Here is a 492,829-nt window from a genome sequence, read left to right as displayed (position 1 = left end):
ATTGTGGTAAAATTAAATGCTCCATTTAAAAATCTGAAAATAGGTTTTACGAACCGAACATTAAGGCGAGGCATAAGTTCGAACCGTAAACGAATTTCTTGTAAGTTTGAAGGATCATAATAAAATCTGTATATATTAAGAATTATTTCATTAAATACCTAACTCTACTATAATCTTTAAAAGTCGTTTGTTAAAAGAAGATAACAATATGAATATATACCATCTTCAAGGGCGTTCGATCCTTATACTTCATCATGCTGAGCGCATAAAGCGCATACCTTTCTTCAAATGTTAAGTCGGGCGCAGGGTATTCAATTTTCGATATGGTTAACTTATTTCTGTAACTGCTGAGAATTAACTAGTTATCATGTCTATGCACATTATTTCGGAAACATTTTCAGCTACATAGCTGAAGAGCCGAGTACGCCAAGTGCAATAAAAATAACAGCTACAGCAACAACAAAAACGTTGCCATATCAAAATGAATGTAAGACATTTTCTTCATGGGGTTGATATATGTATGTGCCCACATACCTACCATATATATAGGTTTGTATATTATTTCGATTGCGGCGAGTACTCAGCGGTCAATTTGCGTCACGATCATCTGTTAGCCTTCCGCTACATTTTCCACCCCCTCTCGCTTTTTTCTATAGATTTACCCACTCGTATATTCCATTCCCATTCCCAATCCCATTCCCATTCTCATCGACCAGCTCGCTAAGTGTACACAAATTAGTGCAAGTTTATCAGATAAAAGTCGAGCCATGCTCTCACCTGGCCCTGGCCCCCTTTCCCCCAGAGTTCCTGCACTCTATTGACAGACCTTTGGCTTTACTTTTTGTCGGGGGGTTATGTTTTTTTCTGCTTGGCTTCGTTTACTTTCTGCCTTCGTTCTGCTTCTTTCTTTTTGGCAATGTGTAGTTTTTTTTTTGGTTTTTTGGCTGTCCAACAATTTACTTCAAGCTGGATTGCGTTAATCTGGTAAATGTTTTGACGTTCTCGCAATTAAAAAGGCACCGGGTGTTCGCCCTCCGCTGTTTTTGGTCACCTTGTTGGGGCCGTGACAGGGCCCGTCTGTTTCACTAATTAAAAGCAATGTTCCAGAAATGTGTTTACCTGCTGCTAATGAGAATTCACAATGAATTTCACTCGCTGATTCTTTCCCTATCGCTATCTCAAAGTACTTACTGCCAACTACTACTAAGTTGTGCTCTGTTCTGTTTCGACGAGTTTTTTTTCGGTTTTTTTCGGTCTATTCTGTTTAATGTTTTGGTCAGTTTTTTCGCTGTTGCCGCAGTGCGACTAATGCCTGCGGATGTGGTTCACAATTAACGGTACGCGGCAGTAATTATGCTCAGTGTGTGTGACCGTCTAGAGGGTATATACGACTAGGGCTTCTTTGCGAGACTAATATTGTAATATTGTTTTACTTGTCTCTATTTCTTATGCACATCTCATTGACTGCATTGATATATTCGTCACAATTTACAGGGTATTCTTTTGTCTATCATCAGCTTGTTGTTGTCTTTATTTTTTAGTACAATACGTTCCTTCCAGTATGCGGAGTTCATGCAGTAGAACTCTTTGTTGACGCAAGGCTTAAATTTCATTATAGATAAAAATTGTTCCATTTATTTAAAGCAAATTTCAGAAGTATTTTTTGCTTTGTAATACAAATTTTAAATACTAATAAAATATAGAAATTTATAGTTTGCATACCAAAATAAATTGTAAAACATTTCAAACGTAAGGCACTCGCAACGAGACCTTTAGCTGAATTATATTTTATTTCCGACATTTGCGAGAAATCAAATACATATAGAAATATAAAAACTCACATTCGGGTGTCCTTATGCATAAGTAGTTTTCCAGTTTAGAAACTGTGTCCCTTTGCATGTGACAAAACTGAAATACCCTCGCTGCAGGGGCACGAAAAGTTTGACGCTGCGACTAAGTTGTTTGCTGCACTTGAGAATTTTTTGGGTGGCCCTTGAGCAGAGCCGAGCACAAGATGGGAAGAGGGGCAGATGCTGCAGAAACTGTTGGGAGGGGAGTTCGGTTTGTTTGAGTTTCAAGTGTCTGCCAAATGCAAATACATATATCTATGCAAATACACATACGATATGTACTTATTAAAAGCGAGCGCAAAGAGGTGCGGCTGCAGCCAGGTGTGTGTGTGTGTGTGTGTGTGTGGTATCTACAAGATACAAAATACGTTTGCCATTTACCTTACACAAGTTTATTGCATTCAGTTGTTGTGTTTAGCCCCCTCTCAGAACTTGTGCAGGGCTTGAAATTGTATTTGTTGTTGTTGTTGTTGTTGTTGCCGCCTCGAAAATCAATGTGTGTAACGAAAAAGCAACCGAAATAAATGTTCTGTGAAGGAATTTCGACTGTTTTTGTTTTCACTGTGGCTCCCCGACCATTTGGCCAGGCCAGGCCAGGCCAGACGAGCCGGGCCAGGGCATATTTGTTTGCCGGTTTCTGTTTATACCTTTTGGACTTATTTAATGCCTTTCGCATGAAATGGGCAACAGAACGAACCGATTCTGGGGTCCATTCCTCTCTCTCTTTCTCTCCCGTTCAGACAGAAAGTTGTTTGGTTCGGTTTATTGATTTAAGTTTATGGCGAACACATTGAGCCAAATGCCAAGCACAAACGAATGGTTTCTAATAATATGGCCGCAATTGTGATCATGTGCGCACACACTTCAGTCAAGAGCACAAGCCCAAAACAATTCCCTCGCTAATAAGATAGCATTTTCTTTTGCAACATTGACAATTTGTGGAAATTATTCATGTTTTTTTACGAAGAGCTTCCTTCAATTTATGCGAGTTATTGACTCTTTGTTAATTTCAGCGGAACAAACTTGAAAAACTATGCACATCAAGAAACGGCCCGCAATATTTTGCAGTGCGTAAAACACATCAAAATTCATTGAAATAGGATCGTAAACAGGATATGGATTCAGTGCTGCTTCTTCTTGTTCCGTATTTGTTTCTTTTGCTTTATAGACTGGAACTGCAACTCCAAAGAGGAGCGATCCGTCAAGCGAATCGGTTGGCAATAGTATCATATGTTATGGCCATGTATTAGGGCGATTCAAGAGTGCATAAATGCAAAGGAGAAGAAACCAAAAACAAATGGGAGGGTGAACACAGAAGACAGAAACAAACTAGCAATAAAAATAACAAAATGTGAAATTCTGGGAAAACGACAGCAGCAGCAACAAGAACAAGAACAACCATCCAAAACTTAGTATAAACAATTGACAGATTCATAAATATGCAATTTACTCAACTTTTTATTTCGCTTTGCTGCATTTCCTGTTGCCAGTTGTTGTTGTTGTTGTTGTTGTTGTTGTTGTTGTTGTTGTTGTTGCTGTTGTTGTTGCTGTTGTTGTTGTTGCTGCTGGTAGGTACTAAAATTACCCAACGGCAACCAAATGGCAACACATGCCCATAAATTAGCATTTAGAAAAAATACAAAAGAAAAAGTAAAAAAACAAAACAAGAAAAAGCAGCTATATACAGTTAGCCGAATATCAAATACCCTAGCAGACATCAATTGCATTTTAAATTAAACGCTAGCGCAGCTCGGAAAATTGACTAAAGTTAACTGAGCATGAAGTTCATTTAGTTTAGTGTTTAGTGTTTTTATTTAGTTCCCATTTAATATTATATTACGAACAGAATGCTTTATATTGTTCAACTGTTCATAACCTCAATAATATATACTCAAAGCATACATAGTTTTATTGGAGATGATAACAGAAACTCGGAATTAATCGATATATGACAATCTATCTATGACAGTTACATTTTGTAATATTTCACCTGAAAGTGTGGAAAATTAGTGGAATTTGTTGAATAATGTTTGTCATCAAATTAACTTTCAAAGAACTCACTTATAATAATAAAAGCATGTTTTATCGATTTTGAAAAGCTCAATCCACTTGACCAACAAAAAACTTGCCCAGGGCAAAGCCGGGTAATGCCCGCTAGAATATTATATGAATGTAGAAACTCAATGTATAAATAAAATCAAATTTATAATATTTCATATAAACTCAATATATAGATAAAATCAGTATATAGATTGATAATGCAAAATATTATCATTAGCAGGCGTTACGAATGGTGTGACAAAATCATGATACCCTATGCTTCAGCATAGAAAGAGGCAGCAGCAGCAGCTACAAAGCGAATGCAAAGAGAAATGTAATTCATGCCCAGCAACAACAAATAAATGAACAAATGGAGCGAAAGGGGGCACGGGCTGGGGCTAGGTAGGGAAGGGGGGAGGCGCAGTGGGGGACAGCAGCAAGCCCATAGATACAGAGAGCCACACAGAGAGAAAAAGCTTATGTAGATTTTGGTTTAATTCGATTTGGTTTTGCTTTGAAGTCACAAAAAACAATAAAGAAACAAAAAAAAAACACCAAAAATAAATTGGACTTATGCAGCAACAACAACAACATCGACAGCAACAACTCTCGGCCAATTTGTGGCAAGTTTACGTTGGCCGCCGTTGAAGATAAGTCGGGTCAACTACACAACTTGCAACAACATCAACAATAGCCCAAGCAAATGGTCTGCGGTTTAACATGGCCAATTTGACTGCGATTTTTGTGGGGTTTGGTTTTTCGAATTGAAGAGTTTCGGTACGGGGTTTGGGTTTGGGCTCGGTCTCGGTCTTGGATTTGTCATTTCTGTTTTGCGTACTTGTAATACCCTGCTCTCCGGTATTATTTAGCTTACTAAATGGCCTTTAAGTGCGATAAAAAGACATTTTATTCAAATTTCAAATGTGCACGAGACCCAAACGCAACCCCCCAACCCCCGCCCTACACAGACCCGAACTTGTGTGGTTGCCAATTGACTTTTATTAAGAGCTCTGTCGGTTTCTCTGTCGCATTGCTGGCCATTTGTTGGGCCATGATTGGAATCGGTTTCAGTTTTCAGATCTAATTGATGATGCTGCATAAGCACATTATTTGTTTTCCTTTACCGGAACGAGAAACTAAGTGAGAGAGGGAGAGGGGCGGGGGCCACTTGACAGGGGGTCATTTAAATGGTTAACGAATGGTTTGCCATCCAGAGAACAATAGCAAAAAGCTGACAATAAATAATAGATTTTTATAAAACATTCTAGATTCTATACTAATTTAAATAAATATCATTGATGTTTAAATAATAATAATGATACGAATAATAAAAATGCTAATAATAGACATACCCTAATATAAGAACAACTTCTAAGATATAATCAAAAGTATATAATATTTAAATATAAATATAATATATATATAAAAAATATTAAAATATATTATATAAATGTATAATATTTAAAAAAAATATAAAAATAATCTTAAAATATATTTTATACTGATATTATTTGTATTTAAGTAACATTTTATTTAATTAGGCATCTAGGGAAATTAGAATTATTTAAGACGTTCATGAAAGAGACTCCCGTGTCCAACAATAAAAGGTGGTTAATTCTTGGGGCAAGCTTATGAATCATGTTGCAATCACGGTTGATTTTCGCGCAGTGCACCGAGCACTGGGAATCGCTGCAGTCAATCATGAGTATTCGTATTCGTATTCGTATTCGTACTCTATATGTTTGTATATTCATAAAATCGCTGCCTTTTGTATTGCGACAGGGAGCACAATGCATTGTCATTGCCCACGTTCAACCAAAAGCAGCAAAAAGAGCCAAATTTAATAATAGCGTTAAAATGTGTTCTGCTCTTTTTGTGCAATCGGAGTGCAAAAATAAACGAGTCAGAACTCCAAATAATGATAGACACGCTGTGCTGAACCTCAGAGCTGAAAACCGAAATGAAATTTCAGATTGGGTATTCAAAAACTCCCGCAGCCTACACCTTTCCGCCACGCTTTCTGATTGTAAACAAAGAGACAGCACAAGAGTGCACCAGTCGGGTGTGCACGGTTATGAGATACCCTGAACCCGGCGACGAGCTTGCTTCTTATTAAACTTCAACTTAAATCGATCTTCTATTGAGATTCAATAAATTTCTTTCCTTAATTTGTTTCTCAAGAATTAGTTTTATTCGATTTCATATCTTAGACTCAAATTTTTCTTACATATAGTTTCTATTCCTATATATGTATATATTAATTTATTTGACTTCATGTCATCCATTCTAGATGTCATTTATACACATTTCATAACCTCCCTCGCCACACAATATGGAGAATTAGTTCTTGAATAACTCGACTGTTTAAAATTCGATTCTTATACATGTTTCAGGGCTTAAGTATTGCATGAAAAGGTGTGTAAATACCAAGCCCCAGGGCTGCATTTAGAAAAGTGGGAAAAATTTAGAGGTATCGTACCAAAGTATTCGCAAAGTGAAATATCCTTAGCCTGTGTTCATCCTGCGAGAATCTAAGCACCAAATTTGGCGAGTCCAACTTTTATAATAATTATTACCCACGCACTTGCACAGGGTATACGCATAGTTGGGCATAGCCAATTCTCAGCTTATTTGTGTGCTGCCCACACATGAACTTTGAAGCTTGATTCTTGATGGCTTTTTAATAAATTGCGAACAGTCGCGAAATTTGACCGAGACATTTGTCAGCTAATAGCAATGCCAAGGCGAATTGGGAGCTTGGGCATTGGCAGGCATCTTGATTGGCAACGGAAGCTGTCTAATAAGCAGCATCAGCAATGGATCTGCTCGTCCTTTCCCACTCTCTCTCTCTCTGTGTCTGTGTCTGTGTCTCTTTCGCTGTGTATGAATCATGCGCAGCTTTGACATTTATGGCCTCAATTTATTTGATAAATTTCACACGCACGTTATCAATTGCCAGGACGAAGCGCTCTGAGTCTCATCCTCAGCTCCTCAGCTCCACAGCCCACATCCTCAGCCTGCTCGGCACAGTTATGGCAATAAATTTTGACGGATTAGTGCGCTTATGAGTGGCATTGGTAAAGGACTCTAGGATAACGAACCATAGAAACCAAAGGGAAAGGCAAGAGAAAGAAAAAAAAACTATTTAGGATGATATAAACTGTAATAATGCCCATTATTATTTATATTTATTTGGGAGCGCCCTGCAGGGCGCCGACTGCGCCGTATCAATTTTCATAAAATATCGATAGCCGGTTATTGATAACCGTGTCGAAAGTCATTTTCTATTTCCACTCGCTGCAAATGATGCCCCGAAACACTGTGAGGCTCTCTCTGGTTTGATAAATTTCAACTTATCAGCCAAGTTTATAGGTCGCATTTATCATTCTACATCAGGGTGAAAACTCACGGTGTTGCCTAAAACTCACCAGATGCTAGCCACTCTAAATGTTAATCTATATAAAATCTATTTAATGTTAACTAAGCGCTGTTGATATTAAAACTAATTAATTTAATTCTAATCAAGTGATAAAACATGGCCAGGTTTGAGTTTCCTTCAAATATATGCTTTTGTTTACAGATATATTCACATGTAAGTACAAATATTCACACATGGACCTTTTGTTTTTCATAAATATATTGACAACACTGAAAGAAAAAAAGAATGTTGGAAAGCAAAAAAAAAAAGAGATAGAAATATTAAGAACGAGCGAGAGTGAGATAGAGAGAGAGAGAGAGAGACGGAAGAAGACGGAGAATAGAAAGGGAGAGAAAATAATATATAGGGATAGAGAATGAAAGAGTTAGCGACAGAGAGAAAGAAGGATGTATAAATATAAGTATATAGACAAAAATGGAGACGACACAACTTAAAAATATATCACTTACAACTTAGTCTTGAAAACGGACTTACGTGCATTGTTGAGAATTGTGTAGTACGGCGGTAATTAATAATACGTATTACATTTAAATAAGCAGAATAGCGGGAAGTAACTTTGACTCCGTTTGATATACGAGAATTCACATGACCAGCCGAATACACACCTATAAAATTATACATTCATACATATATACACAAACATATGTCTACAAAAATAAAGTTTATTAGATTACAAACACATATTTTGATTTTAATAATGCATGTGCCCAAAGCTTACTTGAATAAATGAGAATCGCATAGTAGGGCGATACAGTTCTTTTTTCGCAAACTACAGAACAGTGGGAAGTAAACGTTGGCTGCCCTTAATATATACATGAACAGAACATCCCATACATGTGTACTTTTATATTTCATTCATGCAGATACACAAAAATATTTTCATTTTAAGGCATGAAAAGCTTACTTGAATTCATGAGAATCGCGTAGTGGGGCGATAAAATAAATTACGCTCCGCGGGGTAAGTTAACAAAAAAAAAAACTCAAACTGAATTTAAACAGAAAACATTTGCAAGTGCAATTTGGCTTAACACTGTCTTCGCGTGCACTTAAATCAGATAAGGTCACACTGTAAATATTCAACTTCCTCAACTTGCTGGGCCGAGTGTTGATCCCCAATCAGTCAGTCAATCAGTTTGCGTATACATATGTGTAATAATATAAATTTAATTGGTGCTCCAGCAGAGACTAATTGAAATATCCGATTATATGATGTAAGCACCTTAGACATTGCCTAACCAGTGTAACCCAAAAACCGTTGACACCTAATAGAGAAATCCGACGCCCAATTATCAACAAGTGAACTGAGTGACCCGCAAACGAAATGAAAGCAGTTCTTGCCCAGGTGAGTGCTGCCCGGAACCATCAAGATCTGAGCTGAGGACCCATTGACAGGTACGCTGTACGTGTCAGATATGGAAATTATTTATACACGTTGCTATCGCCAAATATCTGAATTCAAATCCTCAAAATTAATTACGCACGACTGTGTCCCTCTTCTTTTTTCCACTTTTTTCCCTTTGTTGCCCACAAAGAGAAACATGTAAAGAAGCAGAACCTGAAAAGAACAAATGAAAATATTCGTAGACGCTGGCGATGCTAAAGCCTTGATAGGAGGCACGGCACAAGACCGTAGATACGAATAGAAAAGAGTGCGATAACAATAACAAAAAACGAAGAGGAAAGTAGAAGAGAGAGAGAGAGAAAAGACACCCTAGCAAAATGGGCTCAGCTCTCTTTGGGTTCACTGCGTTCTCGCTTATGCTGTTGCACGTTTCGGGGCCTGCATCGAGATATCGCCAGCAGAGGCGACGAAGGAGGAGGAGGAGAAGGAGGAGGGGGCATAGTCGTAGGCAAAGGAGGCCACTTGACGGCATGTACATGTACATTTTGTGGTGAAACATAATTGGCCTAATATATTTTGGCTTGGTTTTGTCCTAATGTCTGGTCTCAGACACGTACGATGTGTGCGCGCTGCTCCTCATCTATGGCTTATGATTTTTATCAGTGTTTGACTAACGCACCCAAATTTATTTATTTTTATTTTTCTACGAAATATGGGTGTGTAGCCATTGCCCAATGTTGCCCAGAAACTGAAGCCGAGAGACGCGGCAGACACAGTCCATGGGCCAGCCACAGCCGAAACGAGCCGAAACGAGCCCAAAAAGCCAAAAGCAAACAGAAACCAAGGCATTAACCAGCCGCCAACTCCGACATCGACTCCGACTCCGACTCCGTTTGTTTGCTTAACTTTTGATATTTTTCAGTTAGTTAGCCTTAACTGTAAATTGCTCGATGATGGTTGGCCAATATACAACAACAACAACATGCGAACCTTGGCATTTTGTCTTGGAGCAGGTGGAGCAGAAAATGCACAAGTTTATGAACTGCTTATTTGGTAATTCAGTCAATTATTTTCAACTCAATACAAATGGAAATTTAACTGGATATAATACTTAGTTACATTTGTATTTATCCGGCCCGAAAGCTCATCACGCACTTAAAAGCCTGGGCGTATTCTGTGTAAGCTGAAAGCTCAAACAAAGGAGCGCAGAGCTTTTCGATCAAAAGTTCACTCATAAATAGGCACACAGCTCACCAAACACACACACACACACACATACACACGCACGCACACTAAACAAGCTGCGAACAACTTGTTAAATGATTTACGTAAATGCGCACTCGCATAAAAAACTTACTCAAAATCATTTCCAGAGCAGAGGGCGTAATTATATATAATTTTTCAATTAGACAAAGAGCACAAATACACACGCAAGCATAACAATGGCAGACTCATGCAGGCAACTGAGCGAGGAAACCGAATCCAGCCTGGGGGCCACAATTCTGGTGACAAAAATGCTGCAGAACGAGACGGAGACAGTCGATCAGTCGTTTGCGATCAGGCTTGCGAGTGCGAGTACGTGTGCGAGTGCGAGTGAGCGCTATGCAGGTGCTGGGGATGGACTACAAACTGAGCCTCGCAAATGTGAGGAGGATGTGCCGAAGATATGCGAGCAAGACTTTTCCGAGACCGACGAGATCCCATTGCAGGGCAAGCGGGCGTCGACGCTGAGCATGGCGGAGCTGGAGCAGCGCATGAATTTGCGACTGCAAAAGCTCGCCGAATTTGAGAATATGCAGCAGAACCACGAGCAGGCCAATGCGGATGAAGGTGGCAACAAAAAGGAACCGCAAACATGGCCTGACTTTTGGCAGGATGTTGAGAAATAAAACCAGCTAACGAGCATTTAGCGGAGCATGGCAAAAGTGCTGCTAAATAAATAAAAATGCAGATAAAAGCTTGTATCAATACGATTTATCAATAACGTAAATATAATAAAAACAACCCTTGCAAATGCAAATTTCACAATTGCCATCCCTATTTGAACGCACGCATCTGATAAATATCGCGTAGCAATCAAAATGCGTATCGATAGCAGCACATCGATACAAGCTGGCCCAGTATCGATATGCATGCATGTGCTTGTGCATTTTCTGGCTGGCTGCATCGATATTTATCATTCACAGCAAGCAGCTGCCAGTTGCCAGCTGTTGGCTGATCAACATTTTGCCGCACGTCGAGTTTGTTTTGTTTACTCTTTAGAGAAATTATGACGCGTGAGCATAAATCAAATATATATTCTTTGTAAATAACATTTTAGATGAATTTGCATCCCTTTTACTGCAGGCAAGTGGTCCGACAAGGAAACCAAGCTGCTTTTGAGGCTCTATTTAAAGTACAAGCAAGAGTTTCACGAACGACACAAAAAACGCACTGAGATTTGGCAGCATGTTGTCCGGGAGTTCGAGCAGCACGGCTTTAGGACCAGCTATATTAAATTGGATCGCAAATTTCGGAACATGTGCCGCACCTATTTCAATATCAAACGCCAAAACAAAGATGTCGAGCCAAATTGGGAATACTTTGGTCCCATGGACGAAATATTGGCTGGCACCGTACCAGAAACGTCCGATGCCATGTCTTATCAGGGGGAGCCCGACGCAGAGGATACTGAGCCGAGGATTGAGGTGAAAAAAGAAGAGCTCGGCACCGATTATCCAGCCGTGTTAATGGATGAGCCCAACTTTGACGAGCTGGTTTCCAGCCGCATCAGCGAAGAGCAGCGAGAGATTGATGTTGAGAATGCAGGCTTTGCGACAGGATTGGAGGCGCAGCGTGTCGCGGAGCTGCGCGCCATACGAATCACTTTGGAGGAGGCAAACGAAATACAGAGGCAGCGAAATAGTCTACTCCACGAAAGAAACGAGCTGATGAAGCAGTATCTGGCTACTAAATTTAAATATAATCCACATTTATATTAATTTTATTTCATTTCTTATGTATTTTAATATAATCATAAATGTTCAAAAATATGTGTATCTATTGCCTGTTTACGCTAACAGTACATTATAGTTTTTTAATAAAATGTATATCAATCGAATGAGTGCCCATTCAGTGTTTATATATATTCTTGATCACAATCAAGAGCCGAGTCAATATAGTTCGTCTGTCTGCTCGTATGTAAATTAGTTGCCATAGCAACAATCGGTCCATAATTGAACTCTTGTCTGAGAGAAACTAGCTCTAGCTCATCTAGCTCTTCAGAGGCACAATCGGTCGGTGTCCATTGTCTTTATGTCTGCAAGTGCATTAAATATTCGGCGTGCCGAAATTTTCAAATGAACATTAGTCATTCGCAGCTAGGAGGACTGAAAGTCTCGCCAGAGCTGAAAAATCAGCCGATGGATTGGCTAACAAAAAAAAAAAAAAAAACTGTCAACTAAATTAATTTAAACTGATTTATTAATGTGGCGACATCGTTTGATCGAAGGCGTTGACGTCAGACAATGGGATCTGTCTGTCTCAGGCCGTCTCAGACAATCCGAAAATCCGGTAAAGATACGCTAAGTGGACGGCTAATTAGCGCAATTAATAAGATAAATATAAAAGCCGGTCACTAAAACAAGAAAGACAGAGACATGCTAATGAAATTAACATAGCGTGGTTAATAGTTTTACCAAATTTGAAAACAAATTTTCTTCATCTTTGCATACATAAATATTTGTTGCGTTCTGTTACTTTTACAGCTTTACAGCGAACCACTAAATGCAGACAGTTAAATGCCCTTCACAATATTGGACGCCTACAGAGACGCCTGCAGCACAGCAGAAACGTTAAGGATGACGCACAAAAGAAAATAGAAACAAGTAAGAGGTTCTAGTAGGGAACTCTTGACTGGGGGATACCCTAAGCCCTCTTCTTCCAACATCAAATATATATATATATATATATATATATATATATTCTATTTTAAAAGCTATATGTCAAGTTTGGTGACTCTAGCTCTTATTATTTACCAAAATTGCCCAAAACACAGGATATCGATATCGATTGCTTGTAAACGGAGTAAGTTATCGATTATCGGAAACAAACTCGATCTGCGCGGGAACTAGGAGCACCTACATCAAATTTCAAGTCTCTAGCTCTTATAGGTTCTGAGATCCTTTGGCTCATACATACGGACGGACGGACGGGCGGGCGGACAGACAGACGGACATGGCTAGATCGACTCGGCTATTGATGCTGATCAAGAATATATATACTTTATGGGGTCGGAGAAGCTTCCTTCTGCCTGTTACATACATTTGGATTTTGCACAAATAGAATATACCCTTATACCCATTAATGGGTTCAGGGCATAAAAACATAAAATAATGAAGAAGTTGCTTGGAAATGAGTGCGAAAGAAGAAACACAAGCGGCAACAGGTTAGGGTATGCCGCATTCGGTATTTTATGTGCATAATTAACTTTGTGTATTAAATTCTAATTTTATTTCTTTGTTAATTGTCATTACAACTAATGAGTCGGCGAACAACTGCACGACTTTCGGGCAGCGGAAAACTACTCCACGAGCTATGAAATGATCATGCTTATTAATGAGACAAATTAAGGGGTATAACCGATTGTAAAGCAGAAGATGCGTGATATTCAAGAGTGGAAAATTATAAGGCCCAAGTGAGTCTGGAATATTTTTCTGTTTATCTGTTTTTTAATGTTTGATAATTGCATCTGGTAGGCAGAGGTTTGAGTTAAATACTATGGCAGCGAAATTCGTTGACTGTATTTCAATTTGGTAGTTTCAATTTATCGACTAATTGCTTGGGGCTGCTTCAATTAGACTTCCTTTTACAATTTGGCCAGTTGCACAAATGTCTGCCGGCGGTTCACTCATTAACTCAACGGTGCGGACAGGACTCGTCTCGAATTTGGTCAGACTCGACTCGGTGGGTTGGACTTGGTCTCGGCGTGTGTGTGTGTGTGTGTGTGTGTGTGTGCGGAATGTTCGCATTGCCATTGCCAATTTCCGGGGCAAAAAACGGCCGTTGGGCGTAAATTAAAATTAAATTCAAATGGAAAAGTGTCGTAGCTACCGACGACCGACGACTGTCAACTGGCGACTGGCGGACCGGAGACCGGCGACTGGCCAGTGGCACGTCTGTCGGTTGGAGGCAACATTTTAGCAATTATATTCGCGTTCGGGCGACATTACAACGGCAATTACACGCAGAGAGCAGCCGCAATGTGGACTGGGCGGGTGCATTGCCACTGGATGTGGGGCAGCAGCCTGGCATCCTTGGCATCGTTGGCATCCTCGTCGGTGTCACGTGAAGCGGCAACGTGCTCAACGGACGCTGACGCACAAAACTCTGACGGACGTCAGTCGGCGTTGACGTTGATGTTGACGTCGACGGCGCTGTCATTGACAGGCAAGCGAGCTGCTGCTCCTTGCGCTGATCCTGGTCCTCGTCCTCGCCCTCGTCCTGGTCTTCTCCCGTTGCTTGATGGCCCTTCGGGCCAAAGAATGCGAATACCGAATACCTTGCACAATTCCTTGCAGCTTAACACAAATTATTTAATTGTTGCATTCCTCAACAAAGTTCTAATTTAACGACTTGAATGTCTAGTGTAAATATTTATATATATTTCGCTTCAATTCCACTTGTTTCGAGAAGATAACTGTTAATTCAATTGCAAAATACATTGCGTTCCATTCCAACTGGCTTTTCGAATTTAAACCGTTCGGAAACTGTTTAAAATTCTAATATCTGATATAGATGTTGTTTCAATTCCACTTGTTTCCAAGAGTTAATTGTCAATTTTTCGTATAAATTGTGTTCTATTCCACCGTGTCCTAACAATTGACTCGGTTTAGAAATTGAGCTTCTTTCCCCTGCAAATTAAATATCTAAATCCAGCCCAATATTTATATAAAGTTCTCTTCGATTCCACTTGTTTTATGAGATATAGGTATGATAATTCAATTGCAACATAAATGGAGTTCCTTTCTCACCCGACCTTATGATTGAAATGGTTTGGAAATTGAAATTAAACTCCTTTTGAAATGAAATAATACCCGAATTAGCTTTAATTTAATACTCTTCTGAAATTATGTTTTCTATAGAAAGGTTTTCTAAAAAGTGCAGCTAAATATTTATATAAATTTCGTTTCAATTCCATTTAGTTCCAAGAGATAATTGTTAATTTGAATTTCGTTCCATTCCCACCTGCCTTTGGGTTTAATTTCATTGCAAATTAAAAATTATTTGAATCTATAAATATATAAACTTAAAATGTGTTGCCAAACAATTGTATAAATTTCGATTCAATTCCACTTGTTTCCGAGATATAACTGTCAATTTGCATGCAACATAATTGTTCCACTTGCAGCTGACTTTACGATTGAAACGGTTTGATCCTACCTTCCGCTTATAATATATTAACCGAATCACCTGTATCTATAAGACGGCTTATTAAAATGTGAAGGAAACTATTTATATAAATTTGGTTTCAATTCCATTTGTTCCCAATTCATGACTGTCGGCTCATATGTAAACCAAATATGCTTTGATTTCCCTTCCTCTTTGTTTAAATTTTTTATGAAAATTATAATTAGCTGCAATATTCTTCTTCTTTTCAAATTTGTTAGGAAGGATTATTTTTTGTATTCTACAGCATGTGCGTTACATACCCTAAGACAAATCGATAAATCATTCCAATACTCTACAATTTATAACAAAAATGTGCAGTTGAAATATTAAATTGCATACAATGAGTGTGCGTGTGTGTGTGCGGGTGTGTGTGGCAAATAAAATAAAATAAATGTATGAAAGCAATAACCAAGCGACATTACATAAAAATCTACTTGGCCCAGCTCCTAATGACTCTCGTCCTGGTTCTGCCTCTGATAGACGTGTGCCTATTTAGGCTAACATGTGTGTGTGTGTGTGTGTGTGTGCGAGTGTGTGTGGAATATGGCCGACACTTCCGTTCGACATGTTGCACATGTTGGTCCCGTTTCCGTTGTGCCCCATAGCCCCCTTTCCGCCCACTGGCCATGTGGCCAGTCGCATAAAATACAATATATACAAAATTGGTTCTGTTCCTGTTGTTGTTCTTGTAATGAGAATTGCCATTGTTGTTGTTGTTTTTGTTGCCGTTGTTGTTGTTGTTGTTGGTCACGCATGGTTTTGTTGCCTGTCGCTTGCTGTTTTTATTGCCAGAGTTTCCTGCAGCTCGCTTGTTTCATAATTAATATCCTTCACACATTATTATTACGGAAACGAGAGGAGAATTTATATACGTATATACATACATATACAAGCCTATATAATATATATATATATATATATATATATATATATATATATATATATATATTCTTGATCAACATCAGCAGAGATCGTTTACATCTCGAAAACTTTTACAGCTAAAGATACCACATAAGTTTATTTAAATAACATATTTATTATTGTCCCTATACTTTGTAATATTCAATTTATTTACAATCTTTTCAAATATTAATAAAATATTATAAATATTATTTTATTTTTACTATAGAAACACTTCTAGAAAATAAACCTAATATTGTGTATATGCATTTGTATTTGAATTTTGAGTACAGGGTATTTCCTAGGCAAGGCTAGGCTTCTCCTTGCTTCTTTTTTTAAGGGGCTTGTTAAGCATTTTATGCGTTTGGGTTTTTTCATAAATTTTGGACACACTCGCACGAACGGACAGGTCTCTTTCCCCGGACCAGCGACGGGCTTGTAATTAAAAGCTCATGAAAAGTGATTAAAAAGTGAACTGCGGCCAGAGCCCATCCGCCATATAAATGTGCCATATGAGCACGCACACACACAGGCATATTTATTAAATTGTTTTCTTTTTGTTGCTGGTATTTTGCCTGCCATAAAAATGTCAAAAACAATGGCAAAAAAATGGGCAGCCAGCTGCTAACGGCACACGAAAAAAACATTGCAATTTAAGCATCGAATATCGAAATTGTTGGATAAATTTAATATGAAACTTGAAATAAAATTCAAAAATTGAAGCGTGGAAACAGAAGTGAGTGGGTGAGAGGAAGAGGGGTAAGAAAATAAAAAGGTTAACAGCAAACGTTGATAACATAACATTTATGTGATTGAATAAGCGTATGAGAATCGCAAAGAAGGGCGATTAACAACTATTTTTGGTTTGTTTGACCCGTAGCAGAGCAAGAAAGTTAATAGAAATATTTAGAGCCGATTTTGTTTTCGAAAATCTGTGTTCATTTCAATGTGCAATATAAACAACAGATGTAAATAAACCTATAAATCAGGAAAAACGCTGGAAACGTTGATTTCTGCTCATATTCTAAGTTACTAAAACAAGGTCCATTTATAAGCAAGTAAGCAAATAGCTTGACTTTAGCTCCGAGTATATTTTAAAATAAACTTCTCTAACTCTCTGTAATCCACATCTATATACGGCTTTTGACCTGTCACCGGGGCACCTTTGCGAACCTCCTGGCAATTTAGCGACCGCAACCGCAACATTTCCTAGCCTGACCGGCTACAAGTGAAGCCGAGATAAGTGGCTGCAGCCGAGTTCCGAGCTGACTCATAAGCCCGCCTAGCGTAGACTGGGGACTGGGTGTCCGTATTTAAGGATTAGCATTTAAGAACGTATTTATGGTATGCATAACGATATTTAAAGTGCCTCCTGCACAGGGGCGATAGTAGGGCCCTACACGCATGTGTCGCCCGTCAAGGATGACGCATGACTTAATGCTGATAGGGAGTATTGGATGGTGGCGGTACGGGGATGGGTAGGCTTCCAGCCTGTGACAGGGAACTATCGCGCATGCATAAGCGGCATTTTCGCCGTCATATTTCCATGCGAAGTTTTGCGGGCTTCGCGTGTTGCGTGCAATTTGCGTGTAATTTTCAGTACGATACGCCACTTCAGCGGGGCTTGGCGGGGCGGGGCGGGACGGAGCGGAACGTCTGCAACTGTACAGCCTGAGCCTGTTCGTCCTGTGTCATCGCAGCGCATAAATCATAAGTAACAACGCATACTGCGTCGCAGCCAGAGAAAGGAAGAAGAAAAAAAAAACAATATAAAAACGGGAAATGCGTAATTTATGCTGCGCAGGACGAGAAAGCCAGCATTTACGCCGGGTAGTTGCTGCGTTCTGTAACTGTACCGTTAGGCCGTAAAGCTTGCAGTTTTTCCCAAACCAAAAGGAAAAGCCAAAAAAAAAGAAAAAGACACCACTTGGAAGTTACTTTGAGACGCAATTCGGGAAACTGCGTTTGTCTCCGGACAGCATTCACACGGCAAGGCATTCAACCCTCTGCTGTCGAGTTAGCAACCCCCAGGATGTAGCCTTGACTGTCGTCCTTGCTCGATTTACATTGTGTATGTCAACCTCCTTGTAAGCCAGCGTCTTTTAATTCAATCAAGAGGCTTTTGGCACGGTACAGTTCCAGAAGAAAAAGCTTCCTCGAGAAAAACATTTCCCAGAACTAACTTGAAATTGCTGCTGATCCTCAAAGTTTTTTTCTGACTTGGACCTACGTAGCTTTTAGAAGTAACCCAAAGCCTAATTCAATATCCGCAGACAATTCAACGAATTTCCGTAATATTTTTTGATACACATGCAGATCGGCCAGGCGAGACTGTATGCCCAATCTGAAAGCCTTAGCCTAATGGAAAGACTGTTTATCTAAGAATAATTCAGGTAGGGGGAAAGTGAGGTTCTGGAAAAGGCCGACGATCCTGATTTAAGGTAGTTGGGTTATTCCAGAGATGCTTTTGTAAAGCGGCGACAATAAAACTGGTGCAGATCGCTAGTTCGTTCTAGGCACACTATGAGAAGCTACGATGATAAAGAGTACTTCAAGGAATAAAAATAAAAAAAGAAGGTCAAAATCTTTGTAGAAAACAACAGTCTAACCGGTTGCTGTACGGAAGTGAGAATTCCAAAAAATATATATTATAAATATTCATAGATACTTTTCCTAAGGTCGTTTCGCTTTGAAACATATTTTATACACATAATAAGTTAAGGAAATAAACATAAATTAAGATAGTTTTCAAGGCAACAACTTCTGAAAATTCATTTTAGCTACTTATTAAAGTGAATTTATCTAGTTATTTTGTAATCTTGTAGGGGGTATTCGAATTTTGTCATGAGATGTTTAATACATAGAAAAAGTCATCTCCGACCCCATAAAGTATATATATTCTATATGAGATTCAACAGCCGAGTTGCAATGTTGGTCTGTCTGTTTCTATGCAACCAAACCAAAGATAGCACTACTATTTTATAAGGCTCTATCGGCAAGATATTTTGACCAAACTCAGCATTTGAGAGCTTCACTATTCTGACAAATCTCCAAAGACTTAAGACAAATGTCTACAGGGGCTTTAAATGTTCGACATGCCAAAGATATCCTTGCTTACTGGTTTTCCCGAGGAATATATTAAGTTAAAGGCTCTAATAAAAATTTGTTGGGCATCCTTTAGATCATTTGAATGCACATGTCAAATGATTCGGTATTCAACGACAGCTCCAGCTGCATCTACATCAGCTAGAAACATGGCCAGCAAGTAAATCAAAACCAAGTCTTGCCCGCTTCACTGGGCTTCAACGTTGTGGGCTTCGGTTTTATTTTCACAGTTTGCTGACACACACAATAGTGACAGGTCGGTCAGTGGAAAATATGAATACCACTTGAGCATGTTAACCCCGAAAGGCGTTTATAAAACTGTCCAAAGCTATTAATATCAAAATTCCGCACACACACACACACACACGCACACACCCAGCGGAACGGAGAGCATAGAGCAGAGTGAGAGAAGGACAGAGAGCTGGAGCCGGAGCCGGAGGCGGCAACTGCGCAGTTGTTTAGCTCAGGCAGGACAAACCGAGAATTCAGTCCTGTCCCCACCGTAGCCCTGGGGCCAGGTCAGCCTATGAATCGCAGCGAGTGGCATGTTTGGCGTCCATGAGGCGGAAATGAATGGGAGGGGGCATGCCAGCAGTGCGGGTGGGCAGTGGTTCAAAATGGTCAGTGGTTGGAGGATTATCAACAGGCACACACTCACAAGCGCACACACACACACACACACACACACAGGCCCACAGTCGCACTCGCACAAATATCCTTGGTCAACATGTAGCTCGCTCCAGGTCTGGTTGTGGCCCAGCCTTTTGTTGGCTGGTTGCAAGCTAAATGCTATACGAGAATCTACGCGCCATGTGTCCTTTGTTATTTATGATTAAAAGCGCAAGGACCCGTCAGCAGTGCACACACACACATACACACACATATATGTGCATATATGTACACATATTTACATATGCATATGTACTGCTGAGGGGCAGAGCCTGTTTGGGTTTTTGTATGCTAAATATAACGCTGCATGTGTCCATACACGTCCATCACTTAATCACGCCACCACACTCACACTTTTTATTTGCTCCGCCTCACTCAACAACACCAGGCGCAGAGTACCCTACGGTTGAGCATCTTGATTGCGCCAGCCAATTTGTCAACATTCTAGTCGGTTCCGTTCACGGTTCAAATCAAAGATTCGGTTCATGCACCTGGTTCTTCACATCTGTGAAACCAAGACTCCGGTTCAAAACTTGGTTCGTGACATTTCTTACACTTCTCAATAGAACTATTCAATTTATCGTAACTTAAATTAAGTGCGGGAACATTGTGTCACAAAAGTTTTAAGCCTGACTGCGATTCAAGGCAGTTCCTGAACAGATATGGCTAATATTTTTATTAACTCTAGTATTCTGTATTTGATGTCCTATAATCAATCAGTTCTTCAACATGACCGAATAGCTAATTGATCGGGTCGTGCTGGCCGATTCGACAGGGTTAGAATTGCGCTTCGTAGGGTATTGAGGGATTCGTGGCGACCCCATCCTGCGCAGAAAAAAAATATATATATAAAAACGAAAGAAAAAAAGCGCAGAAATTGCGTGCGAGGATTTTGCAATGTTCATACGCTTGGTTAAGCCGCTGCACGCACATCCTTGCGCACATCCTGGCGCGAGTGAGTTTGGTTTTTATTTAATTTCAGCTACATGAATGTCCATGCCCGTGTCCCTGTGTGTGTGTCCAGCGGCATATCCTTTCGCCCGCTCACTGAAATATGCAAATAAGTTAATTTTTATTTATTCTCCTTTTCTCTCCCTTCCTCACACTCTTTCTCTGCCTCTTTTTTCTCTCATGCTTTTTCTCTCCATGGGATGATTCACTTTTGGCTTCATATCCTCAGAATTTATGATGCAATCTCCCTGCGCATTCCGCGTGTGTGTGTGAGAGTGTAAGAGAGATGGTGGCAGAATGAAGGAGAGAGAGAGAGAGAGATGGAGCGCGAAAGAGGCAGGTATCCTGGCGGGTATCCTTGGTTTCAAGTTTTCGCATTATTATGATCTCTATTTTATGCGGTGTCCCTTATGCGCGTGTGTGTGTGTGTGTGTGTCAACGTCAGCGTCATGCCTGTTGCCAGGCAGCCCTGGGCATGTCCTGCATGTCCTTCTGCCATTAAGGGTGGTTGCCAAACGCCGCCGGCGGTTAGTTAGGCCCTGGACAAAGCATTTTATTTGAGCTTTTTATTCGCTTCAATTCAGTTTTTTTTCGTAGCATTTTTTTTTTTGTATAAATTCGACTCCTTTATTGTTGTGCCGAGTCCTTTGTTGGCGAAATGTGTGTCAGTGCGTCAGTCGGTTGCCTGGCACTTGGTTCGACTATTTCCGGTTTTAATATGCGCACTGGCTTCGGCTTCCCTTTGGCTTTGTCCTTGCGACTGCCTGCTGGCCTTAGGTACAGTTCGCACATGTTCCTATCATTCAACTTCCACACACTTCCAGTCTTCCACACTTCCATTCTTCCACTCTTCCAATTCCCAAATTCCAGTTCCAGTTTCAGTTCGGGTTTCCCTTTCATTTGGCATCAAATTAGGATTGTTCTCTTGTTATTAACTTCAGCAACGCCTTTTCGACTTGTCGGCCACAAAATTGGATCATTACATATATATACATATTTCCCTATCACTCGCTCTGCCTCCGTCTCTCTCCCGCTCTCCGTCTCGCTCTTGCTTTGCATCTCCTGATCCCTTTCTGATCGTATTGGTAGTAGATATTTGACGAAATTACATAAGATATAATATTATATATTATATTCAAACATTTGACGCCTTCTCGCTGTTTCGAACCCTAAAAGAAACACGCAGTGCGCCTATAATTTACCTTAAGTAATTTCTGAAAACTAAAGTCTTACGAATCAAAAGTGTTTTAGAAACCTGAACACAAATTGTTGATTCACTTATACGATTTCCATCGGATGATGTATACCTTTAAGGAGGATCGAGTAGACGCTCAAAGGGACTAAAACTCGATTTCCCATATAATCTTCATTGGGTTGGGTATACACAAGTTGTGTAGACGACAGTTAAAAGTATTCATACAGCGACCCGATCAGCAATAACAGCCTAGATATGTTGCTCTGATCCGTCGATATATCGATCAAGTTTATTGCAGCCTTCGGTTGTGGCCCCAATTTGTAGCTTTTCAAACGATTTTGACGCTGATTATTTTTGCTTTCATCGTGACAAATCATGCGCAGCAAATCACAAATCGAATCAGAACGAGAATCAGAGCCAGTCAACAGCATGGACAAGATCACTTAATCTGGCTGACCCCAGAGCTCAGATTGTAAATGGTAAATGGTAAAGCAAGACTAGAAATGGAAGCCAAGCCAAAGATGCAACGATCCAAGTGCTGCACGACAGACGGCGATGAAAGGAAATCATTGAGCCGAACATTGGACCTGAGTCTGAGAGTCTGCGGCTAGGCCATCTGCCATCAATTAAAGTAATTTAAAGGAGTCAGCCACCAGATCCATAAGCTCAAAATCAATCAGCCAGAAAGTCGGCCTAAGCTAAGATACTGGAACACAAGAGCCAAAGCCTATTAGAAAGACAAGCGTGCGGCGACTCAAGGCAAATAACAAGAACAACAACAAAATTTAAAATTGGATGAGCTACATAGAAAGAAAAAAAAATGAAAATAAAAAGAAAACAGTAGCCACAAAATCGATTGTTGAGCTAAAAAGAGTTGACGAGACTCTATAGAGACGAAAAGTATTGGAAAATAACAGACGGCGCACAAGTCATCATTAACCAAACAGTAGCCAGTTTAACTGGAGGAGCTGGAAAAGAGCCCATCCAAAGTGGTCGATAGGGCAAGACGGGGCCACAGACAAACGGACGGACGGACGGACGGACGGACGGCCAAACACGATTAGAATGGAGAGTGGATAAGCGTGTCTGCCAGCTATAAAAGTGTAATATCTGTAACTCATTAATGACAGCAATTTAAGACACAAAAAGGAAAATAAAAAATACAACTGTAGGAACAGTCGCAACTACAGAGTCCGAACCTCAGAGAGAGACAAGACTGAGTCTGAGACCGAGATGATTATGAAACAAGAAAGAATGGCCAACTTGCCGCACCGAAGATCAAATACGCTAGCAAACATGTGGCTTAGAAATGTAAATTTAAAATATATGTAAAACAAATTTATAGTAAGCTGATTCGATACGGTTTTGCAGATAAGATTATCGAATAGTTTAGCTTTTAATTCCTATAGAAAGATACAAGTTTTCGATACAGAACTCATTTTTCGACAATTCTACGACAACAATATGCTATAGTAGTCCGATGTTGAAAAGATTATTTTCACCTTTAAGGAACGTAATAAAACTACTTAGTTAAAGTGAAGCTTGGTCACGATATCTTGAATAAAATAAAAGTTATTTATACGAGAATTGAATATGGCAGCTATATAATATAGTTATCTAATCCCTGACTGTTTACTGCCGGACAATAGCCTTACATCTACGCCTCTATCTATGCGACGTTACACATTTCTTGAAAACATTATAATACCCGATTTTAGGGTATAAAAACTAAATCTGTTGGAGAAACAGCAGCAAGCAAGTCAAATAGGCTTCGGGTTCGTAATAATCATAATGCTGATAATGACTCTCGTCATCATGAAGTTCATGATAATAATGATGATGAAAAATAAGAAGACGATGATGATGATGATGATGACTGCGACTGGTTCCAATCAACTGCCACTTAACTAAATGACTGTGCGACTTACACAGTCGCAGACAGACTCAGACCCCAGATACTGTCCGTCTCTCTAAGTGTGTGTGTGTGTGTGTGTGTGTGTGTGTACCGATTTTATCATGAGTGACTGATGAATATGCCATTAAAGATATACTAGTACCACGTACCACACGATATATGTATATCCACACACACATGCTGAGAGAGAGAGAGAGAGAGGTGCAAGAGTTAGGTGGGACTGCCGGACGGACGGGCTAAACGGAATATAAAGCAGAGACTGAGGTAGACAAATGACCAACTGACAATAATGAAACCGATTCGTTGTTGTTATTGTAATTATATGTATATATTTTATTTTTATTTTTTTGTTTTATTGTTTATTTTTTTCTGTTCATTTGCTATTTGTTTCCAATGAACTCTATTGTTTAGATCTTATTGCAGTTATAAAACCTAAAATACTGCTTCAATTAATACTTAAACTTAGTTTGGAACTAGCTTGAAACTAGATTCGACTGAGTCTAGGGAATCCAAAGTAATTGTTAAGATTCAGCATGTTTTCCATTTGTCAGTTGTCAAATACAATAGAAAATAGATCTGTTTAAATTTTTTGCAATAATAATAATAATAATAATAATAATAATAATAATAATAATAATAATAATAATAATAATGATAATAATAATAATAATGATAATAATAATAATAATAATAATAATAATAATAATAATAATAATAATAATAATAGTAATAATAATAATAATAATAATAACATTAATAATTATAATAATAATAATAATAATAATAATACTAATAATAATACTAATACTACTAATAATAATACTAATACTACTAATAATACTACTACTAATAATAATATAACATGTAAAAACCTTTTTGATAAAAGCAATTTTTTCGTTAATTTATCCACAAGTTTTGTTACTAAATTTATCTATTAATTGTACTATATGAAAATCTGCTTGAATCCAATTACAACAAAAATTCTTTATCAATGATCATATGATGAAAATAAATATTATTTGCTAGTTTTGAAATAGATAATGAATAAATATTGATATAAATATACCAAAAATGATTCTTTTACTATTCATATTATTGCATTGTAGAATATATATATATAAACCTAGTGAGCTGGCTGGTGCGAAGTCAATTTTGGTAATTTTTACTAAAATTAATAGCCAGCAAAAATAAGCATAGCCCCGGTGTATGTATATTTTTCTAAAATATGGCAAATCAACTGTCGCCTATTCGAAGCATTAACTTGTTGAGAATTGCAAGCGCCAAGCGACCAAGAAAAGCACGAGCTAGCCATAGTCCTCTATCTGGGACATCAACTGTACTTGGGGATATTATCGCCTTCGTCTAAGACTTGACCATAACATGAGCCTGGGCTTCGAACCCGAAACCGCGTCACTTAAGCAATAGTTCGTCTAACGAAGATTGCGTTGAATATGTTCATTTAAAAAGTGTTGACCATAGACTAGCTAGTTTGAGTTACCCTCGAACACTCACAAATCAATGCAGGGTATAGGCGAATATGTTCAGACTCGTAAATCACTTCGCAAGCGAAGTTAATAGCGAAGCAACCACAGTAAAAACCAACTACAAGCAAACCAGCATACCTCGCCCTATGGTCAATTTATGATTGCTACACTAATCACAGTTGGCTTCAACGGGTTCGACAGGCCGACGCCGACGCCGTCGTCTGTCCCGCCCTGCAGCTCCCCAACTCCGCAACTGCCTCGCCCAAGAGCTGCCCATCTAACCAGTTGCCACTTCAAGCTGACTATCAGTTCCAGCCCTTTGCTTGGTTTTTGTGTTAGCAATAGATATGTGGCGGATACATATGATTTTTGGTCTATGGAGTGGGGGAGTTAATAGTCGTGTTTCTGGGTCCGAGCCGTGGCTACTGTCTGTGGCCTGAACGGGCCTCAGACATTTGTCTGCTCGCCGGGGTCTCTGTTGGGGCCCCCCTTGATAATTTTTGGGTACGAAACAAATCTATGCATGCATTTCTGTTCAAAGTTTCCAACTCCAAATTTGGACTTGAGTTTATTGTTTTCTTGGCTTGTGTTGTCGCTTTCGAGTCGAAGGCATGGTTGGAGTGGGGTGGGGGTGGGGGGCTCAGAGTGTGCCATTAATTGTTTCTGGGTTTTTGTTTGCCCAGCGTCGCTTGCGTCGGGGCCAACTTTCGAAAATGTTGGTTAGTTTTTTGTTTGATAAATGTTGCGCTTTGAAATATTAATTACACTTGCAGCTCGGGTGTTGAATTTGCTTTCAGGCGATGTCTAAAATTTATTGAAGACAAACACAAGACACTTTTAATGGCAGAGTCGATGGCAGGGCGGAACGGCAACATGGCAGAGGCGTTGCGTAGTGTTGCTCAGAGTTCCACGGAGATTTATTTCATTGTTTTTGTTTCCGTTGTTCATAGAAAATTGAGTATTCTAACCTTAAGCTTTTGCCTTAGCTGAATAACAAATTGCAATATAATAAAAGAAAATAATGGGAAAAAAAATAAATAAATAAATGCAACGATTTATATTAATAAAATATCTTCATAATAAAATATATAATCAATCACAAGTAATATAAATCTTCCATGTTAATTTAAAACCTAAAAATTATATAAATTTCTTTAACTTAAGTAAAGTAATGTTGTTATTGTTACATGAGCATGAGAAACTCTTTCTCAGTGCTTTTCTTTTGCTCCGGGCATTCATAAGATTAACCCGGATCAAGAAGATCTTTCGATGTACTTTGTGATAGTACGAGGCGGGTCCTGGCTGGACGGTTATCCATTCAGCGAATCAATGGTTAGGAGGATTTCAATAGGAGTTGGGAAACATATCGTGAAGGCTTTGGAGCCTTGTATGGTGACTTTTTCTTAGGACTTGAGAAGATTCATCGCTTGACGAGCGCCTAACCCTATGAGCTCTACATAAATATAGAAAAAGTTAACGGTGACATCGAATCCTACAGATATGAACAATTTTCCATCGCAGGCGAGGACGATCAATACAAACTAATCACATTGGGCAGAGGTGAGGGCAATGCAACAAACTGCATGGACTACCACAGAAATATGAAAATCGTGATAATGATGCATGGTTGGAGTGGGGCTAATGGCAACTGCGCAAGGAGTCAAGGTGTTGGCTGGTGGTACGAAAGCTGTACATATTGGTATGAAATGTCGGAAACAAACTAAATGAAATGTAATTTGTTTTAATTTCAGTGTTTTAAATGGCTGGTACATTTATTTGGCGATTGTTAAACCGGGTCCTTTGTTTTCCGGTGAGTTTTTGAAAACAGTAAAAATTCTTATAAGAGCCAAGAAGTTTGGTAAATTATACAAGTTTCATTGAAAATCATATAAAATACCATAAAATATACGATGCTTAAACAAACTCCATTATGCATTTTTATATAAATTTCGATACAAGAAATCAATGGAATCAGTAGGTTTTGCTCGAAAGAAACCATATTAAGGGTCTACTCCAGGTCTACTCAGTTCCTGAGCTATAGCTTATCTCAGTATCAGATATGAGACAGACAAGCCCGACATTTCAATAGATTTCAATATTTTGTGTGAGTGTTCAGTCTTGTTGAGTGTGAAATTTCGATTCCGCAATCACAGTGCACTAAAATAAAATGTGTTGTGTTCCTGTATATTCTATATAAGTATTAACCTAATACTAATAATGGCTGAAGCAAAGACTAGCTAAAAAGAGGTCATATTTAATATATATATGGACTGAAAAGAAATCGAACTCTTTTTAGTCTTGCAAAGCAGCCAGAATATCAAGTGAGCAGTGCGGAAGGTATACCTATAAATCTTTGAGACCATTATTAAAGTATATACCCCAGATGAAGGAGGAAATTGAAAACAATAACAATAAAGTTGAAAGCAAAGTCAGAGAAATCCAGCAATAATGATTTTCTCATCGAGAAACTGAGAGCTCAGAATGATTTCTAGAAACAGAGTATTGTAGAGCTAACGAACAATTTTTTACCAATAAAAGAGGATGTGGGTCAATTCAAATTCCTTGAAAATCCACGACTATGAAGAGCAGTTGGAGAAATAAAGAAAGTCAAAGTGAAAAATAAATAAATAGCGATAATTTAACATAAGATTGTCAAAATAACTAATTAGTTCTGCATGTGTAATAATTCGTATAAATGTTTAAATAAAATCATCCCGACAATATCATTTTTTGACTAAAGGGCTTACTGGGCTTAAAATGTCTACTAATGCTAATGAATGTCCAGCTCTGTGATGTTAACTGCATTAGATGCGGATTTAACTAACTAACCAACTAAATGGAACTCACATATTTCATTCATCGGCTGCCAATCAAAAGTTCTGCAAGCGACTCGGCATAATGAAAATGCTCCATTGGGAGCCGTTGATGTTGTCCTCGCTCAATATCCGTTGCCATGGCGCCGTGGCAATGGTCAATTACAGTCCAGCCGGAGGACAGTGAATGCCCCTAGACCATCCCCCTCCCCTCTGCACACAGACACAAACACACACACGCACACCCCTCACACATTGCCATTGACTATGCAACGAAGTGTAAATGAGCAAAATATTACGGAAAATTGCAAAAATATGCCTCGGGCAGCAGCAAATATGTAAAAGCCACCGCAAATGAAATGATCTGTGCGCCCAGTATCTCGCTCTCTCTCTCTCTCACTCTCTCTCTCTCTCTCTCTCTATAGTATATGTATATATATATAGTAATATATATATATATATATATATACAAATAGCTTGAATGAGGGGAAATGCGGTTGGGCTCTGCCCCCTGAAATATGACGCCCGTTGATGTGTAGCCTCTGTCAGTGGAATAATCGAATGCAAAATAACTTTTTCAATTTGAACGCCCGCCGCGCCCGTCCCCTGTTCACTGCCATCACCTTGCGCCGCCCACAACCCACCCAGTTATTGTTGTTGTTGCTGCTGCTGTTGTTTGTGCTCACGTTTGCCACATTTTCCACGATTTCCATGTTTAATTATAAGCCTGATGCCGCTGCCTCAGCCTCTCCTCAGCTACTGAGGCTGCCACAAGGGAAATTTGTACAAGGGCGGCACAGTGGGACAAAAGCCGTTGCAAATCGTTGTATAGAAATATTATAAAAAAATTCGCTCTATTCAAAATAATAATAAAACTTAGTCTTTATAAAAAACGTAATTCAGTAAGCTTAAAAAAATGTCAAGTATCAAAACAAAGAGCCTGAATATTCGAGCCTCAGTCCCACTGTGCGGTCTCCTGGTATATCGTTTGAAGCTCATTTCAGTGGCAACAGGAGCCGCAACTCTGTTGACTGGCAAGTGTTTCGCCCAAATTGAATATTGATTATGAAAATAATAAGCAAAAATTGCGTAACTTTCTGCCTGACAGCAGCCACGACAGCAACAACAACAACAAAAGGCGAGAGCCTAAGGACATCCGCGTCCGCGTCGAGACGAGGCGAGTGTTCGACTTGAAGCAAAGGCTCAAGTGTCCATTGATTGACTGCCATTAGGGTGTATACGTAATAAGCAGGCAGCTGCCTAATCAAAGAGTGTTAATTTTCCCAAAGGACTCGGCTCGCCTCGCATTACGGCTGCCCCGCAGGCCAGCTCCTATCGTAATTCAAGCATATTTTTTCGCAGCAAACGAAAAACTCATTTGAGCGTATGCGAAAATTGACGAATATTTCGTGTGTCTATGATGAAAATCCAATTTGTTGCTCAAGTTTTCGTACCCCGTCAAGCAGCAACAACAGGGGCATCAGCAACAGCTGCCTGTTTCCAACGGCTCAAGCTACCGTGTTCGCAGTTGTTGTTGTTTATTAATAAATCAAGCAATTAAATGCGTTGAGCGCATTGTTTGCTTTTAATGAAAATCAAATAAATTCGCACGTGAATCGATCTGGGACAACAAGAGCCTGCCCCTTTGTGTGGCAAGTCACGTGCGTGTTGCATAATTCTCTCAAGAACCGGGCGAGTTGTTTAACATTCATGTTAAAGCACCAGCAGCAGCTGCTACCACTTGCCATAGATAATAAACGGCGCTTAATTCAACTTGCCCAAGTTATGGACAACAGTTGGCACTAAAGACTTGCATAAGTCGTGTTTATACTCTAAAACTTAACATATAAATCAAGAAGAAGATTGCTCCGAGCTAGCTAATTAAGCAAGTCTCTTGGGCTGCAAGGAAGGAGAAAGGTCGTATAAACACACTGTCAAAATAATAATTATATACTTTTATATAAATATAGACTGACTGATTGAAGTCCAGCCATGGCAATAACTAGCGACAGGTCGCCGGTTCGAATTCAATTTTAAACTTGCTTATTAAATACATTTTTATTTAAATTTAAACAAAGAGGTTTAATTAAGAACATTTGCTCCGGGCAAGGCCGGGTAATTTCCAGAACATTTTCCATGTTATGCACATTTAAACTGAAATTTATATCTAAGGTCTATATATTTTATACATTTTCATGCCTCGTAGCTCGCTTAATTGTAAATTGTTTTTATTCACATATTTATGTTTCTTCTTCTAGGTCTACCTCCATAAATTATTATCGAAGATAGACAAGGTCCTGCATGTGTACGTTTAGATAGTGGTGATTGATACATAAAAGAACACACATTAATGTAGATAAGTGTGTTATTAAAATTTATGTTAGATGTTTAATGAAAGAGATTTCAATTTAACTATCCACTAAACATTCGATATGGTAATTTACAGAGATTATATGAATTTTGACAATACTTAAACTTTCGCATAACACACACACAGATACAATCGTAAAAGCGAACTAAATGGACTTTATGGGCATACATCAATAAAAGAAAATGCACTTAGCGAAAATGATGTGTAGTTATGAATTAAGATATTCACATATATATACAAATAGATAAGTTTAGTTTAAGATAAATTTATATAGATAAATCCTTGTAATATTGGCAGTTTGTCAAGCTGACTGCATATTAATCTGTAGTACATTCGAGTGTGACAATAGTGACGACATTTTTGTCAGTGTATTCACAATAAGTAGCAATAACTTTGTATGTTTAGCTTTGTATCGCTAATAAGCTTATGTCAGCGTTAAAAGTGACTCATCTGGCTGAAATGGGGCTATTTGTCAGTTAATAGGCAATTCATTTAAGAATAATTGCATCCTTGCCAGGACTTAAAGGACTAGCTCGCAGCTAAATACCATAAAGAGTGCCCATATAGCAAGTGTCAAGGGCGAACGTGTTGGGTGTCTTCATATTATTTTTCTGCAATTTTACAGCATTTAAATTGCTTGAGGCTAATTTGAGAATTGCTGCGACATCGCATCAAAGGTCCTCGTAAATTTCCTATGCCATATAACAAAATTAATATATTGGAAACGAAAAGGAAGCTCAGCAGCAAAGGAATAAAACCAAAAAGCAATAATAATAAGATATCATGTGGAAACTCTATGCAACAGAACGCAATAAAAGTTTGAAGTAATTTGTGCCTATTTTAAATAAGAAAACAAGAATTCATCACACGCATGCCAAGGTCTCAATTACAATGGGAACATGAAGGGGAAACGGGTGCCAGGGGCCAGGGCAGGGCGGGGCGGGGCGGGGCCACTGTTAAATGAGCGCACCGCAGGGGAACAATTAAAAAACGTAACGTGATCAAAATTTGGAATTTCTTTTAAGGTCCTTGGAACGTCGCCTTTGCTATGAAATTAGACAAAGTGCCGGCGCTCCGAAAGGCGCTCGGAAAAAACACATAAAATGTGAAAAACTGCGCCCGAAGTTCGTAAAATTTTAATGAGTTTTCCCTGCGTTTGGTTTTCCACAGCTTTTTAATGCTCAATTGACGCAAACGAGAAAATGTTAATATAAATTTATATAAGAATTAAAATGTTGAGCACAAAATAAATGCGCTTATAAATTAAAGAAATTTCGACTTTTTTCATTGAATGCACACACTTATCCATTTTGGTGGAAAATCAAGCGGAAAAATGTTCTAGGCATAATTCATTTAATAACATGCGTGAAATTTTAATGAATTTCCCGAGACTTTCATAAAATATTTCTACTAAAAATCTGGCAAGGAATATGCTTAATTTCAATTCCAGCGAACAGGATTTTATAATTTTCTTTTGTTTTTTTCACAGTCAACGCCAGGATCAGTTTCCTGTTGCCAGATTCTGATATCCCAGCAAATCTAGAATTTATGGCATGTAATTTAGCATGAAATTATAGCCTTTAATACATATATTTTAAGGTATGTTCAAACTGAAGGATCTAACAAAATATGATTTCTTTTTGAAGAACCCAGAGGAAACCCATTCCCCTAACTCTATGCCCAGCAAGGTGATAATTACGCGAAGGTAGGCCAGAGAAGCTGCATAGCAGGTAGCCAGAAAAGAAAAAGAAATGCTGGTATTTAAGCGGGGGATGCCCTCATCAAGTGTCAAGTGCATAATTAACCACTAAAAAGCGTTTCGTGTGCCGATCTCTCAGAGCCGACAAAGAGCCCAAAGGGCAACAACAATAACATTGGTCAAAGGATAGGGTCGAGCCTTGCGTCTGGATGGGGTGGGTCCTAAGCACAATGGGAGCCACTCGTACCTTTTTGGCCCGGCAGGGGTAAGGCCAAAAGAGAAAGTGCCACTGGACAGACAAATAGACCAGAGCGGACAAGTGAGCAGCAAAAGACAAAAGGTTAATTACAACAACGACAACAACAATCATGAAATGATCAAATTAATAAAGAGCTGCGGACAATCAAAAAGCGAAGCGAACAGAAAACAAGGAAGAGGGAGAGGGCGAGGGCGAGGGTAGTTGGGAAAAGTGTTTTGGGAAAATCGCATAGGAAAAATTACAACACAAATGGAAACAAATGTGCGCACACGGCGCCCGGGGGACGGGGCTAAAGGTACCCAGCTGACTGCATGGAAATAGAAATGGAAATGGAAACAAACATAAATTTAATTTATTTGCGCGTAATAAACCACAAACAAAACTCGTGAGTCTCGAATGAATATGCGTTCCCGCTTGCCCGACCCCGGCAGCGTCCAGCTCGACAGCTACAATTTTTGGCCAGCTGCCGCACCCCTTACCGCCCTCTCAACACCTTCCACACGTCAACTGCCAAATGAAAATGGGTGGAAGAAAAAAAAAAAATGAAAATAATAACAAAAACATTTGATTGTGAAAATTAAAAAGATGATTTCTCACACGCCCGGCGGCGTTGCCAACGTCATTCTCATCATTCTCATTCCGATCACCCTCATTCTCATCATCAACATCACCAACATCATTATCGGCTTCATCATCGGATATATCATCATAATCATCGTCAGTTCACAGCACAAAACACGAACAAACATCGCTAATGGTTTGGGGAAACGGTCTAGAGACTTGAAAATGAATATGTTTTTTTTTTTCAGTAGACAGGAGGGGGAAGGGGGTCTGAAATGACGATGGATTCGCAAACTTGCAACTGACTGATGATGCTGCCGTGTCACAGTGGGCAAATCCCTAATGATCCTGGCTCAACGAATATCCAATCAAATAATACAATGCCAAACAAGAGTATATCGGAGGAACCATAGGGAAAGTCAAAATATAAAAATTTTATGATATTCTTCCATTTGTCATCAGACACTTGCACAATTCCACTGCCCTTCATGCATATGATAGACTGTAAGTTCTTGGATCTTATATTAATGTAATAATTCTTTGGTCGAAGCAAAATGCCATTATCATTTCAATAGAAGTAGTTTCTATACTATTCGATGAGGCTGGAAATCCTTTGACAAACCCAATCTTTTGTTATACTTATATAGATTATGTCTTTTGTTATTATAGTTGAATCTTATTCGATCGGGATGACGCATCTAAAGATTGACAATATAATGTATATCTCCAGCAGAATCGCACTATAAAAGCACACTTTTACCCATGGTTTCGCCTGGTTAAACAGCCTCCATTCGAGCTCATCTTCTGTGCTGGCTGTTGCCCCTGGAAACGTTGGCTGACGTGGCGTGTGTTGTTTGTGCAGCCGCCGCTGCATGTTGACAGATAAACAAAAACAACATTTGGGATGAATAGGCAACGGCAACGGCAATGGCAACGGCAACGAGAACAGCCATAGCAATGGCTCAGCCAGCAGGAGCAGCGCAACCCGGTGAGCACCCTATTAATGCTTATTACACAAAGCAACAACAACAACAACAACAAAGAGCCAAACAGAACAGCCCAGAACAGTTCACCTAGTGTTGCCGCCAGTGTTGCCAATTGTCGTTGCAAAAAAGCCAGCTGAATCTAGTGTTAAAAGAAGCTAAAAATCGCTGAATTAGCTTTTGTGAGCACAAATTGGCCAGGCTGATTCAAAGGATTTATTTTGGGTATAAAAAAGACTCCTGTTTGTTGTGAGGTTTTCATTGCCAATGCCGCCCAGAATTTGACTTTGCTATAAAATAGAGTATTTTTACCCTACCTTTACATAGTGCTTTATATCTGGAGCATTCTCATCCAATTAACAAAGAAAAATGTTTATATTTTTACAAAAATATATTTAAAAATAGCCGGAATTGCGGATGACCTCAGATATATTTAGCTCGAAAATAGCTAAATTGGCAGCACTGCTACCCGCACATCAACTACCCTATCCCCCCGAGCCAACGGTGTGTCCCTTAAGCGCAGCGAGTGCGCGTGATTGCGTGCTACTAGAGAAAAGTCTCCCTCTCTGTCTTACTCTCTCTCTCTCTCTCTCTCGCTCCCTTTCTTTGCTAGAGGTCCTCGCTGCTGCTTTCAAGTGTTGAGCGTGTCGAGCGAATCCTTGTTTACCGTTGTTGCAATTGTTTTCGTCGTCATTATTATCGCTGCTGCTGCCGCTGCTGCCAGTTGCTGCTGCTGTTGTTTAATATTACATGACCAGCATCCTTCGTGTCCTTCTTGGCAGCTTGTTAAGCGCCCAAGTGCTGTGGCAAATTCGTTTTGAACGCCACTCCAAACGCTCGTCCAGCCACGGTGCAAGCCCAACGCAGCGCAACCCACTGCCACAGCTGGAGTTCCATATTGTTGTTCTTATTGTTGTTGTTGTATGCGCCCCGGCGGCACCGTTGCTGGCGACGACCTTTGGCGCATTCGAAGCACTCAAGAATTGCACAAAAACAGGACGCAGCACAGCCGTACATGAATCCAGACGCAACTCCCGTTGAACAGCCGTAGAACGGAACACATGGCAGAGTGAAATGTGGAAAAGGCCATGTAATTTGTTCTCCACTCCAACTGGGAGTTTTTCCTAGTTATAAAACTATTCAACTACCGCCCGACCCTACTCCAAGAGCTTTGTTCTGGTCGCCCCTTGCCGTGAAGGTTTTTGTTTCCGCTTTTCATATATGTATATAGAATGTATACCATACATGCTATAGAGAAGTCATGTCAGAGAGCAGGAGTTGAAAAGTTTAAGATTCGTGTAATCAAAAATTATGAATATATAAAAAAAACAATTGCTCGACTATAAAACATCGTGCGTAAAAGTCAGAACTCTGTAACTGAGTGCGGATTCGTATTGAATTCCGATTCTACGGGAATTATAAAAATTATATTTTTACTAAATAATATAGAGCTGCCTGTCATATATCTACTATGCATTTGTGCTTCTCACTCGATCTCTTACTTTATTCAATTTTACACGTTTGTCTTTGGCTTCCCCCGAGCTCACTCTAATTATGGCTTTCCATATTTTACTAGCACCACTAATAAAACAAAACTACTTTACAATTTTGAAAATCTTCAGCTCTTCGGTTCTGTCTTCGTTACTCTTGCTGTTCCGCGCACTCACATCAAACTCTCTCAAGCAGTTGCTTAAATTCATGAGAATCGCATAGAAAGGCGATGTTAAAATTATAATCTCTTATTTCGATGCTGCGCACATATGGAATGAAAATGTCACCTGCAATAGCTGTCATGTGAAATGGGCGTGAAAGTAAGATTGAGGCAGGACGGAAATAAAACCAAAGTTTAGGCACATAATTGGAAAAGTTCATATTTCACTGACATTGGGCAATTAAATGCAAAGATCGTGCCAAACCCCATGCAGTGCTGTTGACCATTTAGCCTAAACGGGCCATAAAGTCGTCGAGGGCACAGGGGGTGTTAGGTTTTAACGTGGTACGGCATGAAGTGAGTGGTAAAATTGAATAAGGCTAATGCTCACCAACTGTCAAGTGCAGTTAGACAAACACAGTAAAAATAAGCAGAAAAAAAAAAACAACGGCAACAACAAAATACACACCCATGCACGACAACGCAAACAACAACGACAACAACAAGAAGAACAACACATGCGACACTTGACGCTAAAAGTAAACGCTGGCGACGCCATTAGGCGCAAGTTGGCCTGCAGAGCAGCGGGCACCTAACCTCCATTTCCATGTCCATCAGGCAATGGGCAAAAGGCAACCAACAACAACAAGAACAACAGCAACAACAACAAGAGTTAAACAACTTTGAGCATTTTCGACAAACATGTCACACATTCATATGGGCAACGCCTAACGCCCCCACACCATCTACCCCTCTGACAAGCAACGGGGACAGCACAGTGGAACGAATCGCATAAAATATTATATAAAATCTATGACAACAAAATTTGACTAAATTCGATTACTCTTTCTGATTTGATCAAATTTTGTTTAATAAATTTAGAAGAAGAAGTTTTTCAGAAGTGCCAAGCATACGTAATTGTTAAAAAATGTTTACTTAATTGGTTTATTTTTATTTTTTAAATAATTGTACTAACCTTAAACTGGAGAAAAGTTCTCAATAGCCTTAGATATGATTGTGTTACGTTTGGTTGTAAAATCTGTAAATGAAATGAATTATTAATAAAGTTAATATGTTTTTAGCGGATTTAATAACAATTGTACTATTTAAAAGAAAACGACTTTGGTTTTGCTCGGGCTATTTGTTGCTTAAAGCTTACATTTCTCAACAAGTAAAGGGCTCGTAAAAGAGGCTAGGCTAGTTGATACCTACGTCTGCTAATGATAGAACCTTCTTGAAATGATTATACCCTTGTGATCATATATACCCTTGGGATTATATACTTGTTGTTTTTATTATATAAATATAATGAAACCCAAACTTGTGCTAATCTTATCAAAACAGTGTGTTATTCAATGACATGATCTTTTTCATGCATCGATTGCGGGTTTCTGGCCCACTGTGCGGCACTTGACACCGTCGCCGCGGCACCAACGTACCTAGCAACAGCGTTGCGACGTACCGCTAACATCTCGATACCGCTCCCGTCCCGGCTCTGCACGTCGATCGAAATCGAACCACACAACGCCGCCGCCGCCCCCGTCGCCTTCATGTGGCCCTTCAATCAGCTGTCAAATGAAAATGTCAAAATATCAAAAGTGAAAAAGGCAAAGTAAACTTAGGCCCGGTCCGGGTCCGGGTCCCGAGCCCAAGAGCCCATTATTGTATTTCTTTGGCATAGTCAGCCTTTTAAGAGGTCGTTGTTGTTGTTGTTGTTGTTGTTGTTGTTGTTGTTGTCGATGTTGTTGCTGTTTGTACGTATGTGTATGCTGTCGCTCGGTCCGTTGATTCGTTAGTTTCGTTAGTTCGTCATGCAATCAGTCAGTCATCCACTCAGTGCGTCAGTCCGTCAGTTGATTCCACTGCCTGTTGTTGGACGACGACGACGACGACGACGATGATGTTTGCCTCTAAGTGGCCCTAAAACACAACAAAACTGAAAACTGAAAAAGGAAAAACAACAACAACAACAACAGAGTCTAAAATAAAACTCAAAATGCATACAGAGCGTAAAACAAAAGGAATAAACAAAAACAGAGAAAGAATACATATAAATAGCGTTATATTTCAGAAATGTATTGGATATAACAAGTTCAAGAAAGACATTTGTAGTCATACAAGAAGCACTGGACTACCTAGACGATGGGATGCACAATACAAAATGTTAATACAATTATTTACGAGTCACCGTAGAGAAAAAACTATACGTAGTTCCCAAAGACCCCGAGATCAGTAAGAATAGAAAGAAGAGGTATAGATCGAGAATAGTCTTAAATAGCCTCGTTTTTTCAATTTCTTTCACTAAATTATAGAAGAGTGTCAGATACAACTTCAAGAAAAAGATCGGTATTATAGAATACATACATGAGATATATATATTATTTATTACCCTCATAATAGACAAATAAGAAATTTTAAAAACTCTTTTACGAAAAATAAAAGTATCAGCTAGTGGGTTTTTTTCTCTTTATTCCTTCACTTTTATTATATTATAGAAATATATTTAATATAATAAATTTAAGAAAGAGATTGATATTTATAGAACACATACAAGAGATCCCTAGATGATTTTCTAGTAATATAATATGAAATACAAAATTGTTATTAATTTATTAACGAGATACAGAATATCATATGATTAGCTCCAAAATTTCCCGAGATCAGCAAGAACAATATGAACAGGCTTATTTTGTAATGCTCTCAATTGTTTTTCCTCTTATTTCACAAAACTATAGAAATATATTGGTTATAACAAGTTGAAAAAAAGAAACCTGTATTTATAGAATACATATATAGAATATCTACATGATTGTAAGCACCATAATAAGCCACACAAAATGTATAGCCCCAAAGCTCCCAAGTAGAGCAAGAACACGCTAACGGAACAAGTATAGATCGAATATAGTCTTATGCTAAACAAATCGTGGGTTTATTTTGCAGTGCTTTCTCTTGTTTTTCCAAAAATTAATCAAGTGAAAAGGCGAGAAAATGTCGCAGAAGCCAAATCAAATTGGAAACGAAGGTAAAAACTAGTTTCATCTCTTTTAAGGTGTGACAAAAATCAAGCAGAGGTAAAAAAAAACTAAACGCCACGGGAAGGGGGAGGGGTAGGAGCAGCGACAACGACGGGACCAACAATTCGAATTGGTTATGAACACGTTTGACATTTAACGTTCCAGATCGAGTTTGTCATTGCAAATGGATTGGCAAAGTCGATTGCAGTGACAATAACAGCCCGTAAGACTGAACTTAAGCGAAAGGGTTCGACTAGCCAATACCCTATACTGTGCAGCAAAAGAGCCCTGCTCTGGTAAAGCTAAGTTTCTCAATAAACTTAGCTGTTTCTTAATATCAGTGTTAAGTGTTTAATAAAAATTATTATTGCCATTAGTATTATTAGTCTTAGAATTTTAAGAACTGCCTGCAAAAAAAACCTGAATAATACATATGAAAATTCAGCTGATTTCTTTCTTATTTCAATTTAATAATATTATATATATATAACAAATAATCTCCAGCATTGAGATCGAAGCATTCATAAACAAATGGACAACTTTTTTTCTCTCTTCAAGTACAGGGTATATTATTTGATATTCCTCTTTCGGCTGGCAGGAGTAGAGTACTACGTTTCTATGTAGGGTTCTTCTGCAAGGTTTGCATCAGACAATTTTGTCATCTCGGTTCGCTTTATGGGCCTCTGCTGTTTTTTATGTCTCTACCTTAATTTCGTACACCTTTTCTCCATGGTTTTTCTTCTTTTTTTTTGATTAGGCAGCGACACAAATCAATAGCATTGAGAAACGCTCGAGTGAGCCAACGCACAAGATACCATAAAAATACTTGAATGTGTGCGTGTGTGTGTGTGTGTGTGTGTGTGTGTGTTTGTCATTGTATATGTTATGCCATTTATGGGCTGAACCATTGTACTAACAATATTTTTGGGCTCTTGCGGCTGTTTGTTATTTTCATGCTGCTTCTTACTTTTTTTTATCACATACGCAGCTCGGTTTTATTTTTCTTGATTTTTTTTATTATTTATTTATGTGTGTGTGTGTGTGTGTGTGTGTGTGTGTGTGTGTGTGTGTGGGTGTTGCTCGTGCGCTTAACGGGTTTTCATGGCTTTAACGGTTACTGCGCTTTTACGACTTTTATTATTATTATTATTATTAATGCATGTATTTTCCATTTTCGACTTATGATCTATTGTTAGCCGCAAAAACTGCCAAAAAAATCCGAAATTGGTTTCGGTTTGGTATTCAAGTTGAAGCCGAAACGATAATCAAATTCGTAGCTTCAAGCTAGACAATTCCCCAACGCCCATATCAAATGTCAACACAGATAATCAACAATTTTCAATTTTCTGCGACAAATGCATTTATGTATATTTTACAGATGTGCATATAACAGGGAACATCAAAATTGTTTATTCATCAGAAGTTACAACGAGAAAGAAAGGCTATCTTCGGCAAGCCGAAGATCTAATACACTTGCTGACCTAACCTTTTCATAATGCTTATGGTGCTTTGCCCGTATCTAAGAAGCACAGGGAAAATAGTTAATGCCGAGTTTGGTCAAGATATCTTGATAAACAAAAAAGGGTTTTAATCAATACCCTAGTTTTCGACTGATCGTTCCTATGGCAGATATATGATATAGTAGTCCGATCTTAGTAGGATTTTTCATGTATATGAATAGTATAGTAAAACTAATAAATGCCGAGTTTGGTCAAGATATCTTGATAAACAAAATGTTTTTTCATACAAAAACTTAAATTTCGACCGATCGTTCCTATGACTGCTATATGATATAGTAGTCCGATCATAATAGGATTTTTCATATATATGAGGAGCATAGTAAAACTAATAAATGCCGAGTTTGGTCAAGATATCTTGATAAACAAAATGTTTTTTCATACAAAAACTTAATTTCCGAACGAACGTTCTTATGGCAGCTATATGATATAGTGGTCCGATCCAGCTGGTTTTGACATATGTGCTGCGTGCAACAGGAAGAGGGATTTCTGCAAAATTTCATTAAGATAGCTTTAAAACTGAGAGACTAGTTCGCATAGAAACAGACAGATGGACAGATGGACAGACGGACATGGCTCTATCGACTCGGCTGTTGATGCTGATCAAGAATATATATACTTTATGGGGTCGGAGATGTCTCCTTCTATGCGTTACACATTTCACGACAAAATTAGAATACCCTCTGCAAGGGTATTAAAATGCAAGCATTCGTTTAAAAGGTGTCGAGCAACGATCCGGTAGCCCTTGCTGCTGTTATAGTTGATAACAAGTGGCAACGCTAGCAATATCCTTTTTTATGCCCTCGTGGAGGATACTATGCTTTTGTGCAACACATAGGACGGAGATATCTTAGATACAGGGAACTATATATATTTTTGATCAGCATCAACAGCATCAACTTTACTTTTTTTTAACTTGCGCAAAACCTTATCAAATAGAATTACTAGATTATAAGTTTTTATAAGAAAATATCGGTGGAATAAGGAATTTTCTCGTCACATTGCTAAAATTTTATTTAAACGTAGAGACGCACTGAATTTCGTGTTATAAAATGAATTTCCACTCGTTTCGTAACCAAATTTGGTCAGTTTAATCAGATTAAAGTGACCATTTTCCATTGCCTTTAGCAATTTCCGTATGGGAAATTAATTTTCAATTTTCGCTCGCATGCGAATGTTTAAAATTTAAAATCAATTTCATGTGCAGCAACGAGCTATGCATAATTTCTTAAAACGAAAACCTAAATGACAAGGCGCTGGTTAAAGCTGTAGATGCGGCTGATGTGCGCAATGGGAATGGGCAAATGGCAAGAGGAAGAGCACAAAATAGTGGCAACTCATGGCGAAATCGTCAATTATGGGCCGACAAGAAATAATGGCAAAAAAAAGAAGAGGAAGCGGCGAAAGCGGAAAAAATATTGTGTTCGATAATCAAACCGAAAATGTGCACAGCTTGAGCCAAAATAAGGCAAACAATGCGAGAGGAAAAGGGGCAGAAAAACCTGGAAAAAAGGGAAAGAATAAAAAGCAGAGCGAAAGGGCGGGCGAGCGGGAGAGGACTTTTAAACAGCAGGATATGCGTACAATTTTTGGCAATTTGCCACCCGCCGCCGCACGCGTCGCTGCCGCCATAGAACGTCGCTGGCCAGGCCAGGCCCATAATTAAATTACATACAACAAACACACGCGCACACACACACACACGCACGCATTCAGTAAGTGTGCCTGTGTGTGTGCGTGTGCTTCCGAGCGCCTGCTGACTTGCTTTTCTTTTGTGCGCCCTATTCTTAATTTCAAGGCCTGTGTATGTGTCCCATACCCCTTCCACAACACCTCCCCCACACTCAAGCACATCCGGCAGCAGCGAATTGATGGCGACGAGGCGAAAACTTGCTTATGAATTCGTTTTTGCCTGGACTCCGTGTTTATGTGTGCGTGCGCGTATGTGTGTAAATGTAAAATATGTAATCACCAAAATGTTGTTTTTGTAATTTAAGTAATTACGTTTTTATTTACAGCACATGTGTGTGCGTGTGTGTGCGTGCGTGTGTGTGTGTGTGACTTGAACATACCGAATTCCCAAGTGCATTTGCGGCCTAAAGTCTTCGGTTTAACCTACATACACACATACATACATATATATGTACATATACATATGCATGTGATTTCTTGTTAGTGAATAAAAAAGGGCTATGCACATTTATCCGCCTGTTAAAGTGCCGATCAAAAAAGTTCATTATCTTAATGTCCGTTTCACTAACTGTTAGTTAAGGGTACACATTGACCAACACTGCGAGCCAGTGTGTCCACTCTCATGTCTGCACAAAAGCAATTTTTTGATAAATCATCCTTTTGTTAGGAAAAACAACTTTGCTTTAACAGAGCGGCATTTTCTTTTCCCTTCCATCATTCAGTTTCAACACAAATAAAGAAGCTGTCAAGCTTATTCTGATTGTTAACATTTAACACGCAGTTTACTAGCTCAGAATTTGATTTATATAATATGGCAATTTTTTTAAAAATATCACAAAATTTAGCATTAAAAAACAAAGTCCAGGTATTATTTAACAAGCATGGCATGCAATGCCTCGCCTAAAGGTACTATTCGTAGGATTCAGAATTGGGTTCGAACCTTATTTTGTCAATTTACTTGCAATTTTCATTGAAATAATTGAAAAATGTTTTGCAGTTGACAAATCTTTCATTTATGTCAAGAGCTTTAAAGTTTTCATTAATAAAGAAAACTAAGAATCAGATGTTCAGTCAAAAAGAATATTGTTGTGTTCAGGTTTAAATGTTTATTAACCAAAGTATTAGACTTATGGGTTCACACTATGTTTGAGGTGTTCGCTCTTCAAAAATTTGACATTTGTCAGAGTTGAATATCACAAATCACTCGACCTCGCATAACAACAGCTGGAACCGATCTGGCGTCGTGGGTCGAGAGAGTTAATCGTATTTGAAGCGCACCCCGATATGAATTTGTGACCTTGAATACAAACTCCGAGAGTCGTCGTGGTCGTGGCCGTCGCCGGCGCTGGCCGGGACTCAGATTACGAATGCGTCGCGCGTGACTTCCAGTTAAGACCTAATTATGTCAGTTACTCATACGAGATTTTGCCGGGCAGGGCCAGGGGCAGGGGCAGGGGCAACCAGGAGCTAAGCCTATAGAGAGGTGGACCCAAAGGATAAAAGTGAGAGCGATGCGTGCCGGGCACGTTCGCCAGTTGAGCCCGCAGCCAGGCAGCCAGTCGGCAGGGGTTGCTGCGATGATGATGTTGATGACGCAAATTCAGAAAGATTTGCAACACACATACACACACACGCACACTCGCACACACGTAAATGAAAGGTGCAGGCAACCACAACCGCACGTTGTCCTTGCTGCGCCTGCTTTCAATTGTGGCCCACCCCCTTTTGAGGGTTGTTCGCCCGCCGCCCATTCATGCAGCCGTCGCGGCATTCATTACAGATTTTTCAGCTATTTTAACGATGCGATTTCTGCAACGCACTTCGCTTTGCAGAACAACCCCCAATAGTTGGTCTGCCAGTTTGCCAGTCTGTCAGTCTGCCAGTCTGCCAGTCAGTCAGTGAGTCAGTGGAAAAGCAGAGGCAGCCCACTCACCCAGTTACGAGTGTTACGAGTCCTTCATGCGGCGTCCTTTGGCCCTTTTGTCCTTTGCAGCGCGCCTAGCAACAATCGCCCCATGGCATAGGTAAAATAATTTCGTCCTTTTCGGCTGGCATCTGGCGTTCGTGGTGAATGCACCCCCGTTTTGTGATAGAATAATATCAACAACAACCCCCGAAAGCGCTGCGAACTGCGCACTCGGCGAGTGGTGCAGCTTTATGGAAAATTCCATTCGATTCCATGCTAAAAATGATTCCTTAATATCCATGTTTCACATCAAATATACTCTTGATTAACATTCATTCATTCAACTGGATTTCAGAACAGTCGGCTGGATTTAAGACTATATGTAGATCAGCTAGAAATCAATTTCAATTGAAATCTGTTTGCAATCTAAAAGAATAAATAACGGGTATCTTTAGGCAGCGGAATACCCTTACAGACGCAGAGACTTCCATACTGAGCCACAGTAGATTATTCCATTCGAGCTTTATGCTCTAGTACTCCGGCTCATACATTTATTAAGAGTATAGTAAGAACCGGACCAGATATAATGAGAAACAAGCGAGTTTTTATACCCTGAACCCATTAAATATGGGTATAAGGGTATATTGTATTTGTGCAAAATCCAAATGTATGTAACAGGCAGAAGAAAGCTTCTCCGACCCCATAAAGTATATATATTTTTGATCAGTATCAATAGCCGAGTCGATCTAGCCATGTCCGTCTGTCTGTCTGTCCGTCCGTCCGTCCGTCCTTCCGTATGTATGAACGCAAGGATCTCAGAACCTATAAGAGCTAGAGACTTGAAGATGTAGATGCTCCTAGCTCCCGCGCAGATCGAGTTTGTTTCCGATAATCGATAACTTACTCCGTTTCCAAGCAATCGATAAAAATCGATATCGATATCCTGTTTTTTGGGCAATTTTGGTAAATAATAAGAGCTAGAGTCACCAACCTTGACATATAGCTTCTAAAATAGAATATATATATGCATTTGATGTTGGAAGAAGAGGGTTCAGGGTATCCCCTAGTCGGGAGCTCCCGAATAGAACCTCTTACTTGCTTTTATAAAAAAACTTATTTTTTCTCCGACCTATGAGAGCTATGCGAAATAATGGTTGTCTGATCCAACCGATTCCAACATATGTGCTATCTGAAATAGAAAGGCGGATCTGCTTGGGTCTACTCGGCTGTTGATGCTGATAAAGAATCTATATAGTTATTGCTATCGGAGACGACTTCTTCCATGCGCAGCACAGTTTCACATTTTGTGACATTTCCAAAACTTAAGATTAGCACACATCAAAAAAAACTGATTTTGACCGTAAAGTTCCATGACATAAAGATATAGTCATCCGATTCTGTCGAGTTCTGCATGTGCAGCAAAAATACGAACGTGTGCCAGGTTTACATTTAGATAGAATAATGATGGATTATTCTGCATGGAAACAGACCGACAGTCGGACGAAGCTGAATCGGCTCCGGCTGGTAAGGAAATAGGTGATTTGTGGCATCGCAGTTGTTCCTCATCACATTTCGTGACAAAATTAAAATACAAAAGCACAATAATCCTGTTCCCAAGTAACTTCTACTTTACACATGCATGTGTACCAGATTTTGTAACTATGCGTTTGTCATGTCGCCCGTTCCTGAGAGTCTTACCAAAGGCAATCGTTCCCCTAGGAGCTTTTCGCAGCTCCTAGATGCCCCGGTCCGTGCAATGTTTGCTTTTAAGTACACATCTTTATATTCTACGGACTGATTATAAAATGCTGTTGCTCCGGCTGCTGGCGTGGAACCACTCAACTCGCAGACTCGTCTCGTTTTTCATAATCATCTTAATAATTTCACAACTCATGTCTTTATTACATTTTTCTTTGCTTCCCCTCACAGCCTCTCTGCTTGCTCTGTTCATCCTGCAGCATTATAATTTGCTTCACTCTCCATGGAATTTTTTAATTTAGACAGAGCAAAGTATCTCATACATTACGGCACACAGCATCTGAAATGTATCTCATGCGTGGGCGGTGCATGCTGTCGTCCCCCTTACCCCGGCGCATTTCCATTTCCATACTCGCCTTGCCGTCTCACCGTCTTACCTTGCCCCTTTCTGCTGCTGGGTGCGTAGAAGATTGGCGTGGCATCAACGGGTGCGGGGCACCGTCTCGGATCCCGGACTCGGGTCTCGGGCATGGCGCTTGGCGCTGCCGCATTTCATCAAAGATTTTCACATTTCCTTTGGGGCGGCGGATTTGCGTGTTCTTGTCTCTTGGCTTGTAATTTAATCTCAGCGCTTTTCATTTCAGGCATTCTGATGAAAAATATGACGCCAAATCTGTATTAAACCAGGCAGTGCGCCTGCCAAATGCTCTCCGTTAAATGCGGACTGCTCCCAACGGATGGCCCGAATCGGTTAATGGGTTACAGCCCATCCATCCATCATCATCCTGGCCACTCAATCAAGCGCAAGGCTCAAACAGAGCTAAGTGCCGGCCATATGCTAGAGAGTTTCCCATGTTGAGGCAGGAAATCACACGGTTAAATGAAAATAAAATATTATTACCTGCCCTTGCAGGTAGTATCGGAATTTTAGGCGATTTCTTCTACAAATCATAAGAAACTACCTTTCTTAATAAGCAGCCCCCACGAATCCCTAATCCGAAACATAAAAAAGCAAAGCTGTTTCTAATTGAATTCGTTACGTTGAAATCTGGCAACGCCCGTCGGAATCGATACTTTGCTGTTGTTAAGCTACTCATGAAAGATTCCAGTGTGTACACAGTTATTTGCAAATCGCTTATTAATGTATATCCGATCGATTCATGTTGTAGAGCGAGATGGATTGGGTTGGGAGAAATTCCGAAATTTTTCTTAAAAAAGTTTACGTCAGAATCGATTCTTTCCTTAGATCTGTATGGTCTATATAGTCTATGATAAAATTTGTAAAGGCAATATTTAAAATAGATATTCCTTAAAAACAACAACGTTTTTCTTATAAGAACATAAATTTAGACTGATCGTCAGCTGTATGTGAGCTATAATGATCCGATTCAGCTAGATTCGAGTTATGAAAAGTTTATATAGAAACAGACGGACATGACAATATAGACCCGGTTCTTGATACTGTTCAAGAATGTATATATATATTTAAGGGGTCGGAGATATTGCTTTCTAGACGTAACACATTTCGTGACAAAGTTATAATACTTGTTACAGGGGTATAATAGGCAGGTGCTACCTGCAAACACCTATTGCTTGACTTGTCCTCATTTTTTTTTAAGATTTCCAAATGCTGCTGCCTATTGTGTAAAAACTGGCTACATATAAATTCATAATGTGCGACAAACAGGCAACCATTCTATTTATTTTTATGCTCATGTTTATTTGTGTCCTATTAGAGACCAATATGACACGATCTCTACCCCACACAATCGACGCTTTAATTTTAGAATGGCCTTTTAACAAAGCAAAATCTGTGAAACAGGTTCCATGCGTTGCATTTCGTCCGGATGATCGGAGCTGGCACACACACGCACGCACACACACAGCCATGCCCTGCCCTGCCCTGGGACATCCTGAGGGGCGACTGTGCCACATGTGCCGCACTTTGCCGAACCCGAACAAATTTTAATGCCGGTCCGAAATATATTTCAAGGTCCGTTGAAGGCATCGTCGACTGCCTCTGCAGCTGCATCAAATTTGTAATTAGACGGCGAAGACGGCGGCTCCGCAGCTGATTTAGTGCCCACTTTCTCAATGTCGCCAGCATTTCGGAAAGGCCCTGAGCAGGTTCTCGTTCTCGTTCTCGTTCCCGTTCCCAAGCATTCCCTACAAATGGTGTGAGTGTCTGCGTGTCTGGGGTTTGTTCCCTAAGCGAAAACTAATAATCATAAACAATTTTATATCACTGAAATTATCACAAATAACAAAATATTTTTATTAACGTCGCCCCATAAAAGCCGTCACGAAAACCAACACGGGAATTGGAGGGTAACAATTGTCAGCTATACCCATATATGTATACAAATTTCCATATATGCAACCAACTAAGTATATGCCATTTTCATGGCCAACAAACACATATATAATAATCATATTATATAACTTATATATACGCACATTGCTTTGTGGTATGAATCTGTTTTCATAAGGGCGTGAAGCGAACCGGTTCGTACCTATAATCCCAACGATTTTCATATATTATGTGCCAAACCTTAAACCGAAAGCAGCTACTCGAAAATCAGATGAACCGAACCATATTCGGTTCGCCATGAATCGGTTCGCTAGTATGATTCCAGGCTGGCGCCAGATTTGAGCCTAACCGGTTCGCTTTGGAAGTTTCTAACGTTTTTATCATAAACCAAACCCAGTTCCTAAAAACCCGAACCGAATCATATTTGTATGAACCTTTATTTATAATATTCATTCTAATTTCTACCTGAACTGGTTCGCTCTTTTTAAAGCAATGAACCATATCTTTAACCATAATCGGTTCTTGCAAAAACAGCCGAACCACACCATATTTATAATCAAATTTATTTTGTAGTCGACATTCATAACTTTTTTACAATTAACCGAATCTTGCACCAAAACCAAAACCTACAAAACTCAAGGCTAGAATCCAACTCTAGCCTAACCGATTGCTTCGAGTTCCTTACGTCTTTACCATGGATCAATCCCTTAACCAAAACCAGAACCGAACCTGAACTTTTTAACAATAAACCGAACCCGAAACTAAGTCCAGTTCCTTAAATATAATTGAACCCAAATATATTTTACGAATTAGTTTTAATCAAGGCTGTATACCGGTTTGAGACAGAACCGGTTCGCTCGCAGAGCTCATAAATTTTGTAAACAATAAACCGAACCATATTTTTGCGAACAAATTTTTAGAAGAGAACTTTACTCTTTGTAAAGAACTTGAGTTAATTAAAGATTATAAAACTTGTCGATCCCGACCCCGAACCAAAACATATTTCTTTACAAAAATGTTTTGTTTTAAAATAAACAAGTTTTAAGAACGAAGCAATACAATAATAACTTAGATTTAAAGTATTAACAATATTAAAGTATTCATACATGACAGAAGGTGGGAACAAAAAACCTAGTCGCATGTATACTTATTGAGAACTAAGTTCGCGAACTGAACCTTTAGATAAAAGAGTTGATTCTAAACGTGAACCAAACCAGCGACAGTTTTCTTTTTTGTGCTTACAGCCCTGGTTCTATACTAAAAATACCTCATAAGTGGAATAAATTTGAATACTATTGACATTATATATATAAATAGATTGGAAATCTTCCTTAAGCTGAGAATTAATTATAATACTCACCAACAAATTCATTCAAATTTTAATTGTTTTTGAGCTAGCATCTCAAGTAAAGTCCATGTCAAGTTCCAGATCCTTCTGGAAAATAAAAACAAAATGTTCGTAGTAGTTAGAGGATGCGCGATCAGAGGGAGCAAAAAAAATGATTTATTGTAGTTATGAAAACACAAGATCGCACAAATCTGTACAAAGCTCATATATCAATGCTTTACGTGCGATTGGTATAATATGTTACCAGGCAACAAATCGTTATTAAGGTATTTTACTTGCTGGTTTTTGGAGCTCCGTTTCATGTATATACATATATATATATATTTATGTAGGGCTTGTGGCATGTGGTAGATGATGTCGGGGCGAGCAGAGCTAAGTGCAGACATTTGGAAATACAATTTTGAGGAGGAGTCGAGGCAGTAAAATGAATCTTTAATTGCCACTTGACGCCCGATGGGTCCGATCTGGCTGCTGTCTTCTTGCCTTCTGCATCGATTTGGAGTTTCGATTTTTGGCCAGGCTCCAGCAACACCAGCTCCTCCTCCTGCCTTGTCGACTGGCAATTCAACGCTCCACGATCTCGTTTTTTATGACTCTCGAGTGTTGCCAGCCGCATTTAAATTATGATTATGGCTCTCAAGCGTAACCCAAGTGGCTATGGGCTATATAGCTTTGGTTCGACTTGTATCGTATCGAATTGTTTGCTGCAAATGTTTTCAAGTGGACGGCCAAAGCGATGCGAGCAGCAATTAAATTTGCCGCCCCGCCCCGCCCCGCATTTCGGGGCACATTCTGTTCAACATGCCATGCCCCAAAACGACATCAATTGATTTGCGTTTGGAGCTCTCTAATCTAAATGGACTGCATTTCTGTAATTAACGCCATCAAATAATTTGCCCCATTCAGAAAACGCCACAAAATAGAAATAAAAAAAAACAAGCCTAGGAAAAACGAGGAAAAAATTATATACGGAAAATGATCGTAAAATTGAAAATGAATAGCGGCGTTTGTTATAATTTGTTGAATTGAGTTTTGTTCGGCTGGCTACGAGGAATTGCAACAAACTACTTGAAAATTGTTTTAATGAAACATCTCATTTGTAACTGAGGCACACGCAGACACAAAATCTAATTGCACAAAAACCGAAACTGGGAAATACAATTTTTGAGTGGTCTTTTACAAACACATAACCTCACACTCAACAGGTCGCAGGGTTGCATCGCAATGGAGTCTATTGTTATGGAAAAATCACGCAATTTAAGTATTATTAAGGTAGAAGACTTGTGTTCATGGGTTCACGGATTTTCCAAGTCGGAGACTTCTGACTAAACGTTTATTTGGAAACCAACTACTTTTGAGTAAAGCATGGTTCGGTTCGGGTTAAGTTGGTTTAAGCTCCGATTTGAATACCGCTACCATATTACACACATTCTAAAATCTACATTCAGATTCAATATTTATCACGAATATTATAATTCAAGTCCGTTTTATCTAAGGTTCCCCATTACTGGTCCCAAATCGAACGGATAACGAAATCCAGCCAAAGTTAATGAACCTTTAAATTTGCAATCTTTCAAGAGTTCAACGAAGCTCACTTAAGAGCTGGTCCAAGACTTGGATGTTTTAGTTCCTGACCTACCTCTTATTGCTTATCAGTTTCAGAAATTTCGGCGGACTGAGGCGTCAATTTATTTTCATATTTCATTCTATTTTTGAGCGTGTTGAGTCCAGATGAGTGTGATTAGTAAAGACAGAGAATAACTAAAAGTAAAAGTAGTGAATTGGTCATCGAGGAACTGTGAGCCCAAAATGAATTCTACAAACAGACAAACTAACGAACAACGTTTTGTCGATAAAAGGGGAAATGGGTTAATTCACTTCTAATGCCTTGAAAATCCAAGACTATGAAGAGCCGCAGGCGAACCAATAGAAGTCTATTGATCAAAAGGATCAACAAATATCCGAAATAAACATATGTGCCAAGAAATTAAAACACTGCGAATGATTGCACCGACTTTGCAGACGCTACGGCTATTCATAAAATTATTCACAATAAAGTTTCACTCGAGCAACAGCGAGTCAATGGTAAGGAAGATTTCTATAGGAATTGGGCCACATTTCGTGCAGCTATTGGGCACTTTAACTGTGACCTCTTCCTGAGGCTGAATAAGATTCATTCCCATGAGTTGGACATGCCTATGGAAGGAATTGATTGGTGTCATCAAATACTGCAGGCGAGGAAGAACAATACAGACAGACTGACCTTGGTCAAAGGAGAGGGCAATTTAAAAAAAAGAACAGCTTACGTATCCTAATAAATACTATAATAATAAGGTGAGCAAAAGCGATACCACATTTCTAAATGGGACTGTCTATTTGAAAGTCGAAAACAATCGAAAATAAATTCATATCTGAAGGTGTACATTGCGTAGATACAGAGAATACCTATTAAAGGATGCAATTCGAACTCTGATCCACGTTGTTCAATTGCCTTAACGACTGGGTCATTTGAGAAACTCAACTGGTTTACGAGTCGAAAGCAATTTTTCTAGTTCACTTGGAGAATTTCATTTAATATTATTTATGGGCTCGGATAGGCTTCCAGTTGTCAGTTAAGTAAATTAGGTTTTTTATGCTCATATTGTGTATTGAGTTTCGACTAAGTAAACCCAAGCACACATAGGCAAACTAATTAAGATAACCTGTATGTAAACAAAGCAAGGCGTCACGTTACGGTGGGCAAATCGGTTCAGCTGATCGCAATGTGCGTCAACGTGACCCGCTGCCGGGCCACGGCGGCAATCTGGAACGTAGCGGCTCTTGCCCAGAAACGCTGCTATCAGTTTCAGTTGTCTGAGCGGACTCAAAGTGTGAGGAGCGCAATAGACGTTGATTTAGCAATGCATTCAGTAAATACGGTCGGAGCACAGCACTTCGGTACGAATCTCAGTGACGTTCCGCCAGTGGCGCCCCTCATTGAGCCGTGCTTCCATTACACGCCCGAGCAGAAGGCTTCGGCCGGACAGCAGCCGTATATTTCCGATCTGGTGACCAGCAAGACTGCGCGCGGTGAGTTCTTCTATGGCATCGAGATAACCGGACAATCCAAGGGTAAGCCAACCTGTGTGGACTTCAACGGGTTTCTGCCCGTGCTGCCCACGTTCATTAGCATCGTCTGGCTGCCCCATTACTGGAATGTGATGCCCATTGAGAGAGTCGAGACGCTGCAGCTTATACGCAATCTGGAGCCCCACATACCGGCCATGCCGCACTTGAGTCTCTTTCGGCAGACCAAGGAGCGCATTGATGAGTTTCTCGCCTTGAATTTTAGAAATATGCTCGCCGTGCGCGGCGACAAATCGCACGAGGATCAGGTCTACCGCTACAGCCATCAGCTGGTCGAGCATGCTCGACGTGTCCGCGGCGGTGAGTATCCATCTCAATCAGCTCGAATTGTGCGACTTGAAACTCTAGTTCGCAGTTAACATATCAATTGCCGTCGCTGGACATCCTCAAGGCTACGCAGGCGGACCTCAGGGCTTGGCAGAGAGCATAGAAATGTTAAAGAAGAAGGTAAATCCAAGTGCTAAAAGCACATGAAAGCTTTAAACGCATTTAATATGCAATTCACTTTGTTTAAAGCTCAAAGCTTGCGCACGAGTATATATTCTTATACCCTGTAAAGTTTGAAAGTGCTCAAACAAGGGATTATAGTTGGGCTTGACTTGAAAGTATATTTCAATTCATCGATAACTCAACCCAATCCACGAAATCGATAAATATCGGTTTAAGATTATTTACTGCAACCGTATCGCGAAGCTTACAAGAGCTTGAGGCGACAAATAGATTAGTTTGCAGGAAAATAAAATAAAAGATAGCCTTTCGCCTTGGTATACTCTGACAATTTCAAAAGAATCGGTCTTTAAACACCGAAGATATTCAAGAATGCATTTGCCTTGGTAGATGCTTAAGGAAGAAAAAGCTCAGCTTGCGTGCTTGTGTGTGTGTGTGTAGATGCGTGCATGTGTTTATATATAAATATATATGTGTATATATGCAGGCATGTGCGTGTGTGTGTGTGTGTGTGTGTGTATGAGCAATAGTGTGTTTATGTCTGCATAGCAAAGCATCTCGGCGCTGCGTTCTGGGTATTCCACAGTCGAGCACGCCCGACTAGAAACACTCTCAAAAATAATCCTACACCTAAAGAACTGCTGATAGGCCAGGTCTTATCAGCTGTGTTCTCAGCAACTTTTGTTTTTTACAGATTGATAACGGCGCGGATTTCGTAATCACGCAGCTTTGCTACTCACCCGAGACAATTGTGAAATTTCTGCGCGGCGCTCGCAACGCTGGCATCCAGACGCCCATAATGGTGGGCGTGGTGGTGCCGGATTCATTCAAGTCCTACGCGCTAATTGAAATGATCTCAAAAATAAGTCTGCCGGCCGAGGCGCGTGCCGAGGTGGAGAAAAATCAGAACGACGATGCGAAAGTCAAAAGTTATTTTGTCCAATTGGCCCTGCGCACCATTCAGCAGGTGCTGGATGCCAATCTGGGTGTGCATGGCATACAATTCTACACCTTGAATAGCTTCGGGTCCGTGCAGGATGTGCTCTGCGAGCTGCGCAAGCTGGGCATATTGAAGGAGACGCCGCCGAAGGACGCGTGCGGGGATGCTTAAAACTAAGTGCATCATATATGTAAACACCAATGCCACATATGTACTACATATTGATGCTCAAAATTTTCTATGGAATAAACGATATGAGATGTTTATATAATGAAAATTCACGCAGTTTTACTTTTAATTGCAGCAGAACAAAAAATAAACACCAATTAATTAAGTAGCGATGCACTAAACCAATATCGATTTTATCGACTTAATTGCTTAATCGATAATTTTTAGTGTTGCCAGCTGAACCGTTTTCTAGCTAACGTTGGCTCTTTTCAGAGCTTGTCAGCCGGAAACAATTAAAATTGTGCACTGATTTAGCTATTTTTGGCAGCCATTTTTAGCTATTAAGCGGCAGATGAATAATTGTACAGTCCGGCAACGCTGTTAATTATCGCAAAAAGTCGATAGCAATGACGTCACGAACGTTCAAAGAAAATGCGGGGGCAGCGCCAATTGGCATTGGTAATTAGCATAATTTCAGAAAAATAAACATAATCCGTTCCATAACTAACGACAATGAATCCGCTAAACAAGACAACGTAGCAGGCGAGGATTGCCCTATGATATCGGCGGAGACCTACGCGGAATTTCTGCAGCGGCATGAGGTCGTCATACGGGACGAGGTAACCATGCTGGGCTTCAGGGCGGCCTTCGAAGCCAATGCCGATCTCTTCCGGAACGCCATAGTACTCGAGGTGGGCTGCGGCAGTGCGCTGCTGTCCTTGTGGGCGGCACAACAGGGCGCGGCCCGCGTTATTGCCGTGGAGCCAAGCGCCGTCTGCCAAGTGGCGCGTCAGCTGGTGCGCCAAAATCAGCTGGAGCACGTAATCGAGGTGATGCAGGGCAACGTGGAGCAGCTGCAACTGCCCACAGTTGATATAATTATCTCCAAGTGGATGGGGTAAACCAAACAACAAGCATATAAGTTGCTCCCATTCAACATTCACTCCACTTTGCATCCTTCTTGCAGCGCCTGCCTCATGTACAGCTCGGCCCTGGAGGCTGTTATATATGCGCGCGACAAATGGCTCAAGCCCGGCGGCAGCATCTTTCCCCACATGGCCAATCTCTATATAGCTGCTGCCAATCAGCCGCGCGACTCGCCGGACATATACAGCTCGCCGCAGCACTATTGGACACATTACTCTGGGCTAGACTTGCGGCAGGCCTGGCGCATCATTCAGCAAACACCTGCCATCGGCTGCGTGGATGCCGCCCAGGTGCTCACACAGCGGCAAGTGCTGCGCCGCTTTGATATGCGCACGCTGCAACGCAGCGAGCTGAGCTTTGCTGTGCCCTTTAAGCTACGCACTCTGCGCCAGGCCATTGCCAAGTGGTTCGTGCTCTACTTTGACTTTCGCTTCCCTGGCGCAACCCACTTGAAGCCCATCACAACTAGCCCCAGCGCCGCGTCCACCCAATGGAAGCAGGCCCTCTTCCACATCGACGCCCATCTGCCGCTCTGCGTTGGCGACGTAATCAATGGCCAATTCCGGGTAGAGCGTGGCCTGCGGCATCTGGACTTTGACATCGATTGGAGCTTCCACAATGAATTGGTTAATGTCGAGCTGCATAAGCAAATCTATCGCATGCAGGGCGAGGCGGAAGCTGTCTAGCTGATAAGATTACAACACTCACGATCTTGTTTCTGAATAGCTTAAATTATAATCATATTATATATATATATAGGAGTGTAACATTTCTATGTTCAAGTTTTCTTTACTCAGAGTTAAAATGCATTGCCAAATAAAATTGAAATGTAATCATTTATATTTTGTAAGCAAAGCGAAATGAATATTTTCCCTGAGAATTGAAGACTCGATTTGTTTAAATTATCTTATTTTATACATTACGTATGTAAGTCCCCGTTTTCTTTAAAAACCTTATAAAAGTGTACTTTCCCTTATAATTCTACAAAACGTTTAATACAAAAATAATAATTTAATCAATCAATTATAATAAAATGAATTAATTAAATATTGAATTGATTTAAGTTCTTAACTTTAAGCACGCATAATCATATTGTATTTTTATTTGGGTAAACAATTTGAATTGAATCTCGAATCTTCGTTCGTCATAGTACTAATATAGAGGATGGAAAAAAAAGAAAAAGGGAGGATCGGGTTCACTGCGAGACCTTTTATTGTGCCTGGCGATCCCTAAATGAACAAGAATCTCAACCTCTTCAATGAATCTTGCTGAGAAAGCTTTGATTTAAGCTGAAGGAGGTCCCACGGCATCCTACAAGAAGACTCTGGGCCAATTTTGAAGCAACCTGACACGACTCTTGCTAGCTCGTCCGATACGAAACACCCATATGGCAAGGGACATAGGGAAGCGGAACCCTCTTGTGGGTCGAGAAAACAAAAGATGTTCATAATACACATTAGATTATGATGCATATTATTATAATATAAAAGATATTATGAAATGTAGACGAAGACATCTCCGATCCATTAAAGTCCCTAGATGTGACAGGCGAGTCGCAAGATTCGTGTCCGTCTAACTCCTTCTATGCAAGCTGGACTCTGATTCAGATCGGAACACTATATCGTATAGCTGCCATATGAACGATATAAAATTAACTTCTTGCATGAAAAACTTTTTCTTTTTGCAAGATATGTTAATCAAATTATCAATATCATATTGTTCTCTGGGAATCAGTCAAATAATGATTTGCACATGAAATTGTGTGAGTTTTAAGATAATTGCAGTCAACATTCTAGCTATTTCAAAGGGTCCTGTCACTAATCTGAATGAATCCGACTGTCAGACTCCTTGGAATTGTAGGTATATAGCGCGGCTTTGGACATTTTCGAAATAGAGCATAAATAATGATGCAGCCGAAGAGCACGTGGCGAAGTTTATATCCAGCTGCTGACGCCTGCACATGCAAAAGCCAAGGCGTCAAGAACAGAGCTCTTGAGTTCATCTTCAAGTGCTTGCGGGAGCGGGTCGAGGGACGAGTTTGTGCGTCATCATTGTCATCAATGTCAGTCAATGCCAGGAACTCGTCAAATCCTAATGCGCAGATATTTTTGGTTTTTTGCTTAAATAATAGAACTGATGCGTCATCGCACCTTGGGCGAAGGCTGACAGGCACAGGGGAGAGGCGTGGCTGCCATAAGGGTTGCCTGAAAAAAGGTGGCGTATTGAAAAAGTCCTCTGACAAAAATAACATTCGACATTTGTAACTTGCGGTTGATCAGCCATGGAGAAAGGATAAACGCTGCTGCTGCCCCGCTTCCCGCAACATTAATCCCGGCGCCACAGATCCCAGTTGACGTCTTTCTCTCGCTCTCGCTCTCTCTCTCTCTCTCTCTCTCTCTCTCTCTCTCTCTGTCAGGGTTGTCTTTGGCTTACGCAGGCTTTGATGATGTCGTGATGACGTGGCAGCACACACACACACAAACACATGCGCGCACTCGCAGACACAGACACACACACACACACACCAGCATATTTTTGCAGCTGTTGTTATCGCCGTTGAGCTTGAAAAATGATGTGCGAATTCTTGTGATTTCTTGTGTCACAATAACAACAACAAATACAAACGTACTCTTATGGCCAAGTAGTGCGCACTTTTTACAATTATTTATTGGCAATTAAGCCAAACAAATGACGTCGTTAGAAGGGACAATAAGCGCATGTTACGCATACGACACGCTGTGCCATGTCCATGTAATTGCCAAATATGATATATGTACATACATATATATCCTCCCATCGCCCAACTGATGCATCGAGAAGAGAATTTCCGTGCTTGTCTTCTCGTATTTGCAATTGATCCTAAGTTGCTTTTATTTAAATTGGAATTGCTTGAGCATTTTTCTATAATTTGTTCGGAAGCGTTCGCTGTTCTGTCTTGAGAGTTGCCAGATCACTCGTTTTTTAATTTTGGCAGTTTCTTTTGGAAATGAACGTTCACACTTAACAGAATTGAGCATAAAAATATAAATGAAATCAATTTAAGTCTAGGCTCTGTAAAAACTCTAAAATTACTAACCCTAAATAAGTAGAACGAAATCTAATAAGAAAAACTAAAGCGCTGCTCATTGAACTGCATTAAAGTTATACTAAAAGTTCATCAGTTCATTTGAACATTTAGTTCATATGCAAACAAACATGTATGCATGTATGTATGTATATGCATATACATACGTAAGCTCTGCAAAATTTCTAAAATTGATAACCTAAAATGAGTAGATCGGAAACGAATAAGAATAAACTCAAGCCCTGAACCTGTTCTGCTCATTGAACTTCATTTCACTTGTACTAAAAGTTCACCAGTTCATTTGAACATACATGCATATGTATAGCTCTTATGTGTGTACAAACAAATATACATGCATGTATGCATGTGTACATATGTATGCATGTGTGTATATCTGTTTACACATATTGATGTCAACGTAATTTTATAACTGTGCTTTAGGCTAATTGCATTAGCGATTACCAACCTGCTCATTGAGGGAGAATATACAAAAGTCATATTAAAAATATATTATAAATATGATTATAGACGTGTATACAATATAATAAATTAATTTGCAAGCGAATGCGAATTGCTCAACCAGTTGGAAGTTTGTTTACCCGCTCTGAAAGGGGGGCTCGTTGCCAGAAGTTGAATCATCGGGCCGGTTCTCTGGCTAAAAGTTGGATATATTCCAATATTCCAGGAGCTTAAGTCTATCAATTGCTAAAGCTCGTTGTGGAAACGTTTAGTTTAGTTTTTGTTCGCCTTTTTTTTCCTCTTGATTTGTTATGCGTCGTTTAATTTGATTTCAAAACAAATAAGCGTAAAATGAGGAAAACAGCGATAAACAAAACTAAAAAGCAAGCAACTAACACACACACGCACACACACACACGCACGTAAAGACAGGCCTCTGGCTGTGCCTATGAATTGTATTCGTATCTGTGCATCTACAAAGCAAAAAGAAAAACAAAGCAACAACAACAAGAAAGCAACAACAATCGAATCAAGACAACACTCAAATCATCCGCTGCGGCGCAGCCCCCATGCGAAGAGCATAAGCCCAAAACAGCCACAACGAAGACAAAGACAATGAAACGAGAAAGAAAATGAAATAAAAATAAAGTAAAGTTTGCGCTAGTGCTATGGAGAGGAGGGTGGAGGGCGGGTCCAGCGGGGGAGCCAGAGGCTGGCAAACGATCTGCCAAACAAAGGAGCGGCCACCAACAGCAAAAGCAATGAGCGAAAAAACAACAACAACAACAACAACAACAACAACAATTGTGTATTTATGGCGTACAAAATAAGAAAATGAATAATAAAAAAAAATTAAATAGAGGCGAAACAGGCGAGCCAAGTCACGTTCACGTTTCGTTGGGTCGAGCGATCTTGTTGATAGGTCCAATTGCTGCGGGTAACGGGGCGCACATCAGCTGAGGCGCTCTTATGTGTGCGTGTGCTTGTTTAAGTTGAGTGCGAGAGCGCGTGAGCGCAAGCATGAGTGATCTGGTTATGAGTAAAAGAGTAAGCAGCGAAGAGCAGCTGATTGGATGGAGTGGGATTGCTCATAAGAGAGCGTTTATTAAGAGCGCTTGAGCATAAGCGAAAATGATTAAATTATGCTCTTTGCATTCAAGAGAATATGAGTGAAATTCGAAATTGGAGATTTTCTACGTCAACTTGATCGTTTTCTTATGAAAAATGTTTTGAAACATAAGTATTCCAATCTAATGAGACGTACCAGAGTGTTGAAAAATAAATTATAAGTAAATTATGTGGTGTGAGTAGATAAAGAGCAATGTTTCGTGCTCTTGAGTAACTTTATATTGAGAGAGTTGAAAGCGAGCTCTTTAGCGATCGTCACTGAGCGCGGCGCTCAATATTCTGGCTCACGAGCGAGAGAGCGAATAAGAGAGCGGCAACAAACGGCAAACGGGTTGAGGTAGTATTGTAAGTGTTGTGTATGCATGTGTGCATATAATATATACAAATTTATGTATGAACACACGGAGAGCAGGCAGCGCAGCTGAGCTGAAAACAAAAAAGAAATATACATATACATATACATACATATGTATATGCATGTATATATAAAAAGCACATTTGTTTACGACAAACAATAAATAAGTTCAGTTTGTTGATGCACAGGCGGGACAGGGGCAGGGGCAGGTTCAGGCGTACGGCAACGTTGCATACTAAAGTATGTGCATATGCACATGCATACATCTAGTGGCAGCATGTGGCATGTTGTTGTCGTATCTGCATCTACACACATTGATTTTATTATAGTTTTTCCTCTTATAATACAAGCATGTGTACACACTTGCATACATGTGTACATGCATACGTATATGCACATGTGCATGTGTATGGCGCAACGACCGATAGCCCGTTTACGTATGTATGTATGTATGTAATTATATACATACATGCTTAAACACATACATACATATGTAGCGATTCAGCTGTTTATTTAGCTATAGCTATAGCCGTTTCTAGCCGTAACCATGCTCTTGAACAATTTGCGGGCGCTAGAAAAAGCCGCTGCGTTATTTGCGACCTGCCTCACAACAATTTGCATACGCGCGTTCGCGTGCGCGTGTTAAATTAACCAACACACACATGCACAGGCTGCATATGCAGATCGAGCGAGAGAGAGAGAGAGAGAGAGACAGAGCGCGAGAGCAGCCGTGTTGCTGGTGCTCACAAATATATACATATATGTACATACGCACACACACACACAGGCATATTAATTGGGCGCATGCAATGAGCAAAAAATGGCCGATGCTCGCGTGTAATTTACGCAAAATTGTAACAATTTTTAAATTAAGTTACATTTTCAGTGGATCAATAAACGCAAATGTGGCCAAAGGGTTCGAAAAGGCCAAAGGTCTTCCCGGGTGTAGTTCAAAGAGCGAAAGAGAGGGAGCGATAGAAAGAAGACTAGGAAATAAAGTGAAAACATTTCAATTGGAAATAACTGTTGAAAACTTCAATCCTTACTCAACACTGTGCTCATGTTTGTATATACAGATATACATACATATGTACATATATTGATGTGTGATGTGTTAAACCATAATTGCAATGATTACTCAGCCATACATATAAAATTGATAGAAATATAAAAACGCAGGCAAAATCAAAATACTGAGCAAATGCTTGCTGCTTGGCCGCAAATAGTGTGACCAAAGGCAGAAATTATTAACGAGCTGTGTTACCAAGCTGTCAACATTTGATTTGAATGTAATCTTATCGAATTGAAAATGTGTTTCCCTTTATCTCAGTTTATTGTCGCAATAAGCTCAAGTTGATTTCCGGTTTCGAAAGTTCTTAAAACTTTATAGATCTATACAAAGTAGAGTTGATTAATTCTAGCATTGCTTTATTTAGCATATGTAGACAAAGTTCTTATCTTTGGCCGAGTATTTCGCCTCTATACTTGTTTGTGTGCTTGGATAATTTATAGGCGAGTCGAGCGCGATCAAAAATAAAATGATTATTTTGAGAAAAGGGAAAACAAAAACGCAAATTGTAAACAAACGTCAGCGAGACACGAAAGTGAAGCAACAGAAAAAATATTAAAAAAAAAATAGTAAGCAGCGAGAATTGCTAGGAGGGGGTGTCAGAGAAAGAAAGAGACAGGGAGAGCGAGGGAGAGAGAGAGAGAGAGAGAAACAAGACAGAAATTGTTTTGCCCATGTCCGTTCGGGCCGACCGCCAGACTGCAGCAATATCTTTTGATCTTTTGGCCGGGGTCCCTCCTAGTTGTCCGCTGCGATAGCTGTTGCAACTTGCAGATACAGATACAGCTACAGCTACACTTGCAGATACAGATACAGCTAGAGATGCAGATACAGATGCAGATGCACGAGGCCTGTCGACCGCACGTAGGCTAAGCCAAGTGAAAGATGGCACGAGAATTGGCAAACATGAAATTGAAATGAAAAATCGCAAAATTGTTCATATTTTCCTACTTGTTTTTCATGTATCTTTCGGATACAATTTTCTAGCATTGGCAATTGGCTGCGTTCATTGGCTTTTCACACATTTTCTAATTTGTTCGATTTGACGCAAGTCTTGCACTCGATTTGGCAACTTTCATTTCGAATTGCATCAGTTCATGATTCTCTCCCTCCCCTCCTCTCTCTCCCCATCTCTCTCTCTTTCACTCTGCTCTGCAGCCAATTGATTCTCAACGCCTGCTGCCAACATTTTGCCGCTCGTCCATCAATTTGAATTGCATTTGATTGGGAGCCAAGTCTTGTGCAGAAGAAACACGCTCCAGCATCGTTTGAACGCCTCGAACGTCTCGTTTTATTCTGGCATAAAACTTGGATAAATATGCGGGCAATAAATATGCGAATTGACATCAGGAAATCGTGACCTATACGAGACAAAACTTGGGTGAATAATTATTGCTTGATCGGCCTAAGTGAAAGAACTTAAACTAAACTAGATTCAATTCAGTTAATTCAAGAAACTTGGAACACTTGAACTTGGCTTGCGCTTTTATACAAAACGTTCAAATACAACCGATTATACCTATATGATATAGTAGACCGATTTGACAAGATTGGCAGATACTTATCTTGGGCGAGCTCTGAAGTTCTTATTTCCAAGATATCTTGAAAAAGACAATTATAAATATAAATACCGCCAAATATATGTATATAAACCGTTCAGTTTCTACATTTCTATTATGATTTTTTAAATTTTCCTATTGGACTAATAACATTAGCCCAATATTAAATACATTCCAACTAATTCATTTAAGATTCTGTGAAATTATAAAAAACTTCACAGGAATTATATGTGATCATTTGCTAAATGAAAATAAATGCAAAAAAAAAAAAAAAAAAAAAATCAAGTAGAAAAACTGAAATAATTAGTTAGACATTTTCCGCATTGGCCATGTCACGACATTAGCCGTATTAAAATTACAGCTAATACTCGTACATGGAAACAATCTTAACTGCGATCAAAATGCGCACAAAGCATCGCTACCTACGCTAATTGCCGTATAAAATGCAATAGTTATGGAAAATTAAAAAGCAACAAAAACGAATACGAGTACAAATATAAATACACACACACACACACACGCACACTGAGCCACATTTAACTGCATAAATTAAAAGTTATATAGCTCGATGGAATCGGCCCCGAGCAAGTGCAACAATTACAAAAGCAAATCTGTTAGCCGCATTAAAGCCGAACAAAGAAACAATGGCAAAAGTTCTATTAAGCCAGATTTGTACATTTACGAGTTTGCTTTGTTCGGATGTATAATATACATATGTATATATACGAGAAAGCGTGACTCAGCAGGGGGTGAGGGGAACAGTGGAGACTACGTGAGACCAGGCACACTTTTATTTCAAGATCTCATTATATGTCTGCTTGATTAGCCTATTTAAGATGGGGAACGGAATGGAAAATGGAACACTAATGCCTGGAAACCTTGGATTTTGAAACTACTATTATTTGGAATGGTATATACAAAGCTGTACAATTTCTCATTCAATTCCACACGTTCCAATGGTTTATAATCTAAGAAAAAGCATAGAGTGTAGACATATAATACAGACTATATAGCCTAACAGGACCTAAAAAATGGTTATTTTTCAAATTTAGCCTAGCGCATATAACAATATTTCAATTCCACTCGTTCCAGTGTTTCAAATCTAATAAAGGGTAGGAATTATCGAGTGCAGACATAAAATCCAGGGTATATTGTATAATCAGACCGGTTGTTTTTAATATAATAATAAAAATAATATTTCAATTCCACTCGTTTCAATGTTTTTTAATCTGTAAAACAGTAGGAATTTATAGAGCGTACAGCGTATATTGCATAATTATACCTAAGAAAAGTAATTTTTCAAATTTAGATAAGTGTATAAAATAATATTTCAATTCCACTCGTTCCAATGTTCTATAATCTATGAAACAGTAGGAATTTATAGATTATAGACATTTATAGCATCTTAAAAACTGTTTTTTTTTTCCAACTAAGCATAGTGCATAAAATAATATTTCAATTTCAGTCGTTCCAATGTCTTATCATCTTAGAAAAACTGGGAGTTTATAGTACAAGTAGTATATAGTACATATAATACAGGGAATATTTCATTACAAGACCTTTAAAAGAGTTATTTTTTAGTTTTAGCATAGTTTTAGTACTCCAATTCCAACGTTGCATATCAAACGTTCCAATTCCACTCGTTCCAAAAGAAGTAAACGTGCAGGCATATGAAAACACATTAGATAAATACTATATAGCCCATGTAACCGATAGTTAGCATCAATCGACATTGAACTCGAGCTTCAAGAGGTTGTTCCTCTTGAGCAGAGCCGCAGAAACCTTGTAGAGCTCATTAGCGGTAGCTCATGTCGAGCTGGATCACCGCAATGAGCTGAAAACTGCAGCGCAGAGACCCGTCTTATAACCCATTAGCCCCAGTCGACCACACACGAGCAGCGGGAAAAGAAAGTGCCAGCCAAGTACAAAGAAAGCGTTTGCAGAAAATCAGCAAAGAAAAACACATTGGTATAGAAACGAAATAAAGAAACTGAAAAGAAGCAGAAGCAGCTAGAGACCCGCTATGAACCTTCATCTAAAATACATATGTTAGTGCCAGGTACTCATACCGGACGACTCTCGGGGCCTTTGAAGTGCTCTGCCTAATGCCTGATCCAAATGACTAAATCCGAAAGCCAAGAGACAGCGACTTGGACCACACACAGGCCCAGCACAACTGGACTGGAGCCGGGCTGACGGAGCGTTTCTTTGGAAATGTCCAGTTCATTCGGATGGGGCAGCGGGCCAACCGCTAGGCCAGGCCAGAGGTCTATTAAAATTTCATGTGTACGGAGAATAGAGCGCAAATAGGCTGTAATTATAGAACAAATATACAATATACACACAAAACACTGGAACACACATTTTGTGGAGGGGACGGGCTAACATGCACGTAGAGGGGGAGGGGCACGGGTGAAGAGGGGTGGCAGATGAGGCCCGAAATGGGCATACGAGTGTGCACAATACATTCATGCGAATGCGGTGAATACGTTACGAGCTAGAGATGGGCGCGTGACACGTGCGTGACTCGTGAAAAGCTACGATAATCGTTAAGCAACAAAAAGCTTCGAGATTGAAAGCTCAAAGAATTATACTGATATAACAATAAAGTATAATATTAATGAGGTTTCTCCAAATGGGAAATGAGATAAAAACGTTTAAAAAGACTTGCAATTTTTCGTACTATTATCTTCTACTATTAGCTTCACCTAACCAGAAATTATTTTAAAAAGTGTTGGAAAACGACTTGATAAAATGTTTATTTATCTTATTTGAGATATTTAAATTGTTTCTGTAACAAAGTGAATTATGTTTAAAACTAAACAAATACATTTTTTTTTAATTTTTAAAATTTATTAATATTTTAAAAAAGTTTTGTCTAACTACAAATTTGTTTTATACAATGTTGAAAACATATTAAAAACGACCAGATAATTTTCTAATATTCATTTTTGTTTTGAATTTTTTGTGTAATATGTTTTTGAAATAAAAACAAAAATAATTCGGAAAAGTCATGACATAAAAATTGAAATTCTAAGCCAAGGAATTCATGTTTTCTTTTCTTAAAGTATATTTTGTATAGCTTGCGACACTTCAAGGTTGATCTTGGTGTAATTTTCAGAACTCTTGGATGGGCTTCGCTGTTTCGTTGGCAACGCGACCATCTCTAGTGCGAATGACTATGTAAGAGTTGTTGGCGTGTAATGCCGCAATGAAAATCGCCCATTACAACAATTTCATTTCATTTTACCGCCTTTGGCGCTTACGTAAGCACCAACAGCAATAGCTACAACAACAACAACAGCAAAAGCAACAACCATTCAATGCAGTAGGTGCCGTCGGTGCCAAGAGCTTGAGCTCTCGGAAGGTGGCCGCGCAACGGTTGTGGTCGAGGCGGGGCAGAATGGGGTCCAAGTTCGGGCTGGGGCACAGTTTCGGGTGTGCGGCACAGGGACAGGGAAACGACATTTGTGCCACCTTTTTTTTGTTTTGCCTGCAATTACACGGGCCCGTAGCAGCAGCAGCAGCAGCAGCAGCTGGGGCAGCGTCAGCTGAACACAAATCGCGCCAGACAAATTGACGGCAGCGTGTGATTTTCTGTACCCAGCAGTTGGGCACCGGTTCGCTTGGCCAGGGGGGGGGGCTGTGTTGGGACCCAGCGATGGGCAACGGCTGACGGGCGTAGCTAAATGGGGGAACTGGGTTTATAGCATTGCTTGCGGTAACATGCCACTATTTTGTATACTCTGCCAGCGTTGTCAGGAAATTGGCAAAGGGCAACTAAACAGTTCACAAGGCAAAATTACTTACATTGTGAATTGCAGTTGAATTGAAGTGGAAATAAATACTGTTCAAAGTGCTTGAAGAAATTATATTTAATATGAAATTATTAAGATAATCACAATAAGCGATTTTTTTTTATTCACAAAAGTTAATTAGAGCCTTTCATTTGGCATATTCCAATAACATGTGAATATGTCTTATATTTGTATTCTGTGTTTCATTCCACTATTCCAGACGTCTTTTATATGTTTGACAACTGTTTCATTCCACAATTCCGTTAAGTTATCTGATACACTCTGTGTAAGGGCAACTTTAGCTGAAAACTGTTTCATTTCACAGTTCCATTTAGCCTCTTTCAAGCGTTTCATTCCAATATTCCGTTTATATGCTTGTCCTCTGCTTTATTCTAGTATTCCATAATGCATAAATAACACATTTTTCAGCATTCCGATTTCGCGCTCCGCATATTGGCACATTGCTATTTTATGCAAGACATATTTCCCTGACATTATGATTATATTATTTCGCTATTCCAGTATCTGCCTATCTATCGTTCTATTCCAACATTCCGTTCTGTTTATTAACATAGTCCAATTCTTCATTCCATATAAATAACTCATTGCCAGCGGTTTCATTCCGGCATTCCATGTTTAAAATTCTGTTACATCTGTTTCATTTCACAATCATTCGTTTCTAGGTGTTCTATTCCACTATTTCTAAAATTGCCTGGTACATTAGCCTATTCCATTATAAATAACACTTTTCCAACTCTTTTATTCCAGCGTTCCATTAAGTAAATGCTGCTAAACGTGTTTCATTCCCAAATTTTGTCTTGCTTCCCACAAATAAATAAAAAATGTTGCAAACTTGACAATATATAAGCAGGGAAAATAATTTCGAGTAGGTGAAATGTCTAATAAAAGGCTTCCACAACCAAGGTAGGGTATATGAGAGTCGGTGTCGGCTTTGTTAAGCCGAGTTGAGCAGATCAAATGCGATTTAGATCGTGTGCGCTCGGCTGCGATTGTAAGACGAAGCACATTTAATGATATCGCATGATTGATGATTACTCATCGACCGGTTGAGCCCACTGCTCGCTTAGCTCGGCAACAGAGCAGCGTGCAGGGCAGCAGGGGCATGCCGTGGGGCCTACGGGGCAGCGGGGCGCACAGCACGCGAGCAACGATTGTTGAAGGCTCAACAGATAATTACCTGTAGAAGCTCAGCAACAACAACAGCAACAACAACAAAGTACTGTTAGTCACCGTCACTCGTTCTAAGTGGCCAGCCGAGGGGGTCGACGCGGGCTGGGGCAGCGGGCGTGTACGGCCGGACAGTCGAACTGACAAACCGACTGAGCTGGCTTGGCTAGTTAGTTGGCATTAGCAAAGTCCACGTCGTGCTTAGTAAAATCGATTGGCTGCCGCAGACAAGTTGGCAACAGCACGACGCCCCTGCCCACCCCGCCGCTGTCACACCCCCTTCGCAGTGCCGCCTCCCTGGAGGTACGCCCTGGTAACAGTTACACAGTTATGACTAAAGCCATAGTTGACCTTAAACTATACGTATTCGCTGTTTGTACTCAAGTCGCTTGGTAAACAGAGGTTGGCAGTCGTCACGCGACTCGTATACCCTGTACTAATGACAAGCGCCGCTACAGGGTATGCTTAACTTGTATGTAACATATTTAACTTATATCTCATAATTTAATCGGTTATTGAAATTTTGACAGGATATATTGTAGGGTATTCAAGAAGAAACTAAATATTTACGACCACGTAAAGCATATAAATATATATATATTTTTTTGATATTAGTCTGAAGAACCGAATACAGCCAATATACAATGTGTCTACGCAAGTTCTTCTTTCTATAGAAAGCTGTATATGTGTCTGGATTATATAAAACAATGTACTAAGTATTATTTCATATTGCAAGAATTGGTCGGAAGAGGAGTATATGCTCTTCCAAGATATCTTAAATATTTTGCTAAAATATCTGTAAAGTTGTATCAAACCGGACTACCATATATACTAGACATCGATGTTTCTCCAATTCCCGCAAATCTTTTGAAAGAATATACAAATATATATTTATAAATTCAAATGATTGTTTGTGGATTACTTAACTAATGGGAAATACTTCTGTATAGTAACTGAACTTGGAAATGTTTTCAGTAATTGCGTAATAGTTCAAAATGCTGAGTAATGCGCATCATCTAGTCGAGCATGCTCTTTCTGATTGCATACGAGAAAGTGACCCATCTATACTTAGGTATATTTGCACAACTGCTGAGCTGGGTTTTTCCCTGGGTTCTCAGTTCTTTTGCCACCGGCTTCTAGGTTATTTCATCAGCCATCAGCCATGGGGCTGTGATCTAATTTATGCACTCACCACGCTTTGGGCAGTCGCTGCATTGAGTCAGCTGGAAGACCTGCTGCTGTTGCCAAGGCCCAGCGATAATATTAGCCGAATCTTTGACGTCATCGTGAATGAGTCGGAAAGTCTAACAAGTTGATAATTATGTGGTTATCCCAGGAAGAGAGTCACATAGGCCATGCAAGCGGTGACTAAACTGATTTCATTCGGAAATGAAAAATCAACTTCAGATACATTTCCCCCACAAAGCGGGATAACTAAACATAATGCGACCAAGCCTACCCAAGAGCCTACCTTCTAATCAAATAATGTGAGAATTATAGAATCATGAATTTGAAAACGAAAACTCAATCGTAATATATAAGAGATACAGAATATAATAAAAAGAGTCTAGCACAGATATAGATATTATAAAGATTTCCATTTAGTGCTAAACATATAGAATAGAAATGAAACTTGTATCTCGTATTGTATAAGTGTATCTAGCACCATAAGAAAGACCTTAAATCAATGTTATGTAGATCTCAATTTCCTACAGCTTAAAAAACTTTCCAAACGTTTGCAAATGTCATTCCGAATGATGAGCGAAATAAATGATTTGATTTCATCACGTTTTGGCTTTTATATATATTGTATAGTTTTTTTTGAGCTCGTTTCCGTGCAAAATCTGATAAGCGTTTCGAAATAAACAAAAATACAAAATTCCAATTAAAGAAATGCACTTTGAAGCACAGATTTCAAATAGTTATGCGCCGGGCTGGCGCGATCTGGAGCGTGGCGTATCTGGAGTCATTAAAAAGCCAACAGCTCGACCCAGAGATATGTAAATTGGGAACAGCAGAAACAACAATCGTCCAAGTCAAGTCTCGGCGATAAGGCCAACACTTTCGACCCGGGTAGGAACCTGTCAAATGACTCATCGATTTATGTTCCACATCTTATCGAGCTCCCTTGTTACGACTATGCTCGCTTGTTGGTTAACTGGCTCCAAGAAACTTGTTTCGTGACCAAATTATACCCCGCCTCCGCCATGCTGCCGTGGAGGCCGGTGAATTATGGCCGCTGGGTGTCAAATGCAACTAGGCGCTTTAGATACGGACACGGACAGACAGGTAGCCGGCGTTTTGGTCGGTTTCAGGCTCGACTTTGCTTTGGCAGCGACTTACTTTTGAATTTCACCCATTTTCCCCTTTCTGGGCGAGTGTGTTACACTCGCAACAGCACAGTTATTCATCATTATCTGACGACAGACATCAGCTGTTGTTGTTACCCAACAACAACAACAACAACGACAACGACAACAACAAAAACGACAACAACTACAATATCAACGACAACAACAACTATGCCAACAACGAAAAGCTGCACACAACTTTGTTAAAGACAGCAGCAGCAGAAAATCCGGTCTTGCCGAACATTGAATGCGCTACCATTGACAATTAATCAACTTATCTAATATCAAATATATTTTTTTGTAACTGAGGGTTTCATTAGGCGTTCGTTAAAATCATGGCACACTTTATGTGTTTTTTTTAAAACATGATTTTTATTATTCGTCTTTTGATTAATTAACTTAACTTCAAGCTTAAAGCTTCGAACCAATATGCTTCAACCTTTATTTATATGAATTTCTGTATCAAAAAGCTTTAATATATTTATCGCACATTGATTTACCTAAATATAAAGAGCTTGAACTAGTAAAAACATATCTCGCTCATTTCTTTATTTAAGTCGCATGCGTAGAACTTTATCAGCTTTCATACAAACAATATTAAAGCTCTAAGAGTTTTATGCTATACAGCTTCTGCCTGCCTGGTAAAAAGCTTGCGCACGCCTGCACTGTGCACAAAGCTTTAATATTATCTTAAGCTGAAAGCTCTGCTTGAGAGCTTTTTAATGTTAACATAAGCTACGTTCGGATTACAGCAACTGTTGATATAGCCGGCAACTCCCACTAGGTGTAGCGCAGCTTGGCAATGGCAAGCGATCGTTAGCGTTGATTACGAGGCAGCAGCAGCAGCAGCAACAGCAACAAGTCGGCGAGCGAGCAAACAGACCAGCAAACAACCAAGCCAAGGCATTAGCAATAACAACCCATAAGAAAATAAAACGACAGAAAAAAAATTACAGAAAAAAACATAGGAAAGTTTCGCTTGGCAACAAATCGTTGGCCGACAATCGACTAACAACTAACAACTGACAACGTCAACGGTGAATAAACCCACTAAAAAAACAGAGAGCGAAAACAAAAAAAACAAGTCAGCAAACGATCAAAGTGATTACTTAGAAGTCTCTGATCACCACTAGAAAAGATCGTAATGAAAAACCCATAGGAAAATAAAACACACTGAAAATGCAGCTGCTCAGCTTAAAAAGAATCAGAAAAACTCTGAAACTGGCTTCAATCTCAAAGATCTGGAGTCCATATAACTTAACTTATTCAATTCTTTCGCTTGTTAAAGATCAGAGGGCACTGTTCGATTCCAGCGCATATATGAAGAAAAAAGATCTGGAAAAGATCTTTGAAATGAGAGATTTCCACAAATCTTCCGTTGATTTCCTATCTTGAAAGTCAATAATGGCGCCTAATATCGTGTTATATAGCCTGATATTGGAGACATATATTTATGTTTGAATATTTCTTGTACATGCATCGAATTTTTTCTTAGATGTGCAGACGAATTAATATATATTTTGTAATTTATAGTTAAAATAATATTAATAATTTTATTTCATTTTATTTTCCGTAGTTTACGGGGCGTATAAGCATTCTGCCTTTGTTCAAAGAGATATTGTTATCTCAGAATGTGTATACCTTGTGATTATAGTATTTAAATAATATTAATATGTGCTTAAATGACTTTGAAAATGGAGTTAAATGGGGTTATTTCTTTTTGATCCAAGCGATTTGTGTTTTTGTTTGTTTAAGGTTTGTCGAACTAATACATTGGCAAGCTCTCGGGGATTTCACGTACATATGTTCTAAAACAATTCGAGAGCTGTTTTCTTTTAGATCCCTGCCAGATCTGTAGCTAATGAGTTATCATATGGTGATGTCATGTTCTTTTTTGTCCAAGATTGACCCAAATTAATTAGCCTTCTTTTTCAATTTCAACGCATCGATGGGACTGCAGCTGAACGCATGTGGGTTCGTCTACCTCGTCGAGTGCATCTGGCTCAAGCATGTATTGACATGTTATTAAATTCCAATTAAGACAAGCCCGACCAGCTGTAGAAATATTGAATCAAGCTTAACTGAACTGGCCGAATCAAGGCCGTACGGCCTCCAAATAAAAATGCATGGCCCCTACTTTTCCCCCGCCTGCTGTTTACTTAGCGTGTCACGATCAACAAGTTATCATGACAATCGTCAAATCGTTGGGTGCATTGCACCCCAATTAATAATATTATATGGCCACACACAGAGTTCAATGTACTCCGTTCAGCTGCAGATTCTTGGCCAAAAAAGTGAACAATTTGGTTAACTGACTGATTGAACCGACTGCTGCTCGAGTAGTGTTCGATAAGAGTTCATTGATCGATAGTCTATTATCGGTGTGCACTTTTATTATTAATACTTTTGGGAGCTCTGACTTTGTTTTCTTCGCGCTAGATAAATTTTCAACTTGATTGAACTCTGGGCTCTTTGTTCTTATCAGTCAATTTGTTTTCACTTTTAATAGAAAACTTAGTTGTTATCGATACAAGCGACTTGCCAGTTCAAAAATAACAAGTTTATCTTTTACAGCCCTTAGAGAAACATTTGGAAGAGAAATATTTATAGCATTGACTGAATTAGAGAGAAATTTCACTCTTACATATTTTAAAGCAAGAAAATCTTAACATAACATGATAAAGTTCTTGCTTAACTTTATATTTAACTTTATATTATTATATATTTTTGTTGAATTCAATTTTTGCGTTCGGCTGACACTTATATTGATTTAATTAACATATTTCAAGCAAACATTTCATTTATTACTCTTAGATGGCATGTTAGAGAAGAACTATAGAGCGGAACTATAAGTAAATAAAGATAGTTGAATGGATGAGAATCGCATAGAAGGGTGAAGTTTAATGGAAAGGCAGGTGCTTAGGTGAGAGTGAACATACTTTCACAAAGGGGAAGTAAATTTGGCTTTTAAAATTAAAACGACGTTTTCCACAAATTTTTCACATTTGCGAGTTGAATTTTACATTAACATTAACTATGGAAAGATATACTAACTCCTAGCTCACATGGTTTAGGCTGTGTGCTGATCATCAATCAATCAGTCAGTCAATCAGTCAGGCAATACAGATGCAAATATTTGGGTATATTTTGAGCACCTTTACTAAATCTAGTATACATCACTTGATATTACAATTAATATAAGGACCCGTGAAAAATCTTGTTTGGCACTCTGCCCAGATTCGATTTGAGAAGAAGCCAAAGAGTTGAATGTCTTCCTGTTTTGCCACGTAGTGAGTCATCCAGAGTGCACTCACTGAGTCTAAATGGGGGTCTGAATTTCGAATTGCATTTAATTGCCGACGTTTAATTTATGCCGTCGAGTGTCTTGATTGTCGCCCTGTTTGTGCCCAGGGAGGGGCGTGGGCAGGGGCAGGGGCAGTGGCAGGGGTGAGTAGGAGCTGTTGTGGCTCATCAGCAACGTGCTGATTACATGTCATCAGCTGCAGCGTTCAGCTGGCACTCGCAGTTGGACTATTTTCGCAAATTTTATGGCCAACATAAAACGGCCCAAACAGCTGTACAACCAACAGTCCGAACAGCTGTAGCTGTGGCTGCAGTCCAGATCCCAGATTTGCAGCCAGCCTGGTGGGGTGGCCGGGGCCTTTAACGGGGCGAGTTAACGACCAGCCGACGGCGCTGTGCTCATTACCAGCGTCTTGGTCGCCGTGGTCTCCAAGTTGGCTACAGCCATTGCCAGACCTAGTTGAGATGCGGCAATTCCCGACGTTCTGGCCGGTTCTGGGCTTTAATTGCAGCTATGCTCTTTGCAGCAGCAGCCTCCTCCGTGGCTTTGCCAGCTGAGATGCATCTGGACGGCTACTGTGCGAGGGGCTATTAAAACTAATTGGCATGATTGATTGTTCTTGTGGCAGGCCCCCCCACCCCCTCCTTCTCTGGCCGCACCGTTGCCATGTGGCACAGTGGTTTAGTGGTGCTGTGGTTGATTTTCTCTTCGTTTAGTTTTGTTTCTCCATCATTTAATTTAATTAATGAGCGTGTGTATCAATTGGTTTACAATTGTTTAATTGCCTGTATCACGCCGTGTTATGGCCCAGGCCCCGCTCTCCGCTCCTCGCTCTCCGCCACAGCCCTTGTCCCAGTCCATTTCCATTACCATTTACCACCTATGGTAGAGGCCAATAACTGCCTCCAAGCACATTGTGTATGTTCTGGGACACGAGCACCCACTGCGATTTGTGGGGCTTCTTGACTAACCCACAAGGCACACCCGCCTCTGCCCGATCAAAGACCTGCCCTGTGTCAGGTTACGTCTCGCCTGTCTCTTAGTCTGTCTTTCTGTCATGTTTAATGTTGCGTTTAACTCAGCGGGAAAAGCTTAACACTTATGTAACCGAGGCAGGCTTTTTAATGGGTCCAGGTCTAACTCTGCAATTAGTTTGCCGCAAAGCCGAGCCACTCGCTGGCTCAACTCCGTCAAGGTGTTGTAGAAACTACGCATAACTGATCATCTGCTCAAGTAACCATGGAGGACATAAAGAAAAGGGCTTTGATAAATGCTGAAAGAGTGAAGTCCACATGGAAGCTAAGAGATTTATGCACGATTATATAAAGAAATAATTTAGGTTTATTTGAAAAAAAAAATAAGAGGCCATGGAGGGACCAATAAAGTGAACTTGGAGGCCTTGGTACAATGCAAGAGAAAGAAACTAACTGAGGGTAATGTGAATGTCTAAAATGTCAAGTAGGATTAGACCTGTGATAAGATTACATCAAACTAGAAAGTATTTTTGGTCAAGATTACAATAGATTAACTTTATACAAAGCTTATAACGAAATAGTTTACTAGAAAAGAGAGCATATGTAAATCAGTTGAAATGACTCTATATAATAAGGTCTTAATTTCGGGATAATAGAAGAAGTTTTTTTAGATAAATATTAAGTAAATTTGTTTTAGAAAAGGACAAAATTAAAGGTAAACATAAAACGTATATCTCCAAAAAGTATTCCTCCTTCAGCTATAAGGCATTAATAGTGCAGCTGGAAGGAATTCTTACAAGTTTTACATAGCCATTGCTATACCTAATAGAAGAAAAACTTTTCTGTTGCCAATCTGGATTAAAGCAGTGTGTGAAATCTTGGATCTTGCACCCAGCACTGGAACTTTCGCCAGTGGCAAACGGTGAAACTGTGCGCCGTTCTGCTGTATCTGTACCTGTATCTGTATCTGTATCTGAAGCTAATTGCTGGCAACTATGGTTATTGTCTGGCGTTTCCTCTCTCGATGGGCAACTACTGTTCTGCTGGCACACATGCACACACACACACACACACACATGCAAAAGAAAAATGCATATGAAACAATAAAGCGAATTTTGTATGTGTATGTGTGTGTGTGTGCGTGTGTGGCCTTTTCCCCTGGCTTTTGTGGGGCTTGAAAATGCGCTCAGCTTTTCAACAAACTGGGCGCCATTGTGCGCGTTTGGCCAGAGCCAAGTTTGGATACGGCTACGGTTCCCTGGCTGCCATCCATGGGCCATTGTCACTCTTTGGTGCGTTTCATGCAGCCAACCATGCGACGAGCCCAACAACAATACAATGAAATCAAGTCAAGTCTCGTCGAAAATGTTAATATGCCCGCTTTGCTGCCTCGACTGAATCTGGGATTGGGATTGCAACTAGAACGGCAACAGGAACGGGCAGGGGAACGGGAACGGGAATGGGAACGGGGGCCGGCACTTTGCATATTACAAAGATAGAAATGACATTTTTGGCATCGCCGTTGTCGCTTTTCTTGGCACATTGCGCAAATCATCTCGCGAAAAATGAAGCAACAGCAAAGACAAAATTAAGTTAAGACTTCAACCAAGATAAGCTGCGACAAAGACAAACGGTGTTAAGTGTGCAACAAAGTGACAAAGGAGGACGCATAAAAGATCGTACAAAAATGAATGTACTCGAGCCAGCCCGGAGAACATGAGCTTAAGCAATCGAAGACATTTGTATTTGCAACAGATTAAAGCGGAGCACAGTTTGAAGTTATTTATCAGGATAACAAAATGTAGTCACAAAATGTTTCAAGCATTTTTATTTATCGAGGCTGCAAACAGGATTGAAATCGGATTTTCTATTTTTATTTATTTTACTTTATTTGCCTTGAAACGACAATTAAACGAATGACGAAAAGCTGAAGTTATCAGTTATCAAGTTATCGAACTACCGATAACGTTCTTGGGCTGGCATCCTTAATATAGAAAATAGATTAGCATAAATAAGAATCGTAGTAAACGTATTTTAATAGAAACTCTCGCAGGGTCTGTTGGTTCTTCTCCTGCATGTTATGTAGGTTGGCATCGGGCGAGTCGGAAAATCTCCCTACCACATCGTATAGTTTCATTAAAATAAGTTATTCCCTTTTATAAAAACCAGCTCAGAGAATAAAAATTTTGAAATAATCTACAACTGACTTTAGAAAACAGACTATTTAAATAGATTAGTCTATACTATTCTATTCTACACTGGATTATCTCATCGAATTTTGAACCCGATTGAATTCTGGAAACCCTGTAAAGAAAAGTATAGGGTTGTCAAAGTCTTCTATTCTTAGGCATCTCAAAGCCGTATATAGTATGATATGTGGCAATAAGCCTCACCGAAGCTAATTTTTGATGACTTTGTTCCACTTGGGGAGCGAGCCAGCGTCCAGTGAGGAGGCAGTGCCACTTTGGGGCTTTACGACTGTCATAACGACCATAACCTGGACTGCAGCTCCATGAAATACACACACATACACACACGCACACATGTATATATTGTGGCGGAGGTTTATCATCTATCAGCGTCACTCGCGCCTCAACTAGTCATAAATTTAAACGCCAGACGCGGGCGCTTTTTACGAGTCCAAGCCCCGCCTCGCCTGGCTCCGCATCTATAGCTGCGGCTGCAAGTATCTGTATCTGTATTTGTATCTGTATCTGTAGCTGTGCAAGTTGCTGGCGCACCCGTTTGTAGTGCGTACTCTGGGCTTTAGTTTTATTTTATTTTTATTTTTAGTTTTTTTTTTGTTTGTTTTGTTTTGTTTTTTTTTTTTTGTTTTGGGTCTTCAGCACACCACCCAGCGGCTGGGAGTGCCCTGGTCTGGCCGCCTTGATGATCATAATTTCCAATTTTATGGCACTGAACAACTATCTACCATCTCCTATCAGCTCGTATGTGAGTGTGTGTGCACATGGGCGAAAGTTTTAGCCGTAGAGTCAAGCGTTTTTATGGTGGCAATTTTGTGCGCTTTACACTTGATGCATCTGCGCTGCGCTGTTAACCGGACCATTGCCATCAGAAATGCTGGTTAAGTCTTTAGTTTATGGATCACAGAAATTACTTAAAGAGCCACTTACGTCATGTTGGACTAAACCAAAGAACTGATACAAAAACCAGGCGACAACATATTAATCAAAAGTTAAAAAGGCTAATTAAGAATCGTATATCATATGTATTAGGACTTAGGAGACCAGCCGATGGGTCGCAGTGCTTCGTGAACCGTGTTCAGTTCACAAGAAATTATATTTATATATCTTTCTATATTTAAAGTACCTGGGACTACTTCGACTGCATCGACTTGGCTATTGATACGGATCAGGAATATAGATTCTTGGGCATAAGATCACACTCAAGAGTCTAACAAAATGTATATAGCCAAGTGATATGATGCTTCGATGCGGTTGGCTTCTTAGCTCTAGATTAGCCAGACAGTCAGATTGGCATTTTGTTAGAGTACATGTTTGATTTGATTATTAAAATAGAATTTTATAATATTTGCGCCTGTCATGAATATGCAAATTGCTGATGAAATTAAATGTGTTGAATGTGTAAGCATATTGCCAATTAAATGTTTATTAAATATGTATATTCAAATTTGCAACTTTGCCTGCGACACGTAGCTGCAGTCACGTACCCAAAGCGATCCGCGTCGGGAACAGGCCTTGTGGCACCCCCCTCACCCACTCACCAGCCGTTAAATCACAAATATGACGACAGACACGTTGACCAAATGACACGGACACGGACACGCACACGAGGCGAGACGGTGTCAGGGTCCCAGGTAGGGGTCGAAGCGTCACAGTTCTCTTCGTACCCGGATAAGCTGTGACGTAACGAACCGGGAAGACGGCAACGAGCTCACGTGCGGCATTCATATACCAATCAAAGCCGGTCATCAGCACTCTCAAACGTGGTCCAAAATCACGTGAGGCTGGGTTATTGCTGACGCAGGCACTAATTGTCTTTAGGCAGCTTGGAGAAACGTGCAGTTGAATGCTTTTCGAGTAAATAAGTCGATCATAGGCCACGTATTCTTATTATTACCTTCTCAGCATCTGTTTGGTGTATTCATTTCATTTAAAATGAAACTTTCAGAAAACTACAATATTTGTAAAATACTATTTCATGAAAATCGCATAGAGAGGCATTTAATTTGGAGAAAGGTGCCCTACTTTGAATTAACAAATGCATGTGTAATGATTATGTATATATGTACTTACCCAAAAGCTCAGGTTATTTTAATTAGCTGCCATCTTTTAGTAGGAGAGAGACTTTAATTAATCCAAATTACTGAAAGAAACAAAGAGGCCGAGAATAAGTTTATTGGGTAGGAGTAAAAAAATAGGAGTAAAGTATGAGTGGAAGAGACAAAGAGGGAGCGAAAGAGGAAGAGTATCATTATCAGCACAACTGCTTTAACCAAATCATGAAAACCTGCAGGACTTACTTGAATTCATGAGAATCGCATAGTAGGGCAGCAGATGGAGTTATCAAAAGATTCAAAGCTAATTTAGTTTGCGTTAGTATAAGAGAACATTCATACATGTGCATGTACATGTACATATGCTATGTGAACAAGTAGTATATATTTTTTCATGTGGTCCAACTGACTTATAATTATCTGTCAAAACAAGTAATAAAAGAAGCAAATTGTTTGTTATTATCACTAGTCCGGCAATTAATTCCAGTTTAAACAGATCCCCAGATGATAATCATCTTTGTTTCGTTATCGTTCTGACGTTTTGTTATTTACCCGACGATTACAATTCGATTTAATATTATTTTTTACTCTTTTTTTGCTATTAACTATAAAAACAACTAATTATCAAACAATTAATGCCATTAGCTTAGATAACACTTGAAGACTCAGGGGAGGAGCAGCTGTGATCAATATGATTTATATATGGTATATTCAATTATCATGACACGGCCACTGACGCGCATCGTAAATCGTGCGAAAATCGGAAATTTATATATTATATATATACATATACACATACATATATTTTGTTTTCTTGTTGTTCGATTCTTTCGCAGCGTATCAAAATCCTCGAAACGTCGCGTCGCAGCGCGTCGTCTTTTGCGTCAGCATTTTGGCTGCTTGTAAGTAAACAAAATAAAATATCAATTCTTCTGTATAAGTATAGTATACCGTACTAATTTGTGTATTTACTTCAACTACGTACATATGTAAATATCGTCGAGTTTGTCTGATTTAACGATTTTATTGTGTTTGCACAAAAATGTTGGAAAGGTCTGGGAATGGAGTTACGTTCAATTGCGGAAATGTTTATAATAATAAAGGGGTCCGGTTCAGCCGGATCCGAAATATATAGTGCCTGCAACAGAAACACGAACGAACTGATATAAAATTCCATTTAGGTAGCTGTTAATCGTATTTAGTGAGCCAATCTTTTGCTTCTTTCATATTCGCTTTAATATTATTTAATTCTAATTTAGCTAATTCATATTATCTTTATTACCTGAATATGAGTACATAGCTTTTGTGCAAAAATATGTAACGGGCAGCATCTGCGGAAGACGAGACGATTTTGACTCTACCCACTGACTTACTTGTTTTTTTTAGCATAAGAATTTTTGCAAAAAAGAATGAATCGATTTTGGAATTTGGCTTCGATTAAAATGAGTTGATAACGAGGTGCAATCTATCAACAGTTCAATGAAGGTCAGTTAAAGCCTGATCTCTGCCTCTTGTTTATTTAATTTGACTTCCTGACCTACTGATAATAGTTTAAGAGTTACCGAAATATTGGACACCCGAGTTTCCAATTCATTGCCACATTTCAGTCTACTTACGTGCGTGCTGAGTGCAGTTGAGATTCGCATTTTAATTTGAAAGTCAAAGTGCTATCAAAATGAAATGTGTTATGTTTATATATATTCTATTTACAAACCTTATACTGATCATAGCTAAAACAGAGTTTAACGAAAACGAGGTAAAAGACACATTATTTATTAATTTGTGTGTGCACTGCAAAAAATAAATCATACTTTTTTATAAGTCTTGTTCGGTAACCAGAATAGCAGAGGAGGAATGTGGAAAGTACACCTATAAATCTGTGAGACCATTATTAAAGTTCATACATCAGATGAAGGATGAAATTGAGAACAATAACAATAAAGTTGAAGGCAAAGACAGAGAAATCAAGCAACTGCAGGAAAAGCTTAACCAACGTAATGAATTGGTCATCGAGGAACTGAGAGCTCAGAATGACTTCTACAAACAGACTATCAAAGAGCTAACGAGCAACGTCTTATTGATAAAAGAAGAAATGGGTAAACTCACTTCCAATGCCTTTAAAATCAAAGAAGATCCTAAGAAGACAATTAATGAAAAGGACCAACGAATAACCGAAATCAAGAACGAAATCAGCTACTTTGCCAAGAAATTAAAAAACTACGAAGAGAAGATCGTTTACAGTGAATGCACCGACATTGCTGATGCTCCGGGTATTCGTAAGATTAAACCGGATCATCAAGATCCGTTCAATATACTATGTGATAGTGCGACGGCGGGTCCTGGCTGGATGGTTATTCAACAGCGAATCAATGGCAAGGAAAATTTCTTTAGGAAATGGGTTACATACCGTCAAGGGTTTGGTGCCTTTGATGGTGACTTCTTCTTAGGACTTGAGAAAATTCATCGCTTGACGAGCGCCCGTCCCCATGAGCTTTACATACATATGGAACAATTTGATGGTATCATCAAATACTACAGATATGAGCAATTTGCTATCGCTGGCGAGGTAGATCAATACAAACTAATCACCTTGGGTAAAGCTGAGGGCAATGCAACAGACGATTACTTGGCTCACCACAGAAATATGAAATTCACGACATACGATCGCGATAATGATGCTTGGAATGATGGCAACTGCGCAAGCAATCATCGTGGTGCCTGGTGGTACAGTTACTGTGCAGCTAGGTATGAATTGTCAGAAGAAACCCAAAATTAAATATAACTGCATCGTTTTTATTTTAGCAATTTAAATGGCAAATACTATAATTATAAGAAGCAAGGAGCTGATGCCATTTTTTGGGATACCTATGAGTCTTTGAAAAAAGTCAAAATGCTTATAAGAGCCAAAGGGCTTGGTAAATTGTAATAGTTTTATTTCAAAACATATACAATACTTTGAAAAGTACGATATTCTAACAAACTTCATTATTCAATTGTGTACTATATCAATGGAATCAGTGCGATAAGCCCGAGAGAAACTATATTAAAGAAAAAAGTTATATAAAAAAGTAAATAATGTATGCTAGTATATTGAATATTAAGTATTTCTGTCAATATATTAATTTGTCAATCTAATATTTCGTCAAATCAATCATGAGTCCGTCAATAAATCAATTCTTCAATCCAGAAATCTTTCAATGTGTCCATCTTTCATTTAATCAATCCATCAATTCTTTAATCCATAACTCGTCAATCGTTACGCCAAACTATCAATCCACCAATATGTCAATTCATTTCTCAATCCGTTCGTCCGTTTAGTAGATCCATTAAGTTGTTAATCCATCTATTCGTCAATCCGTCAATCTGATATTTCGTCAATTCATAAATCAGTCAAGCCGTCCATCAATCTGTTAATTCATAAATCTGGCAATCCATCAATCCGTCCTCTCATCCCTCTATAAAATACATCAAGCACTCAGTTCAATCCGATAATCGTTCAATATTTCAATCCCTCAATTCCACAATCTATCACTCCTTCAATCTTTTTATTAACCTATCAATCCGCTGATCACTATATAAAATCGTCAATATCTGAGTCCGCCAATCTGAAATTAAGCAGCATACGATCAATGGGGGTATGAACTCATCAAATCCACAGACCAGCGCAAATGTATCTGTACTAGTATCTGAGGCCAACGGCGACAAACGCAAAGGTTAACGTATCTTTGTGGCGCCTATGCAAATGCGGCGGCTGCTACTTTCATTTTGCTGCGTCTGATAAACCAAAAGCCAAAAACCAAAAACGTGCGATTGCTGCAATCGAGCGACAGACCAACAGACCGACAGCCAGCCGCCGACTTTGGCTGTCGTCAAGAGCCGCCAGCAAAATGTATGCACAAATACGCGTGCATGCGTATACATATATATTTACATATGCATGCGCATATCTACATATGTATTTGTACGTGAGTAATTGACATTCATTTCCTCCTTGGCGTCAGCGTTGCCGTCGACGCGTAATTTCACGACGCGCCAGCGCCGACGTCACAGATTCAAAGCAGAAGACAAAGGCGAAAACTGAGCGCAGTGAGTCGTTGAAGTTTGCTGTTGCCAAGCGGCAGCAGCGGCGGCAACAACAACCAAATGAAACTCCGATCATCATTTCGCAGTCGCCGTCGGCGTTGCCTTTACCGCTTAGCAACCACCAACTAAATTAAGCAAACATCAAGTCAGGCAAAGTCAATTTGGAACAATGTAAACGAAGCATTTGTAGCGATTTCCCAAGATCGCCAAATTACATTGCTTTATTATCAAATTCGTAGTGATGTAGGGTATCTACTGATGCAGCCACAGAGGAATCGAGAAATTTGTGGCGGATTTTAGAAGAATCGCTTAATCGAATCGTAGCGTTATCAAGCCCGCGAGCATAATAAGTACCAAAACATTTTATAATTGCTATAGGGTATCTTCGAGTCGAATACTTACAGCGGCTCTATGCGAAACCACCGCAACGCTTCAGTTAATCGAAAGAGTAGCTAAAACGTAAGCAACCACAGCAACAATACAGAGTTGCCCATCGGCCACTGGCGACGTCGTCATTTGAATGACAAGAGCCAATTCCACTTCTCTAATGCACGACTGTTGCCATGCGCCGCTGGCGGAATGGAATAGGTCGGTAGGCGAGGGGTAGAGGGTTGCATCAGTCGCAGACATTGTTAATTCATTGTCGTTGCCATTGTTTATACAAAAATTAAAAAGCTACCTTGCAAATGCAGTAGAAAATGTTTGGCAAAGCTTGTCGAATTTTTAAGCTTAACTTAATTTTATTTTCAGCTCTAAATTGATTAGCAGCAATTAATTTTACAGCTAATTCAATTACTAAAATGGGCCAACAATTAGTTATTAGGAGTATATTACCCAACTATATTTCTCGTTTTCGGGATAATATATACAAGACTTTTATTTTCTGATATAAAAACTGCGGAACTTTTCGGGTGGAGCCATCCGAGCTATTCATCATAAAACAGAAAAATATTCATCAATATCAGCTTAATCGAAACTCTTTCGTTTCAAAGTTCTTGCTAATCGCACTTGGAACTGCCGTCGTCAATCGCCTCATTGTGGCTACGTGACAGTCGCAATGAATTTAGTTAAGCCCGAGGCAAGGGTGACTCATCCAAGTCCCAGCGATAGCAACTGAGCGATAGGTGACTAGACAGACAGACAAACTAAATTATATGCGACCAAAATTAAGAGAGAACAGCTATCTTTCGTAGTGCCGAAAATACAAACCCTAGAACACATTTTAATTAAATTGCGTAGATGAATGTGTGTACGATACTGAACCTAGGCTGATAATAAAAAACAGAAACTCTATCATCTGTAAGAAAGAGGATTTTCCAGAAATACAGATACAAATACAGATACAGATACAGATACAGATACAGATACAGATACAGATACAGATACAGATACAGATACAGATACAGATACAGATACAGATACAGATACAGATACAGATACAGATACAGATACAGATACAGATACAGATACAGATACAGATACAGATACAGATACAGATACAGATACAGATACAGATACAGATACAGATACAGATACAGATACAGATACAGATACAGATACAGATACAGATACAGATACAGATACAGATACAGATACAGATACAGATACAGATACAGATACAGATACAGATACAGATACAGATACAGATACAGATACAGATACAGATACAGATACAGATACAGATACAGATACAGATACAGATACAGATACAGATACAGATACAGATACAGATACAGATACAGATACAGATACAGATACAGATACAGATACAGATACAGATACAGATACAGATACAGATACAGATACAGATACAGATACAGATACAGATACAGATACAGATACAGATACAGATACAGATACAGATACAGATACAGATACAGATACAGATACAGATACAGATACAGATACTACTGCACTGGGATCAGTAAAGATCATAAAAACAATTGCATATCTCTATATGAGACGTGAGGTTAAAATCCTCTGCAGTCACTAGACAAATAAACAGGCACATAAAATAAAAAACAAAAAGAAGAAAATAACATACAAATTGGGAACAACAAAATATAGCAAAGTAGAAACAGAGATAAAGCGCAGAGCTGGCAAGTGACGAGAGGCAGCAGAAAAAGAATTTGAACTACTCGCAGAATGGAAAACAGAAAAACAAAATTTGCATTGCTGACGCACTTTTCTTGTTTTTCTCTGAATTTATCGTATCTTAACACATTTTTACCTTCTGTTTGTTTTGACGGAAATCTGTTATTTTATGCAAAAAGAAAAAAAAATGATCTAATGGCCAATGCGGCCACATCGCTACACACGGCAACTGACAACCGATTGGCAATTAAGTGGGTCGACGTTGCCAAATGGCAATCATATATGCTTGTACAATGGGGCAAAACAGAATAACTGTGCACACATCAATTTCTTCTTAAAAATGGTATGAATGCCGAATCAAACTGATTCGAGTTAAACACATAACATGAAATTAATTTAAAGCAAATAAAAGAAGCAATATCTTAAATAATTTAATTAATACAATTTATAATCATTTTATTATTATCATTATTACCATTATTATTATTATTATTATTATTATTATTATTATTATTATTATTATTATTGTTATTATTATTATTATTATTATTATTATTATTATTATTATTATTATTATTATTATTATTGTTATTATTATTATTATTATTATTATTATTATTATTATTATTATTATTATTATTATTATTATTCTTATTAGCATTTTATATAATTTAATTAATACAATTGATAATCATTTTATTATTATCATTATTACTATTATTATTATTATTATTATTATTATTATTATTATTATTATTATTATTATTATTGTTATTATTATTATTATTATTATTATTATTATTATTATTATTATTATTATTATTATTATTATAATTATTAGCATTTTACTAGATGTATAATGCTTAACTCCTTTTAGCCGTAGGATTCCAAGGACTGGGACATTTTCAGATACAATTTGTCATAAGATGCATGTTGAATTTTAATGATTTTTTTGATATTATTATTTGATATTCCACAATCTTTTCTGCTTTCCTGTTGGTATACATATAGTATGTGCTTATTCGACTTATTTAACAAGTAGTTCATTGAAAATATTTGTAAAATATCCTACTTAATGGGGAGTCTTGTTATGTTTCCAACGAATTACAGTGCTAAAAATGTGACTTACAGGCGGTAACTCATATTTATCTATAGAATATGCAAAGTCTCCAGTGCGCCAGCAACAGCGGGACACTTGTGGCATACAACCAAATGTAGCAAAAAAAAAAAATATGTGAAAATAAATGTATCTGGGCCCTTGCCAAACTTATAATTACCTGACATTGCGCACCGTGGGGGTTGTCAGAGGAGAGCATCTGGAAATGAGTCTACGAAAAATACTAGTTGGCTGACCCCACGCAGTGTTCATCAAATTTCCACTTTGCTGGCGGGCAGTCCAACAAATTTTTAATATAAATACATACATACATACTCATATGAAATTGCAAAATCTGCTTTTGTGTAGCTTTGAGATACAATTGGTTGTGTTTACATTCAGTTGATCACATGCACGTCAATTGCACTCGACACGCTCTGAGCTGTTATTGGCATACTTTATCTTTTCGGACATTGTTGTTATGCGACCAAAAAAATTTCAAATGATACGAGGTGAATCTTAAAACTTGAATCTAGACTAGACTTCAGGCTTGCCGAGCTTCAATCTTAAAATAAAGCGACCTTAAAGCTTTAATGGGCTTTTTAACCCTGCTTAACTGCTTGTGTTTTGATCTTTTTCTAATAACATGCAAATGCTTGCAATGTTTCCTTTTGCAATATAAACTATTAAATATAATCAACATATTTCTGTTAGTCCAACTGAGATTAATTCTGCAACAAGAGCTTTTCATTTTGCAGCTAAATCGTATTTTGAATACTAGAAACATTTTCGAACTACACAATAGGCAATTTTGATATTTGACAAATTGACTTTGCAAATTTGTAGTTCAAGTGGATTCAAGATTATAAATTTTGCATCTGTTTTCTAAGTACTGTACTTAGTTCCCGTCTGACGATGCCTTTATTTATATGTGATTTACGAAAATTTCGATGTACATGTACATATTTGATTATTTTTGGCCCAGCTGATTTGTTGGTTTGTAAAAGTTCTTATTTATGCCAAGTCAAAACAAATATTTCAGCAACCCGTTGCCGCAATTTTCGATTTTGTTTCAAGGTCAATGCAAAACAAATGTCGAACTGACCAACCAACCGACAGACAAATCGCCAATGCGACTGATGATGTGGCCATATTGCGATTATCTTAGGGCATCCAAAAATAAGAAATACCTTCGCCCCATGGCACGCGCCCCTGTCCGAGTCCGAGTCCGAATCGCAAGTACCAAAATTGATGTCCGCCGCGGTTGACGTCAGCGCACGGCGGACGCGAGTCAAGCAAATAAATAAATAAGAATTTTAAATAAATAAACAGGGTAGCCGAAAATCAATTTGTCTGCCAGTTGTCGTTACAGGGCGCTCAATAACCGGTGGGGGAGCCAGTCCGGCGCTTAGAGCCAGTGGAACCAATGGAAACAACGGAATCAATTCGTTTGTTTGCCACTATTCAATATTTGCTTAAGAACTCAGCGCGATTCGCGGATTCGCATGTGCGATAAGCGAAAATCATCAATAAATATGCATATACATACATATATAAGCATACTCTTACAGAGGCATTATGACTTTGCCAACTCATTTGTAACGTTTTATTCGAGGCTGAACCGAATCAGTTCAAGCCCGGAATGTCCATTTATACTTTGCTGGGACAGATAAGTTTATTATATACTCTCTAGAAACAATAATTAGCGCTGCATTTCGCGTGTTTCGTCGACATTATAAATCGATTTTATATTATGTAAACTATTCATGGACTCAGCTTCAGATGAAGCAAAAGCTAATGAACTTTACTACTTGCAATCTTTAAACAGTTGAACCAAGAGTCCGTGCGCTATGCTTTCTTCAGTTCCTAACCTACCGCTTCTCGCTTATCATTTCATCAGAAAAGTTGTGGGCCCTAGCCTTCAATTGATTTCCATATTTCAGTCTATTTTTGAGTTAAGCCCAGAGGAGTGCAGCTGAGTGACCATTCCAGTGCAATACAATGAAATGCATTCTGCTTCTATATGTTCTATATATAGGCCTAACACTGATTATAGCTGAAGCAGAGTTGAACGAAAATGAGGTAGTATTTGATATCCATGTCCAATGCAGAAATTAAATCCTACTTTTTTATAAGTCTTGTTCGGCAACCAGAACAGCAGAGGAGGAATGTGGAAAGTACACCTATAAATCTGTGAGACCATTATTAAAGTACATACATCAGATGAAGGAGGAAATTGAAAACAATAACAATAAAGTTGAAGGCAAAGACAGAGAAATCAAGCAACTGCAGGAAAAGCTTAACCAACGTAATGAATTGGTCATCGAGGATCTGAGAGCTCAGAATGACTTCTACAAACAGACTATCAAAGAGCTAACGAGCAACGTCTTATTGATAAAAGAAGAAATGGCTAAACTCACTTCCAATGCCTTTAAAATCCAAGACCATGAAAAGCAGCTGGAGAAAAAAATGAAGACAATTAATGAAAAGGACCAACGAATAACCAAAATCAAGAACGAAATCAGCAACTGTGCCAAGAAATTAAAAAGCTGCGAAGAGCAACCTGTTTGCAGTGATTGTAGTCATTTTGCAAATGCTCCGGGTATTCATAAAATTATTCCCAATAATGATCCGTTCGACGTACTTTGCGACAGTGCGACAGCAGGTCCTGGCTGGACGGTTATCCAGCAGCGAATCAATGGTAAGGAGGATTTCGATAGGAATTGGGCGACATATCGTGCCGGCTTTGGTAACTTTGATAATGACTTCTTCTTGGGGCTCGAGAAAATTCATCGATTGACGAGCACCCAGCCCCATGAGCTGTACATACATATGGAAGGATTTGATGGGATCATCAAATACTATAGATATGAAGAGTTTGCTATCGCTGGCGAGGCTGATCAATACAGACTGATCACCTTGGGCAAAGGGGAGGGCAATGCAACAGGCGATTCTCTGCGTTATCATCTAAATGAGAAATTCACCACATACGATCGTGATAATGATTCGCATGATTATGTCAACTGTGCAATCTATCATGGTGGTGGTTGGTGGCACAAAAATTGTTCATACAGGTATTGCTTCAATTCAATCACAATAATTAAATTTTAATTACTTTTATGTTTCCAGCAATTTAAATGGCAAATACTATGATCATAATGTGCAGAAAAAAGATGCAATTTATTTTGAGGGGATAGTCTCTTTGAAAAAAGTCAAAATGTTGATACGCCCCAAAGCAAATCGCAATAACTAAAATGTAAATATAAATATATATAAATAATGTAAAGCTAAATTTTCTAGTTATTTCAATATTATCGTAGGTGTCATAAATTTATAAATTTTTAAATAAATTAAAAAGCAGCAATTATCAATTTAAAAACAATGTCTAATACCTTAAAATCTGATGCGCTATGAAACAAGCAACATTTTTAACTTTTATATAAGTTGGATACAAGAACTAATGGAAGTCTTGAATGTGCCTCTCAGTAAGTCTCCTCTAGGTCTCTGTCTAGGCCAGTTGATCAGTAGGATAAGTGAAAGGGCAGATACAATGCTAAATAACACTAATTCAGAGTCTTCATAAAAGCTGTTCATGCTGCATTGCCTAGAGTAAAAAGCTGAGATGCTAGAAGAGGAATATCCGTACGTAGCTATATTGACTCAGTTTTTGGTACTGATCAAGAATATATATATCTTATGGGTTCGGTGCGTTACACAATTCATGACAAAACGATAGATGCCTTTAGAAGGGTATCTAAATGTGCTTTAAATATGATTGATTTGTTCAGAATGGGGGCTGCTGCTGTAAAGCTGGCACAAATATTTTTGTTGGCAAGTCTATTTGAGCTTCGGCACGTCGCTGATACCTGTTAGTTCTAGCCTTTATTTTGACAATTTGATTTATAACCTTGGCCAACGAGTAAACAAAGAGCGAGGCACATTGCCTTGTTGTCATAGGCAATATTTATTTAGTTTCTATTTCTATGATTTTAATGAAAAGCTTCTTCGTATATTTAAATACGCCAAGTAAATATTTGCGACCATAAATCAAAAGTGAGCAGCTGCGACCCACAAATAGTAAATTCAAAATTCTATTCTATTTCATACTATTATGTTCACTGCTATTTTATTTCATTCTATTTTATTATTTTCTATTTGTTTAAAGTTTGGAGTATTTAATTGTACAGTGTTCGGTGTCAGGGCAAATTGTTCCCAGTTTGTTTACGCTTTCTGCCAATTTCCAGAGAATTCTGGTTTTCAGTTATGTATATTTAGCTGCAAGTATTTAGAACTGTCTTATTTGAATATACAATAATTGAAAATACACAAATATTTGTATATTGTCATAATAGTCAAATATTTTATACATAAAGAGTTCAAGTAAGGGTGTGAGTGTGGGCTGAATGTGCGAATGCAGATGAAGACAGAAGAAGGGAGAAAGGAAACATATTTTCAATGTGGGGCTTTACATCTTAGAAAATGGCAGTCTTAGAAAATGGCAGTCACAGTCATCAAATGCTTATATTAGGTGTACGTAATTTAATTAAGAGCACTTACGTATTATTTGTTGTAGGTATTTAAAGCACATTAATGGAGATTTGTTTCGTGAGTAAATTAATCATTCAAAATTACAATTAGAGCTGTTAATAAGCGGACTAAGCAGGCATAGGAAAGGGTATTAGTTTCAGAGAACCTTGTTGTTAAGCCAAACAACTTTTATTACAAGATGGAGCCAACCATAACTTGTGCTTGCTTTATCATTTTATATATATATTTGGTACTAACAATGTTAATTTAAATGGCCCATTATTTGAGAAAAGCTTTCGATTTTGTGCCTAGTTTTGAGTCGTTTCGGGTTTCTCAAAGATGCACTTATTCAATCGCCGCTGATGAAGAGGAAATGTGTTTAGATAACTTTTCGCAAAGTCGAAGAAACAGCTTTTGCCTAATGCTTCAGCTTCATTTCGAACAATTCCAGCATTCTTATTAGACTCTCTCAGCTTAAGGAACGCCGTCATCGCTTTAGCACCACAAATTACGCCAGGCTTAAGTTCGTCATCTGCGTCAGATTTGCAAGCAGTATTAATCTTTTCGCTGTTTGTCTTGATGTTTTCGATGATAGTGTAGAACTGTTTGGCCTTTTCGGAGTTTCTGTTGTCCTCGCTGCACATCAAGACCGCATTCTCAAAGTCCTCGCTGGCGTCACGAATCGCTTGGGCAGCTTCGACCGTACATTTCAGGGAATGATACGGCTTTATAAACGCTTTAACCAGACAAGTTAAATTCGGCTCCTCCTCACAGGATTTATCTGCACTGGCACCCAATTCTATCAAGCTGCATACAACCAGCACAACGATTGCTTTTGATACCATTTTGTAGCTTCAACTGGAATGGATCCAGCAGAGCGATGCTGCCTCTATTTGAAGACTTAATGGCTTCCGTATATTATGTAATTAACCGGTCTTAATAGCCGCTTTTTAATTTAAAGAAGCTCATCTAATTGCATTATATTCACTTTATATGAAATTGAGGCCAGACTCATGATTCAGATCGTGCCAAAAACCTTCCCAAAAATCGATCGAATTAGATTTTCGGCTTGTGCTTAAAGCCCAAAAATGTTCAGATTCTTTTGCTTACTATTGTTATAAAGGCAGGTTCGGGCACTTTGTATTCATATCAATCTGACAGGCTTTCTCGAACGAGCACCAGAAACATCTGCGCCTCGGTAACTTTTATAAGCAGGCATCTTACATTATAAATATTAAAGAGCCCTAAGTGCTCGCAGATGTCCCTTTCTGTGCGCTACACATTTTCTTACATATATATAATACTCAATGATAGTGTATAAGAGAGTAGTTTATGAAAGATCTGGACGGAATGAAAGGAGCTAGATTTAATATGGCCTTAGCTTTATATATGTGATGCATTCGCTGGGATCTAAGCATTCTAACAACAACAGACTCCGTTACACACTTAGAACTGTTTAATCTGGCTTGTTGACTCTAAAACTGTGACATAGAGCAGTGACATTTAAACTGTGACTAGGAAATATTTTCGCAAATTTTCGTGGTGGAAAAACCAACAAATTTATATCTTCCAGCTTTAATACAGAGACAAACGGACAGACTGCAAGTCTACGAATAAACAAATATACGAATGTAAACTTTTTTAAATTCAGGTGAAGGCAATAAGGGATAAAGGCAGAGTATTTTCATTGTGAGGCTTTAAATTCTTATATGTTCAATTGTGTAATGGATAAATTTATAAAACATTACGAGCTTACATATTTGGAAGGCAGTTACTTATCAAGTTTAAAAACAAGCTTCCAAGCTAAAACAATTATAAAATACTTATAATAAGTATACGTAATTGAATTATTATGGCATAGTAAAGGGATTAAGTGCAGAGAAATTGGCATAACCGAATTGTTAGGCCAAACAACTTTTAATAAAAAGCTTGTTAATATAAGTTTATATATATTTGGTATTAACAATATTCATGTTAATGGCCCATTATATAACTAGCCACAGAGTCGAAGATACATATTCTGTCTATTGCTTTGGCTTCATTTCCGGCAATTTCAGCATTTTTTATAGACGTTCTCAGATTAAGGAACGCCACCATCCTCCCAACAATTCAATATATACCAGGCTTAAGCTCGCCATCTGCGTTAGATTTGCAGCATTATTCAAATTTTCGCTGTAATTCATGATGTTTTCAATGATGTCGCAGAAGTCTTTTGTCTTTTCGGTCTTTCTGTTGTTCTCGCTGCACATCGAAACCGCGTTCTCAAAACCCCAGATTGAGTCACGAATGATACAACTTTATAAACGCTTTAAGCACACAAGTCCGATTAGGGTCTATCTCACAGGAATTATTTTCATACACTTCATGACTTTTAATATCACTTTGTAGCTCCAATGACTAGAATGGATCCAGCATATGGATGCAGCCTCTATTAATGCAATTAACCGGTCTTAATAGCCGCTTAATAATTTAAAGAAGCATTTCTAATTGCATTATATTCACTTTATATGAAGTTGAAGACTGACACATGATTCACATCTTGCCAAAAAACTTCCCAGATGAACAGAGACAAGTTTTCCCGAACGAGCACATTTACACATTTTGCAGAACTTTAGATAGAGTCCAGGCAACATTTGTAAGCAGGTATCTAACATTATAGATTGTAAACAACCAATGCGAACATCTATTAGCAATTGTCTCTCTATTTGGAGAAAGGAATTATCAGCATTCGTAAATATTTAGAAATTCTAGTGAGTCACAAGCACTATATCATTTTGCATCTATTTTCAAAGCTAAGAGAAAACAGAATTTTTATAAATATGTATGCTTATGAATTATGTCTTTGCAAACTTCGACAGCTTCATTCAACTCGATCTGCTATATTATGGCGTAAAATTAGAATCAATCGATGAGTCGTAAGTCTCAACAACCTTTCACATTGAAATTTTAGCACTCGTGAAAGAACATTAATTTATGACTGTTCAGATTCGGTATGCAAATTGACAAGATCGATAGATCGTTAAACTCAAGATTTATCAATTGGCATCGCACATTTATATTTAAGTTTATCACAGTTAGCTTGGCAAGGCCAAGAAACAAAGCCAATTTGTTTAGATCTTTCGGCCGCCTTGCCAGAGAGTATAAGTTATTACACATAAATACTAATCGGACGGACTGAAACAATTTTATAATTGTAGCTCGTTGCGGTTTTCGAGTGTGAAAGAAAACTGGACACACAAATATTTTTCTATCACCACAAAAATCGAAAACTAGCCCTATATTTTGTTTATTGACAAAGACCTGGCTGAATATATATAGCTGGTGTTATTTTTGTTTTAAACAAAGAAAATAAATAAATGAAAACAGTTTGGAACTTTTCGCGGAATCATAATTGTATAGAGCTCAATTGAATTAAGGGAATTTTATATATGCATATATATATATTTGAATAATAAATGCTTTTTAAAATAAAGTTTCAATTTCAACTACTGCTTTAATTTCTCATACCTTTCCATGCTTAAAGCATCAAATTCAATATAAACATATCTTGTGGTTCTTAAGTTCTCTGTGAATTGATTCAAGCGGCAGCCGCCAGGTGGCGCCACGCCGTGGGTGTTATGCCAGGTGAACGGCCAGTGCGAATGATTCGCAATCTTACGATTTCATTGAAGACTTTGCCCATAAATCAATTTATTAAGTATATACTCGTATAAGCAGAAAACAAATAGCGGCATGCAGCTCACATAAATATTAGTGGAATTCTTTCGCGTGGGCGCCAATTTTCCATTCATGCCAAGCCAAATGAAAATGCATTGAATTCTACAAAAACAAGAAAAAATCAGCTACCCTGGACACGCCGAAGATTTGATACCCTTGTACGTGTGTTAAATATGCCTCATATCCGACCGATTTTTCCTATAGGAGCCAAATTATATAGGAGGAAAATGTGGATACAATTTGGCAACGAGCAACAGAAATAAATAGTTATAGTACTTCGATGTTATGAATATTTTGCTCAGAACTAAGAAGCATAAAAAACATTCTTTACAAGAAATAACTATTGAACAATTAATTCTGTTGGTTTTCCGATGTTAAATAAATAACACATTTAGTTGCAGTACTCGCAGTTATGCGTTGCACATTTTCCTGCACATTTAATGCGAGTCTATAAGAAAGTATTTTATGGCAGATCTGGAAGCAATGAGAGGAGCTAGATTTGATACGGCTTTAGCTTAATATATGTTATATACTGTACATAAAGCGAGCAATCTGCGATGCATCCATGAGCTGCATTCGATGCATTTGCTGGCATTTAAGCAATATAATTGTAATATTTTACAGAGTATTCATTTAAACATTTCATAAAAAATACGAATCGGTATAATCTGTATGTTCATAGATTTTTAGATAAATAATATTGCTGACGGGTATAACTGACTGCGGAATGCTCTAAGAACTGTTTAATCACAGATCAAATGAGTTCATTTGATGACTGGCATATTGACTCTAAAACTGTGGCCTAGAGCAGTGGCTCTTAAACTGTGACAAATTGATATCTTCCAGCTTTAATACAGGGACAAACGGACAGACAGCAAGTCTGCGAAATAACAAATATACGAATATAACCTTTTTACTTGGCAAACAGGGTATGAACAGGTATCCATTTGCATTGCTAAAAACTGAAATTAATCAAAGTTTAATCTGCGAAATGATCCATCGACACCAAAGATGCTGTTGTAGTCGTAACGCTGTCCGGCGGGTCTCAGCTTGTCATCTACGCCGTAGTCTGCCTCCGCCCTTAGGTATTCGCGCTGCTCCTGAAAGGTCGCCCACATGAGCTGCTTGAGCTCCTCAATGGTGCCCTGCTCACCACCCAGATGTGTGGGCAAATACCTTTGCGGTATGTGTGAATACAGCGATTCCAGATTGCTGCCGTGCACCGAGATCTTTTGGAGAGAGGTGGGCCGTATGTGAGAGAAGAGCTTTATCTGGATGGAATACGTACGCGTCCCTGTTGCTTGGCGGGCAGTATCGATCGCATCATGTTGAAGCCCACCTCGAAGGCAGCATTGGTGTTTATCATGTGCCTGCCCTTGTCCCGCACGGGCATCGCGTCCTCTGCGAAGACGGACATCTTCTGGAGTGTGCTCGGCGTCATCTGCATCAGGTGGGCCGGCGTATAGCCGCTAAAGTCCAGTATCATCAGCCAGCCATGGACTATGGCATAGTCATCGAATTGCAGACTCAACGCGCTCAAAGCATGCGACACGCTCATAATCTCCTCAAAGCTAAAGCTGTCCGGCGCATAGCAGCCGGGCCGCACATAGATGAGGCGGGGTCCATCATCGTGCAGGGGGCGCGGCAAACGCAGCCCCACGCTGCGGGCAAGCGAAGGGTTAGAGCAGCTCCCGAAATGCGCCCATGTGGAACTGGGCCATCGACTCACCCCAGGCGCAGCAGCTCGTGGATACGTTCGCTGTCCACGTCGCGAATGGTGTAAAAGTCGGGAAACTGTGTGCGCAGTGTGTAGTACCTGTCCAGCTTGGACTTGGCCTTCTCCAGGCTGAATTTGCAGCCGCGCAGGAAGGCCACCAGGAACTGATCATCGCGCCGGGCGCGCATATGCGGCTGCTGTTCGATCCAGGTGCGCAGTGCCGCGATATCCGCATCCAGGCGCTCTGGCACCTCGTTCAGCTCCTCAATGGCTGTACGTTGCAGGCTCGCCGACAGGGGGCGTATTTGTGGCATGCTGTTCAACTTAATGGTTCGATGTCGGCGACGACACTAAATCGGGCTGCAGCATCGATAACTCGATAACTATCTGAGCTGATAACCGAGCCAATTGCAAACGATAAGATTAACTAACTTAGTTTATAGCTACGTGTAATTGAACTATGCACTTTATGGTGGGGGGGCTGTTAATGCCCATTCATTGCCATATAACTGATTTGCCTAAGCTTCTTATAGCTTTATCTGATAATAAACTAGAAACTTTGCAAGGCCTTTTGATTATGCGTCTAAAAATACACATTCATTTTGGAATTTTTATGACTTGATCAAAACAACGAGATAAGTCCACATAACATAGCCAAAATATACCCTGTGAGAACTCTTTCAACCTTGAAGGTTGCTTCGAACCATATGCATGTTGGATCAAAATGTAGAACGAACATATCTATAGCATCTATCCATATGTTGACATCTACTTACCCAACAATTCAAACACAAGAGCATGTAATTTGTATTGGACCTTTGTGTGCTCACATCACTGAAAGAGAGAGCGAAATAAAAAGCAGGTTAGAGTCGGATATGTAACAAGAGAAAAGAATAAAATTATTAAGAGAGAGAGAGAGAGGGAGAGTAAGAGAGCTTGAGAGAGAGAGAAAGAGAGAGACAGAGAGAGAGAGAGAGGGAGACATATAGAGGGAGAGGGACAGATAGTACAAAACAGAAATTAAAATGCGAGTATGAAAGGATTTGCAACACAATTTGCTATCATGAGAATCGCATAGAAGGGCAATATTTAAAAATACGCTTTTTAAACTAAAGTTGTTTACCGTTTTCTTCAGAGCATAAGCACATACGCACATACGTACATACCTACACACATTCATGCATACATAACTTGAATTAAATGTGATGTACTATTATTGATCCTCAATCAGTCAGTACATACAGTTCTTAAATTATATTTTATCCATTCTGGAGTCAAGAGAAAAGTTTTCTATCAATTTACAGAGATGGGTTTTAAACAGACTTCAAAGTTAACTTTATTATTGATATATATGTATGCTTATGGTGTATGTGTGTGTCTGTGTGTGTGCGCGTATGCGGGCATGATGCAGTACATTTAATTGTGTAGCTTTCATTTAACATGTTTTCAAAGTTTCCTCTTCTTTTTTTTTTTCGTTTTGCAAATTATGCTATACACAAACTTTCATGTTTCTGTTATCTTAATGCTTTTGTTTGTTGTTTGGCCACGGTAATTGCTGTACTTGTTGTTGTTGTTGTTTTGGCAGTTATCTGCGTACATGTCACACTCACAGCAAAAAAAACCAAATAACAAAAAAAACAGCGACAGCTACACTCACATACAGGTAACACATACATGGATACACACAAAGGTACGAATATAATTCGATTGTGCTGTGGCAGACATATTGGCACCAGCGCGAACAACAACAGCTAAGGCAGGCGACAAAAAGCAAAGTGCAAAGCATCAACGCACACATGTGCATGTGTGTATATGTATATGTGTGTCTGTAAATACATATGTACATAATAAAAGGCAATGCTTTTGAAGACATCTCTTTCTATGCTGTCAATTCCATTTCGTCTTTTTTTTTTTTTTTTGCTTCTGCGCCTCCGCAGCCCGCACCCACGTCAAAGGCTATCAATTTTAATGCACGTCGCCTTTTGTGCCAAAAAACGAGCGAAATGACAACAGCAAGAACAACAAAAACGACAACAACAACAACAACAACAAGCAAACAAGTAAACGAAAAGCATATGACAAGACTCGCTGCGACGCGACGCTGCAGCTGCAGTCGACGTTTGAACGGCGATGCTTTAGATGCGTTAGAATACGTTGCATATATGTATGTATGTATGCATGTATGTTCATATGTATACAGAACCTGCTCAGCCGTATTGCAATTGACCTTCAACACAGTTTGTTAATACACGCATAGTATTCATACACATCTGCATATGTATGTTGCATTATTTAAGTAAAGCTTGCAGTTAAAAATATATGAAATGGAATATGTATGTATTTATTATACTAACTTTTTATGGATATATTTATACAATTTTGTAAAACTCTTTTAAAAAATTATCTGCTATCCAAGCATATAGAAATCCATATTCGCCTCCGTATACATCAACGACTTCAAAGGGGTTCTGTCTATTCTGTAAACATATATACATATGTATCTATGTACATACATATATATGCCCAGCAAGACATATTTTAAAGGCCCTCAGCGCATTTTGATGCCACTTTTGACATTTTGCAGCCTGAATGGAAAAGTTTCCAAAAAAGAAACGAGACTAAAAAAAAAAATAAATATAAATACAAAACATGTTCAAGTGACACGCAAGTGCTCGAATACAACAGTTCCCCACAAACACACACAAAGCACATTCCCGTATTCTACATACTCGTAAGTATGTACGTAAGCACAAATGTCTATTCTATACACTTGTTTTCTGTGTGCTTCTTTCCTTTTTAGGCCCCTTTGCAGATGGTCTTGATAATATAATGAATCTCACTTAAGTTCTCTTACGGCTTATACCATTTTATCAAATTTGTGGGTTAGGGTATTTGGTTTTCGGCTTTGTAAACCTTCTCTTATTCTTACATTCCATTTGAAATTTGTTTTTGTATACATCTGTATGTATTTCGGTGTTTGCCCATTTGGCGCTGTAAACATGCCACCAACAAATTTGGTATTGTAAACAAATTTCAAACTCTGAAACTTATATGCAACTATAGGCAGAGTGTTGAAAGTACTAACCATACAAACATCCATTTCCATCTATACAGAATGGGTCAAATCATAGGCACTTCAGCCGATGACGTTTCTCTTCTGTATAATCATGTGCTCAATAAATATCTTATACCCCCATAGAGGGTATTATAATTTGAAGATGATATCAGAAGCGCATAGAAGACCATCCATTAGTATATAGATACATATCTGCCTATATGTTGACATCAGTAATAGATAGTATAAGTTGAGAGCCGCGTGCCTGGAGGAGACCCTTAACATTGTTTATATCGGGCATAGCCCGCTGATTCCATTGATTTCGTGCATTGAATTGAATATAAAGCTGATTTAATATAAAGCTCCTTTTGTTGGGGCTGGTTAAGGTATCGCACATTTCAAAGTATTGCATATGTTCTTATATAAAACTTTTACAATTTTCAATAGCTCGTGGGTCGTATAAGCATTTTGTCTGTTTTCAACGAGAAGAAGCCATCCCAATGTATGCCATCACTATCTTCCAGCTTAAAATTATAGTACTTGCCCTCAGCTTTACCAAAGGTGATTAGTTTGTATTGATCTACCTCGCCAGCGATGGCAAATTGTTCATATCTGTAGTATTTGATGATACCATCAAATCCTTTCATATGTACATATGTACAGCTCATGGGGTCGGGCGCTCGTCAAGCGATGAATCTTCTCAAGTCCTAAAAGGAAGTCATTATCAAAGTTACCAAAGCCGGCATGGTATGTGCCATTGATTCGCTCCTGGATAACCGTCCACCCAGGACCTGCTGTCACACTATCAAAAATTACATTGAACGGATCTTCTTGATCCGGTTTAATCTTATCAATAACCGGAGCAGCTTCAAAGGGAGTGCATTCACCGTAAATGGGCTTCTCTTTGTAGCTTTTTAATTTCTTGGCACAAATGTTGATTTCATTTTTGATTTCGGATATTTGTTGGTCCTTTTCATCAATTGACAGCTGCTCTTCAAGGTCCTGGATTTTCAACTCATTAGCAGAATCAGAATGTGCGGCTTGTAAATGTAACAAATGTTAACCAAAGTGGAATCGGGCTACTACACTCGAATAATTCAGTTAATTAATTAACTAATTAACTTTTTATCTACAGCTAAGATTTAAAAAAAAAAAAAAACGAAATATTGTTGATGTGCGATCAAGAAGAAAGAAGCTGTTTTTGTAAAAATATTCTGAAAATGAAATGTTCATGTGCGACCAGAAATATACTCAGATAATGTTTTAAATTTACTTCTTTAAAATAAAAATAAATACATTTATTTCTAAGCTTTTTTATGTATATTTAACCAATATATTATTTTCCACCAGACAACATTTTAATAAATAAAAATATAAGAAACTAATTCGTATTATTCTGTTTTATGTTCGTCAATGCTTGGGACGCTTTGGGGAAGACCTTTTTGACGCTAGACCACGACGTATTATTATTAAATATATATTTAAACTTTTCTTTTGAATATATTTATTTTAAATAATATCTATACAGTTTTGCTTAGTATAGTTCACAAGAAAATAAATTTGTTTGTCGTGCCACACATCATTTTTAAAATTAAAATCTGAACAAGTTGTTCCCTGGTGTGGTTCGGGTTCTGGCACGCGAGATCAACGTTTACGATGAGGTAAGAATTTATTTTTGAGCAGACGAGCTGTGGGAACAGATCACTTCGTGTGTATGTGCATAAATATATACTCATTAAGATGTCTTTCTGCTTGTCACTTAAGTATTTGTCTTCTGTGACAGGTAAATATTGGACGGGTTTGAATTGTTTTAATTATTTAGTGAGTGGAATTGCTATTCTAATCGGCTAACTTGCACATATATATATCTGTTTGATAATGAAATCATATCTTAAGGCAAACGATTCAACTTGCAGATACAGTCATTTAATGTTAAGAGCCCTAAAAAGTTCACACCATCATTCATAATGTTTTTTAAATTTGCCCGTTTGCTTCTCAGCATTTAAATTACCATCAGCGCGAACTTTAAAATAAGTTTACAAATCTTGTTTTGGGCCAGCGTAAACGTGCTCATCATTAGCCTTGTTGTCGCCGGAAGTTTGGACAATGGTGAGTATTTTCAGTAAATTTCAAATATGTAACAATATAACTGCATAATTGGAGTTATTAAAGCAAAGCACAGAAATATTACCAAAAGTTGGAAAATGTTGCTTGCAAAACGAGAATGAGACCAAATCCTAAGTGTAAAGTAATAAGATAAAATTATTGAAAAAGATCAAAATTAATTTACATTAAATTATAATATAATTAAAATAATAAGCATTATTAAATGCCATTGAAAGAATAGGTTGATATCTTGAGACCATGTCCTAAATGTAAAGTAATAGGTTTAGAATAGTCAAATTAAATCAAATTATAATATGATAATAATTTAGTTATCAATTGAAAAATGCCATAGAAGTGATAGAATGTAATTGTAGACAGAAAGTCTTGCAATTCGTGCTTGGCAATTTAACTACACATTTTCCTTAACAACTTCTGTCTTTCATACTCGATCTTGATTAAATGTTCTGCAGTAGATCTTATGGTGCTATAGAATATTCGTTTCTTCTCAAAAAGACAACAGCATTAAAGTTGTAAAATAAATTTTAGGGTTATTTAGTTATTTGATTTATAGTTATGGGCTGATAGCTATAAAATGAAATTTACTTGATCTGTATATTATATATTTTAGAAGCTCTGGTGACTCTAGCTCTTAGGAATAGGATAGGATGGGATTTCAACAACGATTTTTATCGATAGCTTCGAAACGGAGAAAGTTATCGATTATCCGAATCAAACTCGTGCTGAGCAGGCACAAAATGTAAAGTTCCTGAGATCGACGCGATCATATATACAGACAGACGGACGAACAACGTTAGATATTATCAGAGAATATATATATTCTGAATAGGGTTGGAGATGCCTCCTTCTGCCTGTTACATACATTTGCACAAAACCATATAACCATGTTCAATAGGCTCAGGATATATAAATAATAATAATAATAATATTTTGTTGTATGTACCCTGTAGCTATAAAGATGCTTAGTATGAGGTAGAACAATTAGTTAACAATCAGATTTTGCTAACATATCTGGTAACAGTTGTTGACACTAAATACCAGGCAGCAGGGTATTTCCAAGTTGGGCAGAATCAATAGCTGTTTATATGCATGTATATTGAGGTAAATATTCATATACATATTTTGTGCAAACAATTTTTCTGTAATGCCAAAGCAATAAATATTGTTTCACGCTGAGAATTTATGCCATCATAAAACTAGTCTGCATCAGCTGAGTATGGGTGGGGGTATTTAATTAAACGCATTAATTGCCAGCAGTTGGACGGATACGGATACCGCAACAATTATGCGGTTTCCCTCGTGACTCATTTCCGTTGATGGCGCTAACAACTGGCCCACGAAGTGGCAATGTATAAGTTGTAAGGACTCTATTTGAACTTAAAGCTCAGCCAGGAACCATCTGAAAGGCCTTAAATGAAATGGGATGAGAAAATCAGAATTACTTAATTTGAAAAATAGGTTTTGAAAAAACAATCCGAATCTAGAGCTGACTTTGGAAGACTTCAGCGTCTGCAAAAACATTCAACACATAGTAAAAGGAACTTGTGCTTTTTGTAGGGCAGCTGCTCGTGAGTCTTTCTGCCATTGTTTTGGCAGTGCCACAAAATTGTTTCCTTTCAACATTCTGACAGCAAATGACATTGACAGGAGATGCTCAAGTGAGGGAGGATATATTTTATGTAATTTTATGGGACGAAGTGAAAAGTTTACAAACTACAGAGCTCAGCGGGCTAGGGAACAAGAGTCGGCCATGAAAACAAAACAATACGAATAAAACTTGCGCCATAAAATGCGAGAATTATTGAGTTTCTCTGCAAATAGCAAAACTTTTGATTCTCTTTTAGAAAATCTCTTAATAATCCTTTCATCTAGAAAGTGTTTCAATTTCGGCAAAGAGCAATAAACTCCATTTGTGTGTGCTGTTTGTTTTGCCAACGGCGTTTGTTTATAGCTTCTTTAGTTTTTAATTATTTTCAATGCTGTTTTCTATATTGTTTTACGATATCTTCATAGAAACAACATGTTTCTGGCAAACGCAATTCCATTATTTTATTTATGATGTATACAACATTTAACCGGCTTAGTTGGTTAGAAAAGAATTGAAGCTTAACCCGAAATCAACTATATTCCGTTTAAAAACGTTTGGGTTTTAAAAAAAATGCAAACATATTCTAAGAAGTGTCCGATATTGAGCTTGAGAACTTTGAATATAAAATAATTATGGAAAATTAAAGAATTTTAATAAATAGATAAATATAAATGCAGACAAATTCTTATTGTTCTGGCTTGAGGCGGAAAACATTTTCTTTGATTTGAAGACCTGATGAAAACTTTAAAAAACGAGTAAATCGAAGTATATAATAAATCGCTGAAGTATATAAAAGTATCTTCGTCATGAGCAGCAGAAACTTTTGGTTGACAACAGCTGAAGAAGAATAGCAAAAATAATATATACAACGTGGATCACATGTCAGTTCTGCAAATAATTAATCTTTTCACATTTGACAAAACGTTCCCACTAATTTATAATGCTTGTATTTTTTCAGCAGCACGTTCTTTTTATTTAGTAAGCAGCGAAGCGTTCAAATCTCTGAACAAGCCCCAGCTGACTCTCGCCATGGGTCTAGTTTCTGCTCTGAACGTGGGCCGAACACGCGACAATTTATAGGCTCTTCTAATGATGTATAAAATCTTATTCCATTTAGCAGAATTTATGCCAAACACTAGCGGGTTTTTCCCGGCCTTGCCCGTGTCAAGTATTGTGCTTTAAATTTGAGATATAACTAATTCAGACAGTTCTCTTATTTAGAATTAGTTCACCCAACGGTTGATTTACATTTTACACTCAAGAGACTTTTGGAAGAAACATTTAATACATTTTCACAAAGATATTTAAAAATAAGTGTGAAGTGGATCCGATGGTAAGCAATAAAAGATGCTAATTTTAGGGTCAAATTCCACAATTGCGCGTGGAATTTTCAAAATCAAAATTATGTAGTTATTTAAAAATAGGTTTGACAGCGATTGGACAAAACTTAAAACTTTGTTTTGCAAATCTTGACCTTCATTTCTCACCAGGGAGGCTTGCATTTTACGAAAAGTGTGAAACAAAAAGTAAAAGTAAAATGAATTTCCTTGAAGAACTTTACAAATACTCGCAAGTTCATTATCCAATCTGTTTTGCGCATTTACCAACCCGTATCAGATAAATTTAAAGATATTTGAAAATGATTTTGAATCCGATCAGATGGTAAGTAAAAATCATTCTCAAATGAATTTTTATACAGTTTCGTCTTATATGTATTTGAACTGGAAACATCATCCACCAAATAGTTGACCCCTATTTCCACAAAGGAGGGATAGATTTTCCAAAAAGTGCGAGACATCCCTCTAATGAAACTTAACAAAGATCTTTAAAAATGTTTTTGAGGCCGATTTGATGAGATTTTTTGCTGTTAGTATGTATATTGAAAAGAAACATATTCAATGAAAACAAACATACTTGAATGTAAGAACATAAATAATTACAAATGGTTATTGCTTTTATTTAAAAAATAGTAATGTTTTTTTCAAAAGAGACAAATCTTAAACCTTGTAAATGGTAACCTTTCAAACTGTATGTACCCAAGCACTTTTTTACAACTCTAAAATTTATTATACCATTGAAGAATTGGCATAGTATGGAAGAGTCTTGAGTGTTCAAATCTCTGAGATTGAAGAATATGAATGACAATTCAGATGTCATATTGTTGCATAGTTTCCATAATTAAAGGTTAAACGAATTGGGCTCTAAGCTATTAAAAACTTGACCACTCGCTTCAATAAATTGTTCAAACATAATCAAATCTTTAACTGCGTAAACAACTGAATATAAGGATCAGGCGCCGGGATGGTTGCGAGCCGACCTCCTGGAAACTTGGACGGCACATAAAAGTAATTTCTAGCAAACAAATGGAGCGCCGGTCCGCTTGAGTGGCTGGGACAAGGTTATAAATGGGGTTGACTGATTTTTGTCTTCTCAAGCTGCGAGCGTAATTAAATTCCGTGCCAGGCGGCTGGCTCCAGGAGGGAGGGAGAGAGGACCCAAAATGGTGCCTCAAGTGAGCGTGTTGGTAATGAGTGGGCGGTGCCGGGTGGGTGGTGCTGGCCCCACCAAATTTATCAAGTAGTCAAATATTTGCTCTAATTAGTAAAATTGGACACGTTCCGTGGATGGGGCACCTGCGGGTGCCAGCTCCTCGTGCTGCATTGTTGACTGATTGCCCCAAAAATGGTTTGTCCTCTTCGATTTGGTGCCGTTCATTAAATGCTGCTGGTCAGGGTGGCTCCCTGCCCGAAAATTAGCTAAATGCCAATCGCGTGCCCCAAAGTGTACTTGAACTGTTTTGTTTGCCTTGGCATTGTTTTAAGCGATTAACGCTTAATACTCTGTTGATTGGTAATTGTCTTCGCATGCAGATTAAGTAATTTACAAAGCCCTTGCCGCGCCATGTTCACAATTAAATAACACCCCTAGTTGCCCCATCCACGAGTCCAATATTTGGGTAATATTTAGTATTAAGAAAGCGTGACACACAAAAACTTTTCTCCCAAATTTCAGCTCGTTAACTGCACGCCAAGTGCACTCCTGCCTGGGGCTATCAAGTTTGTTTTGTTTGTCTGAGGGGAAGGATAGTCTATTATGTGAACTCCAGCCCAGGTCACTTAGCAGAGGTCCTAGTGGAACAAAACTACATGAGTAACCATTCTTGGATAGTCCAAAATGATTTGAATTTAAGAAAACTGCTGTCTTTGATATGTCGAAGATCAAATACCCTTATGGACATAACGCTGAATGGCTTGAATGTGTGAGTGGAATAAATATTAAGAAATCTTGAGAAAAATAAAAAATGTGTTTAAGAACTTAACTTTCGAGCGATCAATTCATTGACAGCTTTATTGACAGAGTGATCCAGATGATTCCAGCGAATAAGGAGTATGATTTTTTCGTTTTCCATTAAAAATCTGACTCTAGACTCTGAGTTTATGTGCGATAGTAAGTGAGAAACTCTCTTTTTGGTAATATAATAAGCTTGGGCTTTATGTAATATACGAGCTTTTCTATACTCGATTTATGACCGAAAAATTGACAGAATGAATGCATTTCCTATAGTATAGAGCGTCGATCGCAAAACAAGCTTTTGTTTGCGAACAATGTAAATCACGTATCAGAGATATTCAAAAATGAATTTGGTGTCAATCGAAGCTTTAAAAATGGCTTTGAAGCAAATCGGAAAATAATTAAAACGTTACCAAAAAAATTGTTCCCGAGGATGCTTTGAATCTGCGAAAAATGTGAAACCGGTCCCAAATGATTTTTCGTATGGATCCTTGGATCCCACCAAATCTTTGACACCCAATTTCACCAAGAAGGGATGGATTTTCCAAAAAGTGCAAAACACCTCTCAAATAAATTTGATCAAGGATCTTTGAAAATGAGTTTGAGGCCGATCCGATGGTTAACAAAAATGTTTCATACCAACGTGTTTCGCTACTTAACCACTGTTGTGGGTGGAGTTTCCCAAATCGCTAAAACACGTATTCATTAAGTTCTTATATAAAGCTTTGCAAATAAGTTTGAAGCGAACTTCGCCTAAAAACTCTTTAATTTCTTTTCTTTGATCATTGAAAATGAAAATTGAGCGCGAAGCGTCATCCACCAAATCTTTGATCCCCAAGTGTGAAACAACAGTCAAATGAATTAAAACAAAAGTCTTTAAAATTGAGCTTAAGGTCGATCGGATGGTAAACAAATCAATTTCAGGACAAATAGTTTTATATATAGAGATGATGTAAGAATCACAAATTGGACACGTAAATTAGATGTTTGTTTTCAGTTCGTCTAAAAGTGTGCAAAGTTGAATTATAAGGTTTAAAGGTGAGCCAAACACGTTTAGTTAGGGTTGAGGGACATTCCTTTTAAGAACTTTCCCTGGTTGATCTAATTCAATCCGAAGTAAGAGCTCGTTGCGGCAAAATGGGCTACTTTTCGCTTTTATTTCTCGTCGGCGTTAGTAGCGTATGTTGCTCTGTTTTAATATCAATTTCACACACAAATTCAGCGCAATAATTTATAGATTTGCCTTACTGAGGGCCAGCAGTTGGACAACTCGACCGCATTAATGGCCAAGAATATAACCAAGCCACGCACAGCTCTCTTCGGGGCACTAGCGATGGAAACGAATTTCTTTGTAGGTTTCAAGAAAAACATGGAGCTGAGTAAAGCCGATATAGTCAAATGCGACGGACCTCTGGAAAAAGGCTTGAATATATTAATTCAAAAACTTGAAGAATTGATCATCTCCTGCGAAGCCATCATCAATTCATGTGTGGTTATCTGCGGCTTGTCAGCGATGGCCCAAGTTCCGATGATGCTTGTCAAAATAGTAGATGCTATGTTTTGTACGGCTAATTTGCCGCCCGTATCACCGTGCAGGAAAAAAGCTATTAACAATTTAAATGCTGAACTGAATAGATGCAAGGTTGATTTGACAAAACAATAATTAACTTTACTTCAAAGGATTGTAAAGTTTAGTAAATCGATTGGCAGTAAATATATTTTACAATCTGTTTTTATTGAGTTAGATGAAAAAACTCGTTTGTTTTTTAATACATCTTTTCCACACCAAGCGTCTTACGAATATTTTTACATATGACTGAAAGCTTATCATCATCGAAGCTCTATATCGTACAGCAAATGATTCTCACTATGTCTTAATATTCAATAGAACGGACATATGTCATATATATACATCTCTAAAACGAACCAAATCAATCCACAATTTCATGTCGCTCAAATAGGTCATAAATGGAGATTTTCATGAAAGCCTTTATTACAAAAATAGTTATTCAAGAAATGTATTGCTTTGAAATAAATTAAACACATTGTCATAACTTTTCTATAACTAAGTATTTTAAGTTAAGCTGTGCTTGAATGAGTTTTTGGATTTATAACATTAAAAAATCAGGCTGGAAATCATTAGATGGAAACGTGAAGCATACATTGTTTATCTAGTAAAGTGTTAGACTGCTGCAAAGACATAATAATAGATAAAATAGCTGAATCCCAAGCCGAAATCTTTAATTAAATATATAATCTTTTCAGACGCTGCAATCTTGTTTATTTATCAGCATAAATAATGGCTTACTAGGCCGCAGTTCTGGTTTCTTGTTAAAGTAGGGCAATGTTAACCAGGGTAGGGTTTCACAATTTCAACGATGATACGAAAGTGAAATAAAACGAGAAGGTAACCATACTGTCGGCCCGGAGAATATGAGAATAGCGAAGCTCATAAGCGCTGCGTTTGCGTTGTTTCTTAGTAGATTAAACAACGATCCAAAGGGCCAGACATTGCTAAAGCAGTTGGCCAGGATAATAGTTTAGTCTAATGGCAAGGTTGTTGAACATTGGCTTAGTTTGAAGAAACTAATCGACTTTAATTTAAATTAACTTAAGTACTAGAAAACTCCATGTTCTGATCAATTCAGACATCTCATAAATTTATTTTAACAAAATGTATATCTCTTAAGTCAGGGGAGAATTTTCTGTATTGTTGGGGGTTAAGTTTAAGCACAGTTCCAGAAAGGAAGTAAATCAACATATCACAGAGGTCCTGTGACCCAACAACGACCAGTTGACCTAACCCATTTTCAATGGAAACGAGGGAGGGAAAATACGTGTGTGTGTGTGTGTGTGTGTGTGTGTCTGTGTGTGTGGGCGTGTGTGTGGCTTTCGATAGCCCAATAGGGAATGCCAAAGAAATATACTTCAATAATTCATTTGAATCATGATAAATGTCCGGATTTCACTCTGACATTCGCAAAATATACTGAGGTCAGCTCAAACACACATACACACACATACGCACAAACACACAGACGGCAATCCTTTCGCACAGATTGGGATTCTGCTTACGTGTTGACTTGGCCAACAAACTGCTGGCCATAGCAGTGTGCTGTGGGCTTTCCTGTGGCGCTTCTGTTGAGCTTAATGTTGCATGTATGATATACTTACTACGGCCCGCTGGCATGGGAAACTGTTGCCAAGTATTCGGTGCTGATTCAGCTACACGTTTCGACCGGGGACCAGGGATAGGGGAAATAAACATCACCAGGAGCGTACAGTCAGACGACCTCCTGATCTCAGACTTTCAAATGATGCCATTTAAATAAAACAAATTTAGACAAATAAAAACAAACTCTGGTAAGCTTAAGCTGTTTGTAATATGAACATGAATAGAATGTAGCAATGTGTTGTCTTTAATCAGTTTCACCCTAAGCAGGAAAAGATAATAGAAAAAACTTTCGCTTCACCAGAGCTGTTTACCAATAGAAATAAGTTCTTCAGCAGTTGAAAGCCAGAAATGGTCAGCTAAGTAGCATCTAAATTCAATTAGAGTTGGAAGTTTCTTTTGTCAGTTTTCCCTATTTTTTGTTAGCAAAACCTTAAGACTATGTTGGGTCGCATCAAAGACTATTTTGCCATAGACTCATTAAATTTACTTTTCTTACTTTCTAATTAAACAGACCTAAATTCTCTAGAGGATGCTTGGCATATTATTTACACCAGGTTTGGGTCGCATCAAAGGCTGTTTCTAACTTCTTTTCTAGGTCTACATTATTTATATTTTTAACAAATTCTTCCCATTTCGCTACACACTCATTTAATTGATTTTGTTTGCTTTCCAGTTACCGTGAGGGTTTTTTTGCCGTGCTGAATTAATTTTTTCGACTTCTTATAAGATACCTTCCTATGCTTCCTCTTAACGAACGATCTGTGGACACGCTTGATTCAAATTTCAAGGTTATATAACTTATAGATTTGTCGACTTAAAACGACCTGTATCCAGATAGTAAAGATATTTGAGGTTTGGGACATTCATGTCAAGTCAATTTGAACCAAAGCCCAATAATACCAAAAATATCTTTAAATTAGTTTTTATAGTAAAATGTATAAAGTTTCAATTTATGAAATCGCCAATTTTCCAAGAGGCCCGGCCAAATATTCATACTTCAATTTAATAAAGATTATATTGGCAATACTTCAACCAATCTCTTCTTAGTTCAAATTTACGGATACCTTTTAGCTTAAGTTGAAAGCACTTTAGTTTTTAAGGCGATTGACTATTCTAATATCTATTTATACTATATAAAATTTCACGTGATGCGCATAAAATATTTCCCAATATAATTTCCTGTCATAAAAGTACTTTTTAAAATTTGTTGATCAGTTAAATTTGTTTGTTTGGTTTATTTAACAAATAGTAAGTTTATACATACTGCAAGGTCTCTCATTCAGGTAACTGCGAGGGACAACATATCCAAGATTAATTAATTAATATTTTTATTTGATATATATACTTTATTCATATTCTTGATCAGCATCAACAGCCGAGTCGATATAGCCATGTTGGTCTGTCCGTCTGTCAGTCTGTCTGTTGCTATGCGAAGTAGTCCCTCACTTTTTGATGAAACTTTGCAGAAGTCCCTCTCTCTGTTGCATGCAGTAAATATATCAAAACCAGCTGGATCGGACCACTATATCATATATCTGCCATAGGAACGATCGGTCGAAAACTAGGTTTTTGATTAAAAACCTTTTTTTTTTTATCAAGATATCTTGACCAAGCTCGGCAATAACTATTTTCCCGGTGCTTCTTAGATACGGGCAAAGCACTATAAGCATTATGAAAAGGTTGGGTCTGCAAGGGTATTAGATCATCGGCGTGCCGAAGATAGCCTTTCTTTCTCGTTTTAATGAGTTTTTGAGTCCGCGGTTTCTATAAAGATTGGTGGTTTGGGTTCTCTTGTATCGACTATTAACCCAAATATTAATATCTATTTCAACTTTATTGTATTTATCATGACCGATAATCCACGATTAATTCTAGTTTGGGATTCGGTACAATTTCCATCTTATTTCAAAACAGTTATCAAACAGGTAAGAGGTACAATATCTCCATTACTAACCAAAATATTTTGGATACAATTTTTATTATAGGTGGCAAATACGATATTTTTAAGGTTTGAAGTAGTTTTAGGTTCGGTTAAATTTTAAAAATGTTCATCGCCACTGTAGATTTAGTTAGAGTGTTGTGGAATCTTCAGTTGTGTATCCGACTCCTAAGGTGAAAAAGAAATTGAATAATATAGCGAATTCTTTCATGTACAACTTTCAATAAAACTTATTAAACTTGCTCTACATGCAAGTGCTCGACTTGGAGTTACCCTGACCGCATTGTCAAGCTGGCGACAAAAACACTCGCAGTACTTAGCTGCACTTTAGGAATTGCATTCTTGAATAACTTCGTAGCTTAATGTCAGATCTTTAAAAATGTTTGTCGGATATCAATATATATATTCAAATATATACTATATACATCAACTAGACTATGGGGCGACCAAAGTTGAATATTTTGGATCATATCACATCATCGACATTCTAAATTTGACGTCTCTAGGCAAAAGGCTATGAGATATCATCTCAGATATCATTTCTTCTGCATTTATATCCTTTTACACATTTGCAAAGGGCATACTAGTTTATAGATAGTACAAACCTTTCGTATTTTGTTTTCTTCTTTTTTTTTTACCTTCATAGTTTTTTTTTTTTCGTCGGGCTGGGTTTCTTTGTTGGTTTTGTCAGTTTTGGTTTCGTTGACGTCGGCTTGGGTCGTTATGGTTTGGGTGTGGATCGTTTCGACCGCGGCCGTGGCCGTGGCCTTGGCTTTGGTCTTGGCTTTGGCTTTGGCATTGGCCTTCGACTGGGTTTTCGCGATGGCTTTGGCTTAGGTCTAATAAAATTCAAAATCCTATGCCAAATTTTTTTTAAAAATCCTAAAAATCGACGTTGATTATTTTGTAAAGCATCCTCGTTCTCGTATGAATCGTTGAGCTCGAGTTCTGCAATCTGTTTGTCTTCTAGTGAATTAAGGCTTTCCCCATTATTGTAGCCTTCGGCTGTAAAAATGTTCGTTACAATTGCAAGTAGTAATATTCCAAATATAACTTTCATTTCTACAAGTGTTTTAAACTAACACGGAAAAACTTGTGCCAAAAGGTTTTATAATGCCAGAAACTGCAGTAATTGGACGTGGCTAAATTCGAATTAGATATGGCCATATGGGCATCATGCTCCCTAGTTAAACAAACATTTCATGAGACGACAATAAATTGTATAATAAGTTTTTATTATACAAATTATTTCTCTGATATCCTGTACGCAAATGAGTCAAAAAGGGTATATTGATTTTATGTAACAGGAGGCATGTCCTACCCCATAAAGTCGATATGGCTATGTTAATCTGTCTGTATTGTGAACGTAGGTCCACTAAGTACCCGTGCTGTACGATTTTGTGTCGACTCCAGAATTTGGACTTTTGTTGAGTAGGTCGGAAACTCCCCACTCTTACTTGCCTTTGCCTCAATTATATACTAAGAAGTCAACTTTTGTGGCTGGCTCCATACTTAGCTCCATAATTAGCTTTACGTGATCAGCATACGTAACTGTGAAATCTTGATTAAAATGTTTTTAAATGATAAATATTATTATATGATATATAAATAATTGCCGGATATAACCCGGCCTTGCCCGTGGCACGTATAAGCTAAAATACCTCAAAAAGCTTTAAAGAGGATTTGACACTGATCGGACGGTAAACAAACAACTCTCATACAAAGGTTTTCCGCCAATTTACCACTGTTGTGGGTGGAATTATCCAAATTGCTGAAACACGTATTTATTAAGTTTTTATATAGAGCTTTCAAAATAAGTTTGAAGCGAATCGAACAAAACTGCAAACTTAGCCCAACCAAGCTTTGAAAAGCACTTCTACCGAGTCTTGGATTCTGCGAAAAGCGTCTTTAGTATTAGAGTATGCCTCATGTATCTGGTCACACCAATACTCTATTCATCGAGAAATAATTGAATTTGTACAGATACAATTCTTGTTGTTTGCCATTCGTGGTTTAAATTGGGATTCTCGTTTGCGGCTACAGTCATACTCCAGTAGACTTCTGATGATTGATTTTCCTCCATTAATCAATCGTACAACCATGCTTGGCGTTATATAATCTCCGCGAGTTTTACAAATTGTCGTGAATTGTGTAACGCATTGAAGGAGACATCTCCGACCCTAAAAATTCTTGATCAGTATCAACAGCCGAGTCGATATAGCCATGTCCGTCTGTCTCTTTCTCTGCGAACAAGTCTCTCAATTTTAAGGCTATCTTAATGAAACATTGCAGAAGTCTCTCTTTCTGTTGCATGCAGTAAATATGCCGGAACCAGCTGGATCGGACCACTCTATCATATAGCTGCCATAAGAACGATTGGTCGAAAAGTAGGTTCTGGTATGAAAATCCGCTCGTTTTTGTATGAACATTTTTTTGTTGTTCAAGATATTTTGACCGAACTCAGCACTTATTAGTTTTTCCATGCTCCTGATACAAATGCAAAATTCTATCAACATCGGGCCCCTATATCAGGTATCTGAACGATTCGAAAATTAAGTAGTTGTAAGAAAAACATTTTTGTTTATCAAGATATTTTGATCAAACACGGCTCTTAGAGATTTCACTATATTCCTTTTATTTTTGTAAAATCTTGTTTAAATCGGACTGCTATATCATATAGCTACCATAGAAACGATCAGTCAAAAAGTAGGTTCTTGAATAAAAAACTTTTTGTTTTTCAAGAAATCTTGACCAAACGCGGCATAAATTAATTTCCCTGTGCTTCTTAGATACGGGCAAAGCACTATGAGCATTATGAAAATGTTGAGTCTGCAAGGGTATTAAATCTTCGGCGTGTCGTCACCCATTGAGATTGTTTGGAATTTTTTCGAATATATGAACGAATATCAATACAATTATTGTAGCTCTAATATTTTAACTATTGTAGTTTTATTTTCCCTGCATTTTTTTTATGACTTTATCATTATACTCTGGTAGAGGTTAGAATAGTTTTGTCATGTAAATACAACTCATAGATGGAGACTTCTTTATCCGCCCAAAAGTATATTGGGCATTATTAAATGATATGTCTGTCTGCTTATTTTTCTGATTGTTTGACTGCATGTTCATCTGTCTTTTTGTTCTTCGGTCTGTCTCTATTCTATTCCGAGTCGATCTAGACATACGTCCATCCATCTGCCCATCCGCATGTATATATGAGCACAAGAGTCTCAGAACCTATAAGAGCTAGAAACTTGAAATTTGGATGTAGGTCCTTCTTGTGTCCAGTGCGAGTTTATCTCCGATAATCGATAACTTGCCCCGCTTCCAAGTAATCGATCAACATCGATATCGCAATCGTGGTTTTGAGCAAATCTCTAAGGTTTTTAGAGCTCGGGAACCCCCGACTAGAGCCTCTTACTTTGTAATTATTTTGTAATAAAAGATGCGTCAGTGGGTAGTTGGCACATGCCTTACAACAGTTATATTTATAAAGAACAACAACAACAACACTTTTAAGTCCTTTGGTGTAGTGTGCAAACAGGTTCAGATTCTCGAGAGAAACATTGCAGGACGTCGGGCGCAAAAGAAACACAGGCGCCAGTGCCAGACACTATCTTCTAGTTGCTGATAACAATCCCAAGCCCTCCAACATTGCAAAATACCAAGCCCGCCTGCATCATCTTCAGGCTAGACAAAGGTAGTTGCCAGGAAGAACCTGTGATAAAACCATCTCCTTATGGTATCTGGGCGTTCCCCTGGAGTTCTTAAGCTCGACTAGCTACTAAAATTCTGGAATAAACTCCTGACACCAGCTTCATCGAATAAGAAAACTTCAAGCTAAGATAGTCTGCAAAATGGTTGGCCTCCGCCTTGTAAATAACGGAGGTCAGATCAACTTCATCAGCAGCCGCTAAGCCGACAAGCTGCTGCGTAATCCGAATACGGACACATAGAGGCGTATCCAAAGGGTACACCTCTGCGACCAATCAACGAGGCGAATTTTGTAAACTTACAACATTTTCGAAGTCAATTCGCCTGGTAGAGATCACAAAATACTAATCGATTCCAGCGCACAATAAAACCCATTAAAAATGGGTATAAGGGTATATTGTATTTGTGTGAAAGCCAAATGTATGTAACAGGCAGAAGGAAGCATCTCCGACCCCATAAAGTGTATATATTCTTGATCAGCATAAATAGCCGAGTCGATCTAGCCATGTCCGTCTGTCTGTCCGTCCGTCCGTATGTATGAAAGCAAGGATCTCAGAACCTATAAGAGCTTTAGATGTAGGTGCTCCAAGTGCCTGCGCAGATCGAGTTTGTTTCCGATAATCGATAACTTACTCCGTTTCCAAGCAATCGATAAAAATCGATATCGATATCCTGTTTTTTGGCCAATTTTGGTAAATAATAAGAGCTAAATTCACCAAACTTGACATATAGCTTCTAAAATAGAATATATATATGCATTTGATGTTGAAAGAAGAGGGTTCAGGGTATCCCCTAATCGGGAGCTCCCGACTATAACTTCTTACTGGTTTTACCCTGAACTCATTGAAAATGGGTAGAAAGGGTATAATGTGTTTATGCAAATGTATGTAACAGACAGAAGGAAGTATCTCCGACCACAAAAAGTATATATATTCTTGATCAGCATCAATAGCCGAGTCGATCTAGCCATGTCCGTCTGGTTGTCCGTCCGTCTCTCCGTCTGTCCGTATGTGTGAACGCAAGGCTCTCAGAACCTATAAGAGACTTGATTTTTAGCTCTTTCCGGTGATTGATAACTTACTTCGTTTCCAAGCAATTGATAAAAATCGATATAAAAATCTTGTTTTTTGATCAAATTGGGTAAATAATAAGAGTTAGAGTCACCAAAAGTGAGATGCTTATTCTAGAATAGTATATATATATCAAGTATCTTTCATTTTATACCTACTCTACCACCCCTCTACTACTTCATAGTTAAAAATCAAGTTAATAACCCAACTTGTGTTACCCACCAATTTAAGCTAGAATTTTAATACAATTTACTCTTTGAGAATACACAAATATTATATGGTACAATAAGATATACTGTAGAAAATTTCATCAAGATCGGTTAAGAAACACATACAAATTATGTGTGCTTACTGCCCACTTGCTTGCGGCAGCTAGCGCAAATTCCAAGAATTTCTGTGCACATGAACTTACACACATTCATGCGCGTCTATTTCGAACTCTATCAACTGCATTGCACTTGCGTTTGCATTGTTTTCTGTTCTGCCATTTTAATTGGTTTTTTTCTCAATTAGACCTAATCATTGGTGTGGCTGTTGAATAGAGGAGGTGGCAAGTAATGCGGTCAGTTGCAAGTGCGAACCCTGCTAAGGTAACTTGTTTTTATTTATCTTTATTACTATAAACGAGCGCGTAGCGCGAGCTGCATTTGGTGTTGGAATAAGAGGGTTCAGGGTATTCACTAGTCAGGAGCTCCCGACAAGAACCTCTTACTTGTTTAAAATCCGAAACTTGCAGCCAGTATTTTTTTCGTCTAAATGGCTATGTATCTTCTTTAGAATTCGAATCATTTTCGTCTGTAGCCATCGCATCAATTTCTTCTGTAGCCATCGAATCAATTTCTTCTGTAGCCATCGAATCGATTTCTTCTGTATAATAAGAATCTGACGTCGCCTCAGGAGATTCAGGTTCAGTGGATGTTGTCGAATATACAGGTGCGTTTATATCTACGAATATTTCGCCCATCAATGTCAAAGAACTATAAGGGGCAAACAAATGAAACATATAAAAAATGTTTATATACATATATCTTGAAATAGAAAATGTGTTAAAATGCCCTTCTTGTGAGATGCCGACTAGTTAGTTACAGAACATCCGAAATTTCTTCTATACCGCAAGATGTGTATCCGATCTTTAAAAAAATGTTACGGCTTAAGTATATATATAAAACTTGAATATTCTAGATCATATCATCATCATCAACCTTCTAAACTTGATGTCTCTAGTTCTCGAAGGCTACGTGATTTGGTCAAATATTATATTGTAGGTTTGGTCCTACAATACTGGCTGGCATTTGATAGATATATGTACAAACCTATCGAGTTGCGTTTTCTTCTTCGTTGGTTTTATCGGTTTTGCTTTCGTTGGCCTCGGCCTGGATGGTGGAGGTCTGGATGTCGGTGGCCTAGGCCTTGGCTTTGGTCGTGGCTTTGGGCGTGGCCTTGGCTTTGGGTGTGGCCTTGGCCTTGGCCTTGGTCGTGGCCTTGGTCGTGGCCTTGGGCGTGGCCTTGGGCGTGGCCTTGGGCGTGGCCTTGGTCGTGGCCTTGGTCTTCGATGGGGCTTCGGCCGTGGAAAGAGCTTTGGCTTGGGTCTTATCAATTTCAAAATTTTTCTCCAAATTTCACTTAAAATTCCAAAAAGCCGATGTTGCTCATTGCGCAAAGAATACTTATTCTGTATTGGACCATTGCTACTTTCAATTATGTGTTGCTCGGCTGGATCCGCAGGTTGGCGTTGAACAAGCTGATTGTGTCCATGAAGACGAATCGGATGATGCTCTTGGTGGGCATCTAGCGAATTAGGACTTTTCACTTTAGTTTTGTGCCCCTCGGCTGTGAAAACGTTCGTTATAATTATAATGAGTAATATTTCAAAAAGGACTTTCATTTCTAGAAGTAATTTATACTAGCATGGAACACTTCTGCATAAACGTTTTAAAGGCCAGAACTGGAGTAATTGGACGTGGCTTAATTCGAATTAGATATGGCCAAATGGGCATCACGCTCCCTAGTTAAAAAATAAACATTTCTAAAAGTCTAGGGTACTGCTACTGCTTCTTTCCTCAATAATATACTAAGAAGTCGACTTCTGTTGATGGTTCCAAACATATGCTAATTAGCTATACATAATCAGCTTACATAGCCGTGAAAACTGTTTATCCTAACTGATTGACTGATTGGTGAATAACACACAGCCCAAAACGTCAGATCTGGAAAGCTGAAATTTTCATTGTAATGTGCTTATGTGATAAAGGTTCACGTTAAGACGGGGTTTCGGGAAATTCTACCCTCATTTATTAAAAAATCGCGAAAAACGTTTGTATAAAATTGTTTTGTTTACGATCAGACTCAAATTCATTTTCAAACATTTATAAAATCTCACATTTTGGAAAATCCATTCCTCCTTGGTGGAAATGAGGGTCAAAGATATGGTGGGTGACGTTTGGCGCATATATTCATATCCAAGGATCTAAATGAAAAATTATTTGAGACATGTTTCACATTTTCTCGGTGGAAAGCGCGATTCAAATGTTTTTGATGACGTTTTAAGTTGTGTACGAACTGTTTCATAATTATTTTCAACGCTCTACACAAGAACTTATTTAATACTTGTTCCAGCTATTTGGGAAATTACAACAGGGGTTAATTGGGGATAAACTTTTGTATAAAAGTTATTTTTTACCATCCGATAAGTTTCAAAATCATTTTCAAAGGTTTTTGAGAAAATTTATTATGTATTTTCCGCAGGCAAGGAGTGTTATAACCGCTAGTAGATATACATTATGTAACTCATAGAAGGAAACATTTCTGAACGCCCAAAGTATATTGGGTAATAAAAAAAGCAGAGTTGATGAGTCGTTTTTGTCAGCCTGTCTGTCTGTAAAACTGTATGATCGTCTGTCTATATGTGCTTTGATCTGTCTCCAGTCTTGGTATAGTCCCTCAGTGTAAAAGCTATTCTTATGAAAATTAGAAGAATAGTTCTCGTATAAGAGCCATATCTTATGAACATTCTCTAATCATCTTCTACATCTACATATCTCTATTACGCAGTCATACAATTTTATACGAGAGTATTTTATCTTCGGAATGCCGTAGATAGTCTTACTGGCATGTTCGCTCCCGACCAGCAATCCTTTGACAGAGTCCTGCGCGATTGCCAGCCCTGCGTCCACAGAGCTCTCTCCTCATGTCGTAGAAAGAGCCTGTGTTATGTGGCAATGGCAATCACTCGCTTCTAGTTGCTGACAACAATCCCAACTCAGTCCTCGAGTTCAGGTTGGATCAACTGTTCGGCAGATTGGACAACTTATATAATGACCACAATAAGGGTAGCTTTGTGGGAAGCCAACGGTGTATTCTCCAAGGCGAATGAAGTCTTTGCGCTCATTCTTGTGTCTTCTTACGGATACCCACTTTTACTCTTGTATCACCCTTAGAGTACCAGGCTAGTAGAGACCAGAAGGTAGTACGGTAGAAGAATGTACAATGAATAAAATTTCAATTTTTGGTAACGTACCTTTTCAAATATTGAAAATAAGTTTTATTTATGCGAAGGTTGTCTGGTTCGCATTGCAGCACCTCCCAGAAAGGTAGCTTCTCTGCACAACATATCCATGATTTACTCTTGCTTAGGATTCGGCAAGCTATTAATGTTATTCTTAAACAGGTAACAAACAGTTAACAGGTACATGCTCTCCATGTTCATCCAAAATATTTTAGCTACGATATTTATTATAGGTGGCAAACATGATATTTTGAAGGTTTGAAAATCACACAATTTTTCTTATATGTTAGTTTTGCTTTATTTAAAACAAATGGGGTTATCTCTCATATTTTCCCGGATGTATTTTTAGGTTCGACTCAATTCCATACATTTATTGTTTATAATTGGCCAAGACTTAAACCATGTAATTTTTTTTGGCCGAACTACGTTATTCTGGATATGAATTTGATATCGAATCATCTTCATATGATTCTTCGGGCCAAAAAGGTTCACTATCCAATTTTAAAGAAAGAAGAGAAGAGGGCAAACAAATTGAGCATATAGAAATTCAAACATGCATACATCTTTCAATAGAAAAAAGAAAGAAAGGCTATCTTCGGCACGCCGAAGATTTAATACACTTGCAGACAGCATCTTTCCTAATGCTTACAATGCCTGCATGTGTATCTGAGTATGGTTAAGATAACTTGAAAAACAAAGAGTGTTTTATACAAGAACCACATTTTCAACCCATCGTTCCTATGGGAGCTATATGATATAGTGGTCAGATCCAGCCTGTTCTGACATATGTACTGTGTTAAGCAGAAAGAGGGATGTAAGCAGATTCATGACGATAGGCTTCCCTTAGCTCCACACTTTGATAATTGCATTCTTGAATAACTTTAGAACATAGTTTCCGATTTTTAAAACATTTCAAATGCCTAAATATGGTGAGCATATATTCCCCCCCCCAGTCATAATGCGGATAAAAAAAATATACATTATTGGGTCTGATATGCTTCCTTCTGCATTGATAGCCTTATACATATTTTTAAGGGGCTTGGTTATATGTATATGTACAAACCTTCTGACTGTTGTCGTTGTTGGTGGTCTTCTCGTGGGCACTGGCCTGGGTGGTGTGGGGTTCGGCCTTGGGGGTGGTCTGGGTATAAACAAATTCACAACTGTTTTAACTGCAGAGCTAACTACCTTCGTAACTTTTTTCGTAGTTTTTACAATCCATTTCCATAAACTACGTTGGTTATTTTGCAAAGCAGCCTCATTTTGAATTCGACCATTCCTTCTTTTAAATGTATGTTGCTCGGATAATCTCTTGCGTTGTACAAGCTGATTGTGTCCCTGATGGTCATCTAGTGAATTACGACTTTTCACTCTATTTCTGTGCCTTTCGGCTGTGAAAACGTTTATTACAATTACAAAGAGTAATATTTCAAAAGGAACTTTCATTTCTAGAAGTCTTTTAAAGTAACACGAAAAAACGTCGGTAACAACGTTTTTATAAGGCCAGAAACTGGTATAATTGGACGTGGCTTAATTCGAATTAGATATGGCCATATGGCCATCACGCTCCCTAGTTAATGAACTATTTTTGAATGATTTCATGAAAGGAAAATAAATTATATAATTTTGTCGTCAGATGTGTAACGCATAGAAGGAGGCATCTCCGATCCCATAAAGTATATATATTCTTGATCACCATTAACAGCCGATATAGTCGATATAGCCATGTCCGTCTGTCCGTCTGACTGTTTGTCCGTCTGACCGTCTGTCTGTTTCTATGCGAACTAGTCTCTCAGTTTTATCTTAATAAACTTTGTTGAGATCCCTCTTTCTGTTGCACGCAGCAGATATGTCAAGACCATCTGGATCGGACCACAATATCATATAGCTGCCATAGGAACGACCGGTCGAAAATTAAGTTGTTATATGAAAAAACCTTTTGTTTTTCAAGATATCTTGACCAAACTCGGCATTTATTAGTTTGACTATACTCCTCATATATATGCAAAATCCTATTAAGATCGGACCACTATATCATATAGCTGCCATAGGAAAATATCGGTCGAAAATTAAGTTGTTGTATGGAAAACTTTTTTGCCATTCAAGATATCTTGATTAAACACGGCATTTAAAGATTTCACTATGTTTCATTTTGGCAAAATCGTATTTACATCGGAACACTATATCATATGACTGCCATAGGAACGATCGGTCGAAAACTAGGTTTTTGATTAAAAACCTTTTTTGTTTATCAAGATATCTTGCCCAAACTCGTCATTAACTATTTTCCCTGTGCTTCTTATGAACAGGTTGGGTTTTTTCTTTATTTTGTATTAATTTAATGGTAATTAACAGGAGGTATGTCCGCCCAAATACAAATAGTACATATACTCTTGATCTGGACAACGTGCCGAGTGGATATGGACCTGTCTGTCTGTCAGTCTTTTGAAAGTACGAGTTTGTTTCAAATCATCAGTAAATTACCTCGTTTCTATGAAATCGAAAAAATTCAAGAATTTTGGCTTTTTAGGTAAGTTGGAAACACCCGACTAGGGGTTTACTTCTTACTTCTTTTTCCTCAGTTACTACGAAGAAGACTTCTTATGCCGGTTCTATACATTTGCTAATTAGCTAAACATAATTAGCTTAAATAAATGTGAAATCTTGATTAAAATTAGTTAGGGAGATTAATATTCAGTACATGTAGCTTCATGAAAGTCGATTCTAAATGTTGTTCGTAAAACTCTTGTATTGTTAATATAATGTGCTGAGTGTAGCGCCAGACCAGAATCAAGTCTCAAATTTAGAGTTAACTTCGCGTTTATTGTGAAATTTATAAAAAGTATATATACTTTTCATATAATTTCATGCATTTTATTGTGGCTGTAAGCTTGATTTCATATATGACGATAGACTAAAGTAATATTCGGTACGCCGAAGATTTAATACTCTTGCAGACATTTGCCTCATGTGAGAATACTACCGGGTATAGCCCGGCATTGCCCGTGGCATGTATAAAATAAATGTTAAAAAGCCTTCAACATGATTTTGAAACTGATCGGACGGTAAATAAACAACTTACATACAAACGTTTTCGTCAATTTATGGGTTGCGGGTGGAATTTCCCAAATCGTTTAAGCACGTATTCATTAAGTTTTTATGTAGAGCTTTGAAAATAATTTTGAAGCAAATCAGAAATAAATTAAAGCGTCACCAAAAACATCTTTGAATTGCACTTTTCACACAGGATGATTAAATCCTGCGAAAAATGTGAAACAGGTCCCAAATGATTTTTCTTATGGATACCTAGAAATGAATTTAAGCGCGAAGCGTCATCCACCAAATCTTTGACCTCCATTTTCACCAAGGCATATGTGTGAAATACCCCTCAAATGAATTTGAACAAAAAACTTTGAAACGATCGGCCTCAAGATCGGATGGTAAACAAAAAGTTTCATACAAACGTTGTTCGCGATTTTTCCATACTTGCTGGTGAAATTTTGCGAAACCCCGTCTTAACGTGCACCTGCATCACATAAGGTGACTACAGTGAAAATTTCAGCTTCCTCGCTCTTACGGGTTGGACTGTGCGTTGATCATCAATCAGTCAGTCAATAAGTCAGTCAGTCAGTCAGTCAGTCAGAACAAAAAGTTTTATATATGGAGATCGCAGCTCGTAAATGATGACTTTGATTAAAATGTCTCGCGAAACAGAATTTGTTGCCACACAAAAACTTAATTTTCGACAGATCTTTCCTAATGCAGCTATATGATATAGTGGTCCGACGCATGTACTGCGTGCAACAGAAAGAGGGGCATATGCAAAGTCTCATGGCGATTGCCTTAAAATTGAGGAGAAGTTCGCATAGAAACAGATAGACGGACATGGATATATCTGCTCGGCTGTTGATACTAATCTAGAATATATATACTTTATGGGGTCGGAGATGCTTCTTCTGCCTGTTACATACATTTGGATTTTGCACAAATACAATATACCCTTATACCCATTTTTAATGGGTTCAGGGTATAAAAAGCACAGAAACCAATACAATCGCAATTGCAATGCTGTTTATGAATTCGAAGCAGACGTGCATGAATGTGTGTATACATGAATACAGAAATTTTTCGAATGTGCGCTGGTGCCGCAAACCATGTTTCTTAACCGATATTCATGGAATTTTCTACAGTATATCCTATTGTACCATAGAATATTTGTGTGTTCTCAAAAAGTTAATTGCACTAAAATTGTAGCTTAAAGTGGTGGGCAATACAAGTTGGGTAATTAACTGCTGTCGATACAAAAAGCTTTGAAGCGGCCCAACCGGATGGTGGAGGTCTGGATGTCGGTGGTCTTGGCCTTGGCCAAATTACGATAAGTTTCAAAATCATTTTCAAAGGTTTGTGAGAAAATGTATTTTGTATTTTCCGCAGGCAAGGAGGGTTATAACCGCTAGTAGATATACATTATGTAACTCATAGAAGGAATCATTTCTGAACGCCCAAAGTATATTGGGTAATAAAAAAAGCAGAGTTGATGAGTCGTTTTTGTCAGCCTGTCTGTCTGTAAAACTGTATGATCGTCTGTCTATATGTGCTTTGATCTGTCTCCAGTCTTGGTATAGTCCCTCAGTGTAAAAGCTATTCTTATGAAAATTAGAATAGTTCTCGTATAAGAGCCATATCTTATGAACATTCTCTAATCATCTTCTACATCTACATATCTCTATTACGCAGTCATACAACTTTATACGAGGGTATTTTATCTTCGGAATGCCGTATATAGTCTTACTGGCATGTTCGCTCCCGACCAGCAATCCTTTGACAGAGTCCTGCGCGATTGCCAGCCCTGCGTCCACAGAGCTCTCTCCTCATGTCGTAGAAAGAGCCTGTGTTATGTGGCAATGGCAATCACTCGCTTCTAGTTGCTGACAACAATCCCAACTCAGTCCTCGAGTTCAGGTTGGATCAACTGTTCGGCAGATTGGACAACTTATATAATGACCACAATAAGGGTAGCTTTGTGGGAAGCCAACGGTGTATTCTCCAAGGCGAATGAAGTCTTTGCGCTCATTCTTGTGTCTTCTTACGGATACCCACTTTTACTCTTGTATCACCCTTAGAGTACCAGGCTAGTAGAGACCAGAAGGTAGTACGGTAGAAGAATGTACAATGAATAAAATTTCAATTTTTGGTAACGTACCTTTTCAAATATTGAAAATAAGTTTTATTTATGCGAAGGTTGTCTGGTTCGCATTGCAGCACCTCCCAGAAAGGTAGCTTCTCTGCACAACATATCCATGATTTACTCTTGCTTAGGATTCGGCAAGCTATTAATGTTATTCTTAAACAGGTAATAAACAGTTAACAGGTACATGCTCTCCATGTTCATCCAAAATATTTTAGCTACGATATTTATTATAGGTGGCAAACATGATATTTTGAAGGTTTGAAAATCACACAATTTTTCTTATATGTTAGTCTTGCTTTATTTTAAACAAATGGGGTTATCTCTCATCTTTTCCCGTATGTATTTTTTGGTTCGACTCAATTTCATACATTTATTGCTTATAATTTGCCAAGGCTTAAACCATGTAATTTTTTTTGGCCGAACTACGTTATTCTGGATATGAATTTGATATCGAATCATCTTCATATGATTCTTCGTCCCAAATAGGTTCACTATCCAATTTTAAAGAAAAAAGAGAAGAGGGCAAACAAATTGAGCATATAGAAATTCAAACATGCATACATCTTTCAATAGAAAAGAGAAAGAAAGGCTATCTTCGGCACGCCGAAGATTTAATACACTTGCGGACAGCACCTTTCCTAATGCTTACAATGCCTGCATGTGTATCTGAGTATGGTTAAGATATCTTGAAAAACAAAAAGTGTTTTATACAAGAACCACATTTTCAACCCGTCGTTCCTATGGAAGCTATATGATATAGTGGTCAGATCCAGCCTGTTCTGACATATGTACTGTGTTAAGCAGAAAGAGGGATGTAAGCAGATTCATGACGATAGGCTTCCCTTAGCTACACACTTTGATAATTGCATTCTTGAATAACTTTAGAACATAGTTTCCGATTTTTAAAACATTTCAAATGCCTAAATATGGTGAGCATATATACCCAAGGCTTAGACAATGGGGCGATTATGTCCCCAGTCATAATGCGGATCAAAAAAATATACATTATTGGGTCGGATATGCTTCCTTCTGCATTGATAGCCTTATACATATTTTAAGGGGCTTGGTTATATGTATATGTACAAACCTTCTGATTGTTGTCGTTGTTGGTGGTCTTCTCGTTGGCACTGGCCTGGGTGGTGTGGGGTTGGGCTTTGGGCGTTTGGGCCTTGGTTTGGGTTTAAACCAACTCACAACTTTTTTAACTACTTTCTTAGCTGATTTTGCAATCAATTTCCAAATACTTCGTTGGTTATTTTGCAAAGCAGCCTTATTTTGCATTCGACTATTCTTTCCTTTAAAAAGATGTTGCTCGGATAATCTCTTGCGTTGTACAAGCTGATTGTGTCCATGATGGTCATCTAGTGAATTACGACTTTTCACTCTATTTCTGTGCCTTTCGGCTGTGAAAACGTTTATTACAATTACAAAGAGTAATATTTCAAAAGGAACTTTCATTTCTAGAAGTCTTTTAAAGTAACACGAAAAAACGTCGGTAACAACGTTTTTATAAGGCCAGAAACTGGTATAATTGGACGTGGCTTAATTCGAATTAGATATGGCCATCACGCTCCCTAGTTAATCAACTATTTTTAAAAGATTTCATGAGAAGAGAATAATTTATATAATACAACTTTTTTATATTTTATTATTTTTCTTACATAATAATTGTTAATAAGTTTATACTGTATTTATACTGTATCAGGAGGTATGTCCGCCCATATAAAGTACACATACTCTGATCTGGAGTCAGCACGTCCAACCTGGCTAGGACCCGAAGGGAAAACCTTGATAGCCTTCTTGAAACAGCAGGGCATGACGGCAACAGCACCTTCTCAATGTGGAAACTGACCAGAAACATTAAAAGGCAACCAATTTATAACTCCCCGATCAGGGATAGTTCTGGTCTCTGGCTCCGAGCGGACGAGGAAAAGGCCAATGCGTTTGCTGACCACCTGGAAGCGACTTTTACGCCCTTCCATTTCGCAGGTGTTGCACAGCGCCATAAAGTGGCTGCAACACTTGATGCGCCACTGCAGATGGCTCTCCCAATAAGGAGTATATCTCCCGCGAAAATCGAAGCACAGCTGAAAGCGCTCGAGCTGAAGAAGACCCCTGGACGAGACGAAATTAACAACAGAGCAGCCAAAGCGCTCCCACGCAAGGGTATCATGGCGCTAGAGTTAATTTTTTAATTCAATGCTCAATGCTCGACTTATGGAGCGCCTGGTCCCGGGCCACCAGTTTGGCATTAGGAAATCCATGAGACCCTGAGCAGGTCCACCGAGTAGTCAACCATATACTGGAGGCATTCGAAAAGTCTTCCTTGACGTAAAACAGGCGTTTGATAAGGTCTGGCACGACGGTCTTCTTTATAAAATCAAATCACAGCTACCATTTTTATTATAGGTGGCAAACACGATATTTTTAATATTTTTAATCACTTTCATTTGCATAATCAGGATACCAATCAGCGTTACTAACCAAAATTAAAGAAAGAAGGTAAGAGGGCAAGCAAATGGAACATATACAAAGTTCGAACATGCATATATCTTTCAATAGAAAACAAGTAACCACGTTTATAGCCTTTTACACATTTTCAAGAGGCTTGATCCTACAATAGAGACTGCTTTTTTATAGATATATATACAAACCTATCGAATTCCGTTGTCGACTTTGTTGGTACTGTCGGTTTCGTTGTCGTCGGCCTTGTCGTTGGCCTCGGTGGTGGGGGTCTGGGTGGCGATGGACTTGGCGGTGGTCTTGACGAGGGTTTAAAGAAATCAATGATTATTGGAAATAATGTTACACCTATGTATATGACCAAGGGCCACGCCCTATGTTCGACGTTTTGCATGGCATCATTTCTTCTTTTAAATAGATGTTTCTTTAATAATTTCTTTCAAGCTGATTGTGCCCATGATGACGACTTGGATGATGCTGTTGGTGGTCATCTGGTAAATTATGATTTTTCATTTTATTTCTGTGCCCTTCGACTGTTCTTCGTCGTAATTGTAACTTCGTTACAATTACAAGGAGTAATATTGCACAAGGAACTTTCATTTCTAGAAGTATGTCACAGTAACATGAATAAACTAGTGTGAAAACAATTTATAAGGCCAGAGACTGGTATAATTGGACGTAGCCTAATTCGAATTAGATATGGCTACTTGAGCAACACGGTCCCTAGTTAAACAAACATTTTTGAAAGATTTCATGCAAGGAAAATAAGTTATATAATAAACTCGTGTTATATTTTATTTTATACCCTTGCAGAGGTATTATAATTTTGCCGTAAAATGTGTATCGCATAGAAGGACACATCTCCGACCCCATAAAGTATACATATTCTTGATCAGCATCAACAGCCGAGTCGATAGAGCCATGTCCGTCTGCCTGTTTCTATCCGACGTTGTCCCTCAGTTTTAAATTCATCTTTATGAAACTTTGCAGAAGTCCCTCTTTCAGTTGCACGCAGCAGATATGTCAAAATCAGCTGGATCGGTACACTATATCTTATAGCTGCCATTGGAACGATCGGTCGAAAATTAAGTTGTTGTATGGAAAACGTTTTGTAATTCAAGATATTTTGATTAAACACGGCATTAAAAGATTTCACTATGCTTCATTTTGGCAAAATCGTATTTACACCGGACCGGATCGGTCGAAAACTAGGTTTTTGATTAAAAACCTTTTTTTTTTTATCAAGATATCTTGACCAAGCTCGGCAATAACTATTTTCCCGGTGCTTCTTAGATACGGGCAAAGCACTATAAGCATTATGAAAAGGTTGGGTCTGCAAGGGTATTAGATCTCGGCGTGCCGAAGATAGCCTTTCTTTCTCGTTTTTGTTATGTATTTGATAATAACGGTGTATTGCTTTTATGTAAATGTATGTTACAGGAGGTATGACCGCTCAAATAAAGTATATATGTTCATGATCAAGACAATATGCTTAGTCGATTTGGCCTTGTTTGTCTGTTTTTTCAAAGAACGCCCATCTGGATCACCCGCAGTAAGAATTTGTTTCTAATCATCAGTAAAGTGCCTCGTTACTGTGAAATCGAAGACTCCAGAACTTGGACTTTATGAGTAAGTCAGAAACCCCCGACTAGAGTACTCTAACTTCTTCTCTTACTTCTTTTCATATATTTTCTAATTAGCTATACCTAATCAGCTTATATAAATGTCTTGATTACAATTAGTTAGGGAGATTAATATTCAGATAATATATATATAGTACCTTAATAATAAATACAAATATCCCGAATATGTTGCCACATAAGATTTTAATTTTTGTCATATCCTTTCCATTTTATTTGTTTATTTATAAGCCAGTAATATGCTTTTAGTCGCTCCTCACTATGGTTTCGCTTTTTTAACAGATGTTTTGGCGTGGGTTCTTCTGGAATTATGATTCCGTCAGTACTCGGCCTTGAATGTATTTGGATGCGTTCTACTACTCTGTGGCAGTGTTCCGGATTCATGACAGCGCCTGAAGCCAAACTGGTTATTCGCGCCAGAGAGACTAGCATCGTCTATTACTGGCAACACTCTACACTGAAATGCTCTTTCGAGTATCTTGGTGAGCATTGGCAGTAAGCGTATTTATCCATTGCGCTGGAAAGTAACCGATTTCCATGCATCTGCTATATATTTTGGTAATAAAGGAGATACTTCTTTGAGGTAGTAGCTTTAATGCCATTGTATTTATACCATCATCGCCTGGCACAAGTTTCTCCTTCTTTAAAATGTAACATGATCATCACCTCACCAGAATTAAATAATTAAATCGAATTCAATTATTTAATCTAATTGTATGCGTTAAACATAAACAACATGCATAGTTTAAAATGTGTACCCTTTGCACATTCATTTCATATTTGCTGTCCATTTTGAGGCGGTCCGCCACTTTGTTTACCGTCTCCGGAATGGCGACTATGCCGATGCCGGCCACGTTGTGAGGTAGGCTGGCCCGAATGGTAGGCAGGTCCTTGAAACTATGCTGGTCTGGGACATTCAATTGATGAATGTGATTTGCAATTAGCCATACGTTTCCACTGCACTGCGGTTGCCGTTTGGGTGGCCTTTGGTTCATGGTGGGCTGTGCGTGGCTCTGTGTTCCGCTTTAATTAAAACGAAACCAAAATACGCGCTGCCGCATGTCTATCTGGAATAATGTTATTTGCCATTCTCACGTGTCAAATATTTTTGCTTTTTTTTTCGGTAGTGAATATAATTTTCGCCACTAATGGATGGCTGGCGTTATTATATTCAATACCCATTAAAAATGGTCGCAACAGAAGGGTATAATGTTTTTTTTTAATAAGTTTTGTATATTCTTCATTACCATTAACATCACCATCTATTATTCGCAATTTTTTATTTAGTGTTTGGGAAAAGTTTCAAGAATACAACCTTTTTACTAAAACAAAATACTTTAAACAAAATGCTATTGTAATTTATTTAATTAGATTCAATAATAAATGTAAATTGTTTTAAATAAATGTATTGCGTCGCAATGAAATTTATATGGATCGAGTGGGAAGATCAGCAGAATGAATCCTAACCAGGGCCTCGTAAGGGCACACTAAGCTCTCTTGCACTTTAGATAAAAATGTAATCTAGTAGGTGTCCATCAGTCTGGTCTTCTATTTTACTTATAGCGATCTATTGATATAATGCAGATCCTCAAATACAAAGGAAAATATTAAGTAAATTTCATTTTACGACAATACCCCGTTTCTTCTTCAAAAATATATTTTTGATTTGGTTTCTTTTAAATACAGAAAGCTTGAATGTTTGTTATGGCAGTTGGGTTCTGGGTACAGGGTATCAACCAGTCGGCGATCTAGGGCTACGCCGACTGGCCATTAATAGACAACGTGATATTTAATTGGTGGCGCTGGTATTTGCGCTTCTCCATCAAATTCTGGCAGAGTTTTTGTGAATCGATTGGCCGACGAATGGGACTCAGACATGAAAAGAACTCTGTTACGGGTTATATCACATTTTCCAACAAGGATCACAACATTCTGAGGTAACAGGTATATGTGAATCCTAGGTATTGCAAAAGGGTGGCAAAACTTTATAATGAATATACTTAAAAATATACCACATCACTGCGAAGTATCTTACTGTCTTTTTTTTATCATATATATTGCTTACGCTATTACCCAGAATGAAAATATACAAACAAATTATTGTAATAGGATCTCTCCGATCTGCTTGAATATAATCCTGGCCAACTTCAGCACTTGCCAGGCGCATGAGTAGCACTTAGGACAGCAAATATGAAATATGAATGTCTGGCCATAAATTAGCAAAACATATTTGTTCTCGATTTCTCGGCTGTCGACTGCAGCATTATTGGAATCCCGAAAAGAGACAGAGGGATCAACTGGCTGGAGCGGGAGGGGGATTAAAGCGCGCGCCAATTGCTGTGCGGGAAGCCTGGGAACCTTTATTTTTTCGGGTCTGCCATTAGACGGGTGCTATAAGCGCTCAAAATGGTCACGGACAATCGGAAAATTGAATCAACCCCTAAGGGCTAAACATAAAAGGACACAGGTGATGGCTGCAGGTTTAGCGCGCTTCTTGCAGCGTGGGAAACTGAGAAGGGCATCAAACACAAGATGAGTCCAAATTGCAGCCGAGCCACTGGCATGTGCAGAAAATCCATCATAACACTGACAATGCAGTCGGGAACAGCACCACAAACCTTGCTCAAACTACAATGCGGCAGCCCCTGGTCCGCAGGTCTTCGGCTAGGGTCAGTGGCTGGTTGCAGTTGACATAGGTCTATCTATTGCCAGATATCTCTCGCTCGCGCTACCTGGCCTCAGGTGTGTTCCTGCCTTTGCTTGCGTGCCAAACAGTCGTTGGCTCTCCAATTAGTTTGCCATGCGTGCCTAAGACCTTGCAGTTATTGATAGAACTTTCTGTTCTTCATTTGGATCGCAATACTAGTTTCAATCCTCTTTCCTTGTATTCGTTTCTTATTTTTGCAATCGGTAAATTCTGTGCTGCGACGTTTATCCAATTCCAAATTTACATGTTAAGCCTCTTAACAGTTGAATAAAACTGTTTTCAAGGTGAGAGTCCTTGCCATCTTATTAAGCTGTTCACTCGCGCGATCTGATTCTGTTTGTTTTGTGTATTTTATTGAAACGTATGTGACGAGAAGAAGGAGGCATTTCCGACCTCACCAACTATATATATTCTGTCATAATTAATAGCCTAGTCGATGTAGTGTGTCCGTCTGTCTATGAACGCGTCTATCTAAAAGCTAAGCCCTTCAATTTCGAAAGCTGCTGTTGAACTGGCAAATTTTATAGCAACAGCTTTGATGGATAGGCATAGGCATGGAATTTTACATTTTTATGATAAATGTTTTTCGGTTGGTTAACAAGATCTTTCTGTAATCAGGAGGCCTTGCTAAACGACTTAGCTTTGCTTCTCTTTCACAGCTTCTAGCAAAACGTGAGAGCTGCCATATTTATTGTGTATATATTTATTTAGCTTTTTTTTTTTTTGAAAACAAAAAACTATAATATTAAATATTATGAAAATCTGGTCATACTTTTGGTGCGCTGCGCTACTCTTGGCGTGCGGCGTTGGCAGCGAACTGCAGCAGTGCCTAACGAACGAGAATCCAAATAATGAACAATTTATATTGGATGAGAGCTCGTGGGAGCTGATGCTGCAGGGCGAGTGGATGATCGGCTTCTGTGTGCCGCTGATCATGGCCTGCATAAAATTTAATCGCGTATGGAGCAAGTTCGCACATGAGAAGCATCTGGAGAAGAGCGAAATGATTGTCGCCAGCATGAAACTGGAGTATTCGGAGACGGTGATCAGGCGATTCTCGCTGCAAGATCTGCCCACCATTTTGCATGTGAAAGATGGTGTATTCCGAAAGCTGCCGTTGGCTCAGACCGTTGATGAGCTCAAGGAGCTGGCGCTAACAAAATGGCAGGAAACAGAGCCAATGCCCTTCTGGCAGCATCCAAATGGTGTACTTATACAAGCCTATATACAATACATTCGTGCCATTGATAAGGTTTACCACACAACCTGGCTGGATACGGACTATGAGCATGCCACATGGCTAGTGCGCATTGGCCTTGCTCTCATTTTGGCCATGATTGTGACGGCCACCTGTGGCGTTTATACCTTTATACGGGACAAGCGACAAGCCCCAAAACGTGCCAAGAAACCGAAGAAGGAATCGGTACCAAATGACAAGAGCGTCGAAGGTCGTACTTCCTACAAGAAGGGGGCGGTAAAATAGACAAGTTACTTTCGACTGATTCTTAATCCTTGACACTGAAATTTTCAACAGAAGGAGGCTTCTTTTCTGCTATGTATTCATTAAAAACGGTTGGAATTTCCTTTCGTGCATCCAATACTTGACCAAAATTAGCCAACAACTAAATGATTTTTTTTTGTTTTCGTTTTTTCGACATAAGTAGTATATTTGCCTACACACCCAGTGTTAAAACTATAAATATAAAATCTGTATGGAAATGTTCATTCATTTCTCAATTGGAATCTGAAATTGCGCCTTGTTTTATATAGCCTAAGCCTCTATATTCAGGGTTCATCTGGCTGGCCATATGATCAACAGTCCAGAAAGTAAATACTTGTGGCAATCCTCATCTGCATCGTCCAACAAATGACATTGGACCCTGGCAGCGAAAACATTTGCATCAGATCTTTATAAGATTTTCAACTGATTAACTGAATATACACGAAGAATACTCTACTATTTGAAATTATCAAAAGTGGGTTTGTTAGATTGATTTTAACAATATCCTAAACTTATGATAATTATCTAGAGTTTTTAACGCTTTGTTACGGTAAGCAAATGCATGGATATTGAAAAGATTTTGGATATACAAAAATTGAGGTGGAATGAAATTTGAGTAAAAGTAAAGAAAAATGAAATAAAGTGGTCACAGAAACCAATTGTGAGCAACTTAATATTTTTATTTTGAGCACATCACACATATGTATATTTTATGGTAACTCAGACTCCAGTTGACACGGATTCTTTAGAGCGAGTTTCTGCTCCTTTTTGGCAGCTATGCGGGCCACGCCCCCTCGTAATTGCCAACAGGTAAGTAGTAGCTGTCACGATAGATGCGTGAGCCTGTAATCTTCATCAGATTGTGCTTAGTCCGAGTGCGCAATTAGCAATGTCTGCTGGCCTAGAGAGCTGCGTTTTTGAGCAGTTCCTTCCCCGATTTTGTATCTAGTTGACGCTGACGAATGAGCATTTTGCGTCTTGTGTTTAGTTACGGTATTTCATTTGTTTGCCCTGTCATGCGGTCTGCTGTCCGGTTATTAGACATAGATTAGCAGTAATTGCTTTTCTGAACAGATCTGAAAATTTCTATTGCAGGGTTTTGAGTTGCGTTTTGATTTTCATCATTTTCTGCCGACTTCTCCTGACTCTCTGCACTTCCCTTTTTAACTGTCGTCTCAAATCAGAATTATTATTCTTGGATTATATCAATCTGTTAATGATTAAATTGAACGATTAAGGACTTTATGTGGGCTTAAATGTATTCAGATGAAGCATAATAACCGACAGCTATATAATGCGATATTTATATCGTTATATATTTCTTTTTAGTAAAAAGTTAAATTCGGCTTTGAATAAATTCAAATAATTTTATTGTTGCTTCTGCTCTCTATATTCCTTAACTGCTAACTCGCAAAATTGTTAAAGTTTGCATTTTGCATTTGGCATTGTCGTAAATTAAGCAAATCGCGATAAGGCGTGGGGCAGGAAACGTACGCATCAGTTGCAACAACACAATTTGAGAATAAATTTGTAATTCAATAGGTTTAAACAACAGTTGTTGATGTGGCGAACCACATGATGATAATAATGATGATGATAGCTACGATGACGATGATAATGTTCAGAATGAAGCTTACGGACTGTTGCTAAATGACAATGCATTATTCATGTGCACAGCAGGACACAAGGCAAGGAGCTGGCGGACAAAACACAAAAGTGTAAATCACTTGAGATAAATGAAGATGTAATGCCAAAAGGCTGCACGTATTCGCCTTCCTGATCCTGATATAAAAGTCCTTTTCAGTTCTCAAGCAAAGTTTATGCCTTCCTTCTGCAGCAAATCGATGAAATCCCTTCAAAATTCACAATTGCATAACTTATTTATAAATTTGTGCCATTGTTTTGGGTCTCGATGTCAGCACTGATGTAAAATTCGATCAACTTTGCCACAAACTGAAAGTTTGCTGCGTGATGCGGTGTATTAATAATGAGGCCAAGCCTTAGATACAATAATTCTGCAAAATGAAAACTTTTATTTTTATATTCTTCTCGGTTTAATCAATATGAATGTATTTACAGAGTATCGTCTTGCCTTGGTTGAAAGTCCAACTAATTTAAAATAATGTCTGCCAAGTACAATTCGCTTCAGATGGAAGCGTATTTTTTTACGTTTCAATTTCAATTTTTGATTGAATTACAGAGAACAAGCAATTTAAAATACTCGTGTATACACGCAAATTTATTTATTTGGCTACAAAATGTATATATTTTGTTGGCTCTGGGGGCAGCTGCTGCTGCTGGAAAATCGGACCATTTGTCTTCCAAGTATCGATTTAAGGACTTTCAACTCGCAGTGGGACCAGCACAGAGCAGCGAACCCGATAGGTTTCAAAAGACTCGGGGGGGTTGTCCAACTCAGACGCACAAACGATTACCCAATTTCACGTGTTTAGATTGTAGTTCACGAAAAGGGTTGAGACCCAGCTCTGGCCCACTTTGGCCCGGTCTATTTGGTCTATTTGTGCTTTTCGCATTTTGATTGATTGCTGCCAGTTATAGCGCACAAATTGAATGACCAACTGCTGCTGCTCAGACCAGGCCCGTGGAGCCAGTCAAAAATGATAAATAGACCAAATGACCCATTTAACTGTTGCGTTACGTCTTGGCCCTGGGTCCTGGGTCTTGGGAGCTTGGGTACCCCATCTGCTCCTTTCTCATCTAGTCCTCGTAATTGAGTTTCTCTGATTGCCTTTGGGGCTATGGTCCACAATATTTAAAGAGGTTTTAGGCAAATGAGAAACGAACACACCTGCATGCCAATCCAAAAAAACACGAAGAACAGTTTAATCTTTTTATGCATGTTGTGTCTGTTCCGCATGAATGTCCTTTCTGTGAATCGATTGGCAATTGGATGCTTTTATTTTGCAAAGAGTATTCTAATGAACAGAAGATTATTGGCGACTTATCAACAAGAATCAGGTTTAGAATCCCAGACGAAGAGCATTATGGCCAGTGTTGGTTAAAAGCCATTGCAAAGGCTATATTGGCTATGTGAATAAAATGAAAGTATGTATGTATATAGCAGAAGGAAGCATTGCGGCACAAAGTATATATACATATATATTTCCGATCAGTCTTTAAAGCCTAGCCTGTCTTGGAACTAGAAAAGATAGACACGAAATTAAAATATTTTTTGTCATAGTTTGTGGATAGGCTGGCTCGTTTTAATATTATCAATAAATTTGGGAAATTGTTTTTCTCGAAAACTTGATTAGATCCGACTATGGATATCAAAGTTATTCAAGAACGTTTTTCCAATAGCTAAGTGAAAAGGGGACAAGGAGGGCAAACAAGAAGTAGAAGGGAGGATAGCTCACATGGGTAAATCGATTCTTTATTTTATAGATTGATGCAGAATAACAACTAGGTTAATCAAAAAGAACTATTTAGCAAAGTGATTGATAATAATTATGTAAATAAGCCAAACACATTTTAGGTTCGATATTCAGAATCTTCAGTTTTGAAATCAACGCGACAAATGATGATGATAAAGGTGCTGTTTGCCACAAAAAAAAGCACCACAATCGACCGTTTCAATTGTTGTTTTCCTGTGGAAAACCCGCAATTATCGCAACAGTCACATCAGTGGCCATGACAACACTCTCCGGGGTTCCGTGCCAGGGATCCTAAGTATGCAGCCATCCATCAGTCAGCTACATAAATGCAACAAAATGTTACTTTTTCCATTCAATTATTATTATTATTTCTTTTTTTTCCTACTACTCTACAGCCTTTGAGGACCTTTGCTTTTCCATGGCCATTGTTGCCTTTTACAAAAGGCACCAGGGGGAGAGCTCAATACTACTTATATTTTTTCGCATGCCCAAACGAAGGACGGCAATTATAGGGCCAAGGGACAGAGTCAGAGTGAAAGGGTTCTATGGGCATTAGCCGGCTTTATAGCGTACACACCATTAGCGAAATGCCAGAAAAACCGAGAGTGGAAGAGAGAGAGAGCGAGATATATGGAGCAAAAGAAAGGGTGATAGAGATTGAAAGGGGAACGGGAACCTTGGGACATACAAGCATAAACAGGAGCAGATAGAAGCAGCGACTGCCACCTTTGTTTGTTGGTCGTTTGCCTGCGGGAAGCAGGACAGGAACAGGAACCGGAACTGGTTCTAGAACTGGGAATGTTTTTTGTTTGGCTCGGTCTTGGCTGCTACGGTCTGTATCCCGCCCACCACTTCCGTGCCGTTGATGGCAAAGACTTTTAGCTAAAATGTCAATTGGGTAAAAATGTGCGTATTTTGCAAACAGAGGGCAAATACTTATGTAACATGCACACACACACACACACATGAGCTTACACATGTCTAGGTCAAAGCAAAAGAGCAAAGAGGGAAAGAAAAATAAAAAAGGAAGAAAATGAAAAGCTTTTGGCTAAATGAACCAACGACTGACTTGCTTGGGGGCGGCTGGCTCTGGTAATGGTAATGGTTGGGACAACTCCTGATAGTCGGCTAATAGAAATGCGTACATATTGACATAAAATTCCCGGGGGCATGATTCAATGATAACGCGGCAGCTGCTATTAGGATTGATATGCGATATTGGTCCCCGTATAAAGACCTACAACATTTGCTTACATTTTTCAAATGTACATGACAATCCCCACAGATAAGAGCCCATCAAAAGGGCTGATGCGTGTTCCGATCGCTGGCATGGAGTTGAATGGGAATACAAATGTTTTAACTAAAATACCCCCAATCGAACATCGACAATTGTTTAAACATTGGAGTATGAGTTAATTAAAGCAATTAATGTCGAATAATCAAGAATTTTTATTTTATTCCAATATTTCTGACTACTAGTCTTAAATACAGTACTCAATCTCAGATTTATTATAACCTTGTAAGGATTATTATAATTTTGTCATGATATGTGGAAGTAGGCGTCTTCTACCCCATAATTCTAGATACTCCCCATATTCTAGATCAATTAGCTTCCATAGGAATAATCGGTCGAAAATTGGGTTCCTGTACTCTCACAAATCTCTCTTTCGCAGATTTGTGAGAGTACAGGAATTTCTACAAAGCATAAAATCTTCGACGAGCCCAAGATATCCTTAGTTTTCCGTGTTTAATTGAGAATATTTTAGGTATATTTTGTGCTTCTTCCACATCAAACTTTGAACAGAAGCCGAGGCATTTACTCGTTCTGACATCTGATGCAGATAAAGGTATGAACTTTCGAAACGGAGCAGAGCTCTGAGCTCTGGACGTGAGGTTCAGGTTCACTTTGGTAGTGTTTACTCACGGACATACTTGGACTGCATATTTACCAGCACCAGGCGGCACTGCGTCCGTTTATCCAACTTGTCCATTGTAATTGCTACTTCTTTCTACTCGGGAGGGTGTGCGTGAGTGTGTGTGTGCGTGAGCGAGTGTGCGTGTATCTGTATGCTGTATGGCTATTTGGCCGGGGTTTTGCCGGCTCTTTGCATTGTTTGTTCGCATTGTTTCACGTGGGCGAGGTGCACGTAGTTGGCATAGTTCGTATTCAAGTCAGGAACTCCTCTCGATTCTTTGGCCCTCATGCAAAACGCACAAAAGTGCGCACTATGTCCTTTTGCCAGAGGATATTCCTGCAGCTACTGCTCCTAATACTTTCCCGGTTCCTGCTCCCACTCACATTTTGCGCCTGCTTCTCAACACAATGCGATGCATTGTTTGCACGGCTCGCACTGGGCTCTAGTTTTAAACACGTTTACAAAGAACTCTGCTCGGATTCTCTTTTGAAATGTACACGTTGAAACAGTGTTTTTTCGCCTTTTTTTATTTGATTTGTCTACAGGCTGACGATGATATGTGTGCATTGAATAGAACAAAAATGGGCTGTAAAATTTCTTATATTGTGGTCCAAAGAGGCCCTTAGTCGGGATTAGTTGCCCGGTCTTTCTGCGAAATCGAAATATGAACTGTTGTTGGTCAGGTTCAATCTGCAGAGGGTTATACACCTTTACAGATGGGTTTCAGTATCTAGTCTTTAGTCGAATTAACTAGCAATAGGGAACATATGCCCACCATACAACAAATATTACTCTAATGAATAACAAAGGAAGAAGATGTCGAGCGAAACTATTGAGCGATTTTTGGGCACTTTCTTTTTGCGTCGGCTCTTAACATCCGTGCTTCCTCCAGCCTTCATAAATAATTTTGCTTGCTTCAAATGCAGACTTGTTTCCAAAGTTCGGCTGTTTTATGGCCAGAAAACTTATAGCTCAATTTAAATAAAAAGCATGTTTAAATTTTAATAGAAAACGTAAATTATATGCAAAGTTGTGACCCGTTTCAGACCCTGCCCATTTTCACAGCTTTCATCGTTGTCTTTGTGCTGGAAATTTGACATCTTTCATCGTGTTTCAAACGCTTGAAGAATTATTTTCAAATGCTAAACAGTTTTCCAAAAACAACTCAAAAAGTTTAGATGAAAAGCAGCAGGAGTCGGGCGTATGCTGATTGCGATTATTCGGTGAACTCAGCCAAAGAATGTGGCCCAAGTCAAGCGAAGTAAAGTATTTCCAATTGGATTCCTATTACGACAATATATATATATATATATATATATTCAAATTGTTGGGAATCTGGCAATATGGCTGGAGTTAGCGAGTGATGCCAATCTGCCAGCTGGCTGTTAGGCGATGTTGTTGTTGCCTAACAGCTTATAAATTTTAGATGTGACTCATTTAACTTTTAATTGGCAATTAGTTTCAAGTTACGCAGCAAATTTGGCTCAAGTTTTTCAATTATTGATGTATAAATTGCTACTGCGAATTGCCTTCCTTTGCAGCCCCATCCTAATGGCACATGTTCTCGTTCCCATCGCTCCATTGGGTTCAATTTTAGCCTTCGTAACGCCCGGGAGCCCGTCAATTAAAAAATTATATCCCACAACGTGTTTCAATGCATATTGCATTCGCTTAGCTGACTTTTCCACTTTTCCGCTTTTCCAACTTTGCCTTGCCCAGCCCTTTCCATTTAATATTCAAATTGTGCCCCTTTTAACATGGCACATGCTAATAACTACCACACACACACACACACACACACACACGTTCAGCATTTGCATAACACATTCAATAAAGCGAAAACGGCTTAAACAAACCCTATTTTGGTCGTATTCAAAACTGGCTGTGCTCCCGAATTGTGCTGTGTTTTTCATTTTTCAACGCTGTGTAAGTCAAAGAAGATTCCGCCGACCAAATAGAGTATATAGAGTATATAAATCTCATCAATTAATTTATGATATAACTTCGGTATATAATAGTTAATTTTATTTGAAAAAATAAAGGTTATGATAAAAATAAACATTTAAGTTTTCTGGTCAAGAGCTTGTTATCAAAGTGCCCGAATTTTTAAGACCTTCCCCCAACTCAAAACAAACAGAAACAAAGAGAAATGGGGAATCAAGCAGTACGGCGAGGCAAAAGCTGAGCGTTCGACATTAAAATTGTAATAAATGTCATAAATTGTTAACAGTTGATTGCACTTGATTATTTTTGTAGCAGGCAACATCATCGATATAACCAGCCCAGCTCAGCCCAGCCCAGAGTCTGGGAACACACCTACCTACACATCGATGCCAGCGATTCCCCTGCAGCAATAATAAAAGCGAAACGCGTGCGGTTTTAATGTGCTATCACACTCCCGAGCAAGCAGAGATATCAAAGGCAGCCGGGAAATGGGGATTGAGGGAGAAATGGGGAGTGGGAATGGTAACAGGCATGGTTTTGCGGGCCTATCGCAGTCGTAAAGGACAGCAGAGCTGAATTCGGCTACAGATAGTGCGAAACATTCTCAAGTTTGTGCTGTTGTTGTTGTTGTTGTATGTCTTTTACGACCTGTTTTCGTTCTTGATTTGCCTTGACAAAATGAGAAACCGAACGCTTACGTGCATATAATAACATATAATATTTTATGATCTTATATTTCAATATTAAACGAAACCAAACGAAACGGAACGCAACGGAGCGGTCAGCCTTGAGCAAAGTGCAGAAGTTGTTGGTCGTCTGTCGGTTTTAATTTGCCATTTACACATCATAAAATTTTGGAGCGTGTCTGCCGTTCGGGCAGCGACCACGCCCACGTCCACGTCCACTTTTGGCGTGTTGATAAGAACAGCAACTGAATGCCATTAAATGTCATTTGGTAATAAAAAAAATAAATAAATAAAAAAAGCGAATAAAAACAAAATGTGTATCGCACTCATGGCTGCTGCTGCTCTTAACCCCAATCTTGAAGCAATCTGGAAAGGAATCTCAGCCACAACGGGCCCCAAACTACTCCAAATCTCATCTGGTATTTTTGCCCAACGGCTAGATAAAAGCAAAGTTTGCAATTTAGAAGCCCCAAACATCATTTTTAATAGGCTTCAACCCAGGAGCACTTCATGGGAAACCTAACAAAAAAAAAATGCAAAATAAAGTAGGAAAACAAAAATAAAATATATGTCGAATGTTTCCGACTAACAAGCTGCCATATCGCCTATGCCAGCCAGGCATTAATATGAAAATCATGTAAGCCCTCGTTGCCGAATTAGTTCTTGCCCCCCTCCTGAACAAACGCCTTCACTCCACACTCCGGCCCGCCGCAAAGCCAAACGATGCCCAAATGCTGCATTCCGTAATAAACGAGAGCTTTGAAGTGAACAGCGCTGGCCTAAAATCTGGAACATAATGTTTTGTAATACCCTGTAACTTGCGCCTAGCAGGCAGGCCAAAATGTGCATGAGCAGTTTAAGAAAATCAAAAAGAATATATGTGAGGAATTTGGAGAAAGACTTGAGAAATGATTAAGAAAAACGTTTAAGGGAAATTATAGCATCTCTTACTAAATTTATTTATTCTTAGTTTTTTATTTTAATATTTGTAAATATATGAACTCAACTAGATATCGCTTGCTTAAGATATTTGATATTGTATTCGGAAATTAAATCTTTCAGATAAGCCTGAATCTCTTTTATTTTAATTTAACAGTTTATTTCATGGGAATTTTATATGGGAATATGTCCATGGTACAGGGTATACAGAAATCGAGCATTTGTTGTTGGTTGTGTACAGACCCTACAGTGTAGCCCTATTATGTGGTTGTGTGTCGGTTATGAAAGGGTAACTACAAGTATTGGTAAATTTCATTCGAGTTTTGTGTTTGTATTTGCAAGCGAGTTTGTTTAGTTTGCCGGGGAGTAAGGGTCTGGTGGGGTATATAAGGCGCTTAATATGCAAAGTTTGTAACTTAATTTAAATTCCCTTGGCGTGCACTTATTACTTTGTGCCAACTTTGTTGTTGCTGCTGCTGCTGCCTGGCACTAAAACAAAACCTAAACTAAAACCGAAACTAAAACAGCTAACAACTTGGCACAGCCCACACTTTGTAGTAGTCGCACATGAAAACAATTTTTTGATAATTAAAGTTGAGCATTCTTTGGACTTGTGTGTGTGCCTATGTGTACCTATGTGTGTGTGTGTGAGTGTGTGTGCTGGCTTGGTAGGCCCGAAGCAATTGCCACTGTTGGCATTGGGCTCTGGCTCCATTTCAAGTGTCAGGTTTCGTAAAGTTGAAAAGTTCAACAGAAAAACTATGCCCGAAACTTTGGCTATGACCTAGCTATGCCTGCTCGTATCGGACCACGTTTGCAGTAAGTAATTTCCATTTTCAACCAAGTGCCCGAAAATATCCAAATGTACCAAAAACAAAAACAGAAAAAAGTAATCCGCTGCCGGTAGGGAACCCGCGACTAGGCGATTAGATTGCGTGCGACGGGAATAGACAAAACAAAATCTAGAAGCCAAGAGATTAATGTAAGTCAAAACCAGAAATCTGGATGGTTCGGCTTAAAGTTTCGAACCTTGGCTCGGATCGTGAACCTCAACCTGGTTAACATAAAAATTTCAGGTGGAGACTTGGCATTAGTTCAAGTAAATATTGGTCCACGATCTCCTATCACAGAAATGCCCACTCATAAACCTCCTTTTTCTTGATCGATAACAATTTGTTATTAAGACAAACAATCAAATACAAGAAAATACAATAATCACATAGTTTCTAGGTAAGAGTAGAACTTTCCTCAAATTAAATTAATAGTAAAGCTTTGATGCCTTTTCCTCATGTTATCCTCGCAGAAATCCTAGGATTATGATAAAATGAGCAATCTAATTTCAGCTGGTAAAAAAAAACGCAGCAGGGATGAAAGGATAGAGTATATATGTATATAAACACTATATATACAGTCCTGTTAATATCCTTCGGTCGGCTGTTAATGTAGTTTGTTTTAAAAAGTTGCTGCAAAAGCCTAAATAAATAAGTATTTGGACTCCAGTTTCCTTTTGCCAGCTGCGACCGAATGTGACAATTCCAAATGAATGGGCGTGGGAGTGGGCGTGCGCGTGGGCAGGACGCTAGGCGTTGGGATCAGGTTAAGGCAGTTGGCAGTTCGGGCAGGACATTATTTAAATTGCCATCAGGTTAGGACAGGCAATAAATTGAAATGCGACTACAGATGATGAAGGTGGCGCAGGTGCGGCAAGCCGTTTGGGGGCGGGGGGAGTGGTCTGCTCTGTGACAGCCGCGTGAAATGCATTTAAATAAATAAGTTACGGCGGTGTAAACAATGCGAAAAACACAATAAATATGTATGCGTGTGCTTATGTGTGTGTGTGTGTGTGTGTGTGTGTGTGTGCGTATGTGTCGAGTGTATTTCACATCATTTCAAATGCGACATAATTAAAAATGTCACTTGTTTACCCGGTGGCCCCCAGGGCTGGAGCACACCACCCCCAACTCTGGCCTCACGAACTTGATCGCACCTGTGCGGCGGCTGCGGCTCACCAAAAAGTTTTCGCACATAATTTATATACTTATGTATGTATGAGTGCGGGTGTATGTGTGTGTGTGTATCTGTGTGACAATCACAGAAATAGAATTTCTTATAAGCAGAAACGCGATAGGAACCAGAAGCTGAGCGGCGGGGCGGAAGTGGTGCTCTGCTTGTGCCACCAAAAATGCCAACAATGCGCGCTTGTCACTCGAAATTACTTTATGCAAAGCGTCGAGGTGTGTGTGTGTGTGAGTGTGTCCGGGTGTGTGTGTGCGGTGTGAGAGGACAGCAGCTGACAGGCAACCAACGAAGCAAGCAACCATCAGCAGCTCATCTTGCCCAAGCCAGGTCCTGCTCCAGCTCCCCATCTATTCCCGAAGGAAACACTTGCTGCTTATGGATTTCATAGCAGCGCAAATTTCCTTCTTTTTATACCCTGTAACAAGTGGAAATTGTCAAAAAATAAAGGGTAGCAACATTTTCTGTAAATGTTTATAAGAGAACGCGTCGCTTTCGGGGACTTTAAAGGTTTCCCGGAATTGAACAAACTCTACATAATTCGAAGCTCATCTATCGTTCCTTCCAATATTTAAAAATATCTCACTTTTAGAGAAACAAAGGGCTTTGGTATATACACAATTTTGTATGTGATAGTTAAACCATGAAATTCCACAAGGATAAAATCAAGCTGGAATGTTTATAATGGCAGTTGTGTGCTGGGCACAGGGTGTCTGCTAGTCGTACCCTTTCGAATAGAAAACTCTACTTGCTTTTTTTTTTGTTCCCAGTTATTTCGTCTTTGCGCGCATTACAAAGTGGCAACTGGAAATGTTGGCCACAGCAAGCCGCTGCCCACCCGCACCCTCGAACCAGCACCCGCTACCCATTCCCCAGACAGCGACACAGCAATTTACCGTTCGCATCTTTCTTCATCATGTGGCGGAGGCTCAAACAACATGACGTTTTTATTTTCGCCACCAACATGGTCGAGGAGTGCTCGGGGATTGTTTGCATTTGTGAATATGTAAATATTTTTCAGCACGTTGCCCGATCCGATCCGAGCCAAGTGCCATGTGTCGCTCCGTCAGGAGATACCCTGTGTGCCGTTAGCTGGCAAGGAATGTGGCAAGTGATGGCGTATGCTGGTCCCTAGCAGAAAATCGTAATTGTGTCTGTGACTGTGTTACGAGATTTTTCTTTCTATATTTTCTTTTTCCTTCTTTTTTTTTTGTTTGTCATCCTTTGCGGGCTTATGTTCGGTTGATGGGCATAGAGTGGCCAGCACCGTGGTCTAAAATTGATTAAAAACGAATTCAAAACTGGTAAATTCACCATATGAATGTATCTTTTTACACACAAACTTAGTTTTGTAAGCATTTCCTGCCCTATTTAGTATTCTGTGCATTTTTGTAGCATACTTTTTAGAGTACGATTTCCTGTAACAAATGCTAGCTAAATGTACAAAAATAGTGAACTAAGAAGAGATTAAAATCCTCATACTGCGTTATGGGGTTCGGCTCTTAATAACATTTCCCATCTATGTGTTGTTAAGGTACTAAATTATGATTATGATAAGAAAAGATCCGAACTGAGAGCTCAGATTGTTTTGCTTTATAACAATACTGTGAACCACTGTGCACCTGCTGTCGTCCCATTATCCCGTTGTGCCCCATCGAGGAGTTAAAGTCGGAGGCATTGCAAACATTTCACGCATATGATTTATTTTTTTCGTTTGCGAGTAAAAAATTTACAATTTCCGCTGCGTTTACCCCAACGAGACCATTTCGCGAGCACGCACGTGTGCGTGTGTGTGTGTGTGTGTGTGTGGGTGGGTATCTGTAAGTGAATGCTCATGCTCACCCACTCAGCGACCCACTGACTAATGTGGCCACATATGCCGCACATCCTCGTTGGGGACCGAGGACCGTGAAGGAGAGTGGGCGGAGCCGGAGGTTTGCGTCGTGATTCCTTTTTGCGGCGCTTTGTTCCCTCCTTTTGACTAATGAGGTTGCCGCTCCATTTGTTGATTGCCGCAATCGTGATATGCCACGCTCCAATCCCTTCACACGGCCAACACATGTTGCCTTCTGCATCCTCTCGACGATGTTTACAAATTTTTCTTTTCTTTTCTTGTCACAAATATATTCAAAAAATTCGCATCGTTTTCAGAACGTGCTCAACGACAGCGTAAAATGGCGCTTCTTGGATTTGTAGTCTACATGCCATATATCATATTGTTTGGAAATAATCCTTTCAATATCCTTGAAGGGGGCATGACAATTTCATGAGACGTTTAGCGCAGAGTATGAGACAGCTCCAAGCACGTATAGACTATATAGACTTGATCGTTATTAACAGCCGAGTCGATATGACTCTTTGTCTGGCTGCTTCTATATACAAACATAATTCTCGGATATAATACTTTTTATCATAATCAATTTCAGTACTTAGAAGATTGACTTTAAATTTCTCACAAATCCGATTCAAATCGGACTACCATATTGTGTCTGTCGCAATTTAAGCTTCCGTATCAAAACTCTTCTGAGCCAGGGTATTGAATCTTCGGAATGCCAAAGATAGCCGCTCTTTCTTCTTATATACATGAAATCTGAGCAACATCCATTTTGGAAATAAGATGCCATTTTTCCATCAATACCGATAAGTTCTTGAATAATTCTGATATTAAGCCTAGAGAATATGTGAACGCAGCACTCGTTTGCTCAAAGATCTACCGGAATTTCACGACGAAGCACCTGAATCCATTTGTACCTCAACGAGCTGGGTGGAGGAGATCATGATTTTGCAAAATGTGTACCTGCTGTCGTAACGCTTTGTAGTCATCATGTTTCCAGCTGATTCTAATCAGAGCTGCTAAACTTTTGCCATTAATTGGGTTAATAGTGTGCGCCCGCAGTGGAATACTTTAGTTGACTTTACTTGAGTTTTAAAACAATAAAAGTTCCCCCACCCCAAAGCAGCTCGCCTGGTAGGGTCGTCTTGTCAGGGGTCGGCAGCCAGTGGCTGGCGGGATATCCCCTTCCTAATTGCGCACGTCTGAGGAAATCGCATGACTTTTCGCGAACATGCCACCAGCGCAGCAAGCACAACAAAAGACAAGGCAGGGGCATCGGCAGCAGCAGCGGCAATGGCAACAACAACGTCAGTGGCATGCAACATCAATTTGTGCAACATGGGCGAAATTTCACGCATGCAACGGGGAGCAGCGTCGTCGTGCGAGACAAGCGCAGACAGAAAGTTTAATCAATGCTGACAATGAAGACAATGCGATGGGCGGGGAGGGGAATGCTGCAACGAGCGGCAACTGTGGAGGGGCATCGCTTTTGACACGACGGCGACGACGACGACGCAGAACGCGTTGCAGGAGCAGCCGCTTCAAGAATGATTACAGGGATGATGGCTACGGATACGGCTAAGGCAAATCAAAATTGAATATCTTTGGCATGGAATTTCCGCTTATTTTAAATAAACTGCGGCAAAATATTCAAAGTATTCGAAATTTCAGGCAACTATTAGCCGAATGATACTTTCCACTGTGAATGAAATTTCAAATTGATAAAATTAAGGATTAAGTTAAAAAATAGTAGCTTTAACATACTATATTGTTATTATACATAAACTATATTTCCATACGAAAGCTCGTTACTTTCGGTTTTAGATTCTTGATTCTTTCTTTCTTTCGTGCAATAGTTATAAAGCAAATGATGGAAACAATTAACGTAAAATTTGTTCAAGATGTCTTGAATAACAAATAAGAACTTAATTTTCTAACGAGCATACCCACATAAGCTTTATAATAAAGCTATGTACTCTAGCATCTATACGATATAGTTTTATCAGACAGCTAAGCTGAGAGAAGAATAGCGCAGAAACATATAGACTTGCATATATGGACTCGTAATTTTATACAGATCAATAATGCAAACAGAATTGTGTAATAAAATAAAGTCAAGCCATGTGTCTTTGGAGACGAACAACTATTCTGTGCCCATATATGATAATATTGTATCAGCGTACACCCACCTGTTTGATAAATATATATATATATGTCAAGAAAGGAAGAAGAGCGTTACGGAAGGGCAGCAGATAGGCGAGCAGTCATTGCAATGCCAATCCAGCTGGCCAAACTGATCCGGCATAAGGTATATATAAATATACTCTATAGAGGCAGGCTATAAAAAATAGCCTTATCTAGTTAACTTATGCAGGCTCGCGGGATTCGCCGAGGCCGGCCCGCGAGCTTGTCTGGGAATTGTGTGTTCGTGTCATTAAAATTGTTACCTGCGTGTGTTTGGTAAAACAAACAGCCTGCATATTTGCTGGGTCTGTTCAGAGTTATAAAATCGTTTGGGAGAACAGACGCACGCAATTAAACGTGAAATTGCATTGTGAGAGCGGACGACGACGACGCTGAATAACAATAAATAAACAATTTTCCGGCACAATGGATGAAAGATACTCGCGTCGGGCTGTGGCAACTGTTGTAACTGTTTCTGCATTCCGGGCCCGGCAATTCACGCGGGTGACAAATTGACAATTTGTGTGCGGCGGGCAGGAAGACAAAAGTTGAATCCCATTGTTTGCCAGCGGCTCACAAAATATTTGCACAAATTATACAAAGGGGGAGGGAGAAATCGAAAAAGCTAAATGCCATACAAGACCACAGCGACTCGACTCGATGATATATGCAGAGGAGGGGCCAATTGAATCAATCGTGCGTGGAACAACTGAACAATATACTCAGCTCTGCCAGAGGGGTCGCCAGCAATCGGCACTCGATCGACAGCTGACACAGATCCTGGCACATCCTCTCAGGCTGCGGCTGGCAGGCAGGCATGCGCCATATGACTCAATTGATGCCGTTCCCAGTGCTCCTTTGTCGGTTCATTTGCATGCTGAGCAGCTCGAGTACCTGAGCAGCTCGAGTCCTGGCCCATTCACAAATGAGCTCTCGCTGCGGCGCAGGCGCAGGCAGCTAACATCACTTCCTCTGACATATGAAACACGTTTCCGGCAACGCTCTGGCCTGGTTCCGGCCTACAATAAACAAATCCCAGGCATGCGACCTTATGTGTGTGTGCGTGTGTGTGTGCACGCAGTTCAGCTGTTCCCATTCAATATTGAAATATTTTTAGCACAAGTGCCGCGTGTGGGTGCGCAGCATGTTTTCCATTTTTCATGGAAAACCCAGCCGAAGCATGGGCCCAGCTGAAAGGATTGACTGACTCATGTTCGGTATCCTTTTGCAGTTTTTCAGCTGTTTCTCAGCAATTCGCAGCTGAATGTCGCCATTTAGCTGGCCTCTCTACACGTGACCCAAACAGCTGCCGGCCGATGATTTATGTATCTAAAACAGAAACGGAATTGGGCATCCGATCCGAATTGACATTGGCATTCGCAAAGGGGTGGCTACCCATCGAAGATATTGGTGCACGCATGGGCAATGCATTCGCTGGGATCGCTAATCGATTCGGCTTGGGCTTAACTATCGAGCACCGAATTGCAATTATCACCAGCTAAATATAGCTCGATGTGTGAGGCAGCTCGTTTGTATTATTATAACCATGTGATCAACTATGTCCACTTTCTACTACTCTATTTCTCTACAACTCGACTACGTAAGAACATTAGTGAAGATATGAACCGATGATCTTCCCATCTGGGCTGCATGAGTGACACTTAGGAGCCACTTAGGCAGCTCATATGCCGCGTACTGGGATATCCTTTTACATCAAGGGATTTTCGTATAATATTTACTCATCCTTATGCAACTCTTTGATTTCATACCCGGCACTTTTCGAGTCTAGCGAATTTTCTACCACACTTAGGAATTAATTTTATGTAGCAACCATTTTAACATTTAACAGATTATATATCCTCTATTAAACTCACCCCTCAACAAAACCTTGGCAAGAGCACTGGGAACAAACTGTAAAATTATAATACACTTGTCATGGCCAAGTCTGAAACCTTTTCTTCGACTATAACTGTTGAAAAACTGAAAACCTTTAAGTGGATGCTACGCTTATAACCCTAACGGTAGCCACGTCCCCTTGACGAGTGCAACGAATCGATTTGAGTTAATTCCACGCTTCGACGACCGCAAAGGAAAGAAATGAAGAAAAACCTCAAACCCTGACGAAATGCATTCGCTGCTTGAGGCCAACCCTTGGCAACGCAGTCCGGCTCGGTCCGTTTCGGCTTGGGTTTGGTTTTTTTTTATTTTTTTTAACTCGTACTCGCAACATTTTGACAAGTCAATTGTCATTATTATTGCCTTCAATTTCCGTTGGCCCTCGAGCAGCGCGACTCGAGCGCATTTCTATGCAAATTTTACACCTAGCCAACCCCCAACTCTGCCGAGCAGTCAACGTGAATTGGAGAAGCGGAAATTGCTTTATTACGTTGGGCGAATTCTAGTCCTTAGCGCCCATTGGCCCAGAGCACACAGTTGATGTGCTCGCCGAGCCTGTAGTAGACAAAGGACAGTCCCACGATCAGGGCAAAGAAGCACAGGCGCAGCGGACCGAACAGTGCGTCCAGAAAGGGATAGATCCAGATGCCGGTCCAGTAATGCACCAGATGCATCCAAATCAGATAGCAGCCCATGACTGCAGCCAGTCCAGCGTATCCCTTGCCCCGTTTCGGATAACGATGTGCTGTAGTGCAGAGTTCCAGCAGCGCATAGATCACCACATAGCAGTGCATGGTCCGGTTAAGCCACTTGGGATAGACCTCATCGAGGAACGGCGGATAGATCGATTCGCGATTTATGGCGCACAGCGTCCAGAAGGTCACGCTCACCGTCAATGCCAGCGGCACCACAAAGCTGGCCAGCAGATAGTCCCGCAATTGTCGCAGTGTACGCAGATGGCACAAATCCTGTCCCAGCGCTAGCATATAGTATCCGGTTTGCAGCAATCCTGTTAGAAAGGTCAGGTACTTGAACTTTCCACCCATGGGTGGTTCCAGCCGCAGCTCCACGGCCAGCGCCGGTAGCTCCACATACATGTAGTCGTAGTACAGCGCATAGCCAAGATTCACACTGGCCGCCACATGGAGCACCAAACGGATCTTGTGCGCATTAGCCAACCAAATACGTCGTTCCATTGGCACTTCAGCTCATTGTGAGCCTATTGCTGCAGAAGCCGTTGACAGCAGCAATGTTACGCTGCGCCATGCATTTGATACGCTTTTAAGTTAAGCTTTGATTAACTCAATTTAGTTTTTTTTGACTTTTTCTTAGCTAATTTTCTATGAATCCAATTTGCAAATTCTTTAAAAGAGTTGCCAGCTTGACACATTTTGTATATAGTCTCGGCTTTCTGAATCCATTAAGATGGGATCTGCTATTTCGTCCTCCACTTTGTAATCTAAGTTCTTCGCTGTCAAGTTTAAGGATTCGAATACCCGGTAGATAAGTTAAGTTATCCCATATATTTATATACCCTGTGCCAAATGGGTACAAAAGCGAATATAAGGCTTTCACTATCTATATTTTATTCACAATATAAGACTAGGTTCTAGTTTCTAAGGCATAATTTAAGCCCGGGTATCGCCTGGTGGAACACCCAGAACCAATGTCATCTTACTTAATTAAGATGCACTGATTATACACGCCCAAATATACAGAAATGTGAGTTCACATAGCGTCTCATTCGGGAATAATCGATCTGGGAATCAGATTTTGGATAACTTTTTAAAATGCATAAATTGGCATTAGATATAATCAGCTTAAGTGATTTCCAAGTTAACCTAAATACATTTTCGTTTACTTTTCTTGTAAGAAATGCGTAATTTTTAACAATATTTTTCTTGTTCTTGTCCTTGCTTTTGCTTTTGCTGTAAGGCAGCAAGACAAACAAAAGAGTGTGCACAAATGCAGTGTGTGTCTTTGTGTGTGGGCTGCTCAAGGGTTCTTGTCACTTTGCTGTATTTACACACACGAAACGCCTCTAACTCAATTAGGCCGCCACATTTATTGTGCAAATATAAAAATTACTTGCGCCGCATGTAAATAAAAAGCAAACACAACAAATAAGAACAGGAAGAACCATCCTTGCCAACGAACCCAACCCAGCCGAATGTAACCGTCCTTATTGCGTCATGTTTGAATGTTGGATATGTGATAATGGAACAAAGTATAAAAGAAGGTGTTGAAGCGTAATCGTAATTGTCTCAGTAAATCTTTTTCAAATATCTCATGAACAATTCCTACATTTGAACGTAAGAAAGGGATGTAACCGAAATGAACCACAATAACAAATAGAACAATTTGTAGTTGAACTAAGTAGTATTACAAATAAATGTTGGCTTAAAGAAACTATTTTGAAAAATTGTTAATAATAATTAATATAATAACAATTAATTTATATAAATATGAATATATAATTTAATATTACTTTAATATATTTTAAGAGAAATAACAATTATTATTTAAAAAAAAAAATTATAAAACAAAAATCAAGAATGTGTGTACGTATATATACGTTATACGAAACCTCACGATTTGAATCAGCAACCTCTTTGCTTAGTTTTATGATTGACTGCTAAAGGAACTGTATTGAAATATGAGATGTGAGAATAGATAATTGATAAGTTGGTGAAAATATTATGGCAAACAGAAACACGGTTTGAATTTACATAACATAAATTTGAACGAATTAATTACTGAATTCAGCCGTAAGCCGAGGCGTACATGAGCAATGTTTAATGGAGGTCTCACTCTTAAACATCATCAGACGCGCATGTGAGCAAACATAGATTGGAGTCTCTAGCCAACGATAGATTCGTGCCGTCATGCGGTTAGCCAGACAGCTGAACATGGCACGAAACCATTTGTGCAGTAGGTATAGTAATTCAACACCCAATCGCAGGCTGAGAGATGCGTGTCCAACCCGCCCGGAGTCTGCAAATTTTGCCCGTAACAGACACTCGGGCCTTTCCACAGGCTCATAATGAACATTTTGGCCAGCTGATCTCTGCATGGAAAGCGTACCGGCTGTCCAGTTCAACTCACGTGGCAATCAACCAAACGTGAGCTACTCACGTTTCAGCGCCATATGCCGCGTCTCTCTCAAACGCAGGCTTGTGGTCATCGGTCGGGTCGAGAGGCCTGACCGACCACCGGGCAATTAAATGCGAGTGCGCACAGTAAATATTTGTTTGTTTTCCTTTGGCGGCACACAGCCTCCGCCCTGGTGCCTTATCGCGGCGCGTCTTCATCTGTAATTAAGACTAACACTATCCGGTGCGAGTATATGGCATATAACCAAATGGGCCAAATGGGCCTTACTGAAAGGCGTAACGCAATTTCGTTATTGATTTCGTTGCGCCTCAGTCGATGTGCTCGTCCGGGTGCTCGTCCACGTAATTAGCTGTAATGCGAGCAGAGAGCCTACGAGTTGGCGTCGTTCATCAAATGGCTTTGTATTCAAGTGTTTATCGGATTGTCCCTTGGGGGGGGAAGTGCCACGAGCAGTGCTTGGAATTTCAATCGTGGCTCGGACAGGTCAGAGCACGTCTCAATTGAAGTTAGCTCTTGTAGTTTTTCAATTTCTGCGCAGGATATGTGAAGAGCCTCTGGAGCCACCAACAGCAACAACAAACAACAAAAAAATAAAATAAAAGCTGCACTGTACGCCAGTTTATGCCCCCGAGCGGGCCCCTCGCTGCAGCTGCTTCGTGTCCCAAGTGGATAAAGCAAACTGACAGAAACAGGCGACAACATGAACAACAACGACGACGACGACGAGGACGAGGACGAGGAGGACCACGAGGAGGACGTCTTCAAAACAAAAACTGCCAACTGGAGTGCACCCCCGAGCCTTGTTCTTGTTTCATCTGCGATTTGCAATTGGCTGCTGTCGAATTGGAATTGAAGTGCCGCACTTCAGATTGCCCCAAGCGCCACACAAGAGGCCCAACGCGGCGGAGGGGTGTGATAACGGCTAGCCTACATGCATATATATGTACATATAGTATCCTAGATGGCGCCTGGTCACACATGTTTCAATGCTCCACACTCAAGTATTTATGTTCAAGTAGAGCTCTCCACGACGACGCTCTGTGACTTAAAAGAACAGAGCAGCCATAAAACTTATCGAATTATCTATACTTTTTAATACCAGAGATAACTTTTTCACTATCAATGACCTAAGTTAGATAAAATCATCCATAATTTACGAATAAAGTTGGTCGGGCTTTCTTTTTAAGTTAAATTTTAAATGTGTATATATGTGTGTGACGCTTTAAAAGAGCTTCATTAACAATTATTTAGAGTTTCTAAATTATCGAAATTATTTTTAGAAGAGATTCCCTATAACTGAGTACCGAAAGTTGTGAATTTAATCGAAGTTGTCTATTTGTTTTACTTGAGTCCAGGCTTAGATTTGAGCTTAGCTTCGGCTGTTTATATGTAAAAAGAAGGACATTTCATCTTCGAATTGCTTCGGGCTGGTAAAAACTAAGCTTTAAGCTGGTTTAGTATTTTCTGTTTTTCATGAACTAAGTCCTGATCATTAGGTTCTTCCATCTGACACGAACAGACCCAGTTAGAGCACAAGTAAACACAGGTAATCCCTATGCCTCATCGTTTTGTTGTTGTTTAAGTTCCCTTCATGAAAAACATAACAATTGAATTTTTTGCCCCATATTGAAGTCGTTATTTAAGGTATTTTAGGCCTAATAAAACCATCGATCAATATGAGAATAGTGAATTGTCTTGATTATGCAAACAGTGCTCAGCCCACACTCGTACTCGACTCAATTAAGTTATGGGGCCCTTTGTGAACTGCAACAGCTAGCGAATGGACCCTGGTCGACCCTAGCGATAAATCAATCATGCTGCATTACCTTCCAGAAGGGGTTAACGACTTTGCAGCAAAGCTGACGATTGACTGCCCAATAGACTCAAGTTTACTAAAGGTTTTATCACAGCTGATATTATACAAACACCAAGTGGGGGCTGTCCGTTCTTATCGAAATCCTGCCCCCCCACACACACACACAAGCATGGGCGGGGGGCCAACAGTGCACACGTGCCGGTACGGGCAGATACCTAACGGTTATCAGAGCGCCAGGGCATCATTAACACAGATGGGAACCATTGATAAGTCGTCGTCATCGGGCTGCCAGCTGTGGCTAAATAAACAGCAGCGCTTCGAATGGGTGTGGAAGGCATATTGACGGGCATATATTCTGGTATGAATGTGTGTGTGTATATATATGTGGTATACAATTGCCCATGGGTCGCATACCTTTGGCTTAGTGGCTTTATCATTGGGTCGTCCGAGCAGCCAGCACACGTGTGCTAATTTTCGGTCTTAGCTTCCAAATGTTAGTTACTGCGACTCCGACTCCTATTCCGACTGTGGGAAGCCAAACAAATGTTTCTTTGAAATTCGACGGGACGCAATAAGCAGGAAAAGGAATGAAAGTTGAAGCTGAAAACTGAAAGGACCTAACAGAAATAAACTTGGCCAAGATGCACTTCTTTAGCAAAATAAAAAACGAAGACGCACAAACTCTAGAGCTCAACTAGATACTCTACTCGAGGGTGTAGGTATTTATATAGATATAGGTAAGGGCATAGTGCTTTCTCTAGGTACAGGTAACAGATATATGTATCTGATATATATGAATGTATCTGAACCAAATATCCCATATCCCATTCGTCCCTAGTAACTACTACCCCAAGAGATTTTTCAGATGGAATAAAAATGATAAACATTTTCGCATTAATGTGTTTATATTTATATGTTCTTCAGATACAACTATATAAATTAAATACATTTTTTTTAGGTAAAGTTATTTTTGTATAAATAAATAATAAAAAATATATAATATAAAAAGATTTAATCGACTGATTTGTTTCTTAAGTGTGTTGTGATTGAACGGAATGTTTTTTCTTACATAAACACCTTTATTTTTTTAATTCCATTTTTTCAGAGTCCACCAGTTCGAACTACTCTGAACTGGCTTGAGGCCAACCCGAAAAAGAGTTCAAAGCGTACAATGATTTTAGAATTGTTCAATTAATGGTCAAGCGACATAAATTGGCGAATATTCGCTCGCACTCTCTCTCCCTCTCTCTCTCTGTCACTCACCCTCTCTCTCTCGCTCTGTTGAATGCCCACAGAGTCTTCAGCTTTTGCTTGCCATTTATTTATTTATTTGATTTGTCGCGCGTCGTTTTGCCTTCACAGTTAATTTACGGGTTTTAATTTATTAAATCAACAGCAAAAAATAACAATCAACAACAGATGCTGCCAGAGTCGCCGCCGCAGCCGAGCTGCCTTTATACTGCCGCAATACTCAGATGAGAGACAGTAGCTCGACGGCAGCTACTGTTGATTTTGCAGCTTGATAATCTCTTTGTGCGCTCGCTCTCGTTCCCCAGACGGGTCCGAGTTCGAGTCCGACAGCGACGACAACTACAACAACTGAAAAGTCAATTGATGATTCAATTGATAGAGTGTCTCAAACGTAGAGCTCTGCTACAAGACGATATCTATAAATAGAACACGTTAATTACCGGGCTTGATAAGAACAGACATGAAACACCAGAATATGTATGTTTATATATGGTATATACATATATAAAAAAAACGATAACTGATTGACTGCCCGTCCAAAGACAATAAAAACAATTCTTATTGTGCGCGTAATTGATAAGTTCGCATGGCATATGTTGTAAATATGGTTATGATAAGAGAATTTCCTTTTAAGTGTATGTGTAAGTATTAGATACATATTTTCTTGGCATTTCGGCGTTCCAAAGAAAAAAATCGTTGGATTTTATTCTAGATGAAGATGATATATACAGAAAATGCTCCTATGTAATAACTTTCTTCTTAAATGCATATACTAATAAAGTTTGTTAAAATGTCTTTTTACTATCGAGATTGGAACAGTTTTGGAACCATTGATAAAAGGTGCTTCTCCAGTTAAAAAATAACTTTATAAAATCTTTTAAAAAATAAGAAAACTGATGACTTGTTTTGTTTTATTGTCATCATCTGCCCTATATTTTCAGGTAAGATGCCCTTGCTTAAGTTCACCCGCTAGACTTATCGATAAATGTATATAACGAAATGCCTCTTTGAATGCTTTCAGAACGCACATCAAAAATATCTAAGTATAACTAGAGATATCACCAAGTCTATGCTGAGAATCATCATTATGCATTTAAAACACTTAACATCAGGTTTCATCCCTATATTTATCGATAAATCTATATTTCGAATCTATATTTTTCATGATATCAACACGCGTATCTAACTAAACATATTAATAAGTGCTGAGCATGATTATGATGCTTTCAAAACACTTAACATCAAGTTTCATCACTAAATTTATCGACAAACTTATCGATAAATTTATCGATACATTTATGTTTGGAATCATTTCATTTGATCGATAAATGTATGCTTCGAATCCCTCAATTAATCGATAAATTTATATTTCGCATGATTTTCATGCTACCAGAACCTCTATCGATCAATTCTATTTTAATTTTTATTTCTACATACTCTCAATCAAATCGCATCACTAAGCATATCGATGCTTTCTGCTCTCATATTGTGCTGTCGTGTGGAAATTTTAAATTGACAAATCGTGACCATTTTGTAACGTATTTCAGCAATTACAATCGGTCAACTGTCTTGTCTTGTTCCACTTAAGCTCGCACACACTCACACACAACACACACACACTTTTGTACTTATAAATAATCTAACTAAATATGTACAGTGCAATTAGTACAAATGTCTATTGTAAATATTTGAATGTGCGCGCGCAGCTTATCAGCCGCAAAATACTTATATACAAAGGCCCAACTGAAATGAATGTGAACGCGACCGGGTGTGCCTATGTGTGTGCGTGTGTGTGTAAGGGTATATGAACATATGAGTATATATGCTATGACATCTGTGCGACTGTTGCGATAAGGCCCGACTCTTGAACGGAACTTTGAAGACAGCACGGGGCCGCAGTCGGACGTGTCGGGAAGCTTTGACGTTGACGTTTTGTTTGCACGCCGCTGCGTCTGGCAGCGACAACGACGGCGCCTCTGAAAAGCGCTTTGAAGCCCCCCGAACCGTCCAAAAATAAAAAACCCCTCAAGCTCCTTGCCAGATTTTCTAAGGGCCTACCACGAGAGTGAGGGAAGGTGCGATATTTTGTTATTAAGGGGCATAGCAAAGGGTTTGTTGCCGCCTGTCAACAAGGGCGGGTGCCTGAATCTTGGGCTAGTTTTTTTCTTCACATTTTTCACATTTTGTTTAGCTTTGAGAATATTTCTATATGAAATGCTTAAAATGATTTTTCGTCTTTTGTACATTTTTTTTCATTTTAGGTAGATTTCTATTTATTGCTTTAATCAAACTGAAGAAATTACCCGACTTTGCCCGGTGCATATGAATTGTGCTGAAAATGCTTTTTTCTTTGTACATAATAAAAATGATAGCAAATTAATCAGTTAGGTCACTAAATATTAAAATATTCAGAAACTGCTGGATTTGAACCGGCACTCTCTCGCTTGTTGGCCCGACGCTCAGACAACTTAGCCACGCAAGCTGAAGAAAACTGTCTTGCCGTTGACATTTTCATTTAAATTTTGACTACTTTTTCCCCACTTGCAAGCTGTCTTTCCCCAAAAGCTTGTCTTAGTGCTCAATTTCGACCCAAAAGAAAGCTTCTGCAATAACTTCAGCTTATTATCCCCAGTAGAGGTAGTCGAAATTATTTCCCAAAATAATACAATTCGTAAGTTTTATTGTCAAAGGCAACTACTTTATATATGAATACTAGGCACAAATTTATATTAATTGCTTGTTAACGATTTTGCTATTTTAGTTATTTGCTACATTTATTGATAAATGTGTGCTAAACAGCGTCCAACTGATATTTATACATCAAATTTAAGTCGTCTGGCAAAACAAAAACAGAAAAAATCAAACGCAAGCAGCAAAAAATAAAAATGCACGACACGCTGTCTAGTTGGATCCAATATATATGTGTATATGTACACACAGCCATATACTCAGCCTATATAAGATTTATGTGCGAATTTTAAAATAAAAGTGAAAAAGTGTCGTATATAGTACCACAAATGACAAATGATTATATACAAGTATTTAGGGATATTATCGAATAGTTTCGTCTGCTGTTTTTTGGAGAATAGGTTAATGGAGGCATTGCCAAGTTTCGGCACTTAACACATGAACTCAACACTGCCAATCGAGTGAAAGAGCGTGAAAAACCCTCCTGTGCAAAGCAAGACGCGCGACGTTGAGATACTTTTGCCAACTGACTCAGAGATACAAAAAACTTGGCGAGCACCTCAAAACTGCAATTGAGAGAGAGCGAGAGAGAGAGAGAGAGAGAGGAGCGTGCGCTCAATATATAACAAAATTAAGAGCACATAGCAATTGAGTGCAAATAATGTAAGAGAGTGCATTTAAATTCACGCTCAAGAGCAGCTGACACTCTTATGCGCTCATTCTCTTGCTCTACCCTGCTGCAAGTCACTCAAAGGCCACACTCGGAGTGGCATCAGCTGCTGTTAATTAACCAGATTTTTAATCTATGAATACACGATTTGATGAGCTAAAATATGATTTTAATACTACACATAATAAGAAGATTATCCTCTGTGGGCAAAGGACAACAATGTCTACATTTATGTTGCCCTCATTTTAGAGTCAAATACAAAGATAAACATTTGTATTTGTATTATCGGAAAAGTCTTCAGTAAGAATATTTAAAAATCCTCAAAATCTCTCTGTCTTCAGATTTATCCGAGTAGTCAACATACAAATGGAATTTATTCTTTTTGTCGCTGTTAATCAGGACGCTCTTGCCGTACAAACGTCAAAGAGCAAAATATAATTAGGTATATTCCGCATTATATAAAAATTAATTGCATTATGAAACTTATGTAGCATACTTCCAATTTCACATACACATAAGTACATACAGAGGTACGTACTTGTTCATAAATTGTTTGAATTTAATTGCTTGAGTTGAGATAAATTCAAATTTGGCATACACATATGTATATTCAAAAGCTCAAAAAGTCTTTACGATAAAATAATCGCCACAAAGCCCCGTAAATTCGCCTCGCCTGCAGCAATTTTACAGTCTAAGCAGCCACATTGCCACCTTTGCGGTTGCGCCCCCTTCACGGCAAACCATCCCACCCACCAACCTGCTTGAACAGCTACAAAAGATGCCAAATTCTAAGACTTAGAAGTATCCGCCCGGCCACAGCGCGGCCCCTTGTCGCATCCATTGAGCCGCACTCCTTTTATGCCGCACTTTAGCTAAGAATTTTCTCTAATGACTTAAACGCAGTAACCACTAAAACATTTACAACGAACACAGCAAAGCCGCCGCCCCACGCCCCTCGCTGGAGTCAAGGTAAAAGCCTCCGCGCGTTTCCTCCACTTCGCTGTTGTAGGTAAAGTGGCGCATTTTTGCGCAAATTTTCCTCGAAACCGCAAGTAGAAAACTCATTAAGCGAAAAGCATTTGGCGGCTAAAGCACACCCAGACCGAACCGCCCCGCCCCGACTCGCCCCACCCCGCCACAACTTAACAACAATTTCACATGGAGGCGTGGCAAACTTCAACAACAACTCGACAACGCATTTAACTGGGAGCCGGGCTTCGTTCGGGTGCCATGCAGTCTACAAGAAACGCAGCCCAAAAACGAAGACATCCCCCTTTTTTGAGTAATCTGTGGGTTAGCTAAAATATCAATAGACTCATTTTAGCTGCTCGAAAGCCAAGTATGTACTTAGATTCAAGCTATTTTCAATCTGAAGTGCGTATTTGCCGTCCAAATACAATTTGTAGTCAACATTGAGGGTCTCTGCTAATCGCAATACCTTTGAATTTCATTTCGGTAGCCAACAATCAGAACCCACTCCAATTGGGGAACAACATTAAGATTCAAGCGTTTCTTATAACTAATCATCGAATATAGACAACAAATATACTTTTTACAATGTCAGCACACTTGGCGGTCTTTACGTTTGAATTATACACTTGCAGTTGCGAGTTCGAACCCTGCCAAGGGGACTTTTTTTTTTAATTTATCTTTATTACTTCAAACGTGCTAGAACCTCTTGTCTTTAATCCTTATATTCAAAATAAACAACAAAGGGTGCTCTGGTGGATATATCTAAGCAGCTCGTCGTCCTAATCAAGAGTTTGTTATATATTCACCTTTGGGATTGCACAAAAGCAATATACATTATTTCATGTTATAATGATAATATGGATCACCTGAACCGGAAATAAATAATAATGGACCAAAAATGAAAGGAGCAGAAGATTGGATTGCTTAATAAATAAATTTGAATTATATTATAAACAATTGGATCCCATTTTATTATACCCTTGTAAAGGGTATTTTAGTTTTGACATGAAATGAGTAACGCATCTCCTATCCCATGCATATATATCTATATTCTCGATCCGCACCAAGTTGGTATCGTTTGTATATGGTCGTTTAATTCAGCAAAGAATCCGTTTTGATTTGCATGCGTAACTATAGATTGCAATAGATATGGAAACAGTTTTCTAATAAGAAACATATAGAAAGCTATTGGTTCTGATGCGCATACTTTATAATTATATAATTAATAATTATTCATTGATTTTTATTATTATTATTATTGCTTTTATTATAGTTCATACGCAACTATTTTCGAGAAAATGTTTTTCAATTCGGGGTCCGGTTCGTCTATTTTATGAGAAACTGGTTCGGCTTAAGGTTTAGATAAAAAAAGTTTAGATAAAATAATGAACCGGCATAGATTTCTTGTTAGATACTACTATCATACTATCTTTCCAAACATAGGCTCATTCGATGCACTTTGTAATTGTACGACAGCAGGTCCTGGCTGGATTTCTACTGTGAAGGACTTAGATCTCTTACTGTGAAGGACTTGGCATCTTTAATGGTGACTTTATCTTAGGACTGGAGAAGATTCATTGCTTGATGAGCGCCCAGCCTGATAAACTCTACATACATATGGAAGAATTTGATGTTATTATTATCATCCGATCGACCCCAAACTCATTTTCAAAGATCTTTATTCGATTTCAATTGAGAAAAGCTTCAAACTTTTCGGAAAATCACCTCCTTCTTGGTATAAATAGCAGTTAAACATTTGCAGAATAAAGTTTTACGTTCAAATTGATTTCCAACTACTTTTTTGGGTGAAAATATTAGTTTTTTTCCGATTTGGTTAATATTTACTTTCAAATCTTCAAAGAGCCTAATAAAAACGTGCTTTACCTGTTATACAAATTCCACCCGCAACAGAGGTAAATGGGCGGAAAACACTTGAAACTTATTTTCAAAGATTTATGTGAGAATTTATTTGATACGTTTTTTGCAAAATTCACTGCCGTTGGATAGAAAATGCGGGTCAAAGGATTAATGTAAGAAAGTTTAATTTTCGGCTTAAAGACTCTCAAAACAGGAATAACAAGGGCGGAAACCTCATTCACCAACCTTGCCACGGGAACGGCGGGGAATATCCGCGGTTGCAGTTGAAGGTTGCAGCATGGAGAAGTTGTACTCCCATTAAAAATATACTCTTGATCTCTGTATGTTTGACGAAAAGCGATTTGTTACTTTTGGTAAGTCTAATTCTTAATATTATGAGATACGCTCATTACAAATTTAATTGAATTAATAAAAACAGAAAAACGATCGACGATGTGAAACAAACGTGATCTGCGATATGCACATCAATAGGGCCAATTGTTCTCGAGATCGACGCGTTCATAAATAAGGACATAAGGATTATAGCCAACGGTTTTCCAGACATGTGAGGAGAATATTAAAGGCAGTAAGTACCAAGCTTGTAGAAGATGTCTTGAAAAATGGAACACTTTCCCATACAAAATCTCATTTGTCCACAAATTCTTAAAACGATGTAGAGAGCATAATATAACTAATTAATGCCTAGTTCGATCGAGAAATTGATAAGCAAAAAGGTTATATGTACTAGATGATTTCAATCGCAGCTATATGATACAGTGTGAGGCCTTACAGACAAGAAATTATTATTAAAAGTAAAGATTTAAACATAATTTACAACACTGGTGGCCTTTAATTATTCACCTGTGTACGATAAGCATTGGCTAGTGTTGTACAATGCATGAAATTCAGAGCGTTCGGTTTGCTATTGAAGTAACGTCAGGGCAGAGTATTTAAAGCCAAAAGTTTCATGGAACCGGAATAAGCTATGAATCTCAAGTTGAAGTAATCACAAGCATTCAGTTCAGTTTCACAACACCGGAAACATTGGTGGAATACTTGGCTTGTGACCGCCAGTGTGTACAGTGTCTCTGTATAGTGCGCAATCAGAATTGATTTCCACTTCGATGGACGGGCATTATATTTTGCGCATTAAACTGATTGCGTCAAATAGAAGGAAGTCAAAGTTTGCCACGGTCATGGCTCAAAGTGAATTTGGCAATTTGTGCTGGGCTCGAAGCGGCGATGGCGATGCCTGTAAACTGAACTGTCATAAATAAAATAAATATTTTGCGCTGCCAACAAGCCATGGCCGTAGCCTACGCCCAAGCCGACCCCCAAAACGCCCACTGGGCGAAGGCAATTTGTGACTTATAATCAGGAAGACAGGCCGCACCAAGGAAACCAAGGGGAGGCCAGGCGCAAATCAAATCCAGTGACGAGCTCTCCAGGCGTCCAGGCGGCCTGACGATTGGAAGCTCGCACGTGCTACATAATACCAAATAAGGCAGCTGGCCAACAGACTACACCCCACCCGCAGACTATAATACCTATTATGCCCTACAACCACGCGTCGCTCGACTACATGCATACATATGCCATCCAGAGTATCAACATGTCTTAAGTCAAATTTTTCATTTCACAATAAGAATTCCATGCAAAATAAATTACAATAATTGGCAATAGCTCCCAAAATGCAAGACACATAAAATATAATAACCCAAAAAATGGTCGGATCGGGAACTTTGGGCTCAGGTGCCCAATCTAGTCGTGTGCAAAATCTAGTCGGATCCCCTCCAAGCTGCATAGCAAACAATAAACCTTAAATCGCAATGCATACTATATAAATCTCAAATTATATAAATTGTAGAGTATTTGCACGTCAGCCATATGCTTTCGTTGTTTTAACTATGTGCTTAGTTTCGAGTATCCACGCATAAGTCCCTTGATAACCTATCGAGCTGCTTGAGTTCAGTTTTGTTGGCAGGTGTATTTACTTTTGATTTCTCAATCTGGCTCCAATCTCTGCACTGTTGTGCTGTTTTTCATTAGAGCCAAGACGAAAAGTTTCTTTCTTTTTTTTTTTTTCGTGAAAATTTATTAGCATAATGCGTAAAGATATCGCGTTCATTTGAAAGCTTCTCCAAGTGCCCGCCTTGGACTGCCTGGTCCCTTATGACCAGAATGCCACCCAGCAGCAGCTGGAGCTGTTCCGTCTCCCTATTTCATTGTTTCATTATGTTAATAAGCTGGGCGGGCAGCGTAATGAAGCCTCGCAGCCCTGAGTCACAGCTCTCCAAAAATTCACTCGAATTTCAAATATCCAAGTTTATTATGTCATCCCAGAGCAGGACCAACGGCGACGACACTTTGCGACAATGGCGCCATAAAGTTTATTCGTGTACGCAAAATACGCACTTGACAGGAAACGCCAGGAGTAAAACACCAGCACCGGGCATCGTTGGCAGGATGCAGGGTACCCGCTGCCAGAAGGGGTAATGAGCAGCTGCAGCAGCAGCAAGAGCCGTAGCAGGCGCCGTCCACTGTCGACTCTAGTCATATAAATCGACATAATTATTTCGGCAGCGCTTCTCGCCTCGAAAGTGTTTCAGTTCAGCAAATTGGAATATTTGCATAAATTACGCGTTCGGTCAATACTCGCCCAGAGAAATTCATAGAGAGGAATGTGAACTGTAATCGAATGGTCAAGAAGTACGAAGGGGCAACAAGTATAGAAGAAGTTCGTAACTGGGTTCTTCTAGCCGCTTGGCCATGTGGGAATGTATTTGGGAAAAGAAAAATGTATCTCTATGCATAAAGCTAAAGGCATAGCCCAAACCGAAAGACCTAGAAAGCAGACATTTTCATTGTATGGAAATTCCACCCGCTTGTGTGGAAAATTCGCGAAAAACGGTTGAATGAAACTTTTTTGTTTAGCTCTTATCTGCCTCAAACTCATTTTCAAAGATTTTTGTTCAAATTCATTTGAGGGGTGTTTCACACTTTTTTAAAAATATATACCTCCTAGGTGGAAATGGATGTCAAAGATTTGGTGGGTGAAGTTTCGCGCTCAAATTTATTTGAGACGTATTTCAAATTTTTCGCAGAATCAAGGAATCAAGTTGTGTCCGATTTGATTCAAACTAATTTTTAAGGCACTTAAGAACTTATATAAAGATGACAGGGAAATTTGTAAAGTTTAAACAAGCAGCATTCACGAGCTCCAATTGTTGTTCAGCTTTAAAAATAACGTAAGCCAATTTTTGTACCTCTGTTTTAAGCCAGATATTGTAAAAAATAAATCAAGAAAATTCACAACTCGTGAAATAAAACTATTCAATTGAAAAATTAGAAATGATCAGCAATCATATCTTGTCTCGCGTCGAGTGGCGTGAATAATGGTGTTTCTGCTGGTTCTATAAACCAAGGAGGTGCTTCATCAATTATTGGGGTGGCGAGGTTTTCTAATTAATTAAACATTTGTAAAACCAAATATATCAAATTGCAAAAACTATATGGAAAAGTGTCTCTCCAGCTGTGCAGCCCAAGAAGAGCAAGCTTTCTCTCAACAATGGGCACAGAGTGTACTGATTCCGATCTGAATAATTGCTGCCAAGTCTCAACGTAAGAGAGTGCAAGCCATGCAAAATAAAGCATTACGCCTAATCACGGATTGTCCATGGTACGTCAGGAACTTAACTCTGTATGTATACATGAATCTGGCAGTTGTCGATGACCAGATCGCCTTTCACTCGCGCCAATACAACGTTCGACTGTTGGCTCACAGCAATCACTTGGTCAGAGTCCTGGCTACGGCTACACCTATCCGGCGGCTCATAAGGCGCCACTACCACAAGGGAGTTCAAGGCGCAGGAGGCGCCAGTAGGTCATCTAAGGCCGTAATTCATTACTACATAAGTAGCTTAGCTCTGATATAATTTTTGTAATACTGATTATTGTACTAGAACTAAAGAATTTCCATGCTGGCATGTCAAATTTTTAGCTTAGAGTGCTGGAATGACTTGAAATATCAATTTTAAGCAGAGTTGTTTTTCTCTCCAGTTAATAATAGGATTTGTAAAATGAGTTTTTTTTGCTGATAAAGATTATTATCCAACACGAAACTCTCTTTTGGATAACTCTGCAATCAACGAACGAAGCTAGCAACCAATTTTCGTGAAGTTTTCAGCTAAATACGTATTAAGGAAAAATATCTCTGCGCGCCCAATCAAGAACCCCCACCCCTCCCCCTGCCAAGGACGGAGCGCAACAAACAATTATAAATCTGTACAAAGAGGCGGTACGGCAGCATTTTTGGTTTTGAAAAGTTTTACACTTTGTGGGCCAAGGGTGTCCGGGGTTGGACCCCAAATTGAAATCCATTTGCCAAAGGGAGGAAGCAAACCGAATGGGCGGCGGGGTAGTGCAAGAGGCAGGCGAATGCCCAAAGAAGATTACCTCATTAATTTCTATTAAAATTAAAATAAGTTTTGCGCTTTTTGAAAATGGCCCACAAAGAGGCACAAAACGTGCCAACCGACGCACAGGCATAAAATAAATAAATAAATAAATAAAAGAGCTTCTGAGAGGGACACAGGGCGAACCAACTGATGGACATTGGACATGGGCCAACGGCGTCCGATGGAAGGGACAGTTCGTGTGCGCTGGGTTGAATGACTTTGTGGTACATTGAAAAGCGAACGAACACAATTTCCTACTTACAACACATTTTGTAAATATTTAATAGGTGGCCAAGGACAAGGCCTGCTCCTGCCTGCCGACGGCTGGCCCTGCTGGGCATGCTTGGGCTGCGGTTCGGGTCCATCATAACCGCAATTGAAAGTTATTAGTCGAGCTCAGTTGGCGTCCAGCTGTGTCTAATGATTTTTCTCCACGTTTGCCTTCACCAATTTTTTACGCTCGGCTGAAGGTGTCAGCGTTTTCGGGGTCGTTTTTAAATGCTGAGTGCGAGTCCATCCATTCCCTCAAATGAAACTAAGTAAAACAGCAGCAGCACATTGATAGGTTGAATTTTAAAAAATAATAGTATTTTTAAAGATATTGTATGGGTAACAACTTTTCACAAAGTGCCAATGGAATGCTGGAAAACAACACTCTACCTGATTTAATAAAACATTTCATTTATAAAATGGAATAAAAGAACTCATCTTTGCTTGAGCTTAATCCAATTACAGGCAGCTGCAAACTGGGTTTGAACCGAATCAGAACAAAGCCCGAATCCCAACTAATGAAAAAAACCTGAAGACATCATATGCTTCGAGGACTATTCTTTTGGATAGATTACGAACTACTATTTCAGTAAATAGAAGAAGCCGAACTCGTAGTAGCTTTTACTTACCACATTTGAGCTTTGGCATCTCGTCCGCTCTCGGTACACACTGTCATCCCGGTTCTGGCATTGTGCTAAAGCACTTTGATGTCGTTTTTGGACAGATTGCAACGGCTAAACACTCAAGAATAAAACAAAAACATAAAATATCCATCCAGAGGAAAACAAAACTGAAATGAAAGGACATTTTGCACGCGCTGTCGCCTTAATGACGACGATTAAAATGCGCTCCACAAAAGTTGCGCGTCGTAACTAGAGCGCGGGGCATGAGCATGGAGCATGGTGCTGCGTGCTGCGAGGGGGGCTGGGGGCAGTGTTTAGGGTACTGGCACGCAGGTGCAAGGCAGTCGCTAATACGGTGGCAGCTTGCGCAGGGGCGTGCTATATGTATGTGGGGTAGATGGCTGGCATAGGGTGACACTTTGTGCGATACATGAAAAACTCATAAAGCAAAAAGGAAACAATTATAAATACAAGTGCACATACATACACACGCGCGCACACACATGTGTATGAATGGCAAAAGGGGCTGGGGCGCATAAGGGGTTGGGGCTGCGGTTGGGGTTGGGTCTGGGTCTGGGTCTGGAACTGAATTGCAGGCGAGTTATTCACAGATGTTTGAAGGATTTCTGTTACAATTTGTTTTGCGGCGCTTCACTTTAACAAATGCCTCGCTGTCTGCGTCGCTGTCGGCGTCGCTGTCGACGTCGCTGTCGACGTTTGTTGCTGCTTTCCTTTTATTTCCTTTTATGGCTTTTCTTCTGCTGAAGAGTGAAATTGTTTCCGCCGCACTTAACGATGCTGCGCTCTGCTTCTTCTTACTCGTCTGCACAAGCGCCCACCCCCCAGCCACCCCGCCCATTTACCCTCGCGCAGTTGATGGCAAACATTTCCGCAGCTCGTCGCATAATTTAATGCAAATACCCCAGCAGCCCCCCTCCTCCTTGTACACAATATTAACGTAGTACCCCAGCCCCGTACACCTAGTCTAGTCTCACCCACTAAATATCGATTTTAATAAGAGCAACATTTCTTTTTTTGTGCATTTCGCTGGCGTCTCGCCTCGTCCTTGGACTGACCTTTGCGCTGGCTGCATTGCCAGCTTTGCTCGCAGCTCGCAGCTCCCAGCTCCCAGTTCGCATGGGTCCTTGAGAGCAATTGCAAGGCTTTTCTAGCTTTGTCATGGCATTCAAATGTTCGAGTGATTTGTCAAATAGCGGATTTTCATTGAGAAGTCTATTGCATTTCTTATGTCAAGACTATTGATGCTATTTATAAATAAATATATAGTATATATATACATATAATTAATTGTGAGCTCTTCAAAGTTGAATAGGACACCTTTTCTTTTGTCTTTCAATTAGGTGAAACGAAATGTAATGAGACCCAAGCCAACATTGTAATTCACAACATTGGCTCGCAATATATATGAATTAATGTGAAATTCTCAACTATGCTAATTATGAAAGTCTACAACAGCTGATGTGGGCACAGTTTGCAATTCGGGAAAGGCTTGCACATGAGGGCTTCCAATTGCAAAACCTTGATTAACTTCAAGAGTTGCTTATTTAACTGTCAGTTGTAATTGAAATCGTTGTAACAATTTAAATTCACCTCGAATAGTTATAAGCCAGCGTCAGAGCCAAACTGACGGCTCCGCCTGACCCCAAAACTCACTCGCACTTGTGAATTTTCACACGCAAGCAAACAATGACTGTGTGTGTGTGTGTGCGTGTGTGTGTGTGTGAATTTGAAGGATAAACAAGCAGACTGACGTGGCACACACGTGAAATACACGAAACGCAAATGAACGAAAACCTTGTGAATGATAAGCATGCAGCTGAAAAACCTGCCGTTCGAATGGAGTGCGGATGCGAATACGGAACTGCTGCTATACGGTTGAATTAGGCAATTTGGGCGGAGGGAATGAGTAGGCGGTGGCGGGGGTAAGGGCAAAAACGAAAAGAAACAAGATGTACAAAAATCGAATTTCAAATATCAGAGAAACGAATTTAAATATTCGAATGCGAAAAGGGATAAGCGCAACGTTTTTATGCAAAATAGGAAAAACATTTTTGCGCAAGGGGCTTATAGCGGATTTATTTTGGCAACACGGTACCCCCCCGTGACACTCAAGCCGTGCCGAAGCCCAAGCCCAATCCGCCCACAAACCCTGCACAGGAAACACAACCAGAAAACAAACACAAATACACGCAATCCAAATATTAACGTGCAGACTCTCAAAAAGCAGATACAAATTCAAAAAAATAAAAAATAAAAGACAACAACAACAACTCAAAACACTGCAGGGCGGAGAAACTGAATGTGGTTGGAGGCGGAGTTGGAGTTGGAGCTGGAGTTGGAGGTGGTAGTTTAGATTGTTAGATTGAAGGATGCGTGCGGGCGCAGTTGACAGGCTCAGACCTGCACGGCACACAGTTTGAAATCAAATGTGATGTGAGTCCTAAGCTCACATCAAAATGGAAAGCCAATAGGATTTTGGTAGGGCATCCAAATAGTTATCGAATGGGCACCCGTCCGCACGGTGTATATTCTCTGCAAAAGTTTTCCCTTCCGTATACGCAGCCAATATTTCGTTGCCGAATCGTTAAAGGAATTATTGATTGCTCCAGCAGCTGCAATCAGGCTTAGATTTTTGATAAACTTTTGTAGGATTACGAGCATCAGACAATTTTGAAAGCTAAAACTTGAGGGATAACGTATCTTACAAAGCTGCAAGCCGTTTTATAATCAAAACTAAGGCTAAATAGAATCATAAAAAATGCATGTGTTTCCTAGAATTATATACAATTAATATATAACTATCCGACATATATATTGCCTGCAACAGAAAGACGGGCCGATGTAAATTTTCATGTAGATAGCTTTTGAACTGAGGAACTGGTTTGCATAGAAGCAGACAGCCGGACAAACAGGGCGTGGCTTTACCAAAGACAATATAAGAATAATTTTTTGAAAATTGAGAACGAAAACCTAATCAGTATCATTGTGCTCTCTCTTAGCCGAAAGAGTGAAAGCGTCAAAAATAGAATTTAATCTCAGGTTCGGCAATTCTGTTTGTATGTCTGTGAATATACAAACATATCAGCATATTTGAATGTGTTGACATTCAATGCTTTGGCTTTTGCTGGCAAAACATACATTTTGTTAGTTTTCTAGCACAGACCCCGACCTATCCCAAATTAGTGTTCTCATATGAATGTATGTTTTCCACTGATGTTAGTTTGGTAGAAAATCTGTATACTTTAGTCGGTGCAAATATTTACATAATTCTCTAAATTAAATTAATATTATTTGTATTCCCCAATTAAGTATTAAAATTACCCATTAAAAATGGGTAAAAAGGGCACAATTTATTTGTGCAAAAATATGTTACAGCCAGCACAACGATCTCAAAAAGTGAATATATAACATATTCTTGATCAGGACGACGAGCTGATTCGATCTATCCACTAGAGAACCTTTTTTTGTTTATTTTGAACATAGGGATTTTTGAGAAAATATGGTTTGGTTTTGGAATTTCGGCTCGTTTCGAAACTAGTTTTTAGTCTCGAAAAATGAGTTGACAACGAGAAGCAGCCAAAGCTAATAAACTTTCTTCTTTGCAATCTATCAACAGTTCAGTGAAGTTTACTTAAAGCCTGATCTCTGCCTTTTGCTTATTTATATTGACTTCCTGACCTACTGATAATCTTTCAAAATTTACCGAAACATTGGGTACCCGGGCCTCCGAATGATTGCCGTATTTCAGTCTATTTACGTGTGTGCTGCGTGCAGTTGAGATTCGCACTTTAATTTCAAAATCAAAGTGCTGTCAAAATGAAATGTGTTTTGCTTAAATATATTCTATTTATAAGCCTAATACTGATCTTAGCTGAAGCAGCGGCTAACGAAAATAAGGTTAAAATTGAATTTTTATCAATGTTTGTGGGCACTGCAGAAATAAAGCGTAGTCTTCTACGACAACCAGAATAGCAGAGGAGCAATGTGGAAAGTACATCTATAAAGCTGTGACACCATTATTAAAGTATATACATCAGATGAAATTAAAAGCAATAACAATAAAGTTAAACGTAAAGACAGACAAATCAAGAAACTGCAGGAAAAACTGAACCAACACAATGAACAGGTCGTCGATGAACTGAGAGCTCAGAATGAATTCCACAAATAGACTATTATTGAGCTTATGAACAATGTTTTATCAATAAAAGAGGACATGGGTATACTTATTCTCAATTCCTTGAAATTCCAAGACTATGAAGAGCAGCTGGGGAAACAAAAGAAGCTAATTGATCAATAGGACCAACAAATATCCGAAATCAACACTTTTGCCAAGAAACTAAAAAGCTGAGAAGAGAAGCCCGTTTACAGTGAATGCACCGCCCTTGCTGATGCTCCGGGTATTTATAAAATTGAGACGGATCCAGAAGGTCCGTTCGATGTGCTTTGTGATAGTGCGACAGCAGGTCCTGGCTGGACGGTTATCCAACAGCGAATCAATGGCAAAGAGGACTTCTATAGGGATTGGGCCACTTACCGCAACGGATTTGGTGCCTTTGATGGTGACTTCTTCTTAGGACTTGAGAAGATTCATAACTTGAAGAGAGCTGTACAGACATATGGAAGGATTTGATGACATCATCAAATACTACAGATATGAACAATTTGCCATCGCTGGCGAAAACGATCAATACAGAATGAGAATCTCTGGTAAGGCTGTGGGCAATGCAAGAGGTGATTCGTTCCACGACAATCAGACAGTCGACTGATCCTTGCTATGGAAGCTTTATGATACAGTGGTCAGATGTTGATAGGATTTTGCTTAGATATGAGGAGCATAGGGAAACTAATAAATGCCGAGATAGACAAGCTATATGATATAGACGTCAGATTCGGCCGATTCCGATATATGTTCTGCATCCAATAGTGCAAGTTTTATGACGACAGCTTTAAGACTGAGAGACAGACAAAGTGAAGGACATTGCTGATGGACTGTTGATACTGATCAAGGATATATATACTTTATGAGATCAGAACTGACTGCTTCTTTGCGTTGAAAATTTCGAGACGAAACTATAATACCCTCTGCAAGGGTATAAAAATATGAATTTCAATTACAACGGAATATAAAACATTAAAACATGTGCATATTCCTCATATGGATTTAAAAGTAAATGGCATACAATAGCCTCTAGGAATTTCAGTATTGTCAATCAGCTTACAGATTTTGTAGACCTTGTGCAACCCCTTGTTCGGGGCTATTTAGTTAGAAAGGGTTTCGGGGGCAGGACGCGAGTATTATGATTGTGATGTTGATGTTGATGAAGTGCCAGAAAAAGCAGGAAGCAAAGAGAACGAAATAACGAATGTATGAATGAGTAAGTGATGTGCCTGATGGATGGTTGCATGGACTCTAGACTTGAGGACGAAGGATTTCGTTGCTGGGCCAAACCAATATACATAGGTGCTTGCTAACGTACCCCTCCGCCCCCTCCAACGCCATCCCGGCATTTCGATAAGTGTGCGGCCTCACAGAAATTACACGCACACTTGCGCGTTTTGCTCTTCATGAAGTTGATGGATGGCCCCGGCGCGCTTGGTCCACTACTGACCACCATAACTGGCAGTTCGACTAACCCCACTCCAACTCCCCCGCGCTCACTTTTTGAGTAAAAAGAGGGGCAGTTCCGTTTGGAATGCGCCTAATGCCATGCACTTGATAAATGGCAGCCATAATGAATGGTTGTCCTCTTGCTTCTACTCCCAATCTATGGCTACAGATTAAAGTATATGAATATAAGTATATATATATATATAATATTTTCTGTCCGTCTGCTCCGAAGGAGCCTCTTTGTCTGTCGAAAGCAACAGTTCCTCAGACAGAAACCAAGCTGCAGTTTTTAGGTTGTACACGAAATAATACTTGCGATAAGATATATTGCCAAGAGTAATGGATTTCCATGTGAATAAATGAATAAATGAACTTATTTGGTGGGAACAATTAAATGGCTGCGGCACATTTCTATGCGCTGCAAGATGACCCCAACGACCCCTATCCGCTGGAGGGGCACATCAGCTCCTGCACTGGATGCACGCACTTGCTGCGGGCTGGCGGATGGAGGGGCGCTAGGAATCGAGCTGAGCAAGTTGCAGCCAATGAATCGAATGTACTTTCATATTTAGCTGCAGGCAAATGCAAATGCAACGGCAACGGCAACGGCAACAGCAAAGCATAATTACTTAATGCGCTCAACAATGTTTTGCCACTAAATTTCAGCTGAAATGCATCGTTAAATGGAGCAGACGCTGCATCAGGCCCAGACACAGATACAGATACAGGCACAGGCACATCCCCATGCCAGAGCCCGAGCCCGAGCCCGAGCCCGAGCATCGCCAGCCACCCCAGTTGGCCCACGTTGCGGAGCATAGCAATGATTATGCTCTAAGTGAAAACATGTGGAGCACAGATCGACCGAGGCAGCAGACATTCGCGTGACTCATAAGGCTGCCAGATGGTACAGATGGCCGCGGCTGATCGCCCATGGCAACCGTGGCCGCCACGCATCATCGCCAGACTGCAACTGAACAGCGAATGTAATGAGCGGGGGGTATGATGATGGGGGGGCCTAATTGACGGAGTGCACAGGTTATCCAATTTACATGCGAATCAGTTCAGTTCATGAATTATGCTCAAACACTATTCCAGATAAATCATTATTCAAGTATATTTGCCTACAGCATATGCCAAGCAAATTATTAATTTACTAAAAGTCATGTTCTAGATATTCAGAAAAATGCATACAACATTTTATTAGATACATTTACAGCAGAGAGGTTTATCGTGATCAGGTCTAAGTTTTCTCCAATGAATATTTTTATTTTTGTATATAAATGAAATTGTACTTACCCCAAAAAATGTACATGGACGATGTGTAAAACACGCTTCAACTGAATTCATACAATTGTGTTCTGTCAAGTTTCCACATTTGCGGGTGGAATTGGAAGAGCCATCTCCTTAACGATATGGAAGTATGGAAAAGAAAAAGTATTTGATATATTGATTGATATATATATAAGCTTATCGAAAATCTAAAGTGTAGCGAAAGAAGAGCTTAAATATATTCATGAAAGTTTACTAAGCATATAATTGTTGTTTAGAATTACTTTTGGGTGTACATTCCCATAATAATTAGGCAATTATGCCGAGCCACAAACAGTTCTAGGAATCCAAATGTGGCTGCTAGCCAAATATGCTATTAAGGCTAAAAGTTACCGCTACAAAGCGGATACCGAATTGTATCTCTATGCAACTAAAAGTTGTTCATTTTCTTATTTTGAGTGAATGATAAATTCAGCGAGAAAAACAAAAGAGAAACTAAATAAATAAGAATAAACGCGGTACGAGTCGAATAAAATTATGCAAATGCGAGCCATTAGAGCGTCGCTCTTTATATGCAAATTAAATGCCACGGAAATTTATATATTTTACGAGAATAATTAGGTTCGTGTGTGAAGTGGCCACAATTAAGTGACCAGAAATGATGGCTATAACTGAAATCTATAATTAAAGCCAAATAGAATTTGTAAAAGCCTCTAATAAACGGCAGCTCCGGTCCAGCTGTCAGCCATTTGAAAGGCAACAAATGAAATTAAATAACATATACTCATCAATTGAGTGTATACAAGGGGTATCTGGGGGGTCTAGTACTCGAAGTTATGTATGTCTATCTGATTGGTTCTTGATGGGAAAAACTCAGATTGATAGAGCGAAAAGCCGTTTGTTATCGATTTCAGTGTTGGTTAACGCATTCTGACACACGGTATGTTATAGTCGAGCATTTGCTAGTCAAGCATTCTTACTTATTTAATTTTGATAATGACGCTCATTCGAGGCACGTTCAGGGCGCGGTCATGGGAATGGGGCTGAGGGAATACGTACATATATCCACCACATATTCGGATACTCTATCTAAATAAAACTGTCCAATGACCATTGCGACGTGTTAATTATATTTTTGACAAATTAATTCGATATTCGACTAACAGACGCAGACGTCATTTGAATTTTAATTGAACGCGTGAACAAAAAAAGTCCAACTTAAGACAGAATTGTACAACTATCAGATGGAATATATTCGTAAGCGCATGGCAAAATTGTTGATATATTGCACTTGTTTAAGCTTGGGAACCGAGAGATTTATGAGAAATCGCTTCACTTTTGGAAAGCAATCCTTGTTGCTTCCCCAGAGCTGGCTCTCATGAGAATATGAGAAGTGCTCTGGACCCAGGGGGAATCTGTTGTTAAGCTGCGCCCCATTCGCTGTTCCCCTCCAACCGAATTGACGGCGGGAACATGGTCGGCGGCCGTGTGAAGCAGCGTACAAGCGGCGCGGGAGCCGGGGGCAACAATGCATTTGGGAGCGAGCATGGGGGCCAGCATGCGGAGGGGATGGAGGAGCTGGGGAGAAACCAAATGGTATAGCTGTTGTTATTATTGTGCGGATTAGTGTAGCGGAGGGGTTTCGCCGGCGATGCAATAAATTAAAATAATGTTTGCTCATTTAAAACTTAGGGTCTGCTACAGCTTTAGAGCAGCAGGGTCAGGCTAGGAGGCGACGCTTCGGTCGAGGGAGCGGAGCAGAGCGGAGCTGGAACAGGGACAAGTGTTTGCTTGTGCGCCGTTAATTTGTTTTTACGACACTTGTTGGTGTTTATTATTTCTGTTTGCAGCTCCCGCGTTGGCGGTTAGTCATTGGGCGGCATTGGGTGGGGGTCAGCAGCAGCAGCAGCAGTTGCTCTATCCGATGCTCCCCGGTGGGAGCGTAAGTAGTAGGAACAACAGACAATTAGATAATAACAAATTTCAGCTCCATTGTTGACACTCCAGAAATGTGTGCAGACCAAATGGAACCAGAGATAAAAACTCGATTAAAGTAGCTTCGAGTGGGAACGAGCATATAGACCATACCATAAACCATATAAGACAGCGTCTGCTGGCTGACTAGTTAAATATCTCTCTCTCTCTCTCCCTCTCTCTCTCTCTCTGCCCAGCCGCAGATTAACTCGTCATGAATCTTAATTAGCAAAAGGAGAGAAGAGAAAAACCAAAAAAAAGGGGCCAACTCTGAATGTTGTTGCCTGACGTGGGGAATTGGTTGATGGACAAGCGACACTCAGACTCATTATGCAAAAGCTAGAGACACAACCCGAATCCGAGCCCATGCCTGAACCTGAACCTGAACCCGAGCCTGAACCCTATCCCATATAACATACGAGAAAAATAACAAGAATAATGCTAGAAGAAGAGGACAACAAAAAAGATTGTTTTGAGCAACAACAATGACAACTTGAAATAATAAAGCTAAGGGTCTCTCTATGCACGAGAGAAGAGCACAACAGCCAGAAAGAGAGAGCGAGAGAGCTAGAACGAGAGAGAGAGAGAGAGAGAGAGAGAGCGCGAGACACACCAAAGCAACGAAAACAAAGACCAAACATTTAAAGACCGAACTGTGTACAAACAAGGGCATCCAGTTTGAGTTTTTTTTTTTGGCTTTTGATTTTTTTCTAGCCCAACCTTTTTAAAATCAAAACAAACGAGCGTGGAATGAAGGAACGAACGCTAAACGTAAACAACACAACGCACACCCCGTCGAGCCAACAACTGTATCTGAATCTAAAGCTAAAGCCGAAGCTGAAGCTGAAGCTGAATCTGAAAGCTGAATCCAAGTCCACAACTCGCCAGCGGGAGTAGGTGTAACTCCGGTAGTGGCCTGGCCTCAAATAAGCCCCAAGCAACGAGGAGAACCAGTTCGGCCAGTTGGAGGCTGCCCGTTGTCCGATTGCCGGTTGGCTTGTTTTTGCATTTTCATCATAATAATAATAATAATAAAAGAGCTTTAAGATCAACATGTGGCGATATCGTCGCACAAAATACGAGTATATTCCCCGGTCTCGGTGCCTTCACCCAAGAGTCATCAACAACAAAGTTGCAGGCACTGGCCACAACCACCTGGTAGCCTAGGAAATCAGCTACAATTCACATGACTCATGCGCCCAAGAGTTTATAGGTTCGTATCTGATTGATAAATAGATAAAGTATATCTAAGATATCGGAAAAGGAACCTTCAGCTAGCTTTGTACATCAAATTGTTTTTTAATATAATGAAAATTTCATATATTTTCTTCTGTCTACTCTAATCTATGGTAATGGGTTCTTTCGGTATTGATTGTCCGACCTTTCTTTCAAGTTACCATCTTTATTTACAAATTTTGGAGCTACGGAAGGAGGTATCCCAAAAGTGAAAGATTTTGGGTTTGTGTATACTTTACGACAGAGTTCGGGCATAGAGACAGATAGACATGGGTAGATGTATTCGGCTGTCTATGCTGAGCAGGAGTATGGGGGAATTTATGCGGTCGGAGAAATCTCCTTCTGTCTGTTACATAAGTTCCCTATGTTGAATTCAAAGAAAGGTCGCTCTTGAATCAAAAACGCATTCAAAATAATAAGAAAAGAACAAATGTTAAAAAATAATATAATACCAGAGCCTTCTCAAGTTATCAAGTATAGGGATAAGCTGGGATAAAAGTTATTAGCTTAACTTTACCGCAAGTTATTACAACTATCAAGCGACTCTCTGGCATACGATATATAACATTTAATATAGCTCGCTTGACGCAACGAATGGCCAACGGAAAGTGGAAAAATTTCAAGCCTCATGACCTCAGCTTGGGTAGCAACAACATTGCCGAAGACGTAGACGGGCGAGGGGTAACTGCGAAGCCCTATATGATGACAAAATGGGGAAGGGGGGGGAGGAGGTATAACGAAAGCCGAAATGAAAATATTTCATCAAATGAAAGTTAATCATAGAAACGCATTCAGTAGATTTTACTACGAAGCCCCACAAAGCCATCAAAATAAGTAAAGTAAAAGCCATGCCGCCCACATCTCGTTGGCTCTCCTCCCCCTCCCACCCATCTCTCTCTCTCTCTTATTCTCTGACTAGTTCTGGTTCCGTTCTATTCTTTAAACAATTTAACAAATGACACAACGTCAATTGGAAGGCGTTCGAAGCACGTTCGTTAATTAAATTAATTGAGGCGTCTTTGGCGAGGGCCCCGCTACTTATGATGGGCCCCAGACCCGGCCAGCAGGCAAATGCCTCCATAGAGAACTGACCTACAAGCCGGAGCTCTTGGGCGCATACCAATGCACTCGTCTTAAAGCATTTCGTACCCCGACCAAATGACAGAACCGTAACTGTCACCGTCGCTCGTTGATTAGCTCTAATGTCTACCATAAAAAAGATAATAGAAAAGAACAGCTGTGTGCGAATAGCCGAAGATTCAATACCCTGGCGGATTATTCTGATGACATTTACAATAAATGTATACAATTGCAATTCTGTTGTGGAGCTTTAAACATTTTAAGTATTAGTTAACAAAGTTGAAAGCCCTCCGTCAGCCGATCCGGATTGAAGCGGGAATTTGATTAAGGAACGGCCTAAGCATAAGTCTGAACTTAACCATTTATTAATTTAAAATTATTTGTTTGTTAAAAATTATCAATTACACATTTCCTCCAAATAAAGCGCACTTTAAATAAAAATTAAAATTTTGAATATGATAAATTTAATTGAATTCTAAATTATGGGTTCATCGAGTTGTTTCATTCGTGAAATCCACCATCAAATATTATTGTTATCACGAGCTTTGTTTAATTAATAGAAAATTGATATAACGATAGATTATATTTCTTATAAGTAGTTTTTGCAACATTTACTACACATATTTGGCATCAGAACTGAAATACTCTTCTCTCTGGCTTATAAAATGTTGCGCACTCCGACAGCTTCCACGTTGAACGTTGATGTTGTTGTCGATGATATCGATGTCGATGTTGATGGCAGCATAAATTAGGCACAAACTAATTAAATGCGTTTCAATTGAAGTTGCAACTGACAGCAGCAACAGCAGCAACAGCAACAACAACAGAAACAGACGAAGCCGTTGTCGTTGCCGTCCGAACTAATGAGCAGAGTGCTTGCATGTATCTGTATCTTGCAGATACACGTACTCACTCGACAACTGGCGCGAACACGTTCGTGTTCTCGACGCTTTGGCAGCGTCAATAAATTGCAATTCGCAAAACTCTTTAGCTCCGTTTTTTCTTTTTCTTTTTTGTACCCTGAACCCATTTCAAATGGAATAGAAGGGGTATTTTTTTTATGTGCAAATATATATTCAACAGTCAGAAGGAAGCATATCCGAAATCACGGAAACTACAAAAGCTTGTGGCTTGAAATTGAAAATAGATATGTTCCATACTCAGAACAAGAACACATTTTCATGAAATCGATATATATCGATTTTGAGATATAGGAATTTAGATACACCAAGCTTTATAGGAAAGTTTTTGCACAGTATATACAAATGACAAATATTTCACTTTGTCGATAATTCTCCTCAGCCTTATGGTTTTGTGTATACCCTACTCGGCGCTGGACCTAGGGTATCTGCTAGTCGAGCACTCGCAGCTAGAGCGCTCATACTTGTTTATATTATATTTTTCTGCCATGAGCTAGTTGCATGTAGTTAATGCCAATTGCTATAAACATTTATTGTCAAGCTGATTTAATATAATAATAGTTATTATTATTAATATTAAATATTTTAAAACAGAAACTATTGAATTCCCGTTTCTAGCATTTTCGAGCACAACAAACCTGGCTCTAATAATATTTTATTTTCTTTCATGATACAGACACAGCCTTCATGCAGTTAGCCCCAATAATTAAAGTTAAAGTGCAGCGCGTTCCGCTACCGACTGATTTGTAAATTTCGTTTGCTGATTGTCAATTTTCCAAATGACTTTTTCATTGCCTACTTTTCACTTGCAAAACTTTTCCGCTTTTGGCAACAATTAAATGCGCTGACTCAGCAGAGGCGGCCGTCGCAGTTGGCCCGTTCCAAAACGGTTGGCAACAACCGACAGCAGCAGCAGCAGCGGCAGCGCCATCAAATCAAATATGGCCAAAACGAAAAGTCAGCCAAATGTCTCAGCCAGGCCGCACTTGAGGGCCAACAAACTTTTACCCCAACGAGCCGCCAAGTCTGCCAAGTCTGTAGCAGTTGTTGTTGCTGTCGTTGTCGTTATCGTTGCTGTGGTTGTTGTTGTTGTTGTTGTTGTTGTCTGCTCTTGGATCATAATGACACACATATGAGTATTCCAGCGAGTAGAGACATAATTACCGCTGAACCGAACCCGGCCAACAACCAAAATGATCTCCGGCTGACAGCTGACGCTGCTAGCCAGAGCGTTGACTGATTTATGAAAGACACTTTTGCAAGTCGCCCAACTAGATTTTCAAGAAACCGTTACGGCTCTGCGCTCAAACAAGTGTCTGTCTCTCAATCTGTCTCTCCATCTCCATCTCCGTCTCCATCTGTCTGCCAGTCTGTCTCTTTCTGTGTATCTACCTATCTTTCTATCTATCCATCTATCTGTAATTGTCAGCACATTCACCAAATCTTTTGTCTGGATACCCTTTCTCCAAGTAGCCAAAAGCATATCTCAAAAGTATTTTCAAATGCTTTTCGACAGCGAAAATCATTCAGTTTCATTCATTGTATGTATTGGACTCTAATGTAATACATTTTAATTACTCCCTTCTGCCCAACTTAGGTAAGGCCTTGGGTTTTTGCACACAATGCGACATTTAAATGGCTTTAAAATATACTAAGATCGGACCAGAAACAGTGTAGTAGTGCGCTGATGGCAGAGGAAAAGAGTTCGAAGCCACTAGACGTGCACTTTTATTTAGAACTAATTAATATTGAAAAATATAAGTATATTAGAGGTAGGGCAACTGCAGTGCGTCTTGAGCCGTTTCTAGTTGAAGGTTTCCTCAATTTTGTCTATTACACGACTACGACTACGAATTGAAGTGTTTTGTTGTTTTTGAGCTGTTGTTTGTTGCCAAGCACCCAAATGGCTCATTTTTCTGTCCCGTCTCGCCTCGTTTCGCCTGGCCTGAACTGGGCTTTTGAGTCTGGCCAGACCAGTCGTCTCTTTGGCTCGGCTGGTAGTTGTTTGTATTGTTTGTGTTGTTTGGCAATCACGATCGCCAGATCTTTCAGCTGCTTTCAAAGAATGGCCCAGTTGCTGGCTGACGACTTTCCGCGCTGCTTTAAACTTAATTGTCGGCCTAATGGTAATGTCTGTCTCTCCGCCGCGGCCTCTGCCTCTGCCTTTGCCTCAAATCAGCTGATGGCTGGTTTCTGGCTGGCTGTTGCCTGATGACTGCTGCCTGATAATGATGAGTAAGCGCTTTTAATGCCAGCAAAGAAACCGCATCCGTACTTTATTTGGATTCATGTGGCGTTTCTTACACAAAGCGTATAATTCGCAAACAGAACGACCATCAAGCAGACCTTTTCCGCTCTGACTCTATGAAACTTGAGCGACAAATCAACTAATTAGAATAAACACTGAACTGCCATGGATTCTATCTAAATATGACTCATTTACTTGCACAACCCAAGCCTTAGGAGCTAGCCAACTGTAATTCCTACTGTAGTCACCTTTAATATTTCACCTTCAACTGTGGAAAATTGGTGGAAAACAGTTGCATTAAACATTATTTGACAGTCAATCAGCTTAGCTCATTTGCAGCTGTTGTTAATTTAAATAGATACAAGTATTAATACTATTATTATAACATATGTTGCTAGTTTTGCTCTTTTTGGCATTTCGGCAAGTTCGAGGAGTTACCGTCTTATATACGTATTAAGTTTTTCAGACTATAAGAAACCCAATTCTTAATATGTGATATTGAATATAAATAAAAATATATATGCATATATATTTATAGCTTTCCTCATACTGAATTCGAGTCTGGTTTGTCGACTGAAGCGTTTTCTCTTTAAATTACATCAATGTTTAGCCTAATGAGTGGAAACGTCTGTCAGAGCTGACAATTTTTATATTTTGTTGTATTTTTTAACCTCAATCTACAAATTTTATACAAATCTCTTGGTACGCCTCCATCAATACAAATTAAATTTCGTGTTTTAATTTCATAATAAGGATATTGTCATGCAAAGAGCCCCAAGCAGGATGCACTCCCGCCATTCGTTCATACAGCCCCAGGAATCTGGACTCTCTGGCGACTTTGAGGATCCACGAAAGAGGGGCATTTTGCGGAACACCAGCTGTCATTCGTATCGGCAACAGCTGCAGAGCAGCGAACAAACGAACATGGTACAGGGCCTGATGATAGTCACGGGCATGGCCACAGTGCTGGTGGTGCTGTGGTTCCATAGCCTGGACTCGTCGCCAGCCGGTGAGCTAGGCCAGGCTGCAGGCTTATCCGGCACACTAGAGGCCCTGTGGCTCGGCGTGTCGGGCCTCCTGAGCCTGGGCAGTCACTGTGCAGGCGGCCAAGACGAGCTTCCGGCAGATGGATCACTGCACGCTTATCACTGCAACCAGCGTCTGGACACGATGCGAATGTTTCGCCAAATTGGCAAACAGGTGCTCAACCAGGAGCAGGCACTGGCGCGTTTGGAACGCTCCGTTAAAAGCGAAAGGCCATTGAAATCCGTGGCGCTGCTGGGCCCGCCCGGCGTGGGCAAAACGCTTACGGCAATGGCATTGAGGCAACATTTCCCCTGGCCGGAGAATGTGCACACCTACTCGTGGAGCACCTATGTGCCAGATGGCGCTCACAAGTTCAACATGATGCGTAACTATGTCGAGCAGCTGTCCGACTGCGGCCAGAATTTGCTGATCATTGACAATTTGTCGCCGTGCGATCACAGCTTTGTGCCCATCTACAACAGGCTGCTGCATGAGCGCGAGGGTGATCCCACTGTGGCAGCCAACCAAACTGTGCTCGTGGTGTACATCTTCAATCTGGATATGCAATACTATTGGCAACAATTTGAGCTCCTGCAGCAGCTGCCCATGGACACAACTATCATCAACTATCGCCCCTTTGAACGTGCCGACCTGTTAGCCTGCCTGGACAACGAGTTGCGCTTGGAGCAGCGTACCCTGGACGAAAACACGCTCTCTTACATCATTGAGGAAGCACTGCTCGATGTCGAGGAAATGGGCTGCAAGCGTATTCGTCAGCTGCTAATACAAAATGGTCTTTCAGATCTTAAGTAAACCAAGCTCAACCTAACCAAGCAAATCCAAACCACGCCAAATCGTGTTAGTATATAAGTAGTTTTCGTCTACTGTAGTTGCTAAAATCAATGTAGTGAATTTCTCAATGTACTTCATCGGGAGGCAAATAAAAAACAACCAATTAACAATTTTATCAATATCTCCAAATTAAGGAGAAATCCCATTTAAATCAACAATAGATAGGAGTCGAATCTAAATTGTCTTTCCATTAACTCCTCATAGTTATGATAACAGCATGCAATTCCATTCACCATGGTTTTTTCTTCTACATCTAAGGGCCATTTGTCTTGGATTTTCAAATAAATTTGAAAAAGACTTCCACTCCTAAGAACATTCTCAACCGACTGAACCATTTGCCATCGCCTCATAACTCACATATATGTGAAGAATTCTTTTTAACCTAAATAAATGAAACTGAAATAAAATAGTCTGTGTATACAGTACAACCGCAATTGCAATTCCTTTAATAGAATTCAAAGCAAACGCACAATATAATTCATTAATGCACATTTATACGGAAATTCTTGCGCTATGCGCTTGCAGACACTTGGCTTGTCAATATTTAACACTTCTGTGCTTCTTAACCGATCTTGATGACATTTTCAACAGTTGATCTTATTGTGCAACAGAATATTTGTAGTAAAGACAAATTTTGCCTTAAATTAGTGGGTAGTTCCAGTTGATTTTTGTTTGATTTAAAGCTAGATAACGGCGGGGGATTAACTATAGCTATAAAATGAATAAATGAAAAAAATACTTGATTTACAAATTGTTCTAGAAGCTAAGTGTCAAATTTATTGACTCTAGCTACAAAACCCAAAAGATTTGCTTTAAAACTAGAATTATAATATAGACTGTTATCGATTGCTTGGAAACGGGACAAGTTATTGATTATCGTATATCGAATTTTTAAATCTGTAGCACTTATAGGTTCTGAGATCGAAGCGTTCATACATTCGGACAGACAGACATGGCTAGATCGATTTGGCTTTTGATTATAACAAAAATATATACCTAATGGGGTCGAGGATCCCTCCCTTTGCCTCTCACATACCTACCATTATAACCTTATGCCCTTTTTAACCATATTCAATAGGTTCAGGGTATAAAATTGTTATAAAACATCATTAAGAACAGAATATAAAATTATATATTTTAAACAATAAGAAAGTTTTATGCGGTGTTCAATAGGAATTCCTAGGGAATTTCTAGGTCTCCGCTTTCATATGCTTTTTTTTTGTAGAACACTCCCATCAAAAATCTAATTATAACAGCAACTCAGCATTATGTTTTGTATTCAGTTAAACAAATGAAGATGAAAATCAAATTTAAATGCATGAACTAGACTTGAAAATTGTGTAGATCTTTAGACAAACGATGCATGCTCTGCCCTAATGAAGTTTGTACTTGTTTCTTATTATTATTCCCCTGGCTTGGCATATCGTTCATGGCATATATTGAGTGAAGTGCGACGAAGAGGTGACTCAAGTGGCGAACTGAAGTGTGGCCCATGCAAACGACAAGAAACGAATCTGGCTCTGGCTCTGGGGACTCGATTCTGATTCTGAGAGGGTGTGCAGAGCGCTTACATTACGCACAGCTTAAGTACTGCCTGCTTAGAAATATTTGTCTATCACTCGAAATTCGGAGGTTGCTTCATCATCATCACATCATAACTTCAAGTACAGGAAAGTGCCTTGGTATTTTTTTTGTTTTTGTTTTTTGTCTTTGCCAACGTTAGCTACAATGGAAATTTTTTGAAGAGCTATCAACAAGTAAGACATCGTCAAATATAATGATAAAGATATGCTTTGAGCCAGCTTCTGCTGCTGAGTTATATAATGTATAAGGTCGTCTGCTTAACATTGAAAATAACAATTGAAAATAACAAATATCTGCCACAATTCTGTTTGCAATTAATCTAAATTGAATTAGAGCAAAATGGTATTTATATTCAAAATATATAGACAACATTGTTCAAAATGTAGGGAAAACATGTTGTGCAAACACATTTAATTGCATTTAAGTTGAATTGAAATTAAATTAAAACAATTAAAATTCAATTGGAATAGACTTGAAATAGAAAAAAAAAACAAAAACAAAAAACTTTAAATTGAATTACATTGAAACAGAATTGAACTAAAATTTAAGAATGAAAAATAAAGCAGATTGAATTGAAATTAACATTCCTGTCGAAAAAATATATATATATGGAGTAGATTTTCAATTAATATACAATGACAATGCTACTAAAATTAAGTTTGAGCCGAAGACAAAATAAAGTTGAATGAAATGAATACAGCAATAGAAACTGATTGAATACATTTAAATACTATTTCTGCGGCACTCAATAGTTGAGTTTTTTTTTAAGTGGCCCGCTTTGAGTCTTAGAGTAGTGTATCGATGCAAAGATGTCTTGGCCAAAGGCTATTCAAATTTAAATTTAATACTGAAATGATGCAAAAATAATACAAATAATAGTTACAAATAATATATAATATAAAGCTTAAGCTAGAAGTAGGATAAGTATAGATAGGTTGCAGAGAATATTATACTCTGATAATAGGATGATTATATATTAACATATATTAAACAAATAATAAATAATAATTCGTATATATTTTAAACTGATTTGAATAAGAAAATCAAGCTTAATCTCGAAGTTAGGTAAGAATATATAGCTAGCATGGAATATGTCCAAATTAATTATAAGTCTTACCTTTAACAAGATGTGAGTTTTCTCTTTAAACAAATACTAAGCAGTATTTCGTCTATATTTTAAACGGATTTTTAATAGAATGTAAAGCTATAACTAACTAACTATATCAAACTAACATAATAGTAATCTAATAACAAAATGCGTTTATATTTTAATTAATGTTATCTACAAGCTTTAACTTTAACTAGATTTTAGCAATTCGCTTTTCACTTTAAACAAAGCGCTTTTTTATCATTGTTTGTTCACATGGAGATCTGAAGAATGAACAGCAACTCAGAGTATCTACAAGTCGATTATAGTTGTTTACAATCGGCAGCAAAGCGAGCGAAATCAATTCAGAGTATCTACAAGTCGATAATCTGGTTGCACACACTCACGCGTGGTTTTCAGTTTTCGGCGCAGTGCGTCTATGCCTATGCATCCGTCAGATACGGCAATGCCCAAGAGCCAACAACCGCATCGAGGACAGGCCGCGGCTGCCAATTGCAGTGCAATGCAAAGCGCAAAGCGCAAAACGCAGCCAGCGGCGTTTGTAGTTCATGAACGGCCACCGAACTCGGCGCGAGTTGATAATAAGATACACAACTACAATATATGAAAACAAAAAAAAAAATCGAAACAGAAAAAAGATACGAATACTAAATCGAATATCTGTGGGCGAGCGGGCAGTGGGCATGGCAACGGCTTGCACCATGCACCGGTAATTTTTCACTTTTTTTTTTAGTTTTCTATACGATTTTTTTTTGTTTTTGTTTCGGTTTTTGTTTTTTGTTTGCTGCCTGCGATTGAGTCGTTCGGCCGGTCACGTAAGCACCGATTCCAACTGCGATTTGGCCGGCGTTGTTTTTGGTGGCGGCGGCTGTCGCCGCTTGCTGGGCCGGTTGCATAAGCTCCTCAATTTGATTTTGGCAACGCGGAAGATACGAACCGTGGATATATGTGGCCAGAGCCAAAGCGCCAGAGTTAGCCAGCGTTAGCCAGAGTTAGCCAGAGTTAGCATCAAGGCGATTTCGAAACCATTTCAGTTAAACAATGCAATTGCAAGTGGCTTTCATTTGACGGCTTCTAAACAAAATGCAACTGGCGAATGGCCACAGGGAAATGTATGCGGAAACACGGGAAGAGCAATTCGATCTGTCAATTAGCTAGAAATTATATTAATAGCTATCAAAGTAAGCATCCAGGAGGCGCTCTAATTGAAAGAGCAGACCCGGCTTGGACTGGGCCAAGCAGCATACAACACGAAAAAGTAAAGATCCAGAAGACTCTCCAAACGGCATTGGAATCATCGCATCACATGTCCCATTACCATTTAATGTGACATCCTAGCAAGGAGAAGACACAGAAAATATGCAATCCCAAGAGTTTGGCAGGAAAGCTGTAAGACTTAAAGGCTGCCCAATAAGTCACACTTGTCGAAGTGCATTAATTTCCCTTGCCAAGCATAATATAAATAAAAAAGTTAATGCAAAATTATATATATATTACAAATATATTAACTGAGCTAATATATTTTTTAGCAAATAATATAAATATTAATCAAATATTTTGCATTAAAACTATAATTGTGCATGAAATATATTTTGAAAATTGAAATATTTATATTGTCCTTGCCCTAACTTTGTAATAAAATAGAAAATCCTAACAAAGATATTTGAAAATCAGTTTGATTCCGATCGAATGCAAAAAAGTTGCATACAATAGTTTTTCGCGATTTTTCCACACACGCGGGTGGAATTTCCAAAAACCCCGACTCAGCGTGCACCTTCATTACATAAAGTAAATGCAGGAACAATTTCCTAGCTCTTACGGTTTGGTCTGTGCCGTGTTATGTATAGAAATAGTATGCAAGACTTATGGTCTCAGTTAAATACATTTTAAGCTAATCCTCTCAAACATGTGATACTAAAGTTGTGAACACCTTTACAGACTTTTCCGACATGGGCTCCAAGTTTAGGGCATGCAGATCCTCAGCCAAACAAAATATAACCTAGACTAGTCTAAGCAAAATGAACGTAGGATACCATCCACCATGTGTATATATCTACGCTATCTAAGCTATCTTAACCAACCGATCCTTGCTCTGGTAGAAGTTGCTAGACTACAGTAACAGCATATCGGATGATAAAAAAGCAGGCCAAGCGAATATTGTTGTAGAGCAAATAATGCTGGCATATCTGACAAATCTGTAGCATGGAATTAACAAATGTAACTCAATTTTAACATATGAAAGACATCAATTGTTGATTTTGCCATTTATTTGTCTTTAGAGACCTCTCAATATCTACTTTGTTGGCCCTGGCTGTCGCAGAGTGAAGCTCTCCTAACTTATTTTCAATGCGGACTGCATCGCATGCTGCGAGTGGAAAGTGGAGCAAACGGTTTCCTTTATGGACGAGCATATAAAATTTTATGAACCATTTATGGCAAGCGAAAAGGAAAAAATGAAATCAAAGAAACACATAATAGTAAAGTAGCAAAGGAAAAGAGCAGAAAACGTCCAAGCGGAATAATAATGCGATGACAACAGAGGCACAGTCATCCAGTCAGCCAGTCAGCCAGTCTCCAGTTTTGCCGGCAACCATTGGACGAACCATTGCGACCATCGATGCAAGCGGCGCACTTGCAAAAATATTATTATGATTGCACCAACTGCAGCTCCATATGGAATGAACGGCAACGCGGTCTGTCGAGGGTTGCCAGGGGTTCCGGTCAGCATAAACAATCACACGCTGAGTGCGTCGACGTTGCCGCTCCACAAAATCCCATAAATAATGAAAGGAAGCTGCCGGAGCAGCCACGGGCAAGCATAGTTTTCGAATGATTTGAAATGAATGAAATAAATTGCTTGCCACACTAAATGTCACATATATATATACATATATATATATGTATCTCGTTTAAGGCCACAAAGTGGCAGGGCTACTCGTGTATGCTAGCATGTGGCCACAAGAAATGTGAATAATTTAATATTAATACTTGACAATCTTACAACTCATGTTACTTAAAAATGCCTCCTTTATGAATAGAAGAATTAATTGCTAACAGCCTAACTAGAATACACAATTTTCTAACCGACACGATGCAGGCCCGCCCGGCCAGCTCTGCCCCTTTTCATACCTTCGGCTAAGTAGACAAGACAAAAGTAAGTAAAAATTATAATACTTAAGAAAACACACTAAATAGGAAAAAGGAAAGAAGAGTGTTATTAAAAAAGTAATGAAAATGTATACTATTAAATGGAGTATTGACTAGATGTATTAAATAGATTGTGATGGGATATCACCGACCCGATGGAGAATATATATAGCCCGTCCGGCAAGCTCTGCCCCTACTAATAGCTGCGAATGGTCGGTGGGTTACCACAGGAAAACCTGAAAGCAACGATTTTATTAGGTGGAGTGAAAGTTCGGTGGACAAAACGTGATGCAAACTATTGTTATTTATATATTGTATATTGTATTTGGGCAAAATCTAAATGTATGTAACAGGCAGAAGGAAGCATCTCCGACCCCATAAAGTATATATATATTCTTGATCAGCACCAATAGCCGAATCGATCTAGCCATGTCCGTCTGTCTGTCCGTCCGCCCGTCCGTCCGTCCGTCTGTCCGTATATATGAACGCAAGGATCTCAGAACCAATAAGAGCTAGAGACTTGAAATTAGGTGCTCCTAGTTCCCGCGCAGATCGAGTTTGTTTCCGATAATCGATAACTTACTCCGTTTCCAAGCAATCGATAAAAATCGCTATTGATATCCTGTTTGTTGGGCAATTTTGGAAAAAATAATAAGAGCTAGAATCACCAAAACATATAGCTTCTAATTTGATATTGGAAGAAGAGGATTCAGGGTATCCCCTAGTCGGGAGCTCCCGACTAGAACCTCTTACTTGTTTATTTATTTGAATGGCATGATACTATGATACAAAGAGGCTGGCATCTTTAAGTATAGGTATATATAGTGTCTTTTAAAAGAAAAAAAATGTAAAATCCGTATACGCCCCAAAATACATTGGAAATAAAATGTAAAACAAGAAACATGTATTGTAAATTATTTAAGTTTTTCAAATTAATCAATTAGGTACGAAGCTGTGATAATTGCATTTTTAAATAAATACATCATAGCTAAAACCATCAACAGAACAGGAACACGATAATTATATGTTAAGCCATAAACAGCTGGATTTAATACTTTAAAGTAAAGCTGGTTATTAAAACTAGCTTCATTTATCACTTTTATATTTAAGTCTAGTAAATCTATGAAGCTCTCATATGAGAGGACAGTTACAAAACTATCATAGAAACGTCTCACTTCACACAATCGTATTTGGAATATGATTTTATGAACTTAATCTTGAACAGAGCAAACTTTTTCTTTTCAAAAAAAAAAAAACATGTAGTGCAAAGTAAAAGTCAAAGAAGCACGAATGTTGTACAAATTGTATGTGATTGTTAAAATTTCCAAACAATTTGGGTTACTATTACTCACTGGCATGGCCAAGCAGATGGAGAGGGAAGGATGGGGCGGCAGGGGGCGTCAATTTAAGGGCATTGGGCAGTCGTAAAGCCGTGAAGCATATGTACAGTTGGTAATTGTGCAACTGTTGCAACTGTTGTAGCATTAATGAGGAGCCAAACAAGGCGAACAGCAGCAGCAGATACATTTACACACACAAAGATACATTTGTATCTAGACAAGAAGTCAGAAGTCGCATGTAGCCCGGCCCGGTGAAAAGCGAATCAATCGCAACTCAAATAAATTAAAAGAAATGTAAGCAACCCACATTGCAGCAACTGCGGCGGTTTAACTCAGGCTTTTAGTTGCTATTGAGAGCTGGCTTTTTGTTTTGGCCTTTGGGCTGACGCACTGCATCGAGCTGGGACTGGCACTCGCATGAGGAGACAAAATAAATTAAAGCGAACGTTGAACGTTGAACGTTGCAAGCAAAGGCATCCACAGAAACATGCATTGAGAAATTAATGGCACGACTGGGCAATTGATTTAAAGCAGCGACAACAGAATCGACCAGCAAACGGCCAACTGTCCAACTAACCCGAACAAGCAGCTCAAAGCCTCAAACAGTCTGATAGATATTCAAGTGTAGATAGACAACAACAACAACAACAACAGCAAGAAGAAGAAGAAGAAGCAGAGATACGCATTACAAGCATTTACTGAAAACGTTCTGCACGAGCGACGCGGAGGCTGGGAAAATGATTGGCAAAGACTTGGAAAGAAAGCGCGCATCCGTATCCATGAGATACACGTACCACATCCAGCTATTTAGACGCACAAATGTTTCTAACCTGTGCCGCCAACTGCCACTGGCCGATAACACACACATCCTGTACTCATTCCCACACACGCACACACGCACACACACACACACACACACACAGACACAGACACGCATTCGCAACTCGCAGAGTTTGAGCTGCTTTCCTGTTGCCTAGATTAAATTTCAATTAACACCGCTGATACACACACACACACACACACACACACAAACACACACACACACACACACAAACACACACACACACGTGCACACACACACACACACACAGCCGCAGCACCCGACTAAATATATTGCAGCGACTGTGGCGTGCGTATCTGTTTTTCAATTAGATCTCGCATTAATTAAAAGACGTTTGTCAATGCGCACGATACCAAATCGAAGCTAGTCGGGTATGCCCGACTGGCAGATACCCTGTGTGTCGCGATGATGATGGAAAGCGACAAGCTAAGCAGCTCATGCAATTCTTTTTCTTTCTACTTTCTTAGCTCAACAGTAAGAGTGCCCTAATCGGGTATGCCCGACTGGCAGATACCCTGTGTGTCGTGATGAGGCTGCAAAACGACAAGCTAAGCAGCTAATGCAATTCTTCTTCCTTTTGCTTTCTTAGCTCAACAGTAAGAGTGCTCTAATCGGGTATGCCCGACTGGCAGATACCCTGAGTGTTGAGCTGACGCACGTCTAAATGCACGTCTGCTGTGTTTGACAATCAAGAATCGAGTGTTTTATTCCGCCAATTGCTAATTCTAAAGCTGGCCTATGGTTTCCAATGTACTCTAGCCTGTGGGGGTGGGGGCGTCTATGTGGTCTGGGTAACTTGATTTGACCGTTTATGTTTTGGTTCTTGATGGTTTGGCGGGTGGCACCGTTACGACAATACCCTATAGGGTCGGCACGGTAACACGCGCAAACTTGCGGCAATGCCTAGCTCCTATGGCTTTATCTGATATTATACTGATCAGGAATATATATATTTAATAGGGACTTATTTTCCTCCTCATGTCGGATGCATGCATTAGCACAAAATCATTATACCTCTTTTATCCCTTTCCCAACGCAAGGTACAACTAATCAACCGCCTACACATAATCTTCGAGAAACTCGTAACTAAATAGTTAGTTATTAGTTAGTTATTGATTAGCTCAATAGCAATGCCTTCGAGTACAATGTCCAATATCAGCTAAAAACAGCCTCACCTTATTTATTAATTTATTTACATAAATATACCCCATTTGGCCAGGCTCAAGAGGGTGTTAGTAAAATATTGTTTGAAAGAGCTTCAAGAAGATCTTTATAGTAAAATTCTAAAATATTTTGCATATTATACATATTGCACGGTTAAATAAATATATATAAACATATACATACATATATGCATATACATACATATGTAATATACATACATATGCATTTACATACATATGTAAAAGTATTAATTAAAAATAAATATCTATGCAAAGCCAAAGACATTAAAACATAATTGAATTATTTGCCTCTCTTAGTAACAATCTCTTCTTAATTCTGTTTTGCCCTTTTTAATACATACACACATACATACATACATACATACCAACATATTTTCACTACACTCCGATAGCACTTCCATTGATGTAATTCGGCGACAGTTCGTTGGAATAAATTCGTTACGAATTGCACCAAAAGGACACAGAAAAAAAAAAAGAAAAAAAAACGGCACTTATATTTGACTTGCACTCGCGCTCTCTCTCGCTCTCGCTCTCGCTCTCTTTCAGTTCGCATTCTTTATGAAATGTATGTGCATATATGTATGTGTGTATATGTATATAGTAATATATGCATGTACGTATTTACATATGTATATACAAACTGGCAATTAATAAGGTGATGCGCAATGTTAATGCAAGGTATGAAAACAGAAAAAAAAACGTTCAATGGAAAATAAATTGGCGCATTATAAAAGGAAATAAAATACGATGTGCACATTCCTGTTGCCAAACACAAAAGAAGCCCCAATTAATATACATACACATACACATACACATATGCATACACACACACATAACGGAATACAGAAATTATGCGCTTAAAGCGACTTCGCGTACGCCAACGGCGATCATGTGAACTATATTTTGCACACTTCTTTTTCTTTTGGTTAGCTCTGCTAACTTTTTGGAAATTAAAAACACAACACTACACTGCACTACACACACTACACACACTACACACTTTTAAGATTCTTTTTGGCGACAAGAAAAGAAGTTAAAATCTGCAGCACTTCCGACGATGTTAGCTGCTAGGAAACGGTTTCCAACTGATTTGGCATTTTCGCCGTCTCTCCCACATTCGAGTTTCGAACTTCAATGGAAGAGAGCATATCGATTCGAACAAACGATATCGAATGAGAATTAAAAAAGGCGAATTACTGAGCCAAAGGCTTGGTGCACCTACTTTTCCAGATTAAGGCGAAATGCACTTTTATCTAGTTCGTATAAGATATCAGTACCAATACCATGATTGCAGCAATAAATAAATAACATATTAATTAGCAATTAACATATAAACAATGAAGAAGAGAAACAAAATTCATTACACTCTTGTAGAAGCTATTCAAATCTTCGATTCCATGTCGTATACACATAGTATAATACTTATACCTTACCGATATTAACAGCCGTGTCTGCCTGTTTCCGCCCGTCCGTCCGTCGTGTTACATGCAAAGAAGTCTCTCAGTTCAAAGCTGACGTCACAAATGTAGCTTTCGGCGCGATCTGGTCACTTTATCATATTGTTGCTATAGAAACAAACAATCGCAGTGCTATAAAAAATGAATATATTCTATCAAATGTAAAGAAAAGAGTAGTATAAGATAGGAGTATAAGACACATGTTGATTATTATATTCCTCTTTGGGATGTTGTAACTCAAGAACTCGTTGAAAGTATAAGGCATAAAGTTAAAAGCATAATGTATAATTATTAATAATTAGAGTCATGAAATCTATAAGCACCCATTCTGACAAATAAATACATTTTGTGACACAATCTCGCATTTTGGAACATTCAATCGACCCAATTTTTTTTTTACGAGATTTTTAACAATATTTGAACTTTTCCATTCTATAATTATATATAATTAATTCAATAATATTTTATAAATTATATAATTTATACATTTTTTACAATTATTGTGTATTTTTTATTTTTTTTTCTTTATTTATTTTTATTTATACATTTTTTATGTTTCGAAAATCTAATAGATTCTATCGAAAAAATCTATAAAATCATTCATATATTTGTATATTGCTTCTACTTAAATACTTATATTTTTTTAAGAAATTTTATCGAGAGACCAAAATGTGTCTGACCGAACATTGGGTGGACTCTATATATTTGATTTTAACAGAGTTTTCCTTCGAACCGCAACGAATCCAATTCGAGTAGACGAAAGGACATTCGTATACCAATATCTTGCATTAGTCTTAACGGTCTTGAATATTGATCCAGTCAGCGAGTGCGCTGATAAAGTAATCAGTCCGCAGGATCTGCTGGGTCAGTCCGGGGGGGGGGGGGGGGGGGGGGGGGGTCTATTTACAAATTGGGCGACTCACGCATAACTCAAATTGTTTGGGCGTTCATTAATTTTTGAACAACCAAATTTTGCGTTTGCGTCTGTCAAACAAGTTGACAAGCTCGACTTGACTCAGCTAAACAAATTTACCGTTACATTACAAACACACCCACACACGCGCGTATAACTTATATAGCCTTTCCCCGGGATCTGCTAGAGCGAGTGGGTGGTGCAGAGGAGGAGGGGGTGCTTTGCCATTAAGGCATAAAAACCCAAACGAGCCCGGATAACGCGCCAGGCGGAGGCGCGACTGACAAGAGGTAAAGGTGGAACAAAAAAAAGAAAAGAAGGAAAAATCATTAAATTAACATGACAAATGACAAAGGGCCGATAAAAGTACAACATGCATGCATGTGCCACATCAGCCAAGTGGGGGGTGTGTGTGTGTGTGCGCCGTAAATGCAGTTAGTCAGGGCGAAGGGGGGACGTGTACAAAGACGCCAGCGACAGTCAACACAATAATAAATCCGTAAATATAACGGCAAAGGATACTTTGGTAATTGGACGAGCTTATGCTTAACGGCGCTTTAATTTATGCCAAGTGCCCAGAGTTGCCCGTGCCCAGGCCCAGGGCCGGTGCACGAAACCCGCGACAGTCCAACAATTCAACAGTCCGGCAATCCGGCAACCCGGAACCCAAACCCCTGCCCAACCACGGGCCCGCCCCTCTACTATAAAATGTCGCGCTTGTTTATGGTTATGGTTATGTGTATGTCCGCGCGTGTGTGTGTGTGTGTGTGTGTGTGCAGTGGGCGTGGCATGTCATGTGGCCTCTAGTACATGCATGCGCCCAATTTTAACGGGTATATAAAATGCCAGCATGGACATCACTCCCCACAGTGGACAGTGTACAGTGGTCAAAACTTTATTTTCTTCCAAAAATACCAACAACAAAAACATTTTCAACGAGAAAGAAGTGCTATCTTCGGCACGCCGAACATCTAATACTCTTGCAGACCCAACCTTTTCATAATGCTCATAGTGCTTTGCCCGTATCTAAGAAGCACAGGGAAAATAGTTGATGCCGAGTTTGGTCAAGATATCTTGATAAACAAAAAAGGTTTTTAATCAAAAACCTAGTTTTCGACCGATCGTTCCTATGGCAGTTATATGATATAGTGGTCCGATGTAAACACTATTTTGCCAAAATGAAGCATAGTGAAATCTTTTAATGCCGTGGTTAATCAAAATATCTTAAATGACAAAACAGTTTTCCATACAACAACTTAATTTTCGACCGATCGTTCCTATGGCAGCTATAAGATATAGTGTACCGATCCAGCTGATTTTGACATATCTGCTGCGTGCAACTGAAAGAGGGACTTCTGCAAAGTTTCATAAAGATGGATAACTGAGGGACTTCGGATAGAAACAGGCAGACGGACAGACTGTTGATGCTGATCAAGAATATATATACTCTACGGGGTCGGAGATGTCTCCTTCTATGCGTTACACATTTCACGACAAAATTATAATACCCTCTGCAAGGGTATAATAAATTTTGAAGCAAATATTTACAATATTTTAAGGCTAATAGTTCGGTGCACGGCTAAAACTAAAGCCTGGTCTTAAGGTTCACTTCTTACATCTTTTAAGAGAACAGCTAAATTTAATATTAATTTATTAATTAATTATTTATTAATTTAATTAATTTAATCTTCTATTATGCATAAACAATTTGTCAATATACATATTTAGAGTGCTGAACGAAATGTCAACGAGAATGTAGGGATATATTCGGCACCTCGAAGATAAAATACCCTTTTAGTCATTTGAGTTATGGTCTTGCAGATATGCGACAATGGCTAGCCTGCAAATATAATGGAAACCAGAATATTTTTCCATATAGGAACATACTTTTCGATTACTCCTGTGACAGTAAAAAGATGTTATATATATAGATAGACGGACTTAGGATCTGAGAGACTAGCTTCGCCATGGCTATATCGACTCGGCTGTTGATGCTGATCTGGAATATATATACTTTATTGGGTCGGAGATGTCTCCTATGATATTATATATAAGACGTTGTACTAATCTTCGCCGGGTCATAGTTGCAATTGTCTTAGATGCTGTGAAATTTTTATAGGAAATCATGTAAAATAATATACATAAGGTTCAAACCCTATTATTATAAATAATAATTAATAAATATTCAAGTGCTTAACTTTCCTTTTTTGGAAAATATTTTTCTTTTATTGAAACTAATTTTATCTCCCGTTTTTTTTTTTCTTCTTCATTAATATCCTACAAGTTTCGAAATTTATAACGCCCATTGTGCGATTTTGTAATTGTGTGCGACAGCGCTGCCCGCACACCGGAAACGGAAGTTGCCACACATTTTGTTGTTGTTATTGTCGTTGTTGTTGTTTGTTAGGTGCTCGTGTTTTTATTATTACAATATTTTCGGGCATTATTGCTGTTGCGCTTTTTATGTTTATTTTGCATATCATAAAATTAAATGTACGATAAATGCTTACGTATTTCTATTATTATTATTTTTTTTCATATTTCATAAGCTTTTGTTTGTTTAGTTCTGGGTTATATTTATATATATATATATATATATATATATATATATATATATATATATATATATATATATATGGTTTCTGCCTGGTAATTAATATTTTTGTATGGGATATAAAATGTTGCATACAAAGAGTGGAAAAATCCATTTGCGTATATTAAAAGTTAGCAAATGAATTTTGTTTTGAATATTTAGTTTTTGGAAGAGGCTTTAGAATGCGCAAATTTTATGTGTATCGAGCTTTAATTTTCTACCCGTTGGAGGCAGCTTCGAGTGCGACTTTAAATGGAAACACTTAAGAGAAGCTATTAAATTGCCTTCGATTGCTTGATTAGCTAGTGCATGCATTCTGGCCAGAGAAAGAGAGAGAGAGGGAGAGGGATAGGGAGGCAGAGAAGGAGAGATTGAGAGATACTTTGTTGCCGTGCTTAGTTGTTTCGTGCTCATACATAAATTATGTTAATGCCATCAAACAGAAGAGTAACCAGCCATAAAAGCACTAAATGGTTAACTATAAAGGGGAGAACTGTTTGCTCCACACGGCAGAATTGAATGGCAGAGAGCACCATCAACTTTTGATGGAGATGGTTAAATTGGCAGCCCGAATGGTCAACAACAAAGCCGGGCCAATAAATGAGCAAACGGATGACTTTATGTGCCCATTAAAAGCGACGGCACATAAAACTTGCAAAGCAAATTAAGTGTAGCGCACTTATGTGCGCCGAACTACCCAACTCCAGTTTATTTCACTCGATTCTTGTCTAGATAGCCAAACTCTTGACGCCACCTGAGCTGCGCACTGAGTGCTGCATATTTCGAGCTCAATCTGCAACTGCAGAACTCTAATCTATATGGATAGGAATGCTATTCTGTCTTCACTGGCTATAAGATCTATTTAAGATTAAGATCTGTTTAGAATTTGTATTTATATGCGGCAAGGAGTTTGTCCTGATCGACTGATAAATTGGTGATCAACACATAAAAGTCAAAAGTCTGAGAGTCGGACTAACAAGCGAGAAGTCGCCGGAAGCAAAGGTAGACGCTAAAACAAGGCTAGGACGCGTTTCACACTTTTTTCAGAATCCAAACTTCGTCGTTGGAAAATGCAACTCAACAATTTTTTGGGCAAAGTTTAAAGTTTTGTCCGATTTGCTCAAAGCTATTTTCAAGGCCCTACAAAACAACTTTATAGGGGCGAAACCCGTAGATTCCACCATTTAATCTTCTATTCGAAGGACTTCTAGCATATTTTCATATAGAAGTTTAGTTTAAGACAGTACGGACAGAATGAAATTTTGCATGCGTGAAAAAGTAATATCGGGAGTTCTTAGCACAAAACCTGCCTCGGGCAATGCCGGGTAATACCCACTAGTGTGTATATATATAACAACCGAGGGGAGCCGTCGTGTTACGTACGACAAATGAATACAAACTAAGAATGTAGGCAAAGAGTATCTACTTGTTAATTAGCTTAAGCTATATATGACTTTACACAAGGAAGGGAAGACTCTGAACAGATTATCCTGTAATGCATGTCATAACTATCACAGAGTTGGTTAAAAAAAATTTAAACGATAAAGGAGTGCTTAGAGGAAGGACTAAAAATACGTGTTAGTCTCGTAGGGACAAAGAAGTTTAACTGGCAAGTCATCCTCGTAAGGAACGTAGGAAAAAAATTAGACACCAATCATAGTTCTATGATTAATTCAAGAGGAAATATTAAACATCAGAAGTCTACTGAAGCATGACAAGAGCTGCACACAGGGATCTCAGTTTAATCCTTGACGGGAAAACGGGCAAGAACTGTTTCTGTACAGATTCAATTCTCTCTCGATGAATGGGGTATTATGGCGACCAGATACATGAGGCATACTCTAACATGGGTCGTATCAGAGAGAGAGAGAGAGAGAGAGAGAGAGAAAGAGAGAGAGAGAGAGAGAGAGTCCTTGTAAAACTCCTAAGAGCATGATGAAACCCAAAACAAGTTTAACCTTATAGAGCACGTTTAGGCCTTACTCACATCAAATACTGCACCAAATATATCTTAAGTAAAAACATAAGTTATCCATCCTCTCGACTCGTGATTATTCCAATTCAAAGCCTGACCCAATTTTGCATTCCCTTACGTTTAGCTAAATCGGGAATCTCTTTCTTCTCATTGTTAACTCAGTTTAGGGCTTGACAAAATTTGTTGCTTTAATTTTTTTAAACGCCTTTGCCTTTAGCCTCGCCCCATATCAATATATTCTCTTTGTCTCAGTCTCGTTTTTTCTCATTTTTTTTTCTTGGCAGAACTTTTTTGCCAATACCTTCATCAATCATTACTTGTGTCACGCGCTGGGGACTTTGGGTCTGCATCCTCCGGCTGCGACTCCGGCTTGGCGGGTCGCGACTGCAGTGCCAGTGGATTAGACGGCGCCCTTTCCGGGTTAACAAATGAATTTCGCGCGATTGCTGCTGCCGCCCCACCCGCCCATCCCTTCGTCCATTGTCAGACTTGAAAAGATTTCAACACATCGATGAGGTTGGGGGGTTGGGTTTCGTTTTCTGTTTTCTTTTTTTTGGCGACAAAATCGAATGTTTGCGCCTGCTCCCAAAAATGCTGCGTAAAAGGGTAAACAATGATATTTTTTCCACCACGTGCGCGACTCGCTCGCCTCCCTTTGGCCGGCGAGCTGTGAAAACGCAACGAAGCACAAAAATAATAACAAAACCCCTCGACGTATACTGAAAGCAACGAATGAGCAATGTTTTCCTTGACTTTTCTTTTTTTTTTTGTTCCACATCCTTCTTCTTCTTTTCTGATGATGTAATGAGCGTAATAATCAGAAAAACATGCGAAACACGCTCTGATTTAGCTGCCGCTGTTGTCAACAGCAGATTGGATAGCACTTGATTGAAATATCCAAAAGCTGGCTTCATAAATTACAAACTGACAAGTTGCAGGGGAATTTAAAAGATTGCACTGCTTAAATTAAGACTTGAAAAGATTTCATCAGTAGGTTGAAAGGCGATATATGAATAGTATATGTTATTTTTCTCCCATAATATTTATTAAGCATCGGAAAATCAAACATGTTAAAAGATGAATATAAAATGATCTGTAAATGCTCTGTTAACCCTCCTCTGTTAGCTGCTTTTGATTGGAATTGACAGTATATTCAAGTAAATAAACCTAATATGTAGATGTACCCTTCTCCAACTAAACTTATTCACAAATGTATTCAATGAAAACAATATTGATATAATTACAAACTTTATAATTAAGTAGTTCATTATTCTGTTTACGCTCTGTTAGCGCTGCCCTGTTAACTTTCTTACAGTACACAACAGGCGCATCTAACAGCGCACTGCTTGAACTTTTAAGTTGAACCGTGTCTGCAAAGAAACTTCTATTCAATGCTTTATCGAACGCCAGCAAATTAGTTGAGTTAAGTTTTATGAAACTACTTTTGTGATATATACGTAGAGGCAAAAAACTTGAGGCAGTCATAAAAAATTCTTTATAATATGCAACAGTTTATGACCTAGACGATCTGTTGGCCACTCATGGGGCCATTGCGGGCTGCTGAGCACCGATAAATAAGAATAATGTGTGGAAACTGCAAAATGAACAGAAACGAGAAGGAAGAGCCTCGCCCATAATGACATTGGACGAACAGTTTATGGTTAAACAGCAGACTTTAGCTTCATATCCGAGGCACAGCTCCAAAACAGGCGACACGACGTGTCGGCAACTGCCTTCTGCCTTCTGTTGTCAGCCGTCTGCTGCCTCTCCAGAACACACAGCGGGATATTCACGCTGGTTATGCAAAGTAATGCAAAATGGCAACGGCAACTGCAATTGGTATCCTGTATCCCCCCCCATTATCCCGCGCGCTTCCCCGTTCCCATTCTACCTAGCCATGTCTATGTCCTTTGTCGTTGTTGTCTTTCCAGCTGTGCGGCCGGCTATTACACACACATGTGTGTGTGTGTGTGTGTGTGTGTGCGAGTGTGTGCCGGAGAGTTTTTCTTTTTATATTGGCTCGCCTTGATAACGCATATTTTTGGCTTATTTTGCAGCTTACTGCTGCGGCAGCAATTTTGCAGGCTACTGCTACGAGTGTGTGCGTGTGTGTGTGCTGTTACCCTGTGCACTAATTTTAAGGGGTATATAGCGAAAGAAGATGAATATCTTTATAAAGAACAGGAAAAGTCAAAAAGAATTTACAAGAAGCAATCTTTGGTGCGCTTAAGATTAAATATCCTTAAAGATAGTTGGCTCTGAAATGCCTGCATACAAAAGCAGCATGTCCGACCGATTGTTCCTATATAGGCAACATATAAAAAAATAGTTTGATTTGATGTGATTTTGCAGACATGTCAGAATTTGAAATGAGTTAGCAGACATGTGAGAGAAGAATAAATGTCAAATTGCCGAATTTCTCATCTTGTCTTTTTGACCGTTTGTTATTTAATAGATATAATGGTCCAATCCGCCCCGAAACGAGACATGTATTGACAGCAACAAGAAAAGGAATCTATGCAAAATTAATTAAACCTTATAGTAACAGGATGTCTGATAGGGCTTAATGGATTCGAGTGTTGTCACAAATCAAGAATATATATATACTGCAATATATACTACTCTACGTCTCATTATTATTCTCTTCTTCGAAATTATAATCTTCGAGAAATTATAAAAATATTTCAAACTATTCTTAAAAATTAAATGAGTTTCTTTAAAAGTCTTAGATTTTGTTGAATATTCCTGCATATCATTGTTACATTGACATTTGTTTATTTATTTATTACCCAATGTAAATAGCCTTAAGTTTAGCTTAAATTATAAATGATATTACCTTATAATAATTATTAAGAGAAAACATTAGACTTAAAGAAAACGTGAAAGCTATTAGTTTTAAAGAAAGAATTCCTTAAACTCAAGTTTGATCAATGTATTATTGGCAGTAAAATCGAGCTGCGAATCACTTGGGAGATTGTCATAAAGCTTTAATGAACTATTCATAGGCTCGTTTCATGCATATCAATTGTCTTTCCATAGAAGGCACATGAAAGTACGTTTGCAGGGTAACTACTAGTCATTATTTGAGCCAAGGCAAGTGTGGGATTTTTTTTCGATGGCTGCGGTTTGCCCTGCACCGCTGCCGATGCCAGCCGCCTGCCGATAATCACGCCGTTGCCCATCAACCGGAAACGGGCGCGCCGCCATCTTGTTTCTGCGCAACTGTATAAGTGTAACTGATTGTGAGTCTGTGTGTGTGTGTGTGAGCATGGAAAATATGCGTGCGACTGCCATAAAGTGGCAGCTCTGTCGAAATTGCAGTCGCTGCGGTCCAAGTGCTCGGCTTGCCAATCTGCGCCCGGCTGCATGCCAAAGTGCACGACGTATATTGGATTTGCCAATCATAAACTGAAGCCAACTGCATAATCTATGCACTTCACATGCAGAACCAGCTACAGAACCCGCACACAGACCGGCGATAGGAACAGAGAGAGAGAGAGAGAGGGAGAGAGAGATCCACATTCGAAACGCCAAAGGAATATATTAAAGTTCTTTTAGGTTAAATGCAAAGTGGCGTTGCATGAAATTGAATACAGAAATTGTCTAGTCGTAGTAAAGGACGGCCACAAATTAACTTAACTAGCAACACTTGCCCAGGACATCAGCTGAAGCGGAGCCATATGGAAGAGTTGGCCAACAATGCGGCTTGCTTTTTTTTATTTTTTAATTTTATTTAACATCAACTTAATCGGATAAGTTGTATTGAAATAAGCTGCTCAAAGCTTTTTTATAGTTTCTTTTTCATCAAATATTGCAAAAGTTTTGAATTTCTCAATATGAAAATTAACATACATTTTCACAAATAACAATTTGTAAATATTGTTGGTTCAAATTTAAATAAATGAAATCTAGTTTTTCCCTGGGGAAATATAAACAAGTAAGAGGTTCTAGTCGGGAGCTCCCGACTAGGGGATACCCTGAACCCTCTTCTTCCAAAATCAAACGCATATATATATTTTATTTTAGAAGCTATATGTCAAGTTTGGTGACTCTAGCTCTTATTATTTACCAAAATTGGCCAAAAAACAGGATATCGACATCGATTTTTATCGATTGCTTGGAAACGGAGTAAGTTATCGATTATCGGAAATTAACTCGATCTGTGCGGGAACTAGGAGCATCTGCATTTAAAATTTCTCTAGCTCTTATAGGTTTTGAGATCCTTGCGTTCATACATACGGACGGACAGACAGACGGACATGGCTAGATCGACTCGGCTATTGATGCTGATCAAGAATATATATACTTTATGGGGTCGGAGATGCTTCCTTCTGCCTGTTACATACATATGGATTTTGCACAAATGCAATATACCCTTATACCCATTTTTAATGGGTTCAGGGTATACAAATTTGGCGAAGCAAGGCGTGAATCAAAACCTGGCTGTGCAGATACGGAAAAGCAGGCTCATGAACCGAAACTTAAGGCGGGAAATTGGTTCAACCCGAGAACTGAAACGACAAAAATTAGTGTTGGGCTTCCAATATGCAGTGTCAAAACTAAATCATTCTTCACAAAATTACCAAAACTTTGTTAATTAGATTAAGTCTGGCCTCTATACACCCCACCTGTCCTGATAGAGCCAAAAAAGAAAAGGGCTTACAGTCTTAGCTAATTAATTTCCAAATATGCAAATAAAATCGAACTAATTCTATACATTTATCTGCATATATAATTGCTTTTTATTGTCTTGCTTAATGTTATAAATTGTAGTCTTAAAATATATTTAACACTATCTAAATAAAGGTGTGTATTATTATTATAGAAAAAAGCTCCTGAAAGAATATCTACGATTAAAATCATAACTTCATTTTAGAAAATTGACACAAATCGATAAATAATTCAAACTTATTCTTCTTATTTTTAATAAAGATTTTCTCTTAATTAGAATGAATGTAAAAAGTACATTTTTAAAGGTAAACACATAACTTATTAAAATAAATAAATGATTTTTGTTTTATTACAATTTTTCACAAATAAGTCACAAATTGTTTATTTGTTTCTCAACGAGAACTTGCTTCAGCCCTTTAAAATAGAAACTTGCTTGGGCTAACTAAAAACTTTAAGGCTTTGTTCATAGAATATCTTCATCGCGCTCGCACTAACATTTTCGACAAAAAAAAAGAGAGAGACGGCAATAGTTTAATTGTATGGCTTATACTATCACTTTGTTGGCATTTATGGCCGAATATAGCCCACTTTATGCCTTAGAACATAATCATAAGTTCGTGCTTATCCTTTCCGCAATTTCGTATCCGAAATTCAAATTCGAATCGTGTTTGGGCCAAGTTTGCCATTTGCTAGTCGCCAATTGGCATTTGTGCGCATTGCATGTGGTGCGCTGTGGCTTAAAACAACCGCCAATAATAACAATAACTATTTTTTAGATCTGCTTAACAGCCAATGTAGTTAAAAAGCAAATGTTTTTTCTCAATTGCCAAGGTCCTAGTTGCTTTTCTTGTAGTAAGTGTGTGTGTGTGAGTGTTTCTTTGTGTGTGTGTGGCTGTTTTTGTTGCAAATGGGCCGCAGAGACAACAGCGACGCTTGCCAAAAACAATTCCCACTGAATTTTTACAGTCGAAATAATTTTTAATTTACATAAATGGCGGCCTGCTGTGTGTGTGTGTGTGCGTGTGTGTGTGTGCCATTGTCGCTGTGAGTTCCTGCAACGGCCGGAAGCCGCTTTGAAGCGTTTCTGACTGTGTCTGCATCTTGGCCTGGAGTGGCGCCTCCCTCTCCCCTCGTTAGCTTTGCCGCATTTGCGACGCATAATTTTGGGTTTTGCATTGTTCGACGTTGCAATAGTCAGCACAAAACTGCAAAGAGTGCGACGAGCACGACTGACAGATACCTAGCAGTCAATCCTATGCTACCTCTTCCTTAATTTAAGGTTCGATGCGTGCACCTGATTTTCCACATAAATGAGCTTGGTTAGGGTGCGAACATGTATTTGTCATATATTATTTAATAATTTATTTGACAATTTTATTAAACGTTTTACTCAACGTTTTACTCAAGAGTTGTTAATATAAGTTATGTGCACTTTATTTGATCCCTACACGAAGCTGGCATCTGTCGAATACGATTGTAATGCAATTGCTTGGAAAGTTTTGTGCCAAACCATTTTTAAGGAAAAAATATTTAACCGTTTGAGTTTTATTTTGGTAGTTTTTGAAGGTTCAGTTCATGGTCAAATATTATTTAGAATTTTATGTTTCAAGCATCAAAGCTTGTGGGACTCGGCAAATATTGTTATATATATATATGATATAACAACCCAATAAGCTGGTCAAAGTAGAAAAATAATTGAAATTGCTAAGAAAAAAATAAAAATTAGTTTATGGCCTTGGTCAGCATACTTAAAGCTATGCATTAAACATGTTGAAGCCCTGACTATAGCTTATGACTATATTTAGTACAGAGTGCACGCAGAGTATACATGTTGGCTGCAGCTACATATACCACTGAACATTCTCAAAGACACAGGGTATCTTGAAAGGGAAAAAGAAAAAACCCATGAAAAGAAGGGAAGGGAGTTCCATGTACGGAAGCACTTCCAGTTGGTTGTCTTTGTCGCATGTCAAATGCTTGGACATTTATCGATTTCTCTTAGCCAGCCGAAATTATCGTCATCATCGCTCATACGCCGCGTTGAGCCGTGTGTCCTTTCGGCTTGTGGAAATTGTATGAAAATTGTCACTTAAATTCCTGACGAAATTGTTGCTGCTTCCTTGTCGCTCCGCCTTGTTGTTGTCCGCCATGATAAATGACCGGCAAACATTCTCGTTTTGTGTCTGTCGCTTAATGCCATGCATAACATTTACACTAACTGCCCTCCCCTGCCCTCAGCCAACCCACCGCCTATTGCTTAATCTGCAAAATATACATAAATACGTACATTTTTCTACAACTTTTGTAACTTTGCGCATTTATTTTGCGCCTGACCAACTTCTGGCTGACTGTGGAATTAATCATGCCATAATTATGCCGTGCACAAGTTCTCTGCAATTCACGAGCTGCTGAAACTCAACTGTGAGCTGAGCTTAAAAAGCATTCGAGTGCACCGAATAAAAAGTCAAGCTTAAGCTACTTTCGATGTGGCTTTAAGTTGACTAGATATATATATATATATATTCCTTATCTGCTTCGAAAAACCTTTTTGTCACTCAACATATCTTGACTAAACTTATGACCTCTACCATATCCCACACACATGAGTGAGACCTTATCAAAATCGGACTAATATATACACAAAATCGATTCTTAACCACAAAGGAGTTTTTCATTCCCGAATAGGAAAATGCAATTGCAACATTTACAGTACAGGTGCCATCAAGATATCGGAAATGTGATCGAAGCCGCATTTAATACATTTGTAACTGGCCATCAGATTGGCAAAGTTGGCGGCGATTTGATGGGAACGCTCGCGCACATAAACGGCATAGATGAAGGCACCAACGAACACTTCCGTTGCGCCAAGGCTGTCGACAAATTTCTTGGGCCTGTAGGCAGTCGCACGGTGGTAATCGCTATTGTGGTCCATAATGCCGACATTTTGTAGATTCCATAGAACAACTACTAAAGGTCGCTTGAGATTAATGCCGAATCGCATGGCCAGATGCTCGTCGATGCTGATGCAGGCCTCCCTTGGCGACTTCCATTGCTGTTGGTCGGCCAATTGTCTATAAAAGAAGGCGTATTCACAGTAGTCAACCAGCGGCCAGTGCTCTTTAAACGATCCGTCCATATCCACAGATATGACTATTTTTTCCGTTTGCGTTGCATTATAGGCCTCCACAGCCTGCATCATTTCAGTGGTGATTTCGGGTCTATTGCCTCGAAAATGTATCCAACCGTACTTGCTTAGATCGAGCATCTTAAAATCGTCCAGAGTTGGGTATGGAAATGAGTTATTGCAGTTGACAATGGTGCATGTCCCTGACGACTTGTTGACTATAACCGATGAGAATGGCGGATCCTGATTGGAGCGTGGACAATTATCTATTTTGATGCCACGCACTTTCATATCATGCAGCATAATGCTGAACATGGGCGCTGAGCTCAACACACCAAAGAATTCCACGTCCACTCCCAGATTCCGCAAAACGGTGCAAGTATTAGCCGCGTTTCCGCCCCGTTGCCAGTAGCCCTTGACGCTGCGCTCGATCTCATCGATCCTTGGAAATCGCCTAACGATCGATATGCAGTCGATCACCGAGTATCCCACACATAAAACCGTCTTCTTGCCGACTGCCCAGCTTAATTTTCGATTCGGCTCGTCCATCTCAAAATGGCTAAAACTATTTCGTATACCGTTTATTCTATTATATATTCAGACTCATAATTTTGTTCAGATAAAAATAAGTAAAATGACAATGTTGTAAACACATGTAAGCAAAAAAAAAAAAAAAAAGTAATATTGTAGGCTCAGGAAACTTGTGTAGGTTTTAAATTTAAAAGAAAAACAAGTAAGAGGTTCTAGTCGGGAGCTCCCGACTAGGCGATACCCTGAACCCTCTTCTTCCAACATCAAATGCATATATGTATATATTCTATTTTAGAAGCTATATGTCAAGTTTGGTGGCTCTAGCTCTTATTATTTACCAAAATTGCCCAAAAAACATGATATCGATATCGATTTTTATCGATTGCTTGGAAACGGAGTAAGTTATCGATTATCGGAAACAAACTCGATCTGCGCGGGAGCTAGGAGCATCTACATCTAAAATTTCAAGTCTCTAGCTCTTATAGGTTCTGAGATCCTTGCGTTCATACATACGGACGGACGGACGGACAGACAGACGGACGGACGGACGGGCGGACGGACGGACAGACAGACGGACAGACGGACGGACGGACAGACAGACGGACAGACAGACGGACAGACGGACATGGCTAGATCGACTCGTCTATTGATGCTGATGAAGAATATATATACTTTATGGGGTCGGAGATGCTTCCTTCTGCCTGTTACATACATTTGGATTTTGCGCCCTTGTACCCATTTTTAATGGGTTCAGGGTATAATAAAAGCTTGCTATAAGGCTCTTGAAAGGAGAACATGGTATTGCTACGAAACGGAAGAGCTTGGCTTTTTTGGAAGACATGGATAAGGAGATGCCTTGGGTCCAGATGCCGATTGTCCTTGTATTTTCTCTAATGGTTCGATTGAAAGATTTGTTTTCAAGAGATGGTCACAAATATGTTTCAAGTGAGGAAGTGAAATATTTGTTGTGCGAAATCCCAAACAGTCAAAGGCGGCCTTTGCTCTACCCAATTGAACGGAAATAAACATGACAAGAACCAGTAGATCCCATTGCTTAGCAGCTTTGTCCCTAGATAACAAACGCGAAAAATATTGGCCTACACGAAAATACGAACTTTGCTTGCAACGCCCAAACATATGTATGTGTATTTTAAACTGTCTCGAATAACATTGAAAATTTGAGTAAAATGTCAATTCGAAATATCGTTGACAGCCAAATAAAGAGGCGTTCCTCTTTACAAAGCGCCACAGTCCTGAATGAGAATCTTCTTTGTGGTTGAGCCAGAATTGGAGCCCATCGATTCGACCTTGCGTATAATATCCATGCCGTCCACAACTCGACCAAAGACGACATGCTTATTGTCCAGCCAGGAGGTCTTCTCGGTGCATATAAAGAACTGCGAGCCATTCGTATTGGGTCCAGCATTGGCCATCGACAGGGTGCCCGGTCCCAAGTGCTTCAGCTCAAAGTTCTCATCGGGAAACTTGTGGCCATAGATGGAACGTCCGCCCGTGCCATTCTGATTGGTGAAATCGCCACCTTGACACATGAAATTTGGTATAACGCGATGGAATGGAGACCCCTTGTAGCCGTAGCCCTTCTCCCCGGTGCAAAGAGCGCGAAAGTTTTCGGCGGTCTTTGGAACCACATCCGAGCGCAACTCCATTACGATACGACCCAGTTTCTCGCCGCCGGCGTTGATGTCGAAATAAACACGTGGCAGCGACATTTTTGCTTGATTACAAAATTTGCGAAGAAACGCCAGTTCTTTAACAAAAAAAAAAATTATAATAAATATATTTGGTTTCAGAGCAGATAAATGTTTGTAAACTGATTTACCGATTTCGTAGCTTTAACAAATAATAAGTAAATACTTTTAGGTCCGTTCTGTTTTACAGCCTTAATCGGAATACTGAATCGGGCACACAGCTACATATCATTGAATAGACAAGAGTTTCAAGGCCTACTTTAAGCTTGAATATTATAATTTATTCCGATTCAAATTTCAGAAACTAGCAGCTAGAGAGTTGCAGAGCACGTGGCTTACACTCTGTAAACTCCTTAAGCAAATAAAGTTGCACCCGAAATCAATTGCAAATAAATCAGAAAAATAGAGTAATAAAACTAAAGAGCTATTCGCAAACGCGGGAGAACTTAAGATCTAACAATACAATGAATTAAATGTTTTGAGGACAGGAGGAGCTTGAAGCTCTGTGACCTAGAGAAGAGTTATCATATAGTTGAAAGACACCTTCATAGATTCTATTGATTTGTTGTGTGATTAGACCCTGAATCCTAAATCCGATCTAGCCATGTCCGTCTGTCTGTCGAACTCAGAACCTTTAAGATCTAGAGAAAATTTTCCCTCAAAGTAAGACTTTGTTTCCAATAATCGATAACGTGCCGCGATGCCAAGCAATCGATGAAATTCAATATAGAAATCCTGTTTTTTTTTTTAACAAATCTCTCAAGTCTTAAGAGCTTGAGTAACCAAATTGAACCTGTAGCTTCTAGACATATAGCTTCTTGAATATGTATATATATATATATATTAGGATATTATATCAATCCGTTTCTTCGTGCTATTTACTAGTAATGCATATATCAGAGCATACGTGGATTTCATAAAGACTTTAGCCAAAGTCTCTGGTTTATCTCCCGTTTATTTGGTTTTAATCACAGTTTCGATCGATCGCCCATCAAAATTATGTCAAATAGTTTCCAAAACTGAATTGATTTTTTAGCAACCATGAGTCCATACTGCGCCCTGAGCATGACCAAGCCGATGCTGTGCGTTGGCGGCATGTCGGTAGACATCGTCGAACAATGCGAAACTGGGCCCTGGGAGGGTGAGAAGCTCAGATCTGTGGAGACCCTTTGGCAGCGCGGTGGACACGCCAGCAATGTGAGCTTTGTGCTGCGCCTGCTGGGCGCCCAGGTGGAATTCTTTGGCGTGCTGAGCCGCTCGAGTATGCTGCGAGATATACTGATAGAAATGGAGCGAAATGGCATTGACTTGAGCCACTGCCCGAGGACGGATGAGAATCCGGCGTTCACCACAGTTATAAATGTCCGCAAGACTGGCTGTCGCACCATTTTGCAATGCAGCCGAAATTTTCCATATGTCACAATAGAGGACTTCAGGAAGCTCGATCTAAGTCTCTATGGTTGGGTGCACTTTGAGGCGCGCAATAAGCTGGACATCATACCGATGATCCGCGCTATACTTGATTATAATAATGGACGCACAGATCGCATACAGATATCGCTGAAGGTGGACAGCTGCTACAAGGAGAACATCGATCTGTTTGATATGTGCGACTATTTGATATTCTCCAGGGAGCTGGCGCTTGATCTGGGCTGGCAGTCGGTGCAGGAGACCTGTTTGCAACTGGATAAGGTTCTGCCTCTGCCATACAGTATCAATGTGCGCAGGCCGTGCATTATTTGCTCCTGGGGCCCACTGGGTGCCGGCTGCTTGGATAACAAGGGCAAATACTACGAACTGGCCGCAAGCACAAAGCAAAAGGCAAAGGACACTTATGGCGTTGGGGAGTGCTTTACGGCCGCCATCATTTATGCGCTCTACGTGCGGGAGATGTCTCTGGCAGATGCCGTCGCGCTGGGCAATCGTGTGGCCGGGCATAAGGCAACCAATTCGGGCTACAATCACATAGCCACACTTAATACTTATCCCGTAACGTTGACGAATGTCATTGAGCATCGGTCCGAGAATGTGTCTGAGGACGATGCGGCCGAAAACGTTATCTGCAGAAAGTTTATGAACCGCATAATCCAGCCCAGTGATGGCAAGTTGGCCACCAAATTGCTGCAAAGATTTGACAGATCCAACTATGGGCCAGCGCCAGCGAAGAAGGACTCCTTTAGCGACAGTGAGCCGGATTTACACAAGGAGCCGACGCCAGAGCCTAGGCCCAGCTCAAGCATACGTAAATCTGGATACCGCTTGAGTAACATCAGCAGGAAAAGTGTTCAATTAAGAGTCAAACGTTTGAGGTAGTAAATAAATGGTAACCAATAATTGAAAAGTAAAATTATGTTTTTAATTACGTTTCGATTAAAATGCCCCCCCTTTACAAGTCGCCACAGTCCTCAATTACAATCTTCTTGGTTGTCTTGCCCGAGTTAGAACCCATCGATTCGATCTTTCGAATTATATCCATGCCATCGACGACTTTCCCAAAGACGACGTGTTTATTGTCCAGCCACGAAGTCTTGATTACGCATATAAAGAACTGCGAGCCATTCGTATTGGGTCCAGCATTGGCCATCGACAGGGTGCCCGGTCCCGAGTGCTTCAGCTCAAAGTTCTCATCGGGAAACTTGTGGCCATAGATCGAACGTCCGCCCGTGCCATTCTGATTGGTAAAGTCGCCGCTTTGGCACATAAAATTCGGTATAACTCGATGAAACAGACAGCCCTTGTAGCCGTAGCCCTTCTCCCCGGTGCAAAGAGCGCGAAAGTTTTCGGCGGTCTTTGGAACCACATCCGAGCGCAACTCCATTGTAACACGTCCCAGTTTATCCCCATCTGCGGTTATGTCGAAGAAAACACGAGGAAAGGACATGCTTGCTAAGCAAGGCAATTTACATGTATAGACTTTTGGATTTCTTCCCCGATTTTTAGTAAATTCTATTTTAAGCCTACTTAATGTAATAATATCAGGGAAGAGCAGTCATCTACAAGACAACGCAAATGAAATTCAATTCAAAGTGTTAATTGAATTTTCTTTAAGATTTTCGAGTAACGAATTATATCAAAGCGCACAAGAAATATAATAAATAATTCGTCATTTTGTATGAGAGATGTAATGAAAATGTTTTTCCTTGTGGCACTTAAAGGTCAAAGCCATAAATTCGTGGAAAAAGTCATATAAATGGTGAATGGAAATGGAAAATGGGAAATGGCAAAAACTGCTGCGATGCTGCATAAAAAGAATGTCACATAACCTTAAACCGTTTAAACCGGCCATTCATTACGTATGCGCCACGCTGGCCAGCGATAATAATTACCTTGCCAGCCAAACCCAACTGGTTCGTCCTGGCCAAAATGTAAAGGCAATAAATTATCAGATATTCGCCTATATAGGTGTGTATATATATACATGCGAATACATTTTCAATTGATTGCAAAGGACTGCATCACCATTTTATTTTCGTGTTGAAAAGGGTTAACATTTTGGCCAGTTTTTAATGCTTTTTCATGGGCTTTTGGCTATTTGAATTATTGCTAGATTATTTAAATAAATTGCAATATCAGCGTAGAGATTTTGGCCACGCATTTGCCGATGGAACTGGCTGTGAGTGTCCCTTAACAGATTAAGAATTTAATATTCCTGCGCATATAATACGTAAATACAACTCACTTCTGTGGCATTCTGTCAACTAATAATACATCCCAAAGTTCTTCAAACAACAATTTAATTTAAGCACGTCCCATCCTATGGCAACACATACCTTATGACAGCATGCATAGAGCGTTGGGAATGTTATCTTTGATGTTCCGCACAAAGTTTCACAAGTAAGGAAAATTAAATATTTGACAACTACAGTTGGACTGAAGATTAGAAGCGCGCTTTATTTATTGTATGCCTCATGAATCGCTCAAATAATTATAGGGGCCACGTGGACAATGGGGATCGTAAATGAAGGACATTCCTTATCATCTTATTTGCATTTGCTGGCTGTGAAAAAATTCGAAATGCCTAAATGCCCCAAATGCGCTGAATTTTGATTTATGTAAGTGGTTGCCAGCCGGCCACATGCCTCCGACCAGTCCGCCAGTCCGCAATTAATTTTTATTTCCAACGCAGTTCATTTTAGTGGCAAGACCGGAGGGTTGGTCCAGTCGCTGCCAGAGACAAGTGTGGCACAATAAACACACCTCCAAACAAAAGCCCGAGCTGAGAGAAAAAAAGAATGTAACGAACTTAAACAACGAATGTGCTATACCCTGTCCAAACACATGGGGCTCAACAGATTTCCATGCGGATTATCTTTGTTAATTCCCATCTTGAAATATGAAAAAAATATTTTCATCAAGTTTTCCATGCTTTTCTGATACATTTCATACAAGTCGAGTACACCCCATGGACGAGGTTCTTTCATTAGCGTTGACTTGTATCGCAGCAGAGGGCGGTTCGCGTTCTGCTAAACTGAATATGGTAGTGGAAAAAAATCCACAATAGACAAGATATAAGAAATGGTGAATAATTTTTGTCGTCGCTGATTTTACAGCAACGAATTTCAAGTGTGCGTGTGTGTGTGTGTGTGTGTGTGTGTCTGTGTGTGTGCAGCGTGATGACCTCATTAATTTTCAATCTGAGCTGGATTACATGCCGCTGCCCAGCTGACGGCCACGGCCACGCCCACGTTCAGGCGCATGATGAATCTCTTCCTTGATTTCATGCCGCATTCCGCATGCCCCCGCTCCGCACTAATTTATGATGATAAATGAGTTTCAATCAAGCGGCAGAAGTGAAGCCAAGTCGGCCAGTTTCCGTCGCGGCCACAGTTCCTTGCCTTGGCGATCCTGTGCAGCAGCAGGAGCAGCAGCAGGAGCAGCATCAGTCCAGTGGAAATTGTATGTATAAATTATCCATAATTTGATTTGACTTGGCTCGTCCTGACGCAGATTTGTTCGCCTGGCATGAGGTTTTTCATTTGAATATTTATGAATTAATTTTTCTTTTTTTTTTTTTGGCAATATTTACAATTTTTTGTTTACTCGGCCGACAGTTCGAGTATTTCGCGTGCACTTTTCCAGTCAACAATTTTTCATGCAATCCAAAATTGAAATATCAAATAAAGAGCCACGTCCACCCCGGGCATTTCGACTGACTGGACAAGCTGAAAGTTTTCATTTTAGCTGTGTAATCACTTGAGCAACTTTTATCTATTTATTTTAGGAGATTCAACAAAAATTTCAGCTTTGTAATTATTCACATAAAATTAAACAAAAGTCTTCGAGGCTACAATTTGATGAATTAATCATTTCAGATTGTCATCTAAGACTGGTCGAAAGAAAGGCTTCTTTTGACATATGACAAATATAATTTTCCATCATCCTTTGCCCACAGCAAAAGGGAGCTGGGGCCTTATTTTGGTTAAATCAGTAGGAGCACTTGTGCTAGGAGGAGTTGTGTATGGTGTCGATTACCCTCCAGTGCAAATTTATCTGCTGCCCTCACTTGCGGATATTCGCCGTGTTATTTTAATACCCTATGTAAGAAATAGGCAGAAGCAGACATATTAGACTGCGTAGGGAAGACAAAACTAGTTCAAGATGAACTGAAGCTAGACAGACTAGATATTTAACTATGTTACATTTCCAATGAGTATGCCTTTCTTTGCGATTCTCATCACTTTTCCGTGTACTAATGCCTTCCGTATAAAATAAGTAGAAGCGACACATTCGAGAGCTTTAAATATAAAACTAGATAGACTAGATAGGTGACAAGTTATCTATTTTCCTTCTACAAGGACGCCTTTCTAAGCGTTTCTCATTAACTCAAGCATAGATAACTAGAATAGAGATATATATATTTTAACTAATTGACATATTTCAAATTGCTTTTTATTTGCTCGTTTTAATTGTATTGTAGTACATTCTAACTAGTTAAATGTGTATGTGCATTGGGGGCATTCTTATCTGGTTATAGGGTATCTCTTTCTTTCAACGAGAGCAAATTTTCTTTATTTTTACAGTTTTTTGTTCTTTGTTTTTTTTGTGCGCTCGCGTCCCGTATTCGAGCCACTTCCGCTTCATTGGGCAATTACGCAAGCAGCGCTTTGATTATGCTGCAGCGCGCAATTGTTTTGACATTTAATCAAAGCAAGCAACAAAGCGAGTCCTGGCGGGGGTTCTCGCAGCTGTACAGGATGCAACATAAAATGGTAACAATATGCAATGGAGCACCGGGGGTTCATCCGCTCGCCTGGGCGATCCTGTTCCAATGCTGATAAGCTCGACTGGACACTTGGGTAATTGAGTAACTTGCTCGTCCAACACGAGCACGTGAACAATGGGCCGCTTGGCCTGACAGTTCAATGTCCGCGTAATGCAGCATGAGGCATCAGTATCAGCAACAGCAGCCCCCAGGCTACGCTCCTGTCGTCTGGGTATACGAGTCCGGGCGGCAGATCAAAGCGCGTTTTGGGTCGCTTGTCGTGTTTGTGTTTACATAGCCCGCATCGAGTCGGGGACAAAAGTGCTTTTATTTCTTTTATTATACGCCATGTACCTCCTGTTTCTGTATCTGTTACTGCTGGCAAAGCAAACCGAAGAGCTGGCAGCAGCAGCAGCAGCAGCAGCAACAACAATCAGCACGGGCCACATCCTTCGATAATGTCAAACAAAAAGGCAGCAATTTGAGTTTGAAGAGCGACCTTGCGCTCTGCCTCCGCTTGCTGTTCCTGTCAGCCATAAAACTCGACTATGTAGTTAAATGGATGTGTACATATGTACATATTTATACATATACATGTCATCAGCTCAATGTATGTATTTGCAACATTTTCTTTTATGCTCGCCAAACTTTTCTCATTTTGTTGGCCTGGCTTCATTTTCTTGACATTTAATTTCAATTTCTATAGCACAAAAATTGACTTCCGCTTCCGCTGAAGCGCTCAGCTTGAGCATTCATCCAAACTTTCATTCATATTTGCCTAAAGTTTTCTTACGCCGCAGCCAGGTAAAAAGTGTGCATGCATCAGGTATTTAACCCCGTAGAGGTCTCTCTTGAAATCTTACTTGAATTTAACGCAGCTTCAATACCAAAAACGGAGAATGTCAACAATTATTATCAGTATATTATTTAAACGAAAAAGGATTCCACTTGAACTTTCAGAAGTATTACTAGCCTGGTATTCACACATGTATGTACATTTTATCGCCTTTGTATGCGATTTTCATAAAGTCAATGGGGTAGCAGAAAAAAGTGACAGCGAGAGAGCAGCTGAGAAGAACTGATAGACAAAAAGTAATGTAAGCCTGGTCTTCGTTTTCCCAAAGTTCAGTTTCCATGGTGGAAAACAAGGGTCAAATATTCGAAATGAAAATAAAAGAAACTTGACGCTGCAAAGTCGTTTTTTTATGATTTAAATAACTTCCTCAGACTATGGAAAACTCATACTCTTGCAGAGAATATATTTAAATCTTCGACCCCATAAAGTATAGACATATTTTCCTTATCAGTATCAACAGATAAATTGATATAGTCATAATATAAATATATGTTACTTGCGGATGATATTATAATCCTTGATTCGGTTAAGTATGTATTCCATATAATTAGACGAATCGCGCAAGTTATTTTAAGAACATAAGTTAAGGCAGTTTGAACCAAAAGGAAATATAAGCATATATAGCTTTCACGTTTTACTTTTATATATATATATATTCGTAATCAATATCAACAGGCGAATCTTTACTACTATAGTTAGATCAATCCTATCCGTTTACTTTCAAATGAAATAAAGCAATATGTATTTTACAAGTCTTTCATACTCTTGCAGATGATATTGCAATCCTTGACCCTGTAAGGTATATACATATATTTCCAATAAACAACCAAATTGCTGTAGCTATAATAGGAACATATGTTAGGGCAACTGCGAACCATTTAGTTCCAAATTGAATATATAATATATGTAGTTTACAAGTACTTTACGCGCTTGCAGAGGTCGCAACAATCTTCGACCTCATAAAGTATATACATATGTGCCTTATCAATATCATATAATAAGATAATATGTTTATTTCCAATTAAATCTCAAGTAATTTATTCGCTTCTTTTCTTTGTGAGCAACTCCATAGCAATTTGCCTGAAATGTTTGTATGTGTGCCTTATATGTGTATGTATGTGCGGCACTTTATCGATTGGCTGACTTAATTAAAACGTGCTTTGGGCATTCAAAAAGTCACCGACTCTGCTCATCCTGTAATTTACCTGCATGCTTTACCTTGCGCAGTTAACCGACCGAAAGCCACCCCCAAATGACGAACTGGCGGCGGCTGTTACACAATCGTTTGCTTGGCTGCGGTCAACGTTGCGTATGCGTAATTAATGCCTTGTGGCTCTTGATAAACACGATGCCAACCTTTGCACTGAGTCCCGTCCCGCCCCGCCCCGCCCCGCTCCGTCCCGCCCCGCTCCGTTCGGTCAAGATCTTATGCATCCAGTCAGGCATTGTAATGTTATTGTTGTTTGCCTGTTTGTTTATTTGTTAGCTTGTTTGCAGTTGGCCAACAGAACCTGTAGATCTGGCATATCTATGGATAGCATTCATTTTCACAAGGAGAGCCCCTGCTCCTAGCCTCAGCTCTGGGATTGATGCTTAGAAATTTGCTTGATATGTAACTTTTGCACGCGTCTGCAGAGTTTCGTAACTTTATTTAAAATAATCATCTTTGGAATTTTGTTTTGTTTGCTCAACCGCTCGCAGGCTGAAAAACTAATTTGGGCTACATTTGCGTACATTTCTGCATGTGTACGCAAATTAGCCGGAATGTAAATGAGTTGGGCTTCGACAAGTGGATGCCATCAATAAGTCAGAGAGTGAAACTTCAACCGGCATTGAAAGTTTATTTATAGTAGTTTACCCACATGTTTGGCTCGGAAATAAAACAGCCAGCATCACAGGTATAACTCATCACTCGTTAAGGCATATGAGACCTTTTATACCCTTACTAAAATTATATAAGGAAATGTGTAACGCCTGGAGACTTCTCCGACTGTATAAAAAGAAATATTCCTAATAGGTATAAACGGCAGAGCCGATATAGACCAGATCGGTCGACTATATCATTCTAGTATGAAAGACTTTGTTTTTATCTTGTATTATAATCTTTGCAACATAGGAGAACAATATCAGATAGTTTTATAGAATGAATCAGTCGATAAATGTTTTTTTCTTTTAAGGAAAAGTTTTGCGCTCTTTAAGAGATCCTGACCAAAATCTGCAAGTCCGAGCTTCATATCTAATCCCCTCACATATCTAAGTCCATCTATTAATCCTTTAGTCATATATATATATACATGAGTATTTTAGCTCAGACAGTGGTTCCTTCTTGTCTTAAGATTATTATTTGACAAGTATTTCACAGACAATCCTGAGCAGCAACCCTTAGTTCCTGAACGAACTAAGTCTCAACTGTAAATTTGTCGCAATGTTTTCTATTTTTTTTGCCCGGCTGAAAGTATTTTCCCCTAAGAACCTATCAGTGCATTATTGACATTTCAATTGTCTCTCATTATTGTGCCAATCTTTTGTGCCCTTATTTAAATTACGGACAGGATGAAGAGCGAGCAACAGAAAAACACGCATGCAATGAAAAGGAAAATTTGCATAATAATAGCAATTGCACACGCTTCAGGTATTAAACACTCCACTCGACCCATCCTCAACTCAATTTGCCCGAAATGAAAATGAGCAAAGGCGAAAAAAAAGGAAAACAAAAAAAAAAAGATATAAGAACAAAATGTATAGAATCCAATTTTCACTTAATTTTCATCGCAGCGTTGCTTGCTTGATATTTTTACTCTCACCGCACTCTCCCTCTCGCTCGCTCTCTTTATCCCTCTCTCTTTCTCTCTCTGTAGCTCTGTCCTGTCCCTCCGGATGCCATAGCTACCAAAAGTAGTCGAAAATGCTGGCAGCAATTTTCATTTGGTTTGTTATTTTGTCTCAAAGTATCAATTTGTGTATCATTAAAATAATTTGATTTCCACTCGCATTCGACCCTAACTGAAAACGGAGCACGGACCTTGGCCCAAGGTTCGACTTTGACTGCCGCATCCTATTGATGCGTTGATGCGTCCGCCTCGGGTACCAAATCAGCTCAAGTCCTTAGGCTCTAATTATGCCCAACTGAAACGAAGCGAACGAAACCTAATTAAGCATAGCCCGTGGCATACAACTAAATCCACATATTGAATTTCAGTCCTTAACATAAAGTTCTCACAATATGCCTGGAGAATCTTCTTACGTTTTTTTTTTATTTATTTTGCCAAATAGGAGCAACAAGGCGGCTATTTAAACTTTAAAAGTAAACATTTGTAAATTTTGCAACAGCGGAAAAGTAAGTAGATATATCAATTAGGGCAGCAAACCTGAGACTCGGTTCAAGGTTCAAACCAATTGCACGCCTTTGGGTCCGGTTGGTAAACCTTACTTTTTCGCCCAACAGATACCCTAAACTCAAACTTGAATAACTCTGGTGTTTTTTGTTGGATTGTTATGAAATTTTCATTTTTCATAAGGTATAGACAAGTGAGCACATAACTAAGCACAAGGCTCTCCCTTCATCAATTAAGGGTTTCCTAAGTTTGGAAAGGATGTGTGGTATTACCCAAGGAATGAAATATTGCTTATCTGTATCTTATCTTATCTTATATTATATAACTACAAATACCAACATGCTATGATTGGTGTCTTTCAAAATCGATACTTATCGATGTTTTGAAAATACGAGGATATATCGAAAAAATGGGAGGGAATGGGAGGAACTATATATAAAAAAAAAAAAACATAATTATCTTTTGTAGTTTCGACTAATAGCCGAATATGGCTAGATCGATTCGGATTGTCCGCTGTTCAAGAATATATATACTTTATGGGTTCGGAAATGTTTTCTGTTACAAACATTTCCATAAAAACAGACACATTTTACCCTATTTTGCTGGGTATCTATATACATATGTATATCATACCGTCACAAATCAGCGATTCCGGAGAATGACAGCTGAGAATGGAATGCGACAAATGCGCCTGCGACAGCTGGCGGGCAGGCAAAGTGTACTTTACTGCTAACAACTTGTCGGCATTGAGGCGATCATTAGGGCAATCAAGCACTCAATATGCCCGGTCGCAGATCGCGGGTCCTCCTGCTGCTGGTTAGCCAGCGCTGTGGCTGACAAGAGGCAGCAAATTTCAGCCGTTTCTCAAACGTCGCAGCTTGCGTCACAGCATTGCCGCTTCCTCTTCCACTTCCATATCCGCTTCCGAATGCATTTGTGCGGGCATCAAATGCTCGCTTATGTCCGCTCCCTCGTTCCACATGGCTGTCATCCTATGTTAGTCAGTTGTCCTGCCATTGATGTTATCCAACTGGTGTGTGTGTGTGTGTAGGAACGAGAGTTTTTTTGCGATTGCCGCCAACTTGTTATCCATCAGCGATTTAACTGTGCCAATCAGACAATCAGAAGGTTGCGCAGTATCCCACGCAGAGCTCATAAAATAAGCATACTTTATACCAGCACAATACAATATATCCATAACTCTCATTTTCTCAATAAGTTGCTGATTGTCCAATGAGCAGTTCCACAAGTATTTATATTATATGTTTAGAAACCCAACAGAGAGGCAATGTTCGACTCTTCATGAGCAATGCATGAGCTGGAATATGTTTTGGAAAGATGCGTGCCCGTAAGTTGAATTATAAAAGGACCATCCGTTTAGTTTACGGTGTAAATAAATAATATTGGATGCGATGTTCAGATCCCCACATAAGAAAAGAATTCCGGAACAGTGGAGGATTCCCAACAAGAATAGAATATGATATAAAAGAATCTAAAGGCTGGCGCAATTCTATTTTATGGAAAGAACCAATAAAATCGAAGATATATCATTTCCCTCTCTTTTGATTATAACTGATTTGGTGTAGCTTGGGAAAACGTGGTGAAGCGCGACGAATGTATAAATATAAATTTAGAAAGGTGCTTGTCCCATGTCTAACTGGAAGACTTGAATCTTTGTAAATTGGACGAACCTATTAACGACAATTAACAGAAAGCCGCAAAGGTGAGTTCTTGAATGGTCAACAACTATTAAGCTTTGTTCTAAGCGTCAGCTGATTAAATACGATTGAATTGCAACCAAATCTTGATACGAACCACAGAAGCACTCAATAGAATATGTTTGCCTATCATGATGTGCGTATTCCTCAAATACCAATAAATCGAGTGGCACTGCGGATGGGGGAGGCATGTTTATGTGCCACAATATTCGAGCTGATTACATTAACTTTCAAATCGAGACCATTACCGAGTACAGAGAGTGTCGAGAAAACAACATTACCGCGCACACATGACAAAAAAGAATATATTTATGTATAAAAGGGAGCCCAAACAACGTTCTCAACTTGTGCGGATAAACCAGGGTAGAGGGCAGAGAGTAGAGGGTGGCGCTGGTAGGTGGATGGTGTCGCCAAGAATAAAGCATAAGCGCACAAATTTTGTACGAAACTCAAACAAAACCTAAAGAATAAATTTATGCACTCTCCAACACTCAACGACCAAAAATCAACAATAACAAGCCAGAATGACGTGACGGATCGGGCGGCAGGGGGCCGCCAGCTCGCAACTATAACAAGTGTGCCCCCTCGTCGGGAGTGCACGACTAAAAGAAAGCCTACATCACAAAATTAGTATGTTTAGCTCTTGGGAGCTCTGAGAACCTAAACCTAAAATCGATTCTTATCGATTGTTATCGTTGATTTAAGCTTAGCTTGATCTACGTGACAATGAAAGGACTTTCATAGTCTTTAACTAGAATAGTCTCTGAGAACGACGCGTTCACGGACAGACTAGCAGTCTGATAACTCTTGTTGCTGATCAAGAATACATGTATATACTCTCTATGGTTGATCAAGAATATATATATATACTCTTTAGGCTGATCAAGAATATATATATATATTCGTTATGGGCTCGGAGAAGCCATCCTCTGCCTACATGTGCACAAAACCAGAATACCCTAGTTTGAGTGGTTGCAGGGTATAATGAGTGCGACATTATATTGACAGTAAGTTGACAGTTCGTCAGTGCGGCCAGTTAGTACATGGCCGCGACATTATGTCTGACTGACGTGACGTGACGTGACGCGCTGTAATATGGCGACGTATGGCTTAATGTGACCACGAATATCAACATCAACTCATAAACAAGCACAGCAACTGCGAATGTGTGGTTTTTTTTTCTCTCTGTTTTTTGGGCAGGCAAAGTTGTGGACGAGTATGTAAAGATATGTATATGCTGTATATGGAAATTGATTGTTGCAGAGACCAGCACAGGCACAATGACATGGGTTCGCTACACGAGCAAACAGAAGTAAGCCCAAACCCCAACCCAAACCAAGAACCAGGCCAGACCAGACCAGACCAGACCAGACGAATGACGTGACAGCAGCCCATTCACTGGCGACAGGTTTGGTCATTTGGGTTATGTGGTGCTGTGGTGCGTAGGAAATTAGCCTCGCTCCAGGTCATATTTAATACACACACACACAGCTTAAACATTATTATAAAGTTGAACGCACATTGTTATCGCGCCTGCCATGTGATTATAATTGAATGTCAGCTCATAAGGCAGCTGATCTCATCCAGTTTACACTAACATCATATATATGTACGCAGGATCGTGTTGCGTATAGCAAGAACTGTTCGAACCAAACTGACTGACTGCAAAAGATTGGTTCCTGAAGCCAACTTCACAACTATCCAAAATTGGCATAGATAAGGCCATGTAAAGGTCTCAAGTTAGTCATGTCTAGGATCTGAGATACATTTCAAACGCTATTACTTTAAACCTGAGCATTCGAGTTACGCATTTCTTGGGCAACTGATTTTGTTTAAGCTTCGATTTCTAGTTAAAAGATTTCCCGGTTCAAGCCGGGATAATCAAATGCTTCTTTATATATAATAATTGTACTTAACTTATTCCATTGCCTGCAAGTCAATTCAAGAATTTCAGCAACTTTGACAGTTCTGTTACACCTAACCAAAATAAAGAAGGCAAATATAAGGAAATAACTGGAAAAAGTTGCCTTTACTTGTGCTTCAAGTGCAGAAGGACACCATAGCGACAGCAGGAATTGTGGTAAGCCAAGGAAAACCGGAGGAACAAAAATATATATATATGTATATAGAAGTAAATATCCTGAGCGAACACAATTCAATTTAACTTTTTTCATTTCTTTGCCGTGCTGTGTTATTTTTATTTATGTAAAAGCACACTCGTCCGTGTGGCACTCTATAAAGGGCGAGTGTATTTGTGTGTGGGTGTGTGTGTGTGTGTGTGTGTATGTGATACGATATTATGGCAATTTCCATTGGAGTCAGTTCCTTTCAAAATTAAAATGTTTCTTATGCACGAGAGATTTCTGATGGGCAAACGGAATAAAAGGTAACGGCCTGGAAGTTACCGAATACACGAGCCACGACAATAACTGGAACTTGGAGCGAGCTCTCAAAGTGTGTGTGTGTGTATGTGTGTGTATGTGTGTGTATGTGTGTGTGTATGTATGTGTGTGTGTGTGTGTGTGTGTGTGTGTATGAAGGGATGTATGTATAAAATGCTATCTATATGAATGACAGTTTCATATAAACTCAGCATAGCCTCGTTCTATATACCGCTTTCGACATGTCTAGCAATAGAATTGCATTCGGGACTCTTCAGCTCAAGAGGTTTAAGTTAGGCTTTTTGCTTTTGAAACTATTTTACAAAATTATTTGATTGCTACCAAACACATGTTCGTGTTTCATCCAGCGTTTCTTAGTTGTGTAAGCATCATCGCATTCCACAAGTACCAAAACGGAGTTCGACTCCCAGGAAAAAGAAAATGAGTTTCCTTAACTCGTAATATATAATTTTATGTATATGTACAATAAAACACGTGTATATATGTATGTTTGAGAGTTTCATAAAAATTTAACGTAGCTCCATTCTCTATGCTTGTGTTCCATTCCAACGTTTCCCAAAATGCACTAAGTTTTCTTATTGTTTTCAATTTTTGAAAAGTTCTAAGAAGATATTTCACAAACTATTCCATGACAAGGCACAATACCAATGCCCAAAATCAGGCGTTCGAAATTGGAGCACAGACACGAAAGCTTCAACTAAGTCCGCATGTCCGACTTGCATTCGCATCGAGGCATGTTGGGGAACAGGGAGCAGCAGGACAAATGGGCAAACTGTGGAGCAGGAGTGAACGACGAGAGGAAAACGTCTCATTTGATTCGCAAGCAGGCGTGGCACCATAAATCTAACCTAAACTAGCGCTCAGTGGGTATACGGTATACACATGTGTGTGAAGAGCACAGAAACATGAAATCACATTCGCAAAAAAATAATTAATATTTATTACCCGAGAATGAAGTATTATCAAATTGCATAATTGCTGTGTTTCGCATTCGACACGACAGAAACAGCCGAACGACCGACCGACCGGGCTGACCAGCCCACCCGCATTGCCGGACGGCCGGCCGACCAACCGCCCGTCCGCCCGCCCGACCGTCCGTCCGCCTTCGGGGCGCTACGAACCTGGGACCTATAAAGTGTGTACAATATATTACTCCAACTTGGAGCGGGCTACTTGCGCGTAAATTGCTACTCTTGAGCCCTGGACGCTGGTCGGACAAACTTTTTGATATATGAATTAAGTTTTCTTCGGCCTCAGTTCAAGTGTGTGTGTGTGCGTGTGTGTGTGTGTTTGGGTGTGCAACGGCTGTGCGCTGTTGAGACATTTTGGATTTACGTTGTAATTACAGAATTTTGGATTTTCGTCTTTGTGCAGTGCATGAACCTCAGTTCCGGCCATGTTGCCCGCACCCATTCTTCCCATTCCCCCTCCGCTAGCTAGCGGGGCTGCGACTTTGGCTCTGGCTGTGGTCGTGTCCATTTCGCTGGGTCGCTTGAAGGTTATTTATTATGACATGTTATTTAGGTTTCATTTCAAAAAGTTGATTGGACACTTTAGACTGGCGGGCGAAAGCAGGATTAGAGCCAGGGCCAGGCGCATTCTTCTTCTTTGCGGAAACATTGCGTGCGCTTGTGTTATTCTGCAAAGGTTACAGCATGTGTAACTGTGTGTGTGTGTGTGCTGAGTGTGAATATGAATTTACAAGCGGGTTCAAGTGGACACACACGCAAACAAAAACAATGCCCCCGGCCAGAGAGTCAGGGGTCAGCAGTTGAATTTGCCCGGATAGGCTGCGTGAAAAAAATGTATAATCCTTTATTCGCATAATTCGCTAATGCCCCAAGCCATCCTTTTTGCAACCTTCGACTAACGCCTGAGTCCTCCTAAAGATTGCAAAATTACAAAATACCGACAATTTTACTTTTATTACCTTTATAGAAGGTATTTTAACTTTGTGACATGATGTGTAACACATTGAGGGAGACATTTACTACCTTATCAAGGTCCATCTTTCTGTTGCAGTTATATATCTTAGCTAATATACATATATATGGGGTAAGCTTACCAATATCGGACTTCTTTTCTTTATAGCTCTGCAAAAAGAACCCATCGAAGTTTATGATTTCCAAATTGATTTTTGATCAAGCTCGGCATTCGCGAGCTTCAATATAAACACATATCTGTAAAACCGGAAGACAAAAGTGTACAAAGGTATTAATTATTAATAATTAATGTTATTAAAATACGACGACGATATTCTGTCTTTTTCGTTTTTATCTCATCTTGTTTATGTCTAGTTTAATGAGGAACAAAGAAATGAAAAACTCTTCTTGATTCTCAAAATCGATTAGAATAAAACTTTATCTTATATCCTGATTTCAATCACTATATGCTTCGGATAGTTCAGAGGATAAAGATTATGATAGTTAAGATTTTTTTTTTTTTTTTTTTATTATTAAGTTTAGCTTTATTTTAATTTTTCTGTTATTATCTGGAACAACTTAAATTAAATTTGTATGAATATTTACAATCTACTTATTCTACTGGTAAGTCTTATATACAAATTTACAGTGTCAACTATATAAATCGATCTGGGAGATCTATTGGGTGAGACCTTCGTAGTCTCCTCCGCGTTCGGAGTCCTCCAATTCTGCGCCTATTCAGAAGACGCCTAGCCAGTCGATTAGGATGACTTCTCAGTCGCGCTATATAATTTGCGGCCTGTATTGATAGTTAAGAGGATTACTTTTCTCATGAATAAATTTCGAATCAGCTGAGATTTTACAACAAAATTTCTCCCTGTATAATTTAATTAAATTAATTTAATTATAATCCTATCAAATATCGCTCCTTATTATTTGACAAAACCTTTATGATTGCCGTTCCAAGGTTCTCTTTTTATACGGAATTAAAATATTACCCTTCAACATCTCTTACACCTACTTTTTCTATTCGAAATGAAATGTTAAGACTATAGACATTTGGAAGATATCCAAGAAACAAGAGGTTTATCCAAACTAAGGATATTCAGCGTTACGCTAATGATGTCTGTTCATTTTATATATATTATGTATGTATATTTATGTAGTTCTCTTTGGGATGATAGCTTGGGGTTTGTTAGACACGGAGACATCATTAAATTCTTGATGATGTGCATGATTTGCGGCTTTTTGTGTTGTATCGAACGAAAAAATAATGTAAATGTGAATTCATTTAAATAATTAAACCATGATTCCAGCATAAATTGATCGTAACAGCATGTGAGTTAATAGCACTCGAATTATAACAACTTGACTGGCCTGAGAGCCGAGGAGCCAGGAATGGAGCGACAAAAGAAGAAAATAATTAAAACGAACGAAATTAATTTGTTCCACTTGAGCCACCCGCCTAACAATGATATGAGGTTTTTACTTTATGCTGATTGTTCGCCTCATGTGGCTGTCCACCTCATCTGGAAGTGGCCCGAAGACGTCTGGGCCGAACGTCTACGTCTACGTCTGAGCCATGACACATAACTTGTGGCCAAAAGTGGTCGAGAACTCAACATGAAATGAACATTTTGGTAGAAAATTAAAAGGCTTTTGTCAAAAACAAGAAAAGAAATAACGACGCTAAAAGTGGAAAAAGAAACTGACTAAAAACGAAGATGAAATGCTCTTTAAATAATATATGATAATATATACTATTTATATATATATATATAATATATATTTATGCAAATGTATACACATGTAGTCCAGTGTATATATTTGTAGGTCCAGTTAGTGACCTACAGCTTATGGCTTATCAGTTAACAGTTGCGAATTTTTTGGAGGCTCGAACTATCACCTGATTTCTATTTTCTTCTATTTTTGTGCGTCAATTCTAAAACAGAGTGCAGATTAAATGAAATAAGGCTATCGAAATAGAGGTTAATCATAATATTTGTGTTGACTGCAGCAAATAAATCGAACTTTTATTGGTAACGAGCATGGCATACATAGTATATATGGGGCTACAAGATCGTTGCCGAAGTATCTGTATCAAATGAAGAATAAAATTAAAAACAAGGACAGAGAAAGAAGGAAAAACTTTGCCATCATCTAGTTTTATTCAAGCTGATTATTTATAAGCTTAACTCTGGTGCCCTAAAAACACGCGACTGTGAAAGTCCGTTGAAGAAAGAAAAGGAAAAAGAAAGAAAGATCCAAAGGATCAACAAATAAAATCTAGAAGAAATATCAACGCGTTCCCCTGAATTATCGAAGCCATTAACAAATAATTTCATTTTATTTAATATTTATTAAATATTTAAAATGGCAATTAAAATGGCAAATACTTTTATAATGGGGTGTACGAATAAGATGCCATATTGTAGATTATTATATTATATTATATATTATATTATATTATTATATTATATTATTATATTATAAACTATGGAAAGTTAAATCAAATAATAATATACATAATAAAATATAAATTAAATCAACAATGCGTTCCATTTTTGTTTTAAATAAACCCCACCCCTAGTGCCAGCTAATAAATTTCTAAAAAAATATATATATGAGTAAATATACATCTATGGACATAATATCAAAATAATTTTCAATATTGCCGAACAAAATTTGTTTACATTTTTTAATAAAATAAACCCAGCAAAAACCAGCAAACGGGAATAAAATAAACAAATTTGATGCATATTCAAGAGTTTCGCATGGACAAAATACGACATTGCCTAAAAATGAATACACGAAAATGGAATGGAATCTTTGAAGATGCCTTTAATTTTGTATATAATTACACTTGGTCCAATTAAACTTGGTGTTGCAGTCTTCATACATATATATATGTATATATCTGAATAAATCTGAAAAAGATGCAATAAATTCGAATAGAATATCTTGCCAAAAACCATTGATGACACGCCAAAAACTCACCTCACTGTTACCAAGGCATTGATAAATGTGAAATACCCTACGCTAACTTTCCTATAATTACGGCTAATTTATCTAATGTGTGTGTCCGTCGGCCAGAGAAGCGGGCAGCTACCATGACACGGCATTTAATGTAAAACCGAATAACACAAAAAAAAAAAAACGGCAAACAGCAGCGGGGGTAAGTCATGAGGGATGAAGGGTCGTTGGTTTATTTCGACGGCTTATCGCCAAGAAATGTGCAGCAATAATTCAACAAGAATATATGTTTCTTGGTTTTGACCTATCTTAACGCTTTCAGGACAAGTTGCAAGCGTCGGCGGCGGTGAGTTCAGAGTTCACCCTAATCAATGTCAACAACTTCACGCTTCGCCGTTCGAGTTATGTTGACAAGCCGTGTGATAAGGACAGGACATTTCTAGCGCACCAAACCCATGCTGAGTTGGCCACCTGTGCATTTCGTAGACCAAAGTCCCTAATCCGGTAGCCCATAAAGTAGCTGACTTATTTGCTCTTGTCAAATGCTCATCGCTGTCGGGGCTCAGTCTCGAAATTAGGGCTCAGGTATGGACATTATTTTACAGTAGCTGAATCCTAATAAACATTCACACAAATTGAATCTAAGAAAAGCTATACATTTAATTAAAGAGAGTCAGAAATGACTTCTTATATTTTATAAACTAGTATAAGAAGATGTCTCTGACTTTTTAAAGTGTATTTATTCTGTTCAACAGCGAGGTCATGAAATACAAGGACCTGTTGCAGAAAGTGCATATGGATTGGATAACAATGCTATATAGTATAGCTAAAGGAACGATACACATATCTACAATTCCCCTTACAAATCTTCGGACTACTCTATCAAAGAATTCTCAGTATGAAAGAACTAAACCCAAAATGAATGCCAATAAAATGAGACGTTTTGTACACTTTTTATAATAATGCAATTAGCTTTCAATTATCTGCGTATAAAAGTGCATATTAAGTTTTATTTGTTAGTTGACATGAAATCATGAGCCCAGCAGGAACCTGATTTCAATGTACACCGACATACGACAGGCGCAACGAAACAAATCCAGTTTCATTAATCTAATGCATTTTTAAGACGTCCATTAGGCCGAAATTGTTTCAATATACGGCCTGTATAAATTACTTAATGCTGGGCTGTGAAAAAATAACGAAGCCGTCAGCAAAAATAACCAGAGTACGAAATTAAAGCGCGATATATATATATATAGGGTATACAATGGGAATGACGAAATGGCATATCATAAAAATGCCGAGAAAATTGCTACGCCCAAAAATTAAAAAGCGAAACCCAAAGAAACGGAAAAACCAAAAAAGCAAAGGCCTAATAGACAAGACCGAGTAGAATGAATACGATAAAATGTGAAGAGTATTTTGTTATACGAAATCATGAATAGATTTCTCGTAGCCGGTTGCCCCAGTCTGTTTGTGTGTGTGTGTGTGTGTCAGTAATGCGTCGTTAAACTGTAAAAGACCGTAAAAAAAAAAGCGGAGCCATAAAAAATGAGTAGTCTTTTGGTGTAGATGGAGCAGAAGCCCAAAACGCTTCATACGCCACAAATGAGTGAGAAGCGAGGCGAGAGGCGAGTAAATCATTTTACAATGGCACCCGTAGGCCCGCTTCTTAAAAAGGGGAGGGCAAAGGGGGCTGTCAGCAGCAACTTTATGGCCTTCATGAAGGACAATCAAGTAATAGCCGACGATTTTACGATGACACAAAACTACATAATAAAAGATATATCAGCGCAAGCGTCTGACTCAAACTTTGACCAATATCAACAAGCGCTACGCCCAAAAACAAAACAACAACAACAAAAACTAAAGAAAATAATAAACAAGAAAACTTAATATACTTATGTACTAGCTAAATCGTTGAGTTTGGCACGCCAATATATGCGATGCATGTTGGCAATCACTCTTCGGCCTGTTTGGGCTCATTTCTGACAATTTTCAATTTCCAGACCTCACTCTATTGTGGCAATGGTTGCGTGACACGCAAACTGTTCGCCCGTTTTAATGCTCTTCCACCTTTGTGCCGCGATGGCGCGAAATTATTGTCACCTGAGTGGTCAACACCCCCAAGGTTTTATGGCGCAGCTTGTTGTGGCGAGGGGGAGGGGAGTTGCATTAGTCTGGGACCTGCAACTTGCAACTGTCATCATAAACTTACATAACTTATCCTGCGCCAGAACTGTTTCTCGGCTTCTTCTTTAATCAAGTTAGCAAAAAATAAATAATAAAAAGAAAAAGACTTGCTCTTGCCTGTTTTGCCACGCCCAGCAACATTTTCTTAAGAAAAATTAATACATATGTATATATATATAAATATTTTTCATATAAGAAACTTGCATTTAATATAAGTTTGTAGTTCGAATAAATTCCAGCTTTAAATATATTATTTCATCAAATCTTTGTCTTAGTTATTTACGCTTATTGTCCAGGGTATCTCTTAGTTTCACATTTTTTGTATATAGTTATTTGTATATAAACACATTCATACTTGCGAGCAGGGCTTTAATGCTTTTGATTTCATTCCAGGATTTTTTGCCGTCTCCTGATTGACAGTAATGGCATTTTTGCGACTCGTCGAGCGGAAAATGCTGAAAAGCTGCGCGCTGACACGACAACGCGAGTCAATAATAAAAATTGCATGTCGAAAGCACATTTGGGAATCCCAAAGTCACACACAAAGTCAGCGTCGCAGTCGCGGTCGCGGTCGCAGTCGCAGTCGGCGACAGTTGACGCCCCCGCCCCATCCTTTGCAGATGCCAGCAGCAAAGCGTAAATGAAAACCCCTTTTGGCCGGGTTTTCCAGTTAATTTATTTTTGGTTAATTTCCTTCGTTTGTTATTTTAGTGCCCGCCACTTGGTGTACCCGCATACCATACCATATACCCGTACCATATCCAACCCATGCCAGCATTTATTGCATTTTGGCAGGGAACGCACTATAAGGCAATTTATAAAACGGAAAGGTTAATGGCAACACGTGAAAACTGTGTAGTAAACAGGTCAAGGGGGTTCAGAAACTGACGTTAACCTGAATTTCTGGTTATAAAAGAAATAGGATCTATTTCGTAAATTGAGCGACGCCAAGTGCCAAAAATCTCAAAATATAATTTCATATAGAAAACAGCACAGCGAACCATATAAGATACGGCTCGAATCAACTGCATGCCTTTTAATATGGCCCACATCAATGAGCCCAGGACTTAGTTACTTTGAAAATATATACGAAACCATATAATTTTATACACTTTCTAGATGGTATCATAATTTGTTCATATAATGTGTAACGCATAGAAGGAGACATCTCCGAGCCCATAGAGTATATATATTCTAGATCAGCATCAACACCCGAGTTATTATAATCCGTCTATCCGTCTGTTTGAAAACTTCTCGTTCCAAAACGTGCGTCTTTCTGTTGCAGGCGGGACAGATATCGGAACCGACTTGATCAGACCACTATATCATAAAGCTGCAATATGAACGATCGGTCGAAAATTAGTTTCTTTTATAGACAGTTTTTTTTTTTGTAACAAGATATTTTGGCCTAGCTCGGGATTTTTTAGTTTCAATATGCTTCTCATATATCAAAAACGGACCACAATCATATACTTGCCACATGAACAATCACTTGAAAATTAAGTTTTCGTACGAAAAACTTGTTTGTTTATCAAGATATCTTGAACAAGCCCAACAGAGATCATTAAACAATAAAACTTACATATGGGCGAAATCTTTCCAATGTCGCACACTATATTATATAGCATTTTAGGATGAATCGAACGAAAAATAAATAAAAATAAATAATTAAAAAAATGGCAAAATAATCTGTTTTCAAAGAAATTTTCATCAAACTCAGCATTTACGAGCTTCACTATTCTAACATATCTGCAGAAAAGGAAGGCAAATGTCTATAAGGGTATTAAATTGTTGGCATTAATTTTCTTCTCGTTAATTAAAAAAAAATATATTCACTTTTAAAATGTTGGCATCTACCAAATATGGATACATAAAAGCCATGTCAGGAACTCAAGTCTTTTATGCATTAATTAAAATTAAATAATTATAATTAAAAAATATAAATGTTTCGGTTCGAGATTTCGACTTGGTTTTTAAATTTCGTCAAGCAAGCAAAAAGACTGTTGTACTAAGCCAAAATGAAACAAGCTAAAAAAAAAGACAACATCTAAGTCTAATAGTTCAATGTTTTAGTAGCATATTTCTAATGCCTAATGCCTAATGAAAAGCTAATTTCTCAACTCGGAAAATGGCAACATTTTAGTATGTACTTATAAAGCACATTAGAACGCTTCTTAACTTGAAGAACTAGAAATTATCTTTAGAACTAATGACAGAAGTTGGAATGCAATAAAAGGACGCAACGCAAATCGCATGAACTCAGCTGTTTTTCTAATGGGAGCTTATGAACAAAAAAAAGAAAAAAAAAGATGTATAAAATATATATAAGCAATAATTTGAAGCATCAATTTTTTATTGCTGCTGGCAATCATTTAATCATCTCGAGTCATCAGTTGCTTTCGCTCTGTCGCAGAGTTTTGAGCTTGAGGCGAGGGCTTGGGGTAGGGTATATTCCAATTGTTCTGGGGTGCTGCTGGGGTGCTGCTGGGCCCTGGCATGGCGAATTCGCAGGCGCTGCCATCAGCCCATTTGACACATGTGTCACTTGCCAGCGTTTCGGTTTCAGCGTTGCGCTCAGAGCCTGCCAGTTGACAGCTGTCAGTGTCAGTTTACATAATTTATAGATTTCAACGCATAAAAAAGTCATAAAATTTACAATGTTGCTTTCAACAAAAACACATTCAGCCTGTGCCTGTGCCTGTGCCTGCGCCTGGGCCTGGCCATAGCCGATTCTTTTGATGCCTTATTTTTATGAGCAAAGACATCAATTTTCGCACAGTTTGCCTAGCGGCAGCAACTACTACAGCGGCCACATATTCTTCTTTTTTTTTTTTGTATATATATATTTCTCTATCTCTTCAATTCTTGTTTGTATTGCCAATGCCATTCGAAATGCTTTTGATTTATTTGTATTTATGTGATTCCTTTCTCATATTCAGCTCCAGCGATAAATCCTCGCACTCAACAAAATACATAAACGATTTATAGTTGCACAAACGGCACAAAACGCAACAGTAGCAACAACAATGCCAACCAGCACTAGGAACAGGGGAACTGAAGCTGGGAACGAAACAAGTTTTCCTTGCTACCAAATCCCAGCGCAACATAAATCTTTAATGGAATATCTTGGCACCAACTGGCTGAATTGCGCGAGGGCTGCCCAATGGATCAACAAAACAAGATATTGATTTGCTTATTATTGTCTAAAGCAGAACTACAAAAAAAAAACTATAAAAATAATAGACTTTATTGCAGTTTTACGATTCGAAATGTTCCAAGCCGATAAATGGGAGAGTGAAATGTTTAAAACATTGGCAAAGTCGTGTACAACAACTCGTCGGACTTGTTGAAACTTTAAAAGTTGAAATTCTACTGTCAGTAGGTTGAGGAGTTCTAAAGAGAACTAGAATGTCGATGTTTAATTAATTTTGAACCAAAGCTGGCAACCAACTCGATGTTTAAACCAAAGCAGAAGGCTCTTCATTTAAAAATAGAGTGAATGAATGACAGAGGAGACATTTATAAATGCAAATAAACATCAAACCATGCCAATAAGGGTAAAGCTGACTATTATAATTTACGAGTTGCGCTCAACAGAACCATGTATTGAAATCGATATTTATCGATATCGATAGCAGAAATCAATATCGATGCAAAATCCTTTGAACTATCAAAAATAAAAACGGACTAAGCAGGCCGAGAGAATAAAGCGTTCAATCAAGAGTTATGTAAATGCGGCTCCGAAATTCTTTAAACTAATAACTGAATATTAAATTTGAAGAAGAAATCAGCCGCAGCAGGACTAAGATAACAACAACCAAAGGCGAAAAGTGAAGAGAAATGCCTGAACAAACTGAGAACGAGGACGATAAGCCACCATATGCATTTTTCTTTGGTGGCATGGGCGCCGCATCGGCCATCATATTCTCATCCCTGGGCGCAGCATATGGCACCGCGAAGTCCGGCACGGGCATCGCCGCCATGGCTGTGATGCGGCCGGAGCTAATCATGAAGTCCATCATACCCGTTGTCATGGCTGGCATTATAGCCATCTATGGCCTGGTCGTCTCGGTGCTAATTGCCGGCTCGCTGTCACCCGAATATACCATACGGAAGGGTTACATTCATCTGGCTGCCGGCTTATCTGTGGGCTTTGCCGGACTGTCGGCGGGCTTTGCCATTGGCATTGTTGGCGATGCCGGTGTACGTGGAACAGCCCAGCAGCCGCGTCTATTCGTTGGCATGATCCTAATACTGATCTTTGCCGAGGTGCTGGGCCTGTACGGCCTAATTGTGGCCATCTATTTGTACACCAAATAATTTGCGTTGTATTAAATATGATGTGGCAATTACAAAAAGAGCTAACTCTTTAAGTGTTTGAGCATTCATTGCGACTAGAAACCAGCCCGAGGGTGACCTTACGCATAAATTCCCAGGCGCAACGAATCTGTGGCACCTTGTGACAACTTAACAATCACATCTGACGCGAGCAGCACCAAAACAGAAGCGAACCCATGTAATAAAACCCCCAGTAAGCCCCCTCTGTGGTATTCAGCCCGCAAAATATTCAAAATGCAAAACATTCCCGGGCACGGGGCACACAAATAAAAATGTCATGAAGCTGCTATATCAGACCATGCTCTGTGCAGGGATTGAGCAGTTGTTGTCGTTGTCATGCCATGCTAGAGGCAAGTGGCAAGTGAAAAACCACCGCCCCCATTGCCTGCTCCCAGTGGTGCCAGAAACAAATTTCCATTTTGTTTTGTGCAAAGAAAATTGTCGCTGCGCATTTGAAGCTCACGCCCAGCACTCGGGTTGGAGGAGATCCACACGCCACAGCCCTCGACTAGGGTTCATATATTCCAATTTGTTTAATTGAAACAAGTGCGGAAAAGCAAAGAAATGCTGAAAGCATTCAAAGCATGCAAAAAAAGAAGAGCAGCGACAACATAGAACGCAAAAAAAAAAATAGAAAAACCGCAGCTTCGATTTTCAATAGCCAGAATTCGCTTTGCGGTTTGCTTACTCGGCGGCGGTTGGAGTAGAGCTTACCCAACCGCTAACACGATTTTCGCCATAAATTTTCCACAGTTTTTGCTGAAAGTATATATATGGGTAGCCGGAAAATTTAACGGCACATAAAGATAAACCTCGTTAGCAGCCGAGCAGCAACAAGAGGTTGAAAAAAAAACTTGCATATTATAATAGACATACATTTAACGCTTTGTGTTATCATCTATTCGGGGTATATCAGCTCGCGCATAAATATTAGAATTATCATAAAAAAAACACACACACATTGAAAACTGTATAGAAAGTGCGGCTAATGGCACGCCGAAGTTTAAATACGCTTATAGTTTGTTTCGACTTAGCAGAAGAGCAAAGCCCATATTTGCATATTTTGGAACAGTTGGCTTGAGCCTGAAAAGTTATCCATAGAAAAACTTATATTACGACCGATTACGATCTATGGCAGCTATATGCTATAGTCCGATACCTGCGGCAAAAAGCTAAACCTATGAAAACTTATATGACGACAGCTTTAAAACTGGGCGTGGCTAAATCGCATCGGAATACTGATGAAGCGTAAATATACTTCGTGGGTTCGTCAATATCTTCAAAATTCCCTACACTCTCTACTCCCCGGCGGTATACAAATTATTTGCACTTGACTGGTTGCACTCTCAGCTATGTAGTCAAATAAGGATTATCTAAGAGGGCTTGGATAAGCACGTCTATAGAACCGAATTTATTTCGTTCAATGCTGTTTTTCCTGCATTTCATTTGACAACGTTAACGATTCCAAAAACTTTGAAAATATGAAAAATCTGTAAAACCCAGAAAATTCCTAGAAAATCGAACGAGCATGTCAACCGCCTTAGGTGAAAACGATAAGCCCACCTATGCTGTGTTGTGCGGCGGCTTGGGAGCTGCATTTTCCATCATATTTTCAACATTGGGTGCCTCATATGGCACGGCAATGTCGGGCGCGGGCATTGCCACCATGGCCATAACCAAGCCAGAACTAATCATGAAATCCATCATACCTGTGGTCATGGCTGGCATTATAGCAATCTATGGACTAGTTGTGGCAGTGCTTATATCCGGCGCCATAGACCAGAAATATACCATACAAAAGGCTCACATCCATTTGGGCGCTGGACTAACCGTCGGCCTGGCCGGTCTCGCGGCGGGCCTGGCCATTGGCATTGTTGGAGATTCCTGTGTGCGTGCAACAGCTCAGCAGCCGCGTCTATTTGTGGGCATGATCCTTATACTGATCTTTTCCGAGGTGCTGGGCCTATACGGCCTGATTGTGGCCATCTATTTGTACACCAAGTTGTAGTTCTTCAATATTAAAGCTTTACACAAAACATTTTCCCAATTATTTTCTGTTCTATTGCCGTTGTTGTTTCATCATTTCCAGGGTTTCTTCTACCCCAAGATAATAGTTTCTTGGTTCCGGTACAAATATTTTGTGCCATTCCCATCGTTTCAATCCTTACAAAATCTCTTATGATAGCCAGATCGTGACTACTTGATACAAGTACTAATCAGCATTCGTTTATTTTACGGTTCCATTCTCACCGTTTCAAGCTGTTATCCGTAAACTCGTAGCCGTATACTTGTATTCTAAGATATGGTTCTTGAACCTTAGAGTTAATGCAAAACAGTTTATAATCTATTTTTCTGTTCCTTTTCCATCGTTTCAATACGAAATAAATAAAGTTAAGCTAAACCAGCATTTGTATCCTTTTCTGTTCCATTCTCACCGTTTCAATTTGAAATGAATTAACATTTTATTCCTATAGTCGTGTCCATCTAGTTGTTATAGCTAAATACAAAACCGTTTCTTATTTATTGTTCTGTTCCATTGCCATTATTTATTGTTATAATAAACATTTAACGTTTATACTGATCCTGGGCAAGGTGTCTCGCATAACAAACTGTAGTTCTTTAGTGTTTACCTTGAATATAAACAGTTGTTCGTTTAATTCCATGTGCTATTGCCATCGTTTCATTTGCTGAATGCGAAATTAATTAACATTTTCGAATTGTTATTACCTTTGGCAATTCTGTTGGCTCTTTATGGCTAATATGGCCAATTGTATGCAGAAGATGAAAGCATTTTGTCCCCATTTAATTTGATAAATGAGCCAGAAGCCATAAACATCATCAATACCAACAGCCATAATCGCACTTAATGCTAAACAGAGCGCAGCATAAATGTGCCCAAGCAAGAATCCTCGAATTGCTTGTTTATACAATTCCAATTTCTCAAGTTGATGCCTGTCAGCCAGCTGGAATCCAGCTCTTGGATCGCATGCCCAAAGCATGCACCTGGCCAGGGGCGGGGCTGTGTGGGTGAGGCTGTTTTGGGCGCGTGTGTCATTTTTGGCAACTCAACACCAATTGGCATTAGCGTTGAGTGTGTTTGCATAATAAATTCGATAACATAAAATATATCGATTCGATTTAACCACACAAATCTTGTGGCTGTGGCTGGGTGCCTGGCATTCGGTACACATAGAATAAGTAATAAACGAAAATTTGCAATTTACTTTTGGATGCGAGGATTTATGTTTCACCTTCCTGCAGATAATTGTTTTCACTTCCTTTGCCACTCGACTGAACTTTTAATGCTGAAATAAAAGTAAATGTGCTGTAGGGTGAGAACGGGAACGAGGGTGAGAGTGGGCTTGGGTCGTGGGTTTTGTATTCTAAGCGCTGTTGCGTTAAGCACCAACGGAAGCAGTTGAATTTCCCCCAACTCGGCAAGCGACCTTCTCCGCCAGAGCCCTGACAAAGTGCTTAGCGAAATGGGTATATTAAGAGCGAAACGCTTTATTCAAATTTTGGGCAACATAAATAAATACGTATTAACGGGCATTACTTATCTTACTCCACGCCGAGAGAGAGATTAAACAGCAAAAGCCAACTTTTCAAAAAATACAACATCAAAAGGTGTATTTACCTAATATTTGGCAACATCATTTCTATAACATGTTCTTGATTGGGCAATAACATAAGAGTATTTGCCCTTAACACATATATTAAATGTGGCCTGTTTAGTTATATCTGTTGAAATCGAATCAATTGTGCTTGGTTTAAGTATTTAGTATTCATTAGAAATGAGCTTAACTCTGCAAATCATAAAAACAATAACTCATAATTATGTTCCTGAGACTGGTATTTCATATCTTTGAACCCAGGACTTCGTGTGAACTTAACAATTTGAACTATTTTTAAAAGAGCCAATGAATATATTATAAATTTGACATATTCTTATCGAAACTAGATTTAATATTTCGAGTAATTTTGCAGCAATATTTTAAATTGTAAAACAACAGAAATGAAAAAGAGAAAGAAGTGCCATCTTCCGCACGCCGAAGATCTAATACCCTTGCAGACCCAACCTTTTCATAATGCTTATAGTGCTTTGCCCGTATCTAAGAATCACAGGGAAAATAGTTAATGCCGAGTTTGGGCAAGATATCTTGAAAAACAAAATGTTTTTTCATACAAAAACTTAATTTTCGACCGATCGTTCCTATGGCAGCTATATGATATAGTGGTGCGATCCAGCTGGTTTTCACATATGTGCTGCGTGCAACAGAAAGAGGGACTTCTGCAAAATTTCATTAAGATAGCTTTAAAACTGAGAGACTAGTTCGCATATAAACAGACAGACGGACAGACGGACAGGGCTATATCAACTCGGCTATTGATACTGATCAAGAATATATATACTTTATGGGGTCGGAGATGTCTGCTGCGACAAAATTTCACGACAAAATTATAGTACCCTCTGCAAGGGTATAAAAATGAACTCATTGAAAATGGATACAAATTGTGTAATAGTTTTGTGCAAGTGTATGTAACAGGCAGAATGAAGCATCTCCCACCTTATAAAATATATATATATATTCCTGATCAGCAACACAAACCGAGTCGATTTAGCCATTTTCGTCTGTCCGTCTGGCTGTCTCTATATAAACTAGTTTTTCAGTTTTAAAGCTATCGTTATGAAACTTTGCATACGTCCCTCTATCTGCTGTAATACATATGTCGGAACTGGGTGGATCGGCAGACTATATCATATAGATGCCATAGGAACGATAGGTTTTTGCCAAACTCGACATTTTTATACCCTTGCAGGGGGTATTATAATTTTGTCGTGAAATGTGTAACGCATAGAAGCAGACATCTCCGACCCCACAAAGTATATATATTCTTGATCAGCAGCAATAGCCTAGTCGATCTAGCCATGTCCGTCCGTCCGTATGTATGAACGCAAGGATTTCAGAACCTATAAGAGCTATAGACTTGAAACTTGAGAGACTTGTTTCCGATATTCGATAACTTGCCCCGTTTCCAAGTAATCGATAAAAATCGATATAGAAATCCTTCTAGAATAGTATATATATTTGCATTTGGTGTTGGAAGAAGAGGGTTCAGGTTATCGCCTAGTCGGAAGCTCCCGACTAGAACCTCTTACTTGTTTGTGTTTTCAAAATATCTCGACCAAACTTGGCAATAATAAATAGTTAGGTCTGCAAGGGTATTAAATCTTCGGCTTGCCCTACTGTCTCATTTATGGTTTCATTTTTAAATCCTTAGCTTTTCTTTGCATACATAAATATGATTTTCTCAATTAATTCCAGCAATTTATTTTATACCCTATCAAATTGAGCCGAAGAGCATGTTCAAAACTGTGCCCAATTTATAATTGTCGAAATGTTTTGACCATTAAAACTGCACGCATCAATGGAGACCAACACAGTCACAAAAGGCCAAACAATTTGACTTTTATTTTAATGTGGCCAATCCGCAGACGAGCTGGCAGGCCCCTTTGACAACATGTCTGGCTCCTTTACACAATCATTGATGCGAGGAGCATTTTGTCGACTGGCTTCTTGGTCTGGGATATGGCATCGACGACGCCGTCGTCTCCATTGTCGTTTTCATCATAATCATCAATGTCATATGATTTTTGGGGTTTAGTTCATTTTGTACTTAATTTCATTTTCGTATTTCTGTGGCTGGCTAACCAATGACCTGGAAACAATTTATACTCCTATATTGTGTGTGTGTGTGTGTGTGTGTGTGTGTGTGGTGGGAGCTATGACAGCCTGTTCAGCGAGTATATGCGACAAGGATATTTATTTCGTGCTGATTTCATTCTATTGCAAAGGTCCAAATCCCCACACACAAGTCCGCCCCGACTGTCCTCAATAAATGCGAAATAAACACTAAATGTGTAGTTGCTTGCCTTTACCCACCCTCTCACCCACCCCCCACCCCTGTCCGCCCTCGTAACACACCAAACATACTTGCTTTGCTTTTCTTTCCTCGACTTCATACCCTTACACAGGGTATTCATATATAATTTCATAAGTTATGAGAAAATATCTCGATTTTATTTTGTGATTTAAGATCCGATTTATTTATTATTTATCCACGTTTTATATATATCAGCCGATTATTTTTCCATTTTAAAATTTAAACAATTTTATGACAAGTCGAAGAATAAACTAAAAAACTGGGTTCAGGCATTTGGAAAAATGAGTTGAACGAATCCTGAATGAAAAACAGTGACATCTATATATGATATTATGCCATATATATAAACATATTTAAGATTTCCAACTTTGATAAATAAATATATGTATGTCAATGCATAAAGCTGCCAGCCCTGACTGGCAAGTGGAGAACGGCGGGGTGATTTTTGAAAAAATTCCACACGCTAAAGTGGAAAATTCGCGAAAATATTGGTATTAAATCTCTTTTGTTAGCAACCTTCGCACTTTCGGGCTAGAAAAGAAATTACTAAAAGTTGAAGAGAATAAAACTTGGCCCAGGCAACGCTGGGTAATATTTATATACATATAAATGACGGCATCCATTTGAGTCTTAAGTCGGCGAGTGTATTTGAAATTCGGCACACCAAAGACAATTGTTTGCCTTTCATTTCTCTTTCATTTTTCTTTTTTTTTTTGCTGATTTGAAGCTTTTCCTGTTGACAACACCTCAGAGAGCCGCCCGGCAACTGCTTTGACTTTTGTCCTTGCCCCTGGCATGTTTGTTCTTTGAGCTGCCTTCCTGCTTTGGCGTGGCCCTTGCCTTGGCTCAGCTGTGAATTATCTGTATGCGAGGCTTGCCATTTATGTATGAGCAATTGCCATTGCATAAATATCTAAAGCCTGCATTTTTCATCAGGCTCCAAATGCGTATGCTGCCTTATATAAATTATTTGAGCCCAACGACAGTGGCTTTAACTTTTGGCTAAAGTGCCTCAGATTCGATTTGCAGCAAGCTAATGTATATTTCGCGACTTCAATTAAGAATTTTGGCCCAAATTTAGATATATTTCAGCCAACTTTGGCTGAGTTTGCCAAGAAAAAAAATGTGCTTTGACAGTGAAAGAAATCAATTCAATTGATTTTAGACGATTCTGCGGCTAAATTATTCATTTCGCTTTTATCAAATTCCTTTTGGCAATGCCCATGGATTGTCTTGTGTTGTGTTCCGAAAATAACATTGTATGAATTATTATTATTACTTGAATACGGTTTCAATTTCCTTTTCTTTCTTTTATTATATATTTTTTGTTGTGTGCGGGGTTTGTTTGGCACAATGGCAGGTCAATGCACAGTTCCCAGGGCGGAAATCGCAAAACTCAGCAAAATGCCAGTTGCCTTGGTGAGCTGCAATCCCTAGAGTTGACTACAAGTCGCTGTCAAGGGGCAGACCCCATGTCAGTCCCACAGTCAGCCAGACAGACAGACAGACAGACAGTCAGTCATTCAGTCAATCTTCAGAAAATTCGCTCAAAATCAAATTTATTTGCCAACCACATAGAAATTATGATGAAAACGAGCACGAGACAGCGAGAAAGACCGAGCACTCACTGAGCTCTGAGCTCTGAGGGCGCCAGGACTCGCAGGACTCGCAGGACGATTGGAAACACATGTGCGTTTTATTGCATTCGCAGAAATATGCGTTCCAATTGGATGGTCTGCGTGTGTCCCGACCAGGCCAGCGCCACGCCCATAACTATTAACGTTGTCAACGCCTGCCGCTTGAAGCGGTCGGGGGCGGGGGCGTGGGGGGCATGGCAGTGGGTCTCACTGGGAAAACGTAGCATTGTCAGTTGGGCGCTGCCTTTTGTACGTTCGAGTATTTTTATTCATTCCATTTCTAAGGTTTTTATTTTATTTATTTATTTCGCTCAGTCCTCGCGATGCTCGCTGGCATTTTAGCAAAAAAAAAAAAAAAAACATATGAAGAAAATGGAAAAAGAGAAAAGATTTTTATTTTATGCTCTCAGTATGTTGTAAATCTTGTAGCTGCTGCTGGTGCTGCTATTCCTGATGAAATGAAACGAAATTAAGAAATTTTTTTATTTTGCCCTCGCAATTTCTCGTAATGAAAGAAATGCCACCGAAAATAAAGTCCCAGCCCAGCCATGGCCCTTGCGGATAGACGGCTGTTCGGCAATAAATGTCTGGCTGACATTCATAATGAAATCATTTGGTATTTATTATTTCGTTTATGTGGCACCCATTTGAGATATTGCCTTCATTTGGTGACAGTTGCTTCCCGACTGAACTTCTTCTTCATGCGTAAGCCGAGTCTCAACTTATTTTAAACATCATTTAATCGATTTAATCGAATATTCCTATAACAGCTATCGTATTCCACAATAAACAAATTCGTTTTGTCAAAGCCTGTTTCATGTATTTACTCTATTTGAACACTTCACTTTAGATTTCCTCATCATCAAAAGTATTTAAATATCATTTTTACTTCAATAATCGATTAATATCGATTTAAAACAACATCGATGATTTTCAGAAGAGCTCTGGACACTTAATTAAATATTTAAAATCACCTTTTATTGCTTTGGAACTAATGCTAATCAAAAAATTCGATTTTTAGTGCAAATCGATTAGTATCGGTTGAAACCTTATTTTTACTCATTGTCTACAGCCTCAAATTTATATATAGATAAATATAAAAAAGTCTTACTTAAATCAAAACTTTTCCTAATCAAACAGTTCGATTCTTTTTACAAATCGATAGTTATCGATTTAGTGTGTGCATCTTCATTATAAGTGAGTACATCTTGGGAATGGAAAGGGCTATAGTCAAAGTGCTCTTTCAATTATATATATGTATATACATATATATATATATATATATACCATATCCTACAGCTATAATTATAGAAAGATATTACCACATATCGATAAATATCGATTTACAGCCACGATTTTTTTCTATGGGTAGCTTTTAAATGAACTGATTCAAAGTTCGCCAAGAACTTCATTGCTGAGATTTTTCGTTGGTATCTTATTAGCCGCCCCTCACTCTCTCCCTCCCTCTCTCTCTATCTCTCTCCGCCTTTAACTCTGACGCGTATCTCGTTTTTCTTGCTTACTTCTTCTTGTTCTTTAACACTCTGCTTAACCCACATTCTGTTGGTTTTGCCGAAACGTCGTCGCTCGTCGCTCGTCGCCTATCTCCCGGATCAGTCTAAATGTTTTTATGTAAACACGACCGTCTCCGCCCAGCGCTCCATTCCGCATTCCCCAACTACGTCGGTGCACTGTAATTGTGTGCGGCTTTGTTAGCGTTGCAGCTTTTGCACTTTACTTTTGCACTTCCTTCCTAGCGCTTTGTTTTTCGCCCAGCGAGCAGAATAACTGTACAGCGGACACCGTCTCCGGAACAGGGTGAACTGAGCTGTCTGAATGCCTGACTGACGACTCGGCATTGCCCTGCTGTGGCGGTTCCTTGGGGTCGGGGTCCGAGTGGGTCGCTTATTCGTTGGCTTGAATGGCGGACAGCTTTAGCCCGACGCTACCATTCATAGTGTATGTGTGTGCCAGTGTGTGTGTGTGTGTGTTGGTGTGTTGGTGTGTTGCTGCCTTATACAATGACTTAAGCTGAAATGTCAATTGGTTGCATGGAAGAAGGAACAGCTCCGGTCGGGCAACCCGGCCAGAAGCCCACGAAAAACGAAAATGATGAAAATACACCCCAGGGTAAATGGCCAAACGTAACGGCCGGACCCGGACTGGAGGCATTGCCAAAGATATGGCCACACTGCAAAAGTGCTTATGACAGCAGCAGAGCACACAGCCCCCAGCCCGCACCCCGCACAGCCAAATCCTTTCTCCGGCTAATAGAATTCAAACGCATGAAGCCTCTGAATAGGTTCGTTGTCGAAAGGCGACGCATTCAAGTCAAGCAAATGCCCATTTGCTGCTGACATGGAACCGGCTCCAGCTCCAACTCCGGCCAAGTCTACAGCATGGCCTGGGGCTGCGAGTGGGTCGGAACTAGGACTGGGGCTGGGGCTGAGGTCGGGCGTAAACAGAAAAGTGAAAGTACGTGACATAACGCTGCATTGTGCGTTCCTAGCGCGAGGGCTGCCAAATGAATTTCAATTTCAAGATTCAGACCCAAGCGTGTATTTGAAAATAGCATAAATAGTATTATATGCGATGCTTGTTATTCGGCTGATAAGCAGAATGTACATTTCAATGAGGCACGGCTCTCGGCTGCCATCTTGCGTACTTCTTAAAACGAAGCTGACAATGAACTTTACTCCGATATACTAACTTAAATCTTACTGATTACTAAACGAGCCAACCTCTGGCTAGGTGCCCATTACCTTTCGGCAATGACTTTGACATGCTCAGCTCTGGACCAGGACCTGAAGCTGGACCTGAAGCTGGCAGGCGGGGCTTTCGGGTGGCCGTCTATGTCAGGAACGCTGTAGTTTGTTTCGTAAGTTTTTGCAAAAACCATTAACGACGCACCGTGGCTACTTTTTCGGGCCCGGACAGTTGGGTTGCTGCTTATTTTTTTTCGGTTCTTCTTCGCTTAAATTGAAAAGAAAAAAAAAAAAAAAAAACGTGAAAAGCTGTAAACTTTTAAAAGTTTCAATCTCTGTTGGTGCACAGCAGCCCCCCAAGCCCGCCCCCTGGAAAAGTTGGCCACTTTGGGCCCGCTGCTCATTTGGTCAGCTTACGTGCGGGGAGGGGGGTGGTATTAGGTGGTAGCTTTTGTAGATAGCTTGCCCACTTCTTGACGTGACACGGCCCGGGCTGTGCTTCGGCTAATGGCTGCGTAAATGACAAAGTGAATTTTCAGTAAAAAAGGCAACAGCAGCACAAATTTATTTATTTTTATATACCATGCACACACACACATACACACACACATGTGCACATATATTCTTTTAAGCCTAGAGCCGGGTGAGCAGGTCACTAATAGCATTATATACCTAATGCCGGGCACGAGCCTGCCGCATTAAATGAAAGCAACGAAATAATTGAACATATTCGAGTTTGCTCTGCACACATTAGCCAAATGGGCTCAGATGAATAGAAAGTTTCAGAAAATAAATACGATTTTTCAGCATCCCAATCATTGTGAATTCATTTTCATAAAATATTCAACGTAAGGCAGCAATCATTTTTTGTTCAGCATTTTTATTTGATATATTTCCGCTTCATCTAGACAGCGTCCATCTTTTGCATCTAATCAAGATAATACAGAATAAAACATTTAAAATTTTTTCTTTTTATACCCTGAACCCATTAAAAATGGGTATAAGGGTATATTGTATTTGTGCAAAATCCATATGTATGTAACAGGCAGAAGGAAGCATCTCCGACCCCATAAAGTATATATATTCTTGATCAGTCGATCTAGCCATGTCCGTCTGTCTATGAACGCAAGGATCTCAGAACCTATAAGAGCTAGAGACTTGAAATTTTAGTTGTAGATGCTCCTAGTTCCCGCGCAGATCGAGTTTGTTTCCGATAATCGATAACTTACTCCGTTTCCAAGCAATCGATCAGAATCGAAATCGATATCCTGTTTTTTTGGCCAATTTTGGTAAATAATTAGAGCTAGAGCCACCAAACTTGAAATATAGCTTCTAAAATAGAATATACATATATATATATATATATATTTGATGTTGGAAGAAGAGGGTTCAGGGTATCCCCTAGTCGTGAGCTCCCGACTAGAACCTCTTACTTGTTTTTTTACCATTTTTGGTGCTTGCGGCACTATTTTTGTCGAAATGCAACTTTGCATCAGCTGTTAGGTGAAAAAAATGCAAAATTTAAGGAAATATTGCACATTTATTTTGCAAAAGTTTAAAAACTTTTGCAGCCACGTTCCTTGCCAATATAAACACTCGTTTTCTTTAATAACTTTTGTTTTCCTTAACCAATCCTAATGCAATTCTCTCAGCACTAGAATAATCGTGTATTCTGAGAAGGTCAACAGCATTCCAATATTGGCTTAAATTATTTGCAGGGCATAGCTATTAATTGAAAGATTCTTGATTTGCATATACTAGTTGAAGTCTCTAGCTCTTAGGCTCTGACGGAGAATATATAAAGACTTTATCGAGTAGGAAATGCATGTGAACCAACCTAACAACTCCTTTAAACATCTAGTAATCATATTAGCCCCAGATTAATCAGCTTAGTTATAGTTAGTTGGACTTTCAATCTAGCAAGCCAAAGATGTTTACGATTATTCAATATAAGCCCTAGCTTAGAGCATAGTGTAAATATCTTAGACTGCGTTAAGCTTTGAGTTTAAACAACAACAAAATAAACGAGCAAGAAAGAAGGACTATCTTCGGCACGACGAAGATCTAATACCCTTGCAGACCCAACCTTTTCATAATGCTCGTATCTAAAAGCACAGGGAAAATAGTCAATGCCGCGTTTGGTCAAGATATCTTGATAGTCAGAAACGTTTATATCCTTTATGGGGTCGGAGTTGCCACCTTCTTTGCGTTACACATTTCACGAGAAAATTATAATACCCTCTGCAAGTGTATAAAATGTTATATTCGATTCAATTAAGAGATCATAGCAAGTATTTTTATTCTTTTGCAATATGAATCAGATTACTTTAAATGTCTAACGAGTTGCGGACGTTTGTGCCCAGCATTTCCCCCTTACATATTTACAATTATTTGTATTCCTATTTATGGGCAATTCCTGATAATGACAACAACTTTGACCCGGCCAGGCCAGGAGCGCCTAGTATAGAAGCCAACCACTTCAATTGGCCCACTTAACGTTCCTAGCCGAGTTGTAGGCCCAGTTGCGAACGCTTGAGACGCCCACAAGCAATTGTTGGGAACCCTGGGTAACAACGTTTCGGTACGGCCCACTTTGTCTGAGTTCCCACGGCTGTCGCTTGATATTATTGCAAAAAGTAGAAATGACAATAAAATTATGGATTTTGCCAACAATGACAGCAATGCAAACAAAGCCAACCACTAGAAACACAGTTCCCTGAACATGAAAACTGAAACTGTCCGCGTACGCATCCACACCTTAGACGTGCCGAGTGTTACAGATAACGAAATTATATACAGCAGTTGATAAGTTAAAATAAGTTAATTAAATTGATTAGGTAGGCTACAATTGTCATATGCTAATATCTATACATACATTCTAATATTATTCATTTTCGAATAAGTTAATTCATATTATTTTTACATCCATTGAACCATTGAAAGCAGACAGAAGAAAGCAGAAGTATATATATTCTAGATCAGCATGAAGCTTCTAGAATTTTATATACAGATCAGGTATCTTGCATATTATAGCTATCAACCAGCCAAAGCTGACAACGAGAAGCAGCCAAAGCTAATAAAAACTTTCTTCTTTGCATTGAAGTTCACTTAAAGCCTGATCTCTGCCTCTTGTTTATTTATATTGACTTCCTGAGCTACTGATAATCGCTTAAGAGTTAGCGATGCATTGCGCACCCGGGCTTCCAACTGATTGCCGTATTTCAGTCTACTTACGTGCGTGCTGAGTGCAGTTGAGATTCGTGAAAGTGCTTTCAAAATGAAATGTGTTATGCTTAAATATATTCTACTTATGAGCCCAATACTGATCTTAGCTGAAGCAGAGGCTAACGAAAGTGAGGTAAGAGACACATTATTTATGAATTTCTGTGTGCACTGCAGAAAATAAATCGTACTCTTCTTATTAGTCTTGTGTGGCAACCAGAATAGCAGAGGAGTGAGACCCTCATTAAAGTATATACATCAGATGAAGGAGGAAATTGAAAACAATAACAATAAAGTTGAAGGCAAAGACAGAAAAATCAAGCAACTGCAGGAAAAACTTAACCAATATAATGAATTTATCATCGAGGCACTTAAAGAGCTAACGAAGAATATTTTATCGATAAAAGAGGAAATGGGTAAACCCACTTCTAATGACTTGAAAATCCAGGACTATGAACAACAGCTGGAGAAACAAAAGAAGTCAATTGATCAAAAGGAACAACAAATATCAGAAATTAAAAACGAAGTCAACATTTGTGCCAAGAAATTAAAAAGCTACGAAGAGAAGCCCGTTTACGGTGAATGCACTCCCTTTGGAGATGCCCCGGGTATTCATAAGATTACTCCGGATCAAAAAGATCCGTTCGACGTACTTTGCGACAGTGCGACAGCAGGTCCAGGATGGACGGTTATCCAACAGCGAATCAATGGCAAAGAGGACTTCTATAGGGATTGGGCCACTTACCGCAACGGATTTGGTGCCTTTGATGGTGACTTCTTCTTAGGACTTGAGAAGATTCATCGCTTGACGAGCGCCCAACTCCATGAGCTCTACATACATATGAAAGGATTTGATGGTATCGCCAAATACTATAGATATGAACAATTTGCCATCGCTGGCGAGGAGGATCAATACAGACTGAGCATCTCTGGTAAGGCTGGGCACAATGCATATGATGAGTTGGGCTTCCACGACAATCAGAAATTCAGCACATACGATCGTGATAATGATGCTTGGGATGATGGCAACTGCGCAAGTAAAGACAAATATTGTGGTGGCTGGTGGTACACAAACTGTGCATTAAGGTATGAATTTCCGGAGAAAAAAAAATGTTTGAAATTTAATTGTTATTTTTTCTAGCAATTTAAATGGCAAATATCATAATCATGAGATGGACAAAGGGGTTGCCATATATTGGGATGGCTTCGTCTCGTTGAAGAAAGTGAAAATGCTTATACGACCCAAAAGCTGTTGAAAATTGTAAAAGTTTTATCTAAAAACATATACAATACTTTGAAATATACAATACTTTTCACAAACTCCGTTATTGACTTTTATATTAGATGGTATCAGAGGACTATCTTTTGGTGATGTATCTATTGTTGTACGAAAATGTTTTCTTTTTATAACAGGCAGAGGGAAGCATCTCCGACCACATAAAGGTGTCGGAGGATTAAAGTCATCTCCCTGCAGGTCGTCATTATTGGTCGCTTGGTCGTTGGGATTCTGGTGTTCCGTACTCAGTCCTGGCGGATGCAGCCAGTCTTCGTTACCTTTGTTGATCATTATTGTTTCTTAAATACACACGCGTGACCACCTCACGCCACGCCGGAAACGCGGGACAGCCACAAGAGAGAGACCCGATCTAGCCACACACAGCCTCAGTTCGCAAACTGAGTCCCCATTCTACCAGAACTAGTATCTACCAGCACAACCCATGGTCACACCTTAAAGTCTCATGCCTATCAAGATGCTACAGTACTTCCTCTCCGACATATACATATTCTTGATCGGCATCAATAGCCGAGTAGATCTAGCCATGTCCGTCTGTCCGTATGTATGAACGCAAGGATCTCAGAACCTATAAGAGCTAGAGACTTGAAATTTAGATGTAGGTGCTCCTAGTTCCCGCGCAGATCGAGTTTGTTTCCGATAATCGATAACTTGCCCCGTTTCCAAGCAATCGATAAAAATCGATATCGATATCTTGTTTTTTTTTTTTGGGGCAATTTTGGTAAATAATAAGAGCTAGAGTCACCAAACTTGACATATTACTTCTAAAATAGAATATATATTCGCATTTGATGTTGGAAGAAGAGGGTTTAGGGTATCCCCTAGTCGGGAGCTGCCGACTAGAACCTCTTACTTGTTTATTTCCAAGCAGTTCTTATCTATTTGAGATGTTTAAGGTTTGTTAGCTGCCGTATTGTTTTTGATTGGAGAGTTAACATCATATGGGATATGAAACATATTTGCAGCTCAAATGCGCCCAAATACGATGTGCAGATATGTTTCTTTATGCTAAGGTGCTTGAGGTGCTTTCGTATGGCCAAATATTAAAATAAATTTGTAATTCAGAAAAACGTGCAATAAATTGTAACACCCGCTCAGAACAGGATGAGGAAAATATAAATAGGTTGACTCTGAGCTTTGTTGGTTGCGTTTTTCAGTCTTATAGGGCAGAGTTTAGGCCAGGGGCGGGGCTGGGGCTGGGGCTGGGAGGTTTGCTGATGTGTGTGCTTGTCGTTGGCATGGCAAAAGTACTTGAAGAATTACACACAATGCATGCATTATTCATGCTTACTTCAGAATTTGCGTTACAAAGTAAAAAATGTTGTAAGGACACTTCTGCCTAGCCCCGACACTCGCAGGCACACACTCAACGACCGAGTGTGTGTGTGTGTGTGTGTGTGTGGCAAGGAAAAACACGAATAAGGAAGTGTGAAGGAAAGCCCGGCAAAAGCAAAGTGCAGAATAGTCGAGCACAAAATGAATGCAGAACAAACCGCTGATAGATTAGAGTTTTGGCTTGGTGGTCTGCACACACACACACACCCTCACCCCCCCCCCCCCCCTCCCGCACCCCTGGAATGCAAATTGCCGCACAACAAATGTACATAATCATGTCAAATGTCAGCTGAGACGAATGCAAGAGGGAAAACAACCTGGCGTGACTGAGAGACTGGGCCTGGGAGCAACCAATACAGGGCCCAGCCAGCTGGCATTTCAATTGGCTCGCGTCGCCTTGAAAATTGTGGTAAAATTGATGAGACCATCAAATATTGACAATTGCATATCTAATTCGGTCTGGTCGGAACACTTGACGGGCCGCGCGCATAAATCAACATCAGCTCGAATATCAAGCACTTTTGTCTTTCGATCCTGATGTGGCATAAATTCAGCTAACCCAAGGGATAGCCAACGCAACTGCACTTATCGAGCTGGTTCGTCCTTTCGGCCAAGGACACTTAATGTGGCCTTAGTTTTTCTCAACTTGGATGTAAGCCAAACGTTTTTCAAGTCGTTTCCAATTAGTCGATGATTTTAAATGTCAGATATGCTGTTATGATATTTCTTATTATGCGCATTCCTGTTCCGGCTCGGAATATCCCTTCTAGATATGGATACACGCTCAAAATATGATTGGATGTTTCAATTGAACTATCACAATTATTGTCAGTTTGCGAGTCTGCCCAGAACATCTTCTTCTAGAAAACTCGCCTTTAACTTGGGCTTAAAATTTTATTGTCATATTTCCGCTTAACTAAAATAGAAAACAAATAACATCGAGTTGTAGGACTTATTCAATTCACATTGAGCCACATTTAACATCTTTTGCCGAGCCAACATATTCTCATTCATTTCTCTGAGAAATGTTCATAATCTACACTATTCGGTAAAATATTTAGCCGATCGTTTTTAGTTAACCCCTTAAAAAATGCCATTTACTACGAAAATGTATGCAAACATATTGAATTCAAAAAAATTAGTCATAGCCTAATTCCACTGTCCACATTTCTTACACATTTTTCAAAAATGTCACATTTTTCAAAATGTAAAAAATGTGGCCTGTACGAATTCCTATAAGACAACACATTTTTCACATTTTTCAAAAATGTGACATTTTCAATAATTGATTTATCGAATTACGTATCGATGCTATCAAAAATATAACAGTGTGAAATTTGAAAATGTGACATTTCTTAAGCATAGTGGAATATAAGGAATATTAGGAATATAAGGAATATAAGGCTATACGTATTGAGGATAATATGATACATTTCTCTATTAATTTAATATATGTTTTTTTTTTGTAGAATGAAAGAAGAACACTTTAAAACCACATACATAACTTGAGAACCACATACATAACATATCAGAGCATTTCAAAATATAATTTATTTTATATATTTCAGACAAAAATAAACACTAAATTGAAGAGGAGCTGCATCTACATGAGCTATATATAAAAATTGACCCAATATTGGGCTCGTTTAATCATAATGTTTAATTATTTAGTTGATATGCGAGCTATTGATGGAGTTCTATCGAAATGCAAATAATTAATATTATTAAGATTTATATTAAAATCAAAAATAGACATTATGCCGTTAAATATGCAAAAGTTGCTCGATAAGGAAATCGCCAATTTATGTATCGATATAAACAAGTGAGCCTTATCGATGTTGGAGTTGAAAAGAAAAGAACATCGATACTTGGAGCCTTGAACTTTGCATAATTTTGTGGACCTGACAAGTCAAAGTTGTGACTGTACAGTAATTATTGTGTAAATACTGTAAATGATGTAAATACCAAAAATAAGCCAATGTTATAAAGTACTAGAAATAAGCCAATGTCATAAAATACCATAAGTCTATCGATATAATGAGTACATATCAATGCCCATGGCATCAGAGCAAGGCACTTTGCGGTCGAGATTTAAGTTCGGACATCGAAAAATAAAGATTAACTATACAAATAATGAAGTGTGTAAACAAATCTAAAAGAACAGAGTTTTACAATTGTATATCTGTTCAGATTACATACAGAGTTTTCTTATTTTTATCGGAAAAAGTCTTTCGAACTGTTTCTGGGCCCATGAATTGATGGATTCACGCTGTCGCGTTCAATGTTCTGCCTGTCGCAATACAATTTCAAAATAAACAAATCGAATTGGGAAGTCAACAAAACGCGGGCAAATGGGGCAAAAGCTGAACCACAAAAGGCGTGGACCACAGCCAAGAGGCGGATTACATGGCGTCCTTCTTAGTTTGCTTTGATGGATTTACAATTCGCCCGCTCGCCTCTGTTCGTCCAGGGTCAATCCGCGCTGTACTCTTGACAGGCTTTGCTGTCCTTTCAAAATACCAAATTCAATGTAATCGCTCTCGTAATTGCAAGCATTCAAGTATATTTTGTTTGGAATTAAGATACCTACCTATATCACGATGGTCAAGCATTTTCCCTTGATTATGACAGTTCTTCAGAATTGAACCAACGAAGTGTGACAAAAGATGGCGCTTTAATAGCCTAATTCCACTGTCAACATTTCCTACATTTGTGCCGAATGTTACATTTTTTCGACGACTTATCGAATTTTGTATCGATATAATGGAAAATAAGAAAGTGTCATTAATTTTTCGGCGATTAGGTAGATCGATCGCAGAATATGAAGTTTGTAAATGTAACAAATGTGGAGCATAGTGGAATCAGGCTATAACATACCAAAGAATCGTTGATTTACCCCGACTTTGAAGGAACTAATCGATATCTTCGAGAATGACAAGATTAATTAAAGATACCAAATCGATAAGCTATATATATAACCACCTTGGAAGGTCGCCAGTTCAAATTCAGCAGACGAACTGAATTTGACCTTGGACATCTTCAGGGCGTATCTACAATATTGCCATTGTTTTTTAATGGAACTACAACGTTTCAAGCTGAAGAGGTCTACACATTAAGCCAAAAGGCTGATAATTAAAGCAAAGTTGCCTTTGCTAAAATAGATCTGGTAAATCCCAAAATAGATCTGGTAAATCCCATATATACGATATACGGGATCTCCAAAGTAGAAAGCTAAAACGCAGCAAATTGTTCATTTAAAAAAGGAAATCTGACTCGCATGTTGATTTATTTGAAAATATTCCAAACAATATATGTGTGTTACAGCGCGTATTACCCGGCCTTGCGCGAATTTTGCGCGTTGTCTTACGAAAGAGCTGAAACCGAAACCGAAAATAATTGAACCTGAATTGTAGGTACTATCGAACCGCACACACGCGCCCATCAAGAACATCATCATCATCAGCAATATGAACATCATCATCAACAACAACTTCTTCTGCTTCGCAATTCCACAAAAGGAAAAACTTACTACATCATAAACTAGAAACATGTGTGCAAATGGGGCTGGGTTTTAGTGGTCATGTGGGTGGAGTGGAAATTATGTTGATAACCTCGCATGATCCTGACATTAGAGCTGCTCGGGGGCGCCTGCCTCACCCTCCCCTCTCGCATCCGCTCCTGCTGCTGCTGCTGCGGTTGCCGGGGCCCATGAGATGGAAATGTGCACGTACTGCCTTAAGTATATTTAAGCATATGGAGAGAATCAAGTGAAAATCAATAAAAACCAAACACGTCTACACAAATCACATGAAAATCGATGTGAAGCCAGTTGAAGGGAGTGCGCGGGCGGAAAGGGGGAAGGCGGGGCAACATCTATTCGAATGTAACCGAAACTTAAAGGATTGCTCACAATGTTGTTGTTGTTGTTATTTTATTGGTAAAACGTGCAACGCATTATAAAGTAACCAACAAGCGAGCCAAATAAACAACTCTTGCCGAATATTAAATACCCTTCTATTTTTATAGTCAATAAATAATCAAGAAAAGACCTAACTTATCTCTTCAATAAGATGGACTTCTATAAAGTGTTTTTACTAACGAAAAAAACGAAACTTTTTCATTTCGAATTTATTTCGATTCTTTATTTTTTTCTAGAATTTAACGCACACAAAAAATATTTTTAATAACATTATCTAAAGATTTTACAGAATTTAAAAAACTAAAAAGATTCAAGTTTTATGTATTTTTAAAGCTTTCAATTTGCATCAATACGATAGTTTATACGATAGTTTCGATTGTTAGCGTGTAACAATTCGACTGGTTCAGTTATACGATATATGTTATACGATAAATCATCGCAAAAAACACGAATTACTCGATATGAATGCCAATATTTTTTGCAAATGTTACATATAGTATTTTGCAAAAGTGAAAAACGTGATTTATTATGGGAAAATGTGCAGGCAACATACTTTACATTCGCAAAAAAAATGTGAGAAATGTTGATAGTGGAATTAGGCTCATAAACGAGACTCTAACTCAACTTTCATCTAGATATCAAATGGAACATGAATATGCGACTAATAATGCCAGCTCACAGACATGATGACAAAGTCCCCTTACCCCCACTTAGGGTATACATAAGAGAGAAGAGAGAAGAGAAGAGAAAAAAACACATCCGCGTTGGGGCTTTTCACAGAAGCGCATTAAGTGGTCTATTCGCTGGGCTCGTTGAATCGTATCCTTCCCTAGCTTCTGCTGATTATGGCCATGAGTTAGCCAGCGACTAGCTGCACACACACACACACACACACACACACACACACACACACATACATGTGTACATATATGTATGTACGTGTAGGCACCTTCGGTGCGTTTGCTTGCCTGGAATTTTGATTTGGGGCAGGAAAGGATTGGCCCCAAAGCTTAAGTGCCTTGGCATGAACAACAATCGGAGCTTTTAGCGGAATTTACTTCTTTGATGTTTCGCCATTTTGGGAGTGCTCAGTGCTCAGTGCTCATGTTCGTGTATTACGTGTTCAAAATTTTGAAATTTCCTACGCAAAAAATATATGCCAAAATTCGCAGCTTAACAACAAGAACTGGGAACAAAGAGCTTCTGCATTTGAAATGCTTCGATTAAGCTATGTGAAAGAAATAAAAACTATCGACGGCTGATGCAACATATCAATATGCTTCGATTTAGCTATGCGAAAGAAAATTATCGATAGTTCATAAGAGATATCGATATGCTTCGATTTAGCTATGCGAAGGAAATAAAAACTATCGATAGCTGATGCAACATATCGATCTGTTTCGATTTAGCTATGCGAAAGAAAATTATCGATAGCTGATGCAACATATCGATATGCTTCGATTTAGCTATGCGAACGAAAATTATAAATAGTTGATAAGAGATATCGATATGCTTCGATTTAGATATGCGAACGAAAACTATCGATAGCTGATGCAACATATCGATATGCTTCGATTAAGCTATGCAAAAGAAAACTATCGATAGCTGATGCGACATATCGATATGATTCGATTTAGCTATGCAAAAGAAAACTATCGATAGCTGATAAGAGATTTCGATATGCTTCGATTTAGCTATGCGAAAGAAAACTATCGATAGCTGATGCGACATATCGATAGCTGAGGCAGAATTTCGATTTGATATTAATATCGATCTAGATTCATAACGTGTTCGTCTGATCAGAATGTTGCAAAAACTTTTCGATATCAGCTTGAATATAATATTTATTGCCCAAATAACTTTTTGTAGTTTCCATTTAATAATTAAATGATAATAAACAATTTAAAAAACTACAAATAAATAATAAATAAACTCTAGTTGGAACTCCTTTAGAATATGCTGTGCTGTATTAGAAACGAACTATCCAACTGGACACGGCATGTTCCAATTGGAATTGGCTGTCATATGTATACGAGTTTTTTACTGTTGTTTCTAGCTTTGATTTTAGTTTAATCTTATTTGTGATTAAAAAAAACTTTTAATAAAAATGTGAATAATTTTGAAAAAAATTATCTCCAAATTTCTGGAATATGCTCACAAAAAATTAAATGGGATTTTAATCTTTGGCTCTGCTCCTGTTTTTTTTAATGCTGCTGTCAGGAATTTCCATAGTTTTTCCTTTTGTTACATAAGGAGAAGAAGAAGAATGAGAAAAAATGGGAAAAAATAGAGAAAATGCTGCTCGGCTCAGGAACTCTGAAGCTGTCGCTGTTTTTTTCTTTAACAATTCATCTTAATACAAATATAAAAAATGGCGCCAATGGACAGTCATTCCCCCCGCCCCACCGCCCCACGCCCCGCCCACCGCTGCTGCCCGCTGCCTTGGCTATTTGTCACAGCTTCGTTGGCTGCGGCTGCGGCTGCAACATTCTATGTGCCACAAAAGTTCTGCCACAAAAACTTGCCGTTCTTTATTTTGTGTTGTGCGTGTGTGTGTGTGTGTGTGTGTGTGTGTGGGCGGGGATTGAGTGGATTTACACATGTCAGTTAATGCTGAAAAAATGTTTACACAACACAATTGCCACGCCGTGGCGGGGGGCGGGGGCGGCAGCGGTTGGGTGTGGCGCCCAGCATGTGGCCACACAGATGCCAAAGTTTTAAAGGCCACCCCCCCCCCCCCTCCCACACTCTTACTGTTGCCGCTCGCTGCAGCAAACGTCGATGCGGATAAAAGTCGACCGCACATAATTAATCAAATACATGATTTATATAGCGCCAACAATACGGATTTAACCTAAATAGGAGTGTCCTGTCACAGGACAACAATAACAATAACAAGTTGATATTAACGGCATACAAATATCTGAGCCATGCTTGTTAAACATGTTGAACATTAACTGCCAAAACAACAACAACAAGAAAATGGAGTGAAAACTCAATTGACTCAATTGAATATACGCACATATAGATACTCATAAATACTCAAATAGGCAACGCTCTTAGGGCACAAAATGCGCTCAATGTCAAGCGCTGCTCTTGAGTTGCGTACGTATATTGCGTACTCTTAAGCTTAAGAGCGCTCGATTTTAAGAGCACTCAGAGAGTTAATTGGCGCGCTTTGAGTTGATTGCTCTTTGAGTGCAAAAGCGAGCAGCACAACAACAGCTGATGCTGCCGCTTGCCAACATATGTTTGGCGCACAAAAGGGGCACAGCTGTGGCAAAGCACTCACTCGCTCGCTTTCGCTCTCACGCTTGCGCCTGCGCTCGCGCATTTTACAGTAAATGACAATTCACGGCCAAGGGGAAAAGTCACTCACTCGTTAGCAGCAGAAGTAGCAGCAGCAGCGGCAGCAGCGCAGCAGCAGCGCTGCCGTGCCGGAAAATTGCTATAAAAGCGGACGCGCTTACCGCCGGCCGGATAGTAGCTTTGGAAAACTGCTCCGCCACAGAAGTTGCCGCCCAAGCTCTCCTCTCTGCCGTCAGCCGTGTGTCGTCCAGCTGCCACACAACGTTTTCTAGTTGTTGTTGTTGTTGTTGTTCTTGTTGCAAGCTTCGTTCAGCTGGCAGCATAGCTCACACACACACACACGCACGTACACAGCTGCAAGCACAGCTGTGAGCAGTTGACTTGAGTTGAGTTGAGTTGAGTTTCGTTGAGTTGAGTTGGGAGCAGCAAGCAGAGCGACTCAATTGCTGCCAGCAGAGGCCGCCCGTCCGCAGAGAGCCCTCGACGGTAGTCGCAGTCGAATTCAACGTCCAGTCAAGCAGCGGCCGCCGCACGCAACACAACAGCTCCACTCGACACGCACGGAGACGGAACGACGCAAGCAGCAGCAGCAGCAGCAGCAGTAGCCAACACATGCATAGACACATAAATGTGTGTGTGTGTGTGCGTGTTAATAGAACTCCTTGTTGGGCAACAAACAAAATAATATTAACAAAAACAACTCAACTTTCAAGTGCTGTGCGTTAATTACAAAGAGAACGAAAGAAAGAGAGAGAGAGAGAGAGAGAGAGCGAGCGAGTGCGAGGCGGCAGTTTTTTGGCTTTTTTAGAATGTATTTAAATTTAAATGTTTAACTAGAATAACAAATTTAGTTGTTGATACTTTTTGCAATTATTTGTTAAACGAGCAAGCGAGAGAGAGCGAAAGAGAGAGAGAGAGAGCAGAAGTAGAAGACAAGAGACCATAGCTTCAGTCAGAAAATTGTGTGCCGTAAAACAACGTGAATCGCAAATAATAAAATAATAAATTGCTAAATAAAATAATATATATATATATATATACAAAACACACACAAATACATACACACAAAAATCAAATCAAATTCTTGTGATTAAAGTGCATTTCTAATACATACATATATATACATATATATACACACACACACGCTCACACACACACACACTCACACGCGCATATGTATATGTATTTAACTATACGCATCGAACAAATAACAACAACAAGAACCGCTAAGAAATCGCAGTCAAAAGCTTGAATGCTGCCCAAACAACAAATTCCAATTGGAGACAACGGCAACGAGTGAGAAATTCTGATTCGATTATGAAGATGGAAGTGCTCTCGGTACAATGTCACATTCAGGAACAATTCGGCGGCATTGGGGCAACAAAAGTAAAAGGTGAGTACCGCAATTCCCTATAAATATAACATAATCCTTCTCTGTGTGTGTTTGGTCGTGTGTCCTTTTCCTTTAACTCCAAATGTTGTCGAAAAGTGAAAAAGTTGTAGTTTTCGTTCAAAAAAAAAAACACACAGAGTCGAAACTCTGCTCAATGAAGTTCAGGCAAGCCAATGTTAGGCTTCACTCTAGTTAGTTTCTGATTGCAAAATGCATACGAAATTTATATACAGTTTTTTTAACAGTAAAAAAAATTTCTATTCAAGATATTCTTGAATATATCGAGCATAAAATTTGTTCATTTAAAGATCTTTCCGCTTTGAGCGGAAATTTAATGATAAAATTTTTATCATTTTATTTCATTTTTTATTAGAAAAGTTCCAAAATTTGTTCTATTTAACTTTTTAAATATTGCCAACAAATTAAGCAATTAAATAAATATTTAGTTAAAAGTGTGAAAATATTTAAGAAAAAGCATTAAAAGTCGTCATAAACCGAAATCTCTTAACTTGAGCAAATGCAAAAAAGTTTGCCGAATATCAAGGAATTTCGTAGATAAAACTTTTTGTTACCCTTTGAAATAGTCATTCATTAAAAAATGTGCTTAATTTTTATTGAGACACATAAAAAACAAATATTTTTTCTATTCTTTTTTCAAGTTTATGCCCCATTTTTTTAGATTCAATTTAATTTGAAAACATTTTATTTGATGTTTTCAATTAATTTCTTAGATATTTAAATTAACAATTCAAAAGATTTTTTTTCGGTATTCTTTCAAGAATTACTAAATCAAAATTATTCCATTATGGGTTGGGTTTATCTCAGGGCTAACTAATAGAAATAACTGTCGAATTTACTAAATCCGGAACCAGTTAGAACCGGTTCAGAATTACGGGACATGCCAGTATATGTGCATATTCATGCCTGAATGCATGTGTATATTGCATATAACGGGACTTGTGTGTATTTTCTTTTTTTTTTGGGTTGAAATTATACGAAAATATGCTTGATGCATTTTTGTGCATAGTCCAAGGATGGGGGCAAGCATATCCTGTTGCCGAGTCTGACGTGCGGATTATGCAACATCCTGTTAATCCCTGTCACTTAAAACTTGGCTAAGGCACACTCCGACTCCCGCAAATTAGACACGAACACGAACCCAGCTGGGCAACTGGGGACATGTAAACCAGCCGAAAATTCACAAATGCACCCAGCCGGAGAGAGAGAGAGAGAGAGAGAGAGGGGGGAGAGGCTTTATGTTGACGGCGACATGCAACGACATGTCGTCACACACACAGGCACACATGCCCATACGAATACAAATGCAAAAACATGCACATGCACACCTTACCGAATGGCAGACCTGAAAGCTGCACGGCAACAGCTCAGGCTGTCTCCTTTGCACTCGTTCATTCGCAGTAATGTGTGTGTGTGTGCGTGTGTGTGTGTTTGTATTTGCAGTCAATTTAATTTCATGACTGACTGGGCGCATGCAATTTTCTTTTCGAAGGACACACACACACACATACACATGCACATACATACGAATGTAATTAGTCATGCATATTCATATGCTATTCAATCTGGGGAATCTAGAAACTGAATAATGTTGTTAAATAAATGACTTAATTTCCTGCAAATAAACATTATTTATGTCCATGTCCGCCCCTCGCCTGATTTAGTTCGGTTTGGGAACAGATTTTTCGATAAAAACCCATTCAATGAGCTTAAAATACTATGTCCTGATCATAACATGGCTATGTTATTTACATTTGATCGAATGTTATCGATAGTTTTAATCCAAAATATTGCACAGTCACACTTTCAATGTGTAGCAAATGCTAAGGCCTTTCTTCAACACTCACAAAACTCGATTTAACTTTTTTTTGGTATTTTAAAGTTAATTCGAGAGATTTCTTGCATCCAGCATATGGTCACACTGATCTGTAGTACAGATTCTGTCAGTGTTTGATAAAAGCGCGTACCATACGTATGTACTAATACTAGTACATACTGTCTGTATGTGTGTTAAACGTTAATTTGAGTGTTCCACAATTGTGTTTTGATTGAACTTTCAATGAGGATTCATCGCGTGGTCGAAGTATTCATTCCAAGGTATCAATCCCAATCAAATGCCTATCCATTTATCTAAAACTCCAGCTCAAGGCCACACACGATGCGAGAGCACACGCACACGCACACGCTCACGCATACGCATGATGCAATTCAAGCACAAGCTTAAGCCTCCCTTATCTAGTGCAGTTGGAAAGATAAATTGAATGCTTGCCTCTGTCTGAGCGCAGGCTTTACAATAACAACAAGAAGTGCAAATAAGCTTTAACATTCGCCGCAGGTAGCAGCAGACATGTGAATGTGTGTGTGTGTGTGCGTGCGTGTTTTCAAAGAGCGAGTGGCAATAAGAGATGTACAACAATTATATGCACACACATGCATACATGCATATGTGTATGCGTACATAAAAATACAGCCTGATGCTGTTGCTAGGCTGTTTTTGTTACTGTGCTTCTTGCTGTTGTTATTGCCGATTTTGAATGCATAAAACAGACGGCCGCAAATGTGATGTGTGCCCGCAGTCATGCAGACGACACGATGAAGTGGGGGGGGAGACGTTGTGTGGGTCTCATCGAAATCAATGTGCATGCTTGTGTGTGTGTGCGTGCGTATGTAATTAAATGTGTATGCGGTCGTTGTCTGTTTCCTTTTCGCTTTCGCTTTTGATTTTACATTGTAAAGTTTATACAAACCCTTTTCATGCAGCACTTGACAAGCACGTGTGTGTGTGTGTGCGTGTGTATGTGTGCATACATTCATTTGTGACAAACGCAGCGAAAGGCATAAACACAGAAAGAGAACCGCAAACATGTGCCGTTAATTTCTTAATTACGCGGGTGCTCATAAAGAGAGCAAACGAGATAGCAATATCCATTCAGTCGGGTGCAATGGAATGGGCACTGCGGCATACATATGTATGTATGTATGTGTGGGCAGAGGGAAGGCAAGGCTGAAAGAGTTGCAGCGCTAATTACATGACATCGTTGAGCCAAGCCAAGTGGTTAATTTGTGCATATTACAAAGCATGGGACAACAGTAAGATATTTAACTGTTTTTATTTACATGCTACGGGCACCTTAAACAAAACCCACTCCAGCAAGCACACATACGCATGCATTTATTTATGTAAAAAGATAAACACAATAGGCTGCCAACAGTACAGTGGTAGAAAATTGAAAGCTGCGAGCAGAAAATGAAACCGCAGAAGAAAATGCTTGATATTAAAGGGAAAAGAACACATTTGTTATTGTCGAAATGATGAATATATGTTTATGTTATACAAAATTGTTAAATGTTCAAATCCGCACTTCTGCCCACTGTACGGCTGCTGTGCACAGCTTAGCTTTTGTATTTGTATGCTTCAGTATTAAAATAACAGCGAAAATAAAAATAAAACTGTGCAGCCAAAGGCAAACGGCAGAGAAGACACATAAAGCATGGTTGTGGAAGTGCTCGGCGGGGGAGGGGGGGGGGGGGGGGGGGGCAGCAACAGCAATTGCATGGCAAGGCAAAGGCAAAGCCCAAAAGAAACTGCTGACTAACGAACGAGCGAACAAAACGGATGAAGACGGACGCGCAATCGTCAGCTGGAAACGATGAGGCCTCTGGCTCATAAAGTGATGTGGGAAGGGGGGTGGGGGAGAAAAGAGCGCAACGAGCTTCACTCACACACACACACACACGCACACAAACATATTACCTAATGATGGCTGGTTGACTGCTTTAACGGGCTGTGCTTAGGCGAACGGCTGATTTTCCAGCTGTTGTTGCCAGGTGATTTCAGTCGACCCCCCCGCCCGCGCCCTGGAAGCGCTTGAGTGTGTTGACGAGCCTGCGCACAGTGCATGAGTGCAATTGCGAGCTTGCGCAAGCTCTTCGCATGTGTGTGTGTGTGAGAGAGAGAGAGAGAGAGAGAGCGCGCGCGAACGAGAGTGGGAATTATTGCAAGGCTTTTGCCGGTGGCAACGCAGACATCAGCTGTTTTTTTTTCGTGTCTGCTTTATTTTTTGTGGTTTCGTTTCATCTTTGTCGTCGTTTGCATTTCGCCGGTCGATGTTTTTGTGACTAAACTTGTGCGCTTTTGTTCCATATCCTTGTATTGCAGACTGGACGAGTCCGCTAACGGCACCAGCAACTGCAACGGCAGCGGCAGCCGCAGCCGCAGAGGTGAACGTGGCTGACGTGGACATTGTCGACGTGGACGTAGACGTGGACGTGGAAGCTGATGTTGTGGATGGCCATCCGGCGTCTGTGCTGCATATGCGTCAGCATCAGGCGCTCAACACGCGGCCGCGCCTCTCCTCAACAGCCTCGGCCTCAGCCACATCGGCTGCGGCCGCCAAACCGCCCGCATCCCCCATGGCGGCCAGCTTTGATATGCTCAACGGCGGCAGCGCTGTCGCCGCATATATGTCAAACGTTCTGCAGGCAGGTCCGCCGGCCACGCTGCCCGCGTCGCCGCTGCAGTCGACGTCGGCGGCACGCTTCGGCGCCATTGACAATCTGGACGATGTGAACCCGGCTGCCGTGCAGGAGCTTTCGCAGCAGCTGCAGGCCAAGCTGCGCGACGCCAAGAGCCAGCATCTGGACTGCACCGAGGTGACGCTGCCCAACAATCTGATGTCGCGCATTGCTGCCGAAATAATACGCATGTCGGAGCGGGAGCCGTGCGGCGAGCGGGCCTGCACCATATTCATAGAGTTCGAGAGCGAGCCGAACAACGTCAGGTAAGAGAGAGGATCAGCAGTGGCAGCTTTCGCTCTCGCTCTCTTTAAGAGAAAACTAAAGCTCTTTGTTGTTGTTCATCTGCAGGCGCATTGCTTCGTTCAAGGTGGATCCGGAGACGGTCTCCATATTCGAGCTTTATCTGACGCTGAAGCAGGACAAGAGCGGCTGGACCTCCCTTCTGCCGCAGTTTCTCAAGTAAGCGCACGGAAAAGCTTTCAAAGCAACTGTTACTTAAATGACTCCCCCCCGCCCCTCTCTCTTGCAGAAATTTAACGCGCAGCAATACGATTATGATCAGTCCCGATTTTACTTTGACCAAGAACAAGCTCTACTCGCCGAGCAGAGGCAGCATCATATGAGGCAAATGGGAAGGCGTGGTAGACTTGGCCGTGGGCGTGCAAAAGGGGCGTGGCGCTGCACTCGACTCATTACACAATCCCTCCGAATAAGTAAATGGTGAATAAGAAGAAGCAGAAGAAGAAGAACAGCAGCAGCAGAGCCTAGCAAGAACCTCACGTCTGCGTCTCCATCGAAACCCATCCAAAAAAAAACAAACAAAATATTTAAATAATTATAATATTAACAAAAACAACCCGTAAAGAGGCAAACTTTGGACCACAATTCAACACAACCCAAATCAACTCAACAAAAAAGAACAAGAAGAGGAGGAGAAGGAGGAGGATTAAAAACAAACCCAACCACAATTATGTATTTTGAGAAAAATCCCAAAACAAATCAACTGCAGTTGCAGGCAACTCAAAACTCTTATTGGACTGACTTTTTGGCTTATAAGAAAACAAAAACAAAAAAGGAACTTTTTGAAAAAAAAAAACCAAAATCAAACGAAAACAATACACAAAATATTGCAAATATTGTTAAAAAACAAAAAAACAAAAACAAAGAAACTTAAAAAACAAAATAACGGTTGTCGGTTAACCGTTTTTAAACGCAAAAGCAAAAAGGCAAAAACAACAAAACCTACCCAAAATGTAAGAGAAAAGAGAGTATTAATCGTATAAGCTATGTATGAGAGTATGTGTGTATCAGCTGAGAGAGAGAGCGAGAGAGCAAATACAAATTTCTATATAGTAGTTGATCATATATATATATATATATATATGGAATATGTATGTATGTTTTTCTTCACGATCTTATTAGGCTATAAAAACTCTATATGAAATATATATACATACATATATATATATTTAAGAGAAGTTGGCAGACGAAGAAGAAGAGGCAGAGCAGAAGAAGAAGAAGCAGCGGAAGCAGCTGCAAACAACAAAATATAAATAAAAAAAAAACAAAGTTGATGTGATATTATATAATAATTATGAATATTGAAACACAAATACACACACACACACACACACACACACACATACTTAAAAGAAGAGTAAAGAATAATTTGAGATTTAAATTTGATTTGTTTTCAATGAAATCCAACTTTAATCCCAACTAAGTTCTCGTAATCTTCACACAAAATTAAATTATATTCTTTATTATTATTTTTCTTCTTCTTTTCATTCTTTATTTAAACATTTTTCTTGTGCAGAGTTCCAAACTCTAGCCCTATATACAATATATCTATATATATATATGAAATATTTATAATATTTGATGTGTTTCTAGCTTAAGATTTTAATATTAAAAAAAAAAAAGAAACGAAACGCAGAGAATTCAATGTGTGTAGCTGTGTATTTAACTGTAGTTTAGTTTATTAAACAATTACAAAAATGACAGAAAAACTTAAAATTGGCTACAAAAATAATATATATATATGCTTAATAATATATATATGTACTGTGGGGCAGCTAAATGTATTTGTGCGTAAAAATTTGAAAGGAAAAAAAATTAAATTGGGCAACAAAAAAATTGAAGCAAATGTTTGGAAAATCTATAAAGTCATCTGTGTTAATAAATTTTAAAATAATTTATAGAGTAGCGTAAAACAAAAACAAAAACAAATATTAAAAAAAAAAACACACAAATTAATTAATAACAAATTCTAAAAGCCGATTCAAAAACTTTTGTAGCTGCAAAAACAAACAAATAAAAAAAAAACATTTCAATCAAAGTATATGACAAATTTAAGCTAAAGTACATTTAAATAATTTATACACACACACACACACACACACGTGCAAAAACAGAATTTATTTATTTCTTCAAAATAAACACCCCCCCCCCCCCCCCCCCCCACTTTTCACAAAAAAAAAAGATCTCGTTAAAAATGTTGTAAAACTTTGAAAATTTTCTTGCAGAAATGTTAAATAATTTTACAAATTTATTCAAAATAATTGCGCTCAAAATTTTACAAAAACTGTTTACGTTTTTTTTTAAATTAACATGTTAATTTTATTCAAATTTCTACACCATTTTTTTGTTTGAATTTTTAAAAACAAAAATAATTTTTTGGAAAAAAAGTTAAAAAAAAAAATATGTAAAAATGTGCTTAAAAATAATTCCATTTAAAAGCTGCACAAACATTTTTTTTTTTGTTTTTAAGAATATTTCAACTTTCTGCAAGAATATTTTAAGCAAAAAAAAAAACAAAACATTATTTTATAAAAAATAAAAAAACAAATTTGCATTTTCTTAAAAAAAAAACACACAAAAAAAATGTAAATAGAGCAGCAAAAAGTTAAAGAAAAAAAAGAAGCGTATTTAATGTATTAAAAGAAGGTAAAAAGTTATAAACAATGTGAACATAAAAAGCAAGTGAAAAAAATAGAACCATGAATGTGATCTATTTAATAAAAAACAGAAACGAAAACAAAACAAAACAAAAACAAAAACAAAAGAAAAAAAAAACAGTTGACAATTTTGGGTTTCTTTTTTTTGTTTAAATAAAATGTAAAACTTTTAATTTGTAGAACTTAAAATATAATTTGCCAATTAAACAATTTGTTTTATTTGTGCTTCAAGAAAAATAAAAAAAAAACGTAGAACGCAACGCTTTAAATAGTTAAGCGCTTTTTTTTTGTTTATAACAAAACAAATTTTGATTTGTCGTTCTCCAAATTGGATGCGTGTGAAATGTATAAAGAACATGAATCTTAGACACGTCCAGTGCTCCTCAAAGTATTTGTAAACAATAATGATATACGGTTAAATAAAACTAATGATAAAACTAGTTATATATATATGTATACATGTGCGTGTGTGTGTGTGTGTGTGTGTGTGTGTGTGGAACTTTTACATAATACCTAAACTCTATGAAAATAATACGTAGTGCATGCATGTGTGTGTGTGTGCGTGTGTGCGTGTGTCTAACGGGAACCAATTAATTAACAAAACAAAACTCGAAATTAACAACAAATTAATCAACAATAATCAATCAATTAGCAAACGCCTCAAGTAAACCGAACAAAATATATATTTAATTACACAAAAAAAAAAACACACAAAATCAATTGAGAAAAAACATAATTATAATATTTCTAGTGAATTCTTCTTAATGTAAACGAAAACAAAAAAAAAAACACACATAATTTATGTACTAACAGATATTTAGAGCAGAGCACATCAAATAATTAAAAAGAAAATAGAAAACTAAAAGAGTCCTAATTTTCCACGCCCTAGCCCAACCCCCCACACCCACCCCCTTCTCCCTACCTACACACATCCTTAAAAGATTTTTGATCTATTCAAAAAATTAAAAAATATGTATTTAAGCGATTATCCCACCTTGTGATTTAATACAGAAAACTAGAACAATTTATTTGTTTTTTTTTTTTGGGCATTTTTTTTGTTTGCAAAGAAAACAAAGTCACGACCGTTTCTTCTCAGTGTATTGTCATTTTGTTATCAGTTGGGCATATATATGAACTAAATGTTGTAAATCGAGTAGCTACACATAAATATATATCCATATATATGTGTGAGTAAATAATGTTTAACAATTTCCATATATTATATCTAAATAATGAAAAGAAAGCGAGACAAAATGTTGAATACAAAAACAATATTATTTATATATACAATATATATATATATATACAAGTATGTATGTAAAGACAACAAACACAACAACAACAAATTTAAACTTTAGTAGCGCTTAACAAATTCTAGCAATTTAACAAATTTTAATTAATCAAAATATAAACTATATATACATATATATATATATGTATATGTATATGTATGTGTATGTAAGAAACAAATGCGAAAAAAAACAAACTGCAATTTCATTTTTCTCTGTGTAAAAGTTGAGTAAAAAATAAAAACAAAAAAAAACTACAAAAAAAATAAAACAAATTTTTTAAATGTGAAAAGCACGCATTTTAGAACTATCAAATTGAGCTAAAAGCTTAGGCATGCTGTGTGTGTCTCGGCTAACGTTCTAAAAGCGCCACGTACTGTGTTGTGTGTCTCGGCTAGCGCGTGTCTAAATCAAAATTAAGCGCATGCGTCGCTCGCTTTTAGCCCAGACACACACCAGCTGCGCTGCGACCAATAGCAGCTAGGCTCCCGCGCTCGCTGCTCTCCGAGCTTTCGTTGTGCCAATCGGCTGACAGCAAACGATGCGCTCAACGTTCGTTGCGCAGCGTCGGCTTCGCGTTTCTGCTCTTGCGCAGCCTTCGTCGTCACTCGTCGTACGTTGCTTGGCGCCTGCGGACGCGTTTTCGCTGCGCTGCTTCTGTGTTAACCGTTTACTGTTACGACGCGCGCGCGTGTGTATTGTGTTTTGTGTTTGTTGTCCTATTGCATTTTCCAGCACTAACAATTGAAAACAAGCTGAGCTTTATGTGAAAATAATGTGCTAGTTCTATGTTAGGTAGGTGCACGTGTGTGTGTGTGTGTGCAACTGTGATATGTATAACAGATAAGCTGCCCTTGCCCTGCCGAAATGTCAACGTTATCTCAGAAATCTAGTCTTTTGTTAAGTCTCCTGTTGCGGCATTTTCTTTGAGCTTCGACTAATGACTCTGTGTGTGTGTGTGTGTGTGTGTGTGTGTGTGGATACCAATAAATGAGCAGAGATCGTTTATCTGCAGGAACTGGGCGCGGCTAGGCCAGAGCAGGACTCGCAGCTCCAATTAGTCAACTTAATAACTGTGTAATTGACATTGTCGCCCACGAGATAAGCTTCTTCTTCTTCTTCTACTTCTTCTTCTTGCCTCTCATAAACAATGCAATTGTCTTATTATAAACGAAACCCAAAGATTACAATCAAAGTTCTATTTACTAGCTTTGTGTATGCCACAAATTCATGCTCGATATTTTGATTAATAGTAGTGGAAATTACCCGGCGTTGCCCGGCCTAATATGATTAATGCGCCAAATGCAGTTGCTAATGAAATTGTTTGAATTATTTGCATCAACTTTAAAGTTAATTTTCGTGCTTGTTGACCAAAAAGTACGAGCGCAATTACCCGGCGTTGCCCGGCCTAATATGATTAATGTGCCAAATGCAATTGATAAAGAAATTTGTTGATTTATTTGCCGTTTGAACCCTAGTCTCACTGAAATTACCCGGCATTGCCCGACCTAATATGATTAATGTGCCAAATACAGTTGTTAATCAAATTCACGCGGATTTGATGCCCATATTTTTTTTTTTTTAATTTTTATATGTACAGAAAAGACTTACATATTTTACATAATCTTGGTTAGACTTGGTAAACCCTTTTCCTAATTTTCAAAAACTTTTCTACACCTTGCATACGAATCTAAACCGATTTGTCAGGGCTTTCCTTACCGTTTTTCAACACTTATTTCAAATGCAGCTGAATAAAGCCCCATTCAAAGTCCTTTGGCAAAAATTGGTGCCTATCTTTAGCCTTAATATGATTCATATGCAAACAATTCGTGGAATCGGCCAGGGCCAGCACCGTGCTGGTGGTCCCTTTGGGCCAGGTCCAAAGACAGATGCAGATGCAGTGCAGCGATAGAAACACAGGAGTCAATTTGGACTCTGGCCAGGTCTTTCAACCGCATTGAGGCTTGAGTTTTGTTTTTGGCTTTTATGCAATATGAAGCGCCAAAGTATGGGCCAAGTGTTGGCCCGCGGCTTTAGCCAGAAGCGGATCGTTTAACCTTCTGCTTTGAGTTGTTTTTTGTTTTCTGTCTTTTTGCTGACTGGCGCCAGCTTAAGCCCCCTTCCAGCTGACCCTGCGCTTGTCATGAGTCATTTTTGGCTAAAAAGTGTTTGGCAATTGGATTCGGATTCGCAACGTATCAATTTGCAATTGAATTTTCGCAGTTGCCCCCACTTCTATTTCGTGTCGCACTCAGCACGTGCCCTTAACCCTTTGGGGCGCGGCATGGAGCCCAACTCAGAAGTGGGAGCTGATGTGGAGGAGTCGCCGCCGGCTCAGGCCACGCAAATCACCTCAATCGATGGTTTCTTCAATCGCAAACGCGGCAGACCGCCAAAGAATCGCTTCGTGGAAGTCTATAAGAGCGTAAGTAAGAACCCTTGACTAAACTCACATAAAACTAACTCAATATCTGAACGAACCTTCGATTAGGAACAGTAATAAAAGGCTTTAAATTGTGATTTTAGTTTGTGTGCGCTTGTGTGCGTGTGTCTGTCGTAATTGTATTAGTGAGCTTTTGAAAGCTTGCCGGCGCGCGTTAAGGCAAAAAGCTGCAGCAGCTAATGCGTGTGTTGTGTGTGTGTAAAAGCAGCTTGAAACTTGAGTTGAAAGTCAATGTTGATTGTTGAAACAAATCTAAATCATTAAGAAAGAATCATAGAAGCAATCGCAAGCTTTTAGAAGTTCTTATAAGAAAGTTTCATGTCTTCTTGTCAAGTGCAAAACTTTGCATATTAAAGTTTATAATAATAAGCATATTAAAGTTTATAGAAGTTAGTCGCAAATGTTTTCAATTTATCACTTAATTTTAATAATTATTTTACTTAAAAATTTAATTTAAGCAGAGCATTTTTTTGCCTTGTTTTTGATACAATCCGACATAATTGTTCTTGAAAATATTTACTAATAAATGTATTTATTTACCTATTTTTTTATTTATTTACTTGACGCATAATTTACTCAAAACTTGATTTCAGTAATTTGTATCTGATAAAATTGACATCGTATTTTTTTTCATTGTTATTTTTAACATTTTCAAGAGCATTTATTAAATTACTTGGCTATCTTAAAAAGTTTCGCACTTTGCCTGCATTTTAGGAACTTTCATTTTCCTATGCCTTTCTCTTTATAGTCAAATTGTACGTTTGCGCCAATTTAAGAGAAATATTTTACTTACCGTTATTTACTCAGTCTTCGAAAGCGCCTTCATTCATGCGAATATTCACTAGAATGAATTCGTTAAAAAGACACAAAAAAAAAAACAAAAAAAATAAAGCACCGCAATTTGGCTTGCATTCGCCATCTTTTCTCTCTCTCTCTCGCGCTCTCCTTTCTATAACTTGTATATATGTACACACACATACATATATATATAGGCAGCTTGGGGTACGCCAACTAAATTTTGAACTTTTCATAACTTTTTGGAAATATAAAAATTACAACGCACTACACACACTACACTATACTACACACACTACACTGCACTACACACACTACACACACTACACACACTATACACACTTTGCACACAAGTATCTAACAAGCATTCTTTTCGGCGCCAAAAAAAAAACAGCGCAACAAAAAAACCGCAGCTCTTTCGACGTCGTCAGCTGACAGGAAACGATTTGCAACTGATTTGTCATTTTCGGCATCGCCGCCCGTCTCTCCTACAATTTTAATTTCGAACTTCGAAGATACCGTTACAATTCGAAGCGACAATATCAAACGGTTAAAGGCGCGTGCAAGTGCTCGAAATACACTCTTAAGGCTCTTGTTGGAAATGTCGAACCGCATTTTTTGTTCTCTTTCAATTCTTAACAGGCCGATGGGAACTTCTTGAGCTTATATTATCGTATTAATAGAATATATTCTTTACATGTTAAATCTTAGGCTTAATATTTGATTATGAAAGTATTCTTTGAATTTGTTGCGATCGTTCGATAAGATTTTGTCGCCTGCTGCTGTTTGTTCCTTTTCGGTTTGTCCACGATGCACACAGGCAAACACACTTGCACATGCACACACAGACACACACACACACACTGGCGCATTCATTGTAATTAGGAATTTGCGCCTATTTGCGTGCTGCGACGCGTCGCGTCGCGTCGCGTCGCGATGGATTTCCAGAGGGCCGCGTCGTTGGGGCCTAATGTGGCATTTTATGTGCCGTGTGTTGAATTGAGTTTTCGGATTTGGTTTTTGCCATATTCGTCATATTAATATTGACAACGAGTGTTTCCGCATTTATTTCACTTGCCCGTCTGTCGGCCTCCCCCCTTCTCCTCGACCTGTGCCGCCCATCCCTAGCGCGTCGAACGTTTTGTGCTTTTAACTGTCATTTTCATAATTTCTACATTTTTGAGCCCAGTTTGTCGGCACATGCACACGCAAGTGCGTACGTGTGTGTGTGTGTGTGTGTGTGAGTGTATGTGTGCCTACGATTACACAGCCCACGCGTCAGCCTCTTGGCCGGAGACTTTGATGGGCGGGCAGGTACATACAATTGTACTTGGCTTTGTGAATCGTGTGTGCGTGTGTGTTTTGTCTGTGTGAATCGAATAATTTGAATAAATATTTTGTCCATTGCCTTTTGCGGTATTCTCTTTTTTATTTTATTTTTATTTTGTTTTTGGGAAATAAGCCAAAGTCGAATGAGAGCTATAGACCTACATTCGGAAGGTACGTGAAAATAGTTCGGATCCCGTCAAGTAATCCAGAAATTGAAGTTAAGTTTGGGATATAGGCTTTTTGGTTAATGGTTAATGTTAAGCTCATTCTCTCTCTCTCTCTCTCTCTCTCTCTCTCTCTCTCTCTCTCTCTCTCTCTTACGCGCCTCTCGCTCTCAGCTGATTATTGCCTTTCTATGCGATTTTCATGAATTCAAAGATAGGAATGCAAAGCTAGAATTTGTGCGTGCGAGAGAGAGAGTCTGCAATTTGAAATTTGAATGGAAGCAAGGCTTTCAGACTAAACAAATAATAGGCGTTTTGGTTAATGCTTAATATTAAGCTCTCTCTCTTACACGCCTCTCGCTCTCACCTAAGTATTGCCTTTCTATGCGATTTTCATGAATTCAAGTTAGGCTTGTGGAGAGAAAGATAGGTATGCAAAGCTAGAATTTGTGTCCAATTTAAAACTTGAATGGAAGCAAGGCTTACAAAAATAAAGCTGCTCAATATTGAAATGCAATTGTAAATTATTGGATTACTTTCATGGCGAACCTCGGTGACCGCCATCGACAATCGAATATGACGATTAAACGGAACGAAACAACAACAACTACAATAACTTCTATATATTGTATTTAATCATATAAGGTGTGTGTACTTATATGAATGGGTCTATATGCGGGGTGTGTGTGCGTGTGTGACAACTTATCAGGTAAAGCCAAACACGTTTCATTGTCTTTTTCAATCTTTTGGAGTAATTATTAATTATGGATGCCCTCATATTTATACTCTACATGCTCTGGCAATATGTGATATAGGGATGTTGGGAATATGTGATATAGGGAAAATTTTGGCATTTCTAAAAACTTTCTCGAGTTATCAAATTTTTAGATTCTTCGAAAATTTTGCACCTTTGTCGACTTTTAAAAACTTTCATTCGTTAGAGTTAGGGTATTCAGACGTTGGCATTACAATATCGCTTTTCCAATATATTTTTGTGGTTTCTCTTTTTTGTTGTATTTGGGTTTTATTTTATTATTTTTGATTATTATTATTGATTTTGATGCGTGTACAAAATTTAAATAGTGACATTTTGGGCCAACAATAAACATTAACAGTAATTTCGGAAATAATAAACGGGTTGCGGCTGTTTGTCATAAATCCGAAACTAACAACAACAACAACAAGAAGAACACGTCAACTACCCAAAGAAATTCAAAGAAGGTGGCCAGAACAGATTAATAATAAGGGAGTTTTTTTCTGGCAATATAATCCCTAAAACAATAAATGTTTGCCATGATCTCATTATTTTATGCAGCTGCCCAAAAAACTTTTAACTTGGCTCTAAAGCAGGAATTTCTGTACACACACACATTCATGCGCATTTTCTATCAACAGCATTGCAATTGCGATTGAACTGTTTTCTGTGCTGCTATTTTAATTCGTTGTTTTCTCATTAAGATTTATTATTGGCTTGGCTGTTGATTAGAGGCGGCCGCAAGTTCGAACCCTGCCAAGGGAACTTTTTTTTCTTTAATTTATCTTTATATTTACAAACGAGCGCAAGCTGCGTTTGGTATTGGAAAAAGAGGGTTCAGGGTATCCCCTAGTCGGGAGCTCCCGACTAGAAGCTCTTACTTGTTTGTTAAATGTTAAACAATTGATAAATATTATTATGATAATGATTATTTTTTGCATCTCCTGGCAGGCTCAGCTTTCGCCACAAGCCATTTTCACCAGTTTCAAGCTGGAGAAAAATGATCAGGCCACGGCCTGCGGCCTGGCAACATCCACTTCCGATGTCGCCGAGGAGCGTCTCGCTACCCTGCGAGCTGTTGAACCGAGTGCCACAGATCTCACACCTAGTCGCAGCAGCAGCAGGAAGAGAGCACGCGCCTGGACTGTGGACCCGCACAGGAGTCTGGCGAGTGTGCGCAGCCCGAGTCCGGGCATTGAAAAGACGACAAACACTTTGACGAGGGATCTGCCCGAGAGAAGCTCCCCAGTTCAGGTGAGGATCACGGCAATGAATAACATACAGAAGCAGCTGAGGGAATGTATGCCCATGTATACCAAGACACCAAAAGGTTTTTTCTAGATTATTGACTGACGGTTCCAATGGGACCTATATGATCTATTTATTCCATAAGATTTTGCTTAAATTTTGGAGTCTCAGTTCGGTTCGGATATCTGGTTAAAGAAAAAGAGAATCGGCGGAATCGAACAACTATATCATTTAGCTTCTATAGGAATAATCGGTCCAAAATCAGTTTTTCTATGGAGAACTTTTTTGTTTTTCTAGATGTTTTAACCAAAAATAAGCTCTATATATATATATATGTATATATCTATGTGTCCCTATATATATCTACAAAATCTTATCCATATTATTATCACTATGTCATATAGCTGCCATGGGAACGGTCGGTCGAATATTAAGTTTTTCCATAAAACACTTTTCTATTTTTCAAGATATCTTTTTTAGGATTTTATTTTATATATTTATTTTATATCTTTTCAATATCAGAATACTAACATATAGCAATAGGAACGATCGGTCGAAAATGAGATTTTCTATGGAAAACTTATTTGTTTTCAAGACATTTTGAACGTATTGGACATTTATTCGTTTCACTATGGTTCTCTTATATATATTCAAAGTCTTATCAATATCGGACAACTATATCATTTAGTTGTCCTAGGATAGGGTATTTAATGTGCGGCGTGCCGAAGTAAGCCTTTCCTTCTTGATTTCCTTGTTAATTCTAGAGTTCTTTGATTTCAGTTAATGTTCAGCGCGCCCGGCACACAGACACCTGCATCCAGCAAGCGCCAGGAGCGAGTTTCCGGTACGTAAACCCCATATATATATATATATATGCTGATTGATATGATTATTGGGGAATTGTTGCTTCAAGTTGTGCGCGCAGCGGGCACCTTCTATCCGGAGAACGCAAGCTCAGCCCAAACGGCAGATACCACGCCCACCACGTACTGCCCGCCAGGCAGCACAGACTGCAGCACGGAGCAGCCGGAAGATCTGAGCATGCGCGCCACCCAAGCGACGGCGGCAAGTGAGGCACGCGCGGAGCCGGAGACGGGTCTCAAGCTGCAAATGCAGTTTAAGCAGCTGCTGGATTTATACCAGCGCCAGGTGCTGCTGCCCAGTTTTCTGGCCGCGGCCAGCCAGCCAGCCGGGCTGGACATGCGTCTGCTGCTGGAGAATGCCGCACAGCAGAAGATGCTGCTGATCAATGCGGCGGCAGCGGGCGCTGTCGCTGCTGCAGCAGCCGCCGCCGCGGCGGCAACAGCCGGAGCGCCAGGCATAAGCCCAGCGGAGGAGTCTGCGCCCGCGCCCGCGCCCAATCCGACTCCTACGGCTGGTCGGCAAGCGGTTGGCAAGCGGGCGCGGGAACAGGACATACCCACGGGCTACCTCAAGTTCCGGTTCAACGAGGACTGCGGCTTCGAGCGCTGCGGCTATCGGAATCATCAGTCGCATTTCCACTGCAATCGGCGGGATTGCCACTACAGTTTCTGCGACAAGACGCGCTTCGTGCAGCACACGGCGCGCCATGAGCGCATGGACACCCTCATGGGCGATGATTTTCGCCAATATCGCGCCAACATGCGCTGCGGCGTGCCTGACTGTTCTTATGCCACGCCCACAAGCACGGCCACACCCACGTCGGCATCGACGACAGGTAGGTGCGCAGCTTTTGTTGGCGGCCTTGACCATGCCCCTAATATGCATATATTCCTTCTGCCCCTTTTTAGAGAAGAGCCTGGGCGTCTTGGGCGGCGCCGCTCCAAAGAAATCGTCGCATTTCCATTGCCGTAAATGCGATTACGTGTGCACCGACTCCAACAAGGTGGTGGCCCATCGTCGCCTGCACCTGCGGCTGGAGTACGTGCGTTCGGCTGGCTTTCGCAAGTTCGCCAGCAACGAGTCCTGCGAGTCGACCGCCTGCAGCTATGCGCTGCGGCACACCCACTACCATTGCACCACCTGTGACTGCAGCGTGCTCTCCCGCGCCCAGCTGGCCTCGCACAGGCATCGGATCAACCAGCCGGCAGCCGCCAGCCAATCTGGCTCTGGACTGGATCTGGGAACGTAGCCTAGAGCTACGTGCCAAACAGCAATAGAAGCCATATAAATCCAAATGCAATGTGTAAATTAGATGAAATTAAATGTAGCTAAGTGCCAATCCATACTTTTCATGTGTATCGGAATCGATAAGTTATCGAAATCGATAAGTTATAGAAATCGATAAGTTATCGAAATCGATAAGTTATCGAAATCGATAAGTTATCGAAATCGATACGTGATATCGATAAATTTTATGTGTATTCGGAAAAAGGCCAGTTAGTAATGCGAGTCGTGAGTTTGGTAAAAATTCAACTTTCCACCGATTCTCGATATGACACTGAGCTCCGATGTTGATAGAATATCTAGGAAACATATTGAAACTTATAAATACCCAGTTTGGTCAAGATAAGGATCGGTTCCTATATGATATTGTGATCCGATCCGGCCGGTTCCAACATATGTACAGCCTGCAACACGAAGACGAACCTAAATTTTTTTGTCGAACGTTTTTACACTGGATCGCTGTATATTAAACTGTTTGTCCTGACTGACTGACTTATTGACTGACTGACTGGCTGACTGACTGACTGACTGACTGACTGACTTATTGACTGACTGACTTATTGACTGACTGACTTATTGACTGACTGACTGACTGACAAGCAACTGCAGGAAAAACAAAGCCCACATAATGAACTGGTCATCGAGCTCTCAGTAGAGCTCAGAATGATTTCTACAAACAGAGTATCAAAGAGCTAACGAACAATGTTTTATTAATAAAAGAGATAATTGCTAAACCCACTTCCAATGCCTTGAAAATCCAGGAGGATAGTTGGTCTCGTGACCGAGCATTATTGCCAGACGGGATTCCTTGAGACTCAACTCGTATGCCATAAGCATATATTCCGATCGATTTCAGCTGCAAACAAATATATATATATGTTTTTAAAATTGCATTTATTTAGACATACATCTGTAATGTGTGTGTATATGCATATATATATATATATGGTGTATTTTGTTTTTTTTTTTTTGCCTCCGATTGGATATTGCCACTTTGCCGAACTTACAGAACTAATAAGAAACGGAATATATGGGTTGGCGGGCCGATAAGGTATTTCTATATAAATATCTATAAAGCTCGGAGCTGTACAAAAGGCAAAACTGATAAAAATTTATGTTGGGTTGGGGTAGGGTGGGAGCGAGGAGAGGCGGGGGGCGGGAGACATACAAAAAATACTTGTAAACTGTACTGGGCCTGGCGTGGGGCAGCTGGAATGCATGAAACTTAAGTGAGGCGCCCTTTAACGACCGTTCCAGTAGCCGACGCGTCCATTCTCAAAGGCCAGATTGATGCGCGGATGCGGTAAGGCTCTGGCCGCTTGCAGTGGCTCGTGCAGCTGGGCCGGCGTCGACGGATCATCCTCAAAGTACAGGCACTGACACACAAACTCGAGGAATAGCTGCTGGGCCTGCTGCGCGCAAGCGGGCAGCGCCTGCAGATTGGCATCGCTGCTGAGCTGGCGCACCAGTTGCTCGCAGATGCGCGTATTTGTGTCCACATCGAAGAGCGGCACACCAAAGTTAACATCCAGCAGCGTCCACTCCTCGGTGCTGGGCTCCGGCTCTGCAAACGCATCGCCAATGGGCAGCTCCACGGAGCTCTGGGAGAGCAGCTCGGCGCGACTGCTGTCGCTGCATTTGGCCAGCTCGCTGGCCAGCAGCTGGTTGCAGTCCGCCGAGGTGTAGTCGTTTGCTGGACCGTGCTCCGGCGTTGTTGCAAAATGATTCTCGTCGGGACTCTTCAGCTGAAAGCTGGTCAGCTGATCGTTTGGCACATTTGACTTGGTGGCGGCGGGCAGCGACGGGCGTTTGCGCTGCGGCAGCTTCAGCTTTACCTGCAGCTCATACTCGTCGCAGCCCAAATCGGGCACGCCCGTATTCAGGAATGTTATGTAGCCACATTGCTGGCGCAGATCCAAATGTGTGGCCAGCTTTTGCACAGCACGATGCGTGCTCCATTTGGCCTGGCCGGCATCCGAGACCTGGAATGGAAATGATTCATAGTGCAGCTGGCCAGCGGTGCTTATGCCATAGCCCTGCAGCAGGACGCATCCGTTCTTGAGCTGCTCGTTCAGGTTGCGAAAGTTCTCCGTGTTGAGCACATATGCGTCCGAATGGAGTATGTTCACCAGCAGCTTGCCATAGCCCAAAAAGAGACGTGGCAGCGACTTGAGCACAGTGCCGCGGCACAACAGCAAGCTGGGCGGCCCATAGCCTGGCAATGATTTGCAATATTACAGTTTCAATGAGTCTAGCTAGGAGCAGGAGGCAGGCTACTCACCCGTGATATGGTTGTAGAATAGCTTGCTCCACATCGGCAACGCATCGGAGCTGCGCACAAACTGGCCAAAGAACGGAATGCTGAACATGTGACTCAATGTGGCCGTCAGTGGCGTTGCCGAGACGATGAACTTGTACTTCTTATCGAGCACACGGTCGCGCGTCTGCCAGTCGAGCCCCTCCAGGCACTCCAGTCGCAGCAGATCGAGTCCGCCGGGCAGCAACGGACGCAGCGAACAGATGGTGGAGCGCAATATTACTGCGTGCGCAAAATAGCGAGAGACATCGCCCTCGCCCTCGGCATCCAGCAGCGAGACCTGCTCCAGTTCGGCCAGAAAGCTGTCGAGACTCTCCTCGCATAGTTTGCCCACCTCGAACATGGTGACGGCATGATTCTTCAGGCCCGGCGACAGATTGCCCATCATCAGGAATGCTGTAAGTGTTGAGTCAAATAAAAAGCCGACACGCTTGCCACTCTTGGCGGCTGCGACTGCGGCTGCGGATGCGGCAGATGTTGCCTTTGTGGTGGTCGTGCGCTCGCTAACATCCTCCAGTTCGGAGCTAAGCTCCTGCTCATCGCTGTTGTTGCCGTTGTGTGCGGCTGCTGGAGGCGTCACCATATTGGCAAAGCTAAAGTCGCTGGTATTGCCATCCGAAGACAGATAGCCAATGGAGCTGCTATCCTTGTCCTTGTCCTTGTCTTTCTCCTGCTTTGGCGTCTTGGGACTTGACTGCGGCTGCTCAAAGTCAAAGCTGCTGCTGGCATACACATTGTAGTTGAGCGGCGTAATCTGCGGCGTTTGCGGCAGCTGCTGCTCATTGTAGGTTGCCCAGCTAGCGTGATACTGTTGAGACTCGTGCTCCGTATGCTTGCGCTGGGCAAAGCCGAGGCGGCATATAAAGCTGACCGCCTGCTTGACGCCATCCAGCTCCAGTTGCAGCATTTGCGCCAGTTCCGCAATGCTCATGTGCTCATCGGCACTCACGAAGATCTTGTACAGCAAATTCTCGAAATAATCGCCACTGACGCGATTCATGACAAAGTTACGCAACGGCGGTATACAAATTCGATCCTCGCCGCTAATGGGCACATCCAAATAGATGAGACCCTTGCGATAGAGGCTCTGCACCACCTGATAGTCACATTTGCCCGTTGGCTGGGCGCCAAAGTCAATGAGATCGTCCAGCAGGCTGCGCTCTGCGGGCGTCACCATACGTATATCCGTCTCCAGCACATAGCCAATGTCCAGACGCCACCAGGGCTCGATGTGCACATGCACCGGCAGGCGCGGCAAAAAGTCCAACGGATTGGGTTTGGCACTGAACAGCAGCGTTCGCGGCGTATGGGTCTTCAGTTCGCTAATCAGCGCCAGATATTCGTTGCGTCCAATGCCGAGGACACGCAGGCAATCCGCTGCCGTAAAATTGGGCAGCGTATCGTAGCTCTTGTCGTTGCGCAGCAGCTGGCTGAGCACGTCCAGATAATAGTTAAAGGGCGTAACGCGCAATCCCTTGGTGACAATGTCCGCCAGATGGTAGGGAAAGACGCCCAGGCTGTTGATGTTCTTCTGGACGAGCAGCTCATAGTAGCGCTGCTCCTGGCGGAACACCTTCGATGCCAGATTGCCGCGGAAGCGCAGCTGATTCTTCAGGCTATAGTTGAAGACGTACTTCTCGTAGTCGCGCTGATTGTTGTGCAGCACCGAGCGCAGATGCACCGGCAGCTCCTGCCATGGCACATTCCCACGCACGCACAGCTGCAGCTGCAACTGGCAGTTGCCAGTCTCCGTCGACGTCATCTCGTTCCGTTCCGTTGCAGTTGTTGTTTGTTTACCTGTCGCCGTGCTCAATTTAGTTGTTGTTGCTGTTGCCTTTTGCTGCTTTTGGCCATTGCATATGTTGTTTGTATTTTTTGCTGACGAATGTTTACTTTCTTTTTCGGAGTTCGCTGCTGCGCTCGTTACGTTTTGTCGTTCTTATTCTATTTTGGCAGGCAAATGAGGCACAGCTGATAAAAACCGTCGTCGTCTGAGGGTTGGCACTCGTTATCCAGCACTGGTTGAAAAAAATACTGCACACTTAGAGAAATACTGGGGCAACATTTACGTTCCACATGCGACTGCATGAGGTAGACCTTTCTTTAGATTGCCAATTCCCTGATATGATTGACAATATGTACTTAAACTAGACGATTTTGAAATGTGTATCTTTTTTTTTTTTTTAATTTTAGTATCTAATGAGATTTGAAAATAAATTCAAATTGGAACGATTTGTTAATTATTCGTTTAATTATTTTTGTATATATAAACAGATGTGCGTGCGCACAAGAAAATGGGGAGAATAAGCCTTTTTAATATAGAATTAACATTATTATTCAATATGCATGCAAAATTATTCGAAAATCGATATGCAGCAAAAACAACGCGCGCTTAAGCGATAGTTGAAGGGGTTTCACAACACTTATGATGGGCATTTGCGAACATTAGCAACACTCACTGTTGATGATTTTCAATATTAAAGGCACTCTGCTTTGCCTTGGCTGCGTTTTTCTAAACAAAACCTCTGTTCAAAATATCAAAACGAATAAATTTTTGTTAGCCGTAGTTGAAAAATTGTGCAAACGTTGTGTGAATTACAAGTGCCATGCTGTAGATGTTGACAGACAGATGTAGTGCAATAACAAGAAGAACAGCAACAATAAAGCACACTTGCAAGAAAAGGGACATCGACATCGATTTTTTTGCACCCTTTTTCTTTTCTTTTTGGTGCATATTTTGCGTAGCAAATTAGCACACAAAGAAACGCGCGACAAGTGTCGCCTTGCCAAGGAAGCACGCAACGGAACGCAACGCAACGCAACTTAAACGAGAAGCCAAGCGCAGTGACAGCTATTTGTTTATTGAATCCCCGTGTGCCTCAGGGTAAGGGACGCTCAATGAGCGGCGGCGGCGAGGAACACGAGCAGCAGCAACAGAAGGCGCGGCAAACGTCAACGTCGCCGTTGCCAGGCGTCTCAAGGTGATTGCCAGCACAACTCATTCGCAATTATATTTTATGTTAATGAATTTGCATACCTTTGCTTGCAGTGCGTCGACTTCATCAGCGGCCGCTGCTGTGGCCAGTGGCGGCAATGGTGGCAATGGCCGGGCCACGCCGGAGATGAAACGTTCGGCGGTGCGCAGCCTGATACAGCGTTACTTTCATCAGCTGCAGTCGGGCTGCGGCAATGTCCACTGCACGAATGCCAACTGCGCTTCCAGCGGCAAAGTGGCGCCCATGACGCCCAACGAGGTGGCCGCCCGAGCACTTCAACTGTTCTCACAGGATGCACAATTGTGCGATAGCGCAGCGGCGGCGGCGACGGCGGCGGCAGTGCCAGCGCCCACAGCGAGCAGGTGAGTGGGTCAGATCGCAGAAAATAATTGAAAAGCATACTAACTTCTCTTGCCTCCTGATAGTCCACAGCAGGACGTGGACATGCTTTCGCCAAATGATAGCAGCAGCAGCAGTAGCAACAGCTCCACTAGCACCATAACCTCCGCCAGCACCACAACTACCACCAGCACCCAATCTCAGTCTCAGTCTCAGTCCAATGCGCAGCCCCAAGGCACCGTGGAGCAGACGGAAAGGCCGCCCATGATTATTGACTTGGTGAAGTTGTCAAGACCCTTATCAACAATTGGATCGCCGGCGACAACTCCAGCTGGCGACTCTGGTGCCTGCACACCGACGCTGCCGCCTGTGGAGTTCCTCGACGCTGAATCACTGGAGGCACTCTATTTGCAGTGCCAGACAGCGGCCAACTACGACAGGCTATATCAAGCGATTAATGATGTCTTCTCCAGCGTCGATCGTCTCAGCAAGAGCTTTGTGTGCAGGCCGGGCCAGGAGCGCCAGCATCTGGAAAGCAAATCGACCAATGCGCTGAACAAAGAGCAGCTGCGCCAGTTGGAGGGTGAGCACGACAAGGATGAGGACAGCACTCAGCGAGCGGAAACTCCAGCCGAGCGATGCCCAGATGCCGATGATGCTGAACGCCATGCCGATGAAAATGCTGATGCCGATGGCGAAGGCGATGGCGATGGCGATGGCGATATTGATGACAATGATGAGGACGAGCCCATGGGTCAACAGGAGCAAAATGAGGAGTTTCTACATAGAGGCACCAAAGTGGATTTCCGTGGACTGCGTCACATTAAGCGACTGCTCTTTGGCGCCTCGTGCTCAGCCATTGCAGAGCAACTGACAAGCAGCGTCATCCAGTTGGCGGACTATATACGCTACATGAGGCTGTACAGGCAGGACTCGTGGGAGCAGGTGCTCCATTGCCTAGTCATATGCTTTGACATGGCCACCAACAGTTAGTAACATTTTCATTTCATAACTAAATTTCGATATATAATTTGCATTCCAAACAACAAACAACAGCTACGGCCAACAACAGCGTAACGGACATGGAGTACCTGGATCGAGTGCTGCCCAAGCTGTGCCATGCGGCTGCCGTAATGCCGGTGCGGGCACAGGCGCGTCTGGCTCTTATTTGGAGTGAATATTGTGCCGACCAGCTGCAAGTGCTGTTATCCTCGTGCCAGCAGCAGATAACGCTGCAGGTGCTCCTGGACGAGGAGTCGGTGCGCGAGAACGAGCATATCATAAGCGTGACCAAAGTTCTGAAGGTGAGTCGTGGCTGCTTCCCTGCCATTAATCAGTTATAAACGAATCTATTTTTCACACAGATTGTGTTTTATGCCAACATCCTGGCCAGCGTGCTGGAGCGGCCGTCGTGTCGGCTGCCACTGCAGGAGGTTGTTGAAAGCGAGGGAGCTGCTGCAGCCGCCGCCGCCGCCGCCCTTGAAGAGGGCGAGGATTTGTTTGTTTATAGCTCAATGCAGCAGCCGCATATGCCAAAATTTGCGGAAGATCCACTAGAGAAGTGCTTGCAAGTCTCGTACATCGACTGCCGCAGTCCATTGGTGCCGCTCGAGGAGTTCTACAATGAGGCGCTCAGCGAACACATACAAATGCATCAGGACTATCTATCCTACAAAACGCTGGCCATGGAGAGCGAGCTGGGCTCTAGCCACACCAACTATTTCTGCTTTATGCTGTACGCATTCATCCTGACGCCGGCCACCAAGGTGGACGCACTCTATTACGACTGCCGCATGCGCATGTACAGCGAGCGCTACTCCTCGCTCTATTCGATACTGCACAACTTTGGTCAGGATGGCCAAGAGGGTGCGCGACCCGATCTCAAGCTGACGGTGCGACGCGATCAACTAATCAACGATGCACTCATCGGGGTACGACTTAAAGAATTTATGTTAAATAATGTTGTACTTATTGCTTTGCTTGAATTGCAGCTGGAACTGGTGGCGATGAGCAATCCAAAGGATCTGAAAAAGCAGCTGGTGGTCGAGTTTGTGGGCGAACAAGGGATTGATGAGGGCGGCGTATCCAAAGAGTTCTTTCAACTAATCGTTGAGGAGATTTTCAATCCAGCCTTTGGCATGTTTGTGCAGCAGGAGGAGACGAACAATATGTGGTGAGTGACCATGTGACCCTGATATCCGTCTTCTATATAATATATATCGCGTATTTTCTATGTTTTCATCCATTGCTTCTGAAGGTTCAATGCCACCCCCTTCGAGAATGGCGCACAATTCACGCTGATCGGAATTATAATTGGCTTAGCCATTTATAACAATGTCATCTTGGCTGTGAACTTTCCTATGGTCGTATACCGCAAGCTGATGGGCTATCGAGGTACCTTCTATGACCTGTCCGACTGGAGTCCAACGCTATATAAGAGCTTGAAAACTATGCTGGACTATCAGGGCCAGGACATGGAAGAGGTATTCGAGCAGACGTTTAAGATTAGCTATAGCAATGTGTTTGGCGAACTGGTCGAGCACGAACTGGTGCCACACGGTAGCGAGGTGCTTGTGGGTCAGCACAACAAGCGGTTGTTTGTTAATCTGTACAGCGATTTTTTGCTGAACGTCAACATACAACAGCAGTTTAAGGCTTTCCGCAAGGGCTTCGAAATGGTTACAGACGAGTCGCCGCTGAAGCTGCTCTTTAGGCCAGAGGAGATCGAAAAGTTGGTCTGCGGTAGTCGAGTAGGTTGACAAAGGCGTTTGCTCATTTACTTTGTGGATTTCCATTAATTGTTTTATAATATTGCAGGAGTTCGATTTTGTCGAACTGGAGCACTCGACAGAGTACGAGGGTGGCTACACGGAGGAAACGCAAATTGTACGAGATTTCTGGAGCATTGTGCACGCAATGCCACACGAGTCCAAGCGCAAGCTGCTCGAGTTCACCACAGGATCGGCACGCGTACCGGTTGGCGGCTTGAAATGCTTGCGATTGTTAATAACACGCCATGGACCGGATAGCGATCGCCTGCCCACTTCCCATACGTGCTTCAATGTGCTGCTGCTTCCCGAATACAGCAGCAAGGAGAAGCTAGAAGAGCGTTTGCTCAAGGCAATCAACTACTCGAAAGGCTTTGGCATGCTGTAGTCGCCGCAAAGGGATGTCAAAATGGTTGACACACATACCTCCAGCAACGCAACAGATACCACCTCCGATAATTTATGATGATAATGATGATGATGATGATGATGAAGACGATGATGATTTATTAGTTGAGCCTTAGTTTGTTTTTGAATTTGTCATTTATTTTTGATACAATTTGTTCAAATGAGACAATATATATGTGTGCGTAAATGCTCAATATGGCGTGATGGAAAGAAGGCAGGCGTGAACTAAGCAAATTCGGTTTGAATGACTTTATATTGTTTACTATGTCGCTCAGTTAAGTGTATATAACATAAATTACATTTATACGCATACTCATACACTCATGTAATTACGTTTGTAATGCAGCACGCATAAAATTTTGCTGAATAAATTTTAAGTTGTGCGCCAATAAATGCATATACTATCGTTTGATAAATACCTAGTTTCACTTGCTATCGATAACTTGGTGTGCAACCTTTTGCGAGTTTCACAGCACTATCTTTTTTTTATATGCACAGTTATTTGTCTTCGTTTGCTAGAGTCGCCATCCGCAAATTCATTCATGTTAACTTCGTTGTTGCGTACGGTTGTGCAGCGGCGAAAGATAGTTGTTTTGTGTGTTTTTCAAAACAAACTTACCTCGCTGAATAATATGCAACAATTATCATAACACAAGAGTGTACAATTTAAAGTGTGAAAGTGTGTGTGTGTGTTGTGTGAAGCAAATAAATAAGAACGCCATGGCAGCAACTATGCCGTTATTGTTTCTGGCGTCGCTATTGCTCTTGCAAGGAGCCACCGCCAGCGCCAGCGAATCGGATGCCGATGTAGCCGCCCCCGAAGTTGTTGTTGCAGCTGCAACACAGCAAAATTTGAATGGTATGTGTCTAGAATCTGGTGCAATGAGTTCATCACTGGAATTAGCAAGGCATAAGTACTAAAACAAAACAACATTAAATTGCATTCATCTGTAGCATTCACCCACACACACACACACACACACTCACATGCATCTGTCTATGCATGTGCATCTGTGTGCGTGCGTGAGGCTGCGCTTTTTGTTTACATTCCGTTGCTCTTTCCGCCTGCTTGTAATATTCATGCGGTCGTTAACACTCAAAGTACTTAAAGATGTGCTCGGCTATAAATTTGTTTATTTTATTATAGAGAATTTCTTTTATTAGCTTTAATCAAGCACAATATTTTTGAAGTGATTTTCTGCTTTGAACTAGGACATTTTCCAGGTCCTGTGTCCCTGACACAAAAATGGGTTACCAATATGTATCTACATATGTATGTGTGCAGAGATTATATACATATACACATACATATCTGTTAATATATGTATATAGGTATCTAATATATTGGACCCTAAGTTTATTGTTTAAGCAGAAGTTGAAAATTAGATTGTCAATAACTATTTATAATAAAAATTTAAATCTATCAATAAAAAATTCAAATTTCATTTAACTGAATCTATTTTTTGTACCTAATGGGGCACGCAAATAGTTTATGTATTTATTTGACACCTTTTTTCATCTTTTTCAGAGAAAATCAAAGTCTTTACTGTGGCCACCGAACCGACTGATGGATATCGCCGTTATGTTCGATCTGCCAATGTCTACGATATTGAGGTAAGTTCCTGAAACCCGTTCAATTTCGACCGTCTGGAATAACAAATTTATGGTCTTTTGTTGTGCTTAAAATTTGGTATGCAAATTCTTTTTAAGAGAAGAATTGCCAAAATGTTATTGAAATGAGATCTAAAAACGATGCGATTTTAGGGCATACATATGTATATCACGAAAGAGTTTCTATTAAAAACTTTTCCGTTAATGCTAAAGTATTGCTTAATATTCTATTGAGTTGAGCTTTTGTTGCTTCATCTACAATTATTTGTTATTTGATTAAACATAAATTTAGCAAAACTTAATATGTTATGTAACCATTTTCATGGAAAACATTGACTTTTTTTCATGTAACTCCAGTAATGTTTATTACCAAACCTATTTTGGGATATAGAGTTTTTTTAAGGCATATTATTGTTTATTTGGGTAACAACTGTTTGGAATGTAAGATCGAAGTAATGTTTCCAAGAACTACTCAAATTTCAATTTGATACACAAAAAATTGAATGTAAAGGAGAAAGAGTTGAAATAGAATAGCTAATGCTATATTATATATAGTTATATATTACTTTGTAGTTAATAAATGTTATAACAAAAGAAAAGCCTGAAGAAAATGTAGGAATTTGACAACAACTGAGTTCAGTGCATTCATATTAAAAACTTTAGAACAGTCGAGGCGTCTGCTGAATAGAATTCTAATTGAGTTCCATATAAAGAAATTCGGAAATTTGATTAGCTGCCTATCTATGTAAAGCTATGTACATATACTATATGCTGGCATAAACAAATGATTGGCCCGAAGACGAACTCTTGCCGACATATCTCGGTTTGCGGCACACTTTTATGAATTTGTTTTGTAGCGCTTCTGTATCTGGGTGTATGCATATGTATATACATGCACGGACATATGTCCAAGCATCCGGCACTGGCGTCCAGATGACTCTGCTGCTCTGATGTGTTACACACAGATTGGCTGAACATTATGGGGCACCATCAATATGTATATATGTATATATATATATAGTGCACACATGTGTTCTTCTCGATCTACACTTTGTAGTTGTAGTTAATCACGTAGTCCATGCGGCTGGCTAGTAGCAGGCCCCCGGGGTAATTAGCTCAATTCAGTTCCCGATTGTTCCATTGATAGCTTGCAACATGCCGTTTATGTATTGTTTGAGATTTGCTTATCACCAACGGCAACGCCGGTTCCCTTATGTAAATTCGTCTCTCATTCTGTGTGTGTGTCGCAAAGTCAGCTTCTCATGTTCATCATTTGAATGGAATACAACAAAATAAAAACTTGCTGATAAGCCGGTTAGCCGGCTTTCGTTCTCGAAACATTGCTTATATTTCATAATGATCACTTTTTTATAATATGCTTTTCAAGAATTGTGTGAACTTAGCCATTTAGGCAGGCGGCTCAAATTTGTTTGAACAATTCTAAAGACAATTGAATTACGAGATATCTTGCTAAAAATGTAATTTATAAACATTTTAACAGTCGTGACTTGCTGTTATTCACTTTTGTTACTTACTGTAAATTGTCACTGTTAATTAACATTTATATAATGGGCAATTGTTATTCTGGCTTGCTTGTGTTTACCTTAAATTAATAACAAGAGTACATGATAGCTTTACTTTTAAAATATATCTGTGACATTTAAAGGCGTCAGAGAGCTAACGTTAACTGCTAAATTACATAGATTTTACATTCGAAGTAATAGGATAACAGTTGCAGCTTAACATTCAAAAGATTACAGAAGCTCTAACAACATAGCGTTAACATTCGAGAGAATTTATTTATTTATTTAACAGAAATGTTTATACCAGAGACATATAGAACATGCTCTTTGACTTGAAATATTTATATAGCTCGGATCTGCTCTCATTGTGGATTTGCTTAGTATTATTTATATATCAACTGTGATTTATAACATAAGTAATTGAATGAACATATTCCATAAGATTTATCAATTTCTGTTTTATAACAGGTGACCACGCTGGGCATGGGCGAAGAATGGCAAGGTGGCGACATGAAAAGCGCTGGTGGCGGTTTTAAAATCAATCTGCTGCGAAAAGCAATTGAAGACATGAAGGATGCAGAGGATACCATAATATTGTTTACAGACAGGTAAAATGGGTATGCCCAATATTGTTTTTAGCTGCTTCTAACCAGAAATTGTTTATAGCTACGATGTCATCTTCACAGCTGCGCTCGACGAGATTTTGGAAAAATTCAAAGAGTCTGGTGCCAAGCTGCTCTTCTCGGCCGAAAAATACTGCTGGCCGGACAAGAGTCTGGCAGATCAGTATCCCGAGGTGGAGGGCAAAGCCTCACGTTTTTTGAACTCGGGCGCATTCATTGGCTATGCACCACAGGTGTATGCGCTGCTGGAGGAGGCCATCGAGAATACTGGTGATGATCAGTTGTACTATACTAAAGTGTTCCTGGACGAGGCGAAGCGTGCCAAGCTGGGCATGAAGCTGGATACGCAGTCTCGTCTGTTTCAGAATCTACATGGTGCCAAAAATGATGTTAAGCTAAAGGTGGACCTGGACTCCAATCAGGGCACTCTGCAAAACATTGATTTTATGACCACGCCCCTGATTATCCATGGCAATGGACTGAGCAAGGTCGATTTGAATGCCTATGGCAATTATCTAGCCAAGACCTTCAGCGGCGTCTGCACCTTCTGCTTGGAGTATCCCCTCGAGTTGAATGTGAGTGGAATTTACTTAAAATTCACGTAGGTCATTTTAGCATGTGCCTTTCCTTTTTGCAGGAACAAAATCTGCCTATCATTACGTTGGCTGTGATGGTTCCCCAAGCTGTGCCCTTCTTCGATATGTTCCTGGCCAGCATTGAGAAGCTCAACTATCCCAAGGAATCGATGCATCTCTTTATGTACAGCAACGTCGCACTGCACGACGATGCTGTTAAGTCCTATGCGACTAACCAAGGCAAGAACTATGCCAGCGCCAAGTTTGTGCTATCCGTGGATGAACTGGACGAACGTCAAGGCAGACAGTTGGCCCTGTGAGTACCTTAGGAGTAACTAACTACTTATGTGCTTAAGTTAAGGAGATGAACAAATCGTGGAATCATTGCGAAGTAGTCAATTATTATTCCATCAAAATCTACTTATTAATTAAGAAGCCTCTGTTATTTGCATTGACTCCCGAAGTTATTATGTGGTATACATAGTCAAATGCTTATGATAGCGTTTCCAATATTTACATATATGTTTTTGTATTATAAAGAACTGTTTGACTGATTGTATCCCTCATACTCGCTTGCTATCAGTACTCTCACTGTACAAGAATTCATGAAAATCGCATAGGAAGGCGGAATATTTAAAGGGAGTGAGAGAGGGAATGAAGGCGATTCTTACTTAGTGTCGAGAGTTTCTCTTACCCACGCGTTCTTATACCCTTGCAGAGGGTATTGTTAGTTTGTCGTGAAATGTTTAACGCATGACATCTCTGATCCCACAAAGTAGATATATTCTTGATCTGTATCAACAGCCGAGTCGATATACTTAGTAAAGTTCATCTGTCTGTTTCTATGCAAACAAGTCTCTCAGTTTAAAAGCTATCTTAATGAAACTTTGCCCACATACCTCTTTCTGTTGCACGCAGAACATATGTCAGAACCGGCTGGATCGATCTGCTATATCATATAGCTGCCATAGGAACGATAAGTCGGAAAGTGGGTTCTTGTATGAAAAACTTTTTTGTTCATTTAGATAACTTGACCAAACTCGGCATTTATTCGTTGCACTACTATATCATATAGCTGCCATAGGAACGATCGGTCTAATATTAAGTTGTATGAAAAACTTTTTGTTTTTCAAGATATCTTAACCATACTCGACATTAACTATTTTCCCTGTGCTGCTTAGTTTCGGGCAATTCACAATGAACATTATGAAAAGGTTGGGCTGCAAGGGTATTAAATCTTCGGCGTGACCTTCTATTTCGTTTTATATAAATTAATATTTAAATAGCTGATTAACTTGTATTAACTTTTCTACTTGCAGCGACAAAGCAAAGCTGCAGCACAGCGACTACATTTTCTTTGTGGACGCCGATGCGCACATCGATGACAGCGAAGTGCTCCGAGAGCTGCTGAGAATGAACAAGTAGGTCTTCAAATTCGATTGACCTGCATTGCCCAACTAAAAATATAAATGTTACCCAATGCAGGCAATTTGTGGCGCCGGTGTTCTCCAAGTACCACGAACTGTGGAGCAACTTTTGGGGCGCGCTCTCCGAGAACGGTTATTATGCACGCTCCCACGACTACGTGGACATTGTGAAGCGGGATCTGATGTAAGTGAAAAGCTCCAGGTGGAGTTATTACGATTTAATTAGGATTAACTTTATTGCTTATACGTATACGGGCAAGGAAACGGGTGGCACCGCCAGCGATCTAATCGAAGGCAATGGAGAAATCGGTCTTGAAGCTGCGCCTGTCAATGGAGTACATGTTGTCGGCCGTGCACTCGTACAGGCCGGCGTCCATTTGGGTGGCCGGATCGATTTCGATCTTTGATTTGACGCGATCATCGCCAATGGTCCACTCGTGTACATGCATATATAGATGCTGATAGATCTCGGCGCCGTCTTTGTACCAGGTTATGTGCGGACGTGGATTGCCCTTGGCCACGCACAGAAAAGCAATCTTATGGCCCAGCACGTACTCGAGATCAAAGTGCGAGGCCTGTAAGATTTTTGCGCCCTATTACCAAAACGATAAGTTAATATTGATGGGATCTGTAGCCTGACCTTAGCTTACATTGTTGTTGTTATAGTATTGATCCGACTCGGGATCGCGGTACTTGCCCGTTATGGGCAGACCAATCTGCACCCTCGACTTGGTGCGTCCACGTCCGCGTCCACGGCGCGCCTCGGTAAATGGTGCGGTTAGCATAAGCAGGCCCAGGCCTAGGCCAATGCAGATTAGCAGGCACTTCACTTGCATCCTATGCTTATCATTAACTAAAACCCAACGTTGCTGTGCGAATCTCGTCTGCGCGGCGACTAAACCAGCGGCAGCAGCTGTCGCGGCATTTCGCTTGCTCTGGCACATCTAATTTGCCACAATTGGCGTCGCTTGGGTCTCGCATTTAAACCACCAGAGTGATGGCTCGGGATTCGGTTTTGATTCTCTTGATATGCAGCTCCACAGGTTGCCTTATTTTACTCAATTTCATTTGATTTGATTTGCGCACTCGCTGAATCTGCGTATCTCCGCAACAGTCTGTCCAAAGGCCACCTTTTTTGCTTCGGGTTCCGTTGGATATGTGCGCCATATGTTGCAGGGCGCACAGTGGGGCAAGCTGTGTGAAACTGAAAATATAAATATGCCTCTAGTTTGTTTTTATTTTATTTAAGGCAATTATATTAATATTATGCATGCATAATACGCTGTTACTAACAGGTTACAATCGCAGCTTTGTTTAACATTAATGTTAAAACCGTACGCTGTTAACTCAATGTTAGCTCTAACAGCAATGCATAGAGAATTCTTTTACTATGAACTCCAACAAATAAGTTAGGTTTGAATAACAAGTGAATACAATAAGTTTTATCATAATATGCCCAATTATTGCCCCCATTCTATTATCATGCAAAAACTTCCCAGATATGTATGGTATATTATTCTTGACTGCTTTGTACCACTGTGCAAAGGCAATAGACCCCCCAACTATATAATATAACTGAGCTTATTTGCATGTAAATATGCCACAGTTTGTTTTGGTTTGACTTGCACACATTTTAATATACATTTTAATAAAATAAATGCAAAAAAATTGTCCAAATCAAGTAATTGAGACAATTTGTCGGTTACGCACACAACCAGACAAAAGGTCGAGAACAAAAATAATTTCAATTTAAAACAGACAAGACAACAAGTACGAACTTGAAGTTACAAATTATATTGTGTTTATTACGAAATGTAGTTCAGAATATATCAGAGTTGAATGAAGAATGTTAAAAATTGACCATGGCATAGTCCGTGCGAAAGCCCCGACGATCAATAGCATATATATTATCCGCCTGGCATTCGTAATAGCCTGCAGTTAGAGATGGCCATAGTAGACATATATCTTTGGTAAGCTTATTAAAGTATTTCATACCCGCATCCATTTGTGTGGTTGGATCAATTTCCATTTTTGATTTAATGATCTCTGGTTCTGGATGCGATTCGTGCACCTATAGAGCAGACTGTTTGATTTTCTGCAAATGCAAATGCATATTTCTCAGGCGCACTTACCTGAAAGAATCGATGCTGATACAGTTCTGCGCCGTCTTTAAACCAGGTGATAGTCGGTCGTGGATTACCTGTAAGGGGCTGTTATTAGGGAGGATGCAATTCTGACAACCGACTCACCTTGCGCCATGCAAAAGAAGGTAATCTTGCGCCCCAATGTATAGTCGAGCTCAAAGTGCGATGACTTTATGATCTTGGCACCCTGCATTAGAGCCAGGCATTTTAATGGAATTATTATTAGTTTGTTGTCATTTGAAACTTACGTTCTCGTGATCGTAATAGTTGACAGCATCCTGGGATCTGTGCTGAATGACAACAGGTTTCTTGCCCGTGTAATTGCGACGCAGCACATTGCGACCGCCGGTGCTTCCTATTCGAATCAAAGAGTTATCTATAAGAAATAATTGGATCAGCGATTAGTTGATCACTCACTTTGGCCCTGCACAGGGCAGAGATCGCACAAGAGCAGCAGCGACAGCAGCAGCCAGAGCAGTGCAAATGCTTTGATCTTGCACTGGTTAAACCAGGGACTGGGCATTTTTGTTGCGATCCGACAGAGATGCGGCTATTTCCGTCCGTCAGCGTAGAATGTTTTGTGCATACTGCGCCTAGAGGTAGCCCCGGACAAACGATGTTTGTCTCTCATACTGATTGAATTTAATCGCGACCTAACTCTGTGTGCGTTCCGCTGACCGAGAGTTAACTACTTTCCATTTCCACAACATTGTTGCGAATCTACAAAATAAACTGTGCGTCATGCTTTTACAAATGTATATATATTTATAAACTGTGTCTCTTTTTAGCGGCATGTTCAATGTGCCACATGTGACGACCATTTATCTGATCAAGCATAGCGCCTTCGATGCCATCAAGTTTGAGCACAACGATTTCGACCCTGATATGGCCATGTGCGAATCACTAAGGAACGCGGTAAGTAATAAGATAATATTCAAAATTATGTTTATCTTATCACATTTTTCAGTTAGCTAACATTAAACAAAAGTCTTTAATTTTTGGGATTTCAGTTCTTAGTTGCAGTTTACTATTTAGTTAAAATATATATCTTCTTAACTTCTCTAGAACTGTTTGTTAGTTTAGTATTTAGTACATTTAGTACAACAATTAATATTTAAAGCAGGAACCAAATAATTTATTTTAATAAATCATTTTCTTCATTTAATTAATATTTCTATTTAATTCAGAAAAAAATCTGCCTAATTTAACCCAACCAGAAATTTTTGGTTCTTGAAAAAGGAATTTCGTTGTCAAGCTAAGAAAGCTCAAAATGTAATCAAGAGCAAAACTAAGGGTATTATTTTTCATTTTTCACAATGTTTTCAAGAAATCTCTGCCCATATCATTTTTATTGAATTTGAAGTTGTAGAAGGAAGCTGGGGTTGATCAAGTCATGTGTATGTCTATGCGTTTTTCTGTATGTATATATGCTAGGGCATCTCACCTGACTGGAGCACACCTAATTCTTTTTCCTACCCTTACTTGTTTTCATATTTCTTTGTATCATAAATGATTTCCAAGCGCGTTATACAATTATGATTGAAATAAGTTCCTCACTTTATGATATCTATTAATAGTTGATCCTTTCATTTAGGGCATCTTCATGTACGTCAGCAATCAGCGCTACCATGGACATTTGATCAATGCGGATAACTTCAATACCACAGTTGTGCGTCCCGATTTCTATACGTTGTTCAGCAATCAGTATGACTGGACCTTGAAGTATATCCATCCAAATTATTCGACCCAGCTGAACGAGAGCATGGTCATACCACAGCCGTGTCCGGATGTCTTCTGGTTCCAGATTGTGTCCGATGCATTCTGCGATGATTTGGTGGCCATCATGGAGGCGTATGGCAAATGGTCCGACGGCAGCAACAACGACAATCGTCTCGAGGGCGGCTACGAGGCAGTGCCCACGCGTGACATACATATGCGCCAGGTGGGACTCGATACGCTTTATCTGAAGTTTCTGCAGATATTTGTGCGACCACTCCAGGAGCGCGTCTTTACTGGCTACTTCCATAATGTAAGTTGACCCTGAATTGGCAGCTGTCTTTGTCATCCTAGCTAATGTGTTTTAATTGCTCTGCAGCCGCCACGCTCGCTAATGAACTTCATGGTGCGTTACCGGCCCGATGAGCAGCCTTTCCTGCGCCCGCATCACGACTCGTCCACCTATACGATCAACATTGCCATGAACAGTGTGGGCATCGACTATGAGGGCGGCGGCTGTCACTTTTTGCGTTATAACTGCTCCGTTACGGAGACTAAGAAGGGCTGGATGCTAATGCATCCCGGCCGATTGACCCACTTCCATGAGGGCTTGCTGGTGACCAAGGGCACACGTTATATTATGATTTCGTTTATCGATCCGTAGGCGTGGCAACTGGAAACTATTTTTTTTACTGCCATAAAGGCCACTCCAAAGAATTTATATTTAGCCTAAAATAGGAGAGCAAATAAGCAACTCGAATCAAATCTAGTTTAGTCTTGGAATGTGGTCTATTGCCTTAGTTTGCGATTTGTTTGCCAAACATCCTGACTAAACACTGTTTGTCTCGAAATTCCAGGGTCTGACACAAAACTTTATAAGCATTAAGTATACTGTAATTTTTTCGAATGGTTTTGAACTCTCTAAATAAAAAAAAAAAAAAAAACAAAAAAATAATACATACAAATAAAAGCAATTTTGTAATAATTATTTATGTTCAGGTGTGTACGTGTCTATGATGTCTGTATCCCCTTTTAAATCAATTATAGTCAGTTATATTTTAGGAGATCTTTCACTGGTGTTACAATGCTTATTGTCGATTTATATTTATTTTTGTAGTTTTTTATTAATGTTTCCTATATTTTACATTTGTATGATTTCAAATCGCGCGCACTGTAAATTAACATTGATTGGTAACATAAAGCAGTGCACTGCTTGTAACACTCTGTTAATGTAAGCACAGCTGCTGCAAGCCTTTTAAAGTATACACCTACATACATACGTCGACTCGCATACCATTAAACCGTAATTTCAGCTTGCATTTTGTGCTCTGTGTTAAATAGTAACCGGGCTATAAAATTTTAAATTTGTTGTTCAGCTTGTATGTATTGGCCGCAGCTGCTTATAAAATATAAAAGACGAAAATAATTCATGTAAACATAAATTTCTGACGCGCAGTGTAAATGGGTATCAACTGCTGTCGTGCAGCGGTTTCTTGTTTCCGTTTCGTTTTGCTTGCTTTCAGTCGCAATCGGAATAACAGTACGTGCGGACGTTTACGGGAGCGTTTCGTTGCCGTCGCATCATATCTACAGTTAGTTCTAGCCTAGCTGTTGGCGCGCCTGGACAACGCAAAGTGCGTTTGGAGTGTTGCCCATAAAAAAGTAGCCAAAGTTTTTAACAACAACTCCTTTCAATCTAACGGTGTGTGTTTCCGTGTGTCGCAATTGGAGAAATTGAAATACATATGTATGTGTGTGCATAAATCGAATAAGTATTCAAAATGCCGCATCCTGTGAAAAGTGAAACAAACAAAACAGCAAAAGGGCAAGGCAAAAGTTTTGTTATTGCCCAGCACAGACACTGCCGCTCGGCCACAGGCTCTTGTGCGCTCTCTCTCTCTCTCTCTCTCTCTTTCCTACTCTCTCTAGTTCTGTTCTATCCATCTCGCACGCCCGCTCGCCCAGCGGCTCATTCGATTTTCCTTCTTCCTATTCCGCGTGCGTGTGTGCTGCTGCTGTTGCCGTTGTTGTTGTTGTTATTGTTGCTGCTGTTGTTGGTGTTGCCACTTTTTCCTGTTTCATTTCCCTACACTTTTTACTATTCTATTTACACTTTTGGGCTATGTGTGTGCGCGCACTTTGTTAGGTAAAGAGGTGGAGCAGAAGGGTCGCGCGTTGCGCTCACACCTGACTTTTAGTTATATTTTCTTTCGCAAGTTTATTTGCGCCCTGGAGTTGCTCTGGCAACAGCAGAAACAAAAACAACAACAACAAGAACATCACGAGCCGCAGCTTATGTTATTTGTATTTCCTTTTTGTGTAGCAAACGACACGAAAGCTCGTCCAAATCGAACCGTTAACAAAAAAAAAGAAACAAAGTAAAAACAACAACTTCATCCGCATCAGCATCCGCATCTGCAACGCCAACTCCCCTTTGTCAGCCGGCAAATGATCCGCCGAAATAAAATTGAAAGTTGCCTCCGGGTTGGAGCCTAATGAGCATGGAACAGGCGGGAGGCGTCCAAAGTGTCGCCGCTGCCGTGCGATACGTTCGTGTTTCGCCCAACAAACTGGGAGCCATCCAATGCTGGAGGTGAGTGCTCATGCGTGTGAGTGTGTGAGTGTCTCTCTGCGTGTGTGTGTGTGTGTTGTATCTGCTCTGTTAGTGCTGTGTGTTGTTTTACAGTTGGCGTTCGCCTTGAAATTAGCTAAGCAGCTGCTAATTGGGTGGCAGGTCGTAGAAAAATGAACTGTTAAGTGGAGGGGTTGGCGGGGTGCAGGGAAGGGGAAGGGGAGCGAGAGGGATTTAAGAGAAGCTAATTATAAAACTGCAGCGCACTGCATATGCCCAACTCAAAGATTAATGACAAATCTATTTGGGTTTGTCTCTAAATTTAAAATGACACTGTTACAAATTTCGATGATTTAAATGTAGAAGAAAACGTTTATATTTTTATTTTTTGTTAATAATAAATTTTTGAATAATCAGTCCTTAATAGTCATTAAGGATTAATCCTCCAGACACGTGTTATGCCTGATATATATAACATATATAAACTATAGTAAAAATAAAAAGAAATATTTAAAAAAATAAATACAAATCAATAATATCCCTAGTCCATATTCATTAAAAATTTCGTTTAACCCAATTATTCTAAAAGTTTCTTAAAGTGTATATTTTTAGCTCGATTCGAGCTCAAAATGTTACGAATTTTTTTTTGGTACGGGATCAAGTGCGAAAAGTCTTGTCATTAGGCTGCCGTTTTTCTCTCTGTGTATATAATATAATAGGAATAATCATTTTGCACAAAAGTTAATCAAGAGCCATCAATATTTAACAATCATATATGATTTATTTTAAGTATTCCACCTTTAACTTAACTAAGTAAAAGAAACAATTTGTAGTTACAATATATTTCTACCTCTTCCAAATGTCTTTTGAGCTGTTCTCAATCGACGAAAAGAAGAAGATGGAGAGAAAAAGAGAGAGAGAGAGAGAGAGAGAGAGAGAGAGAGAGAGAGAGAGAGAGAGAGCAGAGCCAAAGTTGCCTGCGGTCTCTTTTGTCTGTTGAGTTTATGCTGTGGTTTTTGCTCTTAAGGACTTTCAGCAGCCAGTTGACAGAATTTGGACTGCGGATGTCCTCGGTGAAAGGCATTTCAAATGGGCTAAAACGCTGCCCTGACATATTTTGTCATCTTTTGTGGCCAACAACAAGACAAACTGCTTTTTAGCTGGTCTTTCTAAAAAAAAAACAAAAAACATTGCGATCTGTTTGTGACGCTTGCCTTAAATAAGTTACATACATATATACTCGATGCCAGGACGAATGCCTAGCTATAATACATATATGTATAAGTAAGAGTTGCGTGATAATGTTTCAGCTGATTTTCAAGGACAGGCGGACATGTCCTGTTCAAGAATATATATACTTAATGGTTTATTGACAATATTTAAGCAGCTTAGTTGAAATTTCTTAAGAAGCTAGCATACTTTTTTGTAAAATGTGAATAAGTTCTTATAATATGTAGCTTACATGTCTTTCGAAATTCCTTTGCGCTAAAATTGTGTTCTTCAGCAGCCATAATTATCTTCAAAAAGGTTTTTCAGCAGCTCCCAATCCCTTGGAGAGCTGCCCTGCTCCCAGCTCAGAGAATAACATAAACGCTTCTCGAAAGTCTAGTGAAAAGTACAAAAATAATTGCACGGCAACACGAAACAAGTATTTAAATACAGCTTAACAATAAACCCTTTTGAGTTTGGAAAATGTCAAAAGAAAAAAAAACACAGTAACTAAACATGGGCTGTGCACAATCTTAATTGTCATAATCACAGCGAGCGGAGGTCCTGCATAAACAGGAGCACGCATATGTATAAATGCATATGTGTTAGTTGCCATATTCTCCGGAGCGTCCTTTGCGGCGTGAAAAATTAAAACGTGACACAAATTACACGACTCCTCGGGGCCCACACACACACACACATACACAGGATTCCATTAACCGGAGCAGGCCGCACTGCGTCTGTCCCGAGGGCTCGAGGCCTTCAGCATGTTGTCTATATAACGCCCAATAGGTGCGAGGACCGCCCCTCTCTGCCCCCTACACTCAACCGCACCTCGGGGGGCCTTTGTTAATAAATTTTGTGCGCGTAGATTTTGCACGCACGTGCTCTGACGGGAGGGGGGAAGCACGTCAACAGGCCAAGAACCCAACCCCCCTTCTGCTCCATTCCCAACAGACATTTGCATATTATTGTTGTTGGCATAAAAGGCATACCTGACGCCCTGAAGTCCTTTGTGTTTATCCTGTTCTGATTCGCCTATAATAATTGTTGTAAACTTTGAAAACTCTAACTTAAAATCTACTGAAGATTGTTTAAAGAGAACTTTTCAGAAAGTTGATGTATTTATCCATTTCATGACTAGAACCAACTGCCAGGCTTTACTTAATTTAATTTAGTTTTCGAAATTTAAATCAAATAATTAAAATGTTCTAATAATACTAATTAATACTAAATGCGGGCTAAATTTCATTCTAAATCTTCAAATATTTATTACATTTAATCTAAAAAGTTGTTTGTTTTGAACTAAAGCAATTTGTGGGCTTTTTTTCTAAAACGGTTCGGTTAAGACCCGATTTGCATGCCTAATTTTAACGCTACTTCACCTTCCCGAGTTCAGTTGATTTCTTTTTCCAAACGGAAAACAAATTAATGTGCTTTTGCATTTTAAGGGCTTAAAGCCTTCATAACAAATGTATTTATAATTCTTATTATGATTCAAAATACGAGCTTGAGCTCGAGCTTTTGCAATGTCTTCTAAAGTCTTTTGTTATATGTTACATAGCGAATTATTCGTTGAATTTAGCTCTTATTTTGAGAGTTTAGCCTAGCTGTCAACACGTTTTAAATAACATATATGGACTATAAATATATTTTCCTCGATGACATGAAGAAACTCTGGGTTTTTTTTCTAAGATTTCGTTGATGCTGGCAGCTTTTGCCGGAATTCCAAGATTCGATTTAGAACATTATTACATTTAGTATGTCGCTGGAGAAAAATTGTTTTTCTACTAAGAATTTTCCGGTTGGGCGGTTCCGGGGTCGCTTCTTGAACACGCAAGTCATTTGATGGACTTGCCGGCCCATTCCAAGCGTTGCAGCCCGAGGCAGCTACGACTATGACTGGGACGGAGACGGAGATGGAGATGGGGACGGGGACGGGGACGGGGACGGGGACGGGGACGGGGACTGGGACTGGCACAGGACATGAATATCAACAACGAGCAGGAAAAGGACTTTACTCAATTTGACAAACATGACACAGAAAACCCCGGAGCTGACTTGCAACTTGCCCTGGACAGACACACAAGCGGTTGAGCAACTGCGTCCCAGCTCCTACTGCCGCTTGGCCTTGCTGCCAGCATTGGCAATTAAATTTTTAAAATGCCATTTGCAAAGCGAAGGCGACAACTGCGTGCCTGTCGGGCCGGCGCCAAGGAGTGGGCCCAAGGAGTAGGTTCAAGCTAAAACACGGCCGGACCATGGCAATTTTTTCACAAAGTAAATCTAAATTGAATTCAAGTTACAAGCGCGCACAGGGTATCTAACTACTACATGATTTGTGGCAAAAGTCGGGCACTCTTAGAGCCTTTTATACCCTTCCCGAGAGCTCAACAGACTAGCCCATAAACCATATATGTATGCTGAGTCGATATGGTAAAACTTTTCATAGATTCGGATTTGTCTGCAATATCATTTAGCTATTTTCATGGAAAAACCCTATCGAAAACTGAGTTAATGTTAAGAAAATATATTTGTTTTCAAGATATCTTATACAAAATCCAATACTTGACAGTCATTACGAGTCCTTACAATCTGTCATAAAATGAGTTCTACTATGCATCATCATATTTGTGTTTGTCCAACAACATTTTCTCGCTCCAAATGGATGAAAAGGACTTGAAATATTGTAATGAATTTGAAAACATGCGCTGCACTTAGTTATGAAGAAAGTAAAGAATGGGGAAATCACAAAGCTGGTGAGAGAACCTACTAATAGGAATGGTTACCTACTAATAGCTGGGAATTGTGTGTGAGTTCCCGAAGGCTTCCTGAAAATGTTATTAGGGGCAGAGAAAGTTCGCTGGAGAAAACGTGATACAAACTAGTTTGCATAGTACACGAAAAGAGTATGTTTCAAATATTGGAAAAAGAAACAGTCCTAGTTTAGATACCATATAATAAACTTCTGCGCAAGGTATTTAATCTTCGGCTCTCCGATTCCGTGCTGTTTAACTTTTTTCAATGTGTGCTTCGGAGGGGGCTGATTGCAGGTTTTTCAATTTTCTGTGTCTTTGTTTTGCTTGCAACTTTCGCATGCTGCTGAAACACTTGACTCCTCCTTGTGTCATCGGCGGCCAGTGGCAGCCGCCCTCCCCCCGAACTCAAGTACTCATCTGCTCGAATGCAGTTGCCACTTGCTTCTCTTGGCCGCTTGACAAGTGGGTCTCTGTCTCTGTCTCGGTTTTGCCCATGTTTCGGTGCCTGACCCAAAGTTCTAGGCGACTTGAGCTAGAGACTTTGGGCGAATTTAGCCTGCATTGCAATTTCTCACAATGTTGTCTCTGATTGTTCTCTGTTTCTCTGTTTCTGTCTTCGTCTCTGTTTTGTTTCTACTTTTCTTATTCAATTGCCAATTTGAACAATTTTTCACTTTTCGACTCTTGTCGAATGCGCGAGGGTAGGGGAAAGCAGCTCCATTTGCCAAAGGAAATGGAAAACTCGGATTTGCCAACAAAAAAAAAACGATTATCTCATCACACACAATCTGTATATACTTGTTTATTTTATTTCATGTTGCATAGTTTTGTGGCCGTATAAGCATTTTGACGTGTTCCGATAAGTAACAAGGATTCCAACTCACGCCAGTCGCCTTGCCCACATCAGAGCTCATGGGGCTGGGCGCTCGTCATGCGATGAATCTTCTCCAGTGATAAGAAAAGTTCAATCCCTATAGAAATTCATCATATTATTGATTTTCTGTTGGATAACCGTCCAGCCAGGAACTGCTGTCGCACTATCACAAAGTACATCGAACGAATCTTCTTGATCCGGCTTAATCTTATGAATAACCGGATCATCTCCAAAGGGATCACTGTAATCGGGCTTCTCTTCGCCTTTTAGTTTCTTGTCACAAATGTTGATTTCGTTTTTGATTTCGGATATTTGTTGGTCCTTTTGATCAATTAGCTTCTTTTGTTTCTCCAGCTGCTCCTCATGGACTTTTAAGGGACTGGAATCGAGTTTACCCATTTCCTCTTTTATCGACAAGACGTTCTGAGTTAGCTCTTTAATAGTCTCTTTGTAGAATTCAATTTGTTGGGCCAGTTCTTCCTGCAGTTGCTTGATTTCTCTGTCTTTGCTTTCAACTAAATTGTTGTTGTTTTCAATTTCCTCCTTCATCTGATGTATGTACTTTAATAAAGGTCTAACTGCTTTGTAGGTGTGCTCTCCGCATCCTCCTCTGCTATTCTGGTTGCCGTACAAGACTAATAAAAAAATAGGATTTATTTTCTGCAGTTCTAATTTAAGTTTCGTTATCCTGTGCCTTATCTAGGACCAGCATGAGGCTTATATATAACATATACAGAAACACAGTCAATTTCATTTTGTTTGCACTCTGATATATCTCATATGCCAAACTCAACTGGGCTCAGCACGCACAAAAGTAGACTGAAATATGGAAATCTCTTCGAAGCTCGGTCTTTCAATAAGTAAGTTGGTCGGGAACTAAAATGACCTCAAGTCATAGATCAGCTTTTAAGTGCGCTCCATTGAACTGCTTTGAGATTACAAAAAAGTATTTGTTTTTAATTTTATATTATTTTTTTCATACAGACGAGCATGACTAGATCGACCCTTCTTCTTCGAAGCTTATCAAAAACATATATATACTTTATAGATGAGAGGGTTTACCATTTTCATGTAACATACGTACATTTGCACAAGGACATTTTACCTTACATTTAGAGGCCTGAAAGCAAAAGCAAAAATTTTACTCTAGGAGTTGCTGAATGTTATATTATTATTTCGCAGGCACATGCCTGTTGTACAAAACAATATTATCTCAATGAATTGAAATGGAATCTATATTTAGGCTCCAGTTTGTTCTAGAAAAGAAGTTAGTTCCTTAAATATACATTGCTTTTTAAATAACTATGATTTGTTGTGACTTTTGCAATATTGCAAAAGCGACAAGAATATAGAAACGATGAATCATCAAATAAAACATTTATTATGCGCCTTATGTAATAATTTGTTGGGAACCCTATGACCGAATTGAAGGCTTAGGTTTCAGACTACAAAAGCCCCATCAAATAATCTTTACTAGTTTTCAATTTCACTCTCTTGCGGCACTTGACATAGTGTTCTACACTTGTATTTCAAACTTGCTACAATATGAGTCGGTTGCGATATGATGTACATAGTGTACGAGTATAACCACATGCAGATCGAAACTTCCGCTCTAATATACATGCACACACTCGTATATCTACAATATATAGTATATATATATATATAAAACGCTATTTATGCTGTTCATGCAGAACATGAATAGAATACAAACAGCAAGACTCTGCGGCGCACGACAGCACAACCAACAACAGCAATAACAAAACAAAAAAAAAAAAGAACAACAACACAAATGGAAGTCAAACGAAGCCTTAACACATGATAAATTTATTGTTATCAGAAAGAACAATACTTTACACATGCATGGAAACTAAACCCAACCGCAACCGTCCTATAGAAAACAAATGCTAATGGGTTAAGCGCACAAGTCTCTATACTTATATCTCTATATAGTAGGAGGCCTACTTATGTAAATAATAATATATAACATTTTTATCACATATTGGCAAAAGTCGCCTTGTTATTCGTCTCATTACTACTTTGTGTTTTATTTTAATGAGTTCTTAACTTTAAACAATTAGGCGTGCTCTAGACGATAGTCTCTAATTGGGTATTACCCTGAAGCCTATTCTACAAGCACAGAATGCAGTCTTCCCTCTTATTGTAGCCCATTTAGTGGGTGAAGGGATATACTAGCATTATTAAAAACAAATTTGAAAGAAAAAAATACACTTCCCTTTTCCTTTGTAGCACTTGCAACGAAACCTAAGACAGATACGCTAGAAACAGGATTTCGATAACGAAAATAATCGATTACTTGGAAACAGGGCAAGTTATCGATGATCGATAACAAACTTGTAATGCGCGAGCACTAGGCTCTCCTTTCAAAATTTGAAATTTACCTGATGGAAAAGTCGACGATTCTTTCGGCCTGTTACATACATTGCCACAAAAACCATCATACCCTCTTCACCAATAGGTTTAGGGTATAATAATCAACAGATAATTCTTTTGCTCATTCCACTCAGTATTCAATTTCATTTAATGACTTTCCTTAAAAGTCCAACTTTATTTATTAATATCAGATTGTAGCCCTTAAACGTGAAACTTTGCCTAACTTTTTGTTAACGAACTGAATAAATAAATGGACAGATAGTTGATTGTCTCTATAAAAATCAGTGTTGGATAACGTGCTATACACGCATTAGTGAAGGCGACGAAATCCCTAAATTGTTAATCGGTTATAAAATAAAACTTTTGCTTGCCCTTCCGGGTTTCCGATCCCTTAAAATACCAACAATATGACTCGAATGGAAGCCATGCCACAATAATAAATGATAAAAAAGAAATGCGTTTATAAGCATAGCTCGAAAGTTATCAGTTTTAGATACCTCAAACATGATATGAAGGTTCTTATATAGTATATTCAGATTCAATAAATTGCCCAAAATGGGGCACTATTAATTTTTTTGATGCTTGGCTGACTGTGTTATCTTCAATATTTCAATGTTCCTTTAAAAACCATTCACACCTTTTTTTTTCTTCAACTTCCATAAACTGTTCCGGCCTTAAGTTTGCGTCTCTGTTTGACTTGGGCCACACCCAGACAAATTATGGGGGCGCAACAGTTGCCCCATTGGCTGGTTCCCCCCAAAAAAAAAGACAACATTTCTGGCTATCGGGCCTGTGCGTGCCTTCGATTGATGACGGCTTTTTTTTTGTCGCCTTTTGTTCTGCTAACAAATTCACAAAATGCTTTCAAGTTCAGCATAATGGGCTATATGTGCAACAACTTGAGGTAAAGTAAGCCTCATAAGCCTAATATGTTTAAGCTGAATATATTTTTACTCGGAATAAATATATACTCGGTCATGATCTGGCCTGGCCGTAAGCTCGTCCATCTAAAACCTATAAGAGCTGGCATTTGGTATCTTCTGGGACACAGGCTTTTTTTCGATAATTTTTATCGATAAAAATCGATTTCAATATCCCGCTATTTGAGCATATCTTTTATGTTATAAGGAAATCTAGCTTCCTATATAGTATATACAGATCAAGTATATTTTTTTTTTGACAGCACAAAAGTACTTTTACTTTTATTTATGTCGAAAATATCAAGAAAACCAATTTTCGATTTTCAAGTTTTTAATTAAAATCAGATTAAGTTTGAATATTACTTTAATAAAAAGGTATATCATCAAAATTATCCAGTTAATAAATTAATATTCACTAGTTATCATTTTTTTTTTAGTCAAAATTAGCTGGTGCTCCCACTGTAAGGCTATTTGAGAATGGCCAGCGATAAGCCTTTTGCTCTTTCGCTCGACCAATTTGATTTGATCAGTTTGATTTGAACATTTTACTACTAAGTAACTTTGAATGGGCCAGATATTATAAATGTTAGACCAATAATCAGAACGAAAATTATTTGATAGCTTCACATATACATATATCATGAACGGAAAATTTTTGATAAAAAGCTTAAATATATTTTGTGTAGCGAGTATAAAGAGTGAATCATATAAATCAGTTCGCGCTGGGCCTAAGTGAAACTTGCTTAGCACAAAATATAAAATAAATATGGCCCGAAATATGTTTAAGCAGGAAAACCAATAAGATAATAGCACACACTTAACCTAATAAGCCAATTACTAAAGTAAACATTAAAATGATTATGGATTGCATTTGAATAGCCTTATTAATTGCATATCTATAAAGACGATACTTTCATTATATTTAAAGGTTCCATTTCATTTCGTTTACTATTTGAGCATAAAATAGGTCGGGCACGTGCTGGAGCTGTTATATTAGTTGATATATGAAAGCGCTTGATACACTATAACTCATTGGGGCATAAGGATATTCCGGGCAAGGAATTCTCAGTTCTCGCTAATCCATTAAATTTGAAATATGATTTTGCCAGCGAGCTTACAGCCATCGCAAATGGAGGCGTCGCTGCCAATTTCGTTTACATTTTGGACAAATGCAATAAGTTTTGCGCCAAGAGTAAGAGAGAGAGAGAGAGAGAGAGAGAGAGAGAGAGAGAGAGAGAGAGAGAGAGAGAGAGAGAGAGAGAGAGATGTCGGCATGGCTGTGGATATGTGGATATGTGGGCATGGGTCAGGGCTTGGGGCCAACACAAATCATGCGAAGAGTTTGCCCGGTTTCATTTTGCTCCTCCACTTGGCTTCTTTGCAAGCACGTGCCCCACAAATATGACGCAATTGTTGATGCCGCCCACAGATGGAATCATCCAGCTGGGAGCTGCACACAGCTCAGCACAGTGGGGCCCATTTAACGAGCTGGCAGCATCGCCTGGCGACGGGATTATGAATGAAGTAAATTGAAATAGAGCTGAAAACGCATTTGAAAGGACTATTCAAGTTGTCCTTGCCGCAAACAGAAATGAACATCGCACATTTTAAGAGCATTATCTAGTCTGGCAGCGCAATTTCAATTTGAATTTCGTCTTTGTACGATGCATAAGTAAATTATGAATATATGAATATGTTTTTTAATGCAATCGGGCAGCAGCAACGGAGCCGAGTGTCTGGCTGTAGAGCACAGTTACCCGGTGCTATTTAATAAACTTAATTAATTGATTATTAATGTATCCTATAAAAACTTCTTTGATAGCATTGTATCCTACAATGTGTACAGTCGTTACAATATAATGCTTCAGCTATTTAGGCAGATACTTTAGAAGTAGTTAATCTATAGATTATAAATGTAATATAATATACTTTAAAGTTAATCATTTTCAAATTAATCTATAGCTTGCTTTTATAAATGCCAGCACAATATTTTACGCAAATAAGATCCTAAAACAAATATGATGCAAAAAGAATATAATAGTCTGTTTAATATAAAGAACTTAAATGTTTTCATGAATAGAGTATCTTTAAAATAATTGTGCTGGTATAAAGGCTGGAAAGTTTAATGTCTTCACCCATTTCTGTGTGTTTTTCTACACAGAAATTATAATGTCATATTCAAGGACCACTTTAAAGCGGCATCCGGCTCGAAAGTTCTATGTTGTTTCAGTTTGTATGCCCTTGTAGAGGGTATTATAATTTTGTCATGAAATGTGTAACGTTTAAAAGGAGGCATCTCTGACTTTGTAAAGTATATATATTTTAGATCAGCATCAACAGAAGAGTTGATATAGTCATGTCTGTCTCTCGGTCTTGATACTTTTAGTACATATTTATGTCGGAATCAGCTGGATCGGACCACTATATCATATAGCTGGCATAGGAACGATCGGTCGAAAATGAGGTACTCTTATGGAAAACTTGTTTATTTACCTAATTATATTACCCAAGCTTGGCATTTATAGGTTTAACTATGTACCCTACATGTACGTATGTGTAATCTTATCAACATCGGAAAACTATTTTATATAAGTCTCCATTAAAAAAGATCGGTGGAATAGTAGTATCTTATATGCCAAAACATTCTGTTTTCAATGATATTTTCAACAATCTAAGCATATTTGAGCTGCACTATTCTCACATATCTGCAAACGGGGATATGTCTACAAGGGTATTAAGTCTTCGCCGTGCTGAGCATATATTTTCTTTCCTTTTTGTTTTTTTTTGTTGTTGTCTCTACTCTGCCTGGCTGACCTCTCCACTTGGCGCCCGCTCATGGTATTTTTCTTTGCCCACTGCCACGCCCACATTTTCATATCTATCTGCATTGTGTTGTTGTTTATGTCGCTCTCTGTTGTTGCGCATGTGTGTGTGTGTGTGTGTGTGTGTGTGTGTGCAGCGTTTTCTTTATTATTCTTTTGTAATTTTGTCAGCGCAGAGGGCGGTCGGAATTGTCATGTAAATGGGTTAAGTTCTGACACTAAATTGTTTCTACAAAAGCATTTTGCTTAGTTTTTAGTTTTGTTGTTTCGATATGTTTCAAAATGAATTTTCAATGAAAAGCTTTTGCGATTCGGACGCATTTCGCTAGATCCCTTAGCGCATTTTCATTAAAACATTCGCGATTGCCGCAGGGCAAAATTGGATTTGCAATATGTTATATTTGCGGGCTGACAAACGCCTGATATTGAATGGCATTTAGATTGAAATTTAAATAAATACCCTGTTAGAGTAAATGTGCGCTTAAATGGGCTACGATTTGTGTGTCTGCCATTCACTATTTCCTGTTAATGTGCTTTATCCGAAGCACTTCCTACCGAATACTCGGCTCAACTAGCTAAAAACAACGTTAAACTTAACGACTGAGCCCCAAGCGCGCCTTAATTGCAAACTTAAGTTCCTATACCCCTTATGTTTGCAATTTCATAATGTTTTCGCTATAAGAACTTTGCACCAGCTCACTTCACTCTATGCTAAGGCGGCGCCCAACTTTGGCCAGCGCGGAATGCAAAGCGCAGCAAAAACAATTTTAAAATTTGGCCAATGAACTTTCATATCAGGCAACTGGCAAAATGATTTTTTTAAAAATGTTTAAGCATGCGAACAAGCAGTGGCCACGCCCACCTATAATTGAAAGAGTTTGTACATAAAAAGAAAAAAATTAAATAACAAAAAAGAGGGAGGAATCGCGAAACGCTGGCTTTATCGAGAAAAATTCCAACTACATATAAATATGTATATATGCTTTTTTTCATTTCATCTCAATTAATTAAAACCAAAGCATTTAACACAATTTTTAAGTACAAACAACTTTATTTATGCAATATTCAATTCTATAGACATACTTACTCTAAATACACTTATTGTCAGCAGCCAAACGCAACTTTCTCTTGCTCAAGCTACCTCTTTGACTTTGTGTCTACAGGGTATTAAAGCTGGACACAAGTCGAACTTTCATACTATTATTTCCCACTTCCCTTCGCACACGCAAAGTTGTTAGAAATGTGCAGCTGTTAGTGCAAATGATAATAATGTAGTCAAATGTTCGACAATGTGTCAAAGCTGAAAATAATATTGATATCAATATATAATATGCTCCAGCGACTTCTAATCAGCCTGCCAGATGACTTCTCAATTTTCTGCATCTCTTAGTAAGTTATTGTCAGTTAATTAGAGAGACTCTCGTTGGCACTTGTCGCACACGTAGTTTGTTATCGTTTCAAGTTCTTTATCATTGAGGTAACTCGTTCTCCTCCTCCGCCAGGCCCCCAATTAGTTGTCAGTACATCAAACATAATTAGCGTCGTTTGATGTATTGATTCTTAAGCCCTTTGCTGTTGCCCTTTGCCTGCGTTCAAGTTTAATTGATAACATTTCAATTTGTATTATTATTTTTGTTTTTTTTTTTTGTAAATATATATTTTTTGTATTTTTGTGCGTTCGATAGCATTATCTACACTCTTGCAGCTGCCCATTTAAAATGATGAAATGCTTTTTGGCTAATTAATGTCATGCATTTTTTATAAATATAAAAATTGTATTCATCTTAATTTTCTATGATCGATTGCTTGATATTTCTTTGAATGTTCTCTATTTTTTACAGGTGTTCGTTGAGCCAAAAGATAAATAAATGTGAGTACAAAAATTATTTATAATTAATTCTTAGATATTTGCAAAGAACTAAGCTCTTATATTCTCTGAAAACCACAAGACTTTAGAGATGACTTATTTTTTTTCAAATATATTATATATTATTTATATAAATGTATAATAAATTTGATATTTTTATAGATAACACTGCGTAGCCGGCACTTGATTCTGCCGCCGACAGCGTAAAACAATCAGAATAAGCGTGAAAAAAAGTGTCAAAAACTACAGAGAATAATGCTGGCAAAGCGAATCAAGAATAAAGCAAGAATACTAAAATCAGCAAAAGAAAAATTTAATATTGAAAAGTTGCAAGCAAAACCAAACGAATGAAATCAAAATACCAAAGAAGATTTACAAAACCAACACGCAAAAAAAAACCAAAACCAAAACCAAAACAACACAAAAACCTAAACACAACAACAACAAGAACAACTGTAGGTAAATCAACAAATGCTTCTGCCACAGGCCAAAGAATCGAAAGTGAATGAAAATCTCAGCAACAAAATGGCGCTGGGAAAATCCATTAAAATGTACCTGACCATATTCGTAGCCACGACCTGCATCTATATGGTGCTCTACCAGTATCACATGTCCCGACAGCCCCTCGCCACCAACGAGCTCGTCAAGGTGAGTGCCCCAAATGAATGGAATTAGTGCCATCCATTAATAGAATGTTATGCATATAGCTATTGATAACGCTACTGATAAGAACCAGCACCAACCCAGTACTAAATATAAGCCCCGACAATGACCGTCGATATGTAGAGTGAACATTTAATTAGATTTACGCACTCTGAATACATCAGTTCATTGTATATCTATAGTGATAAGCAGATTAAACAATTAGTTGCATGCTCGTATGTTTAGGTTGATATTTATTGTCTAGTTGCTATTTAATTAAAAATCAATAGCTTTTGCCAGGAATTAATATAAGCAATGCCAAAGGATGATATGTAACAGCTTATCACTTGTTTTCCCAAAGTGCAACACGAAAAGCTGCTCAATCTGTCTCCAAATTGAGATTATTGTTAACAGACTTGTAAATTGCATTAGTCAAGAATAAATGAAAGATGAAAGCTTGCAAAAATACAATAACAAATCTGTAGAAGCTGGAGATTTGTCTTCTAAGCAGATATTCGCTTCTTCAATCGCTTCTCACGAGGCAGTTTACTGCAGTACAACCTTTAACCAACCTGATATATGAAATGCAGTTGTTAGTCGCTTCTCTATTTGCTTCTTTCGACAATGCCAAAACTAGACAGAGTTCAAAATATATAGCAATATTTTTGTAAATTCTATTGGTTATATAAGCTAGAAAACTCAGAATATAATAATCATAATCATAATCTTTACCATCTATTCAGAGCTAGGACTAAATATTATATATTTATATTTATATCTAGACAATAAATTTAAAAGTTTTAGAAAAATTTGTTCTCAAACCTAGTTTTATATTCACCAGTTTGTTCCTTAGGAATACCTAATAACATATATAAACATCTATTCATAAGTCTCATATTACATTGTGTCTTTTGTTCTTGTTCTTAACATAAATGCCTGACTGGACCGAAAACATCAATATGCATTAACAAATGATGTAGCATCCAGAAAAATCATCATCATCATCATCGTCTTCATCGTCATACATCGCTTCATATTTGTGGGCGCCGCCTATGTTGAGCAACTCCTCCAACTCCATTAATACGACAATGGGGCAGGGACTGGTGCAGGTGCATGGGCCAAATGCCACAGACACGTCCTCCGCCTCCGCCTCCTCCTCCTCCTCCGCCGCCCTCAACTCGGTTTCTGCCTCTGGGTCGTCCTTCTACTCGACGGTTTCATTGCCACTGACATTGTCATCAGCATCCGACGCCAACAACAAAAGCATCTCCACAACAACAACAACAACAAGCACGACAACGACAACAACAACAACAACAACAACAACAGTTGCCAATGCTGCTGTGTCTGCAACAACAACAACAGCCCAAAAACTGAAAACAACAACCCAACCCAGCCACGCCCACAAGTCAATGGTAAAAGCAATGGGGGCCGTTCATAAAATTCGTACAACATTTGTTGCCGTTTCCGAGCCCGTAAATATTGTTTTGTTGTGTTTTTTTTCAACATACTCCTATAACAAAAATAAACGTACTAACAAAATAATAAACTAATTTTAAGTCACATTTTTTCATCATAATTGCATTGCCAACTAACTTATCTGCTTTTTGTGCTTCTGCATGTTAAAGTTATACTAAGCTATACTATATATTTAGTCAGTATCTAGTTTGCTCACATATTTTCTTTTAAGTCCGTCGTAAGCTGTTGGAACATAGTTAGATATATATTGTGATTGTAAATTTTAATGGGAATTTTTGCACTTGCTACCAATTTCGTACAGCTGTCTGCTTCATTGCTTTTGCCTCTGTTTGTTTCTTTACTTTAACCATTTTCCAATTTTCTTAATTGCTTTTTTAAGTTGCCCCTCCTGTGGAGCACAAGTGCTTTTCATATTTACACCAAGGGCTTATGGGGGGCTACAGTTTTCCATTACTTTTAAGTTAACATCTGGTTAGAAATTCTAGAATCCATGCAGTGTTTAAAATCTTCAAAGTTGATTGTATCACATATAAGAAATGTGTATACATGTATACATATATTCAAACTATTAGCATTCCACACTAGTTTTCACACTCAAGGTCAAGTATTTCCAAACCACATTGGCGGCTTGAGCTGTGCATGCATCATCAATCAGTCTGTCATTCAGTCAGTCAGCATGATGTAAGCTCTTGTGCCTTATTCTTTAGTTTACCAACACTGTAGCATAGGGTGTGGCAAATGTCTGGCGTATTTCAATCTCAATTATGTACCTGCAGCTATTACACTACACAGACAAATAACGGATTGATTGATGTTGTGTGTGTTTGTGTCTCGGCAAATGTCCTTGCCATAATTAATTAGCCAACTCGTTGGCATTGTCATCAGCCGATGAGCACACAAATTTTGTTACAGTTGGATTGTACAGTCCGAGTGTTCGTTAATAACATGTATTATGCCGTTGAATATGTGCAATTTGTGCATAATATGGCTATGAAATGGAACTTTGTCTGGCGCACAAAATTACTTTATTTGTTTAACCAAGCTACACACAGAAATTGCAATCCAGTTGTTTGCATTATAAACTGGTGCATGGTTTTTTAGGTTAATCAGTTGCAATATATCAGATGGCACTCCAAATTATAAATAATGTGCAAACAAAATGATTCTGTATACAAAATTTGCATGGGTCTAATTTAAAAATTGCTCATTGCACATTGAAACCTAAAAACCGAAACCACGACCACAACAATGAAAGCAACCGAATCTACCGCCATTCAATGGCACCATGCTAAGGGGGTGTTCCAGTTCCAAACGGCGTGCTGGCCAGACTGGGAGGGTAGGAGGTCTTACCGTGATGATCCAGATTCTAAAATGCATGGTAAATGCAAGGCAATTGAAAAAGATTCGCGCATTTGTGAGTTTCTCTCAGTTAGTAGTTGCAATGTCTACGAATGCCCTACACTCAATGTCAAAGGCGGGTTCCATTGGTTCGACTATATTTTATATTTATTTATATATATTGGATTCAAGCTGAGCTAATTAAATTAAAGCAAATTACACCAGAAGTAGCTGTACGAATTAATTCTATAAATATTAATAATAAATATCATTTATGACTATATTTTTTTTAACTAATGACAATAATACAAATAATAATTATAATATTAATACTTAGTTTAAATAGCAATATTGGTATTAACCATAATTAATATTTATTTAGTATATTTCGATTTACCAATTGCACAAAAGTATTTTGTGCTTAGCGCAAATTTCCCATTTCCACGTATATTCCACTTGTTCCAATGACAATAATTGAACTAGTTCCAAATAGTTCAAAGATACAAGCACCTAAACTTGGTCAGACAGCTAAAATGCTACTACTTTTCATGCTTATCCATTATTATTATTATTTTTTTTTATTTAATATATATATATATATATTTTTTTTTTTTGGAATTACATTTCTCTGCTTCAGTGCCCTTCCATTTATTTGAATGTCTGTGTTTGTTTTGCAAATAAATTTGAATGCATTTTTGTGTGTCAACAATGGACAATTTGCAAAGTGCGCGGCGGCTATATTTATTTGCCACACCAGCATCATTCACAGCGTGTGTGTAAGTGTGTGTGCGAGTGTGCCATTTGAGTGGCCTGCTTATAGTATAACGAGTAACCCAACTGAATACCGACACGCAGCTAAACCCGGTCAACTAGTCAACTAGTCAACTATTCAACTAGTTAACTGCTTGCCTGTGGATTAATTTGCATAATTGCTCATAAAACGGGAGCTCATGCCGCGTTACGCATGTAAACACACACCCTGGCACATGCACACACACCCTATCACACACACACAGACGTATTCCTTATAATAGACAATACCATGAAGGGTCTTCATGGCATTAGTTAATACCTCAACTCTTGCCCATCTTAGCCGCCATTGTACATCATCACGCCCACTTATCGACGCCCTGAACAGTTGGCGGAGCTAACACGACTCGGTTACACCCTGAAGCATGTGCTCAACCTGCTCTGGCTGGTTATCGAGGATGCCAACAAGACCAACCCGCTGGTCGCTCACACCCTGGATCGCATTGGTGTGCCCTATGAGTACCTGGTCGGTGAGTATTGTACCTAAAATGCTTGTCCTCCATTCGTGTGCTATTAACAACCTTCCGTACAGCCCCTATGCCCGAGCAGTACAAGCTGACGAAGCGTGCCAAGCCCCGCGGTGTCTCTAATCGGAATCGAGGACTTGATTATCTGCGCGCCAATGCCACCGAGGGGGTTCTATATTTTGCCGACGATGATAACACCTACGATGTTAACATATTTGAACAGGTGTGTAACTGAAAGGTCGCAGCATATGAAATGCACTTAAAAGCTTTGACTCGAAAATAAAATATCCATGCGTAAGCATTATTTAAATAATTGAAGAGCGCATAGAGAAGCGCTAGTTAAATAGCGCCTTTCTACACGATTTTCAATTTCGACGGGAATGCTTGCAGCTTTAAATGTTAGCTAAGTTTTTGAAATGTCAATTTTCTTAATCTGAATATCGTTTCAGATGCGTTATACCAAAAAGGTGTCCATGTGGCCAGTGGGTCTAGTGACCAAAACTGGTGTCAGCAGTCCCATTATACGTGAGGGCAAACTGGATGGCTATTACGATGGCTGGATAGGGGGACGCAAATATCCCGTCGATATGGCTGGCTTTGCGGTGAGCGTCAAATTTTTGCACGAGCGTCCGCATGCGAAGATGCCCTTCAAGCCGGGCTACGAGGAGGATGGGTTCTTGCGCAGCCTGGCGCCGCTGCAGAACAATGAGATTGAGCTGCTGGCCGACGAGTGCAGAGAGGTAATCCCGAGTTTAGTTTAAGTTATGCTCAGACAACTGAATAACCATTATACTTGTGTCCGCAGATACTCACCTGGCACACACAGACGAAAAAGAATCCGGCTGCTCTGCCGTTCAACCAGACACGCTATGGAAATACGAATTTGGCGTTTATAGAGAAGCTGCTGGTGCGCCCGTAGAACGGGGGACGCCACCTTGTCCAAGTGTAGTTAGGCTTAGTTAAGTATATGCGAATACGATTGCTATACGATTGTGTATGCAGCGAGTGAGCTCACAAAGTGTCCACGGCTTTGACCAGTTGTACAGGTACAAACTTGTGTTTAAGTCGTCTCTTTATAACGACTATCATTAGTTTGCACAGACTAAATTATGTAAATTATTTATGTAATAACACATACAGATAGACGCATACATATACATATAAAAATTTAACTTAGTTAGGCTCTAAGCGCACAAGTTTATACGGTATTTGAAATCATGGCCAAGGCTTGATTTGAACCCACATAGCCTAGACTCCGCTGCACAGACAGTATATACCTTTTAGTATTGTATATTATAGTATCCTCTATCTATTTTGTATATATTCGCAATACACGTTCATGGCTGAAGCCATGAATCAATTTAAGATGGTAAATTTTTTGATAAGCGAAAAGTATTTAAGTGCATTACTTTATGAAAGACAGCAGCCTACATTTAAGGTTTAGTTAATAAGTTCAACTGTTTTTTGCACTCCCAATCATGATAGTTCGTTAAGGCACGTCCAAGCAGTATACACTTATGGTTTCTGTTCCTAAAATACATTGTAATTTTATTTCATTGTCTGTGCCTTGCGTTCCAATTTTGAAATTTAACAAAAATGATTTGCAATTTTTTTACTCAAAATTGCCGGCTTATGAAAGTTTCATCCGTTGATAAGATTTGTTTATTTATATCCCTTTAAAATAACTTAAATTTTGTTTTAACTTCGCGTATTGTCAGTAATTTAAATAATCGTGGCAGCAGGTCAAGGCCCACTAAGCATATTGGGCACAAGCTGTGTGGCTAAAATTGAGCTACTATATATTATTTATGCACAGAGCTACGAAGAATCCATTCGTAAAGCAAACAAACAGCAGCTAAAATGTGGGCCGTAACCATTTCAATAATGCATGCTGACATACGTTGCTCCAGACCCCAAACTGACAGCTAGACAGACGGGCATACACAGTTACAGTGCCAGATAAAGAAGTGCCGATGATTTGGTCACATGAGCTGAGACCGCGGGACTCAAATCGCGTGTCAACTGATACCGTGGGTAATGACAATTGAACGGCAAAAGCTGCAAATAGTTTGGGAACAGCAGATAATCGACTTGCTGATGGAATTCAATTACAAAAAGTGGCAACAAATATTTGCAGTTAATAAACATAAATAAAAGTAAATTATAATTACCAACAAATACTTAATTGAATATTCCTATCTGTTACGACACCTACATTTTTATACATTGTAACTTTATGGGAAATAAGCTTCTTTGAATGCGAGTTCCAAATTAAAGATATTTTTGTAGATTCTACCCAAAAAGTATGCGACTAAATATAAATAGAAATTTCAAATTACTGAAAACTTCACAACAACAACAAAAATGGTATTAAATAATGAAAATAATGAAAAACAACAATTTATACAATTACAATACTTCTTAAGTATTTAAGTATGAGTATTAAGCAAAATTTAGTTAGGAACTTACAAAATCTTTAAATAATATATATAAACTAATCTCAAGGGTAAATCTTCGTGAATTGTTATGGCAAGAAACTAAATTATTCTTATAAATTCTTTAAAGCATATATTATACAAATATTCTCGACTATTTCCACTCATAATATAGTTACGAAACCAATCTACAATAACGAGTAAACTATTCTCTTATTCAACAATACCAAAAATACCTTTTTAATAAAGAGAAATCGTTACAAATAACAACTGGTAAATAGATAACAAGGAACTTCAATCATTTTTGTGTAACAAGATTTAATAAAATATTTCTTAAATATTTAAACACAAATTAAACATATATATTATATTTTAATTCACCAGGCGGCCTTTAGGGTTCACTATCAGAAGCTTAGAGCCAGTTAAATGTTGTGTGATAGCGTGCTTGTGTGTGTGTTTGTAGGCTTAGAAATGGGAAACGCGATCACTAATGTTGAAGACGCAAAGCGACCCAGTGCGGATAATGTAAAAATGTGTTTTTGTGTGTGTGTGCTAGCATAAAAATGTCAAAACCCGATCACGTATAGATGCCCACAACAGTGAAGCTAAGGGTATAAAAAGGGCTGCTCATTGTATCATGACTTCAGTCAAAGCTGGGAGCCGGGCTTGTAGAAATGGTTGGATTGGAAGTTTACATTAAATATTAATAACAGATCATGTTAGCTAACAGCAGGTGCAGCCAGCAGTATATAAAGGGCTGCCCACTGCAACTGGGCTTCAGTCGAAGGCGCGAAGCGGCCCAGTGCAGATGTTGTAATAACTTCAGTCAAAGCTGGTAGGCGGGCCGGTAGGAATGATCGGGTTGGAAGTTTACATTAAATATGAATAACAGATCATGTTAGCTAACAGCAGGTGCAGCCAGCAGTATATAAAGGGCTGCCCACTGCAGCTGGGCTTCAGCCGAAGGCGCGAAGCGGCCCAGTGCAGATGGTGTAATAACTTCAGTCGAAGCTGGTAGGCGGGCCGGTACGGATGCTTGGATATGAAGTTAGCATTAAATGTGAATAACAGATCATGTTAGCTAACAGCAGGTGCAGCCAGCAGTATATAAAGGGCTCTCCACTGCAGCTGGGCTTCAGTCGAAGGCCCGAAGCGGCCCAGTGCAGATGGTGTAATAACTTCAGTCAAAGCTGGTAGGCGGGCCGGTAGGAATGATCGGGTTGGAAGTTTACATTAAATATGAATAACAGATAATGTTAGCTAACAGCAGGTGCAGCCAGCAGTATATAAAGGGCTGCCCACTGCAGCTGGGCTTCAGTCGAAGGCGCGAAGCGGCCCAGTGCAGATGGTGTAATAACTTCAATCAAAGCTGGTAGGCGGGCCGGTATGGATGCTAGGATATGAAGTTAGCATTAAATGTGAATAACAGATCATGTTAGCTAACAGTAGGTGCAGCCAGCAGTATATAAAGGGCTCTCCACTGCAGCTGGGCTTCAGTCGAAGGCCCGAAGCGGCCCAGTGCAGATGGTGTAATAACTTCAGTCAAAGCTGGTAGGCGGGCCGGTAGGAATGATCGGGTTGGAAGTTTACATTAAATATGAATAACAGATCATGTTAGCTAACAGCAGGTGCAGCCAGCAGTATATAAAGGGCTGCCCACTGCAGCTGGGCTTCAGTCGAAGGCGCGAAGCGGCCCAGTGCAGATGGTGTAATAACTTCAGTCAAAGCTGGTAGGCGGGCCGGTACGGATGCTTGGATATGAAGTTAGCATTAAATGTGAATAACAGATCATGTTAGCTAACAGCAGGTGCAGCCAGCAGTATATAAAGGGCTGCCCACTGCAGCTGGGCTTCAGTCCAAGGCGCGAAGCGGCCCAGTGCAGATGGTGTAATAACTTCAGTCAAAGCTGGTAGGCGGGCCGGTACGGATGCTTGGATATGAAGTTAGCATTAAATGTGAATAACAGATCATGTTAGCTAACAGCAGGTGCAGCCAGCAGTATATAAAGGGCTGCCCACTGCAGCTGGGCTTCAGTCGAAGGCCCGAAGCGGCCCAGTGCAGATGGTGTAATAACTTCAGTCAAAGCTGGTAGGCGGGCCGGTAGGAATGATCGGGTTGGAAGTTTACATTAAATATGAATAACAGATCATGTTAGCTAACAGCAGGTGCAGCCAGCAGTATATAAAGGGCTGCCCACTGCAGCTGGGCTTCAGTCGAAGGCGCGAAGCGGCCCAGTGCAGATGGTGTAATGACTTCAGTCAAAGCTTGTGGGCGGGCCGGTAGGAATGATCGGGTTGGAAGTTTACATTAAATATGAATAACAGATCATGTTAGCTAACAGCAGGTGCAGCCAGCAGTATATAAAGGGCTGCCCACTGCAGCTGGGCTTCAGTCGAAGGCCCGAAGCGGCCCAGTGCAGATGGTGTAATAACTTCAGTCAAAGCTGGTAGGCGGGCCGGTACGGATGCTTGGATATGAAGTTAGCATTAAATGTGAATAACAGATCATGTTAGCTAACAGTAGGTGCAGCCAGCAGTATATAAAGGGCTCTCCACTGCAGCTGGGCTTCAGTCGAAGGCCCGAAGCGGCCCAGTGCAGATGGTGTAATAACTTCAGTCAAAGCTGGTAGGCGGGCCGGTAGGAATGATCGGGTTGGAAGTTTACATTAAATATGAATAACAGATCATGTTAGCTAACAGCAGGTGCAGCCAGCAGTATATAAAGGGCTGCCCACTGCAGCTGGGCTTCAGTCGAAGGCGCGAAGCGGCCCAGTGCAGATGGTGTAATAACTTCAGTCAAAGCTGGTAGGCGGGCCGGTACGGATGCTTGGATATTAAGTTAGCATTAAATGTGAATAACAGATCATGTTAGCTAACAGCAGGTGCAGCCAGCAGTATATAAAGGGCTGCCCACTGCAGCTGGGCTTCAGTCCAAGGCGCGAAGCGGCCCAGTGCAGATGGTGTAATAACTTCAGTCAAAGCTGGTAGGCGGGCCGGTACGGATGCTTGGATATGAAGTTAGCATTAAATGTGAATAACAGATCATGTTAGCTAACAGCAGGTGCAGCCAGCAGTATATAAAGGGCTGCCCACTGCAGCTGGGCCTCAGTCGAAGGCGCGAAGCGGCCCAGTGCAGATGGTGTAATGACTTCAGTCAAAGCTTGTAGGCGGGCCGGTAGGAATGATCGGGTTGGAAGTTTACATTAAATATGAATAACAGATCATGTTAGCTAACAGCAGGTGCAGCCAGCAGTATATAAAGGGCTGCCCACTGCAGCTGGGCTTCAGTCGAAGGCCCGAAGCGGCCCAGTGCAGATGGTGTAATAACTTCAGTCAAAGCTGGTAGGCGGGCCGGTAGGAATGATCGGGTTGGAAGTTTACATTAAATATGAATAACAGATAATGTTAGCTAACAGCAGGTGCAGCCAGCAGTATATAAAGGGCTGCCCACTGCAGCTGGGCTTCAGTCGAAGGCGCGAAGCGGCCCAGTGCAGATGGTGTAATAACTTCAATCAAAGCTGGTAGGCGGGCCGGTATGGATGCTAGGATATGAAGTTAGCATTAAATGTGAATAACAGATCATGTTAGCTAACAGCAGGTGCAGCCAGCAGTATATAAAGGGCTGCCCACTGCAGCTGGGCTTCAGTCGAAGGCGCGAAGCGGCCCAGTGCAGATGGTGTAATGACTTCAGTCAAAGCTTGTAGGCGGGCCGGTAGGAATGATCGGGTTGGAAGTTTACATTAAATATGAATAACAGATCATGTTAGCTAACAGCAGGTGCAGCCAGCAGTATATAAAGGGCTGCCCACTGCAGCTGGGCTTCAGTCGAAGGCGCGAAGCGGCCCAGTGCAGATGGTGTAATAACTTCAGTCAAAGCTGGTAGGCGGGCCGGTACGGATGCTTGGATATGAAGTTAGCATTAAATGTGAATAACAGATCATGTTAGCTAACAGCAGGTGCAGCCAGCAGTATATAAATGGCTGCCCACTGCAGCTGGGCTTCAGTCGAAGGCGCGAAGCGGCCCAGTGCAGATGGTGTAATAACTTCAGTCAAAGCTGGTAGGCGGGCCGGTACGGATGCTTGCAGATGAAGTTAGCATTAAATGTGAATAACAGATCATGTTAGCTAACAGCAGGTGCAGCCAGCAGTATATAAAGGACTGCCCACTGCAGCTGGGCTTCAGTCGAAGGCCTGAAGCGGCCCAGTGCAGATGGTGTAATAACTTCAGTCAAAGCTGGTAGGCGGGCCGGTAGGAATGATCGGGTTGGAAGTTTACATTAAATATGAATAACAGATCATGTTAGCTAACAGCAGGTGCAGCCAGCAGTATATAAAGGGCTGCCCACTGCAGCTGGGCTTCAGTCGAAGGCGCGAAGCGGCCCAGTGCAGATGGTGTAATAACTTCAGTCAAAGCTGGTAGGCGGGCCGGTACGGATGCTAGGATATGAAGTTAGCATTAAATGTGAATAACAGATCATGTTAGCTAACAGCAGGTGCAGCCAGCAGTATATAAAGGGCTGCCCACTGCAGCTGGGCTTCAGTCGAAGGCGCGAAGCGGCCCAGTGCAGATGGTGTAATGACTTCAGTCAAAGCTTGTAGGCGGGCCGGTAGGAATGATCGGGTTGGAAGTTTACATTAAATATGAATAACAGATCATGTTAGCTAACAGCAGGTGCAGCCAGCAGTATATAAAGGGCTGCCCACTGCAGCTGGGCTTCAGTCGAAGGCGCGAAGCGGCCCAGTGCAGATGGTGTAATAACTTCAGTCAAAGCTGGTAGGCGGGCCGGTACGGATGCTTGCAGATGAAGTTAGCATTAAATGTGAATAACAGATCATGTTAGCTAACAGCAGGTGCAGCCAGCAGTATATAAAGGACTGCCCACTGCAGCTGGGCTTCAGTCGAAGGCCTGAAGCGGCCCAGTGCAGATGGTGTAATAACTTCAGTCAAAGCTGGTAGGCGGGCCGGTAGGAATGATCGGGTTGGAAGTTTACATTAAATATGAATAACAGATCATGTTAGCTAACAGCAGGTGCAGCCAGCAGTATATAAAGGGCTGCCCACTGCAGCTGGGCTTCAGTCGAAGGCGCGAAGCGGCCCAGTGCAGATGGTGTAATAACTTCAGTCAAAGCTGGTAGGCGGGCCGGTACGGATGCTAGGATATGAAGTTAGCATTAAATGTGAATAACAGATCATGTTAGCTAACAGCAGGTGCAGGTGCAAAGCTGGTAGGCGGGCCGGTACGGATGCTAGGATATGAAGTTAGCATTAAATGTGAATAACAGATCTAGTTACCTAACAGCAGGTGCAGCCAGCAGTATATAAAGGGCTGCCCACTGCAGCTGGGCTTCAGTCGAAGGCGCGAAGCGGCCCAGTGCAGATGGTGTAATAACTTCAGTCAAAGCTGGTAGGCGGGCCGGTACGGATGCTTGTATATGAAGTTAGCATTAAATGTGAATAACAGATCATGTTAGCTAACAGCAGGTGTAGCCAGCAGTATATAAAGGGCTGCCCACTGCAGCTGGGCTTCAGTCGAAGGCGCGAAGCGGCCCAGTGCAGATGGTGTAATGACTTCAGTCAAAGCTTGTAGGCGGGCCGGTAGGAATGATCGGGTTGGAAGTTTACATTAAATATGAATAACAGATCATGTTAGCTAACAGCAGGTGCAGCCAACAGTATATAAAGGGCTGCCCATTGCAGCAGGGCTTCAGTTGAAGCTGAGAGGCGACACATTACTAATGATGGTGAGTTTGCATTAAATTAAATTAAGAGATCATGAAAGCCACTTACATAAAATATATTTTTTATTTAAATTATTTATATTTATATCTCTATATATATAACTGTTTGTCCTGACTTATCCGATCTGCCTCAAACTAATTATCAAAGATCTTTGTTCAAATTCATTTGAGGTGTGTTTCTCACTTTTTGGAAAATCCATCAAATGGGGGTCAAAAATTTGGTGGGTGACGTTTCGTTTTATTTCAAAGGATCTATTCGAAAACCCATTTGAGACGAGTTTCACTTTTCGCAGAATTTTGGGCTAGGTCCTAAGCTTTGTCCGAAAAGAACTTAATGAATACGTGTTTCAGCGATTTGGGAAATTACAGGCACAACAGTGGTTAATTAGCGAAAAACTGTTTTATGAAAGTTTTTTCCTTACCATCGGCTTCAAAATCAATTTCTTTGATCTTTGTAAGAATTTATTTAATAAGTTCTTCGGTGGCAAATGTAGGTCAAAGGTTTAATACACAGAAGTTTATTCTACAGCTTCAAGATTCCCAGCGCAAGACTAACATGGGTGGAAACCGTTGATTCCAAGACTTGGTTCTATATTTGATGCACTTAAAACATATTTTAAAATAGAAGTGGAGATCAAGATTCCCTTCTTTAACGGGCGTGTACTTAGTGGAAAGGTAATATCTAAAATGTTTACCAGAAAACATTCCATGGACATGGGCTTGGGCTTGGGCTATATCTCAGCTATTAATGTAGGTCATGGATTTAGTGTCCCATCTCAACTGAATGAAAGCCCATCATATTAAATTCAGAAATTCTCGGTTAAAAAGCTTGTACATTTATTTAAAATTGTATATGTATTTCTTTTTTACAATTTGCAAGTTGCTTAGGAATAAATAAAGTGCAGTGAATTGAAATTTTCGAAGTATGTTGGTGTTTCATAATTGTACAGGACTTTTTGTTTCGTCTAGTGGCTCCAGGCGGCAATCTCAACTCGTTGAGTATTGAGTTCCTGCAGTCGCTTTATATGGATAGAGAGAGGCCTCAGTAACATTTTAACCAGGCATATTTGTAAAAATTCAGTAGGTTTCAGTAGGTTTTTCAACAAATTTGCCTGTTGTTGTTTTTTTTTTTATGATACTCGGAATATTTTACGTGTATTTACCATCGCTGTTTGAGAATTTCGTTTCGAATTTCAACTTTCCTTTATCTTCTTAAAATACCCATTCAATGTTCTGAAGACAGCAACAGTAGAATCTATGTAAGCTAGGTGCAGAGTATGCATGTCTCTAAAAAATGGTGCAAAGTTATTAACTAGAAAGCTTACAAGTCATGGCACTAGATGGTATACTAGTTAAAACTAAGTATTTATACTGGAGAGCTACTTGGAAACTGTGGCTATTTAGTATGTCTTAAAAATTGAGCTTAGACTAGAAATAGGTTTGCCTTTATCATGATTCCGCTTAGGATCTAGCATTCGAGAAGCGTCAAAATAGCTATAATTAATCGATTTTGAATTAATTTAAACAGAATACAGAATTTTACCAAATAAATATTAAGTATTTAAAATAATAAATAAGCTGTAAACAAAACAAATATTAAACAATTTTGTCTCTTATGAGACTACGATTTATAGATAAACAGAAAACAGTCGAAGGAGTTCTAGGAACGGCTAATGTTTACCCAAATGATTATGTTTTGTGGTTTGAAAGACTTACTTGGTTTGATGTGAAGGGAAGATAATTTTGCATTGACTCGTGGAGAGTTGAATTGGTCATTCGCCAAGAAAGTCGATTTATATCATAGATCAAGAGACAACATAACAAGCTAGCTGCAATGCCTCAATGAGTTTTCCGATTACTTTAACTGCTCTATTATGAATATTATAATTGTTAAAAGTGAACTAATCATAAGTATTGAAGCTATTTAAGCTCTAAAAGTACTAAAAAACGGGTGTGATTCGTATGATGCAAAGTTATGTGATGGGCTCATATGGTTCGTATTTCCTAACTTCTCTTCGAAATAGATACTTTTCGAGTGTAGATTAGCTGATCTCTGTCTACTGTGTGGTACTAAAAAGATAACTCAACATCGATGGCTGCACGTGAAAGCTTATAGTTGCCTCTTCCCACTTGGTATGAATCAAACGCTGCAATGGTGTGTTGAGCATTGACTCCTCCTTGGCGACCACATCGTTGCCAGCGCTAGCGCCACTAGCAGCACCACCAACACCGCCGCTAGCGCCAGCCACACCAACACCGGCAATAGCACCTCCAGCCGTAACGGCCTCATCCTTGCCGGCTTGCTTGCCCGTTAGCGAGGTACTCTCCGGTGTGATTGGTTGTCGCTCCAACATGACCAATGCCTGCTCATTGTAGGTGCGATTATCGATGGTCATCAGTATTTGATGGCCCGAACAGCTGTAATAGTTGACATCAAAGCGCGACTCGGCATGATAATTGCGTAGCAAGTCCGGATTCCGATTGAAAATGACGCCAAAGTGACCCGTGCAGCTGGTTATCCAAATGGGATAGTTGGGCGTCTTCAGGCGCGAACCAGGCTGCCTCGATTGATTAACAGCAGCCTGTCGGCCCGGCCCGGCAAGAGCTGATTAGTTTAGTACGTTTACCAATCAGGCATCAACTCTACTTACACTGGCGGACTCAATGTCCCAGAGGAGCAAGCCGATCATGCAGCGCTTCAATACTCCATACTGTGGCACTGCCTGCAATATTAAATGGAATCTCAATCTCTGCGCTCAATTCAATGGTTCCTCCTGCTACGCACATAACTATTCTCGTCGCCCACATTGATAACGCCATTGTGTATATAGGGCGTGGCACGGCCAGTCAACAGCAGAGTGACTATCATGAGGGAGCCCTCCTCGTGGTTACTCATCGTCAACGGCGATGACTTTGTCGAGTCCAAGTCGGTGCGCACTCTGCGATTCATCGAATTGAGTGTTGGCCGCATTGAAGTGAAATAGATCGTTATGGTTATGAGAAATATATGGTTATAAAATATAAATATGTATATCAAATACACTCGCTTTAGCTGAAATCTTACTTTCCCATCGAGCGTGTGAGTACAGCGCTATAAAGAAACAGCAGAGTGCCCGGCGTTTCCTCTTCTGTAAACTTTTAGATCATATTAGGCAAATATTTTGTTACATCAAATAACATACTAAATATATAAATATATAATACATATAGCTTGTGCTACAGAAATTGCTTCAATTTTTGTTAAAGCAATTTCCGCAACTTGATTTCTTACGTATTTGAAGTTTCGCTTCATAAAGTGTTCCAGTTCTTCGTTGGGCGAGAGTGTAAAGGTATAAAGCTGTGAATATAAAATAATATTTTCGTGTTGATTAACACAGATCGACACTTAATTAAATTTAAAATAAATTTTAAGTTTTCAGCTGTTTAAACTAGAAAATATTTCAAATTTCTTGCACCCCATCAAAAATGGATAAGGCAATCACGACAGGCTCACCTTTTCGGTCACCGTATCGTGAAAGTAACTGGCACTGTGATCCACAAACACCTCGTCCTCCGAAGGCAGCACCATGGTAACCTTGCCCTTATCCGAAATGGTGCGCAATATCTCGACCAGAGCATTGAAGAGCGCATCTCGCTGCATCTCGGCGGTGGCGAACAAAGGACTGTAAGCAAAAACACAGACGAATTCATTTCAGCGAGCGAAAGGTTCCACTGATGGACAGGACGCACTCAGTCGTGGCGGTCGCACGGCTGGTTTTGCGGGCAAAGAGCAGGTACTTTAATATGAAACCTTGAACCACGGACAGCATGCCGCGCGTGGCATTCCGTGGCGAGCGCAGGCCGTATGCCAGCTCCTCCTTGGGCGGTGCTCCAAAGACAAAGGACGTCTGCAGCCACTCGGCACGCATGGGTATTGCGGCGGTGCCAAAGACCAGTTTGCGCAGCTCCTAAAGGTGGTGGCATCACAGGAGAGGATTAGCCAAGGCTTCATGCATTTAAGGATCGCCGTTTACCGTTGCCAGCTCGCAGGTTATAGGCGTGCCGCCCTGCATGATAAATTCCTTGTTCATTGTGCTAATTGAGGAAGAAACTTTTCCGCTTTTACGTTCAGCTAATTTTGATTTCCGCTCGAGACCTTTGCTTCGTTCTGCGACTTGTCTGCAAATGTTCTTGCGATATGTTGGCCCCAGCTGCTTATACAGCTCGGTTCTAGGTTGAGCTTGTGCCTGACTGCCGCCAGACAGCCGCCATTTCAGGCCTTTCACACTTCAGCGTTGATTTTTAATTTCATATTTAGTCGTGGGCGCAACAGCAACACGTCACGGACAATGGGATGAAATGTAAAAGTCCTTAAACTCTTGAACCATGCGATAAATACATAACAGAACCCAGAAGTAAATTGATTCTCCAAGCTAGGTGAACGAAACGTTAATCAAGAGCGTATATATATACTGTCTGTTTATGATTATTATATTATTATTATTAATTATGGTTGATTCGCTTAACTTTTCGAACCAAAGAGCAGCCTTTAGTTTCGGTTTTTGAACCCAGGCTTTGGTTTGAGCCTTGGCTCCTCCTTAAATTCTTTCAATATTTTGTTGAAAACAATATAACATTTTAAATAATATTTAATATTGAATGATGGAATATTCAATATTAAATATTATTTTTGCCACATCTTAACTTTAAAGACAATTGCGTCCAAATTAAATGCCATGTGACCCACTGTACGGCTTGAATCTGGCTTAAAGGACTTGGCTCACTTGTCTGTCAATCAACGAAAGTAACTTTAAATGAAATTGAATTGAATTTAGTTTTGTGTGCACCACGCGATACCCGCTATATCGTATAATACATATGGTATGTATGGTTCGAGAAGTGAAAGTGCTAAATTGTGCTCAAAGCGTGCCTATATATGGGGGATGGCTGAATTTTGGCATGTTGAAGCCTGCCATGGCGCCCCACACAAGCGGAAACATCTAGTTGTTGACGCCCATTTGTAAGTATTTTGGGCCAGAAATATGTGTGTAACTTAATAATCGGTATTACTAGATATTTGACTGATGTATTATGCCCTTCCACAAACATTCCAGATATTGCCGCCTTTTAGTTGATTAACGGGTGAATTAATTATATATCATATCTTTCCAGGAAAATGTTCATTTGGAAATGATGCAAAGTATTTTGGTCTACTTCGGTCTATTTTTACAGGACATACAAATTACCTTATGCAAAATAGTAAATTTTGCTTATCTAAAAAACGTATCGATTTGCTGTCCTTCGGCTACCAAAATGCCAGGTGAATGTTGGTTAGCGATGTCTGTTGGAGTGAGCCGACCTTGGAAGAGTTGTGCAATTTAATAGAACTATATGGATAATCGAATTGTACATGTCCCATGTCCATTACATTGATAGCTTCAAATGGCTTTTATTATAGTACAATTTGAATATAGTTTCTAGACAGTAGACCAATCACAAAAATTTAACATGACGTGTTACAAAAAATTTAAAAGACATATTTCTAAATATATGCAAGAATTGCATTTAACATCAAATGCCACAATGCTTAACGGCTGAAGATGGAATATTCTATTGTTTTTAGTAATGGTTATCTGCTGGTAGTTATTTGTTTAATTAATCTATCTTATGCAACACTTGCTTTTCCTGTTTCATAATGTCGCGCATAAGTGTCCTGGCGCCTGCTGGTGCCCGTCCCACCAGATACAGGAAATTGAAATACCAATCCAACAAGCGGACCCTGAAGGCAGACGCCCATAGACAGTACTCAAAGTATATGCGTCGGTATAACCAGTGTATATACTGGGTTGGCGACCTACTCTGCTTGTATAGACAACTCTGGGCACAGCGAGCCATGATGCGCGGGCGGTCCACCAGATCGCCGTGCATATCGCCAATGGCTCGTACAGTATTCAGATTGCGACTGGAAGACCATAAACATAAATTATTATCATATTATTATTTCTCCAAGTTTGTTAAGAACAATGCACTCACACCACAAAGAGCAAGCTGCGCGGCATTTCCTTAAGGGTGCTCATTATGATATCAAAGTTTTCCTTGGCTACCTTCTGCACATAGTCGATATCTTCCTGTGTGAGTTTGCTGCGTATGCGACCACCCTCCATTTTGATGGGCTGTTGGAAGAGCACCGCGGCAAACTTCATATGATCAACAACCTGCATTTTATTCGCAGCTGCCTTCATACGTGGCTCATTGCGCAGCACAGTGGCCTCCCAGAATTCACAAAGAGGAATCCGTACATCATGAGGAAGTTCCTCGTAGAGTCCATGATCCAGTAATATTATATCCGCATCGCCACCTGTCGCACTTTTACGCACAAATACTGAGAAGAAAGTTTTAAGTTTTTTCTTAAAGCGGTTCGATGTTTTTTATTTGGTTACCCACTGTTGCCGGGATGTGGATCCGCATGCACAAATCCAGTGTGAAAGATCTGCTCTGCAAATACTTTAAATAGTTTATGGTCGATGTCAATTAGACGCAGGCCCAGTCTCTTTATGCCCTCCATGTTACTAATTTTGAGCCCGTCCATCCACTCAAGTGTAAGCACACGCTGAAGAATACTAGATTAATTGGGGGCATTGTAATTGAATCAATTAACTACTCACTGTCTTAGTGTGGCCCCAAAAGACCTTGGGCACACGCACGTAGCTCAACTTTTGTAGATCCCTGGCGCAGCGCTCAGCGTTTTTACCCTCCTGCACAAAATTGAGCTCATGCACAAGATTCTTGCGGAGATCATTTAAGATCCAACCGAAATTGTAGTCCTTGAAGATAAACTCGATTATGTCTTGCAAAAAGATAATAGTGGCCAAGTCGCTGATGAAACGCTTCTGCAAATCGCTATACTGCACTTTGACGGCCACCTGCTCGCCGCTCTGTAACCTCGCCTTGAAGACCTGCGCCAGACTCGCGGCCGCAACGGGCTTGTAATCAAATTCTTGAAATATATCCTCGGGTAGCTGGCCAAAATCAGTGCGAAACACTTTCTGTATATCGGACTTTGAGGTTGGCAGACACTGGTCCTGCAGCTTTGATAGTATACTTGTGTATTCAATTGGCAAAATGTGATTAATGGCTGCGAATCCTTGCCCCACCTTAATGTAGAGGCCACCATTAAGCAGACACGTTTCTAATAGGCGGTTCGCACTACTTTCATGCACTACTTTTTTCTTGATTTCATACTCCGGATCATTCTTGTTCAGCCACAGATAATCGACAGCTATCAATGATGCAGTTTTCAGTGAGCGGGCGAAACGCACAGATGCCCCACAGTAGGTGAACTCGTTGACAATGCCATCATAGCCAATGACGCCAGCTCCTGCCAGCAAGACCCCCAATCGCACATACGGCACACTCTGCCATCGGCGCTGGGGTTTGTTCAGCTTCTGGGCGGTGGAGCGCCTGCTATGAAATTCTTTACTCCTGCATAGTTGCCTGTTGGCAAAACGAAATAACATCCTTAGATGCTGTATATGTACTTCGATTTAAATCATGGTATTGCACAAATGGATCAAGCGCACTTACAGGTGTTCGTTGCATTTTCGTCCAAAATTTTCTTTCAAAACATTGGCGAACAGGTGTTCGTTACAGCTGTTTCAGCAGCAGAAATGAGCAATATACGCATATCCGTGATAGAGTTGAAAACTATCTGTATTATATATAAATAACTTTCTCTATATGTATAAAATATAAAATAATTATAAAATTGTAGTTTGACCTACGTTCAAAATATTTTAATTAAACGTGCAATAAAAATGCACTCACTTTGGGTTCGCTGTCACAATATCGCTTATCATTTTTTAATAGTCTGGTAACCTTACAGCACAAGTATTATGTTTATCGATATCTGGGAAACTATCGAGGCAAATAAAAATGTTCGAAAGCTGTGTGCTACCACTAACCGTACAACGGTCAGTTAGAAGGCTACTGAACAGCACTGCGTAATATAAGCCCGGGGCAATACATTCAAGTGGCTCTGGCTGCTTAGTATATAATTGTTATTGTATCCAAAAAAGTGCGCCATACTATATATTATATGCCTCTGTGCGTGTCCGAATCTTTTGCTCAGATCCTCAGGGAGAGACCTTAAACTCATAGGCATCTGAGTCAACTGCCTGGTCAGGGGTCTGTTCCATTGCGACGATATTGTTAACTCCAGGAGGACGCTGCTGCCGTAAAAGAGCTCTGAGCGTCATATGTAGCGACCGGGATGGGCTGGAAAGCCTCATTGGTGGTTTGGGGCGTGCTCCAATAGGCTCCAGTGCGGCACGTCTTGTACCAGTGAAGGCACAGGTCCTGCAGCCGCTACTGAGGGACGCGGTGGTTGTGGTTGTTGCCGTATTGTTGGAGTAGTAGCTGGGGCGTCTGTCTTAACCACTCAGGGGTGTACAGGTGCTTCTCGCCAATGTCAACAGGTGGAGATCTACTTACATCAGTGTGCGGTACCAGTGAGAAGGGTACGCCACGGTAATAGTTGTTGTTTGAACATTATTATGGCAACAACAAGAAAATATAAAGTAAGTAATATTAAGGAACTAACCTTTGCTTAATAAAAAATAAAAAGTATATCTGATCAAGTGACTGTTCCCAAAATGCGATTTGTCGTATTTCAGCTCGGTTTTTCTTACTGGAGTGTATGGCATGAGGAACATCTGCATATTTGCCCTGATCATCTTGTACGCGCCCAGTGAATTTGAATATTTTTGTTGTCCTTTCCGACCGATAATCTTGCAGTGTAAAAATTGCATGAATTGTCATCGATATTCGGAAAGTATCGAAACTAGCTTCTATTAGCCGGAGCTGTCAGCTATCATGTAAACATAATATAATTTTATTTTTGTTTAAATAAAATTGAACCAAACTGTTGGCAATAAGACAGAATAAAGCAATTGATACTTTGTTTAGCATATGGTAGATTTGGTAAAACTATCAACAGCTGTTTGCATATCGGACTCTGCACTAGGTGACAACCCTAGCATTCTGTATACGAACGCCGCTTTGTTTGTTTCGCCGACAGCCGACATATTCAATTCTTTTTATAGCGTGAATCTAAAACAAATAAAAGTTGTTTACCTAAGCGGCAGATACAAAGGAATAGCCTGCCTCGTTGAGAAATAGTGATTGCCACCTTAGCCGAAATGTCGGGTACAATTCTCGAAAATTTAAGCGGACGCAAATTGTCCATATTGGTCAGTAGCCTGATGCTGTGTCAAGTGGCCTGTTTCCTTATGGGTGGCTTGTATGCGCCTGTACCCGCCGGTCATCAGACCGTGGTGGGCATCAAGTGTCGCGATGTGCCGGGCCGTCAAAATGACACCAATTTTTTTCTGTACTCTCGCGGAAATGGAGCTTGTAAATCTCTGCAGGATATGGATATCGAGCAGGATCCTTTAAAGATGGCCAATCAATTGGTGTACGTGTTTCAAATGCCGTTGCCACGCGACAACCGTACTCTGGACTACTCGCGCTGGCAGCAGAATCTCATTGGAGTCCTGCAGGTTGACATTGCGTATGACTCATCCTCGGAACTGAGGGAGCCACCCAAGGAGCTGCAGCTAACAATTGATACACGCCTCGCGTATCGCAACAAAAAGGATGCGGATACAGACTGGAAGCTGTATGCGCACAGCGTGGAACAGCGTTATTTGGACTGTTATGCCGCGCACGTTGGTCTCTTGGAGACGCTATACACGTGTGATATAATACCGTTGTTCGAGCTGGGCGCACTGCATCATAACTTCTATCTTCTTAACCTGCGATTTCCCATAGACACACCAAAGCGGATGAATCTGCAGTTTGGTCACATGCATGATCTCACACTAACGGCCATACATCAGAACGGCGGCTTCACCCAGGTTTGGCTTCTGCTCAAGACCATGCTATTTCCCTTTGTGGTCGGCATTATGATTTGGTTTTGGAGGCGAGTCCATATACTCCAACGTTCGCCGGCGTTGCTGGAATACATGCTGCTGTATTTGGGCGGTGCCCTGAGCTTTTTGAATCTACCACTGGAGTACCTTACCCTGGGCATAGAAATGCCGTACATGCTGCTGTTGAGCGATGTGCGACAAGGAATCTTTTATGCGATGCTGCTATCCTTCTGGCTGGTCTTTGCGGGAGAGCACATGCTGATACAGGATACGCCCAACAAGTCAACCATACGCTCGCGCTATTGGAAGCATCTGTCCGCAGTCGTTGTAGGCTGCATTTCGCTGTTCGTATTTGATATTTGCGAGCGCGGTGTACAGCTGCGCAATCCCTTCTATTCTATCTGGACAACGCCGCTCGGCGCCAAAGTGGCTATGAGTTTCATTGTACTTGCTGGCGTTTCGGCTGCCATTTATTTTCTCTTCCTGTGCTTCATGGTCTGGAAGGTGTTTAAGGATATTGGCGACAAGCGCACATCATTGCCATCCATGTCACAAGCGCGACGTCTCCACTACGAGGGTAAGTCAAGACTATTAGCTACATTAGTTAACAATTATTTATTAAACAGTAGGCATTCATTTTCCAACATAAGGGGAAAGTATAGCAAGTCGGATCTTTTCATTATATTTCTGTGTATCCTGTGTATGAGTTCATAAATATTTATAAAAATGCACGATCCGGAAGCGACAATGGATCAGCCAGCTTACGCTTGCTTCTTCTGTGTAATGGGCGCCACCTCGGCCATAGTGTTTACGGCGCTGGGCGCAGCCTATGGAACAGCCAAGGCGGGCTTGGGAATCGCATCGATGTCTGTGAAACATCCGGAACTTATTATGAAGGCCATCATTCCAGTTGTTATGGCAGGCATTATTGCCATCTACGGCCTGGTCGTCTCTGTTCTGCTGGCCGGTTCTCTGTCTAAACTGTACAACAGCTATAGGGCCTTCCTCAATCTGGGCGCTGGCATAGCCGTTGGTCTTTCTGGTATGGCTTCCGGCTTTGCCATCGGAATTGTGGGCGATGCCGGTGTGCGGGCTTCTGCGCTGCAACCAAAGCTATTCGTGGGAATCGTTTTGATATTGATCTTTGCCGAAGTACTGGGTCTTTACGGCCTTATTGTGGCCATCTATCTGTTTACTAAGTAAACTAAACTTTTGAATGTGAATTATTATAAGTTTGTTGAACATTATCAATACGTGATATATACTGTACACTTGGAAGTTTTTTGTTTTAGGCCTTATATACCGCTTCAAATTCCTTATGCTGGCTACTCTGCTGTGCGCTGGTTTGACCGTCGCCGGCTTTATTATGGGCCAAATGGCCGAGGGACACTGGAAATGGAATGAGGATATTGAAATTCAGCTGACCTCGGCCTTTCTCACTGGAGTCTATGGCATGTGGAACATCTACATATTCGCCCTGATCATCTTGTACGCGCCCAGTCACAAGCAGTGGCCCACCATGCGTCACAGCGACGAGACGACACAGTCCAATGAGAATATTGTTGCTTCCGCCGCCAGTGAAGAAATCGAATTCAGCAATCTGCCTTCCGATTCGAATCCCAGTGAAATATCGTCGCTCACCTCCTTTACGCGCAAGGTGGCCTTTGATTAGGGGGCCAATTTTATAAAAAATAATGTTGTGTGCCAAACTATTTCTAAGATTAGCTTTTGGCGGAGAGGCAACGCTCTTTACTCTGGTGTTTGGGCGTGGGCTCATTAGTATTACAATTACCAGAAACATTTCTTGCCTAGATTTTGCATTTTACAAACACATACTTATATATTTATTAATATTACTCATTAGCATTCATAAATGTATTTTTTTATAGACTTTTCTCTGCATGCTCAAAGTAGTGTCCAAGTTAATGTTTTTAACTGATATTTGTAGTAAATGCGTGTACTTAGTTTTCATAATTTTCTTTTTAGGCCTCGGCAGTATTATATATATGGAAAATCTTTTTAACTTGCCAGTAACAACACTATCATCGAACATTTTCGAGTACTTTTGGTTATATGCACAACATCTGAATGCAACATTAAGATATTCAAGAACGTGTAACTGTGTCAACGTAGAGCAATTTCTCACTCAAGTAGCAATTCAATAAAGAAAAGCAATATTTAAACAAAAAAAGGTTTAGTTATGGATGCGCATATTTCATTACCAAATAATTCGCTGTGGTGTGCGGTAGTTTTTCCAATAGAATTCTTTTGTTAAGTACACATAGAACGTAACCACGTTCAAGAGCAGATGTGCGCCCAGCTCCAGCCACTCGGCAAAGCCCTTGCGTGCTGGCCGTGTATTCAGTCGGAAGATTATATATGGCACCAGGAAATAGCGCAGCTCTAGCAAACGCTGAAAGCACAAAACGAGCAGCAGAGATAGCGGAAACATCAACTTGAAGCTGTCAGGCATATGCCGCAGTCCACAGCAGAGCAGCGCCAGAGCGAACAGGTACAGCGGCGCCATGGCATAGCGGAACCACCAGTAACGGCCGTACAGGCGACTCCATATGTAGAAGGTGTAGTGACGATTGTCAGCTAGCAAGTACGGATGGACCACGGTATTAAAATGTACCACCAAGGCTATGAGCAACATAATTAGCAACGCCAGCACCATATGGTGTCGCAGCAGCGCCAACGCTGGACGCAGTTGCCGCACGGTATTGGAAATGCCAAAGCCAACTGCAAAGGTTGCAAAATAGAAAAGCTGCGGTAAATGTAGAGTAGCCTCATGGGCGCTCTTGTCGCCCACTACAATGGAGCCATTGATGCAGATGAAGCCAATGAAGGGTAATATGATGGAGGCGTAGAAGCAGCATTTAGCCATAATCCTTAAAATACAATTGCATATCAGCTGCGGGCTGCTGAGCAGCTGTAGCCAAAGCTGTAAGCGAAAACATTTCATGTTTTTAAATACATTATTATGTTTAGTTTATATAGGCTTTTGCTCACTTCGCTGCCAAATAGTCGTATTGGTTGGCTGCTTGTCGTGCTTGTCCTTGCGCATTGCTGCACAAGCGTGTCCAGGATGGTGATGCCACAGCACATGCACACCCAGACAATGTTCGTCTGGCGCATAAGCACACTGGCCGCACCGAAAACTGATGCCGGCAGGTGAGCCTCCTGCTGCCAGTAATTGTAAAACAACAACACCATTGTCAAGGCCAGCGTGTCCGTATAGTAAAGATGACTGAAGAAATACAGGGGAGGCAGCACCGACATCGTTATTGCCTCGTGCGCGGCATAGGCATTGCCTCCAGTGCCTGCTAGGGTGCGGCGGCGTATCTTGTACAGCAACAGAATGTTGATGCCCGCGCCGATCAGGCTAAGCAGACGCAGACCCGTAACCGTGCAATAGTTAAACGGGTGCAATACTAAGGCAAGTAGATATAAACCAGGAAACGTTGTGATTTTGGAGTCCCACTAAAATAATTACAAATTGCCATTTGATTAGGGGCTGCTATGACTGCACCTGCACCTGCTACTGTCACATACCACATCGAATTGCTTGCGACAAAAGGCCAAGCCCTGTGGTATGTGAAACTCTTCATCGATTATGTACTCGGCAGTGCCGTTAACCCGCAGGAACAGCGGTAGCGAGTACAACACAAATCCAACGGGCAAGACCACTTTCCAAGAGCCCTGCATCGTTAGACTTCCATTGATCAGCAATATCAGACTGTTTTCTTTAGCTGGTTTTGTTTATCTTTGGACAAAGACACCGGCAACGACATACTAATGTTATCGACCTAAGGCCTGCCTATCGGTGTATCGGTATTTTTTTCCAGTGTTGCTACACAATTTTTTTTTTTACCAAACCATTGACAGGGCTGTTAAATGTTTACATCTGATTTTATATATTGAAAAGAGAAACATTTTTGTATTATTTAAAAAATGAGTGCAGCTCAAAAACGCTCTCTGGTATTTTCGCGAGCAGATAAACTAGCTTTAATTAACGCCATACAAAAGAAGATGGTCATTTGGGATCCTTCACATCCAATGCATTCGAATCTTCAAGCAATAAATCAAGCTTGGAGGGAAGTCGCTCACCAGCTAAAAAAAGATGGTCTGCAATATTAAAACCGTAACACCTTTGCATTTAACTGTCAATATAACTATTTAAATGTATTGTTAGTTACCCTCTGTCGTGAAAGCTTTAAGGTATTGCGCGAAAACTACCGAAACTATTCGAAGCGCATCAAATTATCTGGACCAGATGGGGACCCATTAAGTAGCGAAGAAGACATCGATGTCGACTTGGAATTTGGAGAGCGCATGTCCTTTCTATCGGATGTTTGTTCAAGACGCAAGTAGGCTATGCAAACGAACGTTTTTTGATTTTATTTTAAATTTGTTTGCGCTTTACAGGACCCACCGAACTGCTTCAAAAGGATCGAATCGTACGAGCAACAATTCCTCAAACCATAAAACCTACGAACCACAGAGTGAAGCCTGGTCAGACAATATTGAAGATAATTATATAACGGGCAATGGACCTGCGGTTCAGCTGCCCGAAGTTTCTATTGATGAGGAGGAAGAAAAGTACAGCGCCATTCTCAACGTAACGCCATATAAAATGTCAATATTCTTTAAATTTAACGTCGGTTTATTTCAGATGTCTGGCAGCAACATTTGCAAAGATGAGCATCAATTCCAAATCAATTCCACATCTTCAACTCAGCCGGAAGCAGCGCGCTTTGATGAGGACGAACAAACATCGAGTAGCTATTCACACGTAAGTTCAGTTTGGTTTCCTTGTATTGTCTATTAAAACTAGTCCTAAAGGCAAGGAGTCATGTAAATCCTGATCTGCTTGCATCAATGTTCGTCAAAATGATGAAACAACAAAAGGCTCTGCTTGCGCAGCAACAGTCGACCCTGCAATATCCGGAAGTGTATGCATTCTGGGACAGTATTATAAAGGATATTCCACCTGAGGCATTGTCGGAAATCAAGTTTGAAGTCACGGCATTACTGCACAATATATACAAGAAATACAAACAATAATATAAACGTATACGTAAATGTATTGAACTATGAACCCTTGATGTTTTCCAACAGACAGTCGGCTCGTTTTATTGTCGCCTCGTTGATATAATCTTAAAGCTTATAAATATACTGAATAGTTGCCTGTAACGAAAATATAATGCTCATGATATTGATAAACATTCGTAAACCGGAAAAAAAAGGCTTTGAATCACGCTTTTTAAAACATTTATTTACTATGTTTACTCTGGGCTCATCAGGTGGGCACGAATCTGCAGCCTGTAAGGACTTTCGCTTGCGAATGGATTTTTAAAAATGTGTTTTAGTATTTTTTCCGTGGTAAAAATAAGAGATTTTTACTGTTCCGAACTCTGGTTACATTAATGCTAAAACAGATGTTTTTATTTATTTGTTTACTCTTGCTTTTGAAAATTTTTAATTTCTACAATCAGTAAATATGCGCACACATATTCTCGATCTTAACGATGATTGTATTGCTTGCGTACTTAAATATCTGCCGATTGAAAATCACATGAGTTTTGCAGGAGTTTGCACACGCTTCCGTCATGTTTGGCTGGGCTATCGGAATTGTCTTTATAAGCAACTGGAACTTGGAGAAAGCAGCGCTAAGGGATTGAAACAGGAACTGCTCTTATTGCGCCAAATCAGCAGACATGTGAAGCGTATAGTTATAAATTTTAATAGGAAATTCGATTGGTGCGGAATATTGTTTAGAGAAATCATAGGCATTCTGAAAAAACTGACTGCTCTGGAGCGTGCAATACTTTGGATAAAAGACGACGAGCCTTACGAGACTTATGAAAAGATTTTGCGAGCATTTGAGCATTTGCCAAACATGCAGGGAATTGCCACCTATCAGGACAGTTAGTTCAAGCATCTACACAAACACACGCACTTTGATTAACTAACATATCTATCTTTTAGATTGCATTGTGGATAGTTTGTATCATTTTAACGAATGTGACGAGCTTTTGGCGGAATCCCGATTGAGCAGGAACCCTCTGATTGAGCCCATCGATAGGCACACTAAAATACGGCTACTGATATTTAATAATGCCTCGATTCGGCCGACTCTCGAAGATCTTGTTCGCCACTCAAGCCTTGTTCAGGAGCTCAGTTTATGTATGATCCAAAAGGCCGCCGAGTACACGGCTCTTGCCGAACTGCCAAATCTATGTAAGCTAGAGATCTTTGGCAATCGCACTATAGATTATGGTTCTCTGATGCCACTGATTGCTGCCGTATCCTCCAAGCTGTCGCAGCAGCTGCACACTTTGACCATTCATGCGCCCAGCCTTGGCTACCAGGAGACCGCTAAAATCGCACAAATACGAACATTGCGGGAATTGGATTGTGATTTTACCGAGCCGCGATGTCTGGAACTATTGATAGCTCTCGATCAGCTAACACATCTTTCTATTAAGCTGCCCAAATCGTGTCCGATCGATAGTCTAGTTTTGCATATACTCAGAGAGTGTCATAGCTTAAATGTGATAAAAATAGATTCACCAGATTTAGGAACAGATTTTCTTACTGAAGCATATCGCGTGCTGCAGCAGGTGCGAAATCCAAACGAGAAAAAACCATTGGTCATCATTCTTGGCGATGAGTCCCAATTAATAGATATTGTGAGTCCAATGAAATTTATATCTATTCAAGCTTATTAATTCTTTTACTTGCAGGAAACGAATGTCTATTTAAGGGTAGTTCGATAAGATTACTCCCGAAGATTGTTTTGTTAAACCAAATAATGTATGCAACTGATTTTTATAATTTATTTTATTCGGCATAATATTTGAATTTACAATTTTCGATCATTAACATACATACATAATTTTTTAACAAACAATACAACTTAATGACTACCAAGAATCCTTGCCCAACTGCAGTTGGAACTGGTCAACAGCTGGTCCTTCGAGTTCCAGCTTGTCGGGCATGACAGAGCAGAACCATTAGCTCTTTTTAATAGATAAGGTTTATGTTTTAACTTTGTGTTCGGGCTTAGGGTTGTGTTTGTGTGTGTGTGTGTGTGTGTGTGTGTGTGTGTGTAGCTGAAGTTTTCAGTAGGCCTTGTCGCACGGTCACAACAAAAACTCCACCTTGCGCAGTCGTTGCTACTTGTTGACGCTCCGGTAGATCATCGGTGCCGAGCGATCGTTGGTCTTCGTGTGCCGCAACTTGATGGTGGCAAATTGCGAGGCGCTGCAAAGAGTGACGCACATTGCGAGTAGAAATGGGCAGCACACAGAGCTATGCTACGGGGCACTACTGAAAAGAGCACTTACATACGCATTGTTATAGCAACTTTGTACAATTTAAAGGACAAGGGTATGACGGCTTTTTACATACGCATTCAATTATACAGTGGAATTTTGTGTGGAATATATAGACTACTTCTACGGGTCGGTTGTAATTAGTGTCTAGCTTCTGTAGCCTATGGAATAGTTGCGATAAATACCGCGCCTGCTGCAAATATAAAATACATTCGTAATATTTCCACTCATTCGGGGCAGGTGTATGTGTGTGTGTGAATGTAACATGATGCAAGAGCTTATGTCTAAAGCAAAAAAATATAGATATAGTATATATATTTATGTATATATGGTATATGTGTTTGTGTTCATCTTAAAACTGTGCGTTATGCAAGGCACCAAAAATGGAAGTTCTCACATTGTGAGATTTCGTGTAGCAAGCAGTCAGCGTTTGATATGTGATGTGAGCATATTTTTCATTTCCCTACAAAATGAAATGCATTATTCCATGTTCTCTGTCTAACTATTCGAAATCAATAAAAAAAAAAACACACAACAAAAGAGGATCATTAAGATTTAAGAAAATGCTCATAAAATCTTAAAAAAAAATCAAATAAATTTAGCGCCAAAGAAATTTCTGTTATCAAGATATTTTCTCTAGTAAAAATATATTTGCTCAACCATAGAAATTTCCTAACTTCTAGTTATTTTAATGCGAAACTAAAGAAAATGGTCGACTGATTACAGATGTAAGTTATTTATTTATAGAAAACTTGTTTAATTTTTCTCGACTGCAAACGAAACATTTTTCAAATTTTTAAACAGCATAAAAAATATTTTTGATCTTGAGAAATTTCGTAAAAACATTGAATGTATTGAAATCTGTTTGAAATTATTTCATAATAATTATTTTCAGAGAGAGTTAATGTTGTCTGTAAAAATATGAATTTCTCTATGACTGCACCTGCAAGCTACACAATTCTCTCATGCTCTCTCTCGCTCTTTCTCTTCAAATGCCGGCACGCTCGGACCATTTTCTTCTCTGGTAAGAAAACGACGAAACTACAACTTCTTACATTCCATTTTGCACCCTACTTTCCCGACCCTCTGCCTAGTGGCTGGCATCAGATCACTTCAGCTTGGCGCTGGCGCTTTTCTGGCCAGTGATGCCATGCTGTTCCTGATCCCAGAAGTCGTACCACGGACCGTAGCTCTTGTTGCCCACATGCGCCTTTAAGTTGCGTTCCAGGGTCGCACTGCTGTTGTTGTTGTGGTTGTTGTTGTTGTTGTTGTTGTTGTTGTTGCTGCTGCTGGAAGATGACTTAAGCAGGCGCGTGCGTGGCAATATGGTGGCAGTTGGTGCGCCGGCCGAGTTGGCTGTGGAATTGCGGGTCAGCGTGCTCTCCTGGTCCTTGGTGTTGGACTTCTTTAGCGTATTGGTCGCCATTGTGGATGTGGACGAGCGGAATGTGTGAAACTCCATCTGCTGCTGCTGCTGATGATGATGCTGGCGTCTCAGCTTGTCGTCCTTGCGCACCAGATGATCATTGATGACGATGCAGTCATAGGGATCGGAGCTAGTTGACTTGAGCTCGGCCTCGGACTCATCCTCGCTGGTGTAGTACTGCTTGAGTATGTCCTTGCGCTTGAGCGTCTTCATGACCAGGCCATGATTGCCGCCTCCGGCGCCATTGCCAGTATTGCCAGCTCCATCATGCTGCATGTCATCAAAAAAGTTGTTCACATCGCTCATTTTGAGCGTTCCATGCTCATCGCTCTCCCCCTCATCCGTGGAGTTTGGGAACTGCTGCTTCTGCTGCTGTTGCTGCTGTGCCGGCTTGGAGCGGCTGAGCGTCTGTGTCTTGTGTTGTGGCGTAGAGGAGGCGGAGCCCGAACCTTGCTTGTCCAGCTTGCGATGTCCATGGCCATAGTCCGACTGCTGATGCTGCGTCTGGCCGTGACGCATGGTGCTCAGCCGTTCGCTCTCTGAGGGCTCTTCAATATCAATCTCGATCGTCTTCATGATCTTCATGCGCGACTTGGGCGTATAGCCGCTGCTCCTCTGCTGCTGCTGCTGCTGTTGCGCCGGCTGCTGCTGCTGCTGTTTCTGTGGCGGCATGGCCGGACTAATGCTATAGATGTTCTCATCGTCATCGCCATAGAGTTCCGTGCTAGTTATGCTGTCCTTGCGTCCGCGCTTCTCCTGCGAAGAGCTGGAGTTGTGCGACTTGGTCAGTGTGCCATTTCCGTTGCTGTGACTATTGCGCTCCCGATCCTCGTCGGAGCGCGACTCGTCGCGCATCTCCTCCATATTGGGCGCTGCGACCAGATCGCGATGCTGCCAGAGCGACATGCCGGCCAGGATGTCCTCGCCGCTGCGACCGCCGCCAAACTTCCAGAAGGATTTGGTGCGCTTCAAGCCCGCACTGGAGGCCTGCAGTATCTCATCGTCCGAGGCAATCAAATCATAACGCATCTTGCCACCAACACCAACGCTCTGCCGGCTCAGCCGGTTAAGGCTCTTGTCATCGATCTGGCTGTCCACGCTGTTCCGGAAATTGCGACTCAGTGTCCAGGAGGCCACATCCCGCGGCACCGTATGTGTATTCGTGTCCGCGCGTCGTCTTCAGTATGTTGTTGTGGGTTAGGCATTTTGCGCGTTTGTGTGTGTGTGCGTGGATTGTGTGCGTGTGTGTGTGTGCGGGCGTGGTTAACACAAAGGATGCGACAATGATGAAGGGCAACAAAGAACATAATGATGATACATGGAATCAAAAGAACAATAAAACAGCAAACAAAAATAAATTAAATACTTCAATCATAGCAATAAATATATATATATATATGTGATGGGGCAGGCGCGGATTAGTGACAACAGCAGCGGATGGAGCAGGTGGTGCAACAGATATACCTGTTGTTGTCGCGGCAAAAGGGGTGGAGCTAGTTATTGAAGAGGTACATCTGATGACACTCCAGCCAGCAATAATACAATTCATTTGACGTCGTGCTGGCGCCAACCTGGAGATACGGTATCCAGGCTTGGGGCATTGCACCTCGGGCAAATCGAAGACGGATTCAGACATTTCAAACACCAAACTGGTACGTCAGAATTGCTACCTTGCACAGTGACCATGGACAGCCAAGTCGGAGCATTCGCCAACCGATAACAACCGGGTAACAAGAGACCTCGCTGGGAGGTGTGTTGTCAGGAAGCTCAAGAGAAGATTCTTCAAGGACATCCTCCAACCACGACAGAGTCCCCCAACTATATGTATTGGACCCCAACTATATGTATGGTATGCATATGACCTGAAGCTCCTAGTTGCTGTGTTAAGATATCTTGGAAAACATAAATTGTCCATCTTAAAATATAACTATATGATGAAGTTCGATTTTGATAAGCTTTGGAGGAGCATAGTAAAGTCAAGGCATCTTAAAAATCAAAAATAAATGTCTGAAAAACATTTTTCGATTGTTTCTATGGCAGCTACAAGATAAAGCGATCCGATCTGGACGGACGATCTGGCCATATTGACTCGGATGTTAATATGGATCAAGAATTATGTGGTCAAATATGTTTCCTTCTACATAGAGTAACAATTCCAATCCCCTCCGGCGCAACAACAACAATATCAAATTAGAGATTAGTTGTATCTGCATTTCTGTGGAACCTACCGTATGGGCACACGTTGTGTGGCTGGCTCCTCGTCGGAGTAATCCACCTCGGGCTGAGGCGGCGGCTCATTGGCGAAGCCGCTGTCGTTGCTGCTGTGCAGCGAGGTCTTTGCCGCCGCCGCGGACTTTGTGGACGGTTGACTCATCGAGCTCTGCGGGTGAGATCAATTAGCAAAGATCAGTTAAGAGGAATTATGGAATAGCAGTAGCGATTGCCCACCTGTGCTCCATTTAGCAGCTTCTGCTTGCGCCTCTCCACGGCAGCTGGCACCCCGTTGGCGGCACAGAAGCTCTGCGAGCTGTTTAGCATTCGGGCGCTCTGGCTCTGGCCAGCATTGGGCACGGGAGCGGGCAGCGTGGGCGGCGGGCCGGGACGGGGATTGGCCGCGGAGCCGGTGCGGTACTTCTTCTGCTGCTTGATAGTGTCGCCAAACATGCGCGTGGGCGAGGACTCCTCGGCGCTGTGATTGCGTCGTCGCCGATAGGTGGAATCGCTATCCAGGAGTTCCAATTGCGCCTCATACTGCTGCTGCTGCTGCTGTTCATGGTAGCTGCGCAGTCCGCTGGCACCGTTGCGCTCGTAGCTCATGTGCATGTTCTCGTAGCGTCGACCGGCGGAAGGCGCCAGCTCCAGGCTCTCCGCGTTGGTGTACGCCACGGGGAACCAGCCGAAGTGCTGAGTGCGCAGATTCTCGCCGAACTGCCAGCCCTTGGCCTTGGCGCCCACAAGCGCTATGCGATCGCCCTCCTCGAAGGACAGCTGATTCTCGCCGGAGGGCATGTACGCGTAGAGCGCCTTGACCAGCGGACGCTGATCCCCGCGCTCGAGCTCGCCATGCACCAGCTGTTCCTCAATGATTTTGTGTTTGCTGCCTGCAAGTTGTGTCAAAATAAGCTGTGTACATTCTGTGGGGGCAGGTGAAGTGGGTTTGCGAGCTACCTGTGATGGGTCCTGCGCCGACCAGCGCCAGATTGAAATCGGATTTGGCACGTGGCAGCGAGTTCTGGGCATAGTGCGCCGATCCTGAGACACCTTCACGCTCGTGCAGAGTGCGCATGTCGCCGTACGGCGCATCGATGCTGCGCGACTTCTTTAGCTGGGCGCCCAGGCCCTGGCCTTGGCCTTGGCCCTGGAGCTGAAGCTGATCGTCGTCAGCGTCTTTGATGCGCTCCTGGACAGACAGACAGACGGGGAGTAGTTAAGAGAGAGAGGTTGTTAGGGCTGGGCGCATGATGACTCACCAGGCGTCTTGTGTTGCTGTTGCTGCTGCTGTAGCCGGCGCTTTCGTATGCGGCCGGCGGAATTATCTCACGAGAAGCGGCAATCTCTTGCCAATTTTCGAAATTATTATCAATTACTGTTTTGCCGGTGGCATGGTAGGCCATCCAGTGCTTGGCGATCGAGCACTGGCGCTCCAAGACGAAGCCATAGCGACGACGCTCCTGTGTCATGGCCTGTGCGAATGGGTATAAGAATTGCTCTGATTCTTGGAAGCCAAAACAAATGACTTAGGCAACAAACTTACATTCTTATAGCTCTGATCACAAAATATGTCGAGTTTTTTCTTTTGATCCTCCAACAGTTGCAGGCTCTGAAATGAGTGTGAGTTGTTTAATCAATTGATTCGTGACTCTCATTTGGGGCTAGTTAAATTACTCTCAGCTCCTTTTCTGTATTCTCGGGCGTGGCCTTTTTCTTGCGCTGCTTTTTCATTGTGGAAACGGCCTTCTGGTAGCTCTCCATGCGCACCTTGTGCTGCTGCATAAATTTCTTTTGCTCATGCTGCACGACTTTCGTGTCCTTCTCCAAATTTGTCTCCAATGGCACCAATAGATCAACGTAGAAGGCTTTCAGCTGGAGTGCAGAGGAAATTTAATACGTACGAACAAATAGAAGAACATAGACTTGAAGCTTAGCTTGAATTCTTGAGAATTGCATAGAAAGGCGAGAAAGGCGAGGCATAGAGCATAGAGAATAGAGCAAGATGTCGCCCTTCTCTGCGATTCTCATGCGTTCAAGCTATGCTTACTTGTATTTTCTACTCACAATATTCATCTGTTGCTCCTGTATCTCCTTGTTAACATTAACAACGCTCATCAAAGCCGAACCTGCAATGAAATCAAGAGTATATTTAGTTATTATTGATGAAATAAGGGGCTCTCCCTTGCATTCTTTCGCTCTGCGGTCTTACCAATATCGCCTGTTCCGCTTTGTTGCGCGTTCATTGCAATCTTAGCCAATGCTTCATTGAATAGACGCGAGGCAGTTGCGGCACCTGTTGCATGTGAAATGGCACGAAATGCATTGCAAATTAGTTAACTGTATGCCCAGTTAAGCATAGTATATGTATATATGTATATATATAAATATATGATGACTATAATGCCGCCGTACTCTTACCATGCAACGCCTTCAGGTAACTTTTGCCTGCCGCAATTAACTGCCTGGCACCCGGATTAAATCTATCGAGTATATTCTGCAATTGAATAGATTAATAATAATGCTGTTTAATACACATTTTTATGCACTCGCATATGATAATTAGTTATAATTTATGAACTGCCATCGCATTCCCAGCGACAGATCATTTAGCTCAGTTGTTTTTTAATACTCTTTTATGCTCTGTAAACCATTTAAAATGGGCATATGCATTATTAGATTTTACTTTATTTATTTTTAGCTACTCTTGATTTTTCGACTGATAAATAGAGTGTATATATGAAAAACAGAGGCGGCTCTTCAAAAGTAATATGTAAGGTATATATATATATATTTTTGATCGTCTGTATAAACGATTTGATCCCAAAGATATCTGGCTGTAGAACTCACAAAGATATACAATATTTTCCTCGTGTAAATTGTGAGATAACGCATAGTTATTTTATTATATGAACAATTATGAATATTACGAAAGCTCACAGCTGGGTACAGGGTATATGCGGGCACTCTCGCTTGTTGCTTTTAATTTAATGTCTCATATCACACGCTGGGTTTGAGTCGTAATGGTTTTTCACGACTTGCTTCGGGTAGTAAAAGTCCGTTGTATAATCAATCCGGCGAACACCAAAACATTGTTGTGGTCAACCAAAGACATCTACTACATCATTAGTTCCGCGTAAGCCGCCAGCAGAGGCTGCAGAGACTCGACTCCCAGCTCGTAATGCTAACTGCACCTGCACATTTGCCCAGTCCACAAATGGTGAATGCAATAATACGGCTGGGCATATGCCACAGCACCTTAACGACAATAATCTAGCAATCATATATTTTCGCTGTGTGAGCATTAGGAAAGTTTTCCACGCTCAACTAAACAATAATCCATGTGAGCAGGCAGATTAAAGTCAGATTAAGCACAAAAGAAACTGAATCTTGTGGAAATTACCATTTAATAATTATAGTTTTTTAATTCGATTAAGCGTGCCGTGTAAACAGTTATCGATAACTATATTATCGGTAGTTATCTCTATCGATAACTATATTTATCGATAACTAGATTTTCCGATGACTATATTTTGATCGATAACTATCTTTATCGATGACTAGCTTTGTCGATAACTATCCTTATCGATAACTATTCTATATCACAATTGCCTAGATAATTTAGACTTGATGTCAAAATGAAGAAATGCAGAGCCCATTTACACTTGCAAGAACATATTAATCTGAGAGACTTAAAGAAATGCTCTGACTTAAACAAAATAATTAAATAAAATATAAAAAAAACACCTTATGCTGATTTGCATAGCCTGACAATTAAACAACAATTTAATAGCATGTGCTATTATAAAATCCAAGGATTTTAAAGCTTGACAATTATTATATGTTATTCTATCATATGCGATATTTATGATTAAGTGCGAATTCCGAGAATAGCACAAAATGACAGCATCAAACACAATAATCAGATAACAACAATAATAAATTCCTTAACTGGAAGTCAATTAATCATATGATGAATCATATATTAATCCATCATAAACAAATTCAGCCAAGGCATTAGAAAAGTTAAATAACTGCAAATTCAATAAATAAGCACTCAAATAATAATGAATTAAGTACTCGAGTCGGAAAAGTGCATTTGAATACAATCGCAGGTGACGTAAATTGTTTATGTCGTGTTTTAGGAGCTTTTAGCCAAATGACCTCAGCTTGGGCCTAGCATAAACACACAACAGCTCCATTTAACAGTACATGAGGTGATCTGATCCTGGGCTGGGCGTTATAAAAGACAATGCCCAACCACAGACGGGAACTGTAAATGACGCACAAAGCGTTTAATTGTCAGCCCACTTGCCAGACAATGGGAGCCTGCTCGGGCATAATTAATTGCCAGCTCTTTGATTATTGAAACTAAATATTTTTTTGCTAAGAACTGCGCACAAGAGCGCAGCACTCATATGAATATGAGTACGAATACGAGTACGAGTACAATTAGCAGCAAATTGTCAAAAAATTTGACAAACGGATTTTTGCTTTCTGGAAACAGTCAAACTTTTTGTCTAACCACAAATACAATGGACTGAATGAGGAGAATTTGTGTTTCATTTTTGTTTTTTTTTTTTTTTATTATTTTTTGTTTAGCTTTATTTGTTTTGGTATTTGCAGCACAAATTTATTGGCTGCAAATGTGGCATCAAGGCGTGGGAATGCTTGCACTCAAAAACTGGAATTTAAACTCGAAACTCGAAATAGACAAGGTCGCGCTCGGGTTATACTACGAACTGCCGCCATTTATTCGAGTATCTATGCTTTCGTGAATTACTTTTAAGAGTCGTCTTATCGGCTTAACACGCGATATATCTGCGTGTTGTTTAATTTACATTTCAATTTCGAATTGTTTTCAATTAGTGTGCCGCGAGTGCATGACAAGTGCGCCAGCCCTGACATAGGCTAAGCAATGCACTTAAGTATCTGTGTATCTGCGAGATACATTTTGTGCACCCGTCAACCCTGCTACCCGTGCTTTATTGGGCTATCAATGTTAGTTTTTGTGGTTTTTCATAGCTAGCCGGGCAGTTATGATAATTAGCTAAGCCCTTTGGGGCGACTGTCCTTCATAGTTACCACAAAGCACAGTTCAAGGTATGTAAATAAAAAGCAAGACAATTTTTTATACGTGCTCAATGATTTTTTAGTAGAGCAGCAATTGTCTGAAATACGAAATTTCTAATTGGCCACAAATTAATTTATGAATTGCACTTGAAGCTTTAAAGAAAACAGACTAAGGTGTAATATTATTTATATAACATTTACACAGTTTTTTTTAATTAAAAAATACAATTAAATTAAATAATTTCCACACACAAGTGCATCTAATTTGTTTCGTAATTCTATGGCCAACATTTCCATTCTCTCACCTGCGGCCGCCTGCCCTTGCCTTCGGCTTGGCTCAGTTACTTTTTGGCATGCAATTTAGAAAAGCGCTGACGCAACTTTTATCACACCCGCGAATCTCTTTGGCGAAACATTTAAGCCAAAATAAATTGAGCACCAGCCCCTCCCACCTCATGCCGCCCAGTGTCCGTCTCTAATCGGCGCTTAACATAAATCGCCAAGTGCGCACATGTAATTTTTTAATTAAAAAAAAAAGAAGAAAAATAGTCGCAATGCGGGGCAACAATTTTGTTAACTGTTTCCTCCCGCCTCTCTCCCCCTGCAGCAGGCACGCGAGGGGCAGCAAAGTGGTATCAAATGGGCCTGGCCATAATTCAACGACGCCGGCGGCCACACCCACCGCGGGCATGCGAGAATGCAATCCGCCAACATCTACAGCAAAAACATCTACAGCAAAAACAACAACAACAACAACAACAACAACAACAGCAAGAAGCACAAGCCGCAATTATGCCAATTAGAAAATGAAAACTTGCAAATAAAAAAACGTAGAAATAAAGAAATAAAAACAACGCGGGGCAAAAACAAAATAGAAGGCAACCAGGCACGCAACAGGTGCAACAACAACAACAACAACAACAACAAGCAGCAGAAAGGCTGTTGACAAAACTTAAGCAAAGGCGTCAGGGCGTAACCACAGCCCCCACGCCACGCCCACGCCCCCCCCTGCCTACGCGCCCACAACAAGCTGAACGCAGCGTGCGTGAAAAATGTTTGAAACTCGCGTGACTTCTTAGTCTAAAAGTGTGAGTCGTAGGGCTTCCCTCTTCTTCCACCCTCTCTCTCCTTCCTCGCCCCCCCCCCCTCTCTTCCTCCACACCCCTTCAGCCCATTCGTGCGCTGACACACTTCCATTGAGGCGCGGGCCCCGGGCCAACCGTGTGACATCGTTCTGTCGCCTTCACCCGCTCTCTCTCCCTCTCTCTCTCTCTCTCTCTCTCTCCCCCTCTCTCTCTAATGCAGCAGCCTTAGAAATGCCTGCGCCATCGCAGTCTCGATGCCCATTTCTGCTCCCACTTCCCTCTTGGGCCATTGGACAACGACTTTGTCGTCGTCTTCATCAGCGACTGCAATTCTCATTTTGCTGTAGCATCGGCACTTGGAGCAGCTTTGGTCGTCAACGTTGGCCCACTTGTGCACCACATTGGGCAGCTCTTGAGTGGCTTCGCCGTGCGCCCAGTCCCCAGACAATCAAAACCAATTGCCTGGCCACCTGGGCATCATTCGCTCCAGCCAAGAGGCCGCTTATTGCAGGTCAGTTTCTAGCTGGAATGCGCCATAAATTCAAGAGTGTGACAAACAATCGCAGAAGATTTATTTAACATAAGCCAAACGGAGATTTTTACTGCATTTTATTTGTTTGGTTAAGTTATCAGGGCAAGGCTCGAAGCAACTCCCCGCCTTAAGTTGAGGTCCATTAAGCTGGTTTGCTGAAAACTTAAGCCCAGGTGTTAGTTCAAATTGTGGCTTGTTATTTATTTTCCAAGTTCTTATGAAACAATTTAATTTTAGAAATTCACAATTGCCCGTTGTACTGAAAATATTGCCAGCCGTAAATATTTTCATATACAAAATGCGGGCTAAATTTGATGCCAAGTCTTTAGAGGCAACGTCTTTTAAGAAATTGATGCCTCCTTTAAATGACTTTATTTCGAGCTTTTTAACCAAATTTGGTTCGATTCTCGTTTAAATGTTGAGCTGTTTTCAAAAATAATTTAGTTTATGTTTCGGTTCATAGTAAAAAAGACAATTTGAATCCTTGGCTCAGTCTTGTTAGCTATTTCCAAAAGTCTTCTAACTATATCAACTAGATATATAGTTGAGTAAGCAGGGCCAAGTAAATACAACAATTAGTTAAAAATACTAAGGAACTGTGGACTATATAATTGAAGTAATATACATATGTTATAGAAGGATCTAGCTTATTAAGAAATATGAACAAAGCAAGTGAGGAAAAGCATATGCTTTTAGCTTATCGCTCTGGCAGAGTATATAAGCGTTCATTTAGGTTTTTTGATCAGATTTGAACTTGTTAAAACGTAAATTTGCAACTACTTTATAATAAATAAATTCGACCTTAAATAATACAATTTAACTAGAATTGTCAAGATCATGAACTTCTTTAGAGACCAATTTGCTTAAAGTGTCTCATTTATGTGTCAAGCCATAAAACAAAGTACCTAACTTTTAAATTTCAAGTTCCTTCAAGCTCTATAAACACAAGAAAAGAAGATCAAAATATAAACACAAACTAGACTCATTTGAGTTGGAGCCATTGGCAAATCGAGGATATGCAAGCCATAAAAATGAATGCCCATCAATTAATTTGCAGCATAACAATAATACATAATACCCCTCACATTATAATAGATCTATGGACCACTTAAGCCAGACAGCAGCTAATCAAAGTCAGTCATAAGTCCGACTTAGGTAAATATATAATCTGCGAGAAAATACAAGCGCAATGAGGAAGTGATTTGATTAATGCACAGCAATTCATTCATATACCAAGTGGCAGGCTGCTAGGCAAGTTCGTTTCCTGAGTCTTTTCACAAATTTGTCACAAAAATTAAATATTGTTTGCGCTGTGACACAAAAAGCCGCCGAGACAAAAATGCAAATGCTGTTCGAGAAAAATGCAAGAAAATGCAGCCATGTGCAACACGAAAAGCCAAGGAAGCAGCCCAAAAAGCGCACAAATTTCCGCAATTTTCAAAGCTGAAAACCGCAAAAAAAAAAAACAAAAAACAAAAAACAAACAAAAAAAATAAAACAACTGCTGGCTGCAAGTTGTGAAAACTAAATGTTGCATAATGAAATGGATGCGCGAAATGTGCAACGCCCTGCCCCAGCACCCCGACCAGTCGCAACACACCCCCCCCCCCCCCCCCCCCCCCCCTACACCCGACCCCCTTAACGCGGCAGATGCCACGGCAAAAGAAGCTGAAAACTTGCCAAACTCCCAAGACGGGGTTTTTTTTTTTAATTTTATTATTGTTGCTGCTGTTTTTGTTGCAACTGCCACAGAGTGTGGCACAAACGCAACTGAACTTGTTATGTACTTTTTCGTATGCTATATATGACAGTTGAAAAAAAAACGATTGAAAAGAAGAGAAACAAATAGAAACCCGCCAGAAAAGCCAAAACAATAAACATGAAATATTTTAAGGCCTGAGCGCGTCGTGACCAAGTTTGGATTTTCAGCCACCGAAATTCACTTTCAAATGCCTCGACGGACACTCGTAAATCCATGTATACAACTATTTATGTTTTATCTAAAATGATTTTTGGTTTACTTCTTTTTCTTCTTTGCTTTGTTTATCTGTAGGGCTTTTTATGGGCATCGCGTGCGGTGATAAATCTTGCTCTCGATATTTAATGACAGCTGCGCGTGTTTTCTTGTCGCCGAAGCAGCAGATACCCTTCCAGACATAAATTATTTATATAACTTCTATAGCTATCAGGCTGCAAAATATATTAATTCTAAAATGTTCTAATATTTATTCAATTGTTTTACAAATTTAAATCAATTATTTGCCTGCTCAAAGTATTTACATAAATTATACAATTTTCCGCCAGCGTATTCAGAGCTGTTAGTAAATTATTTTCGAATAGTTGTTGATCATTATGTGCGTTTAGAAAATATGAAATTAGTCGCAGATACTTAACTAGAAATGGCCTTCACTTTGCAATTTGCCGTTGCTTTTGGCCCAGTTGCGCGTTGCTTGCATAAGAAAATTGTTTGGCTCCATGTGGAGGCTAGCGGGCATATTATGCCATATCAAAAAAACAAAAAAAAAAAAAACAAATTGCTTTGCCCAGATTAAAATCATATTTGAATCTAATTGACGCCTAATAAGCACAGTTTTCACCTTGAACGAAATGCCATTAAATCGTTTTTAAGACTTCACTTTTGACTTAAAGTTGAGATTGATTGTTTGATACCCACAATTTATCTGGTATTTTATTTGATCAATAAGTTGTTATAGAATAATAAATCAATACTAGTAGAAAGTAGAAGATTTAATACCCTTAAAAACATTTCCCTTTTGCAGATATGTGCAAAAGATCTTTCCCTTAGCAGATATATGATATAGCGGTCCTTGGTTGATAAGATCTTGCAGATATATGAGAATCATAATGAAACTTATCATTTTTCGAGTTTGATCAAGTTATGTTAAAATTAACAAATTTTACAGATCAGCACCAACTTTTCGGCCAATTGTTCCTATGTGGCATTGATATAGATTTACAGTTTGGGTAAGATATCTTGATTAACAAAAAAGTTTTCAGTACAAATTCCTAATTTTCGACCGATCATTCTTTTAGCAGCTATGTAATATATTTAGTTATCCGATGTTGGTTAGATTTTGCAAATATGCGAGGTGCATTGTGAAACTTATAAATGCATAGTTTGACTAAGATATCTGGATAAACCGAAAAGTTCTTAGTACCCAAACTGTTAATATTGATCTAGAATGCGTGTACCTAATGGAGTCGAAGAAGTCTCCTTCTCTACGTAACACATTTTATGATGAAATTATAATACCCTTATTTATTTGTTTTAAAAATTGAATTTATAAGCAAACCCAAATTGTTTCATCTTTTACCTGCGCCTGCACGTGAGCAAGCGCCATGGAAAGCAAATTTAAATATCTTTATTACCTCGTTAACTACTTTAAACTGGAACAGCAAAAACAAACAAAAGAGAAAAAGGTAAACTTACCCTATAAACGCCATCAACGAGCTTTGTAATTTCTTCGGCCTCCATTGTTGGGCTTTTCGGACGTGGATTCAAATTCGACTACGGCTCTATCGATGAATGGGCAGAGGCAACCCGAAGTCTGGCTGTCTGTCTGCAGCTACTGGGAATTGAGGATTGAAGCGGCAAATTCACTTTCAGCTGCAGCGCCCAGAGGCAGGTCTGACGGAATGGGACTGCACTCGATTTTCACTTTCTAAAGTGGCACAAACATGTACACACACACACTGGCACGCACACACTGGCACACACACGCTGGCGCTCAAAGACGTTGAACCGGGCCAAAATGTAAACTTGTAACTTTGACTTTCGGCGCAGAATCTTGGAAATCTTGTTTTGAACCGCTTTGGATAATGTCGTGACTTTCTTTTCGGCGGCCACACGAAGCTACGGCCACGTAACCAACTAAATTAAATGCCAACACGATAAACGAGCCAACTGTTTGTCGGCTTTCAGCTTCTCGACGGCTTTTTTCTTTTTCTGCTAGACTTAGCGTTTCGAGTATTTGTTTGCACGACAACTTTTCGGCTACTTCTGCCGAATTACACGAACTACAGTTTCCGATACGTGAGCTGAGCTGATTGAGTTATTATCAAAGGCACTGTAAACAGAAAGAGAAGATTGGAAATTAAGTATTTGACATTGAAACCAAGTGTCGGCATTATAAAAGAAATTTGATTTAATTATACGTAAAATAAAGTCGATCTATACATGCATTTATATATATTTATATTTATATAATATCTCTTAGAATCGTCCACTTTTAAATATTGCCCTTCTACGCGATTCTCATGATGCCAAGTAAGCCATACAACCTTTCATGCTATGATTATTATTGATTTTGTCTCTGCTTTCTCGCTCTCTCTCTCTTTGTCTCTTTCTCACGATCCCCCATTTTGGGTAAGTACACATCTATATATATATATTAAAATATAAATTAGAATACATCTTAATGTATTTTAGAACTTAGTTAAAAGCTTTTAAAGACTTGAACAGAGCTCTAGTACTATGCAGGAAAATATTATCACCAGCCAGATTGTAAATAATAGAAAACTTCCTACTAAACTTACAAGCAAGCTAACAGCAATAAAATACCACAATTCAGTATATACTTCCATGAGCAAAAATCCACTAAAATATACCTTGGAAACCTAACGCCAATTGAGAGTTCTATGAAGCAACCGCATTGTTTGATCGATATTCAAAACAGTTTTTGGTGTGTGCCTCACTTCAGTTGGAAAATAAAAATATTACAAAATGAGTAAACTGGATGATCTTTTGGCCAAGAAGAAAACTGTGGTGCCAGTTTTAGATCTGAGCCGCAGCAATATCCAATCAATTGAGGAGTTCAAGAGGCTAATGGAAAAGGTGCCAGACTATAAGATGCGTCCGATTAAAGTGCGTGCCGAGGAAATAAAGATACGGGAAAAGGATTATTCCTTCAAAATGCCCAAAAAGGAGATGCGCAAGCTACTGAAGCATAACGGGGAGCGGGAGGCGCTTTACACCTATGCCGATCCAATGCCCAGCGAAATGAAGGATGTTGTGCTCATGGAACTGTGCGCTGTGCCCATCGACTGGAAAATGTTGACCACGCTGCGACCCAAGTCCAAGCTGGAAGAGGAGTACTTCAGTCGCATGGTCGAGATGGGCAAGCTGGAACTGAAGACCGAAGCACGGGACAGGCGCGAATTCGCACTAAACAATTGCATCAGGAAAATCAAAAACAAATCGGGCATTGTGGAAACGCGCCTCATCACCTGCGAATCGTGCGGCGAGGAAATGTGCTGGGGTAAGTAGCACAAGTAATAATATTTGAACTGTTATCACTTAAAAGTATTACAGGTAAATGGTGTGGAGACTTCAACTACGATTTGTATGTGCGCGTTGAGGCCAAAGTGCTTAAGCCGAAGCCCCTGGCGAATACGGCCAACAAAACAAAGCTCAATGGACGCAAGAAATCGACCATAGTTTCCACCAAAATTAAAGTCAAGAAGTCACCAAGTGCAAAACAAAATTAAAGCGCCCACAACTACAATTTTTACCTTTTTACATGACCAACATTTGAGTAATTGCTTGTCATTAATGCGTTGTGTTTGTTGACCAGAGAATTACAACATAAATTTAAATTAATTAAACTGAAATACTCGCCTTGCTCTCAACTGTTCTATTTATTCCAAGCGAACAGTTCTGGTAAATAACAGACTCTCGGTAAGTCAATTTCTAAGCGAATTGCAGCATTCTCACACTGCTTAACAGAGTCCTAACATAGGCGGCATAACATTACGCTGTTAACGTTGATAACATGCAATCAGAATTAGGTTATGTCGCATTATTTCTGCTCAATGGAAAATTTATTCAAAAGAAAAATATTAATAAGTGATAAGTAGGGTAGATGCCACAAGATTCGTAAATTCCCCAAAATGCAAAACAGTAGAAATTTTCAAAACAGTCAGAAAGACAAACATTTAGCCGGCACAACAAAAAACAAGAGCAACAACAACAATAAAAGCCAAAAGCAACGCTCAAAATGAAATGGCTAAAATATTTAAATTGCCACTAAACAACAACGGAGGCAAATGGCCATTAAGGCAACATAAACAAGCCAAGTCTGAGGCCGACGCGCGTTGGCGACAACGTTCCCAGTGGCAGCCCCCACATGGTCGCGCCACTTGCTTGTGCAACGATTTGTGCAAGCCTCCAACTCTTGTTCTTCCTCTCTCTCCCCCTCCTCTCTCCCTCTCAGTCGCTCGAGAAGAATGCATTGGCTGTGTCTCCGCCAGCGCTTGCACAGCTTTTGATTACTAATGAGTTCAGTTCAATTGAGTTCGGTTCGGTTTCTGTTTCTGTTTCGGTTAGCCGATAGCTCTGATTTATGTGCTTTATTTATGGAAATCTCTATTCGCGTTGAAATTGAAAATTTACTTTGAATATCAAATTTATAGCATAGCACAGCATGTAGCCAACATGAAGTTTGGCCCTCCGAGAGTGGAATTTCAATTTGAACAGCACCAACATTTTAGCATGAAGGTTCTGTAATATGCCCAATCAAAAAAGAAGGGAACTCGCGCAGAAGCTACTCTCTAGCTCTAGGAGAATTAAAGCCTTGGCGGCTGATATCAATAGTAAAGGGTATCGACACGGAAGTCTTTGAATTCAATTGAAATGTTGGCATTGTCTTGTTAAACTTTCAACGCGTCAACAAGTGCTGGGCCTAAGCTACTTTCAGATCGTGTCATCCATCTATAAGCTGAAGACGTGCCGGCGATTACGTGGGCACAAGTCTCGTTGCTGTAAGGAAAATGAAATGATACTCAAATAAAAAACAAAAAAAAAATAATAATAATAACGTAAAAATAAGAGTAACAGTAATGAAAACGCGAAGAAAACGCATGGAAATCTTACGAAATCGATTTCGAGCTGACGTATTTCCAGATTTCAAGACGTAAGATAAACAATCTGGAGATGAGCCCAAGTGAGAGTGCAGACTCGCGAGTGGGAAAGAAAGTGTTTGCTTTTAGTAGATAGATTTCACGTGTGTATCTTTCAGTTTGTCGCCACGCCCCGCTGCGCCCCAGTTAGAATTTCCATGATGGCTAAACAAAAGACTTAGGCAACGAACTGGCGAGGCATACAACATTCCACAGGCACTCGCAAGGCTGCCGCTTGCGGTCAGCACTGACAGCCAATACCCTGAGATACTGTAGCTGCAACTGCAGCTGCAGCTGAAGCTGAGACTGCGCTGCACAGCGCGTAGCTCGATTACGAGTATCTTGCAGATGCACAACGATAGAGTCTCGGGCTCGTACTTGCACTTGCCGCCTTTTCGCTCAATTTATGAGCCAACTGGCTGGCAGGCGGCGTTTAATTACGAGTCTGCTATGCAAAAACGTTGTTTAACAATTAAGAACAAGGCTAACTTGACAATCTGGCCAGCCCAGCTCGATAGACAGCCGGCAGCTGCAGTTAAAAAACTTGTCCACTTGACTGACCATGATAACAGCACAACGAATGGAATTCTAACTGAAAATACCAATGTTTGTTTTCTAATTATTTTGATGCTGTGTTTATTAACTTAATCTATGATTATTCAAAGTCGATCTAGTTACCAACTGGAATTAGCAGAAGATCTGTGCTGCCTTCCAATTCAAGTTTTATACTCATATTCCCTTTAGTTTGGAAATCGAACATAAACTCATGATATATGACTTCCCTTTCCTGCCCGGAGAATCTTCAGTTCCGCATCGATTTGTTAGAGGTTTTGTTTGGTTTGGGTTTTTGGAAAACTTTCGCCAAATCGACAAAAGTCAACAACAATTTTCCAAACATCAGCTAGACAGACAACTTTAGGCAGCTGTCCAACAGCAACAACAACAAACGGTTAAGGCCAAAGAGGCAGGCATGCAGTCAGACGCAGCTTGGTGAGGCACAAAACCCTGGGCTGTTATTATCAAATGCTCATCATTAACATTTGCTGGCTGCTGTTGCGGACTGAGTGGAGTGGATTCGAGCTGCGCCGAGATCTCGACGTTACGATCAAATTGCAGCACATGCGAACACACGTGTGACGGTGACGGCGACGACTCGCTGGGTAGCACAAAAAGATTGTTGTTGTGAAAATGAAATTAAGCTAAAGACTGAAAACTGAAGACGCCAACGGGCTGAACATTGTAACAGGCAATGCACAGACATGAACAGATCGAAGGGGCGGCGGGAGCAGGCGGGGCTGAGCGCTAAATTGCCGCCAGATACATTTGCAAATGAGTCTTAGACATAACAGCAACAACAACAACAACAACAACAAAACAAGAAATAAAAACAATAACATTGTAAGCCGATGCAAATTGAGAGGCAAAGAGTCTGCGGCGCCCATTGCCCCCTCTAGCCGTACAAATTATATTGGCAGTGAAAGTAAAAGTTTAAGTTATTTTCTTTGGGCTGTCGAACCGAACTCATAACCAAAAGGTGCAAAAAACAGCACTGAGGTCTTCAAATCAAATTAACATATTTCTAGTTTTTGCTCTGCAGCAACTATTTCAGGCGGTGTTAACAATTGCTTTAAATTGGCATCTTTCAAATAGTTAAGACATGTTAAAAAACAAACACAAGCTGACAACAAGCCAGAGACAAGCAGATAAAACACACAGCTTTAAGAAATGTCGCTTAGTTAACCCAAAAATGTTATTTAGGAAACTTATTGTTTTACAGGGTATCTGCCTGTCAATCGCAGCTTTTTTTACCCTACCTGCCAATACATATAACCTGCCAATACATATAACATGCTTACAGGGTATCTTGCAGTCAAACGCCGGCTTAAATGCCTAATGACTACCTCCCAATACATATAACGTGCTTACAGGGTATCCGACAGTCAAATGTCTTCTTAACAGCCTATTGACTCTTCATCCCAACATATATAACGTGCTTACAGGGTATCCGGCAGTCAAACACCGGGTTAAAAGCCTAATGACTCTACCTCCCAATACATATAACATGCATACAGGGTATCTGTGCAGTCAAACCCCGGTAAAACAGCCTCTTGACTCTACTTAACAATACATATAACGTGCTTACAGGGTATCTGGCAGTCAAGTGCCATCTTAACAACCTCTTGACTCTACTTTACAATACATATAACGTGCTTACAGGGTATCCGACAGTCAAGTGCCATCTTAGCAGCCTATTGACTCTACCTCCCAATACATATAATTTACAGGGTAACTGGCAGCGTTTTAGTCTTTCGCCCAACAGAGCCAAAGCTAAAAAAAGAAGCATAAACAATTTCTGGCGGCGTTCTATTAACCCACTAGCCGTTGCTGTTGCCGCAGTTGTCTCGTAATTGGCCACACCTAGCACCGCCTATCCATGGGTAGCTTCGACCCGGACCCGATCGTGACTTCATTTTGCAACGTTGCGCACGTAGCTGCCGCATTTCTGGAATCTCTGAATGTTGTTGCTGAGAGCAGAGCCGTCATAAATTAGGTGTAGATGGCATCTCAAAGTGCCGTCCCGGCATCCTCCCCGCATCCACACACACAAGTCTCGTTGCACACAACAGCTGGATGGGTGTGACTGTACTATAAGACTAGGATGTGACTAAGAGGAGAGACTGAACTAGCATTGACAATTAATATGGACTTTGTTTCAATATCTTGTCAGGGAGAGTGTGTGAGAAGATAATATAGTTTATTTGTATCTTGTGTTATTAAATGTATGTCTTTCTGTTCTATTTTTGCTGCATTCTCACAGTTCAGTACATGTTCAAAGCTGCCCTTAACATTAATGCTTAACATACTCTGTTAAGTTACATGGGAACTGCTGCAAGAGTGACCGTGTGCACTTCTGTTAATACATGCTATTGATAATGTGACGTCACGATCTTACCACGTAACATATTATGTCTGAACAAGTTTTGAATATGCATCGAATTTGTTGTTTTCTTTTTGGGATAATTATACCCGTATAAAAGGTTCTAATATTTTGTCATGATATGTGTAACGCATAGAAAGAGACACATATATGTAGATCAGCATCAACAACTTAGTTGATGTATCCGTCTGTCTGTTTCTATGTATTGTTCTCCCAGCTTTCTGTTGCATGCGGGATATACATATCGGAACCAGCCGGATCAGATCATCTTAGAAACGATCGGTCGAGAAGAAGGTTCTAGTACGAGCAACTTTTGAGTTGCTCAAAACTCGCTTGCTATCAGAGCCCGTAGATCATATAGCTGCCATATGTACGATCGGTTAAGATATCTTGACGAACCTTGGCACTTGCTAGTTTCATTATGCTGCCTATATAATGAGCCAAATCTTATCAAGATCGTACTACTATATTCTGCAATTCTATAATCGAATCGGTCGATAAGCATGTTTGTGCTTGGACAACTTTTCAGCCTTCGTCAAACTCAAAAATTTGTAACAGTTGTTGCACCTTTAAAAGAAATTGATTAATTTGATTTCTCGTTTTGACTTTTTTCAAAGAGCTTTCCCAATCCCAAAATATGCCATCCGACATCTTCGTATTATAATCGTAGTTCTTGCCATTTAAATTGTTGGAATATTAAAAATACATTTGCAACAATTATTTGAATTAAGTTGCAACAATGAACACCTTCCTCTACAAAAAACGATATCACCTGCCACCGCCATAGTCTACATCATTATCACGATCGAATGATGTCAGTTGCTGATAGTTGAGGTAAATCAAACCATCCCTTGTTGCAGCCTTATCAGAGATTCTCAGTGAATTGTGAATTGTTCATATCTGTAGTATTTGATGGTACCATCAAAATCAAAAGAGCTCATGGGGTCGGGCGCGCGTCAAGCGTTGAATCTTCTCCAGTCCCAAGAAGAAGTCACCTACAAAGTCACCAAAGCCAGCACGATATGTTTAGCTTTTTGACTTCTTTTGTTTCTCCAGCTGCTCTTCATAGTCCTGGACTTTTAAGGGATTGGAATTGAGTTTACCCATATTCTCTTTTATCGATAAGACGTTGTTCGTCAGCTCTTTATGTGCCTCGATTTTCCTGCAGTTGCTTAATTTCTCTGTCTTTGCCTTCAACTTTATTGTTATTGTTTTCAATTTCGTCCTACTCTGCCTTGTATATGTACTTTCCGCACTCCTCCTCCGCTATTCAGTACGATTTATTTTCTGCAGTCCACACAAATATTAAATAAATAATTGGAGCTTACCTCATTTTCGTTAGCCAGTGCTTCACCTTTGATCAGGCTTATATATATTATATATAGAAACACAAAACGTTTCATTTTGATAGCACTCCGATTTGAAATTGCAATGTGGAACTCAACTGCATTCGACGTGCGTGAAAAGAGACTGAAACGTCAAAATCAGACGAAAATTGGCGTCACCAACTGTCTCGAACTGATAATAGATAAGCCGAGGGTAAGCAACTGCCAAAAGCGATACCAACTTGTCTGTGCCCGACTAGGCGATACCCTGCACACAGAGTAAACCATGCTTTGAGCCAAGCAAATACACTTCTTACTTGTTTACCCATTTAATAAATAATTTTAGATTTGTGTGTTTACAACAGCTTTCAAACAAGTCGCAAAGGCAACAACTTGTTCAGTTTTGCCATATTCTGGCCAGCACAAGACCTTATAAATCGGCTGACAATTGCAAATCAGAATAATATATCACTTGGAGCCAACTGCAGAACATTGCCAATAAGAATTATTGTATGACTGTGTGCGTCAGTGCCAAGGAATGCGACCTTGAGCTGTCGTCGTCGTCGTCGACGGCTGTTGAGATGTCGTGACTGGCCAGGCCCGGGCTCGGTCCCTGACGAATAACAAGTACAGCTGAGCGGCAAACAAGGGGCAAACGCTTAAAGGTACTCACAATAAATACGCTATCGAAGAAGCCGAGAAAGAAATCGGCAATCAGAAATCAGCATCGCAGCAGAAAATAGCACAAGTCTCATACAATAAAACACGTTTGACGAACGCTTTGATGAAGATGAAGATTGAATATCTGTCAGATACATGTGCGCGGGCAACAACAGCACACACACAAACACACACACACACACACACTGACAAATGTGGCAACCAACCGCTGTAACACAAACAACGACAGCGTTCACTTTTATTTTCAGCATTGCAACCGCAAAAACAACAACAACAACAACAACAATCCAAATGGCACAACAAGCCAAATAACAAAGATCAAATGTAGTCGAGTCTCAGAGAGAACAAAGCAACAACTACAAATATGCGGTACTTATTTCAACTGTGTTTGCTAGTACTACATATACCCTGTAAAACATGTGCAGTTGCTAAAGAGTATACCGATCGCAAAAGACCTAAGTTGCTATCAAAATTGAATTTTATTATAGGGTATCAAAATCAAGACAGAGTCACATTTGCACAATGAAACACTTTGCATTTGAGACGAAAATATAAGTTGTGTATTAAATTAAATCAATATTAAATATGCTATATTCTTTTATTTAAATATATCTATATGTATTAAAATTTATTTTATTTATGGTCAACTTTGAGTAGAGGTTTTTTGGCCATTTCCCAATATATCAAAATATAACATGCTTTTCATATTTTTTACATTTGTGAATTAATAGATTCCTAGGGTATCTCGCAGCTGTGCACTTTGGTGCTATTACTTTGTTTAACTTTCGCAAAGTTAGTTTACTCTGGACATTAGGAAAGGCTTCATAAATTGAAAGTCAAACAACGACTCCCACCTCGAAATCTAATGCTACCCAACAACTCGACACGTCTCAAGGTTATCTCTTACATATACATATATATATTAAAAGCGACTATATATATATATCTCACATACATAAATCAAGTGCGTATATACGATTCTTATAATTAAAGCTCTACAATTTGCGAGAGCTTCATTAGGCAGTTAAAATGCTTTGGCAGTCTAAAATGAGTTCTTGTTAAAGTCTAATTAAATAAGTAAGAATTATTTGTATTGAGCTCCGCTAATGAACATTTATTTATGGTCATATTTAAATATATAGATGGAATATATATTATTCGAACTGTTTACTCATAATTTCTATGAACATTTTATTCAGGGCATTCCTTTAGTTATCTTTAAATCTGGCATTTTAAAGTATAATTGACTAATGTTTAACTCTAATGATATTAGGGCAGCATTTATTGATGATCTTGATATTGTGAACATTCCAACTTTAGGTATTCACTTAGTTATCCATTTTACATTAGCTAAATACTAAGTTCCATCGATTTTTGTCAGCTTTTATATTTAACTTAAATTCTTGCCTCTGTTTTTGTTTACTTGATTACAGTTAGAAACTTTGAGCGCAACAAAATGCCAAATGGCAAAAGAAAAGTCAATGAACTCTTTTTTTAGTTATGCAGCTGGAGACCCAATTGCATAGTTTAACAAGCTATTGGCAAAACTGGACTAAGATTGTTATTTGTGGCGTGCCGTAGACATGATTAAAACAAATCTTTCTCAATTCGAAATGTTTGTGTAATTTTCGCAACGATAGCCGAAATTATAAAACCTGTTTTATGGCTGTGCTAGAATTTCGGTTGGCCACATTTGTCATATCATTTCTAATCATATTCTATTTAGTTTCTGTCTAAATTCAATTCGCAGTCGAAAACCGGTTTTAATACAGGCATATGTAATCGAAATTCCCTTAAGCAACTTTTTCTTTGATTGGGAATAATTGGGAATTTCGAGCTACTAATTAATCAATTTCCGTAGACTTTTTCAACATTTTGTCAAACAAGATTGCTTTGGAAGCTGAACACAAAAGCTCAACGGCTTCAAGTTTAGCTTGGCCATAAATAACAGATGAAGGCAAATCTTAGAATATGTTTTTGAAGTATTTCCTATAGCTGAGCCGAAACTGGAACTCTGTGCCATGACCAGTTCACAAATAAATGCCATATTATAGGAACCATTGCAAAGTCCAATTAAACTGGAGGCATCATCATTCATTTGGCTGCTCTTTGCTTAATTTAAGCAAATAAACGAGCGCGTCGAAACAAAAGACTTAGGCAACAAACTTGGCGCGTAATTACAGCTACGTGCCGCTGCGCATTTAGTGTTAACCATTTAAAACCCAAAGCCATAATAATAGGAAAAAGAAGCAAAAAGCGAGGCTCAGAGCAAACATACGCCAGGTTGGGCTGCTTGTGGGCAGCGCATGTAGAATTCAAAGAGCTGAAACAAAAGACTCAAACAACAAACTTGGCCTATGCCATGAAATTTTCATAATTAGCAGGCGTGCGAGAGAAATTCCAACGAACGTGACCAAAAGCGAATCAAAATCTTTTTTATATTCATATATAATAAGTATATAGATAATTTCTTTCAGAGTTAAAAGGCACAAACGTTGAAGCTGTGCACTCAAGTTATCCGTGCATTTAATTAGCCATTTTCACACTTTTCACTTTCAACAAGCTGCCAAATTGTAAGAGATATACATATGCATGTAACATATGGCCATATATAGCTATAGAGTCTGGCGATCTCTTCAATGAAACGCAAAAAAGCCATTAGGTTTGGCTTTGACAAGACGCTTGTATCTGTATCTTGTTGCTTCATCTGCGAACGTATCTGCCGCTTCCTCCGTTTAACTCTTGACTCTGCCGGCGACAGCGGCGACTCACTTTCAAGTGGCCAATTTTGAGGCTGCTTTTTTTTTCTCCTCCTCATCATTTTGTTTATTGAAATTTTCCCATTGCATTGAACTTGAAAGCGCTGCCCAATTTACAACTAGGCAAATTCACTTTGGCCATAAATCGCGCCGCGCATTGACCAAAAGTACAATTTCCACTCGAATCTCAACTTGTGGCCACGACTCGCCCACTAATGTATTTTTTGCATATGTTGGGCTTAACAAACTTTCTGCTTTGATAAATGCGCAATTAGATATTGAATTTTATTTGGTTTTTTTTCTTTTTTGCTGTCCACGCCAATTGCACAGCCAAAATATGAATATGAATAGTAAACAATCAAGTACCTATTTTATGTGCGGATGAGCTCAGTTTTGATTGGCATATTGTGAAGGCAAAATCACAAACCTGTAAAGGGAACAAAAATTGTATTTATTTATTAATTAACAAATACCATTAACATAAAGTTTGCTTTAAAGTAAGAGAGTAGAGATGATATTAATGCGCACAGAAGTTCCTTGCCTTTCACATGTAAACAAATCACAGTAAAACATAAAAAGTCACATATAAATATAAACAAGCGAATAATATATCAATTATTATAGGGAATACATACTGTAGTTAGGCATACATTGAGCATAATTTTTTTTGACTGAGCGCCAAAATATATGTGTGCCGTCTAATACTTTGAGTTGTATTAAGCAAAAGCAAATAGTATATAAGCGAGATTTTAATTATTTTTAAATATTTTTCAGATTTTCATCAATTGCATAAAGGTTTATTTTTAAATATTTCTATAAATAAGGGTTATATTTACAAGAGATTAACCGAACTTTAATAGAAATTTTAGATAGTTTCTTAAAGCCTTTTTTTAACTATCTATATTATAGATATATACAGAGTGTGAAACGAGAAGTATAATAGATATATAGATAGATGCCAAAACAAACTTTTCACATATTACCACAATATTTGAGCCTTAACTATTTCGCTTGTGAAAGCAAAGTCTGAGCCTAGGAAATTCTTAAACAAAGGCATTTCTTGCACACGCATAAACCTGATTAAAGTCGTGGCGACTTTTACTTTTCAGTTGAATGTTTGCCAAAGAAAGATACTTTTTAGCTAGTTAAAGCATTTTGGCGCTGGCATTATAGAGATTACTTATACAGATTTTTGCCCCCTTTCGCCAGCTGCCATCAATTGATGGAGGCAACAACCCAGACTCAATGCAAATGGACCATAATCAGCGCAGCGGGGCTATTAGCCAGCCACTCAATAAACAAAAAGCTAATTAAATCGTCTTGGTAATTCATAATACAGCGATTCGTCTAGCTGCAGACCGCACTCGACTGCCAGATACCCTGTGCCAATGCAAGAATTCGCTCGACTTTGATTTCATTTGCGTGTGTGTGTGTGTGTGTGTGTGTGTGTTAAATGCTATTAGGAAATTGTTACAAATTATCTGTGGCATGCACAAGTTGTTGTTTGTTTGCCTTTGTTGTTGTTTGTTTTACCCTAATGCGATTTGCATTGAATTTGGCACAAGATTTTCTTGTTGTTGTTGTCAGCCTGGGCTGGGTAATTGCATGGGTTGGGCTTAGACGGGGGCACCTGTACGGTCGCCCCACATAAATCATGGAGAACCGAAACTGTTAAATTTGCAGCAAAGCCTTTTAGGTGTGAACTCTCGCTTGCAATGCTGAGTTTTGGTTATGTTTGATTTATTTTTGGGTCAGTTTGGCAAACAACAAATCGAACTCAAGGCAATGCTCAGATACAAAATCAAATGTGGGTCGACATGCGTTCGATAAGTGCAAAGTGGGCTAAAAACTAAAATGAAATGCACGCAGCAATAGATCAGACATAAAAACAGTCAAATCTAGCTACAATTTCAGTCCAATTCAATTCAATTGGCAGATGCAAAGAAATAATCGCACAACTGGGCGTATGCGCAATTTCGTTCGTTTCATTCGTTCGAACACATTTCGGTATTTCGGTATTTGAAGCGTTTCGAGTGCCGAGTATCGAATATCAAAGACTTGTGTCCAAAGATTTTGATTGATTTTCTATGGAAATAACAAAATCAAAGCGTCCGAAATTGTAACAAAAGCCACAACACACAGCACACAAGTGTGCCACGCCCACAAAAAAATGATTGCCAAAATTGGGTGCCGCAGGTAAGCACATTGCCACATTCTACGGATTTCGAAGCAAGTTGGGCCAAAACTTTCGATTTCGAAACTGAATGCCAGACCGAAAACTTGTTATCAAAACAAAGGCGAGAGTCATTGAATGGAAATCGGAGCAATTGATATTTCTACATTTATTTTAATAACAATTTGAGTATAATTCACTCATTTTTTATGTTATTGTTCATATTTCATTTCATTGTGGAAAGCAGAAAAAGTCAAGGAACAGGTTTTCAGTAAGTTAAATGAAAATTGAGTGCAAATTTATAATTTTAAAATACATTAATGTTAGTTTAGAGTATGCTCTAATATATATATTAAATACGACAAATATGTTTGGCAATTTTTTTAAATATTTTTTTTATAGAAATATACGAATATAAGTTAAAATTGTAAAGTATATTAAATACGGCTGTAAAGCTCCCGAGAGTAAAAATGAAATGTTTTTGATATATATACTATATATAAGTTTGCTGACTTTAACAGGAATTCGATATCGATTTTTATCGATTGCTTGGAATCGATTATCGAAAACAAACTCGATCTGCGTAGGCAGTAGTAGGACCTACATCCAAAATTTCACGTCTCTAGCTCTTATAGGTTCTGAGATCCTTGCGTTCATACATACGGACGGACAGGCGGACGGACGGACGGACGCACGGACATGGCTAGATCGACTCGGCTATTGATACTGATCAAGAATATATATACTTCATGGGGTCAGCGATGCTTCCTTCTGCCTGTTACATACATTTGCGCAAATACATTATACCCTTTTTACCCACTTTTAATGGGTAAGGCTATCTACTTGCCAAATAGTTAAGATTTGATGACTTTATAGAGTAGGAGAAAACTTCGAGCAGAATACTCAGTAATCATCTCAGAGGACTCGAAGTAGTTCAGGCAAGGCATAGTTAATTGAAAGGTTTAAGTGAAAAAGGAGTACTTAGGGACATGGAAGATGAATAGATATTACCCAAATCATATTTCAACGAAGTACTAAAGAAGTAAGATAAATCAACAGAGGTCTACTGGAGGACGTAAACCGCACACGAGAATCCCAGCTTAAACCAATAAGAATTGTTTCTGCTTTCAAGATATTCATGAAAAATGAATTTAATCAAAATTTAATCATAATTGCCCGCTCTACTGAAAATATTGTGAACCTTAAATATTTTCAAAAAGAAAAAGCGCGCTAGATTTGACCTTGTTATCCTTTCCCTTTGAAATGTTAAATGAATAATATAATGTTAATAACATCTCTAAAAGTATTTCTTCTCAAATCTTTCAGAATGAAGTATTTCTAGTATGAAGTGAAAAACTATATATATATGTGAGTATATACTTCTACATTTAATAAAATCAATTTAAAATATTTTTTTATTAATTCCTGTCTCAAAATACCTATGAAAACTATAAAATGTTCAATTTATTTTTAATATATTTTTAAGATCCGTTTCTATTATCGTATAAACTTAGAATGCATTAAATGCTAGAAACATCTAGAGCCTATGAGAACGCAACAAATTGCATCCATTTGGAGCGCAAAGAATTTGTATGTCTGGTAATGCCATATCTGGAATTGGTTTATTTATGCTTTGTGCGTTGACTGCGATTTAAGAGCGGGAAACGTTCGGACTTCGATTGGGACTTCGATTCGGAGTTCGATTCCGATTTCGATTTCATAGAATCAATCGTGGTGAACTGTCTGGCTCGCTCGCACTGCCAGACAACTTTCAATGCAAATGCAGCTGCTCAGCGACTTGTTACCGTTACAAGGCGCTGCTATGTATAAGAGTGTGTGGGCTGCGGGTGTGGGAGGCGGGGCGCTGGGCAGAACGTGTTATGCATGTGTGCGGGGGGGAGCTATGCTGGGTGACATATTATACGGGGTTGCCTGCTTCACTGACTGATGAAAAAATGTGGTTACTGTTAATGTTAATGTTGTTGCTGCTGTTATTGCTGCTGTTGTTGTTGCTGTTGCTGCTGTTGTTGCTGCTGTTATTGCTGCTGCTGCTGTTGTTGTTGTTGTGGTTAACTTATGCACTTGAGCATTTTCCTAATTAAGTCGAGATATATATATTTTTTCTATAATCTTTTGAGTTTTATTTATGGTGCAAATGTTTTGTTTATGCTGGAATTTATGCAGGTGAATGGGAACTTTCAATGGGTTTTACCTTGGAATTGTTTAAGAAGTTGTTTATGCATTTATTTGCAAATAAATCGAATGAAAAATAAACTAAGAGACTATATTCGTATTTTCCCAAAATGTTTTCTTTGAAATATGAAAAGTCTGCCAAAGCGTGCCATAAATATTGTTTAATTTCGCCAAAAAGTGTTTTTTGTCAATCTCAACTTCAAACAGTTTTGCATTGAACAATTAATTTGCGTTTGCAAATGCCTATTCGATAGAAAAACCTGACAGTGAGGATTTTCTTTTTTGAGTAACATTCATGGCAAATGCTCGCAGATTTGCCTTGGCAAATGCAACGTGCTCCATGTGCCGGCTCAAGCCATTTCCATTGCCATCAACAACATTAACCAACAACCCGTCGACGAGGAGTTGGCAGTTTGTTTTGGTCTGGCCAAGACGAAGCCAAAGCTGAAGCTGAAGCTGAAGCTGTATCCAAACCTGGCCAAATGCTGATGAACTTGTTTGCGGCGGCCAACACGAAAAAGTGAATGGGCCGTGCGGGCAGGGAGGGGGGTAGGGGGCGTTTGTCGCCCCAACAATTTGGCTAAAGTTTAATAAACTTTATGAAATGTTGTCCCGAGTGGGAAATGCAGTCGCAGTACAACTTCAGGCAAAGTGCAAGACGGGCCGATAAAGGAAATTCAAGGAAAACCATCGAACAGGAAGAAAAAATCATTCACATTAGAAAGTTGATGCCAAAAAATTAACAAATATTACAAAAAAAAAAAAAAATTAACTAACTACAAATAGGGAAATCTGTAGACGCTTCTAGGGTATATAGATAACATATAGATGAAGTCGCTTTTGTAATATATATATATATATATATTCTACATATAAAAAGATATATATATATTCCTGATCAAAGAAGGCGCAGGCAGAGTATATAGATAGCATATAGATGCAGATGTGTAATATATATATATATAGATAGAGATATATATCGTAGATAATATATATTCTTGATCCTTTAAAAACTAGTCTCAGAGTCTTAAAAGCATACCCTCGAAATTTTTCAGTAGGTTCGGCTTTCTGTTCAGGCAATACGGAACATGGAATCGTAACTCTATATCTTTTAGGAATAATAAATGCAATTCTTGTGGGAAAACTTTATACAGATAGCTTGATTAAACTTAGAATTTAGTAGCTTTACTATGCTATTTATTTAAAATATTTAAATAATCGGACTGCGACCATATCACATAACTCTATAGATTCGTTTGAGAAATAGAGTTTTGCTAGGCAAACAACTATTAATCCGAATAAATATATATATATAATATATTATATATATTTTGTTTATTTATTTATTATAATAGTAGGTTTTGCTGTTAATATAAAATAAATAAAATAAAATAAAATACAAAAAAATTAAATTTATTTATATGAACCAGCCTTCAGCTGAACAATAGCAGGAACTTAAATGTAGATAGTATTAATAAATAATTACTTTATATTAATTATTTTTATTTATATATATATTTAAATTAATCTAAATTTTGAGTTATATTTTCTTTTATAGTTTGCTTAATTAGCTAAGCTTGTAAAACTGAGTTTTTTTTTTAATTTTATAATTTTACATATATTTTCTTAATATGAGCAAGTTTATTTATTACCGATCGGTATATATTTAAAAGTCAAAGCTGATTTATTTAAACATTTTAATGGAGAATATCTAGCAAGTTTTTATAGCTTGTGCAATCACATTGTGGGAGGTGTCTCTGGAGCAGCTCACACGAGAGTCGGGCAGCAGAAGCTGCCGGAGAAAGTGGACAAAGGGGAACGGATCGCCGCGAGGGCTATCATAACGAGCACAGGTATACGCCAGGTACACACCAGGTACACATATATGTACGTATGCAAAAGTGGATTGTCAGAATCGGGTAATAACATGTTGTACAGCAGCAGCGCGATTTTGTTATGTGCTGCACTCGAAATTGTATCTAATGGATGCGATGCTCAATAATGGCACACGGAAAGCAATCCAGGTGAGTGGCGGCAGGTGTGTAATTACCGCAGTGGACTCCTGGCAGTAGCCAGAAATGAACTGATAAGCGCATAATTAACAGTGGCAGCAGCCAGTAACCAGTTCCCAGTTCCCAGTTGGCGATTTCAAATTGGCATGCCCCCCACCTGGTCTGCCCCCACCTGGCGCAAAAAAATGCTGAAATATTTTTAAGGCGTGTTTCTTCGCTGATTTCAATAGATTTTGCGTTTTTTTCCTTAATGACTTTTGGCCATTTGCTATGGCCGCGGCTCTTGGCCAAGTTAATGGCTTTGCCTGGCTTTTGTTCTGCCAGAGAATTGGCTTTGATTTTCGTAAGTGATTTGCTTGCCGACACAGTAAGTGGCAAAAGACCGCTAGACGTAGCTGGCAGCTACCTGGACAAACTATCTGCATGCTAAATTCAAAGAACACCTGCTCAATGCCTCAAATGGGTCAGATGTCACACATGCCAAGCCTGGCTAACAGCCAGTCAAATTAATTAGCTTCAACAGTGTTTGCGAATTTCATTCTCACCTCCTTAATTGCATATATATATAAATGTATTTATATGATTTGAAAGTCTTTAAGCGAAGTATTTCAAACTGAAACAGGACTTCTATTAATTACCCTTCGTGAAATATGGCTGAAGGTCCTTCAGATATGCGAAACATTATCTTGATAAACAGACAAGAACATATTTATAAGCCGATTCTTACCATACAGAGCGAAATGTTGATAACATTTCTCACATATTTCAAGAGCATGGCAGAATTCGTATATGCCAAGAATGGGCTCAATATCATAATTTGCAACGGATCGCTCCTATAGCAGCCATATTATCATAATTATCATACATATATAGATATACATATATAGTGGTCCGATGCTTATAAGATTTTCCATATATGTAAGATTTCGAGTTTAAACTAAATACGAATATACAATACATACTTGAATTATGAAGATATTACCCTCCACATACACATAACACGACAAACTAAAATTAAATGGGGATTATTATATGAAATTGGAGAAAATTCACATTTACAGCGATTTTGAGATTTGACAAGAAAGAACGAGAAAGCAGATAGAAATTAAAACATAATAATCAAAGCATGAAAGGTTGTAAGGCTTACTTGACATCATGAGAATCGCGTAGAAAGGCAATATTTAAAAGTGCGTTTCTTTTGATTTGCAGAAGTGAGAAGTGATCTCTAGTCGGGACTAAGGTTTTCATTTGTATATATCGATTTAAATAGATGTATAAATAAATCAAATTTCATGTGATTCATGTGATATTGCAATTATTAGGGGTATTCCAAATTTTTGTCAATTACACTTTATTTTGTCATAAATTTGATAAACAACAATTCGAAGCATGCACATGTCGAATAATAAATTGCGAATTTGTTTTGTGCGCATTTAAAAAAATTCTGCGAACAGGCTTCAAGCAAAAAACAATAACAAGACATAGCTCATTAAATAAATGGCCCAAAATGAGAACAAGCCGCTTGCCAGTTAACAACAAAGAAGAAGAAAAAACAATCAGTAAAAACAACAACAAAGACAACAACTTGGAGAATTTGAGCGGCAAAGCACACCTTTAAAGCCCCACAGATGAGAAAGAAGAGTTCAATGCACGCAAATCGGATTAAGCAAAGAAATTAAGTAATACACCGTGCAGACAGATAGATAGACACAGATAGATAGATAGATAGATAGATAGATGTGCGGGGAAAATGCTGGCGACCTGTCATTGGAGAAATGGAAACGGAAAACCAAATCAAACGCAACAAAACTGAGAACCGAACCAAGCAGAATGTCAGGAAGTGCAGAAACGGGAAGCAAACGGTGGAGCAAAATGTGAGAACATGATATTAAATGGAAGTAAAGTCAATTAGATAGTCCAAAAAACTAGCAAAAAAATATATTTAAAAAAACGTAAAAAAATACTAAATAAAATACTAATAAATGCAAAAGATTTGATTTTAAGAAATATTTATTTAAAATTTTGATTAAAATATTTAAAAACTAACAACTTTATCAAATATGTCATCAATTACCGTTTCAGCACAAGCTTTAATAGTTTGTATCAGTGTTGGAAAACACGCGCTTACCTTTCAGTTCCTTAGCATTAATCCAATTGGAATTGAGCATTTAAACACCTGTGCACACTTTACACCTGCAACACAACTATTGTGTTTCAATTATTTAACAATTGTGTGTATTTTGTTTTGTTAACGTTTTAACTACTTATTTCGCATGATTTGCAACCGCTTTAAAATGCATAAGAAATACGCGCAGGCGTTACGAGTTTAAGGCTTGAAACAGGTACGGGGGCAGAGCTTGCCCAACCGATTGTGACCACAAAAATAACAACCGAACGCATCGAAGCTTAAAACTCAACTGACCGAAGCTTTCCAGCGCTCGAGCGCTGCCGCGCTCAAAAGCTGCGCGTGAGCGAGTTTAACCAACTTCAAGAAGCTTTGAGCAACACATTTGCATGCCAAGTCGCAGATGTGAGCGAGCTTTTGCTGCAGCTACAATTTGCATACCCAATGAGAGGCGTCTCATTGACTCCATTCAACTTGTTGAGAGCTTTGAGAGCAAAGTTGGGGTAACAGGAAAAGCTTTTGAACTGGAATTTTTTGTAGTAGTTTGTATTTTATTCATAAGTGTTTTGCTCTATTGCTTTGAAATGTATAAAATGTAAAATACTCTTTTTAAAGCTGTCCAAAAGGAATTTGAAACAATTTGTGTTTTAATTTGAATGCATTAAACAATTGCACCGGACATCATTTCGTACAATAACAAAAATGCGCTGCATTTAAATGTTTGGACTTAAAGAAAAGGCGTACATTAAATCAAATTTTGGGCATACAAAATGAAGAGGAAAATAACAAAAGTGCTATGTTTAAATGTTTACAATATCGTATATATATAAACAATATCAATACCAATATCAGTTATGTTCAGACGTTAAGTAAAATGCTTTGCTTATCCATTTTCCATTTTCCATTACTTTTGCTTAGTTAGGTGAGTAATTTTGTTAAGTTTAGTTTTAAGGTGTTTTGTTTTTAGTTTTGCTTTCTTTTTTGTTGTCTTTAGTTTTGCATTTATCAACTGGTACAATTACGAAACATTAGTTTAGTTGCTTTGACAATTAATAATTCAATGAAGAGTTCGCCCTAAACCTGACCCATATCATCCACAACCAGGGCGCAGAGCACGTACATCATGCCGGCGCTGAGCAATGCGGTTACCGGCACGGTAACAATCCAGGCGTACGCAATGTTCCGGAACAGATGCCAATCGACGCTGCCGTCCTCCATCGGGGCGGGCACAGTGCCCGCCTGTGCCGGCGCCTCCGGCTGCGGTCCCAGCCCCTTTTCGTGCTCCTGCCGCTGTTGCTTGCGGCCCGCGGCACTCACATGACCCACAAAGACCACCGAACCGACCTTGCAATGTGTCGTCGAAATGGGCAGACCTATCTTGCTGGCCAGCAGTACGGTGATCGCGGCGCCAACCTCAATGGTGAAGCCACTGTAAGCAGAGCAATAAAAAATTAACTTATTTACATTTTTGAAATATATTCGAGTACTCACGTTGATGAGGTGATCTTTGTTAAATCGTTGCCAATGGTTTCGATGACCCGTCGTCCCCACAGCCAGAGACCCACGGAGATGCCAATGCCACCGTAGATCAAAATATAAATGGGACTTTCGGCCTTCTGCATAACGGAGCCCTCGCGATAGATCATATAGAGGGCGATAAGTGGTCCGATGGCGTTGCTAACATCATTGCCGCCGTGCGCAAAGCTGCCAAAGGTGGCCGTCAGTATCTGCAGGAATGAGAAGAGCATGGACACCTCCTGCGTTTCCTCGTTGCTGCTGGCACGTCGTCCGGCCGCACGCTTAAACTCCTCCTCCTGCTCGTTGAGCGCTTCCTTGCTCTCGATGAGCGGCACCTTGCTGGAATTCGGTGACAAGGTGGTGCTGATCATTAGGTCCAGACTGCCAGCACTTTGCACAACTTGCAGATTGTTATTGGTGACGGTGGCATTTGGACTGGCGCTGGCATTTGGATTTGCACTGCCAGCGGCTGCAGCTGCATTCGCAGCCAGTTGCTGCGACTTGTGCTCCTCCTTGGGTGACTGGACACGCTTGAAGCACTCCTGAAGTTTGCGTCCGTTTTGCTGGTGCTGTAAATTCTGCTGCTCGTCGATGTAGTTTAAGCTGGTGACAGTCAGATCGGGATTATCGAGGCTGGCCTTGCCCAGCAGATCCTCAGCCTTGCGTATGATCTCCGGATCGATTTTGTAATCCTCGGCAGTCGCATTGTTGTTTTTGGCCGCGAGGCCGTAAGGCGCTAGCTTAAAGGTCTTCGGCGAATTGTCGCTAAGCGAGACCAGCTCGGTGATTTCGGCAATAGCCGGCAGTGGTTTACCCTCACTAACAAGCGAAAGCGGACGGCGCTGCTTCTTGGGGCTGCCGGACGGCGAGGATTCTATAAGATTGAACCAAGCGCTGAGTAATTGCTTTTGCTTTTGTGCTGTGGGTGCACACTTACCCACAGAGTCCTCGAAATTGAACTTGACCGGATTCTGTGCGCGTAGCTTTTTGGCAATGGAGCGCCGCTGCAGCGGCACCACCACCAGCTGCGTCAGCAGCGCCACCAGCAGGGACAAGCCCACGCTGACGGTCAACGCTATCCAAGTGGGAATGTTGTCCATATAAAGCACTGCAGAGGACGCACACAAATTGATTAAGTAGGAATTTAAGCAATTGCAATTAGCTTAGGCAGCTTCTACTTACACTTGGGACCGTCCAGAATCACGCTGATGACATTGATGAAGAATGTGACGCCGTAGAAGATGGGCAGCGAACGGAAGCCCGCCTTCAAGGGCTCCTGGGCGCGCAATATGAAACGGCGTATGGTCAGAAATAGTAGAATGCTCACCAAGCCGCTCAGCACCGGCGAAATGAACCACGAGACGACAATAGTGCACAGCGTTGTCCACTTTAGACCCTGGACGCCGCGTGCCACCAGCGAGAAGCCAATTGTCGACCCAACAATGCTGTGCGTGCCAGATATGGGCAACTTTAGAAACGTCGCCACCAGCAGCCATATGGCGCTGCTTGCCAATGCCGACATGCAGCCCAGCATAAGCACCTCCTCGGCGCCCTCGTACAGCGTCACCTCAAGTATGCCCTTTCGCATCGTATCGGACACCTTGTAGCCTGCAGGAATACACAATAAAAGTGGCTTAATTCCAGGAATATTAACTTGAATTATGCTTGAGTTATGCACTAGGCATTTGAATAACTTATTTTAGACTTGTTTTGGGCCTTACCAATCAAAACTGCGCCCGAAATTTCACAGACCGTGGCCAAAACGCACGCCTGACGTATGGTTAGAACGCCGGAGCCGACGCTGGTGCCAAAGGAGTTGGCCACATCGTTTGCTCCGATGCCGAAGGCCAGGACAAATGCAATTAGAAAGCCGATAATGACCATCCATAGCAAATCCGGCGAATAACTCTCCATAGTTGGTTAATTCAAATGTTGTACTTCTTAGAGAAAACTCACTTTAAACTAACAACAACAAACAACTGTCTGTCTGTCTGTCTGTCTGTTCGTCGAACCTTAACTTTTTGAACCGATTTGTGGTGCAGAGGAAATGAAATGTTTGGGCAAATTTGAGTGCAAAAGAAACTATAAAATACAATTCTACAATAATAATAAATTATAGACGAAACAAATCTTAATTATTAATAATTGAAAAATTCTTTTCAAATATTTTCTAAACAGCCATATTTGCGCTTAGACTTCATTGTTGTTATTTTCATAATGAAAATTAAAGTACAGTCGCGTTTATGGACACTAACAAATGCGCACGCACGATTCTAATCGTTGAAAAAAAAAAAACCAACCGAAAACTGTTCGTGTTGATGGAACCCCTAGGGTCTATTTGAGCCTCCCTCTCAAAGCTGAAGCAGTGCTCAGCTCGACTTGCCTAAAAGTATGCAATAAATTACGTAAGCCTAAACACAAAACAGTGTGCGACAACACTGGACACCAAATACTGACTCAGTGCGACAACACTGGACACTGAATACTGACTCAGTGTGACAACACTGCACACCAAATACTGACTCAGTGCAACAACACTGGACACTAAATACTGTTTAAAATATTAATAATAATAATAAGTTAATAAAATGATACTCTCTCGCTCTCTTCCCCTCTCCCTCTCACTCTCTCTCTCTCAACTGTTTACAGCTTGCAGCTGACCAAATTTCTAATTGGGAAAAACTTCTGATTGGGCAAATGTGAACTCCGCTTGTATGTTAAACCCCTTGATGCACTCGAATGAAAAGCTTCAATTGGGTTTTTCCTCTGGCAGCTGCAGTTGTTGCTCTTCTTCTTGTTGTAGCTGTAGTTGTTGTATTTGTTTGTTTTAGTTGCTGTTCGAGTTGTGGAGTTGGTGTTGTTGTTGCAGAGAAGTTTCTTGTTATGTTGAGTAGCAGCTGATGGTAGTCGACTTGGTAAACTGCAATTGGATTCGGTTAAAGTTCATGTTAAAATTTAAACTGAAGACTCTCTCACATACCTGACGTTTAGGACAGCTATATTGTTTCCACGTCAGAGAGATATTCACCATGTCTGCAAAAGAAATTGAATATCAATAAATGCACTTGAAAAATATTCAAATTAAAGTTAATTATCAGCACCAAATCAGAACGGACTACCCCTAATGCAGCTCGCGTTATAGAAAATCAAATGAAATGACAAAACACATTCGCATTTCATTGAATCTGGCCGCAACCAGTTCCGGCTTTGTTCTTGGTGTGCTTTTCAATTGGAAAGTAAATTGAAAAAAATTGCATATTGTTTAAATTGGCGCAATTTCGTTGTATATTTAGGCCGCGCCCCACGCCCCACTGAACACGCGCCACAAATACTTTGACCGGAATGGGCGGCCAGCATATATAATATATATATATCTGTATAAAGTTAATGTCAGGGCAATTCTAAAGAAATCGGCTATTCATGCTCGTAACTGCCTTTGTTCAAATAATACTGTGTTATTTTTAATGAGCCTTTAATGGATCAGATTAGATCATTTGTTTCTTTCATGCAAATCAGCAAAAGATTATAATTAAACACAGAAAATTCAAGGAATTAGAGCTCATCAAGTATTTCTAGAGTTGTAAGCACAAGCTAATATAGGCATTTCCAGGTAAAGTTCATCATGTGAAAATAGTAAGAAAATATTATTTTCTGACATAAGAATACTATTTTATATATTACCCGGCCTTGCTCGTGCCAATACAATTCACCCAATTCCCGAGCGTAGAAAACTTAAACGCAGTCATTATACCCTGTATATATATACCCTGTGTAATACCCTGTGTAACGCTTAGAAGGAGACATTTCCGAACCCATAAAGTATTCAAGTTCTAGATCAACACCAAAAGCCGAGTTAATGTCGTCCGTCTTGAAACTTTGCATAGATCCTTGTTTCTGTTGCAGGCAGTACAATTGTCGAAAACGGCCGAATCGGGCCACTATATCATATAGCTGCCATAGGAACAAATAGTCCCAAAATAGGTTCTGTATGAACAACTTTTTTGTTTATCAAGATATCTTGACCAAAGTGGACGTCTATAAGCTTCAGTATGCTTCCTACATATATGCAAAATCTTATCAGAATCGGACCACTATATCATATAGCTGCCATAGGAACAAACAGTCTATAAATAGGTTCTGTATGAACAACTTTTTTGTTCATCAAGATATCTTGACCAAAGTGGACGTCTATAAGCTTCAGTATGCTTCCTACATATATGCAAAATCTTATCAGAATCGGACCACTATATCATATAGCTTTCAGTAGAACAAACGGTCCTAAAGTAGATTCTTGTAAGAGCAAATTCTTTCTATGGTAAGATATCTTACCCAAGAAATGTTTGATACGCATTTTCCACTGAGCAAGAGTGGATTCTGCAAAAAGTGTGAATCCAATCTCAAATGAATGTTCATAAGAAAATTTCGCCAAATCTTTGAACCCCATTTCTACCAAAGAGAAAAGGATTTTCCGAAAACTGCGATTTTGAAGAGAGATCTTTGCAAAAATGTTTAAAGCCGATTAGTTAATAACAAAGAAATGTATTTCGGGTGGAATTTTCAAAGCCAGTCTCAGCACATAAGACAACTATAATGAAAAGTCCAGAAAAGTCTAGGGTTTGTGCTGTGCATTGATCACCAAAAGTTGTATATATAGAGAAACGAATTTATCGATATAAACCAAAAATTTGAAGAGAAAACTGGGCACAAGAAAAGTATCATAAAAAACGTATTTTCAGTTTGAAGAATGAATGATTATTGTATAAGCCCAACTAATGCGATTTCTTCGGGAATCGCGTAAAATATTCACAGTTCAAATTGTTAATTTGGTACGGTACATTATCTACGCAAAGTAAAGGGTATTAAAGTCGTGTGCTTGACACAGAAAGCCTTAAATAAAATATCGAAAATGCAAGCACCTTTCTCAGTTATTTTTATTTTATTGTCAATTTTTTCCTGTTCACGCGGAGAATACAAAACGACAAAATGGCCACGTAAGTAAACGAGCTGAGAAAGGAATATCGTAGAAATAAATAAAGTTGTTTGCGTTTTCGAATTGCCTTAGGTTATCCCAATAAATGGTGTCGCCTCAACTATGGACCATATCTCGGCGGCAGATGCTAAAACAAGCTCAACATGTTATTTACCAAGAAATGTATTTTATAACTGGATATGCTACATTCTTAGCTCATACCAATAAAATAATCCACAATCTATGGCATATGTGTGTGTGCCTATAAAAATTGAATACAACCCGAAGGAGTGACTAAATGTATCTAAACAATGGCGCTCCTCACACAAAGGACCTCTCTACCCCAAGCGGGCGGGGCAGGTGAGCGAGGGGCATGCGCTGGTAGCCCGGCCAGGACAATGCCTGTGCGCCTGCTCAAGGTCGTGACTTCGTTTAAGTTACGTTGACATATGCTCGCAAAATTTCCATAAGCGAACACCCTAGTTACGCCCCCGCCCCCGCCCCCTTGCCAGGCAGCAATTACGGCGAGAACTTTTCCATTACACTGATATAACCGAGGTTCAAAACACGTAAGAGTGCTCATACCTGAATGGGAGTGCCCGACTAGGAGATACCCTGTGCCCAACATTGAAATCAAACTTTATTCTATAGAAAAAAACATATGCATACTGCCTGTTACGCAGAGAGTGCGTCCACCTAGGTGGTAGAGCCAGACTTGGAGATACCCTGTACCCTTAACTGAGATTCCGTCAACACATCGAAACGTTCTCCTTTACATTAACATAGTATGTCTGTTACACAAGTGGCTCAAACACACATAAATGTGCTGCCACCTGGATGAGAGTGCCAGACTTGAAGATACCCTGTACCCAACACCGAGTTGCCGTCAACACATTGAAACTTTCTCCTATACAAAAAGAACATATACAAACACACTGCCTGTTATAAACGAGAAATGCGCCCACCAGAATGGGAGTGCTAGACTCGGAAATACCCTGTGCCCAGCACCGAGATGCCGTCAACACATTGAAACTTGCCCCTACACAAAAACGTATTCCTGTTATATAACTAGCTCAAAACACGTAAAAGTGCTCGTGCCTGAATGGTAGTGCCCGACTAGGAGATACCCTGTTCCCAACACCGAGAAGCCCTTAACTCAATGAAATTTCCATAGCTAAATTGTCTGTTACACACATTTAGCCAAGTCTTGTATACACCTTTTACTCAGCTTCAAAGGGTATCATAATAATTGGCAATTTATGGCGTATTTTGCAATCATTTGGCTAAAAATAAATACAAAACACGCAACATTTGCCGGTTTTAGCAGCACTGCAGTGCAGTCAGAACTGTTCAGAGGAGAAAGGGGCATAAATTCAATATTTGCCTGACGTCTCAAAAATAAACAAACAAAACAGATATGCAAACATGACTTTGATATATCCTGTATTTGCGGAAACCAGGTAAAGAATTGTGTTGAAACTAATTTCGATAATAAATGCAGAATTATAAAGCACATTATGTGCAATGAATTTATTTAGTTCAAAAACTCATATGCTTTATCTAAATCCAAGACGTTTACGGCTTTTTATCGAACACAGGGTATGGCATGGAACTAAAATAACACTGAGCATTATGACGATCCAATAAAACAGAAATAAAAAAACTGTTTCATACACACGCATTAGTCAGTATGGGGTATGCACAGTGTGTCGATGCCTATTTGCATTGAACCAAATCAAATTCAAGAAATTTCTAGATTTGTTATTCCGCACTTCAAATAAGAAAAGTATTAATACCCGTTAAATTGATAACTACCGCCATAATGTGGGCCAGTAAATACCAGAATATTGCCCAATTATGTGCGGAAATGACCTTTAATTGCCGAAATGTTGGCTAAATGTTTGACAATAAATGTCTAGAAGTTGACCAATATTTACTTGAATATTAGCCACTTAATTGGGGGAAAATGGCTAATAAGCGCCATGATATAGGCCAATTTTATGTCGCAACGATTTTAAGAAAAAATTCTTTAATTTGTTTGTCAAATTATTAACTTTTCACTCGAAAGATTTCTAATTTTATTAAAAATGTACTAATATCGAAAATGTATTACTTTGTTTGTTTTTCATATAAAAACCATGAATTTCTTATGATTATATTCCAGATTAAATAATTTTTATAGACCATTTTAATGTTGCATTACATAAGTAAAAATTGAAAATGTTCAAACTATTTTCTGCAACAATTTTAATATTCTCTAAGTTCTTTTTCACCAAAAATTAGTTGCTCAAAAAAAAAATGTGTAACTACAAATGATTCTACAATTAATTCAACAGAACTCGTTCCACTGTGCGTGTATAAATTACAGTTACTACCCTTTTTTTTTATGAAAACCATGAATTTCTAATGAATATAATCATAAAATAAATAAAAAAGTTGAAAATTCTCAAACTATTTTCCGCACCAATTTTAATACTCTAATACTTCAAGTTCTTTTTCACCAAAAATTTAGATGCTCAACAAAATATTTAAATACAAATCTTTCTACAATTAAATCATCAGAGCTCGTCCCACTGTGCGTGTATAAATTACAGCTATTTCACGTTTCATACGTTTCCCATTCGCATCTATGCAAATAATATTAACACTGAATTGAATTGTAGGCTTTCTGCACAACAGACGTCACACGTTTATTTTTGCGTGTCTGCGAAAATCTGATAGGGTGGCTAGGGGGGAGGGGGGTCAGTTACTGTCGCTGTCAGCCTTGACATTGCCAACGGGGAGAAGTGCAGCTAATTCAAATATATTGATTTAATTTGCCGCATTTCAGCAAGAAGGAATCTCCGCTTGTCCAGAAACCGGCTGCAGCGAGTCCCAGGTAAAGGCATTAACTCGTGCGTTTTTTTTTTTTTTTTGGATTGGGGGAGGTTTTATTTTTATTTATATTCTGTTCTTTTGGTGGTTGCAACTGCAAGTTCAAGGTCGTGTCGAAACCCTGGTTGCTTTCTTTTGTTTGTAATCAAAACAAAATTAAACTGGCAAGCAGCAGTCGCTCTCAAACTGTGCACAGTGAAGCGCATGCAAATCAATAATACAGAATTGGAAATGCTTTCATCTACGCCTGGCTGAGCTGCGCGAACTGTCTAAGTAATTAACAAGCACGTGCAACATAAAGTGCAACAACAACAACAACAACAACAGCTGTAAATGGGCCGAAGGCCTCGATTCAATTAAGTGGAAATTCTCCAGCGTGCAGCGAGCAGCAGCTCAAAGGGAATACGTACTTAAACAAGCCATATTTATTGGCCATCAGTTACATCAGTTTCTAAATTGAACGTGCTCGTCCATCAAATCAATTCGACTGAAGTTCAATAAGGTCTTCAATTTGCGAGTGCAACTCAACTGTTAAAAGGAGGAAAAAAAACGTTATCGAGCAGCCCAATTAAAAAAAACCCTCAGGTGAGTCAGACTTAAAACGTTCCCTTTATAGGAATACTTTTACCAAGAGTTGGTAATTTCCGCCCACTGTGCAGCGAATTAAAGGTATTTTAAAATATTGCCCTTCTATGCGATTCTCATAAGTTCATGTAAGCCTTACAGGTCGTTACGCGTTGATAGCATGTAAAGAGTTGATTTAACTTTCTTTCTCTCTCGCGCCATCTCTCTCTTTCTATCTATCTCTCCCTCTCTCTCTATCTCTCTCTCTCTCTCTCTCTCTCTCTCTCTCTCTCTCTCTCTGTCTCTCTCTCTCTCTCGGTCTCTCTCTCTCTCTCGGTCTCTCTCTCTCTGTCTCTCTCTCTCTCTGTCTCTCTCTCTCTCTCTATATATCTCTCTCTATCTCTCTCTCCCCCCTTCACTCTCCCTCTCTCTCTTTCTCTCTCTCTTTCCCTCACACTTTCTGTTTCTCTCTACTCCCTTTCTCTGTCCCATTTTACTCCTCTTTCCTTCCCCAGCTCTTATACTAACATTTGCCTTAAACTCTTATGATTGCGATATATGTTATCTTATATTTGTTCCGTTTTCTGCGCGGCATACACACGAGTTTATCGGCTGATATGAAAACGCGTGCGAAACCAAAGAACAAAACAACAACAAAAAAGGTTTATAGCAGCGTGCAAAAACAACAGCACAACAAAAAAGAAGGCAGCGACGCGGGCAGCATGCTAAACTTCTTATTGAAACTACATATATATATGTACACATACGCACACACACACACACGAACATACTGGCGAGTACCTAATCTTCATGCATAGAGGCAACAGCCTGGTAACAGCGAAAGCGTAGGCGGGGCAGAGCATAAGAGAAGAAACGAAAGCCAATACGAAATGAATTAAAAGTCTGTAGATGAAAGCCAGCGTAATTCAGATAGATCTAACCAATATCCGTTAGGTGCAAAGTATTCAGCAGAAGAGAGAGAGAGAGAGAGGCAGAACGAGGTGAGCATAACGAATGTTAACTGTACTTTGTCACTTTGTCAACAGTTTGAACTGCATCGGCAAAATTGAATTATGGTCTGTCCTTCTGCCAGCAATTGCCTGCGACCTTGTTGGGGTGGTTGCTGCTGCTGCTGCTGCTGCTGCGACGGCTGCTGCTGCCAATTGTTTTGTTTACTCGTGATATCATACGTGCAGAAATTATTACTTGTTTGCAATTGAAACTCATACTCACACACTCATACAAACATGTATATGTACACATGTATTCGTGTTTGACGCAAGCCAAAGGAAATTAATTTGAAATATTTCTTCTGTACACACACATGTGCGCATATACATATGTATGTGTTCAGCAACCAATAGACCAATACAGTTTTACAGCCACTGTTTCGGCAGCGTGTCGAACACATTTTGATGCCCGCCGCATGTTTGTCGCTCGTGTTTCATGTTTATATTGTTGTTTTTAGTTTTCTATACATTTAAAATTGTTTTGGTTGTGCTCAATCGTTAAGTGTGCACAGTTTGGGGTTTTGTGTGTACCAATTCGAAATGTCCAATAAGAAAATCTGTAACATTTTAAGAGCTCTGCAAGACAGAGCGGCACGCGTGATTCATGCCAACTAGTTCTGGGGTTTGGGTCGGGCGACAAGGGCTTAGCACAGGGATGACCAAATATTTTGCAGGCCAACGAAATTCATCTGATTGGAATATGTTAACTAGACAGGGACAGCGAGACAGGGCTGTGTTGTTGTTGTTGTTACAGCAGCTGCGACGCAACAATAAAACAACAACACACTTAAAAACAGCTGCACATGGCAACAGCGCATGTGGAACTGTAAGATTTGTGTATATGCTGCTCTACTGCCCGCAAGGACAATAACTGTACCAGAGATAACAATAAAAATGTGCAAATTTCATTAGATTTGCGATGCAAGAGGAAGAACAAAATCTATGGCTAACATTTTCTTGGTCTCGTGCCTTTCAATTTCTATATCATTTATTGATTTTTCCGGGGCAAACAAATGCAATTTAAATGTTAAAAACGAGTAGACGCCTAACTTTTTTTTTTTTTTTTGCTAATAAATGTAAGTATTTATGTATAAGCACAAACCCACACACATGCACGCAGTCTCCCACACACGACAGGAACACACACACACACACACACAGACAGTATGCACACGCGGGCTTATGAAAAAAGACACGCGGCGCCAGAAGGACTAAGCAAGGATACACAGGCGACTATATACATACACCCACTTATGTACACACACTTATTAAACTTATCCGCTACTCCGTTGGTCTTTGACAACAAAAATGTTTACTGGCTAGAGCGCTTGGCTGCAATCAAGTTGTTAATTATTTGCTTCTTTTCGGGTACTCACTTGAATAGCGACACTTTTTCAAATCACAATTTATTTGACGAGAAATTGAAGCGTGATGAACGCGCGCGCACAACTACGACCGCCGGCTTGCTAAAAATGACGATAGTTCTTCATTATCGATATGCTTATATCGAGAAAATGTTAACAGCAGAATTCATTCATTTAACAGAAAACTCCACCAACCGATATGTCGATTGCTAAAAATTTGTATATTAAATTGTGAATAGCTTACAAATCTTTACATATATATATATATATATGAATATGTGGTACGACGTTTTATCAATAGCTGCAATTCAATTCAAATGTCAGCGATATTTTTTCCAAATCAACCCTTGTGTCCGCTGTTAACACCAGTCAGCAACTATTGACGCTATTTTCACTGTTCTGTTAAATAACATTCTGTCGCACTTTGTTTTTATCACAACAAAAACAAATCGTGACATTACAAAAACTTTGGAAACACCAAACAAATTGATTATTTTGTTGTGTTCGAGCACAGCAAACTAAGTCGCAATGTTCCACTTTAGTGGCTTCAACATGATGTTCCCAGACGGAGGACGCAGCTTCCAAGCCACCTATAAATGCTTCTCAGTGTCCATGCTGCCGGGCAACGAGCGCTCTGATGTGGAAAAGGGTGGAAAAAGTAAGTAAGACTTACTAAAATCGATTGCTATTCAATGCAACTGCTTACAGTCATCATGCCGCCCTCGGCGCTGGATACACTGACACGCCTGAACGTCGAATATCCGATGCTCTTCAAGCTGACCAACAAGAAAAAGTCGCGCTCCTCGCACGCTGGCGTCTTGGAATTTGTGGCCGATGAGGGCAAATGCTATTTGCCGTATTGGATGATGGATAATCTGCTGCTGGAGGAGGGCGACATACTGAGCATTGAGAGCGTCTCGCTTCAAGTGGCCACCTTTTCCAAGTTTCAGCCACACAGCACCGATTTTCTGGACATCACCAATCCCAAGGCTGTGCTGGAAAATGCACTGCGCAATTTTGCATGCCTCACCAAGGGTGACGTCATTGCCATCAAGTACAACAAAAAGGTCTACGAGCTGTGCGTACTGGAGACCAAGCCGGGCAACGCTGTCAGCATCATTGAGTGCGACATGAACGTCGAGTTTGAGGCTCCGGTGGGCTACAAGGAGCACGGTGAGCAACAGCCGGCGGCCCAGTCAGGTGGACAGGGCGCGGGCGCCAACGAGGCAGCCGCAGGCGGTGCCGTTCACGAGGAAGTCGTCGAGACCTTCAAGGGCTCCGGCGTGCGTCTAGATGGCAAAAAGAAAAAGGACAGCCAACTGGAGACGCCAGTTCTCAAGAAGGTGCTGCCGCGCGGCGTGCCCGACTACGATTATCAATTTGGCCTGCTGCGTTTCGATCGCAGCATTAAGCCCATCAGCGATCGCACCCAAGAGGACGCCGAGGGCGCAACCGGCGAGGCCGGCATCGATGCGGACAGCTTCCATGGCACTGGCTTCTCCATGAAGAAATCGCGCAAATAGAATGTAACTTCCTAGTTGTTTAATGTTGCACATGGCTCATAGAAATAGATAAAAAATATGAAATGAAATTTCCACAACATCAAATTACAAGTTGAGCGTCATCCTGATCTCCTCCTCCTTAGGCAGGGGCGGCGACGATATCGTCGTCAAGGGCGGCAAGCGGCGTATCTTGCGTCCGTGTTTACCCTCCTTGCGTTTCCACAGGCCGGAACGGGGTCGATTGCCCAGCTCGCGCATGCGCTGCGCACTGCCCACATGCTCCTTGTTGTGCTCCACGTTGGAGAGACGTCCCACGGTGGCCATGCAAATGCGATCGAAGGCAAATTCCCGCTTGGAGGGCAACTGGACTACAACTTTGTCATCGAACTTGCGCAATATGGTGCCAAAGGTGCCGGCGGCGTGTATGAGATGGCAGGGCTGTCCGGGATTCTTCTCCAGGCAATGGATGCGCGTGCCCACGGGCAGGGCGCCCAATGGATAGGCGTCACCCTCGTTGGGTCGCACTAAAGCACACTCAAACGTTCAATACTCAATGCGGCAAAAACAGTTTGTTCCATCGACTTACCCGGTATGCGTGGAATTACGCGTGATGTTTTCAGTATGTCACCCTCGCGCATATTCTCCGTGGCCAGTATATACTTGAGCTCGTCGCCGACGGCGACCAGCGCCACTTTGGCTGTGCGACAACCGTCTCGCAGCAGCTCCACGACCCGTTCCTCCTGCGGCGCACCCTCGCTGGGGCCGTCGCGCACCCATTTGATCCAACGATATTGCTGCTTGATGCCGCCGCCAATGCCCTTGGCAACAATGCGACCCGTGACGGGATCACGGCCGGCGAGATGTGTGATTTTAAGCGGCGCAACCGTATATTGCTCGGGGAAGTGAACGATGCGTCGGAATTGTTGACCCGCGCCCGGCTTGGGTTTCTCGACGACCTTCGTTTTGGTGCGCAGCTGCTGCAGCATTGCCACTGCGCCGCGTTGTTGCGGCTGCAGCGTTAATGTGCAGTTACTGAGCAGGCGTACAAGGCTTTGCATTTTCACAGATAAATCGATTTAATAAATTTTTAACGATATTCTCATGCAGTTCGGTTACAAAACATATGCGTAACAGAATTTGTGCGCTCTGTTAAGAACAGCTGTGAACAACATGTGAGCAGAGTGTGACCAGTTTGGATGTATCAGTTGGTTAAATTTGGGGGCAAAAATGTACGGCACCAGGGCTGCAGAGAATGTCTGCTTCTTCTTTATCGTCACGTCGTGTGGGCAGCTGCTGCGGAGCGCGCTGCAAGCAAATAAGAATTGAAAACGGCATTAAACTTGTGAAAAGTGCACAAATTAAGTTAAAAGTAAGCTTAAATATAAGGTGAAAAGCAATTTGTTAAAAAAAAATTTATAAAAAAAAATACACAGCGAACAGCGGCAGTTAAAAAGGTACGAAAAAAAATAATAATAAACAAGGCGAACGAGCCGATAGAAAGAAAAATAATATACACACACAAACATGCTGTTGATACACACTCACGCACACAATCACACACACACGCTCAGTGGCGAACGAACTGCACGAAAAAACGTGTTGTGTGCTAAATTTTCTGTGCAAAAAATAGAAAACGCAAAAACAAAAAGTAGCTAAAGCGAAATAATAATAAAAAGCGAAAAACAAAAACAGTTGAGTTTGATAATCAATCGTAAGCCGAATGTAACAAAAATAAACAATAGTACGTATTAATTAATATGAAAAGAAGAATATTAGTAAAGCCAACAAAATATAAATAAAATGTATTTGTTATTTTGGAACATATTCAAGTGATGTACATATATTTCATATGTGTGTGTGTGTGTGTTGTGTATTTAGATGCATGTGGTTGTGTGTACCCTTAACTGTGTGTACATATTTTGGTGTTAGGTGGAAAAAAAGCGGGCGGCAAGTTTACGCAATCGCCAACGAACGAGCGAAGCAACATATATATATGTATGTACGTACATGTATACAAATGTATGATGTACATACAGCGTACGTTGTGAAAAGTGTGCTTTTTGTATGTTTACGGTTTTTGTCTGTCCTTTTGTCCGCAGTCGCCGAAATAAGTGAGAGACAAACAAGGCATGCATACATATTTATATTTTTCACATGCATACATACATACATAGATATGTACCTATGTATGCATGTATGTATAGGCAAGCAGGTGGAGTCGCGCCGACGTCGTTTGTTTTTGATTTTTTTGTTTTTTTCGGCTCCGTTGCTAGCTGAAAAATCAACGAGCGGCATTTTTACGCATTTTCAATATGCCTATATACATAAGTGTGTGAGTGCTTGTTTATGTATGTACGTACATGCGCGCGCTCTTTCTAATATGTGTGTGTGAGAATGTGTGTGTATATTTTGGTGTTTTTATTTATTTATTGTGTTTCTGTTTTGCTGATGCGAGCGAGGCAGCGGCAGCGGCAGCGTAGCAGTGACCTAACAACGTTCGTACGTACATGTTGTGTATGGGTGTGTGCAATTGTGTATGTGTGTTTGCTTTGTTGTATTTATTTTTATAGCATTTTATTTACGTTGTTTTCGTTAATTTTATTTTGGTTTCGTTTTGCATGTTCGCGCATGCAAGCTCGATCGATTGAATGGGAGCCATGTGGGGGCTAAACTGTCTCATTTGACATATGTATGTATGATAATACATACATAAATAAGTATTGTTTTCATTTATTTCCTAAGTGTATACATACCTATGTATGTAAATACATCCATTCATATGTACATATTTATGTGTGTAAGTACGTACATCTGATATTGTCTATGGGAGTAAAGAACAAATAAAGAAGCAAAGGGAACACGCTGTTGGCCAGTGTTGCCAACCGAGCTCAATACGCTTATTGGCAAAATTTAACTGTCAAATAGAGTTGTCGATTCATCACTTGGAAACGATTTGTCACTTATTTAAACAGTGAGTTTTAATAAGCCACACATTAATTATGTGACTCTAAGAATTAGATAAAATTCTTGTTTATTTTTAATTTCTTCAGTTTCAACAGTTGTTCTTTCAACAATAATAGTGGGCTATTCGAATGTAATATGTTAAAACAAAGTTAAATATGTGTTCTTGTAAAAATAATGCATGTTTAGTTTGGATATGCGTACAAGTGTGCAACTGTTCGTGTAATATGTGTGCATAAACTTAAGCACGTTTTCAATATTTTTGCACACTTGGCAACACTGGCGCCGCAGAAACCGCAAACACTGAGACTTGACAAATTGTCAGGCGTAAACACAGTGATGCTGCATTGAACGAATTGCGCGCGCGTTGAACAATAAAAAAATATCAATTTTATCTTAAAGCCCAGTTGCTGCTAGAGCTTTATTTATTTGTAGCTCTGCGACCGGCAGCTGCTCCAATTGAGAGCTCTTTGGGGATTCGGTTCTCTCTTTTGCTCTCTCCGGCCGCTGCCCGGGCAAACCGATGCCGCCGCATCAAGAGTGAGCGCACGCGCGCATAGCACATCTCCCAACGCATTGTGTTTTGCCATAAGCAATATCTACCCATATGTATTTGTGTGCGTGTTTCGTTACTCACGTAGTGAGTGCCGCAACGTAGTAGTAGTAGTGTTATTATTGTTGTGCGAGTTGTTATTGTTTTTGCTTGTTGCCGAGTGCGAGTCGAGTTAATATGTGTATGTGTATGTGCATGTGCATGTGTATGTATGCATGCGAACGGCGATGGTAGCAAAACATAAGCAAAGCAAAAACTGAAAAAGAAACGAAATGTAAGTACTTGTATGTGTTGTTTTTTTTTATTGTATGTATGTCGTTCTCTCTACAAAGTAGGAGACGGAGGCAAACTGCCTAAAGAGTGTCGTGTGTATGTACATATGTGTGTGTGCATATATGTATGTATGTGGATTTGGAAAATATTTTCTGTATGGTTTTAGCTTTAGCTGATGAAAAACCTTGAGCATAAAAAGTCTAAAAAACACGCGTGAAAAGCTACACAAATACATTTTTTTTTTTCTCTGTCGGTAAGCAACACGCGCTTTGTCAGTTTTATTTACAACAACTTTTAAGCGCGCCGCATACAGAAAAAGGCAAAGCAAAAGAAGACGAAAGAATAAAATGAAAAGAAAATAAACAATAAACAATGCGGTGCCAGTGTGTAGGTGTGTGTGTGTGCAATATTTTCTTGTTTATTTGCACTAATTATTTAAACGGAAGAACAATAATAGTAATTAATACAATTTTCAGTTTAATTAGAACAACAACAAAACAAGAACAACCACAACAGGCAGTGTGCAAGTGGATACCTCTCAATGGCCGCCACTACAACAACAACAACAACACTAGCAACAACCATCAATATAAGCAACAACCACAACAACAACAACAATCCCAGCAGCAACAGCAACAACAACAATCACATTGTAACGGTACACGCCGTTTTAAACACACCCACCTCCGCAGCAGCAGCAGCAGCAGCGAGCGCTGCAGACGCGGCAACTGTTGCCATAGCTAAGGACATGCTGCAGCTTCATCATGGCGCCGCTGCAGCGTTAAACAACAATAACAATAACAATAGCAGCGTCGAACTGGCCAGCAACAATCAAAATAACAACAACAACAACAATAACAACAACATCAACTCAGCAAACCACCCACCTGCCAATGTAGTCGTATCGAGTGGCATCAGCTCCAGCTCCCCGCCGACGAATGCTTACGGTGTGCTGCGCTTCAATGAGGACTTGCTCCATATAACGGACGAGGTGACCGTCATTGGACGCAATTCATCCACATCGCTGGTGCACTTCAACGTGGCCGAGAACAATTTGGTCTCTCGTAAACATTTCCAGGTGCTCTACGAACCCGAGCGGCGCGCCTTCTTTGTGCAGTGCCTCAGCAAGAATGGCATCTTCGTTGATGACTTTCTGCAGCGGCGCAATGTGGATCCACTGCGACTGCCCCAACGGTAGGCCAAATTGTGACCAATTGGCTAAGATCTTGCTTAATTAATGCATGTCCTCTTTGCAGCTGCTTCTTTCGATTTCCGAGCACCGAGATACGCATCGAATTCGAGAGCTTTGTAGCCGCACCGGCGGACATTACGCCGGAGGTAGCCCCAGTGTTGAGCAGTCCGGCAGCAGTTGGGACGGCGGGCGCTCATGTTATTATAACTCCACCGCCACGTGACGAACTGCACTCGCTGCAGGCGTCGCATCATCACAGCCAGCAGCAGCAGCAGCCAGCGCATCACTTGCAGCAGCAGCAGCAGCAGGCACAGCAACAACAACAACCGCTGCCGCCGCATCACCCACTCCCACACACACCACACCACCCGCTTCACCACACAACTCTGCAGCAGCAGCAGCGCCTACCAGGAGCACCGCCCACAGCATCCCAACTGTTGACAACCGGCGCTGATGGAGCTGCCATCTACTCACCGCTTAAGATTTCAATACCCAAGAAGGAGCAAAAGAGCCCCTATCTATCGCCAACCGGTAAGTGGATTCCAATTGGCGTCCAATTAGACACGGCGTGTAAAGGGTTACGTTAGAGATAGAACCAGATTCCTAGCTTAGCTACTTGTTCTAATCAACTGATCTTTGTTTTCATCTTTCTTTTGACAACAACTCAGCTGCAGCAGCTGTGCAAACGAAATGTTTCATTTCTATTCTGATCAAAATTATTTGTTCAGTAATTCCAAAGTGAGAAGCTCATTTTAATTTTGTTAAAGCACAATGATATTGTCCTGGGCGGCCACAGCTTACGTGCTGAGCTTTACGCAAAATCTGTTGCGTATACGGGAAAAAAAGAACAATCTTAAAACTGATGGCACAATCACGCCGCAACCTAATGCAGCTGAGGCAGCAGCCACCACCAGTTCCGGGCTAGTCAAGCAATCAGAATCCGTTAAGGACTCATCCAAGGAACTGCAATAACCCCCGGCCATGTACTAAACATATTTAATTGATCAAATTCAAATTTTAACATAGAACATTTTTTGCATATTCTATACTAACATAATAAATTATCGAGAGAACATAAAGTATTGTTATTGATTTAAATTAAAACTTTATTTATTACATATTTTGTCTCTATGCACACAGGTACAATCAGCGCTGCCAATAGTTGTCCGGCTAGTCCTCGTCAGGGTTTTCATCAGAATCAAACCAACAGCTACAACAATTATAGCAACAACAACACGGTAGGCATTGTGCAATAATAAAACTACACATTTCAAACTGTATTTTGTTTGCTTTTGCATTTGCAGCAGGATCTATTCCAGACACCGTCTACCGCCAGTTATAACCACAATGAGAAGCCGCCGTATAGCTACGCTCAGCTGATTGTCCAAGCCATATCTGCCGCTCCGGACAAGCAGCTGACACTCTCGGGCATTTATTCGTTCATTGTCAAGCATTATCCCTACTACCGCAAGGAGACAAACAAGGGCTGGCAGAATTCCATACGACATAATCTCAGTTTAAATAGGTTTGTCTACCATCTAATTTGAATTGAAAACTATGAGCACACTTTTAATCCGGCTTGTCCACTTGCAGGTATTTCATCAAGGTTGCGCGCTCGCAGGATGAGCCCGGCAAGGGCTCCTTCTGGCGCATCGATCCGGACAGCGGCGCCAAGTTGATCGATCACAGTTACAAGAAGCGTCGCCAGCGCAGCAGTCAGGGCTTCCGTCCGCCCTACGGCATGCCGCGCTCGGCGCCCGTCTCGCCCAGTCATATGGGTAAGTCCTATACATTAAGTATTCTCCAACCCTCATTCAAATAAGCCAACAAATCTTTGACTTTGCAGATAACTCACGCGAGAGCTCGCCGCTTCAGGACATTGTGCTGCAATCGGCGCCCGGCTCACCGGGCATGTCACTCGAGCAGCGTGCCGCCGATGCTGGTAAGCGGAAAGAAAGCTGCCAAAGCTAATTGCATAAGATTATGTTTTTAAGCAAGCGATGGGACTTAAACTTTAATTAAGTGAAGCTTGTAGCGTTTCTTTTTGTATAGTCTGATTTTGTATTCAGGCAAATTAGAAGCCCGCCAGAAAGTTAATAATTAACAGACATGTGTTAAATTAAATAATAAATAATAATTAAAAAACCAAATGGTTCAATTCACAACTCGATGTTTGAGAGAATCTCACAGTAGACTATTATCTAGGCAATACAAATACAAATTAGTTGTGTATAAGTTATATAGAAATACCATCTCATCGATCCACAAGGACTTGTAGTTAACAGTATTCGTCATGCTAATGTATTGTATTATATATTATTGCAGAAATCATCTACAACTCTCAAAATGCACACCAGCAACAGCAACAGCAGCAGCAACAACAACAGCAACAGCCGCCACAGACGATGGCCAATAATTCCAATCAATTCAAGTGGGTTTCTCGTCATTCGCTAATATGACATGATATCTGATCTAATATATATATTACAGTAGCGGCAGTCCGTACTATGTAACCAATCAAAATGCCGGCGTCAGTGTGCAGCAGGCGCATGTGGATGGGGTTGGCGGAGGCGCAGCCGGAGGAGTTGGCGCTTTGATTGCGCTTAAGCGAAATCATGTAATGGCCGTGTCGCATCCGGCGCCGGCGCCGCCAACGCTAAATCAGCAGCAGACGCAACAGCAGCCGCAGCAGCATCCTGAGATTATATACGAAGAGCTGCCGACCGATTATAGCGGTCACATTGAGGCGGCGGGCGAGGAGGAGTGCGTCTCAGCGGATGCCACCGCGGCCAAGCGTCCCAAGTACGTCTCCGAGGTGCTCTGATGCGTACGCATACAGAAGCAGAAACACAACAAAGGCAAATAATAATACGCAGAGAAAGAATCGCAGCTGTTGGAGCTGCAACCGCAGCAGCGTCAACGTCGCCGACGACGACGGAGGCGGAGGTGGAGGCGGCGGCGAGCAGATGAAGAAACTCAGAACCGTTAGAGAAAGCAAGCAAGAAATGCAAAACAAAGCCCACTTTAAGCAAATTTCTAGAAAGCAACAAAAAAAAAAAACTAAAACTAAAACAAAAACAAGAAGAAAAAGTATCTCCATCTTGTATATTGAATTTGCCAATCCCGAACATCAAGCGAGAATCCAAGCGGAAGCCCCAACAAAAATTGATACGAAAATGTTTATAAATAGAACTGTGAAATTGTGTTGTTTTAAGGTGTTGACCGTACAACGGTTAAACGGCATGCAAACACTTTCAAAAAAAAAAAGAAAGCCCCCATATTTACGACTTAACCCTTAGCTCTGACGAATTCAATATGCTCGATGACGCTACTCTCTAAGTACATATAATAAATATTAAGATTTAAATCGAAGTAATGCAAAAATAACACAAAAAGAAAAAAAGCAAAAAAAAAAATATTAAATATATATATATATATATATACCTAAACCTATATATATATATATATATATATATAGAATTATATACGATTGATTATTGTAATGATGTTTAAGATGTTATAGCTATGTGACCGAAACGAGAGAAAATAGGGGTAAAACCAAGCAACCAACCACACAAGTAACAAACAAACAAACAACAAACGGGCAAATGAATATTATTACCTATCTACATACCTTTACCTATATCGATTTAAATATAAATACAAATATATATCTATATATAAATATATATATATATATATATAAAGTATATACAAAATATTAAAAGTAAAATATCTACAAATTTACGGATACAAATACAAATACATAATAATGCAAACCATCTAAGTATAAAAAAAAAAACAAAAGCAAATCTAAAAAACAATTGCACTTTATTTCTTAATAATGAAGAAAATCCCATTTAAGTGTTTGGACATATTGTGTATTAAAACAAAAAAGCAAATGTCAATTTTTGTTCGTTTTATTCCCGAAAATCAATGCGTCTTATGCTATACTTTGATATAATCTATTTAATCTCTAAGTAATATAACTATCCTTTTAAAGCGCAGTTGCCTTTTCGCAGTTAAACAAAACAAGATGGATTCATTGTTATTTATTCATATTTTTCGTTCACATTGCTCGATATTGATTTAGTAGCACGTTTAAGCGACTAATACGACGACTTTGAATTTTATACAATATTTCGTATTTAGCTTCTTGTGTGAGGAACTTTGATTTGCCAGGACCCTCGTAGAACTCGTCGCCAGACATTTTCGTATAATTGATTGAGCCAAGCAGGTCCTGAACGTATGTTTCTTGATGCCTTTGGCAGTTTGGTTTCTCAGTTTCGGCATCAATGATTTCCATTTGCCCCTCATTTGTTTCGTCTTTCTTTAGACTATTATTATTATTTTCGAAATCTTCACTTTTCTTATCGACTGCTTCGCTTGCCATTGTGGACTCGTCCAGGAATCCATTCAATTCCAAATACTTTGCGATCATCTTATAACGTTCGATTTCCGTTTTCAATTTGGCGGTTACGGAAATATATTCGGAGAACGCATGATAGCTCAATTGCAGAACTTTGTCGCAAAATAGATACTTATAATGCTTAGCGGTCAGGACAGCGGACACCTCTTTAATAAGGCTCTTGCTATCGAAACTGTGGCCCAGTTCGAATAGATCAACCAAATCCTCCACCTTCATGGACTTGGCCCGTTCGATCAATATGTTCAGACACTCCTCAATTATGGAAGGCACCAGCCAACGATTTCCGCACACGAACAAATCGATTATGGTTTGCGTGGTGCACTCGTTCAGATTATTCTTATCATATGTGTATATATAGTCGCGGAATATCTTGAAGGTGGTCGCTGATATGTCCTCCAAGTATATTCGGCCGGACAGCGCTTCCTTGAAATCGCCCAGAAACATGCGCTTGAAAAACTCGGACGCATACGACAGTATAAGTTTGTGGCACTTGAATGTTGTGGCGCCGACAATAATAACGCAATCCGTAAAGCTGGAATCATTGCTCAGATTTTTGGAAGTATCCACCAACCTTAAAATAGATCAGTCAACATGAATAAATCTGGCGTACAAGTATCGCGGTCAAGCATACCATTTGCTCATGGTTTCAAAGAATAAGAAGAAATTCAAGAAAATATTAAAAACAGAATAGGAAATACTGTCTAAGGCCAAGATTAAAAGTCACATCCAAATTTATCGCAAAAGCTTACGAAAGTGCTGGAAAACGCCGAACTCCGCTTCGATAAATGCGAGATTGAGGTTAGAAATTTTGATCGTATAAAACCTTTTGCACCATAATTTGATAATAGCTCGATTGTAATTAAACGACCTTCAATTAATTTCGAGATTAATATAGGCTTATTTGCTTTAATAGAAGCTTATTTATTTTCTTTAATTTTATTTTCACAGCATTTGTTTTACAGCACTGAAAATTTCCTTAATTCCACCTCCTTAAAAAGTTCAGAAATTGGTGCGTATTAATTAAAAACGAAAACAATTAATTTTTGTTTTAAATGCAGCAAAACAAGTTGATAAAAACGTTTATTTAAAAGAAAATCTCAAAAATGATTGTTGCTTGATTTAAAAATCCTTAACTGAAATCATAAAATCACATGATATTTTACAATAATTATATGGGATTGGTTTCCTTCTTGAGCCAAGCCAAAGTGAAAGAGTCGTCGGATAACAAGGGGGAGAGCTTTTCCCAAACCAACTTATGATAGTCGTTGAGTAATTGAATTTCTTCCTTGGTCAGAAGCTCCTTGATTACCATTTTAGTCTGTTTGGGGCACATGGTGATGGTTTTGAAAGTCAGAGCACCGCGGTTGGCAAAATTGTGCTTTCCTTCGGCTGGAACAATTTGTACAATGTCCTCGATGCGTATGCCAAACTCTCCATCCTTATAGAAGCCGGGCTCGTTTGAAATGAACATGTTTTGCTGTAGGCCGGGGTCATCGGGCATTGGCCGAAAGCCGACACCCATTGGGCCTTCGTGCACGTTCAGGAAATGTCCAATGCCGTGGCCAGTTCCATGGCCATAGTCTAGGCCGACATCCCAGAGCGCCTTTCTGGCCAACACATCTAAAACCTGGCCCTTTGTCTTCGTGGGAAATACCGTTGAGCCGAAAGTTAGTTGACCCTTAAGAACACGCGTATAAGCTTCTTTTTGAAAGTCTGTGGGATTGCCAAAGTGAAAAGTGCGGGTTACATCAGTTGTGCCATCCAGGTACTGGGCGCCAGAGTCACATAGATAGATTTCCTTGTCGTTGATGGGCCGATTTGTCTCCTTCGCTGGATGATAGTGTATGACCGAACCGTTGGGACCCGAAGAACTGATCGTGGTAAAGCTGAGACCCATATAGTTGTCCTTGGTCTTTCGAAATGATTCCAATTTATCAGCTCCGGACATTTCATCGACATTCTCGCCCCGCGCCACGGCAGCTTCCAGCCAGGCATAGTACTGGCACAGCGCCACGCCATCGCGTATGTGGCTCTTGACAAATCCTTCGATTTCCTTATCGTTTTTGATCGCTTTAAATACGGCAATCGGCGTGATATCCTGATGTCGAGCCGATTTCGGCACGAGGCAATTTAGGTACAGGCTGCTCGTTGGCGATATCCAAATTTTGCCCTTAGTTTCGGCCGCAATTTGACGTACGCCATCACCAATTGATTCATACGGATGTATTAAGATCTTGACATTATTCTCACATAGATGAGCTTCAAAGTTATCTGGCAGCTTGCTGGAGTCGATATACAAGGCAATCTGATCATGTGTTACGATCATAAATGCAAAGAATACCGGATTGTAGGCAATATCCGAGCCGCGCATATTCAGGAACCAGGCAATCTCGTCCAATGCGCTGACAACCAAGGCGTTCGTGTTGTGCTGCTTCATTTGGTCACGAGTGCGTTCCCATTTCTTGGCTATTGGCTCGCCGGCAAAGGCCAAATTCAATGTGATGAGATTATTGGATGGACGCGGCGGTTGATCGGCAGCCCAAACCTGATCAATTAAATTTTGCTCGATGCCCACCAAATTACAATTGGCTGCACACAGATCCTTCTCAATGGTTTTCGCTGCACGAAAGGAGAACAAACGCGGATCAACGCCCACAGCGCTGCCTCTGGGCAGATTCTTGCCCAGCCATGTGCCAATCGAAGGCGTTGTCGCCAGTCCGTCTTTGACCAACTCCCAATTGGCGTCCAGCTGCTTCTCAGCCTGCTGATAATAGCGTCCGTCTGTCCAGAGCAGCGCCTTGTCCTGGGTTATCACTGCTGTTCCCGCCGATCCAGTGAAACCGCTAATAAATGCACGCCTCTCGTCGTGGGCACACTGATATTCGCTCTGATGGGCGTCATCTGATGGCACCACATAGGCACTTATACCGGCGGCTTCCGGTGCATTCGCGCATTGCATCAGCTCCCGGAGCTTTGACAATTTTTGGGTTGTCGCTTTCATTATGCCTTCTTACTGTTTCACTGAGCACGTTCGACACTTGAATAGCTATAAAAATATATAGCTGGGCAACTATGAGATAAGTGTTATAGTATCTGATAACAAGCTAATCGTAAATTATGAATTGTATACGACAACTGCTTACTTAGTATTTCGCAGCTGCTGCAGTCGTAAAATTTTGCTCTTTCTCGCCTGCTTTTTGCGTGTGCTCAATTTAAGTGTTGATAAACGCAACAACAAAAAGTTATCGATAACAAAAACTGCGGCAATTTTTGAAATTGTCGTTGGTATGAAAATATATATTAATTATTACGTTTGTTTGAGGAAGACAGTTGCCAGATGTAATAAAAATATATGTGTAGAAAATCACGTATTATAAAACTGTTTATTACGTATTCCTGCGTATTGTCAACATAAAGAATATATTTATTAAACATATATTGGTATTAATTCACTTAAAGCTTAATCGTCAAACAAATATTTTGCGTAGCTTCTTTTCCTGACAATTTTATATAGGGTTTCATATTTGGCTTGATATGTCAGCAACTCAGATTTTCCTGGACCATTGTAGAACTCCCTAACAGTCATTTTAGTATAGTCTATGGCAATAAGTAAAGATTTGACGAAATCAGCTTTAAGCTTTCCTTTAAGCTCGCTACTCGCTTTATCATTTTTTACTGGCGCTTTTTCGGTATCTGGTTCTATTTTCATATTTTCTGTTTTATTAATCAGTTCATCCACATTACTGTCCAAATGATTTACTTCATTTATTTCACGGTTTTCTTTATCGTTTATATCCTTCAGGAATCCGTTTATTTCCACGTATTTTTCAATCATCCTATAACGTTCAATTTCCGGTTTCATTTTGGCAACCGTGGTGATATATTGAATAAACACATCCGAACCAAGCAGAAGGACTCGTTTACATAGCAACTTATCGAAATGATGAGTCATCATAAGAGAAGTAATTGTCTGAATAAAGGACTTATTGTCGTAGTTGTGCGCAAACTCATAAAGCTCAATAAGTTCCTCCAGATTCATGGTTCTGGCACGTTCGGTCAGCACGCTCAGACAATCGGAGGTTATTGACGGTACCAGCCATTGATTGCCGGACTTGTACAGATCCATTAGGATAGCATTTTCATATCCATTGAGCGTTTCCTTGTTGTAGCTGTAAACATAGTTACGGAATTTTTCAAAAATCTCTGGCGTGACGTTCTGTAGGTAAATCTGACCCGAAATAGATTCTTTGAAATTGCCCAACAGCATGCCCTTAAAGAACTCCGAGGCACTGGACAAAATAATTTTATGGCACTCGAAAGTTGTGGAGCCTACGATAACACGACAATCCGAAAACTCCGTCGTTAAGCTACTGAGGACGGGCGACAACCTTCAATAGAACGATATTAGCATTCTTTACATTAAAAATGAGTAGAAGAGGTTACCATTTGTCCATTTCTTGCAGTTTTCTAGCTATACGAGTTTCTTCAAGAAGTTCTTGATACTCTGATCAGGTAATCTTAAAAACCAAAATTAAACAATAAAACGCAAAATTAATTGCGCCCGCGATCATGTCCTTGACATTGATATTAGGACGCGCCTTTTAGAATATTTAAACTACAAACTGCGCATACAATACTGGTTTATTGCGCATGGGTTTAATTGCGCAATATCCAAAACGACAGTTTTAAAAAGTGATATTTACATACACACCAAATATTCGGAGCACAGCCAAGTCTTTGGTTTAGACTATTAGTTCTGGGCACTTTTCTAGAATATATCGATAAGATTGTTTTCGTAAACGGCCGATAGGCTGTCTCCTTAACGACATTTAAATAAAGCGGTCAAGTTCAATCTACAATAACTATGCAGAGGTACGAAAAATTGTCAAAGAGACTGCTAAGCTTATTAATTGAATAATCAAACGTGTGGCTTGTTAATGGTGAAATGCATTGAATATGCATTGCATTGTATGGTTAGTGGTGAAAGCTAACAAACGACTCTTATCGATACTTTAATCGATAGCTTTTGTGCCCTACTAGTCAGCGACACTAAGCATTCCGTAGCTTGCTCTTCGCACGACAAGTTCAGTGGCTAAAATTGTTTATTTAATTATTTTTCTATATACGTTTCCGAATAAGCAAAACACAAAAATGGTGGTCAAAGCTGTATGCGTTATCAATGGCGATGCCAAGGGCACAGTTTTCTTCGAACAGGAGGTAAGAGACTGTATATTATCTGTTTTCAACTTGAAACAAATATGGCAGCCCACAAAAACTAAGGTCAATTAGCCGGCCACACCGCACCACACCGAGCTAATAAATATGTATGCTTGTGCATGAATGAAGAACTTTCATGTATATATATGTAATTGTGTGTGTATATGTGCATACATATGTGATTGTGGACTGTTGCGGCGCTACTTGAATTTCAATTGCGTTTAGTTTGTGCTGTGTCATCTGATAAATGCATAATTATATAAGCACAACAACATTGCACACATGCCAGAAATGCGCAAGTATGTGTGTACGGTTAAAGGCAAACGGCGAAAATTCAATTCGCCTTCTTATACCTCTCTTATACCGCATACACATTTACTCTTGGCTCTTCTTGAAAAGGGGATTAGAATATGACCTTAATTTCAAGCTACCTTTGCCCAGCTAAAATGTTTCTGTCATCATGGTTAGTTGATTCTGCTTATCAGCTTGTTCCTATCTTGTTTTAACCCTATGCGTATCTGTTTTCGATCCACTTCAACAGGGCGAGGGCTGCCCCGTGAAGGTTACCGGCGAGGTAACCGGCTTGGCAAAGGGTCAGCACGGCTTCCATGTGCATGAGTTCGGCGACAACACGAATGGCTGCATGTCATCGGGACCGCACTTCAATCCCTACCAGAAGGAGCATGGCGCACCGACCGACGAGAATCGCCACCTGGGCGATTTGGGCAACATCATCGCCAATGGCGATGGTCCCACGCCCGTGAACATCTGCGATTGCAAGATCACATTGCTCGGCGCCAATAGCATTATTGGACGCACCGTTGTGGTGCACGCTGATCCCGATGATCTGGGCAAGGGCGGACACGAGCTGAGCAAGACAACTGGCAACGCGGGAGCTCGCATTGGCTGCGGTGTCATCGGCATTGCCAAAATCTAAACAACTTTAGAGCCTAAAAGCATTTCAAGCAAATGCATACATATTAGCCCACATATATATATAAATATTGTATATGGATTTAATTTAGTGTATCCACGGCGCGTAATCACGGTTTAAACTTTCTATTGGATATATACGTACATAAAAGAGATTTTCCTTTGTTAGTTGTTTAAAAGCAACCTTTAAGGCAATAAATGGTGTTATCAAAATTAAACTTTCTCTCACTCGCAGCTAGAATTAATATTAGCAACGATTTTACGTACTAGTCCAAACATTTTATTGGTTTCCAAAATTGTTCGTAAACAATAATCTACGTATATAAATTAGTAATATTTACAATTCTTGAAATCCAATTGGTCAAAGCTATAAAACAATATCAACGGGTTGAGAAACAAAAACATGATTTCTAATTTAGAATATGGGTTTGGTGGCGAGTGCTTCTGTTGGCTTCCATTATGTCTTGTTGAAGTAGGACTGATAGACGATGCCCAGTGAAGAAGTCGCAAAGAGCGTAAAGTAGCTCCACCAGGTGGCGAAGCCCAGAAAGCCCTTGTACACTTCCGTGGAGAACACCTGAAGGGCACAAAAAGCTTAGGTAAAAAATAACTATTTGATATGAAAACTCTTACATTTTTCAAACTAGCAAATGAGGCCTGCAGCGATTGCGCAGATTCCAGAATATTAAACTCGGCCTCCTCAACATTGGTGTCTTTGGGTGTTGTGGCCAATTCTCCATCGGCGGCACATTCATGCTGCAGCACAGCCGTCTCCTTGAAGATGCCTGTCCACGTAAAGCCGCCCAGGCTCTTGTACATGAGCGTCAGATAAAGGCACAAAATTAGCGGTGCAGCAAATTGCAACGTAACAACACAGAGATAATAGAAAATTGACGAGATCTGCCAGGCAAAGACAATAAATATATCAATCGTCAATTATCCAAAGCTGCTTCTCAGGCTTGCCTTCTTTTGGAACTCCACGTTGGTGATGCGTCCAGCCTCCTTGCGCAGATCAAGTATCCTGTCGTAGGCCAAGTTCAGATACGATTGCAAATAGATGGGCATCAGGGCAAAGCGCACAATGACCACAACGACCACCAGCAGCAGGCGCAAAGTTTCAAAAACATGTGGCTTGAGTCTGAAAAAAAAAAAACAGAACAAGAAAGAGATTCAATCAATTTGTAGTGGTGCTCCTGGAGGATCTGGTCACTTACAGCGGCTGCTGCATGCCCTGGAAAACGCGCACCGTCAAATAGTCGCGACTAATGGGTCTAATCCACAATATGACTAGTATAAAGGGCAGCACAAAACTAACATTTAGTAAAACTTGCAGCAAGCGATTGCCGCGACAATATTTCAGCGAATTCCAATGCATTTTGGCCATGCGCAGGCCGGGAAATGTGAACAGGGAGCCGAGCACACCGCAGCTCAACGCCAGAAAGAATTTGACAACAATTTTCGAAGCTGGACCACTGCAAAAATGAGAAAAGTTATTAATCAATTCAACTGGGTACTTAGATGCTTAAACGCACGACGAGGGCAGACCCTGCTCGGTGAGAAATTTCGATGCGCTGGCATTAAAGCTGGCATAGGCATCCTCCAGGCCCGTCTCCAGTATGCGCTCATCAATGATGAGGACAATCATGGCAATTAGTAAATAAACCAGACAGGCCACTATCACCATGGAGCGCTCCCCGATCGATTCCTCGCTTTGGAAATACAGCACAGTCAGCGAGGACAACAGCTTGATGGCAAAGAAGATGACCAGCAGGCACCAGACCATGCTCAGATTGATTTCCTGCTTGAGCGGATAAAAGTAGTGAAACAGCTCCGAGATGATGTACACAATGGCAGCATAGACGCTGAAGTCCAGCAGCCATTGGTATTCCGTAAAGTAACGCAAATGTATCACGTCCCGCTCCACCACAGGCAGCGTCTCCAGCTCCACTTCGATGCTGCGCGGTATGTGGAACTGTTGCGAGGCGCTGCCATTGCTCAAGCCGTTTGGCTGCTTGTGCTTGCCCTTGGCGGGCCGATCCTTTGGCACGCCGCCCTTGGTGCGCAGCTCGTCGTCCGTGGGATGCAGATAGCGGAACAGCCCGGTGCGGCAGAGTATCCATTTGGCAAAGGAATAATGCGGACTTAATTTCTGTATGACGCTGACCATTACCAGCGTAATGACTAATTGGGCGCCCAGTATGGCCTAGAAGCATATAATTATCATTAACTATCACAGCCAACAATTGTTTCTGTCATATATATAAATATTTTTGGGTCAATTCTATTTTTGGTCAATTATTATGTACATTTCATTTTTCCGGGCAAACGTTGCCCTTTAGTTTTGTGGTTCGCGCAATTACTTACCATGATTTTGTGCTGCAATGTGTTATGTGTCGTATGTAGATGCGGGCATGTAACGAAACGTGCTAATTGATGTTTTAATTAATTCATGTTTCCTAATTAAAAGAAGTAATGTCAATCGAGTTGTGTTTTACCGAATCGCTTGGAACTTTTTGGATCGGACGACCACTTCAAATGAACTGATAGCTGGTTCCCATTGTTGCACTGCTTGCTGAATGTTATGTTGGCGGCAACTTAACTTTCAATCTATGTTAAGGCCATGTAACGAAACATGCTTATTAATATTTTCCTTAAATCATGTTTCCTAATTAAAAGAAGTAGTAATGTGAATCGAGTTGTGTTTTACCGAGTCGCTTAAAACTTCAAATGAACTGATAGCTGGCTCCCACTGTTTCCACTGCTTGCTGAATGTTATGTTGCCGGCAGCTTAACATTTCAATGTATGTTAAGACCAGTATGTACTGCTACTATCGATATATTTCAATTAATTTTTACCTGTAAACATATCGATACATCAATGTGTTTATACATCCCTGATTGATGCACGTTTTTCAATGCCGGCACAAATAAAAGTAAAGATTAATAGAAAATTATGTTTATGAATGCAAATCTTTTTGAGCCGGGCAAATCGAAGCCGGAACGCAGCTTTATACAGGGTGCAGTTAAGCAGAACACCCGTTTCGATGGCCGCAAATCAAACGAATTTCGTGACGTCAAACTTACCTTCGGCGCCGACTGGGGCACTGTCGCGGTGTCCATTGGTGAAACAAAGGTGTTGGCACAGGTGAGCTGTGACATTGGTACGCCGTCAAGTGCGCGAGCCAACGAGGGCACGTTGTTTCTGAATGTGGACATCAAGGGCGTGGCATTTCTGGACGAAGCTCAGGCGACACATGATCAGCGCTTCCTAACACTTAACTCCCTTTTGGAGCGGACGTTCAAGAGTTCGCGTTGCCTGGACCTGGAGTCGCTATGCATCGCTGTTGAGCAGAGTGTGTGGTGTGTGCGAGTGGATATCAATGTGCTAAACCACGACGGCAATCTTTATGGTGCGTAAAATTAGCTGACATGATTAAAACGATATTCAAATGCTTCAATTGTAGATGCCAGTACCATTGCGGCGCTGGCCGCGCTCATGCACTTTCGCCGGCCTGAGGTCTCCTACGTGGAGGAGGAAATTCGCACGTTTAGCGAAAGAGAGCGCGAGCTGTTGCCGTTGCTCTTCCTGCACTATCCTGTGAGTGTCACCTATTGCGTATACAAAAGCAGCTCGCAGCCATTGGTGGATCCAACGCTGCTGGAGGAAAACGCCGCGGACTCGGTCATTGTATTGAGCTTTAACTCCTATCAGGAGCTGTGCACGCTCAACGCTGGCGGCACCGCGCCCACCAATGTGCGAACCATCATGCAGTGTGCACGCAGCGCAGCCAGCCGCTCCAAGGCCCTGGTGCAGTTCATACGCAAAGCTCTGGAGTTAGATGCGGAGCGTCGCCAGCAGCCCAATCAAGTGGCCGGTTTAGTGGATCTCCTAAATGAAAGCGCACCCCAGTTGAGCTTTAAGCATCTGATGGAAGAGCAAGTGCATACGGAAGAGAGCAAGGCAGACCAAATAAGTGGTGATGAACCCATGCAGCTACAAGAAACAGTTGCCGAGGAACAGACCACAGAAACGTCCACACAGAAGATACCAGGTAAAGCCTTAGCAGATTATGCCCAGGCCATATTGATTATTCTCCGTTTCACATTGCACAGAGACTCAAATAGATGATAGCAGCTGGCTGCCACAGGAGCAAAATCTCGCGGAGGAGCAACAGGTGGACGGCGTACAGTTGAGCTTAAAGCAAGAAGTGCCGACAACTGCCAAGGCGGGCAAGTCTAAGCCCAATCGGGGCAAAAACAAGCTTGGCAAGAAGCAGCCACCGACACCAAGAAAACAAAGTACGAAGCACTTTTATTATGCCTTATCTTATTATAAATCTTAAAAACTATTTGCAGATCAAAGCGATTCGGAGGAGGAAGTCACGCAAATCATTTGATAGATAGTTTCGTGCTCATATAAATAAAATTTTTACGTTATATACGCTTAAGACAAAACTTAATATAAGTATATCTTTAGATAATTTAGTTAAAATATATACAAAGTTTAATGTATCAGAATCAAGCCAGCCGTAGTATATGGAGCAGCCTCATAATAATTGACAACAATTGTAGCTATGATGCTCGGGGGAGATTGTGTTAAAAAAGATGAAGAAATAAATAAGCTGGCAAGAGCTAAAGCTAAATGTGGCAGTTCCTGGACTTTGCCAGGTTTCCCAGGTCATTTATATATAGATATATACTATGTACAGATCGCAATTATTGGTAAAGATCTTAGAGTTGCGCCCATTGCCCAGCAAAATTCTAGATAGATTTTGAGTGAGTGAGAAAAAAAATACATATATCCATTTTTATTCATGCCAGTGCATAAGTCAAATACTTTACTATAGGCCAAGCGAGTAAGATCGTCTCTGATCGGATCAAGATTTCAGTTCCGAATTATATGCAACTAACTATTACCTGTATTTCCTGTAGTACCTTGCACCGCCATTTTTTTACCACGAAATGGACCTTCCAATTGTTAAACTTTTAAAAAAGATGAAGCTGTCTTAGTTGACATGTTGTCAGAAGAGTTCTGCGCGTTAACAACAAGATGTCAAAGAGTTTAGATTCTTGTTAAAGTTGCCTCGTTTTGGAAAACAATTTCTCAATTGTGCTCAAAATGTTCATTTTTATATAAAATTGTCATGTAGTCTCACAGGTTAATAGTAAAAACATTTAACTAGGCCAAAGAAGCTTTTACATTTAATTCTTCTTTGTGGATAAGCCGGGCGAATAATCAAGTTGCACCAGTTGTTTCCCCTCCAGCAGCGTTTCAGCTTCGGAGTGGGCGCAATTGTTGTCGGAACAGGAGTCGTCGAAGGAGCATGAGTTGTCGTTGTCGTTGTCGGAGCAACTGTTGTTGTCGTTGGAGCAACTGTTGTCGGAGCAACTGTTGTTGTCGTCGGAGCAACTGTTGTCGTCGTAGGAGCAACTGTTGTCGTCGTAGGAGCAACTGTTGTTGTCGTCGGAGCTGCTGTTGTACTCTGAGCCGACACCACCTGAATAAAGGCTAAAGCCATCAGCGCGAAGACCACAAAGTATTTCATTTTTTAATAGTTGGGTTATTGGTGTTGCTTGTGTTATGATATTTTAAAACATGACTCTGCTCTTTTATAGGGATTTTGATTAGGAACCGAGATTGTATTTATTATTATTTATTTATTTTACGACAAGTGTGCGAAGCAAATAAGGCCTAGTTCAAGGTGTTTGAGCTAAGTTAATTTTGTTTAAATAACGCTTGACTTGTAAATGTTTGACAGCAAGAATTCTGTTTTTCAGCAATGCTGTGCAAATATAGTAGAATTTGTGGGATAGACATCGTTTATATACATTAGGTAGGTATACAATTCCTATTGCCCAATGCGGAATACTATACTATTTCGGGGCTTCGCCTTGAAGTATGCTCTACTTTTTTTCGAACTGTCTTGATGGGATTTTGAATTCTGTTGTCAAAGAGTCAGACATGCTTTTCATTATAATTCCATCGCTAACTTTTTCACATTAAAAACCAAAATACAAAATTCCAGAAGAAAAAAAAAGAATATGGGAACAAACGCACAGTGCCTTACACCCAAGATCCTCGATCTGGGCAAATGGGATTCAAGGGCAATTAAGCACTACAGTACTTTGCCACGCATTCAGAAGCAATTGCGCAGGGGCAACTGGACGTACATACAGGAACATCCAGAGGTAATTTTCGATATTAGCCTCAATCTGATCTAACTGCACATTGATTTCCTTTAAAGATACGCGCCATCATACGTGTCATAATTCAGCACGTGATCAATGCCAATCCGGATAATGTACGGGCGTGTATAGCCAATTTCTTCAATTGCGGCCGCACCCCTTTGCTGGTGCCTATGGTAATTTGGTTCGTCTTGAAAATGTTCCGGAATCTAATGACAACTCCTTAGATAAACACGCAATTAAAGTACGTGAAGGAGCAGCTGCAGCGCGGACGCTGGAGCAAGTTTGATGCGGAAACGTTGTTCATGGAGAGTCCCTCCACCCATTCGCTCTTATCGGCAGCCTCGACTGACTTCAATGTGCATCCCGTGCTCACCTATGCCCTGGTGTTCAAGAAACCCGACGAATGTGGCATTGATAAGCCGCCTTACTGACAATTCTTTCAATCGAGTGTGTCAAATCACATGCATATATCTAAGATTATTTTTATGGCTGCATTTCGGCAAATTTCTCAAAAATAAATATGGCTTATAAGTTCGGTCTAGTTCGATTTGTGTAGTAAATGATAACTAGTCCTCTGACAGTTATTGTTGTTGAAATTTAAGAGCATTTTTTTTTGTTTTTAATGTTCATATATTTTTCAAATTTTCAAGTTAATAGTAAAAACATTTCACGCGGCCAAAGAAGCTTTTACATTTCATTCTTCTTTGTGGATAGGTCGGGCGAATAATCAAGTTGCACCAGTTGTTTCCCCTCCAGCAGCGTTTCAGCTTCGGAGTGGGCGCAATTGTTGGCGCATGAGTAGTTGTCGTAGGAGCAACTGTTGTTGTCGTCGGAGCAACTGTTGTTGTCGTAGGAGCAACTGTTGTTGTCGTCGGAGCAGCTGTTGTCGTCGGAGCAACTGTTGTCGTCGTCGGAGCAACTGTTGTTGTCGTCGGAGCTGCTGTCGTACTCTGGGCCGACACCACCTGAATAAAGGCTAAGGCCATCAGCGCGAAGACCACAAAGTATTTCATTTTTAATAGTTGGGATCTTGGTGTTGCTTGTGTTATGATATTTTGAAACATGACTCTGCTCTTTTATAGGGATTTTGATTAGGAACCGAGATTGTATTTATTATTATTTATTTATTTTACGACAAGTGTGCGAAGCAAATAATGCCCAGTTCAAGGTGTTTGAGCTAAGTTTATTTTGTTTAAATAACGCTTGACTTGTAAATGTTTGACAGTAAGAATTCTGTTTTTCATCAATGCTGTGCAAATATAGTAGAATTTGTGGGATAGACATCGTTTATATACATTAGGTAGGTATACAATTCCTATATTTAAAAAATTATTTATTTAACAATAATGCCCATTGCGGAATACTATTTCGGAGCTTCGCCTAGAAGTATGCTTTACCTTGTCACACCCTGAACCCATTAAAAATGGGTAAGAAGGGTATAATGTTTTTGTGCAAATGTATGTAACAGGCAGAAGGTAGCATCTCCGACCCCATAAAGTATATATATTCTTGATCAGCATCAACAGCCGTGTTGATTTAGCTATGTCCGTCTGTCCGTGTATGGAGCTAGAGATTTTAGCTGTAGGTCCTCCTAGTCCATGCGCAGATCGAGTTTCCGATTATCGATAACTTACTCCGTTTCCAAGCAATCGATAAAAATCGATATTGATATACCGTTTTTTTTAGCAAATTGGCTATATATGAAGAGCTATAGTCACCAAACTTGATATGTTGCCTCTAGAATATTATATATATATAAAGTATCTTTCATTTCATACCTATCGCCACCTTTACGCTACCACCTCATAGCTATAAATCAAGTTAATAACCCAACTTATTGTCCACCAACTTAAGCAACAATTTTAATGCAATTGACTTTTTGAGAATACACAAATATTCTATGGTACAATAAGATATACTGTAGAAAATTTCATTAGGATCGGTTGGGGCAGCTAGCGAAAACTTAAAGAATTTCTGTATATATACACACACACATTCATGCGCGTCTACTTCGCATTCTATCAATTGCGATTGGTTTCTCTGCTGGCATTTTAATTCGTTTTTTTCTCAATGATATACAATTATTGGTGTGGTTGTTGAGTAGAGGCAGTGGCAAGTGGTGCGGGTCTGCCGCGAGTTCGAGCCCTACCGAGGAAACAGTTTTTCTTTTTTTTTTGGCTGGTATTACTCTTGAGTAGAGTCGTCAGCAAGTAATGCGGTCAGTTGCGAGTTCAAGGGAATTTTTTTTTTTTAATTTATCTTTATTACTTCAAACGAGCGCGTTGCGCGAATTGCTTTGGGTGTTAGAATAAGAGGGTTCAGGGTATTCCCTAGGCGGGAGCTTCCGACTAGAACCTCTTGTTTAATATTTTAATGTCAAATTTTCAGGTAGTCTTGCAAATTAAAAGTGAAAACATTTGACTCGTCCAAAGAAACGTTTGCATTTCATTCTTCTTTGCGGACGTGGCGGGCGAACAACTAGGTTGCACCAGTTGTTTCCCCTCCAGCAGCGTTTCATCTTCGGAGTGGGCGCAATTGTTGGCGCATGATTTGTTGTCGTTGGAGCATTAGTTGTTGTCGTCGGAGCAACTGTTGTCGTCGTTGGAGCAACTATTATTGTCGTCGGAGCAACTGTTGTCGTCGTTGGAGCAACGGTTGTCGTCGTTGGAGCAACGGTTGTTGTCGTCGGAGCAACTGTTGTCGTCGTTGGAGCAACTGTTGTCGTCGTCGGAGCAACTGTTGTTGTCGTTGGAGCAACTGTTGTTGTCGTCGGAGCAACTGTTGTCGTCGTTGGAGCAACTGTTGTCGTCGTCGGAGCAACTGTTGTGGTCGTTGGAGCAACTGTTGTCGTCGTTGGAGCAACTGTTGTCGTCGTTGGAGCAACTGTTGTCGTCGTCGGAGCAACTGTTGTGGTCGTTGGAGCAACTGTTGTCGTCGTTGGAGCAACTGTTGTCGTCGTTGGAGCTGCTGTTGTCGTTGTTGTTCTCCTCTGAGCCGACACCGTCTGAGTTAAGGCTAAAATCATCAGTGTGGAGACTATAAAGTATTTCATTTTGAATAGTTGGGATATTGGTGTTGCTTTACAAATGATTGCAAAGTTGTGATATGATATTTTGTGACGTGACACTTCTCTTTTATAGTGTTTTGGCTTCCGAATGATGCGGTATTTTATATTTATTTTATGACAAGTGTTCGGAAGTAGCTGTTTTAAAGTATGTCAAATCTTTTGGTTTTGCTTAAAATTGAATATTACTACAGGTTATTGAAATTGTTTGCCATCAGCAAATAGGCGCTCTTATGCAGACATATGTTATACAAAATGATGACAAGTTGAGATTAGTCTCAGTTGAATAAATATCTATGCAGCAAACTCTTAAGAATGTATGTAAATGACCTTAAATATGTGCAAGTGTTATACTCCATAGTGTATAACAGTCGATTAACCTTATTCTGATAATTACATGCATAGCTATGTTTGCCACTGTTAAGCCTTGAAGGCATGTGTGAAGCCTATGCTAAATTTAACATTAATATGTTATGTTGCTGTTAAGCCACTTGGATTGCACATTTGAATGCAAATTTGTTGCTAAAGTGTTGCTGGCAGTTTATTTGTGGCAGTTGTGGCGGTTGCATGTTTGAAAAATCGTGTGAATTACGCTTCTTTTGATGTTGAACGGTCTGATGAGTATTCTAGATTCTCATTCTGGCAACGTGATTACAAACAGCAGACGCTGTGGAGCTGCAAAGAGAGAAAACGCTCGAATTCCTGCGAATTTTGACATTCGTTCTTTTGTTTTTGATCATATCCCTGTATCTATATCGTTTTGCATTTTAAACAAAAAACTGGCGTAGTATTTTGGGTAAGTTTCCACCCCATTTGGTCTATTGTGTAATATACTAAGTACCTTGATTTTAATATCATTTTCGGTCTCGTTTCTCTCTCTCTCTCTCTCTCTCTCTCTCTCTCTGACACACTTGTCTCTACTCGTATACCTATGTGCTCTGGCTGGGTGGACCTTGACGTCGTCTTTCTCGTGGTGGTGGTCTAATTAAAGCCGCAGCAAATATGCCCAAATTACCAGCAGTTGGCATTGATCTTGGTACAACATATTCGTGTGTCGGCGTCTTTCAGCATGGCAAAGTTGAGATCATTGCCAACGATCAGGGCAACCGGACCACGCCCAGCTATGTGGCCTTTACGGAGTCGGAGCGTCTCATTGGCGATGCGGCCAAAAATCAGGTGGCCATGAATCCAAATAATACAATTTTCGGTGAGTGCAGCAGCTTCTGCATTATCTTCGTTTACTTGCAACATTTTCATGAATGAAGCACGCGCAAATTTAGGATATCTCTTTCTTTCTTTTTTTTTTTTTTTAGATTTTATTTTGGGAATACTTGTAGATACACGGCTAGTTTGGCTGCTCTTGCATGCAGCCAGGCCAGCTAAGAGTAGTTGTTGGCCCAAATGTATTTTTTGCACATTTCACGCAACCCGCCCGCAACACCTCGACGCGCTCTCCCTTCCATTTAATGAGCCGCATTCACTTGTTGTGTCAGTTCTTTTGGCTACGCCGCCTGCCACCTTCCGCCTCCCTCCTCCCTCCTCCCTCCTGCCGCTGCATGTTTATTAGCATAATTTGTGTCAGCGCATTTCTGTGCTGAACATTTCATGGTTCCACCAACTGTGAGCCAAACAAAAATATATACAAATAGAATATATTTACATGACAATATTTACAATCCGAATTGAGGACAGACATGCGCCCGCTGCCATTGACTTTATGAGGAGCATAGAATTGAGGAGGTGAATTTATGAAGAAGTACTTAAGCTCAATTTGCCGGCAGATCTCTTCTAGACTAGGCTAGAATCGAGGAGGTTTATTTATGAAGAAGTAGCTAACCTCAGTTTCCTGCGTTGGTGCCTGGCAGATCTTTTCTAGACTAGATTTTCAACTAGATTGTATTACTTCTTACGGGCGAAAAGGGCTCCATTTTGGAAACTCAACATAAATGAAATGCTTATACTATAAAAAGGCCTAAAGCTCTTTCAGGAGCATTAACTAGAAACCAAAGTTGTCCCAGATAAATAATTTGTTGCATCTGAAAAACTATAGGATGTTGCCTTTTTGATGCTTGGTCCAATTATATTACCTCTATAGCTATAGTTGAAGCGAATGACTTCTGACGCTGAAACAGATTCTGTTTACAATTGTGAGGCTTACATCTTGCCTTGCTTCTATTATACTGAGTCGTAAGATTTGGCTTGTCTGTGAATTCTTTGGGTTACCTTCATCAATTGATTGCCTTGCTCAGATCTCTTAACTCGTTTCTCACATACCTTTTCTCCAGTGCTCCCTTGAGATTTGTGCAGGTCTAATGCAAGACATATTTTCTTTTTTGTACTTTCATTTCAGTCTCAGAGTCCACATAAATCTGCCCTGCCCCGAACCCGCCTAGCCTAAGCCTAGACCTGCGCCTAGATTCTCGAGTGTTGCTATAAGTTTAGTACAATTTGTTGAAACCCCGTCCATTTTGTTTGTTAGTTAATAAAGATAAAAACCCAATTGTGATATGTTCCTCTGTTCCGCCCGGGATTGTCTTACAGATGCCAAGCGGCTGATTGGACGCAAATTCGACGATGCAACGGTGCAGAGCGACATGAAGCATTGGCCTTTTGAGGTCATCTCGGAGAATGGCAAGCCGCGCATACGCGTCGAGTACAAGGGTGAGAAGAAGAGTTTCTATCCGGAGGAGGTGTCCTCCATGGTGCTGACCAAGATGAGAGAAACAGCCGAGGCGTATCTGGGCGGCACGGTTACCGATGCGGTGGTCACAGTTCCGGCCTATTTCAATGATTCGCAGAGGCAGGCGACCAAGGACGCGGGCACCATAGCCGGGCTCAATGTGCTGCGCATCATCAATGAGCCGACGGCGGCGGCGATTGCCTATGGCCTGGACAAGCAGGGCACCAGTGAGCGCAATGTGCTCATTTTCGATTTGGGTGGCGGCACCTTCGATGTCTCCGTGCTGACCATCGAGGACGGCATCTTCGAGGTGAAGGCCACGGCCGGCGATACCCATCTGGGCGGAGAGGACATTGACAATCGCATGGTCAACCACTTTGTGCAGGAGTTCCAGCGCAAGCACAAACGTGATCTCAGCCAAAGTAAGCGCGCCCTGCGACGTCTGCGCACTGCCTGTGAGCGCGCCAAGCGCACCCTGTCCTCCTCCAGCCAGGCCAACATCGAGATTGATTCGCTGTTCGAGGGCATCGACTTTTACACGTCCGTAACGCGCGCCCGCTTCGAGGAGCTTAACGGGGATCTGTTTCGCAGCACCATGGAGCCGGTGGCCAAGGCTCTGCGAGATGCCAAAATGGACAAGGGTCAGATACATGACATAGTGCTGGTGGGTGGTTCCACCAGGATACCCAAGGTGCAGCGTTTGCTGCAGGACTTCTTCAACGGCAAGGAGCTGAACAAGTCCATCAATCCGGATGAGGCTGTCGCCTACGGTGCTGCCGTCCAGGCAGCCATACTTCACGGCGACACATCAGAGGCTGTGCAGGATCTGCTCCTGCTCGATGTTACGCCACTCTCGCTGGGCATCGAGACGGCCGGCGGTGTTATGACCGCGTTGATTAAACGCAACTCGACCATACCCACAAAACAGACACAGATCTTCACCACCTATGCGGACAATCAGCCCGGCGTTCTGATACAGGTTTACGAGGGTGAGCGGGCCATGACCAAAGACAATAATATACTGGGCAAATTCGAGCTGACGGCCATTCCGCCAGCGCCGCGTGGTGTGCCCCAAATTGAGGTAACCTTTGACATAGACGCCAATGGCATACTCAATGTCAGCGCTGCTGAGAAGTCAACGGGCAAGGTGAATCGCATCACCATTACCAATGACAAGGGCCGGCTCTCCAAGGAGGACATTGAGCGCATGGTCAACGAGGCCGAATCGTACCGCCAGGCGGACGATCAGCAGCGCGCGCGTGTCGATGCCAAGAACCAATTGGAAAGCTATTGCTTTCACATTCGAGCCACGCTCGAGGATGAGCAGCTGCGCAGCCGCATCAGCGATGCGGACAGGGAGACGATCGCCCAGAAGTGCAACGACACCATCAGCTGGCTGGATGCCAATCAGCTGGCCGAGCAGCAGGAGTTCGAGCACAAGCAACAGGAGCTGGAGCGCATCTGTAATCCCATCATGACCAGACTCTACCAGGGCGCTGGCATGCCGCCGCCCACACAGAATTCCGGCGGCGGCGCCGGCGGTGCCGGTGGCCCGACCATCGAGGAAGTCGACTAATGGCTCAAATTATTCTTATTGTTGCAACTAATTTGTTAGCAACCCCCACCCCCCACCCCCCCCCCCCCCCCCTCCAATATACCCACCCCTAAGCAAAATTATAGAGTATCCAATTAAAAGTATCTTTACCAACCGAAAACTTGCGGCCTTTTCCTCTCAGTAATTAGATCTAAAAGACATTTGCAAATTTCTGTACAAACTTTTCTTTAATATACTTTATTTTCAAACTTATCAACTATTTCACAAAATTACGGAGTCTGTCTGCCATGTCACGTGCCAGTGTATATATGAATGATAGGGTATATCATTATTGATCTCACGATAAACTACACGTAATAATAATTAACATTTCAATCGTTGATCAACCGAGTTACTATTGGGTCAAGCGATTAGTTTCATTCATAACAGAACTAAGAACTACAAAATGAAAATCAAGAAAATAATATAAAGCACATAAACTCTATAGTATATACTATGTGGGGGAATTATATGAGTATTCCAGTTGCTTCTTTCACTCTTAGTTAAGCTGTATAAATTATAAAATAAATACACAATTTGCTCGATTTGGATATGTTTCTACTTCCCTCTATGGGTCAGAAGATATGTAACAAATGTCAAAGACATAGTTCCAACAAATCGAAACACAGATAATATTTTAACTTTGGTAGGGTCGAACATAAGTTTAAACAACCATTTAGGCAAATACTATAATATCAGTTAATGTGGTAGAAGTATAGTATTTGGATAGTGTATAGTCCATTTCGTTATTGTATTCAGTTTGAAACGCGTCTGTAGAGAATGCATAAATAAAAATTGATACTCTAAATCGAAGCAACATATCCCTATAAGGATATCCATGCGTTGTTAACACTAATATTTGTCTAGAACTGATGCTTGTATTATGTTCATTTGTTTAATAGTCAACTAGCTTAACCCTCACCTCTATATATAGAGTTCGCTTTCGTAAGTTCTAATTATTTGGTAGATAATACAGATATGATTTGTACAACAAACACTGCAAAAGCTTTCAATAACATACGAGACTCTTGTTTATTTGGAACCTAGTCTAAAACTAAAGAACTTTCAAAACTTTTGCAATGCTGGCAAGTGTCTCATTTAAGATCGACAAATATATATACACATTGGTTTTAACTTTATAGCTGAGTTCCGAATCTATCATATTCAGAATATATGAAACTCAAAATCAAATAGGAGTAGCATAATTTTGTTTTTGTTTTGTATTCAACAATTTTTGAAAATTTACTACACTTTCGATTTGGGTAAACAATATTCATATATCTTTAGATGTCGCCCATTTATTTCGCTACATTAATTCATAATTATTTTCATAGCTGTCGCCAGGTATATCATATCAATACCGATGTATAAATTGTATATAAACCGATTTTATAAATTCATTTGCGTATATTTAATCAGTACTAAACTTTAGGGTATGCACACTCCTAAACTCACTATCAACAATTAACTTTACACTATCATTAAATATTAATATTGCTTACAGTAAATTTTTGTTTTCTTTAAACACCAAGAAGAAATCATATATAGCTGCCGATTATTAATTAATTCATAATTCAAGTAATTAGTATAATGCTATTAAAAATAATACAATTATTACTAATTCAAGTAATTAGTATTACGTTCTTCAAAAGAAGAAAGTAATTAATATTTTTCCTTTAAACAGGAACTAATTATTAATTAGTCAAGTAATTAATATGTTGTTCTTTAAAAGATACGGAAACGGAAAATTCAAAATAAACTAATTGGGAATTTTTCAAATAATTAATATTTTGCTCTTTAAAAGAATCTAGTTAATAATTTTTCAAGTAATTCAGATTTTGTTCCTTAAAAGAAACGAGTTAATAATTTTTTCAGTAATAAATAATTTGCTTTTTAAAATAAATTAATTTTTGATTATTCAAGTAATTATTTTTTTTTAAAAGAAACTAATCATTAATTAGTCAAGTAATTAATATTTGTTTCTTTAAATAATTTCAGTAATTAATATTTTGTTCTTAAAAATAAGCCAATAATTAATTATTCTAATGAAGTAAATTAGAAATAACTCATTTGCTTTGTGACTTAAAATGAATATTTAATTTGCGTTGTTTTCAAAAATTCCACATGGAATGCTAAGCTTTCTGTACTTACATAAAATATCGAACATATAAACGATATATGTACGCTTAGTACATACAACTAGAAGATAACAACACGTAACTAATTCTTTATAGGGTAGCTCTTGTCCTTGAAAGGAGACACGCTCTTACTATGTTACACATAATCTAATTGGCTAAAACTAAACACGTTTGACGTTTAATTCAATGAACTAACAATTAAGCATTAACTTATATTTATTTAGTTCCATTTAAGGTGAATGGGAGAACGGGGTGGAGGAGGGGGGCGGGGGGCTAGATGTACAGGACTAGAGAGCTATTTAACTATAGCTACGATCGCTTTCAGAGAGCCTCAGTCGAGGAGCTGCAGGGACCGTTGTAACCATTTGCACGGCCGGAACCTGAGCCTGCGGCTTTAGTTGCTGTCATTGTTGTTGCCTGCGGCTGGACCAGCTGCTTGAATGTGTTCTCCAGCCTGGGTGGATACTAAAGCAATTGGATGTTAGGTGGGTTGAGTCTATGGCTACTCGATTATATATATTGCATTAAATCCACCTCCTGGTTCTCATCTAGCGATGGCAGCAGCTCGTCCAGCGAGTTGGGCGTCAGCGGACTGGGCGTGGCCATGGTAACACGACTGAGTGCGCCATGCTGCAGCAACGCCTCCCCAATGATAATCTGCGGCTTATTCTGTGTAAGATGCTGCTGCTGCTGTAGTCGCGCCAAACGCAGCTTCATCTCCTGCCTGATCTCCTTCTGCTGCACCTCCTTCTCGAACCGCATCATGCTGTAGCTGCGCACCGAGGAGCTTGTGCTATGCACAGATGCTAGACTTGGTCTTCGAGAACCTGCAAGCGGTAATAAATGTATTATTATCATTAAGTCTGTACTTTCAACTGGGCACTACTTATTTCTGGTAGCAGCATAGATATTATCGAAGCAGAGGCAGAAGCAGACAGATAGAGAAAGAGAGAGAGAGAGAGAAACAGGCAATTGGATAATAAGTTACAGAGAAAGCGACAGAAACAGAGAGAGAGAGAGAGAGAAGCCTTCAGCAAGCGGCTAAATTGCAGGCAAGGCAGACATGTCTATAGGAAGTATTACGAAAGATCTAAATATCTTTAAAGCGTTCAGTGTGCACAAATTAAGCAGGCTGTCGAAAAAGTATACAGAACGAGGTTGCTTGAAGTACTGGCTGATGGTTCTGAAATAAGCAAACATATTCTGTAAAATATTATCATTTAGTTAAAATATTGCATTTTGGTAGATTTGCTTGTAAAATTTGCCAAGCGAAATGCTGGAATGAAAAGTCAAGCATTCATTTTAGGTTAGCAACAGGCGGAAACGAAACACAAGCTGTGTAAGCCTTCAAAGAAACGCTGGAATGAAACATTTTTCAAAATGCTGTAATCTGGAACATTGCGAAAACTGAACATTCCGAATCTTTGCATTGCAGCTATGCAGTTAAAAATAAAAAACAAACTCTTAAATGTTAGGGATTATGTTCCGAAATCTTATGACAAAGCTTGATTAAATGCTAGAAATGAGTTTAGTTAGTTTGATATATAAACAAGAGCTCGATCCATATGCAATCAGTTTCATTCAGAAGATAGTCAGAGGCTTGCAGGACTTGAGAAAGAAGTCAAAAAAATCGCTTATCGAAATTGAATAATAATACTTGGGATTGGTTCGTGTGCATTTAAATATAATTGGAGTGTTCTCTCACTCACAGGACACATGCAATTTGGAATATTCAGTGTGGATATTTCTGTGTGTGTATCTGTACGTATACGTGTGTGTGTGTGTGTGTGAGTGTGTGCGTGTAGGTATCATAAGAATTTGCAATATTTGGTTTAAACAAGTAGATTATGGTGTTATAAAATTTTCTGGAAACAGGAACATAGTCACCGCCATATTGCTTCGATATCATATTGTCAAGCTGAAGTTGTATGTTATATATATATATAATTATATAATTAGCTGTGGCTCGGATGCGCTTAAATATTCCGTATTCATATTTGATTGCTGTTGGAATATGATAAATATATATTTTGTCTACAACATTCGCCGGCTGAACTGTAATTTTCGAAATATATATTTGTCGATTGAATTGTGTTAGTTTTCGTATGTAGGGTATATATATTTTTTTTTAAATATTTATTTATATACTACTAAAAATCGGATCTGGGCAACTTAACTTGGGTATCTGTTTGCTTTAATATCTCTCGAAGTACTCGGGTTTGTAATTTGATTTCTACAGTTGTGTGTGTGTATTATGTGTTTTTGTATATTGTATCTTTTTTTTTTTTTTTCAATTTTTGTAACGCAAATAAAAAAAAAAAAGAAACGAAACAACCAACTTTTAATTTGAAACAGAGATTTGAAAGCACATTAAACATCGATCATTTAGAACATAAGATTTGTTGTTGAAAGACCAAGAATTAGTATTTTCGACGGGGGGTTTTTATTTTTGTTGTTGTTTTTAATCTATTTATGGAAATGCGGCAAAAGAGAGATGATTTTTCAAAATGAGCCAATGAAATGATTGTTTATGTTGTGGATCTCAAACTACATAGATCTGAAGCAATATGTTTTGAAGCTGTATCAATCTATTCTCAATATTCTTCGCAATTACTCACATTGCAATTCTTTCCGATTCCAAAGTAATTGGGAGTAATTGGGAGCTCAAAGTAGTTTGAGAGTCCACATTATGAATATGGAAAGTGGTTTTATTAGTTAATGTGGAGAGCAGGAACCAAAACAGGAATCGAACAATATAACTTATAAACATAATATATATATATATAGAGTTGCTAGATGATGATATGATGTTGGCCAATTGTGATTGTTTGTGATTGATGCTGATGATTGACGCTGAATGACTGCTGACTGATGAGTTGATTTACCGCAAATCTTGGCGTTTCACTCGCCGGCGTCGGCAGGGCGCCAATTTGCAAATGATGCAGCTCGGCACCGCCACCGCCAGTGCCGCTGCCATAGTCGTAACCAACTCCACCGCCACCTCCACCGGTACCTAGTGCATCTATGCTATTGAACCCATCATCATCATTATTGGCATCATTGTCATCATCATAATTATGAATGCCATTCATGCCCAAGAGGGTCCTAAATCTATCCTGATTCTTTGTCTTCGCCGGCGACAGCTCGAAACTGAGCAGATGCCGTTGATGATTCAATTGCTTCTGCAGCTGGCGGTTCATTGAGAGTGTGCTCTCGCAACTGCGACAGCCGCCGGCGCTGCCGGAGCCGTTGTTCTCGTCAAGATTGTCGCGCGAATGCTGGCTGCAGCCGGCGCCAGATGTGTGACGCGATGAGGCGCGTGAATTTTGTTTGGACACGGCCGTTATGTGACACGATATAAGCAATATGGCGGCCGATCTAGCCGCACCTGTACGAGACGTCGACACAAGTATGCCTTTCGAGCCGCTTCCAGCGCCGCCACCGCCGCCGCCGCCACCGCCACCGCCACCGCTGCTGTTGCCGACGCCCCCGCCAGTGGCGCCGGCCAATCCGCCGGACGAGGCGCGACGATTCCCAAAGGAGCCTATCGAGCCCGTCGAACGTATGCTGGAGCGCGACGATGGACGTGCCGAGTGCACGGTCAACGGTATGCCTGAAGGAGTACACAAAAACCCGCATCAATTATGCAGCTCGCTTCACGCTCCCGCTCCCGCTTCAGCCCCCCTGCGCTTACCTGTATCGCTCGAGTAGAGTATGGGCGGCGGTATGTTGGCATCCGCAAAATTGCGATGCCTCGGATATTTCGTCTTGCTGAACAGATGCAGCACCATGCAGATGAGACCCGCCAGCACCGCAATGCCCGTAGAAACGCCCAGCAGAGTGGGCAAATCCGAGCCCAGCTCGCTGAGATCTGCAAGATGATGATGATATGAAAGGCTTGTCGATCGGGGTTCATGCTGCCCGGCTCACCTGGTGTACAGAAGACGCGCCTCGTTGGCTTCGTATAGCTGACCGAGTGGTAGCCGCTGGCGCACTGACACATCGCATTGTGTCGCACCTGAACACAGAGGGAGTTCTCGTCGTTGTAGATGCAGGTCTCGTCATAGAAACACTGATCGCCCAGTTTCTTGGCTAGTTATTGCAATTAAAATTTAACACAAATTAGCAACATAATTCACAGACACAATCGCAATTCTCTCACGTTTGGCGCAACCCTTTATCAGTCCCAGCTGCACGGGATAGTTGCGCTCGCAGTTGCACAGCTGCGTCTCCTTATCGCAGGTGACATGCAACAGCTTTGCATCACATTTCAGCTCGTTGCAGGGCGCTCCAATGTATTTACCTTTAGCTGCAATCAGAATCCGTTTTAAGCTCAACAATTTAAATTATATTTAAATTCAATTTATTGTATTTATTGTGTGCTAATAACTATAAGAATGCAGCTAAAGATGATAAACCTAAACCATAACGCAGCGTTCGTCTAGGCAGGGATTTGAACCAGCGTCTTTTCTTTGTTTATTGTGTGAATGCATACGATAATGTCTCATTTATATATGTTCTTTTAATATAGGAATACGGCTAAAGTTGATAAACTTAAACCCTAATAACCCCAACTGCTTGCGCCTTCGTCTAGGCAGTAATTCGAACCGGCGTCTTTTCTTTTAACTTGCCTGACTGACTCACATAGCAAATGTAAGAACTGAAGGCTGTTTTAAAGCTGGTTTTTACCATTAGCAATTATCTTAGTGAAGTGTGCATAACTAAGAGATACCCTGTAATTGGGGCTGAAGTTACAAACATTTAAACATTTATTTATTTATCTTAAAGCATACACTGATATCTCATTTAATATCAATATACCTTTCACTCAATTATAATTATTGCAGCTGTGAGCTTTAATTTTGATTTACACATAAGAACAATAACATGAAGTCCAATTATATTCTTTGCTATCACTCTATTAGCATTTGCATGCGCAAAAGGGTTAACTATATTTATGACATTGTGCTGACCTTTCCTTGACCTTTCAAACAGTTTGCGTTGCCAAATATTTTGGTTTTTGGCCAGGTTTGCGGTCTGCACACATAGCCAAAGCCGAGTCGGCGAGTTAATTCCCCACAGATCATAATTCTCATAAATTGCACAACAGCTGCCGACTGCCTGGCCTTTGTTGAGGTCCTTCGGCAACAACGTGGTAAGTGGGGTGGGGGGGGGAGGTAGCTGCCTGTATCTGCGCCGCATTACCAGATTTCGATGGCATTCGTTGTGCTGCACTCAGCCGCAATGATTCAGCGGCTTATTCAATTTATTTTGGGCCAACCTGCGGATTTTCATTTGGTCCACTTTGGAGGTCTTGCAATGCTAACAGCAAATACAATTTGCCTTTATTCAATGGAAGTGAGTTTCTAATCTATATATGTGTATATACTTATTTGTATGATTACGAAAGAGCACATCTAATGTTTAAGCTTACAGGCGCAAGGTCGTCTATTACAAGACATTTCTTCGAAACTTACACTAGTTGGGAATTACAACGCGGCAGGCGACAAAACACAGCAAATAAGGACTTTTATTCACCCACCTGCAATATGTTAGCTAATAAAGTGCTCAACTCACCTGACTTATTGTTAATCAAGGCCTCAAGGTCGTCTATATCATCTGGATAACTGGCATCGTAGTCATCGTCAGGCACATGGGCAACATCGCGTTTTGGCTTCTGTGCGTTTTCCTCTTGGCTTAAGCCTAATGTGCTTGTTGTCAGATTCGACACGGCCAGCATGGTCGTCGTTGTCGTCGTCGAGCTGGCAGAGGCGGCGGCAGAGGTGTGCAGCATTAGGTAACCATAGATGAGCACGGCCAGCGTCAGGTAGTGTCCATTACCATGGCACAAGTGCAGCCAGCCTAACAGAGCCATGCGCGTTCTATTGTTGTTGTTGTTACTGTTGTTGTTTTTGTTGTCGTTTGTGTTGTTGTTGTTGTTGTTGTTGTTGTCACTGAGTTGCTGCTGTCGCATTGATGTGGGCGTGTCACTGGCCAGCTGCAGCGCCGTCAGATGCAAACGCTGCAGTAGACGGTGCAATGTTAACTTCGCCATTCTGTCATCTTGTGGCACCTGCCTCAACACTTTTTCAAGTTTTTCACAACTTTTGTCATTTACAAATGCTAAAGGGTATATCCCGTACTCAATGTGTGCGCTCTATTTGTTTTGTTCTTGTCGCAGTTGTCGCCGAGCAGAGTTGAGTTGAGTTGTTTGTTTGCTTGGCAAATGGCCACAGCTAGCGCATATTACGTATATGTAATACGTATATTACGTATACGTCATGCAGTCCGCACGCAGCACCTCTGTTGCAGTTCAAGTTTAGCCTCCTTCTGGTAAATGTTGTTGTTCTTCTCGTTGTTGTTATTGTTGTTTTTGTTGCCGTTGAGTGGCCAACTTGGCCGCTGCCTGCGTTGCATGATAATTTTATATAATTTGCTCTCACGGCAAAATTGTTCGTGTTGCGGTCATCATCATCATTAGCATTATCATCATCGTCATCATCATCGTTGTCGTTATTATTATTACTTTTGGCACTACCTCCCGCAGCACGAGAGCGTACATAAGACCCAAAAATGCGTTGCATGCACTATTTTTATATTCTTGTTCTTTTTCGGCTTTAATTTCATGCAACTTAGAGATTTATTACACGAATTTTATCGTGTTGCTTTCGTCTTTTTGCTGGCCCATTTATCCAACTACAGTTGTACGATAGAAAAGGTCAACACAATAAATATATCAAATTTATCAATAAATCATAATTTGCTTGCGTTTTAACTACATATATGATTTGTAGCACAATATATTATTTGTTTTTGCATTTATGCTTTTCATAAAAAAAGAAGAACAAAATTATATGAATTGCAATCGTTCTTGAATATGGAAATATATATATTATATATTCTTAATATCCAAAGTCGATTTGGTCACGCCCACTAATTTTATTTGATGACTGTGGGACGAATTTATTTATCGCATAATTCGTATTGCTATAAATAAATATTCCCAAATTTGAATATTGCATGCGGGACGATAAGAAATTGAAACTCTTACTCACTTTTAAGTCTCAAGGGTATATAAAAGCGTGTGCAGACCCGCAAGCCTGCATTAGTTCTGGTTGGTCCCACAGCAAATCCCAGCATGAATGCAGTTTGTGTGATTCTTGTGCTCATCGGCAGCGTGCAGAGCATTGCATCTGACGCTGTGCTCGAGGCGCAGTGGAAGTCCTTTAAGGAGATGCACGGGAGAAGCTATGCTGGCGACAGCGAGGAGCTGCTGCGCAGGCAAATCTTCGAGGACAACAAGAAGCTGATTGACACGCACAATGCACGCTACGAAGCTGGCGAGGAGACCTACAAGATGGGCGTAAACGCGTTCACGGATTTGCTGCCTTCTGAATTCAAATCTAGGATGATGGGCAGCCTGAATAGGACGGCTGTGACTGCGGATTACATTTACGAGCCATCCGCGAACCTTAAGATTCCCGAGAGCATAGACTGGCGCACCAGGGGCGCGGTCAGTCCTGTCAAGATTCAGGGCACATGCGGCTCCTGCTGGGCCTTTGCCGCAGTAGGCACTTTGGAGGGTCAGAGCTTTTTAAGGACTAAAACAATGGTTGAGTTCTCCGAACAGAATCTGCTGGACTGCTCCTCTCACCCGCCCTACAGAAATCTCGGCTGCAAGAGCGGCTTTCCGAGTGATGCACTCAGATATGTTAAGGATAACCAAGGATTAGACACGCGCAGGTCGTATCCCTATCAGGGTGTCCAGGGACCATGTCGTTTCCGTAGGGAGCATGTCGGTGTCAGAATCAAAGGAGTTGCCACGGTCAGGTCTGGCGATGAACGCGCTTTGCAAGCGGCCGTCGCCGAGAAGGGGCCAATTGCTGTGGGCATCGATGCTCAGCATCTGCAGCTTTACCATTCTGGAATCTATAATCGGCCCTGCTTCGGTCCCGCATACTTCCATGCCGTTGTGCTGGTGGGCTACGGCAAGGACAGAGGCCACGATTACTGGCTCCTTAAGAACTCCTGGGGCAACTGGGGCGAAGCTGGCTATTTTCGCATGGCCCGCAACAGCCGTAATCTCTGCTATATTGCCAACGATGCAGTTTATCCGCTGATCTAACCGATGTATAAACATAGTTTTGCAATTTGTAAATGAGATTCACAGATCAAGTCGGTTTTTATTTGAAAATAAAATCTCTATGCCACATTGAAAACAATTGGAATATTCGAATATTATTGAATAATAACACTTTTTATTTTACATTTTATATTCGACTTTTAATATTTATTATTTCGATTATTGAGCGCGGCAACTTGTTTATTCTGATGCTTTACGACGAGTGAGACTAAACAATAGAAGCATTCCAGTTCTTGTTCAATCTCTTTGCCCTATAAAACTACTTGGTCAGTACTAATTGCAGTGTTGTTTAAACATTATTCAATCGTTATTCACAGCACAGTGTTGTGAAACGAACTTCACGACACAGTGCTGTAAAACCAATTCCCTTATTATTTCAACACACCTTATAATTGTTTTTCTGGGACCAGTTGATCAATTCAATCAATTAAATTAACTAACTAATTAATTGATTAATTTAACAAATAATGTATAAAATGAAAACGCATAGCTGGCACACCCGTGTGGTTGGCGGGCACTAGAATACCTCCACAGCATGTCCCAGCTTGTCGTAAGAGGCGACTAATAGAGACACTTGCCAGGCTTTTGGCCAAAACTGGTTACATTCGTGCTCCTGGTACAATTTGTCCAAAAGACACACTCGGCAGTTGCGCCAAATCCGAAGGCTGAGTAGTTGGCATTGGATGGGCCTACGTGTGCGAGGATCCTAACACATGTTGTGCTTAGTAAAGCTAAAAATGGAGTATTATATCTAAGGAGATTGTCTAATCGAGCTCTGAATAGTTTTAACCTTTAAGTATCATTAAGCGATAAAGAAGGGCTATCTTCGGCACGCAAGATAATGCTCATAGTGCTTTGCCCGTATCTAAGAAGCACTGGGAGAATAGCTAATGCCGGGTTTGGCCAAGATCTCTTGATATACAATAAGGTTTTTAATTAAAAACTCAGTTTACGACCTATCATTCCTATTGCAGCTATTTGAGATAGTGGTCCGATCTTAATAGGATTTTGCATATATATGACGAGCTTAGTAAAACTAATAAATGCCGAGTTTGGTCAACATATCCTGATAAACAAAAATGTTTTTCATACAACAACTTAACTTTCGACCGATCGTTGCTATGGTAGCTATATGATATAGGGGTCCGATCCAGCTGACTCTGACATATGTGCTGCTAGCAACAGAAAGAGGGATTTCTGCAAAGTTTCATAAAGATAGCTTTAAAACTGAGAGACTAGTTCGCATAGAAACAGACAGACGGACAGACGGTCAGACGGACAGACGGATATGGCTATATCGACTCGACTGTTGATGCTGATCAAGAATATATATACTTTATGGGGTCGGAGATGCTTCCTTTTGCCTGTTACATACATTTGGATTTTGCACAAATACAATATACCCTTATACCCATTTTTAATGGGTTCAGGGTATAAAAATAATCAAATTAAAGTTAAATGTTGCTCACTTTGAAGGCTTGTCCACTCACTCACAACATTGATGTCTGTTAGCACTACTTGAATTATTGAAAATCGCATAGAAAGGCGATGTCAACAAGCATGTCGTTGCGCCTTCTTTGGCATTTCAGCAGCACACAGGAAACGCGCGGGCTGCTCATGACCCTGATTTCTGACTGGTCAAGAACAAGTAGAGCGTCATCTGGGGTGACAGAGGCTATGAACAGATGTCACGCAATCAAACAAGGGATTGCTTTGAGTAGGTCTTAAGAGATTTATGCATCAAGTCCAACAGCTATCTAATTAAAGTACTACAGCTATCTAATTAATAATGAAAAAGGAAAAGCTTAAGGAAAACGACGGCTGAAAGATAGCAAACTAGAATTAAGAAAAAGACATTAATGGAAAAGGAATGTGAAGCGAAAACTGCCAAAACAATGGGACTAAGACAACAACTCTTAACAACTAAAAAGGCGCAAGAACAAGGAATATAAATCGATTAATTATCTAGGACAAATCAAGGATTTTTGTTAAAGAAAACAATTTCAGGATGAATGACTATCGACATAAAAACAAATGCTGGCTGAAACAGTAAAGAAAGTGTTTTAGAGAAATGCCAAAGGCCAAATACCCTTGCGAGTAGCTATTTAACAGCTGAAAGTTAGCTCAGCTGAGCTGAGAGCCTGGCTTGTAAAGAAACAGACTCGACTATCGATACGAATCGGGAACGTATATGCTGTATGATTTGTTGGGCCCACAGTTGTCAGGCTCATGAGTGCTGGCATTCATAAATAGCAACGGGTGATTATAATACCCCAAAGCCACCTACTGTCACCTACTGCCAGCTACGTCAGGCAATGCAATTGTTTAATGGCAACAACAACAACAACAACAAGAATGGATCCATTGTTTTGACTTCAAGCCCAACATCCTGACATTGCCAATGCCAAATGAAAATCCACACTGCGCTGCGGCAAACATAAAAGCCACATCGCATTCAAGTGTTTGTATGGCGTGTAGTGTTAGCCGTGCCACCACCACGCCCCAACCCCCCTATAGCCAGGATTCAGGACAGCACAAGCAATCGCATAGACACCTCGGCGCCGCCATCCACCACCCGCTGACGCAGGAGCTTAGTGTGGCAGAGTGTGGCAACAATCTGAATCATCGTTTTAGCTGATGCCCTGCCTAACCGTGCCCCTGCAGCCCCGCTCGGCAAATGTTAATATCTGTAACTGATGCCTTAAGAGGAAAATGCGATAATGTGCTCGAAACAATGAAAGTGCCGCATAAAAATAGCCTACTGTGTGTGCCAAGTGGGCTGTGTGTGTATCCTTTCTATCAAGAATCTGAAGAGCATGTTGTATAAAACAAAAGAGACAAAAAAAAAACACTTGTATAAGTGAAACTTGAAGCAGACAATTTGTATTGATCCCCAGCTTAATTAAATAGTGAACAATTAATGAACTTATGCCTAACTAATTTCCTTGGTCAAATACTTTACAAATAATCTAATAATCCAGAGAGACATAGGCCCATTTCCCAGAAGAAGATAAACTATATTAAGTTTTACTTATGTCTACCTTTAGTTTAAATATGCTTGTGCATAACTATTTTCGCAAGTCAAGTGGTTTATGATATGTTTACCCGGCTTTGCCCAGCCCAACGATCACATTTCCACCCTTTTTCCGACCGTAAACCAACATTTGATGTTTCCCATTTCTAAGCAGATGCCTTTGGCTAAGCAAAAACTATGTATACATATCTCTTAAGTTAAATACGCTTTCAAATATAATTAAGATTTTGCTGCTCAGAACATTATCATAATTTAAGTCGTATAGGCATATGTAATTAAGTTCGCCATAAACTGCAACAAAAGGACTTTTGGCTTATATGCAATATTTTAGTGCGTCTCGGCAAACCATTAAAAAGTCCGCACTCCAAAACACTTTGGGTGGAAATTCTAAACGCGTGGAAAAGCGGAAATTCAATGCAGCAGGCACAACAATAAGCAGGTTGGGCAAGGCAAGATTAGTCATGTGCAGGGCGAGCGGGCGTAGGGGCAGGGGCAGGCCTTTAGTGGACAATGCGCGCCCATAACACACGTATAATTGGCTACATATATATATATCTCCATATATATGCATGTGTGTGTGCGTTGGAGAGAGCGAGCGAATTTGTAACGGAAACGGCAGACGCAACGACTCGCTTCGTTTTTGGCGACTCTCGCGAGAGTGCGCGTCGTGCCCCTGAGAGCAGTGCTGGTTAACGGTATATAAGATTTTGTGATGCATGCATTTGTGCGTGTGTTGGTGTGTGTGCGTTTTTGGCCACTGATAAAAGCAAATTTACATGTGCCGCCGTCACAGCTAGACCCCCGCCTCCTTACAGTAACGCAGCGCCTACGACAACGACTGGGACTTCGGTCATGGATTTGACTTGTTATGTATGTATGCGTGTGTGTGTGTGTGTGTGCACATCTATGTGTCGTAGTTGTCGCTTAAAATGTAGGTTACACACAGGGAAACATCTTCTTACACACACATACTCATACACAGTACACATACTTGCATACATAAAATAGTTTCCTTCAAGTGCACTCGTCAAAGGCCTTTTCTGGAGTTTTTAATGCAGGCTTTTTCGTAGAAAACGATATTGTAGTCTGGCATAAACGAATTCTGGCTTAAAAGCATTTTCATGAGTACCTTTTACAATTGAGTAAACGCAATTAATCTTAAGAGAACTTTACCAAAAACCCATTTGTTACATTCGTAAACGTAGCACTGCCAATTAATACTAAATAACCAATTTTACATAATTAGTTGCATAAATGCATCAGAAGGATAATGTCTTTGATGTCCTTCGTAAACAGAAATATCTTATTTCCAATAGGCCAGCGGTTAATTGGTCTTGTGCATATGTAAAATTATTAGGTCAGATCAACTCGTTATTAAATCTCATGTGACACCAGCGTTAAATATGTATTGGCTATATTAAATTTTCATCGGAAACGTAACATCTATGGTAAGGGCACAAACGGTCAAGTATACAAGCCAGTATGTATATAAAATATGTATACACTTTTTATGCGTAGAACAAACAACAACAAACATTCGCTTACCAAAGACGTGAACAAAAACTTCAGTTTAAATTTGCGGCCTGGTGCCTAAACACTTCGCTTATGATTGTTAAGATTCGCAATAATTTCACAAAATTTTCACAACTTTTGAATTTATTTTATTAACACATTTCAGATGTCGTCGCAAAAACAATATGCAATTAAAACGTAATGCAATTGTTTTTGCTACACGCACTTGTACGGATACTTCATACCATACATCGCACGTACTTTTATTCACAATGCACACTTTCACGTCTAGCACGTCGGCTAATCGCACTAAATCATTTATAGCACACTTTTTGGGGCTACGGCAGTTTACATACATAGGTCTGTACGTATGTGTTAGTATGTATGAACTCTTTTATATAGCTGTGCACTTTTTACTCGTGTTGTGGGGACACTGACACTGCACGGACGGGCGAGACTGGGCTGACAGCAGTGCTGCTCGCTTGGTGGTTGTTTAGCGTCTGTTCGGGTCCTGTGCAGATAGCCCCTTAAGGTTTAGACCAAAACGGCCAGCATTGAGAGTGCGCCTAGAAAATTGAGAGTAACATAATAAAAACAGCATCTAACAGCTGTTGTCTGGGCGCGCAATTTAAATTAATTTCAAATGTTTTTACATTTTTAAATCACGCGCCATTTTTAATAGATTAATGCGAAAAAAAGTGATTTATTAATTTGCACTAGCTGGTCACACATTGCATTAGCAGCTCTGTTACTATGATCAAGTTTCTCTTTAACAGCGGTTATCTTTTACTGAGTGGGCTGTCTCGCTCGCACGCTGTGCTGATAACAATGCTGGTCATGCACTCTATTAGCGATATGTTAATATGATCTGCCTACCGCTTAACAGCTGTTGTGTTTAACAGAGCAATCCGTCTCTCTCTCTCTGCTCATGCGAGCTTTCGTCGTTTGATGCGCCATAGCAGCAGTTCAATAGGCTCCCTACTTTCAATGTAAACGCATTTACTTTTAAGCAGAGTGCAAGTGCAATAGTAAACACAGGAATAGAAAACAGATTTAAAATGCGATTGTGGTTGAATTTAGCGCTGCTGGCATGCTTAGCACTGGCAGGTGAGTAATATTAAATGAATGCTATAATTAAAATTTCTGTGCGTCAGTGTGAGTGTGAGTGTGTCTAAGCGGCTTTTTCTTTTGGTATGTGTTCAGCTTTTATATGTATATATGCATGTATGTGTGCGTGTTTCTGTTTATTGAAAGCGTGGCGTGAGCTCAGTATGTACATGTGTATGTACTGCAATGGCTGCCGGTAACCGCTATAGTTTGCTAAAGTGCCGTTTGCTTTTCCAGCTCATGGCACAAAGCCGCCTCGTTGGGATGCCAATTACATAGTGAAGGGAACTCTTTATATACCCTATGCAGAGATAGCGGAGCCGTTTTACGCCTGGTATGACAAGAACACGAAACGCTCCCGCATTGATTATTATGGAGGCATGGTCAAGACATATCAGCTTGCCGGCGAGGGCCAATATGGAACAGCTCTGAAACTGGCGCCCGTCTCGACACGGGATGAGCTCAATAAGCTGAGCTGCCTGCAAGTGAACGGCACCGCCGAGCAGGCTGTGGAAATCCAAAGCATTTTGCCTGATGCGAAACCCTTTGAACTGATAGGCACCGAAACGTTCATGGGTTTTACGTGCGACAAGTTCCGCTTGGAGCAGACCATTGGTCAGAAGAAGAACGTGTATACGCTGTGGGTGCGCTACAAGAAGTCACCGCATTATCCGTCGAGTCGCATGCCGATTCCGGTGCGCTACGAGATGCGCGGCTACAATACGCTGCTTGGCTCCCATTATGATAATTATTATCTGGAATACGATAGTTACGAGCATGATGACATACCGAATGAAGTCTTTGAGATCGATGAGAGCCTCACATGCACTGGCTTCCCGGGCCCAGGCACCGGACATTTCGCCACCTTCAATCCCATGCAAGAGTTTATCTCCGGCAGCGATGAGCATGTGGACAAGGCATTCCACCATTTTAAGCGCAAGCATGGCGTCGACTATCGCAACGAGAAGGAGCACGAGCATCGCAAGAACATTTTCCGCCAGAACTTACGCTATATCCACTCCAAGAATCGCGCCAAACTAACCTACAAACTGGCTGTCAATCATTTGGCCGACAAGACTGATGAGGAGCTGAAAGCGCGACGTGGTTACAAGTCTTCCGGCGCTTACAACACTGGCAAGCCTTTCCCCTATGATGTGAACGAGCACAAGGATGAAATACCCCCGCAACATGATTGGCGTCTCTTTGGAGCTGTCACTCCCGTTAAAGGTGGGTGGAGTCCACGTCCAACAACCAATTTTTTTCAATACCAATAATCTTTTGTTCGTAGATCAATCGGTTTGTGGCTCGTGCTGGTCCTTTGGCACCATTGGCCATTTGGAGGGCGCGTATTTCCTTAAGAACGGTGGCAATTTGGTGCGTCTTTCGACGCAGGCGTTGATCGACTGCTCCTGGGGCTATGGCAACAATGGCTGCGATGGTGGCGAGGACTTCCGCGTCTATCAATGGGTGATGCAAGTGGGCGGCGTGCCAACAGAGGAGCAGTATGGCCCCTACTTGGGCCAGGATGGTTACTGCCACGTTAACAATGTAACGCTAGTCGCACCCATCAAGGGCTTTGTCAATGTCACCTCCAATGATCCGAACGCCTTCAAGTTGGCCCTACTCAAGCACGGCCCGCTCTCGGTAGCCATTGATGCCTCGCCCAAGACCTTTAGCTTCTACTCGCATGGTGTCTACTATGAGCCCGAGTGCAAGAACGATGTCGATGGTCTCGATCATGCCGTGCTGGCCGTTGGCTACGGCACCATTAATGGCGAGGACTACTGGCTGGTGAAGAACTCCTGGTCCACTTACTGGGGCAACGATGGTTATATTTTGATGTCTGCACGCAAAAACAACTGCGGCGTTATGACCATGCCCACCTATGTGGAAATGTAAAGCCTTAGCCCTTATATTAAACCATTTCATTTTGTACTTTTTATTCTGTCACGCCCCCAAGGGCTTTAAAAGGAAAATGCAATAAACCATATGTCAATACTCTTTTGTAATCCAAGTCTGATGCTTCTTATCGCGCCACAACACAGCTATATACATGTAGTTCTAAATATAATATGCCTTCTACGATGCCACAGCTACTATAGCTATGTCTTTCTGGCTTTCTCTCTGACCCCAACTACTCTGCAGCGATAAGTTTAGATGACAATGACCAGCCGTGCGCTGCACTTTGATCTGCTACTGAACATTATCTGGTAATTGTACACAATGGGCTAATATTACGTTCCGTCTGCAACAGCTATTCGCCTTATAGAAATGTGAGATTGGCCAAGTACAATTTGTATGGCGTAATATATGTTTATGATATATGACATGTTCTCTGGCAGTATGAAAACGATACGAATCAATTCACGTTAAATTCAAGACAAAGGAAAAAGGTGTTAAGTGATAGGGCTAGTACCTCATAAAAGAAAGGGAGTAATACACGGATGGAAGCTAAGCCCCGCACTTAAATAAAGTGCGTAAAGTCGGGTATCCAAAATGTTTGAATTGTTTACAATATAAAAATATATAAAGGAACTATTACGTCCTCTTTATAAAAACAACTCCACACAATCAAAAAAAAAACAGCATATTTGTATAATTTTATTTTCGTTTTATTTGTGTTTTTCGATTTTCTGTTTATTGTTAAAGAATCTTACGAATCCAATTTTTTAATGTATTTTACAGACGGAAGTGTTATGCTAACATTCGCGCTTGTTTTGCGTGTTTTTTTTTTTTTGTTTGTTTGTTTTTGTTTTTAGTAAATAATTAACATATTTAATGTACATCAGTTAAACCAAATGTTAAGGCTAAAAACTCTACTCTTATTATTCAAAAATTCGCACTTAAAAGTTATGCAAAATACTTAATTTACAGTAAAAATGATTACATTGAAATTTCCTTCAAATAATTTATACGTAATTTCTTGTGTAATTCTGTAAAACTAATTTTCTTTAATTTTTTTTTCCATTTTCTTTACGAAATTTATTTAAATGTATATTGTATCTAAATGTATTTTAGTATTATACAGCTCTTAAATAAATTAACAATATATATTTTTTGTTTTTATATAAAATCGTTTTCTTAAATTAGCATTTTGTATTTTACACTTTCTTACAAAAATCGTTCTTGTGTTTGTTTTCTATGTACATAAAGAATAACCCAAAGAAAAAACAACAAATTCTTAAAGTAAATATAATATAATTGTTATCCTTCTACCTCCAAAAGCATTTAAATATATTAGAAAACTTTTAAAAAAAATCGTGTTTTTTAAGATGGCTTCCAATCTAAAACTCAATTATTTTTTAAAGCATTTTTCTCAAATACTTCGAAGAAGTAAAAAGAAAATGTTCTGGCCATACTTCAAGGGAATTAATTTATATTTTGCTTTGTTTTAAAGAGAAGTCTAAAATTTCCGAAGCGAAATTTATGAACAAAGAACATTTAAGATTGAGTTTAAGCAATATTAATATTCTCGAAGTAGTCCCAAAAAGTATTTAATTGTCAGACCAAATTAATTTAACCATGCGACCTCAATAAAATATGAAACTTTCATTTTAGAAGAGACAATTTGGAACCAGCTTAAACAGCGAAAACTTTCGAATTTTGAAATAATTCTAGCATTAAATTAAATACTATAAAATAATTCTGCAAATCCAAATGATTTTAACTGCCTGTAAAATTGGTTAAATACAAAAATAAAATAAATTTGTTTTTATTTATTTTGGATTTGTAATTCTTAAATATTAAATTAGTTATGACATATTCACAGGGTTAGGTGACTTTCTTATTTTGCTGGTATTTCTCGGAGACAACCTTGAGTAAATTGTTTTTAAAAACGAGAAAATAATAAATCAATCCATAAATAAGAAAGTATATTTTGTTTTAAGGGATTCTGAAGTTTTAAATGAAATATCTGTGCTGGGAGTGGAAAGGGATGGATGCTTACAAGCTAATTACGCGACGGCCTAGTTTAGAGCCTGTTATATACATTGTTTTAATTTTAAATTTGTTGTTTTTAGGCATTTGCTTAAGTTTAATTACGTTCAATTAACTCGCGTTTTGTACTCTTTTTTTCAATGTTTTAGCTTACATACTAAAGTAGCATTTGTTTTTTCTTTTCTTTTTCGTTTTTTTTTTCTTTTCGGTTTTCTTTTTTTTTTGTGTTAAAACTAACAATTAAAATATTTTTTTGTGAATTTTATGTACAAATATTTAACAATATGCGATTCGCTCTTACGTGTTTGCAAATTTATATATTTACAGTTTAGTTCCATTTATTTTGGTTTATAGTATTGCTTGCGTTTTAAGCCTGGTTATGTTGTTATCAATTTCCGTTTTAATAAGATTTGGGGGGTAGTTCATATTTTTTTCTCTTCTCTTATAAACTTTACAACTATTTTAGGTTAATGAATAGAGCAAAAAAAAAAAAAAAAAAATCAATAATTATATATATTGTGTACTCGTATTTTCTTTTGCATATTTCAATTAGTATAAATAAAAGTAAAAATTCTTGAAACTCTACGCAACTAAAAATGTATAATAATAAAAAATGATTTGTATATTAATGCATATATGCATTTAAATTAGTTTAAAACAAAAGGGAATTTAATGTTAACTAACAAGTTGCTTAATTTGTTTTTTTTTTTTTTTTTTTTTTTGTTGTTTTTCAATTAGTTTGTTTCTTCTGTATTACTAAGCATTTTATACGTTTTATATCGATTATACCTATTTATATATACTACTATATAAAGATATATCTATGGAGTAGAATTACATAAGTTGCTCGACTGTTACGAAAAGAAAAAAAAACAAAAACGCGACGACTTTAACTACTAGTTAGTTTAGCAGAAGGTATTTCTTATTTTTCGTTTTTCGTTTTAGTTTTCTTGAAAATTACATTGCTGCTGTCTATTACATATAAACATATAGAGATATATGTATTCAAGTAGTATTAATTATAGCGAGTTATAGCGTTTACAACAAAAATAATAAGGATTTAATTTTTGTGACTGCCGCTGCGTTTCTTCCGGGATCCTCTGTACATTTGCATAAATAAGGAAAAATCGCGCTTGGCATATGTTATATATAGATTATCCAGTGGATACGCCAGCAATTGGTTAGCAATACAGATTCGGATTGTATTTAACTGGGCTTCATTTTTGGTTTATCCTGGTTTTAAGTCCATCAATTGGAGATTGCTGTGGAAGAAAAATGTTTGTCATTATAAATTTGAGCATGTTGAGTTATTTGTTACAACTATCTTATAAAAATAGTTTCATGTTTCACCTACCCATCAACTGCTCAGCCTATGGCCTTGCGCCTAGGCACCATCTCGCCTGGAGCCCGCTGCAGCTGCCTTATCCACTATGCTACCGGCAGCTGTTGTGCTGGCGCCCAGGCGCTCGATGACACGCGAATCACAGGAAATGGTGCGCTGCAGGCAACGTGAACGTTCGCTCATCTTCTCCTGCTGCTGCTCCAGCAACGTGGGCGCCGCATTAAAGTGGCCACCTGCGATAGAAGAGCGTACATTGGATAAGCTATGGATATATACTTGGCAATTAAGAGCTTACCCTTGGGCTTGTCGTCGAACATGTGCAACTTGTGGGCGGTACTCAGGATGCTGTTGACCGTGCTCAGCGTAGCTGCCGCTGAGTTTACCACAGAGTTCTTTGTGTTGCTCTTGGCCGCCGAAGATTGCTGTTGCTGCTGTGACAACTGCTGCTGCTGCTGCTGGTAGTGGTGATTGTTGCTGTTGTTGTTCTGGTTTTGGTGAACGCTTATGGAATTGCGACGCTCACGCATCGCCTGAAAGCGTTCCGGTGACTGCAGCGAACATTTGTTGATGGTCTGCGGCTTGGCAAAGCAGCGCTCCGTTGGCGGCGTTGTAGGCGTCGTTGGCGTTGTCGGCGCCGTATCTACAGAGGGCCGATGCCGCATGCGATACTCACTAATGGACAGCTTGCGCTTGGGCATTGGCGCCGGCTCTGGCACTGTCAGCATAGGGTTCAGGCGCGGATCATGGCTGGCAGTTCGTGTGTACAGCTTAAGCGGTGTTGTTGCCGGCGGCGGCATGCTCTCCAGCGCCGAAATAGCTATACTGTTGGCAGCAGCTGCTGCTGCTGCTGGCGTGATAATTGCTGCAGCTGTTGATGGTGATGCAACAACAACAGCTGGTACTGCCGCCGCCGTCGCCGCCGCCGCTTTCGTTTTGGTGGCCTCCAAATACTCGGCCAAACTGGGCATGCTGCTGATGCTGCTGCTGCTGTTGATTTTGGCCATCGGCGAGGACACCAAAGCTGCGCTCGATGGCAACGCGGGTGGCTCTTGCAGTTTGCCATAAATCGTATTGTAAAACGGCAATTGCTTAGCTGCCGAGCAGGCGCTACCGGCAACCACAAGGGGCACCGACATCGACATGGGCATGGACATGGCGGCTGGCGTTGCGAGTGTGGGTTGTGTTATCAGCACGGGTATTGGGGCTGCTGATATGGGTACGGGTTGTACAGTGGGCGTGATTGGCTTAGTTAGAGCTGCCTTAATGAGTGCCGGCTTAGACATCGCTGCATTTATAGCGCTTGGTGGTTGTGGCTGTTGCTGTTGCACCTTCTGTTTATTGTTGCCCTTGGTCTTGGTCGACACCTTGTCTTTATCCTTGTCCTTTTGCTTCTTCTCACGATCCTTCTTCTTGCTCTTTTTCTTTTCCTTCTTCTCCTTTTTGATCGCTGCCGCTATAAGCGCCGCCTGCTGGCGACTTCCGCACATTGACTCCCGCCGCCGACTGATGGGCGTCAACTTACCGCTGGCTATGGCCGCCGCCAGGCTCATCGAACCCACTGCCTCCTGCTGCTGCTGATGATGATGGTGATGATGGTGGTTGTTTTCCTTGCGATGCTGCTGCTGTGCTGTTGGAGTCGTGGCAACTGGAGCTGCTACTGCTGCTGTTGTTGTTGCTTGTACATGTTGCTGCGGTGCTTTGCTGCTGTTGAGCAATAAGCTGCTGCTGAGTATTTGGCTGTTGGGTTTGGTTAGCTCCTGCTCAAAGTTGGTTTGACGCTTCTTCGTTGTGGCAAGTATTGCTGATGTGGGCACTATAGCTGTTGGGGGCGTGGCAGGTGTTATGCACATGGACATGGTGCGACGGCGCAGCGCCGATTGTTGCTGCTGCTGTTGCTCGAGCGTGTTGCTGTTATGCTTCGTCTTGCCATTGGCTGTTGCTGTTGCTGCTGTAATAGTCGTCGCCGCCGCTGCCACTGCTGCTGCAGGTGTTGCAGCTGCAACTATTGCTGACAATTGCTGCTGCTGTTTGCTCTCTTTGGGCTGCTTCTTTTTGGGCTCAGGCGGCGCCGCCGCCACCAAAGCGGCAATGGCAGCTGCCTTCAGCTTGTCCTTCTCCTTGGACTTCTTTTTATCCTTTTTCGACTTCTTCAGCTGCTTGTCGCGCTCGCGCTTCTCATCTTTCTCCTTGCTCGACTTCTTGGCGGGCAGATCTACGCCAGCAGTGTTGCTGCTGTTGCCCTTGCTGGAGGAGTTGCTGCTGCTGCTGGTCGCCTTCTTGTTGCGCGATTGCAAGTAGGATATATTCTCTGCATGGAAAGATAACAAGCGCTCTTGTATATCCAGTTCGGTCAGATTTTTGCTGCTTGCTGCAGGCGTTTCCATCGCTAGCGTTGCTGTTGCTGATGTGGGTGTTGCTATTGCTTTAGTAGCTGCTGCTGTTGCTGCCGCTGGTGTTGAGTTCACTTCCAGTTTAGGCTTCTTTTTGAGTGGTTCCTCTTCTTCTTTCACAGGTGCTATGCGCGCCTTGATAGCAGGCTTTACCGAATCCACAATGGCTGCAGTTGTTATTGTTGTTGTTGCTGTTGCTGATGGCGTTGCTGCTGCTGCTGCTGCCGCTGTGCGCAGCAGCGATTCACCCGGTTTGGGCTCCGGAATTGGCGCGACTTTGCTGGCAATCGGTTGAGCTGCTGGCTCTGGTTTAATCTCTACCTTCGGCTCCATTTTGGCCACCCGTTGTTTCTCCTCTGTCAAAGTCTCTGGCTTGGGTTGCTGTTGTTGTTGTTGTTGTTGGTGATCTTGTTGCTGTTGCTGCTGCTCCTGCTGTTGTTCCTCCTGCTCGCGCTTGACCTTCAGCAGCTCCTCGAACTTATCGCACGCCTGACTCTCCTCACGCTCCACATCAATCTTGACATCCTCCGCTGCGGCACTCGTGTCCTCTGGCTCGATCTTAACCAGATTGTCCTCGGCCACAATTTGCTGTGCGCCTGGACTGGGTGAGCGCAAGATGTCCACATCGTCATCCTGCTCAAAGTGCTGCTGTGTCTCGACTTTCAAGTGCTCCGTTTTCGGTTCCAATTGCTCCACCTTATTCTCCTCCTCGCCGGCGCTGCCAATGACATCGATATGCGGCTCCTCGGCTGCCGTCGCCTCAAGTCCACCATTGCTGATGACCACCAAACGTCGCTTCTTAAGCGGCGTGCTAAAACCATTGGACAGCAGCGGCGAAGTCTGCTGCTGCTGTTGTGGCGATATGCTGGGCGTGGGCGTAACCGGTGCCTGGGTCTGAATCTCATCGGTGGTCTCCTCGCTAATGGCCTGTCGCAGCCAGCGCTTCTTAACCGACGAATTGTTCTGCACCGAAGGCATCTGTGAGCGCTCTGTGGCCTCCACTTGATGTATAAACTGTTCCACCTTGAGGAGAGCTGGAGCTGGCGTATCCAATTGCATTTGCTGTTGGGGAATGTGCTGCACCTGCTGTTGCTGTTGCAGTTGCTCCCTGGAGCCGTTTATTTCGCTCATGGCCGCCTGCACCAGGCTGTCTAGGCCGGATTGTTGCTGGTGCTCGCATTGCTCCGATTGAAACCAGCTGGACATGAGCGTTTTCTTGGTCTTCGCGCCACTGGGCGGATACTTGAACTCGCCAACTGAAGGTGACTGCAACGGATTCACTAGCGACTGCATCTGATGCTGCTGCTGCTGCTGTGGCGGCGGTTGTTGCTCAAGTGGACCCATCGCAGCCTCAATTAGCAAACAGGCGCTGCTAACAGCAGATGTTGCTGCTGTCGGCGGCGGCTTGAAGGGCTCGCAGTTATTGTGCGCCAGCGCCAGCAGCAAGTCGGCATCTTGATCCGTCGATTGTTGCTGTTGCTGCTGCTGCTGAAGGATGTTGCTGCTGTTGTTATGCTGCTGCTGTAAGGCTGGCGAGGCAAGCTCCGATTCGGTATGCGATTCAGCATCCGATTCGCTCAGGCTTTTTCTGCGCTTGCTGTTATTGTTGTTGTTGTTGTAGCTGCGACTTACTTTGCGCTTCTTTTTGTTGCGCTTTGCTTTGCTGCTGTTGTTGTTGCTGGTGGTGGGCGTGCCCATGCCCATTACGCTGGAGTCGGCCGACTCGCTAATGGAATTGCTGCTCGCATTGCGTTTGCGTGGCGATGCGGGCGAATTACTGGCACGCTGCTTGCCGCCCAACTGGCGACTGTCCGCGCCGGCAGCTGCTCCGCCTGCCTTCTTACCGCGCGCCTCCTGCTTCTCCATTTTATCAATGGCACGCAATATGGCCTCCAGCTTGCGTTCCTCGCGAGATTTTGGTTTGTCCTTTTTGGCGGCGGGCGTCGATGTTGCTGGTGTGCTGGCTGTTGATGCGGACGTGGTCTCCTCCTCCTTGGCATCCTGTGAGGGGCTGCTGATTGTTGTTGGTGTTGTTATTGCCGCTTTCGCGGGCGTTTTGCGTGCGGCTGGCGTTGCATTATTATTATTGTTGTTGTTATTGCTGCTGCAGTTGTTGTTGTTGTTGTTGTTAGGCTGTAAGGACGCTTTCGTAGGCGTTTTTGTGGGCGATACTGCTGGCTGATATAGCTGTGCTTGTGACGGTTGCTGCTGTGGCGACAACTGTTGCTGCTGTGCTTGATTCAACGACTGCGTTGCTGCTGCTACCTTAATAGGGGTAACAATGTGTGCTGTGGGCGTAGCATGCAACGTTTGCAGCGCACTAACCGCCATCCGTGCCTCATCAGCCAACTGTTGCTGCTGCTGTGCGTAATGTTGCAGCTGCTGCTGCTGTTGTTGTTGCTGCTGCTGTTGTTGCTGCGCTTGTTGCTGCGCTTGTTGCTGCTGTTGTTGTTGCTGCTGCGCTTGTTGCTGTTGCTGTTGCTGCACATTGGCCTGCTGCTGCTGCTGCGGCTGCAGATAGTACGTGGTCATCGGCTGCTGTGCCGCTGCTGCGGCTGCAATTACCGCCAGCGGCTCCTGTTGCTGTTGTGTCTGCAACAGCGAAGGTGTCTGCTGTGTCGGCTTCTGCAGCAGTTGTGGAGATAGCAACATGGGCGTGGGTAGCGCTGCGAGTATTTGCTGCTGTTGCTGTGTCGGACTGCGCTGCAGCAGCGATGTCTGTTGCTGCTGTTGTTGTTGTTGCTGCTGTTGCTGATGCTGCAGCTGCAATGTAGGCGACTGCAACTGCGTCGGTGTGGGCGATGGAATGGACACCGATGGCGACGAGGAGGATGTACAGATTCCGGAATCATGCAGGACACTGGACATAGAAACTGAGCACGAGTTGTTGCTGTTGCCGCCATTGCTGTTGCTACTGCAGAGCATTGCAGCAGCAGCTGTTGCAGTTGCTGTCGCTGATGCCGTCGCCGTTGCACCGGTGCCAACTGTTGCCGTCACCAAGGCCGCCGAACTAGGCTTAAAGCCCAAGTTCAACTGGCTCAGCTGCGGACTATTGAGGCCCATATGGCTGCTGCTCTCACCGCTCGAGGAGGTGGAACGATTGCGTGCTGTTGCCGCTGCCGCTGCAGCTGCTGCCGCCACCGTGCTGCTGCCCAGGCCCATGGTGAGCTGTATGGCTGCCGCGCTGTTGGCAGCTGTTGCCGCTGCCGCTGCAGCAGCGGCCGCCTTGTTACGATGACTGCTGCGCGGCTGGGCGGGCGGGGCCTGCAGCTGCTGTTGGACAGCGAGCGGCAGGGCGAACAGGCAATCGCTGCCCAGATCACAGGCGCAGCGCGTGCTCGTCGGCTGTATGACCGCCGAATGGCATTTCTTCTGTTCGACGGCGGCCAAATCGTGCGGTTCATGCCGCACCGTTATCTCCGTCTGTGCCCGGATGTGCGTCAGCGCCACAATATACAGATGCAGTGTGCCCTTCTCGAAATAATGCTGCAGTTCGGCGTTGGGACGGCAGGAGCGGCGTACGAAGCGCGCATCGTTGCCATAGGTGCGCGTATCGACACAGACTTCTGGTCCCTTGAGGTAGGCGGGCAGCGGTGGTGGCGGATGCTGATGTGCCATCTGGGGATGCGTTTGCATGGGCGCCTCGACTCCGGGCAGCTGATAGAAGAACACAAACTGTCCAGGCGTCTTGTGCACCTTGAAGCTGTTCAAATAGTTGCTCGGCGGCGGCGTATTCATGTTCACGGTGGGATTCTGGGTGCGAAACTGTGTGGTCAGCATGTATTTACCGCGTAGCTCATGAATGGGCGCATGCGGCGCCAGGTCAATGCTGCTGATCAACACCTTGGCACCCGCATAGGGTATCAGTTGGGCGCGCTTCTCCAGTTCGCTGGCACAGCCGCCGGCAATCAGACGCAACGCCTTATTCTCCGTATTCTGTATGCTCTGCAGCAGGCTGGGCTGCTTCTGTATGGCGTGCAGGCGGGCGCGCAGCTCCGGCGAATAATGATTTGTGACCGCGTATTCATAGTGTTCGATCCATTGACGCAAATTGGCCGCATGCTTCTCGGCAGCGGTAAGGGCGGGACTGCTGCCGCTGCCGCTACCATCGCCATTGGATTTGCTCTTGCGCTTGCTGCTCTTCTTTGCCGACTTGGTGCTGGCTGTGCCGCCGCCGGCCGTGCCGCCACTGGCATTCAGTTTATCGCCGCTCTTCTTGCTCTTCTTGAGCGTAGCGGCGGCGCCATCTTTGGTTTTCTTCGATTTCTTGTTTAGACCTGCGACAGCGCCCGTACCAAAGCCGCCATTGGGGCCGGCTCCCAGCCGCTGCTGTTGCTGTTGCTGCTGATGTTGGTGTTGCTGCAGCTCTTGGCTGTTGTACAGTAGTCCACCAGCCGCTGCTGTTGCTCCGGCGCCCAGTGAATTGGCTGCTGCCGCAGCTGAAGCGGCGGCGGCGGCCGCAGCGGCCACTGTCGATGTGGGCGCACCACTTGCCGCCTGTGTGGCCACCAGCAGCATATGCTCCCGTCGCTTTTGACGCTGTAGCGCACGTGCTCTGGCCTTGTCGACGGGTCGCGGCTGGCACAGCTCGCACTGATACTCTTCGGGTATGTTGAGACGGTCAATGCCCATGCAGTCCACGTGCTGCCAGGCGCTGTTGAAGCAAATATTTTGGATTAGTTAGCGTCACATCTTGGCCAGTTCTGGAATACTTACGAGCACTTGTCGCAGCATATCATATAGCCATCATCGTGGGTTAGTTCACATATGCAGCGCGTAACTGAATCATCCTCAGCTTCCGCTTCGGGCGCCGTTTCCGTCTCCTCGCCGGGATCGATGTCGGCACCCGCAAGACGCGAGCTGCCGCTTATAGCCGAGTGAGCATCATCATCGGGCACATGACGTCCAACTGTTCAGATAAATTACCAAATTTAGTTTAGCGCTTGGCCAAGAGCAGAATTCACATTTAGTAGAACTTACGCTGCTGCCCAAAGTAACTGCTATAGCTGCCTGGAGCTGGTGCGGCGCCTGCCACCGTTACGCCAATGCCGCCAAGGGACCATTGCTGTGGCTGCTGTTGCTGCGCGGATGTGGATCCAGTTCCAGTTGCTGCCTGCTGCTGCTGCTGTTGTTGCTGCTGCTGCTGCTGGGAGGCGTACGTGTGATCCTGCATTATAGCATGCAATTGCTGCAAACGCAAATCCTGCGTGTGCACGGGCACTGGTCGCACCTCCTCAATGTACAGCTCCTCCTCGTTTGCACTTAACTGCGACTGCTGCGAATGTGGTTGTTGCTGCTGCTGCTGCTGGGACTTCAGCATTAGCGTCGTTGCCTCCACGTGAACTGGCGGCAAATGTGTCGCCGCTGGCGAACCCAACGTTAACGCCGTGTGCAGACTCGTATTGGAATTGGTGCGCAGACTGCTGGTCAGATTGTTAATGCTGCTGCTGCTGTGGCTCAGGCTGCACAGGCGATCCAAGAAAATAAATATATAAATATTTGTTAGTTGTGCGCGTTGACAATATTAAAAGACACGATGACTCTTTTTTTTTAACAAAAACCTTTCCGTTCTGATGCCGGCACAGAAGTAAACAGAGCTCGATATCGATAGCTCGAGATGAATCTGTATACAGTAGGTGGGGGTAACACAGCAGCTGCATGCTGCTCAGAATTCAGTTGAACTTTTCCGTATCGAAATTTTCTTCGCTAACAACAAAAACTTTTGTCTAGCTTGAGACAATTTCTATTTTCATATTCAACACAACTGTCAAATGGCAAACAAACTAGATCAAAATTGTATTATAAATGCGCACCTTGACTAATTACTTGAATTGGAAATATTTTTCAATTTTATGCTTCAGTTCGGAATCTAGAACTCGTTTGCAATACTCTATTTACAATTTGACAGCAAATGTGCTGACAATTTCGACTCTTCAAGAACTGCAAATCTGTTTTTGATTACAATATTTATAATATATTTTCGATTCTTATGATCGCGTCGATATAAAAAAAAAACTACTAGAGCTTAAGAAAATACATTTCGTATAAAGGTATCTCTCTTTGATATATTCTCTAGCTATCACAATTTAATATTTCGAATGGATTTTACGACTTTTGCTAAACTGTATTCATCAGATTCAGAGACGTTTTCTGAACAGTTCAAATATCGTAATTCATCGCAAATTAACCATGTCTATATAAAAGAGAATGTTGCTTTAGCAAAACTAATTATTCACCTGTGCTTATAATACTCGACCACATTGGGTGGCGGCTTGCGGATGGTTGCTGCCGTGAGAGCCTCGTGTTGCAGGTGTTGCTGTTTGCGCTCCAGCGATGCGGCCCGACTGCTTGGCGCACTGGCCGATTGGCGACGCGCCGCCGTTGCCGACATGTACGAGGACATTGCGGCACTGCCGCTGGCAAAGCCATGCGAGGAGATGCTCACCGACGGTGTGCTGCAGGAGGTTACCGTGAGATATGTTGCGGTTGATGCGGCTGTTGCTGATGGCGATGGCGACGAGGCTGGTGTCAATGTTGCTGCTGACGAGCTGGGCGACATGGCTGCTGCGGCCGCCTGGTAGTGGGTCAGCAACAGATTACCCGACGATGCTGCAACTGCGTTGCTGCCGCTGCTGCTGTTGTTGTTATTGTTATTGTTGTTGCTGCTGCCGCCGTATATTATTTGCGTGGGCGTTGTTGTTGGCTGCGGCGGCGGCATGCTTGTATTTGTTGTTGCTGCTGTTGGTGTTGTTGGTGTTGTCTGCTGCTGATAGCGCTGCTGCTGCTGACTAAACGACTTTTGGGCCATGCTCTGCAAAATGCGTGCCGACAACTCGTCTGTCATCTGTGTGCCATTCACAATCATCACATCATCGGTGATCAGCGACGATTGATGCTGATGCTGCTGCTGTTGCTGCTGTTGCTGATGATCGGTGCTGCTGCTGTCGCTGCTGCTGCTGCTGTTGTAGTGTATGCGCTTGGGCTGGCCCTGCGGCTGATGCTGCTGTATGACGGTGCCGTGCGAATTGACAAATTTAATGGCGCCCGGCGTGGACTGCTGCAGCATGTAGCCGCCCGTGGCCGATGTTGTCTTCTGCTGCAGCTGCGTGCCCTGCGGCAAATTGGCGGCCAGCTGTTGAAGTGGCTGCTGTTGCAGGACATACTTTGTGTTGCTGCCAGCAGTCAGTTTGCCAAGCTTGTTGGGCGTCAGCTGCTGCTGCTGCTGCTGCTGTTTGCCGTAGACATTCTGCTGCTGCTGCTGCTGCTGAGGGACGGCAGCAATGGACAGTCCGGTAGCTGCGCTGCCAATGCTGTTGTATTGCTTGACAAATTTGGTTTTGACTCCTGCTTTGTGTGTTGCCTGTTGTGACGAGATAAAAGCTTTAAACTGCTGTTGTTGTTGTTGCTGCTGTTGCTGCTGCTGCTGTTGTTGTGGGTGATGTTGCTGCAACATATTGCCAACACTTTTAACAGTTATCTTTTGATTGGCCTTCTTGAGCAGCGCCGCAGCTGCGCCACCCGCTGCTGTCGTTATCGCCGGCCGATTGGCCACAGCATTCACATATTTCTGCTGCGACGCTGCTGCTGGCTGTACAATTATCTGCGGCGGCTGCTGCTGTTGCTGCTGCGGTGGCACATACGATTGCAGTCGCGTTACAACACGTGAGCCCAACGTCACCTTTTGCATTAGCGGCGTTGTTGTTGATGTTGTCTGTTGCGTTGCCTGCGCATAGCCTTGCAATTGTTTTGTATTGGCGCCAGCAGCCACGGTTTTGTAGGCGCTGACAGTGCCAAACTTTTGCTGTTGCTGCTGCTGCTTGATTGCGGGCGTGGCTGTCACATAGGGCAAATTCTTGGCGTTGACATAGTTAAGCTGCTGCTGCTGCTGGGAGGACATAGATGGCGCCTGCTTGGACAGCACCGTGAGATTACTAAGCAAAAGCTTGGAGTTATGTGGCGGCGCCGCGGCGGAGGTATCGATGATGACATTGCTGGTGCTGCCATCGGTAGTGACAATCTTGTAAATTTGCGGATTAAGCAGTTCATGCTGATGCTGCTGCTGCTGCTGGTGATGTGGCATATGCTGCTGTTGCGTGGCTGTCGTACGCACCGCGTACTTTTGAGCGGGCTGCGCTTGAATGGACATGCGCCGCTGCATCGTGCGCTTCAGCTGCGCCTGCGTTGTGAGGCTGCTCCCATCGATGACAATGTGCGGCGGATGCTGCTGCTGCTGCTGCTGTGGCCCACTGATGCCAATTCTGCTGCTGATGCTGTTGTTGCTGCTGCTGTTGCTGTTGCTGCCGCTGCTGACGACAGGTTCCACAAAGACCGTGTCGTGCGTGGACATGGGCATTTTTACAAATTTTTTTGCTCACCAAATAATATTTGTAATATTTGTATATTTTTTTTATATATTTATATGCGGTATATTGTTTTAAAACTAAATTTTTATGCTTTAGACGGGAGCGGGGGCGGGGGATGCTTTTTACTGGTGCTAAGTTTTTGTTGCTCTTTTGCTTCTTATGTTGCTGCTTCTGCTGCTGCTTTTTAACTTTTGGCATTTCACAACACTACTTCACTAGACATCTTTTTCACAAGAAGCTTTTGCCTCTGCGGCCGCCGCAGTTGTTGCTGTTGCTGTTGTTGTTCTTGTAGTTCTTGATCTTGTGACTTTGGCCGCGTTGCGGTGTTGTCCCAGTTGCTGCTGCTTCTATTGGTGATGGTGCCCCCAAACCTTTGGGGGCCTAATGCATAACCAGAAATGCTCTTTTCGGCGGCGTTTGCCTGACCGCTGCTGGCGGCTGCTAATTGTAGGCGGCGCGCATTCAAATTGCAAAAACGATTTCCAACACTGTGCCACATTACATTGTTAGCCATTACAAACATAACGGTGCGTATTGTTCCTTCTACTTCTCTGCTCTGCTGAGTCGACGCTTCCTATTGGCGCGCCTACTGTTACTCTTCCTATTGCAGTTGTATTCTAACACTCGTTGTTCTTGTTCTCGGCGTGTCGTTGTTTTGTTTTGTATTTTGTTCTTCTTGTTTTTGTTATTGTTGTTGTTGTCCAGCACAACGAAACTGCTTAAAATTTAACTCATCAAACGATCTTTCGTTGTATGTTCCATTTGCTGCAAAGAAAAAACATAGAAAACAATTTTAATACAAATGCAAATTAAACTGGGTTTTATTTTTTAGTTATTAAATCCGCTCGCAGTTCAATACATAAACAAAGTTCAAATTTCAACAATCGGTAATCGATAAGTAGCTTCATTTGCTAATCTATCGGACAGTGTTGCCAGATGTTAGTTTAAGGCTTATGTAATTCAAACAACAATAAAAACCAAACGCATGCGCGTCACAAACTTTTGGTATGTACTTTTTTCGTGTGCCAGCCGCGAAGGCTGCATTTGTGCAGCGAGCATAAGCTTAAAGCGAGTAGCTAACAACACATCAACTCGTTAATAGAGAGCCAACAAAAAAGCCGCACACATCAAAGCTCTGCCAAAGCAGACCAAAGTGATACGTTATAAGCCTGCATTGTTTACACACACACTTGCTTGCGTGCGCGTAAGCACAGTGGGGCGGGGACCTTTTGCCATCTAAACCAATCACCCCCCCCCCCCCCCCCCCCCCACACACACACACACACACACACACATCTGTCACTACCTTGTTACGAGTGCATTTAACTTAAAGAAAAAAACCTGTTCTTCTGACTCTTAGTCAGTCATCATTTTAATGGACGACGCAAGTCAAAACCCGCGATGCCATCTAATACATTCTGTAGGGTTCGTTCTGTAATATGCGAAAATAATGTGATTTATATGTGCACCATTGTTTATTCATGTAGACAGTAATCTTGATTAATGTTACTTAAATATATATTCAAAATGGTTAATCTCAATCTTCCTTTCGTGGACCAATTCTCCTATTCAGATTGTGCCTTCCTTTTCTTCTTCTTCTTCTACGCCCAGCCTCAAAGCACAGTGTTTGTTATTTGGCATTTCTGCTATGTACATGTTTATCTAATTTTATAGTATTTCTTTCGCAGTTGCTCTCCACCTAGCTATTCGCATTTACAATTTACATAAGTATATATGTATGTGCGTGTGTGTGTAAGTACGTTGCCAAAGCCAAAGCAAAAAGTGAATGCACTAATTTTGCCTTGGCACCCGGCGCGGCATTCACGGCAGTCGACGACATCGTCGTCTTACTCGCCGCTGCGTTGTTGCTGTTGCAGTTGTTGTTGTTGTTGTTGTTGTTGCTCTTTTAAGTATCTATTGGCAGTTGTAGTTGTTGTCTCCTCTCTTGGCATGCACTTGGTTCTCGTAGCTTCTGAGTGCGCGCCTATTGAAATTTCATTTCGAATTGTAATAAGACTGCCTGCCGGAGGAAGCGAGGGCAACGCATTTACATCCAACTGCTGCTCAATTGAATGCAGCATTTGATGTGTTTGTTTTGTTTTGCTTTTCGGTTTTACATTGCCATCAATTTGAATAGAAATGAGGAAAATATATGTATATAAAAAGCGAATAAGCTGCACACAATTAAATAGACTTGCGAAATGCTAATTGCACAGTCAATGTGTTTATGTAACCCCATGATAGGGTGTAATAAATATGCATGTATGTAAATGCCAAATGAATAACAGATCAATGTATAACAGCTATATTTGGTCAGTTATGTAACGGTATGCATTTCACTGTTATACATATGCAGCAAATGCAAAAGTTCTAGCTCAAAGCCATTTCCATGCCATTCGATGTATGATTCCTCTATATATACATATGTACATATGTAACTGTGAGCACATGTACTATTTCCGTTTCATGATGTATTTCCCAATAGCAGCGTCAAACATAAGCATAGCTCGTCTAGCCCCAAGATAAGAGCAGCAAAAATACATATGTATGTATTTGATTTAGTGTGTGTGCGCGTATAAAAAGCTAGTGTTGTGAAATTAAACGACCCAATTAAAAAAATAAACAAGCATAGATACATGTCTGAATAAATGGGCAGATATGTTAAAGCACGTCATAAGTGTTAATGCGCGAAACAACTGTTTAGCAAAAGCTTTAACCCTACCCCAACCTTCTTTCAAAATGCGCGCCATAAACAATTTGCATTCATGTGTGTGTGTGTGTGTGTGCGGCGTTCAGATGCGAGAGAGCATGTTTGAATGCACATTGCAACTGATTGACACACGTTTACCGCGAATGACCTGTGCCGTGCTGTGCTTTTTAGTAAGCTTTATTGGCGTTAAATACAGAAGGAAAAACTCACTGTGTTTGAAAACGCCAAAACGCCAGAAACGGCATCACAAGCAAAGCTTCCAAAACGGAGAATATCTAATCGGCACACAAACGATCGATAACAATATCTAACACTGAGACTGTCTATCGACTAGCCGTACTCGTTGTAGATGCATCACACTGGGCCTGTGTGGCCAATGACATTACAACAATACGGCTAATATCAGCATTGCCAGTGGGTAATTATATATAGACATACACATACATATGTATGTATGTATGTATGTATGTATGTATGTTTGTTTGTATGTATGTATGTACATCATGGGCAGACACCCACACACCTGCAATTTGGGTGTTGCACACTATCCGCATTTGTTTGTATTTAATGATGCCAGCCCAAGTTGCTAGTGTCAACTAATTGCGTCTTAGTTTTGTTATTCTCGCGCGTATTTAATACGCTTGGAATTGCTTGGATAATTTGTTTGGGGTTTTATCGGATAAGCTTTTAACAGACTAACATTTGCACATATGTTTAATGCATTGTCATTACTGAGTAATTTTTTAAAAAATATATACGTATAATATACATATTAATGCATATGTATGTATGTATGTAATCTAATAGGTTACATATTTAGAAAACTTCTTGCACATCCTCTTTCGCCCATTATACCTACACACAAATCAATGCATGTGTGTGACTGCATGTGTATTAGTACGTACATACACTTGGGTACACATGCATATTTTTGGCGGGGGTGTATGCGCGGCAAATACTGGCATCCCTTGAATTATTGAACATTTTTTTCTGATTTTCGCTTGCATCGGTCATGTTGGGGAGTGTGTGCATATAAGTTTCGTATGCGCCAAAGCATTATATACATATTAAAAACTTGTCCATCAACTTTTGCTTTCATTTTTGCCCATACCACAGAAAGTAGCGAAAAATCGTACAGGGCAGGCGAGGCAAAAATCACGTATGCGTAAAGAGTAGCATTGGCGACGAGTAGAATGGACCATGCGCAAGACAGAGACAAATAGATGAAACACATACCAGTAAAGTGTACAACAGCGGCCAACTTAATGGCGTACAAGCGTGTAAGCGCTAGAATTGGAAATAAATCATTTGACGAAAACATAACACACGCTTGGAGTGTACAGCAAAAATGGAAAAGCAAAGGAAATTGAAAAGAAAAAATATCAAAGCGACGGCGGTGCTGTTCTAGCATATGAAATTTGAATGAAACGCAATTTCAACATGGCGGAAACATCGCAAATTATTTTAATGCATAAAACTGCATGTTTAAAACAAATGTTTTGTATATTAAAACATTGCCAATTAATTTAATGTTGTTTCGATATTTCTGCGCATGTCAAAACAATGCAGCGCGCAAGAAACACACATATAGTGGTGGTAAATCAGAATAAAAAGTACGTGCATAACTTCATTAACATTTTAAAGATTCGAAGTAGACGTATTACAACGAATTGTATGGGCATTTGATTTCATATATTTCACGCACAAATTAACTAAAAACAATAATTCAGTTTCTGTAAATATAAACTTTGCATAGCTGGCAACTCTACGGAGCTCAATTATGCACAACTAACTTCACGTTGCACAAAAGAAAATAGCAAGCAAAACAAATGAACGCGCAAGCTATATGCCAAACACGCGAGTAGGAGCGAGAGCAATATATGCTTGCTTTGGGGGAAAAGTACGAAATTAAATATGGCGACCCACTGTGCGAAAAAAAAAGCTCGAAAATGGCAATATCAGTTATTGTAAACATATAATTTGACAATATGAATGCTTATGACAGTTCACATTATTTGCAGCACAAAGACAACTCGATTGCTGGCAATGTCAAGTGGCAAAGAAATTATTAAACTAAGATTACTATCAATACTGCATGGTTTGCGCGCGCGTTAACTTTTGCTTTGTTTACCAGTATAATTTACTCACCGTGTATGATTATTTTGTTTCACTTAATTGTACACAACACGAGATTTATATGGCATGCTCCGAATTCGGTTTAATATGTAGCATTTGCTTTTTTCGGCACTTGAATTTCGTTTTGCATGCACTTGCTTGTTTTGGTGTTTTTTTTTCACATTTTCACAAATTCGAAACGAACGCGCTGTAATTTGCCTTGCAGGTTTGGTAGTTGTGAAACGCGGCGTTGTTTAAACGTTTGCTGCCTGCTTAAATAAACGTTTCCACTTTGATTAATCAATTTTATTATTAATACGTATGGCATAAGAAACAACGAAAATGCGCACGAAAACACGTACTGAGCGTGTGTCAGAGCGAGATGACAATACTGTGCTATGCTGCGCGCGCACTTGTATTATGAAAGCAACATATAGTGTGGCCGTTTTAGCGTGCATGCCAACTAGCACAAATCCTACCTATTATCGGCTATTTTATTTTGTTCGCGCTGCTGCTTCTTCTACCTTGTCTTTCTTTAGCCTATTACTACTGCGCCTGCCATTCCGCAGTGTACTTTATAGTGCTGTACGTACATTCGTTTTGTCTTTCTGTCTGTTCGTCTATACATACATATATGCATGCATGTACACACACGGCGCCACCGAAATATGTACCTACGTACATATATAAAAATCTATACGCGGATGTTGCCGCTCATATACACAAAATTTGTTATATTCTAATATTGAAAAACTACACGCTCATAAAGGGTAAACATGCCCGCCAACTGGAAAACAAACGAATGCACTTAATTTGTACATATAAGGTAACTGTTTTATAGCAGACAACATATGTACATAGAATTATCCATATGTATGCGCCAATACAATTAATCACATTGTTAAAATAAGTACAACTATAATATGACAAAAAAAAAATAACTACATTCGTACAATTCTTCTTTACATTTTGTACCTCGTTTCGTAGTCACACACAAACACACGCTTAAAAATATACAATGTATGTATGTATTTAGACCGCTGCTACAACACTTTAATGGCATCTCGCTTACACTAACGCTTCGTACGCATTTTACCTTTCACGTCCTATGTGTTTTCCATTTTTACCAACACGCTAATAAGATAAATTTTAAAACTACATTTTAAGCTATAACTAACACGTTTCACCATTACATTTTAGGATATTGCGTAAGCTGCACTTGAGAACAGTGCACAAAACAATTTTTTTACAATTTATTTGTTGTTTTAACACCTTTAAACGCGTTTCACACTGCGCGTTACTCCGACTCTTCTTCTTCATCTAGTGTAAGCGCAAGAATGTTAATTTATGATAATGTTAACCCACCGAATTACTCAATTGAGACTGCTATACTGTTAACAGCGCAACGAGTCCATATACGTAATAAATTAAGCATAGTGTTGTAAAGGCTAAAAATATAACCATGAAAGCAACGATTTCTTACTGTAATCGAAATATTTGGCGCTGCCACACTGTCATTTAGACAATTTCGACCATCAGCTGATAATCTTTTAGCCTAATAGAAAATAAATAAATAATGATGCCATGGAGGTAAACCCATTGGCCGTCATACTTGTCTATTTCGACAGCAAGGGTGATCGCCTGCTGTATCGCTATCCCTACCAGACGCTCGGCCAAACGCTCAAACTAGAGGAACCGCGCGAGGAGCTGGTCAACAAGAAGCGCAATCCCTTTGCCGTCGCCCACACAGATGATCTGCTGCAAACGGCCACACACCAAACGCAGACCCAGAGCCAGGGCCCCGGCCAGCTGCAGGGCTTTGCGGACGATGTGCTCTCCGCGTTGTTTGCCGTCAAGCCGCAGTTGTGCAATCAAAAATTTGAGCTAAAACTGAACGATGTCCGCTTCGTTAGCCACCCCACGCTGATCAGTGTGGTCCCCACGCCCGTGGCCAGTGCTCCGGTAAGTGGGGGCAGCAACTTATCTTCGGCTGCCGGCGTTGCCGCCACTACGGCTGTGGCTGTGGCGAAGAAACAACAAATGCTGATCAACATTGTGTTTGCACTGCACGCCCAGGCCAGCTACTCGATTGTCAAGTGCTACCATGAGCTGAGCAAGCGGCTGGGACTGGCGCTCAAATTCGAGGAGCAGCGCAGCGGCTACCTAACCGAGCAGACGGCTCTAATGGCCCGAACACACGACGAACAGCAACAGCAGCCGCTGGAGCGCACGCTGGAGCTAATCGCGGAGCGCTGCAGCTTGGCGCAGGCACTAAAATCCATTTGCAATGATCTGTGCACCACGGGACTGCTGAGCACCACGCTGAATCAGAATCTAACGTTGACCTTTTGCCTGCCGGCCAAGGCGCATCAGCTGCACAAGAAGGGCAGCATGGTGGATCCGGAGACCATAGATCGTTGTCTGCGCGCGCTGAAGCCCTATCATGGCATGCTGCTGCTGGTGGACTTTGCAGAGCTGCTGGACTGTGTGCCGCCGACTGGGGCACGCATGCTCTGGCAGCTGGTGGACGCTTATAATCCGCTGATCAGCCTGCAGAGCATGGCATCCAATGCGGATCTGAGCATTGAGCATGTGTACAAGCTGGTCTCGCATCTGGTCTATTGGGCCAAGGCGACCATCATTTATCCGCTCTGTGAGACAAATGTGTATGTGATAGCACCGGATGCGCCGCTGCACACCAGATCGCATCTGGTTGAGAAGTTCTCGACACGCTTCGCGGGCATGTCTCTGTTTGAGGTCATTTCGGACTTCTCGCTGCCGACATCGATTGGACATCTGACGACGCCGTTGCAGCAGCCGGCCCGCCAGGGCATACTCGCCCAGATGGTGCTCTGGATGCTGCAGCATCATTTGCTAATGCAGCTGCACACCTATGTCCAGTTTATGCCCAGCGATGCCGACGATGAATTCGGCGACTCGGCGTCCTGTGCCCAGGCTGGCAGCAATGTCACCGAGGAGGAACAGGACAGCAATCACACCGAGGACGAGCCGAATCGCGAGCGGGATGATGATCCGTTGCATGGCGGCTCCATGCTGAGCATGTCCAGTCAACCGCTGCCCATGCCCGTGAACGCACATCGACGCAGCGTGCCGGATGATCACTATTCCCTGGCGTCGGACAACATTGCTGTGCAGCCATCGTCGAGCCACAAGTCCAACTTCAGCATGACGGCCTCGCTGAGCACGGACAATTGCGATAGCCTCGACTCCATGGAGGACGAGCAGAAGCTCAAGGAGCTGCTGCAGGTCTTCAACGATGCGGATCGCGCCGCCATTCGCCGTATACCCGCCTCCCTCAACGTCGATGACCTATCGCTGCTGGTCAAGCTCTATCAGATGGGCTACTTTAAGAGCGAGCATCATCTGGAGGAGATTATGTACTTTGAGAATTTGCGTCGTTCCCAGCTGCTGCAGCTGCTCGACAAATTTCGCGACGTCCTGATCATATACGAAACAGAAGATCCGGCCATTGCATCCATGTACAACAATAAATAGATTTATAATAAAAAGCATTCCAAATGCAACTTGAGTGTAATTCGCACACTTTCGCGCATAATCCACCCATACAGGTGGAAAGTGGGTGATAAATTCGAAAAGCTTACGTTTTAAAGAACCTTTGAGAACTCATCAACCGATCAAAGATCAGGAAATGAATGTCTATTCAGTTGCCTCCAAAGAAACCTATCTATATGTATTTCTGAATAAATTCACACAAATGGATGGAAACTATTGTGAATTGATTAATATTAAAAATAAACCTATTTAAATGAAAAAATCCAAATAGACAAATAGTTTTAACAATTCCACTCACATGGGTGGTAAACTCTCAAATTAATTTTTGAAGAGAAGAAAAATCGACTCCAAGTCCGCACGTTAAATTTAAAATTTTCACTTCACTTCACTAATCCATGGAAACGGGTGGAAATTATGTCTAATCTGAGCAATTAAAATGCGTTTTAGCCCGGAGAGATCCCATTAAAACCAGCTGGTATTCACATATATAACATAAGCTTTATTTGTTGAGTATACCTAGCTAATATTTAGGGGATTTGGACAATGGACTATATCCAAATAGAAATGTGCTTAAAATTCTAATAGCCAGCCGATTAAAATTTCTGTGAAACGTTTCGTATACTCTATTGAATTATAAATACTTATTTACATCTAGATAATGAGTTTATAAAAATATATATATATATATTTATAAAAATGTACTTTTTGCTTATAATTAGTTGCAACTATCTACTATATATAGATGTGATAGATCGCTTGAATGACTCGATCTGCAGTTTATCGGCAAACCATTTGTTGATGCGTGTAAAAATAGCTGTAGCAAAGGGCTTTATCAATCGTTTTGATAACACGATCCAGCTAGCTCTATATGGGATTGTGATATATATATATATAACCGATTAGTTACCCAATTTTCATCAGTTTCAATGTGGACTAGATTCGCATTCACAGCTCACAGGCTCGATGAAAATGGGATGGGATTCTTAACATACATACGTACATAGATACATAACAAAGTTTATAAAATTTCCTGAATGTGCCTCAAGCTTTAAGCAACAAGAAGTAGAGAACAGCTTGTCGCTAGGATTTGTTGTTACTGCTGCTGCTGTTGGAAATGTTATTGTTGTACAAATATGGTATCAAATTGGGCTCAATTTCCAGCTGTTGCCGCAATATGGAGCTCATCACAAACTCCGTAGAGACAATATGGCACTTGGGATTGCCATGTCGCGTCAGATCCGCGCACAAATGCATATCCGTTGGGCAGGTAACAATGATATATGAGTCGGGCGCCTGGACATGCGCCTCTGCAACGGCGGCACCGCTGCGTCGTTTCGCCTCCACCTTGCCGCCCGAAGATTCGATCATGCGTATGATTTCATCGCGTGCCGGAAATACGTCGGGTGTTACATAGAAGTATCTGCCCGCAAATAGTGTGGAACGTGTCGGCGCACACAGCACAGCATCCAAATCGAACTGCAGATTCTCATCGACGGGTATGTGCCGGATGCGATACTCATCCGGCGGCACAAATTTGCCGGCCTTGGCGCTGTCCACCAGCCAGGTGGACTTGAGCACATAGTCCACATGGCAGCAGGCCTGAATCAGTTTGCAGGTGCGGCTCTCACGCGTCATGACCAAATGTGTTGCATCCATGGGACTGTCCACCACAATGCCGCCCAGAAGTCTGCAGAGAATTGAAATTAAAATGTGTCAATTATATTTATGCCATTTAAATCAATTGTCATCGACTCACTCGACAGCCTTTTTGAGCGCCTCCGCATCGGCGACCTGCGAGAAAATGACCTTGGGCGGTTTTGTAGTCTGCGGATATTCGATGCAAACGATTTGCTCGGGCAGCTGCTCCTGATAGACGCACAGTTTCTGCCGCTTAATCTTCTGCTCATTCGCATACGGATCAGAAAGATGACGCTTGACACGCTCGTGTGCTTCCTGGGTGAGATTAATGGGCGCTTTCCAGGCGGCTAAAGGTAAAAGTAGAAGGTCAAACAATCAATCGGCTGGCATGGATAATGAATAGATGCATTACTTACCCAGCAAATGCTGCACCAGATTGCATTCGATGCGGAATGGCGCTACCAGATTGTACTGCTGATATTTGGGATTCTCGTACTGGGTGAGCCCGCTCAGATTTCCTATGCACACATCGCTGAGCCACAGGGCATTGACCATAGGTATGTTCCACTCTTTGGCCGCATTGAATTTATTGCCCTCCAGTTGTTTGCAGACGACCAGCGTGTTCACCTTGGACAGGTACGATGTGTAAATGGCGCCACATTCCTCGGCCATTTGCTGCAGCCGCACAACTTCCTCGCCCTCAAAGCCCTCCGATGTGATAATGTAGCGCTCCAGCGGCTTGCGATAGCCAAATTGGCTGGGGAAGGGCAAATGCAGTGGCTGCCACGGTGGCATTAGCTGTCGCTTCAAACAGATGTCGCTTAGCCAGTAGGCGGTCACGCAGCGCTTGGCGTCGCGCAGTGCCTGCATCACCATGCCGTGCCGCTGGGTGCGGCAGATGACGTGCGTCACACGGGCGCAATAGACACGCTCGATATCGCCGCCAAACTGGCGTATGGTGTCCAGCCAAATGGGCAGCTCATCGCTGTCCGTCTCGTCGTATTCAACTATGTAAAAGGTGCAGCCGACTAGGAATAGATCAGCCGGCAGCTTTAAGTTCGGATTGTGGCCATAGAACTGGGGACGCGGTGGCATCGGTATGGGCGGCTGGCCGGGACGCACTTGCATGTAGACATGAGGCGGGCCGCCTGCTACTTGCACTGGAACGCCCACTGGCAACTGTTGTTGCTGTATGCTCGCCTGCGGCGCGACCACAATTTGTTGTTGCACCAAATGCTGTTGTGGCAACTGTTGCTGCGGCACGCCGACAACACGTCGCATTTGCTGCGGATGCTGCTGTAGCAATTGCTGCTGCTGCTGTTGTTGCTGCTGCTGTTGCAACAGAACTAGCTCCTGCTGTGTCCGTGGTGGACCAGGCACGCCTACAGCAGCATTATGCTGCTGACCCATCATGCGCAGTGCACCAGCGGCAGATGGTGTCTCCACATGTTGCTGTGGGCCCGGTGCCAATTGCTGTTGCTGCGCTGCAACCAGCTGTTGTTGTTGCTGCTGCTGCTGTTGTTGCAGTAGCAACTGTTGCTGCTGCTGGTGTGTGGCACCGCTAACAACAACCTGTTGCACAATTTGCTGCTGTTGTTGTTGCTGCTGCTGCTGCTGGACATCGCTCATGGAGAGCAGTTGCTGCTGTTGCGGCGGCACCTGTGCTCCATTGTTGCCCAGGCGATTGCTCAGCATGTTGGCCAAAGCGGTTTTCGTTTTCAGATTCATCTGCTGCGGAGTCTGTTGCTGCTGTTGACCATCGGGCGCTGCAGAATAAGGAGAAGCTGCATGGGTAAATTAATTCTGACAAGAAATATGCTGACAGCTGACTTACCTGCTGCGGGCATGACCAGCGTTTGCGTCATAATATTGCCGCCTGCGGCGCCACCAACAACCACGCCAGTTCCAGGTGTGGTGGGCGTGCCTGGTGTGGGCGGCTGCTGCTGCTGTTGCTGGGCCTGCTGCTGAACAATGGTTTGCTGTTCGATTAGCTGGCCATTGGGACCGGTAATGAGCTGCACGGTCTGCTTGCCCAGCTGCGGCGCCGGCGCCTGTTGCATGGGTATTTGCTGCACGCGCAGCTGTTGGCGTTGCAGCAACATTTGCTGACTGGGATCATTAGGATTAAATTGTTGCTGCTGCTGCTGTTGCTGCTGAGGTAGCTGTTGAGGTGCTCCGCCAGGCTGTTGTTGTTGTTGCTGCGTTATGGGACTGAGTCCAGGCGCACCGCCCGCACGCACTACCACCTGACGTGTGCCCTGCTGCTGCAGCCAGAGCATTTGCTCCTGCTGCGTAAGTCCACCTGGCATTTGGCTCTGCACAATAATGTGCGAAGTGCCTGGTCCAGGCACCGGCACTGGGCCCGGTGCACGTGTGGCCACCACGTTACCGGGCGCACCGGGGCGTGGCTGATAGGCCACCTGCTGGCGCAGCATGACACGTGGCTTGTTTTGATTCAGTTTCGTAATGTACTCGGCACGTTTGTGTGCATCTAGCGACATAAAATGCGCATGCGTCTTCTCGTCCAGATGTATTAGTTGCCGCTGCTGCTGTTGCTGCTGCGGCGGTGGCAGCACAAGCTGTTGTTGTTGTTGTTGCTGCTGCTGCGGTTGTTGTTGTTGCTGCTGTGACGGTGGGGGCTGCTGTTGTGCGGGCCAAGGTGTTTGCGGACGCAGTCCGCGCGGCGCGAATTGCTGTGGCGCCTGCTGTTGCTGCTGCGGAGTTGTGGGCGTGCCAGGCAACGGTGATTGCATGCCCATGCTTGTGGTGGGCGTGCCAGGCGTTGTGGGAGGTAACTGATTTGTCACAGGACTCTGCGGGGACCAGTGCGCCTGCTGCTGTTGCAGCTGTGCGTGATGCTGTGGCGATTGCTGCTGCAGCATCAACTGTTGCTGTTGCTGCTGTGGCGATTGCGGCGGTGGCGTGCGTTGTGGCAAATGTTGTTGCTTTATGAGCACCTGTTGCATGATTTGCTGTGGCGGCTGCTGCTGTTGCTGCTGTGCCACTGGTTGTTGCTGTTGTATCAGAATTTGCTGCTGTTGTTGCTGTTGTGGCGGCCCAACGAGTTGTTGTTGCTGCTGCTGTTGTTGTTGTTGCTGCTGTTTTTGCTGCAGCAATTGTTGTTGCTGCTGCAAATATTGCAATCGCTGCGGATCGCTGATGACTTGCTGATTTATCACAATTTGTTGCTGCGGTTGTTGTTGTTGCATTTGCAATCGTTGCTGTTGTTGCTGCTGTGTTATTAGTTGCTGTTGCATTTGTGGCGGTGCCTGTTGCTGCTGCGGCGATTGCTGCTGCGGCAACATCATCTGATTCGGTGGCAACTGTTGCTGCTGCTGCTGTTGCAATAGTTGTCGCTGCTGCACAAGTTGTTGCTGCTGCTGCTGTTGTTGCTGTGACAGATTTGTGGAATTCACAATGTACACATTTTGGTTTTGCTGATTCTGCGCTAATATTTGCTGCTGCTGCTGCGCGCTGAGCTGACTGAATTGCTGCTGACTGATGATGAATTTTTTGGTCTGCATGGCTGGTGGTGGTTGTTGTTGTTGTTGCATTGGCTAAAGGTAAATTGAGGATAAATTAATGAAATATTTTTATTTATATTTAATAAATTAATATACATACATGTTGCTGCGGCTGCTGTGGCAATACCTGTTGCTGTTGTTGTGGTGCTTGTTGTTGCTGCGGCGCAAACTGTTGTCCCAGCAGCTGTTGCTGTTGTTGCGGTGGTTGAATGGTCTGCTGTATGATGCGCACCTGACCGCCTGTGCCCAATGCAATGTTTTGTTGCTGCGTAAACTGCACTTGTTGCTGTTGTTGTTGTTGCTGCTGCTGCTGCTGAGGTGGTAGCTGTTGTTGCTGCTGCTGTGGCAGTTGCTGCTGTTGTGGCTGCTGCTGCTGAGGTATCATTTGCTGTTGCTGCTGCTGTTGCAGCTGCAACATTTGCTGCTGCTTTTGCTGTTGCTGCTGTATGCTCATCATATGACTCTGTATTAGTTGCTGTCCCTGGGCCGTTGAAGTGTTTATCACGTGTCGCTGGGTTATGACCTGTTGCTGCTGCTGTCCAGGTCCAAGTTGCTGTGCCATTTGTGGCGGCTGTTGCTGCTGTTGTGGCTGCAGCTGCTGTAAGGGCTAAGGCAGAAAAACAGATAGGTTAGCATTTTGTGTAACATAACAGACATCAGGCAGACATATGAATATTTCCCAAAGTTTGAAAAACTAACAAGTTGTTATACGACAAATATGCTTCCTTTCTTATTGTGTTAAACACTCTTTAGAAATATAATTGGGTAAATGCATATAACTGAAGAATAATGATGCACTCTCCTGTTGCCCCAAATGCGAGTCTGCTACACAGTTATGTAAGCGTTGCAACAGAGTACAGGGTATTTCGCAGTCGTGCAGCTTAAGATTTGTATACTTTGCATAGCTTTTAGTACATACCCTCTCTGGTTGTTGTGGTGTTGATTGCTGTTGCTGCAAAGGCGACTGTCTTGGCGAGGGCGTATGTTGTTGTGGCATTTGTTGCTGCTGCTGCTGTTGTTGTTGCTGCTGTTGTTGTTGTTGCTGCTGTTGTTGTTGTTGCTGTTGTTGTTGTTGTTGCAGCTGTTGTTGCTTTAATTGCTGCTGGCGCATAATCAGTGAATCCTGATTGCTGCTCAGTGTAGAACGACTGAGCACTTGAGCAACTTGCACGGGATCCGTAGGATCGATGGGCTGCACAAAGGATTGCTGTTGCTGCTGCTGCTGCGGATGCTGAGCTGGTTGCTGCTGCTGTTGTTTGCTAGCCATGGGAGGCGTTTGTGAAATCTGAGGTGATTGCGGCGCTGAAATGTGCTGCGGACTTTGTTGCTGCTGCTGCTGTGCAAGCTGTTGTTGTTGCTGCTGCAGCTGCATGCGTTGTTGCTGATGCACTGGCTGCTGGAATGGTTGCTGTTGTGGTGACATCATGGCCGTAGGCGGCTGTTGTTGCGGGGAGCCCATCATGTGCTGCTGCTGCTGCTGGCGACTCTGTTGCAATTGTTGCTGCTGCTGGCGCAAGTGCTGCTGTGCGCTCTGTGGCGAGGGCGGCGGAGGCGGCGTCATTTGTGGCGCTGGCGATTGCAGTTGTCGCGGTGACTGAGGAGGCAACATGTTGCTGCTGCTCGCAACCAAGTGCTGCTGCTGCTGCAGCGAAGGCGAGGGCGTGCCGGGTGGCATGACTGGCGAACGATTTTGCACCATGCGTGGTGATTGCTGCTGTGGTTGTTGCTGTTGTTGCATCTGCATTTGCTGCTGAAACAGTTGCTGCTGTTGCTGTAACTGGCGCTGCAACGCCTGTTGTTGTGGTGTCAGGCTCTGGCCATTTTGTATGTGCTGATGCAGTTGCATTTGCTGCTGCTGCAACATTTGCTGCTTGTTCATTATGTGCTGATGCAGCATTTGGGGCGAGACTGACACGGACGGTTGCTGTTGTTGTTGTTGCGGCACTTGTTGCTGTTGTCCCACTTGCTGCTGCGGTGATTGCACGGGCTGTGGTGTTGTTGCCGGCTGTGGCGTGCGCGGCGTTTGTCGTCCACTTGGCATGGGTGGTTGTGGCATGGTGGGTGTTGTAGGCAGACGCTGCTGCTGTTGTTGTTGTTGTTGTTGCTGCTGCTGGAGTAATAATTGCTGCTGCTGCTGCTGTTGTTGTTGTTGCTGCTGTTGTTGTTGCTGCTGCTGCTGTTGCTCCTGTTGCTGCAAAAGTTGCAGTTGCTGCTGTTGTTGCTGTTGTGTGTTCTTTATTTGTCGCTGCTGCTGCAAAATGTTTTTGATCTGTTGTTGTTGTTGCTGCTGTTGCTGCAGATTAGCTGGTATGATTTTTTGTTGCTGTATTATAATTTGCTGTTGTTGCTGCTGCTGCTGTGGCGTGGGTGGCGGCGGTGGTGTCGGCGCCTGTGGTGCGCCCTGCTGCTGCAATTGTTGTTGCTGCTGCATGTTGCGTGGCCGCACAAAGACCACTTGCTGTTGCGCTGGCTGTGGCAGCTGTTGCTGCTGCAACTGCTGCTGTTCAGCTGCAGCACGCTCTGCCGATGCCTGCAGTTGGGATTTAATGCTAGCGATACTCTGGGCAGCGCTATCGTCCCCAAAGCCTAGTATGTCAGATAGCTGTGTAGCAGCTGGTTGTTGTTGTTGTTGCTGCTGTGGCAATTGTTGGACTAAATGTTGCTGCTGCTGCTGTTGTTGTTGTTGATGCTGCTGCTGTTGTGCCAATTGCTGTTGCAATTGCTGCTGCTGTTGTTGATGCTGCTGCTGTTGCTGCTGCAGATTTTGTTGTTGCTGCTGTTGTTGTTGTTGTTGTTGTTGTTGTTGCTGCTGCTGTTGCTGCTTTTGGGTGCGCTGCTTCTCGATGGGCTTTAGCAATCTGGGATGATAGGGCTCACAGGGCAGACAGCTCTTGAATTTGAGGCAATCAGTGACCCAGTCGGGCGTGACAATGTTCATGGCATTTTTGGGCAGCGCCAGCGCTTTATTATAAATGTTGCCGGTGGCAGCGCCGCATACCAGATGCGTATTGGTGGCTCCATGCGTGTGGGTGACCACGGCACCATGGAAGGTGAGCATCGCATAGAGACGCCGGCGATCGCTGGCCACCACATTGGTGATGGCGACACGTATGCCGCGCAAGAAACGCGGCTGGCTTGGATCGAAGGCACGCGTGGAGGCCATGCGACCCAGTTTGGCGCTGTGCGAGATCCATTGCTCGCTCACAGGTATCACATTGTAGAGGTCCAGATTCATGGAGAGCTCCTCTTCGGAGTAGTTGCTGGCACATATTAAATGCGTGATTTGGTCCGAAAGGTAAAGCTTCGACTGTGCGCCGCCGTTCTTAAGCAATCTCTCGCTCTGTAAGGGTCATAGGAAAAAACGAATAATCAGTTGAGCTTTCTCCATATGATTTGCACACACTCGCCTATGCCTGCGCTAGAGATGAGCAATATTTAACAGTGCTGTACCAGTGACAACTTGAACTGTTACTTTGTCTACATTTTGCCAATATATATATATAGGCTGTAGTCTAGCAACAATTGGCAGCTCAATTAAATGCCTTAAATAGTTACATAAATTGAAAGCAATTAAAAAACAAACAATGATATCTATTCATACGATTTTTTCTGCTAGTCACAGGTACTATCATATGGCTCATCTCTACGTAAACACATAGACACACACACACACGCGCGCGCAAACACCTAGAAATTAGCCGGCAACATTTTATGGCGCGAATTTTTACATGTTAAACCTGAAACGCCCTGTGCTGCCAGCACTGGCAAATTCGCACACATGTAATTGAGAAATTAATTTAGAGTTAATGCACACTGTTTGTTGCTAAACGAATGCGTTAAATGCATATTTGTTAGTTGCATTTATTTAATTTCATCCTATGGCCTGTGCAGCTGCAACAGCACCAGCACACACACACACACACACATGCACATCACACGCGCGCACACATGCACTTCACACAATGCCAATAATACAGCAGCGGGCACGTACAGCCCTAGGTCGAGCCCGTCAGGGAATCTCAATGTTTACCTCATCATCCAAGCTGCCGAGCACATAATATATCACATCCTCGAATAACTTTTCACTGATTTTCAAATTTTCCATTTCTTTGTTGTTTGACTAGCATGCGCTATTCCTTTTGCTCAAATTTCACTTTTCTTTCGTTTCGCTTTTGTTGTTGCTGCGGCTGCCGCGGACATGGAAATGGAAATGCATCCAGCTTTACTTTCACTGGGCTCCCATCGATCGCGATCGGTAAAAATTTGAAACTATCACAACGTATAACAGAATAACCGCTTGAATTGTTAAAATTCATCGAATTAAAGGCTTAATTTTTCGTATTCTTGTATACTTTACGGGACCCATCCGTCTTTTGTATGCAACAAAAACCAACGCTAGCGATGTGAGCCAAATCGATTGTAGTGATGCTTAACATCGATACCCAAAGAAAACCAATCGATAGTATGACACCAGTTACACCAGCCGTGCTCGATAACATAGGAGTTAACAGAATGGACTGTTAACGATTTTTTCTATAAAAGGAGCGCGTAAAAGTATACGTTTTTCATTTGCCTTTCAGAGCCAGGTGAGAGCGGAACGGGCCGGTAGGACTTCAGAAAGGGTCCAGAACAAAGATCAAAGCGGTAAGTGTAATTTGACCAAGTCTTGCATGAGGTCTCAGAGCTATTTATGTGGAAAACATTCGCCACAAGACGAGTTTTACAACATGCTGATCAAATAATACTCAAAAAATCTCTAATTTAAAATGTTTTAATATATTGATTTGTTGTTGTTTTCTTTTTTTTTTTTTATACAAATACACGTTGGCCTATACATATTAGCTTATTTTTCATAATTTGTTTCTTAACACATTTAAGACATACAGATCTTGATAGTGATTCCTTAACAAAGGTAATTTTTCTGTTTCGCTTAAATTTAACTGTTTTTTTTTTTTGTTTAAGTTCTTTTTTTTTTAATGTTTTTAAATTTGTTGTAAAACATCTACAGAGTGTGGAAACTTTCTTTTAAAAGCATAGAAAATCTCGTGTAAGTAAATTGTTTTGTATTGCAATAGCTTAATTGTGGATAGTTTGGATTATTATTTTTTTTTTCTAACGATGCGGTTGTTGAATGTTGTGAATGATGCCTCTCCCGCTCATAACTGGGCTAGGAGAGAGACAGCAGCAGCCGATGATGATGATGATGATAATGATAATATTGATGATGATGATGATGCAGCAGCTCCAGCAACTTGTTCGAGTTTCTTGTCATGCACGACGGCGTTCTTCATCAGGATAAATCATGAGGCGCTGTTCGATTCGCCGTTGCTCTCGTGGAAATTGGTGCCATTCACAATGAACGAGGTGCCCAGACCGTATAAGTGTCCCGAATATTTGGCATGATCGATATTATCTTCAAAGAACATCTGCAATTGGGCAAAACGGCATATTTCAGTAAGGCAATATGGATTTAAATCAATTACATTTGGCAAAGCAGCAGCCGAGTTTACGGGATTAGTATACGTGTTAGGCGTTAGTTAGTTAGTTAGTTAGTAAAGCGTGTGGTAAGCGACATGGACATGGACAAGCTGTATGGAATGTGAAGTATGTGAACTAGTTCAAAATTGAGTTCAGTTCAGTTCAGTTTCAAGATACGTGAAATAGGTGTTAAATAAATTTCAAGTTACATACCATTTACCAATTTGTGTTGTCTTTTTTCGATTCGATATTATTAATTTTTTGTAATTTTGCTTCGGGTGGGTTTTTTTTTTGGTTTTTTGTTTTTTAATTAGTTAACGGGTTAAACACTTGCTATACTCAACATTCATAATGCAGTGGAATCTGCACGGAAGCATTTTTCCATATCGCTTAAAATTATAGAAACAAAAAATACGCTTAGGTATTAGAAACAAAAAAAAAATTACCAGCTTAAAACTAAAACACTTTGCGTGCAAATCTTACATAGTTAGAAAATATATATATATATTAAGAATTGGACCATATCAAATAGGAGCTTGTCCAACAAAATAGGTTGCGACTAGGAAGGTAAAAAAAAAAATTAGATATACATATACAAGACTTTTCAGACAAACTATAATGAATATTTATATAGAGAGATGTTCAATAATAATCAATCATTTTATCAAAAATAAAAAAAATATATATATATTGTTAAGTCTGAGCAAGCAAATATTAAAGCAAATGAGTGGAAGCAGCTTGTGATTAAAAAATTATATAACAATTCATTATTAGGCAGGTAAATGTGAGCAATACAGAAAAGTGTGTGTGTGTGATAGGATGCGTAATAAAGCCCAGAAACCAGAAATGACAAATCAACAATAATGAAAAAGAAAATTGAATTTCAATTCATTTAATTTTCCATTCAAATTCCAGCAAATTTTTTGGTTATTTCTTTGGGTTTTTGCTTTTTGTTTCAAAATTAACAAATTAAAGACATGTTTCACATGATTTCAACAACGGTTACTAATTAGAAAACGTTTTTCAGTACGGTTTTTTTTTAGTTTAGTTTAGTTTTTAGTTTTCCATCATCCAATTTTGGATTTTACAAAATGTGTTGTGGGGTTAGGATTAGCCGATGAAAATGCGTTGCATGCAGCATAACAAATAAAATGCATTTCGTATGTGTCCAGCGGCGTCTAAAAGCTAATTAGGAGTATTATAAGTACATAAAAAAAAAGTAAGGAAACTATGTACATAATGAGAATGAAATGAGAAAACATTTAACCTTAAAAACTGATAAATGTATAAGTAATGTAATAATGGGGCAAAAGCGGGTTAGTTGCAATCGTACAGCAGCAGCAGCAGCAGCAGCAGTAGCAACAACAACAACACACAGGATTGCAACAGCAGCAACAGGAGGCGCATCAATGATGCTCGTTGTTGATGCTGCTGTTGCCAGGACCCAGCATGCTCTGTGCTGCAGTCGTGGGCGGTGGCGTTACGGTGCGCGTGTAGACCGTTATGGAAAAGCGCAGCGACTGTGCGCGAGAGGACAATAGTTGACTCATGGTCAGATCGTTGCTGTCGCCGTTTGTTGTTTTTGTTGTTGCTGCTGTGCTGGGATTGCTGCAGCTGCTGTTGTCGCTGTCGTCGTAGCTGCCACTGGTGATGGTAACATTGTTGCTACGCAAGCTGACCGTGACAACCGACTTAAGGTGCATGGCGTGCTCAAGCACATGGGGAAAGAATGCGCAAGGCTCTTCAATGTCAAAGTGTATACCAAATGTGTGTTGTACCTCACGCATTTTGAAGAAGGCCATGCCCGTTAGCAGCGCATCCGAGCCGGCCTGATGCTGTGGCCCGACGCGTCGCAGCTCCAGCTGATCGGCGACTTCCTGCAGGCCGCCCTTTAGATTCTTGCACGACTTCATCAGATATTTGATATCAAAGATGTTGGGAAAATAGATGTGCAACAGCTCAAAAAAGTCACTCTCATCCGCGGGCAGATTCTGATCGGTGAGCAGCTTTAGCAGATAGCCAAAATCGTAGCCGGAATGAAAGCACAGCCATTTGATATTATCCATTAGCACAATGCCGGAGCTCATTAGAAGCTCGGCAAAATCAATGGGATCAATGCCGTCCTCTTCATGCTTCTTGAACTGTATGCCCGAGTTTTGCAGTAAATCAATCGAATCCTGCGCATACATATCCTCGCTGCAATGCCACAAAATCAGAAAATTACCAAATTGTACCAATTATATCCTGTTGCCTAGGCTATACACACAGACAGAGACAGAGGCAGCTCACCTGAGATTGAACTTGAAATTGAATTGCCATGTGGAGTAGCCCGGGGGCGTTTTGCCATCGTCATCCATGAATGTCAGTCCCAGCTGTATGATCCTCAGCAAATCCACATTGCAGCGCAGTAATTGATAATGATAATCGGCCGTTGAACGAAATTCGCCAACGGGTCGCGCCACAACGCCTGGAAATTCCGTATCCATTGCAACAAAATGATATTTTTGCACAATCTTTCGTATGGTGCGAAATTCCTCCTCAAGATTATGTTTCCATACGTCTCGTATGCCGCACTCCTCATTGCTGGGTATATGCACTTGCCCATGCGCGCCGCCACTGATGGCCGAGGGCATTGTCTGTAAATTGGGTCGCAAATTTTTGATTAGCTTTGAATAACACCTACTGAAAAATATATATATTTGTGAGAATATGTGAATGTTGTTTGTGTTGCGGTTGTTGGAGCCCATTTGAATGATTCGAATATGATTAGCAACTATTCATAGCCATTCGTATTCATTCGAATTTTATTTTTTCGTTCTAGAATATTATATTTTCGAATTTCTAGACAAAGATATCTCCGGCCCCATAACATAATATATACAAATAAACTCTTAAAGCCGACTCGATCTAGCCGTTTCGACGTTCTGTTTCTTCGTCCAACTATTCTCGCACAGCTCGATCCAAATTTGGCTGAGATTTTGCGTCATTTCTGCACATCTGACGGAGCACTAATCGGATACGGTTTAGCTGTCATGTCTTGTATGAAAAACTAGTTTGTTTCTCAAGATATTTTTGTATCTCGACCAAGATATGTATCTTGCTTTTTACACATGAGCAAAGAATGGGTCGAAGAATTGATTTTTACTTAAAAGAGATTCATTTCTTAAGATATCTTCATCAAAATCAATCTTACAATTGGTTTTTTCTTAAGATATCTCAACCTAAATCAATCTTAGTATTTGTTTTTACTTAAAACAGATTCATTTCTTAAGATGTCTTAACCAAAAACAATCTTAGAATTGGTTTTTCCTTAAGATATTTTAATCAAAATCAATCGAAGAATTGTTTTTTGCTTAAAACAGATTAATTTCTTAAGATATCTCAACCAAAATCAATCTTAGAATTGGTTTTTCTTAAGATATCTTAATCAAAATCAATCTTAGAATTGGTTTTTACTTAAAATAGATTCATTTCTTAAGATATCTCAACCAAAATCAATCTTAGAATTGGTTTTTCTTAAGATATCTCAACCAAAATCTCAATTCCAAAGATATTATTGATCAACATCGGACCACTATATCATGGAATCAATTGTGCCTTGGACCGTGCCGATAATCTGTTCAAAATATTGGATTTTCAGGGCTCCATTTGAGTGTGTATCGAGTCTTGATGTCTGCTATATAGTGTATTATATAAAATGGGATGTTAGCAACATAAAGAAATACGAAGTAGCCAGGCCAATTGGTTAAGACAGAAAATTTGGTTTTTGTTTAAATTTTTTTGTGTTGTGCAATTATTTGTTGATATATTTTTTTAGCCAATTCTGAGGTGAAGATGTGCTCAAAATTTTGCCAGCTGCCAAAGAAAACAAATACACGTAAAAACAAATAGGGCAATATATAAATATATATATATGGAAATTGTATATATAGCAATATATAATTGTTGGATTGGTGGTTGACTTTGTGATTGGGAGGAGTTACGGGCGCTACTTACATCGTCGACGGTCGCCGCCTGTTGCTGCCGCTGCAGAGCTGCTTCAGCCACCTTCTCACCAAAGTTAACCTTAAGCTATGTATGAGTTTTTGTGTGTGTGTGTGTGTGTGTGTGTTTTTGTTTTTATAATTTGTTTTTAATGTGCATTGCCTGCAAGAGAACGTTGAGTAACGTTGACTTCAAGGCTAGCGAAATTTTGTATTTTCAATCAATTTAATATCGACCGTTAGTTGAAGTCAACGGAAACTGGTTAAAAAGAATCGTATTATATAAAAATCCTAGCAAAATAGGGATACATCAAACAGATTGACTTGTCTTATCATGCTATCTCGCTTTAATGTGACAGTTCTCTTGGCGAGAGAAAGGAATAACTCACAAGTGTCATTACACTATCAGAGATGACACTCACACATACATATATGCATACATATGTATGCATGTTAAGCCTTTTGAGCAGTGGGGGTGTGGTTAAAGGTCATGCGAAGTGCAAATTAATAGCGATACCTGAAATTGCACTAACACTAGCTAAATTTGTCTTTTAATGTTAAGTAAATACATAACATAAGACGATTGGCAGCACACTTTTTAACTGGGTCACGGCTAATTCCAGCGACCACATTTTGCCGCGCTTCGGAACGACAACAAAAGTTCTGTTAAAACTGCAACCGCTCTGTTTCTATATGGATGCAACTGTATGCGTGAGACAGCCATTCGCTACACATATAGAGTGTGTGTATGTGTGCAACACACGCATATGGAAAATGTGTGCAGTTTAATAAAAAAAAAAAAAAAACAAATCGAAGGCCGCCACCGCTGAAACAAGGAAGCCCTTATGCCTGCCAAATGGCCTAAAAAATATACATATGAATTGGCATTGCCTTGCCTCTGGAAACTTACCCATTTCATAGTATGCTTGTTGTTTTACAAAATGCTTTTTTGGCTGCTGTTGCCGAATGAGTTTCACTTTTCCGATTTCTGGTTTTATTTTTATGGCTGCAATTAACGTTTGTGGTGCGTTTTCAAGAATGACAACAGAAATGAAGTCCGGTGTTTGAGCGATGACTGTGGCGTTAAATAAATTAGTTGGCGTGAATTGTTGTTTATGTTAAATTGCCATAATGAAAGAAATGAATCTTTGTTAGTGTTAAAAAGTGCGCAATGTTTCTAGTGTTGCACAACGAGAAACCGAGAGACAAAACCTGGGGCTGCACAATAACTTGTGGCTCTATTTTTGGAATTTTGTATAGCTATGTATAACTGTGAATGTGTATTTAAAATAAACAAGCAAAAATATTTTCATAATCAATGACTTACTGGGTTTAATTTTACAATATGCTTATTACTTTGTTTTAAAAGCTGTACATTTAAATTCATATCAGATAGATGGCGCTGCTGCTAATGGTGTTGAGCTGGCAATGCCTAACTAACAGCTGTTGTAGTTTTAACGCGCGGTATGCAGCTCAAAATGACAAATTCTCTAAAACTTACACATTTTGCTTAATTTGTTTGAGAAAAAGCCTTAGCATATTAAAAATGTGCATTGCTGCTAAATTTACGGTCACTTGATTTTCGCAAAATATTTGTTATAGCTATACTCGAAAGACAAATTGCTTATGTTATTTACATTCGGCGAAATGAACAGCGTACTGTTTTGAATACAAACATTTAGTACGGCTGTCAACATCGATGGACGCTGTTGCCGGCGGCTGTTGTGCCAGTTTTAATTTATTTTTAGAGCAATAAGTGATATTTTACTACAACAAAGTTGAAGAGCTGTGGAGCTAAAGAGTGACTTGTTAATATTAATATATATAATTTAGCTGCGCTGCTGCGTCCTCTGCCAGCGTCATAAGTGAGTTATTTCTGAGCCTCTTTCACTTGGCCTATTTAACATGTACTCATTATGTTATGTTATTCGTAATGTTATTTTTGATGCTCCGTTGCGGCGCATTGATTGATTTTTGGTTTTTGTTAACGAAAACTAGTTTTCTCTTATCTTGCCAATTTCCAGTCAATCAATTGGCCATTGACATGCGAGTGAGAGCTTTGGCCGTTCAAAAAGGCGGGCTCCAGACAAACAAACCCATTTACATGCAGATGTTCAATTAACTTTCTGTTGAGACGTTGTCTGTCAACAATTAGAACCGATCTACCCGTCGGGGCATATGCTAAAGTTAGCCTATCCCCTTTGTCCCGTTGAGTAATAAATATATTTATTATATATTATATTATACGGAAATATATATATATATTCTTTTTATTTATAACTCAAAGCTAATCGAACCTGCTTCAGTTTTAAAAGGGTAATAAAAGCTCGGACTGACTTTTCAACTCTGTCTGTTTGAACTTTTTCGTAACTTAATATGGGCTTATAGGGCATCGTTCATCTAAAATTCAGATGTTTTTACATTCATTTTTTGTTCAGATACATATAAATAAAATCTCAAATGAGTTATTTTGTGTACAGAGAACTTCATCATCTTAAAGATTGTTTGAAAATGGAGTTTTTTTTATGAACAACTCTTTTGTTTTTAAGATCTCTTATTTCCAAATTCTCGAATTACGCGCTATAGAATGCTCTGCCTATATAAGCAAAATCTAGTTTATATATTTTTCGGTAGTCCAAAGAAAACACTTCTCTCTTGTTATTATTGTAAAAGTTCGCTTGATAAGGCCACTTTAATTCAAAAGGCACACAAGTCTGAATAATTATATTGAGCATATAAGTTTCTTATCGTGCGGTTTTGATTATGAATTGGCATAGTTTCCTCCTGATATAACATAAGCTATTCATTCAAGTTCAACAAGCAAGAGGTTCTAGTCGGGAGCTCCCGACTAGGGGATACCCTAAACCCTCTTCTTCCAACATCAAATGCATATATATATATTCTATTTTAGAAGCTATATGTCAAGTTTGGTGACTCTAGCTCTTATTATTTACCAAAATTGCCCAAAAAACAGGATATCGATATCGATTTTTATCGATTGCTTGGAAACGGAGCAATTTATCGATTATCGGAAACAAACTCGATCTGCGCGGGAACTAGGAGCATCTACATCTAAAATTTCTCCAGCTCTTATAGGTTCTGAGATCCTTGCGTTCATACATACGGACGGATGGACGGACGGACGGACGGACGGACGGACGGACAGACGGACATGGCTAGATCGACTCGGCTATTGATGCTGATCAAGAATATATATACTTAATGGGGTAGGAGAAGCTTCCTTCTGCCTGTTACATACATTTGGATTTTGCACAAATACAATATACCCTTATACCCATTTTAAATGGGTTCAGGGTATAAAAATTGCCCACATTTGAATTCTTTGTTATTATCGGGCAGCTATTTGCGTAATTTTAGTTGTAGTTTACAGAATTCAATCTCAATTGTTAATATTAGCTTGCGACAGTTGGCTCAACAAATTTTGTTTACGTAGTTGAATGATAATGGGAATTGATCGGAGCATGATCACGTTTTGTGTCGCACTCTTATTAAACTAATTGAATCGACGTCGTGTGACTAAAAAGCATCTTCGGCACGCGACCGATGAGATCGCATTGAATTCTGTCAGTCTTTGTGCGGCTCTCGACGAGTTCTGATCGGGAGTCGAATCGTTTTTATAATATTTGAAAAGAAATTGACATTTAAAATTCATCTAAGCTGGTGAAACGTGTTTTTGTGTCGCAAGGTTAGAGACATTTGTGCAAATATTTCTATGTTTTGTGAGTTTAGGTATACAAAATTGGGGTTAGGGGAAAAAAACACATTGTAAATATTACTGTAACTCAATCCGTACCCTTGTTGCTTGGAAATAATTCAAAGTGTTGTTTTTTTTTTGTTTTGTTTATTGTAATTTGACTTATTATATATACTTTTTGTACTTAAGCTAGACAGTTCTTATCGCCGATTTGCGAGAGTCAGCAAGAATGCCGGTTTAATTAATTACTAAAATATAGATATTAAGATATCAATCATTAAAAAACATGACAGTCTGTGGTAATGCTTACAAAGCATTATTTTGAATTTTGAAAATCGCATAGAAAGGCGGTGTTTTAGAAGCGGCGAAGAGGGAAGAGAGAGAGAGAGAGAGAGAGTGAGAGAGAGAGAGAGAGAGAGAGAGAGAGAGAGAGAGAGAGAGAGAGAGAGGGAGAGAGAGAGAGAGAGAGAGAGAGAGAGAGGGAGTAGACTAACAAAGATCGATTGGGCAAGGTGGGAGAGAGGCTGAAAAGGAAAGATGAAGCGGGACAGAAGTAATTGCCTATATTATATTTATTATTGTAACATCTTAAAGATGCTTCATGCCATGAGAATCGCATAGAAAGACGATCCGCATTTTAGAAAATTTCATCATTTATTTACACTAAGAACTTCACAATTAACAATTTTGAAAACATTTACTACAGTTACCTGAATATGCCGCCGAAGAGCTTAACTGTTCTGCTGCCGGGGCTCAAGTGGCTGCAGGGCTACACGGCGCAGGATGCGGTGGCGGATCTGATAGCGGGCATTACCGTTGGCCTAACGGTGCTGCCGCAGGGCTTGGCCTATGCAACGCTGGCGGGCCTGGAGCCGCAGTATGGCCTGTACTCATCGTTTGTGGGCGGCATTGTGTATGCGCTGCTGGGCAGCTGTCGCCAGGTGACAATTGGTCCGACAGCGCTGCTGGCGCTAATGACCAGCAGGCATACGAGTTTCGGGCTGGACTCGGGCCCAGCATATGGCATACTGCTGTGTCTCATCTCCGGCGTTGTGGAGCTGGCAATGGCTGTTCTTAAGCTGGGCGCATTAGTGGATCTCATTTCGTTGCCCGTCACCGTGGGCTTCACCTCGGCCACAGCTGTCATCATTGGCACCTCACAGCTGAAAGGTCTGTTGGGTTTGCGCGGCGGCTCTGGCTCGGATTTTATAAATACCATGCGGAGCGTATTTGGCAATCTGCATCAGGTGCGTCGTGGAGATCTGACACTGGGACTAGTCTCAATCCTTGTGCTTCTGCTCCTGCGCGTGAGTCAACTAAATAACTATGTGAAAATCTTTGTTAACATTCAATCTTATGCCACGCAGAGACTGAAGAGCGTCAACCTGGCGAACCGTGTGCACAATTTGCGGGCTCAGCAGCTTCTAAGCGGCAGCATTTGGGTCGCCTCCACCGGACGCAATGCTCTCGTGGTGCTCATCTCCAGTGGCCTGGCTTATAGCCAGTGCAAGCATTTAGACGTCTGCCCCTTCATACTCACGGGCAAGGTGAAGAGCGGCTTGCCGACCTTGGCGCTGCCCAAATTCGAGACCAGGATACTGGGCACAAACGGCACCGAGGAGCAACAGGACTTTCAGCAAATGGTGTGTAACGAGCAGATGATTATAGTTAAATCATATAGTTAAATCATTTCAACTTTAATTGGCAGCTCTCGGAACTGGGACCGTCCATGCTGATATTGCCCGTTATTGCGGTGCTTGGCAATGTGGCCATTTCCAAGGCATTCGGCGGCGCCGGCCTAAGTCCGACACGAGAGCTGGTTGCGCTCTCCTTGAGCAACATTTGCGGCTCCTTCTGCAGCTCCATGCCTGTAACGGGCTCCTTTTCGCGCAGCGCCGTCAATCATGCGAGTGGTGTTCGCACGCCCATCGGCGGCTGCTACACCAGCCTGTTGGTGCTGCTGGCTCTGGGTCTGCTGGCGCCATACTTTCAGTATATTCCGAAGGCAGCGTTGAGTGCTGTCATCATTTCGGCTGTGATATTTATGATTGAGTTTGAGGTCATCCGGCCGCTGTGGCGCTGCAGTCGGCGTGAATTGTTGCCCGGCGCCATTACCTTTGTGATGAGCCTGGCTGTTGGCGTTGAGATTGGCCTGCTGTTGGGCGTCGGCACGGATGTGGCCTTTCTCGTTTACCGTGCGGCGCGACCCGTGCTTAGCGTGTCCAAGCTGCAGACAATCAATGGCATTAGCTACATTCTGATACGGCCCAAGCATAGTTCGCTGTATTTTCCGGCCATTGAGTGGGTTCGTTCTGGCATCTCCAAGGCGATCTTCACGCACGGCACTGCACCCGTTGTCCTCGACTGCGCCCATGTGCATGGTAAGCAGTATTTCCATATTCCTCGAATGCGCTTGATTTTAATGTATCCTTATAGATGTCGATTTTACCGCCGCACGCGGCATGGGCAGTCTGCAAAAGGAGCTGGCCAAGGCGAATGTCCCGCTGTTCCTAATGAGCGCTCACAAGGATATTAGCGTCATACTGAAGGAGTCCACAAACATTGATTTTCCCACAATAGATTGCGCAAACGATTTGGAGTGCATACTGGAGCAAAGTGAGCCAGGCCCAAGCAATAATATCTGTGTATTTTAGATGTCAACTTTTTCACTCTTTCAGCGCCTGACTATGAGCTGCATTTGCAAATGACAGTACCGCTCGTGGAGTCGAAAATACTGCAGAACACCGAAGAAAAACCAACTGAACTAAGTAAACTGACTTCAAAAATTACGTGAATATATCGCTGCATTTCATATAGAACTATCGAAACGGAATTGTATACGAGAATATCGCTTCAATGCACAAAGAACTAATACTTTTAATAATGTAAAATCAAACTGCTTTTGTACCTATTCCTAAGAATTGTGTTTTTTTCTGTTAATCATCATAACCCACTTGTTCAATGTCATTCCTAATTATTCCTTAAAACAATTTCAAAGTCGAATAACCTATTGTTAATTGTGTATATAAGATATTTTGTAATGCAAATATGCAGAGTTAGTTTAAGCAACGTTTATTTATACATGTTCTAATGCTTTAAGTAACTACTCATGATACTCATGGGTTCACAAAAGATATCCATCTTATTTCATATATATATATTGTTATTGTTATTGAATAGATTCTTTATACCTGTATATTAAAAGTGTATACATCGTTAGATGAATCGCTTTGGTTCGTCTATATCGGAAACACGGCATAGCTAGCCACATGGCAGAGATTGCCTTGGTTGCGTGCCAAGCGCATGTAGCCTTGCTCTCCCCAGCCACCCCAGGAGTTCTTGATTAACCAAAAGTCGCCGCCGCGATGATCGTAACCGTAGCCAACGACAAGCATGGCATGATTCGCCTGCTGGCGACAGCGATGTGTATAGACGCCTCCACGATAGTGCTGGAAATAGGTTGCATCGACTGCCACCGAAACTGGACCCCTTTTGGCGACGGCGTTGGCCAATGCGCCTTCATCCTGTCGCACCTGCATCACCTGTGTGACAGTTGCGCTAACACTATCGCGACGGAAACGGCAGCGTCCAACATGGCCTTCATACGGATAGGCCCTGTCATTATCCATGCCTCTATTGTCCCGAACATACATCAGAGCGGCGACGGGCCATCCACCGCCACAGCCATGGTTGTTATAGCGACTAGAACAGTCCAGCAAATTCTGCTCGGAGAGCGGAATCAATTGCTTCGTTTGGATAAAATGCTGTCCCTCCAGAGCGCCCGCTGCCGAAAAGGCCCAGCAAGATCCGCAGCGGCCCTGATTCTTCACCGGCGTAACTGCGCCCTCGTTACGCCAGTCAACTACGCTGGGAATCTTATCATTTGCTGGCGAATAGATGTACTCAATGCTGGAGGTAAAATCACTGGTGTTGAGATTTGATAGCATAATTTTCCGGAATTCCGTTGCCAGCATGTCCGTGAATTGGTTCACGCCCATTTCGTAGGTCTCTTCGCCTGCGGCATAGCGCTCGTTGTGCCTATCGATCAGCTCCTTGTTGTCCTTGAATATCTGCATGCGCAGCTGCTCCTCGCCGTCATCCTCGTAACTCTTCTCGTACTCCACTTTAAAGGATTCGAACTCTGATGCCAGCACATCCTCGTAGCTGAGCGCCTGGATGCAGCCGACGCCAACAACGATTAACAAAAGAGCGACTACCTTCATCTTAAGCCTTGCACTTGGCACTGAAACAAGCTTCCAGAACTGCCCTTTTTATATAGAGCAGCTAAGTATATCCCGCATAAATCCTTAAACCTCGTATTACATCGAAAATATTATTGATTCGCCTCGCTGTGGTCAGCCTGTAATCAATGTAAACCTCTATATTTAAAAATATATATTTAAATTAAATTTGCATTATTCATAAACGATTGGGAATTTTTGGTTAGAGTTTTGGGTTATACAAAAGACGAAGTCACGTATACTTTATCAATGCTGGTGCTTTTCCCGTGACAAATATATTATTTATAACATATGATTTTATATTATTTATAAGCATTTTTATATAGCATTTTTATTTGTTTATTTATATTATATTCATGATTATAGTTCTTTATATATTTATATTATTCAATAACTTTTCTACCGAGGACATATTGTTTTTTTTTTTTTAGCAACATAACAAAAAACGAAAATGAAGAGAGATCTAATACCCCTGCAGAAGCAAACCTGCAGCTATATGATGTAGTGGTCCGATCTTAATAGGATTTTGCATATATATGAGGTATATAGTAAAACTAATAAATGTCTAGTTCGGTCAAAAACAACAATTTTCATACATGATATAGTAGTCCAATCCAGCTGATTCCGACATATGTACTGCGTGCAACAGAAAGAGGGACTTCTGCAAAGTTTAATTAAGATTGCTTTGAAATTGAATAGAAACAGACAGACGGACAGACGATCAGACGGGCATGGCTATATCGACTCGGCTGTTTATACTTATCAAGAATATATATACTTTATGAAAGGGTATAATTATTAGAAATCCCTGTCCTCGGTAGATCAGATGTTTTAGTCATCCGGCTTATGATGCAAGCCCCTTAACAAAGGGAATACAGTCTAATGTATATATATATAGTAATCGTTAAGTATATATAGAAATGTATATATATTTTATTCTTATTAAGCTCACGACTAACTAAAATTGGCAGCTTACAAATTAGTCTCAGGTGTATAAGGTTAAGGCTATAAGGCGAAAAGTTTTTTACTCTGCTGATTATTATATTATATAGTCTATCAATGAGGTTTGTCTCCTCTGAGGTAGATCCAGTAGATGGCATCGCTTAAGTCTTCTCTTTTTTTGCCCTAGAGAGACAGACTCCTGTAATGAAGCACCTTAATCTTGTTCCTCTAGGAGAAGCCAGGCGCTCAAAGTAGCTCCATGTGTCTCAAGGTATCCGAATCGGAACCCGATATCATATAGCCGCCATAGGACAGATTAGTTATCATGGAACTTCTTTTTTAACAACCTTTTTTGATTTTAAAGATATCTGGACCAAACATGGCATATACGAGATTCACTATGCTCACTCTCTCTCTCTCTCTCTTAACAATATCGGACTTCTAAATCATATATCATAGAAACATCTTGATATCTCAGCATCTATGGACTACTAAATCGCGCATCATGGAAACATCGTAGGAAAATGACTTATTAAATGAAAAACTTTAATGTTTTTCAAGACAATATCTTAGCATCTACGGATTATAGTTGTCCGTACATCATGGAACCTTTCTTTCTTTTCAAAAGATATATAAATTAAATGTTATATATTATAATATGATATGACTCCTATTGTAACAATCGCCTGAAAACAAACCAACTTCTTCTTAAAGCTTTGTAGTTTTGTCTTTTTCATATTTTTGTATAGGTTGTGGTGCGTGGTACAGGGTATTTACTACTCGGTGACGCTTGATTAGATTACCCTAGTACCATATACTACACGTGTTTCTTGTGCCCTAATGATGAATGGTAAAAGTAATTAGAGCAACCACTTTAATAAATGCTTAATTTTAGCCTGCATTGCAAAGGAAATCAAATAGGTAATTACAATCGAATATCGTACTCAGCTATATAAGAAACCCAAATTGAACAGGCTTGAGCGCAGTTTTCATATCAAAATGATATTACAGGAACGTCTGGTCGAGAGATTGTGGAAATGTTTTGAGAGGAAAACCAAGGAATTTCTGCGCAGCACATCTTTGCAGGGCCTGAAATATGTGTGGGACAATGATTTGCCAGGTTGGGTGCAGTTATTTTTCGCCAAGGTGTTTGTTATCGTTGTATGCCTGGCCGTAAACCTGGCCGTGAACGTGTTCAACAAATGGCAAAGCACGCCAGTTATCATTGGCATCAGTTCGACCATGACACCGATACAGGATATACCCTTCCCGGCGATAACCGTGTGCAGCATGAACAAGGCGAAGAACTCAAAAGTGGCCAACTTTCGACCGTAAGTAAATCAATCTATGCGTACACATCTGTATATATATACCCTGAACCCATTAAAAATGGGTATAAGGGTATATTGTATTTGTGCAAAATGCAAATGTATGTTACAGGCAGAAGGAAGCATTTCCGACCTCATAAAGTATATATATTCTTGATCAGCATCAATAGCCGAGTCGATCTAGCCATGTCCGTCTGTCTGTCCGTCTGTCTGTCCGTCCGTCCGTCCGTCTGTCCGTATGGATCTCAGAACCTATAAGAGTTAGAGACCCTTTAGATGTAGGACTTCCTAGTGCCTGCGCAGATCGAGTTTGTTTTCCGATAATCGATAACTTACTTCGTTTCCAAGCAATCGATAAAAATCGATATCGATATCCTGTTTTTTGGGCAATTTTGGTAAATAATAAGAGCTAGAGTCAAGCAACTTGACATATAGCTTCTAAAATAGAATATATATATGCATTTGATGTTGGAAGAAGAGGGTTTAGGGTATCCCCTAGTCGAGAGCTCCCGACTAGAACCTCTTACTTGTTTTTTTTTTTGTTTTTAGAGGAACCTTAGAGTATGCGATGCTGCAGAAGACTTGCAATCAGGATTTCAATTTTACGGATTATAAATCATTGAGACCTCGCTCCAAGAGCGATACGTACGCGAAGTTCATCGTTAACGTGTCCCACAAATGCGAGGAGCTGATCGTTTCGTGTATTTTCGGACAGAAGAGCCTGCCCTGCACCGATCTCTTCCGAGAGTTTTTCGTTGACGAGGGCCTATGCTGCGTGTTCAACTTCCTCCATCCGTACTATATATACAAGCATAGGTGAACCTCTTAATTAATAGCCATATGCATAAATATATGAAGAGGCGTATGTTTAAGTGCATCCTCTATACGGGACTACACGTCATCCAGGGGCCTCACAGACATTGCCGTGGACTGGAACCCCATTAGCGGCTATCCAAAGCATCTGCCAGCGGGCTTCTATCCTCGTCGGGGCATTGGCATAGGCCTGGCCAATGGTCTTCAAATTGTGCTCAACGGGCACACGGATGATTATTACTGTTCATCCACAAATGGGCAAGGATTCAAGGTATGACCTATACAAAATTGCATAATAATAATAAATAAATAATCTCTTCTCTACTCTAGGTGCTCTTGTACAATTCGATTGATCAGCCGCGTCTCAAGGAATCCGGCCTGCCGATAATGCTCGGCCACGAGACGAACTATAGGATCGTGCCGAATAGCTATGAGGCTGTGCCCAGCATACGTAGCATCGATCGGAGCAGGCGCCAATGCATTTTCAGCGACGAACAGGATCAGGAGCTGCTCTTTTACAAGTACTACACACGCCGGAACTGTGAGGCCGAGTGCGATGCGATGTACTTCTTGAGGCTCTGCAACTGTATACCATATCATCTGCCGTTGATCTATCGGAATGCCACCGTCTGCCATGTGAGGCACTTTGACTGCCTGAACCGTGCGGAATTGGAGAATGTGGATGGCGAGAGTACGGCGTGCAAGGAGCATTGCCTGACCAGCTGCCACGATGTCACATATTTTCCGAATCCATTCGCCATACCCACAATGCCCTTTAACCAGCAGGGTGCTCGGGTTAAGAACGAGTACTTCAGCAATTTCTCAACGGATTTCATTCTCAAGAACCTGGCCATTGTCAACTTCTACCACGATGACAACTACTTTCGCAGCTATGTGCGTTCCTCGTACACAGGCCCCACAGAATATATGTGTAAGTGCGCCAACCAAAAAGATTTCTTCATATGAGTAGCATATCATTTTTTTTCTATCTACAGCATTAACCGGCGGCATTATGAGTCTAATGTTTGGTTTCAGTGTAGTTTTCATGTCGGAACTGTTCTATTTCATATTTCTGCGCTCACTCTTCGAGTACATCCAGCTTTGGTGTACGGCTCGTCGTAATAGAGTCAACATATTAGACGCAAATCAATAAAGTATGCACTCTTATGGTTTCAAGATCGGGCAAATCACGAAATGAATAATTCCCAACGAAAAGAACAATAAAGTCTCGAGAACAAATGCTGAGATAATTAGTAACTAGTTATAAGGGAATCAAATGTTGGTTTTTATACCCTTGCTGAGGGCATTGTAATTCTGTCTCGAATAGAAGGAATCATCTCTGATCTCATAAGGTTTGTATATATATTCTTGATCAGTATCAACAGTATAATCGATCTAGCCACGCCTGTCTGTTCGTATTTCGGCCGTATACTCCTAAAAGAGTTAGGGACTTGAAACTTAACATAAATTCCTATAAGGGCTCGCGTAGTTTGAGTTTGTTTCCGTTCATTGATAAATTTCCTCGTTTTCCCATAATCTTTCTATTTTGTTGAGACTCAAATATTTGGTAGTAATATAATATAAAAGTTTTCAATAAATATATTTTGTTTATATTTATCTATTTTTATTATTTATATCTCTATATATAAAAATGTTTGTCCTGACTAACTTAATGACAGAAATGTTTCTTAAGAAATGCGATACTAAGGTTAAATGAACGAAAGTTTATTTTTCGAATTCATAATTTTCACTTTTGGAGACCAAAAATGTTTTCTGTTTCAGATCTCAAAATTATTGAGTTATGAGAAGACATTTTTTTAGTTATTTCATTACCTTTTGGCAGCATATTTCACGTCTATGAAAAAATGATCCAAAGGTTCTTAAATACTTATCTATAAAGTTGGATTGAAACTGCTCAAAAAAAAAAATTGAAGGGAAATATGTTGCATACTTTCGGGCGCTTCAAAAAACCCTTTAATATTGAAAAACTATAACCACCTGGCTTAAGAAAAGAGGCTTTCTTTTTTAAAAACATTAATTTTATGAATATAATTTGTAAAAATCCTTGGAGACATAGCACGCTATATTTGCCGGATATTGATGCAATTTATCAAATTCTATACAATGCCATCTTCTTAATTATGCTATCTTTAAATAGAACTAAAAGCTGATTTAACTCACAAAATCAAAATTGCATGAGAAACTATTGAAGACATAAATACATATTTTTCCCACAATAATTAATCATAAAGATAGCTTGATGGAATATCTCATCTGAATAGATCTGGGAATGTGTCACAAATCATTCGCCCCAGACCCAACCCCGAACAGGCGCACAGCCACCTTTTGGGGAAAGTGAAAAGTGGAAATGGAAATGCCGTGGATAAATAGCGAGCAACAGAAATTGAAACAGTTGCTTTGAAAAATCAAACGGCAAGAGCAAGAACAAATCGAGTTGCACTCAAAAAAAAAAAAACACATCCACTGAAGCGAAAACTTGGTCTCTTGTAATACAATCCGTGCGTAACTACAATTACTTAGTTCGTGTACACCGTATGTATCTATGTATCTATGTATCTTACGGATGCAGGCGCCAAAGGTGAACAAACTCTGCTGCGCATGCGTCGCCCTGTCGCTGTCATCGTGGTTTCTCGGCTGCGCTCTCCACTCCCGGTCGTTGTCATCCAATTTCAAAACATGAAATATATTTGTCAATTTCCCGTCCGTGCCAGAACTCCTGTCTCCGGGTTGAATGAACTTGCACACAAATCCTGCAGCTCGGAGAGAGACATGGTTCATTCGAACCACGGTACAGTTGCTGGGCGGGATGAAAGGTAAGTTCTGGGATGGATTGGAATAGATTAAGTGCTTGTCTAAAAGCTGTATTGCTTAATATTTACTTAGTTTAAGAAAGGGTTTTGATAAAGGTTTGACTAAAAGCTGTACTGCTTAATAGATCTATTGATCTTTTCTATATTGTATTCCAATTGGATTGGAAGCTGCCTTTAGCTTTTTCCTATATTCAATACCTTTATCTTCTGCATAGCTCAAGTTCTATATAATTTCTATTATAAACTGGGATTTGCATATTGTCGAACTGTTCGCGGGGTGCTAGGGTGTCAGACACATCGTCTGCTGGGGAAAGGAATCTAACGGATCCGCGTCCGATTCGTCTGGCACTATTTTTAGATGCCTCTCCTCCTCCTCCTCCACCTCCTCTTCATTGTCTAGTTAGTAGCCGACGGGACCGAGCGCTGCTCTTGTTGCCGAGGGCTGTTGCCATTGGGGCTGACTGTGCCACAGCTCGAGCAGCATTTCAATTGCATTCCAACGCGCGCTCGGTACGGAGTTACGGCCACAAATCGAACGGATAAGATATAGATACGTATAGTATATCAAATATATTCAGTGCCGGATTCAGGATTATCAGTGAATGTGCATATCGAATGAATTTGATTAATTAGTGATAAACAATTCTACACAGTTCCTAACTGCCCGCCCAAACATACCAAAACGGATTACTCGCATTAATGTAGAAGAAGGAGAAGAATAAACCAAATTTTTCTTAAATATTATAAAAATTGATTGATAATCAAATTTATTCAATTACTAAAAACAAAAAAGAATTAAAACATATTTCAATAAAATACACAAAAAATAATTTTTAAAAAAAATTTAATTATTTATAACTAAACCCAACAAAAAGGTGTGTATAAAATATTTAAAAAAAATTATTATTAAAATCAATTCAATTATTTAAACATTTTTTTTACGTTATTTAAAAGTATTCGAGTGTGTAAATTACTTAAAACAAAATCCAAATTCTTTTGGCTTTGTTCCATCCGGACAAGAGAAAGTGCTTGGATCAGTGAAAATTGCCAATTGATCTTAAGTATGCACTAGCCAAAAATGAGTAATGCGAATGTAATTTGATGTCTGGGCCAGTTGACAGAATTAGCATGCCTCTTCCATGTTGCATCAAATGCTGGATGCCAGACCAAATATAGCGCCCATGAGTGCTCGAGGCTAAAGTGACCACATCCCAATGCATTTAAGTGCCAATGTGTGGAACGCGGCGCACAAATAAAGAAAATAATGAGTGAGAAAGATTGTCTTCGGCGCGCCGAAGCACAAATACCCTAACAGGTATGTGGCGAGAAATTTTGAAGCTAGTTCGTTTTTCAAGACAGAAAAGTCGTCGTATATCGGCTATATATACTTTATAGGGTCTATTCTACGTGACAGAATTGTAATACCCTGTTCCAGTGTATAACAGCGCAGAAGAGCTTCAATTTAAATTGGAAAGATACTGAAATATTTGTCGCATGCCCGAGCTAAAACGACGCTCCCTCCACTTTTCATTTTACTTTCCAACTCAACAAATACACGAAAAAAACGCTGGAAAAACCTAGGAAAAAACGTAAACAACAGGAGAAAAATAAGAAAAAGAGTGAACGCGGCACAAGTTCAAGATTCTCACAGATACAGTCAGACAACCCCGAGCCCATAGCTAAAAGTAGAAACGCACGAGACCGAGGCAATAAACTGAGAGACGAAAGTAGTTTAATGCAGTTTGCTGGGGATCCTTGACTTCTGCTTCGCCAACTGTTCCCCGATGCATTTTCCCGCTTTGGCGCACGACAACAACAACAACACGAACAACAACAACAACAACAACAACACGAACAACAACAAAGTAACGACATCGCCTGCGTTTAGTTCCTCTGCCTATCCCGATCCCGAAGCGATAGTTTGCTTGATCTATTTTTGGCCTAGCCAAGCCAGCATTGTCTTGTCGCCTCGAGTAATTTGTTTGTGGCGTTAGTTTCGTGTTAAATCTACACTGAACAAATTTATACAGTACCAATATTACAGTTATATGAGCAATTCAATGAAAATAGCGTCTATAAGTCTATTTAATTCTTTTCAAATTGGTAAAAATAATAAAATTGACTTTTGTAAAGTAGGAAAAATATGCGACAATTTGCAAGCGTTTTATATATTTCATTAATTTTTTCCACATTCTTTAGAGACTGTATTGTCGTTGGCTTGGTTCGCGGTTCAAACCAACTGCCTACATTCAGGTTCCGCGAACCAGGTTTTGGTTGCAAAAGTGATTTTTTTTATATATACAAATTTTATTTATTATTTGTTCATAAAAGTAGTACATATTTTCTCTATTTAAAATCTAGCTAAATATAAATGTAATGGTTGGGAAGCTTGCAGCCTGGATGCAAAAGAATAACAGTTAACCGTGTATAAGTTCGATATATAAACTAGTTCAAAGTTTTAAAGCAATTTGGCATTTTGAACCAGTTGCAAGAACTTGCAAGCGAGTTAACTAGTTCAAAAGTGACAATTTGAACCAGTTGCAAAAACTTGCAAGCCAGTTAGCTAGTTCAATTTGTTAAAAAAGTCACAATTGGAATCAGTTGCAAAAACTTGCATGTGAGCTGGTCACACGTTTTGGCTAATTTGCAAATTGTGCGCTCGTTTTGAGCAATTTTTTCATTAATAGACTTTGTGCCATTTGGACAGGTGTTTTCAGGTGTTTTAGCTGGCGCACAGTGTAAGCATTATAAATAGACAGTTGCTGGAAGTGACAACAAGCGCAAACAAATAAAGTGGCAGATCAGCAGCAAAGCCGCTGGCATCGATACTTTTGAGATCGGCATCGATAACAAACATAAACTGCCGAAATGTTTATTTAAGGCAAATGTTACGCAGTTACTTTACGGCCTCCAAACAGCACAACAAACATAAGATCCGTTTCCAAACTGCAACTGCAACTGCGACGCTGTCTTTGTGTAAGTTGTACCCCAATGGGCCGCAAATTAAAAATAGTGAGCATTAGACGAGCGCAACAACAACAACTGCAACAACAGCAACAACAGCAGCAGCAGCAGCAGCAGCAAAAGGCGCAGCGTCTGGAAATGTCAAGAGTGCGTCGACATTGCATGTTGACAGTGGAAATGCAACGGCAAACGTCAACGCTGACGTCGGCAGAACTATTACGAGTTCCATGTAACGTCCACACCTCCCCCGCACCCCAGACAGACGCACACGGAATCGTTGCAGGGGGGCCAACAAATGGAGTTGCCCATAAATGGGGGAAGTTGCGTGCGCATCTATCGTTTGGGGTCCACTTCCGTCTTCGCCTTCCCTCTCTCTCCCTCTCTTTCTATCTCGCTATATCTCTCTCTCTCTCTCTCTGTTTGCTGTCTGCAAATGCCTGGCTACCAGACGTGTGCGCTGCCAGATTTGTGTTGAAACAATTTCACATTGCTTTGGCATTAAGAAGCATTAAAGCTATAGGCTTATCATTTACAAGCTCGCACCTAAAGATACACAAAGCCCAGGAAACCTGCACACGGAGCGGAGCGGAGCCGAGTCGAGTCGAGCAGAGCGGAGCAGCGGGGAGTTGTGCTCATTTCCGCTGGCGCTGGGCCTTCAGGATGTCATTTTACGGCATTTTTATGAATTGGAGAGGGTATTCGAATGCTGTAACGAAATGTAATAACATATATATATATATATGTTATATATATATATATATATATATATATGTTATTACATTTCGTTATATATATATATATATATATATATATATATGTTCTTGATCGGGGTTAACAGCCGAGCCTATGTCTGCCTGTCGAAATGATCAAGGTCTTATTAGTTCCAGGCTACTATATTATATGTCTCCTAATGATATTATGGATAATAATTGAAATATGTATTAATAACTCTTTGATTTTCAAACCAGGAAATTTCAATTCCCATTGCAAAGGCCTTATCATATATGTATGTATCTTCAGTGGGAACCTTCGTTTGAAGTTAAAACTAGTTGCGAATTGTAACGGTAAACAGCAAAGGCGAGCGCAGTTATTTCTTGCACGAGCAACTTTTTATGCCAAATATCAACATTAACAAAGTTATTTAAAAATGGATTTTAGGAGTTTTTCTTATAGCGTATTCGGCCTTCGGCATGCCCCAGCTAGCTCTGCTTTCTGGCTGCATTTTGTGGCACATTTGGTGGATCGTTAAAGTCAGCCCCTCCGGCTCCCCAAATGACGTTCAATTAACGGTTTAATGTGCAATTACCAAAGTCTGAACTAATTGCACACGTTTCTCTTTTACAGCTGACCCAATGTCAATGGCCACAATGCAGCTGCAGTCAATGGACGTGGAGCAGCTGGTGGAGCTGGAGACGCCGCCGCTGCCCATACAGCCGCCCCCGAACATCAATGCCAGCGGCATTGTCTACGGCTTTCGCACACGCCACTTGTCCTGCATCGAGGAGAACGATTCGGACTCCCTGCACGGTTCATCCATACCGCGTGCCTACGATCTGATGCAGCAGGCAGATGAAACCTTTCAGAAGCTAAGCGCTGGGCAACGCTACGCAGCTGAAGAGGAGGAAGGCGAGGAGGAGGAGGGCGAGGATGAGGAGGCGGAGGCGGAGCAGGAAACGGACGATGATGATGCACTGGACACGATTGCCATGATTGATGAGTCGCGTCTGTGTGATGCCGACTATCTGGACGAGCTGATTGCCGTGGAGCAAACGCAAACAGAGCTGGCCGACTCTGGCAATGTGGAGGAGGAGGACTTCTGGCAGCCAAACTTCAATCGCAACGACATCATGATGACCTCTTGCTATGGCACACTGAACAGCTCCTTTGGCAGCGACATGTCGGCCGTCGCAACGACGCCCAAGAAGGCGCCCGAGCCTCTATATGCCACGCCCGAGAAACGGCGCGAGAACAATCGCAGCTTCGACTCAACCTGCGCCTCGCAGACCAGCTCCATTTATGGCGGCTCCATGAATTCTTCACTGGATCTCAAGTACATGATGAGCGTGTCGCTGAGCGCCGCCGGCGCCAATGTTGGCCTCAACGGCACGAGCACATTGCGTGGCGCCTCGGTGCCACCTATGGATCTATCGCTAATCTCGAGCGACGGCGTCAGCGCCCTAGACTGGAGCTCCGCCAGCGTCACTTGTGTGCTGGACACGGGTGACGGCAATCCCGCCGAGGAGCTGGACGAGCAAACTGCAGCGAAGTGCATAAGTGCAGCCGAGAGCGGTAAGTGCGAAGATTCAGTTTTTTTAAAGATTGTTTTTAAGGTAAAGGAGCTCTGAAACTAAAGTAGTTAGGATGAAAAGGATATATTAAAGTTGTGCTAATGTCTAAAACAGGCAAAAGATTCCATCTTCGACCACATAAGGAATATATATTCTTGATTCGCATCAAGCATTGAGTTGATTTCAGAGACTATAAAAAAGAGAAACAAAATAAGTATAAATTAAAGAGGGAACTTTTTTTGTGCATGCTAAAAACTTGCCCCATTTAAAGAAAAACTTGAAATATCGATTTCTGCCTTAGCTTTTCTTTATATTTCGCAGCTTAGGGCTAGATATACCCTATTTGGGCTGTACGTTTCGGTCTGGTCGAGCATCACTTTATGCAGACATGGATCGATAATTCGACTTTTAGAATATGCAATCATTTTGCATTTCAAAATTTGATAAGAATCGGGAAAAAAACACAAGAGTCAAGAATGAAATCTAGCTGAAGGGTTCAATTTTTACCTATTACGAGCTAGAGCTCTTCTAATTTTAACGAATTTTTAGAAAGATATTTAACTTATCTCGAAATTTGATAAAAGCAAGAATAGTGAAGCCCGTAAATACTGAGCCTGATGCACATATCTTGGAATACAGAATGCTTTGGCA

The 492,829-nt window shown here is 40.4% G+C and overlaps 58 protein-coding genes and 2 long non-coding RNA genes across 84 annotated transcripts; 33 read left to right on the top strand and 27 right to left on the bottom strand.

The window, feature by feature from the left end:
- Positions 1–51,761: 51,761 nt before the first annotated feature.
- On the top strand, positions 51,762–53,921 carry LOC115765998 (5,10-methylenetetrahydrofolate reductase). The gene is made up of 3 exons (XM_030709769.1): positions 51,762–52,568; positions 52,624–52,715; positions 53,410–53,921. The coding sequence occupies exons 1-3, from the start codon at positions 51,905–51,907 to the stop codon at positions 53,824–53,826; spliced, it is 1,173 nt and encodes a 390-aa protein (XP_030565629.1). The 5' UTR covers positions 51,762–51,904; the 3' UTR covers positions 53,827–53,921.
- A 247-nt stretch (positions 53,922–54,168) lies between these two features.
- Positions 54,169–55,543, top strand: LOC115766036 (protein arginine N-methyltransferase 8-B-like). Its single transcript, XM_030709810.1, has 3 exons — positions 54,169–54,282; positions 54,355–54,721; positions 54,791–55,543. The coding sequence occupies exons 1-3, from the start codon at positions 54,231–54,233 to the stop codon at positions 55,434–55,436; spliced, it is 1,065 nt and encodes a 354-aa protein (XP_030565670.1). The 5' UTR covers positions 54,169–54,230; the 3' UTR covers positions 55,437–55,543.
- A 23,173-nt stretch (positions 55,544–78,716) lies between these two features.
- Positions 78,717–83,062, top strand: LOC115766008 (fibrinogen-like protein A). Of its 4 annotated transcripts, none has more exons than XM_030709792.1 (4): positions 78,717–78,961; positions 79,093–79,158; positions 80,079–81,001; positions 81,059–83,062. In XM_030709792.1, exons 1-4 carry the CDS (start codon positions 78,959–78,961, stop codon positions 81,180–81,182), a joined length of 1,116 nt encoding a protein of 371 aa, XP_030565652.1. In that variant the 5' UTR covers positions 78,717–78,958; the 3' UTR covers positions 81,183–83,062. The 4 variants fall into 4 exon arrangements, with proteins under 4 accessions (XP_030565652.1, XP_030565647.1, XP_030565640.1 ...); XM_030709787.1 differs by lacking the exons at positions 78,717–78,961; positions 79,093–79,158 and adding exons at positions 79,267–79,741; positions 79,807–80,012; XM_030709780.1 differs by lacking the exons at positions 78,717–78,961; positions 79,093–79,158 and adding an exon at positions 79,267–80,012.
- Positions 83,063–86,881: 3,819 nt separating this feature from the next.
- On the top strand, positions 86,882–88,782 carry LOC115768969 (fibroleukin-like). Its single transcript, XM_030713689.1, has 3 exons — positions 86,882–87,611; positions 87,666–88,603; positions 88,659–88,782. Exons 1-3 carry the CDS (start codon positions 87,531–87,533, stop codon positions 88,780–88,782), a joined length of 1,143 nt encoding a protein of 380 aa, XP_030569549.1. The 5' UTR covers positions 86,882–87,530.
- A 5,920-nt stretch (positions 88,783–94,702) lies between these two features.
- Positions 94,703–95,810, bottom strand: LOC115766045 (alpha-tocopherol transfer protein-like). The gene is made up of 3 exons (XM_030709822.1): positions 95,503–95,810; positions 95,062–95,434; positions 94,703–95,002 (listed from the first exon to the last, which is right to left on the bottom strand). The coding sequence occupies exons 1-3, from the start codon at positions 95,802–95,804 to the stop codon at positions 94,742–94,744; spliced, it is 936 nt and encodes a 311-aa protein (XP_030565682.1). The 5' UTR covers positions 95,805–95,810; the 3' UTR covers positions 94,703–94,741.
- A 10,818-nt stretch (positions 95,811–106,628) lies between these two features.
- On the top strand, positions 106,629–107,302 carry LOC115770597. Its single transcript, XM_030715938.1, has 2 exons — positions 106,629–106,727; positions 106,786–107,302. The coding sequence occupies exons 1-2, from the start codon at positions 106,686–106,688 to the stop codon at positions 107,209–107,211; spliced, it is 468 nt and encodes a 155-aa protein (XP_030571798.1). The 5' UTR covers positions 106,629–106,685; the 3' UTR covers positions 107,212–107,302.
- A 3,303-nt stretch (positions 107,303–110,605) lies between these two features.
- On the bottom strand, positions 110,606–111,735 carry LOC115770631. The gene is made up of 2 exons (XR_004018876.1): positions 111,301–111,735; positions 110,606–110,830 (listed from the first exon to the last, which is right to left on the bottom strand). It is a non-coding gene; the product is annotated as an uncharacterized LOC115770631 (long non-coding RNA).
- A 6,442-nt stretch (positions 111,736–118,177) lies between these two features.
- Positions 118,178–149,256, bottom strand: LOC115770609. 5 transcript variants are annotated; one of them, XR_004018872.1, is made up of 3 exons: positions 120,015–120,416; positions 118,964–119,442; positions 118,178–118,892 (listed from the first exon to the last, which is right to left on the bottom strand). XR_004018872.1 is itself a non-coding variant. In XM_030715949.1 (3 exons), the coding sequence occupies exons 1-3, from the start codon at positions 120,395–120,397 to the stop codon at positions 119,440–119,442; spliced, it is 339 nt and encodes a 112-aa protein (XP_030571809.1). In that variant the 5' UTR covers positions 120,398–120,415; the 3' UTR covers positions 119,142–119,439. The 5 variants fall into 5 exon arrangements, 2 of the variants coding, with proteins under 2 accessions (XP_030571809.1, XP_030571816.1); XR_004018873.1 differs by lacking the exon at positions 118,178–118,892 and adding an exon at positions 149,242–149,256 and having other exon boundaries at positions 119,142–119,442; positions 120,015–120,092; XR_004018874.1 differs by lacking the exon at positions 118,178–118,892 and adding an exon at positions 121,436–121,450 and having other exon boundaries at positions 119,142–119,442; positions 120,015–120,092.
- LOC115770591 (thioredoxin-related transmembrane protein 4-like) lies at positions 131,670–132,690 on the top strand. Its single transcript, XM_030715926.1, has 2 exons — positions 131,670–132,426; positions 132,487–132,690. Exons 1-2 carry the CDS (start codon positions 131,707–131,709, stop codon positions 132,517–132,519), a joined length of 753 nt encoding a protein of 250 aa, XP_030571786.1. The 5' UTR covers positions 131,670–131,706; the 3' UTR covers positions 132,520–132,690.
- Positions 149,257–149,575: 319 nt separating the features above from the next.
- On the bottom strand, positions 149,576–151,123 carry LOC115769674 (androgen-induced gene 1 protein). The gene has a single exon (XM_030714593.1). The coding sequence runs from the start codon at positions 150,457–150,459 to the stop codon at positions 149,773–149,775; it is 687 nt and encodes a 228-aa protein (XP_030570453.1). The 5' UTR covers positions 150,460–151,123; the 3' UTR covers positions 149,576–149,772.
- A 30,876-nt stretch (positions 151,124–181,999) lies between these two features.
- On the top strand, positions 182,000–183,320 carry LOC115769601. The gene has a single exon (XM_030714494.1). It carries the CDS (start codon positions 182,100–182,102, stop codon positions 183,174–183,176), a length of 1,077 nt encoding a protein of 358 aa, XP_030570354.1. The 5' UTR covers positions 182,000–182,099; the 3' UTR covers positions 183,177–183,320.
- A 23,357-nt stretch (positions 183,321–206,677) lies between these two features.
- LOC115769683 (ketohexokinase) lies at positions 206,678–207,793 on the bottom strand. Its single transcript, XM_030714606.1, has one exon. The coding sequence runs from the start codon at positions 207,699–207,701 to the stop codon at positions 206,733–206,735; it is 969 nt and encodes a 322-aa protein (XP_030570466.1). The 5' UTR covers positions 207,702–207,793; the 3' UTR covers positions 206,678–206,732.
- Positions 207,794–208,798: 1,005 nt separating this feature from the next.
- LOC115769406 (peptidyl-prolyl cis-trans isomerase-like) lies at positions 208,799–209,622 on the bottom strand. The gene is made up of 2 exons (XM_030714212.1): positions 209,524–209,622; positions 208,799–209,451 (listed from the first exon to the last, which is right to left on the bottom strand). The coding sequence occupies exon 2, from the start codon at positions 209,411–209,413 to the stop codon at positions 208,919–208,921; it is 495 nt and encodes a 164-aa protein (XP_030570072.1). The 5' UTR covers positions 209,414–209,451; positions 209,524–209,622; the 3' UTR covers positions 208,799–208,918.
- An 811-nt stretch (positions 209,623–210,433) lies between these two features.
- Positions 210,434–211,705, top strand: LOC115768957 (ketohexokinase-like). Its single transcript, XM_030713682.1, has one exon. It carries the CDS (start codon positions 210,434–210,436, stop codon positions 211,703–211,705), a length of 1,272 nt encoding a protein of 423 aa, XP_030569542.1.
- Positions 211,706–211,726: 21 nt separating this feature from the next.
- On the bottom strand, positions 211,727–212,347 carry LOC115768365 (peptidyl-prolyl cis-trans isomerase-like). The gene has a single exon (XM_030712941.1). The coding sequence runs from the start codon at positions 212,271–212,273 to the stop codon at positions 211,779–211,781; it is 495 nt and encodes a 164-aa protein (XP_030568801.1). The 5' UTR covers positions 212,274–212,347; the 3' UTR covers positions 211,727–211,778.
- A 21,257-nt stretch (positions 212,348–233,604) lies between these two features.
- On the top strand, positions 233,605–235,354 carry LOC115766362 (V-type proton ATPase 16 kDa proteolipid subunit-like). Its single transcript, XM_030710265.1, has 2 exons — positions 233,605–233,860; positions 233,933–235,354. Exon 2 carries the CDS (start codon positions 234,834–234,836, stop codon positions 235,311–235,313), a length of 480 nt encoding a protein of 159 aa, XP_030566125.1. The 5' UTR covers positions 233,605–233,860; positions 233,933–234,833; the 3' UTR covers positions 235,314–235,354.
- Positions 235,355–236,768: 1,414 nt separating this feature from the next.
- Positions 236,769–237,364, top strand: LOC115766373 (V-type proton ATPase 16 kDa proteolipid subunit-like). The gene has a single exon (XM_030710277.1). It carries the CDS (start codon positions 236,860–236,862, stop codon positions 237,337–237,339), a length of 480 nt encoding a protein of 159 aa, XP_030566137.1. The 5' UTR covers positions 236,769–236,859; the 3' UTR covers positions 237,340–237,364.
- Positions 237,365–249,253: 11,889 nt separating this feature from the next.
- Positions 249,254–259,303, top strand: LOC115768951 (ficolin-2-like). The gene is made up of 2 exons (XM_030713677.1): positions 249,254–249,878; positions 259,125–259,303. The coding sequence occupies exons 1-2, from the start codon at positions 249,254–249,256 to the stop codon at positions 259,301–259,303; spliced, it is 804 nt and encodes a 267-aa protein (XP_030569537.1).
- A 272-nt stretch (positions 259,304–259,575) lies between these two features.
- LOC115766351 (protein charybde) lies at positions 259,576–265,743 on the top strand. Its single transcript, XM_030710254.1, has 4 exons — positions 259,576–260,091; positions 264,269–264,890; positions 264,976–265,086; positions 265,157–265,743. The coding sequence occupies exons 1-4, from the start codon at positions 260,016–260,018 to the stop codon at positions 265,248–265,250; spliced, it is 903 nt and encodes a 300-aa protein (XP_030566114.1). The 5' UTR covers positions 259,576–260,015; the 3' UTR covers positions 265,251–265,743.
- Positions 265,744–269,587: 3,844 nt separating this feature from the next.
- Positions 269,588–277,761, top strand: LOC115766338. 2 transcript variants are annotated; one of them, XM_030710242.1, is made up of 6 exons: positions 269,588–269,668; positions 271,097–271,298; positions 275,310–275,612; positions 276,387–276,450; positions 276,520–277,305; positions 277,379–277,761. In XM_030710242.1, exons 2-6 carry the CDS (start codon positions 271,158–271,160, stop codon positions 277,717–277,719), a joined length of 1,635 nt encoding a protein of 544 aa, XP_030566102.1. In that variant the 5' UTR covers positions 269,588–269,668; positions 271,097–271,157; the 3' UTR covers positions 277,720–277,761. The 2 variants fall into 2 exon arrangements, with proteins under 2 accessions (XP_030566102.1, XP_030566094.1); XM_030710234.1 differs by lacking the exon at positions 269,588–269,668 and having other exon boundaries at positions 270,535–271,298.
- A 951-nt stretch (positions 277,762–278,712) lies between these two features.
- LOC115767175 (protein FAM91A1) lies at positions 278,713–282,237 on the bottom strand. Its single transcript, XM_030711368.1, has 2 exons — positions 280,036–282,237; positions 278,713–279,969 (listed from the first exon to the last, which is right to left on the bottom strand). Exons 1-2 carry the CDS (start codon positions 281,831–281,833, stop codon positions 278,996–278,998), a joined length of 2,772 nt encoding a protein of 923 aa, XP_030567228.1. The 5' UTR covers positions 281,834–282,237; the 3' UTR covers positions 278,713–278,995.
- Positions 282,238–282,572: 335 nt separating this feature from the next.
- LOC115767587 (ubiquitin-protein ligase E3A) lies at positions 282,573–286,966 on the top strand. The gene is made up of 8 exons (XM_030711878.1): positions 282,573–283,052; positions 283,121–283,429; positions 283,493–284,394; positions 284,463–284,710; positions 284,771–285,337; positions 285,398–285,579; positions 285,664–286,156; positions 286,224–286,966. Exons 1-8 carry the CDS (start codon positions 282,970–282,972, stop codon positions 286,560–286,562), a joined length of 3,123 nt encoding a protein of 1,040 aa, XP_030567738.1. The 5' UTR covers positions 282,573–282,969; the 3' UTR covers positions 286,563–286,966.
- A 150-nt stretch (positions 286,967–287,116) lies between these two features.
- On the top strand, positions 287,117–297,120 carry LOC115767652 (procollagen-lysine,2-oxoglutarate 5-dioxygenase). Its single transcript, XM_030711942.1, has 10 exons — positions 287,117–287,441; positions 288,111–288,196; positions 290,185–290,324; positions 290,383–290,914; positions 290,977–291,230; positions 292,234–292,335; positions 292,400–292,525; positions 295,274–295,400; positions 296,080–296,514; positions 296,581–297,120. Exons 1-10 carry the CDS (start codon positions 287,303–287,305, stop codon positions 296,863–296,865), a joined length of 2,226 nt encoding a protein of 741 aa, XP_030567802.1. The 5' UTR covers positions 287,117–287,302; the 3' UTR covers positions 296,866–297,120.
- On the bottom strand, positions 292,571–293,449 carry LOC115767663 (immunoglobulin domain-containing protein oig-4). The gene is made up of 2 exons (XM_030711954.1): positions 292,992–293,449; positions 292,571–292,934 (listed from the first exon to the last, which is right to left on the bottom strand). Exons 1-2 carry the CDS (start codon positions 293,283–293,285, stop codon positions 292,626–292,628), a joined length of 603 nt encoding a protein of 200 aa, XP_030567814.1. The 5' UTR covers positions 293,286–293,449; the 3' UTR covers positions 292,571–292,625.
- LOC115767671 (immunoglobulin domain-containing protein oig-4) lies at positions 294,134–295,095 on the bottom strand. The gene is made up of 6 exons (XM_030711966.1): positions 294,903–295,095; positions 294,734–294,840; positions 294,591–294,672; positions 294,474–294,541; positions 294,337–294,412; positions 294,134–294,273 (listed from the first exon to the last, which is right to left on the bottom strand). Exons 1-6 carry the CDS (start codon positions 295,006–295,008, stop codon positions 294,191–294,193), a joined length of 522 nt encoding a protein of 173 aa, XP_030567826.1. The 5' UTR covers positions 295,009–295,095; the 3' UTR covers positions 294,134–294,190.
- Positions 297,121–297,751: 631 nt separating the features above from the next.
- On the top strand, positions 297,752–318,690 carry LOC115768487 (galactosylgalactosylxylosylprotein 3-beta-glucuronosyltransferase P). Of its 2 annotated transcripts, XM_030713073.1 has the most exons (8): positions 297,752–297,948; positions 298,525–298,794; positions 311,593–311,621; positions 311,781–312,266; positions 316,171–316,357; positions 316,420–316,577; positions 316,804–317,094; positions 317,160–318,690. In XM_030713073.1, the coding sequence occupies exons 4-8, from the start codon at positions 312,090–312,092 to the stop codon at positions 317,271–317,273; spliced, it is 927 nt and encodes a 308-aa protein (XP_030568933.1). In that variant the 5' UTR covers positions 297,752–297,948; positions 298,525–298,794; positions 311,593–311,621; positions 311,781–312,089; the 3' UTR covers positions 317,274–318,690. The 2 variants fall into 2 exon arrangements, with proteins under 2 accessions (XP_030568933.1, XP_030568940.1); XM_030713080.1 differs by lacking the exons at positions 297,752–297,948; positions 298,525–298,794; positions 311,593–311,621; positions 311,781–312,266 and adding an exon at positions 313,630–313,735.
- Positions 303,706–304,164, bottom strand: LOC115768941 (angiopoietin-related protein 7-like). Its single transcript, XM_030713663.1, has one exon. The coding sequence runs from the start codon at positions 304,162–304,164 to the stop codon at positions 303,706–303,708; it is 459 nt and encodes a 152-aa protein (XP_030569523.1).
- Positions 318,691–326,120: 7,430 nt separating the features above from the next.
- On the bottom strand, positions 326,121–328,609 carry LOC115769933 (inactive ubiquitin carboxyl-terminal hydrolase MINDY-4B). Its single transcript, XM_030714978.1, has 8 exons — positions 328,541–328,609; positions 328,257–328,474; positions 328,021–328,189; positions 327,799–327,864; positions 327,592–327,662; positions 327,313–327,466; positions 327,179–327,250; positions 326,121–327,109 (listed from the first exon to the last, which is right to left on the bottom strand). Exons 1-8 carry the CDS (start codon positions 328,595–328,597, stop codon positions 326,585–326,587), a joined length of 1,332 nt encoding a protein of 443 aa, XP_030570838.1. The 5' UTR covers positions 328,598–328,609; the 3' UTR covers positions 326,121–326,584.
- Positions 328,610–329,941: 1,332 nt separating this feature from the next.
- On the bottom strand, positions 329,942–333,121 carry LOC115769903 (uncharacterized aarF domain-containing protein kinase 5). Of its 4 annotated transcripts, XM_030714935.1 has the most exons (7): positions 333,106–333,121; positions 332,331–332,988; positions 332,091–332,239; positions 331,172–332,032; positions 330,951–331,116; positions 330,540–330,888; positions 329,942–330,468 (listed from the first exon to the last, which is right to left on the bottom strand). In XM_030714935.1, the coding sequence occupies exons 3-7, from the start codon at positions 332,103–332,105 to the stop codon at positions 330,162–330,164; spliced, it is 1,698 nt and encodes a 565-aa protein (XP_030570795.1). In that variant the 5' UTR covers positions 332,106–332,239; positions 332,331–332,988; positions 333,106–333,121; the 3' UTR covers positions 329,942–330,161. The 4 variants fall into 4 exon arrangements, with proteins under 4 accessions (XP_030570795.1, XP_030570787.1, XP_030570803.1 ...); XM_030714927.1 differs by lacking the exon at positions 333,106–333,121 and having other exon boundaries at positions 332,091–332,214; positions 332,288–333,090; XM_030714943.1 differs by lacking the exons at positions 332,331–332,988; positions 333,106–333,121 and having other exon boundaries at positions 332,142–332,146.
- A 69-nt stretch (positions 333,122–333,190) lies between these two features.
- LOC115769881 (protein wntless) lies at positions 333,191–336,611 on the top strand. 4 transcript variants are annotated; one of them, XM_030714888.1, is made up of 3 exons: positions 333,191–335,012; positions 335,728–336,092; positions 336,422–336,555. In XM_030714888.1, the coding sequence occupies exons 1-3, from the start codon at positions 333,704–333,706 to the stop codon at positions 336,467–336,469; spliced, it is 1,722 nt and encodes a 573-aa protein (XP_030570748.1). In that variant the 5' UTR covers positions 333,191–333,703; the 3' UTR covers positions 336,470–336,555. The 4 variants fall into 4 exon arrangements, with proteins under 4 accessions (XP_030570748.1, XP_030570766.1, XP_030570757.1 ...); XM_030714906.1 differs by lacking the exon at positions 335,728–336,092 and having other exon boundaries at positions 336,422–336,611; XM_030714897.1 differs by having other exon boundaries at positions 335,728–336,501.
- On the top strand, positions 335,089–335,705 carry LOC115769943 (V-type proton ATPase 16 kDa proteolipid subunit-like). The gene has a single exon (XM_030714990.1). It carries the CDS (start codon positions 335,162–335,164, stop codon positions 335,636–335,638), a length of 477 nt encoding a protein of 158 aa, XP_030570850.1. The 5' UTR covers positions 335,089–335,161; the 3' UTR covers positions 335,639–335,705.
- LOC115769925 (putative Dol-P-Glc:Glc(2)Man(9)GlcNAc(2)-PP-Dol alpha-1,2-glucosyltransferase) lies at positions 336,598–338,300 on the bottom strand. The gene is made up of 3 exons (XM_030714966.1): positions 337,991–338,300; positions 337,448–337,918; positions 336,598–337,379 (listed from the first exon to the last, which is right to left on the bottom strand). The coding sequence occupies exons 1-3, from the start codon at positions 338,141–338,143 to the stop codon at positions 336,654–336,656; spliced, it is 1,350 nt and encodes a 449-aa protein (XP_030570826.1). The 5' UTR covers positions 338,144–338,300; the 3' UTR covers positions 336,598–336,653.
- Positions 338,301–338,349: 49 nt separating this feature from the next.
- LOC115769871 lies at positions 338,350–339,660 on the top strand. Its single transcript, XM_030714876.1, has 5 exons — positions 338,350–338,561; positions 338,631–338,805; positions 338,864–339,056; positions 339,111–339,230; positions 339,281–339,660. The coding sequence occupies exons 1-5, from the start codon at positions 338,390–338,392 to the stop codon at positions 339,500–339,502; spliced, it is 882 nt and encodes a 293-aa protein (XP_030570736.1). The 5' UTR covers positions 338,350–338,389; the 3' UTR covers positions 339,503–339,660.
- A 223-nt stretch (positions 339,661–339,883) lies between these two features.
- LOC115766917 lies at positions 339,884–341,613 on the top strand. Its single transcript, XM_030711003.1, has 3 exons — positions 339,884–340,365; positions 340,427–341,130; positions 341,185–341,613. Exons 1-3 carry the CDS (start codon positions 339,939–339,941, stop codon positions 341,215–341,217), a joined length of 1,164 nt encoding a protein of 387 aa, XP_030566863.1. The 5' UTR covers positions 339,884–339,938; the 3' UTR covers positions 341,218–341,613.
- A 7-nt stretch (positions 341,614–341,620) lies between these two features.
- On the bottom strand, positions 341,621–374,192 carry LOC115766909. The gene is given in 13 exon segments (XM_030710991.1): positions 341,621–344,378; positions 345,430–345,581; positions 345,650–346,302; positions 346,370–346,613; positions 346,615–346,884; positions 346,956–347,021; positions 347,087–347,284; positions 347,477–347,538; positions 347,622–347,705; positions 347,831–347,906; positions 355,551–356,187; positions 367,087–367,147; positions 374,081–374,192. Coding segments are annotated over 11 exon segments (3,345 nt in total). The 5' UTR covers positions 355,596–356,187; positions 367,087–367,147; positions 374,081–374,192; the 3' UTR covers positions 341,621–342,883.
- LOC115768925 lies at positions 356,844–357,607 on the top strand. Its single transcript, XM_030713661.1, has 2 exons — positions 356,844–357,378; positions 357,432–357,607. Exons 1-2 carry the CDS (start codon positions 356,844–356,846, stop codon positions 357,605–357,607), a joined length of 711 nt encoding a protein of 236 aa, XP_030569521.1.
- A 1,584-nt stretch (positions 374,193–375,776) lies between the features above and the next one.
- Positions 375,777–387,614, bottom strand: LOC115768070 (sodium-dependent phosphate transporter 1-B). Its single transcript, XM_030712530.1, has 7 exons — positions 387,535–387,614; positions 379,722–379,774; positions 378,463–379,661; positions 377,924–378,349; positions 377,679–377,849; positions 376,715–377,615; positions 375,777–376,652 (listed from the first exon to the last, which is right to left on the bottom strand). Exons 3-7 carry the CDS (start codon positions 378,653–378,655, stop codon positions 376,298–376,300), a joined length of 2,046 nt encoding a protein of 681 aa, XP_030568390.1. The 5' UTR covers positions 378,656–379,661; positions 379,722–379,774; positions 387,535–387,614; the 3' UTR covers positions 375,777–376,297.
- On the top strand, positions 381,632–381,959 carry LOC115768075. The gene is made up of 2 exons (XR_004018468.1): positions 381,632–381,732; positions 381,804–381,959. It is a non-coding gene; the product is annotated as an uncharacterized LOC115768075 (long non-coding RNA).
- A 334-nt stretch (positions 387,615–387,948) lies between the features above and the next one.
- Positions 387,949–389,129, top strand: LOC115766168 (ubiquitin fusion degradation protein 1 homolog). Its single transcript, XM_030710013.1, has 2 exons — positions 387,949–388,180; positions 388,231–389,129. Exons 1-2 carry the CDS (start codon positions 388,051–388,053, stop codon positions 389,043–389,045), a joined length of 945 nt encoding a protein of 314 aa, XP_030565873.1. The 5' UTR covers positions 387,949–388,050; the 3' UTR covers positions 389,046–389,129.
- LOC115766178 (39S ribosomal protein L2, mitochondrial) lies at positions 389,107–390,291 on the bottom strand. The gene is made up of 2 exons (XM_030710023.1): positions 389,611–390,291; positions 389,107–389,548 (listed from the first exon to the last, which is right to left on the bottom strand). Exons 1-2 carry the CDS (start codon positions 390,080–390,082, stop codon positions 389,130–389,132), a joined length of 891 nt encoding a protein of 296 aa, XP_030565883.1. The 5' UTR covers positions 390,083–390,291; the 3' UTR covers positions 389,107–389,129.
- A 2,873-nt stretch (positions 390,292–393,164) lies between these two features.
- On the top strand, positions 393,165–397,398 carry LOC115766141 (forkhead box protein K2). Of its 4 annotated transcripts, none has more exons than XM_030709986.1 (9): positions 393,165–393,202; positions 393,297–394,005; positions 394,068–394,534; positions 395,144–395,241; positions 395,311–395,528; positions 395,597–395,781; positions 395,850–395,945; positions 396,329–396,434; positions 396,494–397,398. In XM_030709986.1, exons 1-9 carry the CDS (start codon positions 393,184–393,186, stop codon positions 396,825–396,827), a joined length of 2,232 nt encoding a protein of 743 aa, XP_030565846.1. In that variant the 5' UTR covers positions 393,165–393,183; the 3' UTR covers positions 396,828–397,398. The 4 variants fall into 4 exon arrangements, with proteins under 4 accessions (XP_030565846.1, XP_030565854.1, XP_030565838.1 ...); XM_030709994.1 differs by having other exon boundaries at positions 395,308–395,528; positions 396,497–397,398; XM_030709978.1 differs by having other exon boundaries at positions 395,308–395,528.
- Positions 397,399–398,040: 642 nt separating this feature from the next.
- On the bottom strand, positions 398,041–399,173 carry LOC115767633 (kelch repeat and BTB domain-containing protein 2-like). Its single transcript, XM_030711925.1, has 2 exons — positions 399,064–399,173; positions 398,041–399,003 (listed from the first exon to the last, which is right to left on the bottom strand). The coding sequence occupies exons 1-2, from the start codon at positions 399,072–399,074 to the stop codon at positions 398,073–398,075; spliced, it is 942 nt and encodes a 313-aa protein (XP_030567785.1). The 5' UTR covers positions 399,075–399,173; the 3' UTR covers positions 398,041–398,072.
- Positions 399,174–399,399: 226 nt separating this feature from the next.
- LOC115767622 (xaa-Pro aminopeptidase ApepP) lies at positions 399,400–401,556 on the bottom strand. The gene has a single exon (XM_030711923.1). The coding sequence runs from the start codon at positions 401,431–401,433 to the stop codon at positions 399,601–399,603; it is 1,833 nt and encodes a 610-aa protein (XP_030567783.1). The 5' UTR covers positions 401,434–401,556; the 3' UTR covers positions 399,400–399,600.
- Positions 401,557–401,824: 268 nt separating this feature from the next.
- Positions 401,825–403,171, bottom strand: LOC115766878 (kelch-like protein 30). 2 transcript variants are annotated; one of them, XM_030710948.1, is made up of 2 exons: positions 402,876–403,171; positions 401,825–402,820 (listed from the first exon to the last, which is right to left on the bottom strand). In XM_030710948.1, the coding sequence occupies exons 1-2, from the start codon at positions 402,884–402,886 to the stop codon at positions 401,893–401,895; spliced, it is 939 nt and encodes a 312-aa protein (XP_030566808.1). In that variant the 5' UTR covers positions 402,887–403,171; the 3' UTR covers positions 401,825–401,892. The 2 variants fall into 2 exon arrangements, with proteins under 2 accessions (XP_030566808.1, XP_030566815.1); XM_030710955.1 differs by lacking the exon at positions 402,876–403,171 and having other exon boundaries at positions 401,825–402,601; positions 402,666–402,748.
- Positions 403,172–403,492: 321 nt separating this feature from the next.
- On the top strand, positions 403,493–404,795 carry LOC115766248 (superoxide dismutase [Cu-Zn]). The gene is made up of 2 exons (XM_030710111.1): positions 403,493–403,649; positions 404,191–404,795. The coding sequence occupies exons 1-2, from the start codon at positions 403,584–403,586 to the stop codon at positions 404,584–404,586; spliced, it is 462 nt and encodes a 153-aa protein (XP_030565971.1). The 5' UTR covers positions 403,493–403,583; the 3' UTR covers positions 404,587–404,795.
- A 44-nt stretch (positions 404,796–404,839) lies between these two features.
- On the bottom strand, positions 404,840–407,176 carry LOC115766222 (transmembrane protein 161B). The gene is made up of 7 exons (XM_030710079.1): positions 407,078–407,176; positions 406,947–407,008; positions 406,115–406,785; positions 405,797–406,054; positions 405,546–405,720; positions 405,216–405,482; positions 404,840–405,159 (listed from the first exon to the last, which is right to left on the bottom strand). Exons 2-7 carry the CDS (start codon positions 406,947–406,949, stop codon positions 405,040–405,042), a joined length of 1,494 nt encoding a protein of 497 aa, XP_030565939.1. The 5' UTR covers positions 406,950–407,008; positions 407,078–407,176; the 3' UTR covers positions 404,840–405,039.
- A 296-nt stretch (positions 407,177–407,472) lies between these two features.
- On the top strand, positions 407,473–409,083 carry LOC115766211 (exosome complex component rrp45). The gene is made up of 4 exons (XM_030710066.1): positions 407,473–407,992; positions 408,047–408,634; positions 408,696–408,881; positions 408,939–409,083. Exons 1-4 carry the CDS (start codon positions 407,536–407,538, stop codon positions 408,977–408,979), a joined length of 1,272 nt encoding a protein of 423 aa, XP_030565926.1. The 5' UTR covers positions 407,473–407,535; the 3' UTR covers positions 408,980–409,083.
- A 1,471-nt stretch (positions 409,084–410,554) lies between these two features.
- On the top strand, positions 410,555–411,310 carry LOC115766237. Its single transcript, XM_030710103.1, has 3 exons — positions 410,555–410,771; positions 410,828–410,944; positions 410,996–411,310. The coding sequence occupies exons 1-3, from the start codon at positions 410,625–410,627 to the stop codon at positions 411,200–411,202; spliced, it is 471 nt and encodes a 156-aa protein (XP_030565963.1). The 5' UTR covers positions 410,555–410,624; the 3' UTR covers positions 411,203–411,310.
- Positions 411,311–411,410: 100 nt separating this feature from the next.
- LOC115766259 (C-type lectin domain-containing protein 141-like) lies at positions 411,411–411,814 on the bottom strand. Its single transcript, XM_030710121.1, has one exon. It carries the CDS (start codon positions 411,782–411,784, stop codon positions 411,422–411,424), a length of 363 nt encoding a protein of 120 aa, XP_030565981.1. The 5' UTR covers positions 411,785–411,814; the 3' UTR covers positions 411,411–411,421.
- Positions 411,815–414,389: 2,575 nt separating this feature from the next.
- On the top strand, positions 414,390–418,139 carry LOC115766188 (heat shock 70 kDa protein cognate 1). The gene is made up of 3 exons (XM_030710035.1): positions 414,390–414,631; positions 414,827–415,042; positions 416,377–418,139. Exons 2-3 carry the CDS (start codon positions 414,838–414,840, stop codon positions 418,089–418,091), a joined length of 1,920 nt encoding a protein of 639 aa, XP_030565895.1. The 5' UTR covers positions 414,390–414,631; positions 414,827–414,837; the 3' UTR covers positions 418,092–418,139.
- A 1,964-nt stretch (positions 418,140–420,103) lies between these two features.
- LOC115766195 lies at positions 420,104–426,165 on the bottom strand. 2 transcript variants are annotated; one of them, XM_030710055.1, is made up of 7 exons: positions 425,825–426,165; positions 424,410–424,556; positions 424,178–424,339; positions 423,942–424,118; positions 423,636–423,860; positions 420,782–421,074; positions 420,104–420,712 (listed from the first exon to the last, which is right to left on the bottom strand). In XM_030710055.1, the coding sequence occupies exons 1-7, from the start codon at positions 426,120–426,122 to the stop codon at positions 420,569–420,571; spliced, it is 1,446 nt and encodes a 481-aa protein (XP_030565915.1). In that variant the 5' UTR covers positions 426,123–426,165; the 3' UTR covers positions 420,104–420,568. The 2 variants fall into 2 exon arrangements, with proteins under 2 accessions (XP_030565915.1, XP_030565908.1); XM_030710048.1 differs by lacking the exons at positions 420,104–420,712; positions 420,782–421,074 and having other exon boundaries at positions 422,895–423,860.
- Positions 426,166–427,479: 1,314 nt separating this feature from the next.
- On the top strand, positions 427,480–428,411 carry LOC115766229 (digestive cysteine proteinase 2-like). Its single transcript, XM_030710091.1, has one exon. The coding sequence runs from the start codon at positions 427,482–427,484 to the stop codon at positions 428,370–428,372; it is 891 nt and encodes a 296-aa protein (XP_030565951.1). The 5' UTR covers positions 427,480–427,481; the 3' UTR covers positions 428,373–428,411.
- Positions 428,412–433,898: 5,487 nt separating this feature from the next.
- Positions 433,899–436,052, top strand: LOC115766714 (digestive cysteine proteinase 1). Its single transcript, XM_030710642.1, has 3 exons — positions 433,899–434,043; positions 434,281–435,270; positions 435,332–436,052. The coding sequence occupies exons 1-3, from the start codon at positions 433,995–433,997 to the stop codon at positions 435,940–435,942; spliced, it is 1,650 nt and encodes a 549-aa protein (XP_030566502.1). The 5' UTR covers positions 433,899–433,994; the 3' UTR covers positions 435,943–436,052.
- Positions 436,053–438,579: 2,527 nt separating this feature from the next.
- Positions 438,580–450,102, bottom strand: LOC115768917 (pneumococcal serine-rich repeat protein). Its single transcript, XM_030713652.1, has 7 exons — positions 448,439–450,102; positions 447,948–448,384; positions 446,692–447,173; positions 446,428–446,620; positions 439,617–446,365; positions 439,334–439,554; positions 438,580–439,241 (listed from the first exon to the last, which is right to left on the bottom strand). Exons 1-6 carry the CDS (start codon positions 450,062–450,064, stop codon positions 439,364–439,366), a joined length of 9,678 nt encoding a protein of 3,225 aa, XP_030569512.1. The 5' UTR covers positions 450,065–450,102; the 3' UTR covers positions 438,580–439,241; positions 439,334–439,363.
- Positions 450,103–456,416: 6,314 nt separating this feature from the next.
- Positions 456,417–458,653, top strand: LOC115769178 (GATOR complex protein NPRL3). Its single transcript, XM_030713886.1, has one exon. The coding sequence runs from the start codon at positions 456,484–456,486 to the stop codon at positions 458,413–458,415; it is 1,932 nt and encodes a 643-aa protein (XP_030569746.1). The 5' UTR covers positions 456,417–456,483; the 3' UTR covers positions 458,416–458,653.
- Positions 458,654–458,773: 120 nt separating this feature from the next.
- On the bottom strand, positions 458,774–467,837 carry LOC115769363 (PAX-interacting protein 1). Its single transcript, XM_030714149.1, has 8 exons — positions 467,626–467,837; positions 464,515–466,935; positions 463,696–464,202; positions 463,414–463,589; positions 461,906–463,326; positions 460,488–461,837; positions 460,190–460,418; positions 458,774–460,120 (listed from the first exon to the last, which is right to left on the bottom strand). The coding sequence occupies exons 1-8, from the start codon at positions 467,698–467,700 to the stop codon at positions 459,514–459,516; spliced, it is 6,786 nt and encodes a 2,261-aa protein (XP_030570009.1). The 5' UTR covers positions 467,701–467,837; the 3' UTR covers positions 458,774–459,513.
- Positions 467,838–468,574: 737 nt separating this feature from the next.
- LOC115769312 (CCR4-NOT transcription complex subunit 7) lies at positions 468,575–474,346 on the bottom strand. Of its 4 annotated transcripts, none has more exons than XM_030714047.1 (5): positions 473,967–474,343; positions 473,070–473,144; positions 471,363–471,709; positions 470,852–471,269; positions 468,575–469,021 (listed from the first exon to the last, which is right to left on the bottom strand). In XM_030714047.1, the coding sequence occupies exons 1-5, from the start codon at positions 473,973–473,975 to the stop codon at positions 468,896–468,898; spliced, it is 975 nt and encodes a 324-aa protein (XP_030569907.1). In that variant the 5' UTR covers positions 473,976–474,343; the 3' UTR covers positions 468,575–468,895. The 4 variants fall into 4 exon arrangements, with proteins under 4 accessions (XP_030569907.1, XP_030569932.1, XP_030569922.1 ...); XM_030714062.1 differs by lacking the exon at positions 468,575–469,021 and adding an exon at positions 469,373–469,462 and having other exon boundaries at positions 473,967–474,346; XM_030714054.1 differs by lacking the exon at positions 468,575–469,021 and adding an exon at positions 469,993–470,258 and having other exon boundaries at positions 473,967–474,345.
- A 403-nt stretch (positions 474,347–474,749) lies between these two features.
- Positions 474,750–479,945, top strand: LOC115769200 (sodium-independent sulfate anion transporter). 2 transcript variants are annotated; one of them, XM_030713907.1, is made up of 6 exons: positions 474,750–474,921; positions 477,478–478,078; positions 478,139–478,414; positions 478,480–479,152; positions 479,208–479,387; positions 479,450–479,945. In XM_030713907.1, exons 2-6 carry the CDS (start codon positions 477,488–477,490, stop codon positions 479,563–479,565), a joined length of 1,836 nt encoding a protein of 611 aa, XP_030569767.1. In that variant the 5' UTR covers positions 474,750–474,921; positions 477,478–477,487; the 3' UTR covers positions 479,566–479,945. The 2 variants fall into 2 exon arrangements, with proteins under 2 accessions (XP_030569767.1, XP_030569775.1); XM_030713915.1 differs by lacking the exon at positions 474,750–474,921 and adding an exon at positions 476,652–476,762.
- A 48-nt stretch (positions 479,946–479,993) lies between these two features.
- Positions 479,994–481,085, bottom strand: LOC115769302 (cathepsin L-like). The gene has a single exon (XM_030714034.1). The coding sequence runs from the start codon at positions 480,992–480,994 to the stop codon at positions 480,011–480,013; it is 984 nt and encodes a 327-aa protein (XP_030569894.1). The 5' UTR covers positions 480,995–481,085; the 3' UTR covers positions 479,994–480,010.
- A 1,868-nt stretch (positions 481,086–482,953) lies between these two features.
- On the top strand, positions 482,954–485,248 carry LOC115768909 (pickpocket protein 28). Its single transcript, XM_030713640.1, has 5 exons — positions 482,954–483,285; positions 483,832–484,098; positions 484,156–484,366; positions 484,426–485,026; positions 485,091–485,248. Exons 1-5 carry the CDS (start codon positions 482,954–482,956, stop codon positions 485,246–485,248), a joined length of 1,569 nt encoding a protein of 522 aa, XP_030569500.1.
- Positions 485,249–492,829: the final 7,581 nt, after the last annotated feature.

This window comes from Drosophila novamexicana, unplaced genomic scaffold, assembly GCF_003285875.2.
Source record: "Drosophila novamexicana strain 15010-1031.04,08,12 unplaced genomic scaffold, DnovRS2.1 tig00000009-arrow-pilon, whole genome shotgun sequence".
Classification (NCBI taxonomy): Eukaryota; Metazoa; Arthropoda; class Insecta; order Diptera; family Drosophilidae; genus Drosophila; species Drosophila novamexicana.
The sequence above is the reverse complement of the archived record's forward strand: the minus strand, read 5'-3'. Positions and strand labels throughout refer to the sequence as shown.

Excerpts from the sequence above, each read along its gene's own strand:
- LOC115765998 (XM_030709769.1), top strand. The coding sequence starts at position 51,905 with ATGTGCGTCAACGTGACCCGCTGCCGGGCCACGGCGGCAATCTGGAAC. Across the intron at positions 52,569-52,623 it reads TGCTCGACGTGTCCGCGGCG|TTAACATATCAATTGCCGTC; the intron begins GTGAGTATCCAT and ends TCTAGTTCGCAG. Across the intron at positions 52,716-53,409 it reads TAGAAATGTTAAAGAAGAAG|ATTGATAACGGCGCGGATTT; the intron begins GTAAATCCAAGT and ends TGTTTTTTACAG.
- LOC115766036 (XM_030709810.1), top strand. The coding sequence starts at position 54,231 with ATGACGTCACGAACGTTCAAAGAAAATGCGGGGGCAGCGCCAATTGGC. Across the intron at positions 54,283-54,354 it reads GGCAGCGCCAATTGGCATTG|ACAACGTAGCAGGCGAGGAT; the intron begins GTAATTAGCATA and ends CCGCTAAACAAG. Across the intron at positions 54,722-54,790 it reads ATTATCTCCAAGTGGATGGG|CGCCTGCCTCATGTACAGCT; the intron begins GTAAACCAAACA and ends TCCTTCTTGCAG.
- LOC115766008 (XM_030709787.1), top strand. The coding sequence starts at position 79,932 with ATGAAATGTGTTATGTTTATATATATTCTATTTACAAACCTTATACTG. Across the intron at positions 80,013-80,078 it reads CAGAGTTTAACGAAAACGAG|TCTTGTTCGGTAACCAGAAT; the intron begins GTAAAAGACACA and ends CTTTTTTATAAG. Across the intron at positions 81,002-81,058 it reads TACAGTTACTGTGCAGCTAG|CAATTTAAATGGCAAATACT; the intron begins GTATGAATTGTC and ends TTTTTATTTTAG.
- LOC115768969 (XM_030713689.1), top strand. The coding sequence starts at position 87,531 with ATGAAATGCATTCTGCTTCTATATGTTCTATATATAGGCCTAACACTG. Across the intron at positions 87,612-87,665 it reads CAGAGTTGAACGAAAATGAG|TCTTGTTCGGCAACCAGAAC; the intron begins GTAGTATTTGAT and ends CTTTTTTATAAG. Across the intron at positions 88,604-88,658 it reads CACAAAAATTGTTCATACAG|CAATTTAAATGGCAAATACT; the intron begins GTATTGCTTCAA and ends TTATGTTTCCAG.
- LOC115766045 (XM_030709822.1), bottom strand. The coding sequence starts at position 95,804 with ATGCCACAAATACGCCCCCTGTCGGCGAGCCTGCAACGTACAGCCATT. Across the intron at positions 95,435-95,502 it reads CACGAGCTGCTGCGCCTGGG|CGTGGGGCTGCGTTTGCCGC; the intron begins GTGAGTCGATGG and ends GCTTGCCCGCAG. Across the intron at positions 95,003-95,061 it reads CCGCCAAGCAACAGGGACGC|ATCTCGGTGCACGGCAGCAA; the intron begins GTACGTATTCCA and ends TCTCTCCAAAAG.
- LOC115770597 (XM_030715938.1), top strand. The coding sequence starts at position 106,686 with ATGGGCTACTTTTCGCTTTTATTTCTCGTCGGCGTTAGTAGC. Across the intron at positions 106,728-106,785 it reads TTCTCGTCGGCGTTAGTAGC|ATTTGCCTTACTGAGGGCCA; the intron begins GTATGTTGCTCT and ends AATAATTTATAG.
- LOC115770609 (XM_030715949.1), bottom strand. The coding sequence starts at position 120,397 with ATGAAAGTTCCTTTTGAAATATTACTCTTTGTAATTGTAATAAACGTT. Across the intron at positions 120,093-120,139 it reads CTACGAAAAAAGTTACGAAG|ACCACCCCCAAGGCCGAACC; the intron begins GTAGTTAGCTCT and ends GTTTATACCCAG.
- LOC115770591 (XM_030715926.1), top strand. The coding sequence starts at position 131,707 with ATGAAAATCTGGTCATACTTTTGGTGCGCTGCGCTACTCTTGGCGTGC. Across the intron at positions 132,427-132,486 it reads CTTCCTACAAGAAGGGGGCG|AAGGAGGCTTCTTTTCTGCT; the intron begins GTAAAATAGACA and ends AATTTTCAACAG.
- LOC115769674 (XM_030714593.1), bottom strand. The coding sequence starts at position 150,459 with ATGGAACGACGTATTTGGTTGGCTAATGCGCACAAGATCCGTTTGGTG.
- LOC115769601 (XM_030714494.1), top strand. The coding sequence starts at position 182,100 with ATGCAAAGAGCCCCAAGCAGGATGCACTCCCGCCATTCGTTCATACAG.
- LOC115769683 (XM_030714606.1), bottom strand. The coding sequence starts at position 207,701 with ATGGACGAGCCGAATCGAAAATTAAGCTGGGCAGTCGGCAAGAAGACG.
- LOC115769406 (XM_030714212.1), bottom strand. The coding sequence starts at position 209,413 with ATGTCGCTGCCACGTGTTTATTTCGACATCAACGCCGGCGGCGAGAAA.
- LOC115768957 (XM_030713682.1), top strand. The coding sequence starts at position 210,434 with ATGAGTCCATACTGCGCCCTGAGCATGACCAAGCCGATGCTGTGCGTT.
- LOC115768365 (XM_030712941.1), bottom strand. The coding sequence starts at position 212,273 with ATGTCCTTTCCTCGTGTTTTCTTCGACATAACCGCAGATGGGGATAAA.
- LOC115766362 (XM_030710265.1), top strand. The coding sequence starts at position 234,834 with ATGCCTGAACAAACTGAGAACGAGGACGATAAGCCACCATATGCATTT.
- LOC115766373 (XM_030710277.1), top strand. The coding sequence starts at position 236,860 with ATGTCAACCGCCTTAGGTGAAAACGATAAGCCCACCTATGCTGTGTTG.
- LOC115768951 (XM_030713677.1), top strand. The coding sequence starts at position 249,254 with ATGGGTAAACCCACTTCTAATGACTTGAAAATCCAGGACTATGAACAA. Across the intron at positions 249,879-259,124 it reads GGATGATGGCAACTGCGCAA|CAAGCAGAGCGACTCAATTG; the intron begins GTAAAGACAAAT and ends AGTTGGGAGCAG.
- LOC115766351 (XM_030710254.1), top strand. The coding sequence starts at position 260,016 with ATGAAGATGGAAGTGCTCTCGGTACAATGTCACATTCAGGAACAATTC. Across the intron at positions 260,092-264,268 it reads TGGGGCAACAAAAGTAAAAG|ACTGGACGAGTCCGCTAACG; the intron begins GTGAGTACCGCA and ends CTTGTATTGCAG. Across the intron at positions 265,087-265,156 it reads CTTCTGCCGCAGTTTCTCAA|AAATTTAACGCGCAGCAATA; the intron begins GTAAGCGCACGG and ends TCTCTCTTGCAG.
- LOC115766338 (XM_030710234.1), top strand. The coding sequence starts at position 271,017 with ATGAGTCATTTTTGGCTAAAAAGTGTTTGGCAATTGGATTCGGATTCG. Across the intron at positions 271,299-275,309 it reads TCGTGGAAGTCTATAAGAGC|GCTCAGCTTTCGCCACAAGC; the intron begins GTAAGTAAGAAC and ends ATCTCCTGGCAG. Across the intron at positions 275,613-276,386 it reads AGAGAAGCTCCCCAGTTCAG|TTAATGTTCAGCGCGCCCGG; the intron begins GTGAGGATCACG and ends CTTTGATTTCAG.
- LOC115767175 (XM_030711368.1), bottom strand. The coding sequence starts at position 281,833 with ATGACGTCGACGGAGACTGGCAACTGCCAGTTGCAGCTGCAGCTGTGC. Across the intron at positions 279,970-280,035 it reads ATTCTACAACCATATCACGG|GCTATGGGCCGCCCAGCTTG; the intron begins GTGAGTAGCCTG and ends AATCATTGCCAG.
- LOC115767587 (XM_030711878.1), top strand. The coding sequence starts at position 282,970 with ATGAGCGGCGGCGGCGAGGAACACGAGCAGCAGCAACAGAAGGCGCGG. Across the intron at positions 283,053-283,120 it reads CCGTTGCCAGGCGTCTCAAG|TGCGTCGACTTCATCAGCGG; the intron begins GTGATTGCCAGC and ends CTTTGCTTGCAG. Across the intron at positions 283,430-283,492 it reads CCAGCGCCCACAGCGAGCAG|TCCACAGCAGGACGTGGACA; the intron begins GTGAGTGGGTCA and ends GCCTCCTGATAG.
- LOC115767652 (XM_030711942.1), top strand. The coding sequence starts at position 287,303 with ATGGCAGCAACTATGCCGTTATTGTTTCTGGCGTCGCTATTGCTCTTG. Across the intron at positions 292,526-295,273 it reads ATTGTGAAGCGGGATCTGAT|CGGCATGTTCAATGTGCCAC; the intron begins GTAAGTGAAAAG and ends GTCTCTTTTTAG. Across the intron at positions 296,515-296,580 it reads TTACTGGCTACTTCCATAAT|CCGCCACGCTCGCTAATGAA; the intron begins GTAAGTTGACCC and ends ATTGCTCTGCAG.
- LOC115767663 (XM_030711954.1), bottom strand. The coding sequence starts at position 293,285 with ATGTGCCAGAGCAAGCGAAATGCCGCGACAGCTGCTGCCGCTGGTTTA. Across the intron at positions 292,935-292,991 it reads AATACTATAACAACAACAAT|GGCGCAAAAATCTTACAGGC; the intron begins GTAAGCTAAGGT and ends TTTTGGTAATAG.
- LOC115767671 (XM_030711966.1), bottom strand. The coding sequence starts at position 295,008 with ATGCCCAGTCCCTGGTTTAACCAGTGCAAGATCAAAGCATTTGCACTG. Across the intron at positions 294,413-294,473 it reads ATCAGCATCGATTCTTTCAG|GTGCACGAATCGCATCCAGA; the intron begins GTAAGTGCGCCT and ends TCTGCTCTATAG. Across the intron at positions 294,274-294,336 it reads AACCACACAAATGGATGCGG|GCTATTACGAATGCCAGGCG; the intron begins GTATGAAATACT and ends CTCTAACTGCAG.
- LOC115768941 (XM_030713663.1), bottom strand. The coding sequence starts at position 304,164 with ATGAAGGAGGAAATTGAAAACAACAACAATTTAGTTGAAAGCAAAGAC.
- LOC115768487 (XM_030713073.1), top strand. The coding sequence starts at position 312,090 with ATGCTTCTGCCACAGGCCAAAGAATCGAAAGTGAATGAAAATCTCAGC. Across the intron at positions 312,267-316,170 it reads CCACCAACGAGCTCGTCAAG|CCGCCATTGTACATCATCAC; the intron begins GTGAGTGCCCCA and ends TGCCCATCTTAG. Across the intron at positions 316,578-316,803 it reads ATGTTAACATATTTGAACAG|ATGCGTTATACCAAAAAGGT; the intron begins GTGTGTAACTGA and ends ATATCGTTTCAG.
- LOC115769933 (XM_030714978.1), bottom strand. The coding sequence starts at position 328,597 with ATGAACAAGGAATTTATCATGCAGGGCGGCACGCCTATAACCTGCGAG. Across the intron at positions 328,475-328,540 it reads TAACCTGCGAGCTGGCAACG|GAGCTGCGCAAACTGGTCTT; the intron begins GTAAACGGCGAT and ends CACCACCTTTAG. Across the intron at positions 327,251-327,312 it reads TGGGCGACGAGAATAGTTAT|GCAGTGCCACAGTATGGAGT; the intron begins GTGCGTAGCAGG and ends TTAATATTGCAG.
- LOC115769903 (XM_030714935.1), bottom strand. Across the intron at positions 331,117-331,171 it reads TTTGGGGCCACACTAAGACA|CGTGTGCTTACACTTGAGTG; the intron begins GTGAGTAGTTAA and ends AGTATTCTTCAG. Across the intron at positions 330,469-330,539 it reads CGCAGCTTGCTCTTTGTGGT|TCGCAATCTGAATACTGTAC; the intron begins GTGAGTGCATTG and ends ATGGTCTTCCAG.
- LOC115769881 (XM_030714888.1), top strand. The coding sequence starts at position 333,704 with ATGTCGGGTACAATTCTCGAAAATTTAAGCGGACGCAAATTGTCCATA. Across the intron at positions 335,013-335,727 it reads GCGACGTCTCCACTACGAGG|GCCTTATATACCGCTTCAAA; the intron begins GTAAGTCAAGAC and ends TTTTTGTTTTAG. Across the intron at positions 336,093-336,421 it reads TCACCTCCTTTACGCGCAAG|GCCTCGGCAGTATTATATAT; the intron begins GTGGCCTTTGAT and ends TTTTCTTTTTAG.
- LOC115769943 (XM_030714990.1), top strand. The coding sequence starts at position 335,162 with ATGCACGATCCGGAAGCGACAATGGATCAGCCAGCTTACGCTTGCTTC.
- LOC115769925 (XM_030714966.1), bottom strand. The coding sequence starts at position 338,143 with ATGCAGGGCTCTTGGAAAGTGGTCTTGCCCGTTGGATTTGTGTTGTAC. Across the intron at positions 337,919-337,990 it reads GTCGCAAGCAATTCGATGTG|TGGGACTCCAAAATCACAAC; the intron begins GTATGTGACAGT and ends TAATTATTTTAG. Across the intron at positions 337,380-337,447 it reads TACGACTATTTGGCAGCGAA|CTTTGGCTACAGCTGCTCAG; the intron begins GTGAGCAAAAGC and ends TTTCGCTTACAG.
- LOC115769871 (XM_030714876.1), top strand. The coding sequence starts at position 338,390 with ATGAGTGCAGCTCAAAAACGCTCTCTGGTATTTTCGCGAGCAGATAAA. Across the intron at positions 338,562-338,630 it reads TCACCAGCTAAAAAAAGATG|TTACCCTCTGTCGTGAAAGC; the intron begins GTCTGCAATATT and ends ATGTATTGTTAG. Across the intron at positions 339,231-339,280 it reads CATCGAGTAGCTATTCACAC|GCAAGGAGTCATGTAAATCC; the intron begins GTAAGTTCAGTT and ends CTAGTCCTAAAG.
- LOC115766917 (XM_030711003.1), top strand. The coding sequence starts at position 339,939 with ATGCGCACACATATTCTCGATCTTAACGATGATTGTATTGCTTGCGTA. Across the intron at positions 340,366-340,426 it reads AATTGCCACCTATCAGGACA|ATTGCATTGTGGATAGTTTG; the intron begins GTTAGTTCAAGC and ends TCTATCTTTTAG. Across the intron at positions 341,131-341,184 it reads AGTCCCAATTAATAGATATT|GAAACGAATGTCTATTTAAG; the intron begins GTGAGTCCAATG and ends TTTTACTTGCAG.
- LOC115768925 (XM_030713661.1), top strand. The coding sequence starts at position 356,844 with ATGAGTAAACTGGATGATCTTTTGGCCAAGAAGAAAACTGTGGTGCCA. Across the intron at positions 357,379-357,431 it reads CGGCGAGGAAATGTGCTGGG|GTAAATGGTGTGGAGACTTC; the intron begins GTAAGTAGCACA and ends AAAGTATTACAG.
- LOC115768070 (XM_030712530.1), bottom strand. The coding sequence starts at position 378,655 with ATGGAGAGTTATTCGCCGGATTTGCTATGGATGGTCATTATCGGCTTT. Across the intron at positions 378,350-378,462 it reads TTCGGGCGCAGTTTTGATTG|GCTACAAGGTGTCCGATACG; the intron begins GTAAGGCCCAAA and ends GTATTCCTGCAG. Across the intron at positions 376,653-376,714 it reads ACAAAGATCACCTCATCAAC|TGGCTTCACCATTGAGGTTG; the intron begins GTGAGTACTCGA and ends CTCTGCTTACAG.
- LOC115766168 (XM_030710013.1), top strand. The coding sequence starts at position 388,051 with ATGTTCCACTTTAGTGGCTTCAACATGATGTTCCCAGACGGAGGACGC. Across the intron at positions 388,181-388,230 it reads TGTGGAAAAGGGTGGAAAAA|TCATCATGCCGCCCTCGGCG; the intron begins GTAAGTAAGACT and ends AACTGCTTACAG.
- LOC115766178 (XM_030710023.1), bottom strand. The coding sequence starts at position 390,082 with ATGCAAAGCCTTGTACGCCTGCTCAGTAACTGCACATTAACGCTGCAG. Across the intron at positions 389,549-389,610 it reads CGTAATTCCACGCATACCGG|TGCGACCCAACGAGGGTGAC; the intron begins GTAAGTCGATGG and ends AGTGTGCTTTAG.
- LOC115766141 (XM_030709978.1), top strand. Across the intron at positions 395,529-395,596 it reads CATAATCTCAGTTTAAATAG|GTATTTCATCAAGGTTGCGC; the intron begins GTTTGTCTACCA and ends GTCCACTTGCAG. Across the intron at positions 395,946-396,328 it reads GCAGCGTGCCGCCGATGCTG|AAATCATCTACAACTCTCAA; the intron begins GTAAGCGGAAAG and ends ATATTATTGCAG.
- LOC115767622 (XM_030711923.1), bottom strand. The coding sequence starts at position 401,433 with ATGAAAGCGACAACCCAAAAATTGTCAAAGCTCCGGGAGCTGATGCAA.
- LOC115766248 (XM_030710111.1), top strand. The coding sequence starts at position 403,584 with ATGGTGGTCAAAGCTGTATGCGTTATCAATGGCGATGCCAAGGGCACA. Across the intron at positions 403,650-404,190 it reads CAGTTTTCTTCGAACAGGAG|GGCGAGGGCTGCCCCGTGAA; the intron begins GTAAGAGACTGT and ends CCACTTCAACAG.
- LOC115766222 (XM_030710079.1), bottom strand. Across the intron at positions 405,483-405,545 it reads ACGTGGAGTTCCAAAAGAAG|ATCTCGTCAATTTTCTATTA; the intron begins GCAAGCCTGAGA and ends TTTGCCTGGCAG. Across the intron at positions 405,160-405,215 it reads CATTTGCTAGTTTGAAAAAT|GTGTTCTCCACGGAAGTGTA; the intron begins GTAAGAGTTTTC and ends TGTGCCCTTCAG.
- LOC115766211 (XM_030710066.1), top strand. The coding sequence starts at position 407,536 with ATGTTTATGAATGCAAATCTTTTTGAGCCGGGCAAATCGAAGCCGGAA. Across the intron at positions 407,993-408,046 it reads CCACGACGGCAATCTTTATG|ATGCCAGTACCATTGCGGCG; the intron begins GTGCGTAAAATT and ends CTTCAATTGTAG. Across the intron at positions 408,635-408,695 it reads GTCCACACAGAAGATACCAG|AGACTCAAATAGATGATAGC; the intron begins GTAAAGCCTTAG and ends CACATTGCACAG.
- LOC115766237 (XM_030710103.1), top strand. The coding sequence starts at position 410,625 with ATGGGAACAAACGCACAGTGCCTTACACCCAAGATCCTCGATCTGGGC. Across the intron at positions 410,772-410,827 it reads ACATACAGGAACATCCAGAG|ATACGCGCCATCATACGTGT; the intron begins GTAATTTTCGAT and ends TTTCCTTTAAAG. Across the intron at positions 410,945-410,995 it reads CCCCTTTGCTGGTGCCTATG|ATAAACACGCAATTAAAGTA; the intron begins GTAATTTGGTTC and ends ACAACTCCTTAG.
- LOC115766259 (XM_030710121.1), bottom strand. The coding sequence starts at position 411,784 with ATGAAATACTTTGTGGTCTTCGCGCTGATGGCCTTAGCCTTTATTCAG.
- LOC115766188 (XM_030710035.1), top strand. The coding sequence starts at position 414,838 with ATGCCCAAATTACCAGCAGTTGGCATTGATCTTGGTACAACATATTCG. Across the intron at positions 415,043-416,376 it reads TCCAAATAATACAATTTTCG|ATGCCAAGCGGCTGATTGGA; the intron begins GTGAGTGCAGCA and ends ATTGTCTTACAG.
- LOC115766195 (XM_030710048.1), bottom strand. The coding sequence starts at position 426,122 with ATGGCTCTGTTAGGCTGGCTGCACTTGTGCCATGGTAATGGACACTAC. Across the intron at positions 424,557-425,824 it reads CTTGATTAACAATAAGTCAG|CTAAAGGTAAATACATTGGA; the intron begins GTGAGTTGAGCA and ends TTCTGATTGCAG. Across the intron at positions 423,861-423,941 it reads ACTCTACTCGAGCGATACAG|GCATACCGTTGACCGTGCAC; the intron begins GTAAGCGCAGGG and ends GTACTCCTTCAG.
- LOC115766229 (XM_030710091.1), top strand. The coding sequence starts at position 427,482 with ATGCACGGGAGAAGCTATGCTGGCGACAGCGAGGAGCTGCTGCGCAGG.
- LOC115766714 (XM_030710642.1), top strand. The coding sequence starts at position 433,995 with ATGCGATTGTGGTTGAATTTAGCGCTGCTGGCATGCTTAGCACTGGCA. Across the intron at positions 434,044-434,280 it reads GGCATGCTTAGCACTGGCAG|CTCATGGCACAAAGCCGCCT; the intron begins GTGAGTAATATT and ends TTGCTTTTCCAG. Across the intron at positions 435,271-435,331 it reads AGCTGTCACTCCCGTTAAAG|ATCAATCGGTTTGTGGCTCG; the intron begins GTGGGTGGAGTC and ends TTTTGTTCGTAG.
- LOC115768917 (XM_030713652.1), bottom strand. The coding sequence starts at position 450,064 with ATGCCCATGTCCACGCACGACACGGTCTTTGTGGAACCTGTCGTCAGC. Across the intron at positions 447,174-447,947 it reads GTCGAGTATTATAAGCACAG|CCTGAGCCACAGCAGCAGCA; the intron begins GTGAATAATTAG and ends TCGCCTGTGCAG. Across the intron at positions 446,621-446,691 it reads CAGTTACTTTGGGCAGCAGC|TTGGACGTCATGTGCCCGAT; the intron begins GTAAGTTCTACT and ends TTATCTGAACAG.
- LOC115769178 (XM_030713886.1), top strand. The coding sequence starts at position 456,484 with ATGGAGGTAAACCCATTGGCCGTCATACTTGTCTATTTCGACAGCAAG.
- LOC115769363 (XM_030714149.1), bottom strand. The coding sequence starts at position 467,700 with ATGGAAAATTTGAAAATCAGTGAAAAGTTATTCGAGGATGTGATATAT. Across the intron at positions 463,327-463,413 it reads CAGCAGCGACAACTATTGCA|GCAACAGCAACTAATAACAC; the intron begins ACAGCAGCAGCA and ends ACCGCCACAAAT. Across the intron at positions 461,838-461,905 it reads GCTGGTCATGCCCGCAGCAG|CGCCCGATGGTCAACAGCAG; the intron begins GTAAGTCAGCTG and ends CTTATTCTGCAG.
- LOC115769312 (XM_030714047.1), bottom strand. Across the intron at positions 471,710-473,069 it reads AGGCGGCGACCGTCGACGAT|ACAATGCCCTCGGCCATCAG; the intron begins GTAAGTAGCGCC and ends CCCAATTTACAG. Across the intron at positions 469,022-470,851 it reads CCTTCTTCAAAATGCGTGAG|ATGTTCTTTGAAGATAATAT; the intron begins GTACAACACACA and ends GCCCAATTGCAG.
- LOC115769200 (XM_030713907.1), top strand. The coding sequence starts at position 477,488 with ATGCCGCCGAAGAGCTTAACTGTTCTGCTGCCGGGGCTCAAGTGGCTG. Across the intron at positions 478,415-478,479 it reads AACAGGACTTTCAGCAAATG|CTCTCGGAACTGGGACCGTC; the intron begins GTGTGTAACGAG and ends TTTAATTGGCAG. Across the intron at positions 479,153-479,207 it reads CGACTGCGCCCATGTGCATG|ATGTCGATTTTACCGCCGCA; the intron begins GTAAGCAGTATT and ends GTATCCTTATAG.
- LOC115769302 (XM_030714034.1), bottom strand. The coding sequence starts at position 480,994 with ATGAAGGTAGTCGCTCTTTTGTTAATCGTTGTTGGCGTCGGCTGCATC.
- LOC115768909 (XM_030713640.1), top strand. The coding sequence starts at position 482,954 with ATGATATTACAGGAACGTCTGGTCGAGAGATTGTGGAAATGTTTTGAG. Across the intron at positions 484,099-484,155 it reads TACTATATATACAAGCATAG|TGCATCCTCTATACGGGACT; the intron begins GTGAACCTCTTA and ends CGTATGTTTAAG. Across the intron at positions 485,027-485,090 it reads AGGCCCCACAGAATATATGT|CATTAACCGGCGGCATTATG; the intron begins GTAAGTGCGCCA and ends TTCTATCTACAG.